The sequence below is a fragment of the Phocoena sinus genome, chromosome 2, assembly GCF_008692025.1.
Source record: "Phocoena sinus isolate mPhoSin1 chromosome 2, mPhoSin1.pri, whole genome shotgun sequence".
In the NCBI taxonomy this organism is placed as follows: Eukaryota; Metazoa; Chordata; class Mammalia; order Artiodactyla; family Phocoenidae; genus Phocoena; species Phocoena sinus.
Genome location: NC_045764.1, coordinates 85952160 through 86486696, shown reverse-complemented (window position 1 = coordinate 86486696; position 534537 = coordinate 85952160). Strand labels below are relative to the sequence as shown.

Below are 534537 nucleotides of genomic sequence, written 5' to 3'. Positions count from 1 at the left end.
GCCACAGTGCTGGACAACCTATGCCAAACAACTAGCAAAACAGGAACACAACCCCACCCATTAGCAGAGAGGCTGCCTAAAATCATAATAAGGCCACAGACACTCCAAAACACACCACCAGACGCGAACCTGCCCACTAGAGAGACAAGATCCAGCCTCATCCACCACAACACAGGCACTAGTCCCCTCCACCGGGAAGCCTACACAACCCACTGAAACAACCTTAGCCACTGGAGACAGACATCAAAAACAACGGGAACTACGAACCTGCAGCCGGCAAAAAGGAGACCCCAAACACAGTAAGATAAGCAAAATGAGAAGACAGAAAAACACACAGCAGATGAAGGAGCAAGATAAAAATGCACCAGACCTAACAAATGAAGAGGAAATACGCAGTCTACCTGAAAAAGAGTTCAGAATAATGATAGTAAGGATGATCCAAAATCTTGGAAATAGAATAGAGAAAATCCAAGAAACATTTAACAAGGACCTAGGAGAAATAAAGATGAAACAAGCAACGATGAACAACGCAATAAATGAAATTAAAAGCACTCTAGATGGGATTAATAGCAGAATAACTGAGGCAGAAGAACGGATAAGTGACCTGGAAGATAAAATAGTGGAAATAACTACTGCAGAGCAGAATAAAGAAAAAAGAATGAAAAGAATTGAGGACAGTCTCAGAGACCTCTGGGACAACATTAAACGCACCAACATTCGAATTATAGGGGTTCCAGAAGAAGAAGAGAAAAAGAAAGGGACTGAGAAAATATTTGAAGAGATTATAGTTGAAAACTTCCCTAATATGGGAAAGGAAATAGTTAATCAAGTCCAGGAAGCACAGAGAGTCCCATACAGGATAAATACAAGGAGAAATACGCCAAGACACATATTAATCAAACTGTCAAAAATCAAATACAAAGAAAGCATATCAAAACCAGCAAGGGAAAAACAACAAATAACACACAAGGGAATCCCCATAAGGTTAACAGCTGATCTCTCAGCAGAAACCCTACAAGCCAGAAGGGAGTGGCAGGACATACTGAAAGTGATGAAGGAGAAAAACCTGCAACCAAGACTACTCTACCCAGCAAGGATCTCATTCAGATTTGATGGAGAAATTAAAACCTTTACAGACAAGCAAAAGCTGAGAGAGTTCAGCACCACCAAACCAGCTTTACAACAAATGCTAAAGGAACTTCTCTAGACAAGAAACACAAGAGAAGGAAAAGACCTATAATAACGAACCCAAAACAATTTAGAAAATGGGAATAAGAACATACATATCGATAATTACCTTAAATGTAAATGGACTAAATGCTCTCACCAAAAGACACAGATTGGCTGAATGGATACAAAAACAAGACCCTTATATATGCTGTCTACAAGAGACCCACTTCAGACCTAGAGACACATACAGACTGAAAGTAAGGGGATGGAAGAAGATATTCCATGCAAATGGAAACCAAAAGAAAGCTGGAGTAGCAATTCTCATATCAGACAAAATAGACTTTAAAATAAGGACTATTAAAAGAGACAAAGAAGGACACTACATAATGATCAAGGGATCGATCCAAGAAGAAGATATAACAATTGTAAATATTTATGCACCCAACATAGGAGCACCTCAATACATAAGGCAAATACTAACAGCCATAAAAGGGGAGATCGAAAGTAACACATTCATAGTAGGGGACTTTAACACCCCACTTTCACCCATGGACAGATCATCCAAAATGAAAATAAATAAGGAAACACAAGCTTTAAATGATACATTAAACAAGATGGACTTAATTGACATTTATAGGACACTCCATCCAAAAACAACAGAATACACATTTTTCTCAAGTGCTCATGGAACATTCTCCAGGATAGATTATAACTTGGGTCACAAATCAAGCCTTGGTAAATTTAAGAAAATTGAAATTGTATCAAGTATCTTTTCTGACCACAACGCCATGAGACTAGATATCAATTACAGGAAAATATCTGTAAAAAATACAAACACATGGAGGCTAAACAATACACTACTTAATAATGAAGTGATCACTGAAGAAATCAAAGAGGAAATAAAAAAATACCTAGAAACAAATGACAATGGAGACACAACGACCCAAAACCTATGGGATGCAGCAAAAGCAGTTCTAAGGGGGAAGTTTATAGCAATACAAGCCCACCTTAAGAAACAGGAAACATCTCGAATAAACAACCTAACCTTGCACCTCAAGCAATTAGAGAAAGAAGAACAAAAAAAACCCAAAGCTAGCAGAAGGAAAGAAATCATAAAAATCAGATCAGAAATAAATGAAAAAGAAATGAAGGAAACGATAGCAAAGATCAATAAAACTAAAAGCTGGTTCTTTGAGAAGATAAACAAAATAGATAAACCACTAGCCAGACTCATCAAGAAAAAAAGGGAGAAGACTCAAATCAATAGAATTAGAAATGAAAAGGGAGAAGTAACAACTGACACTGCAGAAATAAAAAAAAATCATGAGAGATTACGACAAGCAACTCTATGCCAATAAAATGGACAATCTGGAAGAAATGGACAAATTCTTAGAAATGCACAACCTGCCAAGACTGAATCAGGAAGAAATAGAAAATATGAACAGACCAATCACAAGCCCTGAAATTGAAACTGTGATTAAAAATCTTCCAACAAACAAAAGCCCAGGACCAGATGGCTTCACAGGTGAATTCTATCAAACGTTTAGAGAAGAGCTAACACCTATCCTTCTCAAACTCTTCCAAAATATAGCAGAGGGAGGAACACTCCCAAATTCCTTCTACGAGGCCACCATCACCTTGATACCAAAACCAGACAAGGATGTCACAAAGAAAGAAAACTACAGGCCAATATCACTGATGAACATAGATGCAAAAATCCTCAACAAAATACTAGCAAACAGAATCCAACAGCACATTAAAAGGATCATACACCATGATCAAGTGGAGTTTATTCCAGGAATGCAAGGATTCTTCAATATACGCAAATCTATCAATGTGATAAACCATATTAACAAATTGAAGGAGAAAAACCATATGATCATCTCAATAGATGCAGAGAAAGCTTCAGACAAAATTCAACACCCATTTATGATAAAAACCCTGCAGAAAGTAGGCATAGAGGGAACTTTCCTCAACATAATAAAGGCCATATATGACAAGCCCACAGCAAACATCATCCTCACTGGTGAAAAACTGAAAGCATTTCCACTAAGATCAGGAACAAGACAAGGTTGCCCACTCTCACCACTCTTATTCAACATAGTTTTGGAAGTTTTAGCCACAGCAAGCAGAGAAGAAAAGGAAATAAAAGGAATCCAAATCAGAAAAGAAGAAGTAAAGCTGTCACTATTTGCAGATGACATGATACTATACATAGAGAATCCTAAAGATGCTACCAGAAAACTACTAGAGCTAATCAATGAATTTGGTAAATTAGCAGGATACAAAATTAATGCACAGAAATCTCTGGCATTCCTATATACTAATGATGAAAAATCTGAAAGTGAAATCAAGAAAACACTCCCATTTACCATTGCAACAAAAGGAATAAAATACCTAGGAATAAACCTACCTAAGGAGACAAAAGACCTGTATGCAGAAAATTATAAGACACTGATGAAAGAAATTAAAGATGATACAAATAGATGGAGAGATATACCATGTTCTTGGATGGGAAGAATCAACATTGTGAAAATGACTCTACTACCCAAAGCAATCTACAGATTCAATGCAATCCCTATCAAACTACCACTGGCATTTTTCACAGAACTAGAACAAAAAATTTCGCAATTTGTATGGAAACACAAAAGACCCCGAATAGCCAAAGCAATCTTGAGAACGAAAAAAGGAGCTGGAGGAATCAGGCTCCCTGACTTCAGACTATACTACAAAGCTACAGTAATCAAGACAGTATGGTACTGGCACAAAAACAGAAAGACAGATCAATGGAACAGGATAGAAAGCCCAGAGATAAACCCATGCACATATGGACACCTTATCTTTGATAAAGGTGGCAGGAATGTACAGTGGAGAAAGGACAGCCTCTTCAATAAATGGTGCTGGGAAAACTGGACAGGTACATGTAAAAGTATGAGATTAGATCACTCCCTAACACCATACACAAAAATAAGCTCAAAATGGATTAAAGACCTAAATGTAAGGCCAGAAACTATCAAACTCTTAGAGGAAAACATAGGCAGAACACTCTATGACATAAATCACAGCAAGATCCTTTCTGACCCACCTCCTAGAGTAATGGAAATAAAAACAAAAATAAACAAATGGAACCTAATGAAACTTCAAAGCTTTTGCACAGCAAAGGAAACCATAAACAAGACCAAAAGACAACCCTCAGAATGGGAGAAAATATTTGCAAATGAAGCAACCGACAAAGGATTAATCTCCAAAATTTACAAGCAGCTCATGCAGCTCAATAACAAAAAAACAAACAACCCAATCCAAAAATGGGCAGAAGACCTAAATAGACATTTCTCCAAAGAAGATATACAGAATGCCAACAAACACATGAAAGAATGCTCAACATCATTAATCATTAGAGAAATGCAAATCAAAATTACAATGAGATATCATCTCACACCAGTCAGAATGGCCATCATCAAAAAATCTAGAAACAATAAATGCTGGAGAGGGTGTGGAGAAAAGGGAACCCTCTTGCACTGCTGGTGGGAATGTGAATTGGTTCAGCCACTATGGAGAACAGTATGGAGGTTCCTTAAAAAACTACAAATAGAATTACCATATGACCCAGCAATCCCACTACTGGGCATATACCCTGAGAAAACCAAAATTCAAAAAGAGTCATGTACCAAAATGTTCATTGCAGCTCTATTTACAATAGCCTGGAGATGGAAACAACCTAAGTGCCCATCATCGGATGAATGGATAAAGAAGATGTGGCACATATATACAATGGAATATTACTCAGCCTTAAAAAGAAACGAAATTGAGCTATTTGTAACGAGATGGATAGACCTAGAGTCTGTTATACAGAGTGAAGTAAGTCAGAAAGAAAAAGACAAATACCGTATGCTAACACATATATATGGAATTTAAGAAAAAAAATGTCATGAAGAACCTAGGGGTAAGACAGGAATAAAGACGCAGACCTACTGGAGAACGGACTTGAGGATATGGGGAGGGGGAAGGGTGAGCTTTGACAGGGCGAGAGAGAGTCATGGACATATACACACTAACAAACGTAGTAAGGTAGATAGCTAGTGGGAAGCAGCCGCATGGCACAGGGATATTAGCTCGGTGCTTTGTGACAGCCTGGCGGGGTGGGATAGGGAGAGTGGGAGGGAGGGAGACGCAAGAGGGAAGACATATGGCAACATATGTATATGTATAACTGATTCACTTTGTTATAAAGCAGAAACTAACACACCATTGTAAAGCAATTATACCCCAATAAAGATGTTAAAAAAAAAAGTTTATGGTCTAGAAAGACAAGCAAAGAAGTATACAAAATAATTATGGATTGTGAAAAATATTGTGAAGGAAATAAAGAGGAAACTATGACACAGAATAATGCAGAGGGCAGTACTTACATAGGGTGTTCAGGGAGGGCATCTATGAAAATATATTTAAGGATGAGAAAGTGATGACAGTGTTGAACTTTACCTGACTTCTATGCTCCCAGAAAACAGTGATGGTTAAGAAATCTCCCCAGTCTTTTTTTCCCCAAATCCCCCACCCCTTTGTGTTCTAGAAAATGACTAACTGCAATGAACCACCATTCCCCACATGGCTTAGATAAGACTTGCTATCCACTCTTTCTCATGACTCCCACAAGATTTGTAGATGGCTCCCATTTTTACTGGTGACAAGGTTAGACCCAGACCATTCCTCTTTTGCCTGAATCTGTTGACATGGTCAGACAGTGACCCTCTTTCTTCTTTGTCTCATGAATAATTAGCCAAGATTAGAATTGTTTGTTCCCCTGAAACCAGCTAAGCATTTCCTGTTCCACTGAAACTTCCTCTGATTGAAAAAACAATCCCAACTAGAAATAACCCCACCTGTAACTTGTCTACTCCTCCCCATAAAAATCTAAGGCAAACCTCCTCTGCTGAGACACGCTGTAGTAGGCTGGAAAATGGCCCTCCAAGATACTCAGGTCCTAATCCCTGGAATCTATGAATATCTTACCTTATGCGGAAAAAGAGCTTTTGCAGATGTGATTAATGAGCTTGAGTCGGGACGATTATCCTGGATTATCTGGTTGGACCCTAAACAGAATCACAAGTATCCTTGTAAGAGGGGAGCAGGAGACTCGACCACAGATAAAAGAGAAGACAGCCATGTGATGGAAGCAGAGAGAAGCAGAGTCAGAGAAAAGATGCTCCATCACTGGTTTTGAAGATAGAGGAAGGGACCAGGAGACAAGGAATTCAGCTCTAGATGTGGGAAGAAGAAAGGGAACATATTCTCCCCTGGACCCTCCAGAGGCAGCACGGCCCTGCCAACACCCCGATTTTAGCCACGTAAGATTCATTTTGGATTTCTGGCCCACACAACAATAATAGGATAACTTTCTATTGTTTAAAGCCGCTAATTTGCAATGATTTGTTACACCAACCATAGGAAACTTAATACGTACTCTAATCTTCAGATCTGAGGTGCTTCCCTATTGCAATAGCCTGAATAAAATCCATCTCCTCACTTACTCATGTTTTTGTCTTTGACAGTGCTAACCATACGACGAACGGGGAGCAGAACACTCCAGGCAGAGTGACCAACATGGACAGAGGTCCTCAGGCCAAAGAGAAGTTGGTGGGTTCTAGAACCTGGGAGATGAGCGTGACTCAAGATGAAGTTGAATGTTAACAGTCTGACAGGGCCCTGGACCATGGCAGGGAATCTGGACTTTATTATATTTGTGATGAGAAACTTTTAGAAGATTTCGAGCCATAAAGAGTAGAAGTAGAAAGGTCAGTTAGTCATCCCGGTAAGAAATGATGGTGGCCCCAGGATGTGGGAAGAATTTAGATATAGGGCTGGATGAAGCAGATTCTGTCTCTGTAAGGGTTGAAATATGAAACAGAGCTCAGTCAAATTAGAATAATTTGAGGAGTGTTTACTAAAGAGGGTATTTATAAAGGTTTGGCAAGATATGGGAAACCAAAACAACAAAGGAGAGTACAGTACCCTGAAGCTTATAACAAACAGTGCCAAGCCTGAAGGGAAAGGGGGAGAAAGCAGTTTCCAGAGCCTGGAAGAAAGGGCAACCATGACAAGAGCAGTGGTCTTCAGCGGAGAGACACAGCCATCCGGAGGGAACTCTGACCTTACCCTCCTCTCTCCCTCTGACCTCTTGCTGGGGCTCTCTATTGCCAAACCCAAATGCAAGCCAGAGAGCAAGAGAGCTCATTGGTTAAGTCCCTACAGGTCAGCCTTCCCAGGCAGGAAACAGGGTAGAAAGGGACAAGAGTGGATATGAAGGGAAAAAAGAAAGATAGGTGGTAGAGAGTTTAAATTAGCCCAATTTATTAAAAGAAAATGTGGAGACCTGAATTTTCTACACTATTTCCTTAATACTCAGTTTCACCTACCCCATGCCGATAGGCACAAAAACAATGGCTTTCACCTTCCTGATTTTTCTTTGAACATTTACAACTGCTCTTTTGTCCTAAAGGCAATCCAGAAAGACCGTGATTAGAACACTTGCAAGGACTAATAATGTTATCCTCAAAGTTCAGTGAAAAACCTCTTTTGATAAAAGTGTAGAACTTAAGGAAATGTTGCTACTTGAAAACTGGATAATATTCACTTTATACTGAAGAGAATTGAGTTTATGCAGCCTGGTAAGTCAAGGTTGCTTCAGAGGAGTGGAATATTGAATCACCATTAAACCAAACCACAGAAAGCCTAATTCATACATCTCTCTGCATGGATACCCATATCTTACCATTGTTTTGGTTTCCTTCTTTTTTTTTTATTACTCTGGAAGATAATTCAATTTGCATTGCACATTCCCTCACAGAAATTTTGAATCTTATGAATATAAAAATCATGGACTTGGCCCAATGTTATTTTAATCAGTTTTTCTGTTTCCTAATTCAGGATTAACTTCCCAGGATATAGGCAGAGATTTAGTAGCAAGAGCGACAGTGCGCACATTAAAATATGGAGAGCTTCAGCAGCAATTTGAGTTATGGTAATTACTGGGTTTGTTTACACAGACACAGATGAAAAGCATAACCTTTTTGTTCCTGTCTTTTTTTTTTTTTAATTTGGAAAAATTGTGTGCTACCAACAGAAAAATCATACAACAGTTGTTTAATGTCATGGAGGAAATCAGGCGCAACCAATGAGACTGAGAAATAAAGATATCAAAACTCTCAGAGGTAGTGTCTTAGCTAGGCATCCTTTTTCCTGGAGCCACTCCCTGGGGTACAGAAAGGCTCTGGTGCTCACATTCTGCTCAGAATGACTGCCACACATTTGCCTGCACCCAAATCAACTACCCAGTGGGTCTCCACTAGCATACCGGTTCCAGTGTGGCCCCACCCCAACACTGACTTCTGCTTCCACAGTCTTTCTCCACATCCTGCTCCCTGGTCCCGTTTGCTCCCTCCAAGAAGTAAGCCTGACTGAGATCGGGCCCACGTGAGCGAAGAGGAGAAGAAGGCAGATGGTTTCCAGCAACTAGGAGCCAACAGGAGAGGCACCAGTGCTCTCAGGGAATGTGAGAAAATAAGCCCATCCCTGGGAACATTTGGGAAAAAAAAACAGGCCTGCTTTTGTAAGGCTTATTGGTTACAAATATGGAAGCTTCCGCTAGACACCGTGCTTTCGTGAGAACCAGGCTGTCCCTCTTAGAGGCAGTAGGCAGACAGACTTTCACCCATCTTAGAATGGTTGAAAGGGGTGAAATTACCCAAATGACTAGGCTTGATCTCAATATCTTCTTTTACCTCTTCTACCCCATTTCCATACCAAATTGACTATGGTCCATCAACCCAGCTAAAAGAGAAGGCCTATTGATTGCCTAAAATATCTGTTCTAGGTGTTTTATGGTACACATAGTAATGGCACCCAAAGATATCTACACTTTGATCCCTGGAAAATGTGATTATGTTACTTTATATGGCAAAAGGGACTTTGCAGATGTCAGTAAGATTACTGACCTTGAGATAGAGGGATTATCCTGGATTATCTGGGTGGGCCAAATCTAATATCATGATTCCTTAAAAGTGGAGAAACTTTCCCAGCTATGATCAGAGAACCAGAAAGATGGCAGCATAAGGACTCAATCTGCTGTTGCTGCTTCTGCAGACAGAGGATGGTGGTCACAAGGCAGGGAATGTGGTCAGCTTCTGGAAGCTAGAAAAGGCAAGGAAATGGGTTCCCTCTTAGAGCTTCTAGAAAGGATTGCAGCCTTGCCAACACCTTGATTTTAGCCCTGTGAGACCCATGCCAGACTTCTGACACCTAAAGAACTGAAGATAATAAATTTGTATTGTTTAAGCCACTAAGGTTATTTGCTGTGGTCATTTGTTACAGCAGCAATGTAAAAACTTATACAGTCTTCCTCACCTCAAGCTTGGATTAGCACAATAGAAAATTTTTAATTTCTCCAGGCTCTCAAGTCTCTAGGTCATCTTAGAAACTGTTACTCACCAAACGCTTGTCCACTATCACACTACTCATTCGACTTCCCTGTTCAAGAGCCTACAAATGGCAATGTTTCCCAACTGAGCTCCCGTAAATATCAGAAGGTCTGAAGTGCCTCTTCTGGACCTGCCAAAGTTCAAAGTGGAAGGTTAATGAATACTGCTGAAAATGCCCTGAAAAGAGTCCTTGGAGAGACCAGTCAACAGGATTTTCCAGGGGCTTCATCACCAAACGTGTTGAACCACAGGAACACACTGGTTGGTTTATAAAGTCTTGCAGCGTTTACCAGTTACACAGCCCTACTGATAAAATCAGTCAGTGTGCTGGGGTGAAACCATTTCTACTACTCTGGCCAGAGTGGACAATGCAACTAATCTTGAACCGGGGGCTAGTCAGTAGGGATGGTTACATGACAATATATTATATAGCTAATTTTCCAGTCCAATCAGATGCTCTTCGAAGGTGAAAGAGGGAGACATGATTTGAAAGAGATCATGTGAGCCAAGAAAGACAGTAGAAGTATAGAGCTGACTTAGTTCTCAGACAACTTTCCAGTTTAATCCATATAACCCTCCTTCCCCTAACCCTTTCCTCTTTTCCTAGCCTTGCAATTAAAATTGTCAAATATATCATTTCTTATTGCTCAAACTTTCACTTTACATTCTATAGTAAATTTCAGCCTCTTAGTCCTATTTAACTTTTGGTAGAGCACCTTTTGTGACCTGCTTTAATGGCCTCCCTTTGGCTTAACCAAGAAACTAGCAGATATTCTGAATGATGCTTGGTCTGCAATTATTCTTGGTAAAATTATAGCTGCAAATTTATTGTTAAGAACAAAGGCCTTGGACCTGCCTCTATTTTTAAGGTAATGGAATCTCTATCAAAATGATCCTGAGTACAGTGATTTTGGTAAAATTCATAATATTGGTTAAATGTGAAGAAATTCTTTCTAACAAGTCTTGACCCCAGCAGATTCTCTAGAAATAAATTCCCTAAAGCGGTGGTCCTTAACTAAGTGTGGGCAACAAGAATCACCCTGTAGATCAAGAGTAGTCAGTTTGTAGTACGGTTTGGACATGTGCATCTGACCAGTCTTTCTAGATGATTCTCACGTGTACCCTGCTCTTAAGCCATCTGCTTTTATTTTCTTCCTGAAAAGTTGATGATGTTTTAAAATGAAATAACAATAGTCCTTCTCTGGGCTGTTATTTACAGAACTTTCACTTTCTGGTACTCCTATACAGAATGGCATAATTCAGAGTCAGCTTTTCATGATTATGTTAAGAGATTGGGTACTCAGTGCATAGTGAGAACTATAGTTCTGAGTTTGTATGTTTATTATTCTGATCCCCTTGATCTTTTCTGGCAGTAATTTGTGAGTTAGTCGAAAGTAGTTTTGTAGCAATAAATACCTGTTTTGTTGACTATCGGCTAGTTCCTTGTTTTTTAACAGCTGCTCACATTAGTGTCAACCTTCTGAGCTACTTATATGGTTAAGATCCATGTGCTGATTTTATGAAATTGAAAGGCTACATATATTTATCTGATCTCTGTGTTCTTCCCAAGAGCCTTGTAGGAGCATTCTTGTGGGTTTCACAAGTCATATGCTAGTTTACTGTTTTAAAATTGGGCTATAGATACTCCTGGGGGAACAAAAGACATCCCAGGAAGTATCTTGATGGCATTCTGGACCAAACAGTTTTAAAAGACTGAACTTCTAGATAGTGATACATATGTACTTTATACTGAAATTGATCTGCCTATATACTAGTTCTTTCCCATCTCCTTTATTATAATTGCCCTTTTACAAAAGCTAGGCATATGACTCACCAACTTCAGGCTAACTGGTGCTTTTCCTTGGTGTAAAAAACTCTGGGCTTGAAACAAAGGAGAACTTCTAAATTTTTGGTACCAGAACCCAAAGTATAGCTTCTGTCATTTTGGGGCTTGCACATATTTCTAGCCAACATGAAGTGTGGCAATGATAAACGAGTTATTTTTGCCCATGTTGGGATGTTCTAAATTCAGCTACAGGATTGTGCAGTTATGGGGAATTATGATATTTTCCCATTAATATTCTCACTGCTTCCATTCCTGAATGATTGTCAAAGAATGAACTACCCCTGAAGAAGAGTTCAAGAGTTTTGTTTAAACCAGCGGTCCCCAACCTTTTTGGCAAAAGGGACCAGTTTCACGGAAGACAATTTTTCCACAGACCGGGGTGAGGGGAGGGATGGTTTCGGGATGATCCAAGCGCATTACATTTATTGTACACTTTATTTGTATTCTTAGTACATTGTAATATATAATGAAATAATTATACAGCTCACTATAATGCAGAATCAGTGGGAGCCCTGAGCTTGTTTTCACTTGCCACTCACTGATAGGGTTTTGCTGTGAGCCTGCAAGCAATTGATTTATTATGGTCTCTGTGCAGTCAGACGTCTCTGCTAATCTGTATTTGCAGCCACTCCCCAGCCCTAGCATCACTGCCTCAGCTCCACCTCAGATCATCAGGCATTAGATTCTCATAGGAGTGCGCAGCCTAGATCCCTTGCATGAGCAGTTCACAGTAGGGTTCATGCTCCTGTAAGAACCTAAGAATCTAAAGCCACCGCTGATCTGACAGGAGGCAGAGCTCAGGCGTTAATGCAAGTGATGGGGAGCGGCTGTAAATACAGATGAAGCTTCGCTCACTGGCCCACTGCTCACCTCCTGCTGTGCGGCCCAGTTCCTAACAGGCCACAGACAGATAACAGTCTGTAGCCTGGGGGTTGGGGACCCTTAGTTTAAACTGACAAAAACTGAGAAAGTTCACCTACTGAAAAACCTCTCCATAGAAAGTCTGAGCAAAAGGACACTAATCTGAGATGGAGGTTTGAGGTGCAGAAAGAAAAACAAAGAAAATGATAAAAGTCTGGGCAAACATTTTTTTAAATGACTGAAAAAAATAGTAATAATAATGCTTATTGGGATTTAAGAAAAGATATGTTTAAAATACCAGGAGGAGGAACCAAGATGGCAGAGTAGAAGGAAGTGTTCTCACTCCCTCTTGCAAGAACACCAGAATCACAACTAGCTGCTGGACAATCATCAACAGGAAGACACTGGAACTCACCAAAAAAAGATACCCCACATCCAAAGACAAAGGAGAAGCCACAATGAGACAGTAGGAGGGGTGCAATCACAGTAAAATCAAATCCCACGACTGTTGGGTGGGTGACTCACAGACTGGCGAACACTTATACAACAGAAGTCCACCCACTGGAGTGAAGTTTCTGAGCCCCATGTCAGGCTTCCCAACCTGCGGGTCCAGCAACAGGAGGAATTCCTAGAGAGTCAGACTATGAAGTCTAGTGGGAATTGATTGCAGGACTTTGACAGGACTGTGGGAAACAGAGATTCCACTTTTGGGGGGCACACACAAAGTAGTGTGCACATCGGGACCCAAGGGAAGGAGCAGTGACCCCAGGGGAGACTGAACGAGACCTACCGGCTAGTATTGGAGGGTCTCCTGCAGAGGTGGGGGGTGGCTCTGTTTCACCATGGGGACAAGGACACTGGCAGCAGAAGTTCTGGGAAGTACTCCTTGGCATGAGCCCTCCCAGACTCTGTCATTAGCCCCACCAAAGAGCCCAGGTAGGCTTCAGTGTTGGTTTGCCTCAGGCCAAACAACCAACAGAGGGGGAACCCAGCCCCACCCATCAACAGTCTAGTGGATTAAACTTTTACTGAGCTCTGCCCACCAGAGTAACAGTCAGCTCTACCCACCACCAGTCCCACCCATCAAGCCTCTTAGATAGCCTCATCCACCAGAGGGCAGACAGCAGAAGCAAGAAGAACTACAATCCTGCAGCCTGTGGAACAAAAACCACATTCACAGAAAGATAGACACGATGAAAAGGCAGAGGGCTATGTACCAGATGAAGGAACAAGATAAAACCCCAGAAAAACAACTAAATGAAGTGGAGATAGGCAACCTTCCAGAAAAAGAATTCAGAATAATGATAGTGAAGATGATCCAGGACCTCGGAAAAAGAATGGAGGCAGAGATCGAGAAGACAAGGATGTCCACTCTCACCACTATTATTCAACATAGTTTTGGAAGTCCTAGCCATGGCAATCAGAGAAGAAAAAGAAATAAAAGGAATACAAATTGGAAAATAAGAAGTAAAACTGTCACTGTTTGCAGATGACATGATACTATACATACAGAATCCTAAAAATGCCACCAAAAAATTACTAGAGCTAATCAATGAATTTGGTAAAGTTGCAGGATACAAAATTAATGCACAGAAATCTCTTGCATTCCTATACAGTAACGATGAAAAATCTGAAAGAGAAATTATGGAAACACTCCCATTTACCACTGCAACAAAAAGAATAAAACACCTAGGAATAAACCTACCTAAGAAGACAAAAGACCTGTATGCAGAAAACTATAAGACACTGATGAAAGAAATTAAAGATGATACCAACAGATGGAGAGATATACCATGTTCTTGGATTGGAAGAATCAATATTGTGAAAATGACTATACTACCCAAAGCAACCTACAGATTCAATGCAATCCCTATCAAGTTACCAATGGCAGTTTTTACGGAACTAGAACAAATCATCTTAAAATTTGTATGGAGACACAAAAGACCCCGGATAGCCAAAACAGTCTTGAGGGAAGAAAATGGAGTTGGAGGAATCAGACTCCCTGACTTCAGACTATACTACAAAGCTACAGTAATCAAGACAATATGGTACTGGAACAAAACAGAAACAGAGATCAATGGAACGAGATAGAAAGCCCAGAGAGAAATGCACACACCTATGGTCAACTAATCTATGACAAAGGAGGCAAAGATATACCATGGAGAAAAGACAGTCTCTTCTATAAGTGGTGCTGGGAAAACTGGACAGCTACATGTAAAAGAATGAAATTAGAACACTCCCTAACACCTTACACAAAAATAAACTCAAAATGTATTCGAGACCTAAATGTAAGACCAGACACTATAAAACTCTTAGAGGAAAACATAGGAAGAACACTCTTTGACATAAATCACAGCAAGATCTTTTTTGATCCACTTCCTAGAGTAATGGAAATAAAAACAAAAATAAACAAATGGGACCTAATGAAACTTCAAAGCTTTTGCACAGCAAAGGAAACCATAAACAAGACGAAAAGACAACCCTCAGAATGGGAGAAAATATTTGCAAATGAATCAACGGACAAAGGATTAATCTCCAAAATATATAAACAGCTCATGCAGCTCAATATTAAAGGAACAAACAACCCAATCCAAAAGTGGGCAGAAGACCTAAATAGACATTTCTTCAAAGAAGACATACAGATGGCCAAGAAGCACATGAAAAGCTGCTCAACATCACTAATTATTAGAGAAATGCAAATCAAAACTACAATGAGGTATCACCTCACACCAGTTAGAATGGGCATCACCAGAAAATCTACAAACAACAAATGCTGGAGAGGGTGTGGAGAAAAGGGAACCCTCTTGCACTGTTGGTGGGAATGTAAATTGATACAGCCACTATGGAGAACAGTATGGAGGTTCCTTAAAAATCTAAAAATAGAATTACCATATGATCCAGCAATCCCACTACTGGGCATATACCCAGAGAAAACCATAATTCAAAAAGACACATGCACCCCAATGTTCATTGCAGCAGTATTGACAATAGCCAGGTCATGGAAGCAACCTAAATGCCCATTAACAGACGAATGGATAAAGAAGTTGAGGTACATATATACAATGGAATATTACTCAGCCATAAAAAAGGAAAGAAATTGAGTCATTTGTTGAGACGTGGATGGATCTACAGACTGTCATACAGAGTGAAGTAAGTCAGAAAGAGAAAAACAAATATCTTATATTAACGCATGTATGTGGAACCTAGAAAAATGGTACAGATGAACCGGTTTGCAGGGCAGAAGCTGAGACACAGATGTAGAGAACAAACGTATGGACACCAAGGGGGGAAAACCGCGGTGGGGTGGGGATGGTGGTGTGCTGCACTGGGCAACTGGGATTGACATGTATACACTGATGTGTATAAAATTGATGACTAATAAGAACCTGCAGTATAAAACAAACAAACAAAAAAAACAAGTAGTACTAAATTTTCTTTGGATTATTTGTATGGAAATATGTTAATATAAATGTTTCAGACATTACATGAAATTTCTAAAAATCTTATATGTTCTGGTATAATGTTATAAGTCATAATTGTAGTTATTATTTTAAAATGTATATGTCAGAAATAACTAAAAAAAAAAATGTTTAAAATACTAGACAATAATAGTATATATGCCAAAAGAAAAATTAACGGAGTCAAAGCATTCTAAGGTCCTTATGTTATCCAGAAGAAAGATAATAATTTTGTTTTAGATCTTTGAAACTCATGAATTAAGCATGTGTGTTTTAATTTATCTGAAACAACAGAATCAGAGAGTAAAACTTCTAAATTAATAGAGGGAAAAAATAAAATAATTAAATTAATTTAAAGAAAATTAATAATAAAAGTTAAAAGGCACAAGGGGTAAAAACAAACAGAGAACATATGAAAGGAGCCCAAATTAGGATAGATTTGAATCTAGTATGGAGTTTACATGCTAGTGGAAGAAACATACAAGTGAAATGAATAAATATGTACATAATTTCATGTAGTATTGTGCTATGAAGAAAAATCAAATAGGGTAAAGCATTAGGTGTTGCTTAGAAGAAAACTATTTTTAGATAAGGGAAGATCTGAGAGAAAAGGGGAGGAAGCAAGATTCTAAGGCTTTTTATCTTGAGCCAGAGAAAAGGTTGAAAAGAGAAGAGGAGACAGAAAAGAGACAGGTGATGTGGGAGACAGAGAAGAGACAGGTGATGTGGGAGGAAAACCAGAGTATGTCCCGGTGAAGAAATGTTTGAACAAGGAGGCCACGGTCAACTGTGAAACGAAGAATGTCTGGTTAATTTTCTACACACATCTTTCCCAGACCTGGAGAACAAGGGCCAGGCTCAGTATTAAGAAGAGTTGTCATAGTCTCATTAGGCATATATAAACCCAGAGAGTGGCTAAGTGCAAGGACTCTGAAGCCAGACCACCTGAAGTTGACTCTTGGCTCCATCTCTTTCTGGTTGTGAGCTGTGTGGTCTTAGGCAAATTATTTGACCTCTCTGTGCTTTGGTTTCCCCATCTGTATGATGGGGATAGTAATAGCACTTGTTTTCTCTGTTTGTTGTGATTAAATGAGTTAATATTTATAAAGCACTTAGAATATACCTGGAATATAAAGTAATCACCATGTATGTCCTTGTTAAAAAGAGAAAAATCCCTAAAATGGCAAAGATAGGAAGGACAACTTTGCTTGAAAGTACAGACTTGCATTCTCAGTAGGTTCTCTGGCACAAGATTTAAGTAATTAAATTATCAGCATGACTGATAGGATAATTATATTCTGATCAATATACAGCACGAAATAAACATGTCTGGTTCTTCTTTACTGTAGTATCTTGAATTTAAGGTGTATTTTCATATAAAATTATATTTCAGTGTCATAAGGAATATTCTTTAAACGCTTAGTGGTTCAGACCCCTAACCTGTTACTCTTTTCCAGCTGGATTATTCCCTCTTCTCTTTTCAATCTAAAATAAACTCAGATGAAAAGTGACAACAATATAATTTTCAGTCTCCACATTAATAGAATAGCTTAATACTTTCTTGGTGTTAGCTATTGTAAGGAGCCAAACAAAACATTTCCAGTGTAAAATACTGAAGTAGGTGCTTCAAAGCATTCATAAAAGTTTATGACTTTTACTAATGTGAAAGATAAATGCATGTAGTTGAGATGATTACACAAGGGGAGTATATAGCTAATGAATGATATGGTAAGTGTTATAAAAGATAAGGCAGATCTCACTACTGGTTCTAAGAAGTTTCACAAATGAAGCTCGCTTCATTCGTTGGTCTGGGTAAAGGAGTCATTACAGTCACTACATTTTAGGATATGCAAGGATTCAAACTATCTTTAATGCAAACTTCCTTAGGAAATTACTAGAGAAAGTACTTCAGCAAAATGAGGAAGTAAACTAAAAGGAAGATACTAGATCCATAAAACCAGGGCTCCAACATAAGATAGGGGCAAAGGGAAGTCCCAGGATAACAGTTATTCAGCAGGACTAGAGGGTCACTTGCACAGACCAGAGCAAAAGAATAGAGGAGTGAGGGAGGGAAAATCTGAACTGATAGGGGATTTAAGTTTCAGTGTTTCATTTGATGTGATAGATGTTTAAGGTATAGGATCCCTGGAACATTTGGAGAAAACAAGCAATGGGTGAATGAAAAACACCATCACCAATAAAAATAGAAAAATAAGGCAGTTATAAACTTGAGGGGGACAGGTGTAAAAAACCGAAATACTCCTATCATATTACTCATCTCTGAAGTCACTATTTAACAGCCATGATAAAGTAAATACTAACTGCTGACTTACACAAAAAATTGTTACAAAACTATTGGCAGAATGGGGTGGAGAGGGGGTTAAGAGACTTAATCCTCAACCACTCTAATTCAGAAGGTCATTTCTATGCCATTAAAAAAATAAATAGCAACATATAATTTAGAAACAGGGAGGTAGATTCCAATAGAAAGAGCCAAAAAAAGTTGGAAGTATTGCCCCTGAGGAGTGAGAGTTGAGGGAGGGTGTTTGTGGAGGGGTTAGGAAGGGATTGATGTTTTTCAGTGTAGACCTTGAAAAAGCATTATATGGAACAAACTTCTGATTAAAAATTAAAGGAATGGGTGGAAAAATCAGAAGACTTTGAGATCATATGCAGGGTCCCAATGGAATAGCAATGAGATCTCTTATCATTCATTCATTCATACAACAAATAGTTATCAAGCACATTCTGAGCCAGGCACTAAGCTAGGCCCCGGGAGTACAATGGTGAACGAAGACACATTTGGTCCCTGCCCTCATGGAGCTTCTGTCTACTAGAGCAAATAGACAATGAACAAGAAAATAAATACATAGAAGAGATACAGACTGTAGTAACAAGTGGTGTGAATAGAAAAAAACTGATTGTGTGCTAGAAAATGGTGGTGAGGGAAACAAAGGGCAGCTACTTCAGTTGTTTGTCAGGGAAGGTCTTTCCGAGATGAGCGAGACTTGAAACACATGGAGCATAAATCAAGGAAGGATGTGTATAGACTCCCAGGCAGGAAAGGCTGGTGGGTCTAGAAACTGTTAGAATGCCGCTGTGGCCAGGAGCAACAGGGGTGAGCCAGAAGGCTCTAAAGAAGGTTGAAGAGGAGGGCCCAGATCACCTTGCTATAGGTATAAATTTGGGGAGTCCTCAGAGTACAGATATTTAAAGCCATGGGTGAAAAGTGTAAATAGAGCATTCCTCGCCCAGAGGAATTCCAGCATTTAAGAGGAAGAGCCAGTAAAGGAGACCGAAAAGGTGGGGTCTGTAAGGAAAGGCACAGCCAGGAAGTCTGAAAACTTCCCCAACAATTCCCTAATATTTTTATTGGTCATTTTCCTAAAACTGCCCTATAGTTTGCATTTCTGTTGACAAAATGCATTACAATTTAGTTTTGAGATTTTAGCGTCAGTTCCAGAGGTATGTGGAGATACTCGTATCCTAGAAAAATCAATTTATAATTATCTGAAAAGTTATTTACTCATCCCCACTGTAAATTATACCAGTGTGGCCCGGAACCTTTGTTCGAATCAGTTACAGGGGTCTTCCTCTCTGCTCTTGTGGGGTCATCCGAAAGAGTGCTAGGATTTCAACCGAGATGTCCCTGTGGTTTATCCTCAAGACTGTGTCCCCCGCCCGCTTTGAGAATAAACAACACTCCACAACACTCCAGCTTGTACTCTTCAGTGTTGGAGGGAAATCGAACTCGCTGCCTTGCCCACCGCCTAGGGCGCAGCACTGAGCGGTGACCGTCACGGGCATCGTGATGCGGTTGCGTCGCTTTTGGGGCCCCTGAGCTTAGAAGCCAGCGAGTCATGGCCGCGGGCTGCACCGTCCCAGGTAAATCGACAGAGCGCTGGGCCCGGACCTCGGAAAACCAGCGCCAGATGAAAGGTGAGAGTCGACAGAGGGAGGCGGAGGCAGCCGGAGGCAGCAGCGAAATTCAGGACGCCGAGTGCACAGCTTTCCGGGAGGACCCAGGCCTACCCCCGCCCGAGGACTGTTGATGCGCCGCCTCCGTGCGCCCCTCGTCAAACGGCGGCGGTTACTGCTTCCGAGGTCATTTGACTGGGACGCGTCTTTCGGTGCAGACTTGGCGCGCGCCTGCAGTAGCGGCACCAACCTGCGCCCAAACTCGGGCAAATGACTTACCTCTGCCCTCGCCCAGTGCTCGGCTACCATTTCCTTCCGTCTTTGCTCCGCTCTGTGTTTAACGGCGCGCGCCAGGCCAGACCGAGAACGGAGGCCGCAGGGCCCTCCTGGCCAGGTTCGTCCCTCGATCCCACCCCGCAGGGGAGACGTGTAGCTCCCGGCGCTCCGGCCGCTGACCAGCGCCCGCAGTCTGAGCCGAGGTTGCCGCAGCGCCAGTAATGTCGGGGCCCAGGCTGGAAGGACCCGGCGTGGAGAGGCTGGGTGCCGGCCGGCTGACCCCGCGCCCGTCCCCTGGCCGCAGATGGGGCGGGCCAACAGGCAGGGCCCGAGGAAGCCCTTGGGCTTTGGGCGTTGGGGGGGGGAGTGGGAGGGACCGCAGCCCCAGCGGCGCGGGAGCGAGTTCATTCGCGTCCCCTCATGGGGAAGCGAAGTGGTTTTCTATTTTGGGGTGAGGGCAAGGCCAGAGAAGCTGCCACTAACTTTGGATCCATGCGTTGAGTTTGGAAAGCTTGAAAAGGCTTAGTACTTTCTGTTCCCAGATCTTTTCCGAGGAGGATTTCCAGCCCCAAATTTGAGACCCATCTCCCCTCTCAGCCAGAACCGTGGGCTCGTCCGGGGGGGGTAGGGAGGGCGGGGCGGGGAGTTGTTGGCGGGAAGTTTAGAACTGGCGCGCTGCGCTCACCCTGCTGTCTCTTGTTCCGCCTGGTCCTTTGTGCTCACGTTCTGCCCTGCCATGCCCTGCTCTCAAGAGGCGCAAATCATCTCCCCCAGCAAACGGGCCCGGCCTAAGGAGGAGGGCGGCATGCGGCTCCGCTTTGTCCGGCTTTCGGAGCACGCCACCGCTCCGACCAAGGGGTCCGAGCGCGCCGCGGGCTATGACCTATACAGGTGAGTGGGCACTCTGTCCGCCCGCGTACACGAGGAAGGCCGGCCCGGGCGAAGAGGCTGAGAGGGCCGCCTTCTGTCCCGTCATCCTTATCTCTCGCGGAGAAGTCCCAGTTCCTGAGGTATAGCGCTCTCAGCTTAGCTTACATTCCAGCCCGCTGCTGCCAAAGCTTGAAACAGCCGCTTAAAAGTACAGAAACAAACGCTTTTTGCATTATATAGGGTTTCTGCCTTTTTTTAATGTTGAAAATTTTAGCTTTCCTCTTTAGCATAAATTAAATACGGATTTGGGCAGAGTGTGGAGTGGTAAATACCAGTGAATGTCCGCCCAGGTGTTATTTATTTTGCAACATTTATTGCGCCCTTTCTAAGTGGAAAGTAGAGATGAAGAAGGCCCACTTTGGCCTTCAAGGAGTGGCCTGAGAATGATGCTGTGCTCAGTAGAAAGAAAAGCCACGGTAGGAGCCTAGGTTCTTAGGTAATAAGGTAGCTAAGAAAGATTAATGAAAGTTGCTTCTACCTTTAAGGGTTAGTAACATTTCTCTATATGTCCATATTTAGGTTCACTCCAAGGACTGGAAATTTCCAAAAGGGTCCAACTATGAAAAGCAGGGATGTTGGTAATACTACCATCTTCTCTCTTGTACAGCACTTTTTACCTGTACTAAAAACTGCCACATGTGCTATTGTATTTAATACTCAACAACAATCCTGAAGTAGATGAGTGGTACTTTTTACAGATGTGGGAGTTTGTGAAGAGATGAATTAATTGCCCAAGGGCTTGAATATGATAGAATTTTTGACCCTGAATTCAGTGCTTTTTTTTTTTCCACTTGACTACTGTCCCCAGTTCTTAGAACCATTAAGGTAGGTCAAAAGTGATATTGGGGAGGAGGGGGTGTTGATTACGTGACTAAATCCCAAGCCTTAGGATTTATTTTAAAGCATCCCAGATAATTCTAATGTGAGAACCACTGGTCTAAGTCATAAGTACCACAGAAGGGAAGAAAGGAGTATGTGATGATAGTGGGAGAAAAGAAGGAAAAAGAAAAGTGAGGTATAGACTGTTGTGGCTGAAAGCTGTAGTCCTTTATTTTCATGAATAAAAGTAGAGTGATATACATTGACTACACCATATCTGGGCGCTGTTGTGAGTCTTAGGAGAGACTTCGATTTAAGATACTTTGTAAGCATCCTCCTAACACAGGTGACTTTCTGTATACTGAAATAGACATGGAAATATCTCTTCGATAAATTAGAGTTTTAACTATTTCAAGAGAGGAAATTCCAGTGAAAGAAGTAAAAATATAGCACCACTTTACCAGTTTTAATTAAGGGCTCAAAAGTAACTTCCAGTTCTGCTTATTGTAAAATCTCTTAAATTTCTATCAAGGAGAGGGCTACAGTAATAACAAAGTAGCAGTATTTGGTGGGTGGACCTTAGAGAATCAGTTCCTCAGTAGTGTTCATCTCCAGGGCCTGTTCACAGTGGTCAGCTCTCCCCCTCAGCCAGTGAAGTTCATGGCCACCGCTTGGTAAGCTTGGTAAACTACCAAGACGAGAACAGATGCAACACAGCTGAACCAACGCCCCCCCACCCCACCATTTATGTTGGCCATCTATTTTCTCCTTTCCTTCTACATGTTTTCCCTAACGATTAGAGGATTGTTGTGAGAATAAAATGAGTTATACAAAGCAATTAGAACTGTGCCTGGCACACAGTAAGGGCTTAATAAATGTTAGCTATTATTTGCTATTATCTACCCTTCTTTCTTGGTTCTTTATTTTCCCCTTTTCATACCATGTTAGTGAAGCATATACCTTTTAAAGTCTGCCATTCAGCCCCCTCCTGCTAAATAATTACCTCAATTTGCCAACAAAATTTTGTTCAGGGGAGAATACATTTACATGTCACCTCTTTCACCAAAAAATGCACAGAGAATTACTATATCTAAACACCAGTTATCTTTCATTATTTTCCTAGTGCCTATGATTACACAGTACCACCTATGGAGAAAGCCCTTGTGAAAACAGACATTCAGATAGCTCTTCCTTCTGGGTGCTATGGGAGAGTAGGTAAGTGATTTGAGACACAGGTAACTTTGTCAGGCTCTTCCTTTGTGATATGTTCTTTTATCTTAGTTTCATATGGGGTATAAATGAGGGAAGGGATATTGCTCGGCCTGTGTCCTAAAATAAAGACATGCCACCTGTGATGGCAACTGCAGTCATTTGAAAACTTTCCTTTACGTATCTACTTTTGCCTCTATCGCTTTGCTTTTTTTTTTTTTTCTTTCAGTTCCTTACTTAAGCTTTTAGGACACTCACATTGGCCCTGGAGGTTGTTTTCACAACTACTCACTGTGAGAAAAACTGAAAGTATAGGTGATTTTTAACTGGTGCTTTTTCCAGTCTTATACCAACTCCCCCTTCAAGGATCAGATTGCATATGAAGTCAGATTTCTTTGTGAAGGTGGTGTTTGTTTTATAAGAAAAAAGAGGCAGGTTCAGGATAATGGCACATGGCATCTTATGAGAGTAAAGTTTCTAACCCCTGAAAACATCAGGCCCCTTAGCCTTTCCCCCTTTGGGTATCCTCTCATGGGGTGTGCTAGGTAAGGGATGCGCTTCAGTGCACTAGAGGGAAATGCCTCACAGTGGGAGGAGAGAGGACAAAATGCAGGTCAAGTCAACAGGTTTGACTTTTCTGCCCCGAGTCAGTTGTCACTATAGAAAGAGTTTAAAACTTCTTTTGAAGAGCATAATTACTTGCTGACTAAGTTCAGAGTAAACATACAGGAGCAAATGGAACTGTGATCCCTGGGGGAGTCTTGTTAGCCACGAGTCAGAGAACTGCTAATACTTCAGCCTTTAAAAGAAAAATGAGATGAGCGCTCTCTTCATCTCTTTTTGCCAGCACTGACTGCATTTTTAGTGTATTTTGGGGGGGCAGTTAGGAGATGGGGTGAAATAACAGTGAAGGCAGGAAGGTGTAGCATTTATTGACAAAGTGCCTGATACAGGTTATTCTGGAATAAAATACTAGAAGTTAGGGTAATTAATGGTAGGCCTGATGCTCAAGTCAGCAAGAATAAGGTATAAACTTAGCTTCTTACTCTGGTTCATTTGTTTCATACAAACATGTCTTTTGGCATCTGAATTATGAGTAGGAGTTCCAAGTTCTAGGCTAAGCTCTGCTACTCTGTGGTTGCGTTTATGCCTCTCTCTCTCTGCCTTCTTTCCAGTATGATGTTCCCATCCTGCATGTTCCCATGTATGTCTGTTCCCATACTGCAACATGCTCTGATTTCCTACCTTAAAATAAAAGTCCTCTTCCTCTGCCCCATGTCCCTGCCAGCTACCATCCTCCCTTTGTGACCAGACGTCTGGACAGAGTTGTCTACAGTTTTCCCCACTTGTTCACCTCCCAGTTCATTCCAGCAGTCCACAGCTTCACCACCGTAGATCCTCAGTTGCCTAAAGGCATGCTGGAGTGGTTTAACTTGGTTTTGAGTTAAACCTTGTCAACATTTTCTAAACTGTTCTTTTCTACTTTGGTAATACAATATGATAAATACATTTTTAATTCAGAACCATCTGCTAAGGTTAAGATTAAGATACGGATGTTATAGGAGATGAGAGTGACATGCTTAAATTGTGTCAGTTATATTCAGTATTGCCCTTCCCTCTTAAGACAGTCAATTTCTCCTCTTTTGTTTTGTAGCTCCACGTTCTGGCTTGGCTGCAAAACACTTCATAGATGTAGGAGGTAATATATTTACATTTTTATTCTGTAAATATTTGCAAGTGTTTACTTTGTCTTTGCTTAAGAGGCAGTAATCAAATGACAAATTTTATTTTTATCAAGAAAAGAAAATGATTGTTGTTGTGTCTTGCCTTTTAGAAATTTCTATCTCTGAAGTTACAACTATGATATAGTTTTAAATGCTATTTGAGAATGTCTGATTTTTTAATGACCATTATGTGAAATGCATGTTATTTTCCTAATAAGCTAGACACTATCTGACAGATAGGATTTTGCCTTGGTTTAGTGATAATCTGCATTTAGTCCAAAAATGACTCTATTCATAGAAGGAAGTTTGTTATTATAAGGAAAGGAAAAGCTTTTATATCATTATTTAAGCAACTGTAGTGAGTGCTTCTCTAACAAGACATCCTGGCCCTCGGATAAATGGGTATGCTAAATTCTCCACCTCTTGCCGTTTTTACAAAGCTACTTTTATTATTTTTTTTTTGCGTTATGCGGGCCTCTCACTGTTGTGGCCTCTCCCCTTGCGGAGCACAGGCTCCAGACGCGCAGGCTCAGTGGCCATGGCTCGTGGGCCTAGCCACTCTGCGGCATGTGGGATCTTCCCGGACCGGGGCACGAACCCGTGTCCCCTGCATCGGCAGGTGGACTCTCAACCACTGCGCCACCAGGGAAGCCCTACAAAGCTACTTTTTAACAGACCAGGAAACTGGCTCAGAAATGAGCCCAAATTGGGACTTCCCTGGTGGCACAGTGGTTAAGAATCCGCCTGCCAATGCAGGGGATAGGGGTTCGAGCCCTGGTCCGGGAAGATGCCGCAGAGCAACTAAGCCCGTGCGCCACAACTACTGAGCCTGTACTCTAGAGACCGTGAGCCACAACTGCTGAGCCCACATGCCACAACTACTGAAGCCCATGCTCTCTAGGGCCCATGCTCTGCAACAAGAGAAGCCACCACAATGAGAAGTCCACACACCGCAATGAAGAGTAACCCCCACTGCAGCTAGAGAAAAGCCTGCACGCACCACCGATGACCCAGCACAGCCAAAAATAAATAAATGCAAAAATTTATTTAAAAAAAAAGAGCCCAAGTTGATACGTTAAAAACTGGAATCCATCCATATTATTCCAGTCCCCTTGTTCTTTCCACTGCAGTTAAATACTGTGAATCACCCTGCCCCTTCCCTCCACCAGCGGAGCCCTGCCCTGAATTAGCTCACTGTTACCTGCACTTCAGGGGTTAACATGTGGCTAAGGCCTGTCCCTGGGCTGTCTCCCCATGGCGTCACTAGATGGTGCTGTGGGGCAAATCGGGAGCCTAAAAGTAGGTCTTAGGGACTGAAGAGGAGCAGAGTTTGACTGAGACGGACAGACCTCAGGGGCTGAGGATTGCCTGGGTTCAGTTATGCTTGACTTTCAAAACTACTTTTACAGGGTCAGTATGGTCACTTAGGCCTGTAACTTAAGGATGTAAAAGATTGTATATATTTTTAAATAAATTTCAAAGGGTTGTGAAAGGAACATGGGCTTTGGAATAACAATGGGATTTGGGCCCCAGCTTTGTCACTAACAAGCTAGTTATTACTTAATTTTTCTGAGCCTCAGTTTCCTTATCTAACAATGAAAATTAGTGTGCTTGTCCCTGAATGGGAAGATTGAATGATAATGTATCTGATATTTCCTGTCCCTTAGGGACTTATCAGACCTTTTTTTTTTAAATGGAAACCTTTTCCGACTTTGTTACTAATTTTTGCTCTGTTTAAAACAATCCTCTGAAAAAATTTCATGTAAAAGCAGTGGAAAGTTAGTTTGCCTGGTGGTTGGTGTGGTATTATTCACACAATCACATTGTGGTGTGTTCTTGGATGCATAGTATCTTAGAAATGTCTCTTAGGCACAAGTTTATCATAGTTGGCCACAGTTTTTATTTCAGAAGAGGGATGTTGTTAGAATTCCCAGGCTGTAAATAAGGGTCAAAGGGAAAAGTTGAGTATGCAGGATTCCGTTCAGAATTCACATCTGGTAGGTGGGGATAGTTTTCACTAAAGAGGGTTTCCAACAAATGACATGCCAAAATCTTGACACAGTAAAACTTTTGCCTGAAGTCAGTTAATCACTCTGCCAGTTCCAATGCATGATTTTTCCAGTGATAACTTCAAAATACTTTCTGCTTTCTCATGAAGAGAAATATCCCTGATGTTTATGTCCCTTATGTAGAAAAGGAATAAGTCTTGTGTTTTTCTTGAAGGTCAGTTTGCCTTTGAGTAATAAATGAACTTAGAACTATTAGATTTTTTTTATACTATTGGCATTCATACTTAAAAAAAAAGAAGGGCCTTTTTTTTGTTATACATTTTAATTGACTTCAAATTACTTCATTTCTTTTAGTTAAGGACTTTTCAAACTTCTGTGTGCCAAGCATAAAATCTAGGTAGATAATCTGGCTTTGCAGAATTCAAGACACCCAAACATTTAAGTGTGATAGGACTACTTTACAGATACATAGCAAAGGCCTTTACAAAAAGCAGTGTTTTTGTATTGTAGAAGATACCATAAAGTAAACAAATAAATACTTGCAAGTCATATGAGAAAGAGTTAAATACCCAAACAGATAAGAAAAAAAAAACTGATCATAAAACGTACAAGAGGATGAGCAAATGTGCGATGCACGTAAGGAGGAAAAAAGCCGAGCCTCACTAGTCATCAGGGAAATGTAATAAAGCCACGAGATACCAGTTTTTACTCACCACGTTGGCCAGAATTTAAAAGATTGCTACTATCTGGTACTGTCAGGGAGTTTGGAAATGGGCATTCTTAAATGTCACTGATAGAAATTCGAATTGCTATACCTTTTTTGCAAAGTTATCTAGCGATATCCATTAAAATTTTAAATGGATTCCCTTCAACCCAGGAAAGTGCTTTTTTGAAACTATTTGATGAGAATAAAAAACACTAATACTCAAGAACGTATGTAAAGGACTGCCTTGATTATTATGGGGAAAATGTGAAAACGACCTGAATATCTGATGTTACGTAAGAGAATAGTTACATAGAAATAATGGTGCTGTATTTCCATATCTTGGATCTAAAACAATGACTTTTATATATATTACTCCCCAAGGATATCAGTAATATTTTAGGTGAAAGAAAATGTGTAAAATGTATTATTGTAACTTTGGCTACCTGAGGGAGGGTCAGGGAACATTATTGGCCTTTACTTCATATGTATTTGTACTATTTGGGTAATGAAACAAGAGTTCAGAAGTCAGCCCACACTGCCTTCATCTAATGCATTCTAGGTGAATGAGTGCTAGCCTGTACTTCAGCACTCCCACATGGAGATACCAAGGCCTCATGTGGTCATTTGTTCCGGCATGTGAGGCATGGAATGACCTGCTACTGAGGGGTTCCTTCATTAACTCTGATCTAAACTGTTCCTGCAGCTGAAATTTTCTACATCTATATAATATAGAAAACAGCTGGTCTCATTTTTATATCCATTCTTTCAATAAATATCAAGGACTAATTTAATGATCAACTGGCAGTAGGGGAAGATGCCAGACTTCAGTATTTTTTGAATTGGTCAAAGTTTTATTGCTGTAGAACCAGAAAAGAATACTGTTTCCTTCAGTCTAGACATGATATGAACCACTTTCAGCCACTTTTATACTCACCCTTCTCACTGTTAAAAATATGTTTATCTTTAATTTAAACTCTTAAAAGTGTTGTATCAGGAACCTTTTAAGAAGTGCTTAAGTTCAGTTTCACTTACCCCTAGTAATTCATGCATAAACCACAGGGGTTCATTTAAACTACTCTAATCCACTGGAAAAATCTAAAATGTTGGTTTTCTGAATATTTTTCCCCATGGTGGAACTTTTTTAAATTTTGCTTTTTTTTCCCCTACATGAGAAAATTGAAAGGGGATGCTTACCCTTGTTCTAAAAAAGAAAAAAAAATTTTTTTCAGTTGACCTTCAAATAATTACGAGTCTGATCAACCAGCATTAGTACCCATTGAGCTAAATTCCTGATTCTTTTTATTTTCTTTTTTCTTCTTTGTTAAGAGTTTTGTTTTGTTTTTTAAAGAAGTGAGGTGTTAATGAGAAGCTGTAAGATGTGACATGGAGCTACGTTTAATTAGATTCACATGAATCCTATCCAGCATTTTACAAACTGGGGGGAAAGAATTACCATGTATTAAAGGAGACAGGCACTGAGGGGGATGAAGGGGGTAGGAGAGTGACTGCTAACAGGCAGGGTAATAAAATGTTCTAATAAAAATGCGGTAATAAAAATGTTCTAAAATTGATTGTGGTCGTGTTTGCACAACTTTGAATATGCTAAGAACCGTTGAATTGTGAATTATTTCTCAATATTAAAAAAGGAAATGAGAAGGCCTGGTGCACCTATATTGTCTGTGCTTGTGTTTATGGAAATGTTTTGGATTCTTGGCCCAAAGATAAATGCTAGCAAGTCTGGTAAATGTACTTCTCTGGCTCAAGTTTCTCTCCTGCAAAGATTTGCTGCCTTTGTGTTTATAATCTCAAACAGGTACTAATTACACATGGTTCTGTGTAAAAGTATACTCATTATTGAGCTTATGTGCTAATGTCTTCTGAGAGATGATGCTCTGAGAAAGGCTGGTAGCTTAAATTGAAAGAAGAAGAATGTGAACTGAACGATTCAGCTCCATTTTCATTATAAAAATGGAATGTTCTAATATTTGCTAGACTGCTGCTTACTTAACATTGACTTATTCTACTGCAGATCTTTAGGCTTTTTGACACTTTTATTTATGACTCAATCATATTTCAATCTGGATGTTAGTGGGAAGTTGCTACCAGGAGAAACCTTTAAAACCCAAATCATAATTTTCTCTTAGTCTTTTGGGCAGGTGTGCCACAGATAGACAGTAGGATTGGAGAGAGCAATTCAGGATGACTTGTTTGAGATGCTAAGTGCCTACTCCCAATTTAGAGTAGGTAGTGGTCACCATTTGTAAGGATGACAGGTTGGGAAATTAGGACCACTTTCTTAATTCTTATTTGCATTTTAGTAATTTCTTAGTTTGGAGGCTTTACATAGTACCAGAGCAAGATTCACATATTCGTTGTAAGGATAAAACTCGCAGAGCTACTTAGGAATGATTCTGAGGTAATCATATACGCTTAATCTTTCGATACCATAAACCAAGCTAATATTTTTTTTCTTTTTTCCAGCTGGTGTCATAGATGAAGATTATAGAGGAAATGTTGGTGTTGTACTGTTTAATTTTGGCAAAGAAAAGTTCGAAGGTATGTCAAATATATGCAGTCACATAAGTGCAGTGAGTTTTCCAAGTTATGTATGTCTAAGTAACACATACTCCTCTAATTCTCATTGTACTGTACAAGGCAGGATACAGAGAATGCATCAATATCAGTAATAAATTGTTTTGTTTTTTCCTTTGAAGTCAAAAAGGGTGATCGAATTGCACAGCTCATTTGTGAACGGATATTTTACCCAGAAATAGAGGAAGTTCAAGTAAGTATCCTAAAAGCTGAATAGGGAATACATGATGTAACACCTTCAGTGAAGGAAAAATAAAAGTTTGTAACTAGATACAGATCTTCCTCGACTTAACAATGGGACTACATCCCAATAAATCCATCATAAGTTGAAAATATCTTAAGTTGAAAATGCACTTAATACGTCTAACCTACCGAACATCATAGCTTAGCCTAGCCTAACTTAAACATGCTCAGAATGCTTACATTAACCTACAGTTGGACAAAAGCATCTAACACAAAGCGTGTTTTATAAGGAAGTGTTGAATATCTCATGTAATTTATTGACTACCATGCTGAAAGTGAAAAATAGCATGGTTGTATGAGTACAGAACAGTTGTGTTATCAGTGGTTCACCCTTGTGATGGCGTGGCTGACTGATGGCTGCACCTTGCTACCATTGCCCAGCATCACGAGAATATCACGCCGTATATCACTCGTCCATGAAAAGGTCAGAATTCAATATTTGGGACACAGTTTTTACCGAATGCAAATCACTTTAGCACCATCATAAAGTCAAAAAATCATAAGTCAGACCATCCTAAGTTGGGGACCATCTGAGGTAGAATATGTGACTAGTCCTATTTTAGGCAAAATTTAAATCTTAGAACTTCTTGAAATTGTTTACCATAGCTATTATACAGCATTACTTTGGATAATAAACCACTTAAATAGTCTGTGAAATTCTACTGTTCCCTTAGCTTTTTTGGAACTTACTCAATATTTTAATTTATGAAACTTTAAAAATTTAATTTTCTGTAATCTCCTTTCTGAAACAATGCTATAGCAAGAATAAAAGTCTTACAAATTTGGAGCTGGAGAGAACTGAAAGAGCATCTGAAATTAACTACATGGCTTACTACCTTTATGTCTTTTCAGGTTTTAGATGACACTGAAAGGGGTTCAGGAGGTTTTGGTTCCACTGGAAATAATTAAAATTTATGACAAGAACAGAAAATGAGAAAATATACTTTTTTCCTTGAAAATAAAGGCTTTGCTTAAAGTGTTTTGGTGTTTTGCACTTCTGTAAACAGTTTTAGCTTCTAAAAATACTTGGGTTCTCTGGGTTCTCTTATGATCAAGGAAAGGATACCTCTGTTGGGATCACATAGAAACTTACTTTCTTGTGTTTTTCTGCATTTAACTGTTATATAAATCTGTGTGGTGACTTCACACAGTTTCTTTTAAATTAAATGCACATCAATTACCCCAAAACCTGTATTATTTAATTTGCTATATATTACCCCTTCAGTAACTTATTTTTTAATTGCTTATAAAGCAATTAAAGCAATGCCTTTCATTCAATAAATTTGAATTCTTTCACAGATACAAATTACTGTATAAACTGAACTGAAGGACAATAAAAAGAAGTTAAAATTGTTCCTAATTCGTCCCTTCTCTTCAGTGATCTAAAAAATGTCTTTTTAAACTTAAGATCCTTTGTGAGGGTGGCAAGAAGAGAATCCTCAGTTTATTTTTTTTATTTTTAGGTTTATCCTTTTTTTTTTTAACCTCCCTTTTTTGTAGACCCCAGGTTAACTTGGTAGAGGTGTGTTTGTGAAAGGAAATGTAACTTGGGAATTTCCAGTTGGTTTGTTCTTCTGAATTTCATTCTGTCAAGTAAACTGTAGTTATGTGACCTTCCCTCACTGAAGTAGCAGTAATAGGCTGCATCCAAGAAAATATACAATTTAATAGGGAAAAATAGATGTAAAGAGGTATGTTAGGCCACTGGGTTTGTCCAAACCAAGCACCTTTGAGTAAGTCTCGGCAGCATGAATTAGCTTGATTAACATCTATTGCAGCCTTCTTGGTGTGCTTTCCTTTTCTGCATTTCCCAAACCCCTTTACACCAGGACTTTTTCAATCAGATGCACTAGTGTGAGACTCAAAAGGCATCATTTTGCAGGTGTGGGTCATACAGATGGAATGCTTCTGGAGCTGGCAGCTTTCTTGGCCACCCAGTTCCTGGAAACACAGGTTAGAGTTTTTTTCTCTGTCCTTCTAGTGATTCTCTAGGCCATTTAATACCTTGCAGTGTAGTGTTTTCCATTACTTTGGAAATGTAACTATGGGTCACGATTCATTAGTGAGTCATGAAATCAACTCAGTGGGTCATAACTAGCATTAAAAAAAAAAATAGAAAAACAGCAGAGGACAACATGTCAGATGGGTAAATATTGTGAAGATTATTTGAATTATATATTTATGTGTGCATGTGTGTACTGGGTCATGGTATAAATTATTTCTGAAGTCAGTAAAATTTAAATAAATTCTTTTCTGCTAAACTAACCAGTCAGGTTCTCTGAACCCTGACCAATACGGAGTAACAGTTGAGTAAGAACAAAGAGTATGATGTGACTACCAAGAGATATGGTCTTAGCTTACACTGTTAACATTAAGTCCACCATATTAAGCACTTACAAACTGCTCATTTCTTTCTCATAACATGCCTGTGGGAGAACAGATGAAACAAAAATAGATAACAAAAATCGGCTCAGACATTTCAGCTAATGATGACCACTATTAAAATTCAGGTCCTGTGGCTTCAAAGCTCATATTCTTTGCAGTATCTTCAGTCTTTCAAGTGGTAAAGAGAATATAGAATGGAAGAGATGGTTGATGAAAATCTTCCTCTAGTTTGTTCATACCTGGAATATGTTTCCATCTTGGTACCATATTTAAAGGAAGATGCTCAGATCTGAAGCTACTCTAAAGTTAGAGACCAGAATGATATCCATGGGGGATAGATGAGAGACCTGGTATGGAGGTTTTTTTGTCTTAAGTTTTGGTTTTTGTCTGGAGAAGTGTATTTGTTGGGATGGGAGGAATGGTGTGGGGGGTGGCAGAAGGTCCCAGGGATATAATAGATGTTCTTATAGTCTAAAGACTCAGGGAATTAGGCTTGTCATATGTGACCTGAGGGACTGAAGCTAGGATCAGTGAATTTAATCTATAGAAGAGAGTGGCTGTGAGATAATAGAAAATAGATATTGGTCTCTGACCCCCTGGTGATAAGAACACTGGGAACATCTCTTGTTCTATATTGGTCTTTGACCTGTGTTCCTGACACGGAGCTCCCGAAACCCTTGTAATTTTGTGGGTGGTAGGAGTGTCTTGTTCTAATGGGGTGACCCTGGGTGGGCTCCTGGATGGCTCCTGAATGAGGGCTGGTCACTGGAAAGATGGACTGAGACATGATCAGAAGCTTAGAATTTTCAGTGCCCCCCCCGTTCCCCCCTCCCTTCTCGTGAAGGGAGAAGGGCTGAAATTGGAAGTAATCATGGATCGTTCCTATGTGATGAAGCCTCCATAAAATCCCAAAAGAACAGGGCTCAGAGAGCTCACAGGTTGGGCTGGGAGAGTGGTGCGCCTGGACAGGTTATGGAAGCTCCGTGCCCTTTCCCATGTATCTTGCCCTCTGCACCTCTCCCATCTGTATTTTCACCTGTATCTTTTATCATGTCCTTTTATAATAAACTAGTAAACATAAGTGTTTTCTATAGCTGGTCAGAAGCACAGGTGAAAACCTGAGCTTGCAGCTGGTGTCTGAAGTGGTGGTGGGAGGGATGGCTGGGGGAGAGTGGTCAGTCTTGTGGGACTGAGCCCTTAACCTGCAGTATCTGAGGCTATCTCCAAGTACACAGTGTCAGAATTGAGAAATTGTAGAACATGCAGCTGGTGTCACAGAATTGCTTGTTGTGGGAAAAAGCTTGCACACGTTTGGTGCCCAGAAGTGAAGTGTTTTCTGTGAGTAGTAAAGGAGACTCACAGGGAGGGAAGACATGTTAGGAAAGAACTAAGTTTTTCCCTACACAGGAAGGAAAAAAGCTGTTTTTCCTTAACAGTGGCATAGGGCAGACTCATGGAACTTGCCTAAAACAGTGAAAAAAGCAAAGAAAGTGCAAATGCCATATAGAAAAAGCAAGAAAAGGAAATGCCATGTGAAAGAGTACAATACAGTCTGTTGGGTTGGGGTTATTGGAGACATTTTCTCTTATGTATGTAAAGTTCAAATATTTTATAATATTTTTACTCTGTTTTATTATGAAATACAACATTTAGAAAAGACTATGAAACAAAAGTGGATGGAATAGTGAATAACTGCAGAATAGGAACACCTAAATAGTGGTCTGGACCAGTTTTCTAGGAAGTGAAACCCTATGTTAATAAGGCTTGGTTCCTGAGCTCATTTCATCTTTGCCTTATTTCAATCAGCTAGATTCAGTTGGTAACAAAGGAAAACCAGGAAGCAGCACTTTATTAGGGCAAGTCTTCCTTTCTGCTACAAAGGAAACCAGTTTTTTACTGATGACCAAAGAAGCATCATTTTCACATGTAGGGCTGCACTTTGATTATCAATTAACTACAAATTGCATAGCAATTACCATTCAGTTTCTTTCCAGGCAGTTTTCCTCTCCCTTGACAGTTCTACCTCACTAATGATGCCCACTATCCACTCCTGTCCTTGGTGCTGTATACATCAGAAGAGAAATAATCAGGGAGACTCCTACAAATTAATCTGATGCTCCTTCAGTTAATTTCCCTTGGTGGCTATCTGTAGAGGAAGCTACATACTAGTATTTAAACAGGGAGCCTAAATGAATGGGGGGATGGAGGTGGGGGAAGGCCCAAGATTTGGATTTCAAAGCACCTTCCCTACACAGTACGGTAAGTCCCCTACATACGAACCTTCAAGTTGCGAGCTTTCAAAGATGCAAACATGCGTTTGTATGTCCAGTCACGTAAGTTAGTTCGTGTGTCTGGCGTACGTTGTCACGTATGTGCATCCTCTACAAGTGGTTTGCTTTTGTGTACTTTACAGTACTGTATAGAGTACAGTAGTACAGTATCTTTATTTCAAGCCCAGGATGTCTGGAAATAAGCATAAAAGCAGCAGTGATGTAGCTGGTACTGCTAAGAAGTGCCAGGTATTGGAGGCCCAGAGAAAGCATGAAGGAGAGACAAGAGGAAGAAGTAACTGAAGAACTGAAGAGATTCATGACGCAGGAAATGGCAGTGGATTTTCTTTATTTGAGGAGGCACTGTTAGTTTTTGAGACACAGGACCTGAACACAGAACGGTACACAAAGGTTGCAGCAGCCGTTCAGAATGCAATCCAGTGCTACCGTGTCATCTATGACGAGAAAAAAAGAGCTACTACCCAGACATCACTGGATCGTTTTTTAAAGAGGGTAGATAGAATTGAATCCAGCAAGGAACCAGAACCTGTGCCATCAACGTCAGGCATGAGTAAAATTGCATCTTGCCCTCCGTCTCCTATTGCTGACGATCCTTCTGCTCTACCATCTTCCACCTCCTCTCCCTCCTCCAATCAGTAACTCTTCTTGCCTGTTCACTAGATGCCAGCCCCTGTATGCCAGGTGTTGTACTATACTGCTGTATTTTTCAAGGTACTGTACTGTAAGATTAAAAATGTTTTATTTTTTGTGTTTGTTTTTTATGTATTATTTGTGTGAAAAGTATTATAAACCTATTACAGTCCTGTGCTGTATAGCTGATTGTTAGTTAGTTGGGTATCTAGGCTAACTTTGTTGGACATAGGAACAAATTGGACTTACGAACGCGCTCTCAGAACGGAACTCGTGCATATGTAGGGAACGTACTGTATTTCTTGCCACATGACCATCTCCATCCCACCTGGCAGGAGATGTCAAATGATTACTTCCTCAAATTCATTTTCCATCTTATCAGTGAAAGAATGGTAGAAGACTAGAGGGCTGAGATATGTAGGTACTTGGAGTTTTGTGTTTGAGGTTAATGGACCTTGGACATATTAACATAATTACATGAGTACTGAGTCCAAGTTGTCATATAGACCATTCTCAGCAGGGCTCCTACCTACCCCGATCCTCTTGCTCTGACCATCCCCAAATCACACTTGATGCAACTTCTCATTTGCTCTTCTTTCCCCACTTCAACTCCAGCAGTGGTCCTTGTTAGGAAAGCACCAACACACACACCCCCCCAACCCCACCCCTCACAACTTTCTTTTCCTACTGCTAACCTCTACTGCATATACCCTTAAGGTAATGGTGATAGATTGACAGTTACAGGAATTGACGATTACAGAGGACAGAAATCATCTGGGCCAAAATTCAACGATAATTTTTGTAGTAATATTTATAGATTCAGAGAGCATCCCTGGATGTAGTGAAAGCTTTACATGCAAAACCCATGCTAAGAGGCATGTAATCACTCAAGTAAAGGTAATACTGTGATCTTTGATTAGGCATTTGGAGCCATTTTATCTTCTGTTCATTAGTGTAAAATATACTATTTTTGTAACTGACTGGATCCTTTTAGCTGAGAAATACCCTCTAGTATTGTATCATCATCCTGAGAAGAGAGGTGAGGTGGGGAGGAACAATTTCTCAAGAGTGAAAGTAAAATGCCTTTTGCTGAAAAGACATCTCCATTTGGATGGATTGTGTACACAGCGTTTTGACATTGCTCTTTTTTAAAAAAATTTATTTATGTTTGGCTGTGTTGGGTCTTCATTGCTGCACACAGGGTTTCCCTAGTTGCGGTGAGCAGGGGCTACTCTTTGTTGCGGTGCATGGGCTTCTCATTGCGGTGGCTTCACTTTTTGTGGAGCACTGGCTCTAAGCACGTGGGCTTCAGTAGTTGCAGCACACGGGATCGTAGTTGTGGCTCACAGGCTCTAGAGCACAGGCTCAGTAGTTGGAACGCACAGGGCTTAGTTGCTCAGCGGCATGTGGGATCTTCCAGACCAGGGAGGAAACCCGTGTCCCCTGCATCTGGAGGAGGATTCTCAACTACTGCGCCACCAGGGAAGCCCTGGCATTGCTCTTTTACTTACTGAAAAGAGAATGAGAAAAGGGAAAAATATAAATGAAACTGAAATTTTCACTGAGGGAATCTTCTGAAGAAGTATATGAAGAAAAATATATTAAAAATGGTCGGACCTTCAAGATGGCGGAAGAGTAAGACGTGGAGATCACCTTCCTCCCCACAAATACATCAAAAATGCATATACATGTGGAGCAACTACAGAACACCTACTGAACGCTGGCAGAAGACCTGACTTCCCAAAAGGCAAGAAACTCCCCACATACCTGGGTAAGGCAAAAGAAAAAAAAAGACAATAATAGGGACAAGACCTGCACCTCTGGGAGGGAGCTGTGAAGGAGGAAAAGTTTCCACATACTAGGAAGCCCCTTCACTGGAGGAGACAGTGGTAGCCGGGGGGAAGCTTCAGAGCCATGGAGGAGAGCACGGCAACAGGGGTGCACAGGGCAAGGTGGAGAGATTCACACACAGAGGATCGGTGCCAACCAGCACTCACCAGCTTGAGAGGCTCATCTGCTCACCCACCGGGGCGGGCGGAGGCTTGAGCTTCGATCGGATATCAGGGAGAGGACTCGGGTTGGGTGCGTGAACACAGCCTGAAGGGGGCTAGTGCGACACAGCTAGTCAGGAGGGAATCTGGGAAAAAGTCTGGAACTGCCTAAGAGGCAAGAGACCACTGTTTCGGGGTGCATGAGGAGAGGGAATTCAGAGCACTGCCTAAACGAGCTCCAGAGATAAGTGCGAGCCATGGCTATCAGTGTGGACACCAGAGACGGGCATGAAACGTTAAGGCTGCTGCTGCAGCCACCAAGAAGCCTATGTGCAAGCACAGGTCACTGTCCACACCTCCCGCCCCAGAAGCCTGTGCAGCCCGCCACTGCCAGGGTCCCGTGATCCAGGGACAACTTCCCTGGGAGAACACACGCGTGCCTCAGGCTGCTGCAACGTCATAATGGCCTCTGCCACCACAGGCTCGCCCTACATTCCATGCCCCTCCCTCCCCCTGGCCTGAGTGAGCCAAAGCCCCCTAATGAGCTGCTAATTTAACCCCATCCTGTCTGGGTGAGGAACAGATGCCCACAGGTGACCTACAAGCAGAGGCGGGGCCAAATCCAAAGCTGAATGCCAGGAGCTGTGCAAACAAAGAATAGAAAGGGGAATCTCTCCCAGCAGCCTCAGGAGCAGCAGATTAAATCTCCACAATCAACTTGATGTACCCTGCATCTGTGGAATACCTGAGTAGACAATGAACCATCCCAAAATTGAGGCGGTGGACTTGGGAGCAATGATATATATTTTTTTCTCCATTTTCCCTTTTTGTGAGTGAGTATTTTTACAACACCATAAATGAAATTGAAAATTCTCTATAAGTAATCAATAGCACAATGACTGAGGCAGAAGAACGGATAAGTAACCTGGAAGATAAAATACTGGAAATAACTACTGCAGAGCAGAATGAGGAAAAAGAATGGAAGAATTGAGGACAGTCTCAGAGACCTCTGGGAGAACATTAAACACACCAACATTCGAAGTGTAGGGGTCCCAGAAGAAGAAAAAAGGAAAGGGACTGAGAAAATATTTGAAGAGATTATAGTTGAAAACTTCCCTAATGTGGGAAAGGAAATGGTTAGTCAAGTCCAGGAAGCGCAGAAAGTCCCATACAGGATAATTCCAAAGAGAAACACATGAAGACACATATTAACCAAACTATCAAAAATTAAATACAAAGAAAAAATATTAAAAGCAGAAAGGGAAAAACAACAAATAACATACAAGGGAATCCCTATAAGGTTAACAGCTGATCTTTCAGCAGACATTCTGCAAGCCAGAAAGGAGTGGCAGGACATATTTAAAGTGATGAAAGGGAAAAACCTACAACCAAGATTACTCTACTCAGCAAGGATCTCATTCAGATGCGACGGAGAAATTAAAGCATTTACAGACAAGCAAAAGCTAAGAGAATTCAGCACCACCAAACCAGCTTTAAAACGAATGCTAAAGGAACTTGTCTAGGCAGGAAACATAAGAGAAGGAAAAGACCTACAATAACAAACCCAAAACAATTTAAAAACTGGTAATAGGAACATACATATCGACAACTACCTTAAGTGTAAACGGCTTAAATGCTCCCACCAAAAGACAGACTGGCTGAATGGATACAAAAACAAGACCCATATATATGCTGTCTACAAGAGACTCACTTCAGACCTAGGGACACATACAGACTGAAAGTGAGGGGATGGAAAAAGATATTTCATGCAAATAGAAATCAAAACAAAGCTGGAGTAGCAATTCTCATATCAGACAAAATAGACTTTAAAATAAAGACTATTACAAGAGACAAAGAAGGACACTACATAATGATCAAGGGATCAATCCAAGAAGATATAACAATTGTAAATAAGTATGCACCCAACATAGGAGCACCTCAATACATACAGCAAATGCTAACAGCCATAAAAGTGGAAATCGACAGTAACACAACCATAGTAGGGGACTTTAACACCCTACTTTCACCAATGGACAGATCATCCAAAATGAAAATAAATAAGGAAACACAAGCTTTAAATGATACATTAAACAAGATGGACTTAATTGATATTTATAGGACATTCCATCCAAAAACAACAGAATACACTTTCTTCTCAAGTGCTCATGGAACATTCTCCAGGATAGATCATATCTAGGGTCACAAATCAAGCACTGGTAAATTTAAGAAAATTGAAATCGTATCAAGTATCTTTTCCAACCACAATGCTATGAGACAAGATATCAATTATAGGAAAAAAATCTGTAAAAAATACAAATACATGGAGGCTAAACAATACACTACTTAATAACCAAGAGATCGCTGAAGAAATCAAAGGGGAAATCAAAAAATACCTAGAAACAAATGACAAAAAAAACCACGATGACCCAAAACGGATGGGATGCAGCAAAAGCACTTCTAAGAGGGAAGTTTACAGCAATAAAATCCTACCTCAAGAAACAAGAAACATCTCAAGTAAACAACCTAACCTTACACTTATAGCAATTAGAAAAAGGAGAACAAAAGAAACCCCAAAGTTAGCAGAGGGAAAGAAATCATAAAGATCAGATCAGAAATAAATGAAAAAGAAATGAAGGAAACGTTAGCAAAGATCAAGATAACAAAAAGCTAGTTCTTTGAGAAGGTAAAATTGATAAACCATTAGCCAGACTCCTCAAGAAAAAAAGTGAGAAGACTCAAATCAATAGAATTAGAAATGAAAAAGAAGTAACAACTGACACTGCAGAAATACAAAGGATCATGAGAGATTACTACAAACAACAATATGCCAATGAAATGGACAACCTGGAAGAAATGGACAAATTCTTAGAAAAGCACAACCTTCCAAGACCGAACCAGGAAGAAATAAAAAATATAAACAGACCAAGCACTGAAATTGAAACTGTGATTAAAAATCTTCCAACAAACAAAGCCCAGGACCAGATGGCTTCACAGGTGAATTCTATCAACCGTTCAGAGAAGAGCTAACACCTATCCTCCTTAAAATCCTTCAAAATATAGCAGAGGGAGGAACACTTGGAAACTCATTCTATGACGCCACCATCACCGTGATACCAAAACCAGACAAAGATGTCACAAAGAAAGAAAACTACAGGCCAATATCACTGATGAACATAGATGCAAAAATCCTCAACAAAATACTAGCAAACAGAATCCAACAGCACATTAAAAGGATCATACACCATGATCAAGTGGGGTTTATCCCAGGAATGCAAGGATTCTTCAATATACGGAAATCAACCAATGTGATACACCATATTAACAAATTGGAGGATAAAAACCATATGATCATCTCAATAGATGCAGAAAAGCTTTCAACAAAATTCAACACCCATTTATGATAAAAATCCTACAGAGAATAGGCATAGAGGGAACTTACCTCAACATAATAAAGGGCATATATGACAAACTCAGAGCCAACATCGTTCTCAATGGTGAAAAACTGAAACCATTTCCTCTAAGATCAGGAACAAGACAAGGTTGTCCACTCTCACCACTATTATTCAACATAGTTTTTGAAGTTTTAGCCACAGCAAGCAGAGAAGAAATAGAAATAAAAGGAATCCAAATCTGAAAAGAAGAAATAAAGCTGTCACTGTTTGCAGATGACATGATACTATACATAGAGAATCCTAGAGATGATACCAGAAAACTACTAGAGCTAATCAATGAATTTGGTAAAGTAGCAGGATACAAAATTAATGCACAGAAATCTCTTGCATTCCTATACACTAATGATGAAAAATCTGAAAGAGAAATTTAGGAAACACTCCCATTTACCACTGCAACAAAAGGAATAAAATACCTAGGAATAAACCTACCTAAGGAGACAAAAGACCTGTATGCAGAAAACTATAAGACACTGATGAAAGAAATTAAAGATGATACAAACAGATGGAGAGATATACCATATTCTTGGGTTGGAAGAATCAACATTGTGAAAATTATACTACCCAAAGCAATCTACAGATTCAATGCAATCCCTATCAAACTACCATTTGCATTTTTTACAGAACTAGAGCAAAAAACTTCACAATTTGTATGGAAACACAAAAGACCCCGAATAGCCAAAGCAATCTTGAGAAAGAAAAATGGAGCTGGATGAATTTGGCTCCCAGATTTCAGACTATACTACAAAGCTACAGTCATCAAGGCAGTATGGTACTGGCACAGAAACAGAAATATAGTTTAATGGAACAGGATAGAAAGGCCAGAGAGAAACACATGCACTTATGGTCACCTTATCATTGATAAAGGAGGCAAGAATATACAATGGAGAAAAGACAGCCTCTTCAATAATTGGTGCTGGGAAAAGTAGACAGCTACATGGAAAACAATGAAATTAGAACACTCCCTAACACCATACACAAAAATAAACTCAAAATGGGTGAAAGACCTAAATGTAAGGTCAGACACTATTAAACTCTTAGGAAGAGGAAAACATAGGCAGAACACTCTATGACATACATCACAGCAAGATCCTTTTTGCTACACCTGCCAGAGAAATGGAAATAAAAACAAAAATAAACAAATGGGACCTAATGAAACTTAAAAGCTTTTGCGCAGCAAAGGAAACCATAATCAAGATAAAATGACAGCCCTCAGAATGGGAGAAATTATTTGCAAACGAAGCCACTGACAAAGGATTAATCTCCAAAATTTACAAGCAGCTCATGCAGCTCAATATCAGAAATACAAACAACCCAATCCAAAAATGGGCAGAAGACTAAATAGACATTTCACCAAAGCAGACATACAGATGGCCAACAAACACATGAAAGGATGCTCAACATCACTAATCATTAGAGAAATGCAAATCAAAACTACAATGAGGTATCACCTCACACTGGTCAGAATGGCCATCATCAAAATATCTACAAACAATAAATGCTGGAGAGGGTGTGGGGAAAAGGGAACCCTCCTACACTGTTGGTGGGAATGTAAATTGATACAGCCACTATGGAGAACAGTATGGAGGTTCCTTAAAAAACTAAAAATAGAACTACCATACAACCCAGCAATCCCACTACTGGCCATATACCCTGAGCAATCCATAATTCAAAAAGAGTCATATACCACAATGTTCATTGCAGCTCTATTTACAATAGCCAGGACATGGAAGCAACCTAAGTGTCCATCAACAGACGAATGGATAAAGAAGATGTGGCACTTATATACAATGGAATATTGCCCAGCCATACAAAGACATGCATTTGAGTTATTTCTAGTGAGGTGGATGGCCCTAGAGTCTGTCATACAGAGTGAAGTTAAGTCAGAAGGAGAAAAATAAATAACGTATGCTAACACGTATATATGGAATCTAAAGAAAAAAAATAATGGTTCTGAAGAACCTCGGGGCAGGACAAGAATAAAGACACAGACATAGAGAATGGACTTGAGGACACGGGGAGGGGGAAGGGTAAGCTGGGACGAAGTGAGAGAGTGGCATGGACATATATACACTACCAAATGTAAAATAGATAGCTAGTGGGAAGCAACCGCATAGCACAGGGAGATCAGCTGGGTGTTTTTGTGACCACGTAGAGTGGTGGGATAGGGAGGGTGGGAGGGAGGTGCAAGAGGGAGGAGATATGGGGATATATGTATATGTAAAGCTGATTCACTTAGTTATAAAGCTGAAACTAACACACCATTGTAAAGCAGTTATACTCCAATAAAGATGTTAAATAAATAAATTCATAAATACATAAATATAAATAAATATAAAAATGGTCTCCCTTTACTAGCAACTAAACGTGGTTAATTTGGGAGAATTTTTAAGATCCAGGAGGTCTCCTAAAGATAATGTCAAGTAACTATTTATGAAAGTCAGATTATAGAGAGAAATTAAAGTTAACAAATTACTAAATTATGTCTTGGTTTGATCCTAATTTTCAAAAGTGGGTTTTACAGATGAGTAAGAATCCTCTGGGAGAATATATTCTAAAATAATGATTTTCTCTGGCTTTTGGAATTGGTGGTATTTTTCCTTTTTGCATTATCTATATCATAACATCTTTTAACATGAAAACTATATTACTTGGTTAAGAGAAACACTTAAAATTTTATGATAAAATATATTTGTTTAGTTTTGATTACATTTACTATTTTACTGAATATTTTAATACTCAATGGGAAAATTATTACTATAAATTATAAGTGTTGAAGAAAAAATATACAAGTTGGTCTAATGGTAAAACAGTGGCTTTGGGAATTTTAGACCTACGTTTAAGTCCGCTCTTTCACTAACTAAGAGATGTTGAGTAAATAAAATAACTTTACGGATTCTCAATTTTCTTAGCATAAAATAGGGCAAACGTGTCAGATAATCTCCAGGGTCCCTTCCAGCTCTCTTATTCCATTTAGTGAATCTTGCGACCAGTCTGTATGGCTGTGGCGAACTACTGCCACCTGGTGGCAATTATCTAAAGTTAGGGGGCTAATTTAAGGTATAAAATCCCGTCGTTCATTCATTTATTCACATTTGTAATTGCCTAGCATCTGTGTGCTGAACAAGTGCCGGCATCATCATTCATTCAATTTAGTGTTTTTCTAGATGATATACGTGAAACAACTAAGACATGAGCTGTCACATGCTAGCTACATGACCTTGAGGACATCATCTAACCACTATCTTCCCATCTGAAAAATCAAGATAGTAATATCCACCTTACGTTATTAGAAAATCTAGAGTTGATGGATGTAAAAGTATCTCACACAGTCCATAGCAAAGAATATTTGGTCAATAAATGGTCACAATTATCTTCAGGAATGTTACCATCTAGCAGGGGAAGTAAGATAAATATAGAAATCTCTGCAGTAAGCGATATACCTTGAAAATACAAAGAAGACACAAGGCATATTCATAAAATGGCAAAACGAAAGTTCAGATAGACTGGAGTGTAAAGGACATATAGAAAATCGCTGGTAAGCATCCTGGAATTGTAGGTTGCAGGTTCACGCTGGAGGGTCCTAAACACCAGGGAAGCAGTGGCCAGCCATGGAAGAGTTTGGGGCAAAGAGTGACATCACCAGAGCTGAGCTTCAGCAATTGATATTAATCTGATGTCTGTGACAATGAGGTTAAGAAGCCATCACCAAAATAGCCAGCTAATGATCACAGAGGATGGAAATGACAGTGAGAAACTAAGAACAAAATAGGGACTGCATCTTTCAAGCTGACCTAAGACATTGTTAGATAACACATGAATTGCCTGAGCCTAAAGGAGGCTATGTGTTTGGGGTCATGAAACCAACCAAACCACAGCAGTTGTAGGGCTAGTTTCCAAGTTCCTGATCAAGGGTCTCATACCCCTTCTCCATTCAGGAAAGACGTTAACCCAACTTTCCACTCAGGTATGAACACTGAACCACATATGAGGTTGGCCCTGCCATCACACATTGTACAAGTAGATAAAAAAGAAGCAACCTTTTTGTGACTATTTTCTGATGTGCCAGGGGCTAGAGGGGAAATATGACAAAAATACTCTTCCAGTCCAATCGCTTTGACTATTAGAAAGCGCATTATACTTAAAGAAAAATAAAATCCCAAGGGTGGCCCCATTTAGAAACCTCTGTGGGATTTATAATGACTTAATTTTTAGTTGGCATGAAATATTTTTTTTCTGGCATCTTAGGGAAGCAGGCAATTTCAGAGGTGATGTTTTGACAAACAGTAGCATAGATCAGGACAAATGACAGGAAGCTCTCATAAAACAGACCTTGACTAGAGCAAAGGCAAATAATGATATGATCCCTGCAGCTATATGTTTGGAATGTAAACATTATATTGTTGGGCATGACAGGAAAATAACATTAGAAAGAGACTAATGCTGTATGGGGGTCCTGTCAGATATGGAGTGTAGGATAATTCCATGATATGTGCAATAATACGGTTCAGAAAAAAGAAGGTGCCCGTTGGCTGAGACTGTGTTTGATTATCATAGAACAGATGAAATGCTTTTTCATAGTCAGAAAAATCAATATACAGCCAAAGAAGAGAAGCTGTTTGATGATAAGGCAATAAAAACTTCAAAGGGTAACTTAGAAATGCTTCCTAATTCATGTCAGCCTAAACTTATCCCCGTGCTGTCTCACGCTGTCTGCCAGCTCTTTCGCTGGAATATGTTACCCAGTCTCCTTGGAGTCATTACCGGGTCTCCTCGGAATGGAAACTGTGTCAGACTCCAGGGGTGCGGAGGAGGGAAAATGGTGCTGGCAGAAGGAGAGGAAGTGTTTTTTCAATTTAGAGCCAGAAGTGAGCGCTGGCATTGTCTCGCATATGTTTGGGGACAATGGCACATGCCAATGGTAACACGTTCACTTTTTTGAGTCCCTTCCTCAGAGGCCTTTGGCAAGTGGCTCCCTCCCTGTCCCCACATCTCTGAATCCCTTTCCTTCCTCTTGGGAATATTAAAAGGGGACAACAGGCACAGTTTCCACCTTTGCATTATTAGCATAATCATCCAGAGTGAATTCTCTTATTCTTCCTGTACATGTATTTTGTGAAAAGTGTGAAAAGTCTTTTTCCTTACATGACTTCATTTCCTCTTTTTGTTAGCACACGTTTTGGGGGGGGTTGAACATTAATCTCAGCTGACTTCAGACCTGCACTAAGCAAAGCTTTCATTTTCTAGGCCAAAGTAGACAAAGCGAAAGGAGCGGTTGCTAATTGATGCTACGATAGGAGAGAGACTGGGTTAATCACGATCAGGAACCGGGAGCCAGTGGTGCACCTCTCTCTCCGCCTCACCAAGTTCATGGTTGGGGGCAGGGTTCAGACTCCTCAGGCCTCCCATGCACCTCTGATGAGCCTACTGTGATAGCTGCCTAGCACTTGGCTACTGCAGTATAATTGAGTAGCAAAAAAAAAAAAATTTCTTTTTAAAGATAGTTTTATTTATGTATGACACAACGTCTGCACTGAACATCTTTTGTTAAAAGGCAAAAATAATTACCCTTTTGCCATAGTTTACTTATTTCTCCCCAAGGCTTGTTTGTAGGTATAGAATATCATCTTTTAGCTGCTTTGTCCTGATATACTATCTATATTAACTTTTGTTAGAATCAATTGTCAGGACTTCAATTAAAATACAAATAGTAAGAGGAAGAGAACTAACTTTTTAAAAAATTCTATACACTCCAGGTGTTATGCTAGTTTTACCTGATGTCATTTTGTAAAGCTAGGGCAAAATTCCTTTTAGGGTAAAAACTGGTTTCTTGAATTTTTAGGGAGTCAGCAAACCATTCTGCTGGGCTCCCCCAGTATTAGAGTGTGTCCAGAGCTCAAGGCTTGCTTGGGCAGCCTGAGAAGGAGGAGAGGCAGTGAGACTCAGAAGTTCTGGGAGGGGGTCCCAAAATGTGGTAGGAGGCTAATTGGAGAAGAGACTGGAAGCCAGAGAAATTTCCTGCATCAGGGATAACCAAGGAACTTACTCTCTCAAATAGCTATTAAACAAATTTCAATCATGTACAAAAGTAGAATTTGTAGTATGAGGAATCCCATGTACTCATCACTCAACTTCAACAATTATCAGCTCTTAGCTGATTTTGTTTCTTCTGTGTCTCCACCTATTCCCCCATCCCCAACCCCAATGAATTATTTTGAAACAAAGCCCAGACATAGTATCATTGCATAGATTACTTTTAATCTGTTTACTGAGCCGTCTGTGCTTTAGCTTCCCTCCTATTACCCAAACTTCAATAAAGTTGACTACACACATTGCTTAAGTGTCACTTTGGAGCGGGGGCAAAAAGCAAAAAATAGTTTGCATTTGGGCTGAAGTGGATAAAGAATAAGACAGTAGTATTAAGCTTGATGCAGAGCTGAGATTAAGAATAAGCAGAGCTCCCAAGAATTCTTGAAATTATTGGGGGAATGCGGCGGGGGGTGGGGGGAAGGGATGATAGATTTCCTGCAGGAAGTCAGAGAAGGGCTTCACGCAGGGCTGTGTGTGTGTGTTTTTTATTATTAAAATGAAGAGCAACTCTAAAAGACTGGAAGACTTGGGGACAACCAGATAGCTGGCATTTGGGTTACAGTTGCATATTCCAAGTTTCCTTTCATTGAAAGGAAAGAAAATACTAAATTTAAACACCATCTTTCAATTTCTCAGTCAATAATTTCCCTTTCTCTCTCTTTTACAAATGCAGTCTCTAGACATCAATGCAAGGGATTTATTCTCCATGAAGCCTTTCAGACACATGAAATCTCTGGAGAGGAACTGTTCAGCAATCCCAATCAATTAAGTTTTCAACAGCTTTGTGTGTGACTCTGATTAAGTCACTGTTTTCAGTAACTTGTGGTGAACCAGCAAAAATTACCAAAGGTTATGGAAAGTGGACCTAAATAGTTGAATAATTCTCCCACAGCATTCTCAAGGAAAATAGGGACAATATTTGGACTAAATATAGAATTGCTAGATTTATAGTGCTCTTTAAGATTATAGATAAAAAGAGGAATTTGAGACTCGAAGTGCCATCTTCTCTTAAGAACCATCTACACAGTTGATAATTGCTCAAAAATGTCCAATGTTGGATATACTGTAACCTTTTTTTCACACTTACAGCATGAGTTACTGATGAGTTATTTCCAGGGTGCTTTATGCTGAGAATTATTATTCACATACTAATGGAAAGAGAAATTTTCTTTGAGAAAAGAAAATGACAACTTTTCTATCTGATAACTTGTCTTTCTGTCTTAGGAAAAGACAGAGGCTCTAGCTGAGAAACATAAATTATAAGCAATATTAAGATAATATATTGTTGAGAATATTGCTATTCAGAGTCCTTAGAAAATGATATTCAAACATCCACTAGATGTCACTTGATGTTTGCTTTTTGTAAAGGTAGCATGTTTCTTTTTTTAAAAAAGGTTTATCTGCAATTACGAATCAACGACTCCCAGTGGGTCCAAACTGGCAGAAAACAAGATGCAGCAATATTTGAGTGAAAGCAGGTGAAAGTCATTAAATGAGAACAATGATTATAACTTTAAATAAGATTTGGGTGGTTGTAGGGTTTGCATAATCCCTCCTGGCATTTGCAAGGATGAAGAGAAGCCAGCAGCTTTGCCCTCCTGCTGTGTTTAAACAAAAAATGGAAAATTGTAATGAACAGCTAGATTTTTCCTATCTTCCATTTTCTTTTTTCTTTCTCTTCCCCTCCCCATTTTTAGGAGAATGCAACTTTTAAAATGATTGCCCTTTAATGAAGTTATTTTGCAGCATGTTAAGATCAATTTTTCTTTGTTCAAATTTCTACCCACAAATTAAAACTACGTTAACCCACATTGTCTCAGTGAAGCGCCTGTGACAAAAGTAAATGGGGAAGACGTCTAGAAATTTTGTGAGGGTTCTCTGGGGTTATCCACTTCCTGTATTTGCTAAAAATCTAATAATCAGTTCCAGTAGAGACCATGTATCCTGGGGTTTTGTTTTGTGTAACAGCTGTTTGTTTATTTTTTTTAAACTGTCATTGTATTTTGGCTTCATGGTGGTTAAATAAGACTCCGTATTAAGTAAACTTCTCTGACCCTGCCTATTTCCTGTCTTGTCAAACCTTTCCTTGTAAGAATAACAGTGTTCTTTTATTTGGTAGTGTGCAGCATGATATTTTTGGCATGCTCAACATTTTTGACTTGCAAAAATTTGTGACCTCAAGTGTGAGAGAAGTGAATGCTTGCTTTAGTACCTCATAGGGTCCCAATCTTAAAAACGGTCCTGCTGCTACATGTCAGAGTTGAAAAAGAATTATCAGCATATTTATTCCCCAAATTTCAAAAATAATAATTAAGAAGAGATTTTTTACTAAATTACTAAAATGATTAAACCAGTGAATACTTGGTGAACACTTTGCTGCTGCTAAACTTACACAGTTCCTCAAATTGACCTGGATATACAAATACGTAGTGATTTTATTTACTGTGTTCTGTCTAAATAATTCATACTTTTAAAAACATTTTTTCAAACCAACATACATTAAATGGCAGAGGAGGTATTGCTATTCCAAGTAATAAAAGAGAAGGAATATCTTAGTTGCCTAATCTTTATATATCCAGATCCAAATGGCTGTCCAATGGATTCTATAACATAAGAACCACCAAAATCAAAAGTCTCAACCAAAGGTCTCCCCCACCTTTTTTTTAAGGGTGGCTATTTGATAGCATTTTCTCTGTCTTTTAGCTTATCTTTTATTTTTCAATAATGTACATATTATGAGAATAAAAACTATGGTGAACATCTCCTAGTTTTAAAGACTGACAACTGCTAAATACTTGTCTTGAAACGTTGAGAAGTAATTGGAACATGAAGATAGTAGATTGGGTTGATTTGAAAATGTCATAGAATAAGTTTTTATAATCATATGGCAGTAATTCTGGTTATTTTCTGAAAGTCTTAGCTAAAAAAATTTTCCTAAATATCTGAAGTAGATGGAATTTGATAAAAATACTGCCATCAAGCAGTTCTGTTTTTCATCTTTAGTATAGAAATGTTGTTCTAATAAAGAGCCTGAGGTAGGCAGTAACAAAGAAAAAACTGAGGACTGAAAAGACACATGCATCATCCTGATCTGGAATACTTTAAAGGTCTGAGACACAGAGCTATAAACTCAATTTAAGATTGTCTTAAACTTGTCATCAAACTTCCCTCTATTGTTCATTATCATTAGGAATTCCTTTTTTTCCAGAGCTGAATCTAAAGAGATTTAAATAGTATTATCAAGATTTATTGCATTTATACCACACACATATGCTTTCCTATACTGTAGTCCAAAACACTATTCTATTGTCTTCCTTTTATAGAAATAAAAAAGTACAGTACTAGAAATTGATTTATCATCTTTTCCACTTTTTAATATAAAGCTTTAATATGACATAAAATGAAAAGCATTTAAAAAATTGAAAACCAGCATGTTTTAAAGAAACATCCTTCAAGTAAAAAAGATGAAAATCTAGAATAAACCCATAAGTTCTTAGCTCTACTGGAAAGTAGTTGTGGCTCTGGGCTTTGAAACCAAACTACCTGGGTTCAAACCTTAGCTCCACCACTTACTAGCTGTGGATTTCAGCAAGTTAATTAGCCTCTCTGTGCTTCAGTATCCTCTTCTGGTAAAATGGGGGAAATTATACTGCCTATGTTACATTTTTGTGGAAGAGTAAGTAAACCCTATTGGCAAAATGCTTAGATAGGACCTAGTCCCTAGTAAGTGTTTAATAGAATCTATTATCATAATCATTATTATGAAGCCAGACAATTATGTCTTTACAAACTTTGGCCGTTTTTGTTTTTGTTTTTTTGTGGTACGCGGGCCTCTCACTGCCGTGGCCTCTCCCACCGCAGAGCACAGGCTCCGGACGTGCAGGCTCAGCGGCCATGGCTCACGGGCCCAGCCACTCCGCGGCATGTGGGATCCTCCTGGACCGGGGCACGAACCCGTGTCCCCTGCATCGGTAGGCGGACTCTCAACCACTGCGCCACCAGGGAAGCCCACTTTGGCCATTTTTATATCATCTGTCATATTTGTCTGATGAGAACTTTGTAAAGAATTGAGTGTTCAAGGTCAAATTTGCTATGCCACTGAAGCACCTGAAAATACATCTTGAATTTGGTTTCCGATTAGTTCTGTCATTTTAAATACAAACACAAAAGTCAATGAACTTGGGGGAGACATTCAAGATGGCGCAAGAGTAAGACATGGAGATCACCTTCCTCCCTACAAATACATCAGAAGTACAGCTACATGTGGAACAACTCTTACAGAACACCTACTGAACGCTGGTAGAAGACCTCAGACTTCCCAAAAGGCAAGAAACTCCCCACATACCTGGGTAGGGCAAAAGAAAAAAGAAAAAACAGAGACAAAAGAATAGGGACGGGACCTGCACCACTGGGAGGCAGCTGTGAAGGAGGAAAGGTTTCCACACACTAGAAGCCCCTTCATGAGTGGAGACTGCGGGTGGCGGAGGGGAAAATCTTCAGAGCCACGGAGGAGAGCGCAGCAACAGGGGTGCGGAGGGCAAAGCGGAGAGATTCCTGCACAGAGGATCGGTGCCGACCGGCACTCACCAGTCCGAGAGGCTTGTCTGCTCACGCGCCGGGGCGGGCGGGGGCTGGGAGCTGAGGCTCGGGCTTCGGAGGTCAGCTCCCAGGGAGAGGACTGGGGTTGGCTGTGTGAACACAGCCTGAAGGGGGCTAGTGCACCACAGCTATCTGGGAAGGAGTCAGGGAAAAAGTCTGGAACTGCCTAAGAGGCAAGAGACCATTGTTTCGGGGTGCACGAAGAGAGGGGATTTGGAGCACCGCCTAAACGAGCTCCAGAGACGGGCGTGTGCCGCAGGTATCAGCGCAGACACCAGAAATGGGCATGAAATGCTAAGGCTGCTGCTGCAGCCACCAAGAAGCCCATGTGCAAGCACAGGTCACTATCCACACCTCCTCTCCCAGGAGCCTGTGCAGCCCGCCACTGCCAGGGTCCGGTGATCCAGGGACAACACACTCTCTTCCCTGAGAGAACACACAGTGGCCTCAGGCTGGTGCAATGTCACTCTGGCCTCTGCTGCCGCTGCCTTGCCCTGCATTCTGTACCCCTCCCTCCCTGCATTCTGAGTGAGCCACAGCCCGCTAATCAGCTGCTACTTTAACCCCGTCCTGTCTGGGTGAAGAAGAGACGCCCTCAGGCGACCTACACACAGAGGCAAGGCCAAATCCAAAGCTGAACCCCAGGAGCTGTGCGAACAAAGAAGAGAAAGGGAAATCTCTCCCAGCAGCCTCAGGACACAGCAACAGAACACAGCACCAGTCCCCTCCACCAGGAAGCCTACAAAACCCACTGAACCAACCTTACCCACTGGGGGCAGACACCAAAAACAACAGGAACTATGAACCTGCAGCCTGCGAAAAGGAGACGCCAAACACAATAAGTTAAGCAAAATGAAAAAACAGACAAACACAGTACATGAAGGAGCAAGGTAAAAACCCACCAGACCAAACAAATGAAGAGGAAATAGGCAGTCTACCTGAAAAAGAATTCAGAGTAATGATACTAAAGATGATCCAAAATCTTGGAAATAGAATGGAGAAAATACAAGAAACGTTTAACAAAGACCTAGAAGAACTAAAGAGCAAACAAACAATGATGAACAACACAATAAATGAAATTTAAAATTCTCTAGCAGGAATCAATAGCAGATAACTGAGGGAGAAGAACAGATAAGTGACCTGAAAGATAAAATAGTGGAAGTAACTACTGCAGAGCAGAATAAAGAAAAAAGAATGAAAAGAATTGAGGACAGTCTCAGAGATCTCTAGGACATTAAACACACCAACATTTGAATTATATGGCTCCCAGAAGAAAAACAGAAAAAGAAAGGGACTGAGAAACTATTTGAAGAGATTATAGTTGAAAACTTCCCTAATATGGGAAAGGAAATAGTCAATCAAGTCCAGGAAGTGCAGAGAGTCCCATAGAGGATTAATTTAAGGAGAAACATGCCAAGACACATATTTATCAAACTATCAAAACTTAAATACAAAGAAAAAGCAGCAAGGGGAAAACAACAAATAACATACAAGGGAATCCCCATAAAGTTAACAGCCAATCTTTCAGCAGAAACTCTGCAAGCCAGAAGGGAGTGGCAGGACATATTTAAAGTGATGAAAGGGAAGAACCTACAACCAAGATTACTCTACCCAGCAAGGATCTCATTCAGTTTTGACAGAGAAATTAAAACATTTACAGACAAGCAAAAGTCAAGAGAATTCAGCACCACCAAACCAGCTTTACAACAAATGCTAAAGGAACTTCTCTAGGCAGGAAACACAAGAGAAGGAAAAAACCTACAATAACAAACCCAAAACGATTAAGAAAATTGTGGAATATACATAGCGATAACTACCTTAAATGTAAACTGATTAAATGCTCCCACCAAAAGACATAGACTGGCTGAATGGATACAAAAACAACACCCGTATATATGGTGTGTACAAGAGACCCACTTCAGACCTAGGGACACATACAGACTGAAAGTGAGGGGATGGAAAAAGATATTCCATGCAAATGGAAATCAAAACAAAGCTGGAGTAGCAATTCTCATATCAGACAAAATAGACTTTAAAATAAAGACTATTACAAGAGACAAAGAAGGACACTACATAATGATCAAAGGATCAATCCAAGGAGAAAATATAACAATTGTAAATATTTATGCACCCAACATAGGAGCACCTCAATACATAAGGCAAATGCTAACAGCCATAAAAGGGGAAATCAACAGTAACACAATCATAGTAGGGGACTTTAACACCCCACTTTCACCAATGGACAGATCATCCAAAGTGAAAATAAATAAGGAAACACAAGCTTTAAATGATACATTAAACAAGATGGACTTAATTGATATTTATAGGACATTCCATCCAAAAGCAACAGAATACACTTTCTTCTCAAGTGCTCATGGAACATTTTCCAGGATAGATCATATCTTGGGTCACAAATCAAGCCTTGGTTAATTTTAAAAAATTGAAATCGTATCAACTATCTTTTCCGAAAACAACGGTTTGAGACTAGATATCAATTACAGGAAAAAAATCTGTAAAAAATACAAACACATAGAGGCTAAACAATACACTACTTAGTAACCAAGAGATGACTGAAGAAATCAAAGAGGACATCAAAAAGTATCTAGAAACAATTGACAATGAAAACTTGACGACCGAAATCCTATGGGATGCAAGAAAAGCAGTTCTAAGTGGGAAGCTTATAGCAATACAATCCTACGTCAAGAAACAAGAAAAATCTCAAATAAACAACCTCACCTTACACCTAAAGCAATTAGAGAAAGAAGAACAGAAGAACCCAAAGTTAGCAGAAGGAAAGCTATCATAAAGATCAGATCAGAAATAAATGAAAAAGAAATAAGGAAACGATAGCAAAGATCAAGAAAACTAAAAGCTTGTTCTTTGAGAAGATAAACAAAATTGATAAGCCATTAGCCAGACTCATCAAGAAAAAATGGGAGAAGACTCAAATCAATAGAATTAGAAATGAAAAAGGAGAAGTAACCAGTGACACTGCAGAAATACAAAGGATCATAAGAGATTACTACAAGCAACTCTATGCCAATTAAATGGACAACCTGGAAGAAATGGACACATTCTTAGAAAAGCACAAAGTTCTGAGACTGAACCAGGAAGAAATAGAAAATATAAACAGACCAATCACAAGCACTGATGTTGAGACTGTGATTAAAAATCTTCCAACAACAAAAGCCCAGGACCAGATGGCTTCACAGGAGAATTCTATCAAACGTTTAGAGAAGAGCTAATACCTATCCTTCTCAAACTCTTCCAAAATATAGCAGAGGGAGGAACACCTCTAAACTCATTCTATGAGGCCACCATCGCTCTGATACCAAAACCTGACAAAGATGTCACAAAGATAGAAAACTACAGGCCAATATCACTGATGAACATACATGAAAAAATCCTCAACAAAATACTAGCAAACAGAATCCAACAGCACAGCAAAAGGATCATACACCATGGTCAAGTGAGGTTTATCCCAGGAATGCAAGGATTCTTCAATATATGCAAATCAATCAATGTGATACACCATATTAACAAATTGAAGGATAAAAACCATATGATCATCTCAATAGATGCAGAAAAAGCTTTCAACAAAATTCAACACCCATATATGATAAAAACCCTCCAGAAAGTAAGCATAGAGGGAACTTACCTCAGCATAATAAAGGGCATATATGACAAACCTGCAGCCAAAATCGTTCTCAATGGTGGAAAACTGAAACCATTTCCTCTAAGATCAGGAAGAAGACAAGGTTGTCCACTCTCACCGTTATTATTCAAAAGAGTTTTTGAAGTTTTAGCCACAGCAATCAGAAAAGAAAAAGAAATAAAAGGAATCCAAATTGGAAAAGAAGAAATAAAGCTGTCACTGTTTGCAGATGACATGATACTATACGTAGAGAATCCTAGAGATGATACCAGAAAACTACTAGAGCTAATCAATGAATTTGGTAAAATAGGAGGATACAAAATTAATGCACAGAAACCTCTTGCATTCCTATACACTAATGATGAAAAATCTGGAAGAGAAATTAAGGAAACACTCCCCTTTACCATTGCAACAAAAAGAATAAAATACCTAGGAATAAACCTACCTAAGTGGACAAAAGACATGCATACAGAAAACTATAAGACACTGATGAAAGAAATTAAAGATGATATAAACAGATGGAGAGATATACCATGTTCTTGGGTTGGAAGAACCAACACTGTTAAAATGACTATACTACCCAAAGCAATCTACAGATTCAGTGCAATCCCTATCAAACTACCAATGGCATTTGTTACAGAAGTAGAACCAAAAATTTCAAAATTTGTATGGAAACACATAAGACCCTGAATAGCCAAAGCAACCTTGAGAAAGAAAAAGGGAACTGGAGGAATCAGGCTTCCTGACTTTAGACTATACTACAAAGCTACAATCATCAAGACAGTATTGTACTGGCACCAAAACAGAAATATAGATCAGTGGAACAGGATACAAAGCACAGAGATAAACCCTCATACATATGGTCACCTTATCTTTGATAAAGGAGGCAACAATATACAATGGAGAAAAGACAGCTTCTTCAATAAGTGGTACTGGGAAGACTGGACAGCTACATGTAAAAGAATGAAATTAGAACAGTCCCTAACACCATACACAAAAATAAGCTCAAAATGGATTAGAGAACTAAATGTACGGCCAGAGACTATAAAACTCTTAAAGAAAAACATAGGCAGAACACTCTATGACATACATCACAGCAAGATCCTTTTAGACCCACCTCCTAGAGAAATGGAAACAAAAATAAACAAATGGGACCTAATGAAACTTAGTAGCTTTTGCACAGCAAAGGAAACCATACACAGGATGAAAAGACAACCCTCAGAATGGGAGAAAATATTTGCAAATGAAGCAACTGACAAAGGATTAATCTCCAAAATTTACAAGCAGCTCATACACCTCAATATCAAAAAAACAAACAACCCAATCCAAAAATGGGCAGAAGACCTAAATAGACATTTCTCCAAAAAAGATATACAGATTTCCAACAAACACATGAAAGGATGCTCAACATCACTAATCATTAGAGAAATGCAAATCAAAACTACAATGAGGTATCACCTCACATTGGTCAGAATGGCCATCATCAAAAAATCTACAAACTATAAATGCTGGAGAGGGTGTGGAGAAAAGGGAACCCTCCTACACTGTTGGTGGGAATGTAAATTGATACAGCCACTATGGAGAACAGTATGGAGGTTCATTAAAAAACTACAAATAGAACTACCATATGACCCAGCAATCCCACTACTGGGCATATACCCTGAAAAAACCATAACTCAAAAAAAGTCATGTACCACAATGTTCATTGAAGCTCTATTTACGTTAGCTAGGTCATGGAAGCAACCTAAGTGTCCATCGACAGATGAATGGGTAAAGAAGATGTGGCACATATATACAATGGAATATTACTGAGCCATAAAAAGAAACGAAATTGTGTTATTTGTAGTGATGTGGATGGACCTAGAGTCGGTCATACAGAGTGAAGTAAGTCAGAAAGAGAAAAACAAATACCGTATGCTAACACATATATATATGGCATCTAAATAAATAAATAAATAACGGTTCTGAAGAACCTAGGGACAGGACAGGAATAAAGATGTAGACATAGAGGGGCTTCCCTGGTGGTGCAGTGGTTGAGAGTCCGCCTGCCGGTGCAGGGGACGTGGGTTCGTGCCCCGGTCCGGGAAGATCCCACATGCCGCGGAGTGACTGGGCCTGTGAGCCATGGCCGCTGAGCCTGCGCGTCCAGAGCCTGTGCTCCGCAACGGGAGAGGCCACAACAGTGAGGCCCACGTACCGCAAAAAAAAAAAAAAAAAAAGATGTAGACATAATGGACTTGAGGACATGGGGAAGCGGAAGGGTAGGCTGGGACGAAGTGAGAGAATAGTATGGACATATACACACTACCAAATATAAAATAGATAGCTAGTGGGAAGCATCCGCATAGCACAGGGAGATCAACTGGGTGTTTTGTGACCACCTAGAGCGGTGGGATAGGGAGGGTGGGAGGAGATATGGGGATATATGTATATGTATAGCTGATTCACTTTGTTATAAAGCAGAAACTAACACACCATTCTAAAGCAATTATACTCCAATAAAGACGTTAAAAAAAAAAGCCAATGAACTTGCTTGTTATAAATTTTTCATATCTCTAATAGGTAAAAAATATATATTTAAAAATTGCTTTAGGATATCTATTAAAGGCTATTTTGCAAAACAATTGTTAAATATTTGCTCATTTAAGAGAGAACACAATGAGATATTAGGCAAAATGAAATATATTCGCTTGCCATTTATTGTCTTTTTAAAAATCAGTCTAGAATATCCCCAATATTTTATAAATATTAACTAGTGTAAATACAATCCATACTCACAGAACAGTCTTGTTCATTACTACCACCTTTGAGCTTGTTTAGTGGTCTTAATGCCAATAGGCTAAAAGATCACATGATTAATATAAATAATCTGAATAATAGTAGAGAAAATTAAGTACTATGGTTCTACTGTGGCAGCAGTCTAGCCTAAACAACAAGAGTTCTCATCAGATATTCTGTAGCAGCATTCACAACAAACATATTGACCAATGTAATGAGAACAGAATAAAAGTGATGAAATTCAGATATCTTAAAATGATCACTCAGTCTCTCTTGGACTCACATGCACACCAGAACAGTGATTTTTTCATGTGTGGAAATGGAATCTTTCTGTGTTTTTCTGCCACTGTGTGACATTTTCCATCACCCACTTTTAGATTACATGGCCAGCATTATACATGTGACTTTATTCCCTCCTGGGACTAGGGTTGCAATTCCAATGGGCCTCCGATAGATGCGATGGTGCCCCTTAAAATAGCATGGCAGTGTCCCCACAGGCAGACCTGCCTCACAAGTGATAAAAGAAGTCAAAGGTAGTGTAATTTTCCACCCAACTATACAATTTTCCATTTTAAGTGCCTTATACTTACAGCTAAGTATAACGTTTATCAGCCTTCCTCTGTCTCCAACCATGACTCTCCAGCCTATTGTACAGCGGCCTTCCTAGGACTCATCATCTTCTTAGGAATTCCCTTCATCTCTGTCCTCTGGGAGATTTCCTATTGCTTGGATCCCATGCTTTCCTTCTTTTGGCTTATGTCCTCATTTCAGTGAATTATGGTCTCCAGTAGTTTAAATTTTTTTTTTAGCTGAGGAACAAACATATAGTAAAGTGTACTAAACTTAAATGTCCAGCCCAATAAATTTTTGTCTCTCTCTCTCTGTTTCCCTCTCTCTCTCTCTCTCTCTCTCTATATATATATATATACACACATTCATATAACCACCATCCAGATCAAGATATTGAATATCTGCCGTGCTTTCAGGGCTCCCTCATGCCTCTTCCCAGTGTCCACCACCATCACTCCATCCCCAACAAGGTAATCACTCTTCTGACTTCTATCACCATCAGTTAGTATTACCTGTTGTTGAACTTCATGTAAAAGAATCATCAAGTGTATACTTTTTTTTTTTTTTTTTGCGGTACGGGGGCCTCTCACCGTTGTGGCCTCTCCCGTCGCGGAGCACAGGCTCCGGACGCGCAGGCTCAGTGGCCATGGCTCACAGGCCCAGTCGCTCTGCGGCATGTGGGATCTTCCCAGACCGGGGCACGAACCCGTGTCTCCTGCATCAGCAGGCGGACTCTCAACCACTGTGCCACCAGGGAAGCCCAAGTGTATACTCTTTTATATCTCACTTTCTTTTACTCTTCATTATGCTTGGGAGAGTCATCCATGTTGTTGCATGTAGCAGTAGTTTATTCTTTTGTGTTTTGCTATGGTATGTAGTATGTATGCACTCATTTCTTTTTCGTTTATCACCTAGGAGTGGAATTGCTGGATCATAGGGTAGCCGTTAATTTCTTGAGAAATGGTTCATTTAGAAATAGAGAAAGATCTTAAATTATGAACTGAGGCTGCTTTTTCAATCTTTTACAGTTATTCATATTCTCCTCAAACTGTCTCATACTTACGTCTCACAGATACTTAAATATTTGTTTTAATCCTTATGACCACTGTGTAAGAGGGACATTATTGTCCCTTTTTTAATATAAATGATTCAACCTAGGAATCTCAGGAGAATCCAATCCTACATCTTTTGATCTTTTGGACAAACCCTTTTAAGTTACAACTTGATATGCTATGGTTTTCCCCCAGGCTGGAGTCGACTTAGGGACTTTCTCAGGGTTTGCCTATTATTCTGAGATCACTTGATTTAGTCAGAAAACCTAAAGCCTTTGTTTCACCATACATTTATGTATGTTACCCTAGTCATTATTCTAGCAGGAGAGACATGCTTTTTCCTACATATAACTTATGGAAAAGTCCCCATTTGTTCTTCCAAATATTCTGCTCTTCTTGACTTCCTTTCTCTCTTCAAGTTTCAACAGGAATTAAGGAAATAAGTATTTTCAGGTCCCATATATGGACTGTGTGATAATCTTAAGATGGTCCATTTGCAACTGCCAATACATTCTGAGCTTCCTTTGAACAAAAGATGTTTCTCCGTCTGTCTCGACTCCTCCTCTCCCAATAGCTTTTTGCTTTCCATTTAAGTATTAATGTGGTTCTAGAGAGGTTGAACCCACTTGAAATGCTCCAGTGCATTTCATCTCCTGGCCAACAACTAGTTCAACGGTAGGCATGTGACCTAAGCCTGTCCATTGCAAACAAATTTGAGACTTTTGCTTGGCATTATCTGTCACAGATGCCAACTGTTTCCCAAAGGACTTGAACGAGGAAACATTAGTGCTGGCAAAGAGTAGCAGCAATCTTAAAATCAAGAGGTGCCAGCCTTAGGATAGAGCTGACACCATCGCATGTGAAGCAGAAAGCAACAGAAGGAAACTAGATACTTGGTGACATCCTTGATGTAACCTTGCCTGGTATCTCTCTACCTCTGAGCATTTTTGGATGAGTGAATTCCACCCCCCCGCCCCCGCTTTCTTTTTAATTGTTTAAACCACTTTGAGTTGAGTGTTTTGGTTACTTGCTACTCTTAGCATCTTAGCTAGCACTGTAGCTATTATTTTTGCCTACACAGGTGGCTCTTAAGTTGCAGGACTAGGCCCTTCCAGGTACAGATTGCCTTGTTTTAATGGGACCATGCTCTCTTTAACAGAACCTAACTTTTTAAAAGCACATTTAAATCACACAATCAGGACTTAAAATAGTGACAAAAAATGATTACACCTAGAAATTCTGGTACAATATTATCATGCTATTAGCTGTGATAGAATTGATAGCTGATAGAATTTTTTTTCCTCATGACACTGTTTTCTTTGAAGTAAGCCCCTGAGGTTGACAAGGTTGACAAGGTTTGATGTCCCAGCTTTTTGGATCCCCCAGAGGATTACAGCATGATTTTACATCATCTCACAAACCTCCTCTACCAATAAAAATTACTAGGTACTATAAACGTGTCTTTAAACAACGTTAATTAGATCAAAATATGCTTTGAAATGAGTTACTTTCTTTTATTTTAGATTTCTTAGAGTTTTCAGAGATGTCTTTTAATTGCTTCAGCATGGTGCGGAAATACTTTATATTGTAGCTTTAAAAGTAAATGATATGACAAGGTATATAATGAAAAATAGCAATCCTCTGCCTACCCTTCTCCATCTTGAGTCAAAATATTTTCAACTGTTTTTTATTTTCTTTGCTTTCAATTTGCTAAATAATATGCATGAGCAGCTATTTCCTTTTTTTTTTTTCTGATTTAGGCACTCTCTTATGGTTTTCCTCTGCACCTGATGAGAACTCAGCTTTCTTACCATACCCCTTTGCTGCATACTCCTCCCACCCTACTTTCCTTCTTTCCATCCTCCCAATGTAATTGTATAACAACAGTTTGGCTCAGTTTACAGCTAAGCCATAGTTAATATGGTAACATGTTTATGTATGTAACATTTTTCATTAATAATAGCGTTTTTGCTTAGTTTTTCATGTGTTTATCATTAATTCCTCCCCAAATTCTTTGATAGAATAGTAACATTCCCTTGAATAGAGCTGAGCACTAAGATAGTCTACAGTTTCTTTCTTTTTTTTTTTCTCCTTTTCTCTAGATGCTTCTCTTTGATCCCTCTGCCTCTGGCTCCAACCGTGACTCTCCAGCCTATTTCCATCCTATGACTCGCCATCTTCTTAGGAATTCCCTTCATCTCTATCCTCTGGGGGATTTCCTATTGCCTGGATTCCATACTTTCCTACTTTTGGCTTATGTCCTCACTTGGGTGAGTCACAGTTTCCATTAGTTTCTTTAAAAAATTTTTTTCATTGAGGTACAACAAACATATAGTAAAATGTACTAAACTTAAAAATGTCCAGCCCAATAAATCTGTGTGTATGTGTGTGTGTATATATATATATATATATATATATATATACACACATGCACGTAACCACCATCCAGATCATGATATTGAATATCTCCAGTGCTTTCAGGGCTCCCTCATGCCTCTTCCCAATGTCCTCCACCATCACTCCATCCCCAACAAGGTAATCGCTATTCTGACTTCTATCACCATCTATCAATTTTACCTGTTCTTGAACTTCATGTAAAAGAATCATCAAGTATATACTCTTTTTTTATTTTAAAAATTTATTTATTTTATTTTTGGCCATGTTGGGGCTTCGTTGCTGCACGTGGGCTTTTCTCTGGTTGTGAAGAGTGGGGCCAACTCCTTGTTGCGGTGCACGGGCTTCTCATTGCGGTGGCTTCTCTTGTTGCGGAGCACATGCTCTAGGCACGTGGGCTTCAGTAGTTGTGGCACACAGGCTCAGTAGTTGTGGCTCGCAGGCTCTAGAGCCCAGGCTCAGTAGTTGTGGTGCATGGGCTTAGTTGCTCCACGGCATGTGGGATCTTCCTGGACCAGGGCTCGAACCCGTGTCACCTGCATTGGCAGGTGGATTCTTAACCACTGCACCACCAGGGAAGCCCAAGTATATACGTTTATATCTCACTTTCTTTTACTTTTTATTGTGCTTGGGAGAGTCATCCATGTTGTTTCATGTACCAGTAGTTTATTCTTTTGTTTTTTGCTATGGTATGTAGTATGTATGTACTCATTTCTTTTTGGTTTATCACCTAGGAGTGGAATTGCTGGGTTGTAGGGTAGCCATTAATTTCTTGAGATATGGTGCATTTAGAAATATTTTTGGTAGGTTGTGTGTTAGGTTAGGCTAGACTATGTTGTAGAAACAAATAAGACTCGCATCTTAATGCTTTAATATATTATGTCCCTTCTGGCTTACAGAAGTCTGCTGGAGGTCAGGTAACTCTCCAGGGCAGCTGTCTTTCATGTGGTGATTCAGTGTTCCAAACTGCTTCAATCTTGTGGGTCCACCATCTCAACATGCTGGAGCTCATACCTCTTTCTTCAATCCTTTGTCCAAGAAGTGGCACATGTCACTTCAGCTCACAGCCACTTGATCAGAGCACATGGCCCTGCCTAACTTGGAGAGATTTGGGAAGTATAGTTTTCTGTGTACCAGGAAGGAAAGGAGAAACAAATATAGGTGACCATAAATGTGTACCACACTTCACATATCTGACAATACCTCTGTTCTAACGTTATACTGAAACAAAAAGTTTGGCCAGGTGTTAAAGTCTAGGTAGAAAGTAATTATTTTCCTTGGAATCATGAAGTCATTTCTCCATTATCTTTTAGCTTCTGGTATTACTTTTAAGAAATCCAATGCCATTGTGATTCTTTATGTAGGAACTGTTTTTCTCTTTGGAAGTTTTTAGGGTTTTCTCTTTATCCCTAGTATTCAGACATTTCACAATGATATGCCTTGGTGTGAGTGTTTCACTTTCTTATATTTCATCATTACCTTTTTCTATTACTTTCTAGAATATTTTCTCAACTTTATCTTCCAATTCTTTTATTGATTTTAAAAAATAGTTCTTTTATATTTGTAATTTTCAAGAGGTTTTCTTGTTCACTCATTATTCCCTTTTTATTTCATCCTGTTGTTTCACAGATGTAATAACTGTTAATAAAAGTTTTTTTCTCTTGCACTGCCTCTCTTTTCTCCATGGTTTATTTTTTTCCCATTCATGTATAGTTGCTTTAGATTTTTTTTTTTTTTTTTTTTTCAGTATGCGGGCCACTCACTGTTGTGGCCTGTCACGTTGTGGAGCTCAGGCTCCGAACGCGCAGGCTCAGCGGCCATGGCTCACGGGCCCAGCCGCTCCGCGGCATGTGGGATCTTCCCAGACCGGGGCACGAACCCGTGTCCTCTGCATCGGCAGGCGGGCTCTCAACCACTGCGCCACCAGGGAAGCCCTCTGAAGAGTTTTGAGAGGACTATTCTGTGTACTGTATGGTTTCTTCTCCATGCGGCAACCTCATTTCACTTTTGTTTTCACTAGGCTTAAATGCCCTAAGGGATTTTAAAAATTCATTATCAGTTGAACAAGCTTAACTGTTAAATATTCAATATTGCTTTTAGCTTTTATTAGCTTTCTCTACTCTGCTCAATCAGCTGCCCCTCTTCTTTTGGCTAACCATCATTCAAAATGCAGTTGACAATTCTTGTCTGATGTCTCCTCTACAGATCCTTGGAGTTTACACCTTTATTAATTCCTTCACCATCAGTTGTAGGGAGAGTTTACATAAATGCTTATTAATTTTTCATGTTTAATTTGAATCACGATTATTTTCTAAAGCTATAATAATAGCACTCCCCTTTCTAAAATCTCTTTATAGAATTGCGACACCTACCGCATTAATTCTAACCTTGTGTTAGCACACAACATTTTTCATGATTTAACTCTTGGTAACTTTTCTAATCTTTACTCACAAATCAATCAGCATACGGGGTTATTTGCTATTTTCCAAACATGCTTGCTCTTCCTTGTTTTCAAAGCCACGCATAGACTGTTTCTGTTACTTTTCTTCTTCCCATGAAACATCTACTTATTCTTTGCTTCTCCTGTGAAGCATTCTTTGACTCCTCCAGACCGAAGTAGTTCTCTCCCTATGTGTTCACATAGTACTTAATATACTTATATAAAATCATTTCTATTTTCCCAATCCTACAATGGAGAATTTAGATGTAATATTTCTCAGTCCCACGATGGAGAACTGGTCCACATATCAGACCTCAAGGGCTAATATTTTGTCTTCTTTGAATTTTCTAGCTCTTGGCAAAGTGACTTTCATATCTCAGACATATATCTCAATATATATATATGACCAATGAATAAATAAGCAAGAGATAACGCAAGGCTCCTTGGGTGTTACAAAACAGTGGCACCAAAGTGCAAAACCTGCACCTGGGAGTCAGAATTTCCATGTCCCAATTTTTGCCTGACTTAGCTTGCAGTATATAATCTAGCATAATTCATTCCTGTCTTTCTGCTCTTAAATGTGCTTCCTTATAGAATAGGGATATCTCACAGAATGTCATATTTTGGAGAGGGGTTAAAAAACTGCTTTGAGTTCAAAGCCTCTTGGGACAGCTATAATAAAGTCATGGGCACGTCGGTTTCAAACGCTGTAGCCGAGTTATTTTTTTAATTGTTCCAAATAAGGTCTTTCCTTCCAGTGCCTGGAAAGCAAGGATACCCTCAATGGTAAATGTCCTACATCTAGACACTATAAACTATCCACCACCGAGGCTGTGCTGTTCTCATTGGCAGTTTCCTCCTTCAGTAAATAACACCAAGGCTTTTTACAAGATGCACCCTTTTTGCCTAATCTTGTTTGCCCAATACTGACCTCAGATGAGGCTACACACAAGTCCCACCCTACTGCTGTCTCTCTCAGTAATCATGTCTCAGGCCAGGATTTGTTTTGTAAAAGATCCATTTGTACAGAAAATCCCAACCATTGCAAACACTTGATAGAACAAAAGCTTCAATGCTTTGCCGCTGAGACTTTCAGGTGGGAAAACCTGCTGAAGATTAGTGCCTCTCAGAGCACTTCATCTCAGCACCAGTGAGCCTTTTCTGACAGCTGCCTGATCAGAGCCTCTGGGACAAACATGTTTTTCCTTCAGATTGTTCCTTTACAACGTCAGCTCTAGAGCCATCCAGACATGGAATTTTGCTCTTTTTGCTTTCTAAATTTGGCAGGTTAACTATTTTGAGTTGTTTGTGTTCCTGTAAAATAGAGCTGGTTGTGAGAATCCAACAAGATAATGTGTAAAGCCATTAGCACATAGTAGGTATCCCCTTCTGGCATTTCTCCTTTCAGAAAGAATGTCAGAGTGCTCTCTAGTTTTTTCTTTTACTGTTTGCTCTTTTTTAAAAGTTTCAGTCTTTTCCTGTTCTACTCAATGTTGTCTTCTTTCATTCTTCCTTTTTATCATGGTGTACATTTTTTTAGCTTAAATGTAACTTTAAAAGTTTAAATTGAACAAAATTTAGTTAAATTTTGGTCAGATCTCATATCCAGTTTGTGATTACTTCCTTCTTTTTTTACTTCCACTTGCTTTCTTCTTTTTTGGCACTTTGTATTTCTCTTGGTTTGGTGGCTTTAAAGGAAATCCCAGATAGAGTTTGAGAGATTTTTTGCAGGCATTCATCTTCATGGTTGGAAGGAATAAAGAACCAGGCAAGCCCACTTGTAGAGGTGGTGGGAGTTGGGAATGGGAGTTGTTATTGGGAGTGATGGTAGGGAGTGAGATGGTTAGGAAGCCAAGAAGAGTCACAGGGATGCAAAAACAAGAAATGAAGCACCACAGAAACTCCTGGGACCTGGAATGTTGCCGGGAATCAAAACCACTCTTTTTAGGGGAATTCTCTACTCCTCTCTTTCCCCTCCCCTTCTCTTTCTCTGTATCTGTTCTATTCTCTTCTCATTTAGCATGTCCCATGCTGGCCATCCCAGCCCCCAAGTCTACATGACCTTCTTACAGCTAAGTCAATATCTCAGTTTCCCAAATGCAAACATTTTCAAGAAAGGAATCTAATTGGGTCAGTTCCTCTTTTCTCACCAGACCATAGGTCACTGGCCTTCCTATGGTTGAGCTGTCCTTAATGGGAGTCCACTCTTGTCAAACTGGACAATGTCAGGAAGTACAGCACAACTTGGAACTTCTGTGGCTTCCTGGGCCTGCCCCTTCCAGCTGAAAGAAGTCTCTTAGGACATAGTGGGGCCACGATTTACAACTCTAAGCATAGCAGGGCACTGGATTTGATTAAAAACATAAGTATTGGGATGCTGATCTTAAATGAGAAAATTTTTTAAATCCAACTAACGTCATAAAAAGACAACATGCTCTGATATAAAGTGTTTTGGGGAATTTCCTCTAGTAAAATTTTAGATACCTGAGTGATTGTTCTCCTTCCTTTGGAAATTTTCCTTTATGTGAAAGCTGTTAGCAAATAATTCTGAACTGCTATCATCCCAAACATTAAAATCTTACCTCTGAAAAAAAAAAAAAAATCTTACCTCTGGAAGCACCTAAGATATGGCATCACTTATCACACATCATATGGTTGTTTCCCTAGCTCATTTAAGAGGGAGTGCCAAAGGGCACATGTCACAGCTGAGCTAACTTATCTGTCTATAGTGTTTGATGGGAAACAAGCCTTCAGGTGTGTCACCAGCAACCATCCTACACACAGGTGCAATCGTGCTTGACGAGGGAGCTCCCAAGGGAAGTAGGCCAAAAAGGGCCTTCCTTGCCCACTATGCCAGGAACCTGGCACTTACTCATGTGTGTGACCAAGCCAAACTGTTGACACAAACGTTAAACATATTGTCCAAAATTCTCTTTTCTCAGATTGCATGTCTAAGTTTCACAGCATGCCTAAAGTTCTCCTTCATATATCAGAGAGATGTGGTGAACTCTCATAAGCTTTGCTGAGTTCTTCCCCTCCTCTCCTATAGTCCTCTCAGCAATCTTCTCTCTCCATCTCTCCACCCTCCTTTCCTCCTCTTCCCTGAGCTCCCACTTCCACCTGCTCATGGTAATTCCATGTCCTCCAGGTCCCCCAACGTGGCTCTAGAAGGAAGTTTTCAGGATATCTGATTAGCGGAGCCAAATCCCCATAAATCATCCGAATCTCCACTCTGAGACATGGGAGTACAGCTTGTACGGCTCACATTGACCAGTGGTTGCTGGCACTGGAACACGACATCCAATTTCCCTTTTTCTTCTTTTCCTAAGTACCTAACTCAAGTCCCTCAGGTTGAATAATGAAGATGCTCTACTTTGCTTCTTCTCCTTGTTTTCCTATTTTCTTGAAGGCAGCTTTTGTAAGGGGTGGATGACTAGGCACAGGGAATTTGGTTCTTATTTATAAGTATGAAAACTGGGACTTGAACCCTCATTACTTTTCCCCACACATTTTCATTTATTAAATCTGAAATGTTACACGGACTTACCCAAAAGGACAGTATTTAAAGAAACTAGGTAATGTCAGACAGAGGAGGAAGTTATTTATCGATTTTAGCAACCTTTTCCTTTTTGACAAGATCTTTTGAAAGAGATGGATTAACTTGATGCTGTTATTAAAAAACATCCTAAAGATGGTGTTAGTGTTTTAGTCTGTTTTCTACATAAAGAGTGTTCGTGAAAGACACACCCAAACAGCACAAGACCAGAGCTTGGGAACCTCAATCTGTTCCAGAAACCAGAGTTCCCACATAACTACGTAATGTGCTGCTATCAGGTTACCAGCTTGCCACAATTGCCTAATGTAACAGTGCTTTCGGGGCACTGCCTTGGGGAGGTGTAATTACCAGGGATGACTTAGGCTGAGTGGCTGCAGTACTCAGGAATTAATATGCACGACTCATGGGCAGACCAGTGCTCCACCTTGATATTTAACCCCAGGCCAAGGATATCAAGGATTAAACTTTCCAAGGTCTTTTCCTCCTCTCCAAAGTAATATTGTATATCAGCTATGGTTTCTATGATACAAGGGGTCAAGGAAAGGATAGGATTTCATTGCACTGTTAGTCTTGTTTTCATGCCTCTGAAATGTCTTTATTTCAGAGTCCCCAAAATGATTTCTGACAAGATCCCTGATTTTTCCTTTGCAGTAAAAAAAAAAAAAATATTTGTTGACTTTTTGTAACAGGTTCAGGATGCTGTTGCTGATGGCTTGTGATCAAATTTCAACCTGTATCCATTCTAACTCCTAATTCTTTACCCAGTCCTAAATCCTGACCTGAAATGAGTCAGGCTTGCTAGTAGAATTTATGGAGTTCAGCAGGTCTAGCCAGATGACAGGGTTGAATATTGATTTTATACATTTATGCAAGTGGCAGGTAAAAATAGAAGACAAGACCCAGTTCTATTTAATGTCGTTGGTGGTGTTTCCAGTTGAACTTAGTGCGTCAAGGCTCTTGGGAGTGAAGCCCAACCTGGATCACCAGAAATGAGTAGAACTCTGGTGTAGGTATGAGAAAAACCTGAAATGTGATCCCCTACATCCATTTTCAGTTCCTATTAGCACCACACTTTCCTGGATGAGGTCCTGCTCAACTCATAGTACCCACCATCATGGACTTGGTGGGCCACCTCCTCTGACCCTGGATGACCAAGTCCCTGTGGCTTCTAAATCCTATGTCTTAAGCCTGATGATTACTTCAGATCCTAGCTCCCTCTGTGTCAGTATAGGTCATGGTTTACCTCTTTTACTGGCAAACTTCTTGGCTGAAAATTATCTAGATGTCCTGGAGAACTAAATGGACAAGAGATTAAATATTCATGATGATTTTCAAAGATTTTTCCTAAGTAGAGGAATGCTTTTTTTCTTCAAATTGAATCGTATGCAGATACCCAGTATCCAAAGCAGATGAAAGTGGCACTGCAGAGTTGTTCCACCATGCTGTCATGTTAACCCTGAGGAACCTTCACAAACTCCAAGGCTCCTTAGGACATGGATTGGAAACCACTTACAAGCTCTGAAAGGGAAGGGGAAGCCAAAATGTTTGCTGCTCATTTCAACAGCTCTTTCACTTAATTATAGCTTTGTTCCCATGACCTGCCTCTGAACCCAAGCTTCCTGGATCCTATTCAGAGCAAGGGGTGGGGGTGACCTATAGTGAGTGAGACTAGCTGCCCATCCCCTTACTCAATTTATTCTCCAAGTTTTTCACCAACTTCTTGCTCCTGTAAATTCTATGGGCCTCTAGTCAAAGGATCTAGATTCCAGTTCAGTTCTGCTTCTTTCTAGCTGTGTGTGAGGACTCCCTAAGACTTGATTTCTTCCTGGGTTGATAGAGATAATTATACCCACTTTGTTGCAAGGATGAAAATATTGAGTTGGCCAAAAGGTTCGTTCAGGTTTTTCTGTAACATCTTATGGAAAAACCAGAATGAACCTTTTGGCCAACCCAATAAAAATAAGCTAATTGTATACAAGAATTGTGTAAACCATGCATCTTACATACTTTCAAAGTTATCATTAATATATGCGCTAGAGTGCTGGCATACATGAAAGATAAAGATTTAGGAGGGGGCTTCCCTGGTGGCTCAGTGGTTGAGAGTCCGCCTGCCGATGCAGGGGACACGGGTTCGTGCCCCGGTCCAGGAAGATCCCACATGCCGCGGAGCGGCGGGGCCCGTGAGCCATGGCCGCTGAGCCTGCGCGTCTGGAGCCTGTGCTCTGCAACGGGAGAGGCCACAACGGTGAGAGGCCCCCGTACCGAAAAAAAAAAAAAATTTAGGAGGAAAATGACCTGCCTTTTTTCAGCATCCTCCCAGTGCTATGGATACAGAGTTGACCTATAATCTATGGTCGTGAATCTCAGTATGCGCCAGAAGGAACTATAAGGAAGATGGACATCTCCATCACTAATGTACCACAGAGCAGAGGATGGTCACCAAACTCAGGTCTTGGACAACACTGGGAAAACCGTGAATTTCTGAACAACCAGTAGAACATGTTTGACTGAGCACCTATGTGAGGCCGAAGAAAGAGCAAGGCAAGTTTCAGCGTCTCTCCTGGGTCTGCTGTGTGAAAGTTGCCATGGAGCCCGTGACTGCTTCAATGAATTAAAGCAGAAGCTCTTAGGATCCTGGAAAGAAGGGTGATGAGGACAGGCAGTGGCAAAAAGGGATACTTGTTAGGACAGTAATCTAAGACAGATCACTGCTGTAATCACTCATCCATTATTTGAGTATTCAAAGAAAAAGGAAATTTTATTTTATTTTTTTTTTTTAAACATCTTTATTGGGGTATAATTGCTTTACAATGGTGTGTTAGTTTCTGCTTTATAACAAAGTGAATCAGCTATACATATACATATGTTCCCATATGTCTTCCCTCTTGCGTCTCCCTCCCTCCCACTCTCCCCATCCCACCCTTCCAGGCTGTCACAAAGCACCGAGCTAATATCCCTGTGCCTTGCGGCTGCTTCCCCCCAGCTATCGACCTTACTACGTTTGTTAGTATATGTCCATGACTCTCTCTCGCCCTGTCAAAACTCACCCTTCCCCCTCCCCATATCCTCAAGTCCGTTCTCCAGTAGGTCTGCGTCTTTATTCCTGTCTTACCCCTAGGTTCTTCATGACATTTTTTTCCCTTAAATTCCATATATATGTGTTAGCATACGGTATTTTTCTTTTTCTTTCTGACTTACTTCACTCTGTATGACAGACTCTAGGTCTATCCATCTCATTACAAATAGCTCAATTTCATTTCTTTTTAAGGCTGAGTAATATTCCATTGTGTATATGTGCCACATCTTCTTTATCCATTCATCCGATGATGGGCGCTTAGGTTGTTTCCATCTCCGGGCTATTGTAAATAGAGCTGCAATGAACATTTTGGTACATGACTCTTTTTGAATTTTGGTTTTCTCAGGGTATATGCCCAGTAGTGGGATTGCTGGGTCATATGGTAATTCTATTTGTAGTTTTTTAAGGAACCTCCATACTGTTCTCCATAGTGGCTGAACCAATTCACATTCCCACCAGCAGTGCAAGAGGGTTCCCTTTTCTCCACACCCTCTCCAGCATTTATTGTTTCTAGATTTTTTGATGATGGCCATTCTGACTGGTGTGAGATGATATCTCATTGTAATTTTGATTTGCATTTCTCTAATGATTAATGATGTTGAGCATTCTTTCATGTGTTTGTTGGCATTCTGTATATCTTCTTTGGAGAAATGTCTATTTAGGTCTTCTGCCCATTTTTGGATGTGGTTGTCTGTTTTTTTGTTATTGAGCTGCATGAGCTGCTTGTAAATTTTGGAGATTAATCCTTTGTCAGTTGCTTCATTTGCAAATGTTTTCTCCCATTCTGAGGGTTGTCTTTTGGTCTTGCTTATGGTTTCCTTTGCTGTGCAAAAGCTTTGAAGTTTCATTAGGTCCCATTTGTTTATTTTTGTTTTTATTTCCATTACTCTAGGAGGTGGGTCAGAAAGGATCTTGCTGTGATTTATGTCATAGAGTGTTCTTCCTATGTTTTCTTCTAAGAGTTTGATAGTTTCTGGCCTTACATTTAGGTCTTTAATCCATTTTGAGCTTATTTTTGTGTATGGTGTTAGGGAGTGATCTAATCTCATACTTTTACATGTACCTGTCCAGTTTTCCCAGCACCATTTATTGAAGAGGCTGTCCTTTCTCCACTGTACATTCCTGCCTCCTTTATCAAAGATAAGGTGTCCATATGTGCGTGGGTTTATCTCTGGGCTTTCTATCCTGTTCCACTGATCTATCTTTCTGTTTTTGTGCCAGTACCATACTGTCTTGATTACTGTTGCTTTGTAATATAGTCTGAAGTCAGGGAGCCTGATTCCTCCAGCTCCTTTTTACTTTCTCAAGATTGCTTTGGCTATTCGGGGTCTTTTGTGTTTCCATACAAATTGTGAAATTTTTTGTTCTAGTTCTGTGAAGAATGCCATTGGTAGTTTGATAGGGATTGCATTGAATCTGTAGAGTGCTTTGGGTAGTGTAGTCATTTTCACAATGTTGATTCTTCTAACCCAAGAACATGGTATATCTCTCCATCTGTTTGTATCATCTTTAATTGCTTTCATCAGTATCTTACAGTTTTCAGCATAGAGGTCTTTTGTCTCCCTAGGTAGGTTTATTCCTATGTATTTTATTCTTTTTGTTGCAATGGTAAATGGGAGTGTTTCCTTAATTTCTCTTTCAGAGTTTTCATCATTAGTGTATAGGAATGCAAGAGATTTCTGTGCATTAATTTTGTGTCCTGCTACTTTACTAAATTCATTGATTAGTAGTTTTCTGGTATCATCTCTAGGATTCTCTATGTATAGTATCATGTCAACTGCTTACAGTGACAGCTTTATTTCTTCTTTTCCAATTTGGATTCCTTTTGTTTCTTTTCCTTCTCTGATTGCTGTGGCTAAAACTTCGAAAACTATGTTGAATAATAGTGGTGAGAGTGAACAACCTTGTCTTTTTCCTGATCTTAGAGGAAATGTTTTCAGTTTTTCACCATTGAGAACGATGTCGGCTTTGGATTTGTCATATATGGCCATTATTATGTTGAGGCAAGTTCCCACTATGCCTACTTTCTGGAGGGTTTTTATCATAAATGGGTGTTGAATTTTGTTGAAAGCTTTTTCTGCATCTATTGAGATGATCATGTGGTTTTCATCCTTCAATTTTTTAATATGGTGTATCGCATTGATTGATTTTCGTATATTGAAGAATCCTTGCATTCCTGGGATAAACCCCACTTGATCATGGTGTATGATCCTTTTAATGTGCTGTTGGATTCTGTTTGCTAGTATTTTGTTGAGGATTTTTGCATCTATGTTCATCAGTGATATTGGCATGTAGTTTTCTTTTTTGTGACATCGTTGTCTGATTTTGGTATCAGGGTGATGGTGGCCTCATAGAATGAGTTTGGGAGTGTTCCTCCCTCTGGTATACTCTGGAAGAGTTTGAGAAGGATAGGTGTTAACTCTTCTCTAAATGTTTGATAGAACTCACCTGTGAATCCATCTGGTCTGGGGTTTTGTTTGTTGGATGATTTTTAATCACAGTTTCAATTTCAGTGCTTGTGATTGGTCTGTTTATATTTTCTATTTCTTCCTGGTTCAGTTTCAGAAGGTTGTGCTTTTCTAAGAAATTGTTCATTTCTTCCACGTTGTCCATTTTATTGGCATAGAGTTGCTTGTAGTAATCTCTCATGGTCCTTTGTATTTCTGCAGTGTCAGTTGTTACTTCTCCTTTTTCATTTCTAATTCTACTGATTTTGTCTTCTCCCTGTTTCCTTTATGAGTCTGGCTAATGATTTATCAATTTTGTTTATCTTCTCAAAGAACCAGCTTTTAGTTTTATTGATCTTTGCTATCATTTCCTTCATTTCTTTTTCATTTATTTCTGATCTTTATTATTTCTTTCCTTCTGCTAGCTTTGGTGTTTTTTGTTATTCTTTCTCTAATTGCTTTAGGTGTAAGGTTAGGTTGTTTGAGATGTTTCTTGTTTCTTGAGGTAGGACTGTGTTACTATATACTTCTGTCTTAGAACTGCTTTTGCTGCATCCCATAGGTTTTGGGTCGTTGTGTTTTCATTGTCATTTGTTTCTATGTGTTTTTTTATTTCCTCTGATTTCTTCAGTGATCTTTTGGTTATTTAGTAGCATATTGTTTAGCCTCCATGTGTTTGAATTTTTTACAGATTTTTTCCTGTAATTGATATCTAGTCTCATAGTGTTGTGGTCGGAAAAGATACTTTATACAATTTCAATTTTCTTAAATTTACCAAGGCTTGATTTGTGACCCAAGATACGATCTATCCTGGAGAATGTTCCATGAGCACTTGAGAAGCAAGTGTATTCTGTTGTTTTTGGATGGAATGTCCTATAAATTTTAATTAAATCCATCTTTTTTTAATGTGTCATTTAAAGCTTGTTTTTCCTTATTTATTTTTATTTTGGTTGATCTGTCCAGTAGTGAAAGTGGGGTGTTAAAGTCCCCTACTATGCCTGTGTTACTGTCGATTTCTCCTTTTATGGCTGTTAGCATTTGCCTTATGTATTGAGGTGCTCCTATGTTGGATGCATAAATATTTACAATTGTTATATCTTCTTCTTGGATTGATCCTTTGATCATTATGTAGTGTTCTTCTTTGTCTCTTGTAATAGTCTTTATTTTAAGGTCTATTTTGTCTGATATAAGAATTGCTACTCCAGCTTTGTTTTGATTTCCATTTGCATGGAATATCTTTTTCCATCCCCTCACTTTCAGTCTGTATGTGTCCCTAGGTCTGAAGTGGGTCTCTTGTACACAGCATATATACGGGTCTTGTTTTTGTATCCATTCAGCCAGTCTATGTCTCTTGGTGGGAGCATTTAATCCATTTACATTTAAGCTAAGTATCGCTATGTATGTTCCTATTACCATTTTCTTAATTGTTTTGGGTTTGTTATTGTAGATCTTTTCCTTTTCTTGTGTTTCCTGCCCAGAGAAGTTCCTTTAGCATTTGTTGTAAAGCTGGTTTGGTGGTGCTGAATTCTCTTAGCTTTTGCTTGTCTGTAAATGCTTTAATTTCTCCGTCGCATCTGAATGAGATCCTTGCTGAGTAGAGTAATCTTGGTTGTAGGTTTTTCCCTTTCATCACTTTAAATATGTCCTGCCACTCCCTTCTGGCTTGCAGAATATCTGCTGAAATATCGGCTGTTAACCTTATGGGGATTCCCTTATGTGTTATTTGTTGTTTTCCCCTTGCTGCTTTTAATATTTTTTCCTTGTGTTTAATTTTTGATAGTTTGATTAGTATGTGTCTTGGTATGTTTCTCCTTGGATTTATCCTGTATGGGAGTTTGCACTTCCTGGACTTGATTGACTATTTCCTTTCCCATATTAGGGAAGTTTTCAACTATAGTCTCTTTAAATATTTTCTCAGTCCCTTTCTTTTTCTCTTCTTCTTCTGGGACCCCTATAATTCGAATGTTGGTGCATTTAATGTTGTCCCAGAGGTCTCTGAGACTGTCCTCAATTCTTTTCATTCTTTTTTCTTTATTCTGCTCTGTGGTAGTTATTTCCTCTCTTTTATCTTCCAGGTCACTAATCCATTCTGTTCTTCTTCCTCAGTTTTTCTGCTATTGATTCCTCCTAGAGAGTTTTTAATTTCATTTATTGTGTTGTTCATCATTATTTGTTTGCTCTAGTTCTTCTAGGTCCTTGTTAAACATTTCTTGTATTTTCTCCATTCTATTTCCAAGATTTTGTATGATCTTTACTATCATTACTATGAATTCTTTTTCAGGTAGACTGCCTATTTCCTCTTCATTGTTTGGTCTGGTGGGTTTTTGCCTTGCTCCTTCATCTGCTGCCTATTTCTCTGTCTTCTCATTTTGCTTTAGTTACTGTGTTTGGGGTCTCCTTTTTGCAGACTGCACATTTGTAGTTCCCGTTGTTTTTGGTGTCTGCCCCCAGTGGGTAAGTTTGGTTCATTGGGTTGTGTAGGCTTCCTGGTGGAGGGGACTGGTGCCTGTGTTCTGGTGGATGAGGCTGGATCTTGTCTTTCTGATGGGCTGGACTTTGTCAAGTGGTGTGTTTTGGGGTGTCTGTGCACTTATTATGATTTTAGGCAGCCTCTCTGCTAATGGGTGGGGTTGTGTTCCTGTCTTGCTAGTTGTTTGGCGCGGGGTGCCCAGCTCTGGACCTTGCTGGTCATTGAGTGAGACAGAGACCTCTGGGAGAGCTTAGCATTGAGACAGAGATCTCTGGGAGAGCTCTTGCTGATTGATATTATGTGGGGCTAAGAGGTCTCTGGTGGTCCAATGTCCTGAACTTGGCTCTCCGACCTCAGAGGCTCATGCCTGACAGCTGGCCAGAGCACCAAGACCCTTTCAGCCACATGGCTTTTGGGAAGTCTGAGGTCTTCTGCCAGCGTTCAGTAGGTGTTCTGTAGGAGGTGTTCCACATGTAGATGTATTTTTGATGTATTTGTGGGGAGGAAGGTGATCTCGACATCTTACTCCTCCACCATCTTGAAGGTCATCTCTCTTTACACTATTCAGTTTTGAAGCGTTCCATACTCACAGATCAATCAATGAAAAGCTTGAGGGCAGATTTAGGGATATCGTCCATTCCTCCTGTTGCTAGAGGATCCACATTTCATCTGAAAATGTCATATATCTGGCAATCTCACTACAGGCCTAGCCCATCCACCTTTTTTCCCTTTGTGCTTAGTCTGTTTTGCTTGCTCATAGCGGGCTCCATGCAGAGGCCTTGCCCCCTGCCCTTCAGACCAGAGTTCCTCGTGAAACGGCTGAGCCAACAGCTCAGCTCGGGATGTGTGCTGAAGCTCCTCACAGGACACTCAACTCAAGATGTGTGTATTCACTTTTATCTTTTAAAATTAATAAATACACAGCACACATGCCTGGCACTGGAGCATAAAGAAATGTTAACAGCTTTGGTAACGCAAAGATTATGTGTATAGTCATAGTTTATCCTATGATAAAAAGGGACTGAAACATTGACTAAGGTTTATGGAGGATGAAATAGTGATATAAATGTGTTATTTAAAGGTATAAAGGTAGCCAATGGAAAAACTGAAAGTAGTAATGTAATTATTAAAGATCATGAGGATAAGGGGGAGGGAAGGTGAAGGATAATATAAAGGAGCTAAATCATCACTTTAAGAGAAAATTGGTATCATTTAGAGTTGATAGATCAAGAAATAGAAATTTATGCTTATTATCCAGGATTATGGATGTCAGAGTACTTGCCTCTGGGGCATGACATGGGGGTAGGGTGGGAAGGGTACAAGGAAAAACTATCACTTTAAAGCTCTTCCCTATGTTTTTTTAAACCATATTTATCCTTACTTTGATTAAATATAAAATTAAAATTAAATCAGGCCCTACTTTATGTTTTTGTGTCTATTTATGACAGAGCATATTCAGCAACCACCAGGGATTAATTTTTTTGTTTACATTTACCACACACTACATGTTCATTTTCCTTTTTCTAACCCCCACTTCCCTCAGAATAAAATGGCTGAGGTGGTGACTTCTGGCACTAGAATATCTTTTCTTAGAAAACAAACATGACTGTTTCCAAGCTGGGATTTTATGACCAATTAGAAGAGCAATTTATTTATTGGGTCTAGTGCAGCTGGAATTGGACAAGAGGGCCAGGAAGCATCATCCCAAATGCCCACATGCCTTTGTTTTCTTTTCTTGGGTGATGACACTGAGAATGTTCTGTTTTTACAGATGGCCTCCTTGCTGAAATGTGGAAGGAAAACTGTAAACATAAATTTTCATCCTGTTTACTCGTGTTTTTTGTGCCATAGTTCCCTGGTAGCCCTGTGTGCCTGGAGGGGAATACAGGAAGCAGCAGTGTTGGGTTCCCTCTTACTACCAGGGACCGACTTAGGAAGGTGTGAGTTAAAACCCTCACACTGGCCAGAAACCATTAAGGCCATTAAGAACCTGTATTGCTGTTGTACCCCATCTTTCTCCATCAAGCACCAGAAGTAGCAGATCCCAGTGTGGCGACAACCCAATGACAGCACCAGTGAAATGCAGAAAGGGCGGCATTGTACCTTCTCTGTGAATGGACTGAGACCACCATGGTAACTACAACCCAATGTCCTGGTTTCTTTGAATGTCAGGGTCTAGGTAAAAAAGAGCACAGGAGACAGAGCAGAGTAACATGGTAATCCAGAATGTATGAGATATGGTCCTGAATTAGAAAAGTAAAGGAAAAAACGGTCTAAAATGATTCTCATAGTGCCTCATACAAAGTAGGTTCTCATAACTGTAAAAGAGTATTATCATTTCTACTATTACTGCAACTACTACTGCTGCTTTCCTCATCCTCCTATTATGATTCTACTTTTTATAAAACAGCATAATGATGTTATAATAAAATACATCTTAATGATAATATCAATCAGGATGCTTTTGACAGCAAGTAACAAAAGACCTAACCGACTCAAAATGGCTTAAGTAATAAAGAGATGTATTATCTCACATAAGAAATCTATTGGTGAGAAGTTCCTGAACTTGTTAATTCAGCACCTCAGCCATGTGATAAAGAACCTAGTTCTTTCCACCTTTTCTGACTTGCTTGGCTAACTCTGTTCGTTTTTACCCTCATGCTTATCCTCTAATGATGAGAGATGCCTGGGGCAGCTCAAGGAACCATGTTCTAACACACTCATATTTAAGGCTGGAAGAGAGAACACTATTTCTCTCTGTCCCTTTTTAAGAAAAATTAAAAAAAATTCTCAGATACTTCTCTGCAGGCTTCACCTTCATCTCAGTGGCCAAAATCGTATTACATGACCATTCCCAAACCAATGACTGGCAAAAGAAAATACAATTACCATAACTGCTCTGGGGGGAAGGGGCCTATATTTCCTAAAGCCCATGTACTCCTGATACCTGAACAAAGTCAAGGTTTGGTTAACCTTGGAGTTAACCAAAGGAGGAAGGAATTAGGGGGATGGCCATTGGATGCACAACCAGCAGTGTCAGCCACAATGATATTGCTGGAGCTGTTTCTCAATGTAAGCAACCTGATTTCAGCCTAAATTTTTCACAAGTCTATGCTTTAGACTCCTTGAGAACAGTAAAAGTCTTATTTATCATTAGATTCCCCCAAAAGTACTCAAAATAGAATGATTTTGTAGTTGAATAAAGTGAATCATTTATATACTTTTCCCATAGTTATGTCTTGCCTACATTACTGAGATCTTATCAAGCTAATAAACTAAGACTCCAGTGATTACTGGTCCCCCAGGGACTTTTTTTTTTTTTTTAACCTCTATGCTGAGTTAAGAAAGCCTGGAACTGTCTTTATTAAGGCTGAACATTACTGTGAGAATAGAGAGCTGAGAAAAGTAAGTCATCATAAATGTCTTCTTTCCAGTCCTGAAGTATTTATTATCAGAGTTTCAGATGCAAGGGAGGTAGTAGGAAGAGTGAATACCCTTGTTTGATGGAATTGAATACAAAAAAAACTTTTTAATAGAACTGTCCATTGGACTAACATGATTAAAACTAATTTTTATGAGAAAAACAAATATAAGTGCCTGAATCAGAATATTAATATATCACTATTAATATATTGATATTAAAATATAAAAAGGTGGTATAGAGAGATGTGTAGAGTGGGAAATCTGATTCTACTTATGAAAAAAATTTATACATTGAGTCAGGAAAGTTTAGTTTATACTGCAACAACAAATAATCCCCAAATCTTGCACAAAATGCAACAAAAGTTTTTTTACTCAAGCAAAGTATATGGCATGTCCAGGCAGTGCACCAGTGCATCTGTCCTCCATGTGCTGGCTCAACATTCCAGCTTGATTCAATCCGTGACACTTCCTAATCAACACATGCATTGACAGTTGCTGTGATGGGGAAAAGTGGGCTGGAAACTTGAGAATGAGTACTTAAATGCCTCTACCCTGAATTGACATATGAGACCTTTGCTCATTTTTCATTGGCCAAAGCTGGTCGCAGGACCACAGGTAATTTCAAGGCGTTGGGACATGTGCTCCTCCCATGTGCCTGGGGAGTACAGCAGAATTGGTGATTAATAATCAGAAGTATTATTAATTTGCCTATCACATACATTTTAGTGGGAAGTAAATTCATTGAGTCCAGAATACCATAAAGCTGTTAGAAACATTTAAATATGAGGCTACGTAAACAAAAGTAAAATCTCAGAATGATGGAGCTAATAATGGTGTTACTCCCCTTCCCTGGACAGTCTGACTATTCATTGGGTATTGTGCTCATCTGAGGGACTATACTTTAGGAGGTCCCCTGGAGGTGTTCAGAAGAGTTAAATGCAGGATGATCAAGAAATCTTTATGGTTAGACTGGAGAAGTCCTCTGAGGAAAAAATATCCATTCATCCTCAAATGTATGAATATTTGACTTGCTTTACGGGGCTGTGAGTGGTAATTTACAGGGAGAAAGATGTCTACTCAATTTGAGTCTTTTGCAGTCAAAACTATACGGATTGCCCCAAGGTGAGAAGAGTTCCTTCCCAAGGGTGGGGTCTGAGCATGGCACAAAGTTTGGGGGAAAAGGAAAATTCAAGCATCATATGGCTCATTGGACTAGATGACCAATGAGATGCTTCCAGCCCCGAATTTGATAATTGGATGGTTCCTAAGTTGCCCACAACTCCCATGTGGGTGATTGCTCCCAGACCTCCAAAACCACTAGCACTTGCTTGACTCCCTTTCAGGGTCCTGGAGCAATGCATTGCTGGCATCTGGCTACCCAAATAAGAAACGGATGACATATCTCAAAGGTGAAGAGGATGGGGTGTGGTTCTGAACTCTGAGATGCTGTACTTTATCCACAATCGTATTCACAAGGCAGCTCCAAGTCATTCCAGAGCTAGCTGTGGAAACACATGAAAAGCCGCACACCCTATTGTCTTCCTGTAATGAAGCTGGGCTGAACTAATGCAAACCAAATTTGATTTAAACCAAAAAAAAAAAAAAAAAACCCAAGAAATTCTTGTTAGGCAGAGCCTTTTTTACGTCATTTTATCCTTGAGTGAATTTTTACAGCTGAGTTGGAAAGTCTATCAAATAGGAATTAGAACTTCTCTGCCAACTCCTGATGTACATGTCAGCCACAGTGTGTACTCGGCCGATCCAGAGCTGCCCTCTTAGCCACCAGGGGTTAACTGCTTTCTTCACTCAGTAACCATTTCCTGACATCCTTCCGATGACACACTCATACACACACTTGCTTTTTCTTTTTTCAATTCATGAGTTGCACTTTCTTTGTTACTATGGCTGCGAATTGTTGTTACTGGATTCATAGTCAGGTTTTTATTCCTTTCTGTCATTTTTTCCCATGAACTAATAAACCACAGTGGAGTTAACAGTGCGAGTCAATGTGAACCTTACACAAAGCATTTTTATATTCTATTGCCATTCCCTTCCTACCCTTAATCTTTTAGAGTTGTTAACATAAGAAAATGAAAATGTACAGCCTCCTTCCTTCCCTCCTCCTCTTCCCTCTCATTTCCCAAGCTCAGAGGGGAAGAACTATCAGCCATTTCCCATCAGTACTGTTTGCAGAGTAACACATGTCCTCAATTACTGGGATCAGAAACTGAAGGCAACTTTTGGGTTGGTGATGGATGACTGGCTGGCCCTGCTCTCTGTTGAATATGCACCACGGTTGCCACAGTGGGAATGGTTTAGCAGAGTAACATTTTCTCTCCTGTGATCCAGACAGCTTTTGTCCTGGGCAATGGACCCCGTTCTCAGTGGGTGTGAGCCCAGTCTCAAGCTTGTGTGTGAGCCACTCCACAGCAGAAACCAAGCTCAGAGCTCATCTCACAGGGAAAAGATCTCAAACTGAATCAAAGAGGAGAAATGCACGAAGAGTAATCTTTTATGTGGCAAAGGAGCAGGTTTGAGAGTAGAATCACCTGGATTTGAAACTTGCATCTACCACTTACCAGCTGCATGACTTTTTGCCAAACCATGTAACTTCTCTCAGTCTCCCTTTTGTCATCTGGGATAAGAAGATTAAAAATAATACTCCCTATTTGTCATAGTGATCATTTCATAATGTGTTTGATTGTCAGAAAACTATGTCGTTCACCTGAAGCTAACCTAATATCGTATGTCAAATATACCTCAATAAGATAATAATAGTCCCTATCTCACAGAGTTGTCATGAGGGTTAAATGAAGTAATCCACGGCGAGGCACTCCATGTCATTGAGAATGTGATCAATAAAAGTTAGCAACTGTACCAGTCAAGAACATTTTGGTAGCAATGAACCAAAACAAAACAAAACAAAACAAAACAAAAAACAGCCCAGAACTCAAGTACAGAAAGGTATTTATTGATTCATAAAAGGCATGGATATTCTAGGGACTCAAGCAGTGTCAATAAGACTCAGTCTCCCCTTCCCTCTCTTGATTCTGTTATTGTGGTAGCTAGTCTCTCAGATGGCCCCCAGTGATCTCTGCCTTCTGGTTATATGCTTGTGTGTTTCCCTCCCACACTGTACCAGAGTTGGTCTGTGTGACCAATAGAATATGGCAGAAGAGATAGTATGTTGCTTCCAAATTTAGGTCATAAAAGACACATAAGTGGTTTCCCTCTTAGTGTCTTTGTCTTTCTGTCTGTCTGTCTCTTTCTCCCCCTTTCTCCAACCATTCACGCTAGGGGAAGCCAGCTGCCATGTTGTGGACAGCATTGTGGAGAGCCCCACCTGGTAATGAATTGAAGTCTCCTGACAACAGCCACATGAGTGTGCCATTCTGGAAGTGGATCCTCCAGCCCCAGCCACGCCTTTGGTTGACTGCAGCCCCTAGCGACAATTTAACTGCATGAGAGATCCTGAGCCAGAGCTGCCCAGCTAAGCCACTCCTGCATGCCTGATCCTCAGAAACTGTGTAAGATAATGTGTTGTGTTAAGCTGCTAAGTTCTGAGTTTTAATTTTTAATGCAGCAATAGATACCTGATGCAACTGATGTTAGATACCAAATACCCTGATACCTTCACTTGTAGGTAGGCCTCTCAGATGCAGCTCTTTGCAGTCTGTCTTATACCATCCTCCCAGCTAATAATTCTAATAGAGACCCTCCCTATCCCAAAAATGACAACAAACTCACTGGGCTGAATCTCGTTAGATGGACTTGGCTAAGTGTCCTTTCCTTAACTAATATTTTCCACAAAAGAAAAAAAAACGTTATTTACCAGAATAAGGAGGATTTTGTTTGCGGGGGGGGGGGGGGGGAGAGCAAACGTGATAGATGTCTGCTCTTGCTATTATTACTAACCACAATACAATTATTTATCTTGTGTCAGCAAGTATGTTTGATAGTAATAATACTGGCTAATCTTTATTGAGTGTTTGCTGTGTGTCAGGCACTGTTCTGAGAATCTTACATGTTTCATTCATTTAATTTTTCTACATGCCTATGAAACGGGTACTATTATTATTTCTATTTTATGAGTAGGAGAGGCACTGAAAATTTAAGTAACTCTCCCAAAGTCACACAGCTAGTAAGTGGTCAAGCTGGGATTTGAACCAAAACAGTTTAGTTTTAGGGTTTATGCTCATAAACCACTCTGCTAAAACCATGCATGAAGTGTTAAGTTTTGATTTCAGGCGTTTGTTCTCTTAGGTCTTGGTTGTTCATATATAGAATATGTCTCCACTGACATAGAAATGGAGCTGACTCAGTCTTAACCCCGAAGTAACAGACACAGTTAAATACCTGATCACGTGGTGGTGGAGGGGGCTGTATAAACACTTTCAAGTTATGTGCATTCAGTGTTCTGCTGCAAGTACCTCCCAACTGATAAACATTCATATAAAGGAACCCTCTCTTTTCTAATTCTTATACCATTGACAGAGAGTAAGTTGTTTTTTTTAAGGATCTTTTGAGTGAATAGTTGGGTATAGAGGTAAGTATGAAAAATGTCACTAACATGACTCATTTAACCAATTTCGGTACATATCTGGTCCCTAATGGGAACATTTTTATTTGTTCCAGTTAATTGTTGGAAAACCTTTTCCACCTGCCCATATCAGCAGGAAATTTGGTGTTTCCTCTTGAAGACTTTGCCCACAACTTGAATTGTACAGAAACCCGAGGGTCTTGTTCAGTCTAAATAGTTGATCCAGCTTTTAAGCTCCAGAATATTTGTGCTGCTAATGTCCTGGTGTAGATGGTAGAATCCATTGCATTCTTGTCCACTGTGGTGAGAACTCGTGAGCCCTGTACTGGCTCTGAATACACCTCACCACTGGGCTCCAAGGTTTAGGCTGTCTTTGGTTATATGCCAAGGATCAGCTATTGCTTCCCAAACACAGCAACCTCACCAGCTTGGCTGCTCTGAGATGAACAAGTAAGACTGTAACATCAGCTGTGCTCCTGGAACTAGCATTTCCCACCAAACAGTATCCCTGTGCACTGATCCAGACTCCTCCTTCCTGCATAAGGATGTCCTCTTTGGGGCTCTTCATACACCAGTGAGTCTCCATCAGGGCCATCTTGATGCACTGGAAGGGTTTTAATCCTGCTGAACTCCACAGACATCCCAGTGGTTCTGCGACTGGAGTGTATAACCATACCCTTCTCCCTGGAGAGCATCCAAGACTGCTCAGCTGAGACCATTCAGGTATTACAGGGAAACATCAAAGACAATCTTTCCCAGAGTGATTTTCTGCATCAACCTAGGCACAAAAGCTGTATGCATGTAAATACAGTAAAATGTGTTCAACTTACATAAGATTTTAAATACATAAAAATGTTTTTAAGTTATGCTTCACTGGACATCCTGCTAGAGAAATATGACAACTTCTCAGGGTATAAGAACCTTGGGCAGACTCTCAGGTGGAGCAAGCCTTATCTGCCCCAGTAAGATCTACTTGGTTAGAGAAGTGTTGAGGTTGTTTCCCAGAGGGAGGGCATTGCTATTCCCAGAAAAAGAGAGGGCAAACAGATGAAAGGTGACCAATACATTTGAAAGTGTGTCTGTGGCTGGTTAAGCCTGGGCTTGTGAGAGGGGAAAACAGTCATCTTTTCAACTCCATCTGGTCCTGTTCTCACTGCAGAGAACTAGGTATTGCCCCCCATTTATGTCATTTTTGTAGGAAAACTTAATTTTGAGCTGAATGAAATTTGAGACAACCACATGGATTCAGAGTTAGGAGGAACATAAGGACCTACTAAACAGATTGGTGTCATTGCCTGAGGACCTAGAAACTCAAGTATTCAGTCTCTTAGGCCCATCCCATTGGGGATAGAAGGCATTAATTCTACCAGTTAAGAATAGACGGGTAATTTACATAGTGGACAGTGTCATCTCAGAAATAAGAGGGCACCAGATAGAGCACCAGGAAACGGCAACATTATTTGGATGATCAGAGCTCAAAGGAGAGAACCCACGATTGCTTCTCCTCTATTTTCTCCTCTTTGCCTTCCCCACCTCCCTTTGAGTAAACACATCACTAAAGATTAAGAATGCTTGGCAAAAGCATTTTCCTTTAGAGCAAGAGGGAAATTAATATTTTTTCCGGGGGCAGTATTAGGGGAGGTGTAAGCAGGAAGCCAGGTATTGATGACTTCTCTGCAAATATGAGAATTTCTAATTAAAAGCTGGCAGCTGCACCAAACAGCTTGCACCCTGTGGGAATGCAAGGACAGAAAGGTTGGGTGGGATGAAGAGGACTGATGTAATCACTTTCCTGTGGGTAAATATTGTCCTGGGAATATCATGCTCTGTTCCTAATAAATTTCAGCAGGCAAAGACATAGACATATCACCTAAAACGTCTGCAAATAACAATAGTTCCTGCAAGCCAGGAAATAGAGCTGATTTCCCATTAAAGTAGGTCTGTCTGTTCAGCAGGGTTCCCAGGTTGCTGTCAGGAAGTTATTTGCTGACTCATCTTGATATTGGGGAATTTTCAATTTTCCATTGAAAATTCCATTCTGTCTCTTTCCAGAGGAAATCTCTTAAAAAAAAACAATTTTATGTAACATATGTGAACTATGTTTCACTGTTTTACATTCTAATAAGAAATGTCAGTTGTCCCTAATTCCAATAAATGGGGAAAAACTCAGTTTTTTGAATACTTCTCAACTCAGAGTGTAAGAAGAGCATGAGCCATGGACAGTTACTGGCCTAGTTTTATGAGACAAATGATTTTAAAAATGCATCTTGGGCTTCCCTGGGGGTGCAGTGGTTGAGAGTCCGCCTGCTGATGCAGGGGACACAGGTTTGTGCCCCGGTCCGGGAAGATCCCACATGCCGCGGAGCGGCTGGGCCCATGAGCCATGGCTGCAGAGCCTGCACGTCTGGAGCCTGTGCTCCGCAACGGGAGAGGCCACAACAGTGAGAGGCATGCGTACTGCAAAAAAAAAAAAAAAAAAAAAAGCATCTTTTATTTAAGCATTGCCAAATTTTAGTAATACTTTTTTTTTTGCCTCTAAGACATTTTGATTCCATTTTTTGTCATTCCCTGGAAGCTCATTTACTTGTGCAATTAGTTTCCAAAAAATTCCTTTTTTGTTTTTTTTTTGTTTTTTTTTTTTCAGTAAGAAAATGGCTTCCAGTAACTCATCAGTTACTTTTAAACAAATTCTTTCTGTTCAGATCCAAAGTTCCACTCTTCCCGTCTTGAGTCCTGGCTCTTTGTCAGAGCCAGGTGACTGATCCCAGGATTTGGGAAAGGACCTTAGATCCCAGGATTTGGCAAAGGATCTTCGAGACCTCTATTCCAAATCACAAACAGTGAAGGGATTCTGTCCACACCCTCATCCTTCCCAATTGGTCATGTGGCCTCTGCTGGACACCCAGTGGTATCTCTATTTTGTGAGGCTATTATCTGGAGGAAATGGACTCATTTTCAAAGATGGACAGGACAGATAGACTGGATACAAAGTAATTTGGTCATTCATGTATTCACTCATTCTTTTGACAAATATTTATTGAACATCTTATTTATGTCAGGCAGGTTCTATGCTGGCTCTAAGGACAGACATCAACAGAGTAGATGTGGTCTCTGCCCTCATGGAGTTTCCAGTAGGGGAGATAGACATTAAAAACTAAGTAAACAGATAACTAATTACAATATTTACAATGATGATAAATGGCATAAAGGACAAGTGGAAAGGGTGACAAGGGCTAATCTAGGGAGACATACCCAGACTGGGGGTCAGTTGGAGCTTTAATTAAGACTCTTTTCATTTTTCTCCCATTGCATAAATGAAGCCAAGGTATGAAAGTATGGGTTAGAATTTCTTAAAATAGCTACTCATTAGAAAAGGTAAGAAGTGTCATAAATGAGAGTACTGATACAATGTAGATGTTCTCAATCAGGAATAGTTAGGTATTTATAATATATACTATTTGGCAATATTATATTCCAAGCCTTAAAATTAACTTGGAAAAGAGTTTTTATGGATTTCAGAAAAGCTTTATGCTCTATTGTTGTTTAGTGAGAAAAGTTGCAAGTGCAGAAATGTTAAATATTTTATATATGTGTGTGTCTATATATGTATATGCCCAGAAAATATGTGAAAATTATACCACAGTGTTTTCCTTTTTGTTAACTGAATTATGACTATGCAGATAAAATATATTTTTAGTGAATATGTATCAAGCAAACATCTGTGCAACCACAGCCAGATCAAGGACTAGAACACTGACAGCACCCAAAGGACCTCCTCTCCCCAACCTCCTCCCCTTGTACAGCATTTATCATAAATAATCCTCTCTCTTCCCTAGAAAAAAACACTATCCTGACCTTTATGATAATCATTACATATATGTCCTGTTTGTATTCCCAAGCAATATAAATTAGCTTTGACAATTTTGAACTCTATATACATGGAATCATACTTTTCGTGTTTCTTTTGCTCCACGTTATGTATGTGGAGTTCATCACTTCATTGCTTCAGTGTTCCTTTGTGTGAATGGACACAGCACAACTCACTTGTCCATTTTAGCATGGATGGGCATTTGGGTCATCTCCAGTTTGGGTCTACTGCACGCAATGGTGCTACCACCATTCTTGTACACGCATGCTGTACACAGTGTATTGAGCTTCTTTATTGTTTAAAACCTCTGAGTGCACTTGCTGGTCGTGGGAGGTGCTGGTTTTATTCCGTCTCTACCCTCCCATCCTGATCCATTCTTCATTTTTCTCTGCCTTGCTCTGTGTCTTTTTAAGAACTATATCGGGCTTCCCTGGTGGTGCAGTGGTTGAGAGTCCGCCTGCCGATGCAGGGGACACGGGTTCGTGCCCCAGTCCAGGAAGATCCCACATGCTGCGGAGCGGCTGGGCCCGTGAGCCATGGCCACTGAGCCTGCGCGTCCGGAGCCTGCGCTCCACAATGGGAGAGGCCACCAACAGTGAGAGGCCCGCGTACCGCATTAAAAAAAAAAAAAAAAAGAACTATATCACCAGACTGCCTGGCCTCCAGCTTTTATTAACATTTGGCCAATGGGAGGCAGCAGCATGAGTCTGGAGGGTGAGAAGGTCAAGGCTTGGAGTATGAATTCCCCTGACTTCCTCTCTGCCTTCCCACCGTTCTGGAAGCAGCTGCACTGCATTTCTTCAGTTCTAGCTCTCCCAAGGCTCTGGTAAGACTCTTTCCTCCTGCTGCTATTTCAGGCCCAGCAGTGTAAAGAACTCCCATTGTTAGTCCCCAGTGGTTTGCCATCCTAGTGGTGCCTTTAACCCTGCTCACACCTCTGTAAACAATCCTGTGTTAAACTCTCTTCATTCAGAACTTTTTGAGCATGCCATGTCATCCCTCCCATTTAAGGTATACAATTCAATGGCTTTCAATATAGTCCCATAATTGTGCATCCATTACCACAATCAATTTTAGAATATTTTCACTACCCTAAAAAGAAACACTGCAGCACTTAGCTGTCACTCCCAGTTCCCCCACATTCCCCCAGCCCAAGTCAACTACTATATAATCTACTTTCTATCTCTATATATTTTCCTATTCTGGATATTTCATATACATTTCATATATATGTATATATATACATTTCTTACATATATTTCATATGTGTGTATATATATATATTTTTTTCTTTCTATGACTTTTGTAGCTTAGATTTAGATCTTTAGGCCACCCAGAAATTTTTTGATGATGATGATGGTGAAAGATAGAGATCTTTCAAAAGAAAAGATTCCATTTCTCTTGCCAAATGGACATCTGATTATCCCATCACCATTTATGGAAAAATATGTTTTTCTCTGTTGATCTACAGTGTGACCTTTATTATAAGATTAATTCCCCTAGAGATGAGTCTCAGAGAGATTACCATTTCTTCTTTATACCTTTTTTCAAATTTTCCACAGTGAGAATATATCATTTACACAATTGGAAAATAAGTTTGTAGAGAATAAAATTAAAAGTTTTTTTTAAATTAAAAAGATTAGAAGCTAAAGATCAATAGCAAAGGACACTTAGAGATCTTCAGACTCTAGAGGAAGACCTCTCTTTTGCTGCTTTTCCTGCCTATTTGCCACTATTCTATTATCAGTGGCAAATAACCAAGAACCTTCTTATATCTGCAGTATGGAACAGAGACAGAACCTCCTGCACAGCCTCCAGGAAACCTGAGTCCTCAGCTAAGTTCTCATGCCCTGTTTCTCCAGGTTTGGGCTGAGGGTACCTTCCCTGTCTACTAGAGCTTTTCTTTTCTGAGCTTTGCTCTGATCCAGGTCCAGAGTCTATGACTCTAGGAGAAAATCAGCCTCTTCATGAAATAGATCATTCTCTCTCAGTACCCAGATTCTGTTGACCATTTAATAACCTCTCAGTCTCTCTCATCTCCTCTCCCCTTCCTCCACCTTCTGCTTCTCACACAGATAGTCCAGGTACTCATGTAGCTCTTCCTCACTGTCTCTAGTGATGTTGGGCTCCAGATAGGGGATCAAGGCAGGCACTAGTGGGAAGTGAAAGTCTGGAGTCAGAATGCCTGAGCTTAAATCCCACTCCTGTTATTTATTAGCTGTGTACCCTTGGAGAAGTTACTTTACCACTCAGTCTGTTAATAGAGAGTTTCCTATCCTCTAAAATGATGATGGTTGTTTGGATAAAATGAATTATTCCTTATAAATTTCTTAATAGTGCCTGGCACATAGTACATTCTCAATAAATGTAAGCTATACTCATGGTTATTATCTGATGCTTATACTATGAAATCCATTCTCCCAAGGTCATGAAAGAGATATCATATTTTGGCACATGTAGTAATAAAGTGTTCACTCCATGAAAAAGTGCAAAGCAAGCAGATATAATAAGAATAAAACACTGTCATCTATAACAATTGCTGTACATCACCACGATGAATCCTCTCCTCCATTTCCCCTCAAACCAAAATCCTTTAAAGTCTACTTTGGAAGTAGGGGAGAGGACACAGGTGTGCAGAAATTGGAGGGAGGTCACTGTGTTTGATATCTGGGTCAATATGATGCACAACAGACGCAACATTCTGGAAAGTAGAAGCTTAAGTAGCAGAGGATACAGTGATAATATAAGTCCTCAGGAATTCATAGAAATCCGAGGGAGAGTGTTGAATTTCCAAAATCTAAGTAGGGGTGAGGGTGGGGATAGGATTCAAGCCTCTTGTTCCCAGATCTAAGGGACAGAAACACCCCCATCTGAATTACTCAAGAGGTAGAGCCCAGAATGCACAGCTGGCGCCACTTCACCCCCAGCTGTTGACTGCTAAGCAAGATGCTGGTGAGTCTTCAACTCCTCTTTTCCCTGCTGGGCTCATTCTTGGCAACATTCCTTATGGACAGGCCATACAGGCAGCTTTGGATCCTGTACTTGCTTTGGCTTGGCGGTTCGCCACTTACTTCCGGTTAACGTTCCTCCACCCTCACCCTAGAATATGGGTCTCTCTCAGAGGCACCTGCTCCTTCCCTCCTCTGTACCCATCCATAGTCTCGATCTCTGATTTCACCATCAGCTACTTGGCTCTTGTCTGGGACTCAAATATAACTTCTGTTCAAATATTTTCCATCTGAACTTCTTGTTTGGAGCACATTATGTTTCGCTGTGGGCCTTTATTGGGATAGAAGAGGGTGATCAGGCGTGATACTTGAAAAGTCAAGTTTATATATCCAAATAACTGTAAGTGAGACCAAATAAAGCCCTTCTTCCCATGGTTTCTGTCCAAAAATCCTCAGGCTCAGTGCAGAGACAATTATGGCCAAGGAGGCTAGTGCTGAGTTTGAGGCCAAAAGCCAGCCTAGGAGTGGACTGAGGCTCATAGCTGGCACAAATGCCTTTAGATTCTCTCACATTTACCCTCCCGGGTCTTCTGAGCCTAGGTTGTTTGTCTTATAAAAGTGCCGGGCCAGGCCACAGTTCAACATCAACATGTGTGCTCAACCACCACACCCCACGTGCAGCATGACATGTTCTGGCTACTCACAAGCCACTGGAGCGTCCGTCTCCTCCAGTGGAGTTCAGATAAGGGCTTTCAGCTGGGCTACCTCCACATGATTTCCCCCAGGTCCAGGGGCTCCACAGAGAAACACATTTACCTACTTAAGGAGCCTCTTCTCTTGACTTTGAGCTGGATGGACGTCCCAACCAAGAACACGTTAGTAAGATGGAACAGTGCTGTGTTGTGAACCAGGGGTGAGTTTAAATCCCAGTTCTACCCCTTATTAGCTGTGTGGCCTTGCAAAAGTTCCTTCACATCAATCTACCTGTCTCCTCATTTGTAAAATGCAGCTAATAATGAATGCAAAGGGGGTGTGGGAATTTATAAAAAGATAACCCACAAATAATAAGGTTGGTGATTCCCTGAAAAATATGCTAGTCCTACTGGACAGGAGATAGGGTTGATGTTACATATGGAGAGGTGGTCCCTTCTTCAATATTTAAGGGATGATATCAATAGCTTAATAGGAAGTATGATGGGAAGCTGAGTTGGGAAGAATAACTGTGTGTGTGAGCTCAGAATGCTGCGTATAAAACTCGGAGCTGTGCCCTGGCACTTGTTGTTTGATGCCTAATATTTCCTAAGTTGAGGTCACATAGACAAAGGACAGTGGACCTTAGCAGGTGCATGTTCTAACATGCACAGTGATTTTGGACTTGTTACCGTTGCTGGAAATGCCTGTTTGAAGGGGTCTGGCCCCTGAAATGGGAAGTGGCCACCTCAGATGCCGGGTCATTGATTTGAGGGAATTTTGTGGAATCTCAACAGTGGCCGCTAGCAGTGGCAACCACAGCCAAAAAGAATGAGGTTCCTTGGCAGACTAGGCGAGGTTTGGGTTTAATGCCTTAAGGCCATACTAATCTGGACTGACCTTTGGACAGAAGGATTCTTCTCAGGGCCTTGGAGCTCCTGCACAGACATAATGCGGATGCAGGGGCATTTAATGTTCGAGTTTGAGAGAATGTGATTTCATTTCATGTCCCAAGCTGGCAAACTGGTCACATCTGTAAAGTGGTGACCATGCTGCCTGCACGTTTTAAGGGCCCCATAAATGATGTTCAGTATTATTAAGCATGCGTGCTGCAGCAGCCACAGGGCAAGGCAGTGCTCCTTGGCAACTGGAGCTCCCTAAGGGGAGGGCGGTGGCTCAGGAGCTGAGAGAAGAGAGTGGAATCATTTAGCGGCTGACACATACCCAGTCACTCCAAGGAATCTCCCATCCCAGCACAGAAGTCTGACCCAATTTTCTTGGCCTCCAGAGACTCTCTGGTTCCAGTCACAGATCCGAGTTGGGAGCATCCTTCCTCTTGGCTGGCTGTGGTTGGGAGACAGAGTGGGTGAACCAGAGCTCACCCGGATTTGGGAGCCTTGAGCACTAGCTCATCTCCTCCAGCACTCTCTGGGGGTTGAAAGGCTGTGGGAAAGGGAGTAGAGAGGGTGTGGGGCACCTCATGTGGTCAGGAAAGCCTCCCCTCCCTTGGAGCACACAGCAGCCAGAACATGGGCTCATAGGGTTGTTTACCTTCCTCAGTCTGGGAGAGATCATGCCCACATGACAGGACTTTGCGAGTTGGAGAGTACTTTCCGGATGTACAAGACCTCGGCCTGGGATTCAGCTGTAGGACTTTTCAAACCTTGGAGCACAGGATCCTGTGTCAATGCTCTCAAAAGGGAATTCGCATCACTTAAGTCACATTGGGGTGGAGGTACCACATGAGTCACTGCAGTTTGCAAGACTTGGGATCCATATTCTTGCCTGGACCCTTTCTGTATCTCTAAAGAAATAAGAAAACTAGACAGAGACTTGGGTTGGGCCATTCCAGGCAACAATTCTTATGGCACCTGAGAGCTGGGAGCACAGAGCGTTGGCTCAGAGGAGGGAGATAGGGAAGTAGGTGGGTGTGGGAAGTCATCAGGGCAGCTTTCAGGAAGAACCATATAATTTCCTTTTTACAGATGTACCAGCTAAAGCATAGAAGGGCTCACCTATTCACCCAGATCCACCACTGAAGCTGCTGCCTCCTCTTGCTGCACTGGATCCCCTATGTCCTTTTGCCCTGGTGGCCTTTTATAAGCTTAAAACTGTTTTATTTCTTATATGTAACTGTTTTTTCCAGCCACCAAAGCAAAACCACCTTCTATAGTCACTCACTTCCAATATACATGATGGACTCGGGTATTTGTTTTCACGTCTCCTGCTTCCCCACAGGGCTCTGCATTCCACAGCCGCCACAGCACCCACCACCTGAAGATGTCACCCAGCCCCAAAACTTTGAGATCCCGGTCACGCTTGCTTCACTTTTCTTTTAACAAGCTCTTATACAAGCCCTTTTACTTTCAGTCATCCATGACCTCTTCTATAATCCTATCTCCTCAGTGTTCACGTGTAGGGAACCAGGTAAAGGTGAAAAAACAGAGACGAGGAGAGAGTTGACTCTCCCTAGGTCATTCAACAGAACAGCAGAGCAAGGGGAAGGACCTCTCACCTCACTGGTGCTCTTGAATCCATTCCCTCCCTTCCACTCCCCAAATAATTACCTTACTGAGGCCTCCTGCCTGGACTCCAGCAGAATTTCATTCTTTCAACAAATGACTGAGACAGAAGCCCTTGCCCTCATGCCTAAATGCCCAGTGAGATAGGGGGGCATTAGCCAAATGATCGTAAATGAGCAATGAAAAAAGGGAAGTCAGAGGCTTCCTGATTTATTCCACCACCTCAGTCTTTCAACTTCTCAACGATCCTATGCAATCCTGCTGGATTAATATTCCGAATATTCCCAAAACAACCCACTGTATTCCAAGTTACTCTAGATGAGCATTCTAGCCCTTCCCGACCACAACCTCAGGGCTCTACTTCCCTATACACTGTCCGTGCCAGCTGGTATTGCTGCCCACCCTGTCCTTGCCCACTTCAGTGCCTGTACTCAGGGTATTCTCTCTATGCAAAAGCCCAGCTTGGCTGCCACATCTCCAGGAAGCTTTCACCAGCACCTCTGACGGAAATGATCTTTCACCACCTCCACTGTATGCTCCCTTACCAGTTTTTAGGACTTCTTTTGTGGAAAAGATACATAATACAAGATTCCAGGAATTTACAACTTAGGTAATGAAAAGCCCAATAGTGGACAATGAAAATGGAAGACCTTGGATTATCCATCTCTCAGCACACATTTTGAAAGCCTACCCTTGTCCATGGAACATTCACAATTCATCTTTTCTGAACCATTGCCAAGTTCTGGGTGCTGAATAGCAAAATACAACATGAAAAACAAAAACAAAAACAAAAAACCATGGTCCCTGGCCTCTGAGTTTACATTTTGAGAAGTCCCTGGGAAGGCTGCAGTCTGCATCAGCTGAAAAGCATTTACTAAGCCCTATTTTTTCAGAGAGCTGCCCTCGCCTGGGAGCTTAGCCTGTGATTACATATCACTGCATGTGATACACCTCATAAATATATTTTGTAACATGACTGTGAGCACCATTATCTTTCCTACTTTGCATGTTCACTCTGTTTCTTCTCAGACGGAAAGGTCTTCCTCATACCCACTTTTCAGCACCCTACTCAGGTTCCTTTCTTTCTGCTCCAACCCTGTGATCTCCCACTGCTTTGAACTTCTTTCAGGAACTTGTAATTTAGCAACAAATAATTTAGCTCTTCCTCATATAGTTCAGAAGTGTGACGTTTAGTGGCTTTGGAGTTTGTAGCAGGGAGAGCTAGCTGACTGCCAAAGATATGTGCTATCCTTCCACTAGGTCAAGTTGTATCTGGGACACAGCTACCCAGCCACTCCATTTCCCAACCCTTTTACATCTTACGGGGGCTTTGAAACTTATTATGGTCAATGAAATAAAAGTGATTTATATTGGTTTTGGGCGAGGGTTGTTACAGTATCTCATGTGCCATTCATTGCTCACTCTTCCTCTTCATGGACAATTCTGGATGCCAGAAGTTGGAAATAGCAGGGCTTCAGGATGGAAGGGGCTAGATTCCTGAGTCACCATCTGGAGAATAACCTTCCAGAAAAGCTCAACCAACCAGGAATATCTTCAGACTCTGGGCCAAAAAAAATCTCTTATAAGGTTAAACCACTGAGATCAAAACAAAGTTTGATAAATCTAGGACTGAATCCTATCTCTGCCTCTTGATAGCTGTGTGTTGTTGGGGAGATTATTTACCCTTCCTGGGCCTCAGATTCTCCATCAATAAGAGGGGATCAGTAGTTCCTAACTTTGCAGGATTATTATGAGGAATAAATAAGATATTTCTGAAGTACTTGAGATACTGAAGAAATCAAATATTTTCTGTATCTTTGTGTTTGTGTACGTGCTCTCATGCAGTGGCTTCATGTGTGTTAATCTTAACCCTAGATTGTAAATCCCTTGAGTAGTGGTTCAACGATGCAGACTCCCTCTGAGTTTGCCATAAAGTCCAGCACAGGGCAAAGTCCATAGAAGATCTCAATAAATATTTACTAAGAGGCAAAAACTATCTTGGTTTAAAGCATAGGCAAAACTATCCTCCTTTGCTACCTCTCTGATCATCTCCCCTCCTAGGCCACCCATCACCCACCCCATCACACAGGTTCCTTTATTCTCTTCCACCTACGACCCCCTCCCACTGGTCCAGCTCCCTTGACTTCCCACCAACCCACAACCTTTAAAGTGTATTTTTGTGTAAACTTGTTGCTCAGTATGTGAGTTAATGGGTGTATCTATTTGGATAAAGTGTTTTTGTGGTTTGTGACCAGTGCAGCAGAAGCCAGACGGGGAAGGGAGAGGCCGATTATTGAGCTCTTTGGAAACAGATAGTGAGGAAACCTTGCTGGAGGTGACCTTTTTTCATGGTTTTATAAATGAGCTGTAGACACAAGTTTTATGATGAAATCTCTGAGTTGGAAGATGTTGCTAAACACTTCTGCTCAGTACAAAATATCAAGTTGATGAAGAACCACCATCTCATCAGACTGGTATGTTGAGACTTTGGAAATTGTGTCAATGTGTTTTTAAAAGGAGGACACATATTTAAAGAATAAGAGCAATGAAGAAATGATGGATTATCTGAACTCATTTTAAGCCAACATAGTTTAGCTTATCTTAACTCTGTCCCCCACTGTTGAAGAGGCAATTAAAGCTCCTTTTAAGTCTCCCCGTGTTTGACATGCTTTACATGTGAACATATTTCCTACTCTTCTGATGAAAGCTCTATAAGAAAAGGAGAGTAACTCCAGAGTATTCTGATCATATTAGATAGAGAACAAATGCCCAACCAGTGGAGGCAAACTTTTCGTGAGACCCCATTCAAGAAAAATTTTTAAATGTTTGGACTTCATTTTAAAAAGAGTATATATATATACACACATACACATGTGCCCATACACACACCATCAGGAAATGTAGCATCTACAACTGTAGTAAAGCATTTAAAAAATTATTTCCCTGAAATAGGAATTTCATCTAGGGAAAGATAAAATTTCAGAAACTATACAGATATAGCTATAGATATATAGATATAGATATAGATATAGATAGACATAAATAATTAGAACACATTCCAGTACCTTCTTGAAAAGTTGGGCTTTTGAACATATTTTACATGAGATGAGCACTGGTGGGGTGAAGTGGAGGCAGGCTGGATGGCATAACAGATGGATTTGAAAGTGAAGTGCACGTGAATCGGTCTCAGGCCAGGAACAATAAACAAAGAGGCAGTCCACCAGGACGTCACTACTGGAAGTGTGGTCTGCAGGCTGCAAAGGGAGCCAGGACCAGGGGAAGGCAAATGAGGCACTCTACTTGATTGCACTAAAAACACTCAGTAACAAGATAAGTAATACTTAAAAAATTCAAACTGCAAATTGTCACCAGCAAAGCCCATTAACAATTCCCCGGAAATAAAAACAGAATCTGGGTAATAAAATAATGATGTTGTAATTTAGAGACCCATTGATGGGCCAAATTTCTCCATCTCCCAGCTGGTATTGGGGCCAGGGTGTATTACATAGGAAGATTAAATATTTTCGGTTTGGGGCTTCCCTGGTGGTGCAGTGGTTGAGAGTCTGCCTGCTAATGCAGGGGACACGGGTTCGAGCCCTGGTCTGGGAGGATCCCACATGCCGCAGAGCAACTAGGCCCGTGGACCACAACTACTGAGCCTGCGCGTCTGGAGCCTGTGCTCCGCAACAAGAGAGGCCGCGATAGAGGCCCGCGCACCGCGATGAAGAGTGGCCCCCACTTGCCACAACTAGAGAAAGCCCTCGCACAGAAACGAAGACCCAACACAACCAAAACTAAATAAATAAATTAAAAAAAAAAAAAAATATTTTCGGTTTGGGGATGATACCCAGGAAACTTCCAGTCCTGCAGAATGAGCCCTGATGGGCTACCCCAAACAAGAGGGACACTGGAAGGGAGAATCCCTCACAGTCCCCACAGGGGGATGGAAATGACAGATCCTGGCCACTACCCTCCAGGGCACATGGTTTGAACAGCTGTTGAATTATGGGGCCAAGGGGCTCCTAAGCTGGCACTCCAACTGACCCTGAAGGAGCCCTGGCTGACACTGGACATAGGGGGAGATCCTGTCGAATTCTTAGGCAACACTGATGCCACTTACTCACTTCTGAACACCAGATCAGGCAAACTCGGTCACAAGAGTTGTAAAATAATGGGGGTATCAGGGAAGGCCCAAGAATGAGCATTCATAGTCATTAGAATGCAAATTGAAGAAACATACTCTTACCCATTCCTTCCTATACGTTCCCAAATGCCCTATACCCCTGCTAGGAAGGGATATCTTACATAAATTGGGAGCTACTATCCACCTAATGGGATACAAACTGGAGACTGGGGTTCCCCTAGACAGGGGGCACAAGGTAATAATGGTAATGGCTGAGGACAAACCTCCCCAGACAGGGCCAGTCAACCTCCCTGGAGCAGATCCCAAGGTCTGGGCCCAGGGACGGGTAGGACAAGCTGCAGGAGCCATTCCCGTGATAGTCTACCTAAAGCCCAGACATACATGGCCCAGTAGAAAATGTACGCTCTCTGTCAGGAGGCCTTGTTGGGCACTGCTCCTGTTACACAGGGCCCAATTGATGAGGGCCTTTTTAGATCATGCCAATCAGCCTGTAATACTCCCATTCTCCCAATAAAGAAACCTAACGGGGAATACCGGATGGTACAGGACCTCGGGGCAGTCAATGAAGCCACTGAGGATATACATGAGGAGTCTCTAATCCCTACACCCTGCTGGCCACTCTACCATCCACCAGGACCTGGTATTCTGTATTAGATGTAAAAGATGCCTTTTTCTGTATCCGTTAGCCCCAGAGTCACAAGAAATTTTTGCTTTTGCATGGCAGGACCCAAACACACAACAAAAACAATACTGCTAAACAGGCCTGCCCAAGTGTTCAAAAATTTCCCCACCATCTTTGGGGGAAACTTTAGCTAAAGACCTAAAAGATCCACCCTCCTCCAGTATGTGGATGACATTCTGATTGCCAACCCTACTAAGGATGCCTCTGACAAAAAGACTGTAACCACCCTGAACTACCTAGATGATAAAGGATATAAGGTGTCCAAGAAAAAGGCTCAAATATCACAAACTAGGGTGACCGACCTAGGTTTCATTCTCACAGAAGGTCAGAGAAGCCTACCCCAGGAAAGAAAAGAAGCCATTTGCAGACAGCTTAGGGGTTTCCTGGGGATGGCCAAGTTTTGCCATATCTGGATACCTCCACATTCATGAGAGAAGGGGAATCACCCTTGGGGTATTAGCTCAAAAACTGGGACCCCTCATTCAGGTGGCTGTTTGTTTCTCTAAACACTTAGATCAAACTGCTAAGGGGTGGCCTCCTTGCCTATGGGCGGTAGCAGCTACTACAACCCCACTAAAGGAGGCTGAAAATTTAACATTTGGTCAGCCAATCACTGTATGGAATCCACACCAGTTTCAGACTTTAGTAAGTTCTAAAGGAACAGAATGGCTATCCCCCAGAAAGTTGACTCAAGTTCAGGCTACGCTTTCAGACCCAGTGGCTACCATAAAAACCTGTCACATGCTAAATCCTGCCACCCTGCTACCCACAGAAATGGGGTTCTTGGAGCATGACTGTATAGAAAGCATAGACAAGATCTATTCTAGTCACTTTGACCTAGGAAGTAAGCCTCTCCCAAACACCTAGGAGGAGTGGTTCACGGATGGGAAAGTTTTATGAAAGAGGGAAAAAGGCTGGGATATGCAGTGATCTCACAGACCTAAGTCATAGAGGCACGAAGCCCACCCCTAGGGACTTCAGCCCAAAAGGCGGAACTGATAGCCCTTACCCGAGCCTCAGAGCTTGGGACAGGGAAGGTCTTAAAAGTTTACAGAGACTCTCTCAGTATGCGTATGCCATCCTACATGCACACAGGGCTATTTGGAAAGAAAGGGGGTAAGCTTACTGCAAAGAAGAAGCAGGTAAGACATGGCTTAAACATATTGGGACTCCTAGAAGCAGTGTAGCTTCCAAAAAGAGTGGCAGTGATTCACTATAGGGGTCATCAAAAAGGGAATACGGAGGTAATAAATGACAAAGAGGACACAACTGCCAAAATGGCAACCCTAGAACCAGTAATTAGGCCTCATACCTAAGAGCCCGGATCCATCCAAATACTCCTGAATCTACACAAAGTAAGAATTAGACAAAGCCCAGAAATGAGTGGCTAGTTAATAAACATGGGCAATACTTCCTTCCCAAACTGCAGCTTGTCAAGCCATCCGGGAGGTCCATCAAGGAACTCACTATGGGAGAGAAGCCCTATATAATTGGTCATGTTAGTTGAGGTCATGGTAACTCATGGCATGAAAAATATAATCAGTCAGATAGTTGAGATATGTCCCACCAGCACAATGAACCCCCCTAACACCAGACCCCCAGAGGGCCCAAGATAAGGCCCATTCAGACCAGAGGGACATATCTTGGAGAAGATTGTCAGATTCACTGTGATGCCAAGAGCACTGGGCAACTTCAGGCACCTCTTGGTGCTAGTGGACATATTTTCAGGGCAGGTAGAAGAATTTCCTGCTAGAACCAAAACGGCATCCAGCCAGAGTGGTTAAACTATTCCTAAAAGAGATAATCCCCAGGTTTGGGATCCCAGGATCCCTATAAAGTGATAATGGCCCAGCATTCATGTCTCAAATGACAAAAGGGATAACAAGTACGCTGGGCATTAAATGGACCGTGCAGGGCTTCCCTGGTGACGCAGTGGTTGAGGGTCCGCCTGCCGATGCAGGGGACACGGGTTCGTGCCCCGGTCCGGGAAGATCCCACATGCCGCGGAGCAGCTGGGGCCGTGAGCCATGGCCTCTGAGCCTGCGCGTCCGGAGCCTGTGCTCCGCAACGGGAGAGGCCACAACAGTGAGAGGCCCGCGTACCGCAAAAAAAAAAAAAAAAAAAAAAAAAAAAAATGGACCGTGCACTCAGCCTAGAGAGACCCCAATCATCAGGGAAAGTAGAGAGATCCAATCACTTAAAATGAACCTTAGCCAAGCTATGCCAGGAGACTCAAGAAAATTGGATTACATTATCCCAGTTGCCCTGGTCTGCATGCTGTTAGCCTCAAGAGATAAAGTTAAATGCATTTGAACTTATGTATGGTAGCCCCATTCTGCAAGCCCAAGCAAAGGGATACCTTAACTAACCCCTTTGAAATGGAACAACTGAAGTATGCCCTCCAGATAGGAGAAACCATGAAAGCCCTCATGGAACCCTCCACACCTTCCTGACAGGAGACTGAGTGTATCTAAAACCCTGGAAAACTGGCAGCCCACAAGATCAGCTTACTCCTAAGTGGAACAGACCCCACTTGGGGACTCTAACTACACATTCTGCCCTGGGACAATGGACCGCCTGTGAACGTCTCTCTGACCAGAAGCTTCTCTTCCAAAAAACAATAGTGTGACCAGGGATATTCAGGCCACAGCATTGAGCCTCGATATCGGGGCACACCTTTGCTATAGGCAAAAGACCTAGATACCTTAATTTTTAGGAAAAATTTGACATGTGACTGTCATTCTCTTGCTAATACTTGGGCCATGCCTCCTAAATTGTCTTGTGTCCTTTGTCTCCAAAAGGTTAGAATTTATAAAATTCTAAATGGTGGTCACTCAGGGATATGAACAGTTAGGGCTAAATCCTGGTGACAATCAAACACATCTAAAGGCAGCTGGGGAGGAGCTCTGCTCCTCCACCTGGGATTATGATGACGACCCAAACCAGCAGGAATGTTACAGAAGATGGAGCTTCACTTCTAATCGGCCCCCAAGAATGAAGAGCAAGACAAAAGCCCGAGGAGGAGTTTGGCACCAGCAAAGCCCATTAACAGTTCTTGGGAAATAGAACCTGGGTAATAAAATCTAGCCTTTTTTCCTTCATGCTTAGTCTAGTTTCACTTGCTCATAGGGTACCGCGTTCAGAGGCCTTCCTAGCAATTCAGACGAGTTCCTAGCGTGAATTGGCTGCACCTGATACTTGAGCTTGGTGGGCTGCGTGCAGAAGCTCTGCGCATGACACCTTGGCTCAGCGAGGCCGTGCGCAGAGACGCTGCGCCTGGGGCTGTGATCTCGAGCCTTTGAGCCGCGCTAGCAGCGCGCAGCTGCGCGGACCCGCCCCCTTCCCGCTGACGAGGACCCTATAAAGCCTCCCTGCAGCAGGCCGCCGCCTAGGGCCTTTCCAGAGAGCTTGTGCTTTACAGTGAGAGCTTGCACCTCGCCATCTTTTGACGAAGAACAAAGCTTTCTTTGGCTTCTGAACCGATCTTGGTCTCCTTCTATTGGCGTAAGTGACCCCGGGGCAGAAGAACTCTTGCTGGAATCTGACGCAGGAGGGTTGGTAACAAAACTGTAAACTGTGGGCTGGCTACCTGTTTTTGTAAATAAGTGTTTTTTTTTGCGGTACGCGGGCCTCTCACTGTTGTGGCCGCTCCCGTTGCGGAGCACAGGCTCCGGACGCGCAGGCTCAGCGGCCATGGCTCACGGGCCCAGCCGCTCCGCGGCATGTGGGATCTTCCCGGATCGGGGCACGAACCCGAGCCCCGAACCCGAGCCTCCTGCATCGGTAGGCGGACCCCCAACCGTTGCGCCACCAGGGAAGCCCGTAAATGAGGTTTTATTGGAGCATTATTGGCATCATATGGGTGTTTGATAGAAATGCAGAATCTCAGGCCCCACCCCAGAACTTTGAACTCAAAATGTGCATTGTAATAAGATCTGTGGCTAATGTGTGTGTTCATTAAAGTCTGAACTGCTCTAGAGGAAAACTGTGTTAAGAGTTTTCAAGGAAGGCTAAAACAGGCCTGTGGCTGCTCTAGGCAGGCTAATAATTTGGTGCCTTCAAGTAGATGTTGTTTAAGTATTTCTTAATATTTACTTAGTAGAGACAGGAAGAAATTGATTTTTTAAAGTTGAAATGGATCTCTTCATATTCAATGCACAGAATTTATTACATGCGTCAAATGTAACATAACATTTACACTTATTTGGAATGATTTGTTATTTCACATCTTTTCTGTCATCTATAATTGGATCATCCTTCACACGTGAAGTACATGGGAATACACCTGAGAATTCTTATTCAAAACATTTTAAACTTCCTTTTTCTGACTCATATTGGCAATCACATCCCATTTTTTCTGTAGTTCTTTTGTCTTTAGTTTTTCTTTTGTGGTTTTCTGAACCAGAAAACTTGTTGGGAGGCATATTAGAGGTTTATAGTTTAGGTAACAGAACGCATCACCCATTCCTGGTAAGTGGCACCATGTTGTCATTTCAGCATTTCAGAGTTGAGTGGTGTGAGCCTGGAGGCAGGTCAGCTGGCTTGGCGGTGGCCTGGTGCCATATTCCACCATGTAACTTGCATGCTCTTGGTAGAAAATTGTTTCTTGAAATGAGTTTCCATTTTCACTACCAGTTAACTGTCTGCTTCAAAAGAACTAATTTGTATTTTCCAGTTTTGTAAAGACCAGATGAGGAAACTTGAGCTAACTGGACCATGTTTCTGATTTAGATATTTTTAGGGGTTTCCTTGACATTTTGCTATGAACATACTTCACATTGGAGATGTTGACTCCCTGGGAACTACCCAGTATGGAGGCAACAATTGCAATCTTGCATCAGGGCTAGGTCAGGTGACTATCATGGGGTAGGTTAATGAGTCCAGGCAACCACTGTGTGACACCCACACCTCACTGCCACTTGATTGTTCCCTTCTGAGGCTGCACCCCAAACTCCAGGGAAAAGATGCAGTTTGCAGAATCAGGAGGTGTTAAGGTTAACATTATTAGGTGATGACACTGCTGGCCTTCAAGATGTTGTGTTAACAGTGGATGGGATGCATATCAAAATCACCTGGTGGATTTTCCCAAGTTGCCTGGCTTTCCCAATGAGCCTAATGATTTAGAGCACTGGTTCTCAGTCTTGATTGCAAGTTGGCATCACCTGGAGTTTTAAAACTGCTAATGGCTGGATCTCAGCTCCAGGGATTCTGAATTGATGGATCTGGGATGCTGCCTGGACACAAGGAAGTTTGTGTTTAAGTAGTTTAAGAACTACTTGAGTCATTCTAACATGCAGGTAAGGTTAAGAACCGCTGATGTGGATTCTTTGTAGGGGAAAAAAGTGGAGATATATATTTAAAAATATAGAAAATAAATTACCATGACTAATACAAATATAAATTATCCTGACTAATGCAGTTACATGTATATATTTATAAATATGTATATACAACTCTAGACAGCCTAGACAAATATACATATGTACAAATATACATGTTTATAAATATAAAAAACATGTAACTGATAATCCCAAAATATCAGTAGTTGAATGCAATAAAGTTTATTTCTTTTGAGTGTGGAGGATTGTGTACGTACGATTGTGTTTTAGGCTTGACCTGGAACTGGCATATAGTACTTCTCCTGACATCTCAGCGGTTAGAATCCATCATCCGACCTCACCTAACTGCAGAGGAAGTTAGGAGATGCAGCCATTCTGAGGGCCCAGGAGGGAAAATCAGAGTTGGTAAGCATCTAGTCAGTTTCTGCCGTATGTAAATACTATAAAAATGTTTATAATGCCCTTATTAAAGAACAGTGGGCTTAGAGCTTAAGCATCAACATTTAAAATTAACTTTATATTTGTCTTACATTTGTAGAATCAATAAGACTCTAAAGGACCTTTCAGTTATAAGTTTCAATAAGAATTATCTTGGAGGCAGTGAGTAGAGAGACCCCAGGCTTTCTAACTCTGTTTTAACCCAAGCAGCTCTGCCTATATTTTATGTGTTAGATTTCAGGGTAAGTTTCATTTAAACTTAAGACTCTAAAAGTGAACTCGCCACTGAAAATCACTACTTTTCAGTATTACGAGGGGGAGATATGTTAGAATGTTGTTTCTGATTTCTAATGGTGTTTCTTTATGATCTAATCCAGATCATAAAGATCTAGGCATGGGCCTTGTAGATGTCAAAGGTGAATTTACTATAGACCCATATCTTGTCCTCTGTCTCCTAGGACTGTGAGAAGTGAGGACCCCTACACCCTGTTACTTCCTTCAGGAGCCTGCAAAGTCTAACCATGTCTTCACCAAAGATACAACTGGGAAAGAGCTGCTCTGTCTGGAAACCTGGCTTCGTTCATCTTTGTCCCTAGTGCTTCATGCAGGTGGCAAAAGGCAAGTGCTCAAAAAGTCTTTGCTGAGAAACAAAAGGAAGGAGAGGAAGAGGAGAGACAGGAAGTGGATTAATCTTCTACACGGGTGTTTCCTGTTCTCGCTTGTACTTTTACTTCTTCCACTCTGTCATTGATCTATTCAATGCATGTTAAGTGCCTACTGTGTGCAAGTGTATGGTCAGGGCACTCAAGATGGCTGTTCTCTTGCTCTCTGTACCTCCCCTGCTCGACCAGTCCCTGCTTCACCTACACCCTGCTCACATGGATGTGCTTGCTCTCTGCCCCAGCTCCTGATTGTTCTAGTCCTTAGGCCAGAATTAAGGAGAAACAGCTGCCCAGGTGATGGTCGTTAACCTGAGGGGCTGTGAGGTTCCTGTCCCAGTCCTGGTTTCCATGGTAACTAATGAGCCAACCTGACATCAATTCCCCCTATAAATGGTAGCCTCCTTCTCCCCTGAGTAGCAAACCATCCATCCATCAGCCATATGCAGTGGGGAGTCACTCCAGGACATTTTGCTGTGGACCTGTAAGATCCCCTATCCAGTAAACCGTTCATGTTGTGATTGAACGCAAGTTCCCATGCAAGACGCACAGTGAGGCCAAACAATACCAAAATGTAGGAGCTTGGAGCAGAGAGATTTTCACTGCAGGGCCGTGCAAGGGGACAGGTGTCTTATGCCCCCCAAAACCCCAAACTCCCCAAAGGGTTTCAGCAAAGCATTTTTAAAGGCCAGGTGAGGTGGAGGGGGAGTGGAGGGTATGTGATCAGCTCCTGCACCATGCTGATTGGTTGCTGTTGAGGTAATAGGGCAGTTAACTTTATTAATCCTTAGGCGCCTGTAGGTCTAGGGGCTACATGTTCATGATCATCAAGTAGTTAATTTCTATCATTTGTTGGTGGTTTACAGCACCTGAAAAACTCAGGAAATATGCCTGAGATACTTTTAGCTGGGTACTTCAGAGAGGAGCTAAAGCAGAGGATATGGGGGAGGGGTCTTTCCCAGGCAGACCCTATAGGGTCCTACGCGGTTACAATGTCTCTCGCTGTTTCTGGGCTCTTTCTTCAGGCTTGAGGCTGGGCAACTATATAAGGACTGCAGGCTTCTGGGTACAGCACAACAATTGGCAAGACAGCTAAGAGGCCGGGGAAACTCCCATGAGTGAGATGTCGGCAAATGGAAAGTTGGTGATAATCCCGAGGTGGCTGTCTGCTAGCATTTGGGGCCCCATAGCAGCTGACTCCCATGAGAAGCATCTTTCTCGTCCATTATATTGCTGCTATCCTGCTAACCTCAGAGTCTCTTTCCAGTTTAAAAGTAGCCATCCCATACTCTTTGGACTGCATAGGTATGGCTGGTGAATACAGACAAAATGCAAGGACCTGGATTATCTACAAAATACAAGCATACTCCCAACCCACCACCCCTAACCAATTACAGAAACAGGCTTTAGGGATGTTAACTCGTGTACAGGCTTGTGAATTGAATGTGGCTAGTTACCTGGAAGGGTTTGCTTGGGGCCTGCGGGAAGGGCAAAATAAAGTACCCATGGGCTTCTGGCTCCAGCTACGCAAGCCGGCAGAGCAACGATACAGTGTGGTGGAACAATGGCTATATGCAGTTGACGGTGCATTACAGCAGGTAGAACGCATTAAAAAAGGCCTACCTGAATCATTGAGCAATGCAAAACCCCCCCACTATCCAGGGTCTAGAACAGTTGTGTGTGATTTACAGAACCCACCTGGGCATTGAGAGTAACCAAGGAATCCACGTTACCAGACGTGAAGTTCAGGAATGAGCTGACAAAAATGACACATGCTAGCATTTCCACCTGCCCTACCACCCCGCTGCTGCTGGGCTAATGGAAAGGATGAATGGAGTATTTAAACAACTGAGTCAGAAAGCCACTCTGTCCTTTGTGGATCAGAGGCTAACTCAAGCCCTAAGAACCATAGCTGAACATCCCAGGAGCAGTCGTCTCAGTGCCTACGCCATGTTCACCCAGAAGCAGCTAGTCAACACCATCTGAGTTCAGCTGTTGACCGTGGAAGGACAATTGCCAACTGTTGGTCAGGACAATAACTCACTTTTGCCCTTGCCAAAGGGCAAAAGGATCTACCCCCAGGGGAACACATTGTAAAATGACCCTGGGACTGGCAGGTAAGTCCCCAGTGGTGTGGGTTTGCTGCCCTGTGGGGAACAGGATTAGAAAGGGACTAACAGATTTTACCTGTCTTTTACCCAGCCCCACCTAAGACCACTAAGGTCGTTAATCCGGGCCCCCAATTGGAGAAAGGCACCATTATATTAACTCTGTGGTCTGTTGGCACACTGCCTCTCCAGATACCAGCACAGCTGTGGGAACTGAGGATGGACAGGCAGGACGGTACTGCACGCCAGGGCAAAACCCACAGGCAGGGGTGGTATTATCTCACAATACTGTTACTGCTTGTATCTTGCTTAGTGGTCATGATTTTCCCTGTATTGTGCATATTAAACGTCTTTTACTTTGTACTGAGTCTGAGTGGAGGGAATCTGTTCTTGGACCGGGTGACAATGGGGGCCTCATTGTAAAATGAGCCTGATACCTGGGTCTACAGTGAAGTGCCATTGTCCTCCTCCTCTGGGCTTCCATGAAAAGTTGACCCAATAAGTGCCTGGCTTTCTTTTGATACTCTCTAGCAGCTGTTTCTGTATTGCCTTGTTTCAGTGCCAGTTGCAGTGTACCTGTACATACTCAACACAGGGATATCGCAGAAGAGGGTGGACCAAGATGGTAAGGGTCATGCAGAGCATGTAGGGATGGAGTGTAGGGTCAGGCTACTCAGGATGGCCGTTCTCTTGCTCTCTGTTCATCCCCTGCTGGACCAGTCCCTGCTTCACCTACGCCCTGCTCACATGAAGGTGCTTGCCCTCTGCCCCAGCTCCTGATTATTCTAATCCTTAGGCCAGAATGGCTCCACCTGCTAGTCTATGAAAGGGAAACATCTGCCCTCGTGATGTTCGTTAATCTGAGGGGCTGTGAGGTTCATGCCCCAGTCCTGGCTTCCGTGGTAACTGATGAGCCAACCTGACATCAATTCCTTCTCTAAATTGTAGCCTCCATCTCCCCCGAGTGGCGAAGATTGCCAGGTTCTGCTTGTCGACAGCCTTAACACTGTGGGGTGTCTCTCTAGGACCTTTTGCTTCCGACTTGGACAGGGAATCTTACGATAAACCCTTGATGTCTCTGTTGCTGTTTCTGGAGTCCTCAGTCTCAAGGCTGAGCAACCACAAGGCTTGCAGGCCTGTGTGGTACAGCCCAGCAGCAAAGTACTGAGCTGGGCAGTGGAGCTCCAAAGACAAGGCAGACTCTTTGCCATCAGACGTCTCACATGACACAGGGGAGGCAGCAGTGGGTTACAGGGTCATGATGAACATTTACTGAGGGTGGAGGGAGGTCGGGGAAGGGGAAGCAGGAGGGTTGAGCAAAGGGTGTCTCATTCTTTTGGTCTTCAGTTAGTTGCTGAGAGAGAAGACAGGAGGCTAGATCTTGAATCACAAATGTAATTTGTAGCTTTGCAGGTCCCCGTTTTGCTTTCACATATTCTGTTCATTCTTCTTTCGGCATATACAAAGAGTTGAGTACAATCCTTTTTTTTTGCAGTACACGGGCCTCTCACTGTTGTGGCCTCTCCCGTTGCGGAGCACAGACTCTGGACGCGCAGGCTCAGCGGCCATGGCTCACGGGCCCAGCCGCTCCGTGGCACGTGGGATCTTCCCGGACCGGGGCACGAACCCGTGTCCCCTGCATCGGCAGGCGGACTCCCAACCACTGCGCCACCAGGGAAGCCCTGAGTACAATCTTTGTTGTCAGAAGGTATGGGGTTTTAATCTCAGTTCTACCTTTCTAAGGTGAGAGACCTTTGGCGAGACACCTTTAGTCCTGAACAATGAGAATAATTTCTGAGGATTGGGATGAGGTTCAGAGGTACACTGTTCACAAGTGCTTCTTAAGCTAGGGGTGTTAGATTAAAAAAAAAAGAAAAAAAAAATATATAGGGCAATACTGATTCTGTGAGGGCATAGGGAAGGTGTTGTTATTAACCCCCAAATGTTGATGAGGAAAACAAAACTCAGACACTGAGTTGCCCTGGCTAAATAACTTAGAAAGGGAACTAAGACCTGAACACAGTTTTGTTTTAACTTTTTTCATTGCGATATGGTTGATGTAAATATTATATGTTACAGGTGTACAACATAGTGATTTGCAATTTTTAAGAGCTACACATTTATAAGTATTATAAGATATTGGTTATATTCCCTGTGCTGTACAACAAATCCTTGTAGCTTGCTCATCTTACATGTAATAGTTTGTACCTCTTAATCCCCTACCCTTTTATTGCCCCTCTCTCGTTCCCTCTTCCCACTGGTAACCACTACTTGTTCTATCTGCATGTCTGTTTCTGTCTCATTATATTCATTTTATTTTTTACATTCCACATATAAGTGATAACAGAGTATATGCCTCTAATTTATTTCACTCAGCATAATATACTCCAGGTCCATCCATGTTGTTGCAATGGCAAAATTTCATTTTTTGTGTGTGGCTGAGTAGTATTGTATTATACACATCATCTTTATCCATTCGTCTGTGGATGGAGAATTGGGTTGCTTCCATATCTTGGCAATTGCAGACAATGCTGCTGTGAACATTGGGGTACGTGTATCTCTTCAAACTGGTGGGGGTTTTTTTGGATATGTACACGGGAGTGGAACTGCTGGGTCATATTGTGGTTCTGTTTTTAGTTTTTTGTTTTCCACAGTGGATGCACCAATTTACGTTCCTACCAACAGTGTACCAGGGTTGCTTTTTTTCAACATCCATGTAAACATTTGTTGTGTTCTTTTTGATGATAGCCATTCTAACAGGTGTGATGTGGTATCTCATGGTGGTTTTAATTTGTATTTCTCTGATTAGCAATGTTCAGCACTTTTCATGTGCCTGTTGGCCATCTGTATGTCTTCTTTGGAAAAAATGTCTACTCAGGTCTTCTGCCTGTTTTAAAAGTTAGGCTTTTTTTTTTTTATGTTGAGCTGTATGAACTGTTTATACATGTTGCATATTAACCCCTGTTGACTTTAAAACATTATTCACAACCTAAAAGTTGAGAGTTATGTTTTATTCAGTGAGAATTTTTAGGGCTTCAAGCCTGGGAGGCAGCATCTCAAGTAACCCTGAGAGAACTGCTTTAGGGAGGTGAGGGCAGGGAACCAGGTTATATAGAAGTTTTGCAACAAAGGGCAGGTAGTCAGGAACATCAAGAGATTATTGCGAACTTTCGGATATCTGGTTTTCTTTAAGGAATTTAGTGCTTTTCTATGTATGGGAAAATGCAAGAGTCTGGGCTCACTGAACTCATTCCTTTGATATGCACCTCAGCTTTATGGGGCCAGTAGCCTGTATTTTCACATCCTGAGTTTCCTCAGGGCTCACCATAGGGAATGGCTGCAGTCTGATAGCTGCTAGATGGTAGGTATTCTTTTCCTTCCTGAGTTCCCTCAGGGCTCACGTTAGAGGGCTGCAATTGTTGATGACCCTGACATCCTTTGTTTACTAATATGGCAGGAAATATTCCATTTCTCACCCCTTATTGGTCATATCATTAGCAAATGTTCTCCTATTCAATAGGTTTCTTTTCATTTTGTCACTGGTTTCCTTTATTGTGCAAAAGTTTTTAAGTTGAATTAGGTTCTATTTATTTTGCTTTTATTTCCTTTGGTTTAGGAGACAAATCTAAAACCATATTGCTATAATTTTTTTTTTTTTCATATTGCTATAATTTATGTCAAAGACTGCTGTGCCTATGTTTTCATCTAAAGGTTTTATGGTTTCCACTATTATATTTAGGTCTTTAATCTATTTTGAGTTTACTTTTCCTTGTAGATAATGTTCTAATTTCATCCTTTCACATGTAGCGGTCCAGTTTTCCCAGCACCACTTATTGAAGAGACTGTTTTTTCCCCATTATATACTCTTGACTCCTTTGTCAGAGATTAATTGAACATAAGTGTGTGGGTTTATTTCTGGGCTCTCTATTCCATTGATCTCTGTGTCTGTTTTTGTGCCAGTACTATACTCTTTTAAAATGACTGTAGCTTTATAGTATAGTCTGAAGTGAGGAAGCATGATTCCTACAGCTGTTCTTCTTTCTCAAGGTTATTTTGGCTCTTTGGGGTCTTTGTGTCTCCATACAAATTGAAAATTTTTTCTGTGAAAATTGTCATCGGTATTTTGATTGCATTGAATCTGTAGATTGCCTTGGGTAGTATGGTCTTTTTAACAATATTAAATCTGGCAATCCAAGAACACAGTATATCTTTCCATCTGTGTTGTCATCAATTTCTTTCCTCAGTGTCTTATAGCTTTCCAAGTATGATGTCTTTTACCTCCTTAGGTAGATTTATTACTAGGTATCTTACTCGTTTTGATGCAATGGTAAATGAGATTCTTTCCTTAATTTCTCTTTATGATAGTTGTTGTTAGTGTTTAGAAATGCAACCAATTTCTGTGTATTAGTTTTGTATCCTGAAACTTTACCAAATGCATTGAGCTCTAGTAGTTTTCTGGTAAATTATTCTCTGTATTCCTTGTTTCTTCTTTGTTCAGTTTTGGGATATAGTACATTTCTAAGAATCTATCCATTTCTTCCAGGTTGTCCATTTTATTGGCCTACAGTAGTTTGTAGTAGTCTCTTATGATCCTTTGTATTTCTGTGGTATCAGGTGTAACTTTTCTGTTTTCATTGCTTTTTTTTAAACATCTTTATTGGAGTATAACTGCTTTACAATGGTGTGTTAGTTTCTCCTTTATAACAAAGTGAGTCAGCTATACATATATCCCCATATCTCCTCCCTATGGCATCTCCCTCCCACCCTTCCTATCCCACTCCTCTAGGTGGTCACAAAGCACCAGGCTGATCTCGCTGTGCTATGTGGCTGCTTCCAACTAGCTAGCTATTTTACATTTGGTAGTGTATATATGTCTGTGCCACTCTCACTTTGTCCCACTTAACCGTCCCCCTCCCTGTGTCCTCAAGTCCATTCTCTATGTCTGCATCTCTATTCCTGTCCTGCCCCTAGGTTCTTAAGAACCATTTTTTTTTTATATTCCACATATATGTGTTAGCATACAGAATTTGTTTTTCTCTTTCTGACTTACTTCACTCTGTAGGAAAGACTCTAGGTCCATCCACTTCACTACAAATAACTCAGTTTCTTTTCTTTTTTTTTTAACATCTTTATTGGAGTATAATTGCTTTACACTGTTGTGTTAGTTTCTGCTTTATAACAAAGTGAATCAGATATACATATACATATATCCCCATATCTCCTCCCTCTTGTGTCTCCTTCCCACCCTCCCTATCCCACCCCTCTAGGTGGTCACATAGCACTGAGCTGATCTCCCTGTGTTATGGGGCTGCTTCCCACTAGCTATCAGTTTCACATTTGGTAATGTATATATGTACATGCCAACTTCTCACTTTGTCCTTGCTTACCCTTCCTCCTCCCCGTGTCCTCAAGTCCATTATCTAGTAGGTCTGCGTCTTTATTCCCATCCTGCCCCTAGGTCCTTCATGACCATTTATTTTTTTAGAGTCCGTATATATGTGTTAGCATAAGGTACTTGTTTTTCTTGTTCTGACTTACTTCATGCTGTATGACAGACTCTACGTCCATCCACCTCACTACAAATAACTCAATTTTGTTTTTTTTTATGGCTCAGTAATATTCCATTGTATATATGTGCCACATCTTCTTTATCCATTCCTCTGTTGATGGACACTTAGGTTGCTTCCATGTCCTGGCTATTGTAAATGGAGCTTCAATGAACATTGTGGTACATGACTCTTTTTGAGTTATGGTTTTGTCAGGGTACATGCCCAGTAGTGGGATTGCTGGGTCATATGGTAGTTCTATTTTTAGTTTTTTAAGGAACCTCCATACTGTTCTCCATAGTGGCTGTATCAATTTACATTCCCACCAACAGTGCAAGAGGGTTCCCTTTTCTCCACACCCTCTCCAGCATTTATTGTTTGTAGATTTTTTGGATGATGGCCATTGTGACTGGTGTAAGGTGATACCTCATTGTAGTTTTGATTTGCATTTCTCTAATGATTAATGATGTTGAGCATTCTTTCATGTGTTTGTTGGCAATCTGTATATCTTCTTTGGAGAAATGTCTTTTTAGGTCTTCTGCCCATTTTTGGATTGGGTGGTTTGTTTTTTTGATATTGAGGTGCATGAGCTGCTTGTAAAGTTTGGAGATTAATCCTTTGTCAGTTGCTTCATTTGCAAATATTTTCCCCCATTCTGAGGGATGTCTTTTTGTCTTGATTATGGTTTCCTTTGCTGTGCAAAAGCTTTTAAGTTTCATTGGGTCTCATTTGTTTATTTTTGTTTTTATTTACATTTCTCTAGGAGGTGAGTCAAAAAGGATCTTGCTGTGATGTATGTCATAGAGTGCTCTGCCTATGTTTGCCTCTAAGAGTTTTATAGTGTCTGGCCTTAAATTTAGGTCTTTAATCCATTTGGAGTTTATTTTTGTGTACGGTGTTAGGGAGTGTTCTAATTTTATTCTTTTACATGTAGCTGTCCAGTTTTCCCAGCACCAATTATTGAAGAGGCTGTCTCTTCTCCACTGTATATTCTTGCCTCCTTTATGAAAGATAAGCTGACCATATGTGCGTGGGTTTATCTCAAGGCTTTCTATCTTGTTCCATGTAACTATATTTCTGTTTTTGTGCCAGTACCATAGTGTCTTGAGTACAGTAGCTTTGTAGTATAGTCTGAAGTCAGGGAGCCTGATTCCTCCAGCTCCATTTTTCGTTCTCAAGATTGCTTTGGCTATTCGGGGTCTTTTGTGTTTCCATACAAATTGTGAAACTTTTTATTCTAGTTCTGTGAAAAATGCTATTGGTAGTTTGATAAGGATTGCCTTGAATCTGTAGATTGCTTTGGGTAGTATAGTCATTTTCACAATGTTGGTTCTTCCAGTCCAAGAACATGGTATGTCTCTCCATCTGTTTGTATCTTTAATTTCTTTCATCAGTGTCTTACAGTTTTCTGCATACACGTCTTTTGTCTCCTTAGGTAGGTTTATTCCTAGGTATTTTATTCTTTTTGTTGCAGTGGTAAATGGGAATGTGTCCTTAATTTCCCTTTCAGATTTTTCATCATTAGTGTATAGGAATGCAGGAGATTTCTGTGCATTAATTATGTATCCAGCTACTTTACCAAATTCATTGATTAGCTCTAGTAGTTTTCTGGTAACATCTTTAGGATTCTCTATGTATAGTATCTTGTCATCTGCAAACAGTGATAGCTTTACTTTTTTTCTGATTTGGATTCCTTTTATTTACTCTTCTTCTCTGATTGCTGTAGCTACACCTTCCAAAACTATGTTGAATAATAGTGGTGAGAGTGGACAACCTTGTCTTGTTCCTGATCTTAGAGGAAATGGTTTGTTTTTCACCATTGAGAATGAGGTTGGCTGTGTGTTTGTCATATATGGCCTTTATTATGTTGAGGTAATTTCCAACTATGCCTACTTTCTGGAGGGCTTTTATCATAAATAGGTGTTGAATTTTGTTGAAAGCTTTTTCTGCATCTATTGAGATGATCATATGGTTTTCATCCCTCCATTTTTTAATATGGTGTATCACATTGATTGATTTTCATATATTGAAGAATCCTTGCATTCCTAGGATAAACCCCAGTTGACCATGGTGTATGATCCTTTTGCTGTGCTGTTGGATTCTGTTTGCTAGTATTTTATTCAGGATTTTTGCATCTACGCTCATCAGTGATATTGGCCTTTAGTTTTCTTTCTTTGTGACATTTTTGCCTGGTCTCGGTGTCAGGGCAATGGTGGCCTCGTAGGATGAGTTTGGGAGTGTTCCTCCCTCTGCTGTATTTTGGAAGAGTTTGAGATGTATAGGTGTTAGCTCTTCTGTAAATGTTTGATGGCATTTGCCTGTAAAGCTATGTGGTCCTTGGCTTTTGTTTGTTAGAAGATTTTTAATCACAGTTTCAATTTCAGTGCTTGTGATTGGTCTGTTCATACTTTCTATTTCTTCCTGGTTCAGTCTTGGAAGGTTGTGGTTTTCTAAGAATTTGTCCATTTCTTCCAGGTTGTTTGTTATTATTGGCATAGAGTTGCTTGTAGTAAGCTCTCATGGTCCTTTGTATTTCTGCAGTGTCAGTTGTTACTTCTCCTTTTTCATTTCTAATTCTATTTAAGTCTTCTCCCTTTTTTTTGATGAGTCTGGCTAATGGTTTATCAATTTTGTTTACCTTCTCAAAGAACCAGCTTTTGGTTTTCTTGGTCTTTGCTATCGTTTCCTTCATTTCCTTTTCATTTATTTCTGATCTGATCTTTATGATTTCTTTCCTTCTGCTTACTTTGGGGATACTTTGTTATTCTTTCTCTAATTGCTTTAGGTGCAAGGTTAGGTTGTTTATTTGAGATGTTTCTTGTGTCTTGAGGTACGATTTTATTGCTGTAAACTTCCCTCTTGGGACTGCTTTTGCTGCATCCCATAGGTTTTGGGTCATCGTGTTTTCATTGTCATTTGTGTCTAGGTAATTTTTAATTTCCTCTTTGATTTCTTCAGTCATCTCTTGGTTATTTAGTAGCATATTGTTTAGCCTCCATGTGTTTATTTTTTACAGATTTTTTCCTGTAATTGACATCACATCTCATAGCATTGTGGTTAGAAAAGTAACTTGATATGATTTCAATTTTTCTTAAATTTATCAAGGCTTGATTTGTGACCCAAGATATGATCTATCTTGGAGAGTGTTCCATGAGCACTTGAAAAGAAAGTGTATTCTGTTGTTTTTGGATGGAATGTCATATCAAGTCCATCTTAATGTATCATTTAAAGCTTGTGTTTCCTTATTTATTTTCATTTTGGGTCATCGGTCCATTGGTGAAAGTGGGATGTTAAAGTCCTCTACTATGATTGTGTTACTGTCGATTTCCCCTCTTATGGCTGTTAGCATTAGCCTTGTGTATTGAGGTGCTCCTGTGTTGGGTGCATAAATATTTACAATTGTTATATCTTCTTCTTGGATTGATCCCTTGATCATATGTTCACTTCTGATTTTATTGATTTGGGCCCTCTCCTGTTTGATGAGTCTGGCTAAAGGTTTATCAGTTTTCTTTATCTTTTCAAAGAGCCAACTCTTAGACTAAAAAAAGTAGAAAAGATCAAGGAAACTATTTCATTTACTTCGCTGTGATCTTTATGATTTCTTTCCTTTGGTTGTTCTCTTTCTAGTTCCTTTGGTTGTTCTCTTTCTAGTTCCTTTTAGGTGTAAGGTTAGGTTGTTTGAGATTTTTCTTGTTTCCTGTGGTAAGCTTGTATCACTGGCTATGAAACTCCCTCTTAGAACTGCTTTTGCTGGGTCCCCAAGATTTTGGATCAACGTGTTTTCATTTTCACTTCTGTCCATTTAATTTTTTTAAAGTTAATTAATTTAGTTTTGGCTGTGTTGGGTCTTCATTGTTGCGGCAGGCTTTCCCCAGTTGCGGTGAGCAGGGGCTACTCTTCGTTGCAATGCGTGGGCTTCTCATTGCGTGGCTTCTCTTGTTGTAGAGCACGGGCTCTGGGCAAGTGGGCTTCAGTAGTTGTGGCACACGGGCTCAGTAGTTGTGGCACATGGGCTTAGTTGCTCCGTGGCATGTGGGATCTTCCCAGACCAGGGCTCAAACCCATGTCCCTTGCATTAGCAGGCAGACTCTTAACCACTGCACCACCAGGGAAGTCCTCCCTCCATTTATTTTTTAGTTTCCTCTTTGATTTCTTCAGTGATCCATTGATTGATTTAGTAGCATATTGTTTAGCTTCCATGTGTTTTTGTAAGTCTTTTCCTTGCAGTTGATTTCTACTCTCAGAGTGTTGTGCTTGGAAAAGACGCTTGATATGATTTCAGTTTTCTTAACCTTACTGAGGCTTGTTTTTTTTTTTTTTTTTAAACATCTTTATTGGGGTATATTTGCTTTACAATGGTGTGTTAGTTTCTGCTTTATAACAAAGTGAATCAGATATACATATACATATGTTCCCATATGTATTCCCTCTTGCGTCTCCCTCCCTCCCACTCTCCCCATCCCACCCCTCCAGGCTGTCACAAAGCCCCGAGCTAATATCCCTGTGCCTTGCGGCTGCTTACCCCTAGCTATCTACCTTACTACGTTTGTTAGTGTGTATATGTCCATGACTCTCTCTCGCCCTGTCAAAACTCACCCTTCCCCCCCCCCCATATCCTCAAGTCCGTTCTCCAGTAGGTCTGCGTCTTTATTCCTGTCTTACCCCTAGGTTCTTCATGACATTATTTTCCCTTAAATTCCATATATATGTGTTAGCATACGGTATTTGTCTTTTTCTTTCTGACTTACTTCACTCTGTATGACAGACTCTAGGTCTATCCATCTCATTACAAATAACTCAATTTCATTTCTTTTTAAGGCTGAGTAATATTCCATTGTGTATATGTGCCACATCTTCTTTATCCATTCGTCCGATGATGGGCGCTTAGGTTGTTTCCATCTCCGGGCTATTGTAAATAGAGCTGCAGTGAACATTTTGGTACATGACTCTTTTTGAATTTTGGTTTTCTCAGGGTATATGCCCAGTAGTGGGATTGCTGGGTCATATGGTAATTCTATTTGTAGTTTTTTAAGGAACCTCCATACTGTTCTCCATAGTGGCTGAACCAATTCACATTCCCACCAGCAGTGCAAGAGTGTCCCCTTTTCTCCACACCCTCTCCAGCATTTATTGTTTCTAGATTTTTTGATGATGGCCATTCTGACTGGTGTGAGATGATATCTCATTGTAGTTTTCATTTGCATTTCTCTAATGATTAATGATGTTGAGCATTCTTTCATGTGTTTGTTGGCATTCTGTATATCTTCTTTGGAGAAATGTCTATTTAGGTCTTCTGCCCATTTTTGGATGGGGTTGTTTGTTTTTTTGTTATTGAGCTGCATGAGCTGCTTGTAAATTTTGGAGATTAATCCTTTGTCAGTTGCTTCATTTGCAAATGTTTTCTCCCATTCTGAGGGTTGTCTTTTGGTCTTGCTTATGGTTTCCTTTGCTGTGCAAAAGCTTTGAAGTTTCATTAGGTCCCATTTGTTTATTTTTGTTTTTATTTCCATTACTCTAGGAGGCGGGTCAGAAAGGATCTTGCTGTGATTTATGTCATAGAGTGTTCTTCCTATGTTTTCCTCTAAGAGTTTGATAGTATCTGGCCTTACATTTAGGTCTTTAATCCATTTTGAGCTTATTTTTGTGTATGGTGTTAGGGAGTGATCTAATCTCATACTTTTACATGTACCTGTCCAGTTTTCCCAGCACCATTTATTGAAGAGGCTGTCCTTTCTCCACTGTACATTCCTGCCTCCTTTATCAAAGATAAGGTGTCCATATGTGCGTGGGTTTATCTCTGGGCTTTCTATCCTGTTCCACTGATCTATCTTTCTGTTTTTGTGCCAGTACCATACTGTCTTGATTACTGTTGCTTTGTAGTATAGTCTGAAGTCAGGGAGCCTGATTCCTCCAGCTCCTTTTTTCGTTCTCAAGATTGCTTTGGCTATTCGAGGTCTTTTGTGTTTCCATACAAATTGCAAAATTTTTTGTTCTAGTTCTGTGAAAAATGCCAGTGGTAGTTTGATAGGGATTGCACTGAATCTGTAGATTGCTTTGGGTAGTAGAGTCATTTTCACAATGTTGATTCTTCCAATCCAAGAACATGGTATATCTCTCCATCTATTTGTATCATCTTTAATTTCTTTCATCAGTGTCTTATAATTTTCTGCATACAGGTCTTTTGTCTCCTTAGGTAGGTTTATTCCTAGATATTTTATTCTTTTTGTTGCAATGGTAAATGGGAGTGTTTTCTTGATTTCACTTTCAGATTTTTCATCATTAGTATATAGGAATGCCAGAGATTTCTTTGCATTAATTTTGTATCCTGCTACTTTACCAAATTCATTGATTAGCTCTAGTAGTTTTCGTTAGCTCTAGTAGTTTTCTGGTAGCATCTTTAGGATTCTCTATGTATAGTATCATGTCATCTGCAAACAGTGTCAGCTTTACTTTTCTGATATGGATTCCTTTTATTTCCTTTTCTTCTCTGATTGCTGTGGCTAAAATCCAAAACTATGTTGAATAAGAGTGATGAGAGTGGGCAACCTTGTCTTGTTCCTGATCTTAGTGGAAATGCTTTCAGTTTTTCACCATTGAGGATGATGTTTGCTGTGGGCTTGTCATATATGGCCTTTATTATGTTGAGGAAAGTTCCCACTATGCCTACTTTCTGGAGGGTTTTTATCATAAATGGGTGTTGAATTTTGTCGAAAGCTTTCTCTGCATCTATTGAGATGATCATATGGTTTTTCTCCTTCAATTTGTTAATATGGTTTATCACATTGATAGATTTGCGTATATTGAAGAATCCTTGCATTCCTGGAATAAACCCCACTTGATCATGGTGTATGATCCTTTTAATGTGCTGTTGGATTCTGTTTGCTAGTATTTTGTTGAGGATTTTTGCATCTATGTTCATCAGTGATATTGGCCTGTAGTTTTCTTTCTTTGTGACATCCTTGTCTGGTTTTGGTATCAAGGTGATGGTGGCCTCGTAGAAGGAATTTGGGAGTGTTCCTCCCTCTGATATATTTTGGAAGAGTTTGAGAAGGATAGGTGTTAGCTCTTCTCTAAACGTTTGATAGAATTCACCTGTGAAGCCATCTGGTCCTGGGCTTTTGTTTGTTGGAAGATTTTTAATCACAGTTTCAATTTCAGTGCTTGTGATTGGTCTGTTCATATTTTCTATTTCTTCCTGATTCAGTCTTGGCAGGTTGTGCATTTCTAAGAATTTGTCCATTTCTTCCAGATTGTCCATTTTATTGGCATAGAGTTGCTTGTAGTAATCTCTCATGATTTTTTTTATTTCTGCAGTGTCAGTTGTTACTTCTCCTTTTTCATTTCTAATTCTATTGATTTGAGTCTTCTCCCTTTTTTTCTTGATGAATCTGGCTAGTGGTTTATCTATTTTGTTTATCTTCTCAAAGAACCAGCTTTTAGTTTTATTGATCTTTGCTATTGTTTCCTTCATTTCTATTTCATTTATTTCTGATCTGATTTTTATGATTTCTTTCCTTCTGCTAGCTTTGGGGTTTTTTTGTTCTTCTTTCTCTAATTGCTTGAGGTGCAAGGTTAGGTTGTTTATTCGAGATGTTTCCTGCTTCTTAAGGTGGGCTTGTATTGCTATAAACTTCCCCCTTAGAACTGCTTTTGCTGCATCCCATAGGTTTTGGGTCGTTGTGTCTCCATTGTCATTTGTTTCTAGGTATTTTTTTATTTCCTCTTTGATTTCTTCAGTGATCACTTCGTTATTAAGTAGTGTATTGTTTAGCCTCCATGTGTTTGTATTTTTTACAGATCTTTTCCTGTAATTGATATCTAGTCTCATGGCGTTGTGGTCAGAAAAGATACTTGATACAATTTCAGTTTTCTTAAATTTACCAAGGCTTGATTTGTGACCCAAGATATGATCTAGCCTGGAGAATGTTCCATGAGCACTTGAGAAAAATGTGTATTCTGTTGTTTTTGGATGGAGTGTCCTATAAATATCAATTAAGTCCATCTTGTTTAATGTATCATTTAAAGCTTGTGTTTCCTTATTTATTTTCATTTTGGATGATCTGTCCATGGGTGAAAGTGGGGTGTTAAAGTCCCCTACTATGAATGTGTTACTGTTGATCTCCCCTTTTATGGCTGTTAGTATTTGCCTTATGTATTGAGGTGCTCCTATGTTGGGTGCATAAATATTTACAATTGTTATATCTTCTTCTTGGATCGATCCCTTGATCATTATGTAGTGTCCTTCTTTGTCCCTTTTAATAGTCCTTATTTTAAAGTCTATTTTGTCTGATATGAGAATTGCTACTCCAGCTTTCTTTTGGTTTCCATTTGCATGGAATATCTTCTTCCATCCCCTAACTTTCAGTCTGTATGTGTCTCTAGGTCTGAAGTGGGTCTCTTGTAGACAGCATATATAAGGGTCTTGTTTTTGTATCCATTCAGCCAATCTGTCTTTTGGTGGGAGCATTTAGTCCATTTACATTTAAGGTAATTATCGATATGTATGTTCCTATTCCCATTTTCTATATTGTTTTGGGTTCGTTATTATAGGTCGTTTCCTTCTCTTGTGTTTCTTGTCTAGAGAAGTTCCTTTAGCATTTGTTGTAAAGCTGGTTTGGTGGTGCTGAACTCTCTCAGCTTTTGCTTGTCTGTAAAGGTTTTAATTTCTCCATCAAATCTGAATGAGATCCTTGCTGGGTAGAGTAGGCTTGGTTGCAGGTTTTTCTCCTTCATCACTTTCAGTATGTCCTGCCACTCCCTTCTGGCTTGTAGGGTTTCTGCTGAGAGATCAGCTGTTAACCTTATGGGGATTCCCTTGTGTGTTATTTGTTGTTTTTCCCTTGCTGCTTTTAATATGCTTTCTTTGTATTTAATTTTTGACAGTTTGATTAATATGTGTCTTGGCGTATTTCTCCTTGTATTTATCCTGTATGGGACTCTGTGCTTCCTGGACTTGATTAACTATTTCCTTTCCCATATTAGGGAAGTTTTCAACTATAATCTCTTCAAATATTTTCTCAGTCCCTTTCTTTTTCTCTTCTTCTCCTGGAACCCCTATAATTCGAATGTTGGTGCGTTTAATGTTGTCCCAGAGGTCTCTGAGACTGTCCTCAGTTCTTTTCATTGTTTTTTTCTTTATTCTGCTCTGCAGTAGTTATTTCCACTACTTTATCTTCCAGGTCACTTATCCGTTCTTCTGCCTCAATTATTCTGCTATTGATCCCATCTAGAGTGCTTTTAATTTCATTTATTGCGTTGTTCATCGTTGCTTGTTTCATCTTTAGTTCTTGTAGGTCCTTGTTAACTGTTTCTTGCATTTTGTCCATTCTACTTCCAAGATTTCGGATCATCCTTACTATCATTATTCTGAATTCTTTTTCAGGTAGATTGCCTATTTCCTCTTCATTTGTTAGGTCTGATGGGTTTTTATCTTGCTCCTTCATCTGCTGTGTGTTTTTCTGTCTTCTCATTTTGCTTATCTTACTGTGTTTGGGGTCTCCTTTTTGCAAGCTGCACGTTCGTAGTTCCCGTTGTTTTTGATGTCTGTCTCCAGTGGCTAAGGTTGTTTCAGTGGGTTGTGTAGGCTTCCTGGTGAAGGGGACTAGTGCCTGTGTTGTGCTGGATGAGGCTGGATCTTGTCTCTCTAGTGGGCAGGTTCACGTCTGGTGGTCTGTTTTGGGGTGTCTGTGGCCTTATTATGATTTTAGGCAGCCTCTCTGCTAATGGGTGGGGTTGTGTTCCTGTTTTGCTAGTTGTTTGGCATAGGTTGTCCAGCACTGTGGCTTGCTGGTCGTTGAGTGAAGCTGGGTGCTGGTGTTAAGATGGAGGTCTCTGGGAGATTTCCACCCTTTAATATTATGTGGAGCTGGGAGGTCTCTTGTTGACCAGTGTCCTGAAGTTGGCTCTCCTACCTCAGAGACAGAGCCCTGACTCCTGGGCTGGAGCACCAAGAGCCTTTCATCCACACGGCTCAGAATAAAAGGGAGAAAAAGTAGAGAGAATTAGTAGAAGTATGAGGAAAGAAAGAAGGAAAGGAGGAAAGGAAGGAAGGAAGAAAGAAGCAAAGAAGGAAAGAAAGGAGGGAGGGAGGGAGGAAGGAAAGAAGGAAGGAGGGAAAGAAGGAGAAAATGTAGAGAGAATTAGTAGAAGTATGAGGAAAAAAGGAAAGGAGGAAAGGAAGGAAGGAAGAAAGAAGCAAAGAAGGAAAGAAGGGAGGGAGGAAGGAAGGAAGGAGGGAAAGAAGGAAAAAAGAAAGAAAGAAGATACAGTAAAAATAAAATAAAGTATAATATAGTTATTGAATTAAAAAATATTTAGAAAAAAAAAGGGACGGATAGAACCTTAGGACAAATGTTGGAAGCAAAGCTATACAGAGAAAATCTTACACAGAAGCATACACATACACGTTCACAAAAAGAGGTAAAGGGGGAAAAATCATAAATCTTGCTCTGAGACCACCTCCTCAATTTGGGGTGATTCGTTGTCTAAAGGAGGGAAGGAAGGAAAGAAAGAAAGAACGAAGGTAAAGTATAATAAAGTTATTACAATTAAAATTAATTATTAAGAAAAACAATTTTTTTAAAAAAACCATGGACGGATAGAGCCCTAGGACAAATGGTGGAAGCAAGAGTATACAGACCGGATCTCACACAGAAGCATACACGTACACATTCACAAAAAGAGGAAAAGGGAAAAAAGTCATAGATCTCGCTCCTATATTCCACCTCTTCAATTTGGGATCATTCCTCGTCTATCCAGGTATTCCACAGATGCAGGGTATATCAAGTTGATTGTGGAGCTTTAATCCGCTGCTTCTGAGGCTGCTGGGAGAGATTTCCCTTTCTCTTCTTTGTTCTCACAGCTCACAGGAGCTCAGCTTTGGATTTGGCCCTGCCTCTGCGTGTAGGTCGCTGGAGGGCGTCTGTTTTTTGCTCAGACAGGACGGGGTTAAAGGAGCTGCTGATTCGGGGTCTCCGGCTCACTCAGGCCGGGGGTTGGGGGATGGGGGAAGGAGGGGCACTGCGTGCGGGGCGGGCCTGCGGCGGCAGAGGCGGCGTGACGTTGCGGCAGAGGCCGGTGTGATGTTGCACCAGCCTGAGAACCGCCGTGCGTACTCCCGGGGAAGTTGTCCCTGGTTCCCGGGAACCTGGCAGTGGCGGGCTGCACAGGCTCCGCGGAAGAGGGGTGTGGCCCTTGGTGGCGGCAGCAGCAGCCTTAGCGTCTCCCGCCCGTCTCTGGGGTCCGCGGTTTTAGCCGCGGCTCGCGCCCGTCTCTGGAGTTCCTTTAAGCAGCGCTCTTAAACCCCTCTCCTCGCGCACCAGGAAACAAAGAGGGAAGAAAAAGTCTCTTGCCTCTTTGTCAGGTGCAGGCTTTTCCCCCGAACTCCCTCCCGGTTAGTCGTGGTGCACTAACCCCTTCAGGCTATGTTCAAGCCGCCAACCCCAGTCCTCTCCCTGAGCTCCGTCCAAAACCGAAACCCGAGCCTCAGCTCGCAGCCCCGCCCGCCCCGGCGGGTGAGCAGACAAGCCTCCTGGGTGGGTGAGTGCCGGTCGGCACCGATCGTCTGTGCAGTAATCTCCCCGCTTTGCCCTCCGCACCCGTCGCTGTGCACCACTCCGCGGTTCCGAAGCTCCCCCCCTCCGCCTCCCGCAGTCTCCGCCCACGGAGGGGCTTCCTAGTGTGTGGAAACTTTTCCTCCTTCACAGCTCCCTCCCACTGGTGCAGGTGCCGTCCTTATTCTTTTGTCTCTGTTTTTTTCTTTTTTTCTTTTGCCCTACCCAGGTACGTGGGGAGTTTCTTGCCTTTTGGGAGGTCTGAGGTCTTCTGCCAGCCTTCAGTAGGTGTTCTGTAGGAGTTGTTCCACGTGTAGATGTATTTCTGGTGTATCCGTGGGGAGGAAGGCGATCTCCGCGTCTTACTCTTCCGCCATCTTCCAACCCTCTTCGAGGCTTGTTTTTATAGCCTAGAATGTGATCTATGCTGGAGAATGTTCTGTGTGCACTTGAAAAGAATGTGTATTCTGTTGCTTTCAGATGGAACGTTCTATATATGAATTAAGTCCATTTGACCTAATGTGTCATTTAAGGCCAGTGTTTCCTTATTGATTATATCGGGATAATCTCTCCTTTGATGTACGTAGGGTGTTAAAATCCCTTACTGTTGTGTTACTGTCAATTTCTCCTTTCTTTGTCTATTAATACTTGCTTTATGTATTTAGCTTCTCCTGTGTTGGGCATATATATACTTAAAATTGTTATAGGTTCTTGGATTCATCCCCTGATCATTATATAATGTCCTCCTTTGTCTCTTGTAACAGTCTTTAAAGTCTATTTTGTCTAAGTACTGCTACCCTGGATTTCCCATTTGCATGGAATACCTTTTTACATTCCCTCACTTTCAGTCTGTGTGTGTTTTTAGATCTGAAGTGAGTCTCTTTTAGGCAGCATATATATGGGTCTTGTTTTTGAATCCATTCAGCCACCCTGTCTTTTGGTTGGAGCATTTAAGCCATTTATGTTTATGGTAGTTATTGATACTTATGTTCTTTTGTCATTTTATTGTTTGGGGGTTGTTTTTTCATAAGTATCTCGTTCTTTTGTGATTTGTTGTCTTTGGACTCCTTTTGCTTTTTTGCATGTATCTATTATAGATTTTTGTTTTTGTTTTAAATAATTCTTTTTTATATTAGAATACCATTGATGTACCATATTGTGTTACTTTCAGGTGTACAGCAAAGTGATTCAGTTGTAATATACATACATGCATGGTTTTTCAGATTATTTTCCCATATAGGTTATTACAGAATATTGAATAGAGTTCCCTGTGATATACAGGAGGTCCTTAGTGATTATGTATTTTATATATAGTAGTGTGTATATGTAAATCCCAAATTCCTAATTTATCCCTCCCCCTACCTTTCCCCTTTGATAACCATAAAGATGTTTTTGAAGTCTGAGTCTGTTTCTGTTTTGTAAATAAGTTCATTTGTATCATTTTTTAGATTCCACATATAAGTGATATCATATGATGTTTGTCTGTTTTCTGTGTGACTTCAACTTGTATGATGATCTCTAGGTCCACCCATGTTGCAGCAAATGGCATTATTTTATTCTTTTTAATGGCTTAATAATATTCCTTGTATATATGTACCACATCTTCTTTATCCATTCCTCTGTCGATGGACATTTAGGTTGCTTCCATGTCTTGGCTATTGTAAATAGTGCTGCATTGAACATTGAGGTTCATGTATCTTTCAGAATTATGGTTTCCTCTGGATAGATGCCCAGGAGTGGGATTGCTGGATCATATGGTAGTTCTATTTTTAGTTTTTTTTAAGAGACCTCCATACTGTTCTCCACAATGGTTGTACCAATTTACATTCTCAACAATAGTGTAGGAAGAGGGTTCTCTTTTCTCCACACACTCTCCAGCATTTATTGTTTGTAGACTTTTTAATGATGACCATTCTGACTGGCATGCAGTGATACCTCACTGTAGTTTGGATTTACATTTCTCTAATAATTAGTGATGTTGAGCATCTTTTCTTATGCCACTGGGCCATCTGTATGTCTTCTTTGGAGAAATGTCTATTTAGATCTTCTGCCCATTTTTGTATTGGGTTGTTTTGGGTTTTTTTTGATATTCAGCAGTATGAGCTTTTTGTGTATTTTGGAGATTAATCCCTTGTCAGGTACATCATTAGCAAATATTTCCTCCCATTCTGTGGGTTGTCTCTTCATTTTGTTTATGGTTTCCTTTGCTGTGCAAAAGATTTTGAGTATAATTCGGTCCTGTTTTTTAATTTTTGATTTTATTTCCATTATTCTAGGAGACTGATCCAAAAAGATACTGCTGCCATTTATGTCAAAGAGTGTTCTGCATATGTTTTCCTCTAGGAGTTTTATAGAATCCAGTCTTACATTTAGTTCTTTAATCCTTTTGAGTTTAGTTTTGTGTGTGGTGTTACAGAATATTCTAGTTTCATTTCTTTACATGTAGTTATCCAGTTTTCCCAGCACCACTGATTGAAGAGACTGTCCTTTCTTCCTTGTACAGTCTTTCCTCCTTTGCCATAGATTAATTGACCATAGGTGTGTGGGTTTATTTCTGGGCTTTCTGCCCTCTTCCATTGATATATATGTCCTTTTTTAATGCCAGTAGCATACTGTTTGGATGACGGTAGCTTTGTAGTGTAATCTGAATTCAGGGGGTCTGATTCTTCCAGCTCTGTTTTCCTTTCTTGAGATTATTTTGGCTACTTGGGGTCTTTCGGGTTTCCATACAAATTTAAAACATTTGTGTTCTAGTTCTGTGAAAAATGACATTGGTAATTGGATAGGGATTGCATTGAGTCTGTAGATTGCCTTGGGTAGTATAGTCATGTTGACAATATTGATTCTCCCAATCCAAGAACATGGTATATCTTTCCATCTGTGTGTGTCATCTTTGATTTCTTTCATCAGCATCTTACAGTTTTTGGAGTACAGGTCTTATGCTTCCTTAGGTAGGTTTATTCCTAAGTATTTTATTCTTTTTGATGTGATGGTAAATGGGTTGTTCCCTTAATTTCTCTTTCTGGTCTTTCATCGTTAGTGTATAGAAATGCAACAGATTTTGGTGTATTAATTTTGTATCCTGCAACATTATCAAATTCATTGATGTGCTCTAGTAGTTTTCTGGTAGCATCTTTAGGATTTTTTATGTAGAGTATCATGTCATCTGCAAACAATGACAGTTTTACTTCTTTTCCAATTTGGATTTATTTTTTTCCCCTCCATGGCTAGGACTTTTACAACTACATTGAATAAAAGTGGCAAGAGTGAACATCCTTGTCTTGTTCCTGATCTTACATTAAAAGCTTTCAGCTTTTCTCCTATGAGTGTGATGTTAGCTGTGGCTTTGTCATATGTGGCTTTTATGATGTTGAGGTAGTTTGACTCTGTACCCACTTTCTGGAGAGGTTTTATCATAAATGTGTGCTGAATTTTGGCTAAAGCTTTTCCTGCATCTACCGAGATGATCGTATGGTTTTTATTCAGTTTGTTAATGTGGTGTGTCACAGTGATTGACTTGCAGAGATTGCCAAATCCTTGCATCCCTGGGATAAATCCCATGTGATCATGGTCTATGATCCTTTTAATGTATTATGGGATTCAGTTTGCTAGTATTTTGTTGAGAACTTTTGCATCTATGTTCATCAGTGATATTGGCCTGTAATATTCTTTTTTGGGAGTATCTTTGGTTTTGGTGACAGGGTGATCGTTGCCTCATAGAATGAGTTTGGGAGTGTTCCTTCCTCTGCAATTATTTTGTAACAGTTTCAGAAGGTTAGGTGTTAACTCTTCTCTAAATGTTTGATAGAATTCATTTGTGAAGCCATTTGGTCCTGGACTTTTGTTTGTTGGGGGTTTTTTAATCTGTTTCAATTTCAGTACTTGTGATAGGCCTGTTCATATTTTCTATCAATATTTCTTCTGCTTCAGTCTTGGGAGATTGTACCTTTCAATGAATTTGTCCATTTTTTCTGGGTTGTCATTTTTTTTTTTTTTTTTTTTTTTTTTGTGGTATGCGGGCCTCTCACTTCTGTGGCCCCTCCCGTTGCAGACCACAGGCTCCGGACACGCAGGCTCAGCGGCCATGGCTCACGGTCCTAGCCGCTCCGTGGCATGCGGGATCTTCTCGGTCCCCTGCATCGGCAGGCGGACTCTCAACCACTGCGCCACCACGGAAGCCCTAGGTTGTCCATTTTATTGGCCTATAGTTGCTTGTAGTAGTCTGTTATGATCCTTTGTCTTTCTGTGGTGTCTGTTCTACCTTTTCCTTTTCCATTTCTAATTTTACTGATTTGAGTCCTCTCCCTTTTTTTATTGATGAGTCTGGTTAAAGTTTATCAATTTTGTTTATCTTTTCAGAGAACCAGCTTTTAGTTTCATTGATCTTTTCTATCATTTTCTTTGTCTCTATTCATTTATTATTCCTCTGATCCTTATGATTTCTTTCCTTCTACTAACCTAGGGTTTTATTTGTTCTTCTTTCTCTAGTTTCTTTAGGTGTAAGGTTAGGTCATTTAGTTGAGACTTTTCTTGCTTCCTGATATAAGATTTTATTGCTGTGTACTTCCGTCTTAGAAAAGTTTTTGCTGTGCCCCGTAGGTGGTGGATCATTGTGTTTTCATCTTCATTTGTCTCTATGTATGTTTTGATTTCCTCTTTGATTTCTTCAGTGATCCGTTGGTTATTTAGTAGCATATTACTTACCTTCCACGTGTTTGTGATTTTTACAGTTTTCTTTTTCCTAGTAGTTGATTTGTAATCTCATAGTGTTGTTCTTGGAGAAGACGCTTAATGTGAGTTCAGTGTTCTTAAATTTATTGAGGCTTGCTTTGTGGCCCAGCACATGATCAAGTGTGGAGAATGTTCCATGTGCACATAAGAAGAATGTGTATTCCGCTTTTGGCAAATGTTCTATAAATATCAATTAAGTCCATCTTGTCCAGTGTTTCATTTAAAGCCTGTGTTTCCTTATTGATTTTCTGTCTCAACAGTCTCTCCGTTGAGGAAAGTGGGGGTGTTAAAAGCCTCCACTATTATCGCGTTACTGTCAATTTCTCCCCTTACGGCAGTTAACATCTGCCTTATGTGTCGAGGTGCTCCTTTCTTGTGTGCATATATATTTACAATTGTTACATATTTTTCTTGGATTGGTCCCTTAATCATTAAGTAGTGTCCTCCTTTGTCTATGTCTCTTGTGACAGTCTGTATTTTGTCTGATATGATTGTTGCTACCCCAGCTTTCTGTTGATTTTACATTTGCATGGAATGCCTTTTCCCAACCCCTCACTTTCAGTCTTTATTTGTCCCCTAGAGCTGAAGAGGGCCTCTTGTACAGAGCATATCTATGGGTCTTGTTTTTGTATCCATTCAGCCAGTCTATGTCTTTTGGTTGGAGCATTTAATCCATTTACACTTAAGGTAATTATCAATATGTATGTTCTTATTGCCATCATGTTAATTGTTTTGGATTTGTTTTTGTATGTCTCTTTTCCTGCCTTCCTCTTTTGTTCTATTTTCTTGCGATTTGATGACTGTCTTTAAGTGTTGTTTTGATTCCTTTTTCTTTTTTGTGTGTGTATCTAGTGTAGAGTTTTGGTTTGCAGTTACCATGAGGTTTTCATACAGTAGTCTCTATATATACATGACTGTTTTAAGTTGCTGGTCTCTTAATTTCAAATGCAGTTCCAATATCCTGCATTTGTAGTCTCCTCACCATTATTGGTTTTGATATTGCATTTTGTATGTGGATGATTTCCAACCTTTGCTGTATGTTTGTGTTTACCAATGAGCTGTCCCATTCATAATTTTCTTGTTTCTAGTTGTGGCCTTTTCTTTTTCACCAAGAGCAGTGTTCCTTTAGCATTTGCTGTAAATCTGGATTGGATATGCTGAATTCTCTTAGCTTTTGCTTGTCTGTAAAGCTTTTGATTTCTCTGTTGAATCTGAACAAGAGCCTTGCTGGGTGGAGTATTCTTGGTCATAGGTTTTTGCCTTTCATCACTTTAAATATATTGTGCCCCTCCCTTCTGGCCTGCAGCGTTTCTGATGAAAAATCAGGTGATAACCTTATGGGGATTCACTTGTATGTTGTGTGTTGCTTTGCTTTGTTGCTTTTAATATCTTCCTTTTGTCTTTAATTTTTGTCAATTTGATTAATGTGTTTCAGTGTGTTCCTCCATGGGTTTATCATGTATGTGATTCTCTGTGCTTCCTGGACTTGAGTGAGTGTTTCCTTTCCCATGTTAGGGAATTTTCCAGCTATTATCTCTTCAAATATATTCTCAGGCCCTTTCTCTCTCTCTTCTCCTTCTGGGACCCCTATAATGCAAATGTCAGTGTTTTTAATGTTGTCCTAGAAGTCTCTGAGACTGTACTCATTTTTTTTCATTTTTTTCTTTATTCTGTTCTGCAGCAGTGTTTTCCACCAAGTTGTCTTCCAGCTCACTTATTCGTTCTTGTGCCTCAGTTATTCTGCTATGGACTCCTTCTAGTATATTTTTCATTTCAGTTATTGTATTGTTTACTTGCTTGTAGCTCTTTATTAAACATTTCTTTTATCCTTCTGTTCTGTGCCTTCATTCTTTTTTCGAGATCTTGGATCATCTTTTACCATCATTACTTTAAATTATTTTTCAGGTAGATAGTCTGTCTTCACCTCCCTTAGTTGTTCTTCTGGGGTTTTATCTTTTTCCTTTGCCTGGAACATATTTCTCTGCCATCTCATTTTGTCTAACTTTCTGTGTTTGTGGTCTCGATTCCTCAGGCTGCAGGTTTGTATTTCCTCTTGGTTCTGGTGTCTTCCCCTTGGTGGTTGAAGTTGGTCCAGGTGTTTGTGCAGGCTTCCTGGTGTGAGGGTCTGGTGCCTTGCCCACTGATGGGTGGAGCTGGGTCTTGTCCCTGTGGTGGACAGGGTCATCTCAAGTGGTGTATTTAACAGGCGGCTGTTGGCTCTGGAGGACTTTAGGCAGCTTGTCTGCTTATAGGTGGGGCTGTGTTCCCACCCTGTTGGTAGTTGGGCCTGAGGCATCCCAGCATCAGAGCCTGCAGGCTTTTGGGTGGGGCTAGGTCTTGTTGCCAAAATGGCAACCTCCAGGAAAGCTCATGCAGATGAGTATTTCGTGGAATGTCTGCTGCCAGTGTCTTTGCCCCCACAGTGAGCCACAGCTGATCCACTGACTCCCTAGGAGGCTCTCTGAGACCCACAGTTATGTCTGGCTCAGGCTCCTATGGAGTCACTGCTTTGCTGTGAGTCCCAGTGCACATGAAAACTTGTGTGTGCTCTCCAAGAGTGGAGTCTCTGTTTTTCCCAGTCCTGTGGAGGTCCTGCACTCAAGACCCACTGGCCTTCAAAGCCAAATGCTCGGGGGCTCCTCCTCCTGATGCCAGACCCCCTGGCTGGGGAGCCTGATGTAGGGCTCAGAATTCTCTCTCCTGTGGGAGAACCTCTGTGATAAATTATTTTCAAGTAATTTATGCCCACCTGATGGGTATGGGATTTAATTATATCTTGAAAGCCCCCCTCCTGCTGTCTCACTGTGGCTTCTTTGTTTTCGGGTGTAGATTATCGTTTTTGGTAGCTCTGAGTCTCTTTGTTGATGGTTATTCAGCAGTTAGTTGTGATTTTTGGTGTTTTTGTGAGAGGAGGTGAGCTCAAGTCCTTCTACTCCGCCATCTTGTGTCCCACACCTGGCATCCACATTTTTTTATTAATTAATTTATTTAACATCTTTATTGGAGTATAGTTGCTTTAAAATGGTGTGTTAGGGCTTCCCTGGTGGCGCAATGGTTGAGAGTCCGCCTGCCGATGCAGGGGACGCGGGTTCGTGCCCCGGTCCGGGAAGATCCCACATGCCGCAGAGCGGCTGGGCCCGTGAGCCATGGCCGCTGAGCCTGCGCGTCCGAAGCCTGTGCTCTGCAACGGGAGAGGCCATGACAGTGAGAGCCCTGCGTACAGCAAAAAAAAAAAAAAAAAAAAAAAAAAAAAAAAGGTGTGTTAGTTTATGCTTTATAACAAAGTGAGTCAGCTGTACATATACATATATCCCCATATCTCCTCCCTCTTGCATCTCGCTCCCACCCTCCCTATCCCACCCCTCTAGGTGGTCACAAAGCACTGAGCTGATCTCCCTGTTCTATGTGGCTGCTTCCTCCTATCTATCTCTTTTACATTTGGTAGTGTATATATGTCCATGCCGCTCTCTCTCACATCGTCCTAGCTTACCCTTTCCCCTCCCCATGTCCTCACGTCCATTCTCTATGTCTGTGTCTTTATTCCTGTCCTCCCCCTAGTAACTTCAGAATCATTTTTTTTTAGAGTCCATATATATGTGTTAGCATATGGTGTTTTTCTCTTTCTGACTTACTTCACTCTGTATGACAGTCTTTAGGTCCATCCAGTTCACTACAAAGAACTCAATTTTGTTTCTTTTTTTTGGGTGAGTAATATTCCATTTTATATATGTGGCATCCACATTTTAAATTTCTATTATAAATTTTTAGTTTTTGGTTACCATGAAGGTTTAATATATTTAGAAATATTTATATGTGATTTAAGTTGCTTTTCATACTTCCAAATGCATTTTAGCAATCCTGCATTTGTACACTCCTCCCCTCTCTATAACTGTTTTCGACAACATATTTTGCAGCTAATTGTTTTCTGTATCCCTTAACTGCTGATTGTGGATATAGATGATTTTACTACTCTTTTCTCCTTCCTACTAGCTATGTATGTGGATGATTTTCTCCCTTTACTGTATGTTTGCCTTTATTGATGAGCTTTTTCATTTTGTAATTTTCATCTTCCTAGTTGTTGACTTTTTTTATGTAGAGAAGTTCCTGTAATGTTTCTTGCAAAGCTGTTTTGGTGGTGCTGAACTCTTATCTTTTGCTTGTCTGTAAATCTTTTGATCTCTTCATCAAATTTAAGCAAGAGCCTTGCTGAGTATTCATTGTTGTAGGTTTTTCCCTTTCACCATTTTTAATACATCATGCCACTCCCTTCCGGCCTGCAGTTTCTCCTGAAAAGTCATCTGATAGCCTTTTGGGAATTCCCTTGTATATAACTTATTTCTTTTCCCTTGCTGCTTTTAATATTCTCTCTATATTTAATTTTTGCCCTTTTAATTGTCATGTGTCTCGGTGTGTTCCTTTTTGTGTTAACCTGTATGGGACTCTGTGTGCTTCCTGAATTTGGATATCTGTTCCCTTTCCCAGGTTAAGGAAGTGTTCAGCTACTGTCTTCAAACATGTTCTCAACACCTTTCTTTCTCTCTTCTCCTGGGACTTCTAAAATGCAAACATTAGTGTGCTTATGTTGTCCCAGAGGTCTCTTAAATGGTCCTCATTTCTTTTCATTTTCTCCTGTTCAGCGTCAGTGATTTCCACTTGTGACCCATTCCTTTGTATCATTTCAGCTTGTTGACCCATTCCTTGGTATCATTTAGTGTATTTTTCATTTCAATTATTGTATCCTTTATATGGTGGTTCTTTATATTTTCTAACTCTCTTAAAAACTTCTAACTTCTTGCTCTGTGCATTCATTCTTCTGAGTATTTTTTTTTTTTTTTTTTTTTGCGGTATGCGGGCCTCTCACTGCTGTGGCCTCTCCCGCTGCGGAGCACAGGCTCCGGACGCGCAGGCTCAGCGGCCATGGCTCATGGGCCCAGCCGCTCCGCGGCATGTGGGATCTTCCTGTACCGGGGCACGAACCCGCGTCCCCTGCATCGGCAGGCGGACTCTCAACCACTGCGCCACCAGGGAAGCCCCTCCTGAGTTCTTTGAACTCTTTATCGGGTAGATTGCCTCTCTCTATTTCACTTAGTTCTTCTGGGGTTTTCTCTTGTTCATTCGTCTGGAATATGTTCCTCTGTTGCCTCATTTTGCATAAGTTGCTGTTTCTATTTTTGTGTCTGGTAGGTTGGTTAGGTTTCCCAAGCTTGAAGAAGTGGCCTTTTGTTGGAGAGGTCATGTGTCTCAGCAGCACACTCCCCTCTTGTTACCGGGCTGTATGCTTTAGAGGCTCCCCTATGAGGACTGTGTGGGTCCTTCTGTTGTGGTAGACTGACTCTGTGGGCAATCTGGTAGGCTTGGTTGGACCCTGGTCTGGTTGGTTGCCAGGCCCTGCCTTCTGTAGAGGCTGCTGGCCGCTGGTTGGTGGGAGTGGGCCATGAGGTGGCTGACTGCAGAACCCCAGGGGGCCCCAGGCCTTATGCTGGCTCACTGGTGGGTGGAGTCACGGTCCAGAAGACTCGGGCTATTGCCTTCCCACTGGTGGGTGAAGCCAGGTCCTGGAGTTAGGATCAGCCTTCTGGTGGGTAGAGCCAGTTCCTGGAGTCTGGTTGTAAGACTCAGAGGTTGCAGAGCTGGTGTTGGATCTCTGGTGGTGGGAGGTAGTTCCTGACTTGGTTGGGTATGGGGCCCAGGGTGTCTCAAAGCTTGTGTGAGCCTGCTAGTGTGCAGGGCTGGGTCCAGCTGGTCACAAGGCAGGGTGTGGCCTGCTGATGGGCTATGGGATGGTGGTTTTCATGAGTCTAGTGCCTGCCCTTTGGTGGATGAGGCTGGTCCAGAGGCTAGAGCAGGCTCTGTGGTGGGCAGGGCTAGGCCCCAGGGCATTCTGGGGCTGGTACCTGCCCACTGGTGGGTAGAACTGGGTCCTGGGCCCTCTGGTGGGCAGGGCCACGTCCTGAAGTGGCTATGGGCTCAGGGGGGTCTTAGGGCAGCATGTCTGCTGATGAGTGGGGCTGTGTCCCTACCCAGTTAGTTCCTTGGTTTGAGGCACCTCAGCACTGGCTCCTACAGGCTGTTGGGTGGGACCAGGTCTTAGCACTAATGAGCTAGAGGGAGGGACTCCCCAATGGCACTGGAAGTAGCAGTGTCTACATGGTAGAAGGAGCTCCCCAAAATGGCTCCTGCCAGTGTCCATATTTCCGGGGTGAACTGTAGTTACCTCTCCTGGAGACTCTCCAAAATCAGCAGGTATGTCTGACCCAGGCTCCTCTCAAATTACTGCTGCTTCCCTGGGTCCTAGAGCATGTGAGATTTTGTGTACACCCCTTAACAGTGAAATCTATTTCTCTCAGCCCTCTGTGACTCCCAGAAGAAAGCCCTGCTGGCCTTCAAAGCTATATGTGCTCTGTGGGCTTGTCTTCCTGGTTCAGGACCCCTGGACTGGGGAGCCTGACAAGGGGCTTGAACCTCTCCTTTGGGGGAACCTCTGCCATGTAATTCTCCAGTTTGTGGGTCTCCCACCCAGGGGCATGGGACTTGACTGTATTGTGAATTTGCCCCTCCTACCTGTCTCTTCTTTATGTCTTTTTTTGTAGACCTTTTTTGGCAGGTTCTGGTCTTTTTCATCAATGGTTGTTCTGGAGATTGTTGTGATTTTGGTGTTTCAGTGAGAGGAGGTGAGCTCAGGGTCTTTCTACTTGGCCATCTTGGCCAATCTCCTGAACACAGTTTTCTGACCCCAGATTGCCTACAGTGTCAGGACTCTGGATCCGGTGCTCCCGAGGACCTCAGGACTGAACTGAACTCTCAGCAAGCTTTCTTGATATGTTAAGGAAAGGTCAGAACTCTGTGAATTAAGAATCGCAGACCCTGAGGGAAAGAAACCTTGAGATGGAGAGCCCTTAGGAATGGTGTCCCAGCTTCCATGCCCTCTCCTGGTGGGTGAGAGTGGGTGTGGATGAGTGGGCTTGATCAAGAGCAGTTTTCTCCTAGGGAGCTGGTTCTACAGTAGACTGACCCCTGGGCTCAATGCTTGTGGTGAATGACCCACAAGAGAGCCTGCTGTGGTCAGTTTACAAGTGTGTAGGAAGCAGTAGGCCTCAGAGGAACTTGCAACCTTCCTGAGACACAGGATCACTGGAGTTGGATCACAGAACTGCTGTAGACAGGTGCAGTGAACACACTGAAGGGGGATAATCTTGGTGCAGCTGGAGGCAGAAAGACTGAATAGCATATCATGTTGATTTCATGTAGCAACAAAAATACATGGACACAAACCCAATCCAGCCTGTCATGCTTTTGAAATTCTGATATATCAGGGTCCTGTTAATCTTTCCTGATAGGTCTGGTCATAGCAGAGCTGTTGGGGAAACCCAGAACAGAGCTTGCCATGCAGATACAACTATACAGGACTGTGACCTTTTTATGTAAATGGCTGGTGGGGTTGATGGGATGTGTGTTTATCATCGGGATTTTTTCACATCTCCATTTCCAGGAAAAGAAAAAGCTAAATCATTCAGGTTTGATTTAATTCTCCACCAGAGAGAATTTTACATTAAAAAGGGAACAGACCTCTTCTGATTTCTCCAAGTCTCAGTACAGCTGCAAAAAACACATCATGTGGGGTATGAAAGTTACCCAGAAACTGCTGAATGGAGCAGCTGCTTTCTGCTAACCATCTCTACCACAGTGTTGCTTAACTTTGAACTCGAGCTAAGGATTCTAGAAATATACTGAATGTGATGCCTTATAGCTGACACTACAACCAACCCTTGAGGGGCAAAAGGGAACTAGAGAGGGTAATGCTGCATTGATTTATGAAATGGGAGTAGCTGCAAAGACCAAAAATGAGAGTGAATATTTGTGTGGAATGGATAGAGAGCAGAGAGTTGAGCTAGTGGGAAATCACAGCCACTTACCTGCTATGACTTCGTTCAGTTAAAAAGAAGGCACCTTCCACTGTCCAATAATAAAAATGAAACTGACCTCTATTTGTAGAGGTCGTAATTCCAGCTTACATCAAGGATGCAAAGCAGCCTATGTCCTGAAAAGAGGTTATGACGTTGCCAGAAAAACATTTTGGATTCATTAGCAGTTAGTTGAAATAACAGATTTGGTGACATTGCCAGGTCCTGCCAAATGTATGTCAGGTGTCAAATGTACAAGACCCTTATGTTTATAAAGACATTTGTGAGAATGTTAGAACCTTTCATTGAGACCCAATCTTGTAAGTGAACCCAGTCTTAGATACACATGGGAATTTGCAAAATCAAATTCAGAGACACCTTGTTTCTCTCTAACCCTAAACTCGTAACACTGAGAATCCTTTTCTAACAGTACATAATGTTAGGTTCATACTGGGTATCAAAATGCTTAAAAAAGTAAATTGGTTTGCCTTTTTTTTTTTTTTTTTGACAAAGCATTTAAAGTTGGTAAGGGGGAAATAATTTTGTCTTCAGCAATGTATGTGAAAACTAATCTTTCTCCCGGTAATCTGCTAGCATTAAAAACAATGTCTTTAAACCATTTAATAATTATGTTTGTAACCTATCTCTAGGAACTACAGTTAAAGTCAGAATATAGTACATTCTGTGGACAACGCTGACTTTTAAAAAAAAAAAACTAACAATTTACAGGTATATAATTTTTAAGTATGCTAATATAATATCAACCTAATTGTCCTTTATTTTGGCTTATCTAATTTACAAACATGATTTCTGAAGTTGAACAGTATTTGTAATGGCAATGTCCAAAGCAATTTTGGCTGAGTGAAGTGCTATTTGTTGAACAAAAATGTCGTTGTTTGTGCAAGTTTAAACATTTCATAAGGCCAGCTGAGTTCATTTCAACCCTACTTACACAATAATTATTGGCAAGTGAAATGGGCTTGAGGGGTAGAGACAAGACTTTTCAAGCTTCTGAGATTTATAAAACCAAATTCTTCAACCATTGAAAGTAAAATCAAAAGGTCACAGACAATTGAAACGTACAGGTTTAAATCTCAGAATTAAAAAAAATTCCGGCAAGAGGAATATTTACAATGGAACAGTGAGGAAAATGTTTTGTTACAGTCAGAAACACGGAAAATATGCTGTTGAGAATTGTTGGCTCTTAAATAAATAAAATCCACACTGAGACTATTAAAAGTATCAAAGTGATCTACTCTGTGCCAACTCTATTTTGTTCTGTTGTTATAAAGAAAATCCATTATTGAATATAATGCAGTTCAGGTTAAATTATCAAAGACATTTTCCATTTGCAAGCTGTTGTTTACCATATGCTATATATTCTTCTCTAACAATTTTAGTACACCTCCATCAGAGAACCACAGGCGCAGAGATAAAAGGAAATTTTGAGTCATTTTAACTTCCTAACCAAGGTACAAATCCCTTCCAAACTAGTCATTTGACTCGCTCATAACTGATGCTCAATAGAGATGAAAATTTTTTGGACGGCAAAATAATAGATTAAAAAAAAATACTTTGAGATGTTCATGGCCTGTTACTGGAAGAAAGCATCCTTATCCACTGGCTGCCTAGACTGAAACACTCTAGTGACAAGGGAGCTCACCACATTGCAAGGAAACACATTCTCTCAATGGGTAGCTTGACAATTAGGAAGGTTAAGTGCTAAACTGAGCTTTACACCAACTGACCCTGGTTTTGTCTTCTAGAATATACCTACTCCATCTTCATTAGCCTAGTTTTCTGAAGATTTTTTTTCTGTACGTGGGCCTCTCACCATTGTGGCCTCTCCCGTTGCGGAGCACAGGCTCCGGGCACGCAGGCTCAGCGGCCATGGCTCACGGGCCCAGCCGCTCTGCGGCATGTGGGATCTTCCCGGACCGGGGCACGAACCCGTGTCCCCTGCATTGGCAGGTGGACTCTCAACCACTGCGCCACCGGGGAAGCCCTCTGAAGATTTTTGAGAGGACTCTTCTGTGTACTGTATGGTTTCTTCTCCATGCGGCAACCTCATTTCACTTTTATTTTCACTAGCCTTAAATGCCCTAAGGGCTTTTAAAAATTCATTATCAATTGAACAAGCTTAACTGTTAAATATTCAATATTGCTCTTAAAATAAAACAGCATTTTCAAATTATGACATTCAGAAAACAAGAGTTATAGCATTCAATTGGATTCAATTTGGGATTATCCCTTTGTAATTAGGCTAGCACTGACTAACAGCAGATGTTTAGGGGAGAAAAAAAGGATGGAACGCCTAAGCTTGCCAGCGCTGTGTATATTTGAGGGGAGGGGGCATGATAAATTTTTATAATGGAACGCATGTGCTCTAAGACAATGAGCTTGATGTTTTTAAGTACTGAAATCTAGTAGTTTAAAAGTCATAGGATTAATTAGGTCACGTTTTAGAAATAATGCTACAGTCTTAGATATCTTGTTGGTGAGAAATAACTCCGCTGTCTTGAATGAATAAAACAGAGGACTCACTCAAATATGTTAAATCTTCTTCTAGTGGTTATATATTTGGCACCTTTAGATGCTGTAACTAACAGATCCAGGATAGTTTAATTTCAGGAGACTTTATTTAGTCTCCAGAATGGCCCCTCCAATCCCACATCCATGCAAGAACACAAAGCCAAGGGGTACACTAAAAAAGAGACTGTTTTATTGTGTCATTTATGACATGGACCCCTTTTTGACAGGAATGGCCGAGGGTAATCTTGGCATATTGCACAGGTGTGATGAAGGATGCACTGGTGATCCTCTGGCTGCTGAGGCTGTTTCCTGGTCCTCCCAGACCTCCATGCATGTGTGGGCCAGTCACAGAAATTTCATTACCACTTGGTGTATACATTTAACAAGTCTTTGGTCTTAATAAGCACCATTACAAACCCTCACATTAAGGGCATTATTATTCTAGTTTATAAATGTTTCAATGATAAAAAATAGCACGATTACAGTATACACACACTTAATTTACATGTAATGTATTATACTCATAACTGAGATAAGCTACTGAACTAACTTTGGTTGATTGAAATTAATGAAGTATTTGAACTGAATACTTGTAATTTGGTTTCTAAGTTGTGTAAATATTACAGTGCATTTATAAATCTAGTTTGAGAATTTACTAGCACCAAATAGATATTATAAATGGCCAACCTAATACTTGTATTTGGAGAAGCAAAGTTTTACCATTTGAAAAAATAGAACAGTCCATAAATTGAAAGCACATTCCTGTACGTCTGCTAGAAGGATGGCACGTCAGCATGAATGGCCAACCCCCAGTGGAAATACATGTCCCAGTTTTCAAAAATAAACACATATGACAAGGTAGCTTAGCTACATACATGAGAAGCCTGAGGAAGTGGTTGTTTTGAACTAGGGTAGTCACCTGTACCTTGCTTTTGTAATACAAGAATAGTGCTTATTTATAGCAATTTACGTGGTGAAAGACTGTACCTATAATATGAAGATTCTGACTGGGGGAAAAATTCAGTTCTACCTATCTATGTTTTTTAATTATTTGGTCTCTGGATGGTGAATTAATGAAGCAAAATCTGAATTTTCATCTTCAGATTATCACCCAGTTCACCACTGAGGTAGTCTTTGTCATATTTATCTTCTAGCTGATTAAGTTCTTTCTTTTTATAAAGTGGACTACTACTGATTTGTAATGAATAGGTTCCAACCACTGGCTTCTTCTTTGTGAAGTGGAGGTAGCTGATCCCTTCCTTTTGGTTGATTTTAAAGAAGCCGTTTTCATTTCCAGATTCAATCAAGTATCTGTTGTGATTCGTCAGAGTCGTAAGGGCTGGAAGGAGTTCTAGGATTCGGACCTTGTTATTGATGTGGGAAATATTGAAAGCAAACACGGCTGTCTTCTCAACATCCCAGCTTGCAAGACTCACATTGGCTTCTATCTCAGGCTGATCCTGGAAAGACATATGGCAATGTGTTAAATAAAAGGTAAATATGCCACTTACTAAAGAAAAAGTGACTCAAATCTCACACTAACACAACTTTCTCCTCATGATGTATATACTGTATTGAAAGTGAGTATTCATAAAATACTGCTTAAACCACAAATGTTAAATTGGCACATTTTTATAATATTAAAAAATAAACACGTCAAGGAGAAAGTTGAAATCACTTGTATTTGGCGGTCTTCTATTGCAGTGGGTCTCAAAGTATGGTCCCCTACCGACAGCATCAGTATCACCTGGGCATCTGTTAGAAATGCAAGCTCTTGGTGTCACCTGAGACCTAGTGAATCAGAAACCCTTCGGATGTTTTCCAGAAATCCGTTTTTTTCTTTTCTTTTTTTCTTTTTTTTTTTTTTTTTGCGGTACGCGGGCCTCTCACTGTTGTGGCCTCTGCCATTGCGGAGCACAGGCTCCGGACGCGCAGGCTCAGCGGCCATGGCTCACGGGCCCAGCCGCTCCGTGGCATGGGGGACCCTCCCGGACCGGGGCACGAACCCGTGTCCCCGGCATCGGCAGGCGGACTCCCAACCGCTGCGCCACCAGGGAAGCCCTAGAAATCCATTTTAACAAGCCTTCCAGATGATTCAGATGCATACTCGAGTTTTGTTTTTTTTTTTCTTCCTGGATATCTGCACATGATCTGCTTGCTTTTTTTTTTTTTTTTTACATCTTTATTGGAGTATAATTGCTTTACAATGGTGTGTTAGTTTCTGCTTTATAAGAAAGCAAATCAGTTATACATATACATATGTTCCCATATCTCTTCCCTCTTGTGTCTCCCCTCCCTCCCACCCTCCCTATCCCACCCCTCCAGGTGGTCACAAAGCACCGAGCTGATCTCTCTGTGCTATGTGGCTGCTCCCCACTAACTATCTGTTTTACATTTGGTAGTGTATATATGTCCATGCCACTCTCTCACTTTGTCACAGGTTACCCTTCCCCCTCCCCATATCCTCAAGTCCATCATTTCCCAAACCACAGCAGATGCATTGCAGCACTGATGCTAAGAAAGAACCAGTTTATTTCAATTTTATTCAGTGACGCAAAACCATCCCCACCGAAAGACACACCTATGAACCTACTTCCTGGGTCTGATGATCTGCTAATATTCAATGCTTTTCACTGGCTTCTTGCTTGCCCCTCTGGGACCACATGTGCTGGATTCTCCGGGCCTGCAGCCAGAGGTCTGGGTGAGTATCTGCATTTCTGAGTTGACGGAAAGGCTGCAGCAGCCGTAGGCAAAGAAAACCAGGCTGCTTGAGCTCCATGTTGTTTTTGTCTAGAATCCAAGTTCCCTCACACTCCACATGGCTGTTTTCAGTAGAGGAGTCTCTAGCTTTCAGAACTTGTCATCCCTGTGTAGGGAGAACTATGTCACTTCACTATTCTGCCCACTTGCTGTCCTGGATCTCAGACCCTGTCCTTTCAGCAGACTTTGGGTGGGTGTTTGACTTTCTTTTCGGCGAGACAGAGGAAATGGGCAAGTATGTGAAAACCTTCGAACGGCCACTCCCTAAAAGCAGCAGGAAACTCCAGAGAGCCCCACAGACCCTTGTAAAATACAGCCTAGAGCTCAGGGAATGTCTGGATTTTCTCCTCAGGGAGATTCTTCCCACTTTGGGGCATCCTTGGAGGAAACCATAGGAATCTGGAGGACCTTTCTGCAATAGGAGACATCAGGAGAAACCACCTTCTGACCTACCTCAATGTTGGAGGCATCTGTTTCATTTGCGCTTCTCCGCTTCCTGCCCCGTTTGGGGTAGCCGTTGATCTTACACTCATAACACGCCTCTGGGGAGAGGGAATTGTCATCCATTTCACCACTGGCAGGTGGCTCTGGGTTTCCTCTGCCCATGCCCATTCCAGAAACACAGTGCCTATGGTAGAAGGGAAACAGATGTTTTTCGTTAGAATTGGGAGATGGAGGAGGGAGAGTTCTGGTGAAGCCTGGACCCCTCCCTAGCGACATTCAGTCCTTGATTATTTGTCCACTGGATGACCGGCGGTTCTGAGAACAACACTGAAGCCCTCGGTGTTTGGCCTCAAATTCTCAGTTCCCTGGGTTGACTTGATTTCTTTTTACTGTCTCTCAAGGCCCCGTTTTGCATATTTATTTGTCCCTTCACTTCCCAAATGAAATGTGGCAGGTGTTTTGCTGTACTGCTGGGGAGGAAACGGGGAGTGGAAACAAGAGAAGAACAGAGGGTGAGGGAGGCCATGTGACTCAGGAGGTTCAATAAAAATGCCTTCTTTTTATGAAACAGGCTCCACATGAGTGAGAAAGGGATGAGACATCGCTGTTCAGTTCCTTGCCCTCTTGCTGCTTAACTGATACTATCACTGCCACCTCCACTTCCACCACCACCACTGTCACCAGCCTTCACCACTCCAGCTTCTGAGCAGTCTCTCCTCTCACTTATCCTCTCACTTACGAGACCTCTCACTTTGGCTGAAGCTCCTCCTGGAAATAAGAAGAAAGCTCTAGGTGACAACTGAGGTTGATTTAGGTATAAATTGTGAGGATATGCAGTGTATAAAATACATGTATCAAAGCTTGCCCAACTGTGGGAAATTGCTTCAAATCATTCAAAACCACTAGGTCCACTGGCTCTGAATCATGTGAGGCTGGATAAACAAACCCATGCCCAAGAGAAAACTAGTTCAGCTGTTTTTCTTTGCCTTTCAGTTTTTAAAGCCAAGTTATGGAGGGAGGCTTGCATGTTTCACAAGTACCTTGTTTTGTTATTCTGCTTACTGTTTCATAGGCCACTTGGAAAGTATTTACCAGGCTCCTCTTTCAAAATGTGTTGAAATATTTGAATGATCCTAAAAGAATCTTTACATTGGGGTAGGGTCCACTCTAGTGACTCACGGAGGAGCCCAAACTGTTATAAATGGGTAGATCTCTACTACTGGGTCCGTAATGTAGAACAAATACTGTTTTCTCTCTCTGTATTAGTTGATCTATTCTTTATAACTCATTTTCCTTTATGCCTTTAAGATTCAAAATATAATGCCAATAAGAACACTTTGTATTTTGCAGCAATTTCCAGGTTTCTAATATTTTCTGTAACCCTGCTGAGCCCGACACATTTCCTTGTCCTTTAATCTTGCACCATGAAATGTGCAGAAACAATAACATGGATGAAATGATAAATGCTCATCCTGTATGTGTGTGCATTCACATAATGATTAAATTATTGGAAGGCAAACCCCAAATGCACAGGCTTTTGGCTCCTTTCTCAGAACTCCCTTCCAGTATTTTCATATCCCTGGAACACCACTTACAAGAAGTGTGACTATAAAGTCCCACTGGCCAGAAGCCAGCTTGGAGTGTCACAGTTTTTGCTGGGAAAATGGTTCTGGCATTAAACTTATAAAGAATGAGTCTACTGAGAGCCAGACACAAACATCTGGAAATTTGAGTCCTATTGCTGGCATTCTGTGTGCTTCCCATGAAACATTCTTTTACCTTCTACACACCCCAGAATGAATCACTTGATGTTTGTGTGTCAAGAAATCAAAGAACACAAAATTAACAATTTGATATATACATGTAAGTGTGTGTTGTGGAATATGTGACTTTGTGTGGGGGGGAGTATATGTAAGTGTGTGTGTTGGTGTGTATATGTATGTGTATGTATATTTAATGTCTGTGTTCCTAATTAGAAAGTTAAAATTTGAGCTCCTTCACAGAGTAGCCAGAACCAAGACAACCAAGTCCAGATGAATTCAGTGGGGAAGAAGACCTAAACTTTGAAAACTTAACACTAACTCTTGAATTACTGAGTAGAATAAAAACGCATCTTTCCTGCCCCAGCTCTCACACATACAATGTGGTGAAGTATTCTACCTGGAAAATACAGTCGTTCTCTTAACTCTTATATTTAATGCTATTTTGGCAATTTGGAATGTAAATTTAAGTCTGAAATGTAAAATACACTTTAAAACTGTAAAGGACTCCACAAAAGGTATCTTTTTGGTTTATCCTAACAGGAGCTAGATGAGAAGGCATTTTAAGTCGAGACAGAATCCTGCCTGCCCCAGGAGAAGGCTGCATCAGCAAAGTGCAGCCTGAGTCCAGTTCTGTCACGGGTCGCTTTCCAACAAGATGTGAAGATCAAGAGAATGAGACAGGTAAGCCATAGAGCGAGGTATTTACAATGTCATTTCATTATTTTGTTTGACGTTCTATGAATTTCCAGAAACCTAGATGTCCCCTTTCAAATAAAATAACCTAAAACCTTTGCAGCGCTAATTGGAATTAACTCAAGAATCATAAAAAGTATGGTTCTACTCTACTAGGACAGGTCATTTTGAATTAAATATACTTAATTATGTTATGAATGAGAAAGCCTCCAACCACGACCATGGCTAGCAGTGCTTACCCTTGGCCTATTCGGAAGTAGCCAGGTGGACAGGCACAGAGATAGCCGCCCTCGGTATTGGAACAGCCGTAACTGCAGGGGGCCTGAGAAGAGCCACATTCGTTGATGTCTTGGCACCCACCACTGAACTGTTCATACTGGAAGCCAGCAGGACACATGCACTTGTAGCTCCCCAGCGTGTTGTGGCAGGAGGCTCCTCCGCAAATGTGAGCGCTGAGGCATTCATTTTCATCTGGAGAAAAAAACCAGAAGACACCGCATATGTGATACCAGCCAGAGATTGCTATGGAGGTGTCTGGATCAGGCCACTTGCTGCCGGCCAGCTGGCTCTCCCCTAGGCTCTTGGGAAGGTAACACAGGCAGAGGTGGCTGCGGTGGGAAAGGGAACAAGAGAGAAAGATGTGGAAACAGGTGTGGTCTCTTGCCATATGGTGAGCGAACGTGGTTTCTGAGGTCAAGTGCACCAGGCAGAATACATTAGGGAGTGGCATTCTGAGGACCAGCAGGCTCCAGTTCTCATCTGAAGCCAATACGTGTATGTTCTGCTCTACGGGAGCATCCTGTGTAGAACGTGGGGATGGTTCATGGCTAAGGTTCGGGGTTCAGGGTGGGAGGGCAGGAATCAGTTCTTTGCACCTTTGCTTCACAAGTGCCCACTAATAGGATGATTATCTCCTGCTTTCTCAGTCTTCCTTTTTCAGGATGAGTAGGGCTGGCAAGGGCTGACATCCTGCAGGAAGTGTTGGCCCACTAGGACTTCATTTTCAAAAGTCCATAAAAGCCTTCAGGTGCTTGCCCTGGGGATGAGTAGTGTCTTCTGGTATGTCTGCTCCCATCTCTGAATGGGCCCCTTTATCCAAACCACCTCCTGCCCAGAGTCTGGGCCATGTCTAAAGCTAAGTATGGCTGGAACAGATTCAGTACAGACTTCACAGGCAATAATTGGGGAAAACCTACAAGAGACACAGATGCTGCAGAACTAGCTACAGATAGGGACCGGCCAAGTCTGATGGCAATAAGTAGGAAAAAGAAATCTAACTTTAACAAATCAATTCAAAGGGAAGAAACCCCTCAAGTTTCTCATCATGTCTGATGTATACTTTTTTGAAATCTCCAATATCTTTTTGTAGACTTGCCTTTGTAGGGCAGCACGGAAGTTTGCTGGTAAGACATTTCTTAACTGCTAGAGCCCATTTTCAGGCATATGTTCATATGAATGCATGTGATTGACCTTCTCCTCACTTAGCAAATACCTACTTCCAATGGAAGAGAGGAGGAGAAAGGCAACTAACACTTATTAGATGCCTACTGTATGACAGCTGGGATACTAGGTACTTCACTCCATTTACTTAACCTGCCTAACAGTCACAGAGGTAGGTATTAAAATCCCTATTTTCCAGGTGAAGAAAGCAAGACTCAGAAAGCCCCACCAAGATCTCCCAGCAGCAGCCACAGGGCAGAGATGCACACCCAGGTCTGTCTGACTACAAAAGTCACATGCTTTCCTTTATATCAGTGTCTCTCAAAAGACTCAGCCACATTTAAACTAGTCCTTTCTCTTTTACTTTTTCATTTGCTGAGGTAGATTCATTTTTCAAGAACAAAATTGTTTCTAAGAAAATATCTTTTTTTTTTTTTAAAGTAGGAGAACAGGTGGGTAAAAACGGTGAGGGCAGGATACTTGCATATATATACATACACACACACACACACAATTCAGATTGCCTTCCACCCTTCCTTCCTCTCTTCCTTCTCTTTCTCCCCCTTCCTTTCTCGACCTGCCCCCCTGCCACCACTTCTTGCCTGTATGTAGTTACAGAGAGAAGAAGGAGTAGATATACAGTAAGAAAGCTATTGGTAGAGCTGCCTGCTATGGCTTAGTGCCTAGCTATGCATCTGTTTGAGATCCTTTATATCCAAGGACTCTCAAGTACCCACCCAAGGTCACTTAGGTTCTAAGGTTCCTAAAACAAAATGATTCAATATGCCATCATCTGTGTTCTTTTTTCCCTTGTTTTAAATTAGAGGTGAGCTGTGTGATAGAAACTGATGGAGACCATGGGCATCCAGGATGAATGAAGAACCGAGGGTAGTTGCTTTGGTGAAGGGAATATCTCTGGGCTGAATGTCTTCCCCTTGCCTTGCTTATCCACCTCCAGGCTTCTAACCTGCCCTCGGCTCTACAAGGCTGATCAGAATGGAGCATCCACAAGCTCCTCTCCTGTATCCTGAGCTTTTGGTTGGGCTCAGCCATCTGTTACCTGCTGGGACTCTGGCTGATAAAACCTCTAAGGTAAGGCATGGGTATATGTGGGGAAGACCTGTTAATACAGAGCTTAGATTTATTCTGTTTTGTTCCAAGGAGCAGAAATAGGACCAATGGTTAGGAGTTAGCAGGAGAAGAGCTTCATCCTTTATGAAAAAGATATTTCTAAAAATTAACGTTTTCTATGCATAGATTGGGCTATCTTGGGAGAAGGTGAGTACCTTTCTAGGTTGGAGAGGGATTGATATGTTAGGAAACAGATCAGACTAGATCATTGCTAAGGTTCTTTCTAAACTTGAGTATCTCTCTTTTTAACTTGGAGTATCTGTTCCTGTCAAGAACTCTCCCTGTCCCCTTTTCACATTCTTTTCTACTTTATTTTACATTTTTTTCCTCCCTGAGAATCTAATAAGTTTAAATTAAACTTGCTTATCTGGGTTGGAGAGATGGGGTAGAGTGGAGCACGGATTAAGATAAGAAATTGGCAAATGTTCAGTGTTTACAGCTTGAAAACAATCTGTTTGTGCACTCACCCTTTCTATCAATATACAAATACCATGATTTGTTTAACATGTTTTGCACTTTTCCTGACCTTTTTCATCCTGTGTGTGCACCCTGGAGCAAATGGCTCCACAAGGAATTTTTCTACACGCCCAAATCTTTGTTTTATTCTTTCAGTTGTTACTTAAATTGGTGAGGGTTTTGCTCTTTTCATAGAAAGAGACAATTCTAATTTGAATGAAATAGCATTAGAGTCTCTGAAAGACACTCCTTAAAAGCAGATGGAAACCTACTTACTCTGTCCTCTAAAAACTCAAAGTTTCCAGCATCAGGCTCGCGTAGTGTGTCTTAGCTGTGGTGTTAAGGGAGAGCCACTGGGAGAACTCCAAATGTAGAACAGCCTTTCCTTTACTAATTTCCTATAGGTCATGATGGGTCAGCTCCAACTTCAAGCTGCAAGTTTGATATTTTCTAGAAAGCAGTGATATCCGTGGCCCTTTACCCTATAAACCCATCCATCTTCCAAGAGTGAACTTCTGGCTGCCTAGGAGCAAGGATCCAGGGAGGGCTGGTCCAAGAAATCTGCTCTGCATGGCTCTGGGGAAGCCATTCTGGCCCAAGGCAATACAGTGCTCATTCTGGGTAAGTATAATTCCCAAGAATTACGAGACCAGTTTGAACTGGTATCTTCTGGGCATCAAACCCCCCAAACCTCTTCCCACTTTTTTAAAACTGAAATTTAGTTGATTTCCAATAGTGTTAGTTTCACGTGTACAGCAAAGTGATTCACTTATATATATTACATAGGTCCATCCATGTTGCTGCAAATGGCAATATTTCATTTTTTATGGCTGAGTAATATTCCATTGTGTGTGTGTGTGTGTGTGTGTGTGTGTGTGTATGTGTGTGTGTGTGTATCTTCCTAAACCAATCATCTGTTGATGGGCATTTGGGTTGTTTCCACATTTTGGCTATTGTAAATAGTGCTGTTATGAACACTGGGGTGCATGTATCTTTCCGAATTAGAGTTTTCATCTTTTGGGGATATATACCCAGGAGTGGGATTGCTGGATCATATGGTAGCTCTATTTTTAGTTTATTAAATAACCTCCACACTGTTCTCCATAGTGGCTACACCAATTTACATTCCTACCAACAGTGCAGGAGGGTTCCCTTTTCTCCACACATTCTCCAGATGTAGACTTTTTGATGATAGTAGACTTTTTTGGAGATAGTAGACTTTTTGATGATAGTCATTCTGACCAGTGTAAGGTGATGATACCTCATAGTGGTATTGATTTGCATTTCTTTAATAATTAACAATGTTGAGCCTCTTTTCATGTGCTGATTGGTCATCTGTTTGTCTTCTTTGGAGAAATGACTATTTAGGTCTTCTGTCCACTTTTTGATTGGGTTGTTTGTTTTTTTGATACTGAGTTGTATGAGCTGTTTGTGTATTTTGGATATTAACCCCTTGTCGGTTTCATCATTTGCAAATATTTTCTCCCATTCCATAAGTTGTCTTTTCATTTTGTTGATGGTTTCCTTTGCTGTACAAAAGCTTTTAAGTTTGATTAGATACCATTTGTTTATTTTTGCTTTTATTTCTTTTGCTTTGGGAGACTGATCTAAGAAAATATTGCTACGATTTATGTCCAAGAATGTTTTGCCTATTTTCTCTTCTAGGAATTTCATGGTGTCATGTCTTATATTTTAGGTCTTTAAACCATCTTGAGTTTATTTTTGTATATGGTGTGACGGAGTGTTCTAACTGCAGTGATTTACATGTGGCTGTCCAGTTTTCCCAGAACCATTTGCTGAAGAGATTGCCTTTTCTCCATTGTATATTCTTGCTTCCTTTGTTGCAGATTAATTGACTGTAGGTGCGTGGGTTTATTTCTGGGCTCTCTATCTGTTCCACTGATCTATATGTATGTTTTTGTGCCAGTACCATGCTGTTTTGATTATTTCAGCTTTGTATTATAGTCTGAATTCTGGAAGGTTTATGTCTGCAGCTTTGTTCTTTTTCCTTGGAATTGCTTTGAAAATTCTGGGTCTTCGGTGGTTCCATATAAATTTTGGGATTCTTTTTCTAGTTCTGTGAAAAATGTCACAGGAAATTTGATAGGGATCACATTAAATCTATGCATTGCTTTGGGTAGTATGTCCATTTTAACAACATTAATTTTTCTAATCCAAGAGCGTGAGATATCTTTCCATTTCTCTGAATCATCCTTTATTAATCCTTTATTAATGTTTTATAGTTTTCAGCATATAGGTTTTTCACTTCCTTGGTAAAGTTTATTCCTAGGTATTTCATTTTATTGATGTGATTTTAAACAGGATTGTTTTTTTTTTACTTATATTGTTGGTGTAAGGAAATGGAACAGATTTCTATATATTAATCTTGTATCCTGCTACCTTGCTGAATTCATTTATTAGTTCCAACAGTTTTTGTCTGGAGTCTTCAGGGTTCTCTGTATAGAGTATCATGTCATCTGCAAATAGTGACAGTTTTACCTCTTTGCTTCCAATTTGGATACCTTTTATTTCTTCTATGATTGCTGTGGCTAGGACTTCCAATACTATGTTGAATAGAAATGGTGAGAGAGTGGGCATCCTTGTCTTTTTCCAGATTTTAGTGGGAAGGCTTTCAGCTTTTCACCATTTAACATTATATTGGCTGTTGGTTTGTCGTAATGGCTTTTATAATGTTGGGATATGTTCCCTCTATACACACTTTGATGAGAGTTTTTATCATGAATGGATGTTGAATTTTATCAAATGCTTCTTCTGCATCTGTTGAGATGATCATGTGGTTTTTGTCTTTCCCTTTGTTGATGTGGTGTAACACATTGATTTTGCATGTGAGCCACCTTTGTGACCTAGGAATGAATCCAACTTGATCATGGCGTATGATCCTTTTTATGTATTGTTGGATTCAGTTTGCTAACATTTTATTGAGGATTTTTGCATCTATATTCATCAAAGATATTGGCCTGTAATTTTCTTTCTGTGTAGTGTCTTTGTCTGGTTTTGGCATCAGGGTGATGGTGGCTTCGTATAATGACTTTGGGAGTGTTACCTCCTCTTAAATCTTTTGGAATAGTTTGAGAAGGCTAGTATAAGTTCTTCTTTGTATGTTTGGTAGAATTCCCCAGTGAAGCAGTCCGGCTCTGGACTTTTGTTTGCAGGGAGTTTTTTTCATTACAGATTCTATTTTACTTCTAGTGATTGGTCTGTTCAAATTATCTGGTCTGTTCAAATTATCTGGTCTGTTCAAATTATCTGTTTCTTCTTGATTCAGTTTTGGCAGGCTGTATGTTTCTAAAAACTTGTCCATTTCTTCTATGTTGTCCAATTTGTTGGCATATAACTGTTCATAGTATTCTCTTATGATTTTTTTGTATTTCTGTGGTATCAGTTGTTATTTCTCCTCTTTCATTTCTTATTTTGTTTCTTTGGGTCCTCTCTTTTCTTCTTGTTGAGCCTGGCTAGTGGTTTGTCAATTTGGGTTATCTTTTCAAAAAACTGGTTCTTGGTTTTATTGATCTTTTCTGGGTTTTTAAAAAAATCTCTATTCCCTCTCTAATCTTTCTTATTTCCTTCTGCTGACTTTAGGTTTTGCTTGTTGTTTTTCTAATTCTTTTAGGTGGTAGGTTAGGTTGTTTGAGATTTTTCTTGTTTTTGAGGAAGGCCTGTATTGCTGTGAACTTCCCTCTTGAAACTGTTTTTGCTGCATCCCATAGATCGTGTAAGTTTGTGTTTCCATTGTTATTTGTCTCGAGGTATTTTCTGATTTCTTCTTTGATTTCATTGTTAACCCATTGGGTTTTTTAGTAGCATGTTGTTTAGTCTCCATGTATTCATTTTTTTCCCCATTTTTCTTTCTGTGGTTGATTTCTCATTTCATACTATTGTGGTCAGAAAAGATGATTGAAATAATTTATATTCTCTTAAAGTTCTTGATGCTTGTTTTGTAACCTGGGAAGTGGTCTATCCTAGAGAATGTTCCATGTGCGTTTGAAAAGAAGGTGTATTCTGGTGTTTTTATTTTGGATGTAGTGTCCTGTAGATATCAATTAAGTCCAACTGGTCTGTTGTGTCATTTAGGACCTCTGCTGCCTCACTGAGGAAGATCTGTCCATTGGTGTCAGTAGGGTGTAAGTCTCCTACTATCATTGTATTCCTGTCAATTTCTCCCTTTATGTCTGTTAGTATTTGTTTTATATACTTAGGTGCTCCTATATTGGGTGCATGTATTATTGAGTGTAATAGCCTCTTCTTGTAGTGATTTTATATACTTAGGTGCTCCTATATTGGGTGCATGTATTATTGAGTGTAATATCCTCTTCTTGTAGTGATCCCTTTATCATTATATAATGTCCTTTTTCTTTATGGACTTTGTTTTAAAGTCTATTTTGCCTGATATGAGTATTCCTACCCCTGTTTTCTTGTCATTTCCATTTGCATGAAATATCTTTTTCCATCCCCTCACTTTCAATCTGTGTGTCTTTCTCCCTGAAGTGAGTGTCTTGTAGGCTGCATATTATAGGTTCTTGTTTTGTTTTTTTTTTTTTGTGGTATGTGGGCCTCTCACTGTTGTGGCCTCTCCCATTGCGGAGCACAGGCTCTGGACACACAGGCTCCGTGGCCATGGCTCACGGGCCCAGCCGCTTCGCGGCATGTGGGATCTTCCCGGACCGGGGCACGGACCTGTGTCTCCTGCATTGGCAGGTGGACTCTCAACCACTGCGCCACCAGGGAAGCCCTAGGTTCTTGTTTTTTATCCAATCTGCCACTGTGTCTTTCGATCAGAGCATTTAGTCCATTGACATTTAAAGTAATTATTGAGAGGTATGTACTTATTGTTATTTTAAACCTTGTTCTCCAGTTGATTTTGTAGTTCTTCTTTGTTCATGTCTTCTTTTTTGTTTTTCCTTTTGTGGTTTGATGGTTTTTTAAATATTATGTTTGAGTTTCCTTCTTTTTGGTTTTTGTGAATCTATTTTATGTTTTTGATTTGTGGTTACCCTGGTTTTCAAGTATGTTGACCCATAACTATATCTACTTGCTTTAAACTGATAGTCATATAAGCTCAAACACATTCTAAACAATCTACAATTTTTAGTCCCCTCCTCCAAATTTTGTGATTTTGATGTCCTATTTTACATCTTCATGTTTGCTTTTGCTATTAATTGTAGATATAATCACCTTTACAACAACTTTTTGATTGTTTTTTAATCTATGTACTGGCTTAAGTGATCTTCAATCCTTTTATATATTTGCCTTTCCTATTGGGATTATCCCTTTCCTATAGATTCTTGCTTTTCTATTTAGAGAAGACCTTTCAATACTTCTTTTTTCTTTTTTTTTTTTCCTGGCTGCACCACATGGCATGCGGGAGCTTAGTTCCCTGACCAGGGATAACACTCATGCCCTCTGCAGTGGAAGCGTGGAGTCCAATAACTGGACTACCAGGGAATTCCCTCAATATTTCTTTTAAGGTAGGTTTAGTATTGCTGAATTCTTTTAGTTTTTGTTTATCTGAGAAATTTTTTCTCTCTCCTTGTATTCTAAATGATAATGTTGCCAAGTGTAGAGAATCTTAGGTTGCAGGTTTTTCCCTTTCAAGACTTTGATTATATCATGACACTCCCTCTGGCCTGCAAAGTTTCTGCAGAGAAATAAGCTGAATCTTTCTCTTGCTACCTTTAGAATCCTCTCTTTAACTTTTGCCATTTTAATTATGATATGTCTTAGTGTGGGTCTGTTTAGTTTCATCTTGTTTGGGACCCTTTGTGCTTCCTGTACCTGGATATCTGTTTTCTTCTTTAGGTTTGGGAAGTTTTCAGCCATAATTTCTTCAAATACACTTTAGATCCCCTTCCCTCTCTCTTCTCCTTCTGGAACCCCTGTTATGTGTAGATTGGCACACTTTGTATTATCTCATAGGCCCCATATGTTGCTTTCATTTTTTTCACTTTTCTTTCTGTCTGCTGTTGTGATTGGGTTATTTCCATTATTCTGTCTTCCAGATCACTTATTTGTTCTTCTATGTTATTTACTGTGCTATTCATTGCTTCTAGATTGGTTTTTCTCTCAGCCGTTGAGTTGTCTAATTTTGACTGGTTCCTCTTTCTAGTTTCTAGTTCATTGTTTAATCTTCATTTCTATTGATAATCTTTATTAATTCTTTAGCATTTTTCTTACCTCCTTTTTGAACTTGGGTTTAGTAGCTATTTCATTATCTGTTTTTTCAGGGGGTTTCTCTTATTCTTTTAACTGGGAATAGTTCCTATGCTTTTTCATTTTACTAAACTGTCTCTCCTAAATTCATAGAGACAGAGAAAGTTATCTACTCTGGTCTTGAAGGGGTGTTTTCTGTGGGAGCATCCCTTTGGTGAGAAGGCTATTTATGGTGTGGATGCCAGCCACGTCTCTCCTCAGAGTGTGCTGTGGCCATTCTTCCTTAGATGAGGATATGATTGGTGGTGTGCATCCATAGCCTGCACTGGATGTTGGGTGGGGCCTCCTTTTTGCTCTGTGGCTGTCAACAGCCCTGTCAGAGTGGTGTCTGCTCCACAGCTGTTGGAGTAGAAGCCCTGAGGGTCAGGTTTGGTCAGGCTCCATTGCCCTTGAGTGTGTGCTCTGTCCCAAAGGAGGTGACTGCTGAAGCAAGTAAGGCCCGGGTGGTCACAGCAAACCTAAGTGCCACCCATGCAGGTGTCCGTGGTTCTGCTGAGAAGCAGCCCAAGGTTGTGTCCCTTTCTGTTGTGTTCATCCCAGACCTAGTGCTAGGCTGTGGTGTGGAGTGGGCTGCTGCTGGAGGCCAGGGTGCTGTGGCTGCAGGAATCGAGGTGGTTGTGCTACTGTGTGGAACCTGGACTGCCTCTGTGACAGGCCACTCTGAGGATCTGCCCACCCCAGATCCGGCTCCAAGCTGTGGGGTGGAATGGGTGGAGATGAGTGCTCTTGCCAGGAAACAACCTCTGCATACTCCTTTCCAGGGCCTGTCCACCCAAGTCACGCGTTTCTGTGGCACCACCTGGTGTGTGTGCTGACAAAATCCACCGTGGCCAGACCCTCCCCTGCCTGAGATTCAGCACTTAGTCACTGCTTATACTGGCAGCCCAGCCCCACACTGAGTTTCAGACTGAGAAGTGTGGCAGGCTGGCAGCTGTCAGTGCTGGTCTCTCTCCACCCTGACTGCTAGCAAGCCGGCACGTGTGCACTCCTCACAAGCAGAGTCCAGTTCCCTCCATCTGTCCCAGCAGACCTCCCAGCAGGCAAGGAAGCTCCTCAGGGTGAGGGCTGTCCACGTGGACCTTCCCTCCTTCACAGATCGTCCCAGGGGTTCCAGTCGCATCCCAATGCCTTCTTTTTTATTTTATTTTTTCCACCCTACCCAGCTTCATGGAGATCTTTCCTGCCACTTTGGTCGAATAAGAAGTCTTCTGCCAGTTTCCAGTTGGTTTTCCGTGAGAGTTGCTCCACATGTAGACGTATTTTTGATGTGTTTGTGGGGGGGAGGTGAGCTCCACATCCTCCTATTCTGCCATCTTCATCCTCCCATCTCTTCCCACTTCCTAATAGACTCATTCTTCTACAAGTTCCAGGCAGGAGATGATCTTCATGGGGCCAGAATAGAATCTCCAGGCAATGAGGGCATGACCTGGCTATCTCTACTATTTCTGGACTGAGTGTAGGAAGAGGAGGGTTAAGGCCCAGCAGTGACAGACCTCACCTCTTTTATACTCTTCTCCACAGCTCCAGTTTCATTCAAGGGACCTACGTAATAAGGGCAGATAGGCTCATATGTTGGGTATTGAATCAACAAAGCTCATGCTGGAAGTTCTGTGAACAGTGTCAGAAACTGGTGATTAAAATCCAAGACCTTCCTGAGCTGATGACAAAGGGCTTTTTATTAAAACCAGACAGCTGATCAGCAAGCTGTGCAGCCTAAACTCTAGCACTGTGGTCATTTTAGCCAACACTACTCACCTCTGCAAAACTGCATCTTGTAAAGAATCAAACCAGATGAGAGAGACACACGTTTGATAAATGAACACGTGCCAAATGTGTCTTCATTTGGAGTAAAGTCAAGCGTTGCAATGTGGAGCAGCCACCCAGAAGGCAGTTGCTCTTTGTTTTTGCTAAGTAGGGCTCTGTAGCCAAGAGAGTGGCAGCCAAAACAGGTCACCAGAGCACAAAGTTTGCAGTGCTACTTGCTGAATGAAAAAAACAAGCAAACAAGTGAAGGTGACACTAGAAAGGCAGCCCTAAAACATGAAGTTAAGAGCCTTGGGTTCTAGCTCTGGTCCTGCCACCAAAGAACCGGTAAGGACAGACTACCTTTCCTTCCTGGGCTTCTAAGCCTTCATCAGTAAAACAAAGGGCTTGGGCTAGATGGCTTGGGGTCCCTCTAAATTTGTAATGTTGGGATTCTCTGATGTGCATTAAGAGTTATTTTCCTATGATACTGTGGAATCAAAAATGACAGCTTCAATTTAATGGGAGATTCTAGGGGACTCCCTTATTATTCAAAACAAATTAGCAATCCTGAAAAAAACTTTCTGTGTTTGCTGCTTGCACTCTGCCCCAAAGATGTACAGCACTCAATGGAACCACTTCTGCGTCTTCTGGCCAAAAGTTGCTCATAACAGCCTCTCGCTGGCTGATAAGCTACAGTCAGAAGCAGGATTTTGTTGGCCTCTAAGGTGAAGAGAACTCCGTGTGGGCTGATGACTAGCAGTGGAGCAGGAGAGCAAGGGGATATTGGGAGTCAAGGAATTCTGGGGACATTTCATTTCAAACGCCCTCAAAATACCCTTTATCGTTATTCTTTTTTTCTTAGTTTGCTACTTTGCAAAGGCTGTGACTTCCTTCTGGATTCAACAGGTACGGACAATTTGAAATGAGTATTTGCTTCAATGACAAGTTGAAAGTTTTCAGAAAGAAAGCAGTTTTCTGACTCATAGGAGCTGATAGCAATTCATCTTGTGAACAAGGGAAAACTACTTGCCGACACACTGGTTCCATTGGTAGTGCTGGAGATAGCCCTGGGGGCAGCTGCATCTGTAGCCCCCGATGATGTTCTGGCAGCCATGCTGGCAGCGATGGTTTCCTTCGCACTCGTCCACATCTGAAAAGGAAGGCAGAGTCGCCTTTAAGTCACATCAATGCTTGTCTCAGAGGTGTTCTCTGAAGCAACATTTATAAGCATATGAAAGTGAAAGGCAATCTTAGTAAGAAAAAATCTGATCCTTAAAAAATTATTCTACCACCAAAAACTTCAAGAATATCTACTCTGGAGCTTTTGATAAGTCCAAGGAAAAAAACATTCATCTATCCCTGGTAAAGTCTACAAATAAAAATGACGAAGAAACTAATGCAAGGTACATGAGCACTCTATGAGACAGCCGTGTAAATTATTTATATTTCCTTATTTGTGCCAGAATTAGAAACCAAAATGTCAGTACAGAAACAAAATCCTAAAAAATATAAGTAAAACATTTAATTCTATATTAGCAGAAGAGCTATTCCTCATATATTTAATCCACGTTGAGGGAATCCTTCTAAGACTCTGGATCTAGTGACTAGAAAATTAGTTAAATTCAGGAATCTAGCTATTTTTCTTGACTGGGTCATTCCCTATTAGACTAAATTAACAACTGAGCAGAAAAAGTCTTGTTATATTCAGGAGAAGCATGTGTTATGGACACAGTCAAGCATGAGACAAAAGATGGATCTCTAAGATACGGGACCCGTGCAAACTAGAGAAAACATTTCCCATCTTCAGCTGGCCATCTCCCCTGTGCTCAGTTCTGATGTCTCATAGAGGATGATGCTGCAGGTGTTCAGAGGCCACCTCCACAAGGACCGACCAGCTGGATCAAGCTAAGGGCTCCACTCACCTTCACAGCTGGCACCGCTCTGATCAAGTGAGAATCCCCGCTGGCATTCACAGGTGAAGCTTCCAGGAGTATTCTGGCAAATGCCCTTAGACCCACACAGGTTGATGTCAGAGGTGCATTCATTGTTATCTGTAAGAAGCAGTGGGGGAAAGGAGAGGGTGAAACTTCCCCGAGGCTGTCTTTGTGTTGTTTAAAAGAAAGAAAGAAGGGTGATTTGCTCAGAAAAGGCCAATAACTTTTCACATACACGCATGCACACATGCAGAGACACACATACATGTACTCACATATTTTTTTGAGTTTTATCTTCTTATTCCAACAGCAGAAGTGCTTGAAAACAATCCCTTAGAGGAATAGCTGCACTCCATATAGGATTTTTCCCCTCCCACTTACCAATGCAGGCAGTATGGTGTTGGGTAAATCCAGGAGGACATTTACATGTGAAGCTGCCAATGGTGTTAACACACAGGAACTGGCAGTTGTGCTGCTTAGTTGCACACTCATCAAGATCTATAAGAAAATGCAAGATGGGCATTGGAATTGAGCTGAAGCCCAGGTACCTAGAAGCTGCCCTAGGGAGCAGCTCTGAGTTTTCTTTTCTACATCGCAAATGACCTGGTCAGAAGACAGCCACAGCAAATGGCTAGGAAACCCAGGAGATAAGGGTTTGAAAGATAAAGCATGGTTTCAATTCAGACCAAAAATGCATTTCTTTGGGGATCCAAGAAAAACCCATTCCCTTTAGTTACGCAGAAATTTCTCAGCAAAGAAATGTCTAATAAATTATAAAATTTAAATGAATTACAAAATGAAATAAAAGATTAAGGATTCTCAAAAATTTCCAAAGCACTGAAAAGATCTATTCAAGTTAAAATATAAAAAGAAATATTGGGCTTCCATGGTGGCACAGTGGTTAAGAATCTGCCTGCCAGTGCAGGGGGCATTGGGACACCAGGGTTTGAGCCCTGGTCCAGGAAGATCCCACAGGCAACGGAGCAACTAAGCCTGTGTACCACAACTACTGAAGCCCGTGAGCCACAACTACTGAGCCCACAAGCCACAACTACTGAAGCCCGCGCGCCTAGAGCCTGTGCTCCACAACAAGAGAAGCCACCACAATGAGAAGCCTGCACACCGCAACAAAGAGTAGCCCCCGCTCGCCACAACTAGAGAAAGCCCGCCTGCAGCAATGAAGACCCAACACAGCCAAAAATAAATAAATAAATAAATTAAAAAAAAAAAAAAGGAATGTTGAGGGTGGAAATGAATTTCTCTGCTTGGTTCTTTCCTGTTTGCTGTTTTTAATCTTCTCAAATGAGCTGGTCAACCAGGTCAAACCAAACAAAACTAACTTTTTTGTTTAGATTCTCCTTTGGATAAAACAAAATTGAGTAATCAGGAAGGAAACAAAGGAAAGAAAAAAAAATCATTCTGATAAGCCAATAGCATTTTTTTAAAGGCTGCCTACAGTATTTATCCAACATTATTTTCCACTTCTCAATAAAATCCTCCGCTTTGACCAGGCCTCTTTCCTCACTGCCAGAGCTTCTGGCTCTTTCTGAACTCCATAGCTATTTTAAACCTTTAAGAGATACAAAGTGTGTTCCAGCTTTTAGTTGAATTTTAATTAAAAAAAAAAAAAAGAAACTGCAGAGAATTTAGAAATCTATCGGCCTACCTTCCTTCCTGCCTGGCTCTCTGCCTGCCTCCCTCCCTTTCTTGTGATCTTCTTTTGTCACTGTATACAGAGCTGTACTTGGAGCTGCAAATCAGTGCCAGTTCCTGGCTAGACTAATATCTGGAGTGGACCTGAACTAAAGAACTGCCCATATTTCTCCCAGTGCTGACATCTCTTAAAAAGGAGCCAATCCTGTGCTCTTTCCATTGCTGGGGAGTTGCTGTTTCTGCTTTTCTGGTTTCTGCATGATTGGCAGCTGTACGTCTCCTGCCAGCAGGTGGCCTCCCCTCTCTATGACCCCAGGGGACTTGCTAGAGCACCATCACACGGTTACTGAAGCTTACCTGCAAACATGTGAGGGGGACAATTCAGTGATTTAAAAAAAATTATTTCATATTGGGGTATAGTTGATTAACAACGTTGTGTTACTTTCAGGTGTACAGCAGAGTGATTCAGTTTTACATATATCCTTTTTCAAATTCTTTCCCATTAAGTTATTGTGGAATATTGAGCAGAGTTCCCTATGCTATAGAGTAAGTCCTTGTTGGTTGTCTATTTTAAATACAGTAGTGTATATATATCAATCCCAAACTCCCAATATCTATCCCACCCACCTTTCCCCTTTGGTAACCATAAGTTTGTTTTCTAAGTTTGTCTGTTTCTGTTTTGTAAATAAGTTCATTTGTATGTTTTTTTTAGATTCCACATATAAGCAATATCATATTGCTTATGTTGATAAGCAGTTGATCATATTGAAATATTTGTCTTTTTCTGTCTGACTTACTTCACTTAGTATGATAATCTCCAGGTCTATCCATGTTGCAGCAAGTGGCATTATTTCATTCTTGATAATGGCTAAGTAATATTCCATTGTATATATGTACCACATCTTCTTTATCCATTCCTCTATTGATGGACATTTAGTTGTTTCCATGTCTTGGCTATTGTAAACAGCATTGCAATGAATGTTAGGGTGCATGTATCCTTTTGAACCATGGTTTTCTCCAGATATATGCCCAGGAGTGGGATCGCTGGATCATATGGTAGCTCTATTTTTAGTTTTTTAAGGAACCTCCATACTGTTTTCCATAATGGCTGTACCAATTTACATTCCCACCAGCAGTGTAGGAGGGTTACTTTTCTCCACACCCTCTCCAGCATTTACTATTTGTAGACTTTTTGATGATGGCCATTCTGACTGGTGTGAGATGATATCTCACTGTAGTTTTGATTTGCATTTCTCTAATAATTAGTGATGTTGAGCATCTTTTCATGTGCCTCTTGGCCATGTGTGTGGCCAAGGGGCACATTTCTCCATTTCTCTTTGGAGAAATGTCTATTTAGATCTTTTGTCCATATTTTGATTGGGTAGTTTGTTTGTTTGTTTGATATAGAGCTGCATGAGGTGTTTGTAGATTTTGGAGATTAATCCCCTGTTGGTCGCGTCATTTGCAAATATTTTCTCCCATTCTGTGGGTTGTCTTTTCGTTTTGTTTATGGTTTTTCCTTTGCTGTGCAAGAGCTTTTGAGTTTAATTAGGTCCCATTTGTTTATTTTTATTTTTACTTCCATTACTCTAGGAGATGGATTGAAAAAGATGTTGCTTCAATTTATGTCAAAGTGTTCTGCCTATGGTTTCCCTTAAGAGTTTTAAGGTATCAAGTCTTACATTTAGGTGTTTAATCCATTTTGAATTTATTTTTGTGTATGGTGTTCAAGACTGTTCTAATTTCATTCTTTTACATGTAGCTGTCCAGTTTTCCAGGTACCATTTATTGAAGAGACTGTCTTTTCTCCATTGTATAGCCTTGCCTCTTTTATCATAGATTAATTGACCATCAGTGCATGGGTTTATTTCTGGGCTTTCTATCCTGTTCCATTGATCTATAGTTCTGTTTTTGTGCCAGTACCATACTGTTTTGATGACTGTAGCATTGTAGTATAGTCTGAAGTGAGACTATACTTGATTCCTCCAGCTCTGTTTTTCTTTCTCAAGATTGTTTTGTCTATTTGGGATCTTTTGTGTCTCCATACAAATGTTAAAATATTTTGTTGTAGTTGTGAAAAATGCCATTGGTAATTTGATAGGGATTGCAATGAATCTGTAGATTGCCTTGGGTAGTACAGTCATTTTGACAATATTGATTCTTCCAATCCAAGAACATGGTATATCTTTCCATCTGTGTGTGTCATCTTCGATTTCTTCCATCAGTGTCTTTTAGTTTTTGGAGTACGGTTCTTTTGCCTCTTTAGGTAGGTTTATTCCTGGGTGTATTATTCTTTTTGATGCGATGATAAATGGGATTGTTTCTTTTATTTCTCTTTCTGATCTTTTGTTGTTGATGTATAGAAATGCAACAGATTTCTGTGTATTAATTTTGTATCCTGCAACATTAACAAATTCACTGATGTGCTCTAGTAGTTTTCTGGAAGCATCTTTAGGATTTTCTATGTATAGCATCATGTCATCTGCAAACAGTGACAGTTTTACTTCTTTTCCAATTTGGATTCCTTTTCTTTCTTATTTTTCTCTGATCGTTATGGCTAGGACTTCCACAACTATATTGAATAGAAGTGGCGAGAGTGGACATTCTTGTTTGGTTCCTAATCTTAGAGGAAATGCTTTCAGCTTTTCACCATTGAATATGATGTTAGCTGTAGGTTCATCATATATGGGCTTTATTATGTTGAGGTATGTTCCCTCTATGCCCAATTCCTGGAGAGTTCTTTTTTTTAAAATCATAAATGGGTTTTGAATTTTGTCCAAAGATTTTTATGCAAATCTATTGAGATGATTATATGATTTTTATTCTTCAATTTGTTGATGTAGTGTATCACACTGATTGATTTGCAGATATTGAAAAATCCTTGCATCCCTGGGATAAATCCCACTTGATCATGGTGTATGATCCTTTTAATGTATTGTTGGATTTGGTTTGCTAGTATTTTGTTAAGGATGTTTACATCTAAGTTCATCAGTGATATTGGCCTGTAATTTTCTTTTTTGGAGGTATCTTTGTCTGGTTTTGGTACCAGGGTGATGGTGGCCTCATAGAATGAGTTTGGGAGTGTTCCTTCCTCTGCAGTTTTTTTCTAACAGTTTCAGAATAGGTGTTAACTCTTCTCTAAATGTTTGATAGAATTTGCCTGTGAAGCCATTTGGTCCTGAACTTTTGTTTGTTGGGGGTTTTTTAATCAGTTTCAATTTCAGTACTTGTGATTGGTCTGTTCATATTTTCTGTTTCTTCCTGGTTCTGTCTTTAGAGATTGTACCTTTCTAAGAATTTGTCTGTTTCTTCTAGGTTGTCCATTTTATTGGCATACAGTTGCTTGTAGCAGTCTCTTATGATACTTTGTATTTCTGTGGTGTCAGTTATAACTTCTCCATTTTCATTTCTAATTTTATTGATTTGAGCCCTCTCCCTTTTTTTTCTTGATGAATCTGGCTAAAGGTTTATCAATTTTGTTTATCTTTTCAAAGAACCAGCTTTTAGTTTCATTGATCTTTTCTATTGTTTCTTCATCTCTATTTCATTAATTTCTGCTCTGATCTTTTTGATTTCTTTCCTTCTACTAACTTTGGGTTTTGTTTGTTCATCTTTCTCTAGTTGCGTTAGGTGTAAGGTCAGGTTGTTTACTTGAGATTTTTCTTGTTTCCTGAGGTAAGACTGTATTGCTATAAACTTCCCTCGTAGAGATGCTTTTGCTGCATCCCGTAGGTGTTGGACTGTCGTGTTTCCATTTTCATTCGTCTCTAGGTATTTTTTGATTTCCTCTTTGATTTCTTCAGTGATCCATAGGTTTTTCAGTAGCATATTGTTAAATATTTATTTGGGTGTGCCGCGTCTTAGTTGTGGCACATGGGATCTTTGTTGCTACTTGCGGGATCTTTTAGTTGTGGCATGCAGGATCTTTAGTTGCACCATGTGGGATCTAGTTCCCTGACCAGGGATTGAACCCGGGCCCCCTGCATTGGGAGTGCAGAGCCTTAGCCACTGGACTACCAGGAAAGTCCCTAGTAGCATATTGTTTAGCCTCCACATTCTTTTAGTTGATTTCTAATCTCATAGTGTTGTGGTTGGAAAAGATGTTTTACATGATTTCAGTTTTCTTAAATTTACTAAGGCTCACTTTGTGGCCCAGCATGTGATCTATCCTGGAGAATGTTCCATGTGCACTTGAGAAGAATGTGTATTCCGTTGCTTTCAGATGAAATGCTTTGTAACTATCAATTAAGTCCATCTGGTCTAATGTGTCATTTAAGACCTATGTTTTCTTACTGATTTCCTGTCTGGATTCTCTCTCCATTGATGAAAATGGGGTGTTAAAGTCCCCCACTAGTATTGTGTTACTGTCAATTTCTCCTTTTATGGCTGTAAGTATTTGCCTTATATACTGAGGTGCTCCTATGTTGGGTGCACATATATTTACAACTGTTATATCTTCGATTGATCCCTTGATCATTATGTAGTGTCCTCCTTTGTCTTTGTCTCTTGTAACAGTCTTTATACAGTCTTTATTTTAAAGTGTATCTTGTCTGAAATGAGTATTACTACCACCTTTCTTTTGATTTCCATTTGCATGGAATACCTTTTCCAACCCCTCATTTTCAGTCTGTATGTGTCCCTAGATATGAAGTGGGTGTCTTGTGGACAGTGTATATACGGGTCTTGTTTTTCTATCCATTCGGCCAGTTTACATCTTTCAGTTGGAGAATTTAATCCATTTACACTTAAGGTAATTATCGATATGTATGTTCTTATTGCTGTTTTAAAAACTGTTTTGGCTTTGTTTTTGAGGGTCTTTTGTCTTCCCTTCCTCTTCTGTTCTCTTGGATTCCTCTTTCTTTTTTGTGTGTGTATCTATTGCAGATTTTCAGTTTGTGGTTACCATGAGGTTTTCATATAGCAGTCTATATATAAACAAGGTTGTTTTAAGTTGCTGGTCTTTTAATTTCAAATGCATTTCCAATATCCTGCATTTGTACTCTCCTCTCTCACCATTGCTCGTTTTGATATCCTCTTTGGGTGTAGGTGATTTCCTACCTTTACTGTATGTTTGCCTTTACCAGTGAGCTTTTCCATTCATAATTTTCTTGTTTCTAGTTGTGGCCTTTTCTTTTCAGCCTAGAGAAGTTCCTTTTGCATTTTTTGCAAAGCTGGTTTGGTGGTGCTGAATTCTCTTAACTTTTGTTTGTCTGTAAAGCTTCTGATTTCTCTGAATATGAATGACAGCCTTGCTGGGTAGAGTGTTCTTAGTTGTAGGTTCTTCCCTTTCATCACTTTAAATATATTGTGCCACTCCCTTCTGGCCTGCAGAGTTTCTGCTGAGAAATTAGCTGAGAGTTTCCTTGTATGTTGTTTCTTTTCTCCTCTTGCTTTTAATATTTTTTCTTTGTGTTTACTTTTTGTCAGTTTGATTACTCTGTGTCTCGGTGTGTTCCTCCTTGGGTTTATCCTGCCTGGGACTCTCTGTGCTTCCTGGACTTGGGTGACTGTTTCCTTTCCCATGTTAGGGCAGTTTTCAGCTATTTATCTCCTCAAATATTTTCTCAGGTCCTTTCTCTCTCTTTTATCCTTCTAGGACCCCTATAATGCAAATGTTGGTGCATTTAATGTTGTCCCAGAGGTCTCTTAGACTGTCTTCATTTCTTTTCATTCTTTTTTCTTTATTGTGTTCCATGGCAGTGATTTCCACCATTCTGTCTTCCAGCTCACTCATCCGTTCTTCTGCCTCACTTATTCTGCTATTGATCCCTTCTAGTGTATTTTTTATTTCAGTTATTGTATTGTTCATCTCTGATTGTTCTTTAGTTCTTCCAGGTCTTTGTTAAACATTTCTTGTATCTTCACAATATATGCCTCCACTCTTTCCAAGATCTTAGATCATCTTTACTATCATTACTCTGAATTCTTTTTCAGAGTAATTGCCTATCTCCACTTCATTTAGTTCTTCTGGGATTTTATCTTGTTCCTTCATCTGGGACATATTCCGCTGTCTCATTTTGTCTAACTTTTTGTGATTGATTGTGGTTTCCATTCTGCAGGCTGCAGGGTTGTAGTTCTTCTTCTGCTGTCTGCCCCCTGGTGGATGAGACCTAAGAGGCTTGTGCAGGTTTCCTGATGGGAGGGACTGGTTCCTGCCCACTGGTGGGTGGAGGTGTGTCTTATCCCTCTGGTAGGCAGTGCTGTGTCAGGGGGTGTGTTTAGTGGGCAGTTACTCAGGAAGACTTTATGCAGCCTATCTGTTGATGGCTGGGGCTGTGTTTCTGCCCTGTTGGTTGTTTGGCCTGAGGTGTCCCAGCACTGGAGCCTACAGGCTGTTGGGTGGGGCCAGGTCTTGGTGAGATAAAGGCAGTGTCCAGGAGGGCTCACGCCAATCAGTACTCTTCAGAACCACCACCTCCAGTGTTTGTCCCCACTGTGAACCACAGTCACCCCTACCTCTGCAGGAGACCCCTCCAGTTACCAGCAGGTAGGTCTGGCCCAGGTTCTTATGAGGTCACTGCTTTTTTCCCTGGGTCCTGGTGCGCATGAGATCTTGTGTGCACCTCCCAGAGCAGATTTTCTGTTTTCCCCAGTCCTGTAGAATTCCTGCAGTCAAACCCCACTGGCCTTCAAAGCCAGTTTCTCTGGGGATCCTCTTTGCGTTGCCAGACCCCCAGGCTGGGGAGCCAGTGTCGGGCTCAGAACTTTCACTCCTGTGGGAGAACTTCTGTGGTATAATTATTTTCCAGTTTGTGGGTCACCTACCCAGTGTGTGTGTGATTTGATTTCATTGCGATTGCGCTCCTCCTACCATCTCATTCTGGCTTCTTCTTTGTCTTTGGATGTAGGATACAGTAAGTCCCCTACATATGAACCTTCAAGTTGCGAACTTTCAAAGATGCAAATGTGCATTCACATGTCCAATCGATCATGTAACTTAGTTCATGTGTTTGGTGTACATTGTGTGTGCATCCCCTACAAGTGGTTGTGCTTTTGTGTACTTTACTGTACAGTACTGTATAGAATACAGTACTGTACAGTATCTTTATTTCAAGACCAGGATGTCTGGAAGCAAGTGTAAAAACAGCACTGGTGTAGCTGGTACTACTGTACTTTTCAAGGTTCTGTACTGTAGGCTTAAAAATGTTTTATTTTTTGTGTTTGTTTTCTTATGTATTATTTGTGTGCAAAGTATTATAAAACTATTACAGTACAGTACTATATAGCTGATTGTGTTAGTTGTGTACCTAGGCTAACTTTGTTGGACTTATGGACAAATCAGACTTACGAACGCACTCTCGGAATGGAAACCATTCATATGTAGGGGACTTACTGTATATTTTTTGGTAGGTTCCAGTGGGTTTTTTTTGTGAATAGCTGTTCAGCAGGCAGTTGTGATTTTGGTGTTTTTGTAAGAAGAGGTGAGGTCACATCCTTCTAACCCACCATCTTGTCTCTGCCTCCAACCTTACAATACTATCTTTAACTACACCATTAAGAACAGCAACACTTGCTGTTTTCACATCCAAGAATCCCCTTCTTTCCTCTTACTGGGTTCCTACCCATCTCTCATGGGGTAAGTGCTGGTCCTTCATTTCCCCTGGGGTCATCCTTCTAGCCTCTTTCCTCCGTTTCAATAATCCATGTATCTGCACCACTCATTTTGATATTTAGTCATATATGCCAAGTATGTAGAAGAATTTAGACCTTATGAGAAAAATAGGAGAAAGAGTCTTATATTGTAAGTAGATGTGTAAAATTTTTTTTGTATTCCTAAAATCAGAGTATTACAGGTGTTTTTCATATTAATACATTGTAAAAACATAACTACTACTATACATTTAATTTATTTTCATTTTCCATCTCTTAATTGCTAGAAATTTTTAGGATTTTCTGCCCCCACAAGTTAGAAAGATGCTGTAAATTTGTTTTGATTCGTACAGTTAGTATACACACTGAGAGACATTTTCCCCCTGAAGTTGGTTTTTCATTTACACAAATAAGTTTGTGGCTGTGAGCTGTAGCCTCACGCTGCCCAGAACTCACTGTGATCCACAGATGTGTAGAATAAGTTCTATGTTTTAAGGCAGATTTTTTGAGTAGCTCTCAACTTCCTCTCCCCATACTGCAGGATTGCATAGGACTTGTACTACACAGGAAAATTTCAAGCATTGTCCATATGTTATCCTGTATTACCTGCCTCTTAACTCACCCCCTTTCAGCAGACAGAGGAAAAGCGTTGATGGCTCTACTTCTCTTCTCTTTGCTCTCCTCTTCCACTCCATCCTACCATTTAACTTCCTTTACTTCCCTTTGCCTCCTCCCAGTCTTCATGGCAGAACACACGAACTCTTATTCTGCCATCTGGTCTACCTTTCCTTCTTCAAATTATCCTTGAGTCTGACTCGCTTGTGCTGTTCACTCAATATGTGAAGTTCTTATTACAAGAACAAATTTATACCAATATAATTTTGCAAAGGCTAACTTCTGGTTGATCAGGAATTTCTGCAGAGAGTTTGATGTATCTTGATTCTTTGTAATATCTGTGTCTCAAATAAGCTGCTGGGGGTCAGGAATGGCCCTATTTTGCAGAACAAAAACCTAGACAAAGTGTTTACTTAATTAGGCACAGTGTTCTCTAGGATCATGGCACTGATTAACCTGAGGTAGGCCGGACCATACTGGGCTATATAGTTACTGAATAGACTGATTAAATCCTTTTAAAAAAAATCCTTTCTGTTTTCTATTTATTGCATTAATGTGATCAGGTATCTGATTCACTTGAGCCTTGGAGAGCTGGCCCTGCTGTCTGAGATGCTCATGGACGTCCCCCATGGCTGCCCATGGGGCAGGCAGTGAGGATGGCTGCTGCCACTGTTCCTCTGCAATCTCCCTGGCCTCAGCCTCCCTCCAACCAGAATAGGAGGTGGGTCACAGGGAGGCACTTAGCCCAGGGAAGCACTTCTTGCCTGCAGAGAGGGTCTTTCAGCTTTGGATCCCTCAAAGGCACAAGGAATGCGACCATGTGCCCAGGAGACAGATGAGTGGGTGGAGGCAAATTCTACTTTACCTTTGCAGCTCCTTCCATCCTCCTGCAGAATGTAGCCTTTCGGGCATGAACACTGGTAACTCCCTTCTGTGTTCTTGCAGATAAAATTGCAGGGTTTGGGGGCCTGGTTGCACTCATTCAGATCTACGATCAAAGAGATACAATGTGACCGCCCATCTAAAAAGATGCCTAAATGCTCAATACCCACAGCATCTAACAAAGAATCCTAGTTTTGAGGAAGGAAAAAGTAAATTCTGTGTAGTCTTTGATCACTGTCTTACATTTCCTTACGAAATTACACAGGCTTTTTAGATTTTTAGTTTGAGGGTTTTTTTTTTTTTCCACCATAATGTACAATTTCCACCTGGGAATAAACCTGAGCATCAGAAATAGAGCACTTACCTACGCAGGCAGTTCCGGTTATATCTGGAGTATAGCCAGTTTTACAAATGCAGTGATATGATCCTCTGTCATTGACGCATTCCCCATTCCGGCAAACATCATGAATAACCTTGCACTCATCAATATCTATAATGAGTAGAAAGTAAAATGAGAAAGACATTATAAAATGGACAACATTCATACATAGGGGTCACTTCACTATAAATACTAAAACTGTGTGACTATATTATGGACCTAAGGAATTAAACCAAAGGGATGACAGCATACGTTTCATCTGTAATGGTAACTGTATTGAAAGGGAAATGAATAACTTTATTAGACTATAGGGGAAAACTTAATAATTGCTCTTCTAAATTTATATTGTTTTTCTCCATTGGGTCCAGAGAACAACATCTAGACATATCTAACTCCATGCTCCATCTCATGCCATCGAGCTTGCCTCCTCCAGACATCTCAGCAGAAGATCCTTTGGTAAGGAAATCCCATTTTCTTCTAATAGTGTATGTCCAAAATAAGGAAAGTTTTCTTTCTATTCTTTTTGTTGTGTTTAAAGTTAATCCTGAAAAATAACAGATTGCATACTACTGGGGAAGTGGGACCAAACTTCCCTCCTTTGGTCGAGGGAGGCATCAGTGGATCACTGGGCTGAGTTTTTGCAGCCTGCTAGGGAAGAGAGACCCTCATTCACAGCTCCACCACAGGGAGAAAGATTTGGTCAATATGTACTATTGGGCATTAAAGACACCGTCCCCCATATCTTGACCCATCTATTTCCTTACTGCTTGGCGGGATGCCAATACCAAGTGAGTTCTTAGCCTTTGATTGATTGCCAAGTAACCATTTTCTATCAATCAACAGCTCTTATTTTTCCTGATTTTTTCAAGTTTACTCTGAAATGCAATTTAGCATACCCACACTGGTCTCAAGAAAAGTCTTTCCACCATCTCATTTTCATATCCTCCAAAGAATCATAAACTGCTTTTGGTCATTCCATCTTATCTATTCTGTCTCTTACCACATCCAGTTCTGTTATTCCACCGTTAGCCACATCTTTCTAACATGAACACAAATCTTTCTTTAATCTCTTCTCCTCTCACTTCTAATTTCCTCCCAAGGAGCTCAAAAAGTCTTTCTCCTTTCTCTTTCATGAGACTAAAAACAATTTCAGTTGATAAACATAATCCTGAAATTTTTTTTCAGAGTTGCCTCAGACACCTCAACAGCCTCCTCATCCCTCGCAAGGTCAAGCAACTTGCAGTTTCCCAGAGGCAATTGTCTTAATTGCCAATACAATCGCCCCTCCATATCCAGGGCATTGGTTCCAGGACCCCCTCACTGATACCAAAATCCATGGACGCTCAAGTCCCTTGTATAAAATGGCATAGTATAGCTGGCACTGTAGGTTCAATCAGCCTCAAATTGATATCAGTCTAGGGTTGGTTGGATCTACGGCTGTGGAACCTACAGATATGGAAGGCTGACTGTGTATCAGCGTTGTTCATACTTCTTTCATGCAGTATATTTCAGCCAATTTTATGAGATAAAATATACATTGGCGGACTAGTTTAGGAGTTTAGTGATCATTTATTCCAAAGTTTATCTAAAAAATTATATTCTGAGTAACCAGTAGCTGACTTATAACAAACTTTGGCTTGAAAAGTTGAGGACTTGTAATGCAGAGGCAGGGACTCAAGCACACACAATTTAATCAGACCAAGGACACTTCAGCAACATGAACTTGAATATCTAAAATAAATACCATAATGAAGCCTCTTTTTGTCAACCTATACTATGCAACTCAGCCCAGGCCCGTATTATAGATTCTGTATTCTCATCTGTTCTTCATGAAACGAATTCCCTGAAAGTATTTTTGGACCATAAATGAAGTACCTGCTCTGTTGGTCAAAAATCAGAACAAAACAAAGTACCTGCTCCGTTGGTCATAAACCCTCGGCCATGTGGGCAGAGTTTTTTGAAAGCCACAGTGCCCTGGAAAGGGCAGATCTCACAGTGGGGACCCCAGCCTCTCCCTCCGTCGCAGCAGCATTCAGACTTGGTGACTGGGTTCCTGTTGCTTGAGCCGATCTGACACATGTTTTGGAGCACCTCTGTGAAGCAGTACCCTTCCCGGTTGTCTGGATGGGACATAATATTGCAAAGAGAATTGGGGGGAATTTTAGGAGCATAACAAGGTATTCAGAATTTGGTCAGATATAAAACCCAAGAAGGATGTTAACACTTTACCCTGGGTGAGAAGGAGCAAGAAGGGAAAGCTGGAAGCGGCAGTAAGAGAGAAAGGATGACATCTGGGGAAAACAAGAGAGACAAGAAATTCAGTAAGCGGGCAGAAAGGCCTTGGCCTGGACAAGATTATCACTCTATCTGCTCCCAGAAATATGGGGGAATAGTCATTCTCTAGAGAGGGGCAGAGAAACACTTGGAAACTGATCCTGAGCATCAAGGGCTTAAAAAGGGAGCTGAGAAAGAAATTCCAAGCAAGTGATTCAATGATACAGTTAGCAAAGGAAGAAGTTAGTGGCAGGGTGGTGCTAAACCCAGTGGACAAACACGGTCATTGAGTCATCTCCAAAATATGAACATTTTTAAGTTTCTATCATTTCAAATAAGAGATCTGGTTTCAAGTGTCCCAGTGGGGGGTTACAAAAGCATCCTGTCATCTGTACTCACCAAGGCACTCATCCTGGGTGGGGCTGGCTGTGAAGCCATCATTGCACTCGCAGGTATAGCTCCCCCTGGTGTTGAGGCAGCGCCCATTCTCACAGATCCCAGGCTTGGTCTGACATTCATTCTCATCTGTGTGGTTTAATTGAAGGGCCAAAAACAAGAGGAGTCATCTGTCTGCTTTGTACAAAGATGGATTCTTTTTCTTTTAAAAATTTAGTTTGTGAATAGGTAACCTATTCACGTCGTTCCAAATCCAAAAGGTACAGAAGAATATTCAGCAAATGTGCCCCTCCCTCCCCTTTCCCCAGCCACCAAACTCCCCTCCTGGGAAGCAACCAGTGCTACTGCCAGTTTCTAAAGTATCCTTCTAGAGATGAATTATGCCCATACAAACAAATACAACCATTCGTGCATGTACCTCTACCCTTTTAAAAACATAATTGATGGCATTTTTATATACTTAAACAGATGGTAGCATTTTAGGTACATTTAAATTTTTCACTTAATAAAATTTAAAACTTCCCATATCTGTACATGTAGAGGATTCTCAAAGGATTATTTTAAATGAAGGAAAAAGAACCCTGAGATCAATCTGTTAAAGAAAATTACAGTACTTCACTAGAATAATGTCTGTGATGGTCAGTTTTGACCTGAGGGAGTTCATCTATACTAATCTTCTGATTCAGTGTAGATTACGCTTATTATAATACTTCAGTAATATTAAGGAATCATATAATTCAGTCTCCCAGGTTTAAAAAAAGCCTTAAAATAGCTGGAGAGTCTTACGATTGTTTAGAAAGACCGTAAAGTAATTTGCCTAGGCGCGTCCAACTGAGAATAGTTTCAAGCCCCTGAGGCAGAGGTCTCCTGAGGAGAGGCAGAGGCTTGGAAGGTGACATTCAGAACAGCGTTAAAACAGCTCAAAATTCCCAATGCCAAGGCCACCCTGATACCAATTAAATCAGAATATGTGAGGTGGAACCTGAGCTCTCCGAGTAATTCCAGTGTGCACCTGAGGCTGAAAACCACTGACCCCAGAAGCTCCAGTGTGTGATCTTAAATCCACATGCTTTTTCTGTGCTTTGGAAGTCTGCTCTTCAACTTCCGTTTAATTCTGTGTCTTACAGAGTAAGAGGACAATGAGGTTCTTAAGCTTCTTGACCAACATAAAATATACTTTCCTGATGTGATTGAATATTAAAAAGGAAAAGGATACATGTGGGAGTTTTCTAGTATTTGTTTCCTATATTTACTGACTAAAGCAGAGGTCAGGAAACTTTTTCTGTAAGTAACAGTAATGTTATAGTATTACCATATAATATACAGTCAACAGTTTAGGCTTTGCAGGCCATGTGATCTCTTGTTACAACTGCTCCACTCTGCTCTGCTATTGTAGCATGAAGACAGCCATGGAAAATAATGAATGGTTACAGCTGAGTTCCAATATGAGTCTATTTACAAAGACAGCTGGCGGACTGCCAGGCTGAATTCGGCCCTAGAGCTGTGGTTTGCCAATCCCTGGTCTACTGTGGTTTTCAAGGCTGAAGGCACATTAGAATCACCTGGGGAGCTTTAAAAAATACCAGCGCCTGGGCCTCAATCTAGACAAGACCAGTTTCTCTGGATGTAGATCCCCGTGGTCTAGTGATGCTCCCGGGCCACAGGGACCGGGCATCTGGACTCAATGTCAGGGTGGTGGTAGTAGAAAGTTAAGTCAATAGAGAGGTATTGCAATGTGGGGGAAAGAACTGACCCCAAAACAACAAAGGAGTATAAAAACAGTAAAGGAAGGGGCTAGAGGGAATACCTGGTCCTCTAATCCTGGCAGCAAAATGGGCCTAGAAAGCAGGCAAAGGCCAGCCCAGAGGAAGAGGATGATGGTGCTGGTGGAATTCATAGATAATCGAGAGGCAAGGGGACCTCTACAGGAAGTCATGAGATGAGGTAAGAGAGGCAAGAAGAACACAGTGTCCACAAAGACTCAGAGCCCACGTCTCTTCTGTCCTTTGTCCTTTCCCACTCATTCAAAGCTCCTCCGGTGGGGACGCCCTTACCTACGCAGCCTTCTCCATCGGGTCTTCGCTGATACCCAGGTCCACAGATGCAGATGTATGTGCCAATGAGGTTCTTGCATTCCATCTGTTTTTCTGCACAATCATGTTTACCCTCTTCACACTCATCCTCATCTGGAAAGAATGTACAGCCACAAATTCATAAAAGGAGCTGCCTTAATTTCCTGCCTTTTAAACACAAAATGGTGTTCAGTAACTAATTTTCATTGACACTATTTCAGCATTAACCTACTTCCTTTTGCACTGTTGGGAAGTGGTCTCTTAAGATGGGAAGGAGTCTTCTAACCCCCTTTGAACTTAAGAAATTTCTCTCTGATAAATTCTTCAAAGGCAAGAAGTGTGATTTCCAATTCTTTTTGACGAATTGAACTAAAAAGGCCTTATAAAAGTCTTTCATAATATGATAATTATAACAACAGCATTATGTAATAATGCTGTAATGCTGTAATAATAAATGTAATAATAAACCAAAGCTTCCATTATACAATACTTATAATATAATAGGTTATATCTTAATATCAAAATAATATATTAGAATCATTGTGAAATATAATAATGAAAGTTTTGGTTTTTACACTTTGAGGAAAAGACAAGCATCCACAAATATCTTCTTCTCTACCGGTTCTTCCCTCCATTTCCTTTTTTTCTGGAAGTGTGGCTCTTCTTCATTCATTACTTTCTGTCCTATGGCATTTCCCTCTCTTTATCTTTCCCCGTTATATTATCTGAGCTGAAAAATTTGGACTTTAGCCTGCATGTGACATGGAGCTCTCACTTAGGGAGTTTTCCTACCTTTAAGAAAAAATCTGTTTAAGCCATTTGAGGAGAACAGATATCTGCTCATTTAAGACTTTGGGAGGAGCAAATCAGAGCTCTTCAAGGATCCCGAGGATTTACCCATCTTTGTATAACAGAGCTTAGTCCAGTGCTTTGGAAATTGCAGGTGTTCAGTAAGCACTGTTTAAAGTAGATTCCATGTGTTACCCCATTCTTGGACTATAATATCCCTTAATGATGGGGATTATTTTTTAATATTCATATTCCTTCTTTTGTGTTCTCATTTATCATACTGGGATATGATTATATCTGTCTCAGCCTCTTCATACTGAGCTTCTTGCATGTGGGGAAATGTCTTTTTTTCCTTTATATCTTCACACCTTGCAGAATGGCTGGCATGTCACAGGGATGCAATGCATGGTGAACTAAAAAGGATCTGTAGTACAGCCCTCGACTCAGCTTTAAGCTACAATTTAGGAGAAAAGGTAGCAATGACAACCCCAATATTATCCATGGACTACAGCAGTGCTCCCCAATTCCCAGCCTTCCTCTACTAATTGGAAGCTTTGGAGGGACACCTCCCATCACAGACAAAGTTAGGGCTCCCTGGCTTAGATGACCTTGAACATGAGTGTCTCACCTCTGCACATTCTTCTGTCTTCTCTCAGAACATATCCAGTGGGACATTTGCATTCATATGAGCCGTAAGTGTTCACACATCGGAAAGCACAGAGCAGAGGATTCTGGGCACACTCGTTTATATCTGTGGCAGAATGTAGTAAGAGAATAATGGATCATAGGCACCAACCAAAAAAAGGAATATACTTTTAGCAAAAGTGGTAATGCTTCATTGTCATAAACGTGGATAGGCCAAGCAGTCTCTGATGTTCAAAGAATTATAAAATTAAGTTGGCTATTTTATAATTGGTATAAGTAGGGTGATCATACATCTTGCTTCTTCCAGTACAAACTCAGTTTATGCCTATTGTGCTGGTATAACTATTAACTGTTATTTAGGTGGAAGAGAAATTACAGGTCACCCTACATATAGGGAGCTTTTCTGAAATCCTGGCTTTGAAGTCTCAAGTTGACCAGTTGCCTCTCCCTAAAGTCACATGGAGTGGGGATCAGTTTCACCCCATTCAGCCAAAACAACTGCCAAGTCAACTGCTGTCAGTCAGAAAAGAAGCAACCCATCCAATATCATTAACCACCTCCCCTTCCCCAAATAAGAGAGGCTCCTGTGAAGTAACAGTGATTCTTATGCCCAAGAAGATGGTGTTCTGAATAATTTCACACCGATGCCCAAGTTATAGCCTTAAATAGCTAGGAATAATAATAATGATAGATTAATAGATAGAAGTGGTTTCTGTAGATTGCATAGTTTGGAACCGTCAGAATATGTTTTGGAAAAGCAGGGTTAAAACAGACCATCTTGATGATCATGTTTCTCCCTAAGGCCAATGATCCTGACTGAGAATATCAGGGAGACCCTAGATCATGATTTAAAAATTCACCAACAACTCTGACTATGAGTATTGATGGGTCATATTTCTAATGAAGAGCTCACTTTAATACCCACTTTACTGTCTCCTCCCCTTCATTCTTTTATTAAACCAGTGGTTCTCAACTTGAGAGAGCATCAGAATTACCTGGAGGGCTGCTAGGCCCCACTCTTAGAGTTTCTGATTCAGGAGGTCTGGGACGAGGCCTGAAAATCTGCATTTCTAGCAAGTTCCCAGGTGATGCTGATGTGGCCGATCCAGGGACCACCCTTTGAGAACCACTATTCTAGACACTCCCTCCCTTTCCTTACATCCCTCTTTCTTTCCTTATATCCTACCAGGCATACTGACAGTTGCTTAGAGAGTATGGACAGCCCCTCTTTTGCTGTGATTGCTCCCAGACGGTTAAAGGATATTGGTGGTTATCTCAGTGTGTAGATGTTTCTATGAGTAGAAAAGAGAAAGAAAAAGAAAGCGTGCACGGGATACAAAGAAAAAAGGTTGCGGAGGGGGGGAATGGAAAATAAGAAACAAGGCAGGTGTTGTATCTAATAGTAGTAGTAGAGGACTTCCCTGGTGGCACAGTGGTTAAGAATCCCCCTGCCAATGCAGGGGACACGGGTTTGAGCCCTGGTCCGGGAAGATCCCACATGCCGTGGAGCAGCTAAGCCTGTGTGCCACAACTACTGAGCCTGAGCTCTAGAGCCCACGAGCCACAACTACTGAGCCTATGAGCCACAACTACTGAGCCCATGTGCCACAACTACTGAAGCCCACATGCTTAGAGCCCATGCTCGGCAACAAAGAGAAGCCACTGCAACCGCAATGAGAAGCCTGTGCACCGCAACGAAGAGTAGCCCCCGCTCGCCGCAACTAGGGAAAGTCTGTGTGCAGCAACGAAGACCCAACACAGCCAAAAATAAATAAATTTAATAAAATAAAAAATAAATATTAGTAGTAGAGACACCAACAAGAACTCTGCATGAGATGCGGCGTAACTTGTGCCATGAAGCACTTACATCTTTTTCAGATACTCTCTGCAGATAGGAGGCCACATAGAGAAGAAATGATAGCATGGCCCACCAGGCCCAGATTTTCCTTATTTTATATACCCTGAGTGGTATTTAACATTCAGAATTGTAATCAACCAAGTACTGTCCCTGTAATCAGAACATGTAACCAACTATTCTGTGTTTAAGAGGCTTACCTTCACAAGTCATCATTGGACCAGGCTCAAATCCCTCCTCACAGGTGCATTCAAAACCTCCAATCACGTTCTTGCAGGTTCCATTTCCGCAAGGATTGCCCACCGAACACTCGTCAGTATCTGCAGGTGATCAGAAGCGTAGTCAAAACATGATGCATTGGGAGACAAACGGACTTGGACTCGGAGAATACCTTTCTTTCTATCGGAATATTTTGATCTCTAACATCTTGTTTTATTCTCCTTCTGTCCTTGAGAAAGGAGTGCATGTGTCTTATTACCACAGATGTATAGCTGTGAAATTTGACTTGCTAAGTGGCAGTGGCAGGGACAGTTATGGTACCTGGGCTTCTTAGCCCTTACAGTGCTCTTCACCATGAGTGTCCCCAGCCTCCTGCATGATGAAGTACATCTACTGGGAATAGATACTCAAAGGGTTAAAACAAGGCGTCTCTCACAAGTCAAAAGTTTTCGCTTACTTAAAGCTAGAAATACATCTCCAGTTTGGCCTTACATTACATCATTCTCCAAGAAGTCTTAAACATGATGCATTTTTGCCAGATATAAAATAGAAGACTAAACATACGCAAAATAAGAGACCAGAGGTTAAGCAAAATTAATACACAAGATAAAGTCAAGATGCAAGTAGATATTTTGTTGAAACCAGATGGTTTACATTAGGCAGAAGAAAGGCTAGAAAAAAATGTGTTTAGGGTATGATCTCTCTAAACAACTGTGGAGAGAGAACAAATCTTACCCAGGAAGTCCAAAAAATATGTATGTCTCCTAACCCATCCACCTAGAATACTGACTGTTCTTATTCTGACACAGCTCTTGGGGGAGAGGGCCTTCCTTTGGGAAAGGAACATTTCAGAGAAATAACATTGCTATCTCAGCTGTCTAGAGCACAGAAGAGTGATGGGTTATTATCAAGGACTATGTCTCATGTTAGGTTCTGAAATCAGCAAGTGAGGGCAGGAGGGTATGGCAGAGAGACCCTGGGTGAGGACGCTTATTTCTCACATTCATCGTAGCACTAACTGAAGATACTGAATAGAAAACGTTGACAACTTTGCTTTTGTTCTGCTGTGAAATTGCATTTCGCTCTCAAGAATATTACATCTCTTTCAAGTTCATAAAAAATCACAGTATCATTGGTTTTTAGAGCTGTAAGGTAATTAGAAATATTTTAATCCATCTGCATGATATTACATTCTGAGGCTTAGAAAGGCAGTTAAAACCTCATACCCTGATTCCCTATATGGAAAGAACATCTTTTAATGGACACAGACAAACCCTCAGCATTTATGCCATTATTAATTTAGGTTACATTGAATGGCTTTGGATCTCTTAGATAAAAGAGGTCAAAGATCAGCTGTAGGAACCATTCTTTGACATTTTAATAAGGGGGTTAAAACAAGAGGAATGTACACTGGGTACACAGCCTTTCATAGTACTAACTGTAACAAAATCTGGGTAAATTTTGTGTTTTACATACTAAGAGAATAAGATTATGACCATGAACAATTTTTTACCTTTAAGTTTCACAAAGGCTTTCGTGATATATGCTGTCCTTTCTACTATCTCTTCACACGTGTTCAGTGTCCTCCTCGTCAGACTGTAAGGTCCATGCAAGGACGGACCATGTTGGCTTGGTTCACTACTGTAGCCATAGAACCTAGCACAGTGCCTGGTGCATGGTGGGGACTCAGCTAGTATTGCTAGATGAATGATAGGTGAACAGGGTATAAAACTTATCTCTGTCCCCTCTTGGTACTTATTCTTCCTAGTGTGAACGCTGAATAGCTTAATTTCTGATTTGTAAAATCCCAATAACAGAAACCGCTTTATTACTCACCCACACATTCATTCCCTTCCAGAATGTAGCCAAAGGGACACTCGCAGCGATAGGAGCCATCAGTATTGATGCACTGCCCGTGTTTACAGACATCAGGTTCTTTGCACTCATCCATATCTTAAGCAGAGGAGGAAAAAAGAGTGAATAACAATGTATTTTTGGAAACACAAAGGTAAATTATGATCATTTCGGTGCCTAATCGATGAAATATCTAGTATTACAATATTAACATGCAATACCATAATACAATTGGTATCTAAATGAAAAGACCAAAAAAAAAAAAAAAAAAAGAGCTTAACTTTCCAAGATAAATGTGGAGAAATAACAGCTAGAGAAAGGACAAAGAAGAGGCTGGTTGAAAATATTAAGAAATGCTGAGAATGCAGCACAAGCCACTCACCAACCGCTGAATCATCGGGTCCCACAATGATTCCACTTCCATAGGGACAGATCTGGCGGAAGGCCTCTGTGGTGGAGATGCACTCTCGTTAATAGGTGGGCCAAAGGCAATTAACTACAGGCTCCTCCCCAAGTATGGTGTGGAAGCCGCACATGTTGGAACATGATGAACAAGCCAAGCCCAGAAACCAGAGAAAGATAACAAGGCTCCCAGAGCTGGTGTACCTACTACTTGGGCAGCTTTGAGTCATAACGTAGTTCAGAAGAAAATAACTACCTAGCTCCTGAGATAAAATAATTTTAGTGAACATTTTAGTTGGACTTAAAATTAAATTGCCTTACGTTTTGAAGGTCTACAATCTTACAGCCTGTACCTTGAATGGCCAAAGAGAAACGCAGATAGTAGACATACCATCGGGTTCAGTGGGGCACAGCTCACAGGGATCGCCCCAACCTTCTCCCTTCAAGGCACAGCAGCATTCCTGTTTGGAGTGATTTCTGGATTTGGGTGACGAACACTTTCCTCCTTCAAACTTCGCATAACAGTAGCTCATTCGCAAATCTGCAGCACAAATTCCAGAGACCCCTCAGTTGCTTTCCTACTAAGTCATTACTGTATACTACTAAGAAACAATCCACCCTGTTAAATGTGATCTCTTCTCATTACTAAAGTCACACTTTTTAAGTGATTATAATAGTAATTGAGCTGAGATCTTTAAAGTGGTAAGTAACTTTTGTAGTGAGAGCTGATGAACAAATCTGTGTGGCTCTTACCTTATTATTTCTCATTTTATCCAGTGTTCCAAAATAACCTGATGTGAATAATAAAAACCAACACTGCCACATTTCAATGCTGACGTCATCAGTGACTTCAGGACGGAGACGTTGAGATGGTATAACATTTAGCAAGCACGCTAAGTTAAGGTAGTTAAGGTAGACCTCCCAGCTCTAGTACTCACTGTGATATCACACTATGCTATGTATTCTGTGTCCCCTAAGCCCTGGAGCCAAAATAAAACCCCAGATCCCAGGCATAGAGCAAATAAAGATGTGGCAATTTTGTGGACTGGCGAAAATACAACTCAGTGGTATTTCACTGAAGCAGCTACTCACGCAGCTTCTGTCTACAAAATATATGTGAGGTTTTCTGCAGATTTTACACACGTGTGTGTACACACTTGCACACACACAGAAGCTTATTTAGCTCCACAGAGAGAGGGAAGGTAAAGAGGAGGATGGGGAGATGGGTGGATGTGAAGGAGAATAATTGTTCTTCCAAAGAATATATTTCTTTAATATCAGTTATTTCTTGGTAACTCCAACATGGAACATGGGGCTGGGATCTAGTTCCTACAGAAGTCTCCAAAATTGCTTGACAGTTTTGGTAACTGACTTTCCCATTTCTTATAGAGCAAACTGGGTGACTCTAAAAAGTGAGCTCATCCAAGAGCCTGGAGTATGTTTTCCCTCAAATTTGACCTCCAAAGCTTTGCAAACTCCTCTGAGTTACACAGAGGCTAAAATCTGCAGGGTTTAAGGAAATGCTTTCATATCCATTTTGCACAATCCCCCTTTCTTTATGTATGACCAGGTCTGCTCTCTCCTGTCACTGTTTTCAATTCCAGGTAGCATATTATTATAGCCATTTATGATTTCAGTTAAGACAATTTCACCATCTTTTATTTCAATGAAAAGGAGACAAGGTAAGAATAACTGAGCTGCCAAAGATCATAGCAGAAAAATTTTTATGAATTAAAGTAAAAATATCAGTCAATCAGTCAACCACATTTACCAGGCTCCAGTAAGTCAAATTCTGTTGACCTCTCCAATGAACTTGTTGAACTCTTCATGGTTACCAACTCTTTGAGAGAAACTGTCTCTCTAGTTTCTACTCCGTTTTCACATCCATTATGGCTGGGACCTAAAAGGCACCTTTCAGGAAACTACTCTTCTGAAGGTGAAGAGCAATAAAAGCCTATCCTTGTCCTGCAGCATCTCTGCTATTTAAATGGTTGCTTGGCTGAGAAGTGTCAAGATTTAACAAATTGTAGTTTCCTGAAGGACACCTTTTGATGTGCTTTGTTCTTCAAGTTCATCGTCACATACAGTGTTTTGTGTTTATTGGTCCAGTTTTTTTGGTTTTTTTTTTTTGCGGTACACGGGCCTCTCACTGTTGTGGCCTCTCCCTCCGCAGAGCACAGGCTCTGGACGCGCAGGCTCAGCGGCCATGGCTCACGGGCCCAGCCGCTCCACGGCACGTGGGATCCCCCCGGACGGGGGCACGAACCCGTGTCCCCTGCATCGGCAGGCGGACTCTCAACCACTGCGCCACCAGGGAAGCCCTATTGGTCCAGTTTTTATTATTTATGCCTACAACTGTCTTAAGATATAATTTAATGACTACTCACAAAAATGTCTCAACAATTATATCAAAACTCAATTCTCTCCTTTGTCTTTCAGCTTGTAATGTTTCTCTTAAACCTAGATACATGCATGTGCTAATATTGGTCTGTTAATTTTCTCATTCTCTTCTCCTTTCATTACTGACCCTATTCCATACCCCAGCCCAGCTCCCCGACACCGCTCTATCACCTCACCCCGGGGGGGAAAAAAAAATCTAGGTATGAAGTTTAGAGTGAGCCTAAGTGACAAATTCCCTTCACTGAACTTTGTAAGTGGGAGTGGCTCATTTACATCTGTGGCCTTTAGGTGCCAGGGTCTGTTCACCTGAGTCCTATACCACATTTTTTCCTTCAAAAACATTATCTGTGGTTCTGTGGAATTTTCTCATTTTATGGACAACAGAAGCCCGACTCCTAATTTGTCATCTTACAGTACAAACCCAGCTCTTAATGCCCTGGCTCTAGCAAAATCTGTGCTCTTTGGGAGATTTACATTTGCTTGTGACGATCCTCTAGAATTGGTTTTGTTTTTTAATTAAAGGTGCCTTGCATCAGGAAAGAGAGTTGTGTATGCCCACATCCTTTAACGGGGGCTTGCTAGGATGCCTGTTTACCGGTCTGTCTGCAGAGAGCCTTAATGACCTTTGAAATTTCATCAGAGCTACGAAAGTCACTTTCCCTGCTTGCATTCCTCAATCCTGGCTCTGCCTCTTGGAGCTGAGCATGTAGCAGGGCTGCTCACAGCTGGGCTGATTCTTCCTGCAGCGTTAGCTCGCTCTGTGACAGGCCAGTGCAAATTGAATTAATAGCCTATGAATTTCCTCTGGCCTGCCACATCGGCAGATTCACACCTGGTTTCTCACTGCTTTCTTTCCAAACTCCGGCCAAGCCAAAGGCACACAAAGACAAGGGAGTAGGAGTAAGAATTTATCTGGCTGGTCTGTACCATACAGACAGAATATTTGCTTGAATCAAGCACCATCCCACCCATAACCCAGAAATCCACATGGGCCTCTGGATAGCTACCTACAGGATCAAACCAACAGAGAATTCTCAGCTCTCCCCCTTCACACCCCTAAATATTAGGTGACCAAATGACCCGTTGAAAAGTAAAAAGTTTAATCAATTTGAACAACAATAGCAAGAACCTATGAAGGACTCAGAAATGAACAAAGCTTTTTCACGTATTCAACAAGACTGGTTGGGCGGGTATTCTTATTGTTGTTTAAAAATAAGAAATATGAAAATTGAGCTTCCAAAAGATTAAATGACTTGCCCTAGGCTGTAAATGGCAAGGCTGAGACCCCCAAGCCCAATATTTGGAATCTTAAATGATATTCATTGCCTCTTACTTGGTAATATGGAAGCAAAAGACAAAACAAAACAACCAAGGAGAAAAAAAACTGAACAAAAAAATATAACAACAACAAACAACAAGAAAACCACCGGAAGGGGGTGGGACGGGGGTGGGGGGAGGATATGTCTGTTTGCATGTGTTTTTTTGTCCTGAATTCACTAAACTAGTCTGTATAAGTAGACAGACACACACAATTGATTGTTTAGTAAAATCTGAATAGTTTGCTGAGACATAAACTGTGTTATGCTTAAGTTCAGGCTCCCCTTTTGATTTTTTTTTTTTTTTTTTAAGCTCACAAGTATCATTCCTGAAAACAGACTGTGGGCCAGCAAGAATCCTGGTCAGTTCACATTTATTTCTCTGTTTTCTTAGAAAACTTGTGATGTAAGAGATAGGCATTATAACCCGGGAGCACATGAGTTAATCTGCACTTTTCTGTCTGAAAGTCTAGGTTTTGGCCCATATTTACAGAGGTTACCTTTTGAGGCAGAGAACTTGTAACTGAACTTGCCCCAGGCTTTGCCATGTTCAGTGGCTCATGGCTGATCCCCTGCTGACTGACCTATGAGCATCTGTGTTCTCAGGGGGAGAGACAGGTTTAAAGTGCCAGGACACTTGTTGTACAAGCAACCATAATTTGATGGATGGGTTTTTAACCTTAAAAGTAAAAATGAACTTTCTGACATATGGTAATCATTAGACGTCTGGATGAATGAAAACACTCCATCTTCTCTTTCACAAAGAATCAAAACTTCGCCATGTTTATAAAATAAAACCGCAACAAATAAACACGGAGTAATGAAAGTCTAAAGCCAAAAGTCAAAAGCACTTACCTTGGCACCTTCTTCCAGTGGAGGACAAGGAAAACCCGTCTGGACACAGACATTTGAAGCTGCCTTCAGTGTTGCTGCACGTGCCCAAGGCACAAATTTCTGGTTCTTCAACACATTCATCAATATCTAAAAGAAGTACACGTGTGTCAAACAAGGTCAAAACATGATGGAGACACCATCAGATACTAAATGCACAGTGTAAAAGTACAAAGTGTAACTGAGTTTCAAAACTCTTCTAACAATGAAGATTTTTCCTGTGTCATGATGCTGTGAGTAGACTTCTAGGCTGTGATGACTTTATTTATTTTTTCTTTTTTTTTAAAGATTTTTTTGATGTGGACCATTTTTTTAAAGTCTTTACTGAATTTGTTTCAATACTACTTCTGTTTTACGTTTTGGTTTTCTGGCCACGAGGATGTTGGGATCTTAGCTCCCCGACCAGGGATCGAACCTGCCCCCCTGCATTGGAAGGTGAAGTCTTAACCACTGGACCGCCAGGGAAGTCCCTGTGATGACTTTTAAAAAAACTAGTTTTGATGGTTCTTATTGTGAAAATGGACTCTGCAAGTGCCTTCTTAGGGATGCAGTGAGAAACATGTTTTACCCAGACTGAATTTCTTGGATAATTAGAAAAGTTGGAGTAATTTCATACCACCCTAAACTAGGAAAGAAGCAAGAAACTCTAGAGTCTGACTTCACCACTACACAGTAAACAGACGCTCTGAAATTTTAATTGTGTTGCCAGTGAGTTACCCCGTGAGAGATGTAGGCCTTTGAACCAAATTTGTTCCCCTCCACCCATCTGTCCACAGTGCTTTCCCCAATATCCCATGCTACAATATCCTAAAACTATGACTTTTACAAGGACACCAGTACTCATGAAAATAATCCTATGCAATACAAACTAAAGATATCACAAGAGATGAGGCTCCTATCTCTCATTTGCAGTTTAATTTGTCTGAAGACACAAAAATATCTTCTGTGTATAGACTATAGTTTTTCCTTTACCATATAGATGATAGGAATTTGACACACATAATTGTGACATGTTTCCTTTAGCATATTAATACACCTGATCTACTGTAAAGGAGTAATTAAGGATGGTTTGCAGGGAAGTTTCAGTGGCTTGAGTATGTTCTTGTTTGCCTGGGAGAGTACTAGTTTATGCCTGTTGACCTGGACTTGTTATTAATAGTGCCCTCCTCAAAACTGTCTTGGTTTGGTCAGTAAAGTACATGATGACCCTACTTGTGGAAAAAGTACGACCACTCTTTCCAAGAGATGTACCCATCCTTTCCCCTGACTTTCAGCAGGAATTTGTAGTGAAAAAGAGGTAAGTCTTGATTCTGAGCCATGCTATTTTTATGGAAAATTTTTTTCAACGAAACAGATATCCCTTGTATCTTGCAACTCTTTATTTTCAGGTTTGTGCAACGAGTTCTACCCACACCAAAATGTATTCGCGTTACACAGCTTTATTCCCACGAGGTCCAACTAAAGGGAAGTTAGGATCTTAGCTTTGTTATCTTGACTTAATTTTGTAAATACCACATAATAGAATTTCTAGAAATGTGCAGTGCAAAGTATCTTCCTGTACAATGCAAAACTAGCTTCTTCATCATTTCATGTTCTTACGTTGCATTTATAGTTGCATCATGTTTCCTGTGGCTTATTATCTGAACTGCTGCTGCTGATTGAATTGCTCCATTCCTGCACTCCCTCCACCCCAACATCCAACCTTTGTTTAGAAGTCAACTTTTGTAAAAATGCTCGGATGTCTCCTTTTTGTTGTTGTTACGGTAGAAATCAAACTGTAGGTGCCAACTTCATAAGGGTAGGGACAAAGATTTAGAATGAACACATTTATGAACTATTCTGGAAGTCATTTTTCTTTCTATACATTTTCATTCTGTTCATTTTAGGGTAATTTTGCATTAATCCTAGAGTGAATAAAGCTGATCTCTAATAGAAGTAAAATAACACGTAATAATTTGCATTTAGGTCTAATTTTGCTAAAGTGTTTTCATGTAGAATATTATCTCTTGACTGAGAGTTAAATTAGGTATATAATAAACATTTGTCATTGATGCTATTAAAAGTGGACAGTTCTTACTCATCATGGATTAGGTGCAGACTTGTTTAAAGGTGGGAGCATGGACTAGGTGACTTCTTAAAAGTCCTTTCCACCCTGTTCATTGATGAAGTTCTGGCAATTAATGTCCTTCATTTAATGCAATAATATACGTACGTATTGAGGAATACGGTACTATAAAATTTGCTGAGAGTTTATTTGTAGTTACACGTTTCTACCATTCTACAAGTCAAAATAACATAGACAAGTTATATAGCCACATTCCTCCAACCTTGACTGTGGTCACTTAAAGATTTTAACTGGAATCAGGAAGCTATGTTTAGTTGCAACCCATTGGCACTTAAAAACATGTAATCCAGAACTTTCTACCAGCTGCATAAAAGTACATTGGGAAGGTGTCAGGGTTATGTGACCACCCATATACACAGAGCAAAATAGCTTCATCAGAGATTAGCGTGAGAATTGATGTTCCTGTCTCACCATCTAATTTTGAGCCCATAAGTCACACCCTACCCTTGGATTTGTTTCTGATAAAGTATTCCAAAATGAAGACACCATCACACCATCTCAGAAATTGGATAATGTCAATGCAGTAACCAATACTGCTAATTTCCAAATATTGATAGCCCTCCTACCTTCACACTTGTCGTTCTGGAGACTGTATCCAGGTGGACAAATACATCTGTGGGACCCATCCAAGTTCTGACAGGTGCCTGGTGCACATTTTCCAGGTTCTAGGAGACATTCGTTGATATCTGCAAAGAAAAGGGAAAAAGAAGAAAGAGGTTCCCACTGGCATGATTTCCATCAAGCAACTAAAATTGAAAGAAACTGGAATAAAATCTAAGAAACACATAAATCTAAAGTCCACAAACTCTACCCTGGAGAAAAACTAACAAACAGCTCAATAAAAATCAGCTTTATTAGCTTTCAGAAGTGTGCAGTGTAGTTAACAACCATATTTCATTTGATCTACTTTCCAGGAAAGCATAGCATGTGAAAAGTCAATGGGTATGAAGATCTTTGAGGACACCCAAAGGACTGTATAAGAGCTTACCACAAAGCTATGTTGAAGAAAAAGAATGAAAGAAAGGGAATTACAGTTGTTTATAGAACAGTTTAACAGTTACACTGAACGTTGTAACTGTTTCTCTAATTACAAACACTTAATTTTAAAAGATAAAGGGGAAGAGTGGTATATATACCATACACACATACAGGCAGGATTAGTGTACTTCTACTCTGATCTTTTTCCTCCAGGCTTCTGAAGGAAGGATTGTGATAGAGACTGCATGATTCCTGGAGTGGCCTCTGGGATGACCTTTGGAGGGTGTTTCTGAAGCAGCACTCACCCACACAGGTTCTTCCATCTGGAGCCACCTCATAGCCTTCATTGCACTGACACTGGAAGGACCCCACTGTATTGATGCATTGGCCATTTCTGCAAAGGTTCCCATTTCCAGTTGCACATTCATCAACATCTGCCAAAAAAATATCCTTTGATATGTTCCAAAGAAAATGCCATAATCCCATCAATGGTCAAAACTTTTAAAGGGAAAAATACTTATACTGAATTTCAGTGGCCTTTGCTGGCTCAGGAAGACTTAAGAAATTCCAATGTGCTCTAGTTTATAACAACAGACCTGGCTTTATTCACCTATCAGAACCTAACACGATGACATAATTCTACTAATTAGAGATTGATCATTTATATTAGGATTTTATATGAGTTTCACCTTGATCATCCTTTAGGTTTCATTTTTAAAGGTTAAAACTGAATTACTAATACACAGTACAGCTGAGGGTATTGTTAAGTATTCTTGTAATCAGAAGTATATAAGAGTAGCCTCTAGCACAATACAAAATTTGGTTCCTTACCCTTGCTTGTGAATAATGTAGCATATTTTATAAGAAGAATTTTAACTTCTTTGAAGGGAGGCTGTAGTGAAACATCTAGACAAGCAGGTCCACACTGCTCCTGAACTACGTAATTTCTGTACAAAGGATAGCTTTTGTATGTTTTAAAACATATTCGATTTATTTTGAAATGCATTTAATTCGCAGCATAGTAGACATAAAAATTATAGCTGCTAATGAGTATATTAATAAAAGTAATAGATGTAGTAACTATATTTGACACTTAATTAGCACATTGTATTTAACAACTCTTTTTAACCACCTGTCACGCATAAGATGGCATATATTAAAAAAGATTGCCAGCACGCTGGAGATGATGCTAATTACAGAGAACACACGTAGAACTGCCTTCCTTTGGTGGCTGACTGTTTTGCACACGCACCTATGCAGTCATTGTTGTGGGAAAGGATGAAACCGTGATTGCAGCGGCAGTTGAAGGAACCAATTGTGTTTCGGCAAGTTCCATTCCCACAGGCATCTCTTTCACACTCATTTATGTCTAGCAGGAACAAAGGACACAGAAAAACATGATTATTAACAGAAGAGGAGGGTATATGGTTACCTGCGGTTAAAAGGCATTTTAAGAGTTCACAAAATGTCGTACGTAGGCTGAGAACTTCTAGATTCGATGTTGGTGTTAGTTCCAGCAGCGGCAGCTTCCTGTGAGAAACCAGCAAAAGGCAAGGTTCTAAGCCTTGGGAGAAAATCCTTTCCTTGGTTGGCATGTGAAAGGAGGCAAGCTAAGGACATGAGAACTGGACAAGAACTATTTTATTCTATTTACTTCTAGAATCCTCCACCCTTGCCACTTTTCTCAAATACTTTCACTTGGAAATGGAAAATTCTGTGCACATCTGGGTCTTGATTCACTGCCACCTTTGGCAAACTTGAGCCTTTAAGATTCTCACTCCAGTTTACCAAAAGGCAGTGAGTCACCTGATATTACCCCAAAATCAGCAACAACATAAATTAGCTTTCTAACTCACCTGGAATTTTAGACATGTTTCTTTTTCCCAATCCACCCCTAAAAACCCATGACCACTCCCATGAAATGGTGACTTATCTCCCTTCTAAACTATCCCAATGTAATGGCCCCTAATGTGGGTCTCCTCTCTTGCAGTGTATTCTGTCTTTCTATTGGTCTATGACTTTTCACTCTGACTATCTGTAAAGCTGTCTTGGCATCTTATGTGTCTTTGCATCTTGTGACAGCGGCCATCACCTTTCTCATAAAGAGTAGGTGTACGTTATATTGAGGAGGAAATAAGAAATTAAAATGAAAAACATTGATATTGTTGGCTTGTTATATCAACAGGCAGAATGAGGAGGGCAAGGACAAAGAGATGGGGAAGGAGTGGAAGGCAACACCTCAGATTAGCAAAATGTAGTGTTTAGAGTTAGGATTTCCTTTCCTTTCAAATTTTGGACATAAAGATAAGTTATCTGTGATCTTAAATCAAGAAGCTATTGCTGAGCCCAATGTGACTCCAACATGTGTGTCTGTTGGTTGACGACTGCATCCAGATGAGTCACCCTGCCAGCAGTCAAAAACTTCTGCCTTGATTCATTTTTAGCCAAGCAAGTGAAGTTCTTTAGTTGGGCAGGTCCTTTGGTAGAGGGTTCTACATAATTCAGACGGAAGAGGGAGAATGAAAGTTGGGCAGGACTTCATTAGTATGTAGGGATTATCTCGCCAGTGATGAGCAGGGCCTATTATAATCTTTAACTTAAAACTTATCTGCTCTGAAGATGACCAGATTTTATGAGAATGTTCCCTAATGGATAAATCCAATTACAGCCAAAGGCAAGCACTTTAAACATCACTCTATAGATTGTTCTTTTTCCAGCTGTGAAACTGATTGAAGTCCCCAGAAGACTTAATGGATGTTGCTTTAAAGTAGAAACAGAAAGGAGGGAAAGAGAGAAATTGACTGATTACACGTTTGAAGTTTATTCTAAATCAACATTCTGATTCAGTACTAAGACCAAGGAAGAGATTTAAAATCCTGAGCTCTTTTCCCCTAGGAAAATGATCTGTAAATTTGTCTTTAAGGATCTGATACAAACTACAGACACGTCTCAAAAAATGCTCACACTCAAACAATCAAAAGCTGCACCCTTTCCAATAAGGCAAACTCACATAAATACTATAAAAGAATAATAGGCTTTTAACATTAATAAATAGTAATTTTTTGTCGTAATATCTTTCTCAATTTATCTCTTAGTCAGAAGTGTTTCTGAACTGACAGCCAAATGATTATCAAGAAAGAGGTTTATGATGTTAAGATTACTAAAGATTAAATGCCAAAGGGTATTAATGCTACACACGTGCTTCTGTTTTTATTTTATAAATAACAAAACAACTACTGAAAGGTTTAGTGTTAACTTTAAATATATGCAGATACAAATGAATTTTTCAGTAGGTTATGAAGAAAAAAATGAAATGATAGTCACATACTCACCCAAACACATGGTTTGATCAGCGTTTGTTTTAAAACCAGTGTGGCAAAGACAATAAAAGCTTCCAACTGTGTCAATACACTGTCCGTGGCTGCATATATTGGGGATTTCTTGACATTCATTGCGATCTGTAGATAAAAATTAAGTGAAAACTTAGAAGACAAAATCAAATCAAATAACTTACTTCTAGGTATTGCTCTCAGGATTAATCCTAGCTCTAAACTAAGCCAGTGAAACAGATGCTGACATATTTATTTTTGACTCAAAATTGGTTAAAACTTACTCTGATTTACTGGGCACATTCAGACCATATTAACAATACACAAGCAATGAAAAACAGGGGCGGTATCCAAAAAAAATCTTCTAAAAGAAGAGAAAACTTAGAAGTAGAATGGGGAAGAAAAATCCAAACTGGTAGATAATCCACTTGATTATCTGCCTAAGCAGTATCCTAGACTGTGTAATTGACTGAAGTATTTGTCTACTCAAGATTTGGTGCCTCAAATCATGGAAGCTTCATGGCGTCCTCTAGAAATTTAAATCAAACAAATCCCATTGCTAAGATAGGTTTTCATGATGGACAGCCTGCATCGTCCCTTGTTCCACTTACACATCATTATTTTGTCTCACTCCTGTAACCTTTTGTTCCATCTGAACCAAGTCTTCCTGTCTACACATGGCTCCTTTCAGCACTTGACAATCCTAATGATGTTTGTTTCTTTTTTATCCATATTCTTTCCAAAGGAAGCCATCTCATCTTGCTTCTGCCAGTCTTTAGGCTTTAAATTATATTTGTCATCAAGTGATGCTCTCCTGAAATCTGATTATCTGAGGGGCCACATTTGTTGCAGGAATCCACAGATGACATAATTACATGCCTACTCATGTCTCTAATTTTCTAAAGCTCTCAAGATTCTACGTTTAGGGAAAATGTAACTCAAAAGGCACTGCGTTATCCTGATTTTCCTGTTGTCACAAAAGAAAGCAAAGAGCAGAATGCCGCCTTGGGTGTAGATGTTGTAGAGCACCGCAGCACCCTGCTCTCAGCTGAATAATCCAGACTTGCTGTTTGCCTGCCCTATCTACTGAGAAGACAGCAACTGGGAACAGGCACTTTGTGTTGCACAGAGCAGCTGTGCCCACGCCAGGAGAGAGTATATTCCCTCCATTTCACGTGCTCAGGCTGCCATTTTTAGAACGACTTCCTTCCAATACGCAAAACATTTAGAGTTGATGAATCACCATATCCTTTAAAAGTCTCGGGGGGGGGGGGGGTTGAGAATATCATAAAGAGGGGAAATTGGGATAGAGTAGCTTAGGAGCTACAGCTAGCCTATGCAGAAATGCTAGTGAACAAATTATGATCGTTCCCATCAGAGAAAACGGATTTAAAATGAGCAACCTTCTCCCTGAGATAGGCAGAGGAAATTGATTTCCACTGCCAAGCTCTGTGGAGGGAGCTGATTTTGAGAAGGGTTGGCCCAAACCTTGGGTAACCTCTGGTAATATGGATCTGGGAGAATGCAAGGACCAGGTCTGTCTTATCTCTGGGACCCCCAGAAAATGGAGAGCATTAAGAATCTTATTAGAAAGGGATCCTCAGTTAGGAATTTTCTTTCCTACGTTGCCTATTTCATGATGATTGAAAAAAAATGAAACATGGATTACTTTGCAGTTCTACTGGTGAAACAGAAAGTTACAATTCTAGAGAACTTAATTGTGAAGTTCACTTTGTATTGAGACCAGAAAACTAGGTTTCTACAAGCACCAAGATTTAAACTCCGAGAAGGTGCTGCCTGAGGTTGAGATAGGAGATTTAAACAGGGTACTGGGGGAAAACACCCACACAGTCAGCAGAAAGAGAGGAGACCATGAGGAAATGGCTGGGAAGAATATGTCTTTAGCTCGGCAATCCATTTCAGAAGGGGGCTGCATTTGCTCTAATGCCACAGCTCCTCAGGTGAGACCAGCATCCTCGGCTTCGATACCTAACTAACTGTTCTCTAAAAATCTCTCAGCAACAATGCGGGTATTATATGGTCGGCTGTTGAAATGATGTACTTATGGATTCAAATAAAAATCTTATTATGATAAGGAAATTTTAGTTCTTTTCATCTTAAACACAGGAAGACAGGAGTATTTTACAATATGTCTGAAAAAATGCCATGTATAGGACAGTATTTAAAGACATTTTAAAAGATTTTAAAAGATACAAGTGAAGACATTTCCAGAGTGAAGTCTTCAGCCCTAGAGGCTGAATAGCTGCAAAACTCAAATTCAAGTACATTCCCTTTCTTGTGAGGATTTCGATGAATGAGGGAAATGAAGATTTGGCTACAGACAACACTCCTTCACAGTACTTATCGCTGGTTAACGCTGGATGAGCTTTATTTGTGTTAATATTCTACAAGAAAACATGACAGGGCTTAAGCCCCAGCAGGCCCTGGTTGGACGTCTTGTCTTGATGTATAAAATAGTTCTTCCCTCATCTTGCCTGAGCATGAAATGGTGTGAAATGACATGTTCTATATTATCAGCAATTCCTTATTTTGATTGGAATTATTTCACGCAGTTTCAAATAAATATAAATTACAAGCAAAATGCAGGGAAGTGGTATGAATGCCAAGTTTCATGAGAGCATTGTGACTCATATCAGAGACGTCCTCACTTTTCCTGTCCTGTTTTGTTTTTTTTTTTTTCAGTACGTGGATAACAACTGCTCTGCTGACAAAATGCTAAATACTTGCACATGTTCCTTTAAACCCCCCAAAAAACAAGTCTTGATTCTCAAAATGAGTTTTTGTTCTGGTATTACACCCTCTTCCCACCAAAGTCTCATAAAACAATGCAAAATACCCTACGGAAAGCAGTGCACTTCCCACCACTTAATCACTGGTGGGCAAGGAAACCCAAGGAAAATCTGACCACGTTCCTTGGTGTTGTTTCATTCACAAATGCATAAAATATCCAGGAAATTCCTTGTGAAATGAGCCAGAAGCAAAATAACACATTCTTCCTGACCTCCTTGCTAAATATACAGTGATTTATAATTACTAAAAAACTCAGATGAAAATCGTTCTGAGGTATTACTTTCCTTCTGGGCTGAAACACCAGTGTTTTTATTTTGATACCACTGGCTACAAGATACCATCAGACACCTAATAATTTTACCATCAATTTAAGATGGTAACACGCTCATCCTTCTTATTTCTAGCACATCCCTGATAAACGGGAACAACAAAAAAATTTAACCTCTAGCGGACAGTTTCTCATTTTACTGTAGCTGACGTAGCAAATAAAAGGCTTTCAACGTTTGCGGCCCTCAGCTGTGTAAGCTGTTTAGGAGAAAAAGTGATACTGTTGGTTCTTTTTCCTTGGTTTGTGCAGTTTGATCTGGCCCAGCTCAGGGGAGCTTTGCCATCTAGACTTGGGGTATGTGGCCAGAATGGTGACAACCTCACCCACTCCAAGGGGATTATGTGAAAGGACAAAAAAGTATTTGGTCCTGAATACCAGTTAGGGAGTGAGTGAGTGTGTGTGTGTGTGTGTGCGCGCGCGCACTTGTGGGAGTGGGTGTTTGCAGCAAGGCAGCAGAGAGGCAAATTTGGAAACGTCACACCTCCAAAGGGAGAAAAAAGCTAAGTGTGAAGACATTTCAACAGTTTTCCCTTTTCCCAGTTTAGTTACTACAACTCAGAAGTCATGTATTCTTCAACCTAACCGTCTCAAAGAAATCCAGGTATCTGCAGCTCAATGGGGCTGGCCCGTCGGGTGGGCGCTGGGCGGTGGGGACTACTTGCCATTGCACTGCCCTGTGGAGGTGAAGCGGTAGCCGGGCTTGCAGTCGCAGCGGTAGCTGCCCGCAGTGTTGATGCACTCCGCGTTGCGCTGGCACACCGGGCCGTTCTGACACTCGTCGATATCTACAAGCAGGAGAGAACTGAATTACAGGGAGGGCGGAATCTGGTGTCAAGTTGATGAAGCCTCTCACACAACATGGATTTATATTTTCTTGTTTTGATCGGTTCTACTGAACAAACCACGGAAGATGGAAATTTTGTTTTCTAATTTTTCTGTTTTACAAATATGTTTCAGAAATGCAAATACTTGATTTATCACCACATATGGGTTCTAACGCTGCTAATGTCTAGAAAAAGTTGTGAAACTCAGCTTCAAGGGCCAGGACTTGATACGGGTATAGACCAATATCCTAGGAAATCTTGTATTTGCTCGAAGCCTGGGGGTTTTGGGATTCAGTTGGGTTGCTTTCGTCTGGAAGGCTGTGAGGTCTGCAGAGCAGGGCATCTCAAACCTGAATGCGCATATGAATCACTTAGGATTTTTTTGAAAGGCATATCTGATTCAGCATGTCTGGGGAGAGGCTTGAGATTCTGTGCTTCCATTAAGCTCCCAAGTGATGCTGGTACTCCTGGTCTACAGACAGTGCTTTGAACTGCAGGGCTGCACAGGCTCTTGCTTAAATTTCTGCCACATGGCAGTCAAGTCAAGGAGACTTAACATGAGAGACTGCACATAAAACCACTGAAAATAACCAAACGCTCACTATCAAAGGAAAGAATAAAATGGATATTGTGTGCTCCAGGGCTTTGACTATGCTCACGGAGTTGTCTATCTTTTAAAAAATTTAACAGCTACCTAATACAGTTCAAATTCATGGCATTGCAAAAGTTACTGCACAGTCCAGGCTACAGCGTGGGGCAAAATACATATTCCCTTCCCCTGCTCTTATGAAACATTCTAATTCAGTCTAAATCCAGTAAAGGGAATAGCCTGTAACACAGGTGGGGAGTCAGCTCAGCCCCAGTACCGGGGTTTCCTGCAGAAGTCGGCTCAGCCAAAGAAGTTCCCACAAGGGGGCGGCAAATACGTCAACCAAGGCCTCCTAGGTGTGTGCTTTTGTGGTGGGAAAACCTCAGTGCTATTGGCAGTCAGTGGGAGTTTCCGTCTCATCCGGGGTGTGCCTCTCTGTACAACAGATACAGAAGCAGAATTTGCCTGCCTTGGGTTACAGTGGACCCAGGACCCAGCAGCACCTCACCACCAGGCCTGCCCTGCTCTTAATTAAGGGTGTACAGAAACACAGAGGGTACCTTGCGTAGTTGGAGAAGCCAGTCGGTGTCACAGACAAGCATTTCTGTAATGCATCAGATGCCTAACATCTGATGATATACATACTTGGGGAGGGCAGACGCATGGATGCTCCCTAAATCACTTCTGGAATCCATTCCAATTTCAGTCTGGCTGAGGCACGTACTAAATCAACCTTCCTTTTCTGATTCTGCGAGCTAAGAGTGTGCTGGGAAGCAGCGGACCATGGATTAAACATTCACCCTGAAGATGGATATCCTACGAAACGGAAACCAAAAGCTGGAGTGCTTTGTAATCTCCACATCCACTGAATGCTACCCTGACAGCAAAGTGCCTTGCACTGGTGCAGCTGTAGGTTTTCAGTCTCATGTGTGTAGCAAGGTCTAGCCAGTTGGCATGGTGGTCCTGGATGGCCTTACCTCTGGTTTCTGGCCAACGGCTGCTGCTTCAGCAGATATAAGTGCCAAAGAGGCACCTGGGTCAAGTAACCAGCTCTGAATGGAAGAGAAGGGGAGATGCCACAGAAGGCGGCAGACATCGTGACGCACGTACGACAGGTGGAATACGGTGGCTATGAGCAGGCAGCCACCTCTCGCACTATAGGGTCACCTGCTGTGGGCTTTCTTCTCCATTCCCACATCATGCCTCCTCCCCACACCTGATCCTTGACGACCTGAAGCCCAGGGCCCGAACCAAAGCCCGAAATGACTATCTCCTTAGGAAGGTTAGGAATGGCTGTCACCCTGTTCCCACTCCCCCGCAGAGCAGGCAGAGGAAGGGACGTGGGCCAACTTGGCCACAGGAACAGAAAGCCTGGTGAGGAGAATTTAACAAGCATGCGCTTGGGGCTGTAACTTGACTCATGGTCTATAAGTTGTCCCCAGTTTAGGAGAAAAAGATTTTTAAATATTAAAATGTTGAGCTCTGTGCGCTAATACGTGCTCTAACGTGAACAAAAACTCTGCTAGAGACTCTAAGTATTAAATAGAAAGTTATTCTAGCTGTCCTAGGGCCCATGGTATATTTAATAACCAGTAACGTCCCTTTTACTAAAATGTAAAAGAACACTATCTTCCCCAGATGTCGGAAAAATATGAAGTGCGGTAAGGAATGCGCAGAATCACAGCACAAACACGTGGCAAGCGGAGGTAATTTGAAAATGAAAAAAGTACCATTTGCACTCATGCCAACATTCTTCACATAAAATCGAATTTGCTGTTCTTGCCATTTGGGATTCTCTCATGCATTTGAAATATTTGCATTAACCTTGTTTTCACTTGGGAGGAGCAAAGGCTCCGTTTGGAAGGGAACACTGATTTTGAGGTTCAGCTCAAGACGACTGCCCACCACTCATGCTCACTTTCAAGCAATGTGAAACAATAGCCATCTATTGGACACACCCGGGATCTCAAGGCTTTTCCGTATCAGCTGGGAAATCTAATACATTGTGTGTGTGGGGAGAGAGGGCTGGGGAATGGACATCCTGCTTTTCCCGCTGCGTGTTAGGGAATTTTTACATGAAATGTCTGTTGATCCACATGTTGCCCTTCAGTACTGCTGGAGTTAGATGGATTTCTGAAATTCCAGTGTTGTGAACTTGGCCACATGTGTGTGTGTGTGGGTATGCAGCTCATCGGTTGGCTCATTTCTGGATGTGACATAGCGACAGCCTCTCTTACCTTCACAAACCAGCAACTTGTCATTATAGAAGAAGCCCACTGGACATTCACATCGGAAGCTGCCAACCATGTTGATACACACGCCATTTTCACAGACCCCTGGGATCTCCCGACATTCATCGATATCTAGAAACAGAGCAGGTACGTATGAGTGACGGAACGGCATTTGGTCCCTCTGCAGGGTAAACTGGAATGGAGAGTCAGCTGCTTCTAATTCATTCTATGTAAGGTCTAAAGCCAAAGAAGAGAAAGTGCGTGTGTATGTGTGTGTATGTGCTTGCGTGTGTGCGTGTGTGCTGGGGTGGTGATGGAAGCGGGGACGTCAGTGAAGAGCAAACTGAGATAACTAGACTGCTTGTCAGACGCTCATGTGTCTGTCTGCCTGACTATCTGTTTTTCTGGTTTTGTTTTATAGCATCGGCTTTGTCCAGGTAGGAGCCGTCTTTGTACCCACCGGGCCCTGTGCACCAGATGAGCAGAATAAAAGTGACTGCCAAGAGAAAGTGGTCTCTCTACCCCAAGTGTGTGGTGGTGTTCGTCTAGAACGGGAGAGGAGAGCTGGTGAGGAACAGAGGAGGAGCCCATGGTCACGGCCAGCTCTGATCTTCCAAATTCTACTTCAACACCCCCTTTCTCCTTCACATGGCTTTTGAATGGAGGTAAGTCAGGTCTGGGGATGTAAGCTGGGCCTGAGCTGACCATGCAGAGAGAGCAGGCACCAAGGAAGGACTGTCACCGTAGACTGTGGCTTCCCAGGCCCGGGCACCGGGGCTGGCTTCTACGCTACGGTGTTACCGGCCCCGGTACACGGTCTGACAAATGTTAAGTGCCAATTAAAATGTATTCAATTAAGAACCAGTACCTGGAAGTGGGGTTGCTGAGCATTAAAACAGGACCAAAGCGGGAGTGAGAGCAGAGCCAGGACCCAGGCTGCTAAAGCCGGCGGGCCAGCTGGTGAGGGAGCCATGTGGGCAAGTCTGGTCTCCTCACCAGCCTGGTGGATCCGCTTGCTGTTTGACCTGCTCTGAACTCCTGACCATTCAGTGTCCTCTAGGATAATAACGGTAACAGTGACAGTAACAGTAGTGTCTCCCTTGCTATGTGCCTGGTATATTTCTCAAGCATTTAACCTGAATTTAGTTACCAAATCATCAGGGCCACCCTGTGAGATGGTCTCTAGGTACTCTGACCATCATCATGATGCAGATGATGGAACTAAGGAAGTCAGAGCACGGAACTTGCCGAAGACTGTACAGCCAACAGGAGGCAGAGTTGGGATTCGATACCAGGAATCCGCTAACAGGCTGTCCTGTCTCCCGTATGCTTTCCCACAGTCAAACAATCTTCTCAAAACCATTAGCGAAGTGCTTGTTATCCCAGAGGGCCCCTCTACCAGCCCTCTGGCAGAGTTTCACAAAACACTTCAGAAGCAGGGAGGGAATGCAAAGCTTTGGTCTTTCCAATCCATTAGGTTTCTGTTATTGTTGTCGAGATACTTTCCTTTACATATCATAGTCCGGAGCCTCTGCAAGATACTTTGTTTGCATAAGTTGTCAGAAGATGGCTATAGACTTAAGTGGAACTCACAAGAGCTTTCAGAAGAATCACACCCTAAAGCCAATCTGTTTTAAAGGAGAAATTCGACAGGACATGGATTTATGTTGGACCTTTTTCTAAAGGGCCTGATTTTGTTTGAAGACAAATTGATCTCTTTCATGGAAAAAAAACCAGCTTAGAATATCAAGGGGTATATTTCCATTTTGAATACAACAAGTCATTACGTTTTAGATTTTTCACACATTTGTCATTCATGTTCTTAAAAAGTTAGGCAAAGATATATCACAACTATGCACTCGCAGCAAGAAGAAAAAAAATTCAGACATTCTTGAACCACGTACGGGTTAAAACATGAAATGTTATGTCCACATTCATTTGTTTTAAATACAAGAGATGTGTTTTCAAGTTTAACAATAACAGGCTGGGTCAAATTTCTAGCCATTGTTAGGCATAAAAGAGCAAAAGCATATATTAAAAATTATATTTTCTTTTCCTGTCTGGATTCCATTGGAACTTCAACTTGGAAAAGTTTATGTTTAAAGACAAGATTAATAAACTTGCTATAGTTTTAACCCCACACGAATGGGTTCTATATGCCAACAATCTTCAGACCTTTCAGAAGAAGAGTATAAAGCTTAAATAAAACAAAGTTTCTCAGTCATCTAAATATTTTATCATGCTGGAATTTGCTAACAATAAGTATACTGCTAACTATCACATTTCCAGTTTTCAAGAGCTAGAGGCAAAGCAAGCTGTGAGTCAGGACTGGATTCTGGTCTCAGCTCTGTTATTAATTAGCCAGGTGACCTCAGCTGAGTCCCCTCCCCTGTCTAGGCCTCTGTCCCCTCAACTGTAAGGCAAGGCCTAGCTGATGTGGACTAGATGATGTCTGAAGCCTTTCCAGTTTTATTAGTGGATGATGTTAATGCTGTCTTGAGTCTCTGCCTGCTACCAACATTAGAAGGTAGGCCTTGCTGGGGTACACGCCTGGTCCATCCACAGAGAACGATGGATTCTACTATTAAAGACCACTTATCCTCAGATCAGAGATTCTAAGGAGATGAAAAGATCTGTTTTGGGAAGGGGAAAAACAAAGCAGCTAGGAGCCGGGCGTTTCAGGCCAATGCCATTTAACAGGTTTTCTTTCCAAATCATGAAGTTTCTTTGGACGTTGACTACAGAGCCATATGTATTTGGCACTAAGAGAGTCAGGCTGATTGCTGGACCAGACCCTTGTTTTCTTAAACAAGGTCATTGGAAAGGCTGATGTGGATTTCAGTTTACTTATTAGGAATAAGGTGGAACAGACAAAGTGGTGATGTTTGCTACTAGACACAACTGCTCAGAGTTAAGAGGGGCATCTAAGGATCCATAGAAATCACACTGGGGAAAGACTCTGAGAATGCAATAGCTTTCCATCTACTTTTATGTTATTTGGTTTTAAACCACAAAGGCATCACTTCCATTGGCTGAACGCCGTGCAATACTTCTGAATCTTGCGTAAGCTTCACTAGCACTGCAGTGGTCTCTGCTCCAGTTACCAGACAGGGCCTCAGATTGGAAAGTTTTTTTTTTTTTTTTTTTTAACTTCACATCTAAAAATCCCAAAGCAGATGACCTGAGGAGATTCTATGTGAGATAAAACTGATCCACCTACACATAAGTATTGGTATGAACAGTCATATTAAACTCAGGTCTCAGTCAGATGGAAGGATTGGGAATTATAGTCAAATCAAACGTCAACTGGCCCTACTCCCAGAATCTCTCTTTGTTGATGCCTAGGGTTGGTTTAACTAAGCTTGATTGTAATTCTGTGAAAAGCTTTCCAGTCCCCTTAATCATGACCGACAAATGCTGCTGCCAATTAGGTGGAGCTACACAGGGTGTCTGTACTGTTTGTTTCAAACTAAGAATCAGAGTTTCAATAAAGCTAAATGGCACTGTTTAATTTGTTCCTTCTAAGAAAGAAAAAGCAAACTGAGAAAATAACAGTGTGTACTTCCTTTTCTTAACACAAAGGCAGAGACAAAAAGTTCCAACAGAGGCATCATAACTCACCAACAGGTAAACCAGTGTAAATGTCGATGACGAAGCCTGGCCTTTGACTTCCACAGAGTGTAGCAAATTCATCTGCAGTGATTGAACGAAGGTGGGGTGAGCGGGGTGGGAATAGGGGTCAGCAGAGAGCAACAATTAGGCTGAACAAAATTACTTTGTATACATTCTTGAAAGGTATTTACCTGTATTTTGAAAAATTTAGAATAAAAAATTAATCTGAAAATTCCTACAGATGGTGTAAACTTCTCCTTAAGACAAGCGCTGAAGGAAAAGTGACCTCATGTTGATGTAATAATGAGGCAGAAGCAGAGGTCTCTATATCATATGCCACTCATTTGTATGATCCTGCCTGTAGGAATCTGGGTTTCTATAAGGACGTTGTTCAGTTCTGAACCCAGGGACTGGCATGAGTGCCTCTTTCCACTCTGCATTAAGGGATCTAGGATTTAATGAATGTATACAAAAGCCATTTCCTCGACAGACTGGGGGAGACTGTGGCAAATCTAGCTAAGTTCTTGATAGGAGGTCTATTAATGACTAATTCACATCAAACAACCAACTTACCTCATTACTTCAAGTTTTGGAGCTGGATTTCTTTTGATGCAGCTCTCTTGTTCTCTCTCACTCCCTCCCCCCGCCGACCCTTTATCTTTCTCTCCTTCACCCGAATTCATCAAAGTTGATAATAAAGGATGCACTAAATGTCATCTGTGGTCCCTTTTAACTCTGCGATTCTGTAATTGCAGATCATGAGCGTGACCAGTATAGCATGGTATCAATTTAAGCTCAAGAAGGCCATTGCCTCATGGGTCAAACCTACTGAAAATTAGTAAAAGGTTTCCAAAAGTATTTTAATCAAAATGTAACATGTTCTTTTCGTAGTGCTTTTATTTCCTCATAAAAAAAGGAGTTAGGGTCCACTTCCAACAAGTGTCACGCCAGCTCCACGGACCATCCGGACAAATTTCAGGGACTCCGAAACTGTGTGCAGACTGCATAGCTAATGAACAGCCATGCCTGGATTTGGCCAATATTCAACATGAAGACGAAACCTTGCATGTTATATTAAGAGTATGCAGATTCTTAAAACTCAGACAGATATTTCTGAAAGTAAATGATAGTCTTTATCAGAGATGTCCAAAGTGGTCTGCAGGGGAATGTACAATGATCCATCAAGGTAAAAAAGAAAATACTAGGATGTCTATCTTTGTAAAATCCAACTTTAAAATTAATTTTGTGTATATTTTATAATAGAACAGTTTGTGAAAATAATCAATGCATTTCTCAATATAATTGAAAACAAATATATAGAGACATATACACATTTACTTGTAAATACACACAGCAGGTGCGTGTAACCTCCAGGTTTTTTAACGATAGGTATGTACGATCAAAAGATTTGAAGGCCACTGGTCAAGATCAGGGGTCAGCAAATTTTTTCTTAGAGGGCTAAAAAGTAAATATTTTAGGTTTTGCAAGCTGTGCAGTCCCTGTTAAAACTACTCAACTATTTCACGAAAGCAACCATAGATAATATGTAAATAAATTAGTGGGGCTGAATTCTAGTAAAATTTTATTTACTAAAACTTGAAGTTCATAAAATTTTCAGGTCATGATACATCATTCCTTTGACTTTTTTTCCAACCATTTAAAAATGTCAAAATTACTTTTAGCTTGTGGGCCATACAAAAATAGGAGGAGGGCTGGATCTGGCCTATATGGGCTCTTGTTTGCCAACCCCTGGTCTAACAACATCTTGCAGAGTGGAGACAACTCGTAATTCTAAGTAATGGTTATTACACTATTTCCAGAGTAAACAATGGATGAGATGGTATATTTTACTAAAAAAGAATCTTCTGTTTTATGCACTGTCAGGTAGCATCAGACAATAGGTTTAGGATTTTACGTATCACTGTGGGGAATGGAGTAGGTACCACACAATTCTCAGATCAATACTCTGCATGGTAGTTCATTCAATCTAAATCATGAAGATATTCTAGATCATCATTAGTAAATGATGTCATCACAATATATAGGACATATATCATCTACCGTAGAAGAACACTGCACCAAAGTTTTTGCTTCATTTACTGCTAAGATGTAAGTTAGACTTTTTTTTTCCAAACAGGTAACATTATTTGGATTTTTCTGTATGAGGATATAAGAAGAAATTTCTCTAAGATCTCAATATCAAGGAGTTGATCTTTTCTGCTTTTCTTTAAGTGTTGATTTTACTTTGTGGTCATTGAGACTCTTAGATTCGATCACATCTCTCTCTATATGAGCTGCTAGAAGGTTTAGAGCCCAGGTTATTGCTCGTTGCTGGCAAGTGTGTAGGAATTCCCAGCTTGGATCTTGTGTATTACCCTTGTTCCTTGCTCTGAGTTTCTTACCCTTGCTTTCCATTTGCATTAGGCCTTCTTATTTTACATTTGCATCTTTGTGGGCCACCTTGAATTCTTTCTGGAACAAGATTAGTTATAAATAAGTAAAATTGATAGGACTATGGTTTACTTATTTGTCATACTGCTTTGCCCAATGTTTCCAGACTTTTAGTTATATGGCAGACTCCATAACAATGGTAACAATGTTTATATTTTTGTGATATACTGAGTCTACGCGTCTGGTGAATGAACCTGGGTATAAATTAGAAAGCATATTCTGTGACTCAGTTTTCACCTGCAAGTACTAAGATCAACTGTGAATTTAACTATTTGCCCTTGTGAGCTAATCTTTTCTTATGAAGATCAACGATGCACCCTTTTCTTCCCTTGCTGAGATTCATCTCCCCAACAATTTGTGGGTAATGTACCGAGCTATCTTTCTGGTAACGGTGAAACTAAAACTCACCTGTGCTTGGGATGGGACACTGTTCACAGGGCTTATTCCAGGCCCGGCCAATGTTGTAGGAACAACAGCACATCTTCTTGGTCATATTGAACAACAGTTCTCCGTCGCAGGTCTGGTTGTCAGCGTAATAGTTCCTGTAGCACAAGCTTCTCCTCATATCTAGAAGAAAGGAGGAAGTTAAGGGACTGGTGATGCCATGGGGAAATCACGACAGGGAGATTCTAGGGGGATACTTAAGGAGTGAATCTCTTTTGAAGTGTATTGTAACTTGACTTCAATCAGGGCAGGAAAAGCCTGTTCTCACACAGCTCTCCGTCGTCCTATGCTGCTACAAGAAAAAGGACTTTGAGAAATATATTCCCTGTTGTTTTGTGCCGCAGAACTTAGTCATTATGTAGCTGCGGTGTTAATAAACTTTACGTGACTCTCCACCCAGTCTCCTAGTAACAATTCTCCACTGCTATTTGGCAGTGATTTTCTCATTTCCGACTCATGATGTTTTAATACTGTAGGTCAGTGCTGTAAATATAGTTGTATAAAGATACACCCAAAGTCAAACAAAAGAAGTACTATTAAACCTTTGTTTGGGATTTTCCAACATTACATTTTAAAGAAAACTCCCAACCACCCACACGAGGTGGTGAGAAAAGGCCCAGCTTACGCTTTACAGGAGAGGAGGCTCTTTCAGTGAAAGGGTGGCAGTACTCGCTCTTACGAGTAACGTAATGCTGAGGACTAACTGCTGGCTCGGAAGCTCTTTTTCTCTTTGCAGATGAGGACCAAACATGCACTATAAAGAAAAGCTAGGACTTACCCATGCAATTATTCCCCCCATTCACTTGCATGTAGTCTGGAGGGCAAATACAGGTGTAGTTGCCCACGGTGTTATAACAGGTCCCTGGACCACAGATTCCGGGAGTTTCACATTCATTCACATCTATAATCCAGAGAGAAAGTGGTATGTGAATATGGAAATTTCACTCTTTGGAATGGTCTGGTACTCAGGGTCAATATAAATGTTGATGGTCTTGGAGAAAATCCACAGGGCACTTCGCAACCTGGATAAGGAACACGGATGTTTCATTCATCAGTGTCCTTAGTCTGTGCTAATGTGTGCATTTTCAGGAGAGGAGTTTTAGAAAAGGAAATTTTACCTTCTGATAAGAGTTCTTAATAAACGAGTCCAAAACATCCTCAAACACGTGCAGTGATGGTAATGTGGAGAAATTATAATTCTCAAGTATCTTTCAGGAAGATAGCTAGGTACTTCATATGTTCACAAAATCTCAGGAAGGATATGATATATCCTGAAGCCATCAAAAACTGGCTTCATGAATCTGCACTGGTAAGACAGCACAGAAGTAGGTGTATCACGCCTCCTTCCCCATTTTCAAACACAGGGGCTGATTCTAATTTTTGTTAACTCCATGGGTCTTAAGATGTGTCACGTGTACCGTGATGCTTGACTAATACTCAACAAGGTTGTCACTGCCGAGATCACCTCATAAGCCTTTTGGAGGAGCAGAGGAGTATTTCCCCTCCAGGACACAGGGAGGTCTTCTCCTCCCAAATCCGTTGTGTGACTCCTGTATATAGATGAAAACCATTTCCCCACGCTGGTCAACGGTCCACGTGCTCTGAAAGCTAACAGTGGTCGATAGTCTCCACCTTCCCAGTAACACGGGATAAACAGGAGTCATCACTTGCATCATAAAACCAAAGGGGCTGCCTCCAAAGAGAAGCTCATTTAAATGCTTAGTATAAATGATAAGTTGGTGAAGGACAAGAAAGAGAGCCCAGAACTGTCCAGAATACAGAAGCCACTGAAATGAGACCTGTGCTACTCCAATAAAAATGGCTTTTCTGAAAAGCATGGAAAACTCTGCAGGCATAAACAGGACTACGGCTCAAGATAACAAAACACCGTTTCTCTCAAAAAAAAGAGGGCGATTTAGGGTGTATTGGACATGATGTTCTGTCACTAACATGAGCGCGAGCTGCCACGTGTGGCATCGTTTCCTGGCCACGTTTGCACTTAGACTACTGTGCTGCATTGCTAGAGTCTCAGTTTCCCTGGCAACTAACTGTATGCTGTGTTTTGAGGTCAGTTCTTAATGTCTGAAAGAACCTGTCATCCTAAAAGGGCCACTTACCATCACACACTCGGGTGTCTTCATTCAGGTAGTAGCCCGTCGGACAGCGGCACTGGAAACTGCCAAAGGTGTTGATACATTTCCCGCCTTGGCACAGCCCTGGGAGCTCCTGGCACTCGTCGATATCTATCAAAATGACAACGACAGCATTGTAAAGAAAACCGAGGAAGTTCCAAAGGTGCGCACTTTAAGATAAGCGAAACAGAATTACCTTCCAATATAACCGTGATAGGGTTGGGTCGAAAACCTTCTCCTCCAGGACAAAGAATTTTGTACTCAGCTATGGAAACAACAACAAAAAGATCAGACTGAGTTCTTCTGAATCTAAAATTTCTAGAAATAGTATCCTCAAGAGAAAAACGGACATATCCATCTTAAAATATTCATTTTCAGGCATCTTGGGCAGTTACCCCACTCACCTGAAGCAGGTTAACATCTTTGTACATACTTCTCCTTTCAAATGGCTTTTTCTATGTGTGCCAAATGTAAGGCTACTGTCCTCAGTCTCTGAACCTTCCGCCTACTCTCTGGTCTTATGTTCTTATGAACTGTTTTATTCTCTATCTCTTATGTTCTTATGAACTATTTTATTCTCTATCTCCATCATTATTTCTTTTTAAAGATTTTTCTTTCCCTTTTTATTTTGCAACCATCTCCTCCATTTTTATGTTTTGTTCAGTCTTATTTCCTGGGAATCACAACTTCCCTTAATATTGTTAATCAGCTTGTCTCCAAAACCCTTTCCAAACAGAGCCTTAGGAAAAGCTGTTCTTTCTTGGTTCCCATCCCACTTCTCTCCTTAATGACTAGAGAGTTTTCTTGCCCCTCTGTTTCTACTGATGGCAACACTAATTCCCCTGGTTTCCAAAACCAACTTTTTACAGTGTCCTCTGGTTCCCTCCATGAATGCTGTCATCCAAGTATTTCACTCGAAAACATTTCTTTCAGTGCCATGCACCGGCAGTGTGATCCATACAGGAACACATGGATAAGAATGACCTGAACCTGCTGTGTCATCCTGGCAAGCATCTGTAAGAATCAGTTCTTTCACAATGATCATGGTCTTTCCAAATCTGATAATCCCCCTCCTCGATTTCTGAAATTATATGTATATATGCATAAATGTATATATGTATGTATTCCAGCTCTAGCTCTGATCCAGTTTGAGGTGGGGTGGACCTCTATTGCTTGGCTAATCATCGTTACTCAATAGAACGGACTCCCCCTGCGCCCCACCTAACCATCTTGCTTTGATTCTTTCAACATCAGTGAAATTAACTATCCTCCCTCCTCTTTTATTTTTCTCTCCCCTTCCTGCAATCATCCACTCTTTTTAAGTCCCCTCTTTCATGTCACACACCCTTCCTTCAAGCCCCAATTAAAAAACGCACCAAGTTATCACCACACACTGCCAATCACAACTGACTTCCCTTTCTGAATAAAGGAGAGAAGGAGGTGCCTGCCAAGCATCCATCCTTGTGCTGAGTGTTTTACATGAGTGATTTCATTTAATCCTATGAGGCATATTATGAATGAGGAAACAGGCTTGCTGACTCCAAAGTTACATGGGTGGCGAGTGACACAGTCCTAACTGGAACCAGGTGTGCTCTTTCTCCCACTCATGGCACTGAGTCTGCTCTTCTTTCTTCCCTTACTGAGGTCTACGTTGAATTACAGCTCTTATGTCTAGGTCATATTTTGCTAGACTGTACACTCCTGGAAGGCAGGAACTACCCATTAGACTAGAATTAGCCATCCAATTATCCATAAATTATCACCTCTGCACACACAAAGTACATCCTCTAGGTACTCAACAAATAATTTCAGAAAAAGTAAATAAGTGACCCTTCAGCAAGGAAAGAATCAATACCTATCCCAATATACCCTGTAAGCAGCAGCCACTGACCTTTGCCCCAGAAGCTACATCTGACTCTAAATCGTAATACAGCGTCCACTTAGAAAAAGGAAAGCCTTTTATGTTTTTAGAAGACATTATGTCCTTAAAATCACACTCTAAAGCTTTCTTTCAAGTCATACCATAAGAATGGAATGATTTTCCATTTCGTATTTGCTTAGTTAATTGCTTCTTTTTCACCCAGGGAAACTCCCATCTGTCCTAGAGCTTCTAAGACTGGCCAATAGATGACAAGAGGAGAGATCAATGTGTCCTAATATAAGTAACCTAGCCTGGAAAATCTTCTTTAAAATACTGCTATCTTCTGTTCACTCAGACAGAAATGAGATGTTGCCTGCCCTACTTGACCTTTTAGTGCAAGCCAACTGGGGACATGTTCTGACTTCCAAATTGGGAGTGGGATTCTTCAACAGGGCTGGAAGGACTGATCTCCCCTCCCTGATTAAAGAGTAGAGACCAGTGGCAGCTCCCTCCCTCTGTGGCTTCTATTCTCTGGAGCTAGAAAGGAGAACTGGACTGAGCTGGAATAATAATAATAAATCGGAGGATGTCCACTTACATGTGTTCACAGCAGGGCACAGCTCACAAGGAGTACCCCAGGCTTTACCCAGAGAACAGCAGCAGGAAGCCTTGGAAACACCAACTCCAATTTCATTGCTACAGGCTGTATCTCCATTGTCTCCTCGAGGTCGAACATCCAAATAGCAATTTCCAGAGCGGGTATCTATTTACCATATACAAACAAAAAGCGGTCAGGCAAATTCTTTCTACGTAAGGGTTGAAAATTCAAACCCACTTCCAAAAAACTGTTTAATAACCATAATTTACTAAGAAACTAAAAAGTGCCCAAACACATATACTGGGAATTTACCTAGAGAAAAGGACCTGAAAGTATAAACCATATTTAGGAGATGTTTAAATTCTTATACGATTACTTTTTTAAAATTTGAGAATGCAACGTTCAATGTTGCTTTAAAAATAACAGACAGTATGTTTCTCTGAAAAGTTTTTAAGATCTTACCAACACAGCCAACTCGAGTTGGATTCAGCTCAAAATCGGGTGGACAATCACAGGTATAGCTGCCTGGGGTGTTGACACAGTTCCCACTGATACACGTGGTTGGATCCAGACATTCATTAACGTCTAAAACCAAACAGCAAGGGGCAGAGTTATCACCCAAGCCAACGCGGGGAAAGCATCACCATAAAACGGTAGCACCAAATCTAGGGCTCGCAACTAGAATTTTTAAGAGTTTCCAGTTGTAATTACCCCTAGAAATATAGTCTTCCACTTCTGAAATAAAACCCCTCAGGAAGGAAATATGTCATAGTCTTTGGTCTTTTTCCCCTGGAACACATTTAGCGTTCAAATTTGTCATCAGGAGAAAATATAACTTTGGAACTAGGAAAAATATTTCAGTGAAGGTAACTGAAAGCAAAACACTACTGTGACCTCGGTCAACCAAAACTTCAGACACAGGTTTTAAGAAAATATATTTAATATGTGCAGCTTGTTATTTTATCAAATGAGAGCAAGATGTCCCAGGGAACCGTCAGTTGCAGGCGACTTCTGCTGCCTCCCCCGCTGGGCGTGCTTGCCTCGGTGCAGCTGAGCGCAAGCACAAACACACACACGGGGCTTAGCGTGCTTCTGCAGGCCTGCTAAGAGTCTCTCTCCCATCACCGATGCTGGGTTGAATATTTCCCTTTCAGTTTCTGTTCCAAAAACACGTACAGAATTCCAGATATTTAAGGCATGGGTTTTGGCGAATTCCACCCCTGTGCAATCCTTTTGTCTATTTTGAATGCTTGTAAAATATTCAAGAACAGACACGCTGATTCAGGGAGAAGAGACTGGGAAATGACGATGATACTTTCTGCTCCGGTCCTCCTGTTTGGACCTGGTAACCCTCTTGGAGGTTCCACTGTGGAAAATTCTTTTGCTCAAATCGCATGTGACCTTAGAGGGACAGGACAGACTAACAGGAATCAGGGTAGGTAGAACGATGCTGGTGGTGATTTGGAGAACTGAGGAGGAGGCATGGCAGTGGAGAGGTGACTTCCTGCTGTGTGCTAGAGGCCGGCTTGGTGTCATAATAGTTTTTTTTGAAAAACCAAGAGAAGTAGGTGTGCTTGGGCAAGAATACCTTAGTCCTGAGCAATTTCAGGGAGGTGGTCATAACTGGAGAGCCACTGAGTCACGGCTTGTTTAGGCAGCTGGAAAAATTAGGGTTTTCTTGAAATCCTGAACCCGTACAGAATGGAACTTACTTCCTTAGTATCCTTGAATCGAAGGGGACGCTAGGGTGGAGAACTGAAAATGGCTCTCAAAGTCTTAACTCAGTGCCGAGATCAACCAACGAGGATCTACAGAGTGCCTGCTACGGCTTTTCTAATTTTTTTTTTTTAATGTTCCTGAAGAGTTCTTTGCTCTACAAGAAAATGATCGACACACTAGAAATGGGCGGTTGACTTCTAGGTACCGCCTTCTCTGGTCACCACCAACAGGCCAGGGCTCGGAAGGAGTGGGTGTCTCAGCAGAGAAGTTCAAGGCAAAACCCATGATCCCAGGGCACAGCCTTCAAAAGGAAACTCTCCAAAAATGTGCCCAAGGAGAGAAGGAACGGCAAGCCCGGAACATGCCTCTGTAACCATGAGCTTGATTCTAGGCTACTAACTCTGCACCTTCAACTCTCTTCAACTTTTTCCTCTGCATGCTCATATCTAATCAGTTCCAGGTCTGAAGAAATTTATTCTGTGATTCCTAATGCTTCTTCATCCCTGCTTTTCTTTTGTGACTCTGCGAATATCCCCGTGCCATCCTGCAAGGCCCCAACAGCTGGGTCCCCTGGGACGCCTGGGAGCAGATTTCCATGCAAATGGATGCCTTACCTGTGCAGTTCCCCCCGCTTCTGTCCAGTTCGTAGCCGATCTCACACTCACAGCGGAACAGGCCAGGGAGGTTGTGGCAGGTTCCAAAAACGCAAATGTTTGGAAGAGAGCACTCGTCAATATCTTGGGAAAGGAGGAAAGGGGGGAGAAATTAAATTATTTTTTTGCTAAAGAAACTGCCTAATGTAATTAGGCAAATGATGTTACTATTAAGAAAATGAAGACCCTCTGACATCGACCTAGATCCTTCTCCTGTAGACTTTCAGATATCTGTCATCTGTAAGGAAGTCTCCTAGGTGAGAACTTCCCTTTTCTCAGCCCCTATTACATGCCAAACAGTGGGCTAAGCATTTTGTGTATATGTATCTCATTATGGTGTTTTACGTAGCTCCCCCTCGGTAAGAGCCAAACAGGCCAACTTAGACTAAATTCTTTGGTTGTTCTTATCTATACGTTCACTGTTTTTGTTGTGAGTTAACATTTTAAGAACCACAAAGGCTTTGTGGTAACTTTTATCATCAGTTTTGACAGTCCTCTGTGTTCCTAGTACCATGGTGTGTGTTTGCAGTTGTTGATGGAGATCTAAAAACCGCGGAGGCTTTTTCCAGGCCTCTGTCCCTGCCTCACATTAACACGCTGATTGTGTAATTGGCAGGCAGGCACGTCTGCAGCCTTGAGACTGGCTTTTAATAGCCATGACCACTCTGCCAGTGATGATTTATATTAAGAACAAACAAACAAACAAAACATTCCCTTATAGCATTAGGGGAAGCAAAACTTTCACTGTGCCTATTTCTGCTCCCAGAGGTGGCACACTACCTGTTTTCCTTGGATGTTCACAGTTAACAGAAGTAAACAAGGCATCAGGCACATGATCAAGAGCATAATTAGTTTCTTGCCTCAGAGGAATTTTATATCAAACTCTGCCTATTTCATATAAACTGTATAAAGAACATCCAATGGTTCCATAACAAAGAAAAGTATTTACATAGAACTATATGAGGGAATTAGTATACATGTCACAGCTCAAGACTGACTTTGAGTTAGTGTCCTAGTAACAAGCAACAACGATTAGTTAAGACATTAATCAGGGTCTTGTTTAGACCTCTACTGTCAATCGTTACCATGTGTTTATTTCTACTGAAATTTTTTCAGTTCACTGTGGTCACTAATTCTTCTCAATGAGGGATAACGAGCTTAAATTTGACAAGTGTGGGTAAAGAGAAGAATCTTGTGTTTCTTAGTGGGATCCATCCTCAGCCACCGGGCTCTCAGGACTCTTCCTGTCTGACCAACACTTCTCAGGAAGATGGAGCCTTACGCTGAGAGACATCTTGACATATGGGATCATCCCTAGGGGCTCCTTACTAAGTGGATTTGCGAAAGACTGTTCCATGTTCATACGTATTAGATATTTGGAGACCATGTGAGACACAGCCAGGACATTGTTCTACCTACAGACAAGACTATCCACTCTGCTGTTATTTGAAAGCCTTTATTTCTAGAAACAAAACCATAGCAGAAATTAAAAGCTGTGTTTCCATATTTGAAAAGAATTCTTCACTATCAGGGCACCAGCGCTTTGAGCTCTTTCCACCAGCAGTGGGGATGGATATGTTGCATTGACGTGGTTATCCCCATTCTCCTATGACTGATGGGTGTACTCTTGCAAATCATCTGGCCAAGGATGGATGTGCAGCTTATGGCCAAATAGATGAGATTTTCTCTACACAAAGAGCAATGGTCCAGCTGGAGACCCAATCTCTCCACAAACTGAACTGACCAGGTTAGATGGGAAGCCAAAACACAACTTGGTGTAAAAACCAAACAAATGAAAGGCATCAGGAATGTTTAAATAACCTGATCTCATCAGGCCCTGCAAGGCCCCCCGGCAGCTTGCCCATCACTTACCTTCACAGGCTTTCCCGTCAGCACTGGGCACAAAGCCCATGTCACATTCACAGCGATATCCTCCTGGGGCGTTTAGGCACTGGCCATTGCCACACAGATTCAGATTCTCAGAGCACTCATCAAGATCTACAGCCAGAAAGAAACACAAGTCACTCTTCCTTAGTTAGGAGTTTTCTGATTCCTCAGGTCCAACAACTTTTATAATTGTCAGCTTCCTGAGGGTAAGCGGTATTTCATCATAATTTCTACTTGACACATTAAACTCAATTTTCTCTTTTGAATACTAACATTGAATATATAGTCAACATGGGGTTCAGATACAGAATCCTGAATGCTGAATTATCTCTAATGGGTAGTAAGTCAAACAGATCATTCACACTAAGACTTTTGCAAGCAGGATCATCAAGGTGAGGACACGTCCATGACAGGAAATAACACGTCACGGTTGTGCCTGATTCTCCAGCTTCAGGCTCTGCTCAGATGGGCAGCAAAAGACCTAGAAGAGCACCTACAGAGGAGACCAAAAATTCCTGCTTAATCTCTTCTGAGTTTTGCTACTAAGCACAGGTGTTAAACATCAAACACATGAACCACACATGCCTGGTACATGAAACTTGGAATATTTTCTAAAAAGCAATGGGAAGTTTATGATGACAGAACTTCAGAACTGGGTTAAGCAAAAACAGTTTCAAGTATGATAAAACTTTTAGTGAGCTAAAACAAGATCCAGATAAATCACTTACTGGCCCTCAGCCCCTTTTACGTTTAAATGACTTCTTGTGAGCAGAGTACTCGGGATAAACTGATGCTTCAGGTCCTATGGGCTTCTATGCTACCTAACGGCCAATGAAAAATGTACCTCAATATCTTATTTAATACCAATGCCCTGACTTAAAAAGTGCTGTCTGTATATACATGGTCATGATAAGTGTATATATCATTTTTTTATAATCATGTTTCTAATCATACATATTTAAATGTATGTAATAGCTCACATTAATTCTATGACGATTCATTAGCCCTGAGAAGAAAATGTCATTAATATATTGTAAAACTGGAAGTGAATGAATTCCTTTCAAAGCAGTTATGAAATTCTTACTTATACTAATGTGGAATGATAACAACGATGGCAAGGGGAAGAAAAATATATGCTGTTGATCTGATCCAGAATGTCTAATTTCTTTTCCTCACATAGGTTCCTCCAGCAAGTTCACACTTGGTTTTAATACGGAAAACAAGTCAGCAGTGAGAAACAGGCACAAAAATATAAAGGCTAAGGGTTATGAAAGGAAGTGTGATTTATTTTAAACTCATGACATCATTACATACAGTGACACATATATCAGCTATATAACTATATATACATCTATGTAAATATATATATTTAGTTTCTGAGGTCTCCCTAATTGCGTCGGCTACAAATTTCCATTCCACAGGAACGTCGTTTCAAATAACCAATATATTCTGTTCCAAGTTGTCTGTAACTGACCCAGCCTTCAGAAGAGAACTGATGGTTTGAAAGACGTCGAGCACCTTGCTTTTCTGACTGCCGTTTACACAGCTGTTTCCAACACGAGCCTACCTGTACAAGTGAAGCCATCGCCTGTGTATCCTTCCTTGCAGAGGCAGCGGTAAGAGCCCATGGTATTCTTGCAGTCTGCATGTTGGCTGCACATGTGGGTTCCATTGGAGCACTCGTCCAGATCTTAAGGAAAGAGGTCACACATCATTATGAACAGAAAATGTGACATTTAAAATCAGTAAAACACAAATTAAATTTTTCTTTACAGAGCTGATATTTTCATATTTATAATCCATGCAGTTCATGAGAAGCAGTTTGTTATTTTCCAACCCACCAGTGCACTTAATGCCATCTCCAATCCACCCGGGGCTGCAGCTACATTTGAAGCTTCCTGCCGTGTTGGTACATACAGCATGTCTGTCGCAGTTGTGGGCTCCAATTTCACATTCATTGATGTCTGGAAAAATAACCAGTGGTTTAAACAAAGTTTAGCAAAGATGCCTTTTGGGTCTTTTAAATAACTTAGCAATATTCCAAAGTTGACTTGCTTTCACATTTCTCACAGTATAACATAGATTGGTTTAGCATCCACATGTATAAGCTACATAAATTGAACAGATTTAAATTTCAATTTATAAAGAACAACATACTGCTACTTGTTGTTGTTAACTCTAATTATTTTCCATTATTTTAATGTAAGTGTCCAGCCACTGCAAAACAAAATGAAGCTCCTTCCAGCTGAAGATCTTAAAAAGTGAGTTGCCTAACATTCTATCCTATTAATGCTCATGGTCATTTGTTTCTATTCCCAATATTTTTATTAAATCAACTATAGAGAAATGATGCACATCGCTTTCATATCTCATATAAAGGAATACAATGTTGTTGGCATGTTAGAAAACTTTTTCAATCATATTCTATACACTAAATATATTTTATTCTTAAATGTAAAACACCGTATTATTTAATCACGCTTTATTTCTATAAAAGTTTTACTTTAGGTATTGCTAATTCAAGCATTTGCAGAGAATATTCCTTAAGGCAGTGTGTGAACTATCTTTTCTCTAGCCAGCACTTTGGGACCCAAGCCTTCTTGCATATTTCCTGTAAAACTCAAGTCAATTCAAGAGAGATTTTTTCAGTAAAGGGAGAACCAGATTAGGGCCACATTGCTAAAAGACTTCAAATTCTCAAAAATTCTCCATTCTTCAAAATTCCATTTCCAAATTTAGCCAAGATAGATTCTATAATATAAAAGCATTATAGAAGAGAATGTATGTAGAGAACAAATGTTATGGATACCAAGGGGGAAAGGGGCAGGGTTGGAGGAAATTGGGATTGACACATATACACTACTGATACTATGTATAAAATAGGTACCTGAGGGGAATATACTGTATAGCACAGGGAACTCTACTTAATGCACTGTGGTGTCCTAAATGGGAGGGAAATCCAAAAGGGAGGGGATATATGTATGGCCGATTCATTTTGCTGTGCAGTAGAAGCTAACACAACGCTGTGAAGCAACTATACTCCAATAAAATTTAATAAAAAAAAAAAGAGACTATAAATTATAAAGTAAAATATGTTTTGTTTCCTGTGATATTGTGATTTACAACAAGAAGTGTATGTATATTTGGTCTTTGTCCTGTTTCTGGCACAGAACTCCTAAAACCCTTGGAATTTCCTAAGTGCTAAGAGCGGGGGGGAAAAAAGGTGTCTTTTGTTATGTTAATGAGGTGACGTTTGGAAAGCACTTAAGGATGGGGGCTGGTTGCCAAGAGAACCAAAGGCATGATTAGAGAGGGGGAATTTTCAGTCCCACCCCCTACCTCTAGGGAGAGCAGAGGGGCTATAGGTTGAATCAGTCACCAAAGGTCAATGATTTAATCAATCGTGCCTCTGTCATAAAGCCTCTAGAAAAACCCCAAAAGATAGGGTTTGGACAGCTTCCAGGTTGGTGAACAGTGAGGATCTGGGGAGAATGGCTTGCTCAGAGATGGCATGGAAGCTCTGTGCCATCTCCCCATACCTTGCCCTATGCATCTCTTCCATCTGGCTGTTCTGAGTTATACTCTTTTATAGTAAACTGATACATCTAACGAGTAAACTGGTTTCTTGAGTTCTGTGAGCCACTCTAGCAAATTAATCAAATTCAAGGAGGTGGTGGGAACCTTTGATTTATAGCCCACTGGTCAGAAGCACTCATAACAGACAACCTAGACTTGCCACTGGCATCTGAAGTGTGGACAGTTTTATGGGACTGAGTCCTTAACCTGTGGAATCTGACACTATCTTCAGATAGGTGGTTGTCAGAATTGAGTTGAACTGTAAGACAGGGAGCTGGTGATCATTATTGGAACTGGTACCAGAACCTTATTTCCCGAAATTGATCTATTTCATAATGAAAGACAGGCACTTAACCTCATAACCAACTTTTTCATTAACTAAGAACAAGAACTCCCAAGTATGGATACGATGATTCTGTATGGAAACCAATGTCTAACATAAAACTTAGGTTAAGAAGGTAAATCTTGGCATATGAAATGTTGCAAGAATTTTCAGTGATCGCTTGAATAGTGACATGAAAACTAAACTGGGCAAGCAACTTATGTTTACCCTTTTGTTTACTTAAGAAACCCAATTAACTGATTTGAAAGTGTTTGGAAACATGCTGTTGGCCAAATGTTCCATCTGAAGTTCTGAAATGGTCCTGAGATCTTTGGCTTTGTTATAACTTCTAGAGCAAACACAAAATAAAATAACGTTATTTTTCCTACAAGAATATTTTGCAATATCACTAATAAGTATAAAATGAAAACACGCCTAGAAGAATGTTCTTACAGTTACAAACGTATTGTGTAGGTGAATTTTAATGTAACCTTGGCAGCCACATGAACCTACTGAGTTATTAAGGCAGGTCAAGGGAAGCACATACCAGGCAGCTTTAAACTTGTGACTGGGAGCTTTAATCAACGGACTAATTGAGCACGGCACATTCCAAGGAAATGAGGAGGAAGGCCAGCCCAGGGATAATAGTGGTAAATAGGCAGGGAATTCAAGAAAGGAAGCCTGACCTAAGGGCTCCCAGGCAGGGCCACAGACACTTCTTTCTTCCTCAGATAATCACTCCCCTCAGAGTTAATGATGCAAAAAGCACCACTCTTGCAGTGTGCTGCCATAACATCCCTCCTTTATTTGTCCTGATCTGAGTTAGGTAGAAACAATGACTTTCGATTGCCTAAGTGATGAAACCTCTAGATGTTAAAGAATCAAGGAATTTTCTAAGTGCAAAGACCTTAGAATTTGACTTTCCTAACCTTCGGTTTCTCAGAGAAGGAAACAGAGGTCCCCAAAGGCATGGGAACTTGTCAGGGCCCCAGGTCAGTGAGGGGAAGAGCCAGAAGCACCTGGAACCCAGTTTCCCATCCCGTTTGGTGCTCTTTGTCTTGAGCCACAGCTGCCTAATCAAACTGATTTCTTTAGTCACATTAGGACTTTATTCTAAGTCCTGATTAAAGGTCTGCTTTCAAAATCTTGGCGGTATGAACAGACTTATAGAAATATTCACTAATCTTTTCTACTAAGTACAATTTTCAGAGGTGATCGTAGCCTGTCAATCTAGTAATCCTGTCATCTTTTTCTTTTCAATTTTCTAATGTCCGAAGATGCTCTTATTTTCATGTGCGTTTTTTACCTTCCATATTTAATCTCGCAATTAAGAAAATAACTATTGTTTTTTAAAAGGAGAGTCTCCCTCCTTTTTGTTATCATGAATAGTATATGAACATACATTTCTAATTCAAGAAAATATTTGCCGTTTTACCACGATGTTTTCAGGGTGAAAATAAATTATATTTGCAAGAGGCCGTGTATCGTGGGCTTTGGAATAGGAGGGAAGAGTAACTCAGGTGCCCGTATTCAATTTTCCATTTTGTGAATCTTTGTATAAGTCATTATCTCAATGGCTTACACTACCGGTATGTCACAAGTGAATTAGAAAGACTTGGTCATAATGTCTAAAGGCATTCTCTGAATAAAAGGTTTCTTCACGTGTGTGTGTGCGTGTACACACCATTATTCATTAATTGTTTCCACGGCAGACTTGGGCCTAAGACTGTACTTCGTTATAAAAGCAAACAGAAGGGGAAACTGAGCCATAAGGGAAACAACCAAACAAAAACACCATATTCAAACACTCCACTCTTCAATAATGTGAGGGAAACATAGCACACGCTTGCCAAGAACATCTCTTTCTGTACAAATGTTCTCTTTCCCCCACAAGTTTGCTCCAGACAGAAAATTCCTTTTTAAGATTAAGCACACGCCAAGAAAAGCAAAGAAATTCAAATTTAGGGCTGACACTGCAACCTCCTTCACCCCACCAAAGCTCCCTCACAGAGACTCAAAGGTCCTACTTGCATGGCTCTCGCGAAGGCTAAGGGTGTGGTCCGAGCAGACCCCATGCACAGGTTCTGGGTGTGTTCCACTTGTATCTGACATTTGAGAAAGAGACTGTGCTCTGAGCTGCTCTGGCTTCCTCTGACAGTCATGGCGGGAGAGGCTGTGTCACCCACACAAACGCCTGCCTTCCTGCCATCTGGGCACCGGTCACGAGAACCCTAGTCCAGCAGGGCTGGCACACTGTGGAATCTCCTTGGTGAGGCGTTGGGGAAGAGGGCGTTAGGGTGAATGGAGAGGCCAAACGTGAAGGCTACTTGGATTTTTCAGTTTGGACCCAAATTTGAGCCACGACTATTTAACTGAACACCCACAGAGTTTTCACAGGCTAACAGCCAGTGGAGAACAATTAGCAATGATAAGGGGCTGGAAGGAAATGAGGGCAAATTTTCACTGAGTGCTGGTGGTTTTGAAGTACGTGATTCTCTTTCATGGACTGTACCCACAGCAACATGTCTTGTATGAAAAGCTGAACGATTGAGAAACGGAGTTGCCCAGCAATCCTGCTATTTTAAATGAAAACGATCCTGATTTTAATTGTATGCCTTACTCACTGACTGAGCGAGCCAGCATGTGATGGTCGGGACATTCTTACAGATTAGCATGAGAAAGCCAGGACGCACCAAGGATGGCACCTAGCAGCAGCCTAGTTTTTCTTCTTTCAATTTGTTGTCTGATTACAATTATGTAGAATGGGCATCAGAAGCCTTGTATGTGTCGGCCACAGAAAAACTGTAATCCAGCCCCCTTAAGCCAAGGATAGAAGAGATGTGTTCTAGGTTACAGGAAAATGTCCATTCTCCCTTCATTAAATTGATTGCTCCCCTCAGCCATATCCACGATTTGAACAAAGCTTAAGGAGGAAAAAGAAACACTTAACATCTGTGTGGGCTGGGAATGTAAGTCAGTGGGTGGATTCCGAACACTGCTAAAGTGATGGGGGGGGGGGGGGAGAAAAACATGTTTATTTGTTAAAATGGAAACAATCAGTAATGACAAGGGAGCTGAAATATTTAGACAAAGCTGTAATGGAACCCAGAGGACATTTTTTAAGTTCTTGTGAAACAAAGTTCCTCCCTATGAAGTAGCATACATATTTCTATAATTCCTTTTACAAGGTACTCATTAAAATATATGTGTACATATGATATGTATGTATACATATTATATATGTACGGAAATAGAAGTAGATATATTTCGCTTGTCTGTCACTAAAACATATTTCCAGGTCTGTTCTTCACTGTTATTTGTTGTAAGGCTTGCTTATCCCATTAAGCAAGATACATATCTCTATTTACATTAGTTGCCTGGGACATTATAAACACTTGTCTTTAACATACTATCACCAAGGTAACCTGATGGTATTCTAAGTTGTGAGTGACACAAATTTTAAACGAAAAGCAGGCTAAAAGAGCCCTAGTTACATGGGATTCAAAAACCAATTTGGCTCAGATTTTTTAAAACTTGTTTTTGAGTATACCAAACTGGCTGCCAATTCCTGTTTGTGTAAGTCATTTCCAATCAAATGTGATACCCTTGGTTGTTAATAGCAGGATTTACAGAGAACCTCTTTTTCTTCCTGCCCTAATACACCCTCTCCTTCCATACTTCACTGCAGGGCTGCTTACCCAAGGGGAACACTTGCATAACTATGGAGCACCCTGGTGATTTCTTCAAGCTCATGAACCAGTAAAAGAACTAGGAATAAAATCCAGAGGTCTACTCCTTTACATGAGAATATCACATACCATGCTACTATGATATCAAAAGGACCATGAAATTCAATTCTTCTCCCTACAGTACTAGCTGAGCTTTAGGCAATTGAAAAATCATTTTAGGCTATAATTTAAAAGTGGGAAGGGGGATGTTGGCCCTTGGGGAAAGCTACAGAATACTTCTTGGACTTCAAATCCATGTTACTGTTCATGTAATTTACTAAAAGACTGCTGTTCTTAATGTAAAACTGGTGTCATCTCATCTAATGTGGAGTACACAGCTCTCGTCACTATAGTCTTAGTATCTGTGCAAACTCAATTATGAAAAACAAGCCTTTTAATATACAGAGTAAGATTTTCCTTCTCTAAACTGATTTCAAGCATATCAGTAAATAGAAGTACAGAATTTTGCTAGACTAGAAGTTATGGTTTTAATTAAAATGGCTTCTAGACACTGTGTCTATGTGTCTCATTTTATAAGGACAACAATAGCTACTATTTACTGACCAGCTACTGTATGCCAAGCACTGTGCCAAGGGCATTACATGCACCATTCCTCACGTACCTAAAATGATATTAATGTTGCATGAAAATTTAAGCTTTCTTCATGATAAGAGGCCGAAAACAGTCAGCCTCTGCACATGCCTCTGTTAGCGGGAATCTGGAGCATGAAATTCTAGAGATCTTTTTCTTATAGGGAATGAAGACTGTCCCATTAGATTAACTTCTCCCTTCATAAGAATCACGGTTCTCTGGGTTGACTTGCAGTGAGTTCAACCTTGCCAAACAACGGTATTAGCCTCTACTAGGTAAAATGCAATAGAGAACTGTCCTACTTTCCCCTGCATTACTACCAGACCAACACCCCTTACCCTAAGTCCTATATTTTTAATGAAAGCTAAAAATAAATCTTGAACCACAGATATGCTGATATAAGCATCATTTGTACCCCAGAGACCACATGAGGACTAGAGATTTTAAACTCTGCGCCATTTATCAGAATGGACCCCTAGACGTGCTTCATAGGAAGACTAATATAGCGAGCATGAAAGCATTCTAGCTACATGCTTTTTATGATTTGGCTAGAATCTGTCATTTTGGAACTAATAGTAATTTATTGGTGATGTATATATCTGTATTTGAAACTTTGCATAACTGAACAGTTTAAAATGATAACGCATATATTGGGAACTTTCTTGAAAAATGCTGATATCATTAAGAAAAGGACCTGTACCGGTACCACACTGCCAATCTTCAAGTATTTTAACGTTTGTTGTAAGTCACAATGGCTTGCCAAACTGGCTTTTGAAATTAAAGTCTATTATTTGTAAAGAAATGATGCAGTTACCTAATTCAAGCCCACCATGGTCTCCATTATGTTTTAAATTATGTTATAGGCCATAATCTGTTTTATTACTATAGGTAACTACAGTAAAACTCTATTGTTCCATGTCCTAAGCATCACTGCCTCAAGTAGGAAAACGTCAATTAAACACTTCGAAAGAACAACATTCACTCAGAGTGACTGCTTCCATTTGATGTTTAACAGAATGATCTCCTACAAGTACTGTGAAAAGACCTTCTTATGTGCTATTGGGATTAAACAAGCAAAATTAATGGTTTAATTCTCACTTCATGAGATTTGCTAAGTTCCACGAATAATGACTAATTAGGGCTAAAGCAACTTAATTGAACAAAAGCACATTAATTTAAGAAACTAGAAGACTGATGAGACTTGACGAAATATATGAATTGTACGATGTGTTGGGTTGGTTTTTCCACATCTTTATTGGAGTATAATTGCTTTACAATAGGATGTGTTTCTTTAAAAATTAATTTCACTTATAAAACCTTAAATGAAAGGGGTGGCAATAGAGGCTATTGGGAAAGGTCTGCTTTAATAAAGGGATATGTTTGGTAGTTAGCACGTTCACTACTTTGATATAAAAATGTTACTTTGACCTCATAAAATGTTGATATTTATAGTGTTATTTTTTTATGGTGGTAATTTATCTCATACGCCTTTTTTTCACAGGTAAAGGGAAAGAAACCTCACCTTAGATCCAATCTAAAGTATGACAAATTTCAGAGAAGTGCAGGCTAAGTTAATGAAAAGATACTATACAAAATGCTTTATAATGCAATTAAAATATTAAGTTTTAAAACTTATGTTAATCTATAATTATGGTAGCAATCTCTTAGCCACTTATGGTTTTATTGTTCAATTTGTAAAAACATACCTGTACAGCCAGTTTTTCCTTTCTTGCCTGAATATCCCATATCACAGTGGCAGATAAATGAGCCTTTAGTGTTTTCACAGGTTCCACTTAGGCAGATATTTGGATTCAGATCACATTCATTGACATCTGTAAAATACAGATATTATTAATACATATAACCGTTTGATATCACTGAAAATTTCCCCCTGAGATAAAGCAACTATGACAAACAAATAGAAAAGATGAAATGTTTTCACTCAAAAAAAAAAAGTATATTTACATAGCCCAATTCACATTTGCGTCCTACATTGAAGGCTAACCCTGCAGACCTGCTTTTTATCTGGGCCACAAGCAGGAGGTCAAGTAATCAAATAAACTGACTGACTCGAGGTTGGGGATAGAGCCTGTTTATGTGACAGTCTAGAAAACTTTTTCAAACAGCATATTCTGTTGCAAGATGAAAATTTTAATTCAGACTGCATGATGCCAACATTTTAGTTCCATATCTTAAAAGAAAAGATAGATAAACTAGCAGTCTTAGTGCAGAGAGTTACAAACTTCACTTCTTCCCCAAATTAAAAATTATCTTTTTTTATGACATTCACTTTAATTTCTAGGACTTCACAAATACTCGGTAAGCGTTTTTGAAAGACACAAATGGGATGTGATTTTAAAATTTCAACTCTAGACTCTTGCTACTGGCCAAGATGGAGTAACAGGAACCAAATTTACCTTCTCACCTAAAATACCAACAACAAGAAAGGACGATATAGGCAACAAAAAACAATGATCCCTGAGAGAAGAAACAAACTAGGTGGGTTCTGCAAATGCCCCAGATGACTGTGTAGGGAGAGTTTTAAGGCAGTGGCATAGGGAGGGGGATGACAGATGGAACCAGGAAATGTCCATGAGTCGAAGCGGTGAGGGGGAATGCCAAGGTAGCTAGAGTTCATAGGGCTGAGTAAAGGACAGAAAAGAGATGTACAGAGAGAGAGAAGGAGAGAGAACTCCAGAGATCTGCAGAGGGTCCCAGTCAAGCACCCAGATGAGTAGTGATCAGTATATTCGTGTAAAGAAACTCTCGAATCTGGGGGAAGCACCATCCAAAAGAATTAGAGGGAACAATCATCAGAGTTCCCAGAAGGCGTAGAATTGTGCCTTCTCCTACCAGCCCGACTGGAAAACCTTGTAATTCACAGGGAAGTGAGCAGAGTGTCCAGAAGGATCTTGCCTCAGCAATAGAGAAAATTAGCCCTACCCTAACTGCTGCTTAAAAGCTTCAAAGCAAGACTTTGAAAGAACCGATCTGTTTCCAAATATCTATGTTCCAAAATAAAGCTTAGGAACACAAAAATATTCAGAACCTAGTAAGGCAAAATTTATAATGTCTGGCATCCAAGCAAAAGGATGGAGGAAAATTCAATGATGGAGGAAAACATGGCCCATAATGAAGAGGAAAGTCAATTTATTGAAATGATCCAGAATTGACACAGGTGATAGAATTAGTAGACAAGGACATTAAAACGGTTATTATAACTGTACTCCTGTAATTTAAAAAGCTAGAGAAATGACTGGACATATTAAGTAGAGACACAGAAGATATCAAAAAAAAAGACCCAAATCAAACTTTTAGAGGTGAAAACTGCAATGTCTGAGATTAAAAATATACTAAATGGGATTAAAGGCAGATTAGACATTACATTAAAAAGTCTGACAGATTTGAAGACAGCAACAGAAACTCTCCAAAACAATCCATTCTAGAATTTATTGCATTCTTGTCAGAAATAAGTTTTGCTTGCCTTAAGCAAACAATTTAAAAGCCTAAACTCTAGTCACAGCAAAAGGAGGGTTAAGTGGACAGAAATAATGCATAGACATAAAAGAAATGTCTTTTGGTCGCTGGAGTTGACCAGTGGTTAGCTCAGTCCATACAACATCTCTGACAAGAGCATCATATCACAGTCACAAGAAAGTTGCTTTTCGGAGTGCTAGCTTTGGATTATTATTCGTACTATGCTCCTAAATATTCTTACTTTTCCCTTAGGCTCTATTCACTACCTAAACAAATCTTTATGTAACTTAACAGTGCTTGTGAATAACTAGCAAATTGGAAAATTCTGTCTTTTTTGCTTACCTACACAAGTCTTCATGTCTTCAGATGCCATGAATCCATCATAACACAAGCACCTGTACTCTCCAGGTATGTTTGTACACTGACCACCATCACAGATATTGGGGTTATCTTCACACTCATCAATGTCTGCAGAGAATAAAACCAACAATGGCATGTTGTTGATAGGGTTCCATTAATCACTGATGAAAAAGTTAAGTGACCCAAGTCAAGTAAACTCAGCCTGCTCGCATAAGACTGTTAGCTCTGAAATCCAAATGACACTTTACATAAATTATCCCATCAGGTAATCTTGGGTAAACAAGGGGAGAACCATTTTCAAGATCTATAACATACAGTTCAGGATGGAGGCCCACATGCACTTAAAACACCATCATTAAAAAAAAAAAATGCACATCAGTCCTTGTGAACACAAGTACTTGAACACATACTAGGTGTTCAATAAATTAGCTACTACTAGTACTACATATGTAATAAAATTTTAATAAAATGTAATAAACATTTAGGTAAAGTCCAAACTCAAGAAAAAAAAAAAAAAAGACCACCATTTAATTGGCACTTTTATCTCTGATACAGATTTATCATTCAAAAATGATTATGAATCTTATTTTTCCAATTGTCAAATTTAAATGCCTAATGTCCATTATTTGCTGTTTTACAGATATTTTAAGGTAAAAAATGCTTGAAATAAGCGCATCTGCTTAGATTTTCAAAATTTAATTTTTATAGCTAAACTTATATCTAGGGCTTTTAATGTAGATTTTACTAGGTCCAATAAAATAACTTTGGTTCCTAAACCTAAGTTGTCTTCTTAACCTGAGCCAAAATTAAAATCTACATGACCCACTTCATTTCCCATCTCCGGCTGATTACATGGCTCTTCTAGCCCATGTGATACAACAGGCAGTGTAAATTAGACCAGCAGTTCTCAAATTTTAGCACAAATCCAAAATCACTTGGAAGGCTTGTGAAAACAGACTACTGAGATGCCCCCCGCAGGAATTTCTGATTCAGTAGGTCTGGGGTGGGGCCTGAGATTTTTGCATTTCTAACACTTTCTCAGGTGGTACTGAGGCCGCCCGTCCAAGGAACACACCCTGAGTGGCGCTGAAATAGGCCATGAGATCAGATTCTTCAAAACTCTGATCAATCAAGAAAATGTATTGTATATTCCACTTATTGAGCACGCGCCAGGTACTGTGCCGAGTGCTGTACATACTCTTCCACACAGGCAACCTGAACCCCATTTTATAGATGAGGGGTCAGATGCCAAGGATCTTCATCGAGGACGCACAGCCAAGAAAGTGACAAAACAAAGATTTGAATTCAGGACCGTCTGACTCCAAAGCCCAGGCCCTGAACCACTCTACATAGGGATCCGTTAGTGAGAGAGTTCCCAGGAAGCTAAAACTGACTCACCCGTGCAGGACCTCTGGTCAGGCATTAGTGCGAATCCTGGCTGACAGCTACATTCATAGCTACCTTCAGAGTTTGTGCAGAAGGTCTCACAGCCACCGTTCATTATGCTGCATTCATCGATGTCTAAGAAAAAGGAAAATAATATCACCTTCCTCTGTGTTTGTGATGATGGCACATGTGTGAAGTTTCCAGGTATGTATGGGTCAAAGAAAACAAAACAAAATAATAAAAGCATCCCAGGGCAACCGCAAGTCACTGCATTGTTTGGTTCCTTCCACAATTATTAACTGCACCTACTATGTGCTACAGATGAGAATCTAACAGTGAATGAGATGGATACTCTCCCTGCCTTCATAATATTTATACTGCAGTCGGGGCGTTAGATGAACACAACATATGGTGTGCCACACACAGTGCAGGAGAAGTGCTGGGCGCTAGAACATATCTCAGTGACAACAGTGGGCACACGTGGCTCATCTGCTGATGAAATTCTCTGGGTCACAGATTCCGTTACAAACTTGACATTCAGTTTGGCTGAGGTTCCAGTCCTTTTCAAGGACCTGAGCTGGAGTTCTGAGTTGTCCTGGGCCATGCTTCAGAAGAATTTGGGCTGATTTATGATTCTGGGTAGAAACCATGTGAGACTTGGCAGTTCCACGTGGGGTATACCTCAAACCAGGCAAAAACTGGCTGTTTCTACAAAGTTTCACTTTGACTCTAAAGCCATGGGACTTTCTGTGCCACTCTTCCCAGCACAACTAAACCTCCTAAGGGCCAGCCACAAAGCAAAACGCTTGTCCCACAAAACCTCATTTTTAAGGACTGCCAGACTTGGCCTCTATTGCATTGTAAGCTATAAACATGCTATGGTCTTCTTCCCAATAATTATTCTTTGGAATCTCTGAGCTGCTCCAAACCACCTAAGGGCGGAGATCACACCCTAAGCTTTCTGTCTTCCTCCCGGCACTCACCAGGCTGCGTTTATTTCAGGCAGTACTTAGTAATCACTGGCTGATGTGCCTGGGTGTGCATAGGCAGAAACAAAGCGTGTGCTACCGTTCACTAGTCAAAGCAGCATGGGTCAAATTATACTTGCTAGAGCTAAAACACTGTACAGCCTTCACTGAATTGGTTCTTTAAACAGATGGGGGAGGTGAGATCTAAAGATCGTGAGCCACCATAAGAAGACCTTTCCCTCCAGAAAAACAGGAAAGATTAAGTAAAAGTAACTAGCGATGGAAACAGAACTCGAAAGAGACTAAAGAAAATAAATAACATACCATACAGAACTTACCAACACAAAACAGCCTGTCGGGGGTGGAGTGGTAGCCGGGGTTGCAGGCACACTGGTACTTCCCTATGAGGTTCACGCAGCGGCCGTGGGGGCAGAGGTGCGCACTCAGTTCACACTCGTTGATGTCTGTATAGAAGATGAGAATACCAAGCACCCCGCCGTAAGCCTCGGACTCTGGCAGGGGTGTGGGCCGAACGACTGCCGGCAGGTAAGTGGTCTTCCTCCTTACCTATACATGCTGAGATGTTGGGGGACAGCTGATGGCCAGGAGGACATTCACAGCGGTAACTTCCCTCAGTGTTTAGGCACACGCCTCCTCGGCACAGCAGAGGATCTCTCTGACACTCGTCAATATCTGCAAAGTGGAAATGACCCCTGTTGAAGCTGTGGGTGGTCGTCCTGCCAGGGCCCCACGAGCAGACCAGTGCACTCATTGCCCAGTTGCTGGGAGTTCTGGCTGCTAATGGCTCACAGGTGTCCTTGTTGGAGAACCGCTATCCACCTCACTCAGAAATGCCTGGGAGGTGAGAAATTACACCCCGCTCCCATGCTGGGGGCTGCCCATGGCCAATAACTGCTTGAACTGACGTGGGAGTATAAAATCTCAGCCTCCTGGCCTCGAGGTGGGACAGCCCTCGGGTACTATGCACACTCCAAGGCCCCTGTGGGATCAGGTTAAAGCTAAAATCCAGTCGAACAACTTGCTTCTCTTCTTCCCCTGCCCTAAGCTGCTTCCCTCACTTCCTTACAGGTTCCTCCTAAGAGCACCCCCTCAAAAAATACCCCCATCTCAGTCCTGTTGCTAGGGAACCTGATCTAATGAAACTATCTTAATCAATCTCCTTTGCTAAAACTGATGAACAGAAACCCTAGAATGTGACCCCTAATACAGCTTATGTTTGAATTGTTCTCTCTTCCCTGGGGTGTCTATTCCAGGTGTTAAACTCACTTCTCAGGGACCCATACCTGGTGTCCGAGGCCACCCGCTGCCCCAGAGCATGAATTCCCTCATTCCTTCCACATGTCAGTCTCCCTCTGCCACAGTCCAATGCGTGACTCACTGGTCAGGAGACCAGCGCACTGGGGGAGCAGGAAGAACCGACATAGGCGATGAGTCACCAAAGCTTCTTGGAATGTTTCTTCCCTGGGCTGATCAAACGGTCACGCACTCACCCATGCAGTTCTTCATCATCATGAATCCACTTTCGTAGCCTTCATCACACTTGCACTCGAAGTCCCCGGGGGTGTTCACGCACTGGCCTCGGCCACAGAGGTCGGGAGATATGCGGCATTCATCGATGTCTGCACAAAAGCAGCAAGTGGCAGCAGATGAGCCTCAGGATGGCTTTACTCCTTGTGGCAACATGTTTAAGACCAAGAGTTCCAAAGGGTATCCCTCCAGGGTGAGCCCCTTCACTGACCTGTGCAGTTCCTTTCTTCAGAATCCAGAGCAAAGCCACTGTCACACCTGCACTTGAAGCTGCCGATGGTGTTTCTGCACTTGCCATGGGTGCAGAGCGTGGGAATCATCTTGCACTCATTGATGTCTTCAAGGAAAATTAAATGTGGGAAAAGTCCATAAGTGACCAATGAGGAGAGCTCAACACCCCATTTTAAACCCAGGAAGTTAGAGGGTCTTGGTCATACTCATTTTAAAAAATGTGGGATGATCCATGAGAAATAGGACTTTGTAAACAGATCTAGACTTTTAAACTTCTACATTTTAGAAAGTATTACTGAAGAAGTAAAGAGTGGGTTTATTTGGACTTCTAAAAGCCCAGCACACACCAAACGCTGAACTATTTTCCGAATGAAAGAATAAGAAATTCTAAACCACTAGTGTCTATATGTAAGGCGTGTGGAAGATTTTCAAATATATTGTCCTACAGCAAGCAATTGAGTATGTTGTGGAATGAGATATTCACTTACGCTTTCTGATGCTTTTTTTTAATAGCATCAGAAATAAGAATTTCAAAGGAGATGCCATTTATAATTTTAACTCCTTACAAATGACGTATACTATTTAAAACATGTTATCAAATAATGTGTACTAATTTAAAATATTTTCTCAATTAATATGAAGTTTGCGTTAATATAATTAATATGTACAAGAGTTTCTTGAAGACTGCATATGTAACATGTAATTTGAGTAATCTGAGTTTCCCCTTTTAGGGGCCTTTCTAAAGCAAGACCTAGAGCTCAAGAAATACAAGTTCATTTCTACCTAATGTCATGAGATACAGAACTGGCAGATTAAATCTCAAGAACATCTAGTCCTTCTGTGGTAATGGATTGCCACAGCTCTTGTAAGCAAATCATCCAAGTTCCTTTGAATTTACTTAAGAGACATTTTAGAGGGCTGTCTAGAAACTGTCTCTCTAGACAGTACAATTTTAACCCCAGGACTTCTTGAACCAAATGCTCAGTAGAAAAAAAAGTCTACACTTTTTAATATAAGGATAATTAAGTGATATTTATATGCTCATTTCCCATTTTTAGAAATTCATTTAGCTATGAAGTATAATAAGTAGGTCCAGACACAATGGGCAACCGACACAAAACTCTACACTGAGAACATAAGCTGGGCCTCCCTGAATAATCGGAATTCTGAGAAACCAATTATGATTTTTCCATATGCTGAAGTAAACAAGGTCTGTATCATTGTGCATAAGAAGTTAACTCAATTTTGGAATTAGATTAAATCTGTAACTTCCTTTTTTTTTTTTACATGGGTTTTATATTATAGCATAAGAAAATAAAATTTGAAATATAAGTCACTGGAGTGTTTGCCACAGGAATGAATTTTGCTGTATTTGGACAAAGAGGACCTGTCACTGGGTCTCTCACACCATTATCTATAGTCAGGTGGACCACAGTGACTTGGATGCTTCAAATCAGCAGATAAAGGTTACCTCTAGGGCTTTAGTAGATGGCAATAAACGTCTCCCAAGAAGATTTTTCTTTCGTTTACGCTTAGCTTTAGGATAGTATTAAAATCTATTTAACGCTTAACAGTGACTACATGGGAGAGGCAAGTGACTCAGGAAGTCCTGAGATGTAGAAAAAGAAAATCCATGACAGAGTGAACATTCTGCCGTATAAAATTCAGAAATCAAAGAAGGCACGCTGAAATGATCCAGAGATGACCGCATGGATGACATTCATTGTAATTCTGTCCGTAGAACTCTGCGCTCCTGAAAATGCATCCTTTTGACCTAACAGAAGAGTAATCAATCACTGAAACCACTGTACCTTTGAAGAAAGGCTTTCCATTTGTAATTTCTTTTGTGGCGAATCCGGGTCCTCTGGGACAGAGTTCCTCGTACTCAGGTGTGTTCCTCAGGGGACACTCCTCGCACTCCTCGGTCCCCCAGGCTGCCCCGACGGAGCAGCAGCAGGCGTCCATGCGGTGGCGGCCAACCACGGGCAAGGTGCACTCCTCGTCCTCGTACCCCAGGAAGCAGGTTTCCAGGCGGATATCTGCCAGAGGGAACGAATGGAGGGAAGCTGAGGAGAGCTGCTCTGTTCTCACTGCCGCAAACTGCCAACGTTGTGTTAGGCCAAGTACAGGACACATAACGATTTACTACAAACTTATTGACTGAAATTAATTTTTTTCCCTCCAAGGAACCTAGGCTTGGTGGTGGGTTTTCCTTCTTTTTTTTTTTTTTTTACGGTACGCGGGCCTCTCACTGTGGTGGCCTCTCCCGTTGCGGAGCACAGGTTCCAGACGCGCAGGCTCAGCGGCCATGGCTCACGGGCCCAGCCGCTCCGTGGCACGTGGGATCTTCCCGGACCGGGGCACGAACCCGCGTCCCTGAATCGGCAGGCGGACTCTCAACCACTGCGCCACCAGGGAAGCCCGGTTTTCCTTCTTAATAAAGACTCTTAGCTGGTAGCTCTTATTTATGTGCACCTCTTCTTGTGGCAAGTATCCTTTGAACTCTAGTTATTTTCTGATAATTCTACATAAGGAGCAGTATTCAAAGAGATCCTACAATGCTCTTTTGGGAGATGTTTTCTCCCTGTACAGACCATGCCTATTACCAGTGCATGCACTTCATGATGTCTTGACATCTCTCTAGCTGAAAGCCAACTGCAGTCTTTATTGTTGGAGAACATCTCAGCTAGCACCAGCACCTTTTTCTCAGATCCACTTCATTTCTGGAGAGGTGGAATAGTAAACTCTGAAATGAGGACTGCCCTACTTGTGATTAAAGAGGAAAAAACAGCAAAGAAAAGCCATCCACTCCTCTTCTCAAGTATTTCTTTCACCTCAACATGTGCTTTTGTGCACATTCTTCTGGATACTTGTGGGAGTGTGAGCTTCCTTTAATGTTAGAAAGCTACTGAAGCCTTCTGAGCAACTTCACATCTGGGTTGCTTCTATTAATTAAGATGGTTAATTTCAAAATGAATCCTAAACTAAACACTGAAGCATGTTTCAACTGAAGAACCTGGAAAAGCATTCTCATTACATGCTGATACCTCCTAAACAAAGAAGCTGAGACTCAGAATAGGATTAACTGACATCCACAGTTATGGAAAGACTCTAGCCTCTGAATTCCAGCTTTCCTATTCTGTTTTGCTTACATTATAAACCATACAGTTTTATATTTAAAGGCTGATTAATTCTAATTCATAAAGGATGCAAATCCCTTAACTGCATGCCACTCTTTCAACCACCTACAGTGGTCCTTCACTAAAGATGCTCTTCAGAGCGGTTTCAGATATACAACATAGCTGAGCATCACTTCCAGAGTCATGGACTCTGAAACCAGTGATCCAAAGGACATATTCCTGGCAGTCAGAAGCCATAGTAGTAACACCAGAATAAGCCTAAGACCCCACAAGCATGACTGTGGGATCTCAAATCTGCTGCCACTATGAGTCCACAGGGCAGCTTTCTAAGAATTCAGGGTTTGGTGTACAGTCTCTTCCACCTCATTGTCACTTGGGTTCTAGCAGTTGTCATGGAGAATCTCATCATGGCTGATATTGACAACAGCCTTCGTTCCCTCAGGTTCACTCCTCAGGCTGTTACACTCTTCACTCCTGATACCCACAAGAGTTTCCTGCAAAGACCTGTCCTTCTGGCTTACAGCAGCCCTGCCTAGCAGGCTAAGGCTACAGTTTCCAATTAAGCAAAAGTGTTCTACTTACCAGTCACCTAGAATTCTCTGTCCATGGCCCATGGAGGGCAGATTTAAGAGCTCTGTTGTTATCCATCACAGTTATTATTCTAAAGAACTAAAGTTCCTCTTCACTGACATGTTCTCTACTCTTTTTATAAAGAATTAATAAAGAGCTGAGTCAGGAAGGCTATTTGTCAAGGAAGCCACAATGCGTCCTAATAGAAATGCTGAATTTGGGAGGTGTGTGTGTCTGTACTTAGAACCAAATATTCAGCTCTATCTTGTTAACTGAGCTTTTAATAATCATTAAGAAATATTCATTAGAAAAATAATGAACAGTATTTACCTAGGCAAATCCTCCCTGTGGCATCCAAAGTCATCCCACTGGGACACTGACACTTAAATGATCCCTTAGAGTTAACACATAAGCCATTTTTGCATACTCCTGGGAACACTTCACATTCATCTATATCTATGAAGGAAAAAAAAGCATGAAGTTAATATATCTGTATAACATCATTCTACTTCATTCCATTCATGGAGTCATATTATTACCACAACTGAAAATATCATTTTAAACCTGATACGTTTACAAAACTAGCTTGCCTCCAAATAATTCATGTAGAATTTCTGGGATGTTTGAAAAGCAACCAGACTGAACCCACCTATTACCAAAGATATAACAGTTTCTCCATCAGTCACAGGGAGTAATTTTTGAGTTGTAAAGACACGGAGCTGGTGGGAGTTCTTGGGGACAGGTCTGGGTACTATAGACATCTCAGGTAAGGCTCCCAGGGGCCGTACAATTAGCTTTATGAGACCAGAGGGCTGCAAGTGAGTAGAGAAAGAGAAGCCTGGTCTTCCAAACTAGCAAAGAAGAAGCAGCTTGAAGATGAGCATAGAAAAAAGATCCTTCATCGAGGAATATGTGGGGCCAGTCAAAAGAGTCTCCTTTGACAAGTGCTGAGACATCCCAAGAAAGTGTGTATCTAGTTCTAACTCAGCAATGGTCTCAGGCTATTCTGTCAAAGCCTTGGTGGTCCCAGCTTGAGTGGTGGAAGATGCTCATGTTCATTCATTCATCATTCATTGCATCTGTCTCAAATGTACTAGTCCTTCCCAGTTTGCTTAATGGAGAGCATTATGTTCTCTGCACATTTTTGGGGGAAAAATATTCACCATCAAGTTAACCCAAAGAAAGGCACTTACTTGCCGATGCCAAAAAAGGGGAGCGTTAGTCAAGAAACTCACACACACTGTGTCTCTATTTAGAAGAAATAACTTTCCAAGCCAGGGATGTTGTAAAAGATATTCTAAATCTTTCCTCATAAGAGAAATAAATTGGGAGGGGGAAATTTACCTTCTTTGGATTGTTTTGTTTTGTTCTGACCACTTGTGTATCAAAATGTGCTGCTGAGGTCAGATAACTTATTAACAGTGGGTCTGGACCAGAGAAAGGCCAAAGGATTCAGTCATCATTTGGAAAGCAAGACCTTGGGTGGGGGATGTAGTGTTCCTCTTTATTTTAACTGAGAAAAAAAGTTCATTTCATTTCACATATGGGACTAATTGCTGTTTTAAAAATTTTTCAGCTGCTGTGTCATGTCAGGTTGTGTTAGTCACCCTGACCTATGTCTATCTGGGACTCCATGAGAAAAAAATCACAGGAAACTGAAGAGAATCCATGTAGACTTTCAAAAACGAGGCAATAGAGTGTGTCCTTCTCATCATCTGTGACCATGAAACAAACAAACAACAACAACAATGAAAAACCAGGACAAACCAAGAAAATTGCAAATTTTATAGCCTCATCAAAAACTTCCTTTTCTGTCTTCCTCATAGGTAGCAGTTTGAAATTGTAGTCACTCAAAACTACGGTCAACCTAAAGCATTTTCAGCCACCCTGCCCTTTGGCCACAGCGATCTGACGCTAATAGCATATACGCTTGTGAAATTCACGTCTGTTATGTTCGGCAGTTCTCACTATTTTTTTTCCCCTGCTACACATTTCTCACTGGGAAGTTATATGACAGCTTTATCCAGTCCAAGTTAACACAAGCATTCTTCATGCACACAGAAATTTATGATTTATAAATAATCATAAATACCTTCACACTGTGTTCCTTTAATTCTTGAATAGCCTTTACCACATATGGGATCTGTACCAAAAAAAAAACAAAAAGCAAAAAACAAATTTGAGATAATATCCAGACTTTGTATGACATGGTATAAGAAACACGAAAGAGGACCTTTAACATGAAATCGATTTTACTGTTATGAATAAGTCTGAGACGACAAAGTGTCTCTGAGATTGCATAGGTGAAGGAGAAGAATGAAATGTCTCCTTGAATAAAGCTCAATTCATCTGAGATATCCTAAAAGACCCAAAGGTACCCTTAAAGATCAAACTAAGGTGATGACTAAGAAGGAAATTGACTCGATTTCTCTCTTGCTATTAGCCCTAAAATATGAATCACACTATAGGATTACTGTAACATGGATGTGGAAAACAAAGTTTAGAACTGGAAGATCTCATGCCCTGCAGCATTCGCACTATATAAATGCACACGTTTATATATCTAAACATTGAATCAGCAAGGCTCTCAAACCTCAGCTTTGCAACAACTTTAGTTTAGTGATGAACAGTGGTGCATTTACATCAATCATTTTGCGGGGAAGAAAATCTGAGCCTGTAAAAAGTTCAGGACCCCTAATCAAGAGGTTCCTGAGAGAGCCAATAGGAATTGCTGATCTAGGAAAGCAACTCCAGATAACTACATTACAGTGTGGTGATGGAAGACAATAAATTAACCAAATCACATAAAATTATTGTCCTTGACACTTCTTTAGTTTCCTATTCAGCCACGTTTCATTGAGGTCATCAGAATGAAATCTTCTAAAATTCTCGTGTGAACCTAAATGAACAAAGTTCTCGGCTTCCCCTTTCCGAGCAAAGTGCCCAGCGGGCACAGGAGCTGCAGCACCTGCTTCTCTTACCAACTTGGCATGGGGTGCACGGACTCCCCCAGGCAGCACCGAGGGACGAACAACACTGGGACTTTAACGTTGCTCCATTGATGTTGATCTCACATCGCCCATCAATGACAGTCTGCCAACAAGTGCCCTTGATGGTTTCTGCAGGGGCAAGGGGGTGATGGTATTTAATAGACAATAGAATCTATATCAAAAATTCAAACATGTACATTGGAATTACAGCAAGAATAGCACCATGAAACAAGGAATAATGATCGTTTAAAACTTTGTTCTTCCATACTGAAACCCTTTTGCAATAAAAGCAGACATTAAATACAGCAGCACTGATAAACATAGGAAAATCATTCTCAGAAAGACAAATACCTATGCAGATGGTTTTTGTTGGATCCAAAGTACTTTCGGAAGAACATTCGCAAATAAAAGAGCCTGGGCTATTCTTGCAGACTCCATTAATGCAAGGACTTGATTCACATTCATCGATGTCTGAAACAAAAACAGGTCTACGTTACTGCTAAAAACTAGTCTTGGGCACAAATGAATAGTTAAACTTTGGTCTCGTTTGCTACCATATATTCTTCATTAGATAGTAAAGCTGACCTAGATAGATTTTTTTTTCTAGGCCAGACGGAATGCCAAAAATAATAACCAAGCACATCTCTATGTTCAGCACATGGCTGAATCTTTTTATTCAGAAAACCTGGAGCAAATGTAAGTGTGATTTCTGAATTACTAACTCAAATAGCACATATCTAATATTTTCTTCATCTAGTAAATGATGGCAAATAAAATGCCAGTTGTAGGCAAATACAAAGTGAATACTTTTAAATGGCATTTGGATGCAAAATAAATGGCAAATAAAATACCAATCGCAGGTAAGTACCATCAGTAGCTTACAAAGCGCATAGGAGTGTCATTTAGGATCACAGAATCTCAACGAAGTGACACAACTGTCTAAAACAGAAGTGACTCTAATTTACCTTCGTGGTTTTCCAGTGGCATTCCAAAAGGCAGCAAAGTACATGGTATAAGAACAAAAATACATCTTACCTTCACAAGTTTTTAGGTCAGGTTTGTATATAAATCCCTTGGGGCAGGTACAGACAAAACTTCCAGGAGTATTTCTACATTGTCCATTGTCACAGAGTAGACTATTCAATACACATTCATTAATATCTGGAAAACCAAAAAACATAAACTTTTAAAAGATCCCGTCCTTTGCATGCAATTTCTTTGCATTTTTAGGCTAAGTTTTTAAGGTCATAATGATATGATTAATTCAAGGAAAGAGGCAAAGCTCCTCTACCATTGATCTTTGCTGAAATTACCTATTTTAGGAAAATAGGGGCTTGAGCTGATTATCTATACTAGGTATCTACAAAGTCTAAAGTCACCAGACACTATTGAATTATCTTCTTTCTTTAGCAGGAAGAAAACCTAGATTTGCTGGAAATCATTAATATTTATATAATTGTTTCACTGTGCCAGAATTAAAAGGACTAATCCTATTGTTTTAAGGAACTAAATAAATATTTAGAGAGTATGGTCCATTTTTGATAAGTATCAGTTCCAGGATGGGTGTCTCTTCTTTAGAATAATTTAAGTGGTCTCCAGTCATGTTTATAAAGTACGAAGCAATCTGTAGAGTTTATAATTGCCATGAGGAATTTAGACTCGAGATTCAGAGAGCTGAGGAAAATTCCTTGCTTTCAGCTGAATAATAGGCAAGTCTGATGCAAAACCAAACTTTCGATATGTATAAATTAGATAATTTAGGAAATGTAGAACTTAAACAGTTTGTTATACCTCTTTGAGCTAAAGTACATCACTCAGCCCACAAAATAGACTACATATTCACAAGAGACATTTTATACATTGAGAGATGCTGCTTAGATTACCATTTGACAAGCTAGTAGCCCTTACATAAAGGCTACATAAATTCAGCACTGGAGACCTGCATGGGTTCACAGCAGTAAATATACTTAAATCAGCAACTAACAGTTGTTCCTTGGTATCTGCAGGGGATTGGTTCCAGGACACCCCCCGCACCAGGTTACCAAAATCTGTGGATGCTCAAGACCCTTATATAAAATGGCATAGTACTGGCAGATAACCTATGCACATCCTCCCATCTCTACATTAAATCATCTCTAGATTACTTATAATACCTAACACAATGTAAATGCTATGTAAATAGTTGCTGGTGTATGGCAAATTCAAGCTTTGCTTTTGGGAACTTTCTGGAATTTTTTTTCAAATATTTTCAATCTGAGGTTCGTTAGATATGTGAATGCAAAACTCACAGATATGGAGGGCTGTGTTTACACAGTTCTTAAAATATGGGAAAATCAAGTATAAAGTTATGTACTGTCTGAGCAAATAGCATGCTGAGAATTCTGTCAAAATCATATAAGCATTGCTAATACTTCCCAAAAAGGTCAATTTGCAATTCTTAAACTTTGATGATGTCAGAAGAATCTGGAACTTCCATTTGAGGAACTGAAGATTAAGATATAGAATAGTCAGTCCCTGGAACTCTGTGGGAAGTGGCTGGAGCGGATCTTTGATTCCTAGCTTCACACCTCTGAACATAATCTGAAATATGAACATACTTCTGACCTGATGATAATGGGTCCAACTTTGGAGTAGATACTAAAGCACTGAAGGAAGAATCCCTTCTGCCTCCCAAACTCTCCCTTTTGCGTGATTTTTGGATGAAGCTAAAACATCTCTGTGCCTTTCTGGCCTGCCCAAATAAATAATGATTTTTCATGTCTGCCAATGTAGAGAGGCTCCTACAGGAAAATGAAATAGTAAAACTTTTTTTTGAGTTGAGTCTAGTTTGAAAGTACCATGTATGCTCATATAACAACTGTAACCCCCAAAAAGGGGCCCTAAAATTAAGGGTGTGAGAGAGAAAGAAATCATTTTTCAAAATTCAACTGTAGACCATAAAGAAGGGAGGGCCAGGTTTAGGCCAGCAATAAAAGTTAGGGAGAGAAAAAGAAACCTGCAGTCGAAAGAAGAGGGTTTTGTGATAAACCTGTGGGCTCCCATGACCTGCTTCTATCCTCCATTTTTTTAGGTACTTGCTTAGCCTGAAACTCGGGTGAAAACTGATTTAAATGGGGGGGAGGGAGAAAAGATATTTTGATTTACTGTGAGTTCTTTTTATGTGAGTACAAATGCCACATAGTTAGAAGGAAAGCAGGTGAAAATGCTCAAAGTAAGATTTCTGCTGTTTTGAAAATAACTGCTACATCTACTTTGTGTATAATGACAATTAGCAGCGCCCTAATAACAAAGGCATCTAGTAGGGGCAGCGCTCGGCTTCAACCTGCGCAATTAGAGAACTGCACGCTGTATGAGAGGGACAGTTGCCATGTTCCATCCTTTACATAGTTAAACAAAAGATATAACTTGTCAGGATTCAGCTATGCTGACACCCAAAGTGTAGAGCATCCATTTGTCCAGTCCTTTAAGCTACTCAAGAGCAGTTTCCCTCAAGCAACAAAAGAAAGAATGCATGATGCACGAAGTGTCTTAGAAAACAGGTGAAACGTCTTACCAACACAATTTTTCCCAGATGAATCCACTTCATATCCGGAATTGCAAATACATTTGTAGGTCCCACGGAGATTTTCACAAATTCCATTTGGGCAGATATCAGGGTCTAATGCACATTCATTTATATCTACACCACAAAAAATTTCAAAATCATTAACATTCTAAAGTAAACATCAAAGGAACTATCAAAAAATAACATTACAATAACTGTAGAGACCTTAGGACCTCATGAAAATAAAGTTTCTCCTTGATGAGAAAGTGGATCCCTTTTTCTCACTACAAGGTATTCTGACTCAAGTCTTCCTTCCACCAGTCCCTGAGAGGAACTTGGCATCTGAGCTAGAACTACAAGACTACCAATCCTTAATCAAGAGGAGAACTCCTGGACTTCTTCTTGTACAAACATCAAGGCGAAAAGGTTGATCAAATACAGAGCCCAGGTTCCTACAACTGCTCTCCCTGCCATCAGCCTGTCCTTCTTCAGTCTACATTCTACACTGCCACCAGACTTAACGGCCTCAAAACAAGGTGACCGTGTCATTCTCATGGTTCAGACTTTCGTAGGTTCGACAGCATTCTCAAGGTTAAATTAAAATATGAACTCTTTATTCACTTTAAATCTCTTACTCTGCCATAAACACATCATGCCCTCTTCACTCTGCGTGGGGAATGTCTGGAGCAAACCTACACGTTGGTCCGAAGCTTGCTCAACCACCACCTGCTCTGGAAAAGCCTCTGCTACTCTGTCCAGATGAGGCTGGGTCCTCCTCTTCCGTTTGCTGACAGCCTGAGGAGAGCTCTAATAGTCAAGGGTGATGCTGAGTGACAGTCAGTGAGCGGCTAGTCTCAAATCCTGTTGCCCGACTCTTCTATAAATCAAGGTTGACCTTTTTTTTTTTTTCCTTATCCAGGTACCCATCACAACTTATTTATTCCCCACTAACTCCTTATTCATTATACATTTCCTTACTTGTCCTCTTTTCTCCTCCAAATATCCACCTCGCCCTTTCTTTATCCACACATAATGATGAAATCAATCAAGAGAATGAACTGACAATCGAGTCAGTCTATTTTTTCCCAGAACTCTCTTGAATCAAATCATTTAGTCTTTTATTAGTAAAGTAATCCCTTCCTCTTACTTGTCACCCATTTTTACACTTGTTCCAATTCTCCCGTTTAATTTCTTTTATGGCACCAGTATTTCTCTACTTCTAACTTCTACACTTCAACATTTCATTTTCTTCCAACTCAGTTTATTGCTATCACCACCTGCTACAAAACACAAGATGGCTCCCTACTGCCATCTGAGAATGACTGAGCACTTGACCAGTAAGAAAGTGTTCAAAGTGTGCGTAGGTTCAGTTGAGCTCATAACCCTGAATTGTACTTGATAGTGGCAGATCCAAAGGAGGGCCAGGCTGCCCCTTCTCATGAACGAGCCACCATGGTCACCGTATCTCGTTCACATCAGTGACCCTGGGAGAGCACCCAACCCTTCAGTAATGAGTGCCACACCCACACCCAGCAATCCCAGGACCCGCTGTGCCATAGCTGTTCTGCCACTGGGGGCTTCTAAGTGTCCCAGGTAGATCAACGCGGTGATGGCCAGAGAGGGGGGTCGGACCAGACTGGTGTAAAGGGACCAAGCGGAAACCCACAGGAAGGCCCAGTGCTGCCTCTGCACATGCTTAGTAAATTTCAAAACAAGTCCTAAGTCCTTACCACTGCCTGCTGACGTCATTCCTGGCCCACTGCTGCAGAGCGCCTGATATTCCGCTGCAATAAATTAACAGATAGTAAATGATTCCCTTGTTTGCAGAACAGGTCGATCCTGCCCTTGGCTTTGCACACATCATTTCCTCCAAAGTGAGTGGAACTGAAATAAAGTGGTAAAGGAAAAGGAGGCATCTCCTAGGGGAGTCACACCAGGCTCCTATTTTAAAGGCTCCGCACTCACCGTGGAAAACGACTTATAAGGATATAGGCGAGTTCCAGCAATTCCTTGTGCAAGCACTTTCGGAAAAGGTGTTTTTCCTATGGCTTGATTTTTTTCACCAGGGAACACTTTACACTTACAGTGAAATGTGTCTGTTAAAATGTGGTTTCTTAACTGTTAATAAAACTCTCTCCCACCATCTTGGAAATAAATTCTTTTCTTAGTTCGAGCTCTTTTTTTCAGTACAATCAAGTTCTTAACATTTTCTCATTTCTCTCTGCAAATTCTCTAGCCTCCCCTGACAAGAATAACACGGTATCTACACTTGCATTTACGTGTATTTTTAAAGTTAATATTTATCAGGATGCCAGATTCATTCTATTATATAAATCCATAGGAAATGTATTGCATAATGTTAAAACTGGATCTTACTCAAGAAATGGAGGTATATAGAATATGTTCCCAAATTTGTGACGGAATCAGATTTCTATTTCTTAAAATTGATGCAATGCTTTATACACAATTCCAACAATATTTAGATAAACCTAAGAGTGAATGATGGAAATGGAGAACTAATAGGAACCACACTTAATCCAAGGAAAAGAAACGAAGTTTCCCTTAGTTGCCCATGGTTTCTGGCAACTACAGAATCTCATGGTCAAATGCAGATCAGTTGTGCTTAGGTGGCAGGAGAAGTGAATATTAGGGATGTGGCTTTTTTACATAGGCCACCTGTACCTCGGTGCTGAAGCAAATAGTTCCTATACCTCCATATTCTAGAAAATTGCATTCCTGATGACAGGGGATGCAAAGGAGTTATAATTTTTTATAGATTAAAAAATGAAGGTTGACTCCTTCGGAGCCTCTGTCTTCTACCAAACATAAATTTGAGAAAAGTGGTGAAATCCCTTAATTTTTAAGTCATCTTAAAAGGATCCAAAAAGGGAAAAAATGGGAAGGTGGCTGCCATTGTGTTTGAAAGCCAGGGACTGGCAGCAGAAGGAAATACATCCTCTTTATTCTCTCACATCAGCAATAAGTTAAAGCACTTGTGAAACAGTGTAAGTAATAAAACAGGAAAAACAAAATCATGCCAGTTCTGCTGAAAGCAATTTTATAATTAGTGTTAAATTAGCTGCTGCTTAGCCTACATGGAAGCAAATTATTGTCATTATTCTTTTCCATTTGGGCAGGATCTGGTACTAGACTCTGTAGTGAATTCAGATCAGCATGGGTTTGAATGCCGATGACAATGCTTATTGCTGAGGGTCCTGGGAGCAAGCCCTTTCCCTCTTCTAGTTCCCTCTTATATAAGTGTAGAAAATGATACCCAACTCACATGGTAGTGCTGTGGATTTACTGAGAGAACATGTCAAGTGGTCGGCACAACTCAAGCACTTCATAAATGGTAGGTGTTGCTAAGCTAACTCAGTGTTGTGCCATGGAGACAGTGGGATGAGGACAGGAGAGAAAATTCCTAATCATTACTCTTCTGTGGCTTTAACTGACGGATTTCTACAAGGAGTAAATGCTCAGCAGCCAGTGAGATGTATCTGAAAATATAGTTTATTTGACTTCCAGAGCACAAAGATGAACTTTAGATGTTAAGTGGTTAGAATTTCTCATTAAATTGACTAAAGATATTCCTTCTGGATATTTCCAGTCCCCTTTAAAATCCCTCCTCTCTCCTGAAATAAGGGACATCCTACATTTCAATCCTTCATGATTTGGCATTTTCATCTATCAAAGAGGTGGAGAAACCAAACGGGATGGAACTATTTCCACATGTGGACCACTTTTGTGTAAACTGATTCAAATATAAAAGAGAAGGTAGTGGAACTGAGCTTCAAAATGTAACTCTCTTTAAGCTTTACTGCTTAAAGAAATTTGGTTTCTTTGGGTCATCTTTTTAATTTCATTTTCCTATGTAGCATAAGAATTCTCTGGAGATGTAATTGGGGTCCAGAGGAAAATGTAAAAACAAAAAACTATATGCACCAAGGATCCTGGATTCTAAGCTTTGGCTATTCTACTCATTCAAGACATGGACAAATAACCTATATCCTTGTACCAGTTTCTAGGATACCCATCTTATCTTGTAAATTCGAAGTATGCAAGGAAAGTACTTTGAAAAATTAAAGTAACAAACTTTACTTTAAAAGGATGATATTAATAATATACAACTATAAAGTTGTATGGAAGTATCTTTTTAGATAGAATTATATTTGTATACTATATAATCGAAGTATTATTGCAAACATGTATTCAATTGTTAGTAATCATATATGAAATGACTGGGTGAAGCAGTCATCCAGAATAAAGCTTTCTTTCTTTAACTGGCATTCCCCCATTTTAAAGACTTTTAAAGTCTTCTACTTAACTTTCTCTAACTTCTCATAATACATTTTAATTTCTGTCTGATTTCAAATATTATCATTTTCAAAATGGCAAATATTTAAAAATTGTGAGTTCGTCTTTAATAGATAGTATCTAGGCCAGAAATGAACTAACTGAATCTTAAGAGGTAAACCAACCAATCAGAGCTACACGTTTTCAATATTAGGACTTATTCTATTTTAGGACATTAGAAGTCAACTACCAAGCTACCTTAAAATTACATTCAAATGTTGACAGTCTATTGCTTTCATTTCAATAAACTATTTTTGCCTTACAAACAGAAATAATTTACAACTGGAGAGGATCTTCTGGATTACCTAAGACAATTCATTTTGTAGACGAAAAAAATGAAGATCCCTTTTCCATATTATTCTATTTCATAATTGTTTACTAATGTAAGCCATCTCAAATCCTTTTGAAATTAGGTGAGAAAATTTCCTAAATAAACAAAAATCCACAAAAAAACTGAACCTCCAATTAAGTAATTTGTCTGCCTGTGGCTGGGGAGCAGAATTCTGACTCACTGACAAGTTTTCTTTTCACTATGCCATGTCACTCAAATTGAGAAAAACACTTTTTCTCTAGAGTTGAATAAAATCATTTAGGAAAAGCACACCTAAAGCAGCCTGAAGGATTTGAACAAAATTCACAAATGGCCTTTTGGAAAAAAATTGGAAACATTCAGGTAATCTGAGAATTATTTACTTTTACACGCGGTAGAATTCTGCTTTTATAACAGTTCCTACAAAATGTAAACACTGTGAAGCTACTTTAGAAAACAAGGCAAGTCGCACACACCCTAAAGAGCATGACTGTTACTGAGGTGGAGGAGTTCAGATGGGAGGCATGAATGTGCTGCCTAATCCAAGTGATGGCTGGGCCTGTGCGGAACATCTGAGCAGAGGCTGAGCAGCCCCTGCCAAGACCCCAGCAAGGTACATGACGCACCTGGAGAGCAGACGCAATCTTTCCCCGTGACTTCCAAAAATGCAAAGACTGCAGATGGTGGCGGAAGGCTGGGAGTACTAGGGCATCCCCATGACACCACATACCTGAATTCTGTGAAGGACACGGTTGGCAAGGTTCTCCAAAAGCATACTCGGTGCTGGCACAACAGCACTCAGATTTGGTAACAGCACCAAACAAGGGTTTGACACACTGGCCTCTCTTGTATCCACCGTAGCATGTGCTCCGCATGTGTGTGTCTACACAGGAAGAAGCATCTGTCATCATACTATCGCTTCAAACAGATGGGAACCCCCCAGGTCAAAGTTGAAGCTGGTTTTATTTAGCCATTGTCCCTGTTCTAACTCACAGAGAATGCCTCTGGTATTAGGTCCCAATAGAAAACAAAACGAAACAAATCATTCTGCATTCAGCTTCCAAGCACTGGAAACCAATTACTAGACTCTTCCAGTTCTCTAGGGACTATTATGGTTTACCCAACTGTGAGGTCCTTAAGGGCTAGGATTATACCTCACTCATTTTTTTCTTCCCCAGGAGTGTACAGAGAAGGCACTTAATAAATGTTGAATGAATGATGACCATTCAATCTCGCCTTATGATAAATAAGATCTTTATTAGAAATACAGACGACCTCAAAATAAACATGCAATTATTGAATATCTGAATTAGATGTACTTTCAAAAAGGAGGACGTTTAATCTGTAAAAGGTTCATTTATACAAATCTGCAGATATTGGTCTAACTAAGCAGTATCATCTTTACCACCAGGAGGAGATTTCCAGCTATGTCCAATCCTCTCCCAATTCAAAGGGTCTACCGACTACCTTTCTTAAAAATAATTTGGAAAAACTTTGTATCTATTTATCAACAAATCTCAAACTCTTTATAAAGCCACATAAAACTATTATCATATAAGTTTCTTACTTATCCATATCCTCCTTTGCATTCTATACCTCCCTTGGAACATTTAATTCCCTAGATGAAAATGAAATGTTCACCATGAGATAATGGGCACATACAGGTCAATTTCAAAGACCATTATCAACAAAGGAGGGTTGGAGAAAATTGGGGACACTTAGGTGATTAGGAAAGACAAGGGAGAAGGAGAGGTGGGGATTCCCTTGGTTTTCATTTACCTCAGCTCGTCTTTCTATGCCTTAAACTAATATCCATGTCATACAAGAAAAGAACTGACCCTGTTGGTTTGTTGCCCCACAAATATTAATTGTATCATATCTGCTACAGTCAAGTACATTTATTATTGGCGGATTTTATTGACTGACAGAGGATGGATCTCTATCGTACATCTAGTTACGGCTTTAACCTTACCAACACACACACGTCCATCCAGACCCACGGCCAGTCCAGGAAAGCATTCACATCGGTAGGAGCCGTCAGTGTTGACACAACGCCCATTCATGCAGATCCCAGGTGTTTCACACTCGTTAATATCTGTGGTGGGGAAAAGCACTTATTAAAAATAAAGCCACTTCACACAACATTGTAAAAAAATTATACTCCAATAAAGATGTCAGAAAAAAAGAGAAAAAAAATAAATAAAGTGACTTTATCTAAAGACATAACATATTTACAGTTCTAAGACTTGAAAATGGGGAAGATTTACAATAATATGCAGCGTCAACAGTAAAAGCTCAGTGAGATGCATTTCATTTTCCTTTGAGAGAAAAGGAACAAAAACGGAGAGAGATAAACTGTCTGAGTTTATTTCTTTTCTATAGAAAGCTATTTCAATAACATTCTCCTGAGATTTTTTTTTTTTTAATCCAAAGTAAGAATCACAAAGGCAAAAACAGAATTGGAAGAAGAAGGAAAGTGACAGCTAAAAGACAAAGGGTCTTGTGTAATGTTTCACATGGCAATTTTTCCAGGACTGTCAGAAATCTAGCTTGATAATAAACTACATCTTTGGCCTGGGCAGGAAGCTTCTCCTTTTGGCATCCAACACCCAGACTGGTGTCCATTCCAGTATCACTCATGCCTTAACTCTCTGGGAAAATTAGAATGGCATGAGGAGACACAGAACTAAAGCCTGGATGGAACACCATACAAAAGGAACAGAAAATGAATATAGATGATTTTGATGACAACTCCTAGCCAATTGGAACCCAGCAAAGAAAAATCTCTCTTAAGCATTACAAATATTTTATAGTATCGTATGTGTATCCTTAGGGAGGCCTGGTAAAAGATTTTATTGGGCACATACTAATAATAGCGGATACTTTTCCCCCTGAACATGGTACCAAACATGTTCTGTTTCCAACATGGAAACAGAAATGGTACCAAAACTGTGTTTTGGAAAACATATAACACTTAGAAACAAGTCGTTTTATAACAACTCCTTTTATAATATACGACTGGTGTAGGTGAATATTTCCTTTCTTCTGACCTTAAAAAGGCAAATTGAGACTGAAACACCTCTGCGTTTTACAAAGCTTGTGTTATCTGGCACAAAATATATTCAGATGGTCCAAGATTCCGTGTACAGATTGTATTTTAAAACAGCAGTTATATTTAAATACGTGAACTCAAACTGGTTCAGTTATTCAGGTCACCTTTTTGTTCAAATTGAGATCTACAGTAAAACAGTGGTGACTACAGCCTGAAATGTAATCCAAAGGTTTTTTACTGGGGACAGCGATGGAACATAGATCCAGAGGGCGTTGCTCAAAGTGAGTGGCCTCCACCTTCAGAGAGTGATCAGGGAGACCAGGCTGTCCATCAGATTAGTTAACTGTAGCAATTAAATTAGCATTGTTCATTCAGCTTTGAACAGTTATATCTCTGTGGGATCAGAACCAAGTGTTCAGCATTAAGAGAAAATCTTATCCCATGATATCAAGAGAAAAATGATGGAAAAGAAATTCAGCATACAAGAAATTTTTTTCTTTTTTCTTCCTTTTTTCTTACTACAAGTGTGTGTATTCCATCTTCTCTATACGTCAGAATAAAGACGACACAGGTAAGAATATGGAGCATTTTCCCCCTCTCTTTCTCTCTAGCTCTGATTCTTAAGCCAGAATGTTAAAGTCAGAGCAGACTTTTAATCATCAGGCACTTTCAAAAGACTGGAACAATCCATTTATCAATAAGATACTAGTTCACTGATTGCAAACAGTTGCAAAACCGGGCTTCACCTATGAGGTCATAATATCTTCTGAAATAGTTACAACAGCATTATCTATTGGCCACCCTTAAGAGTCTGTGGCCTGGCTCACTGGCAGCCTATAGGTACTGAAAGTGAATCTTAGCATGCTCTGTGCATAGGTAAGAGAGAGGAGTGTGTGTTCTCAGAAAAGTTCTGTTCACAAAGGGACTTTCACATTTCCTTCTGTTATTTTGTTTGGAAGCCTAGTTCCAAATATTCCAGCAATCATTCCCTTCCCCTTTCTTTTTCACTTGTACAGCACTTAACCTGCACAATTGGGTGCTTTGTTGTATGCTGTCTTAATATTTTCATGCGTTAATCTTGTCTCCCCAACTATAAGTTCCTCCCAACACATAGCTCAAAAGCATGGAAACCAATTTCCTACTTCAAATTTGAAAACAAAAAACAAACAAAACAACCTTTCTCTTGCTGTGAAGGCAGATTTCCATGATATTGAAGAGCCATTGATGGGAAGGTCATAGAGAATGTAGGTAAACAACCAAGGGCTAGAAGCTCTTTTAAGCCTAGAGAAAATACACATCATGCTGAAGACTTAATACAAGGACTTAATACAAGGGCACCTGGAGAAGAGGCACCATAGGACTTTTTCTTGCCTTCTCCATCTTGAATAGCCTGATTCTCTCTCTGCCTTCTACATGTGAAACTATGGTTTTGAGTGTCATATTTCAGCAGATTCCCTGGATCTATTTTGAGTATGAGGTTCCTTGAGAAGTCTGGTTGCAGCTCAGATCTTGGACACAAGGGCAATAACTACTCATCCTCGACCGCATGAGGCAGAGCAACTGAGCACAAATTTAACTTCTCCTCCTGATAACTGCAGTTATCTCCTGATAACTCTTCTCAGGACCCCAATTTTCAACAGCACAAATAAAAATCTTCATTTTGCTTCACTACTTGGAGCAATAAGATTATTTCAAAAGTTACAAAGCTAAATACTGGCTCCTGGTTCCTTTATTTCTTCTGCTCAATCCTGTTCCCCTTTTTTGCTTCTGTGATTTGATAAAGCTTAAATAAATTGTGTTTCTTAAGGTATCTGGAGGAAATTATGAAGAAGAGATCACCCCAATAAGAGCCTACAATATTCTGTCCAGTGAAGATGTAAGAGGTGGCAAATGACAGCCATCAAGAAGCCAACTGTCATTATTCCTCAACTGTAAGGAAGAGGCAGAACTCAGCTTATTTAAAAAGATGCTCACAGCTGTTGGTAGTCCAAATGGTAGTTCAGCTTCTCATTCATTTGCTATGGAGCCTATCAGGCTCCTTTGAGAAGACACCAAACACCCTTTCTGAAGTAAGAACAGCCTTCTGGGCATAAATCGTAGCTCTCTGGATGGCTGGACTTAAGGAGGAGTTCCAGTCAGGTTTCTTAGTACAGAGTTAGGGGTACTTTAAATAGGGAGAATCAATAAGGAAAGGTGGTAGCTCTAAGCAATGTAGGGAGGAGAAAAAACGGGTGAAGAATATGATTTAGAGTTTTATAGCACAAACCTTTACAATAACGCCCATCTGATGCCAGCTGAAATCCAGGTTTGCAAATACATTTAAAACTGCCATCTTCATTGATACACATTCCATTAAGGCACATATTCCTTATGCTGCATTCATCCATATCTGAAAAATACAAAGGATATATTTTCTTATGGCCAGATGAGTAAGCTTACAAAGGAAGCCAACCTGGATCAATATAATTCTGTTTCGTCACATTTCTTTACTTTTTTTTTTTTTTTTTTTTTTTTTTGGCGGTACGCGGGCCTCTCACTGTTGTGGCCTCTCCCGTTGTGGAGCACAGGCTCCGGACGCGCAGGCTCAGCGGCCATGGCTCACGCGCCCAGCCGCTCCGCGGCATGTGGGATCCTCCCGGACCGGGGCACGAACCCTGTCCCCTGCATCGGCAGGCGGACTCTCAACCACTGCGCCACCAGGGAAGCCCTTTACTTTTTGTTATTATTGTCTAAGGTTAATTTTCATCCAAATTATAACTTACAAAGAGAAGAGTGGCCATATGAAATACGTATCTCAAGTTCTCAATTTCTGACATGTGCATGCAAACTATAGGGCTAAATTTATTTTAGGACATGTGTGTATATATATACATATATACTTACACAAGCATATACGTATATATGTATATGCACGTATATGTGTATATGTATATACACATGTATGTGTATTAGACTCATAATATATATCTATGAAATTTCATATAAATATATTTTTCATATAAATATATATATGAAATTTAACTCAATAAGAGCTACCAAGGCTCTTTTTAGGAACAGCAGTTTACAAACTGAAAGGTGTGTAAACGGCCTGATGGTTATATTTACAGATCCACATTACTTCTAATATACTGAAAATAAAAACAAAATCGAAACTAAGAATGATGAAATGTATTTAGGCTACTTCTTGATTCTTTAAAAAGTAGAAACCAGAGAACTGCTGGCAGTTTGAAGCAATTTTAAATAGGGATAGGAAAAACGTATTTGTAAAATGCAAGACTTGACTATAGAGTATAGCCATGACAGCTAACCTTTAGGATCCCTTGAGCATACAGATATTTCTTTAAATTCATCAGTATGCTATTTTATTTAACATTACAGCTGTCTTAGGAGGCACTTGCTCTTCTAGACACAGTGTGTTTTCACTTACAGGCTTTAGTCAGACCGAAGTAATTTATGATTTTTTCTTTTTTAAACAAGACTCTATCCCAACTGAGAATTTTGGCATTAAGTCTTTGAATTGAATCACTGAGATAATATTCTGCCAAAAATGTTTCTAAGAACAATTTTGAAATTCCTTTAATGTATGAATAGATTCTTGGGATCTTTCCCGAAGACTTTGGGAAAGATGATAAGGAGCATTCTTCATTTTTTGCTAAAGGTCTAAGAAGTGGAAACTCATCAATAATTGTCACATTTTCAATTTAGGGGAGAAAAGGCAGGGAAAAAGACAAAATGAAACAGCCCAATTCAAAGTGAGGTGATTAATTCAAGAGGCAATATAAAGGGCTGACTCTCGCCAACATTTCTCTCCAATTTTACATTTTCAGATACTCCTTAGTAATATTTCATTACTACATAGACACTTTAAACAAAAGGATTATAAGTGACTGAAGAATATATGAGATTAGGTGTGTCCTATTTTTTTTAATGTACAAATTCTGACTGTATAAAATTTGGAAGTAATGATTTATGCTACAAAAGTTTCGTCACCAGGAATATTTAAATAGCAAGCTCTGCTCCTATATTTACAATGTTATTTGACTCACACAAATGTGAATTAAAGGAATTAATACTGTTAAAAGTTAGGCATCCTCCCAGATAACAATAGGTGATATACATTTGATACTTTGACCTTTCACTCAATGTTTGACTTGGCCTTGTTAAAGACTTTTGATACTGAAACTGCAATGGAATAGGGGAATGACATGATTATACTGTAATTATTATTACACCGTATTACCTTCACAGTTCTTCCCATCACGCGTAACATGAAATCCTGCATTACACACACAATGGAAACTGCCATCTGTGTTGATGCAACGTCCGTTATTGCAGATACGGCCATTCTGTAAACATTCATCAATGTCTAAAATCGAAGTCAAAAAGGAAGAAATAGCTTTACTTAGGGGATTTTAAATTATTTTATTTCTTCCTCTCACCATCTCTAAATTCATGATCTTAGTCTTGGGTTTTGATTACTAAATAATATTCTTCAACATAAACTCAGTATTAAATAATATAAAATTTAGGGTTACTAATAAAAGTTTGAAAGGCATATGAAAGAAAAAAATGCCAACATAATAGCATTCAGTTTAACTTTACTTTCTAAGAAGGCTCCCTAAATCTCAGTTCTGTAAACAAAATAGGTTCTTTTTCACCATTTTCCTAGGTAATTCAATGAGCCAGTATATATCATTATTTACAATGAACTTTGGCTGGTGTCTTTTAAGACATGATCAAAAGGCAGATCTGATGTTCGCTGTATCAGAACAGTTAAACAGAAATGCCATTAAAAAAAAAAAAAACAATTTAAAAACCTAATTCCATCTGAAAACCGTCAATCATTTTGACTCTGAAACGTCTACCTTCCTTATGGCAGTTCTGGTCCAAATACAGTTTTATTTGTTTATATATTCTTAGTCTCTTTTATAACTTTATGAGTATTCTATCTAACAAACAAAATATTGGTACTATGGGGGCATTTCCCTTTTTTTCTTTCATGTTTAATATTATGCCAAAGTAAACAACAGAGCATGATATGGAAGTGTTAAAAATGACAATAACTCAAATAACCCGCATCTGATCTCTCATTTAAAGATTAGCAACTAACCTAAAGTGCACAACGAGTTACCCTGGATTATCTATTCCCCTCAGTTTCTAGGCTACATGCCTGGATGAACATCAAAAAGGATGAACACAAACCACCTTGTCTACAGAGCGTACAACCTTTGCCAGGGCTTATTCCCAAGAGATAGAGGCCAGGGCACCGAGCAGAGTTGGATGGGAGCAGACCTACCCATGCAGAGTTGAGGCCATGTGCCTGGGTATAAGAGCCCTAAACATCCTTTGGACGACAAGAATGTGCATTCATGGCATACTGGTTATTCTGTCTACCCTGTGTCTGCACGGTGTCTTGTGGTTGACCCTCAGACGCACTTTCTTTCTGGGCAGATCCAGCAGTGGTTTCCACACGAGTCATTGGACTAGCTGAAGCAGTCTGGGCTTTTCTTCTGTCTGATCTTTGTGCCAACAACCTACGATCTTTTTCTCTCTCATTTATTTCTTAATCCTTACTAAAATCTGACCTGCTCCACACTCCAAAAAATAGTAAAAGCTGCATATTCTTCAGCAGACTTTTTTTTTTTTTAAGATTTTATAATCTACTTTTTTTTTTTTTTTTTAGGATTCTATAATCTATGGAGGCCCAAGGATAAAATCAACAGGATAAAGAGTTCAGCTTTTTCTCTCCTCACTAATTTGAAAATGCCATTCGGGCTCCTGCTGCCTTACAAAAATAAATGAAAAGCTTGCCATTCAACGTCTCTACCGTGTTTCTGTATGTTTCTTCTGTCCCCTCTGTTTAGTTCCTCGTGTCCTTCTCAGCTAAGTATACAGCCTTTCTGACCATTCTGTGGCGACTTTCATCTACCCACAAATGTGATCACGTTATCAACTTCTTGTGCTTGGGCTAAGCTTCGCACTAGCTCTTAAAGAAGACAGTGCTTGAGGCTTTTAGGTAACCTTCAGTCTCTAATAAACTAAGTCTCAGAGTGATGACAATAACATGCACCTACACTGATTGGCCCCTGCCGCAGCTGAGTATTCTCAAGAATGTCTTCTATTTGCTTATTTAGTAGTGCTGTCTTCTGAAACACTGGTTTCGGTTTATCTTCCACGATTGCAAAATGCCTCGTATACTGTTTGTACGTGCTGATTATTTTAAACAATAGTTATAAAGAAGGTTCTAAACTCAGTTAAAAATTCAAACTATATTTGTAATTCAGTAAGTAGGCCATTAATAGAAATATTAACAGATTGAAATGCTGTGCTCCAGGTTTTTCTGCTCAAAATTGCCATTTATAAGCGGTGTACTAAAATACACTGATGGCAAGAAATCCCTAAGTCAGAACCAAATTCAAAGATTTTGAAAACAGTCACTAATAAAAAATAAAAACATCTGTATGCCTTCAACTAATATGAAGAACTTTTGCTAAAAGAGGCAAACAAAATTAACTCATTAATGGCTGACAAATTTTTAAAGTGATACAAACCTCCCTTATCTTCCCTTGTATTTAATTTCAACAGAGTTCTGTTGCTTTTATCTGGCTTTACTGATCAATTATAACAGATCATTCTGTGCCCAACTTATAGAGATATAGATATTTGAGTGCCCTGAGGTGGGGCACATATCTTAATTCTTTCTATCTCAGAAACTCAGTACATCAAAGTCATCCAATAAGAGGTATACTGGGTGGCTTAATAAGTCAATTAATAAACAAATCTGAAGGGAAATTTTTGTGAGGAAACTTTATAGGAGTGCTTCTCAAACCTTAACATGCGTAAGGGTCCCTGGAAGATCTTGTTAAAATGCTGATTTTGATTCAGCAGGTCTCAAGTGGGACCTGAGATGCTGCATTTCCAACTGGCTCCCAGGTGATGCTGCCGCTGACTACACGAAATAAGCAGCAAGAACTTACAGGCACTTCTTATCCTTCAGGCCTTTCCGTGAAGCAATTAATTGCGTAAAATTTCACCTGAAACCTTTCTCAGTTTCTGTGTCAACAAAGGACAACCCCATTCCCTAGCTCTCAGATTAAAAGTTAAGGAAGTGAAAAGAAGATATTCCCACAGGCACAGAAACATCTTTTAAAATAACGTGAATGTTTGCCAGATTTTATGATGCTATCCTTCAGAGTAACAATTTCTGGAATTAAGTGCAAAAAAGCAATGGGAGCATATTAGCCTCTCCCGGCAAGGGTTATTCAGACTCCATGGAATTCCTTCAAAGCTAACTCCTTACTTAGCATACATGTCCGACGTGCCAAGCTAGGACCACACGTACCTCGGCATTCTGTCCGGGTGAGTGTGCTCTGATAGCCAGGTCGGCACTGACAGGTGTAGGAGCCCTGGGTATTAATACACTCGCCACCAGCACAAGGGTTTTTCTCACATTCATCAACATCTGCAAAACACAGTATATTTCAGTAAGACATTAGATCGCAGTAACTCATAACTCCAAGACCATTTTACTGGTTTCCTTTACACGCTAAAACACTTTCCTTTCAAGAAATAAATAGCATAATGAAAAGATCTTTTTTCTTTCCACTACAATAACGGTGTCACCGGCCACTTTAACTCGTTGAGCAGTTAGAATGTATTATTTTCCTGTGTCATTTTTCAGAGAAAAATGCCAAATACGCAGCAACTCAACGCTCCAAGCCAATAAACATTTTCTCTTCCTTGGGTCTGACATAAGGGAATCAAACAGACTAATATTTCAGAAGTGGCTTCTGGACAGAAATCTGAGTGTCTCTTGAAGCTCAATTTTTCAATGAAAAGAAGACCTAACCATATCTAAGCATTCCTTTCTCAGTTCCGCTATGAATATTACAACAAACCATGAAGCTGTTGTTGTTTAAAGGGCAATTCTCACCCACCATCAAGGCTGCTACCACCTCCACCCCGCCCCTAGACAGGCTCCCGCTAGTTTTACACTCATTTAGAGCTATCAGTTTACTTACAGGTAAACTGGTTTTTATTCCTCTGTTTGTGAAGATGAAGAAGCTAAAGCTTATGGAAGATAACCCACTTGTCCGAAGTCACATGCTTCTTGTGGCAGATGCAAGTCTGATCTCACAACCCTGAGCCAGACGTTCCCTTTGCCTTTCCTACCCAGCTCCGGATGACCTCTCAGGATTGAAGGACTCTCTCTTAACAAGCTACTTGAAGGGGCTTTCATATCACCAGGAAACTATATAGCATGAGAAACCAAGAACTACTTATTTCTGCCTGATTCATAACTGGAATTGGGATTTATAATAGACCTAAGAGAGCAGTTTATTTTTAAAAAATTAGATGGCAACTGGGTGTTCTTATCCAATCCAACAAATTATCCTTGTGTTACATTTCCTTCCTTCACTAGCTTAACTGCCTTATCAACAACTTAAAGTTCCTTGCTTTAGTTCCTTGCTAACTAGAGATTGTTGGTAAGTTATCCACTCAAATTAGTAAACCATGCAAAGTTTCATAAGTTGGGGATATTTCTAATGCTTCATTTTAATGGTCAGCCTTCGATAGGATGGCTGAAGTTAGAGTTACCAGCAATGCCTTGAATGTGTTTTACAATGAAAGTTAAAAGTCACTACAGTAGGCATAATAATGCCCCTCCCCCAATATGTTCATGTCCTAACCACCAGAACCTGTGAACATGCTACATGGCAAGGGCAATTAAGTTGCTAATCAGTGGAATCCATCCCTCCTGGATTATATACAGATGGGCCCAATGTAATCACAAAGATCCTTAAACGTGTTAGAAGGAATGCAAAGAGAGAATCAGAGAGTTAGAGATCTGAAGATGCTACACTGCTGGCTTTGAAGATGAAGAAACAGGCCCTCAGCCAAGGAATACACACGGCTTCTAGATGCCAGAAAAGGCAAAGAAATGGATTCTCTCCAAGAGCCTCGGAGAGGAACGCAGCCCTGCCGACACCTTGATTTTAGCCCAGAAAGACCCGTGTCGGACTTTTAACCTATAGAAATATAAGATAATAAATCTGTGTTGTTTTAAGCCACTAAGTTTGAGACAATTTGTTATAGCAGCCATAGAAAACCTATACAGTCATGAAACGGCACTGCAGTAGCCTCTTGGTGCCAAGCTAGTGGTCTATCACGTACCAATGCACTCCCCACGGAGGTCCAGCTGGAATCCTTTGTTGCACTCACACCGGTAGCTCCCAGGAGTTGGGATGCAGCGTCCATTTTGACAGAGATAGCGAAACAGCTGGCAGTAATCAGTGACGTTGACTGGCAACACCCCTGAAGGAATAACACGAAACCCCATTAAAATTATGTCTAACTAGGGCATCTTCCACCAGCACTGAATCCAGTAATAATGGGCAAGATGCTGAATCATAAAGGAAGGAGGACACTCTGGGCAAAGGTCGCCTGGCGTCAACAGAGCATGTTTCCATTCTCGCCTACAGAGAGCACCTGTGCACCGTGGCGCATGCTGCCAGGTACCGCGGCCTCGCTGTAGCCTGCTCCTCTGCCTGCTTCTCTCCACGGCTCCCTCCGCCTCACTCTCAGGCCTCGAGCGCAGGGAAGCAACAAAGGCAGTGAGTTACTGGCATTTAACTATTTGCAAAACTGCTTTGCATGATATATAACCCAAAGAGTAATCTAATGCCTCCTCTATGAATTCATCCTGTGAATCAGATTTAAATTTCTCCCACAACATCAATAGCAAAAGGACATTAATCTCTGGAGAATATGAAACTGCCCATTTTCCTTTATGCAATAGGCCAGTTGAGAAAGTTATATACTACATTCTGTAAATGAAATCTTTAAGGATTGGTTAAACTTACTTAATGACTTAAACAGCATAAACAACAACAAAAAAGTTAACCTGATTAATGCAAGAAACGTAATTAGATGACTTTTGAGCTCTTACTTGGTGGTTCCCGAGATGGATATGGATATTCCACTGGTGGTCGAGGGACTGTAATTTGAGGTCCAGGAGGAAAGCCAGGAGGAACAGGGTGAACTGGAGGAATGGGGCCAAGGGGTGGGGAAGGATATCCTGGCCTCTCGGGAATTACGATAGGGACAGAGCACAGCTTGTTGAAATCCTCTGGAAAAAAAAAAAACACAACACAACAGCTGAGGGGTAGCATATGCCATAGGCCCATGGAAGTCATCCTTACTTTGTAAAGAAATTTTGAATACAACTGATCATCAAACCACGTAGGTCAATTGGAGAAAAGGAAAAAAGCCAACTGACTTGGCTTTTTTTCCTCAGTCAGCATTCCTAAAACCTATAGCAGCAACCAGACTGGAACCATAATTCAAAACTGGAAACAAACTCCCCGGAGTGTGTACCACATGTCCCTCCTAAAACCTAGGAAGTCTTTACCTATGTCAAAATTCACCTCAAGGAAGAATAGAATAAAATGCCATGATCTCCACCCAGTCTTCCCACCTGTGGATCCCACAGGACTCTAAAGAGCACACTTTTTAGTGCTTGGATTTTATTTTATATGCCTTGGGAAGTCACTGGTAGTCTTCTGCAGGGGTGGGACATGATCAGATGAACATTTTCAGAAGATCATTCTCACTGGCATTTGGAGACTGTACTGGAGGGAGGTAAGACTGCTGCAGAAGACCAAGGGCAAGACAAAGATGGCTGGACAAGGGAGCCAGTGATGGAACTGGACAGAAGTAAACACATCTGAAGATTATTTTAGAGATGAATGGGCTATGTTTGGGGAAGGAGTAAATGTCAGAGCTGAGGGAATAGGAAATCAAGAATGACTTCTAGTTTTCCAGTTGAGCAACAGGGTAGACGCTGGTGCCGTTTGCTGAGATGGGAAAAACTGTGATGTGAGCAGGTTTGGTGGGTAAAAGCTATACGTTGAGCATATGAATTTTGAGATATCAGACATCCACATAGAGATGTCACAAAGCAGTTTTAAAAGAGAGTTTGAAGCCTAGAGAGGAAGTCAGGGCTGCTGCTAAGTTTTGGAGTTATCAGTAGATAGGCATCATTTAAAGCCACTCATTTTCATGCTTCCTACAAATAGCCATATTTTGTCACAGTTCCCTTCTATAAGTAAACTATATAATTTTTAAAATTTCTTTTTTCCCTCTTTCCAGAATGTTGATTATTTTATTACCTCTGTCACACAGGGATTCTGGATTCTCCCATAGGTACTTTCTATACTAGCTTCATCCATTAATAGAAATTAGGCTAGTATTTTTATTTTCCTTGTGGACTAGAATCTGACTTATTCTATGACACAGTGATATGTCATACTGAAATGTATTCATATTTCAACCTCATGGGACCTTCTGTCCATTTACATTTGGCTAAACATACCTAGCTACCACGTACCTTGTTGTTTTTTTCTGGTCCATTACTAAAACTTTTTCAATCATACTTGACATTTCCAACTCAGGTTAAGTTTATGTTTTCAGAGAATTCTACTACTGCATTGTTTATCTGGAATTTCAACCCACAAAGATTCTGTAGTACTTGACTGTATTTGGAAAGGATTTATATATTGTTTCTGCTTCCCTGAATCAGGATGCTACAATCCCTGTTGTCAAACCACAGTGATCTTCCTTATAGAATTATCACCTGGACGTGCCATACCCAACATTTCCTGGCTACCTGCTTTCTACCAACTCTCTACCACTAAGACTGTGCAGTCTCTGAAGTCAAGGATCGTGTCTAACTCATGATGAAATCCCACTCTCAGCCTCACCTGGAAAACTGCACAGAAGAGGAATTTATTAACTACGTTGGATTTAATTGAATGGCAATTGTACTTATTAGCTTCCAAGCACCAATCAACCTTTTTTTTTTAGTCTTTTAGGATTTCTATAAAAGAAGTTGGATAGCTTATCAGCATTTCTGCTAACTAGGTGGGTATATTATTTTAAGCATGCCATTAAATTCATCTCAACCTCTCCATGAAAGTGTATCAGGCTGGGTTCTGTACTTTTTCCTACTTTCTTCGGCTTAATAACTTTCCGTTGAGCCCCTTTACATTCAGAATCAGCAACCTGGGGCTGACTTTGTTCAACTGATGTCCAACTTTCCTATCTCCATTTAACCCAGAGATGACACTGATTTTTTTTTAAAGTGAAAAGCTGACCAATCTGAAATAATTCTTCCTACGTCATCAGTCTCCATAAGTTAAGAACCCAGAGCTCTGTAGTACTGGTACTGGAACATTTGAACAAACAAACACACCTACCTGCAAATTAGTTTGCTCTATCCATCTGCTCTGCTCTGGGCCTGTCTCAGGATTGTGCATCTTTCAGTGGTACCCTTTGGGAGAGCAGCTCCCTGCAAAGTTACATAGGGGAACCGGGCCTTCTGCTCCATGAGTCCCAAAGTAGGTCTTCAGCAACTAAGCCTACTCCAGTCCTCCCTCTTCTATTCAAGGTCTCAACATAGGAAAGAATCCACATCAATGCTGCTGATTCCTAAGTTAACATATCCATTTAAAAAGTGATTCTCCTGGTATCCAAGCAGTAGGTCTTAATAGAAAGTCATGTGCTTCTAAACAGTGACCTACTAAATGGTCCCCCTAGTGAACTAAGAAGGGTGCCTTATATTTTTAGGCCAGAGACAGTCAAAATATATGGCAAAATATATGACCTGTTATATGTTAAAATTTATTGAACGATTTTCTTGCTTCTTTAGTCCACACACATAATTCTCAGTAATAAATAGAAATTTAAAAATAACATCTGTGAGCAGGTCTATAACCCATGATAATGGGGCATTCATATTCTGTGAGTAGCACACTCTGAAGTATTTCATTAGCTCTACATTCATCCATCCGCATCCTGATTTTCTCCCCTATAATTTCCTGATTTAAACATACTTTTCAGGAACCAGATTGAGAAGAAGTTATTACCCCAATTTTTACTTAGAACTGGTGGGAAAGACGTCACCTGGTAAGTTGTACACCCTACGTGAATGCCTCCCATCAGCAAGTTCTCGCTAAGTACCAGAGAAGCATTAAAAAATTAGAAGGAATAAGGCACTATAATGATGACTGAAACCCCCTAATGAGATTTCTTAACTAGTAAAAAAAGCTATATATGAACACACACAGGCACAGACCTGAGCAGATGGGATCTGTATCACAGCAGCAGTACAAACCTAGAGCACTGAGCATTTTCAGCAGTGGTGGTCTTGGGATGTGCAGGGATTAGGTCACATCTGAGAGGAATCTCAACCAAAAAGAGGGTGTATAACAGGCAGAGGTAGCAGGGGTGGGGAGTAGGGAGTAAGGACCTGAACTGGGGAGAAGTTTGGAGAAAAAAGAAATATTTGAGTTTAGAAGTGCTCAGACTGGGTTCAAGGAAAAGCTGGATTGCATCATTTAATTAGAAAATAAAGCTACTATAAAGAATAAGAATTAAAAGATGAACAGGAATCGGATTTGGGGACTCTAAATGCCCTGCTAAGTAGTAAAATTTTATTTTCAAGAAATGGAGTGACTTGGACCACTGGATATTGCCTGAGTTCATCCTGCGAAAAATTTTCTGGACACCTTTCTCTACTTTTTCCCCAGACACAATTTTTTTAAAACTGAATTTCAGATGAGTTAGGCTTTGGGAAATGTTACGTGGCAGCTGTGGATTTCACAAAGACCAGTTAGGAGGCTACTGCAATAGTGCAGATGAGAGAAAATGAGCTTTATGTGGAAAGGAATATGACAGAAAAGAGAAATTGAAAAGAAAAAAACATCAACAGGACTTGGCAACCAAGAAGAGGAGAGTGTCAAACGTTAGGGAAGGAGGAAATGTGTATCCCGAATAACTCACCTGAAAGGCTCTGAGGGAGTTGAGTTTTATTCTGCTGAGCTTTTGAGGATACAAAAGAAATACAGGAGACTAGGAAGGAACCAGTTCTTCTGACTGGTCAGGTTGCTACCCAGTGTTAATACGCAAGCTAAGTAAGATACAGTACCTGCGAACAGTGTCATTTGTATGGACCTCTGTATTTCCCCTGTTCATTACCTGGGGAAATTTCCCTGAAGGCCATCTCTTTTATTTTCTGGAATGTTATTCACTTACCCCGGTTTCCACTAAATCTACAGCACGTACATTGCCCCTGGGCTCGCAGGGGGTTGAGCAGAGATACTCTGTGGATAAATGGAAGGGCTCTTACCCGTTGCTCTGATGGGACACATTTCGGGGGCGACAGTGACCCCCGGAGACCAGCACCGGCCGACGTCACAGCAGCACTGCATCTTGGTGATAGACTGCGGCAGCTGGTTAGAACAGCGCCCGTTTGCCAGAGCCGTGTAACAGTATCCTGGGCGAACATCTGAGAGGACAAAGAAACCCCCATACACATCACTGAGATCAAACGTAAAACGACTCTCTTTTGCCCCAGCACCTCCACATTTCCCAGTGGGGCTCGGGCAGGATGAGCTGACACTCAGCCCTAGAAGGTAAACTGTGAGTGCCACTTGGGAACAGCGCTCAGTCAGAGATCCCTCCATCTCACACCTTTTGCCCCTGTGAGCTGGTACACTTGGCCCAAGTCCCACATTCCATCCGCAAGGTGGGAACAAATGATTACAACCATATGGGTCATAGGAAAAGAGAGAAGAAGAAAATCACTGGCAGTGACGGTTAATTAGGTATAGAGACATGTCTCTATACTGAAGGGAGACTGTGTTGTCCTTGGTTTCAAACGACTTAATTTGAGCCACTTTAGGCAAATACTGATACAAATCTATTTTAAAACAACATGAAGTCTGCACCGTAGGTTACGTCTCTAAAAGACCTTTCTTATTTTTCAGTCTGAAACCGTGAGTCAGACGTGTGAGATATTTTTTTTTTTAAAGGAATGAGCCATTTTGCAGTCAGATCCACTGCTCGTTAATCGAGGTTTCCTTTTGTCCTGGGGCCCTAACAGATGTGATAAGGCACTCATTATTTACAAGTTCAAAATGTACATGATTGCAAGTTCTTGGTGCTATAGGATACAATACTTCTTGAAGGAACTTTGTTCTCGTGGCAGAACGGTATCTTCTCAAAGCAACAGGGGAAGACATTTCTATATATCACTTTTATTGGGTTACGTCATGTCTGACTGACGTGACAACACTGACACACTGAAGTACACCTCTGGGTTACCAGAAAAGAGCCCATGACAAAGGAGAAACCTAACTGCTTCATGAGCCTTTGAGGTCATGCGGTGGAAGAGAGGAGGTAGGTAGCCAAGTGCAGAACCCCTTGATCTAACTATCATATGTTACGGGTATATCTCTCTTTAAGTAAAATGTATTTCTGTACAGTTCCTATAAAATAAGTTTTGAAACTAGTATTTTGAATATGCTTGTCATTTGAAGGAATATAACTGGGAAATCCTTTTGTAAGGTGAAGAATTTGTTTGTAGTCAAAAATCTGTCCTCATGTTTCCTGTAAGTCTGCATATTAACCAACATTTGATCAGAGAGGGTCATCCCTATCATTGTTTTCATCTACATCATTCTCAAAAACACAAAGCCTTAAAATCTTGAAGGTTGCAATAAATTAATAAAATGAAAAAACCAAGGCTGACTTAGAAACATTTAAATTGTTAATGTCGAGTGAAGATGGCTACATCAAACCTAGACAAACCATAAAAGAAAATTATGGGTCAGCTTTAAAGGATACGAGATTATTTCTAAAAAGTACTTTAAACCACTAGCAAGTGTAAGTGTGCTTTCCAGAAATTTTCTGTGGTCCCAGTTCCTGCACCTCTGGTCAGACTAATAGCCTCAGCAAAGAGGCAGAACAAATTTTACTCCAGCCTGGTCCAGGGTAAATGGCTGGAGAAGGGAGTGCAGACAAAGAATGCTCTGTGGAGACATGGGTGGCACCTCCCTGTGCACAAGGGGGAGAAACAGAACTTCCTGCTTCCTAATTCGCTTTGCCTTAAAGACAATAATACTTCATATACCCCAGGATTAATATTGGGGCATGGAAACCAAAGGCCGTTAAGAATGGGAAGAGGGGGCTTCCCTGGTGGCGCAGTGGTTGAGAGTCTGCCTGCCGATGCAGGGGACATGGGTTCGTGCCCTGGTCCGGGAGGATCCCACATGCCGCGGAGCGGCTGGGCCCGTGAGCCATGGCTGCTGGGCCTGCGCGTCCGGAGCCTGTGCTCTGCAGCGGGAGAGGCCACAGCAGTGAGAGGCCCACGTACCACAAAAAAAAAAAAAAAAAAAAAAACAGAATGGGAAGAGATGTTCAAAACTGGCTTATATCCCAGCTTCAAATGAATTTGGTGGTCAAAACCCAGTATAAACACTTGACCAAAATTTGTATGTACAATTTTCAGTGTGGGCCATCTTTCAGAGCAAAACTGGGACCCACAGCTGCCAACAGCAAGCTCCTAATGGGCTTATATCTATTATTTTGCAAATTATCTATGATATTATTTTACTGCCCAGCTGGCTGACTTGTATGATAAATCAATGGGTCGGAGACGCTGGAACAAAATGGTGAGTGGTGGGACTGCAAGAATCACCAGCCACATCCGGGCTGCTGGCAGTTCCTGATTTATAAATGGCACCTGCATATACAATAATCATTTTACAATTTTTTTTTTTTTTGCAGGAGAGCTTTTGTTAAGAATACACACATTTACACAACTTATAATTGTAAAGAAAACCAGTGGGAAGAGTTGTGAAAAGCAGGAACCATTCAGGGGAATTGACCCTTGGTCATGCCAGCCTGAAGTCTTCCATGTCATCAGATGGTAGTGCCAAAGGAAGTGGAAAGGAAATCATCTGGTGCTGGATCGCTTTGCATAGAGGGTAAGGGGTGGCTTTAAAGTAATCTGAAGATCTATGGGAGCTGAGGGAGAAGCATGGTAAGACTTAGAGGAGGTAAATGAAGGTTGGAGAAACCTTAGACACCTTCATCTATTTTAAATCTGCCCTGACCAAGACATCTGGCAGAAAAGGAGTAAGAAACTTTCTTCCTTTCTCCACTTCTGAATCACTTGGCCTTACTCTCAGGACCCAGAAATCACATCACGTCAAAACAAATATATGATGGATTAAATATCAATAGGTGTTTGCAGGTCATCCTAGCCTGTCAGCAGGTCTCCCCTAACCAATCACTAACATTGTTGGGGCCAACCAGCAGCTAGGAGCTGTGAGGCCCAATCTAGGTACCAGACATCTCTAAGAGTCCTGGGAATTGATGAGACAGAACACACTAATATGAAAAGACAGCCTTACACAAAGTATTATAGAGTGCCAAACGAAGATCACAAAACCAAAAATAAAGTGCAATAATTCTACCAGCACTTACACGACAAAGGCAGTGTTAGAACTGGTGAGATCTGAGGGTCGCAGAATGCGGTAACAGAAGGTAACAGTTTGGATATCATGGTTAAAAGAGATGTATAAGGAAGATACCACATACCACTATCTACACGTGGGGTTTCCTATTGGTTAGATTCACTAATTCCAAATAACCCACTTGCCAACAAACCTTGGATTTGTTTAAAAGTCGGAGACTATACATATTTTCTTGCCACTGGGGATAATTTTGGGGGTCTCTGTGGTTTACCATGGCAGGCAGTAGGGAAGGCAGAAATGTCATTGGGATCACTTTATGTAAGTTGCTAATTATGGGTCTCATAAAGTTCCAAGGAAGGAGGAACAGTGCTTGCCTAGGGGTATGGCAAGCAAACGTTTACTGCATCCGACAGTCACTGGGAGGAAGCAATGGGCGGAGTCCGGACTGTAGACTCAGCCCAAGTTGGAATCCCAGCTCCCTCACTTAATAACTGCTTAAACAACTGGAGCAAATTATTTATCTAAACTTCCTAAACCTCAGCTTCTTCCCATCTACAGTACTGTTTTGAACCTTAAGTCAGATAATTTCCATAAAATACCTCACACCGAGGAGGTGACCCAGGAATCTTAGTGCCCTTCTTTTGTAAAAAGTTAGCGTGGGTATATTAGGTAAAAAGGAAAGAACTTTAAAAATGTCAACTTTCTGATATGTAAATGTGTTAAAAGGATTAATCATTTTAATGCTGTTTGGGGATCTCTTTGAAGGTTAAAAAAAAAAAATCTACCTATTATCTGGCCAGGAAAGGATTTCTGCTACGCGTATCCACCGGAGGTCATGTGTTAATTGGGACAGTTTGGGGAGAAGAAGGAGCTACATGAACTGCACCTGCCATCCTTTCACTGCAGTTCCAAGATCTATGGATAGATTCTGGAAAAGCAGGCAATCCGGGCGCCACCGACCATTGCTTCTAAGGAAAAGTCCAGATATGTTTCCCTCATGAGTTGTACTTATTCAAATGTCAACGGAGAGACTGCCCTCAGCTTTTATTATGTGTGACTAACTAAAAAGGAATTCAGAATTTCAAGTGCAATTCTGTTTTGGTCTGAAATTCATGGCCTGTGGTGAGGATGTGAAGCTGGCGTGTCTTTGAAACTATGGGCCAGAAACAGACATCAAAAGATAGCCTTCACTTTCCTCTGAGGCCTTCTGCCATAGGCTCCTCAGCTCGGCCCTATTAATAAGGGATTAGTTATTTTGATAGTCAACACATGCTTACTGAGTGCCTACTACATGCGAGGAATTGTGCTGAGAACCACCAGGAATATAAGGCTAGCAGTTATTGTTCTCTAAGGAGAATTACAACTTAATTACGGAGATAAAAACATACAGAAACACAGAATTTCCCTATAAAACCATTTCTAATAAGATATCCTTAGGTTCGGGGGGGAAACTGCTTTCAGGTAAGCTGATCTGGGACACCTTCAAAGATAGAGAACCTGAGTAAGAGTGTGAAAGGAGGCTTGCACTGGGGAACGTGTTCTGAGTGGTGCAACGTGAATGAAGCAATTGCTGTGAATGGCCTGTTCGGGGGTGAGAAGCAGTGACTGTGCTAAGTCAGCAAGGTTGGGAGGGGTCACAGAGTGAAGCTCCTTCTCTATCGGGCTGTCCACTTTTGAACTTGAACTTTATTCTAGAATACTGGACTTTGAAGGAACTCTTAGCAACCATTAAATCCAGCTATTGTCAGATCTATATTTTTGAACAACAGAACCACTTATTTAATTGATATTTTGTAATAGCAAAATATGGATAGCCTAACACCCACCCAGATGTAAGCCTAACACCCACCCAGATAAAAGCAAAATTGCCTGGCGTGTGTGTATGAAGCGGGAGGGGAAGGCAGGAACCCTTTCCACTCAGCCTCCCCCTTTGCCCTGTCCCCCTCTCCAACCCTAGCATCCCTAGAGGACTTTGCAGCACCTGAAGATTCCATGGGATATAGACTGAAAACCACTAATTTCCAAATCCTAATGGAAAACTACCAGAGGTTTTTGAGCAAGAGAGTTATTTAATCAAAGCACCATTTTAGGAAGATAAATCTGACAAGACGGAATGTAGGGAAGCCAGGAAGCAGGGAGAGCAATTAAAAGATTATTGCAGAATTTCAGATCTAAATTAACATAGGTCCTGGGAAATGACTGAAGGTGGGGGTAAAGAGAGAGAAGAGTCAAAGATGGCTTCAAGGTCTGACGGTCACATAACTGCAAAGTTAATTTTAGACTGAGTTTATCTGTAGGGTCTCCTGGATCATCTCTTTATGGGAGGCAAAAATCCCAAAACAAGACCACAGTTGCCTCTGTTCTTCAAGAGGGTGGTCAACTATTTAACAGACTTCCATAAAAGCACATTTTACCTCAAGTGAGAAATTATATGTCTCCCTTAGAATGACGTCTATTATGGAACTGATTTACATAAACTGTGTATGATGTTTATAATTACACCTACCTATGCATCTGGTACCATCGGGAGAGGTGTAAAAACCGGGGGGACATTTGCAAAAGTAACTGCTGACTGTGTTTGTACATTCGCCCCCGTCACAGATTCCAGGAATAGTGCTGCATTCATCAATATCTGGAATGAAAAGAATAGTTTCAGTATTTGTAGAACACAGTATAAAACCGTTCATCATTACAAGAATTCAGAGGTAACACCCATCAAATCATGTTCCCAGAAACAGCAATCTTTAGAGAATAAAAGCTGCCTATAAAATAGTTAATTCAAAGAATGGGTGTTTCTTCTCTCAAGACAGGTTTACCCAAGGAATTTACCAAAATTGAAAGATTAGAGCAAAATGAGAGAAATTCTGCCTTTAAAATCTAAAACTGTACTGTTGTTTCAAGTCCCTACAGCATGCTAATATTCCAAACATTTTGTTTAAAATTTTGTTTTCCCTTTTCTCTTCGTGTTCTGCGCATTCAGTTAAGCTCCCTTTCTATCCACTGTATATTCTGCATCACTTCCTGCATTTGTTTTTGAGCTGATTTTCCACAGATACTGAAATCCTACAGAGGAGACCACGTGGTCTGACTGCTGACCAAGACGCGGCTAACTTGGTAGTCTCAGGGGCTCCCAAACTGCCACTACAATGGTTCTCTCTGGGTTCAGAGAGTGAATTGTGGTGGACGCTGAGATGCTTCATCCAACTCCTCTGTCAGGAAATGACTTGCTGTCCCAGATCTGGGAGTTCTGCCAGGAGATGGCCTCCAGCTCTCAGCTCCTTCAGGGACCCCTTGAGCAGCCTGAGGGTTACAACCTTCCCAGGCGCCCACATCCACCGACTGATTGTGCAGGAAGGACAATGGTCTGGTCATCTCGCCCCAAAGGGTACAACTCTGAAAACCACTCCAATTCCCTGTGGGGTCGGCTGAGGTCAGAGTTGTGGTTAGTCCTCAGCGTCTGAGGAGGCCACTGGGTCTCCTTAAGGAAGAAGTCAAAGTCACTTAGACAACTCAGACCATTTCCTTCAAGGAGAGCTTTTCAAGAGCCACAATCAGACACTGGCAGTTGTCGACAGATGTGGCACCAGTGTGGGGAGAGAAGAAACTGAGAATGTCCTGCTTAGGTTAAAAGTGAACTCAGGGCCCAAGGTATCTACGTGGCCTCTTCCCTAAGACAAGTGGGGCTTTCTGCACTGACCTAGGGAGAGGGACAGTCTGACCCAAGCCTCCTGGAACCATTGCAATGAATGGCCAGACTGCCAGTGTGGGTAGTTTAAAAATACGAACTTTTCTTCTCTAGTTAAAGTACTGCTCTTCACTGGTAAAACAAAACAGAGTTCTAAGTGGACCAAAATAGAGTTCAAGTGTCTTCTGACTCAAGTTCACCCTGTTAGTCAAAAAGACAGCAGTGACACTGTTTCTATGCAGTTTAACCTTTTTAAAAGCAAAACCCCCATTCTTCTAGGCTAGGCTAGAGGCTAAACCAAGCAATATGTCACAGCTTATGTTAGGGTCAGTGCTAACCCAGACAGATCGTCCTTGTGAAGCTGTATAAGGGAAAGGTGCATATTCTGCTCCGACAGATATAAACGTCACTGTGGAGTCAGTGAAAGTCAGGCAGAGAAACAGCTAAGGAGAGAGCCTCAGGGTCTAGAACTTAACCTAACCATACTCTCAAGGCTCATTTTAAGGCAGTTCTTTAACATCGATCCTTCTGTATTTACCAGCCCCACTACTACCTAAAACCAACAAAAAGCCAAACAAGTACATCAAAGAGCCTGGAGGACCTGACAACGTCATCTAACAAGAGAGGAGGTTATAACCATAACACAAAGGTATTAACACAAATGCACCTTTCTCGAAATGTCCCTAAAAATTGATGTCTAAGTCACATGATGCCTATGAAAAATCATGTGAGCAGATAGAGTCTACTGAAAGAAACATTCTTCTACTTGTTTGTATAAATGACTGCTGTCATCCTTTTTAAGGACACTTAGTAGACATCAATATCCAAAGAGGTTATTTAAGTGACAGCATATATCAGAAAAAAAAGTTATTTAAAAACAAGAATCTGGGACTTCCCTGGTGGCGCAGTGGTTAAGAATCCGCCTGCCAATGCAGGGGACACGGAGTTGGTGCCCTGGTCCCGGAGGATCCCACATGCCACAGAGCAACTAAGGCTGTGAGCCACAACTACTGAAGGCTGTGCACATAGAGCCCGTGCTCCGCAACAAGAGAAGCCACCACAATGAGAAGCACGCACACCACCACAAAGAGTAGCCCCTGCTCGCCGCAACTAGAGAAATCCCGCACATAACAACAAAGACCCAACACAGCCAAAAATAATTAATTAAAAAAAAATAAAAATAAAAACAAGGATTAACTTAGGCAGGGTGGAGGAAACATCTTCTTTCACATGCTGGCTACGTTAGATTTGGACCCTTTACTGAGGATAAGGAGAAGAAGAAGAATTAATATGTACTGAGTGCCAGGCATTGTCTAAATGCTTTATGGGTGTCAACTCATCTAACCCTCACACTGTAGCTACGATCATAGAACCTGATTTCTATAATTCTGGTGCCTAGGCACAGCTCTTGCATTCCACTGAGGCCTTCAGAAAACTGGCACATGTAAAACCTGAAACAAGAGCAAAAAGGTTCGTGTATAAAGTGATGTTAAATCCAAGTCTTCAACCGCCACAGGCTGGGCAGGAGGAAGGGGCAGGGTTTCCACTTAGGGTGCACACCTTCAAAGGTCAGCAGGTCAGGAAACACAACGTAGAGTGTACGTCCCTACTTGTCACACAGATAAAGCTAAAAGCACCAGGCCAAATTGTTCAATTTGAAGGAACTTATTAAATGGCCCCTTCAAGGTCGTCTCCTCAGTGACACACCCTTTCCCTTTCCATGTCTAGGGCCTTTCTAGTTTCCTGAACCACCCTGCTTCTCAGTCCCATCACTTCCTAGCAAGGGAAGTGAGTTCTGATTGCACGAGCAGGCCATGGTGGGAGTCCCTGACAATAAAAGTCTGGAATAAAGCATTTCAACCACAAAATCACTTACACTCTGAAACTCATTCATACTAATCTATTATTTTTCCAGGCTCTTAGCACACTGTGTTTGTCACCTTTTAATAGAATGTCAGGGATCCTACACAGGAGAGAATTTGAGATCAGTGGATTTCTCAGCGTTTCTGTAAGTCAGTCTGTATCAAATGCCACTGTCAAAGTAAATCCGTTTGAGGAGCCTGGTGGGGAGTAGAACTTGGCTGGGAAGAGCTACTTTTGTGCTCTGAACACTTCCCCCTGTTTCCTTGGGGCAGGACAGAGCTGCTGGAAGTAGCTATGCCCGTGGTCTCACTGGCTTCTTGCTGTGGACCTAAGCAGATACACAAATGGTAGGTCCTTTCCCTCCTGATTTGCTGCCCTGTCCTTTGTTCTTCTTCTTCCTTCTTGTCCCTCTGTCTCATCTGCTCTCTCCAGGCATTCTTCCCATCCCTTGGCCTCTTCCCTAACCTGGGGCTCCTCTAGCAGGAAGGGAGGAAGGACTGTGGAGGGCCGATGGGATAGAGCTGGGTCCCAGTTCTGGGACAGGCATCCCTGGGACACCCAGCTCTCCAGGAGCTCCATCCAAGATCATGGATGTTGACATGACTGACAGACGGGGGAAACCAGTTAACCTGACCGTCTAGATCGCTAACAAAGTGAGAAAAAAATCAACTAAAAATTGTGGCAGCTGTTAAAAAGCAATATGTGATACTAATAATTATAAATGCCACCGAGCCTGTGAGACTATTATTATTGCTTTATTAGACACCTGAAATCCAATGTAAAATATGTGACTAAAAAACAAACAAGCTGATACTTCAAGTCAGGTTGAAAAAAAATCAGCCTTATTACCAGTTTATAGTCACACCACGCATGCCAGTTTGCATGGTTTCTTATTCATGTAGCCCCAGCTGTCCGATCCCGACTGAGAAACAGTGAGAAATGTGGAGTTGGAGGCCTGATTGCAAAACTGGAAAGAACTCCCAGATATAAATGTGTTCAATCTCCTCATCTGAAAGTTGATGTAACTCAGAGCTGGTAACTGACTTATCCAAGATCACACAGAGGATGAGGGACATTGCCAGGATTCAGCCCAAGTCTACCTGATTCCCAGGGCTCTTGTGCCTATACCACAGAGATTCTGTTCAGCAGTTGGATAGGAGCCGGTGACCTTGAACAGTGAATCAGGGCCTGCACCAAACCTGCAGAGGATGGAGCCCCAAGATAGCAATGGGTTAAGTAGCCCCAGGAATTCTCCTTGGTGTCTGGCAGGATAAGCGTCCCTGATAGCAAGTAGCCATCAGATAAATAGGCCATTATTTTAGAAAAGGGAAGCCTTAAAGTTTTTTGGCTTACATAGGAGGGAGAGATTAGATTTAAGAGTTACATTTTTAAAAAGTCCTTTGCATCACACAGTATTGTAATTGCCAAAGGCTGGGCTGGTGTTAATCTAAATCCCAAAATATTAGTGGTTAATTAGGAATCCAAGGGACTTCTTCCAGAAATAAAACTTAATCCTTTAATTACACGTTTTATTTGTTAAGTTCCTTCCACAGTAACCTATGCAAATATGGACTTGGTTTCCAAAAAGAAAAGGCTCGTGTGTTCTTCCAGGGGGCACACTCCAGAGTCACTGGGAAAATCAACAACGAAGGTGGGCATGAACTCTGCTTCCCTTTTTCTCAAGTCACAACTATAAATCTCAATCTTTTTCTTCTTAAATTTATGAAAATTTAATAATTTTTATTTAATCGCTTCAGCTCGCTAATTTACATTTCAAAGGTACCTAAGTTGCATGTGTTGATATAAAACTAGGTACATGATATTTTCAAAAAGTTTTGGGAAAAGGGGGACATTTTAAGAAGTCAGGGAGAATTCTGCAAAAGGAAGATCTCACACAAAGCTGCTTTCACCATCACTGACGGCGTGAAGGTAAGCATCTTGTAAAGTGGCTGAAACCAATTTTTGATTGAGTTTTTAAAAATTATTCTGGGCTTCCAGGTACCCAGTTCCTTCCTCTCCAAGTCAAGAGGGAGATACATTTAAAAAGCCATTCAATGAACTGGGAGATTGGGATTGACATATATACACGGCTATGCATAAAATAGACAACTAATAAGAACCTACTGTATAGCACAGGGAACTCTACTCAAGGCTCTGTGGTGACCTAAATGAGAAGGAAATCTAAAAAAGAGGGGATATATGTATACGTATAGCTGATTCACTTTGCTGTACAGCAGAAACTAACACAACACTGTAAAGCAACTATACTCTAATAAAAATTTCAAAACAATTGTAAATCACCAAACAAAATGAAATAGTCTATCTCAAGTTAAAAATAAAGCCACTCGGGCTTCCCTGGTGGCGCAGTGGTTGAGAGTCCGCCTGCCGATGCAGGGGACACGGGTTCGTGCCTCGGTCCGGGAGGATCCCACGTGCCGCGGAGCGGCTGGGCCCCTGAGCCATGGCCACTGAGCCTGCGCGTCCGGAGCCTGTGCTGCGCAATGGGAAAGGCCACGGCGGTGAGAGGCCCGCGTACCGCAAAAAAATAAATAAATAAATAAAAATAAAGCCACTCAAAGTAATGGCAAGGGTGCCAGAACCACTTTCCCAAGGGCACAGAACCCCACCGTGGCCTGACCATCTTCCTAGAGCATATATCGGCTCTTGATCTCTGGGGTCAGATTTTCTGGAATTCCTTCTATTGACCGCCTGGAGATCACCCCAGGCCCAAAGTCATGCCATTCCCATGGTGCGGTGGTGGAACTGGAGAAGGGCCAGGAAGTCGAAGGAGGGGACCCACTCACCAAGCATTCTCAGGGGACTTTCCGACTGCTTTCCTACCAGAGTAAGGCAGGGCAACAATGCCCAAACCAGTCTCCAGGCCAGAATAAATGCAGTACTAACAAGACATTCTCTTCCAATATCAATTTTGCATAGAAAAATTAAAGGGAAGGGGAAAAACCCATCATCTGAATTTAATATAACAGGAGATGGGAAAGAGAGAAAAAAAAAAAGGTCTAGCCAAAAGTATTCTGTTTTTATCTTGCTACTGACTTCAATATGTAGCCGGAAAAAAAAAAAAAAATTGTGGAAAAGGATTAAGTAATTTTCAGCCTGAATTTCTGGTCCATTGGTCACACTACTATAATAGGTTTCTTAGCACTAATAAAAGGATTTTGAATCACTTTTCTTTCAGTCCGAGCATTAATTCTGTGCATCTTCTATCTAGTTCACAACGAGAGAAGGTGAGAAATCCTGACTGATGTTAATTGACTGGTCTGAGTGAAAGAAAGTGTCACAGGAAAACAACTCTAGTTGAAACTAGAAGCTATCATAATTCCAGAAAACACAACACAGACTGGACAAGCCATAGGAAGTATATTGCCCTAAATCTTGAAGCTGACTACATCTCTTGAAACTGAATATAGTAAGCTGAGAAAGCCTCAAAATGACCCATTGTTGATGTAGATTTTACATGCAATAAACCTTAAGAGCTTATTAATGTCATAAAAGATATGTATGATAATACCTGGAAATCTATACCATAATATTTTAAATATTTCAAAGTATTAGGAAATAGAGTTATTAAAGTAGAGGTAATGGCCTGCATCCAGGAAAGCAGACAATATGGTACAACAAGCACCAGAGTGTGAATCAAAAGAAGTAAATTTTATGTCGTATGATATTGTTTACATGTGGAACCTAAAAAAAGGATACAAATGAGCTTATTTACAAAATGGAAATAGAGTCACAGATGCAGAAAACAAATATGGTTACCAAGGGGGAAGGGGGGAGGGATAAATTGGGAGATTGGGATTGACATATACGTACTACTATATATAAAATAGATAACTAATGGGGACCTACTGTATAGCACAGGGAACTCCACTCAATACTCTGTAATGACCTATATGGGAAAAGAATCTAAGAGAGTGGATATATGTATATGTATAACTGATTCACTTTGCTGTACAGCATAAACTAACACAATATTGTAAATCAACTATACTCCAATAAAAATTAATTTTAAAAAAAGAAATAAATTTTAGCAATGTCTGATGACCTCGGTCAGGGCGCTTAACACACCCAAGACAGTTCCTTAATATATAACGTAAAAGGGTGAAACCAGGTAAGTTCTTTGCCCTTACAGTATCAACATTCTCTACTTCTAACTTAATCCACAGTATAACTTCTAAATTACATTGGCCTATAGAGAGTCAATTTTATTGTTCATTGAAACTTAAGAAGCCCTACATCCTTAGAAAGAACTTAAGTATTTTTCACAGCTACCTCAACTGTTTATAACATGTTCAAGAACATATCATTATAAATTATAGGATGATTAATAACTTAAAAACAACTCTAACCCACAAAGATAATTTTAACACAGTTATTCAGTTTCAGGGCAAGTAGATGTTAAACTTCTTAAATGTAATTCAGATTTAAAGCTGCCTTTTGCACGTATGATATACCCTGGAGATCAACAAAGAAGATTAATGATCCAATTCCTGACAAATAACTTAGAATGAAGTATTCCTCAGTGCTAGGGTTTAGGAATATAGATACAACAGCAACTGCTTTCAACAAAAGTGCTTGCATCTAAATGAAATCTTATATCACCCCAAAGACAATGAGTTGAGAATGAAGGAAAAAGTTTTCTCTGCTAAGCTTGATGAGAGATGTTGCCTTAAGAATGCTGTTACATTATTTTCAGACATTACACATATAAGGTACGTGAACTCACTAAAGGAAAGAATTCAATGCTGCCTAGTTACTTCCTGGATGTTTCCCTCTCATGAAACCAATATTTATTACACTTGGAAGCCAGGGCTCTTTTTGGCAAATAGCAGAAGTGGTGAATATGAACACATTCTCTGTACACACATTTTTAGAAGCTCAATCTATAAACTAAATGCAAATATATAAATTTACCTCAAGTTATTTTTCTGTTTGATTAACATTAAAAGGTTTCCATTTGATAGGCAGAAAAGGAAATCCTAAACTTGTACTAGGAGCATAAATATAAGGGTTAATAGATCTCTCCAAAGGAAAAAAAAAAATCAAACATACATTTTGACTAGAAAAACAACAGATGATATGTCATTCTGAATGATACGTAATGATCAAATTTAAATTCGTGTCTCTAGAACTATACAAAAACATGTATCTTGAACATCTTAACCCAAATATTGGTTCAAAAATATTTCATGTTTTAATATTTAATTTGATTCAGATGGATCTCTTATTTTGGGTCTATAAAAATGGAAAAAGCTGCAGGCTTTTTCTGGTTCAATAGCAGAAAGGCATATTATTCCCGGTAAGGATATTATACGTACACATTCACAGGAATGACAAAGACAGAAGGATTTAGGAACAATTTGCAAAAAAGCTTGTCACTGATTTGGGTTTTGCCCGCCCCTCCACCCCTTAACTGCAAAGCATGATATTTCTTACCTTCACATTTTTGTGACACTTCATTAAATTTGTGTCCAGCAGGGCATTTGCACTCAAAAGACCCAACAGTATTAATGCAATTTCCTCCTTGACAGAGCCCAGGGATGGCCTGGCACTCATCCACATCTGTTAGATTTTAGAAGCAAGGGATGGGGCAGGGGGTGGGGGAGGAGAGATTAATATGAAATTCATTGCAGAAGAAAACATGATCGTTTGCCCACAATTATATTATCACATTTATATCAATGAGCTATTTGTCCATCACAATATTTGGAACATGATGAGAGACACCGTTTCTCACAATTACATTATGCGAAATAAATTGAGTAACATAACTTGGTCAATAGCGTTCTATTGGAAGTCACAAGTATTCTTTATTTTCCTACCTTCCATCTTCCCTCATGCAGAGGAGAATGCTGGTACTAACTTTTGTGAGTTTTATTATGCATGCTGCAAAGTACAAGGTTACTATGATAAAATGACTGACAGTAATAACTAGAGGTATTCAAGAAATGCTTACAATCAAAACGTAACACATTTCTATAATAACACTGTCTTGAAGAGTTGTATGGAGTGATTCAGTTCAAACAGAATTTATTTGAATGAGATCACTCAGACTACACGAGACAGCTAATGCTTTTACACAAATGAGATGGAAAATGTTCACCATAGATTCTGGAGAATTGTCTTGCACAATAAAAATTAAACAACACAGGAAATTAGGCCAAGAAGTGAGAGCAGAGCAGCCGCCAGAGGGAAGATATTTAAAGGTAAGTCGGATCCTGTTCCAGCTCAGCTTAACACTTAAGGCCATGCTAAGTCCTAGAGGAGTCTACCTGACCCCTCTACTCTCTGAACTCATCTCCTATCCTCCGCCCTCTCTCACTCCTCTCCATCCACAATAGCTTCCTTGCCATTCCTCAAATACAACAAGGTCGCTCCTGCCTCAGGGTTTTGCAGTGATGGCCCCCTGCCTGGACTACTCTTTGTAGAGCTCATGGTTCACGCTGTCCTACCCATCAGATCTCTGCTCCACTGCAGCAGGGGACCCTCCCAATGCCAGTCTAATAGCAACGCCCCCCTCGCCCCCATCACTCGCCACCCTTCTTTACTCTGCTCATTTTGCCCCATAGGACCAATCACTAGCTGACCTAATAAATATGTTTGCTTTGCTTCGTTCTATAAATCAAATGTTTTCAATACAAGATTCCAGGGAGCAGGTTCTTTGTCTGTTTTGTTCACTGCTGAATCCCCAGCACCTAGGAAATAACTATGGTCCTACATGGAACCCCAAATATTAACCTTCCAGGAACAAAAGTAAACATTCCAGGCTCATTAGAAAGATGTTTATAAAAGTACATGTATTCTCTCCATCTCTTCATCCATAACACACAAAATTCTGGTTTAATAAGAAACCCCAGGGAGGCAGTCTAACTTTTCTTCCTCTGGGTATTTTTTAGAAATCGTACCATTTAGTTTTACTCTTCATTGTGTGAAGTGAGAGAGCAATTGCCAACTGTAAAATCTCTAATAATCTGTGTTTTTGAAACAAGCTGCCATGCAGGAAAAGGGGTACTAATTTAACAACAAAAAGTATCACTTTTGATACTTTGGTACAAAAGTATCACTTACTGTTTTACATAAAATGTCCTGGCTCACAGATGAACGATAATATGTGAGTATAATTAGATTATGTTTTACAGCTGATCTCTATTTTGTCTTACACCAGAATTTTCCATTCTTGCTATGTTGAATATGTTTATTAAAATGTTATTTGAAATTACAATTGGACATAGAAGCAAAACTAGACAGTCTTGTTGATCATGATTTTTGGCCAACAGGAAATATATACACGAGGGCACTTCTCCACTGGTCATACATTCCAAGGCTGAAGACAGACTAAGTTCCTTTTTGAACCCATTGCTCACAGCCCCTCACATGTGGCCGAAAGACTAAAAACACCAGCAAGGAGAGAGCACCCCAAGCTGATAACAGACCTTCTCTGAAAAAAACCAACCAAACATGAAGAATTTCATTCTCACAGTGGCAATATAACTGCCACTTTGATTCCATGGGTTTTCACAAATTTTCTTCTTATAAAAAAACTCTTTTTTCCATTGGATGTTGAAGAGTCAGGAAGGAACAGGAAGAAAATGCTGGAAAAGTCCAGGTTGTATGAAATGAATATCAAAGCTAAAGAGAAGCAGCTCTTCCCTCTCTCCCTCTTCATCTCTTCCCCTGAATTCTCTCAGCATCTCAGCCTCTGACTAGGACTCATGGGTGGCAGTGGAGTACCCGAAATCTGGCTTTCTGGTCACTCTCTGTGAGTTCATGGGTATTAGCTGACTTCAAAACACCATGGCTAAGAATTTTTTCAAAACTCCTTGAGACTTTCCAAGGATGAGAAAAATAAGAAGGCACCAAAGAAAAAGGGGGACAAAACTTACTCTTTATTTTATGAAATTGTACTGTTTACCCTTTTGTAATTCTAGGATTTCAAAGTGACTTCTTGCTGCTCCTAACATTCAGAACGACACGTTCAAGGGCATACAAAAGAGTTGCATGTTGTACATAGAAGCCAGGGACCAGGATCAACCAGTGTTTATCAGATATGAAATTTATTGAAGTATAATTTAATGGAGATCCACAGAACTGGGTGATTAAGCTCAAGTTCTGCGTTATTGCATATTACCCTTAGAATTAACATACAGAACAAAATCGAACTAGTATCTATTTGCCTCAGAAAAGCATACCTTGAATTTTCTCTAAACACTGCAACTTGCTAAAAAAGCACTGAAGATGTCTAAAGGAAACAGATACAGCCTGGGAGTTTTCAGTCCCATCAGTTTAGTGTGGAGCTGCCTCTGTTCACTTCCTCCTATTTCCTGCCAGACATCCAGACAATAAAAGAATTTGTACAGCTGGAAGGACAGGAGTAAAAGCCAAAAACAGAGTAAGGGCTTCCATGGGAGGCAGGAGAAGAAGCAAGCAGGCAACATCTGGGGATATTTAAAACTGTGAAACAAATCCTAATTTATTTCTGACTTGTAAAAAAAAAAAAAAAAAACAGAAAAAACTCCATAATGTAGCATGTAAAATGGAGAGAGGAACAATTTTCCTCAGGTCAACTAAGTACAATCCATGAGACAGAGGAACTCCAGCAATTTCAAATGAAGGGGGAAAAAATTAAGAAAAACAAACTACCTTATTCACAAATTTTGCTTTGTGTTTGTACACAGCATTGCTCTAACATAGAGCATTGCTCTAAACAGAATCATACCACCCCCGGGAAACACGTTTGGGGATGGAGGGGGAAACCACTGGCAAGGAAAAATCCAGGGGGACCAGCTGCTGTCTCTGGAGCCACGCTCCTAATGCCTAAGTTGGATATCATGCCGTCAGCGAAATCGTGAAGCTATGCCTCTGACACTGCTTTTCCATTCTCTCCAACTTCACTGGAGAATGGCTCTCCAGAGCAAATAAGATGAATCCATTAATAACTCCATCGGCCCGGGGTTTACCTTGACAGGCTCCTGTGCGGATATTTGGAATGAAGCCGCGCCGACAGGGGTGGGGCTGGGCTGGGCACATCTCACAGGGGTGGCCCCAGGCGCGGCCCACCGTGGCACAGCAGAGTGTTTTTGTACAGACAATCCCGCTGAGCTGTCCCTGGCACATCTGGTTGCTGATCACAGTAAAACACGGGCCTGTCCTGTAATCTGAAAATAAAGAAGGAGAATTCCATGAAAGTCCAGAAAAGCAGGAACTATCATGCAGAAGAACAGCTGGGCCTGTCTTACTGGACTCCAAGTTGCACAACGGTCTTCAGGAATAGAACCGCACATCACTGACTCCGTGTGAAGCCTTGGGCAGACCCTTCCGCCTCTGAGCCCCATTTACCTCACCTACGAAATGAGGATAAAAACACTAGTTCCTATCCACTTTGAAGATACTGTTGTCAGGATCAGATGAGCTAATGGAAAATACTTTACAACCGTGACATGCTATCCAAACATGACATCATAATACTATTTACACATTCATTCACTTAAGAAACTGTATCAGTGACGATTATGAATCAGCCCTTATGCTTGATATAGGTGCTTCAGTGATTCAAAGATCCCAAATCCCTGCCCTCATAGAGTTTACAGTCTATTATTATTTAGGTTGGAGAAAGCAAAGAATTTCAAAACTTGCAACGAGGCAAGTCATGGCACCTTCTTCTCTGCAGTTTCTTGAAAAACGGAAATGGTTACTTGTTTCTTTTGGATTGGGTCCACCTTATTTCAAATACAACAAACCAAGCAAACCAAAAACAAACAAACAAACCCCATTCAAAACAAAAAACAACGAGCAGAAAAGTTAGATATGCAAAAGACATCAGGTATTTAAAGAGTGAGGGCACTGATCTGAAATCACTGTATCCCTTGGGCAAAAGGATCATCTTAAAGCAAACAGGGATAAGCTAAGACCACAGGAGAAGTTCCATTTCCAAGTAGTCTCACCAGTACAAAATCTGTCTCCTTTTTTTTTTTTTTTTTTTTTTTTTGTAAAGGGGAGAAAGTCAATCTGGATTCGGCAGCCAGCAAACAAGAAAGATTAAGATGTAGTGAGGACCAAAGCCAAGCTGTCCCCAGCCTCCCCGTGGGAGAGAAATCTGGGCCATAATAACCCTTTCTGTTCTACAGCGGCCTTGGCTGATAAGGGAGGCTGGGCCGTGGCAAGACTCATGGGCTCCTATCCACCACCAGCACCGCATGCTTCCTCGTGTCATTTCTGGAAGTGCACAGATAGAGTGCTTCCTATGAGACTAGGGATGGACTAAATGACCCCGGTAAGTTCCTTTCACCACTGAATTCTACAGGTTTACGAAAATCACTGGGTGTGCTAATGAAACCACCGGGCTATACTTTCGTTTTGATGTTCTTCTTTCTTTCTCCAAGTACCTCATGAGTCATGATATGCCATTCGCTAAGGACAACTCTTTATCACAGTACCCACAAGAGTGAACAGGCTGAACCATGACAACATTTGGGCAATAGCTGACTCTTCCCAGCTTGTGTCCCACTATCCTGTGTATCCCCTCCTCCTGTCTCTCTGTTGCAGTTACGGTCCCATCTGCTCCCCATCACTAAATGTTCTTCCTCACTCTCCCTTCTTCCTTGCTGGAATGAGCCAGCCACCTGTGGTCAATGGCACTGCCCGAATGCCTGTGCTGGAAGATGAGCCTTCCAAGAAATTCCAAAGACAAAGCTTCACCCAGTCAAGCACAGCAAGAGAACTAGGCCCAAATTACGGCAGCACTTGAGAGATGGACACAATGGTCCAAACGTGAAGTCCTCATCTCCACATCTCCCTCTCTCCATGCCAGTGCTTACCAAAGTGTGCTATGATGGGATGCAAGATGACCTTAGATTGTCTTCTTTTAATAGTCATGTATTAATTTCAATTTGAATTATTATTAAAAAGTACAAACCTGCCAGACTCATAATAGCATAGATATGTTTGCTATGATGAGAATGAATTAAAAAAACCTTTTAATTCAATTTAAAGAAAAATAGGGCTTCCCTGGTGGCACAGTGGTTGAGAGTCCGCCTGCCGATGCAGGGGACACGGGTTCGTGCCCCGGTCCGGGAGGATCCCGCATGCCGTGGAGCGGCTGGGCCCGTGAGCCATGGCCGCTGAGCCTGCGCGTCCGGAGCCTGTGCTCCGCAACGGGAGAGGCCAAAACAGTGAGAGGCCCGCGCACCGCAAAAAAAAAGAAAAATATTAAGTAAATACTAGTACAGAATATGCAAATAGGCCAAAAATTGTGTAACCGGTACAGAAACACAAACAGCATTATCTTTCCAGAAAACCAACCTTAGACCTTTGCTCTCCTGGTGTCTCTACATTCTCTGGCCCAACTTTCCAGCCCTATCTCCTGATACTTCTTTAGTTTATTATTGTTTTTTTACTTTGTTTCTGCATTTTTTTTACGCTGATTGCATTTTACTTTTATATTATCAAATTCTAAGTGTATTTTAATATTCTTCATAATATGCCAGATCTATTCAAAATCTGCTATCGTCTTCCATAGTTACTGTATTCAAACAAGAATACAAAAATTAAATGCTTGAGCTGTTGAGTAAAATCTCTGCCCTCATTTCAGTCTGTCAATAAAGAAAAAGTCACACAGCACCATGGTGGTGTGCAACCAAGTAGCTCCTAAACACAGTAACTGCCTGAACAAAGTCAAATGCTGTAGCCATCATTCTTTCTTTGGCTCAGTTCTTCCAAATAGTACTAAGGGGCATTTATTAAATACTTCTCTCATAGATGGTTTCTTTCATATTATAATTTTTTTAACATCTTTATCGGAGTATAATTGCTTCACAACGGTGTGTTAGTTTCTGCTTTAAAACAAAGTGAATCAGCTATACCTATACATATATCCCCATATCTCCTCCCTCTTGCGTCTCCCTCCCACCCTCCCTATCCCACCCCTCTCTCTGATTGGAAAATAACTATTTCAGACAATTAGGAAAAGGCAGTCCCATATAAATAAGAAAATAAAAATCACATGTAATTGCACTTAAAGAAAGTCTGATAACATATCAGTTATATTATCCTACATAATTTTACATGTGTGTTTTATTTTTTATCACTAAATGGGAATTATATCAAATATTCAATTTTGAATCCTGCTGTTTTTTTTACTTAACATTGCCGAAAGCATTTTCCCATGTAAATACTATTCTAACACACGGCTTTAATTGCTGCATAATTTTCCATCAAGTTATATCATAAATTATTCAATCATTTAATCTCATGCAACAGCCATCAAGATTTTTATGACTATATATATATATCTTATATTTGAGACTAGAAAGATCACAGCAACATAATCTTTCATTCAAAAAATAAATAAAACCTTCCATGTTAGGTAACGAGGAAGGAAATTTAGGTTTATTTCCTATTTTCCTCTTGACTTACTGAGACAAATGCAAATACTTTAATCAAATAGACTCTTGTTGGTATGCCATTTTTCAATCTTTAAAAAACATAATGGAACATGAATTTTAGTTTTCAACACTGCTTGGATTTGTTTTTCCTCTTCATTTTGCCAAGATACTCCATGGAATTATCTTACATACGAGGATTGCAAAGATTCCAGGTACATGCAAATACAGTGTTTTGTGAGTGACACCAGCAAAATCAAGGTCCACTAGAAAACTAGGAAAATCTGAGTCAGTCCTATCTAACACTGGTTCATGACTTCAGACATGAATTCCTCATTGGAAGGTTTGCATCAGGAGAAAAAATAACCCTTCAGACTTTTCCAGGGTAAACAACTTTTTGCCCTCATTTCAATATGAAACACATGGAATAGAAACAGCACTTGTTAATTCTGACAATATTCATCAGGCATCTCTGGAGCCCATAGGGATCCATCTTTACTACATACACTAAATATCTGGCAAATAGTTTGAGTATGTGTAACAGAATCTGTGGACTTAACACATTTCCACACTAGATCCTTATCACTACAGACAAAGAGAAGAACCAGCTCATTTGATGATGCAGCTTAGTAAGTGGACATAAGTGGATTTGTAGAGTCAAATTTTCAACGAAAATGGCTGATTGCAGAGGGAGAGGCATAATCTGGATGAAACAGAATTGGATCTAAAAATGTTTTGGAAGGTAAATGCTGTATTAACGTGGTTTTCAAATGTCATTCCGATTTGGCAGCATGTGCTTTTTGTCCTGTGCTTCATTTAGATTGCCAAAGTTATGCTGTTTTTAGTCCAATACTCCAACCACAGAAAAAATCTGCCCACACTCCCAATTCCTTACTAATAATCCAATTATTTACAATTATTCCCATAGCACTTACGTGATACTAGGCTAAATTTACATACTCTTTTTTCAGACAGTCCCAGCTCTAGACAGGGAATGTGCTTAATTCAATGCTTGGATAATATCTGACTCATTCCCTCAACGTAAATCATTATTCCTCATGCAAATAAAATATCGTATTAAAAACACTTTTTGTTCACAAGTTGCTCTACAATCACTTCCTTATAAGACCTCCATGAACTAGGGCGATAGGCCAAGACTTTCTAACATTAAAATGCAATTTTAATTGTTTTTAACTGGCTTACTCTAGTGTGGCTGGTTCATGGGAAATTCTGCATCTACGTGTTCCCATTATGAGTGGTTAGACTCAAGGATTGTTCCCCAGTCCCAACAGATTTGGCCTCAAGGCTTGGGATCTAACCAATGTATATCTGCAGCCTCTAATCCTCAGCTCCTTCCCAGCCCTGCAGCTCAGAATGCTGTGACCTGTGGCCGTTACTTCACTTTCATTTGTAATCAGACTTCCCCCTGAAGCAAATGCATCATTCACAGAAAAAGAACTGTAGTACAATGAATTCTTGTCACTCCTACCCAGTCACTAAACCACAAACTGCAGGGAAGGCACAAGGATATAATTTTGGGCACTAGGCTCCAATTATTTTAAATCCATCTTTTCATAAAAATTACAAACAAAACAATGAGATATCAACTTATCCATGATAGAGAGGGTCACAGCATGCTTCTTCCTTCCAGGTAGTTTAGCCTGGGACACATTAAGCTCCTAATGTGTGGAATTTCAATACAACCTTTTGAAGGAAGGAGGTCAGAGAACTTTTGGTCTGAGCAAAATGAAAGCAAAGAAGTTCCACGATCGTAATCAGTCTCATAATTGCTGCTGTTTCTTCTTACTCCAATCATTCTTACCCTTAGGACATAACCAAATCACCTAGGGATGTTGTGCAAAATACTGATGCCTGGGTCTCACCCCTGTCCTCCCATATGCCTCCCTCTTGGAATGTGATTCAGTAGATGTGGCATGGTGGCTGGGCATCCATATTTTGTAAAAGCCCCCAAAGTGAGTTTGCAAAGTGTTTGCAAGATAGCTGAATGCTCACCTGAAAGTCTAACCTTAGAAATGTGAGACAGCCCATAAGCTGGGATCATTGCCACTCAACATAACTCAGTATCTTTCAACCAGGATAGACATTCTAATCACAGCAAAGTAGTATTCACTTCCATAGTGTTGATTGACTATGAGGCACTTTATCATATTCTTTATTAATTATTTTGACCACAAGCTCACTAAACCAAACAACGAATCAAAATTTAAGAAGGCTAAACACCAACTACTCCACTGTCCTGATAGTCAACGGAATTCACATTTCCAAGCTCTCCCTTCCCAGTGTCACAAAGCACATTTACATACATGGCATCACTCCACTACCATGATCTCCCACTTCCAGCTTCCCTGTCCAGTGTGGGAGCTGGTACTTGAGTAAAATTCCAGGGGGATTCTCCAAGCAGGATCCAAAGACATTGATCAAACTTACCATCAGTAACACCAAAAGTTAACTCTTAATTTCCTCCAGAATTGCACTACTGCAGACCATGCTGACATCTTTCCACACAGCCGCTGATATGATGAAATACACGGTACTAAACATTATCTAAGAAGTTTAGGCCCAAAATAGTCAAAGCTTATATCAAGCTTCTTGACCAAGCTTCCAGTCAAGAGGGCATACAGGGATAGAAGAACAAGATAAATAACACCACAAGGAAGCAATCAGAAAACTCAGCCTGTGTGATTTTCAAAGGCAACTGGCCTGAACTTTTCCAAAAGTAAATGACCCCTCATACACAAAAAAAGAAGGTAGAGTTATTATTTTAGATTAAAAAGATATAATAACCAAAACTCAGTTGGACACTGTTTCAAAAAGAGACAACGGGGGAAATTTTATATGGGCTGGATATTAGACGATATTGTGGAATTATTGTTCTCTTAGACATGATCATGGTATTACAGTTATATACGAGATAGCCTTATTGTTTAGAGGTGAAGTGCCATGATGTATTCAATTTAATTTTCAAATCATTTAGCGAAACAGACCATAAATATATATATACAAATATATACACAATATATAATTATCATACATATATAATAACAAACACGTACTTATGTAATATGTATTATAAATTATATTGTACATTAGATATTATATATAATTAAATATATAATGTATATTAAATATATACAAATTAAATATAAATTATATATAATATATAACATGTAGATAACTAGACATACAATATATACATATATTAGTATATTATACACAAATATATATATATACACATATATACATACAGAGCATTATGTGTATAAAAGTGGGAAAATGCTAAATATTTAGCATAAGTAGAAGGTATGTGGGTATACTTTATATTATTATTTCAACTTTAATGTAGGTTTGAAATTTTTCGTAGTAAAAGTTCTTGGGGAGGGATGGGAATTCCTTTCAGGGCTACTTGTACTATGCAGTAGTGCATCTCCTATTTCATTCAAGCTGTTTTTTTTTTTTTAATGACACAATGTATTTTGAATCTAATTTCCAATCCATATGTTTCTATGAAATACTGCATGCAAGACTGCCTGTTAAACATGGTCTACACAATGTTATTTAAAGAATATGACCTTTTGGCAAATTTTTCTAAACTACACTATGCAAAATGTTTACTTTAAGCAACTGTATCTGTGGTACAGCTTAACTGTAGATAACTAATTATTTTAAAGCACTTTAGAAATAAAGCATAGGAATAAGCTCAACACTATTTCTGTGTTAATGTTTTCCTCTGTCTTTCAACTTCTTTAATTCATAAGTTAAAAGTATTGCCATACAAACTTTAATATAAATATTCAAAACTGCAGAAACAGGGACTTCCCTGGTGGCGCAGTAGTCAGGAATCCACCTGCCAATGCAGGGGACATGGGTTCTAGCCCTGGTCAGGGAAGATCCCACGTGCCACAGGGCAGCTAAGCCCATGAACCACAACTACTGAGCCTACCCTCTAGAGCCTACGTGCCACAACTACTAAAGCCCGCGCGCCTAGAGCCCGTGCTCCACAAGAGAAGCCACCGCAATGAGAAGCCCACACACTGCAACGAAGAGTGGCCCCCGCTCACTGTAACTAGAGAAAGCCTATGCGTGGCAACAAAGACAAAATGCAGCCAAAAATCAATCAATCAATCAATCAATCAATCAATTTTTTAAAAACACTGCAGAAACAAGGTGATTTGTTGTATAGCATTTAATCTAATAGACTAATAGACACAGACTAAGCAACTCACCAAAATCCAAGCCATAGTTCTGCGGACCCGATTTTGTGTGTCAGCAATTCAACTACAGAAAATGATTACCACATTTTATTCTGCTCCATGATGAAGAAAACAGTAAGCAATCTTGCTCAGGGAAGAGAATATCTCATTTCCAAATAATCACTTACCTGACATTATTCATCCCCTCACTGTACATCCTACAAGTCATTACTGATAGCCATTTTCCCCCCGAGTTATCTCTAAACTACTTTTACTGGAAAAAAACAAAATAGTTAGGGGGTGGATAAAAGTCACATTCTGGTTTAGGCGATATATTTACCATCAAGATAATAAAATCACAGAGAGTGTCTTCATTTTTAATGGTCTGCAAATTCAACTTGAAAGAACCAGCTGGCTCTGATTTATTCACTTTTAAAATGGCTTGTATGAGTGCCACATTAAACCAAACTGCAGTTTCACCACAGAGCATCAGCTATTGAACAGCAAGACAAAAACAATAGTATTATATAACAATTTGATTTATTTGTTCTTTTATATTTTCTTCAAAGCCACGAAGTAGAAAACATTCTCTACCATCCAAAAGCAAGATTAACAACATAAGGGTAAAGGGCCCTATGATCAATGATATTCAATATAAAAATTTCCAGGACCAACATCTTCTTAGATCAACTCATATATCTCAAAAGTGCCCTGTAATACTGCTTAAGTTCCAAATATAAGTTCTACGAACAATGAATTAAATTTCCGAAGTAACCTAATAGAATGTTTTATCATTAAAATTGGAAGATTTTTATGATAAATGAGATTTTCATATTTGGAAGGTAAAGGCCTATGTTAGTACAGGGATAATAAAAACAAATTGATTAGAAATATTCCACTGCAAGTTCCATTTATATTAAGTACCGAGAATAGTCAAATTCATAGAGAAAAAGTAGAATGGTGGTTGCCAGGGGCTGGAGGAGGTTAAGAGTGAGGAGTTATTGTTTAATGGGTTCAGAGTTTCACTTTGGGAAGATGAAAAAGTTCTGGAGATGGATGGTGGTGATGGCTACACACAGTGTGAATGTACTTAAAATGCCGCTGAACCACACACCTAAAAATGGCTAAAAGAGCAAACTTTATGTATATGTATTTCACCACCATAAAAAAAAAAATCCCACTGCATAAAATAAAATCAGACATTCTGAGTTCAATGATCAGGCTCAATGAGTAAACTTTACAACTGTAACATGTAATCAGGGATCCTTTATTCATTCAACAAATATTAATTGTGCTGTATCAGTGGGCAGCATGGGATAAAGTCCCTGACCACATGGAGTTTAAAACCTGTTTGGGGGAGGAAGTCAACAGATACAGGTAAATACATTAAAAAGAATTATAGATCTCAGGTTGTGATTTAGTCTACAAATGAAATAAGCATGCTGCCATGACAAAAAGTAATTGCGGATACCTGACTTGGTAAGGGTTATCAGGGAAGACTTCTTGGAGGAGGTGACATTTAAACTGAGGCCTAAAGGCTGAGACCAGACAAGCTGTGAAAATGAGAGTAAGCGCTTTCCAGGTTTCAGAGACAGCTGGGAGGTAGCCTGGCTTCTCTAGAAATGAGAGAAGGCCGCTGTGAACAGAGCTGAGAGAGGAAGGGGAACGGGGCACACGGTGAAACTGGAACATTAGGCAGGGACTGGATTACACAGCACAGTCTAGGCCACGGTAAGGAGTTTGGATTTGGCTCTAAACTCAACAGGAAGCCACTGAAAACACAATGTGTTACTTTTAAAGAACTCTGATTAGAAGGTTCAAGAGTGGAAATGAGAAGAAACGTAGTAGTGGCTAAAGGAAGGTGGTGGTGTAGAAATAGAGAGAAGCCAACAGGTGGGGGATGTCCTTTAGTCACCCCGCGGGGGTGGCAGGGGAGAGGCGGGGGCAGGACCAACAGAACTGAAAGATGGATTGGATGTGAAGGGTGAGGGAAACTGAAAAGACAAGGATGTCTCCTGGGTTTCTGGCTTCAGTAGCTGGATATACGGCCAGTCACTTACCGAAATGGAGAATCTGAGGGAAGGCTAGGCTCTAACTACCAATAACTAGTATAAAAGTTCTTCACATTTTCACAATCAAGTCCCCAGTGAAGGACAGGTGATTTGAATCGATGAGGCTGGCTCTGCATAAAACTGTATTCTCTGTCAATCTTAATGCTATCAAAACAAAACCTATGTATAATGAAATTATGTCTTGGTCTGTGTATTTTAGCTTTTTCGTGAGATTTCTCATCCTTTTCTTCCTCTTTGTGAGCAAGCATTTAGTCGTATCACATTCAGATAGTTATATATATAAATTTTATGGTTGAAATTCATACTTCGAACACGTTTGGCCAAGTCTCACAGAAACCTGAGTGTAAAGTACACACGGCTCAGACCAACAATATGTGACGGAATCCTGGCGTGGTGGGTGGGATTTCCTCCAGGGGAACTTCACTGCTGCTTCTATGAAATGACAGGGCAAGGGAATCCAAGACCACTAGCATTCTAGCTGCCAGCCCTAAGTTCATTCTACAGGAAACAGATACATACCACATTCCAGTGATATTATCAATTCTCAGAGATCTGGTGAAAAACTTAAAGCAAGGACAAAAGTTCAGCCACTTAACCACAACTGAGAAGTGCCTCATATAAATATGGGCTTTCTGTAATACCAAGACAGATAAACGACAGTGAGATAGTTTAGATATACTGGTTGGGAAGTGTTATTTCTAAATTGGCTTTTTACCAAATGTTCATTTGCTTATGGGTATGTGATACATAGGTTGCTTCTCTCCCTCTCCCACCCCTACACTCACACACACACACACACACACACAGCACTGAACTATGCTAATATACAATACTATCAAGTAGTTCTCAAGGTGACCCTCCTATTCTCAGAATTTTTCTTTGGAAGAAAATGTCTGATGAATGAAAAATTCCTGAGACTGTTTCCAGCTCGGGGTCTGGCGCTGAACTCAACTGAAGACAGACAAGTTGGAAGAAAGAACAAGCATTACTCAGAACACGTGAGTGAACCGTGTAGAAGACAGGCACCGAAGCTGAGAGGATGGGCGGGGCTGCAGTACCAAAACCCAATCAGTAGGTTTAATTAACCAACAAAAGGAGATTCCTGACGAAAATCTGTGCGTGCTCAGATATCAAAATATGGCAGAGACCAAAGACTTAAAAGCATTAGAGCCTCAGAACTGCATTTTCGCTGTTATTTTACAGTCATCCATTTTTAAGATCTATCCCACGGACTGAGAATGTGTCACTAACTGGACGATCATGGTGGCCTCTTGGCAGCTTCACTGGTAACATACAAGTTTTGATGTTCTGGGACATTTATATGTTTGTACATGATAACTGTCTTTACAGCACAGGATAGCAATTCTACAAATATGCATCATGCTCTTTGGAAGTATTATAATAATTATGTCCCAGACATCCCAGGTTCATGATCTGAAGAGCTGAATATTAATACTATAATATATAGGCAGATAGGCCAATCTAGTTGTAGCTAAGTTTTGCCTAGTGCAGCCAGTGGGAGAATGCTGTATGGCTCAGAAATTTCCACTCTATAGAACTGGTAAAAAAATCTAAAGTTGTGCCTGAGACTACGAAGTCTACAACTATTCAATCGTGTCCTGTCTGAACACTAAAGAGGCACTGTGTTACTCTGCTCTCTTACCACTTACTAAAGATTTACATCAGCTTGGCCAGACATTGGGGTTTCATCTCAGGCTGTTAGTTAGATACGTGTGGAAAGTGCATATGGTTAGAAAATAATAAGAGACAGCATTAAAAGTGGTTTAACATGCCCCAAGAGGCAAGCCGAACACCACAATTTTCTCCAACTGTGGAAGAAAAAACAACTTGAGCCAGAATTTGGCTCTCTGGATGTATGAACAGGTCTATACTGTATTCCCCTGGATATTTACGAAGCATGTTAACAATAATTAAAATTGAATTTCCAAACCTTTCAGGGTAAAAGTTAGGGATATAATATCCACGACCTTGGAGAGTGTTATAATTCAATCTACATCATATTCACCATCCTGGGATTTAACTACTGATATTCAAAATTCACAACTCCTGCACACAGCAAGTGCTCTTAAGCTCTATGCCTGTGCAAATACCTTCTACTCCAATGCATGTTCCACTTCCGACAATAGTTTTACAGCTAAAACGTAGTGCTGCTGGGCTGTTAGCATTCGAATTTCCTTAGTCTGGGGTTCTTAACTTGAAGATCACACTTGGGACTCAGGAGACCCAAAGGTGCCCTGAAGTTGGATGTAAATCACACGTAGCAACATGGTAGACCTGGAGACATGGCAAAGTGAACCTGGTATCTGAGTGCCAGGTCCAAGCAGGCCAATCATATGTTCTCTTCCAGAAATTTGGAAATGGGATGGAGGAGCGCTGGTCTTAATCTTTACAGTGGCTGGAACCTCAGGTGATGCTACTCGAGAGCTGTGGGCCAGTACGTACTGGAAGCAGCACAGAGCAGACCATTTACATGGAGTAGGGACCAGGTCTGCAGGGAGGACCAAGGACAGAGACCACGTGTCACCAGGGAGAAGTGAGAGAGGATTTGGCCCCTGCTCTCAGCCCTCAAAAAAGCCCTGCTGCACCACTGCCCTTGAGTTCCTGGGACACCCTGGTTCCTCATAACAAATCTCCCTTTCTGCATCGTAAGCTAGTTTTGTTGCTTCACCAACCGACTTCACCCAACACAGTGTGTGCATTTGTTACCTTTTTCATCAGATTCTTAAAAGTATCAAAAAAGGTAATAAGCCTCTGCACTATTTAATAAAAAGGCATTCATAAGAGTGTGCCACTACTTTGATAACTTGTCCAGATTTATCTGAGTTTTATAAAATATATAACTTTACATTCTCAAAGAAAAGTGAAAATACAAAACCCCTCCCAACACAAGCCCAAACCAAAACCACTTCAGCAAGCTGTCCTCCTATCTCAATTGTAACTCAAGAGGGGGCCACAGAGAAACAGATAAACTTGCAGGAAAATTATCACAGACATACATAAATCAGTAGCTAACTCCTCGTAACACACGAAGCTCTAGCTGACTATCCCCAAATGGCAGCAGGCAACTGTTGATGACTTTTTTTTACATCTTTATTGGAGTATAATTGCTTTACAGTGGTGTGTTAGTTTCTGCTTTATAACAAAGTGAATCAGCTATACATATACATATGTTCCCATATCTCTTCCCTCTTGTGTCTCCCTCCCACCCCTCCAGGCGGTCACAAAGCACCAAGCTGATCTCCCTGTGCTATGCGGCTGCTTCCCACTAGCTATCTACCTTACGTTTGGTAGTGTATATATGTCCATGTCTCTCTCTCGCTTTGTCACGGCTCACCCTTCCCCCTCCCCATATCCTCAAGTCCATCCTCTACTAGGTCTGTGTCTTTATTCCTGTCTTACCCCTAGGGTCTTCATGACATTTTTTTCCCTTAAATTCCATATATATGTGTTAGCATACAGTATTTGTCTTTCTCTTTCTGACTTACTTCACTCTGTATGACAGACTCTAGGTCTATCCACCTCATCACAAATAGCTCAGTTTCGTTTCTTTTTATGGCTGAGTAATATTCCATTGTATATACGTGCCACATCTTCTTTATCCATTCATCCGATGATGGACACTTAGGTTGTTTCCATCTCCGGGCTATTGTAAATAGAGCTGCAATGAACATTTTGGTACATGACTCTTTCTGAAATATGGTTTTCTCAGGGTATATGCCCAGTAGTGGGACTGCTGGGTCATATGGTAATTCTATTTGTAGTTTTTTCAGGAACCTCCATACTGTTCTCCATAGTGGCTGTACCAATTCACATTCCCACCAGCAGTGCAAGAGTGATTTTATCTCACCTGTTTAGGCAGACTACAACACGGGGGCAGAAATGAAAAGGCAGTAAGCCTCAACGGTCAGGAGGCCTGCCTTTCAGTCTCAGCTCAGCAACTAGTTTCCTGTGGATCTTGGAGTCAGACACTCCACCTGTCTGATGGACTTTCAAGTGGCTGAGCCATGGACCCATTCAGATGCCCTGGTGGCCTTTCAGCGGCCTGAGTCAGGACGGCAGCAACCAGGTTGGGGCGGGAAGATTGTTTCCATCACCCAAGAGAGCAGATTATTGAGTAGAAAGATGTGTCTGACAGGAACTCGTTCTTCTACCAGACTTGTTCCTCCTATACTTGTTATTTTGGTGAAGGGTGTCATCATAGCCCAGATTACCCAGTCCACAAACCTGGGGGTGGGGGTGTCACAGAAGCCCTCGTACCCCGTACTCAACCATCCCCACCAAACCCTGCAGACTTTACCATCCCAACAGCTTCTGAATTTGCCCCTCCTCTGTAGCCCAGCTGTCACTGCCTTGCTCTAGATCCCCTTTTCTTCTAACCTGCAGGAGTGAACTTAACTGAAGTTGGGAACCTAAGGTGCTTTGCAAAACGGTCCCTACACAGTTTTGTCTCTTGCCACTCCCCTATGTGCAGTCCCTCTCTAGTGACACTGAGCGAAATGTAGTTCCTCAACTCATGGTGCTGTTTCCAATACACATGACTTTTGCAAACGCTGTTCCCTCTGCCTGGAATGCCCTGCCTCCCCTATTTTTCCAGCTAACTGCCCTTCTGGAAGTCTTCCCTGACCACTTTCCTCTTCATCCCTCCTGTGGCACTAATTAAACTCCATAGTATTGCTGACTTATATAACTACCTCTTATCAGACTGTGAGCCTTAAAGACAAATATTTTATCTCATTAAACTTTGCGATCCCCAGGGCCTAGACTAGTTTTCTGGGTATGTGGACAAGCAGGCGAGTGCTTTTTAAATGGATATAAATATGGAAAATTCCATATCTTCCAAGTTATTCCGAATCCAATAATCATTTACACTTTCATCCCCTTTGCCCAAGCTAGTAATTTGCTACGTGTGATTCCCTGAATCTATCATATTTGATTTGTACCCTCAAGTCTCAAATTATCAATGGATAGTCAGCCTTTAGATCAGTTTTCTTCTACCGCCTGGGGTTGCATGAGTAATAAATCAAACCATGTACACAAAATACCTACCAGAGGTCCTAGTTCTTCTACTTTTCCCTTTCTCCCACACAGAACATGGTTACAGACTGCTGATCTCTTCAGCTACTCTTAAAAACAGATAATGAGGGCTTCCCTTGTGGCGCAGTTGGTTGAGAGTCGCCTGCCGATGCAGGGGGACACAGGTTCGTGCCCACGATCGTGGGAAGATCCCACATGCCCCGGAGCGGCTGGGCCCGTGAGCCAGGGCCACTTGAGCCTGCGCGTCCGGAGCCTGTGCTCCACAACGGGAGAGGGCCACAACAGTGAGAGGTCCGCATACCGCAAAAAAAAAAAAAAAAAAAAAAAAAATGCCGCTGATGCACAGAATGACAGGACATATACCCTTTTAATCTGTTTCTGTTTTGAAGAGCTGATAGATTTGTTTTAAGTCATCTCTACTCTCTTGCTTGGCCCCCTCTCTTGAACAATTGCTGGGATTTGCAAAATAGAGCAAAAGGAAAGGCTGACGTGCAGATCAGGTCCAAGCCTGGATTCGTGAAGCCCTGCCCTGTGCATGTTTAAAAGGCACAAGTGGACAGCTGATCCAGCCCCATCCACAAATCACTTTCTCCTTAGCCACCTTCCAGCTAGTAGGGACACGTGCCCAGGTCTGGTCAAGAAGATGCAAGAGGAGACCTACAGGGTGGAGTGTCAAAGAAAGCTTTTCATTCTCTGATAAAATGAGACACACTCATCGGACTGCCCCCTTGTCCCTTATCCTTTTCACCCTTTTAGAAAGATGTGATGCCTGTAAGTCCATCAGCCAGCTTGCAATCATGAGGACAAAAGTCCATGCACTAAGGGTGGTAAAGCAGAAAGAAAAAAGAGCCTTTGATGACATTTTTGATACCTCCAAATCCATTTGTGACAATAAGAAAATTAACCCCTAATTTGTTTAAGCCACCTTGGTTAGGTTTTCTATTACTTCATACAAACTCATTTCTAACTGAGACACCAAGTACATAAATTCTGTTTGTCATTCAACATATATATAAGCGAATGATACAAGAATAAGATATTGCATTCCCTCGAATTTTTATGTAGCATGTATTTTAAAGATTGGAGCAAAAACGACAAAGCAAAGCAGGTCAAGTGTGTAAATAAATTTCACCCCAAATTCAAAGAGAGAATTCCAGATATTATTCCTGTCATGAACTCATATTCTAAAAATCAACTTAATTTTCCTTCCTGGCAACTGGATAAGGTGTCTAGCGTTGGGACATGAGTAGCCTCTGCTAACCCGCCTTAATACTCTGCTCTCTGATGTACACACATTTTAAATTAATCAACAGAGAAATGGTCACATGTGTCATCACCATCACAAGAGTTACTGGCAACTCTCATTGGTAAAATACATTCCATTTTTTTTATATAAGCTCACTGATACCTCTGTTTGACTAGACCATGATTCTCTATCCTATTTTCCTAACAGTTGAGGTATTTTTAAAGTGATGTCCCCCATATACATCCCTTAACTGGAAGTAAAGACCACTATCCCCTCCCCCAGGTTCCCAATTGATATATGTATTCAATTTGTTACCATAACAATCATAAACAAATACAGTGGACATCTGGAACGAATGGAATTCTGGAGCTATTCCCAAACAGTGGCAATTTCAAACTATATGTCAATAAGAATGTACTGAACAGAAAGCAAAGAACTGTGTAAATGCCGAGGAGGTTGGTGGGTCAGGAGAGGCTGGAAGGTAGTTATTGCCTTTGTATTAACACGGGCAATTAGCCTTGAAATAGGGTAACAGTGCTAATACTTTACTACGCAGACACAGATGATCTATACAACCATTAAAAACAAATTCTTAGCTTCATAATCTGTTGTTTTTGTCTCAGAGTAGGGGAAGGGAAAGGGTGGGTACATAAACTTTTATCACACTTTCTTTTCCACTCCCCTCCCCTCATTCCTTTGTGAGTAGAACTGGTTTTTGTCTGTTTGTTTGTTTGTTTGTTCTTAATCCCGGTTTGTTAATTTGAAAAGATTTATCCAGACCTTTGGAAAACTTCCTAATGACAAGTCTGATTTGAGAGAAACGCTTAGCCCTTTAACACAGGAAATTCCATAATTATGAGCTTGTGTGCTTCAAAAATTTATGTATAAGATGAGTACTGGAACCTCTCATTTTAGAATTGGAAAGAAACTTATAGAAGAAGGAAAAGAAATCAAACATTTAAAGAGCATTGTGCTGGCCTACTTTTTACATGCGGTCTCACCCAATTCTCACAAGTCTCTGAAAGAAGATTCCTGCCCCATTTTACAGAAGAGGAAACTGAGGCTCAGAGTAAAGAAAATTGCCCAAGGCTATACAAATGTTAAGTGGCGGGATGAAAATCCTCATTTTGGTATTTCTGATTCTAAAATCTGTGCTTTTCTCACTATACCACTTTGCCTTTCTCAAAGAGATAATATAATTTATACAAGGGTAAATTAAAACTCAGAGAGGTGAAGTAATTTTTCAATGTCATAAAATAAATTGATGGCATTTGGAATTAGAACTTCGATCTCTCATATCTTAGATCAGGCCCTGTCTTGTTACTTCATACCTCCTCTTAGGTCTCATTTTTTTTTTTTTTTTTTTGTCTTCATGTACCCCAGGATTAAATCACAACCCTTGAGATTAAAGCAGTGTTTGTATCAGTGTCTGTATCCCACTTCCCATACTCTTAAATCTTGAGTTATATTTAAACCCTCAGGGTGGTGCTGAGGTGTTTGCATGAAATTCAAATTATTCCAATTTTGTTTTTATTAACATTTTCACCTTAAACCAGGATAGCACAGAAGCAATTTTGGTGTCAGTTGAAAAATATATGCATTAAAATTGATAACAGAGGTAGTTATCTCTGTGGAATGAAGCCATCAATGGGATGGGGAAGCTCAACTAGGTATTGGCATTGTCCGACTGCTTATGTTGGGTGGTGTGTATTCTTTTATTAGCTTTGTAACTAACATATATACGACATATTATTTTTAAATGTGTCATATGTTACATTGAAAAAGTATTAGAAAGAGAGAAGGTTAAGCCACATACACATTGTATCTGCAAACTAAGGTATAAGTGACTAATACAGCTATGTGACCCTGGGCAAATTATTTACTCTCTCATCTTCACCTTTCTTAATTATAAATAAGGATAACAATAGCCAGCGTGCTTGTAAGAATAATATGAGATAAAGGATGTAAAATAATTGATCTTGTATAGTATTAGCTCTTTTTATTCTATGACAATGATACTATGATGCCTCATTTGATTGGTTTCTTTTTCACATAAGATGCATCTTTAGATAGGTTTCTTCTGCATCAGATAGAACTGACCCTCATTTGTCCACTATTCAAACATAAGACCATGTATAATGTACATTAATTTCATCTATATATGTTATGTATGTCCATATCTATGTAAATTTCACACACTGTTCCTTTGTGTCTTGTTTCCTTCCTTGTTCTCCTTGACCCAAGACTAAAGGTTCCCAGCACTGAGAATCTGTGCCCAGTTAAAGGCTGTCAGGCTGATCCCAGCTACTCGTTACTGAGGAATGTACACAATACCTGTTAACCCAGCTTGAGCTTCAGAGCTCTGATCCACCTGTGCAGGACTCACCCCACCCCACGGTCTACACACAGCACAGAGACCTGGGAAAACTATTCGGCATGGTCTGTATTATCCAAGAACATGTCTGGTTGTCTCATCCCAGAATGCCCTTCCCCCCTTCAAAAGCCTTCTCATCTTTCAAGCCTAAACTTAAACATTTCATTTGGGGGGAAGCCCAAGGAACGCACACAATCCCTGTTTCAATCGAAATGAACATCTTCATCTTCTGAGCTCTCCTGGTGCATTGCCTTTACACTGCCTATTTGGCATTCACACCATTTGGCCTTGTGGCATAGATAGAAGCATACAGGTAGAGCCTACTGAATGGTAAGTTCCCTAGGAGGAGGGATAGTCTCTCGTGTGTCTCTGACTTCTCATCCTCTATCCCCAAATGCCAGGAACAGAAGATGCTTAATATATATGTTTGTTGAACCAAGCTGTTAACCGGATACAAAAATTGTTCTTGCTTTCCTTTGGGTCATGCACAACTACTAGCAATTATACACATTCCTGAGATGAGCTCATGTGAAGTTAATTAATTCTCCAACTCAGCAGGTTATCAGAACTGAATGTACCCAGCTCATCTACACGGTAAGATAATAAACAAGTTTTTGCCTGCTAAATTTCTAATGGTGGTCTCTGAAAGAATCTTTCCACCAGCTGTATAACTCAAGTCTCTCCCAAATAGAGGATTTAAGCGAAAGGGTTTTTTAAAGGTAGTAATGTACCTAATCACCACAAATACCTTATCTCTCAAAGACAATTTTGCTCTACGTCATTTCAGGAGAAAATGCGACATCTGTGAATTTAATTTTTACCCTCACAGATTATGACCATGCATAGGTTAACAGCTTAATGGGGGTAAGGTTTTAGGTGAGTACAACAAACCTCAAAGGTTAGTGGCTCTCTTTCTGTATCAGTGGAATCTTGGCACAGTTTTGGAAGAGTCTTTATGACTCACCTTCACTTTCCATCTACTCACGGAATAAAACCACCATGAAATACGGTTTGGAAAGAAAGATTTAAAATCAAGCTTCATCCATGGCAGATTCTAAATCCAGCCAATGCCAGCCAAGTATGAGCTTGAAAGTGCTCATAAGAAGAGGCAAGGTTTTACAAAACAATCCTCTCTGATGAGTTAAGTACAAGTGAATCAGAAACATATGGGTTAAATTCCCCTTGAAATACCCATGGATTTAAAATTAAGTGGAAAAGTGCTTGGCACAGCATAAATTCCAAGCATCTGAAATGCAGTTAACAATCATTTTCTTTGAGACCTTAACAACAGAGTCTCCCTGCAATTTCTTGCACAAAATGCCAGGTGGTACTTTTTGTGTCAGCGGCAGGTACATCTCACAGCGAAGATAGTGGCTGTCCACACAGGGAGTCTGATTCGAATTCCAGCCATGTCCACTGTGCTCCTCAATTCCTTCCTCATGCATCAAGTGGAGATAAGGACAGCTTCTTATATGGTTGCTAAGGTTTAGGTGAAATATTATACGTCAAATACCTAGAAGGGTCCCAAATACATAGTTTTTATTAGTAATACTTTTGAAATCATCACCCAGAAAGGGGCCGATAACACAGTGATTTAACTTAAGAAAAAGCTTCTTAAAGATACATTAATAAGCAGAACCACCCGCCCCAACTCACAGATTTTTAGGATGCCCTTCTTTGTGGCAGACTGTATCGGTGTAGGAAGGGATCTGAGGTTCCCCAGCTCAAGACTAAGAGGAGTGTTGAGTGCACACTACAAAGCTGCAACAGAAAGAGTCTGTGCTTTGTGGAAAGAAGCAGTGTGGCAGGTGGAAAGATGAGCGCTTAGAATCAAAATCTCCATTTATTCAAGAGTTTGTTAACGTTATGTGAATCCCTGGCTTCTAGGATCAAAAAGGTCCTAACTTTTCACTACAGATGAAAAAACCGATGAGGGCAGAGAAATGACTTGCCCAAGATCACATGGCTATTGAAAAGCAGAGCCAGCACTAGAACTTGTTTCCTGCCTCCTAGTCCAGTACTATTCTCACTAAATCATGTTACTACTCTGGATGTGAGCCTGATAAACTCCGGTTCCAAGTGGCAATTGGTTTCCCCTCCAGGGGAGTGATGGAAGGGGCAGCAGAGTCCTTTTTAACCTTGGAACATGCCAGAGATGGCGTCAAGAAAGCCAGGTTTAAACCAGGTCAGCCAGAAGGGTTTGTCTAAAGCACAGCTGAGCAAGCTCCATTTAAGCCAGGATTCCATCAGTACGACGGGTGTGTCAGCGACAAAGTTGAGTGAACTAAGTTCAAGCCAAGTATTCATTGAGAAGGCTAGGCAAGATGGGTCCAGGTTGGGGAAGGGAAAAGAAAGGGATGAGGTGAAGGTTTCAGGAAAGGTACTAGGCAACTACCGGGTTTTTCTCTATGGCATCTTTCCTCCACTGGGGCTGCTCTGAGCATACTTAGCTGTTTGCGGAGGGGACCTATGACGTTGGCCATCACTTGATACGTTTGCATTTGCGAGGTTCTCACTTAACACAACATTGTAAATCAACTACACTTCACATAAATAAATAAATAAATAAATAAATAAATAAATAATAAATAAACTTAACACTCACCTTAAACACTATGCCTAAAATATAATTAAGGTACCACCAGGAGATGAATTGGCTGGGATTAAGGCTTTGAGGTCTGAATAACTAGGCTTCCCTTTGGTGGCTAAGTCACAAGTTAGAGTGGCTTTATTCTCCACTCAAATATGTTTTCCTGTAAAAGAACAACCCACACAGGCTGGTCATAAATAACAATTCACACCCCACGTCCTCTTAGTCAAGCCAAGCTACCACCCAACCCCATTTTCCATCTCCCTACTTGAATTCTCTTTACTCCATCTAAACTGCTCAATCTTTGATCCCATAACAAATTTTATAAATTTCTAGGCGTATACATTTGTTTCCTTCAACTATTCCCCATCCCAGGATACCTTCCCCCAGTTTATTTAAGTAGTATAGTTCACGATATAAAGAATTATAAATACTTGGGTATCATTCTGAACAACATTTCAACATTATTACCATGAGGCTTAGTTTTTTGATATCTTGGTAATTTCAGAAGGGAGGGTTTAAATTATTAGAGCTATTCCAAGCCAGGATATAAAACCCTTTCTAAGCAGGTACTCCCTAAAGTGTGGTAAAGAGAAGCATAAATTATCTAAGTCATCGTATAGCCCAGTCAAGCAAAGCAGGAAGTTATTTTGCTAAAGTAAAGGCCATTTTGGCACACTGACAACTAGCTTTGGAAATTCTACACATATGAAGTTGGGCAGAATTATGAAGAGGCCCAAAAAATCATATAAAATATCTGGCTACAGTATGTACTGATACAAAAACAGAGATAAATGAAGAGCAGAGAGCTCAGATTCAGAGAGAAAATTAAGTGGGAATGGACATCAAATGTGTTTTCTTTTTTTTTTTTTTTTTAAAGTAATTAATTTATTTTTTGGCTGTGTTGGGTCTTCGTTTCTGTGCGAGGGCTTTCTCTAGCTGCGGCAAGCGGGGGCCACTCTTCATCGCGGTACGCGGGCCTCTCACTATCGTGGCCTCCCTTGTCGTGGAACACAGGCTCCAGACGCGCAGGCTCAGTAGTTGTGGCTCACGGGCCCAGCTGCTCCGTGGCATGTGGGATCTTCCCAGACCAGGGCTCGAACCCGTGTCCCCTGCATTGGCAGGCAGATTCTCAACCACTGCGCCACCAGGGAAGCCCTCAAATGCGTTTTCAAAGAAGCAAAGCCTCTCTGGGGTGATACGGCTGGGTCTGTTTTTCTGATAGCTAATTTTTATAAAGCCACGTGATCTCTGAAGTCATGTAAGAGTAGCTATAGGTGTTATATAGCTCCAACTTTGTTGTTAGAGCTTACTCAGGGAGCTATGGAGCACTGCATATACAGTCATATAGCATATACACATCCTTAGAGCGGAGCCCTGCTTACCTGATTTTCCACAAAGAAAGCTGTTTTAGAGCCCTTGGAATTCACACGGGGAACAAGAAGTGCTATTATTCAGACTAAGAAGCAGGTGAATAAAAAGCCCTGCCCTCACTCAACATATGCCCCAAGGGCTTTGGTAAATGCAGAGCAGAAACCAGGGGTCTGCTTAGAAATAAGCTTTACTTAAAGTTACTGGAAATATTGAATGCAGAACACCAGAAAAGGGAGTAAGAGGACTGTGCACTGCAAACCATTTTCTCTATCTTAGGTATGTGTTCCTTCGACAATTTATTGGCTAGAACAGCCTGGTTCCTTTCTTAACAAATTGTAGCCACAAATATATTATGTCTAAGGAATTTTGAGACCCCTTCGAAAGGCAGCTCGATCCAATCCTCAAGGCTCCAGGCACTTTCAGCATCGGCAGAGAGCTCTCCAGGAAGTCTGGTGGGTGGAGGCTGGGTTCCCCCAGACTGAAACCCAAGAACTCTCTCATTAGAGGTGTCTGACTCAAGCAAAAGGCCTGCCGAGGACACAGACCAAGGATAGGCAGGCAGACCTCGTCAAGGAGCCAGGGACCCGAGCAAAGCACAGTTTTTACAATCCTCAAAAACTGTCTGCCAACCCAGGCAAGCTATGAACCTTGCCTGTGTCCATGTGAACTAAGGAAACAATGTAAACTGTCCTCAATTCCCAGAATGACTGGGTAAACGCTAAGACTTTGAACTGTCGAGAGGTTTCCGCAGCGTTCAATTGCAGAATGGATTCACTCTGGCAGTGGGGAACAGATTGAAAGAGATGATGGCATATAAAAAGATGAGGGTGACAGAGCAAAGTTTTCCTATCTGGTAGCAGAAGAGCAATGAACAAATTATACTGAAGAGAAAGACTAAAAGTACTTTATCTGCAAAACCCTTTTTTCACAGAGACAAAGCCTGGCAAATTGTTGAGTGCGCCCATCATTTGCTGTCAGTCATCAGTTATCCGCAAGGGGGAGTTTGTCTGTTTCTACTTCATATATGAGGGAGGCAAAATGAGGTAACGGATTACAAAATGAGGTAACACAGGAGAAGCCAGGCTGACAGAATAAACAGTTTTGAGGCACGAATGCAGAATTCATAGGCCCATCTTTTACTAATGAACACAGTAGAGGTGACTTAAATTGAAACCAAACTTGCCCTTGGTGTTGGCAGGGATTGGTTAAATTTTCTTGACAACACACCCTTATCTAAAACCATCCTATGCATTCTTAAACATGAAGACACGCAAGAGGGAAGACATATGGGAACATATGTATATGTATAGCTGATTCACTTTGTTGTAAAGCAGAAACTAACACACCATTGTAAAGCAATTATACCCCAATAAAGATGTTTAAAAAAAAAAAAAAAAAAGAACCAAAAAAAAAAAAAAAACATGAAGACAAAACAGGCCCGTGGTGAAGCTCACACATCGAAAACCAGTATTGGATTCTGGTTAGTAACCTGGCTCCACCACCTACAATACAATTATTCAAATCACTTGATCTCTAAGCTTCTGTTTCCTTATCTATAAAAGCGGGATAGTATTTTTCTCAGAGGGGTGTGGTGAGCTTTAAGTGAGATAATGCATAACAAGTGCTTACCCCAGTGGGTGCTCAAAGAGAGTTCCTATTATTATTTATGGAGGAGAATGTTATTCTCTGGGAATTGGAATTCCCCACCCTCTTGGTAGTTAGGTGCATGGTTTGTGCTATGCAATACAAGAACTTCTAGTATATTTATAATGTGCATTTGGAATGTACTGAACTCGTACATTCTCCTTGGTCTTCTTCATATACGCATGTTCTGATACTATAATTACAATGCGAGCTCCTAAAATTAAGGACCCGTGGCTTCCATTTCTTTTGGACTTCTCCAAAGACTAACAAAAGTTGACTGAGCGCTGAATAGCTCATACACTCAAGGACTTTAACTCTGGAAGGAGCCTTGGAAATTGTCCAATCCATGCCACTTCATGTCACAGTGGAAGGAATCTGGTTGTGGAAGTTAGACACCCCACACCTATGTGACCCTTCCTAAACAGACTAAGCTCTCTGGGCCATAACTTCCTCATCTGAACAATAGAGATGGTACCATACTATTCGCCCCCTCAGGGTTATTGTGAAGGTTAAATAAAAGAATGGCAAATTGAAAAGGAGTGAGCTTTCATCATTATTATTACAGACTGGAAAACTACGTCTCAAGAGGGTTGAGTGATTTGCCCAAGGTCACCTGGATTCCCAGTGATGAGTGGTCTGTCAGGGCGGGCTTTAAGATCATGGGTGTATGTGCATAGTCACAGTGACTTATCTTTTCAAGCCAATTACTGATTTCCTTAAAACTAACTGAACCGGCAATCTTTCCCTTCCTGGCCTTGACCTTCGGAAATGTTCATTGCCTTCTGCTACGGAGAGATCTAGATTCCAGAGCATGTGTTCATGTAGCCTGGGCAGAGGCAGAGCAATCACCTGCTAAGGTCCTATAGTGAACGTCAACACTTCAAACCTTTATATGATTCTAAAATTCAACATGGGCAATACACTCACAGGGTTCAAAACTCAAGAAGCATAGAAAGTATTCACTGAAAAATCTCTTCCCCCGTCATTTACCCTCTTCCCAGTTCCTCTCACCAAACAGGTAACCACTTTATTAGTGCCCTCAATATTCATCCATAAAGGTATTTATGAAAACACAAGCAGATGTGAATATATTAAATGCCAACTCAAGCTTCATTAGACTCAGTTCAAACTTTTAAAGAATCACACTTATCTTTTCAGACTTTATCAACAATTTCCAGTTAAGCCAATGAATCAACAAGCTTCAAATGAAAAATTTCCTACTGTTACACTATGGATGGAAAAATAATCTCTCTCTCAACTAGGGGCTTTACCTCTCAGACTAGAGTAATATGTACATAAGAAAAACTGAGGGGCTTATTAAAATGCAAATTTCTAGACTGGACTCCCAACAGTTCTGATTCTTGTGAGGAATAGGAATCACATTTTTACTGAGCAGCCTTGGCAATTAGGATGCAAGTGGTCGACAGACCACATTTTAGGAGACATCAGGCTGGAAGTTAGGAGAACGGATTCGAGTTGGGACTCCCATCAATTAGTTCTGTGATCCCTGGTTAGTGACTTCAGTTCACTGGATCTTCATAGCATCCTCTAAAAAAGGCAGAGACTGGGCCAGATGGTTGTAAGGTTCCTCTCCGGAGGTCCATGCTGTGAAGCTGTGACATCTTCGACAACTTGGATGCACAGTAGGCTCCAAAGAGACCATGGGTTACTATGATGTGTCTACTTCAGAGAAACTTTACACATTCTAAAACAACATAGTAACTTATGGCTTTTCTTTGCTTTCATAAACTTTTTTTTTTTTTTTTTGCCAAATGGTGGCCAGGTTGTGTATTACAAATGGGGAATTGAGTCAATGTCAGGAGACTGTAAATGGAACAGCCCTTCATGCATGGGCATGAAAGTTTTGTTTTCTGCCATCAGCAAAGGGAAATATGCATGCCTTTAAACAAATCCAAGCCTTGGATTCATTAGAAACAGAAACATATTTTTAAAACCAAAGCATTTTCACTTTCAAGGATAAAGCTCTGCTATTTTTAGAGATAGCACTTAGTGATGGCCCACTGGTGGATCACCACTCAAACACTGACATGCTGACTTGCAAACAGGCAGAAAAGCTCTGCCCATGGTGTGGGGAAAGCACCTTCCCTACAAGTGTGGGCCCCCAGTCTAAATCAGGCAAAGAGAGCAGCCCACACAAACCCTTTGCTCATAATCTCTTTGACCACAGCCCTTAAGTTAGAAGGGAAAATTTTGTTGTTGTTTTAATAAATATTTTGAAAGACTTAAACTTTTAATGAAACATTTTAAACCCAGTGTTCATTACTCTGTCCTTTCTTTAATGAAGAGGCTGTACTGCATTATAGTTAGATGTGTTTGTATCTATTTATAAGTTCCTTTAGAGCAAGATTTACCTAGTAACTGGCACTACGGTCCTTGGCAAATACCAAGTCCTCAATAAATGCTTGAGGAATGAATGAAAGAACAAATAAGTGAACAAAGGAACCAAGATGATGTTTTCCTCATAATCCTGGCTGGTGTTCCTTGAAGGACCAAGTTTTATCATCAATACGTATTGAAAATCTACTGTATGCCAGGCACCGTTTTAGGCACTGAAGACATAGCAGAAAACAGGCAGCCAGCTCCTGCTTTCCTGATGCTGACTCTCTAGAGGGTGAGATATCATTTTAGGTAAAAAGAATTTTTAATATAGTAACATGATAAACAGGGACTGGGGAAACATTTGGATGATGAGATAAAATACAGGGGTTAGTATAAGTAAATTAATTAATGATTCTCATAGGAAAAGATTCCTTCTTATAATCACCTGTCCCGAATGGAGTGTTTGGGAGGGGTCACATCCATTAAATCTACTTTGAACAAACTATTGCAAAGCCACAGACCACAAGTCGAACCACTGCAAAGCTGCCAAGTGGCCTAAGTTCCAAATATACACTCATTCCCAAAACGTGTATAAAATGAAGCATTTTTAAAACTTGCAAGCAATTAGGCATTAAACTATAATAAGTCATCTGTATTTAGCCAGTTCTCTTCTCCCATTTTGCAAATGGATACCCCACACGTATCTGGTACTCTTTTCGCATGGTTATCACTCTCTTACGCATACTCTCCACTCTGCATGTCCAATCTATCTTTAGAGCTCAGTGTGTGTGCACATCCCACAATCTGTTTCTCCTCTGTCCTCTAGGGAATAGTGAAGAGAGGTGCAAAGTTGGAAAGGCAAAGAGACCCTTGAATCAAGTACAGTCTTAAAATGCATATTTTTGGTGGTAAATTTAATCCTGGTATACATCTTAAACACTCTGGAAAGGAGACTTGGAGATGAAGTTTGACCTCTCTAGTGAGCCAGCTATGTAAAAACCGTGCTCAAAATCGAGAAGGACAAATGAGAAGGTATCACGCGTGCTCTGCACTTCACCCGTTCTCTTTCCGAGCATCTGGATCCTTTTATATACTATATTGTTACAGTGGGTGGTCTGGAAATTTTAGGGGAAGGCTGTAATGCTTGGTATGGGAGGCAGGCATTCGGAAAGCTCGAGAGTGACGCTGTGGCAGCTTAACTGTACAACAATAAACCTGTGATTAGCTGACCTTTGCTCACCCGTTGTCCTCGTCATCACACAGACACCAACATCACCCTGACTATGAAATGATGCCCCAAGACGGCTTTTGATTGTATAGGATTATTTGTTGGACAGTGCCCCCAGCAACCAGATCAATAGAGCATATGTATTAGAATCATCTGCTGGGACAGGGAAGCATTTCTGTGATATAAAACCAGTGGGGTTTTATGTGTGCTTTGCTGTGAGGTCAGAGAAAAGACATTCTGGAGGGAATTGAACTGAAGTTCCTGGACTCAGTGTCTTCGTCGGAACTGCTTTAGATGACCCAGCACATATTTTCTCCTTGTTATATCTTTGCCTTCTCAAATGCTTATTTTCTGTTAATAACATAAAACCAATTTAGTTAATTACAAGGCCAAAACCCCAGGTGGCCCTCATCAATCTACAGCATCACTATCCCTCCTAATACAAACAGGAATGCATCGCTATCCCTCCTGATGCAAATAGGGATGCATTCTCAGAAAAATCCCGACTGCAACTTGGCTTAGGAGTAACTAAGGTAATAGCCCAGAGTGCTAGGAGTGGTATTTAAAGTGATGCCGTGTGCAAGAGCAACCGCAGGAATGAGGGAGGTGCCTCAGAGACCTAAATCACCTGAGGAATATGGTCTCACTCTCTCCCAGAGCTGCCCAGGCCTAGATTGGGCTGCCTCTGGAGGTAATGACTTCCGCATCACTATGAATGTTCAAAGCACAATCATAGTGAACAAAGTTTCCTATGTGTCCACTATTAGACCAAGCACTTTTCATACACAATCTCAATTAATCCTCTTTAAACCCCCATGGCAGAGGCATGAAATTATCAGTTCACAGGTAATAATAATTCATTGGGGGTACCATTTATCGGTCCCCACCGACCATACTTTGGTGAGATGATCACTAGAGGCTGAGCTCATCCAGGATAACAGCTGAGTCTAACCTGCCTTAATCACCCCAGACCCACCAAAATGCCTGGCATCTAGTAGGTGTATCATATATGTTAAATACATACATGGAAAGTTCTCTTACTACAGAAATAAAGTTAGAAATTCCTAGATTTTGTTAATTTTTATAGTTGTGGTTGTTCTAATTAAAAAAAAAATATGGCCTTTACAGAATATTCAAAAAATACAAAAAAATTACAAAACAGAAAACAAAGTTCAACTGTAATCTCACCCAGAAAGAACCACTGTAAAATGTTTTGATCCATGTCCTTCCTAACATTAATGGATGTGTCTTAGCACATAACATAATAAAGAGTTAGTCAATTAAAAATAAAAGGTCTGCCGAGCTGACCCTATTATTACTAAATGAATAAAAGGAAATCCACCAAATATCTTGCAGAAGAGCCAAGAATAACAGAAATACAGTAAGTGTATAATTCAAGTGATGTTCAATGCGTTAAATGAAGAAAGAAAAAGACAATTCTAACTTTCCACTAATCTCCTCAGCAAATTAAAACATATATATTTTGGAGACTTCAAATCTCTTCACCAAGGGAAACGATTGCTTAACGATACATAAAACTAAAATAAAGTTGTTTCACTGTGTGAGGCCACTGCAAATGTACATGTAACAAAACTGATACTACTTCTCTTCAAAAATTCTAAACAATTCATTTAAGAAAATCCTGGAAGCAGGAGTCTGGTCTTGAATCGCATAGTGGCATCGAATGCGTGATCTGAATTTGAGACTGAAGAATTAAAGATTTAATAAAGCAGCTGACTATCCTAAATCTTCTGGAAGAGCTGAAAAGAGGGGTATGAACTCTCACACACCCTGTAAACCGTATTTTTTCTTACCCAGAGAATATGTTATTCATGTGCTCTGTACATTAGGTCAATTATTAGTCACTTTCTTTGGAGGCTAACCAACGGCCTCCACCCTGCATTGCAGGGTGTGCTGTAATCATCTGTAGTAAGAACAGCAGAATCACGCTAATATACACTGAAGGTTGAGGATATGGCCCCTGGAGGTTTTGACAACACATTTCTACCACTGATTTACCACCCTTTTCATTTGCTTTTAAGCAACAGGGGAAAACGTTTTAAGTAACGGGGGAAAACGTTTTAAGTATCTCAGTAAATAAAATGAAATATAAAGGAAAATGAGATCATTTCAACTTGGCTGAAATGAAAGCCTTTCAGCTATTTTGTGTCAACTTGAATTTCATAATATAAACACCTATTTTACTTGTCTCTCCACAGTTTAGGCAGGTCAATTATTTTTTAATTAGATTTCCAACTATAAGTTTAAACAAGACGCCCACCCACTTTTTTAAGACTTCAACATGGAAAAATCCTTGAACATGGATATTAATCTTTCTGTATCATCCAAAATTTAGTAAAGCGTGTTTATTGTTCATTTTTAACATCTTGTTAAGAACTGTTGTAACACAGACTTGGGTTCTTGTTTTCTTAGGTTTATATAAAAAGAAAATGCAGATGCAGCCGTAATTCTCCTTTGACACGGATGCTTAAAATCACAGACTGTGAGATCTGGAAGAGACTTCAGAGATCTCCTAGTCCAGCGCCCTCTGTTTACGGATGAGCAGTTGGAGGCCCAGGAAGGTTGGAGGCCAAGAAAAACAACTGGTATCTAGACAATCGTGACTGTTGAGCAACAACCCAACAATCTTTGAAAACCCAAAATATGTCCCAAAGCAATTTATGACAGGGTTATAAAAAATATCACATTTATTTTATTATCTGCATTATATTTCATAGTCTTAGTACTCAAAGTATGGTCTGTGGGACCAGCATCATCAGCATTACCCGGGAGCTTGACGGAAATGCAGAACCTCAGTCCCCGTCCCAGAGGTATTTTTTTTTTTTTGCGGTACGCGGGCCTCTCACTGTTGTGGCCTCTCCCGTTGCGGAGCACAGGCTCCGGATGCGCAGGCTCAGTGGCCATGGCTCGTGGGCCCAGCCGCTCCGCGGCATGTGGGATCTTCCCGGACCGGGGCACGAACCGGCATCCCCTGCATCGGCAGGCAGACTCTCAACCACTGCGCCACCAGGGAAGCTCCCCAGACTTACTAAATCAAAATCCATTTGAACAGAATCCCCAGGTGACTTCTACACACCCTAAAGGTTGAGAAGCATGAGTCTACACCAGCACTACTCAAAGTCGGTTCTCATGAAGATCTGTGAGGACTGTTTGTATCCAGTCTCTGATGAGGTAAGTACAGAGACTAAGAGTGATAAGCCTTTCGAAAGCTGCTAAGAGAGTAAATTTTAAAAGTTCTCATCACAAGAAAAAAAAAGTTGGAACTGTATTTAGGGAGGGACGTTAACTAGACTTACTATGGTGATCATTTCACAATATATACAGACACCAATCATTATGTTGTACACCTGAAACTAATATAATATGCCGACTGTATCACAATTTTTAAAAGAGTAATAAGCCTCTAGAAACTTTTGTATTAATTTGACAGAGTAATTTTATATAAGTGAATCTATTTTATAAATGAAGCTTGTATTTGTATAATTTTTCTACTGATTTATTGTTTACAATTGATTAAAAATGAGTCTTAAATGGAATTTCACCATAAAGAAACACTGTTCTACAACATCCTTCCCTCCTCTCTACTCATTGAAAAAAAAAAAATCAATTGGCTCTCTTCTCAACTTATTCCATGAACCAGTATTAACCTGATACCAAAACCAGACCAAAAAAATCACAAGAACACTACAGACCAACATCCCTTATGAACAGAGACACAAAAACCTTCAACACAATACTAGAAAACTGAATCCAACATCTAGAAAAAAGATTATCCACCATGACCAAGTAGGATTTATCCCAGGAATGCAAAGTTGGCTTAACATCTGAAACTCAACAAATATAGTACCCCATACTAGTAAAATGAAGGACAAAAACCACATGATCATCTCAATAAATTCAGGAAAAGCATGTGACAAAATTCTACACCCATTCATGATAAAACTCTCAACAAAATATAAATATAAGTATAAATGAACTTCCTCAACCTACAGCCAACATCAAAAATAATAGTGAAATAATAAATACTTTCTTTCCAAGATTAGAAACAAGCTCATGGCAGCTCAATAACAAAAAAACAAACAACCCAATACAAAAATGGGCAGAAGACCTAAATAGACATTTCTCCAAAGAAGATATACAGACTGCCAACAAACACATGAAAGCATGCTCAACATCACTGATCATTAGAGAAATGCAAATCAAAACTACAATGAGATATCATCTCACACCGGTCAGAATGGCCATCATCAAAAAATCTAGAAACAATAAATGCTGGAGTGGGTGTGGAGAAAAGGGAACACTCTTGCACTGCTGGTGGGAATGTGAATTGGTTCAGCCACTATGGAGAACAGTATGGAGGTTCCTGAAAAAACTAAAAATAGAACTACCATATGACCCAGCAATCTCACTGCTGGGCATATACCCTGAGAAAACCATAATTCAAAAAGAGTCATGTACCAAAATGTTCACTGCAGCTCTATTTACAATAGCCAGGACATGGAAGTAACCTAAGTGTCCATCATCGGATGAATGGATAAAGAAGATGTGGCACATATACCCAATGGAATATTACTCAGCCATAAAAAGAAACGAAATTGAGTTATTTGCAGTGAGGTGGATGGACCTAGAGTCTGTTATACAGAGTGAAGTAAGTCAGAAAGAGAAAAATACCGTATGCTAACACATATATATGGAATCTAAGAAAAAAAAAAAAAGGTCATGAAGAACCTAGGGGTAAGATGGGAATAAAGGCACAGACCTACTAGAGAATGGACTTGAGGATATGGGGAGGGGGAAGGGTAAACTGGGACAAAGTGAGAGAGGGCATGGACATATATACACTACCAAACATAAAATAGATAGCTAGTGGGAAGCAGCTGCATAGCAAAGGGAGATCAGCTCGGTGGTTTGTGACCACCTAGAAGGGAGGGATAGGGAGGGTGGGAGGGAGGGAGATGCGAGAGGGAAGAGTTATGGGAACATAGGTATATGTATAACTGATTCACTTTGTTATAAAGCAGAAAATAACACACCATTGTAAAGCAATTATACTCCAGTAAAGATGTTAAAAAAAAGAAGAAACGATTAGAAACAAGGCAAGGATGTCTGCTCTTGCCTCTTCTCTTGAACATTGTATCGGGGGTTCTAGCCAGTGCAATAACGCAAAGAAGAGAAATTAAAAGCATACGCTTTGGAAAGAAAGAAAGAAAACTATCTTTATTCACAGACAACACAATCTTGTACATAGGAAATCCTAAGGAATCTACAAAAAAAATGACTATAACTAATAAAAAAGTTCAACAAGGTCATAGAATATAATATCAGTATATAAAGAGCAATCGTATTTCTATATACTAACAAATGAACACTCTGAAAATGAAACTTAAAAAGCAATTCTATTCACAAGTACATCAAAAAGAGTAAAATTTATAAGAATAAATTTAACAACATAAGTGTAAAATCTGCACACTGAAAACTACAAAACATTTCTGAGAAAACTGAAGAAACTAAGTAACTGGAGAGACATTCCATGTCCATGGAATGGAAAACTCCATATTGTTGATGTAACATTCCCGGACAGGCTGATCTGTAGATTCAATGCAACTATTGAAGTCCCAGTGGGATTTTTTGAAGAAATTGACAAGCTGAAGCTAAAATGTATATGGAACTACAAAGGACCCAGAATAGCCAAAACAATTTGTAAAAGAAGCTGGAAGACTTCAAAACTTACTATAAAGCTACAGTAATCAATAGACTATGGTACTGGAGTAGGGGGAGAGATATAGATATATGGAACAGCATAGAAAGGCCAGAAATAAACCCTTCCAATCATGGCCAGTTAATTTCAATAAAATTGTCCAGGAAATTCAACAAGAGTTTTTTTTCAACAAATTGTACCAAAAAATATGGATATCCACATGCAAAAAAAGAAAAAAAAAATGACCCTTACTTCACCCCCTTGACAAAAATTAATTCAAAATAGATCATATACAAAATCTAAAACTATACAACTCCTAGAAGAAAACATAAAAGAGAAATTTATAAGACCTTGCGTTAGGCAAGGAGGTCTTAGGTACAACTCCAAAAAGCATAATTCATTAAAAAAAAGACATAAACTGGACATAGTCAAAATCAAAAGCTTTTATACTTCAAAAGACACCATTAAAAAATAAAGACAGGTAACAAACTGGGAGAAAATATTTGCAATATCTGATAAAGAACTGGCATCAAAAACCATAAGGCACTCTTATAACTCAATAAGAAAAATAACCCAATTTTAAAAGTGGCAAAAGATCTGAATAGGCATTTTTCCAAATAAGGTATATTGAAAAGCAAGTGAAAAGATGCTCAACATCCTCAGTCATGAGGAAAATATAAATTAAAACCATGAGACACCATTTCACACCCCCTAGAATGGCTACAATGTGAATGACAGACAAGTGGTGGTGAGAATATGGAGAAACTAGAATCCTCACATTGCTAAGGGGAGTGTAAAATGGTACAACTACCTTGGAAAACAATTTGGCAGTTTCTTAAAAAGTTAAACATAAATTTAGCATATAATTCAGCAATTCCATACCTAGGTATCTACCCAGGAGAAATTAATACATATCGCCAAGATTTGTACATGAATGTTCACAGCAGGGTATTAGCCCCAAACTGGAACAACCCAAATGTCTATCAATTGGTGAATGGATGAACAAAATGTGATATATTCATACAATGGAATATTATTCAGCAATAAACAGGAACAAACTACTGATACGTATTACACATACTACAATGTTATGCAAAATAAAGAAGCCAGATACAAGACTATATATTATAAGATTCCATTTGTATGAAAGGTCCAGAAAAGGCAAATCTATAGAGACATAAAGTAGCTTAGTGGTTGCTGGGCTGGGGCTGGGGGCAGGGACTGTTTGCAAATAGGCACAAGGGATCTTTTGGGGGGTTTGAAAACTGGATTACGGCAATGGTGCAAAACTCTAAAATTACTGAAAAGTATTGAATTGTACACTAAGAATGGGCCAATTTTATGGTATACAAATTAAACTTCCATAAATCTGTCTTAAAAAATCAACTGGCTCATCAATTCTTTTTTTTTTTTTTTTTTTTTTTAATTCTTATATTTACCTAAAAGATGCACATATTGTCAACTGATAGAGCCATACACTAAACCCTACAAGTCTCAAGTTAGACGTCCTAGTTCTATCTTAGCTACAAAGACTTACTACTCTTTTTGTTTTGTGTGTTTCACTCATTGGATGAGTAAGCTTTGTATTTCTAACTACTTGGGGCAGATAACTAACCCATTTTCCAATCGTATTTTTCCTATATTTTTTAGAATTCATTTTTTCCAAACTGACCCTAGAAGTTAAAAGTTTGTTTGGGACCTCTGCTACTATAAATGTTGGAACAACTTTGAGAAAAACAAAGGAGGTAGGAAGTGAGAGGTTCATATAACGTTAGAACCTTAGAGTGAAGAGGTTATCCTCATGAAATGACTCCCCCGTACACCATTTCTTCAAATGTTTTCCCATCTCTGTTGAATGCTTTGGGTGAAAGGGAGCTCACTACATTTAAACTGGGTAGTTCTAAAAGCTGTTTTAACTACAAAGTCTTGCTTATTTTAAAGTCAATTCTTGATCAGTTATTGAATCACTTGCCCCATACTCATTCCTTTAAAACAGAAAAACAATGTTGTTGCTATAAACAGAATTTTTGTTTATTCTGGAGCAGGGGAGCTAGGAAAAAGAGGTTTTCAGCTAGCTAAGGAGGGAGAGCTGGCCTGGATGTGCTGGCCAAGCCAGGCGAACTGGCCTCTGCTGGCCAGGCCGCAGGAGATGGGTAAGCAGGTCCCAGAGGAAAGGTGATTGGAAGGCATCCTGCCTGCAGATGAATGACCCTGTGTTTTAGACCTTCCAGAGCCTAAGGAAAATGGGTTTGTTGACTAATGCTGAGTGTGAATTGTCTGCTGGAAGGCAGAGATCATAATTCCAAGAGAAAGGCCAAAGACCAGCGTGAATTAGCTGGAGGACAACCAGAAAACAACAGCAATACACCCTTCAGGGACAAATGTCAGATTCCCACTAAGCCACAGAGGGGCGTCGTGAGTATGGGAGGTCCTAGGTTAGCCCAACATTTTAGTAACATCCATCCGTCTGATTTAAATAACACTTCGTATACGAGTCAGGTACAAAGAAATGTAAGATAAATCCTGGAATTGATCTACCCACCACCATATACATCACTGGTTTAAACTAGGTGTGGCAAAACAATGGTACTTTAGTACTGTCTCAAGACCACAACAAATTCAAACTGGACTAAAGCATCAAATATATTTAAAAATCAAACCGCAAAAAAAAATCTGAAAGAAAATAAATCAAAATAATTGTCAAATCTTTGGAAGCAGGAGAACTCTTTAAATCTCAAAAGCCATAGATGAAATCATAAGGAAAAGATGCATATGTAACATTAACAAAAATATCTATATACCAATAAAAACAAAAACATCTTGAAAAAATATTTGAAGTTAATAAGATAAAGATTTAAGAACTTAATTCTATAAAGAGATGATGGCTATTAATAGGAATGAGCAAAGATCTATTTTCTTTTGATTACTTAAAAAATTCATATGTTGGTAACAAAGAGGAAACCAAGACTCAGAAGCACGTATAGCCACACCGGCAGTATGTATCAAGAGCTTTAAGGTGCCCATAGTCATGCCCCGATAATTTCACTTTATTGTGAATATAGGAAAAGCTCTATGTACAAAGATGTTACACATATATGGTGATATAACAGGAAAAAATAAAAATAAAAATTAAGTGTGCAACAAAATGGGAACAAGGGGTTACGTAATATTTTTAAACGTGTATGTGTGGATAAACATATAATACAAACTACATTTATGTCCTGATTGCAAAGTAAATGACTATGTAAAGATAAATAAAAACTAAAGGTAAATAAAGGCAAGGAAATATTAACTGTGATTATAGTAGTATGTTAGGTAGTTTTTGCCCCTTTTCCAAATTGTCTCAAATGAACATATTAAATATTAATAGTAGTTGTCCAGGAGCCTGTGAGCATTTCTTCCAACTGCTTTGCACTTTTCTGACTTTTTAAAAATACTTTTCACATTGTCTATTGTAAACATGTATTACTTTGATATCAGGATATTTTTAAAGTAAAAAGCTGAAATTTTAAAAGGGCTTCAAGAAAAAACTCTGAACATTATAAATGAAAGGTTCTCACTGCTACAACTACCACGTTCATGAAATGATAAATATGATTTCTGTAAAAAGAAATAGTTGCCTCAGGAGAGAAAAAGGCAAAGGAACTAGGAAGGAAAAAAAAAGGGAAAGACACCAGCTTTCTTTGATATGTTACGGTTTGTTTATTTCACATAGAGGCAAATACATAAAATGCTAACATCTGTTAATCCCAGGTGGAAAGTTTACATACAGCTGTCCTATTATTCTCTGTATTTTTCTATGTTTCAAAAAAAAATTTTAAAACAATAGGCAAAGGGCATTGAAAGTAGACAAAGCCAACCAGCGCTGGGAAAAACCTGTAAGTGTGAAACAGCAGAACAAAAAGAAGAAGTGGGTGTGGTTCCTCAGAAAAATGAAAGGTACCTGCTGGCAGGGAGCCCTGGAGGAGGAGCTGGGGAGGTAGGCAAGGACCAGATCATAAGAGGTCTTGTTTGCCAAGCTTAGGAGTTTGAACATTATCTGAAAATAGGAAGGTAATAAAGCATTTCAATTAGGAAAGAAATCTTTCTTTGAGGTCTATCTTTTGGAATTGTCTCAAATAATTTTTGAAAGTTTGTATTTTTGCACATATATTTATATCTACATAGTCTGAATTATGTGACAATAATGGCCCAGAATACACAACACAAAATTCAAATTATACGTTGGAACTGGCATATCTGTAGCTCGTGTGATGAAGCACATTTATCTCACATGGCACAATGAATGACATCTAATCACATTGCTGTACTAAACACCACCATTACTCATTATACCCTAACAGAATCTAATAAATCATGAATTAAACAATGTGGCTAATTATATAATAAAAATATAAAGCACAATGCCTATTATTATAAAATAGTAAGCTTTTACAAAGCTAACTGGATGGGCAGTTGGGTATTAAATAAGCTTCAGCAAACATAAAATCATAGTTCTAAGGAGAATAATCTCTATTATGCTCCTAAAACATGGCTCTCAATTACAATTTGTGGCCCGGCAAGGAGACCTCGGATTCTCATCAGTCCCTTGAAGCCTGTCATATTTCCTTTAACCAGATGCCTGGCAAACAACTAAAGAAACGCTGCAAATGAGACTTCAGGCCTTGGACTGAGCCTGATCTCTCGGGACAGACTTTGTTGGCAAGAAACCAAGGGCGGCACCATTCAAGGACTCTTCTCTGAAGAGGGTCAGCTGGGCAGACAGGCCAGGTCCCCATGGATTTCTAGAAGCTGGCCATGGTCACTCCTCCCTGCAGATGCCCTGGCATCTTTGGCCTGCTCATCCTGTCTGCTTGTCCTGAGTTTAGGGCTCCTGTCCTTATGACGTAGAGCAGGGGCCATAAGACTGGGTGATCTTCAGGCCCTGGCACTGGCCTAGTCACTTCATTTATTCATTCAAAACACGTTGCTGAGTCCTAGCTCTGGTCAGAAGCACAATATCAGACCCTAACACACAAAGGTAAATAAGACAGAACCTCTGTCTTGGGTGTACAACCTAGATGAGGAGATAGGTACATAAAGTGAAATGATGAGATGGGCTAACATTATCATGGACGTACATACAAGATGTTTTAGAAATAGTGAAGAAGTCATTCTTCCACAGTAGGGCTAAGGGGAAGAAGCTTTCACATCTGGCAGGTCAGTAAGAATTTGCCAGACAGATGGGTAAAAGCATGGAGCTGTGAACATGTATTGCAGAATGTGAATTGTTGGTTGTGAAAACAAGAGACAAGAACAGAATGGTTTATAAGTTTCAGACTGCAAATGGTCTGGTGGCTCTTGCAAAGGAGTCTGGACTTTCTCCTAAAGACAGTGGGAAGCTGCTAATGCTTAAGTGTATGTTTTCTGTTTGTTTGTTTTGTTTTTGTTTTGCTTAGCCATTATAAACCTGTAGGGCTCAGGCACTATCTACATGATAGGCATTAAGACTCTAGGATTTGGTTTGGGGAATTTTTCTAAAAATAAATGGAATTATAGGCGCCACATTTTTTTTTTAATTGGAGTATAATTGCTTTGCAATGCTGTGTTAGTTTTTGCTGTCATACAGAGTAAAGTAAGTCAGAAGGAGAAAAACAAATATTGTATATTAATGCATATGTATGGAATCTAGAAAAATGGTGCAGATGAATGAGGTGTATGTTTTAAAAATATCTCATATCATCTCATTCAACAAATACGTACTAAGCATCTACTTTGTGCAGGCATCATGTACAGATACATCCACACCCCAAACACCTCCCATTCTTCTTATCATTATAAAAAAAGAAAAATATAAATGTAATGAGCTAGAAAATAATCCAAGAACTGTTAAAATGATCAAAAACACGGGAAAGGTCAAGAGTATGCAGTGGCTTGCAGATGACATGAGTTCAGGACAGCTAGGAGTCTCCCGTTTGGAAACTCAAGACACAAAACAGCACCCAATTTTATGAAAATCACTGTTGCTTTGTTCCTTTAATTTAATTTTTTTGGTTGGAGATGGGATGCTATTTTATTTTTTTTTAACTTTTATTTCATACTGGAGTACAGTTAACAATGTTGTGTTAGTGACAGATGTTCAGCAAAGTGATTCAGTTATACATATATGTCTCTACTCTTTTTCAAACTCTTTTCCCATTTAATTTTAAATATCAATTTAAATGAACAAATATGGATGACAAATCCATCATATAAAAAGATAATCATACTAAAACTTGGAGGCTATATTAGATCCAATTAACACAGAACTACCACTTTACCCAACAGCTGGGCATTCCTACCGGCTAAACATAAACACAGGGTCTGGAACAGAACATTTGCAGATTACAGATTGGAAACAGTTCATGTGCAAATAACATGGAAGGCAAGAGTATTCTCTCAGAGATAACCCCTGCCCACAGTCACAGATGACAAAATTAGGCTGAAAGGACTGTCCTAACATAGCCTCTATAGCCTTGCAATCAGTTACCATAAGCTAAAACGAACGTCTCCACATTCCAAATAATGCGGTGGCAGGGAAATGGCAGCCCTGCTTTAGAGCTCTGCTTAAACCTTAGCCTAGGATATCAAGCTGGGAATCAGCAACTAGGGAGCTGGGAAGTGAAAAGGTTGTATGATCAGAGTGAGTAGTCTTGCCTATTTGTCTAAGGCATTATGGAGTCTTAGTATATTTGACTCACCCAATGAAAACACTGAAACACCTTGTAAAGTCAATGATTTTTAAATTACTCTCCATTTTGCTTATCTACAAACTCCATTTGCTCTGGCATCTCTCCATTCACAATGAGCTACCTACAGTTTCCCTGATAATGCTGTTTTGTTCTTCCAGGCCAGGTCTTTTTCTTCATCAGCTCATACAAATCCTTCTAGGTTCTATAAATCCTTAATTTTCCATTCCTCCAAGAAAAATCTTCCTTGACCCCTCAGTCTGATTTAAATGCTTTTGTTTCTAGATTCCCACAGCTCCTGTGCACATGTCTGTCCCAGCACTATCACGCTGCCCTGGACTCCCTCATTTACATGATTAGACTTGGCCCAACTGGACTGCAAGCTCCAGGAGTACAGGAATCTTATTTTATTGGACTTTGTGGCCCGGTATATCCTGGTAAGTACTTGCTAGAGGAAGGAAGGGCAGGAGGGAGGGAGGAAGTGATCAAGAAGAAAGACAGACTAAAATGAATTTCTGGATCATTCTTTCATTCATTCAGCAAACTTTCATTGAGAGCCAACTATGTGTCAAACACTACTCTGGCAGTGAGGATACAGAAAAGTAGCTGAGGGTGGTGGTCAAAAATGTAACCCCTGTCCTCAGAAAGTTTAATAATGTAGTGGAAGAGCTAGATCATCAATAAGCTATATACAGTGTGTTAGGTGGAAGACGTGGCAGGGAGAACTACAAAGCACAGAGGTGGATGAGGTGTCTTAGAGGAGAGGGATGCTGTGAAAAACAAACTACTATGCTTCCCATTCAATGTCTCACCATCAATCTTTATTATTTTTATTTCCCTTCATATAAGGAATTCATGCTTTCCTTCTTCAGCCTCCCTTCCAATGGCAATTCTTTTAAAGCTCATAATTCTCCAGTCATTTTTTTTTTAACCTCAGCCTTTTTTTCTGATGCCCAGCATCAATTGGGCTATAAATCTGTCATATACTACTACTAGTTTAGGCCTCTCCAAGTTATAACCCATGTGGTCCAGCCAAGATACAGAGATTCCCAAAAATGCTTTCATCATATCCCAGCTGGAATCTCTTAATTCATTATTTGCAGGTCTAGCCAGTACCTCCCATGAGCACTTGCAGTACAGGAATAACTAGGTCACAATCATGTTCTCAAGATTCTCGATCCCTAATTACAATTCTCCCATGATAAAGGGATCTGTGCATAAATTTATGTGAACCAAGGTTCTTCCTTTCTCAAGCCAACTAATATTTTCTCCTATGTATCTTGAGTCAGAAACTCAGTTCTCGAGATAAAGTATTTCAGGTTTATGAACCACTGATTAACTCCAAGGGAACATTCAAACATCTACTACCACTCTTTCCTGGCCCACTTAAATTATACTTTATTTTTTCCCCATTTTATCCATTGTAATACACTCTGGCATTTGCACAATAAGAATGCAATCAGGAAACAGACAAATGAGCCTCTTAAATAAACAAAGCCTGTTCCTTCTGGAATTAAGTTGTCCAAAGAATGCTCACCGCCCCTCCTTCCCTGAAGATTCTATAGTCAACAGCTTGTGATTACTCAACAGTGTCATTTTTACTTTTCTATTTCCTGTGTTGGTGATTCTCCATAATGCATGAATTAATTAGTGAAAGTTAGGAAGTGAGCTAGCTAATACAACATCATCATCCTATTTGCAACCCCTTCCCATAAGGTCTGAGATGGCATACAAATTAAGATTAGCATATTGACGATATATATTTTGTTGTAAAAGCAATCTTCAGTTGGCACAAAAAAATGATTGCTTTGTGCAGCTTAACAATTCAATTCAAAAAGAAATTAAGCTGTTATTACTTAGTTGTTGCTAAAATAATGTTGCTTTTTATACCAACAAACAATCTTGGAATAGGCTGTCCACAAGAAGAAGTTGAAGGTTTGAATATGTATTTTTGTTCAAATATTTGAGAAGAAAAAAATAAAGTTGGCAAATGGTTCAGATTCATTTTTAGCTCATTCATTTAAAGAGAAAAATAAGGAAGAGGATTCAAATCTCCACGGTAAGAAGCACAGGGTACCTCCCTCCACGTGTATGTTCAAAAAGTATGTTCGCAGGGATAGTGACTGAATGTTATAGACAAGACAATACTTTTGCTGCTGATAATGTTATTTTTTCAGTCTGTGGGGCAACACTGTGAACTCGACTGACTAGACATGTTTGTGGTTTGACTATCCTCTGTTAATGTTCCATTTCTAGACCTGTGCTCTCCAAAGTGCATCCTGTGATTAATTTTTAAGTAAAAAATGTCAGCCTGAAAAACACATCTCCAACTTGGTGAAGCTTGTAGACACTTTCAGTGACCATATACCCAAGTGGTGAATACAGCTTTGAAAGGAGGGCAGGCAGTGCAAATGCAATGTGAGGACCAGAGATGCTACCAGGAGCAATGAAACATCTTCTGGGATGACATGATAAATGTCTGAATGTAGCACTTATCGTAGAGAATGATAAGAAGTTATTCTTTATGTGCTTGTAATGGATAATTCCCTGGCAAAAATCAATTCTTAAAAATGTTCTAATTGAATTCAGGACTAACTTCAAGTATGAAACAAAATAGTTACATGAGTACCGGTATGTCTGTGGCTTAGTTTTGATAATGGCCCTTCTTTTTTCTTTTTGCAATGTGGTTTCAACTACATACAGTTGAACATATATCTCTACCACCCTCTCAAAAAAGCAGGGAAGGAAGAGAATTGTTCCTTTCATTTTTTATCTTCTATAAAGTCTCGGGCTTCCCTGGTGGCGCAGTGGTTGAGAGTCCGCCTGCCGATGCAGGGGACACGGGTTCGTGCCCCGGTCCGGGAGGATCCCACATGCCGCGGAGCGGCTGGGCCCGTGAGCCATGGCCGCTGAGCCTGCGCGTCCGGAGCCTGTGCTCCGCAACGGGAGAGGCCACAACGGTGAGAGACCGGCATACTGCGTACCAACTTTATATATATAAAGTCTCAACTTCCCAGGAGCTAACCTTCTGAAACCTATGGATGTTTGGAATAGCTCAGGACTCTGAAGAACAATGAGGAGAAAACTTGGAGCAATCTTCTCACTTAGAGGTCAAGTTCTTTGAACTAATCTATAAGTCTCACCTCAGTCCACATTGATCCAGAGAAGAACTACGTAAGAAAAGAGCATTCTATGTCCTATCCCTTAACAAAGTGTTAAGGAAAGAAAAATTAAGTTATAAATCAGGGACTTTCAGGCGCCATGTCCTAGGAAGTGCAAATACCTCTTCCATATTTAATCAAACCCAGGCATACTTAGATTTGATTTGTCCAAATTCCCCTAAATGTGGTAGGGCGCATATCCTTTTTAGCAACCATTAGGACTAATAGAGTTATCATTAGTATTAACTTCCTGAAGTTAGAAAGGGAGTCCATTAAACCACTTATTTATTCCAAAATCAGTTAATCCTATATTAATACGAATGTTATCTTAAGATGGAACAAATTAATGAAAGATAACACGGGAAAAGAGCCCAAACAATGAGTCTAAGAATAAATTTGTGATGGATAAAGGAACAAGTTCTTCCTTGTTTCTCAAGACAGTAATTGGCCTTCCCTGTAGTTTCTTTGAAATATTTTGGATGAGAATACTTGCTGTGATAGCATAACCTCATGTTAACATTTTATACTTACTTAGTGAAGAAGTTTCTGAAGTACATTTAATATTGTATAATTAGAGTTTAAAGAAGAAATAGGAGTCAGTGGATAGCTACAAAATGTAAATGTTGAAAGTGAAGGGATAGATGAAAACATTTGTGCTTCTTCTTCTTCTTCTTTTTTTTTTTTTTGCTGTTACTGAAGTTAAAAAAGAAAGCCTGAAATATCCGCCCTTCTTATTTCTCAATCCAACATCTTATTTTAATTTTCTTTTTCTTCCTCTCCAGTTTTCCCAGTTGCTTTTCAGCTGACAGATCTTCGTACCTACCCAGACCATGACACTATCAAAGAACATACGGCCACTATGCACACACCATGGCTAAAAGAAAACACAGGGTCTTTTGGACCATTAGTTCCTGAAAATCTAACAAATGTGACATTTGTATTTCTTGGGGCAACTAAAAAGCATCTGTTAAAAATCTTCAGTTTCCTAGCACTACGAAATATGAAATATATTCCCTGCCCTTTGGAGATCAATGAATCAATCAATCAATTGGTCTCTTTCTCTCTCAGCCTCTCCTTGGAAATTCCACATTATACCCCCTCTGATATTACCTTTTTAGGCTTTCTGAGATGCTTCACATAGTATTATATACTGCCCCAAGTACACTTCATAAATTGGCTTTTCAATGGGACTTGGCAAGATAGTGCTCAGCTTATAGATGACAGATAACTTTACGGTCAAGAGATTAGATTGGGTCTTTTTGAGCAACCATGGTAAGGGCATGGGAAAAAAAGAAACAAAATCTACTTCAGCCATTCCAGTGGTGCTAGACTATACCAAAAGCCACACACCCAAATTTGAATGTCCTCTGAAAGAAGGACATCCTTGTGACCACATGTTTCTCAGGAGAAGAAAATTCATAGCGTATTAATCCTTGTCACTTCAGGCTACCCAAAGCAATTAATTTTAATTCTTTTCATTCATATCCCCCTATTTTCAGCCACAGATTAGCTATAGTTACTATTCTGTCCTACAGGGTTAAATTAAAGCTAATTATAACTTCATAATCAAGTAGAGTAAGTCAGAGGGGTAGGAAGCTACCCATTGAAACAGTGAATAGAACTGCACGCACTGGTACAGAGGGGCAGACAAGAATCAAACACCAACTCCAACTTGGCCTGGGCTGACTGTCTTTGAGTAAGTGAGGCAGTTAGCTCATACATCATTATAGTCACACACATCATTATAGTCCCATCATTATAGTCACACATAAATTATTTGGTCCACTCTGAACCCAGTCCCGTTGCTAAAGGTGACAGGCTGGGTGTATGTCACGTCTATTCTTTTATTCAATACTGACTGAGCATCTACTATGCATTAGGCATTATTCTAGGTGCTGTGACAAAACAGGCGAAAATCCCTGTTCTCATGGAACTCGTGCTCTAGATGAGACTATTCTGCTACTCTAAATTCCCAGTCATTTTTATAAGAACAAAACTGCAAACCTCCTGGCATGTGCATCAAGTAAACAAACTCATCATAAAAAGAAACCAAGCCCTTCACTGAACACAGACTCCAATATAGCTGGTCTAACTTCATGCTTATGGAAATTATACCAGAGCAGAGTGACACAGCAGCAGTACATTCATTCATACAGCTAGACTCTCCATGCCTGTGTGTATTCAGGTTCCACTGGGACTACATTCTCTTATTCTATTCACAGTTCAATTTCAGCTAAACTCCCACATCCATCACTATATCCGTCTTTTGCCTAGGGAAAAGTGTTTTCATCATACAACATCTACTTACATTAAAACCAAGCTCTTCCCAACCAATTCAATCCAAGAGACTTGCCTAGTCACCTAAAATTATTTTAAAACTTCGTCTAGAGACTGAGAGAATGGAAATAACCAAGTATCAGCAACCCAAAGAGGCGTGTGACAAAAGACCTTAAATAGCAAAAATAATCTTGAGAATAAAGAACAAAGCTGGAGGTATCATGCGCCCTGACTTCAGACTGTACTATAAAGCTACAGTAATCAAAACAGCACAGTACTGACACAAAAACAGACACAAAGATCAATGGAACAGAATAGAGAGCCCAGAAATAAACCCATGCACTTATGGTCAATTAATCTACAGCAAAGGAAGAAAGAATATACAACGGAAAAACTATGTCTCTTCAATGAGTGGTGCTGGGAAAACTGGACAGCTATATGTAAAAGAATGAAATTAGAACATTTTCTCACACCATATTCAAAAATTAACTCAAAATGGATTAAAGACCTAAATGTAAGACTGTAAATCCTAAAACTCCTAGAAGAAAACACAGGCAGAACATTCTTTGACATAAATCGTGCAGTATTTTTTTGGCTCTGTCTACTAAGACCAGGAAACAAAAGCAGAGATAAACAAATGGGACCTAATTAAACTTAAAAGCTTTTGTACAGCAAAGGAAACCAATGACAAAATGAAAAAAAAACCCAAGTCTACCAAATGGGAGAAAATACTTGCAAATGATACAACCAATAAGGAGTTAATATCCAAATTATATAAACTGCTCATACAACTCAATATCCAGAAAACAAACAACCAGATTTAAAAATGGGTAGAAGACGTGAATAGACATTTTTCCAAAGAAGACATACATAAGGCCGACAGGCACGTGAAAAGATGCTCAACATCGCTAATCGAAAGAGAAATGCAAATCAAAACCACAATGAGATATGACCTAACACCTGTCAGAATGGCTACCATCAAAAAGACCACAAATAACAAATGCTGGTGAGATGTGAAGAACAGGAAACCTTTGTACACTGTTGGTAGGAATGTAAATTGGTGTAGCCACTGTGGAAAACAGTATGAAGATTGCTCAAAAAACTAAAAATAGAACTACCATATGATCCAGCAATTCCACTCTTGGGTATATATCCAAAGAAAATGAAAACACTAATTCAAAAAGATACACGCACCCCAATGTTCACAGTAGCAATTTGTACAATAGCCAAGATATGGAAGCAATTTAAATGTCTATCGACAGATGAATGGATAAAGAAGATGTGATACACACACACACACACACACACACACACACACACACACACACACACAATGGAATACTACTCAGCCATAAAAAAGAATGAAATTTTGCCATTTGCAACAATATGCGTGGACCTGGAGGGGATTATGCTTAGTAAAATATATCAGACAGAGAAAGACAAATACTCTACGTTATCACTTATATGTGGAATCTAAAAAATAAAACAAACTCAGGAATATAAAAAACAGAAACAGACTCACAGATATAGAGAACAAACAAGTGGTTACCAGTAGGGAGAGGGAAGGGGGAATGGGCAAGATAGGGATAGGGGATTAAGAGGTATAAACTACTATGTATAAAACAAATAAGCTACAAGGATATACTGTACAGCACAGGGAATATAGTCAATATTTTACATTAACTATAAATGAAATATAGTCTATAAAAATTTCATATCACTATGCTGTACACCTGAAACTAATATAATATTGTAAGTCAACTATACCTCAGTAAAAAAAAAAATAATAAAATAAAATAAAAACCAAAGAGGTGCATGAAATGGAGAGGAAAGAAGAAAGATAGAGCTAAGATAAAAAGATAATTAATGATAGCTAAAAGCAATCCTAGAGATTATCGTAGGTCTAAGAGCCAGGCAAATATTTGTTGGAGAATATGGATGCACACAGTATGGGCTGAGTTAGAAACAGAGCTCTCATTCCTACACACCTGCCTTAGACGAGACACAATGTGTTTCCTTTACTGTACAATATGAACAGTCTTGCAAGATTGCTCCAAGGACCAAATGAGGTCGTATGTACATCTATAAAGCACAGCGTAGATGGAAGGGATCACCTAACTTTGGCTTCTCTGAAATATTAACTCTTTGCAGAATTCACTTGGCTATATTTGACACTCCTCATGGCTTAAAAATGGCAAGGCGAAAACCATCCATTAAAAGCAGAGATGTTAGATCACTCATTTCTTAAGTTGAGTTCTAAGGGATTCAAGAAATAAACTTTTCCTAAAAACTATTCACTTATCCATTCATCTATTCAACAAATACTTATCAAGCTACTAGGTGACCAAAATTAGAGATAAAATGGTAAACAAGATAGATACAGCCCTTCCCTCATGGAACAGAAAAGTACTAAAAAAACTAGCAAAAAACACCCACACGTTATTCTTATATAAAGTCACACACCATGCAGCATGATTTCATGTATTGTGTACAGTGGGCCTCCACCAATATTTGCTGTTCAATTTTCAAGATATATTAGACACAGTTTATCCATCCAAAGCCCACAAGTCATATAAAAATGACATGACCAAAACAGTATGTTGCTAGGTGGTTGTTGTTATTGTTCACAGAAACCATTACAAATGTATCTAGTGACTGCGGTGGTGGCCATGACTTGTCCAAATAGTGAATGATTTATTGATACCAGAATCGCTATTATGACATCCAAAGGCATACCTTGGGGACAAGTCTGCATGCGTCCACTCAAAAGCATGCATTATCTCAAAATACTTGATGCCTGAACAAGCCGTTTTCATGATGTACTTGTTTTATGTATTTTAAGGGCATCTGAGTTCCAGTTTAATTACTTCCCTGGGGGAAAGCTAGGGGTCAGAGTCTCTATAAAAGCACAAGGATAATAGGAAAAGCAATACAAGTAACACAAAACTCAAGATCCCTGTCTTGAAAGGCATAGGAAATCTACAAGAACTCTCCCGGCCCTGAGTCAGTACTGGGGGGCTCTTTAGGGCAGATTCTCGTGGACAACCTGAACATCAGGCTTCTAGTGTCTGTAGAAAAGTCTACAGTGCTCTTATTATTCCTGAGCACGGTGTCACAGCACCACTGCACTTGTCTTAATGTGCTGTGTGAGGTGCTCCCCTACAACGTTCCCCTCTCATCTCCCATCACTCACTCTCACTGTCTGGACTCTGTCCATAAAGCTTTCTTTCACCTCCTCAAACACACAGATGTTTGCCATCTTAGGACCTTTACATATATTCTTCCTTCTATCTAGAAAGCTTCCCTTCACTCTGCACATGGCTGGAGACTTCTCATCCTTCAGAGAGGCCTCCCTGACCACCAGTCCATATGTATCACTATTCTCTGCTCTCATCCCCTCTATATTCCTGCATGGCCTTCACCACACTGATACTTAGGTGTTTCTGTGTTTGTTTAATCTCTGCTTCCTCCACCTGCACGTAACTCCAGAGGACAGGGGGGTAAGTGTGTTTCATGTACTATTATACATCTCCAGCCATAGCATAGTGCCTGGGATATAATTGCTACATGATGAATAAACTCACATCTCTTCTTCTTAGAACATTTTCTTTTTAGATTACTATCACATCTTTTCATGGATACATTTGACAAAACTGAACTCTAATGAGTGAGGTTTGAAATTTATAGGTTTAAAATATCCCAGTGCTTTGGCTTTTCCAGCTTTAGTCCTCTGGGACTAAGACTTTTAGTCGTCTGCAACTAAAGAAGAATGGCATGTGGGTTCTACAAGTAAAAGCACCTCGCCACACACTTAAACTGACTATGCCATATTTATAGACTCAAGTTCTCATATCCACCTAGACAGTTGAATATATACTTTACATGGGTGTTCAGTTTATTTGGTGATGGATAATTTTCTATTACCTCTCACTGACTTTACAACGCCACGTTTCTAAAGTAGCTAAGTATCTCTTATATTTCACGGCTGGCCTTTTACAAAGAGACATGTTCATTCTCCTTCTGTATCTGTGCATATAAGTAAGCAAAATCTTTTAGTAACCCTTGTTGTGAAAACTGATGTTTTTCAGGGCTGCAGTCACCATTACATTCATGGAAATGGTTGTCACTCACCCCTTCGCTTTCACCTCCCTTTGTTAATATTTGCACTATTGGGGTCTTAGCCTTTGCTACAACTGCAACAATTGGGGTCTTAGCCTTTGCTACAACAAAAAGCGTACGGTTGATATGATATCAAAATAAGAATGTTGGGCTTCACCTGTATAGAAGATCCAAAAAACATGCTGTTCCAGCAAGAAAACAAAACTTCTAAGTGGAAAACATAGTTACATTGGGGCCTCTACATTTAGGTTAACTGTAGTAGCAGCTGAAAGTTTCATGGTACCTTTTCTAAAACAACATTTTCAACAAAGATTACTCTCACTTTCATGAGAATGAGAATGTTAATAGCAAATACCTATTAAACATGTATTAAGTATGTGCCAGGCCCCATGCTAAGTACTTTGTATATTATCTCATTTAATCTTCCTAACAATCTTATGAGATAGGTACTATTATTATTCCCATGATACAGATTAGGAAACCGTGGCTGAGAGACAAGACTTCACAGCCAAGAAATGGCAGGATTTTCTTCAGACTCTGAGTTCTTAACCAGTTTTCCAGGAATGGTGGGGTAATTTATAAAGCACAATGTCTCCTAATTAGGTATCTTAAAGACATTAAAAATTATTGTCACGTGATATTGACAAGTTGGAATGAGGACTCCTTTGGAATAAAATTTAGTTTTGAAAACAATTTCCCTATCATTTCTTCTCATTCAGGAAAAAAAAAAAAAGAATAACAATTCAGGAGGCATGGGAACAGAGGAGGCCTGTGCACACTTCAGGCTGACTCAGTAAAGGGCTGCAATGACTTCTCAGAGTCATCACCTTCTGTTTGGTTTTGTGATAGCTCGCTCTGTTTGGCACTGTGGAAAAATGTAGAAAGAAGTAAATACTAAATAAGGTCTGAAAAGAGATACTCTATCCAATTCCACATAATGCTATTTTTTTAAAATTAGAGACTATTCTACAGTATTTAAAGGTTGTTTTCCTCAAAGAGGGCAATTCTAACTTCTGTTACACACTGCTTTCCAAAGCCAGCTTTATATGATTAAGATGGATGTATGCCTCTGCTCTTTTATGTTTCTCAGAGCAACAAGAAAGTTCTAAAATATTCCCCACTCTACAAGTGAAGCTTACAAACCATTATACAGAGAATGAATCAAAATTTGTTTCTGGAGGGTCATGGCTTTGCCTTTGTCTTTTAAAGTTCACTAGTTTTCATTTAAAGCCTACTTCACCAGAATCCCTAACAGAATATAAGCTTTTCCATTGGGATGTTAGGAAAGAAATGATCCTTAAGAGCTAATACATATTTAAAAGAACATTTTCAGTGTAGGTAAAATCTGCCCCCAAACCAGCAAGTCTTCTCTTTTCACCTAGTTGAGTGTCCAACAGTGAAAGTCAACAATGTCTCCTAAGGCAGGCAGGAGGATAAGGGCTCTCCAGGGAGAGAGATAGAAATGGGCCTATTTTATGAAGTGCACCTTTAGAACGTTCTTTATTTCCAGAGGAAATAAATATTCCAACCTCTTGTTTACTTATAAAGCTCTTCTGAAACAGTTCAGAGGAAAGGAATTGCTGCAGAGGGAATATGGTAGGAAAGTTGGAAAACATTTCCTTTCATGTGTCCCACAGAATTCACTTCCCACATACTTCAATTATCAATAGCTATACTAATATTTCCATAGGATACAGATGTATTTGTAGGTACTGTTTTCAGAGTACTTCTTTTAAAATGTTGTATTAAGCAGATATAAAATTGTATTAAAGTATATTTCACATTTAAATACTCTCTCTCATCAACCTTGAGATCCCACAGTTAAATTAAGTAAATTAACACCTACTCTCTTCATAGTACTGGGCTTGGTACTCAATGAGGTAGCAAGAAGTATCAGATACAGTTTTTGTTCTTTGGTCTATGGGAGGGATCATAGCCTGGCTGGAAGACTATATATAAATCAGCATATTATTAGCTCCCAAACTAGAACTAGATTAGCAAATTTTGTAATTCCCAAATTGTGGGGTCTAATAGGCTGAATTTAACTTTTAAAGAAAATACTGAATATATATAAAATATTCACATATATTCATCTTTCTGTATATACATATGTCTATATTTTAAGTTAATGTCATTTGTGTTTCATTTAGTGAAGAAAATATTTTTAACTTGCTTATAAGCCTTCTTAAAAGCCATGAAATAGGATTCTAGATATTTTTATGCTGATGTAAGTATTTCAACACAAAAATCAATGTCACGGAAAAAAGTTTTTTGACAGATGAATACACTCATTCCTCGCCTCTTAGCGAACAACACTGAAACCCATCAGTATATGACCCCAAAGATAAGGACTAGATCACCCAATTATTTAAAAATGTAATAAAATGCAAGAAAAACAAGAATTAATTAGAGAAGTAAAAATACTAATGTGGCTGATTTGGCTTAAAGTGTATGACAAATACCAAAAGTTTAATACATGCATTAACTATCAAATAGAAATGTGAATGGGGTCCAGGCAGACAGAGGTGGTGATGTCAGTCAAGTTGCAACGACATAGATGGGGTTGGTGGTGGAGCTCCCTATGGTCAGGAAAGGATTGGGGAAGGAATACATCTTAATCTTGACTTTGAAAGAAGAGAAGTTAACCAATCTATAAAAGGAAGCTCTAGCTACAAGAATATCTGATACTGCTAGTTCTGGTAAGTAGTACTCCCAAGGACTGCAAAGAACCAGATGGTATGCATGCCAACCGCATCAAACCTTTCAGAACCAGGAACTTATCACTATTTAATGGAAGAGTTCACTTTGCCTAAGTCATACTGTATTTTTTTAAATTGAAGTATAGTTGATTTACAATATTATATTAGTTTCAGGTGTACAACATAGTGATTCAATACTTTTATAGATTATACTCCATTTAAAGCTATTATAAAATAACAGTTATATTCCCCCGTGCTGTATGATATATATCCTTGTTGCTTAACTCTTTTATACATAGTAGTTTGTATCTCTTAATCCCACACCCCTATCTCATCCCTCACCCCCTTCCCTCTCCCCAGTGATAACCACTCATTTGTTCTCTATATCTGTGAGCCTGTTTCTGTTTTGTTATATACGTTTATTTACTTCATTTTTTAGATTTCACATATAAGTGATGACATAGAGTATTTGTCTTTCTCTGTCTGACTTATTTCACTGAGCATGATACTCTCTAGGTCCATCGCTGTTGCTGCAAATGGCATAATTTCATTCTTTTACGGCTGAGTAATGTTCCATTGTATTTATATACCACATCTTATCCATCCATCATCATACTTTAGAATATTTAAGAACCAAACCCCAGGGATTACATTTAATTTGTAAATTAAATTAATTAATTCTAAAATTAATAGATTTGAAAGTGTGGGTTAAACTATGTAAAAAGAGTTACCTTCTTACAGGACTCCCAAGAGCTAATATGCTAACACATCCAGTGCCTCTTCAAGAAGAGGACATGGTATATAGTTTCCAAAATCCTTCTGACCATGGAAACTTCATTTCATGGAACCCCCATGGGACTACTGTTCTGCAAAAAGTACTTTGGCACATCATCTGGACCACAAAGTCCCATATATTTGTTTAATATACATTTATAAACCAAAAGCAGCACAGATTCTCTAGAGGCTATAACTGCTAAGGAACGTAAACACTAAGCATAGGACTCTCAATTGAGCATATAAAGCTGGTAGGGTCTCCAGACTCCTATCCATAGGATTAAGCTAAAACAGTTTCAGAAATAGACCAGTCCACCCACTAAGTTATATATACAAAGGAGAATTTTTTTAAATCCCAGTACCATGCCTCATATAGAAATTGTGCAGAAGCACAGTTCAGTAGAATAGAAGGGCACCACAGAGAGACTTGAAATAGGCCTTTCCTTCTTTGGAGTTAAGCAAGTTGACATCATGCCCCCCTCCTCTTCTCTCCTAGGAGGTCTCCAAACACTGAGAGTCTGGCATAGCAGGGACTTCCTAAGGGCGACTGTTTCCTCCCTTTTCCCCTGGTCAATTCCAGCCTCTGCATATTTGTACTATCTCTTCCCTTCATCTGTAGCACTTTCCCTCATCTACTCTGCCTAACTAAATAAATCTTTGCCCTGCTTTTGAAACTCTTTCGTAGATGTATTTCTATATTTCCAAAAAATAATTTTAAGTCCCTGATGACAAGAATTATATACTCCCTTCTGATTCCATCTTAGTGCCTAGCTTAGGGCTGAGCCCTTATGAAATATTTGCTACAGTTGTTATATCTAATTGACATGACTACAAGAGATTTCATTCATCACTTATATTTGAACAAAACTCCACTTAGACAAATATCCCGAGAAATTAGACTCTAATCTGAGGTCCCTAGCTCTGTGGTTTTTTAAAAATTGGTTTACTTTTACATATCAACATAGGCTATGATTCTCTAAGATGCTGCTTTCTTAAAAGTTAAATAAACAGCAGCAGGAAGAGACCTTAGGTGAGTGATGATGTGACTAGAAACAAAGCTCTAGAACTGTGCTATCCAATATGGTAGCCACTAGCCACATGTGGCCATTAGCTGGCCTAAATTGAGATGTGGCATAATACAGGCCTTAGAGTTCAAAGACTTAGTATGGAAAAAAGAATGCAAAATATCTCAGTAATTTTTTAATATTGGGTACCTATTAAAATAAAACTTTTGGATATACTGGGTTAAATAAGATATATTATTAAAATTAATTTTACCTGTTTCCCTTTACTTTTTCATGTGGCTACTAGAAAAGTTAAACTTACATATGTGGCTCACATTATATTTCTATTAGTCAGTGCTGCTCTAGTGTTCTGAGTATCCAAAAATGGAAAAGTGGTCCAAATATTAAATGTGGCTACTGATAAAAACTAGTTTCATCTTTTTTTAAAGTTCATAAGAGCAAAAAGAAAAGAAAAAAACCCAATAAAGTTAAAAAACTGTCCCTGAAGATTAAACCATGATACCAAATTTAACACCAAATTTAATAGCTTATTCAATTATTCACTTTGATAATATTAGAGGATGTTAAAATGGATGCTTGAACTGGAGCACAAGACAACAGATGCCATATTCTAAGTCAAGTGTGACACTATGATGCAGAATTTGCGAAGGATGTGATGACGATCTGGTCACAGGGCTCTTAAACACTCATGCATATCAAGAATATCAAAACATCCGAGGTAATAAGAGATGGGACGGGAGTTACTTGGGAGAGGGCTGAAATGTCACGAGCTCTCTGTAGGAAACCGGTGGAAGACCACATTGTGATGACAAGTCATGAAAGGGGCTTCAAGGAGAATGCTCAGACTGCACGATGTGTGTTATGTATCCACAACAGGTTGGAGGACGCTGTAGACTGCAGAGGGTCTCACGCTTGGAAACTGGCTGGCCAGATGCTCAGACATGGTTCATGGGAGAGGCTGTTACCACGTCAAAGTTGGTTTGCACTCTGGCCATTTATTGTGGCCAAAAAAAATGTATGAGTGTTTCCTGCTAACTAGTTGTGGGCCACTGTAGGAGAAAGTGGATGTGGAGTGAGCTTAGATCCTTTCTCAGAGGGCTCCTAGAGCAGCAGAGGCCTCAGATGGCTGGGGGTACCAGGGGTCACCCCGGGTTGAGGAAGGAAATGTAAGCAACCAATAGGAACATAGATGCCATATGTGGAATCTGAAATACGATACAAATCAACATATTTATGAAACAAAAACAGACTCACAGATATAGAGAACAGACTTGTGGGAGGGAGGGGAGGAGAGGGAGGGAATGGGAGTTTGGGATTAGTAGATGCAAACTGTCACATGTAGGATGGATAAACAACAAGGTCCTACTGTATAGCACAGGGAACTATAGTCAATATCCTGTGACAAACCATAATGGAAAAGAATATGAAAAAGTGTATAGGGCTTCCCTGGTGGCGCAGTGGTTGAGAGTCCGCCTGCCGATGCAAGGGACACGGGTTCATGCCCCGGTCCGGGAAGATCCCATATGTCGCGGAGCCTGCGCATCCGGAGCCTGTGTTCCACAATGGGACAGGCCACACAGTGAGAGGCCCGCGTACCACACACACACACACAAAAAAGTGTATATATATATATATATATATATATATATATATATATATATATATATATATATATATATATAAAACTGAGTCACTTTGCTGTACAGAAGAAATTAACACAACATTGTAAGTCAACTATAGATGCCTTTGCTCACGTGAGAGACCCGCAGGGGAGAAAGTCTGAAAAGGGCCAGAAAATTTCATCCCCCAGCAGGGGAAAAAGTAGCCCACTGAGTGGACTGAGAGAGACAGTGAGTGCGAGACAAAAATTAAACTGCTTTATGATTGCATCCCACCAGTCCTGCTGGTGTGCATGGTATGGTAGCATACGTTCCCTGCTTGCACACAGCTCCTCAACCACAGAAACTGAACGACTATATCAACAGATGTATTTCCTCGAACTATTTTAGGAAAATCAAGTTTACTCAATGATCCACCAACTGAGAAATGTTGCAAGATCACGTTAGATGCATAGTAACACTTAAGGCATTCTGCCTCTATCTACACATTAGTATTTACTTTCCATTTAGACTAAATACCAAAAGCTAGGCTCACAGAGGGCTTCAACATTTTTTTAGAAACAACAGTTTATTACTTGTTACCTTTTTAGAGAAAAGAAAATAAGCATTGGGCTTCCCTGGTGGCGCAGTGGTTGAGAGTCTGCCTGCCAATGCAGGGGACACGGGTTTGTGCCCCGGTCCGGGGGGATCCCACATGCCGCGGTGCGGCTGGGCCCGTGAGCCCGTGGGTTCAGAGCCTGTGCTCCGCAACGGGAGAGGCCACAGCAGTGAGAGGCCCGCATACCAAAAAAAAAAAAAAAAAAAAAGAAAATAAGCATAGTTCTCAGAGCGCTGCCTTCCAAAGACACTGTGAGAATGGGAGTTAGCCTACGGCATTTACTCTGGGAGCTTTAATAATAGCTGCCTAAAGTATAAAATTATGTTAAATTAGCATCATAAATGCAGCGCTGTAAAATTTATTTCCAAACATTTCATTAACACCTTCCAGAAAAACGGCAAGGAAAAAAGCACAAGAAAATCAGCACTTGATTCCATGAAGCTTTCTAAACAGCCCTTTGAGAGCAGGCCATGATTCTACTTTCTTTTAATGAGGCAAATGTATCTGAAATGCACCACCTGGTTATTTATATATTTGGATCATTATATGTTAGTCTTTTCCATTCATTAGACACAATGCAGACGCTGCTTTTTTGGCTTTACAAAATAAATGCTTATCAACTGCTTTCAGGATAGCTTTTTGAACTCTCTTCTATGAAATCATTAAAAAAGATCCCTGTGCAAAATCATCATTCGTGAATCATCAGGGAAGCTAAGTTATGAAGATAACAGAGTTGCTCATATATCAACTGCACATAAGAGAATGAAGGAGAATTACAACCAACCTACCTGTCCTCTGTTCTATTCTTCAACTGCTGGAGAAAAACAAAAAACTAAATGCCTTTTCCAGCTCCATTAATACTGGAATCCCTTAAGAGAGCAAGTATGATGACCAGACTTAGTTCATCATTGTCATGCTTCTCTGATGGACTATGAATTATTGCTGTTCTTTGATTTTTATTCCACTCCATATTTACCCCCCATTGTTCCTTTTTCTTAAACCTATCAGTTCAGTAATGCTTTCCCCTATACTTTTTATAATAGCCAGCAGAACAGCCAACAGACTTTCTTGATTTGGGAAAAATCCAAGTATTGTCTTCACAGTTTAGACTTGGGTAGGAATTTAACATTGAACAAATGATTCAGGATTTTGAAGAATTCGTGTCCATGCTTACATTCAGACGGTACATAATGAAGACCTCCAGATGGAGTAATGATAGAAAACTTCTTGTTATTAGCACTTATGCTTCCAAAAGGCTTCATACTCTGGCTCACATAAAGTTTGACATTAAAATATTAATCTAATTCCATGTGTTTTAAGAACCATGCAAGACAATTCTTTTCACTGCTTTTTAATCTAAGTCAATTTTCGACCCCAAACGACTAATGCGTTTGATTATTGACTGTCGTCACTAGAACCAACCCTATTTTAGGCTGTTTCTAAAAACCCAAATGACTCCCATAAAGGGAAAAGAATGGTTACATGCTCATTTGAATGAATTGCTGACTCTGTAAAGGTAATTACAAAAAAGAGTTTCCAAATATGGCTCGAAGAGTTGTAATATTGTAGGAAAACTATATAACCTTCCATGGTAACTGCACTAAACGACAATATTCATTTTCTATGGCTACATTTTAGAATGTTGGTTCAATCATTTGGAGTCAATTTATATGTACTGCAAACAGACAGGAATCATCCTCTCTCCAAGAATGGATTATTATATTTAAAATATCAGAATCAATCAAACAGAGAAATATCCCCAAACCCTGCATTACATACACCCAAGCAATACTCAAGACTCCTTTCTCTTGGCTTTTAAAATGATTTAAAAGCAACTTAGCTCAACTCTTCCTCCAGAGAGGAAAACTACCTACCTTGCCAAATTTCTTGAAAGGATTTTTCCCCCCACTCCATAACTTTCACTCTAAAACTCTTAGTTCTAGATTTCTTCTTATAATTTCTCAGAAAATTTTCTATAGTTACTAATGACCTCTTTCCGAGTGAAACCCAAGTATGGCACAGTGGTCATGTACACAGGCTTATCAGCCAGACCGGCTGGGTTCAGTTGTTGATTGTACCACTTACAAGCTATCTGACCTTGGGCAAGCTCTTTGACCTCTCTTTGCCTCTGTTTGCTCCTCTATAAAATGGGACTCATTAAAGGACTTTTCTCATAAGGTTGTTGCAAATCACCAAAGTCAAGTGTTCCGCATACTGTCTGGCCCCCTCTAAGTACCCAGTCCATGTCACCTGTTATCACATCAAAGGGCCTTTTGTTATTCTCATTCTTTCTTGATCCTTGAAGAGTCTAACAACTGCCAAGCTATTTCCTGAAGTCCTTCTTGCTTTTAGTTTCTTTGGCTCAGTGCTCCCCTAGTTCTCTTGCCTCTCTCCATGTTTTCTCAGTGTCTATCTTTTGTTCTCTTCTTCCTCAGGCCTGTTCATCAGTAACCCCACCCTGTCTCCAAGTTCAGGTCTATCTCCATCATTCTTCTTTCTTTTTTCATTACCTTGAGAAGTCTCATCCACTCACTGTGTTTAATATAAGAGCATTTAACAAGATTTTAAATAGTCTCCATTCTGAGGCAAGATGGCAAGAGAAAGTGTGCTTCCAATAGTCTCGTTGGCAGTAACTATGGCAATACCCAACTAGCTTATGTTATCATTGCCAAAACAGGCACTGACCTCATTTCAATATTCTAATAACAAATGCGAAAATACCATACCACTGAGCTTAGGCAGTGATAAGTTTTACTGGTTGCTCAAGACCCAAGCAGAGTGAAGGCAAAAGTGAGGAGGAAGGGGCAATCAGGAAAACCATAAATGTAAATTTACAGGAAAAAATATATAAGAGGAAGAACAATGAAAGAAACTTGGCATGTGAAAGAAAACACAAAGAGATGCAATCTTTGATACAGAATGTAGCAGGAGGTGGCAAACTCAAGTGCCCACAGGGGCTAAAAAGTAAGCTTAATGAATAAAGGGAGCAGGTTGTAAGACAATAGGGAGTAGTAGAGATTGTGGCAAGCTAGAGACTATAACTAAAGGTACTCACATTCAGTTTTTTTTTTTTTTTTTTTTTTGCGGTACGCGGGCCTCTCACTGCTGTGGCCTCTCCCGTTGCGGAGCACAGGCTCCGGACACGCAGGCTCAGCGGCCATGGCTCACGGGCCCAGCCGCTCCGCGGCACGTGGGATCCTCCCGGACCGGGGCACGAACCCATGTCCCCTGCATCGGCAGGCGGACTCTCAACCACTGCGCCACCAGGGAAGCCCTCACATTCAGTTTTTAAAAAGTAAACATTACAGGCCAAACAAGTCACAGGCCTCTTGTTTTCTTCCTCTGAACATAGCAGGCAATAGTATCATTGTCATCTGCCCAATGAGGCTGACTAGCCAAAATATTTTTTTAAAACATATTTTACTGGCTAAAGGCTACAAGCGAGACAAATTTGCTTCGTAGTCTGACTGCATTTGTTGAATGAAAGTTGTGATTCGTAATTCAACCATGGATCCACTGCTTGTCTCCATCACAAACCAAAACACTATGTTCATGGGTTATTAAGATTCACTTACTAGCTTAAAGTGATCCAAATCCTGCCAGTATCACCCCCCAAAGGATAGTCTACACTTGTACTGGCTCTCTGATGTAGCTGCAGACATATAGTTGCAAGACCTCTCAGGGACAAAGATGATTATCCTGAGAGGTACTTGTAACACATTTGAAATGTCCCCTTCCATGTGTATTACATCGTGATAGGAGGTTGGTTGTTTGTTTATTGTCACCTGGCTTAGGTCAAAACATACCTTCTTTTCTGCATCCTTGCCAACTGAAAAATGACAGTCATGTGGCCCTGAAAGATGGGGCCAAATTCAATTAGGACTCAACACTGCAAGCTCTGTTTAAAATGAAACAATGAGAAATATCCAGAATTGTCCACAAGTAGGTAAGCAGCAATTACTTCCAGGAGATACTTTTTCGTCATCTGATAATCATATCTCAAGATTTTCTGGTGCTTCAAGATAAATTCAGTTCAACATTTATCGGCCATACGCTGTGCATCACGCATTAAGCTTGGCTTAGGAATTTAAAAGATGATGAAACCACAGTTGCTGCTGAAGAGCTTACACTCTAATGGGGGAGATGCACATGGAAACCTGCTATTTCAATACAATGTGGTAGGTGCTATCAAAAGATATGTGGAGAGAGTGCTCAGAGAGAATGCAGAAGAGGCCCTGGGCTCAGCCTCCTAGAAGAAGGAAAGAAAATTAGTAAAGACTTCCTGGAAGTTCATTTTTAAAAATAAAAGGCCAGGGCTTCCGTGGTGGCGCAGTGGTTAAGAATCTACCTGCCAATGCAGGGGACATGGGTTCAATCCCTGGTCTGGGAAGATCCCACATGCTGCGGAGCAACCTCTGAGCCTGCGTGCCACAACTACTGAGCCTGTGAGCCACAGCTACTGAAGCCCACATGCCTAGAGCCCGCGCTCCACAACCAGAGAAGCCACCTCAACGAGAAGCCTGCGTACCGCAACGAAGAGTAGCCCCCGCTCACCGCAACTAGAGAAAGCCCGCACGCAGCAACGAAGACCCAACGCAGCCAAAAATAAATAAATAAATTTATTTTAAAAAATAAATAAAAAGTCACATTCCATTTAAAACATAATGCAACTGGCCTACATAGTTGAACAACTTAGTAAGTATACTAACCCACCATCAGAAGTGACACTGAATACCTCCCTATGCTTCAGGATGGATTTGTCCTGACTCAGTTCCATATTTTTATTAATCACTCTTGAAATCACAAGCATTCGTCTGAGTAATAGGATACCTTGCCTCTAATTCTTTAAAGAGGTAAGCAGATGACTTCCACAAGAGCAGAAAACAGTGAAGACTAAAAATGGAAATACAATCCTGGAATCAAAGAGCCTCCCCTCTCCCGTGTGGTGAGAGAAATCACACTCATGTTTCCCTTCTCCCACTGAAGGTTTGGTTCTGTATTCCCAGGTAGAAGAGGCAAAGGGCAATGATTAAAGACAGCCTGCTTCCTCCCGACTCTCCACAACCACAAATGCCTGAAAATCTGCCATTTAGGGATTAATTTTATTTAGATAATCACTATTGTGAAGATTCTATGGGGCCAAAAGTGCAAATTTTAGGATACCCTTACCACGGAGGAAAGCAGTTAAAGACACTCCAAAATCTGGAGAAATCCCAGTGCCAGTTTTGATTAGCAGTTTAGTAACTTAACCCATTCACGTCATTTCTTAATCTTGGTCAAAGATCAAGTCTTTGAAGAAATAAGTGTGGAATGGTTAAATATCATGCCCTCTTTATTTTAGACTGTTTTATCAGTATTTGTAACTATGGGTATCAATATTCTTTGCAGCAAATTATTAACCAGATTCTTAGAGGTAAAATGCTCTATAACTTCATTCTATTAGTGATTTTTCTAAAACAAATTAAGCCCACTATTATCACTTCCAGAATTATTTTCACACTGTTCAAGTTACATGTTAACAACTTTAATCTCAACAATTTAAATCCTATATCATCATCACTGAGTAAATAATAAGGCCACAGAATGATACTACCTAATCAAAACAGTTGTCTTTATTACTCTTGAGACCATTAGATATACATTAGCTCCAAGTCAATAAAAATACATCAAGTTGTAAAGAGAAACAGTTTTAAAGAGGGACTCCAAAATGATGCCAAGTACAATGTAACGGCCAAGAGTCCATGATGCGTCACATATCCATACCATGCAGTGGCCTTGTGAACAGAGATACAATATAATCTATCCAGTAATAATAGAGTTACTTGCTAAAATAGTTATTGTTGCTTTATCAGCAAAGAACTGAATTTAGACGAACTCATAAAACTACAAACAGAAGACAATTTCTCACATACCACTCTGTGCTCTTTGCTTTTAAATAACATATATTCAACACTTGCTACTGAATCTTTACTTTCCATCTTAGAATAAAATGATCTCTATACAACTTTGGATAAAGGTGACGACTCAAGTTTAAAAAGTTCATGAATATTTTTCAGTGGGTATTTTTCATGAGTATTTTTGCAGTTTTGTATGAAAGGAACCTCCTAAATCTTCACGATAAAATCTTCACTATAAAACTAGGAACAATGAAAACATGGCTATGAATATAAAGACAAGATGATCAACAAAGCAAAGGTCAGGGCGGTGGGTATTTAAGAATACTGCACATTTACATATAGCTCAGTATCCTATTTGTATGCATAGGCAAATCAGGTAGAAATCTCTTTTAATTAAGAGCAGCAGTATACATTAGACTTGGAAACTGAAAACCCACATTCAAATTAAAGCTGCTTATTATGTGTGTGGCCTTAGGCAGCTCCCCCGACCTCCCCGAGCCTTGATCTTCTCAGACAGAAAAGTGATGATGATTATACACATGTCAGTGGGCAGCAGTGAGTAGTGAATAAACTACAGGTGTGAAAGCACTGTTTCTCAGCAATCAGTATTTCTAGTGAACTTTAAATGCCGAGCTTGTATACCACTACAGCCAATAGGTCCTAATAGACCTTTAGGTGCAATTTTTGTTTCATTCTGGATTTTCCCCCTTGCCATACAGATGTTTTATTTGGAGCCACCTCCCTAATTTACTAGGATAATAATGAGCTCAATCCTTACTCTATGGAAAATTTTCCTCTTTTTATCTTGATGCCAACTGGTACTTATGCATAGGCTCACTACTGAGTCCCGCAGTCCACTGGCAAGAATTACTGAATAACATGCATAGACTTAGGGCCATTGTCTTGTCATCCTAGGAACCTTCCCAGTGACAATTCAGAAACCCCCTCAAAGCTCAGCAAAATTTACGAAGCAGCCGCAAGAACCCAATGCATGTTGACATCAATCATAGCTTTAGCCACTAGAACACCTTTACACCGATACATTAAAAAAAATTACCTCTTTCACACTGGGGTCCAGTAAAGCCGTAAGTGCATGCACAGCGATTTGGGGCCACGCACCTGCCTCCGTTGAGACAGCCACTTTCACAGACAGCTGTAAAATAAGGAGACAGGAGTTGAGAGGCTGACGGGCTTCATCTGATAGTAGATGCTAATAAAGTAACATTTACTGTCCCCTGAAAGGACAACAATAAAAACACTAAATAATCACCCTGGTATTTGTTTTAAACAGTTACTGTACAGTTCCAGTTCCCCGGATGTTCCTCAGTCAACTCAGGTAAAACTACCTGGAATAGGTGAGTATGTACCTGTGTTAATGCTGGCAGTTTCATCCTGGGAAGCATGTGAGCAATGCTTTCAGTTCCGCACCTAAAATGGTGGTTTCTAAGAGATACCCCTGATTGATAAGAACTGCATTTTGGCAACCTGACTCTCTTCTTATGATTTATGTTTAATTTCCAGAGGGTTCTCATGAGGGAAAACACTGGCCTCTCTACTTTCATCCTTACAGAAATGCAGCATGTTAAATCACTCTATTAATTGCCAATGACAAAACATGAATACTGACATTCAGTAATTTATGCACCATAATAAAGACCCAATTGAATGTTATAATAGAATCTCTGGAAAATATTGGTAAGATAAGTCCAGAGATCCTTGAGGGGGGGACTTTTTACTTGTCAAGAAAGGCATTAAGGGCTTCCCTGGTGGCGCAGTGGTTGAGAGTCCGCCTGCCGATACAGGGGACACGGGTTCGTGCCCTGGTCCGGGAAGATCCCACATGCCGCGGAGCGGCTGGGCCCGTGAGCCATGGCCGCTGAGCCTGTGCGTCCGGAGCCTGTGCTCCACAACGGGAGAGGCCACAACAGTGAGAGGCCCGTGTACCGCAAAAAAAAGAGAAAGGCATTAAAATAAGATCTGACAGCTCATGCCCTGAGTAACTCTTCTCCGTACAACTTCCTGCAACTCACTTATGCATGGCCTCTTTCTAGGCATCTTAATCCACAGGTGGTAGGCTGCCCCTGCCAAATTTGCCAGTCCCTCCCACTCCTCAAAGCCCAGCTCAAACCTCACTCCTCCATGAGGCTTCCCTAACACCTCCATTTAAATTAATTCCTCCTTCATATATTTCCCACACATTTTTCCTGTACCCCTGTGGCAGTCATGGAGTTGAGCCATTCAGATCTCCCTCCAAGAAAACCTACAGTGAGGAGCTTAGTTGGCCGACAGCCTGAAGCTGCTACACCTTCAGATCCGCTACTATGTTCATGCCAAGGGCACACTCTCCTGGCTGCTACCACCCAATGACTAAGCATGGTGGAGACTGGACGTTTCTGCTCATCATGAAACTATTCTGAGGGGCAATCTTTATTCTAGGCTCCCTATCAGCCTGACCAAGGCTTTCATGAAGTTGCACTATAGTCTGAGGCTCCTTCTATACAATCGTGAGAGTCTTTCCTTCCCTGTCTCCTTGCCCAGGGGTGTGACCTGCATCATGGTCTGAAGGTCCTCTGTCCTGACTCCTGCTTTCTTTCCCTTTGATTCTTTTTTTTTTTTTTTTTTTTTTTTGGTACATGGGCGTCTCACTGCTGTGGCCTCTCCCGTTGCGGAGCACAGGCTCCGGATGCGCAGGCTCAGCGGCCATGGCTCACGGGCCTAGCCGCTCCGCGGCATGTGGGATCTTCCCGGACCGGGGCACGAACCCGTGTCCCCTGCATCGGCAGGCGGACTCTCAACCACTGCGCCACCAGGGAAGCCCCCCCTTTGATTCTTCATAGGCTTTTCCCCCAATAAATCTCTTGTGCATCTAATTCTGTCTCAGCATCCACTGGGATCAGTGCACTTGAACTCAGACAAACCCTTATAGCCAAAAATTATAGCAGTAGTCCATTGATCATCACAAAATTAGAGAAGTTTATGTATATTCATTGTTCTAATTTGCTTCTTAATTTACAGTTAGGAGAGAATGAAGAGGTTTAAGCAGAAAAGAAATTTTGAGATTGCCTAAGCCAACCCTCTCATTTTACAGATTAGGAAACTGAAGTCTAGGAAAGGTTTTCTAATTCTACTGGTGTTACCTGAGTGCCTGTCGTGCACTGGGTTTTGGGCTCTACTCCCTCTGGAAGCATCAAAGGAAACAGAAGATGCACACAGCGGCTCCTTCTGATTCCCTTTCTGAAAATGCCTTTGAATCCATCCCCATCCCACCATCTCTCTAGCCATAGCCTTAGTACTATTCTTCCTGCTTCTGTTTCTTCCCACTCTACTCTGGCCACAGTGATCTTTCTCATTGTAAACCACTGTAAGTGAAGTGTATAGGCCAGTATTTCATAGCATTAAATGCAGGGCTGTGAAGTTAGACTGCTTGGGTTCAAATCCCAACTCTGCTGATTACTCCCTGTACAGCCTTAGACGAGTTGCTGCCCCAGGTTTTTCATTTCGTAGAGGGTAAAAAGGCCTCTACCTCAAAGGGCTGTTGTTATGAGTTAATACGTGTAAAGAGTTTGAACATGTGTCTAGCATATAGTAAACTGAGTAAATACTCAACAGATGAATGTTGTTGGTCGTTGTCTTCTCACTCCCCTTCCCTGGCTCTACTTTGAGTGAAAAAACGGTATGCGTAAAGTCACTCCAATAGCCCATGGCTTCCATTCTGACCTTAGCTTCCTTCCCATCACCTCCCTCAGCACTTAAGTCCTAGCAACGCCAAAGCCTGACCTCCCATGCTATGTACGTCATGTTCTGCTGCTTTGGCTTATGCTGTGCCGGCTGCCTAAAAGGCCCACCTCCCATCATCTGACAAGGGAACTCCTACCCACCCCTTAAGACTCAGCTCAAGGGTCTCCCACACTGGGGAGGCTGTCCTACCTCTCCTCCCTCCATGCTACTGCTGTGGGCTGCCAAAGACTCAATCGTCATTCTTACTATATTGCAGTGTATAGACAGTCAGGAGGGTATTACATAAACTTTGATTTACTTATAATACCATTATTCATCATAGCAAATACATATACAATGGCAAAAATTGGAAACAACATGAATAAATGCTGATCATTAACAATTCAGTAAATAAACAGTAAAGCCTATATATAATGGAGTATTATGCAACTATTAAAATGTATTTTTAAATGTTCAAGAAATGAAATATACTTCTAATAAAATATTAAGTAAAAAAGTTATATGAAAAATTATGCATACAATGAATCTCACGTACCAAATATGCATTAAAAGACTAAAAGGTAATATCTGGAATGGCAGGATTGTAGAAAATTTTATTTTTTATATTTTTAAACTTTTCTAAATTTTCTGCAGGGTATATATATTCTTCTTAGTGTAATAAAAAGTGAGCTCTTTTAGAGGAATTTTCATCTCTGCAAAGCACAGGGGCTGATACAGAGTAGACACACAATCAACAGTGTTCATGAATGAACAAACACACTGGCCAGCAGTGTGATACATACTGTAAGAGCAGAATCTAGCTTGGGAAACTAGAGAGATACGGACATCAAGAGTCAAGAGAAAAGAACATGTTTGGGGAGAAAGACGAAGTTGCGTTTTGAAATACTTTATTGGAGATGCTTATTGAAAATCCAAGAGATGGTGGAGATGTTGAGCCATCAAATGGAAGGCATACATCTGGAGTGAACAAGAATTCTTGGGTGTGTAAATCAGAGATGAGGTAAGCAGGGTAGTGGAGGTAAATGAAAGAAAAATGAATCAAACCACCCATTTCCAAGGTTCCAGTCAGAAATTTGGTACTATGTGCGTTGGGTAAGTGATCTGTTCATCTGTAAGAGTCACTGCACATCTCTAAAAATGCCATGTCCCAGGAAATCAAAGAAAATCCACCAGCACTTATCTCTGTATTCTCTTTGCCTCTATAGATTAACATCTAGAATATTTCTAACTACGGTTTACTTACGTTGTCCACAGTGAGTCCCTACGTATCCTTTCTGGCACAGACAGTGATCATCACTGCAGCTACCTCCATTCATGCAGCGAATGTTACAGTGTTGGACTTGAAAAGGAAAAAAAAAAAAAAACGGATTTATTTTTGCAATTTAAGCACATAGATAGCAACAGTTCACACGAGTTGATCCGCAGTGAAGAGAAAATAAAATGGTTTATCAAGATCCATATATTTATGCAGAAATAACCCAATTGACAATGCTAAACGTCATTTTGTGCGCATAAAATCATTTACAATGCAACGTAATTGTTTCTTCGATAATTACTTTTATAATGCTCAATGACTTCTCTAATTTAGCAGAACTTATCACTCAATGTCATTTCTCTAATTTACACCAACAAGAAAATAGTGCCTTGAGGGACCAGACAAGATTGCTACGGCAATAATTTTCTTGTTAAAAGATGCGGAGTCCCAGGTAGGTGGGCAGGAAAACATTCAGGGTGACAAATTCCAAGAAATCTTGGTAAAAGAAAATTTGGAGGCAGCGAAAAGAAGGGAAAAAAATACCTACAACGGCATTTAATAACAAGACTGCTTGATAACGGAGACAGCTGGACTCGGCTCAGAAGGAGCTGCTGGTTTAAACTGTAACGTTAAACCAACTAAGACCCACAGTGTTTAAAACCCACTCTTTATCACACCGTCCCCTACAGAAGTGTGAGAGCTTCAGCACCCAGAGCAGGAAGACCACGGGCAGGCGGGCTGACTTAGACTGAGACGATGAGGCGCTAGAAGGAGCTGGAGTGAAAGACGCCTCGGAGAGAGAATGACAGCGTGGTGTGGGCTCCGGCACCTTCAGGGCTCTGCTGCCTCTGCTTCAGTAATTCAGGCACTCTCAAAATCCCAGGCTGCTCCTTAGTCCTCTAGAAACAGTCAACTACCTTACTCGGAGAAGATGAAAGGCTTGATCGAATTAATCATTGTTGACACATCCCTATACGAGGAGGCCAGGATTGGGCATGGAAATTTGGCTCACCCCTCCCTGTCCTCCAAGCTGGGGGAGTAAATCCCTAGAGAAAAGGGCTCAACAATTTCACATCAGGGGACGAAAAGTCCTTCTTCTGTGTAAGAGCAGAAATCAGATGCTTATGCTTGCTCTTATGCAAAGCCTTCTTGGAGCACAGGGTCCAAATCTTCTCCCAAGAGCAGAGAGGAGACTCCTCCCAGCAGCCACCTTCTTCAGTACCCCTTGGTAGGATGCTCAGTTCAGAATCCCAAAGAGGCTGCTGACTTCAGGAGAAAGGGCCATTTGCGTCAAGTGCTACACAAATCTCAGCATGACAACAGGGAGAAGGAAGGTGCCAGAACCCAATACTTACTATGCCCTCAGACAGTACTGAAGAGCTAAGTCAGGTTGAAAGTGAGGCACCTTTTCGAGAACATGTCACATACTTCCTGAAACACCATCAAAGACTCCCTACGTCCGCTCTATTAAGAACCCCTCCATCTCACATGCAAAGCCCTCCCGTGAGCCTATCAGGGCTGCTTTGCCTACTCCTAATACATTCTATGACTCAGTCCCCAATGCACTTTATCAGTCACTCACTCACTCAACAAATATTCCTGAGTGCCGTACCAAATGCCCGGTACTTTGTGCTAGTCTCTTCACGAATCTCCTCTTTAAACTGTCACTTTGTCCCTTTGCCCCAACCCCTAACATATAACACACACACAGTTCTCACCAAATACTGAAATCCTACCTATCTCCTAGACCCACTGCAAACGTCTGTTCTTTCCTTTGATCTTTTCTGATTTCTGTTCTCTCCTCCCTCCCCCACTAGATACTAGCCCTCTTTGTTCTGACTCCAGAGTACTTAATAATTCTCTCTGGAAATATATGTTATATAATCACACTTTTTTTTAAGTTATTTCTCCTATCCCCAGCACATTTGTCTAAAGGCATCACGAGAGTGGGGAGTGGGAAGAGTCATGATTATTAATTATATCCCCATAAGTGCTCAGAGCATCCCTTGCCTGTATACAGGTGCTGTATAAAACGTTGCTAAATTAATTTCTGTTTACTTAATTCATGCTCCATGATAATGACACCAAAAGCTATGCTCAAACACTGAGACTGCACTCAATAGGTCGCTATTAAAAATATTTTTATCACAGGGCTTCCCTGGTGGCGCAGTGGTTGAGAGTCCACCTGCCGATGCAGGGGACACAGGTTCGTGCCCTGGTCCGGGAAGATCCCACGTGCCACAAAGCGGCTGGGCCTGTGAGCCATGGCCGCTGAGCCTGCGCGTCCAGAGCCTGTGCTCCGCAACGGGAGAGGCCACAACAGTGAGAGGCCCACGTACCCCCCCCCCAAAAAAAAAAAATATATATTTATCTTTGTTTCCCCATATATAAAAGCAGAAATAACTCCTTTATTATAAAGCAGAAACTAACACACCATTGTAAAGCAATTATACTCCAATAAAGATGTAAAAAAAAAAAAAAATCAACCAACCCAGAAAACTGATTAAAACAGTTATTTTAGGCTCCTATGGTTTCTATTAAAACGTCTCAGCCAAAATGCTTTTTTAACTAAAAAACTATTTACAAGTATACAAAAGAAATGATTTGATGAAAAATTTGGATAATATTCTAAGTAGGTCAGGAAAAGGTGTACAGTTGCTTTAAAATCTGAAGTTAAACTTAGCTTCATCCTATCTTAGCAAAACAGTGAGGGTTGGGAAAAGCACAGGAAATGATGTCATCTGTCAAGCAGCATAGGAACTCAACCCACAAACTGATTTCAATTAAAGTGGTTCATGCCAAGAGCTAATTTCCATTCCCACATGAGCAACAAAGCCATTTAGCTACTTTGAGATAAAAAAGCTAACGGTAGTTTAAATAGTGACTTTACATTACTTGTTCAAATTGAAAAAGAGAATGAATTCTTCTTTCTGGGAAGAATGGTAAGCTTACATTTAAATGTAATATCATAAAAACCTCCCTGATATGCTGTTACACTTTTTCCTACACTGTCTTTCAGGTGAAGTTTTTCCAGCATAAACTATTCTTTCTCCTTTAGAAAATAAAAGTACTTGGTCAGACTTGTGAAACAGTAAGGCATGGTTAGTCCAGTGGTCGAAATAAACCAATGTACCATGTCTCCTTGGGCCAGAGGTGGAAAGCTCATCGACAGATAACAGCATCTTAATCTCCTGCTTTGCCACGATCATGTTTACCAAATTCGCATTCTTTGTGAGTCTTAGATCTGCAGGGGAAAGAGTATTTCCTTAAAGGTGGGAGTGATCACTCAGGATTTCTGTGGGGAAATAAAGGAACTAGATCTGTAGCTTCACTACACAGCAGAAACAGTTTAGAGAGTATATATATATATACACACTGGTTTTATTGTTGATTGAGTCCTGCCATTGATGCATATTCTAAATTTACTCTGATGTGACAAAGAATTCCAGATGTCTGGCAATTAGGAGACCATGTTCTATGTCGCTAGAAAAAGCCAACTGAAAAAATAAGGGCTTCACTTGAACCCATATGATGCTCTAAATACCTCAAGTTAGAATAGATTCCTAAACTCAATCTGTGTTAAGATTTTACCAGAAACTGAAAATACTAGGGGAGTTTAAGTGTCAGTGTACAGGTCTATGCTACCACGTGCAGCTGGCCCTGAGAAGAACTTCTCCTCCAAGATGGGCAGACAGCCTCAAAGGGTTTCGAGAAGGCTCAATATCCTAGAAGTAACAGAAAATGTTGCCATCAACCTGTATCCACATAGAGTCCCAAACAAATTTTATATTCATTCCAGAAGATGTCAGTCAGTCATTTCAATCATTCAACAAATATTTACTGAATGCCCTCCATTTGCCAGGTATCAGAAAGAGTAGAAGAAACTTTCTTTGGATTATAGCCCAGCACAAGTTAATTCTTAAAATAACCAACCAAAAGAGAGTGACGTAAACACGCTACTGGAACAAGAGAGATGCAGGGCTGGCACTTGGGTCTAAATACCTCTCAGGTAATGATTTTCTTTGGGATGTATCAGCTTGGGACTGATTCTAAAAACTTCCATTATCTTGGCAGACACAAGGGGAAGAAAGAACACTGGGAACAATTTGCAACTAAGTATCTGTATGGCAACATGTGATTTTAAGGTAGGCACTAGGAAAAGTACAAGGCAAATTAAACAGCTAGACTAACTTCTGGACTTGACACCTGAGACAACAGTCCATAGGGGCAACCAGAGTCACTGCAGGATAGAAATAATTTTCACTGGGAGAGATAACTGCAATGACATTTTCCTTAAGTGCATAAATAATCTATGGTGCCTTAGAAGAGCAACTTCACTAAAGTATCTCAAATCAAAACAAAAAACCTAGCAGAGCTGCAAATGGTCCAGAGAAAGACAAGTTATAGGATAGCAGTGATAAAGGCACTTCCATAGAGGGCTAACTAGAAAGCAAAGAGCTCATTCCAAGGTCACTTCTTCCAGACTAGCTGCAGTGCCACCTTCCCATCCTTTGAGTGTTCTCACACTTTCAGCACGTGGTTGCAGTACATTCACTCACACTCACTAACACACTGCTCTACAATTGTTCCCCTGGCCTTCTTACACCCTTAGAGCTTGGATTCATGTTGGGAGTAGCAGCACCCCAAATTCTAACTAAACTGAAGTGAATTAAAAAGGATAAAATTTTATGCAACTAAAAGGGGTTCCAAATTGTAAAGATGCCAATACTCACCAAACTGACACACAGGTTTAAAGCAATTCCTGTCGAAATCCTAGAAAGATTTTTTTTGTAGATACAGACAAGATGAGTCTAAAATTTATACGGAAAGGCAAAGGAACTAGAATCACAATTTTTAAAAAGAAGAATAAAGTGGGAGGAAATTAGTCTACTCAATTTTCAAAACTTACCACATAGTTGCAGTAATCAAGACTGTATCGTATAGGAGAAGGGACAGACAAATGGATCAATGGAATAGAACAGAGAACCCAGAAGTAGATCTACACAAATATGCCCAACTGATTTTTGACAAAAATGCAGAAGTAATTCAATGGACAAAGGATAGCCTTTTCAGAAATAAGTGGTGTTGGAGCAATTAGACATCCACAGGTATCCACTACACCTAGACCTCAACCTCACACCTCATAAAAAAAGTACCTCAACATGGATCACAGATGTAAATGTAAAACTCTATAACTTTTAGAAAAAAATGGAGAAAATGTTCAGGATCTAGGGCTAGGCAAAGAGTTCCTGGACTTGAAACCAAAAGCGTGATTTTTTTCCATTAAAGGAAAAATTGATAAATTGGAGTTAAATTTTAAAAGTTTTGCTCTGTTAGAAGATGAGAAGGCAAGCTACAGAGTGGGAGAAAATGTTTGCAAATCACATATCTGACAAAGAGCTAGTGTTTAAATTATATAAACAGTAAAATAGTTAAGAATCCAATTAGGCAAAAGATGTGAAGAGACATTTCACTTAAGAAGACATATACAGGTGAAAAAATGGTACAGATGAACTGGTTTGCAGGGCAGAAATAGAGACACAGATGTAGAGAACAAACGTATGGACACCAAGGGGGGAAAGTGGCAGGAGGGGGGTGGTGGTGGGATGAATTGGGAGACTGGGATTGACATGTATACACTAGTATGTATAAAATAGATAATAAGAGCCTGCTGTATAAAAAAATAAAATAAAATTCAAAACAACAACAAAAAGAAGATATATACAGGTGACAAATAAACACAGGAAAAGATATTAAACATCATAAGCCAGTAGAAAAATGCAAATTAAAACTACAATGATGTAATTACTATATATCTATCAGAATAGCTAAAATTTAAAACAGTGGCAACCCCAAAAGCTGGTAAAAATGCAGAGAAACTGGGTCATGTATGTATTGCTGGTGAGAATGTAAAATGGTACAGCCTCTCCAAAAACAGCTACAGTTTCTAGAAAAGCTAGATATGCAACTACAGTACAACCCAGCAATTGCGGTTCTGGACGCTTATCCCAGAGAAATAAAGACTTACGTTCACACAAAGACCTGTACATAAATGCTCATAGCAGCTTTGTTTGAAAATCAAAGAAACTAGAAAGAGCTCATATGTCTTTCAATGGGTGAGTGGCTAAGCAAACTGTGTTACATCCATAGTGTGTAATACTACTCAGCAATAAAAGGGAACAAACTACTGATATATACGACAACAACAATAGGATGAATTTCCAGAGGATTATGCTGAGTGCAAAAAGCCAGTCCTGAAAGGTTACATACTGTGTGGTTCCATTTATACAACATTCTTGAAATGACAACATTATAGAAATAGACAACAGGTGAGTGGTGGTCAGGATTAAGGAGAAGTAGGAGGAAATGAATATGAGAGTAACATGAAGGATCTGGTGGTGATGGTAATGTTCTGTATCTAGACTGTATCCGTGTCAATATCCTGCACGATAGTCTCACAAGATGTTAACATGGGGACAACTGGATAGAAGGTACCCAGGATCTCTACACAGCACTTCTTACGATTGAATGTGAATCTACAATTATCTCAAAATAACAAGTTTAATTTTTAAATCCTTTTTAAGAACATAAAAAATAAAACAGGATGAGCATAAAATTGATCTCCAAAGTCTAAAATGTGAAATTTAGGGAGCACCTTTTATAACAACATACTGTATATTATTTAAGAAGATAATCTATTTTATATTTCTATATATTTAAGGAGAGTTTGAGTGAATTCATGGATCACCCACGACAGGTCTTTTTGAGAATTAGGGTTGCTCAGGATCCATCTCTGGTCTCAGAGACTGAGACAGTAGAGAGCTGTCCTAATAGACCTGGAGTTAAAGTCTAGAAAACCCGCTCTGACCCTGTCTAGCCAATCCTCTTTTTGCCCTGGTGCCTCAATGACTGGCAGCAAGGCTCCCGATAGGTTAAGGGAAGCCACAACTTCCTGGTGTCCAAAGGAATCACTGGCTGGCAATTTGGACTTTCTGGAAATGCGATCTCTCATTCAGGCCACTAAGAGATCATTTCCTATTTTAAAAGTCACAGGACACAAGTTGAAAATAACCTGAAAGAAAAACCCTCCTTTCATTCTTTATATTTTCAAATGAGAAGGCTATGGCCTCAGAGGTCCTACAACTTGCCCAGACCTCCTTGACTCCATCACATAAAAAGTATAAAGTTGGGGGGACCTTGAAGATGGCGGAAGAGTAAGACGCGGAGATCGCCTTCCTCCCCACGGATACACCAGAAATACATCCACACGTGGAACAACTCCTACAGAACTCCTACTGAAGGCTGGCAGAAGACCTCAGACCTCCCAAAAGGCAAGAAACTCCCCACGTAACTGGGTAGGGCAAAAGAAAAAACAGAGACAAAAGAATAAGGACGGCACCTGCACCAGTGGGAGGGAGCTGTGAAGGAGGAAAAGTTTCCACACACTAGGAAGCCCCTCCGCGGGCGGAGACTGCGGGAGGCAGAGGGGGGAGTTTCGGGACCGCGGAGTAGTGCACAGCGACGGGTGCGGAGGGCAAAGCGGGGAGATTCCTGCACAGACGATCGGTGCCGACCAGCACTCACCAACCCGAGAGGCTTGCTGCTCACCCACCGGGGCGGGCGGGGCTGCGAGCTGAGGCTCGGGTTTTGGTTTTGGACGGAGCTCAGGGAGAGGACTGGGGTTGGCGGCTTGAACATAGCCTGAAGGGGTTAGTGCACCACGACTAGCCGGGAGGGAGTTCGGGGAAAAGCCTGCACCGGCCGAAGAGGCAAGAGACTTTTTCTTCCCTCTTTGTTTCCTGGTGCGCGAGGAGAGGGGTTTAAGAGCGCTGCTTAAAGGAACTCCAGAGACGGGCGCGAGCCGCGGCTAAAAGCGCGAACCCCAGAGACGGGCGCGAGCCGCGGCTGAGGGCGCGAGCCGCCGAGACGGGCGCGAGCCGCGGCTGAAAGCGCAAACCCCAGAGACGGGCGCGAGCCGCGGCTGAGGGCGCGAGCCCCCGAGACGGGCGCGAGCCGCGGCTGAAAGCGCAAACCCCAGAGACGGGCGCGAGCCGCGGCTAAAACCGCGGACCCCAGAGACGGGCGCGAGCCGCGGCTAAAACCGCGGACCCCAGAGACGGGCGCGAGCCGCGGCTGAGGGCGCGAGCCGCCGAGACGGGCGCGAGCCGCGGCTGAAAGCGCAAACCCCAGAGACGGGCGCGAGCCGCGGCTGAGGGCGCGAGCCCCCGAGACGGGCGCGAGCCGCGGCTGAAAGCGCAAACCCCAGAGACGGGCGGGAGACGCTAAGGCTGCTGCTGCCGCCACCAAGGGGCCTGTGTGCGAGCACAGGTCACTCTCCACACCCCTCTTCCGCGGAGCCTGTGCAGCCCGCCACTGCCAGGTTCCCGGGATCCAGGGACAACTTCCCCGGGACAGCGCACGGCGGGCCTCAGGCTGGTGCAACGTCACGCCGGCCTCTGCCGCAACGTCACGCTGCCTCTGCCGCCGCAGGCCGGCCCCGCACGCAGTGCCCCTCCTTCCCCCATCCCCCAACCCCCGGCCTGAGTGAGCCGGAGGCCCCGAATCAGCGGCTCCTTTAACCCCATCCTGTCTGAGCGAAAAAACAGACGCCCTCCAGCGACCTACACGCAGAGGCAGGGCCAAATCCAAAGCTGAGCTCCTGTGAGCTGTGAAAACAAAGAAGAGAAAGGGAAATCTCTCCCAGCAGCCACAGAAGCAGCGGATTAAAGCTCCACAATCAACTTGATATACCCTGCATCTGTGGAATACCTGAATAGACAAGGAATGATCCCAAATTGAACAGGTGGAATTTAGGAGCGAAATCTATGATTTTTTTCCCTTTTCCTCTTTTTGTGAAGGTGTACGTGTATGCTCCTGTGTGACATCTAGTCTGTATACTCTAGCTTCCACCATTTGTCCTAGGGCTCTATCCGTCCATGACTTTTTTTTAAAAATTCTTTTTCTTAATAATTAAGTTTAATTGTAATAACTTTATTATACTTTACCTTCGTTCTTTCTTTCTTTCCTTCCTTCCCTCCCTCCTTTAGACAACGAATCACCCCAAATTGACGAGGTGGTCTCAGGGAGCAGGATTTATGATTTTTCCCCCTTTACCTCTTTTTGTGAAGGTGTATGTGTATGCTTCTGTGTAAGATTTTCTCTGTATAGCTTTGCTTCCAACATTTGTCCTAAGGTTCTATCCGTCCCTTTTTTTTTTTCTAAATATTTTTTAATTCAATAACTATATTATACTTTATTTTATTTTTACTGTATCATCTTTCTTTCTGTCTTTTTTTCCTTCTTTCCCTCCTTCCTTCCTTCCTCCCTCCCTCCCTCCCTCCTTTCTTTCCTTCTTTGCTTCTTTCTTCCTTCCTTCCTTTCCTCCTTTCCTTCTTTCTTTCCTCATACTTCTACTAATTCTCTCTACTTTTTCTCCCTTTTATTCTGAGCCGTGTGGATGAAAGGCTCTTGGTGCTCCAGCCAGGAGTCAGGGCTCTGCCTCTGAGGTAGGAGAGCCAACTTCAGGTCACTGGTCAACAAGAGACCTCCCAGCTCCACATAATATTAAACAGCGGAAATCTCCCAGAGACCTCCATCTTAACACCAGCACCCAGCTTCACTCAACGACCAGCAAGCCACAGTGCTGGACAACCTATGCCAAACAACTAGCAAAACAGGAACACAACCCCACCCATTAGCAGAGAGGCTGCCTAAAATCATAATAAGGCCACAGACACCCCAAAACACACCACCAGACGTGAACCTGCCCACTAGAGAGACAAGATCCAGCCTCATCCAGCACAACACAGGCACTAGTCCCCTCCACCAGGAAGCCTACACAACCCACTGAAACAACCTTAGCCACTGGAGACAGACATCAAAAACAACGGGAACTATGAACCTGCAGCCTGCAAAAAGGAGACCCCAAACACAGTAAGATAAGCAAAATGAGAAGACAGAAAAACACACAGCAGGTGAAGGAGCAAGATAAAAACCCACCAGACCTAACAAATGAAGAGGAAATAGGCAATCTACCTGAAAAAGAATTCAGAATAATGATAGTAAGGATGATCCGAAATCTTGGAAGTAGAATGGACAAAATGCAAGAAACAGTTAGCAAGGACCTACAAGAACTAAAGATGAAACAAGCAACGATGAACAATGCAATAAATGAAATTAAAATCACTCTAGATAGGATCAATAGCAGAATAACTGAGGCAGAAGAACGGATAAGTGACCTGGAAGATAAAGTAGTGGAAATAACTACTGCAGAGCAGAATAAAGAAAAAAGAATGAAAAGAACTGAGGACAGTCTCAGAGACCTCTGGGACAACATGAAACGCACCAACATTCGAATTATAGGGGTTCCAGAAGAAGAAGAAAGAAAGAAAGGGACTGAGAAAATATTTGAAGAGATTATAGTTGAAAACTTCCCTAATATGGGAAAGGAAATAGTTAATCAAGTCCAGGAAGCACAGAGGGTCCCATACAGGATAAATACAAGGAGAAACACGCCAAGACACATATTAATCAAACTGTCAAAAATTAAATACAAAGAAAGCATATTAAAAGCAGCAAGGGAAAAACAACAAATAACACACAAGGGAATCCCCATAAGGTTAACAGCGGATCTCTCAGCAGAAACCCTACAAGCCAGAAGGGAGTGGCAGGACATACTGAAAGTGATGAAGGAGAATAGCCTGAAACCAAGACTACTCTACCCAGCAAGGATCTCATTCACATTTGATGGAGAAATTAAAACCTTTACAGACAAGCAAAAGCTGAGAGAGTTCAGCACCACCAAACCAGCTTTACAACAAATGCTAAAGGAACTTCTCTAGACACGAAACACAAGAGAAGGAAATGACCTATAGTAGCGAACCCAAAACAATATATAAAATGGAAATAGGAACATACATATCAATAATTACCTTAAATGTAAATGGACTAAATGCTCCCACCAAAAGACACAGATTGGCTGAATGGATACAAAAACAAGACCCTTATATATGCTGTCTACAAGAGACCCACTTCAGAACTAGAGACACATACAGACTGAAAGTAAGGGGATGGAAAAAGATATTCCATGCAAATGGAAACCAAAAGAAAGCTGGAGTAGCAATTCTCATATCAAACAAAATAGACTTTAAAATAAGGACTATTAAAAGGGACAAAGAAGGACACTACATAATGATCAAGGGATCGATCCAAGAAGAAGATATAACAATTGTAAATATTTATGCACCCAACATAGGAGCACCTCAATACATAAGGCAAATACTAACAACCATAAAAGGGGAGATCAACAGTAACACATTCATAGTAGGGGACTTTAACACCCCACTTTCACCCATGGACAGATCATCCAAAATGAAAATAAATAAGGAAACACAAGCTTTAAATGATACATTAAACAAGATGGACTTAATTGATATTTATAGGACACTCCATCCAAAAACAACAGAATACACATTTTTCTCAAGTGCTCATGGAACATTCTCCAGGATAGATCATATCTTGGGTCACAAATCAAGCCTTGGTAAATTTAAGAAAACTGAAATTGTATCAAGTATCTTTTCCGACCACAACGCCATGAGACTAGATATCAATTACAGGAAAAGATCTGTAAAAAATACAAACACATGGAGGCTAAACAATACACTACTTAATAATGAAGTGATCACTGAAGAAATCAAAGAGGAAATAAAAAAATACCTAGAAACAAATGACAATGGAGACACAACGACCCAAAACCTATGGGATGCAGCAAAAGCAGTTCTAAGGGGGAAGTTTATAGCAATACAAGCCCACCTTAAGAAGCAGGAAACATCTCGAATAAACAACCTAACCTTGCACCTCAAGAAATTAGAGAAAGAAGAACAAAAAAAACCCAAAGCTAGCAGAAGGAAAGAAATCATAAAAATCAGATCAGAAATAAATGAAAAAGAAATGAAGGAAACAATAGCAAAGATCAATAAAACTAAAAGCTGGTTCTTTGAGAAGATAAACAAAATAGATAAACCACTAGCCAGACTCATCAAGAAAAAAAGGGAGAAGACTCAAATCAATAGAATTAGAAATGAAAAAGGAGAAGTAACAACTGACACTGCAGAAATAAAAAAAATCATGAGAGATTACTACAAGCAACTCTATGCCAATAAAATGGACAATCTGGAAGAAATGGACAAATTCTTAGAAATGCACAACCTGCCAAGACTGAATCAGGAAGAAATAGAAAATATGAACAGACCAATCACAAGCACTGAAATTGAAACTGTGATTAAAAACCTTCCAACAAACAAAAGCCCAGGACCAGATGGCTTCACAGGTGAATTCTATCAAACGTTTAGAGAAGAGCTAACACCTATCCTTCTCAAACTCTTCCAAAATATAGCAGAGGGAGGAACACTCCCAAATTCCTTCTACGAAGCCACCATCACCTTGATACCAAAACCAGACAAGGATGTCACAAAGAAAGAAAACTACAGGCCAATATCACTGATGAACATAGATGCAAAAATCCTCAACAAAATACTAGCAAACAGAATCCAACAGCACATGAAAAGGATCATACATCATGATCAAGTGGGGTTTATTCCAGGAATGCAAGGATTCTTCAATATACGCAAATCTATCAATGTGATAAACTATATTAACAAATTGAAGGAGAAAAACCATATGATCATCTCAATAGATGCAGAGAAAGCTTTCGACAAAATTCAACACCCATTTATGATAAAAACCCTCCAGAAAGTAGGCATAGAGGGAACTTTCCTAAACATAATAAAAGCCATATATGACAAGCCCACAGCAAACATCATCCTCAATGGTGAAAAACTGAAAGCATTTCCACTAAAATCAGGAACAAGACAAGGTTGCCCACTCTCACCACTCTTATTCAACATAGTTTTGGAAGTTTTAGCCACAGCAATCAGAGAAGAAAAGGAAATAAAAGGAATCCAAATCGGAAAAGAAGAAGTAAAGCTGTCACTGTTTGCAGATGACATGATACTATACATAGAGAATCCTAAAGATGCTACCAGAAAACTACTAGAGCTAATCAATGAATTTGGTAAAGTAGCAGGATACAAAATTAATGCACAGAAATCTCTGGCATTCCTATATACTAATGATGAAAAATCTGAAAGTGAAATCAAGAAAACACTCCCATTTACCACTGCAACAAAAAGAATAAAATATCTAGGAATAAACCTACCTAAGGATACGAAAGACCTGTATGCAGAAAATTATAAGACACTGATGAAAGAAATTAAAGATGATACAAATAGATGGAGAGATATACCATGTTCTTGGATGGGAAGAATCAACATTGTGAAAATGACTCTACTACCCAAAGCAATCTACAGATTCAATGCAATCCCTATCAAACTACCACTGGCATTTTTCACAGAACTAGAACAAAAAATTTCGCAATTTGTATGGAAACACAAAAGACCCCGAATAGCCAAAGCAATCTTTAGAACGAAAAAAGGAGCTGGAGGAATAAGGCTCCCTGACTTCAGACTATATTACAAAGCAACAGTAATCAAGACAGTATGGTACTGGCACAAAAACAGAAAGATAGATCAGTGGAACAGGATAGAAAGCCCAGAGATAAACCCACGCACATATGGACACCTTATCTTTGATAAAGGAGGCAGGAATGTACAGTGGAGAAAGGACAGCCTCTTCAATAAATGGTGCTGGGAAAACTGGACAGGTACATGTAAAAGTATGAGATTAGATCACTCCCTAACACCATACACAAAAATAAGCTCAAAATGGATTAAAGACCTAAATGTAAGGCCAGAAACTATCAAACTCTTAGAAGAAAACATAGGAAGAACACTCTATGACATAAATCACAGCAAGATCCTTTCTGACCCACCTCCTAGAGTAATGGAAATAAAACCAAAAATAAACAAATGGGACCTAATGAAACTTCAAAGCTTTTGCACAGCAAAGGAAACCATAACCAAGACCAAAAGACAACCCTCAGAATGGGAGAAAACATTTGCAAATGAAGCAACTGACAAAGGATTAATCTCCAAAATTTACAAGCAGCTCATGCAGCTCAATAACAAAAATACAAACAACCCCATCCAAAAATGGGCAGAAGACCTAAATAGACATTTCTCCAAAGAAGATATACAGAATGCCAACAAACACATGAAAGAATGCTCAACATCATTAATCATTAGAGAAATGCAAATCAAAACTACAATGAGATATCATCTCACACCAGTCAGAATGGCCATCATCAAAAAATCAAGAAACAATAAATGCTGGAGAGGGTGTGGAGAAAAGGGGACACTCTTGCACTGCTGGTGGGAATGTGAATTGGTTCAGCCACTGTGGAGAACAGTATGGAGGTTCCTTAAAAAACTACAAATAGAATTACCATATGACCCAGCAATCCCACTACTTGGCATATACCCTGAGAAAACCAAAATTCAAAGAGAGTCATGTACCAAAATGTTCATTGCAGCTCTATTTACAATAGCCAGGACATGGAAACAACCTAAGCGCCCATCATCGGATGAATGGATAAAGAAGATGTGGCACATATACACAATGGAATATTACTCAGCCTTAAAAAGAAATGAAATTGAGCTATTTGTAATGAGATGGATAGACCTAGAATCTGTCATACAGAGTGAAGTAAGTCAGAAAGAAAAAGACAAATACCGTATGCTAACACATATATATGGAATTTAAGGGAAAAAAATGTCATGAAGAACCTAGGGGTAAGATAGGAATAAAGACACAGACCTACTGGAGAACGGACTTAAGGATATGGGGAGGGGGAAGGGTGAGTTTTGACAGGGCGAGAGAGAGTCATGGACATATACACACTAACAAACGTAGTAAGGTAGATAGCTGGGGGGAAGCAGCCGCAAGGCACAGGGATATTAGCTCGGTGCTTTGTGACAGCCTAGAAGGGTGGGATGGGGAGAGTGGGAGGGAGGGAGACGCAAGAGGGAAGACATATGGGAACATATGTATATGTATAGCTGATTCACTTTGTTGTAAAGCAGAAACTAACACACCATTGTAAAGCAATTATACCCCAATAAAGATGTTTAAAAAAAAAAAAAAAAAGTATAAAGTTTCTTATAGGAAATACTGATAAAATGATATTGACTCCCTCTTAGCAGAACCACAGGTAGTGAATGCAAACATTTCACTGAGTTGGATTATTCTTCTGTTAGCAGGGCAGTTAGCAAAGGGATCTATCCAAATTTGTCTACCACACCACGGGCAGGAAGTTCTATAGGACGGCAGAGCTGTTCCCTAGAACATCACTTAAAAAGATCAGAAATGAATTCTGAACATCCCCAGCTACCCTTCATTTAAAACATTCTGCCATCTTTAGTTGTGCAAGCTGTCTGGACATTATTAGTTCAGGTAGAGTCCAAGCCAACGATTTTAAAGGCTCCAAATGCCTCAAAAACCCTGATGAAACCATATCTTCCCTCTCACACCACTCTCACCCACCAGCTACTTGGGGGCTTTGTCCAATGTCCAAGTACCGTAGATGAACCCAAACCATCTCAGAGAGCACCACCCACAGGTCTTGAACTTCAGCCTCTACCCTAACCTGGCCCACAAGACCATACCCCTATATTCCTCCCATGTCACTGCTAGCTTAAAGTCTACTAGGACCACAGCTTTCCCCTCTGATCTTGTTAACATCCTTTCTCCACATCTCATGATTTTTACTTGATTAAATCATTAGCAGCTCACACTATCATCGAAGACCTTTCCAGCTGGATACCCGGTTTTGCCATCTGGCAATATTTTCTTCCCCCAGTGGAGTGCAGTGTTGTTGGTTGGTTCAAGAACCAATCTGAGAGATGGTTCTATTCCCAACTTGATATGTAGACTCCTTCCCCACCCTGAGGCTCTCACTCCTCAGAGGCAGCCTGGAGGTCATCCTGATGGAGATGGAGACATCCGACATGTTCCCCAAAGTACTGCCAGCTGAGCTCTCTACCTCTTGATATTCCTCCAGCTCAAGTGCTCCTGATACGTAGAACTAACCTACCCTTGCTTGGAGGACACACATTGAAAACCAAGCTGAGATCAAGTAAGAACATGCTACACCCATTGCAATAAGTAAATGAGTCCCAGCCCAAGGGGGAGTTTCTATCCCAACCTACAACTGTCTGTATTTAGTGCTAGACTATCTCTGTTTGGTTTCCACCAGAAGCAAATTCTGAGACAATAATTCAAATGTGAGTAGTTTATTTTAGAAGTAATTTCAGGAAACACTGGTAAGAGACTGGGAAAGTGAAAGAAAGCCTATGAAGTACATTATCAAGCCTATTCCTACTGTGAGCAACTAGGGCTCAATCCCACTAGGGAACTTCAGAAGACAGTGCATAACACACCTTGCAGTTATGCAAAAGGAGAGGCAAGGAAGCATGGGCACTTATCCAACACTCTCCATTTGTCATTGGTTAAAAGGTGCTTCTAATTAATCCCCTCAGCCTTCCAGCTTGTCCTACATGCTCTGTGGCCAGAAAAATGTTACAGAGCTCCCAGGCAGAGTCACTTGTGTCACCTATGAATGCCAAGGGATGTGAGTGGGCACCAAGAGGGTCTGCTGCCCTGCACTACTTGCCCCGTCCTGTTAATTGGTTCATGAGAGCCACGGTTAAATGTGAGGACTCTTAACAGGTAATGTATCTTGACCCTGCGGAAGTCTCTACTTGCAATCGATGAAAGAGAATGCGCTTATTCCACAATACTCTCCTTAAAACCTTGTCAAAACCAGAACACACTGTAAGAGGAGTGTATTTTCCCATCAGAAATGGGAAATGGAAAAGGAACCTAAGTTTTTGCCTTGGTGATGGTCAAGGTGTTGAGGGGTTATTTATAGAGACATGAACTTCAACTTTTTTAACAACCAATGACTCACCTCCTTCCCAAGCCCTACATTTCCCCTAACTCACTGCTGAGCACCCTGCATTTCAAAACAAAAACCAATAGAACAAGCAAGCAAAGTCTCTGAATAATAAACAGAATGAACAAAGTGGTAAAATTCTGAAAGGGAAAATATGTTTGTGCTTCATGATAAATCATCCCCAATAAACTGCCATGATGACTCCTTCCATTTTCTTCTTGCAAAAGCAGAGGTCTCAAGTTGTAAAAAGTGTTTAATCAGATTCATATTTCAGTACCACAAGGAAGAATGCTTAGTTTTCTTGAGCCAAAAAATGTTCATTAAACAATCATTTCATTGAGCATCTTTTATGGTGTTTACACTGGAGATACAAAAATGAATAAGGTGCTACCTACACAGAAGGAAGCCATAATCTTTATATTATTCATAGTAACTATTTCCCATAGGTAATTTCCCTATAAAAAGTGAAGGGAAATGAGAGCCCAGATTGAGGAAAGCCATTCCAAGTATTTTGGGCAGAACAGAGAAGGCAGATGTTCTAGTGAAAAAAAATGTATTGCAGGCAAGAGAAAAGCCAAAAGCAAATTTAGGAGAAAATAGGGCATAACCACATAAAATAATATTATATATAATGACATGTTATACTCACTGGATCTGGAACCACAGGAAGGAGCTATCTGACCAGATGGGCAAGTGCACATATTTGGCCTAGAACAAAATCCATCCCCACAGGAATGCCGGCAAATGGCTGTGAACAAAACCAGAGGTCTGTTAGCACATGGCTTCAGAGCACGGTGATTTACAGGGCCCCAATCCTCCAGTGAGGAAACCTGGCCTATCAGGTTCCTTGTTAACTTTGCCATCATGACCTATGTGACCTTAGGCTTCAGATTTATTCATTTATAAAACAAATCTGTTGGACTAAATAAACTCTGGCTATAAGATTCGGCAACTCCCTTATCCGTATCAGTGGTTCTCCATGCTCTCTTTGCTTATTCCACAGCTCTCAATCTGTCAAAAACCCAAGATATCCTATAAAGGGAAAATAAAATAAACAAAAATCCTGTGTGTGTGTGTGTGTGTGTACACACACACACACACACACATTGTTTTTATGCTAACTTTAAGATGTAATAATATAAAAATTGTAGCAGTATTCTTGGGAGCCTATTTTATTATAAATGCTTAAAGTTTACTAAGTTTTATAAAAATACTGTGCCCTGCTAAGACCACTTCCCTAGATAAGACCCTGCCAGTCGAGAACATATGATCTATGGAGCAACTTGTATCCTACATTTAGTCCTGTTGTGAATTACATCCAAAGTCTGAGAGAAGACGTGTGAATCCACTTCGGTAGTACTGATCCTACAGTCAGGAAGCCGTTCATCTTTTAGAGAATTATTATCATTTTCATGCCACCCAGAGACTAATATCATACTTGTACCAAATGCTCTGCTATTGGACTAAAGAATAAGTTCAAATGGTAAATGATTTATATTTAACAGAAGACCAAGATTTGGTCACTACTTTTTATAATCATAAGGCTTGATCCTTTCCTTCAAACTCCTGAACAAACTTGCAAGGGCAAATGAAATGTACAAGGCCAAAAATAATACCCTTGATAGACAGTGCATTGAAACATCAGAAGAGCCTAGGATGGAGGTTGAAAACTATTAAGAAATAAGCTGTCAAAGGATCCTACAAACATTTATTTAATACCTGAAGTCAGCATTTCTCAGAGATTCTATAGAACACTAGGGAAAGGGTTTTGTTGTCAAGTTCATTTAGAAAACTCCAAATACCATTATATCCCTCTCTTAGTGAGTCAGTTTTGATCTTGAAGTAAACCACAATGTGCCAAATGAAAAAACTGCTTTTAGTTAAAATCAAGAATTGAGAAAGGGATTAACTTTTTCAGGTCACCAAGAGAATGCTGTTTGAAATAATCTCTTCTTCTCCACAGACCACTCTTGGCCAAAAAAGAAGGGGGGGTGAAGTAATTCCTTAAGTGTCCTTTCAGTTCTAAATTTCCCATTATACAAATGGAGTTTTCTAAAAACAAAAATTATTTCACAGGTATGATAACTGTAAAAGTTCATGGAGGACAGATGCCATAACTAACTTGACTTAGTATCGCCATTAAATAGCACCTTGTCTTGCATGTAATTTGTCGCTCAACATTTGTGGGGTATGATGAGAATCTGGGGCTTTGCCACAGAAGCAGAGTCGGTAGAGGAATCTCTGGTACCATCTGAGTTCTTCCCCTAGTCTTTTCACTCATCCTCATATGATGCTCTATCTGCTTTCTCTCCCCTTTGTCTAAGAGTTAGGTCTGCTTTTAGCCTTGATCACCGAAATTCAACATACAAGGTTTGGGTGGGCTTGTGGGTGGCCAACACAGTTAGAAATTACAGTAAGGAAAGCAGCAATGATAAACTGTTTTTCAAAACCCCATCAAAGTGATTACATAGTCTATGCAGCCAGGCACAAGGTATGCCATGACATGAAACCTTGATCAAAGTATCCCTGTGGCTCTATTCCCTCTATCTCAGAAACATTCTAAAGGAAGTCATTGAGTTAAAGTATAACAGTGGTTTGACCAAGTTAATATATTTCCCAAGCTGGATTCAGAGAAAGTAGGAAAATCTTAGAGCTGGAAGGCTCTGCTATAGACATATTAATGGTATGCAGTTACAAAAGACTGAATACAAAGAATCACCATGCAACCAAAACAACAAAACAAGAACATGAAAAATGACAGACTATTTACTTACGGACAATACACTGATTTCCACCAGGTAAGGTCTTCCATCCAGGGCAACAGTAAGCATTATAACGTGATCCACAGACATTAGGTCTGAAACAAAAACAAAAAAAATTCAATCACGAGAATTCCATACTTTTTTTTAAAAAAAAGAATATATGACCAAATAAAAGGAAAAAATTCCTGAGTTATTAGAACAGTATGAACCTTTGCAGACAAGAAAAGTAAACTCATGGGACTCAATGCTGGCTTAGTAGTTTGGGACATTTTAACACAATGATACCAATACGGATATGCTTAATATCACCTATGCATACAGCACATCAGGAAAATAAAAACCACAGGAAAAAAATGCAGCGCTTTCTATCACAATGCACAGATATAAAAAGTTATGGAGCCATATGAGACTAGTTCAAACAATAAATGTACCACTCTAGTTAAGAAAAGTCATCATAAAATCTACTGAATGTAAGGTTTTATATTTCTATTCATTGAAGTTGTGTATATTTTTTCCTACGGCCCAGCTACCCTGTAAAATGTGACCACATTCTTCCTTTCACCAGAATTACAGGAATGCACACTCTGACATTAGTCAGAAAAAAAAAAAAAAAAGCCAAAACATGTAAATATTTCTTTAGCCAAAATTTGGAAACATAGTTGATACCAGCAGTTACAGGAAAAGAAAGCCAATGTCACTCTGGCTTCCTTGTTTACAGTTCATCACATGTCTTGGAGCAAAGCCTCCATTCATGATACATTCAGGATCCAAATGATCCTATTTAACAATTTAAGGGAGCAACTGGGTAAAGATCTAACACATTTTACACTGGAAACTAAAGGCAGAGGGTGTAACACACAGAGACCCAAAAGAAACCATTCATTCATTTCATTTTGCCACATCTGAGGGCCTAAACCTTGATGCCAGTTCCTCGAGTTCAGGGGCTGATAAGGCAGGTCAAAGGTTTTGCAATCAATTTCACAAACTAGGAGCTATTCCAAGGCTTGCTGGTATAAATACTGTAGTCCCATAAATATAAGCCTTTAAGAACAACTGCAGAGCTAAAATGCATACCTGTATATGCACAGAACCCTCCTGCATTTCCTCTGAACTCACTACTTTAACCAAATGCAGGATTGGGAAGTGAGGTAAAGTCTTTGCCCTGTCCTGTACTCTCTTTACAGCCCCAGAGAACCTGGAATACTCTGCAGGGAAAAATGTACACTTCAGACCAACTGATGCTGAGGTCAGAAAAAGAAATAGGAAGAAGGATGGAGAAGCCACGGAGAGGGCCCCAAATCCATACCCAACAGCCCAAGGCTTCTCCAAGGCTAGACAGAAAATGATTGGATAGAGGCTTAATATGTGCATGACGTTAGGACCTCTCTGAGCCTTATTTTATTTCTCAACAACTGGGATAATGAAATGTCTGCCTTGTCCACAGTGTGTGTGTGTGTGTGTGTGTGTGTGTGTATCAGATGAAATAATGAACATGAAAAGCTTACATATGAAAAGGACAATGAAAACACACAGCAGCATAAGAACCATAAGAGATTAAGGAAGAGAGAAACACTTTATTAGGAATTCTAAGCCTCTCAATTCTTTTTCCCTCCTGTGACAAAGCAGTGCCCCAAGCTTCAGTTCAGAGTGCCCAGAACTTCCTAGGGCAACTCAGAATCTTAGAAAGGGGAGTGAGAGGAAAAGATAGGGTAGAAGGCTGGGGCAGGAGGACACCCAAGCTTCATAAAAGTTCCCTCAATCTAAAATGACAATCCAGGCCAAAGTCAACCACCTCAAACCTTCCCCACCAACAGCCCATTACAACAACTCCACTGGATTCAGTCCAACCCCAAATCAAACCCTGGAATAACTTCAGAGGATCCCTAAGCCTTTGTAGGGTGTCTGCTGTTGGAGTAACTATGTTTTTCAGACAAAAATCAGGATATATTGTCTGAAAAGGAGTGTATTTATGGAGTAACAACACATATAGCAGGGTAAAAAAGCTAAGAAAAAGAGTCCAGGATCAGTCCTAACAGTCCTGCAAAGCAAGATATTCAAAAGATTTTCCAAGGTACATGAAAAATCACAATAATATAGACATTCTTTATTGTTTCCTCAACCTTTAGAATCAACCTACAGACAAAACATGAAAGATGTTACAATTTACAATGGTTACAAAACAAAATGTAAATATTTTAAACCTTTATGTATCATAAATCAAGAAATGAGTTGGAAAGAAAGGTGTGGAGAGAAATAAAGCAATTGATCCAAGAAATAGAGGTTTAGATATATAATGTTTATAAGTACAAAATGATTATAGAATGGCTAAAAGTCATTCTACAATTATTTTAAAAATTAGAAGGAGAAGACAGAGTAAAAGGTATAGATCTAAGTGAGCTATGTCCCCATCTTTCATGGCAAGAAGCCAATAGGTAATATTTAAATCTAGACATAGAAGTACAAACACAGAACATGGTGTCATGGGGATAAATGTGAGAAGAACTAAAAACAGAGATGATTAAAACTGGTTGCCTTAAGAGATGAGGATCTGGGGAAGTAGAGAGTTCTTTTGCTTTCTCAATTAATGCCCATCTATACCTGTTAATTTCTTAAATATGTGCTGTTATACTTTGATCATCATCCTTTATTTATTTATTTTTCTTTAATTTTATTTTACCGGTTTTTTTTATATGGGAGATCCTTATTAGTCATCAATTTTATACACATCAGTGTATACATGTCAATCCCAATCTCCCAATGCAGCACACCACCATCCCCACCCCACCACGGTTTTCCCCCCTTGGTGTCCATACGTTTGTTCCCTACATCTGTGTCTCAATTTCTGCCCTGCAAACCGGTTCATCTGTACCATTTTTCTAGATTCCACATGTATGTGTTAATATATGATATTCGTTTTTCTCTTTCTGACTTAACTTCACTCTGTATGAAAGTCTCTAGATCCATCCACGTCTCTACAAATTACCAGATTTCATTCTTTTTTATGGCTGAGTAATATTCCATTGTATATATGTACCACATCTTCTTTATCCATTCGTCTGTCGATAGCATTTAGGTTGCTTCCATGTCCTAGCTATTGTAAATAGTACTGCAATGAACATTCGGGTGGATGTGTCTTTTTGAATAATGGTTTTCTCTGGGTATATGCGAAGTAGTTGGATTGCTGGGTAATATGCTAATTCTATTTTTAGTTTTTAATGGAACCTCCATACTGTTCTCCATAGTGGCTGTATCAATTTACATTCCCACCAACAGTGCAAGATGGTTCCCTTTTCTCCACACCCTCTCCAACATTTGTTGTTTTATAGATTTTCTGATGATGCCCATTCGGACTGGTGTGAGGCGATACCTCATTGTAGTTTTGACTTGCATTTCTCTAATAATTAGTGATGTTGAGCAGCTTTTCATGTGCTTCTTGGCCATCTGTATCTCTTCTTTGGAGAAGTGTCTATTTAGGTCTTCTGCCCAATTTTGGACAGGGTTGTTTGTTTTTCTAATACTTAGCTCCATGAGCTGTTTATATATTTTGGAGATTAATCCTTTGTCCATTGATTTGTTTGCAAATATTTTCTCCCATTCTGAGTGTTGTCTTTTCATCTTGTTTATGGTTTCCTTTGCTGTGCAAGAGCTCTGAAGTTTCATTAGGTCCCATTTGTTTATTTTTGTTTTTATTTCCATTACTCTAGGAGGTGGATCAAAAAGGATCTTGTTGTGATTTATGTCAAAGAGCGTTCTTCCTATGTTTTCCTCTAAGAGTTTTATAGTGTCTGGTCTTACATTTAGGTCTCGAATCCATCTTGAGTTTATTTTTGTGTATGGTGTTAGGGAGTGTTCTAATTTCATTCTTTTACATGTAGCTGTCCAGTGTTCCCAGCACCACTTATTGAAGAGACTGTCTTTTCTCCATTGTATATCCTTGCCTCCTTTGTCATAGATTAGTTGACTATAGGTCCGTGGGTTTATCTCTGGACTTTCTATCTTGTTCCATTGATCTATGTTTCTGTTTTTGTGCCAGTACCATATTGTCTTGATTACTGTAGTTTTGTAGTATAGTCTGAAGTCAGGGAGTCTGATCCCTCCAGCTCGGTTTTTTTCCCTCAAGACTACTTTGGCTATTCAGGGTCTTTTGTGTCTCCATACAAATTTTAAGATTTTCTGTTTTAGTTCCGTAAAAAATGCCATTGGTAATTTGATAGGGATTGCGTTGAATCTGTACGTTGCTTTGGGTAGTACAGTCATTTTCACAATCTTGATTCCTCCAATCGAAGAACATGGTATATCTCTCCATCTGTTGGTATCATCTTTAATTTCTTTCATCAGTGGCTTATAGTTTTCTGCATAGAGGTCTTTTGTCTCCCTAGGTAGGTTTATTCCTAGGTATTTTATTCTTTTTGTTGCAATGGTAAGTAGGAGTGTTTCCTTAATTTCTCTTTCAGATTTTTCATCATTAGTGTATAGGAAGGCAAGAGATTTCTGTGCATTAATTTTGTATCCTGCAACTTTACCAAATTCATAGATTAGCTCTAGTAGTTTTTTGGTGTCATCTTTAGGATTCTCTATGTATAGTATCATGTCACCTGCAAACAGTGACAGTTTTACTTCTTTTCCAATTTGCATTCCCTTTATTTCTTTTTCTTCTCTGATTGCTGTAGCTAGGACTTCCAAAACTATGTTGAATAATAGTGGTGAGAGTGGACATCCTTGTCTCGTTCCTGATCTTAGAGGAAATGCTTTCAGTTTTTCACCATTGAGAATGATGTTTGCTGTGGGTTTGTCATATATGGCCTTTATTATGTTGAGGTAGGTTCCCTCTATGCTTTCTGGAGAGTTTTTATCATAAATGAGTGTTGAATTTTGTAAAAAGCTTTTTCTGCATCTGTTGGGATGATCATATGGTTTTTATTCTTCAATCTGTTAATATGGTTTATCACATTGATTGATTAACGTATATTGAAGAATCCTTGCATCCCTGGGATAAATCCCACTTGATCATGGTGTATGATCCTTTTAATGTGTTGTTGGATTCTATTTGCTAGTATTTTGTTGAGGATTTTTGCATCTATATTCATCAGTGATATTTGTCTGTAAGTTTCTTTTTTTGTAGTATCTTTGTCTGGTTTTGGTATCAGGGTGATGGTGGCCTCATAGAATGAGTTTGGGAGTGTTCCTTCCTCTGCAATTTTTTGCAAGAGTTTGAGAAGGATGGGTGTTAGCTCTTCTCCAAATGTTTGATAGAATTCACCTGTGAAGCCATCTGGTTCTGGACTTTTGTTTGTTGGAAGATTTTTAATCACAGTTTCAATTTCATTACTTGTGATTGGTCTGTTCATATTTTCTATTTCTTCCTGGTTCACTCTTGGAAGCTTATACCTTTCTAAGAATCTGTCAGTTTCTTCCAGGATGTCCATTTTATTGGCATAGAGTTGCTTGCAGTAGTCTCTTAGGATGCTTGATATTTCTGCAGCGTCTGTTGTAACTTCTCCTTTTTCATTTCTAATTTTATTGATTTGAGTCCTCTCCCTCTTTCTGTTGATGAGTCTGGCTAATGGTTTATCAGTTTTGTTTATATTCTCAAAGAACCAGCTTTTTGTTTTATTGATCTTTGCTATTGTTTTCTTTGTTTCTATTTCATTTATTTCTGATCTGATCTTTATGATTTCTTTCCTTCTGCTAACTTGGGTTTTGTTTGTTCTTCTTTCTCTGATTCCTTTAGATGTAAGCTTAGATTGTTTACTTGAGATTTTTCTTGTTTCTTGTGGTAGGCTTGTATAGCTATAAACTTCCCTCTTAAAACTGCTTTTGCTGCATCCCATAGGTTTTGGACCATCATGTTTTCATTGTCATTTGTCTCTAGGTATCTTTTGATTTCCTCTTTGATTTCTTCAGTGATCTCTTGGTTATTTAGTAACATATTGTTTAGCCTCAATGTGTTTGTGTTTTTTACGATTTTTTCCCCCTGTAATTCATTTCTAATTTCATAGCATTGTGGTCAGAAAACATGCTTGATATGATTCCAATTTTCTTAAATATACTGTGGCTTGACTTCTGACCCAAGATATGATCTACCCTGGAGAATGTTCCATGCACACTTGAGAAGTGTAATCTGCTGTTTTTGGATGGAATGTCCTATAAATATCAATTAAATCTATCTAGTCTATTGAGTCATTTAAAGCTTCTGTTTCCTTATGTATTTTCATTTTGGATGATCTGTCCATTGGTGTAAGTGAGGTGTTAAAGTCCTCCACTATTATTGTGTTAATGTCGATTTCCTCTTTTATAGCTGTTAGCAGTTGCCTTATGTATTGAGGTGCTCCTATGTTGGGTACATATATATTTATAATTGTTATATCTTCTTCTTGGATTGATCCCTTGATCATTATGTAGTGTCCTTCCTTGTCTCTTGTAACATTCTTTATTTTAAAGTCTATTTTATCTGATATCAGTATTACTACTCTAGCTTTGTTTTGATTTCCATTTTCATGGAGTATCTTTTTCCATCCCCTCACTTTCAGTGTATATGTGTCCCTAGGTCTGATGTGAGTCTCTTGTAGACAGCATATAGATGGGTCTTGTGTTTGTATCCACTCTGCAAGCCTGTGTCTTTTGGTTGGAGCATTTAATCCATTCACGTTTAAGGTAATTATCGATATGTATGTTCCAATGACCATTTTCTTAATTGTTTTGGGTTTATTTTTGTAGGTCCTTTTCTTCTCTTGTGTTTCCCACTTAGAGAAGTTCCTTTAGCATTTGTTGTAGAGCTGATTTGGTTGTTCTGAATTCTCTTAGCTTTTGCTTGTCTGTAAAGCTTTTGATTTCTCCATCGAATATGAATGAGATCCTTGCCAGGTAGAGTAATCTTGGTTGTAGGTTCTTCCCTTTCATCATTTTAAGTATATCATGCCACTCCCTTCTGGCTTGTAGAGTTTCTGCTGAGAAATCAGCTGTTAACCTTATGGGAGTTCCCTTGTATGTTATTTGTCATTTTTCCCTGACTTCTTTCAATAATTTTTCTTTGTCTTTAATTTTTGCCAGTTTGATTACTATGTGTCTCGGCGTGTTTCTCCTTGGGTTTATCCTGTATGGGACTCTCTGCACTTCCTGGACTTTGGTAGCTATTTCCTTTCCCATGTTAGGGAATTTTTTGACTATAATCTCTTCAAATATTTTCTTGGGTCCTTTCTCTCTCTCTTCTCCTTCTGGGACCCCTATAATGCACATGTTGTTGCGTTTAATGTTGTCCCAGAGGTCTCTTGGGCTGTCTTCATTTCTTTTCATTCCTTTTTCTTTAGTCTGTTCCGCAGCAGTGAATTCCACCATTCTGTCTTCCAGGTCACTTATCCATTTTTCTGCCTCAGTTATTCTGCTATTGATTCCTTCTAGTGTAGTTTTCACTTCAGTTATTGTATTGTTCATCTCTGTTTGTTTGTTCTTTAATTCTTCTAGGTCTCTGTTAAACATTTCTTGCGTCTTCTCAATCTTTGCCTCCATTCTTTTTCCAAGGTCCTGGATCATCTTCACTATAATTATTCTGAATTCTTTTTCTGGAAGGTTGCCTATCTCCACTTCATTTAGTTGTTTTTCTGGGGTTTTATCTTGTTCCTTCATCTGGTACATAGCCCTCTGCCTTTTGTCTATCTTTCTGTGAATGTGGTTTTTGTTCCACAGGCTGCAGGACTGTAGTTTTTCTTGCTTCTGTTGTCTGCCCTCTGGTGGATGAGGCCATCTAAGAGGCTTGTGCAAGTTTCCTGATGGGAGGGACTGGTGGTGGGTACAGCTGACTGTTGCTCTGGTGAGCAGAGCTCAGTAAAACTTTAATCTGCTTGACTGCTGATGGGTGGGGCTGGGTTCCCCCTGGGTTCCCCCCCGCCCCGTGTTGGTTGTTTGGCCTGACGCAACCCAACACTGGAGCCTACCTGGGCTCTTTGGTGGGGCTAATGGTGGACTCTGGGAGGGCTCACACCAAGGAATACTTCCCTGAACTTCTGCTGCCAGTGTCCTTGTCCCCAGGGTGAGCCACAGCCACCGCCCGCCTCTGCAGGAGATCCTCCAACACTAGTATGTAGGTCTGGTTCAGTCTCCCCTGGGGTCACTGCTCCCTCCCCCGGGTCCTGAAGCGCACACTACCTTGTGTGTGCCCTCCAAGATTGGAGTCTCTGTTTCCCCCAGTCCTGTCGAAGTCCTGCAATCAAATCCCAATAGCCTTCAAAGTCTGATCCTCTAGGAATTCCTCCTCCCATTGCCAGACCTGCCAGACCTGATGTGGGGCTCAGAACCTTCACTCCAGTGGGTGGACTTCTGTGGTATAAGTGTTCTCCAGTCTGTGAGTCACCCACCCAGCAGTTATGTGATTTGCTTTTACTGTGATTGCAGCCCTCCTACCGTCTCATTGCGGCTTCTCCTTTGTCTTTGGATGTGGGGTGTCTTTCTAGGTGAGGTCCAGTGTCTTCCTGTCGATGATTGTCCAGCAGCTAGTTGTGATTCTGGTGTTCTCACAAGAGAGAGAGCACGTCCTTCTACTCCGCCATCTTGTTTCCTAATCCTCGCACCTTCTTTTCTAGGAAGATTTTCCAATCTTACCTTCACCTTTGGGAGCTCCTCTTCTGAGTTTCTAAAACACCCTCTATCATCACTTTTCATAGTACACTGTAATTTTTAGTTAACTTTCCTGTAGATTTTTAGTGCTTTGGGAGCAGGCATTTTATTTTTACATCTCTGTATCCTGATACACAGTAGATTCTGGATTCATTCACTGAATGAATCATCATCTTTTATTTAAAGCAACAATTTTACTTTAAAAGTATGAACTTCTTATCTCATAAACAGGTGCTTTCTGCTTCATTAGAATGAGGCATTCACAGCTCCCTTTCATTAGTTATCACATTTTCATTTCACTGAATTTCTTAAAATTCTATATAATGCTGAATTATGATTTATTTTGTTTGCATGCTCTGACTTTTTTGAGTTTAATAACTTTTCCCTTTTTAATAAGTAATATATATATTTTTTTAATTAATTAATTTTATTTTCGGCTGCGTTGGGTCTTTGTTGCTGTGTGAGGGTTTTCTCCAGTTGCGGTGAGCGGGGGCTACTCTTCACTGCGGTGCATGGAGTTCTCTTTGAGGTGGCTTCTCCTGTTGCGGAGCACGGGCTTCTGGCGCACAGGCTTCCGTAGTTGTGGCTCACGGGCTCTAGAGTGCAGGCTCAGTAGTTGTGGCGCAAGGGCTTAGTTGCTCTGAGGCATGTGGGATCTTCCCAGACGAGGGCTCGAACCTGTGTCCCCTGCGTTGGCAGGTGGATGCTTGACCACTGCGCCACCAGGGAAAGCCTAATATATTATTTAATTTCAACCAACATCGTCAAATGACAATTGCTTTAACCTCGTTTCCATTCATTCTTCAACAACACTAAATACTACTACGTCTTGTGGCTTAATGCAAAGTATTAGAAAGATGTAAGATTTCTCCTCTGCTGACTTTGGTTTTGAGAACTGCAAACTAGCAGAACATGTTCAAACAAGCTGGGTAGCATTTGTTCTACTTACACACAGAAAGAAACACCTTTAATTCTAGAAATAAATGAATGTCTTATTTAAGTTGGAAAGTTCTAAGATATGTGAAGTCTAAAGTAGACGAGTTGGATGATTTCCATTCTAAAAGATTTTACTCTAAGGTTTCAGCATGAAAATCATTAACAAAGAAGACAAATCATTAATGGAGTTACTTTTTTGTGTAAATCAAAGTGTAGCAATCATACCTCTTCTTCTTCCTTTTCACTTCATCCACCATACCTACCAACCCACCACCAAAAAAGTCAGAGATAAAGCTCCATGCAAGCGGCAGTGGCATTCTGCAAATTAAAGGTAAAATTCAAAGGGAAAAGATATAGTAAGTGCTAAAGATACGTTATTTCATCTTCATAGAAACTCGTTGAGCTAAACCTTACTATTACCGTTTTAACAGTAAGGTTTAACAAACTAGCCAAGGTCCCATAGCTTGGAAGTAGAGAATGGAGTTTGAACTCAGGAAGTCTTATTCTAGAGTACACTGTCTTAATCCCTACGTTAAGGCAAAGATGTATTTAGGGGAGATGATGATATTCACCCAGTAGCATTCCTGGTGGCATGGATAACAAAAATCACAAAATGTCCATCAACTGACCAAAGATTAAGCATAAACGGTTTTTATCTGTATCTTAATAGTTTATGGGGGGAGGGAGAAAATATGTTTAGATTCCACTTTACTGCTATACGTTACATTTTTTTCAATTACTAAGTCTTTGTCTGTAACTTTTCTTACCAGTTGCTTTGAATGTTGTGCTCTGTAATAAGCCAATTCCAATCACTCTGGGGGCTGGGTGAGCCTCAGCAGGCTGGATATTTGGATCCAGTTCAGACACAGCACTCAGAGATTGTGTGGGCTAGCTAAAGCCCCTCTCAATGGAGCAAACAGCTGGGCTCTACCACGTATGACCACATCATTGCAAGAATTAGCCTCAGTGCAAGATGTCTGCAGTGTGTCCACATTCCTTAGCCAACCCACTTCTGCGAGTCTGGCCTGTCTTTCAGCAAGAGGGCCTTTCTGCTTCCTATCCCAAGTGCAAACTCCTTTTCAAACACAACCAGGGTAATAAAGACAAATTCAAGGGGCTCTTATTTCATATGCATGAGTTTCTCAGCTTGTGAAGTGATAAAACCTTGGGCAAGGAGAATAACAAGCATTAGGTAAAAGTTAATGAGATGGACCCTGCTCTGTGAGTTGCCTGCTTTTTTGACCTTTAGGCAGAAAAGTTATGATTTAGCCCTCTTGAGTATACGCGTGGAGGGGTATCAAAAAGCATATGCCTCCCACATAATGATGGGTGCCCAAATGCCCATGTAACATGTCTCAAGGTAAACATCCTAATATCCCACTGTTTCAGAGTTTAAAAATAATCATAACTTTCACTGTCAAAAATGAGATACATAATGAAAAAACACAAATGAGCTACATATATTGTGAACCACACATCGTTATTTTATTAGTTCTTTGACAAATTTTATCAAGGTAAAAAGAAAAACCATGAGTGCTATCTGATAAAGGGATCCACTGCTTCAATAAACTTTGCAAACACGACCCCCTTATTTTATTTCCTGTATTCTGGCCCTCTTCACAGCCTAAGGCAGAGGTCACATCTCCCAGCAGTGATCTGAACATCACATGTGACTGTTCCAGCCCATCTGCCACTCACAACAAGTCGAGTAATGAAACTTCAAACCCCGGTAGTGAAGATAGCTTCCAGGGCCTCCTCAAGCTTCAGCCAGGCTCTCCAGACCCAGGGACTCACTTCTGGATTGTCTGAGTCAACACTGGCTGGGACACAGACAATCCTGGTTTTCTCCTTTGAAGACTCAAGCCAGCCAGCCAACCTCTCTAACCTACCTCATGCAGTTTTTCTTAATTAAAATGATCTCAAAAGGAACAAGAAGAAGAACCATTCGTATTGTGGTTTGCAGGAGCTTTATCCCCTTCTTGCTCTCTCCCGTCTCTGGTAGATTGGTGACTCCATCATCCTTTCCTCCGAAGTCCATGTCTGTCTGTTTCTCAAGACTTCCTTCCCCCTCCCCTCCTCTTCTCTTCCCTCCTTCCTTCCCTTTCTTCCTCCCCCTCTCTTTCTCTCTTCACTTCCTACTATCAGGACATCTAGAATCAAATGTTCTGTGACTACCTCAAACTCAAGGTATCCAAAATCACATAACTTATCTTCCTGTGTAGTCAGTAAGTTCACTGCTGAGCACACAACAGGGCACATGAATAATCATCTTGTCCACCAACACAAAGCCGCTCAACAATATTTAGTGAGAATCTATTATGTGTTAGGCAGTGTGTTAGATAAATAAAAGTGACTAAGACAAGTATACCTAACACCCAGACCTAACACTTGGTTTCTAATACCATTCTCCAATAAAAGGAACCAGGGCTCCTGGGAAACATGGCTGACTCTAGGACTGGGCAAGAAATGTACAAGGTGAGTGTGGAGCATCTTGTGGCAACAGAAAGTAAAGAAAGTGCCAAACAAAGAAACAAATACCCACAATGATGGGGACATGTCAGGGATACAGGAGCCAAATCAAGAGCTCCCAGTGGCCAAAGCTAGAACCATTTAAGTAACAAAATAACAAAAGTAGTATTGGATTATAATCCAAAGTATAAAATAAATGTCCATGAGTCCAGACTGATAAATAAATAATTGAATAAATAAATAAATGGTAGAAAAGAGAGAAATCTCTTGTGCTGGCAAATTCCAAATCATTTATGTAGATACTCTGCCTTCAACAAGGTGATGTATAACTCCCTACGCCTTAAGTGTGAGCTGTGCATAGTGACTTCCTTCCAAAAGAATCCCAATTAAGGGATAATCTACAAAATTCCTGACCAACAGTCCTCAAAACTGTCAAGGTCATCACAAATAGGGTAAGTCTGAGAAACTGTCATAGCCTAAGAAGATATAACTAAATGTAATGTGGTATCCTGAACATAAAAAAGGACATTCAGTTAAGAAATCAGTTAAGCTGAATAAAGAATGGACTTTAGTTAACAAAAATATATCAGTATTGGTTCATTAACTGTAATAAATGTATCAAACTAGTATAAGAGGCTAACAGCAGAGGAATTTGTGTCCAGGATATATGAGAACTCTGCGTATTATCCTCGTGATTTTTCTGTAAATCTAAAACTGTTCTAAAATTAAAAGTTTATTAAAAGTAAAATAACAATAATATTTTTTACCATGCAATTATAAACAAACTGTTACATTCCCCCAAAATTGACTAAGACATAGTCTTTGCTCTCGAAAGAAGATGGACCCGTACGCAAAGCCTGTCAATATGACAGGTAAAACACTGACATCAAGGTCTGCCTGGGGAGCTAACGGAGCCCAGAACAAGGGTGTTTAGCCTCATCATCCAGGGTAAGCACGGAAGGGGACTCTCTGAATTATAACTTGATGTTTCCCAGTTGCTAAGAGGGGTCACTAGTTTTATTTCATCCCACTGCTGAAACTACTCTTAAATTCTCTAACTCCATAAGTAAATCCCTTGTCCAAATCCTGGTGTTTCACTGTTGGACTAATACTACATTCTGCTTTTCCTGGCTTCCTAGTTCCTCTCTTCTCCGTTAGGACAACGGACCTAAGCATGTTTTCATGTTCACCATGCTTAATTCTGTTCTCCTCTGATCCAGAGATGGATCTTTACTCTCTGTAAAATGTTAAACATCTCACTATTAGCTTCAGATCCCCGCCAGGTAGGCCTGTCTTACCTGCCCACTCTCATCACCATCAACTTCCACTCTCCTGCCCTGCTTCTTCTCTTCACCGACTCAGTGGTCTGTCAGGCACAAGCCCCCTCCTCCAACACACACACACACTAAATCTAAACTCTTCTTCCATCTTTATACTAGCTCTTCTATCTTTCCCTTTTAATGTATAATTCCATTCCCCCTGCCCCCGCAGAGTGTTAATCCCTCCTCCCTGATTAATCCCACCATGTTTCAACCTACCAACACAATTCCAGACACACTTCTCATAAACCTACACATGCTATATTACAATTATATACTTTAAATAATTTTATGTCTAGAGTCTCATCTGTGAAACCTGCCTCCAGCCCCTCTGATCCCAGTCTAACAGTTTTTTAAGCAGAGAAGCCATGCTTGTTATGCCTAGAATATCTTGGAGTCCATTTAGAAGCACACAAGATAACACTGACTAAATGCCTTAGTAAGTACAAAGCACAATTAACAAAGATGAACTTTGGTGTCATAAATAGGCCATCTGTAAATGCCACCAACATGGAGAACTAATAGAACTATTTGTTATAAGTGAACATATTTAAGGGAAGAATATTTCCTGCTTATTTGAAAGGTTATAGACAGTTAAACAGTAATGCATAATGGTTTCATGCCTTGATTATTTTGCTGATATTCTGATCATTAATTTATTCTAAACAGTGAAGTTATCAATGTTTATAACTCAGGGATCAATATATTTCCTTCGAGAAAATACAAAACCAATGTCTGATTCTACTTATTTATTTAGCAAAAGAAAATCAAAAATCCCAAAGGCAACTCAACTCAACAAAAGTTTTAAGTGTGTTTTCTTAGGGCAGGTTGTTGCGACTGATCAAAGTCATCGATGGAGCCAGAATGTGATGTGTGGCCAATTCCAAAAGACAACCATCACAAAGCTCACCAGGCAGCCTTGAGAGGTTCCTCCAGATGTGCTGCTTGAACGGAGGCTTTTCCCACGGTGATCAGGGTAACTCAGCCCCGGACAGCACAGAGAGGGTGTGGCCTCCACAGTTTCATTTGCTGTATACCCTAAGTTGTGTTTTTGTGGGAATTTTGTGTTGACCAGAAGAAACAGCTCAAGAACTTAAAAGCCAAAGAATTTAGGTCACCATATCGGGGACACACACACACACACACACACACACACACACACACACACCCTCAGCCTTTCTTAGCTAAGGAAACAGAGAGCTGCCAAGGCAGTTCCCCAAATTCGGGAGGTCATTTTGGAGTGGCGGCCAACTTAAATCCGGTTGGAATCTTTTGTAGGTGACTGGAACATGTGCATGTGTGTGCTTTTCTTTGAAATAAAAAAGGAAGAATTTAAAGCCAAAGGGTGCACTGGAACAGGAAACTAGAGATTGAACCATGAAGACCAGAAGCACATGGATGTGTGCAGCAAGTCCTAATTCCACTGATACGTGGGGCACTTTCCGCCTCTGGTGCTGTGGATTGCACAATACTGAGAACACAAAAGTCTGCACAGACTACTAAATAACCTGTGCGGCCTCGTAAGCTTCTAAAGGCAACGGTTTGACTAACTTGCTGTCGTAGTAAACTTGCACTAGACCTACTTCTCTCTAAAGCAAGGGATCTTTGTCTGGCCCTCTGGCATCACACCCCTAGTTGGGTGTACAAAAGGGACTCCCATCTAAACATGGGGTGAGGTGTTATTTGTTTATGAAGTTGAAACTTTACTATTTGATTCTATAAGGATGAGGAGGGATTTCCTCAAGACAGACAAAAAAAAAAAAAAAAGTGTGTCTCAAAATTGCATCTCTCCAGCCTCTACGAGGATTTAACCAGTGGTATCACATAAACACATGATGCCTCTAAAGAACTGCTTCCCAGAACTCTACAATCCCTTGGATTTACCTATGAGTTCAAGACTAGCAATGATATTGTCTTAGACTGGGATATTTGCTCCATTTACTCAAGTCAAAGCTATACTGTACTTTTGTAAAGGGTGGGCAAAATTCTAGAGATGATTGAAATACAAACAAGTAAAGTAAGCAGGTGATCCAGAACAGGCAGGCCCAGGATGGTGTCTATGGAATTCACTGCTCCCAAGCTCCAACTGGTCCCTTTCCACCTCTTTACCACCCACAGAAGAAACAGGGAATTGAAACCATGACTCTCACCACTTCCCAGAAGTTCTCAGACCAAGAGCTCTGTCCAGGGAGATAATATCTTCTGAATGTACTGGCAGCGCCAGTAAGAGACAGGAAAAACGGGCCAATGGGGTCAGGCTTAGGCAAAAGAATGGCATCCTTCAGGAGTCGGGAGTGCAGGCTGATTCAACACTCCAGTTCCAAGTACTGGCAGCTCCCAACTGACAAACAGGTAGGGCTCCAAAATGTCACTTCTATACTGGTATGTAGAACTTGGAATGGCTTTTCCAATAGAAACAATGTTAATAGGTGGTGGTTTGGTCCCCAGTCTAGCCAAATAGCAGCCTCTCAGCTACATTATCAGCTAAATAGGCTATTGTAGGCTGGTCTGGGAACCTGACCACAGACTTAAAATGCTGTTTTTATGGGAAAACACATTCCACGGCAGGCAACCAGAGGAAAAATTGGCCACTCAAACCCATGGTCCCTGCAGCTACAGCAAGCTGCCCGGTGAGCTGTGAGAATCAACCACCTTCAACTCAGGCCACTCCACACAGTCCTTAGAGGGCAGCCAGAATGGAAGCCTTCCCAGCCCCAGGCCCAGTGCCATCCCCTACCCCCAGCAGGAGCCCATTAGGGCCAATATGGGATAGCCCTAAGTCTATAAGTCAGGAACTTAAAAAACGGGGAGTAATTGGATATTCTAATCTTCAACGTACCTGAATTATTTTACAAACCAGAAGATCCTACCTCACCAGGAACTATGATATAAAATCAGGACCCAGGACTAGTTCACAGACCAAAGGGTTCAATGAGTCATTTCCAAAAAGAGTAGCTTCCAAATGAAGCAAGGGAGCAGGTCAGTTTTGAACTGTATTTAGTGGCTTCACTCTTGTATTCAAGTTATGTGAGCGTTTCAGATCCCCTGGAACTGAGTAATTACCCTCTCTTTTAGAATGTGAGCTCTTTAAAGACAGAAAGTTCAGATTTATCTTTACAAGCCCAGCACCTCACACAATACCTGCATCTTAAATGGTAAATGAAGGTTTAGGATTTCAAATGTACTTCCAATTAAGACAACCTAAGTTAGAGAGAATTCTGTCAGAGTGGTGAGGATTTCATTTAACAAAAAGATAAATATGTTTATAAGAAATTAAATAATAAAATAAAGGGATGAAAAAGATAATTTCTAATAAGAAATCAATGTCATTTCATCCACGTTTTTAAGTTTAAAAAATTAAAATGAAAAATCAAATACATAACAAAAGACACACATAAATGGAATTCATGGGGTATGACAGTAAAATTTTTCCATGCTTCTGATGGATCATTTAGAAATATTTTACAGCTTCAAAAGCTTTGGAGATCTTGTATCTCAAACTCTTATTTCACAAGTGTCAACCGGCAATGGGTCTTTTAAAAACATTTCTCTAGGGCTTCCCTGGTGGCGCAGTGGTTGGGAGTCCGCCTGCCGATGCAGGGGACACGGGTTCGTGCCCCGGTCTGGGAAGATCCCACATGCCGCGGAGCGGCTGGGCCCGTGAGCCATGGCCGCTGAGCCCGCGCGTCCGGAGCCTGTGCTCCGCAACGGGAGAGGCCACAACAGTGAGAGGCCCGCGTACCGCAAAAAAAAAAAAAAAAAAAAAAAAAAAAAAACATTTCTCTAGGAAATCTTATCATCAGAACAGAGGCAACATTGTTGCTAAGGAACAACAAAAAAAAGGAAAATAAATCATTGATAGAGTTTAAGTTTCTAAAAAGGCAGAGGAAGCTAGTTAATGGCATGCCATAGTTGAGATTATTTCATAGAAATTAACAATTCACAATATTAGGAATTAAGAACTTGACGAAGTTTTTTTTTTTTAAGCTTTTCAATTGAGGTAAGGTTGTAAGCATTTATTTTTAAACTTTTGGATATTGGAACAATTTTAATAAAAACAGTCTAATTTAAATTTGAGGGAATCTGACTGAATCAGGAATTTATCTAGCCCATATGAAATCACCATGTGGAATAAACATAATAATTAGCAATGTTTAGAGAGCTTTATAATTTACAAAATGATTGTGTGACTCTTCCCCAAAATCCTATCAAGAATATGCATTGCTGTGCTCATTTTCAGATGAGGAACCTGAAAGTCAGGAAAGTGAAGTAATTATTCAAAGGCTACACAATGGAAACATGTCATAAATCACTAATTAAAAACCAAAAGAATTTATTAATAAAACATTCCAAGGCTAGTACTAAAGATTTTTAGAGATTGGAAAAGATGTTTCCATAAATACCCCAAAGAGAATGTGCTCCTTTATATAAACTCATTTGTGCATAATTTTTTGTGCTCTGGTTTTCTTTTCTTAAGTCTGCAAAAACAAAAATTTTAAGCAGGTCTCACAAAGTATATTGGAAAAGGAAAGCAATGGTAAAAGGAATACTTTTTTTTTTTGCGGTACACGGGCCTCTCACTGTTGTGGACTCTCACTGTTGTGGCCTCTCCTGTTGCAGAGCACAGGTCCTGGACGCGCAGGCCCAGCAGTCATGGCTCACGGGCCCAGCCGCTCCACGGCATGTGGGATCTTCCCGGACCGGGGCACGAACCCATGTCCCCTGCATCGGCAGGCGGACTCTCAACCACTGCGCCACCAGGGAAGCCCAGGAATACATTTTTAGGTTAATTCACTCCTACAGACTGGTACTTCAGTTTCTGAAAGTTTCTACATGGTGAATATCCTGCCCTGTTCCCTCTGGTAAAAAATATCTCTCAGCTCTTAACATGTTCAGCGTTTGGGGGAGTTGTGGATGGGGAGCAATGTAGAGATTCAAAATGTGGATAATTCAACACTTACTCATAGCTGCTACTGGAATGTGTTCTGTGTATACACTTGAACACAGCTACATCTTGTCTTTTGAAAAGTAGCTTCAAGCAAAACCATCAGGTCATGCAGGCACTATCTGACCTGGCTTAGGAAGACAATAAGCGGCACAAAGGCCAGGGTGACCCAGATGATGTTCTAAAAAACTCTCCAGATTCACGTCTCTATGACTTAATTCAGAGGCTGCTGGCACGCTGTCCATTACATGGAGAAAGTGGCAACTCTCATCCCAAACACCAGCACAGCTCCTCCCTGAAATCCAATCTAAAAGATATCCCTCTCAGCCTGAGTGATGCCAGCAGTGTCTTCTCAATACCTTTTGGGCTCTGGAGAAGGTGTGACAGTATTGGTGTTTCATCATCAAGCAGAGTGGGTGCTAAATACTAGCCAACACTTGCACATAGTGACAACCTCTGAGAAGGAGCTGCTGCTGGCACATCCAACCCATTCTACCTCCTAACATAGCTAAAAGGTTTCCAGATCTTCTCTATAGCAGCTCCCAAAGACAAAGGACTTCTGTTTTAAAATCAGTTTCCCAGGGAGTTTGACACCAGGTAGTAGAAATATGTCAGGCCCCAAAGAATGGCATACATCTTTCACTGACATGAAACACACAGGAAGTGCAGCTTGTATGCTAGTGCAAGCACGTGCACGTGTGTGCACGTGCACACACACACACTATCCCCCACACTCAGAGTGAAGCTACTGGAGCAGCTCTAATCCCTTTATACCTTTCCCAAGGGGATCTGGATATACCAGTGTTTTTCAGAATCTTTCAATTGCATCACTAAAGCTTATTAGTATTAGTTCCTATCTCTTTTTGATTGTTTTTTCCAGTTTTATTGATATAATTGACATACGGCACTGCATAAGCTTAAAGTATATAGTATAATTATCTGACTTACATATATTATAAAATGATTACCACAATAAGTATAGTTAAAAGCTCCTATTTCTTAAATAAAAAGAGCTTTCCTGAGAACACAATGCTGAAAAGAGGGTACAAACATTCCCTTCTGAATGTTAAAATATCTGCAAACATCTTTCCACTCATTGTCCAAAATCTCACCAACTTTTTATAACCCCTTGCCTGAAACTCCTACTCAATGCATTGAGTGTCTCCGTCTTGACTCGCACAAAAGATCATGGGCTGACAGGAGAGGAATGAACCCTTGCAGAATTATATCCTTCCTTGTCTGCCCTCTCAAGTGCCTGGCTCCTTCTGTGTAAATTTTCCACAGCGTTACACCTCATAATTGCTATGCCTAGCATTAGATATTGAATAATCCTTCCACAACCGTCAAAGTCATGGGTCAGTTTAGACACGTGCAGAAAAAGCATGTCTGACAGCATTGCAGACATTGCTGGCTGTGAGGCATCGAGCATAAGTTTAAAACTAGATGTAAAACTTTCCAGTACTAATAAACCAATAAGAAATGACAGAATTCAAATATTCCCATTCTGCTACCCTAATAAATTGATGGACCTCGACAATGATCCTCAATGGCTGCTAACGTCACAAAAAGAGAGACTAGCAGACATGATATGCCTCCGAATGGAAGTACAAACACCACTTATAAAGTCTTCTTGCCAAAACGTTGATCCTGAATTGAATCAAGCTTCTAGCTCTGGCTAGCAAGTCACAGCAAATACAGAGAACAGAGGAACACAATAAGCACCACCACCACTGGGAAGCAGTTATCAACAGACTGTAAGAAACCCTGCAGCTGTGTACCCCAAGTGTGGTCCAAGGACTGGCCAGTGCTGGTCCACACACTATATATTACTAATCTATAATGAGATAAGGAGCTTAGGCTTGAATGTAAGTCATCTCACTGCTTCCTTCATCTAGAAAGTCTTGCTATGAAAAAATATCAGCTCAGCTAAATAGTGTGCTTAGTGACATACTGCACTTATCTTCTGGCACATGCTCCTCATCTCATCGCAGACTGAAAACAAGCATCTAATGGACTGGCATTTTAAGTAACACTGCTCTTCAGGTCATGAACCAATTTCTTTTTATTTTTTTTCCCCAGCTTTATTAGATATAATTGACACATAATATTGTATAAGTTTAAAGTATACAACATGACAATTTGATACATTTATATATTGCAAAATGATTACCACCAAAGCATTAGCTAACACCTGCACTTGGTTACATAATTACTAGTGTGTGTGTGTGTGTGTGTGTGTGTGTGTGTGTGTGTGGTGAGACCATTTACGATCTCCTCTCTTAGCAACTTCCAAGTATTTAATACAATATTGCTAGCTATACTCAACCTGCTGCACCTTAGATGCTCAAAGCTTTTTCATCTTATGACTATAAGTTTGTAACCCTCTGACCAATCTCTCCCCATTTCCCCCACCCTCCAGACCCTGGAAACCACCACTCTACTCTTTGTTCCTAAGTTCAGCTTTTTTACATTCCACATAGAAGTGATATACAGCATGAACCAATTTCTTCAATAAATAAATTACAAGGAAAAAAATGACAAAGGGACAATCTATATATTTTAAAATATTTAAGAGATTTATCAACCAATTACAAAATATGGACTTAATCTGGATCCTGATTTGAATGAACTATAAAAAAATAAAATTTATAACCTAATCAGGGAAATCTGATAATACTAACCAAATTTATGTATTAGCAAATATCAAAATAATATTATCAAATACTCACTAGATATTTGATATTTTTTAAAGTAATGCTAATTTTAAATGTGATAGTATTGTATTTGTTTCCTTTTTTTCAATTTTATTTTATTTATTTTTTTATACAGCAGGTTCTTATTAGTTATCATTGTGTTTGTTTCTTAAAGAGTCCTTGCCATTTACAGATGCATAATGAAATGTTTGCTAATTAAATTATTTTTCAGGGATTTACTTTAAAATAATCTGTGGCAGGGAAGAGAAGTAGGTAAAATAAGATTGACCATTCATTGATAACTGCTGAAGTTGGAGCTTCATTGTAGTACTCTCTCTACTTTTGTATATATTTGAAATTTTCCATATTAAAAAGTTAGAAAACAACAACTTTGCAGCAGCATCTGGCCTAGTTCATCCTATAGCCATACTCTCCTACATATCATGACACCACACTTCTGCTTTTTTTTTTTTCATTCATATAACAACCGTTTCTATTTGCTATGCAACTCAACATTCTTAAGCAGGATGGGGATCCCCATTTAGATATAAATGGGGATGGTCCAATCCCACCATGTTTACCATCTTAAGCAAGTGGCAAGAACTAACCAAAATGCTTCTGTGAATCTCACATATGCAGCTACTCAAATAAGGTTAATGTTCATTAGACAAGGAATCCAAGAACAAATGACTTAATCACCCTTGTGCAAATAGTTAAGCATATCAGCCCAGGGAATGGGTTCCCTTGGGCATTGAACTGCTTTCTGACATGATTCATTTTCATAAGGACACTGTATCTTTCTTTATGACAAACATACATCTATCAGTTAATAAAAGAGTTTGAGGGGAAAGGTACTGATTTGAATCCGGTCCATAAAAGGGCTGACATGTTCACAAATGCAAGAATTCTTATAGTCACGGGAAATAGGAAACAAAAGGAGGAAATAATTTAGCAAGGAAGCCTGTTATGTTTTCTGATTCTTCGATGTGTGACAATGTGTCAACTTATTTTCAAGGAGGGGCCCAAATGCATATGAGCAGTTGGGTCAATCCAAGGTCAAATTAGACATGTTGTCTAGAATTGTGCCAAATGTTCAACAATATAATAAGTCAGAATTGCTGACAAAAAAAAAAAAGAAGAAGAAGAAGAAGTAGGAAAACCTGGCGTGCATATTCTTATAAAGTTCTTAAAAGGTTTTCAAAAGTTTAAAAAGGAAAGCTTATTTTGTTATTTGAGGTTTATTTATTTCCTGGGAAGTTGGCAGAGTAGAGAAAGTACCTGGTATTTGCTTGTTTGTTTGTATCTATATTTTTGCTTTTTTATAAACTTCGATGGTATTGGTGGTTGTGTGATTTACCCCAAGGGAATGAGAGATATTAGGTAATTTGAACATGTTTAATGACAAGCAGAAAAATAACTATTATCTGTTTAAACTATTCCTTATTTAAAGCAGTCTTATTTTTATAGGCTGTGAATAAATATGAAGCAACCGCAACTTCTTAGAGTTTATTGCCAATCAGTTAAACAGAGGTTGGTGTATAAGGGTGCAGGGTATAGGAATTCTATCAAAGCTTTGTCTAAATTAAGATATGCATGTTTTGGTCCACTTTCCCAGATGTTCAATAGTTTAAGATCTCTTCAAAGCCAACTCTCATTAAAATCAAAATGGGAATCATTAAAAGAAAATGAAAAAACTAAAAAGATTTTCAATTTCTCAAAAGAAATAGGGCACAGAAGAAAAACAACAAATAAGAATCCCTTTGTACTGACTGAGCATTACGTTGCTATAAGGCATGAAGCCAAAGGAAGGGAATGCTCAGTTGGAAAGTGAAGGCCGTGGCTCTTCTCAGGGGCGGCTAATCTGAGTCAGCCTGGCCCCAAATCACACAAGCAAGGCCTGTCCACAAGGCGCCTAGAGAGAACAGCAATGACGGAGCGAGATGGAGTACTGGGTCTGTGGAAAAGGGAGCTTTCTTGGTCCAGAGGCAGATGTGTTGTGTTTCCCACTCAGCATCCTTCCTCTTTTTTGCTACCTGAATTCCTCTTTCCTAAGAGGAACCCATTCCACATCCCTCAGTCCTGGACAGCCCAAGTGCCCAATTTCTTTGGTCACAGTGATGGGCACGTGACAGGAGCAGTGCCAGAGTTCTCAGTGAGATCTGATGTGTGAACGCTGGGAAAGGGTTTCTCTCCTTACCTCTGAGATCATAAGCTGAAAGGTAGTATGACTTGGAATTACCAGTGGTCATCTTGTCTACCCAATCATAACCAAATCTTTACTCTGATAAGGCAATTAAAGCACATTTCCAAAACGGCCAACCATGTGACCACAAAACAGTCCCAACTCTCAGGGCATCTCTTTGCAATACTGCCAAAGAAAGTGGTTTTCAGGCCAGCGCTTCCATTTCCTAAAATCTAAATTCCTTTCACAAAGGTTCTTGAAAAAAAAAGTGTTCAACAGGAAGGAGACAAGACCGTTTGCCAAATCTGCCAGTAAAAAAATGCAAACTTCTTTGAGAGCATTGGCGGGGCAGTGGGGGGGCAATATTAATAAGGAATAATTTGGGGGAAGGGGAAATTGAAAAAATAAAAACCTTATCCATACGTCGCCTTTAGGTATATATAACCAGATCTCCACAGACAAAGGAAGTTTCCATTAAGATTATAATTTAAAAAATTTTGAAGTTCAAGTTCGCTTCCTATGCTTCTGAAAGTAATTAGCTCCAAGATGAGAAAGTGGAGACTGTGGTATCCAGATATTAATGATCATCTAACTTTAGATAAATGCATCAGGCCCTGTACCAGGAACTTGAAATGTATTATCTCATTAAATCTTGGGACAACTCAGAGGGGTGAGTATTATAATCTCATTTTACAGCTGAGGAAACTGAGGCTCAGACAGGTCAAGGCACTTGTCTGAGATTCCTTCCTAGTAGGTGGTGGAGCCAGGATTTGACCCCAGGCATTTCTGTATCCACACTTCCAAGCCTCCCTGAAAACACAGCCAATGGTTATTAGTGTTCACTGAAAATGACTCCTTGGTCCTTTCAAATATAATCCCACAAGCAATACCACTCTACCCAGCTACCCACAACCAGGCTCAAATAGGAAACAGTGTGAGGTAATTATAACATATACCCCAGCCACTAGCTCTGGGTTTTTATGACTGAACTGCCAAATCACTCCTAGCCAACTCTTCAGGAAATGTGCAGACACTTTCTCAGATTCCAGCTAAAACATCAACTATGTGGCCCTGGGGGATACAGAGCTCACAGGGTGGTAATGGGATATAAAATTTGCAAACTTGAGGTCAGTGGCCTAAACTCTGGGGTGTGAAGCAGCAGCAGTCCATGAAAGACTAAAACCTAGGTGTCGACTTGAAGGTTGTATATCAAGTCCTTCCCTGAAAGGCACTTGTTCACATCAGCTCAGACATGAACCCCATCAGTAAAGGGAGAGAAAGATAGTCCACATGTAGTTCTGCCTAGAATCCGTGGAAGAAGATAATAATATCAACAGGCTTGAGACAGGGTGTTCACTCTGAGAATTCAGCATTAGGTCCAATTCAAACATAGCTGATGCTCAATAAATAGTTGTCACTTGAAGTAGGCAAGTGTTCTATAAAATTGGTGGGATAGATGATACAGAAGACAAGAATTTAAGATTTTTTTCCTTCACTGGCATGCTTCTTGCTTGGAATCTAAATTTATAAATTGGTGGTGCAGACAGCTGAGTCAGCAACTTATAAGATAAAGCGTCTGAGCTTACAGACCTAGAACTGCCATGGTTCATCCTAGGACATCTGATGCTTTAATTGCTAATTATTGGTGTGAGTGTGGGGATGGAGGGAGTTACCCATAAGACTCCCAGAGAAGACTCCCACTTCTCTTTCTCCCACCCCCTCCCTACCCCCCTCCCTAGCAATCACCTCCCTTAAAAGGCCCCATCCCACTCAACCCCACCTAATCTGGAGGCTTCCACTGACAGCAAGGTAGAACCGTGGAGCTAAAACTCCAGTGCGCAGCCTGCCATCAGGGTTGCCCACTGAGAGACTGATCGCACTGCCTAAGGCCAGATAAACAAGAAGAAAAACGTTCATGCCCACACGACGTAGGGAGTTTGCTTATTTGCAGCACAGTTGAGGACTTGCAGATATCAGTCACCCTTTCTAGGAGAAGAAGACAACTAGGAGCCATGACCTCCTACCCAATAACACACTTCTACTTAAATCCGCCTTTGCCACCGTGTGGCTCAGCTTCCACACCTATGAAGTCGAGAAGAAAATAAGAACCCTGAGCACTTTCTAACGAACTTTCTCTGGGCCTCAGTTTCAGCATCTATAAATTTCTAAAGTCTTTGCCACTATAACCATTTTGTAATATTTTTATAAAGATGGATGGCCTGACTACGGAGGTAGATTGGAGTCATGAAAAAACAACATCTACAAACAAGAAGCGTCTTTAAAAGTTACTCATCAAAGGCACCAACCTATGAGGGTCTGACTACACGATCTCATAAATTGGCACCAAATGGACAGGGGAAATGGTAGGCAAAAGACCATTATCCATGAGGAGAGGGGATGCACCCAACAACATGGCACCATATACACAGGTTCATAATAAATGATGGATTAACCTGCTTTTCCATTATATTCCTCTAAATGTTTTTACAGGAATCTTTTCTGACATCCAAGCATCTTTCTTTCATGTGCTGCCTCTCCTCCATAAGCCCCTGGTCTCCTGAAGAGCCTGGTACCAATGTGGCCAGGAATGAGGTGGCTTTCATCAGTATCTATCAGACACCAGCATCTTCTCTGTCCAGCCCAGGTCCACTGGCTGATGGGACTCCACTCTAGAACTTTCTCCAAACTCTCTCCTCCTGCCTCCCTCAGTCTTTCTCCTTCCCTCCCCTAACAAAAACCTTACCTCTGGTTTTCTTTTTGAACACCCCAAGACCCCCAAGTAAAAATGAACATTTTATTTAGAATTTTTTTCTTAATGTTTAACCCTTATTTGATATTCTTATTATCCCTATTTTATTTGTAGCTCAGCTTAGGAAGTTAAAGGAGAAGAAGAAAAAGAAGATGAGATGACAATGATGAAAAAGAAAAAAGAGGAGAAAATGGCAACGAGAAAGAAGAGAAAAAGAGGAAGAGGGCGAAGGAAAAGGAGAAGAAACAGAAAAACAAAACAAAACAAAACATAAGCCTGTCTCTGGAATACATCTCTTTATTAACAGAGATTTTACTACACTTCAGTTCAAAACCATGAACTTAACAGCAGACATAATGCGTCCATAGAGCCGACATAAATCTTGCCTCCCAACACCAACATCATAGAATGGTTGTACTATATTTGGACTTAGATGTGTTTGGATACTTATATTTGAATGTAAGTATGACTGATGGTCTAGGAATTCACAACCCTTCAAAACACTGAACCAAATCACTTGTCTAACGGCACAGTTCCCCCGCTCTGAGCCTGCTTGCTGTCTGGAATACATCTTTGGCTGGGAATGGTGGAGATAGCGAATTTTCCTCTCTCCCTTCCGCTCTGAGGAGGCTGAATAAATAGACTCAGTGATAACTTCAACAAAAAAAAAAGCCACTTGAGAAAGTGGTAAGTCACAAGAACTTAAAACTAGGATTTGATATAATAGAGCTTGGAATCTGCAATCCAAACGACTGTATTCCTAACCCAATTTTATTCTATTAACAATGTGGCTACTCCATTTACGCAAAAAATAATCTTGTTCAGCTCACTACAATACCAGTTCTATTGACAATTGCACATCTATCTTTATTTACTAATTATAATCCCTGATTCCAGAAAAAAAAATGTTTCTGAGGTATATTATACCAACAGATATATAGAAATGGGGCTATTAATAGAAATTGAAAGTAAAATCCCACGTAGAAGGAATGTAAAACATATCAGATACCTAAATTAATAAAATTAAGTGACTGTGCATTAAATTTGTCCCTGAGTTTCTTAGAGGCTAAAGGAAATGGGCGGAAAGTTAGGAGTTTTATAATTCTTTTATTTGGAAAAACAAAATTTGCCAGTTTTTTAGGAACTGTGATTTTATTCCTGGGGTTTGTGAGTTCTTTAAATGCAAACTAAGGACAATGCCCCTAACATTAATCTAAAAGATCACAGAGATACATTATTCATGTAGCGTTTTGCATTCTGAGGTTGCAGTAAGCAAAATACAATGAAGCCTCTTCAATGGGAAACTAAGTCAATCAGACTCGATCAAGTTAGAATTGAAACATCTTATTATCCTTCTCAAACACCCGCTGCCTCACTGGGGTAGCTGATCTCCAAAGAGGCTGCCCCAAATTCCTCCCCTCCTTGCAGACATAGGCTACTCCTCACCTGCATCAAGAGGCAGAGCTCATTAGTCCATGCCCTTGAACCTGAGCAAGGTCTGTGACTTGCATGGAATTTCGGACCAGGCTGTCTGAAGAAAGTCTGGTAGCTTCCACTTTTGTTTTCTTGGTATCCTGAGCTGCCTTGTAAAAAGTCTGGCTATGCTGCTGGATGGTCCATATGGAAAGGGAGACAATCTGAGACTATATGCAGGAGAACCAAGAAACCCAGCCAACCCTGATAACATGTGAACCCACTTAAGCCCTTCCAGCCAGCTCTTAGCCATTCAACTCAGTCTGTGGACAACAGATGGGGTTAAAACATGTGACCAGAGATGAAGAGGCTATTGTTCAAGATCCAGCCCTAACAGACACTTACCCTGAACAAGGCCTGGTAGCTGCACCTGGGGCTCAGTTTCCCCATTTGCAAAAACACACTCAGTGGCCCCATCCCCAGGGGCAGGCCTAGGCAGGAGATCACATAGGAGATAGCTTTAAAACCTGTAAGGTCCCCAGCAGAGCCAGACAAGTGGCTCTTTGCTTCCTTTAGTCCCTTCCTCTGTCCATCCATTTGGATCAACCACACCAAAGTAAACAGGGCTGCAGGTGCCAGTCCATGATCACAGAACAAGAAACACACGTGGAGAAGTCATCTTACTCATTCTAGACCCAACAGACATTGTGGAAAGCAGAGACAAGATTCCCCACTGTGTCCTGTCCACATTCCTGCCCTCCAGAATCATAAGAAATAATAAAATTATTGTTGCTTTAAGCCACTAAATTTGGGGTAATTTGTTACATAGAAATAAGATAACCAAAACACTCACAAACAAAAATAGCTTGTTTCCTTGTAGCAGAGGGACTAGGAATGACTTTGTCTCTCTTCAGTTTCTCATTAATGATGCTATAATGCTTTCACATATAATAAGTTTCAATGTAGATGGACGTGGGAGCACCCAGGTGCCTCCTCACCTTTGCCTCTCACAATCAAGCTCATGCTGCCACTTGAGCCTCCTCTTCACCCCCACCACTGCTGTTGCTCTGGCCATCACCCACTCTCACCATGACTCGACTCCTATATTAGCCTCGCAAATCTCCCTGCCTCTAGTCTCCCTATTCACTAAACCATATTCCTTCGACACTTTGGCCAGAGTGGCAGAGATCGGATCATGTTCCCATCTTAGAATACTTTACTAGCTCACCATCCTCAGCTTTCACAACAATCAGATAGTAGCATCATGTGTCCTTTAGTCCCTCTCCCACCCCAACCTATGGACAGACACACACGGTTGCATGCTGCACACCTTCAGGGGGCACTACTTGCATAGGCTACACTATGAACCGTGCCCCCCGAAGCCATGCAGTGCAAACCCTGCCCATCATAGTCAATGTCCCTCAATCCCAAATACTTTATATCCTTTTTGTTTCATGCCTTTTTCACTCAAATTTTTCCTTATTTCTCTCCTATACTTCCTCCAAGCTCTAATATATATATAATTTACCTTACCCAGTCAATCAATCAAATTGGTCAGACATTCAAAAATTGTCTACTGAATTCTTACCATGTGCCCAGTTCCTAGGTATACCTAGTGATAAAGCAAACAAAAACTGAGCCTTCAGGAAGTTCTCAGTACTACTAAATAGTCACTTCTTTATCACATAGACCAGAGATTAGCAAACCTTTTCTGTAAAGGGCCAAGCAGCAAATAATTCAGTTTTGCGGTGCCCTACTGTCTGTCACAACTACTCTCACTCTGCCACTATGTGTGAAAGCAGACATAGATAAAGCATACACAAATGGGCGTGGCTTTGTTTCAATACAATTTTACTTACAAAACAGGCAGTCTGGTCCACGGTTTGCCAACCCCTGACAGACTTTCACTGTGAAGTCTTTTCTGAAAAATCCCATTCCCACAATGATGCGTCCCTAGTCATAGGACTGCATCTGCCTTCGATAAACATTGAGTCTTTCTCCACAGCAATGGTAGAACATGCTGGCGAAATGAAGGTATCAGGAATGTGGAAGAAAGAAAGTTACCACGTATAGGATTTATTGTAATTGAGAATCATTAAAATATATTGGTTAAGAGCACTCACTAGGAAGCCAGATTCCTCAACTCTATCTCTTACTAGTTTATGTCCCTGGAGGAATAACTAAAATTACTGAAAAACTGCATCCCTCAGTTTCCTCATCTGTTAAATGGGCAAGTAGGTAGAATGTTCCTCATAAAGGAGCTGTGTATTAAATGAATAATATATGTACAGTGCAATAGTGAGTGATATGCCAGAGCTTGCTATTCTTTCCCACAGGATACAACCAAGGTGAAAAATGACACAGAAAGAATTAAATAGTTCATCATATTGATGAGAACTTAAGACACATACCAGTTTCCCCTGGAAAGAGAAACACCTCTTGCAACTCTATTCTGAAAGAAGTTCCTCACGTGGAACATGAGAGCAAGAGATTCTGAATGACATAATGAGGAATGTCTCCAGCTCGGAACCATGGGCAACGCAGACGGAGGGTGCCTGTGATGGTTACCTACCATACTCAATAAAAGTTCAAGGTATAATACAAAAATACACGTGCTGTCCAAAGACCCCACAGCTCAGACATTCTGTAAGTCCTTCTGTGTTTTATTAGTGTCTTTGCAGAAATATCAAAGTTTCTTGTTTGACAAAATATTATATTACTACATTATTAACTATACGTGGGATTTGTGAACTAGCATGAAGGAATATTAGGAATTTTAAGTGGAATTTTACCAAAGTCTTACTACTGCATTTTTGTCCAGAGGAATGAAAACCAAAACCATAACTAAAATTAATGGAGAAAGAAAATTTAATATTAAGAATTTGTCTTTAAAACTTAACCTTTGCATATCTCAGCTCTCACAGCTGTAAAGGGAAGGTAATAAAAGGACTCACCCTATAGAGATGTTATGAGCATAGAATGAGCTATAACATGTAAAACACTAAGACAAGTGCCTGGTACCTAAATGTCATCTAATCGTCACCTACCACTGCTACAAATGTTATTATTATTTATTTTTTACTTACTCCTATACCCCATGCCCTTTCCTACCTTTCTGCTGCTTCCTGATTTTTGTAATGCATCTGATTCTGCTACCAAATATTAAGCCTCTCCAGGCTGTGGGTGCTATGTCTCTGGCATTCCACAAAGCAAGGTAGCATTCAATCAAGGCTTCTTGAATTAATGAATTCTTTGAATCCCAGCTTCCACAAGTTAGTGTTAAAATGCTTATGACAGGATTCTTGCTTTTGATGATTTTACAATCTAATGGGAAAATCAAGCTTAACAAACTTGAAATATTAAACTCTCACATGCCTGCCATATAACTCAGGCCTGATACGTTACTGATTTCAGTTTTCTTTAAAAATTTCATGGAACAAAATTCTAAGTTTCTAGAAAAGGCCTATTTGTTGGGTTAGTTTCTAGACACAAAGAAATTGTTAATACAGTTTATTTCTCTTTCAAGAAAACAGTTTTTAAATCTTATTTTCACCTTGAAAATTAAGGCTAAAATTCAGAAATTGGTTAGGCTTATTGTTTGGTTTATTGCAGGAAAAAACAAACAAATTATGTGTGAGTATCCTAATAATTGGTCCGGCATTTGGCCTGATTAGAATCAGTAGCATAATACTATAATCTTTTAAAGTACCTGCTATACAAGAAGACGGAGGAATGTTTCACTATTTTTTTAAAAAATTCCAAATAAGCTTGTAGGGATGTCTGTACTGCCATTTCCATCATCCCTAACCTCATTTCACTATAACTTGATGTATCAATATGTTTAAATTAATTTGTGATACCAACAACTTATGCATTTTTATAAATACTCTCTATGTCTTAAATGTTACAAAATAAACCCCATAAATAATATTTTGTCTCCATCTTCTTGTTTAAAATGTGGAATTGCTGAAACCTTTTATTTAAGAATATCTTTTTTTAATGCTGTCGCAATATTTTAGCTTAATCTATTTAGTAAATGAAATGACAAACCATACCACTGCAGGAGTTTTTCCCCGTATTTAATTATTAGCCTATCTGACTTCAGATGAAGTCTTAAAGTCTTCTTTATAAAGTAAAATGGACTTTATGAAGTCTACAGAACTTTTTCTGTGCGCCCTGCTAAAGGTCTTTATTTCAATAACAGACGTCTGTGTAATTAATCCCTCTGAGTTTGTCATCACATAATCTATCCTGTGTATGAACTGTTCCATGTATATTTTTCTGGTAACAAGACCCCTGGAAAAAAATAAACAAATAAACAAAGACCAAAAGGAATCATGCACAAGGGGACAACTTGTGTGAAATACAACCAGTCTCATACACTTATAAGCCAGGCAATAAGCATAGAAGTTCTCAGTCCATCTTATCAGAGATTTGGGAAAAGGAGGTTTCACTCTAAAGAATTTTTCCCTTTGATGGGAAACTGTAATATTTCCTTATTTGGGTGCTAAAGCAATAAGGCAAACATAAATAAATGGTGCATAAGTACTGCTATTCAAGTAGAGTTATGTGTTTTTTTTAAATTAGATTGTCTCCCACACTTTTTGCCTAATCACAGAAGTTAAGAATTTAGCTGAGAAAAATTTTTCTGAACTAAAATTCAAACAAGCTAGGATTTTATTATTTCTCATAAAGTCATTTCACACGTTAAGCAGTGCCCAGGCAAACAAAAACTACTATACATTTATTACTTGAAAACGTTTTTGAAACTTGCAAAAGTCTCATTTCAAAACACAGAGAAATGTAATTTTTTCAGAGTGACTGGGGACCACACTCATTCCATTAAAAGAAGGATTTCCTGTAAAAACAGAAATTGGCGATTTACTCTAAGAAAACACAGCGAAAGCTGGGAAGAAACTTGAGGATGCTTAAATTTCCACTGCGGAACAATTTCTGCTGCCCAGTGAGAAGGGAAAAAAAAAAAAAGAACACCTGCAACAGGATGGGAGGAGAGAAAGACAGGCTAGGACTACACACCCAAAGAGGGAAAAGCCACGCAGGTCCCTGTCTGGGACGCAAAGGAGCTGACAGGAAAGGAATACATACCCAAAGAAGAATACCCAGACAAATTCTGTGGTCACCTGTCACATCAGAGAAAGAGAAGAAGGCAGTAATTTGTAGGAGAGCCCAGATCAATGCATGGAAGACACTGATGAGTTTAAAGCACCTTTTACCTAGAGGAAATATTAGTGAGGTGCTGAAAGTTGCTGCCACCAACTGGGCATCAGGCGGACTTAGGGGTTACAAATCACTTTCACTTCATAAACTGTGCATCAAAATGGTAAACAGGTTTTACTGTAGTCAGAGAGGTTAGTTCTGAAACTGGTAATATTTTAACTCGCAAAAATAGAAGTTTTAAGCAATAACTGGAAAAATGGAACACACAACTGCTCTTCCTGATGATTTATACAGCACGGTGTGGTTAAAAGACTTATTCATGTGAGACTGTAATAGCAATAAGCAGAGAGAATACATCTCAAATGCTATTCAGATTTAAGATCAAAATTGGCATTTGTTTAAAACTTATGGGTAAACCTTTGATCCAGCAATTCTATTTTCCTTTATTAATTTAGATCACATATAAATATTCACATGTACACAAACATGCAAGTAGAAGAATGTTGGTAACAGCAAAAAATTTCATATAATCTAAAGAGCCATCATTAGGGAAATGTTCCAGCCACATTATGGGATTCTATACGCCAAGAGAATGCACGAAGTAGATCCCTATGAGTTGATAGATGGATGCACTAAAGATATATAAAAGTAAGCAAGGTTCGAACAGTATGTATGGTATATTCTATGCATTAAAAAGGATACACACACATATCTATCTGTGTGTGTATATATACATATATATTATATATGTATATTTGGATATGTATTATACTATTTCTAGAAAAATACATAAGACAATGGTATCTGAGAGGTATTCACAATTCAATATTTTTAATTGTATATCCTTTTAAATCTTTATTTTTTACCCCAAGTATATGTATATAATACATATATTATATACATATAACATTTTAGATAACGTAAGAGCTATAAAAATAAAAACCTTTATATTATAAAGGTTCATTATTATAGCATATTAATATATATTGTTATGCTATAAAGGTTAATTATAATTATTTGTTAAACTTTTCATATGTATGCAAAATCTCATAGATAACATGAGAATTAGGAACACTCATAATTACTGATCTATTAATACCATGTTTGGGGGAAGGCTTTATGAAGAGTTTGCAATAAGGTAACGTCCACGTTAGTGACCAAATACTATAACACAGAGACGTGTCTCTTTATAATCTTAAGAAAATGTAAAACCCAGAAGAACTAAGTGCTGGTGTGAGTAAAAGCATGGGACAGCCTGTTAAGCAACAAAGTAAGGCTTAGTTTCTGTTTTCACATTGAGTTAGGGCCTCCCGAGGAAACACGCTGGTTGGTGATAGCACATAGAGACGAGACAAATGTCTGGCTAGGCCTAATGTCTCCCTGCAGACCTTCATCCACAGAATTAAACCCCTACTTCCTCTCTCTCTATGGGAGCAATGCCATCAGGCTTAGCTATTAAGCTAATATATATGGCAGAAATATATTTTTCGAAGTTAAAATGCTAGGCTAAACCAGGTCCTTTTGAGAAAGGGTGAAAATCAGTTTCAGTCCATCTACTGAACTGGCCATGGGCCGTGCACACAGGGCAAGACATGTCTGTTGCCTGATCAGTATCAGGCTTAACATGATAAGCAAATTTCCTTTCCAGCACTGTTGGAATCCGTGATTTATTTTCCACAAAGGCCAAGATGGAACTAAGTTAATCATGACTATTTCCTAGGGTCAGAAAATCATGCATATTCCACCACGGCCTAAGTGCTTGGCTCTGAAAACCATGTCATCCCAGATCTAGAGCAGGACTCAAAAACTGGTCCGTTCAGTTTACTGTACTTTTTCCTTCCCATACCTGGGCCATACAAGCACAAATTTCACTACATATATATAATAAAAACAGCCCATAACAAAAAAGAATACATGAAATGTCCAGCCACATGTCCAAGTGGACACCATCACTTGGTCACTCAGGGTCATATAATCAAACTACACCGCTACTCAAAAAAGAGCAGCAATGAGAATCATAAGGACTTGATAGAAAGCTCTGTGTATTTACTGTCTAGGCTCATTACAGGATCCTCCAAGGAGACAAAATGGATCATTTATAATCCATCCTGCTGCTTCTCCGGAGGCTTGAACTTAAACACTCTCAGAAAGAGCTACTTCATTTTCAATTTGAACAATTTTAAGGGAGGTGTACTCCCACTCTTCTTCAATTCAGGGAACTGGCAATCCTTATAGAGTCAACCTGCCGGATTTAAATATTTTCTGCTAAAACATTTTCTGTAGTAGGGGCATAAGAAGGTGGTGAAATGCTCAGCTGCACCTGAGTAACACACACGACAGGTTAAAAACACTCCTTCAAGACCAGCCACAGCAGCATTACTGCCCGGATGGAATAAAGAGCTTCTAACAACCGCAAAACAACTTCTCAGAAACACTTGCCCTGCTCTGCTTCCAGGGTAGACATCTGAAAGGAAAATTCAGTCCCTAATTTTAATAAGCATAACTTAGAGGAGAACCAACCATTAACTATTTGTCTTCTCTGACTGTCTGTCCCTGAAATCCCTTTCTTTCCTTGCTCCCTTACAAACAGAGCATCTACAAAGATGCCCACAAGGCAAGTACTTTCCCTAAACACAACCGGAATTGGTATGAAGAGAAAGGATGGGCTGCTCCTCTTCTCAGTCGCAGCTCCTCCCCTTCTTCCTCAAAGAACCCTTCTCGCCTCCCAAAATCAGCCTCGACAATGGCCCAAGATTCCTTTTAGCCATGACCTCTCTCTCCTCTGGGGCAGAAATCCTTAAAGTGTAGAGGCAAGGTGGTTTAGCCACAAACGCGGCGAGAACTGGATAACCCTTGCATCTCTAAGGTGCCCCCAGGAGGTCTTGTCAAGGATCCTTCTACTGTCGAGAATCGACCCTGTCAGTTCCTCTGGATCTTGATACTCGGGAGAAGAGGGAGGGGACACCCACACCAAAGGAGCTGGCCCGTTCCATTACCCTTTAAGCGCGTCGTGTCCTCCACCGCCTCTTCTCTTGGCCCGGCTGGCTCTGGTTTCCTTCACGTTCCCAGCCTCCAAATTGGCGTCCGCCCCATGGCTCGTGTAGGAAGCTAAGAGCACGGTAAATCCCAGGGCGACCTCCAGCAGCCCCCCTCGCCGCATGATGTCGAGCGGCCGCCGGCTCCCGCCGCCTCTCGCCGCGCCCCGGGCTCGGTCCGGGGCCGCCGCTGCGCCCTGGAGCGCGCCGCGCCGCCGGGGTCCCGCTCTCCCGCCGCCCGTCCCCTGGGCTGGGCTCCTCCCGCCTTCTCCAGGCGCTGCTCCCACTTCAGGCGGCCCCTGCCAGCTGCAACAGACAAATCGCCGAAGCGGGGGAGACATTCAGGGCTTCGGGATGCTGGAGCCTCGGGGTCCCCATTCCCGAGCCCAACCCGCGCGCCGCCTGCGCGTGGCGCAGTTACTTTGGGTAAGTGAAGACCGTTTGGTCCACAGCTGGCTGAAAATCCCAGGCCCCCGGCGGCAGCGGCTCCAGCCAGCCCCTCGGCCTCCCGGGCGCCGCCTGAAAAAAGCGCCGCAAAGTACCCATGTCCCGAGCAGTTCTAAACCCTGGGGCAAGCTCGCTGGGTTTATTTTTTACTAGCACGAATTGCGCGCAATGCGCGCTCAGACACCCCAGCTCCCCAGCCTGTCCTCTCCGCCAAGCCGCGGGGCTGGAAGCCCGCCGCGCCATCCCCGGCCGGCTCCGGGCACTGCCACCGCCCCCCGAGCATCTGACGCCGAGCCCGGCACCGGGAGCCCCGGGCCAGGAAGCTGTCAGGCAGGGGAGGGCCAGCGCCCGCTCTGGACGTTCCGGGACAGCCCCTCACCCCAGTCCCTGTCCCTGCCCTCAGCGCGGCGCAAACGCAAAAGCCTCCGTGGCTGAAGCTCCAGCCCCGGTGGCCGCCCGACCCCAGTCGGGACCCCAGCTGCACCCACTGGAGAAGTGGCGGCTCCGGCTCCCGAGGCGGCGGCAGCTGTTCCTCGGTCCTGGCCGCGGCAGCCCTTGCCCCGCTCTGTCCGCAGCTGTCCCAGCTGTGGCCGCCTGTCCGCCTGCGGCACCCACAGTCTCTGCCGCGGCTCCCGCAGCCCCCTCCTTTCCCCACCTCTTCAAGTATCGTCTGCGCAGCGGTTTCTCGCGAGAGAAATACTTTTTTTAAAAAAAGAAAGGAAAAAGAAAATGACACCCCCTCCTACATCCCCCTCATCACCACCCCACCCCTCGGCCCCATCCATCCTTCCTTTCCACTCCCCTTTGCCAGCCACCGCCTCGGCGCGGGGGCCTCCCTCGCTCGCAGGATTAGCGCAGTGGGAGGAGGCAGAGGTGATCGGGTCCTGCCCGGCCTGGGATTTCGCGTTTTGGGGTGAGGAGTTGAGGGAAGAAGTCGAGTAGCGGTTTCACCCGCAGTGCGGCTGGGAGGTCTAGACCCGAGATTAGCCTCCCCCGCGATCTGGGAAGCCCTGCGGGCGCGGAAGGCTGTGCCACCTGTACCTAGAACGCGCGCTGGAGACGGCGGCTCGGAGTCCCCAGCGGCCCCGGCGAGAGAGGAGACGCGTCCCGGTTGCCCGCGTCTCCCCGGCGCCGCCTCACTGCGTCTCTCGGGCTGGGCACAGAGCGGAGGCCGGAGGCCCGAGGCCCGGAGGCCGGGGCAGGGCGCGGCGGGGGCGCAGCGGCGGCCGGGGTTGCAGTGCGAACGGGGGAGGGGGCTCCGCCGCTGCCACCGGCGTCGAGAGCCCGCTCGAGGCGCGGTTCTGAGCCTTGGTTCAAGTCACCCAGGCTGAACCCAAGATGCTCCAAGAGTCTGAGTGGGATTCCGACCCAGAGGCCTGTGAATATTGGAACCTGGCGTTTGGGATGGAGGCAGTGAAGGGGCGGACCTTTTCCCCAGCCCACAGCTAAGATTGGGCTTCTCCTGGACGACCCTAGCCCATAGACCCTATTTAACCTCCCCAAACATCTCTCCCTCTCCCTCTCCCTCTCCCTCTCCCTCTCTCTCTCTCTCTCTCTCTCTCTCTCTCTCTCTCTCTCTCTCTCTCACACACACACACACACACACACACACACACACACACACACACACACACAGGCTGCCTCTCCAGGACAAGCAGGGCACAGTGACTTGGAAGAATATAGTATTTATGGTATCCTTATATAGATAAGGCCCCGTGTTGCCTGCACCCTATAACGGTGTTGGAGGGCAGGAAACCACACTCTGGGCCCTAGGCACTGGTACTGGAGACCCCCCAGAAAATCCCCCTGTAGTAGCCACCAGCTGTCAAGCCAGAAATAAGAGCGCAGCACAAACAGGAATCCTGTTGAAAGGGGTTTTCCTTATTTGTGATTATTTGTGCCCAGACAATCGTGTATAGGGACCTGGGCAAGTTATTTAACTTCTTTCCAGTTGCAAGACAGGAATAGTAATGACCACACAGGGTTGCAATGTGATGATGAGCCTGCTGAGCTGTTATGACACCATGATCTCGAAGATAAAAACAGTGAAACTGTCAAAAATATGAGCCCACTTAAAGTCACAGCCCTATAAGTATGTGGTCTAGTTTGAGTCCTCACCTGCAAAAATTCTCTTACCAGATTCATGAATTGCAGCCTTGATCACACACCCATGGTTGAGTAAAGGCAAGCCTCTGTTCAAGAGGCATTTACTGAACACAAACTGTACCAGTTGGTGTGTGGTTGAACCAAGTTACTGGGTGAGCAAGGCAGAAATGTTTCTCCCCTCGCATAATAGTCTACAGGGAAAGGCAGACTTGAGACAAATGATGACTCAAATTTTAAATGCCAAGAAGGAGAAGTCCTGGTTGTTTGCTTGGAGGATATATAACGGAGTACTTGACCTAGGTTGTGGCTGACCAGGGAAGGCTTTCCTGAGGAAGTGTTGTTTAACTTAAATCCAAACACATGACTAGACTTAGGGCAGTGGTTCTCAACCCAGGCTATACAGTAGAATGACCTGGGAACTTGAAAAACAGATCTGACACCAGGACTCAATCCCTGGAGGTTCTGATTTAAATAGTCTCGAGTGGAGCCTTGACACAGGCATTTTTAAAAGCTCCCCAGGTAGGGAGAGGTAAGGGTGGTGTTCAGACTGGGAAAAGAATCTGGGCAGAGGGACCATGGCTCAGGAGAAGCAGGGCTTTGTTGGAGATCCACAAAGGCCTTGTCCTGCCCACCAGTTTTCTGGAAAGTTCTGCACCCTCTGGGGAATCTGGAAACTGCCTGCTTTCTCTACACTCCAGCAGCATGTGAGACACTCTGTACTCTCTCTTAGAGTCCTCCCTCAGTGACGTGTTGGACAGCAGCAGCTGAACATAGGGCTTTTCTAAGGCTTTTGCCCACGAAGCAAAGAGTGAACACTGGTGCCCTGCAAGTCCCCCCTTCCAACATTTCTGAACATCTCTATTACCTCCTAACCTTACCCTAAACTGCCTTCCAGGGTTTCACCTCTAAAGGAGATTTAGATTAAAGGCTTGCTTCAGGCCTTGGCCCTTTTTTTTCTCCTTTTTTCTCCTTGACCCCTTCCTCGAGTAGAGGAGAGACTTTCTAGTTCCTCTTCATATTGCGTGGGAGTCCTAGGCCATATATTCCCCTCTTTGGGCAATAAGTCTCATGGTTTAACTATAGTGTTGGAGCGAGAAGGGGTTGAAAACATAACTACTGAAAGAGATTTCTTTCAAATATGTAAGAAATACACCCATTATCTAGGCAATCGACACATATTAGAGCAGTGTGCTACCAGTACCAAAACTCAGTAGCAAATAAAGAAAATTATGTATCTGCAATAAGATTTTCTTGATGTCAGATGATTCAGGAGCCACCTCTCTTTAAACTTATACTCCTTGCAAAATAAGTCCATGCGGCTAGAATTCCCTTATTTCTCCTCTTCATTTCAAAAAACTCCACCCATCCTAAGAGAATCTGCTCAAATCCCTCCTTCTTCGTGAGGACTTCTTGCTCATGATATCTCTCTCTTGTTCAAACTTCATTGTACTTATTACCTGAATCATTCATTTAATAATTTATTAATTGTAATACACAATTGTAGTGTGCTTACTATGTGCCAAGCATTATGCTGGGCACTGATAATTGGCATATTTATTATATTGTTGTGCTAAACTATTTTTTTAATCACGGTACTTATTCTTCCTAGATGGATTATGGATCCTTAAGGCCAAGGTCACATTCCTTATTCAAGGAAATGTGTACAGTGTCCTAAAAACTGTTACAAAACATAACTAGTTTGTTGGCTGTTGTTTTATCAGTTGGAATCTTCTGATATTTTAGCTTCAAGACCATTCTCATCACTTTATATCCCCTGAATAAATACATGTGTCAGCAGGGTTCTCTATCTACAAGCAAGAAAACTAACTCTAGACAATTTAAGCAAAAAAACTGCTTCAAGTATTATCAGGTTATAAGAGGGCTCATTGACCCTGACGTTGGAATTATATGGGGACTAGCGCAGGCAGGTCTGGGTAGAGGCAGCAGAAACACATGGAGACCTTCTTCAGGGTGATACTATTTGGGTGAATTGATTCCAATCATTTGGTCCTTCTGCCACCCCACTCAGGGTTCAGATTCAAAGGCTAGGGTCCAACTGGCCTAGCTAGCATAAGGAAGCTGCCCCCAGTCCTGGCCAGAGAATGATGGAGCATCCTGATGGATGGTCCCAATAAGAATGCATGTCATGGGAAAGGGGTTACTCTATAAAGAATGATTGAAATACTATTACCAAAAACCGGGAGCATATATGTTTGTCAGATACACACACACAAAAAAATGTCCATGTGTTCCCTATACCATCTCAAGAACTTTTGAAGATATTTATAATTTATTGAGATAAACCATTTCCAAGAGCATAAGAAGCATACTCTAAAATCAGATACTAAGCCATTCACCACAAACTAAAACATTTCTTTATGAAATGAGTTAACTTGACTCTCATGTAGTCCTAATTCCCTCCATTGATGGTGGTAAATAGATCATTTATAATACAACCAGCTATATCATCAAAAACTAGCTTTTGACTGAGTGTTATAGAATTTTGCAGTTACAAAAGTATAATGCATATATGACACTACCAAAAACCATACATACGTATAGCAGAAAAACAATACCCTCACATAGATAATCTCATTTAATCCTCACCAGCACTTTATAGGAGGTTGAAAAATAAGGCCAAAGTATTTCTTATCATCTTTCATCAAGAACTGGAGTCTACTTCCCAACCTTTTGAATCTGAGCTTGTGGCTTCCTGTGACCAATAGAAATGTGATAGAAGTGACATTGTGTGACTTCCAAGGCTAGGCCTTAAGAGACCTTGCAGCTTCCTCCTTCACCTTCTTAGATGCTGCCCTGAAATGGCCATGGCTTGCAGAAGTTCAGGATGAAAAAGTATGTCCCAGCTACTCTGAGACCCTCACCAAGCCACCAACTAAATGCCGCCACATGTGTGATCCTAGCATATCAGCAGAAAAATTGCCCAGCGAATTCACAGAATAAATATACAGTATCACTATAGTTTTAAGCCACTTAATTATTAGGATAGTCTGGTACACAGGAATAGATAACTAATACAAACTTATAAGGGAAAATATTTCTGTCTCAGTTTTATAGATTTATAAACTCACATTTGGAAACACTGAGAAACTTGTTTAAATTCATAGAACTAGAACTGGAGTCAGGGCTGGATTCAAAACCATGCTTTTGACAACAAGTTAAAAGTACTTTTCATTTCATCACCTCATCCATCTGCCATAAAATCTCACTCAAGATCTTGGTTTGCAGTACACTGGAGCCATTCCCTGTATCCATAACACTTCCCTGGTGTCTTCTGGGAAGCTAAGGTTTCACCCCTGGAGCTTCATTGCAATCCGAACCTACATTGCATCCTATTTGAGAGCTCCATTTATTCTATGCTGCAGTCACTAAGATCTCCCAGGAAACAAAGGGATCATAAAAGCTGCTGTAGTCAACTTCTCTGCCTCTCTGCTTCAGTTTCTAGCCCCTCTCACATCCCCAACACATAGAAGAATTCCTTGTGAATAACAGGAGCTAAAAGAATATTTGTTGAATGAACAGATAAATGCATTAACTTCCTTTCAAGATGGTGATATGATGGCAACTTTAAAACCTCGCCCCAGTCTTCCTTATCACTCTGTGTGTTAAGGAAAGACCTAAACCTCTCCAGCCATAGACAGAGCCCTAGTGTGTTACATTGCCTGGTTGTGCTTCTGTGTCCATCACTCCCTCTTGGGATGTGATATGAATGAAAGGGACTTGGCTTTGAACAAGAATTAAAGGTAGAATTAAGTTGCCTTCTCCTATCTATGAAACAAAACTATAATCACAGACATAGAGAATAGACTGGCGGTTGCCAAGGGGGAGGGGGGTGGGAGAGGGATGGATTGGGAGTTTGGGACTAGCAGATGCAAACTGGCATATATAGAATGGATAAACAAGGTCCCACTGTAGAGCACAGGGAACTATATTCAACATCCTGTGAAACCATAAAGGAAAAGAATATGGTGAGACTTTCAAGATGGCAGAGGTGTAAGACGTGGAGATCATCTTTCTCCCCACAAATACATCAGAAATACATCTACATGTGGAACAACTCCTACAGAACACCTACTGAACACTGGCAGAAGACCTCAGACTTTCCAAAAGGGAACAGACGCCCTCAGGAGACGTACATGAAGAGGCAGGGCCAAATCCAAAGCTGAACCCCAGGAGCTGTGCGAACAAAGAAGAGAGGGAAATCTCTCCATGCAGCCTCAGGAGCAGTGGATTAAATCTCCACAACCAACTTGACGTACACTGCAGTGGATTAAATCTCCACAACCAACTTGACGTACCCTGCATCTCTGGAATACCTGAATAGACGATGAGTCATCCCAAAATTGAGGCGGTGGACTTTGGGAGCATCTGTAGACTTGGGGTTTGCTTTTTTCTGCATCTAATTTGTTTCTGTTTTTTGTTTATCTTAGTTTAGTATTTAGAGGCTATTATCGGTAGATTTGTTTATTGACTTCGTTGCTCTGTTCCTTTTCTTTTTTTAATATATACATATTTTTTCCTTTTTCTCTTTTTGTGAGTGTGTATCTATATGTGTCTTTGCATGATTTTGTCTGTATAGCTTTGCTTTTACCATTTCTCCTACGGTTCTGCCTGTCCGTTTTGTTTTGTTTTTTTGCTTTTTTAGTATATATTTTAGCACTTCTTATCATTGGTGGGTTTGTTTGTTGGTTTGGTTGCTCTCTACTTTCTTTCTTCAAATTACCATTTGATTTTTTAAATTTTTAATATTTTTTATTTTAATAACAATATTTAATTTTTATTATTTTTCTTTCTTTCTTTTTTTTCTCCCTTTTCTTCTGAGCTGCGTGGCTGACAGGGTTTTCATGATCTGGCCAGTGTCAGGCCTGTGCCTCTGAGATGGAAGAGCTGAGTTCAGGACATTGGTCCACCAGAGACCTAGCAGCTCCATGTAATATCACACAGCGAAAACTCTCCCAGAGATATCCATCTCAATGCTAAGACCAAGCTCCACTCAACGAGCAGCAAGCTACAGTTCTGGACACCCTATGCCAAAAAGTAGCAAGACAGAAACAAAACCCCACCCACTAGCAGAGAGGCTGCCTAAAATCATAGTAAGGTCACAGACACCCAAAAAACACACCACCAGACACGGTCTGGCCCACGAGAAAGACAAGATCCAGCCTCATCCACCAGAAGACAGGCACCAGTCCCCTCCACCAGGAAGTTTACACAATGCAGTGAACCAACCTTAGCCACTGGGGGCAGACCTCAAAAAACAATGGGAACTACGAACCTGCACCCTGCAAAAAGAAGACCCTAAGCACAGTAAGTGAAGGAAATGGAGAAGACAGAGAAACACACAGCAGATGAAAGAGCAAGGTAAAAACCCACCAAACCAAACCAATGAGGAGGAAATAGGCAGTCTACCTGAAAAACAATTCAGAGTAATGATAGTAAAGATCATCCAAAATCTTGGAAATAGAATGGAGAAAACACAAGAAACATTTAACAAGGACCTAGAAGAACTGAAGAGCAAAAAAAAAAATGATGAACAACACAATAAATGAAATTAAGAATTCTCTAGAAGGAATGAATAGCAGAATAACTGAGGCAAAAGAACGGAGAAGTGAACTGGAAGATAAAATAGTGGAAATAACTACCACAGAGCAGAATAAATAAAAAAGAATGAAAAGAATTGAGGACAGTCTCAGAGACCTCAGGGACAACATTAAGTGCACCAACATTCGAATTATAGGGCTCCCAGAAGAATAAGAGAAAAAGAAAGGGACTGAGAAAATATTTGAAGAGATTATAGTTGAAAACTTCCCTAATATGGGAAAGGAAATAGTCAATCAAGTCCAGGAAGTGCAGAGAGTCCCATACAGGATAAAACCAAGGAGAAACACACCAAGACACATGTTAATCAAACTATCAAAAATTAAATACAGAGAAAAAATATTAAGAGCAGAAAGGGAAAAACAACAAATAACATACAGGGGAACTCCCATAAATTTAACAACAGATCTTTCAGCAGAAACTCTGCAAGCCAGAAGGGAGTGGCAGGACATATTTAAAGTGATGAAAGGGAAAAACCTACAACCAAGATGACTCTACCCAGCAAGGATCTCATTCACATTCGATGGAGAAATTAAAACCATTACAGACAAGCAAAAGCTAAGAGAATTCAGCACCACCAAACCAGCTTTACAACAAATGCTAAAGGAACTTCTCTAGGCAGGAGACACAAGAGAAGGAAAAGATCTATAATAACAAACCCAAAACAATTAAGAAAATGGTAATAGGAACATATATATCAATAACTACCTTAAAAGTAAATGGATTAAATGTTCCAACCAAGACTTAGACTGGCTGAATGGATAGAAAAACAAGACCCATATATATGCTGTCTACAAGAGACCCACTTCAGACCTAGGGACACATACAGACTGAAAGTGAGGGGATGGAAAAGATATTCCATGGAAATGGAAATAAAGAGAAAGCTGGAGTAGCAATTCTCATATCAGACAAAATAGCCTTTAAAATAAAGACCATTACAAGAGGCAAAGAAGGGCATTGCATAATGATCAAGGGATCAATCCAAGAAGAAGGCATATAAATTGTAAACATTTATGCACCAAACATAGGAGCACCTCAATACATAAGGCAAATGCTAACAGCCATAAAACGGGAAATCGACAGTAACCCAGTCGTACTAGGGGATTTTAACAGCCCACTTTCACCAATGGACAGATCATCCAAAATGAAAATAAATAAGGAAACACAAGCTTTAAATGATACCTTAAACAAGGTGGACTTAATTGATATATATAGAACATTCCATCCCAAAACAACAGAATACACTTTCTTCTCAAGTACTCATGGAACATTCTTCAGTGTAGATCATATCTTGGGTCACAAATCAAGCCTTGGTAAATTTAAGAAAATTGAAATTGCATCAAGTATCTTTTCCGACCACAATTCTATAAGACTAGGTATCAATTACAGGAAAAAATCCGTAAAAAATACAGACACGTGGAGGTTAAACAATACACTACTAAATAACCAAGAGATCACTTAAGGAATCAAAAAGGAAATAAAAAAATACCTAGAAACAAATAACAATGAACACAGAACAACCCCAAACCGATGTGATGCAGCAAAAGCAGTTCTAAGAAGGAAGTTTATAGCAATACAATCCTACCTCAAGAAACAAGAAACATCTCAAATAAACAGCATAGGATTACACTGAAAGCAATTAGAGAAACAAGAACAAAAAAACCCCAAAGTTAGCAGAAGGAAAGATATCAGAAAGATCAGATCAGAAATAAATGAAAAAGAAAACTGGGAAACAATTGCAAAGATCAATAAAACTAAAAGCTGGTTCTTTGAGAAGATAACAAAATTGATAAACCATTAGCCAGACTCATCAAGAAAAAAAAGGGAGGAGACTCAAAGCAATAGAATTAGAAATGAAAAAGTAGAAGTTACAACTGACACTGCAGAAATACAAGGGACGATTAGAGATTACTACAAATAACTATATGCAAATAAAATGGACAACCTGGAAGAAATGGACAAATTCTTAGAAGAGCACAACCTTCTGAGACTAAACCAGGAAGAAATAGAAAATATAAACAGACCAATCACAAGCACTGAAATTGAGACTGTAATTAAAAATCTTCCAACAAACAAAAGCCAAAGGCCAGATGGCTTCACAGGTGAATTCTATCAAACATTTAGAGAAGAGCTAACACCTATCCTTCTCAAAATCTTCCAAAATATAGCAGAGGGAGGAGCACTCCCAAACTCATTCTACAAGGCCACCATCACCCTGATACTAAAACCAGACAAAGATGTCACAAAGAGAGAAAACCACAGGCCAATATCACTGATGAACAAGATGCAAAAATCCTCAACAAAATACTAGCAAACAGAATCCAACAGCACATTAAAAGGATCATACACCATGATCAAGTGGGGTTTATTCCAGGAATGCAAGGATTCTTCAACATACTGAAAGCAATCAATGTGATAAACCATATTAACAAATTGAAGGCGAAAAACCATATGATTATCTCAATAGATGCAGAAAAAGCTTTTGACAAAATTCAACACCCATTTATGATAAAAACCCTCCAGAAAGTAGGCATAGAGGTAACTAACCTCAACATAATAAAGGCCGTATATGACAAACCCACAGCCAACATCATTCTCAATGGTGAAAAACTGAAACCATTTCCCCTAAGATCACGGAAAAGACAGGGTTGTCCACTCTCACCACTCTTATTCAACATAGTTTTGGAAGTTTTAGCCACAGCAATCAGAGAAGAAAAAGAAATAAAAGGAATCCAAATCAGAAAAGAAGAAGTAAAGCTGTCACTGTTGGCAGATGACATGATACTATACATAGAGAATCCTAATGATGCTACCAGAAAACTACTAGAGCTAACCAATGAATTTGGTAAAGTAGCAGGATAAATAATTAATGCACAGAAATCTCTTGCATTCCTATAGACTAATGATGAAAATCTGAAAGAGAAATTAAGGAAACACTCCCATTTACCATTGCAGCAGAAAGAATAAAATACCTAGGAATAAACGTACTTAAGGAGACAAAACACCTGTATGCAGAAAACTATAAGACACTGATGAAAGAAATTAAAGATGATACAAACAGATGGAGAGGTATACGATGTTCTGGGATTGGAAGAATCAAAATTGTGAAAATGACTATACTACCCAAAGCAATCTACAGATTCAGTGCAATCTCTATCAAACTACCAATGGCATTTTTCACAGAACTAGAACAAAAAAATTGCACAATTTGTATGGAAACACAAAAGACCCCAAATAGCCAAAGCAATCTTGAGAAAGAAAAATGGAGCTGGAGGAATCAGGCTCCCTGACTACAGACTATACTACAAAGCTACAGTAATCAAGACAGTATGATACTGGCACAAAAACAGAAATATAGATCAATGGAACAGGATAGAAAGCTCAGAGATAAATCCACACACATATGGTCATCTTATTTCTGATAAAAGAGGCAAGAATATACAGTGGAGAAAAGACAGTGTCTTCAATAAGTGGTGCTGGGAAAATTGGACAGCTACATGTAAAAGAATGAAATTAGAACACTCCCTAACAGCATACACAAAAATAAACTCAAAATGGATTAAAGACCTAAATGTAAAGCCAGACACTATAAAACTCTTAGAGGAAAACATAGGCAGGACACTCTGTGACATAAATCACAGCAAGGTCCTTTTTGACCCACCTCCCAGAGAAATGGAAATAAAAACAAAAATAAACAAATGGGAACTAATGAAACAAAAGCTTTTGAACTGCAAAGGAAAACATAGACAAGACGAGAAGACAACTCTCAAGAATGGGAGAAAATGTTTGCAAACGAAGCAACTAACAAATGATTAATCTCCAAAATTCACAAGCAGCTCATGCAGCTCAATATCAAAACAAACAACCCAATCCAAAAATGAGCAGAAGACCTAAATAGACATTTCTCCAAAGAAGATATACAGGTTGCCAACAAACCCATGAAAGAATGCTCAACATCACTAATCATTAGAGAAATGCAAATCAAAACTACCATGAGATATCACCTCACAGCAGTTAGAATGGCCATCATCAAAAAATCTACAAAGAATAAATGCTGGAGAGGGTGTGGAGAAAAAGGGAACCCTCTTGCACTGTTGGTGGGAATGTAAATTGATACAGCCACTATGGAGAACAGTTGGAGGTTCCTTAAAAAACTAAAAATAGAACTTCCATACAACCCAGCAATCCCATTACCTGGCATACTCCCTGAGAAAACCATAGTTCAAAAGGAGTCATGTACCACAGTGTTCATTCCAGCTCTATTTACAAGGACATGGAAGCAAACTAAGCGTCCAACAACAGACGAATGGATAAAGAAGATGTGGCACATATATACAATGGAATATTAGCCATAAAATGAAACAAAATTGAGTTATTTGTAGTGAGGTGGATGGACCTAGAGTCTGTCATACAGAGTGAAGTAAGTCAGAAAGGGAAAAACAAATACTGTATGCTAACACATACATATGGAATCTAAAAAAAAAAAAAATAGTTCTGAAGAACCTAGGGGCAGGACAGGAATAAAGATGCAGACATAGAGAATGAACTTGAGGACATGGGGAGGGGGAAGAGTAAGCTGGGATGAAGTGAGAGAGTGGCATGGACATATATACACTACCAAATGTAAAATAGCTAGCTAGTGGGAAGAAGCCCCATAGCACAAGGAGATCAGCTCAGTGCTTTGTGACCACCTAGATGGGTGGGATAGGGAGGGTGGAGGGAGATGCAGGAGGGAGGAGATATGGGGATATATGTATATGTATAGCTGATTCACTTTGTTATAAAGCAGAAACTAGCACACCATTGTAAAGCAATTATACTCCAATAAATATGCTTAAAAAAAGGAAAAGAAAAAAGATATTAAATACAATGAAGACATAATTATATAAATAAACAGTACATAGATGTAAAAAACAGAATATGAAAAAGAATGTATATGTATAACTGAGTCACTTTGCTATACAGCAGTAATTAACACAACATTGGAAATCAACTATACGTCAATAAAAAATAATTAATTTTTTTTAAAAAAAGAATTAAGTTGCCTTTTTGCTAGCAGAGTACCTCCACATATGTTCCCTCCCTTTTTAAAAATTATTGCTTAGTTTCTTTATTCACTTAAACATTTTAATTGAAAGCCAGGCACTATGTGCCAGACACTGTGTCAGAAACTCAGGATTCAACCATGAAGGAGATTCCATTTCTGCCTAGAAGAATCACAAGGTCTAGGGCATTGGAAGAGGGCCTTACAGTTACAATTACCATTGATTAAGCCTTGGTTGTGCAGGTACTGTGTTAAGTGAGAGGTTAGTAATGTTCTTCCCATTTAATATTTTAGTGAGATTAAGGTTTAATGGAGAACAGTCTAAAATGACATAAATATATATTTCTTTTAGGGAAAATTTGTACATGTTTGTGTCTGTATTCATGCTCAGGATCCTAAGAAATTCCCACTTCACTGCAAAATTCTGTTTTTGTGAGGGGGAAAGGTGAAAAAGAGAAAAAGGTAAAAATTTTTACATGCAGAGAAGGAATAGAATTTTTCATTTTAATTGTATACCTGAAACTAACATAATTTGTAAATCAACTATGCTTCAGTAAAAAAAGAATAAATTTTTTAAAAGAAGTTTTTTCATTTTAATCATTTTCAGAAGGTTTGTTTATTATAGAAATATTTTAGCGACTAAAGGTTTTTTTAAAGTATTTTCCCATAATCCTGCCACCCTAACACAACGATTCGTATTTTTTCAGTGTCCCTCCAGTCTCTGACCATATGGTATATTTTACATAGTGTAACCAAGGTGTATAGTTTTGTGTTCTGCTGAACAGTTAGGGGAACTCATTCAGTGTTTAACCTTTGCATTTTGCAGTTGGGGTCCCTGGGCGAGGTTTGCCTAGCTGTACGTCTGGCAGAAAGCATGTACAACTGTTAAATTATGTTATTGAAATAACTTTCATTACCTCAATCCCCCAAAGCAAACAGTTCCTCTCCACCCAAAACAAAAGCTCTGGTTCCCAGACCTCACTTCATTTGTGTTTTCCATGAGTTCTGTGACCCACCCTGGTATTCCCTGTCATTTTTTCTACCAGACATAACAGATACCAACCCAACAGCAGAGGGGAATAAAGAAAAGGCCTGGATAGCAAGAAAGGACATAACATTGTATCCAACGCAAATTAAAAACACATTCCCTCTCAGCTCCATTCAACAGCATTTACCAAACACCAGCTCTGTGCTCCAGACCACGGTAGACCCGGCAGAAGCAACCAGAAAGTGTCAGAATGGTAACCTCCCTGAAGGGCAACACCCTCTCTCAGGAGGGAGGAACTGAGTGCCTGTAGCAGGGGTCAACAAACTTCCTATAAAGTGACAGAGACTAAATATTTTAGGTTTTGTGGGCCGAGAGGCAAAAGAAAGCAAATTTCTGCAAGCATTTTATTGACCAAAATAAAACTTTACGGACATTGAATTTGAATTTCATATAATTTTCACATGTAACAAAATATTACTATTCTTCAACAATTTGAAAATGCAATAACCATTCTTAGCCTGCGGGCCTGCATAAAAACAGACAGTGGGGGCAGATTTGCCGCACAGGCCATAGTTTGCCAACCCCTGATGAATAAGATAAAAGCAAGCACAGAAAATGTCCCTGGCCATCAGTATCCAAAAGTGAGCGGCACCACAACAGGAGTCCAGAGAGGAAGGACGTGGGATGGTCCAGTCAGGAAGCCTTAATGGAAGAGATGGAATTTGAGCAGAGCCTTGAAGGGACAGTAGGATTTGGCTGCATAGAACAGTCTGGGTAGAACATTCCAGGAGGAAGCGATGAGCATGAGGCAAAGGCACAGAGGGAAGAAAGATCAAGGGCCAAAGGGGTCATATGAGGTGTTTCCCCATCCTTCACTATGACATAGTTCTAGCTCTCCAATGCTTCTGTGACACGCCCTGGGCTGGGTGTTTATGAACAGGAGGTGTATCGTGGGAGTGTGGGAGTAGGCCTTTAAATTACAATTAATCATATTCATAATATTCACCACCCCAAACTTGGAAACTCTGAGATCCATCAGATCTGTAATTTAAAACTGATGGAGAACAAGCTAGACTAGTTTTCTATATCAGGAGACTTTCCAGGTTTCATTTAGTCACCTATGTTATGGAATTTTTGTGGGGAATGAGCTTTTCCTCAGAATCTTAATAATATTCTAATCCTAACAGGAAATGCCAAATGCCCTAACCCAAATTTTCATGGCCAATCTGAAAGTTTTAATCACATTAGGAGTGACAAGTAGCTTTGGTTAGTGACATTTATCTTTTCCTACATGTTTTTGTTTTTACTTTCAGTATGAAGTTTCTCTAAGAAGTCAACAATTTGTGGATACTAGTAATTACTGGATACCTTAAAAAAAATGTTCTTCTTGGCTGACTTTATCTATTCCCATGATTTCACCTCCTGCTCATAAAATGCTTCTAACTCCCAGATCTGTATCTGCAGCCCAGATATCTCCCTAGAGCTTCAAATTCAGATGTCCATGTTCCTGCTGGGGATCTCCACCTAGTCCTCCCACAGGCGTGGTGGGCAGCCTTCAAGATGGCCCCCAACGAGCCCCACCTCTTGGTACTCACACCCTTGGGTGATCCCCTCCCCTTGAGTGTGGGCTGGACCTACTGAGTGGGGCTTATGGGACATAATTTCCAATATTAAATTACAAAAAGACTCTGGATTCCATCTTATTTACCCTTTCTGGCTCTCCAGCTTGCTCCAGCTGCTGGAAGCCAGCCGCAATGTTCTGAGCTGCCCTATGAGAGGCCTCGTGGCAAGCACCTGATGGAGGTCTCAGGTCAACAGCCATTAAGGATCTAAGGCCCTCAGTCCAGCAGCCCTGGATGAACTAAATTTTGCTAACACTCACATGGGTGAGTTTGGAAGTCTTCAGTGGAGACTGCAACCCCAGCCATCACCTTGCTAGCAGCTGTGAGAGACACTGAGTCTGAGGCACTTACCTAAGCAGTGCCCAACTGGTGACCCACAGAAACTATGAGATAATAAAATGTGTGGTGTTTAAAGCCACTAAATTTCGAGGTAATTTGTTCTACAGAAATAGATAACTAATGTATCAGCAAACTCCCCAAACCTGTTCCCTCCTCTAAATTCTATTTAACTGCTAGGACAACTATGTATCTAGTCCACCTATGCTGACAATAGGTTTGCTAGAGGTCCTCCCTTTGTGTTTCTTACATCTACAAAAGCTCACATGCTTTTATATTTTCTAATCCCAATCATCATGACTTAGTAGGTTTAAAATTTGCCCCCTGTGAGTTCCATCTGGAAACTAAGTCATTTGTGCAACATAACATGCTTCAGCTTGAACTTTCTCGGTTTGTGCATGAGTCTGCGAGCAATGATATTAATGACATCACTCTGGATATCTTTCCACAAATAATAAACCCCTGGGAAGTATCCAGAGTGATAGAATGGGAGAAGGGAGAGTCTGGGAAACGCTAGGAAACTATGCCTATAGCTTGAAAATGAACCACATTTTATGTGAGACGGAACAAGCACAGGATTAGAAGACAGAAGACATGGGTCTAGACTCTGCTACTAATCGGCTGTGTCCTCAGCAAGTCATTTTATTTCTTCAAGAGTCACTTTTCTCTTCAGGAAAATGAGGGTGTCAGATTTCAGTGGGAAACAGAGCCATGAGGGGGTTGCTTCGGGATGAACTAGGGAGTTTATTAAACTTCATATTCCTGTTCCTAACACTCACCCCAGGCTGAGGCAGCAGGACTGAGATGGGCCATAGGCATCTGTATTTCTAAAGTGACCAGCTCCCTGAAGTAAATCCAGGAATGGGAATCCTGAACTACATCCTCTCAAAGGAGATTTCAAGTCTAATATTGTAATTACCAAGAAGTTTTCATTATATGCCTATTCTGCTTTGCATGTACATTATAAAATACACCCAAAATTAAAATTCTAAAGGATGATTTAGTGTGTGTGCATATATGTATCTGTTTTCATTTTCTTTTCTTCCCAAACCCTGATGTGTCTCCTTGCATAGTCACTGGGACCCACGCACTTCATTGGGAGACCCCGTGAAGACCATGACAGATCTATTGGAACTGGGTGAAGAGGGGCACAAAGGTCCGGGATTACCAAAGACAAACCAACAAGTCAGGGTAGCAAGGGGGACTCTTGTAGTCACGGTATTGCTTGGCATTGTATGAGATACTGAGAAATAAAAGATATTGTTCCAAAAGAACTTACAAACTGGATGAGAATGTGTGTGTGTGTGTGTGTGTCTGTGTACAGAGTTAGCCCTTCTTGTCCTCACCTGAAAGCCTATAACAGCACAGTGTCACATTTTATTAGTCTGTTCATGCTGCCATAACAAAATACCACAGACTGGGTGGCTTACACAACAGACAGTTGTGTTTCTCATAGTTTTTGTGGCCAGAAGTCCAAGATCAAAGTGTTGGCTGATTCAGTTCCTAGTAAGGGCCATCTTCCTGGTTTGCAAATGACAGTCTTCCCTCTGAGTCCTCACATGGTAGAGAGCGAGCAATCTCTCACTCTTCCTCTTCTTATAAAGCCACTAATCCCAACATGGGTGCTCTGCCCTCACGACCTCATCTAACCCTAATTACTTCCCAAGGACCCCATCTCTAAATAATCACACTGGAGATTAGGGCTTCAACATAATGAATTTGAGGAGGACATATTCAGTCCATAGCACACATAAAAAGGAAACAGAATATGACTTCATGAGAAAACATCTGAAACAATCTTCAGTAAAAAGTACTATAAGTCTTTACTGAAGGTCTCTTGAGGAGATGTAAAGGGAATTTTGTTCCATGCTGCACACAGCAAGACTTAATTGCCAAAACCCTCACTCAAACCCTATTTCACTTTCACCAAAACTCTCAGACCAACAATTCCACCTGTCCTCACCCTGGTTCTCTTCCTCGCCTCCCTGACCCTCTCTCCTAGGATTCTGCAACCTACACTCCCAGCCCACAGACCTTGGGTAGGCAGAGTTTTTCCCTTTCTCAGCTTCTCCTACGTGTTCCACAAAAGAAAAGAATCAGCCTGGGATCCACCTTCAGTTGAAGGGAGACACAGGTTCACAGATATGTCTAATATAATATTTTAAACCCTGTACACTAAGAAAGTGGAACTAACAAAATTAAGTAATATATACTTAAATACTAAGTAGACAGAGAATCAGAATTCTAGATGTTCAGAGGAGAGAGAGAGTAGAACCAGAGAGGCCGTGGAGAAAAGAGGAGATTAGCCAGGGGTTGAAAACTGGAAAAATCTTTTGCAGGAGAGCAGTGGAGCCCTCCTCTCATATGGGAGGGGGAATTCTTGTACAAGGGAAGGCCGAACAAAACAGGGAAGTATACAACCTGTGTAGAAGGTGGACAAAACTAGGTGGGCTGTATAAAGTGGAAGGAGGGCGAGAGACAAGATTAGAAAGTTTGTTGCACCCAGAAGACTGAGGACTGTAAGGAAATACACCTTATTAAAGAACATAAAGCATGGGAGTGACATGACTTAGAAAATTAATATTTTGTCACCATGCTGGAAGGACCGAAGAACAGACATCTTTAAGAAAGAAGGTCAGGAGGCTAATGCAGCCTCTGGGTCTTGGTGATGAGAGTGTGCTCCAAGGAGGTGGGAGCACACGTGAAAGAATAGAAAAATGACTGTGTGATTTTGGTAGAACCATCATGGCTGTGTGAATGACTGAATATGAAAAGCAATGCAGAAGGAAAGCCAGATGACACTGAGACTTGAAGATGGTCGGATGGGGGATGAACAAAATTGAGAAATGGAGGAGGAGAGAAATTGGGAATGCAGAAGGGAGAAGACGGTGAGTTTGATTCTTCTTTTTATGTGGCAATTCTGAAGGCAGCTCAACCAAGGTGGAGTAGCCAGTAGGCAAGGAGATGCAAGGGCTGCTTTGGAGAGATTTGGGGTTTAGATTTTGAGCATCTATAAGAAATCACATTCATCAGCTAATTAAAACTGCATTCTCCTGGAAGACTCAAATCAATAGAATTAGAAATGAAAAAGGAGAAGTAACAACTGACACTGCAGAAATACAAAGGATCATGAGAGATTACTACAAGCAACTCTATGCCAATAAAATGGACCACCTGGAAGAAATGGACAAATTCTTACAAAAGCACAACCTTCTGAGACTGAACCAGGAAGAAATAGAAAACATGAACAGACCAATCACAAGCACTGAAATTGAAACTGTGATTAAAAATCTTCCAACAAACAAAAGCCCAGGACCAGATGGCTTCACAGGCGAATTCTATCAAACATTTAGAGAAGAGCTAACACCTATCCCTCTCAAACTCTTCCAAAATATAGCAGAGGGAGGAACACTCCAAAACTCATTCTAGGAAGCCACCATCACGCTGATACCAAAACCAGACAAAGATGTCACAAAGAAAGAAAATGACAGGCCAATATCACTGATGAACATAGATGCAAAAATCCTCAACAAAATACTAGCAAACAGAATCCAACAGCACATTAAAAGAATCATACAACATGATCAAGTGGGGTTTATTCCAGGAATACAAGGATTCTTCAATATACGCAAGTCAATCAATGTGATACACCATATTAACAAATTGAAGGAGAAAAACCATACGGTCATCTCAATAGATGCAGAAAAAGCTTTTGACAACATTCAACACCCAATTATGATAAAAACCCTGCAGAAAGTAGGCATAGAGGGAACTTTCCTCAACATGATAAAGGCCATATATGACAAGCCCACAGCCAACATTGTCCTCAATGGTGAAAAACTGAAAGCATTTCCACTAAGATCAGGAACAAGACAAGGTTGCCAACTCTCACTGCTCTTATTCAACATAGTTTTGGAAGTTTTAGCCATAGCAATCAGAGAAGAAAAGGAAATAAAAGGAATCCAAATCTGAAAAGAAGAAGGAAAGCTGTCACTATTTGCAGATGACATGATACTATACATAGAGAATCCTAATGATGCTACCAGAAAACTACTAGAGCTAATCCATGAATTTGGTAAAGTAGCAGGACACAAAATTAATGCACAGAAATCTCTGGCATTCCTATACACTAATGATGAAAAATCTGAAAGTGAAATCAAGAAAACACTCCCATTTACCATTACAACAAAAAGAATAAAATATCTAGGAATAAACCTACCTAAGGAGACAAAAGACCTGTATGCAGAAAATCATAAGACACTGATGAAAGAAATTAAAGATGATACAAACAGATGGAGAGATATACCATGTTCTTGGATTGGAAGAATCAACATTGTGAAAATGACTCTACTACCCAAAGCAATCTACAGATTCCATGCAATCCCTATCAAACTACCACTCGCATTTTTCACAGAACTAGAACAAAAACTTTCACAATTTGTATGGAAACACCAAAGACCCCAAATAGCCAAAGCAATCTTGAGAATGAAAAGCGGACCTGGAGGAATCAGGCTCCCTGACTTTAGACTATACTACAAAGCTACAGTAATCAAGATAGTATGATACTGGCACAAAAACAGAAATATAGATCAATGGAACAGGATAGAAAGCCCAGAGATAAACCCATGCACATATAGTCACCTTACCTTTGATAAAGGAGGCAGGAATGTACAGTGGAGAAAGGACAGCCTCTTCAATAAGTGGTGCTGGGAAAACTGGACAGGTACATGTAAAAGTATGAGATTAGATCACTCCCTAACACCATACACAAAAATAAGCTCAAAGTGGATTAAAGACCTAAATGTAAGGCCAGACACTATAAAACTCTTAGAGGCAAACATAGGCAGAACACTCTATGACATAACTCACAGCAAGATCCTTTTTGACCCACCTCCTAGAGAAATGGAAATAAAAACAAATGGCACCTAATGAAACTGCAAAGCTTTTGCACAGCAAAGGAAACCATAAACAGGACCAAAAGACAACTCTCAGAATGGGAGAAAATATTTGCAAATGAAGTAACTGACAAAGGATTAATCTCCAAAATTTACAAGCAGCTCATGCAGCTCAATAACAAAAACCAAACAACCCAATCCAAAAATGGGCAGAAGACCTAAATAGACATTTCTCCAAAGAAGATATACAGACTGCCAATAAACACATGAAAGAATGCTCAACATCACTAATTATTAGAGAAATGCAAATCAAAACTACAATGAGATATCATCTCACACCAGTGAGAATGGCCATCATCAAAAAATCAAGAAACAATAAATGCTGGAGAGGGTGTGGAGAAAAGGGGACACTCTTGCACTGCTGGTGGGAATGTGAATTGGTTCAGCCACTGTGGAGAACAGTATGGAGGTTCCTTAAAAAACTACAAATAGAATTACCATATGACCCAGCAATCCCACTACTTGGCATATACCCTGAGAAAACCAAAATTCAAAGAGAGTCATGTACCAAAATGTTCATTGCAGCTCTATTTACAATAGCCAGGACATGGAAACAACCTAAGCGCCCATCATCGGATGAATGGATAAAGAAGATGTGGCACATATACACAATGGAATATTACTCAGCCTTAAAAAGAAATGAAATTGAGCTATTTGTAATGAGATGGATAGACCTAGAATCTGTCATACAGAGTGAAGTAAGTCAGAAAGAAAAAGACAAATACCGTATGCTAACACATATATATGGAATTTAAGGGAAAAAAATGTCATGAAGAACCTAGGGGTAAGATAGGAATAAAGACGCAGACCTACTGGAGAACGGACTTAAGGATATGGGGAGGGGGAAGGGTGAGTTTTGACAGGGCGAGAGAGAGTCATGGACATATACACACTAACAAACGTAGTAAGGTAGATAGCTGGGGGGAAGCAGCCGCAAGGCACAGGGATATTAGCTCGGTGCTTTGTGACAGCCTGGAAGGGTGGGATGGGGAGAGTGGGAGGGAGGGAGACGCAAGAGGGAAGACATATGGGAACATATGTATATGTATAGCTGATTCACTTTGTTGTAAAGCAGAAACTAACACACCATTGTAAAGCAATTATACCCCAATAAAGATGTTTAAAAAAAAAAAAAAATCTAGAAACAATAAATGCTGGAAAGGGTGTGGAGAAAAGGGATCCCTCTTGCACTGCTGGTGGGAATGTGAATTGGTACAGCCACTATGGAGAACAGTATGGAGGTTCCTGAAAAAACTACAAATAGAACTACCATATGGCCCAGCAATCCCACTACTGGGCATATACCCTGAGAAAACCATAATTCAAAAAGAGTCATGTACCAAAATGTTCATTGCAGCTCTATTTACAATAGCCCGGAGATGGAAACAACCTAAGTGTCCATCATCGGATGAATGGATAAAGAAGATGTGGCACATATATACAATGGAATATTACTCAGCCATAAAAAGAAACAAAATTCAGCTATTTGTAATGAGGTGGATGGACCTAGAGTCTGTCATACAGAGTGAAGTAAGTCAGAAAGAGAAAGACAAATACCGTATGCTAACACATATATATGGAATTTAAGAAAAAAATGTCATGAAGAACCTAGGGGTAAGACAGGAATAAAGACACAGACCTACTAGAGAATGGACTTGAGGATATGGGGAGGGGGAAGGGTAAGCTGTGACTAAGTGAGAGAGTGGCATGGACATATATATACGCTACCAAACGTAAAATAGATAGCTAGTGTGAAGCAGCCGCATAGCACAGGGAGATCAGCTTGGTGCTTTGTGACCACCTAGAAGGGTGGGACAGGGAGGGTGGGTGGGAGGGAGATGCAAGAGGGAAGAGATATGGCAACATATATATATGTATAACTGATTCACTTTGTTATAAAGCAGAGACTAACACAGCATTGTAAAGCAATTATACTCCAATAAAGATGTTAAAAAAATGCATTCTCCTGGAGTTTAGAGTTTTGATTCCTGATAAGCCTGCAAATTGATCTCGAATGGATAACCCTCTTGTTAACCAGCATTTGTTCTTTGAGTTTCAGACATATTCTTGGGAAGAGATTCTGAAGGCAAGCAGGGTAATAATTTTGAGTAATTAAAGAGGAAACGTGGGACACCAGAAACGAACTCTGCTCCTAGGAAACACCAGGATAAAAAAGAACTACACACCTCCATTTGGAACAGTGGTTGGAATTTGGGGAGATGGTTAAGAAACTACATTCATGTATCACACTCACTTCTGGATGATCTGTGAATGATAAGTATTATAATTGCATGTAGATACTCCAATGACATCAATAAAAGAAAACTTTACAAATGTGTTTTGTTCTTTTAAGAGAAGAGAATTCTTTGTTTAAAACCTGTCTACAATATGCAAAAACAAATTTACTTAAGATTTGAGAGTACGTTAGAATTACCCACTTGGTCAGAAACCTAGAAGTATATTCCTGCTGCAGATTTTAAGCCAAAAGGCTTTCACCTGAAGCTCCAGGCCAAAGACCTCCAACTTTTTACCACCAAAGGCTTCCTTTATTAAGTTTTCACTGAAGACCCATGTTTTGAAATATTTTATAATGTACTGAGTAAAAATAAATATCCATTTCCATTAGTCCAGGTGCCCTGCAGCACAAGATAACCATGAGCATTAGAAAGCAAAGTTGATAGTTGGGCAGACTTACCATTGTGTCTAGGTTAGACATTACTAATTTCCTTGGTCCCTAGGGGCCCAGGGAACCCAAGTTTCTGGGCATTGTTTTGGGCCCTTTCCACATTTACCTCTCTGCCCCTTGGCCGTCACCAAGCCAAATTTAATATTGTCTCTGCAAATATCTTGCTATTTAACACCCTGCTTTTGCTCAAAGTTATCTCACACTCAAAATGTGTTTTCTCTTCCAAAGTGGATAATATACTGTTCTCTGCCAAGATCTCTTCTTCTGGACCAATGTGCCCATCCCCCAGTTGCTGGGAATATTAACTGCTAACAGCTCACAGCTGTTTCCCTAACTGAACACTGCCCTTGGCCACAGGGAACTGCCTAGCCCAAGGTGACACCTCCTAGGGTGCGGTCTAATATTTTCAACATTCCTAAAAGCTTGTTATGGATAATATAAGTTCAACACTCTTCAAGATAAAGTGAGAGAAGATACAAATTACCATTATCAGGAATATAAAAAAGGGGGCATTATTAAAAATTCTAGACATTAAAAGGTTAAGGAATAGTATGATGGTATGTTCAAAATGTAGAACAATGGTGTATATAGAACACACTAAGAATCTACAAAAGTGTGACTAGAACTACAAACTCAGCAAGGATACAGCACACATATCTTCAGAAGTCCATTATAATTCTATCTGCTAGCATAAAAAATAATGTAAAATGGATTTTTTAAACACTACCATTGGGTAGTCTACTTTTAGTTTCGCTGAATAGGCTCCTACTAGCCTGACCCTTCCACAGATAATAACAATAAATCCTGGAAAAAATATGAAAAACAAAACAATAAAAATAACAACCACCACCACACAATTATCTAAAAGACTGCAGTGTGAAGAAAAGCAGTCAGATTACGGAGGGGAGTTCACACCTAAAGGAAGCATATGGCACAGGGTGCGGTGCGTATCCCGTTTTTATGGCATTAAGTCTGATGACAGGCGGCAACCAGCACTCTGCAGGGTGACTAAAACTTGAGAGACAATCCACAGACTTTCTGGACCAAAGAAACAGTACAAAGTTTGGGGCAAAATAGCTGCTGGAAAGTGAGGGTGTAACCCCAGAAAGGAGAACACCACAGAGGGGGAGCCACAAATTTTGTGTATACATTCATCCCAAATATCTGCCTAACCCTTAAATTTGTATAGGTAGACAGACTGCAACAAACGCATTTAAGGATATGAGAAGTGAACTGTAATTTGAACTATTGCCAAAGAGACTGAGTTCATAGTTTGAGTCCAACAAGTTACTTGCCTCCTAAGAAAACAAAATCACAACCCTCTTTGGAGAAATACAACAAAATCAAAAGTCTATACAACTTAAATTCACAATGTCTAGTATACAATCCAAAATACTCAACATACAAAGAAACAGAAAAATGCAAGTAATTTTCAGGAGAAAAGACAATTAATGGAGACAAACCCTAAAGTGATCCAGTTGTTGGAATTAGCAGACAAGAATTTTTAAGGCAGGTATTATAATTCCGATCAATGAAGTTAAGGAAAATATGCCCATAATGAATGAAAAGGTAGAGAAATTCCAGAATTGATAAATATCTGAAATTAAAAATATACTGGATGAGTTTAACAATAGAATTGAGATGATAGAGAAAAGAGTCAGAGAACTTGAATATCAATCAAAAGAAAGTATCCAATATGAAGAACACAGGAATAAAAGATTGAGAAAAAATTAACAGAATCTCAAGGACTTATGGGAACACAGTAGGGTCAAACATGCATGTATTTGACATTACAGAAGGAGAGGAGAGAGAGAGAGAGAGCAGCGAGCATAAAAACTTTTGAGTAATAGTGACCAAAAATTTTCCTATTTTGGAGAAAATTATATTTATATATTGAAGGTGCTCAGCAAACCCCAAGAAGAATAAACATGAAGAAAAGTATGCTGATACCGCTGGAAATCAAAGAGAAAGAGAAAATCCTGAAAGGAGAAAATGAAATTACACACTATATACAGGGGAACAATGACAAAAATGAATATTGATTGCTCATCAGAAACTATGGAGGAAAGAAAAATATGGAACAATGCCTTCAGAATTGAAACAAAACAAAATAAAATGTTAGTTCCAAATTCTATATCTAGCAAAAATATCTTGAAGGCTAAATAAAGACATTTTTATTTTTAAAAAATATTATTTAAAATATAATCAAAAATAGAAAATAAACTTAATATGTGCAAGACTTGTACACTTAAAATTATGAAACATTGCAAAAAGATTAAAGACCTAAATAAATGGAAAGATATAACAGTTTACAGATCAAAAGACTCAATATTAAGAAGAAAATTCTTCCTAAATTGATCTATAGATCTACAACCTATAGATAAACACAATTCCAAATAAAATCCCAGTAGGCTTTTATGCAGACTGAAAGACTGATTCAAAATTTATAGGACACATGGGAGCATATGTATATGTATAGCTGATTCACTTTGTTATAAAGCAGAAACTAACACACCATTGTAAAGCAATTATACCCCAATAAAGATGTTAAAAAAAAATTTATAGGAAAAATACAAAGGATCTAAAATAGCCAAAGCAGTTTTCTGCTTAGTAATTCTATCAATTGCTAAGAATGGGGTATTGAGGTCCCCAACTATAATTGTGGATTCATCTATCTCTCCTTCAACCTACTGGTGACTAGCACTGCCTCGCACTGCCTCCTTAATTCTTGTTGCTGCTCAGTGGGCACGGAGTCTCAGCTTACCACTGGACTCTGCAGACACTACCCTGATGTGGAAATCAGAGCAGGGAATGGAAGATCAGGTTCCCACTCAGCCCTGATGACAGGTTGGGGGACTGGAGCACACAGTCTGTTTTTTGTGGGGTTGGAGAGGGGGCTGTGGTTTTTCCATTGGTGTTTGGATGGAGTCGGCAGGTATGGCCAAAAATGCTTTTTGTTGTTAGGCCACCCTTTTCCCCATTCTTTGACAAGGAGGAAGAGAGTTATTTGTTATTTGTTTGTGAGATTTGGGGGAGCATTTTGTCTGTGCCTGTTGGTGCTTCTAGGTTAGAGGTTTCTGCAGCTCCCTGTTCAAGATATATAAGAGGTTATAGGGAAACTCAGAAACTCACCACCTATTCTTCCTTAAGTCGTGAAATCTCTAGGCAGCTATTCTTCTTTTTTCCACCTTTCAAAGACTTCCTATGCTCATAATTGTGTTTTGTCTAGGGACTCTCAGTTGTAAGGAGAAGAAGCTGAGAGGGATATGGCTATGCAAACTTGGGTGAACCAGAATTTCCCCCAATAATTTGGAAATATAAACCTCAAAGTTAGAGGACTTACCCTATGATTAAGTAATCAAATGAGTAATCCAAATAGTGTGGTAATGGTGAAAGGATATACCATAGATCAATGGAATAAACAAGAGAGTCCAGAAGTAGATGCACATGTATATGAGCCATTGATTTTTTTTTAACATCTTTACTGGAGTATAATTCATTTACAATGGTGTGTTAGTTTCTGCTTTATAACAAAGTGAATCGGCTATACATATACATATATCCCCATATCTCCTCCCTCTTGTGTCTCCCTCCCACTTTCCCTACCCCACCCATCTGGTGGTCACAAAGTACGGAGCTGATCTCCCTGTGCTATGGGTCTGCTTCCCACTAGCTATCTATTTTACATTTGGTAGTGTATATATGTCCATGCCACTCTCTCACTTTGTCACAGCTTACACTTCCCACTCCCTGTGTCATCAAGTCATTTCTCTACGTGTGCGTCTTTATTCTTGTCCTGCCCCTAGGTTCTTCAGAACCATTTTTATTTATTTATTTTTTAGATTCCATATATATGTGTTAGCATATGGTATTTGTTTTTCTCTTTCTGACTTACATCACACTGTATGACAGACTCTAGGTCCATCCACCTCACTACAAATAACTCAATTTCGTTTCTTTTTATGGCTGAGTAATATTCCATCGTATATATGTGCCACATCTTCTTTATGCATTCATCCGATGATGGACACTTAGGTTGCTTCCATTCCTGTCTATTGTAAATAGAGCTTCAATGAACATTTTGGTACATGACTCTTTTTGAATTATGGTTTTCTCAGGGTATATGCCCAGTAGTGGGATTGCTGGGTCATATGGTAGTTCTATTTTTACTTTTTTAAGGAACCTCCATACTGTTCTCCATAGTGGCTGTATCAATTTTCATCCCCACCACCAGTGCAAGAGGGTTCCCTTTTCTCCACACCCTCTCCAGCATTTATTCTTTGCAGAATTTTTAATGAGAGACATTGTGACTGGTGTGAGGTGATACCTCATAGTAGTTTTGATTTGCATTTCTCTAATGATTAGTGATGTTGAGCAGCCTTTCATGGGTTTGTTGGCAATCTGTATATCTTCTTGGAGAAATACCTATTTAGGTGTTCTGCCCATTTTTGGATTGGGTTGCTTGTTTTTTGATATTGAGCTGCATGAGCTGCTTGTAAACCTTGGAGGTTAATCCTTTGTCAGTTGCTTCATATGCAAATATTTTCTCCCATTCTGAGGGTTGCCTTTTGGTCTTGTTTATGTTTTCCTTTGCTGTGCAAAAGCTTTTGTTTCATTAGGTCCCATTTGTTTATTTTTGGTTTTCTTTCCATTTCTCTGGGAGGTGGGTCAAAAAGGATCTTGCTGTGATTTATGTCATAGAGTGTTCTGCCTATGTTTTCCTCTTCCTAAGAGTTTAATAGTGTCTGACCTTACATTTAGGTCTTTAATCCATTTTGAGTTTATTTTTGTATATGGTGTTAGGGATGTTCTAATTTCATTCTTTTACATGTAGCTAGCTGTCCACTTTTCCCAGCACTACTTGTTGAAGAGACTGTCTTTTCTCCATTGTATATTCTTGCCTCCTTTATCAAAAATAAGGTGACCATATGTGTGTGGGTTTCTCTCTGGGTTTTCTATCCTGTTCCATTGATCTATATTTCTGTTTTTGAGCCAGTACGATGTTGTCTTCATTACTGTAGCTTTATAGTATGGTCTGAAGTCTGGGAGCTTGAAGCTCCAGCTCTGTTTTTCTTTCTCAAGATTGCTTAGGCTATTCAGAGTCTTTTGCGTTTCCATACAAATTATGAATTTTTTTCTTCTAGTTCTGTGAAAAATACCATAGATTTTTTGATAGGGATTTCAGTGACTCTGTAGATTGCTTTGGGTAGATAGTCATTTTCACAATGTTGATGCCATGTCTTATACTTTTCTGCATACAGGTCTTTTGTCTCCTTAGGTAGGTTTATTCTAGGTATTTTATTCTTTTTGTTGTAATGGTAAATGGGAGTGTTTCCTTAAATTCTCTTTCAGATTTTTCATCATTAGTGTACAGGAATGCAAGAGATTTCTGTGCATTAATTTTCTATCCTGCTACTTTGCCAAATTCATTGATTAGCTCTAGTAGTTTTCTGGTAGCATCTTTAGGATTCTCTATGTATAGTATCACGTCATCTATCAGCAGTGACAGCTTTACTTCATCTTTTCCGATTTGGATTCGTTTTATTTCTTTTTCTTCTCTGATTGCTGTCGCTAAAACTTCCAAAACTATGTTGAATAATAGTGGTGACAGTGGGCAACCTTGTCTTCTTCCTGATCTTAGAGGAAATACTTTCACCATTGAGAACAATGTTGCCTGTGGGTTTGTCATATATGGCCTTTATTCTGCTGAGGTTATTTCCCTCTATGCATACTTTCTGGAGGGTATTTATCATAAACGGGTGTTGAATTTTGTCAAAAGCTTTTTCTGCATCTATCGAGATGATCATATGGTTCTTCTCTTTTAATTTGTTAATATGGTGTATCACATTGATTGATTTCCATATATTGAAGAATCCTTGCATTCCTGGGATAAACTCCACTTGATCATGGTGTATGATCCTTTTAATGTGCTGTTGGATTCTGTGTGCTAGTATTTTGTTGAGGATTTTTGCATCTATGTTCATCAGTGATATTGGCCTGTAGTTTTCTGTCTTTGTGACATCTTTGTCTGGTTTTGGTGTCAGGGTGATGTTGGCCTTGTAGAATGAGTTTGGGAGTTTTCCTCCCTCTGCTATATTTTGGAAGAGTTTGAGAAGGATAGGTGTTAACTCTTCTCTAAACGTTTGATAGAATTCACCTGTGAAGCCATCTGGTCCTGGGCTTTTGTTTGTTGGAAAATTTTTAAACACAGTCTCAATTTCAGAGCTTGTGATTGGTCTGTTTATATTTTCTGTTTCTTCTTGATTCACTCTTGGAAGGTTGTGCTTTTCTAAGAATTTGTCCATTTCTCCAGGTTGTCCATTTTATTGGCATATAGTTGCTTGTAGTAATCTCTCATGATCCATTGTATTTCTGCAGTGCCAGTTGTTACTTCTCCATTTTCATTTCTAATTCTGTTGAGTCTTCTCCCTTTTTTTCTTGATGAGTCTGGCTAATGGTTTATCAATTTTGTTTCTCTTCTCAAAGAACCAGCTTTTAGTTTTATTGATCTTTGCAATTGTTTCCTTCTTTTCTTTTTCATTTATTTCTGATGTGATATTTATGATTTCTTTCGTTCTGCTAACTTTGGGGGTTTTTTGCTGTTCTTTCTCTATTGCTTTAGGTGTAAGGTTAGGTTGTTTATTTGAGATGTCTCTTGTTTCTTGAGGTAGGCTTGTATTGCTATAAACTTCCCTGTTAGAACTGCTTTTGCTGCATCCCATCGGTTTGGGGTTGTCGTGTTTTCATTGTCATTTGTTTCTAGGTATTTTTTGATTTCCTCTTTGATTCCTTAAGTGATCTCTTGGTTATTTAATAGTGTACTGTTTAGCCTCCATGTGTTTGTATTTTTTACAGATTTTTTTCCTGTAACTGTTATCTAGTTTCATAGCATTGTGGTTGGAAAAGGTACTTGATATGAGTTCAATTTTCTTAAATTTACCAAGGCTTAATTTGTGACCCAAGATATAATTTATCCTGGAGAATGTTCCATGAGTACTTGAGAAGAAAGTGTATTCTGTTGTTTTGGGATGGAATGTCCTATAAATATCAATTAAGTCCATCTTGTTTAATGTATCATTTAAAGCTTGTGTTTCCTTATTTATTTTCAATTTGGATGATCTCTCCATTGGTGAAAGTGGGGTATGAAGGTCCCCTACTATGATTGGGTTACTGTTGATTTCCCGTTTTATGGCTGTTAGCATTTGCCTTATGTATTGAGGTGCTCCTATGTTGGGTGCATAAATATTTACAATTGTTATATGTTCTACTTGGATTGATCCCTTGATCATTATGTAGTATCCTTCTTTATCTCTTGTAATAGTCTTTATTTTAAAGTCTATTTTGTCTGACACGAGACTTGCTGCTCTAGCTTTCTTTTGATTTCCATTTGCATGGAATATCTTTTCTCATCCCCTCACTTTCAGTCTGTAGGTGTCCCTAGGTCTGAAGTGGGTCCCTTGTAGACAGCATATATACAGGTCTTGTTTTTGTATCCATTCAGCCAGTCTATGTCTTTTGGTTGGATCATTTAATACACTTACATTTAAGGTAGTTATCCATATGTATGTTCCTATTCCCATTTTCTTAATTGTTTTGGGTTTATTATTGTAGGTCTTTTCCTTCTCTTGTGTTTTCTGCCTAGAAAAGTTCCTTTAGCATTTGTTGTAAAGCTAGTTTGGTGGTGCTGCATTCTCTTAACTTTTCTTGTCTGTAATGGTTTTAATTTCTCCATCAAATCAGAATGAGATCCTTGCTGGGTAGAGTCATCTTGGTTGTAGGTTTTTCCCTTTCATCACTTTAAATATGTCCTGCCACTCCCTTCTGGCTTGCAGAGTTTCTGCTGAAAGATCTGTTGTTAAATTTATGGGAGTTCCCTTGTATGTTATTTGTTGTTTTTCCCTTTCTGCTTTTAATATTTTTTCTTTGTATTTAATTTTTGATAGTTTTATTAACATGTGTCTTGGCATGTTTCTCCTTGGAGTTGATTGTGGAGATATAATCCACTGCTCCTGAGGCTGCTGGGAGAAATTTCCCTTTGTCTTCTTTGTTCACACAGGTCCTGGTGTTTAGATTTGGATTTGGCTCCGCCTCTGAGTGTAGGTCACCTGAGGGCATTTGTTCTTCACTCCAACAGGATGGGGTTAAAGTAGCAGCTGATTAGGGAGCTCTGGCTCACCGGAAGCCAGGGTGAGGGAGGGGTATGGAATGCGGGGTGAGTCTGCAGCATCAGAGGCTGTCATGATGTTCCAACAGCCTCAGGCATGCCATGTGTTCTCCTGGGGAAGTTGTCCCTGGATCACGGGACACTGGCAGTGGCGGGCTGCACAGGATCCTGGGACGGGAGGTGTGGACCTTAGGCAGGTCCAGAGTCTTTCTCGACTCCTTCTCGGCTAGCTGTGGTGCACTAGCCCCCTTCAGGCTGTGTTCACATAGCCAACCCCAGTCCCCTCCCTGGGACCTGACCTCTGAAGCCAGGGCCTCAGCTCCCAGCCCCACCTGTCCCAGCAGGTAAGCAGCCAACCCCCTTGGGCTGGTGAGTGCTGCTCAGCACTGATCCTCTGTGTGGGAATCCCTCGGCTTTTCCCTCTCTACCTCTGTTGCTGCACTCCCCTCCATGGCTCTGAAGCTTCTCCCTGCCACCCAGCTCCCATCTCCGCCAGTGAAGGGGCTTCCTAGTGTGTGGAAACTTTTCCTCCTTCACAGCTCACTCCCCGAGGTTCAGGTCCCATCCCTATTCTTTTGACTGTTTTTCCTTTTTGCTTTTGACCTTCTCAGGTATGTGTGGAGTTTCTTGCCTTTTGGGAAGTCTGAGATATTCTTCCAACATTCAGTAGGTGTTCTGTAGGAGTTGTTTCACATGTAGATGTATTTCTGATGTATGTGTAGGGAGGAGGGTGATCTCCACATCTTACTCTTCCACAATATTGAAGGTCTCCCTTCTACTTTTTGATCCATTGATTTTTATACAAGTGCCAAGGTAAGTTAGTGAAGAAAGGATAGTCTTGTCAATAAATGATGCTGGAAAACTGAGAGTCACATGGATAAAAATGAGCCTTGAGCTTTATCTCACATAATACAAAAAACTTAACTCAGAAAAGATTTATGTGAAAAACAAAAATTTTTAATTTTTAGATAAAAATATAGGGCATAATATCTTTGTGAACTTTGGATAGGCAAAGATTTTTTAGACAGGAAAAACAAAAGCACTAATCATAAAAGGAAAAAATTGATAAATTGAACTTCATCAAAATTAAAACCTTTTGCTTATCAAAGATACTGTTAAGAAAATAAAAAGGCAAAAGGAGAAATGGTTGTTTCAGACCTATCTATCTATCTTATTTATGTGTTTCATATATATATATTATATATATATCTGACGTAGGACTTATATCAGAATATGTAATGAACTACAATTCAATAGTAAGAAGGCAACGTATTTTTAAATGTTCAAAATATTTAAATTTCACAAAAGAAGATATGCAAATAGTACATAATGAAGTGTTCAATATCACTAGGTATCAGAGAAATGCAAATTAAAACCACAATGATATCAATACACAATGGAGGAACTAATTCATTTCATTGATAAGTAGGTCTGTGAGACAGGGCTGGTCCTGCAGTCAATATGGTAAAGAAACACATATTTATAATCTGAAACTTCCAAACAACAAGGTCCTGAGGTTCCAAGGAATATAGCAGAAATCCCTAAGAGTAACTTCAATCCCAGAAGCCACATACCCCATTCCTTGGTCCCTCTATATAAGCTGCTAGTTATGAGATGTATATAATTCAGCAGCTGAGAAGATACAAGAAATAAATTGTGCATTTTAGGTTCTCCATACCCCATGGGTACCAGAACATAATGCCCTTTTCATTTCACCTCAGTTCTTCTGGCTGCTTCTCAGGAACCAGTCAGTAAATGAACATGAAAAAGAAAGTATTTTTCATCTATAGAAATATGAGTCTCAAGAGGATGAAAACACAAGCCTCAGACTGGGAGAAAATATTTGCAGAAGACATAGCTGATAAAGAATTGTTGTTCAAAATATACAAAGAACTCTTAAAACTTCACAGTAAGACAATGTACTCCACATTTAAAAAATGGGCAAAAGTCCTGAACAGATATCCCACCAAAGAATATATACAGATGGCTAATAAGCATCTGGAAAGATGCTCCATATCATATGTAATTAAGGAATTATAAGGTAAAACAACAATGAGATACCACTATACACCTATTAAAATGGCCAAAATCCAATATACTGACAACACCAAGTGCTGACAAGAAAGTAGAGCAACAGAAACTCTCATTTACTGCTGGTGGGAATGCAAAATTGTACAGCCACTTTGGAAGACATTTTGGCAGTTTCTTACAAAATTAAACATACACTTACCATACAATACAACAATCACACTCTCCTTAAAACTTATTCCACATAAAAACCTACACCTGGCTCTTAGATAGCCTCAGCCACCATAGGGCAGACAGCAAAAGCAAGAACTACAATCCTGCAGCCTGTGGAATGAAAACCACAGTCTCAGAAAGACAGATAAAATGAAAAGGTAGAGGACTATGTACCAGATTAAGGAACAAAATAAAACCCCATAAAAACAACTAAATGAAGTGGAGATAGGCAACCTTCAAGAAAAAGAATTCAGAATAATTGTAGTGAAGATGATCCAGGACCTCGGAAAAAGAACGGAGGCAAATATCGAGATGATGCAAGAAATGTTTAACAAAGACCTAGAAGAATTAAAGAACAAATTACTAGAAGAAATAAAGAACAAACAAACAAAGATGAACCATACAACCACTGAAATGAAAAATATACTAGAGGGAATCAATACCAGAATAGCTGAGACAGAAGAACAGATAAGTGACCTGGAAGACAGAATGGTGAAATTCACTACCATGGAACAGAATAAAGAAAAAAGAATGAAAAGAAATGAAGACAGCTTAAGAGACCTCTGGGACAACATTAAATGCACCAACATTTGCATTAGAGGGGTGCCAGAAGGAGAAGAGAGAGAAAGGACCTGAGAAAATATTTGAAGAGATTATAGTCGAAAACTTCCCTAACTTGGGAAAGGAAATAGCCACCCAAGTCCAGGAAGCACAGAGTGTCACAGGCAGGATAAACCCAAGGAGAAACATACCAAGACACATAGTAATCAAACGGACAAAAATTAAAGACAAAGAAAAATTATTAAAAGCAACAAGAGAAAAATGACAAATAACATACAAGGGAACTCCCATAAGGTTAACAGCTGATTTCTCAGCAGAAACTCTACAAGCCTGAAGGGAGTGGCAAGATATATTTCACTGAAGAAATCAAAGAGGAAATTAAAAAACACCTAGAGACCAATGACAAGGAAAACACAATGCTCTGAAACCTATGGGATGTAGCAAAAGCAGTTCTAAGGGGAAAGTTTATAGCAATACAATCCTACCTCAAGAAACAAGAAAAATCTCAAATAACCATCTAACCTTACACCTAAAGGAACTAGGGAAAGAAAATCAAACAAAGCCCAAAGGTAGTAGCAGGAAAGAAATCATAAAGATCAGAGCAGAAATAAATGAAATACAAACAAAGAAAACAATAGCAAAGATCAATAAAACTAAAAGCTAGTTCTCTGAGACGATAAGCAAAATTGATAAACCATTAGCCAGACTCATCAAGAAAAAGAGAGAGAGGACTCAAATCAATAAAATTCGAAATGAAAAAGGAAAAGTTACAACAGATACTGCAGAAATACAAAGTATCGTAAGAGACTACTACAAGCAAATCTATGCCAATAAAATGGACAACCTGGAAGAAATGGACAAATTCTTAGAAAGGTATAAGCTTCCAAGACTGAACCAGGAAGAAATAGAAAATATGAACAGACCAATCACAAGTAATCAAATTGAAAATGAGATTAAAAATCTTCCAACAAACAAAAGCCCAGGACCAGATGGCTTCACAGGTGAACGTTATCAAACATTTAGAGAAGAGCTAACACCCATCCTTCTCAAACTCTTCCAAAAATTGCAGAGGAAGGAACACTCCCAAACTCATTCTACAAGGCCAACATCACCCTGATACCAAAACCAGAGAAAGATACAGGAAAAAAAAAAAAGAAAATTACATATCAATATCGCTGATGAATATAGATGCAAAAATCCTCAACAAAATACTAGCAAACAGAATCCAACAGCACATTAAAAGGATCATACACCATGATCAAGTGGGATTTATCCCAGGGATGCAAGGATTCTTCAGTATACACAAATCAATCAATGTGATACGCCATATTAACAAAGGATAAAAAGGATAATCTCAATAGATGCAGAAAAAACTTTTGATAAAATTGAACAGAGATATATGATAAAAACTCTTCAGAAAGTGGGCACAGAGGGAACCTACCTCAACATATATGACAAACCCACAGCAAGCATCATTCTCAATGGTGAAAAACTGAAAGCATTTCCTCTAAGATCAGGAACAAGACAAGGATGTCCACTCTCACCACTATTATTCAACATAGTTTTGGAAGTCCTAGCCACGGCAATCAGAGAAGAAAATGAAATAAGGAATACAAATTGGAAAAGAAGTAAAACTGTCACTGTTTGCAGATGGCATGATACTATACATAGATAATCCTAAAGATGCCATCAGAAAACTACTAGAGCTAATCAATAAATCTGGTAAAGTTGCAAGATACAAAATTAATGCACAGAAATCTCTTGCATTCCTATATACTAACAACAAAAGATCAGAAAGATAAATTAACGGAACAATTACATTCACCACTGCAACAAAAAGAATAAAATATCTAGGAATAAACCTACCTAAGGAGGTAAAAGACCTATACTCAGAAAACTATAAGACACTGATGAAAGAAAGCAAAGATGACACAAACAGAAGGAGAGGTATACCATGTTCTTGGACTGGAAGAATCAATATTGTGAAAATGACTATACTACCCAAAGCGATCTATAGATTCAATGCAATCCCTAACAAATTACCAATGGCATTTTTTCACAGAACTTGAACAAAAGATCTTAAAATTTGTATGGAGACACAAAAGACCCCGAATAGTCAAAGAAATCTTGAGGGAATAAAAAAGAAAAACAAAAAATGGATCAGACTTTCTGACCTCAGACTATACTACAAAGCTACAGTCATCAAGACTATGGTACTGGCAAAAAAAAAGAAATATAGATCAATGCAACAGGATAGAAAGCCCAGGGATAAACCCACACACCTACAGTCAACTAATCTATGACAAAGGAGGCAAGGATATACAATGGAGAAGACAGTCTCTTCGGTAAGTGGTGCTGGGAAAAGTGGACAGCTACATGTAAAAGAATGAAATTAGAACACTCCCTAACACCATACACAAAAATAAACTCAAAATGGATTAGAGACCTAAATGTAAGACCAGACACTATAAAACTCTTAGAGGAAAACATAGGAAGAACAGTCTTTGACATAAATCACAGCAAGATCTTTTTTGACCCACATCCTAGAGTATTGGAAATGAAAACAAAAATAAACAAATGGGACCTAGTGAAACTTAAAAGCTTTTGCACAGCAAAGGAAACTATGAACATGATGAAAAGACAACCCTCAGAATGGGAGAAAACATTTGCAAACAAATCAATGGTCAAAGGAATCATCTCCAAAATATATAAACAGCCCATGCACCTCAATATTAAAAAACAAACAACCCAATCAAAAAATGGGCAGAAGACCTAAAGAGGCATTTCTCCAAAGAAGACCTACAGATGGCCAAGAGGCACATGAAAAGCCACTCAACATCACTAATTATTAGAGAAATGCAAGTCAAAACTCCAATGAGGTATCGCCTCACACCAGTTAGAATGGGCATCATCAGGAAATCTACAAACAATAAATGCTGGGGAGGGTGTGGAGAAAAGGGAACCCTCTTGCGCTGTTGGTGGGAATGTAAATTGATACAGCCACTATGGAGAACAGTATGGAGGTTCCTTAAAAAACTAAAAATAGAATTACCATATGACCCAGCAATCCCACTACTGGGCATATACCCAGAGAAAACCATAATTCAAAAAGACACATGCACCCCAATGTTCATTGCAGCACTATTTACAATAGCCAGGTCATGAAAGCAAACTAAATGCCCATTGACAGATGAATGGATAAAGAAGATGTGGTACACATATACAGTGGAATATTACTCAGCCATAAAAAGGAACGAAATTGGGTCATTTGTAGAGACATGGATGAACCTAGCGATTGTCATACAGAGTGAGGTAAGTCAGAAAGAGAAAAACAAATATCGTATTTTAATGTATATATGTGGAATCTAGAAAAACGTTATAGAAGAACTAGTTTGCAGGGAAGAAATAGAGACACAGATGTAGAGAAGAAATGTATGGACACCAAGGGGGGAAAGCAGTGGTGGGGTGGTGGTGGGATGAGCTGGGAGATTGGGATTGACATATATACACTAATATGTATAAAATAGATAACTAATAAGAACCTGCTGTATAAAAAATAAATAACACTGCACTTTTTTGAATGTTAATTAATCCTCAATAAAGATGTTAAAAAATACAATGAACACTGAAGTGTTTGCTTTTTCTTTATTAATTCTGTATACTAAGCATACATATGTATGTATTAATTTTGTATTACATACACGTAGAAAAAATAATGCGGATGGCCTCCTACTTAAAAAAAAAACAAAAAACCCAAAAAACCTGCACTTGGATGTTTACAGCAGCTTTACTCATAATTGCCAAAACTTGGAAGGAGCCAATGTCCTTCAGTAGGTAAACTAGATGTATAAACTGTGATACCTCTTGACAATGGAATATTATTCATCACTAAAAAGGAGTGGGCTATCAAGCTGCGAAAAGATATGGAAGAACCTTATTATTACCAAGTGAGGGAAGCCAATCTGAAAGGTTACATACTGTATGATTCCAACTATATTACATTCAGGAGAAGGCAAAACTACGGAGACAGTTAAAAGATCAGTGATTGTCAGGGGTTGGTGGAGGGAGAGGTTAATAGGCAGAACACAGAGAATTTTTAGGACAGTAGAACTATTCTGCATGATACTATAATGGTGGACACATGTCATTATATATTTGCCCAGATGCATATAACGTATAAGACCAAGAATGAACCTTAATGTATACTATTGGAGGTAATGGTGATTTATCAGTGTAGGTTCATCAGTTGTAACAAATGTCCCACTCTGGTGCAAGATGTTGACAGTGGAAGAGGCTGCGGGTGGGGACAGTTAGGGGATACTTGGAAACTCTGTGTACTTTCTATTCATTTTTGTTGTGAACCTAAAACTGATTTTAAAAATATAGTCTATTTTTTTAAATGTGAAAGCCTGAGCCAAGTAGGATAACTATTCCTGATGTAGTCTCCTAGGGGCATCCAGCTTGTCACTGCAAGGCATATTCCAACCACAGAAGTAAGTGGAACTTACATGGTAAGCTCCAAGACCCAAGAAAAGAAATTTTTTCCAAACTTCTTTCCCTACTCTTCACCTCAGTTCACCAATTCTCTATCCCAGCTTTTGGAGTTCCCATATTCCACAATTAGAGACTCACTTATTTATAATTCTTAGGGATAAGTAGTGACTTAAACACTAATAAATGATTCTCTTATATGAGGGTACAGACTTCAGCTCTTTTGCCTAGACCATGTTTTGATAAGGGATCATTTGTTGAAACATCACAGGTAGGCAGAGATAGGAAAAAGAGGGAAGGAGGAAAAGAAATGGAAAACTGGACATACTGAAGGTAAATTTTGAGGACTTCACCAAAAGTCATCCCCAATTTAAATTAAAAAAACCTTTCAAATATACTTATTTCAAAACAGTATAATTGTTAAAATGAATAATTTCTGCATATAGGAGAATGTTATAAGGTTCTCTGCCATTCCCCTCAATTTCTGATCTTGGATAAATTATTTAACTTCTCTATGAACCAGTTTTTCCCAGTTGTGAAATAAAGACACTACTTGCTTACTGCCAAGGCCATTCCTGGGAGAGGGTGGAACCTGGAATAAACCACAGTAGTATGGTCCCACCCTAAATATTCTGACATAAATGAAACTTAATTCAAATGCATATCAAGTGTAGCTTTGAAGGAGACAAGAAATCACAGAAAGGCGACTTGCAGTCTTAGGGGAACACATAAGAGGATGATGCTGTGTGGCCTGCACTTCTTATGGTGAAATCTCATGGGAAATGTAGGCTGATCATAATACAGTTGTGCTTGTTGTCAAAGCAAGCTAATAGCACACCCTTCACTCTCTCTACATTGTCCTCAAGTCACTGCCACCTGGTCCTGCATTGATTTGCCCCTCTCCTGAATTCCCCAGGGTACTAGGCTTTTACCATAACCTTTTATACTGCAAAAATATTATCAACCAAATAAAGGGCGATGTAAAACTTAATTAGAAATATCTAAGGGGTTTTCATAAAAGGTATCTTTATCAATTCTATAAGTCACTATCATTTGGAGCTGGTAATGAAAATAACTAACTTAGCTGAAAACTGAATCAGAAATGTGAAAAACCAATGTGAGAATGTACTTCAGGATGCAAAGGAAAAGTGACAGAGAGAGAGAGAAAGAGAGAGAGAGAGAGAGAAAGAGGAGAGAGAGAGAGAGAGAGAGAATGAATAATAGTAAGGGAAGGAAGATGCATGGCAAAAACTTATAAGTGTTCCCAAGGGAGAAATGAGAAAACCCGGTACAGAAACAACAGCCAAAACGCCACTTCCTGAGGAAAACTATCCTGAGCTGAGAAAAGAGAGGAGAGAGCAGATCAAAAGGATCTACCTTATTCTAGGGTAAATAAATAAATAGGTTTGCGTGGAACATAAAGAATGAGCTAAAGAACAAATAAACACCAGAGAACATGAAGATAATATGTCTTAGCCAAGTTTCCTCAGAAAGCACAGCATGAGACAAAACCTATATGTGAGCGCTTTAATGTGGAGCGTGATCCCAGGGAGCAGGAATGAAGGATAGGGGTGATATAGGGTGTAGGATGCATTCATTATCTATTGCTGTGTTACAAATGCATTCCCCAAAACACAGCTGTTTAAAATAATGCATTTATTATCTCATGGTTTCTGTGGGTCGGAAATCCAGGAGCAACTTAGGTGAGTGCCTGTCACTCAGGGTCTTTCACCAGGCTGCAATTAAGGCATCTGCTGGGGCTGTGGTCACCTCAAGGCTGGACTGGTGTAGGATCTGCTCCCAACTCACTCAGGTGGGGGTTGGCAGCCTTTATATCCTCGCTGGTTGTTGGTCGATGATATCTGTTCCCTGCCATATGGACCTCTACACAAGGCTCACAACATGGCAGGTGGCCTTCCCCAAAAGCTGAGTTCCAAGAGGAAGAGAGAGAGCAAGAGAGGGCAAACGAGTTGGAAGTCACAGTCTTTATACAACTTAATCTCAGAAGTGACATCCTCCCACTGTTGTCATATTCTGTTTTTAGAAGAATCACTAGGTCCAGCCCACACTCAAGGAGAGAGGATTACCCAAGGGCATGAACATCGTGAGGTAGGACACTGGGGGCCCTTTAGAGACTGCCTACTACAGGAGGGGGGCTGGGCACAGCACAGGGAAAGATGGAGAGTCAGTACAAGATATGTTAGAAGGAGACAAAGAGCACTACAAAATCCTTCATAGAACTGTATCCAGGCAAAGAAAGGAAGTAATGTTTATCCATTTATGTTTTACCCCACAAGGCATTAACTCTGTCATTCTTCCAACCATGGGCTTAGAATAGGCTTTCCTGGGAAGTATATGTGTGCAGAAGGTGAGAAGCATGTGAAGTAGCCATGGGGCCATCTTGAGGAAGTGGCTATACCATTGCACTTGAATGAAGCTGGAAGAACTCTGCATAGAGCTGGTTGCCAAACAGACTGGTGAGACAAAGGGATCAGAAGTATTTCATAAGAGCTGCCTGAGGCTCTTGATCAAAATGGTAGAAGTAGGAAGATCCTGATTTCACCTCCTCCTTCAAACACACCAAAACTACAACTACATATAGAACAGCTACCTCAGAGGATAACCTAAAGACTAGCAGAACAGATTTTCTACCACTAAAAGTATAAAGAAAAAGACACATCAAGATGGGGAGGAGGGGCAGAGACACAGTCTAGTCAGAACCTACACCCTGGGTACCGTGACCCACAAGCAGGAGGGATGTCACAGTCTCAGAGTTTTCCCCCTAAGGAGCGAGGGGTCTGAGCCCTACTTCAGGCTCCCAGACCACGAGACCTGAATCGGGAAGATAAGATCCCATAACGTGTTTCTTTCAAAATCAACAGGGCTTATGTCCAGGAGAGCTGGAAGGCTATGCGAAATCAAGTTCATGCACAGACTCACTTTCTCCAAATCACTATGCAGAGGCAGGAGCTTGAAAAGTACCTGGGTCATATAAGAGATAGATTCATTGACTAATGTTCAGAGTGTGTGCTGGAGAGGCAGAGATCTGGTGGGACTTTCTCTGGAGATGGAAGCACTGACAGGCACCATACCCTGTTTACTCTCCTTCCATCTAACTGGCCCAGTGCTGGAGGGTGTCATTTCTGTCACTATGAATCAACAGAGCGAATACCATGCTCCCTGCCCCAGTGTTCTTCTGAGGACAAGCCTTGCCCAACCTACCTGCCTGGGCCAGAACTTCCCCCACCACTCCAAAGAAGCTCCCACCCTGCCCCACCTGGTGGGCACCCCTAGCTGGCATCAGAACTCCTCCAAAGCAGCTTCCCCTCCAGGGGGCCAGCCCTGCACATCATGACACCCATAGCAGTTGCAGCCAAACATCTCAGCCAGTCAGGGTGGGGGTCAGCCCCATCCACCAGACAACTGCAGCAGTTGCTGCCAGGACTCCCAGCTAGTTGGCCTGGGGGCCAACCACACATACTAGTGTATCCAGAGCAATTGTGGCCCAACAACAACAGGAGGGCACATGCAGCCTACACAGGGGATACCCCTGGAGCACCCAGCTCTGGTGATGAGGGGGATTGTCTCACCAGGCTACACAGGACACATTCTACATAAGGCCACGCTTTCAAGACTGGGAGACGTAGCTGATATTTCTAATACATAGAAACAAACATAGAGAGTTAGGCATAATAGGGAGACAGACGAATACATTCCAAATTAAAGAACAAGACAAAATCTCAGAAAAAAGAACTAAATGAAGTAGAGATAAGCAATTTACCATATAAAAAGTTGAAAGTATAGTCAGAAAGATGCTCACTGAACTCAGGAGAAGAATGGATGAACTCCGTGAGAACTTCAACAAAGAGATAGAAAATATAAAAAGAAACCAATCAGAACTTAATAACTGAAATAAAAAATACACTAGACAGGGCTTCCCTGGTGGTGCAGTGGTTGAGAGTCTGCCTGCCGATGCAGGGGACACGGGTTCATGCCCCGGTCTGGGAAGATCCCACATGCCGCGGAATGGCTAGGCCCGTGAGCCATGGCTGCTGGACCTGCGTGTCCGGAGCCTGTGTTCCGCAACGGGAGAGGCCACAACAATGAGAGGCTCACGTACCGCAAAAAAAAAAAAACACTAGACAGAATCAACAATAGATTAGGGTATGCAGTAGAACCATCAGCGAACTGAAAAACAAGGTAATGGAAATCACTCAATCAAAACAGCAAAATAAAAAATAATATTTAAAAATGAGGATAGGGGCTTCCCTGGTGGCACAGTGGTTGAGAATTTGCCTGCCAATGCAGGGGACACGGGTTCGAGCCCTGATTGGGGAAGATCCCGCATGCTGCGGAGCAACTAAGCCCACACGCCACAGCTACTGAGCCTGTGCTCTAGAGCCTGCGAGCCACAACTACTGAAGTCCACGTGCCTATAGCCCATGCCCTGCAACAAGAGAAGCCACTGCAATGAGAAGCCTGTGTGCCACAATGAAGAGTAGCCCCCACTCGCCGCAACTAGAGAAAGCCCACATGCAGCAACAAAGACCCAATGCAGCCAAAAATAAATAAAAAATAAAATAAAATAAAATGAAATAAAAAATAAAAATGAGGATAGTTTAAGGGACCTCTGGGGCAACATCAATCATACTAATATTTGCCTTATAGGGGTACCAAAGGAGACAAGACAGAGAAAGGAACAGAAAACCTATTTGAAAAAATAATGGCTGAAAACTTCCCTAACCTAGTGAAGGAAACAGACATCCAAGTCCAAGAAGCACAGAAAGTCTCAAATGAAATGAACCCAAAGAGACCCACATCAAGATACATTATAATTACAATGTCAAAAGTTAAAGAGAGGGACTTCCCTGGTGGTCCAGTGGTTAAGAATCTACCTTCTGATGCAGGGGATGCAGATTCGATCCCTGGTCGGGGAACTAGGATCGCACATGCTGTGGGGAAACTAAGCCTGCGCGCTGCAACTACTGAGCACGCGAGCCACAACTAGAGAGCCCACGTGCTGCAACTACAGAGCCCACACACTCTTGAGCCCGCACGCCACTACTAGAGAGCCCATGTGGCGCAAAGAAGAGCCCACACACCGCAACGAAGATCCTGCATGCTGCAACTAAGACCCGATGCAGCCAAAAATCAAATCACTCAATCAATAAATATTTTTTTTTAAGTTAGAGATAATCTTAAAGCAGCAAAATAAAAACAACTAGTATGTACAAGGGAACTCCCATAAGACTATAAGCTGATATTTTAGCAAAAACTTTACATGCCAGCAGTGACTGGTATGATATATTCAAAGGAATGAAAGGAAAAACCTTACAGTCAAGAATACTGTATCCAGCAAGGTTATCACTCAGAACTGAAGGACAGATAAAGAGTTTCCAAGATAAGCAAAAGCTAAAAGAGTTCATCAATGCTAAACTGGCCCTACAAGAAATGTTAAAGGGACTTCTTTAAATAAAAAAGAAAAGGACATAACTAGAAACAAGAAAACTATGGGGGAAAAAAACTCACTGGTAAAGGCAAACATACAGTAAAGGTAGTAGATCAACCACGTATAAAGCTAATATGAAGATTAAAAGCAAAAAAGTAGCAAAATCATCTATATATAAAATAATTAGTTAAGTGATACACAAAATAAAAGATGTAAAATATGACATCAAAAACATAACATGGGGGGGGTTCGTAGAAATGTAACACTCTTAGAATGTGCTCAATCTTAAGTGACCATCAAGTTAAACTGTTATATGCATAGGTTGTTATATATGAACTTCATGCTAACCACAAAACAAAAATCTGTAACACTTACACATAAATAAGGAATACAAAAGTAACACTAAAGAAAGTCATCAAATCAGAGGAGAGAAGGTAAGAACAGGTAAGAGAAGGAAGGAACAGGTAAGAGTTACAAAACAACCAGAAAACAATTAACAAAACGGCAATAAGTACATACCTATCAATAATCAGTTTAAATGTAAATAGACCAAATGCTCCAATAAAAAGACAGTGTGGCTGAATGGATAAAAAAAACAAGACCCATACATATGCACCCACAAGAGACTCACTTCAGATCTAAAACACACACTAATAGTGTAGGGATGGAAAAAGATATTCCATGCAAATGGAAATGAAAAGAAAGCTGGGGTAGCAATACCTACATCAGACAAAGCAGACTTTAAAACAAAGACTGTAACAAGAAACAAAGAAGGGCATTACATAATAATAAAGGGATCAATCCAGCAAGAGGATATAACACATATAAATATCTATGCACCCAACGTATAAGCACCCAAATACATAAAGCAAATATTAACAGATATAAAAGGAGCTATTGACAGTAATACAATAATAGTAGGGGACTTTAACACCCCACTTACATCAATGGATAGATCATCCAGATAGAAAATCAATAAGGAAACATTGAATTTAAGTGAGACATTAGATAAGATGAACTTAATAGATATAAATAAAGAACATTCCATCCAAAAGAAGCAGATTACACATTCTTCTCAAGTGCACATGGAACACTCTCCAGTATAGATCACATGATAGGCCACAAAACAAGTCTCAATAAATTTAAGATTTGAAATCATATCAAGTATCTTTTCCTACCACAACCATATGAAACTAGAAATCAATTATAAGAAAATTGGAAAAAACAAAAACACATGGAGTCTAAACAACATGCTACTAAACAAACCAATGAGTCAACAAATAAAGAGTATAACAAAAAATACCTTGAGATGAATGAAAATGGAAACACAACATCCCAAAATCTATGGGATGAAGAAAAAGCAGTTCTAAGAGGGAAGTTTACAGCAATATAGACCTATCTCAAAAAACAAGAAAAATCTCAAATAAATGTTCTAACCTTACAATTAAAGGAACTAGAAAAAGAACAATCAAAGCCCAAAGTTAGTAGAAGAAAGGATATAATAAAGATCAGAGCAGAAATAAATGAAATAGAGGCTTAAAATGCAATAGAAAAGATCAATGAAACTAAGAGCAGTTTCCTTGAAAAGACAACAAAATTGATAAATCTTTAGCCAGATTCATCAACAGAGTGGGTCCAAATAAATAAAATCAGAAACAAAAGAGGAGAAGTTACAAACACCACCACAGAAGTAAAAAGGACCATTAAGAGATTACTAAGAACAATTATACACCAATAAAATAAAATAGACAACTTGGAAGAATTGGATAAATTCCTAGATCCATACAATCTCCCAGCACTGAATCAGAAAGAAATACAAAATATAAACAGATCAGTTACCAGTAATAAAATGAATTAGAAATTTTTTAAAATTCCCAACAAACAAAAGTCCAGGACCAGACAGTTTCACAGGTGTTTCTACCAAACATTTAAAGAAGAATTAACACCTATCCTTCTCAAACTATCCCAAAAATCTGAAAAGGAAGGAACACTTCTGAACTCATTCTACAAGAACAGTATCACCCTGATACCAAAAACAGACAAAGATACCACAAAAAAAGAAAATTACAGGCCAATATCACTGATGAACATACATGCAAAAACCCTCAACAAAATATTAGCAAACGCAATTCAAGAATACAATAAAAGGCACACACAGCATGATCAAGTTCCAGGATGCAAGGACAGTTCAATATCTGCAAATCAATCGAGGTAATGTACCACATTAACAAAACAAAGAATAAAATTCACGTGATTATCTCAATAGCCGGAGAAAAGGCATTTGACAAAATTTAAAACCCATTTACGATAAGAAAAACTCTCAACATAGTGGGTACAGAGGGAACATACCTCAACATAATAAAGGTCATATATGACGAACTTACAGCTAACATAATACTCAACAGTGAGAAGCTGAAAACTTTTCCTCTAAGATCAGGAGAAAGACAAGGATGCCCACTCTTCCTACTCTTTTTTTTAAAAAATAAATTTATTTATTTTATTTATTTATTTTTGGCTGCACTGGGTCTTCATTGCTGCATGCGGGATTTTCTCTACTTGCTGAGAGCAGGGGCTACTCTTCGTTGCAGTGCGCAGGCTTATCATTGCAGTGGCTTCTCTTGTTGCGGAGCACAGGCTCCAGGCACACAGGCTTCAGTAGTTGTGGCTCATGGGCTCCAGAGCACAGGCTCAGTAGTTGGGGCACACGGGCTTAGTTGTTCCACGGCATGTGGGATCTTCCTGGACCAGGGCTTGAACCTATGTCCCCTGCATTGGCAGGTGGATTCTTTTTTTTTTTTTTTTTAATTTTTATTTATTTATTTATTTATGGCTGTGTTGGGTCTTCGTTTCTGTGCGAGGGCTTTCTCTAGTTGCGGCGAGCGGGGGCCACTCTTCATCGCGGTGCGCGGGCCTCTCACTGTCGCGGCCTCTCTTGTTGCGGAGCACAGGCTCCAGACGCGCAGGCTCAGTAGTTGTGGCTCACGGGCCTAGTTGCTCCGTGGCATGTGGGATCTTCCCAGACCAGGGCTCGAACCCGTGTCCCCTGCATTGGCAGGCAGATTCTCAACCACTGCGCCACCAGGGAAGCCCGGCAGGTGGATTCTTAACCACTGTGCCACCAGGGAAGCCCACTCTTGCTACTTTTATTCAACATAGTTTTGGAAGTCCTAGCCCCAGCAATCAGACAAGAAAAAGAGAAGAAAGACATCCCAATTGGAAAGGAAAGATTAAAACTCTTACTGTTTACAGATGACATGATACTATATATAGAAAATCCTAAAGACACTACCAAAAAACTATTAGAACTACTAAATGAATTGGTTGCAGGATACAAAATTAGTACTCAAAAATATGTTGTGTTTATATAAAGTAACAATGAATTATCAGAAGGAGAAATGAAGAAAAATACAATTGTATCAAAAAGAATAAAACACTTATGAATAAATTTAACCAAGGGTGTGAAAGAGCTGTACTCTGAAAACTCTAATACACTGATGAAAGAAGTTGAAGACGACACAAATAAGTGGAAAAAATATACCACGCTCATGAATTAAAAGAGTTAATATTGTTAAAATGTCCATACTACCCAAAACAATCTGCAGAGTCAATTGCAATCCCTATCAAAATATCGAAGGCATTTTTTGCAGAACTGGAACAAATAATCCTAAAATTTGTATGGAACCACAAAAGATCACAAATAGCCAAAGCAATCACAAGAAAGAACAAAGCTGGAGGTGTTAAGCTCCTTGATTTCAAACCACACTACAAAGCTATAATGATCAAAACTGTATATTGTCCTGGCACAAAAACAGATACATAAATCAATGGAACAAAAAGAGAGCTCAGAAACAAACTCACACTTATATGGGCAATTAATCTATAATAAAGTAATAATTAATCTATAATAAAATTTATAATAAAATAGGCAAAAATATACAATGGGGAAAAGACAGTCCCTTCAATAAATGGGATTGGGATAACTGGATAGCTACATGCAAAAGAATCAAATTGGACCACTTTCTCACACCTTATACAAAAACAAACTCAAAATGGATTCAAGAGTTAAATGAAACACCTGAAACCATAAAACACCTAGAAGAAAACATAGGCAGTATGCCCTTTGACATTGGTCTTAGCAATATTTTTTTAGATATGTCTCTGCAAGCAAGGGCAACAAAAGCAAAAATAAACAAATGGGACTACATCAAACTAAAATGTTTTGTACAGCAAAGGAAACCATCAACAAAATGAAAAGGTAACCTACTGAATAGGAGAAGATATTTGCAAATATTTGACACGGGGTCAATAACCAAAATATATAAAGAACTCACACAGCTCAGTATTTAAAAAATAAACAATTCAATTCAAAAATGGCAGAGGACCTGAATAGACATTTTTTTCAAGAACATGGCCAAAAGACATATGAAAAGATGCTTAACATCAGTTAATCATCAGGGAAATGCAAATTAAAACCACAATGAGATATCACCTCACACCTGTCAGAATGGCTATTATTAAATAGACATCAAAAATCAAGTGTTGGCAAGGATGTAGAGAAAAGGGAACCCTTAGGTACTATTGGTGAGAATACAAATTGGCGCAGCCACTATGGAAAATAGTATGGAGATTCTTCAAAAAATTAAAACTAGAACTACCATATGATTTGGTAATCCCACTTTTGAGTATTTTTCCAAAGGAAACAAAAACAATAATTTGAAAAGGTACATGCACCTCTATGTTCATTGCAGCATTGTTTACAATAGCCAAAATATTGAAGCAACCTAAGTGTCCGTCAATAGATGGGAATAAAGAAGATGTGGTACATATACAGAATGGAATATTATTCAGCCATTTAAAAAAAAAGAATGAAATCTTGCCATTTGCAAAACATGGATAGACCTAGAAGGTATTATCTCCTTCAAAACACCCAGGGTTGCGGGTGGGGGTGTGGGTGGGAGTGTGGGTAGTGATGAAGAAGCGAGATTGTTTGTAAGTTGATCATTGTTGAGGCTGAATGATGGGTACATGGGTTTCACTTTACTCTTCTTTCATTTTCTTTATGCTTTAAATTGTATATAATAAAAATGTCTTAAAATGTCAATACATATTTACCTAGTAATTTCAATTCCAGAAATCAACTCTAAGGAACACTCAGAACTAAAAACAGATTTTTGATAGGAAGGGTGGGAAGGAGACTCAAGAAGAAGGAGATATGGGGATATATGTATATGTATAGCTGATTCACTTTGTTATAAAACAGAAAGTTACACAGCATTGTAAAGCAATTATACTCCAATAAAGATGTTAAAAAAAAACATATTTTTGTATAAGGTTGGTCACAGCATGCTTATTTCAATAATTATAAGACTGAAATATTAGAAATAATCCTGTTGACTAACAAAAGGGCAATAGTTAAATATATTATGATGTATTCATATGAATATGGCATATGATATTACATGATATTCCTATTAAAAATCATGCCATTAATGATTTGGGAAAATGCTCACAATATAATGGAAAATTTTAAAAATAGGAAATCAAATGGTTAAGAAATAAACAAGTGTTGTGAGGATGTGGAGAAAAGGGAACCCTCATACACTGTTGGTGGGAATGTAAATTGGTGCAGCCACTATGGAAACCAGTATGGAAGTTCCTCAAAAAATTAGGACTAGAACTACCATGTGATCCAGCAATCCCACTTCTGGGTATTTACCCAAAGAAAACAAAAACAGTAATTCAAACAGATATATGTAACCCTATAGTCATCACGGCATTATTTACAATTGCCAAGATAAAGAAACAACCTAAGTGTCCATCAACAGATGAATGCATAAAGAACCATGGTATGTATGCTTATATATATGTGTATGTATACATATGTGTGTGTGTCTATATATACACACAATGTGTATATACACATATATATATATACACAATATATGTGTGTGTGTGTGTATAAACACACACACACATACACGCAATGGAATACTACTCAGCCTAAAACAGTGAAAAAGATGAAATCTTGCCATTTACGACAACATGGATGGACCTAGAGGGTATTATGTTAAGTGAAATAAGTCAGACAAAGAAAAACAAATACTATATGATTTCACTCATATGTGGAATATAAAAAACAAACAAAATAAATGAACAAACCAAATCAAACAAAAATAAACACATAGATATAGAGAAGAGAGTAGTGGTTACCAGAGGGGAAGGGTTTGGGGAGAATGAAATAGGTAAAGGGAATCAACAGTATGGTAATGGATGGAAACAAAATTTTTGGTGGTGAGCATGCTGTAGGGTACACAGAAGCAGAAATTTAATGTTGTACACATGAAACTTATATAATGTTATAAACCAATGTTACCTCAATAAAATCTCTCTTTGTATGTATGAGTGTATATGTATGTATTTTATATATATAAAATACAAAAAAATACACATCAAAATATTATCATTGTAATGAGGCAATTATGGGTGATTTTTCACTATCTCATTTATATTATATAGAATTTACTATAAATATGCATTAGAAAGAAGTCAACATTATTTTAAAGGGCAGGAAAAGAATGACTTGCTGGAATTCACCTCTCCTAAGCATGACAGTTAAAACCACAGTTGAATTTCTTTCATTCTGGAACAATTTATTGACTACTTATTATTTGTAAATCCCTGTTCCACATAGTTATTCTATGTCATTCACCAGGAAAAATAATTCACATTTCAGATTAGTTTAAAAGAGAAGAGATAAAGTTGGAATGAGCAAAAGAAAGGAATTTGGTATTTAGGGAGCTCAGAATAAATTTATAGAAAGATAGTGTGTTCAATTTGTGAGAACTCAAGTTCAATAGAGTCAGTAACAATTCTCCACCCATTTCCTTTATTGCTGCTGCCTCAAGATGGTCTCAAACCACAGAAAAAAATACTTCATATGTCCCACATCAATGAATTCTAACTTCATAATGAAAACTAGGAGAAAAGTAAGTATCATTCAATGACAGCTGCTACAAAAATGTGTCAGCATTACTTGTAAAACCCTGGGAGGCAGAGATGCACCCTTTTCTGGGAAAAAAAAATTGGAAAAATGAGTAAACGTTACAAGAATTTGTCATAAAAGTGCTGAAATTACAATCCAAGCTGGCAAGATTTCTTAGAGTTTTCCTTTCCTTTGCGGTCTTCTGGGAAAGCTCAGGCTTCCTCCACCCTGAGATTGGGGTTCTTCCTAGCAGACTTACCAGGATGAATGTGGAGACAGCCAGCTGCCTCAGGGTAGATGGTTGGTGAACCCTGATACTCAGCCACTGATTCTTGACTGGCAACAAGTGTCTGAGTATGCTTCTGAACTTCAGACATTTTAACCCTTGGCCTGAGAGTTTTGTTTCAAGAGGCACAAGGTCCTGCTTTTTAAAGTAGGAATGGGTGAGGGCTTCTAAGGAGTAAGGATTGCTTCTTTTTCTTACTTCTTTTTGTTTAAAAGCAGCAAGTTTTCTTGAGAGGAAGAATTTCTATTTCTTCCAAAGCAAGGAGCACATAATTGTTTTTTTTTCTTGTTGCTTATTTATTTTTAATCAACTTTTATTGGAGTATACCTGATTTACAATGTTGTGTTAGTTTCTGCTATACAGCAAAGTGAATCAGTTATACATATACATATAGCCACTCTTTTTTAGATTCTGTTCCCATATAGGTCATTACAGAGTACTGAGTAGAGTTCCCGGTGCTATACAATAGCTCCTTACCAGCTATCTATTTTATATATAGTAGTGTGTATATGTCAATCTCTATCTCCCAAGTTATCCCTCCCCCCTTTTCCCCCCTGGTAACCATAAGTTTGTTTTCTACATCTGTGACTCTATTTCTGTTTTGTAAATAGGTTCATTTGTACCATTTTTTTAAGATTCTGCATATAAGCGATATTATATGATATTTGTCTTTCTCTGTCTGACTTTCTTCACTGGGTATGACAATATCTAGGATGATCTATGTCACTGCAAATGGCATTTCATTCTTTTTTATAGCAGAGTAATAATTCATTGTATATATGTACCACATCTCCTTCATCCACTCCTCTGTCAATGGACATTTAGGTTGCTTCCATGTCTTGGTTATTGTAAATAGTGCTGCAATGAACATTGGGGTACATGTATCTTCTCGAATTATGGTTTTCTCCAGATATATGCCCAGGAGTGGGATCGCTGGGTCATATGGTAGTTCTATTTTTAGTTTTTTAAGGAACCTCCATACTGTTCTCCATAGCGGCTGTACCAATTTACATTCCCACCAACAGTGTAGGTGGGTTCCCTTTTCTCCATACCCTCTCCAGGATTTATTATTTGTAGACTTTTTGATGATGGCCATTCTAACCAGTGTGAGGTGAGGGGAGCAAATAACTGTTCTTGACACAGAGTCTCCCCAACCTGCGTGGCCTGTGTTACCCTTATGTTGTTCCAGACACTGATGCACATGGGAAAAGTAGAGGGTACATGAGGCAGCTGTCAGAAGAAGAGGGGAATGGAGTGGGGATGGAGGAGTATGTTTATAAGGTTTGTGCCCTTGGTGAGTAAGGGACATGCACAAAGTCATGGACCAGAGCTCATATTCTCTATGTCGGAGCTCTGTGGACACAATCACCCTGCACTGAAAAGACAATGGAGGCCAAGCCACACCATGCGTTTTCCTTCTGTGGCCTCCAAGTTCTGGGTGTTATCTTCCACTGATGTAGTACAGATCCCAAATTGCTAGAAACCTCAACATGTCCATGAGATTTGTGAAGAAAATCAGCTCCATTCTCTTCTGCAGATTTTTCTATCCCCTATGGACTCTCCTGAATTAAAAGGAGTATAAGTTTTGCTCTGCAACGAAGCAAGATAGAGTCTTTTAACTCTGGAAAAACCTACAGTGCATTAAAATGGTGACCGACCCGCAGGCAATAATTCACAGTTCATGAGCCTATTCAATATGAAAAGGAGTTTTTGTTTGTGTCATCTTTTAAACTGCTCCAAAGTATTAAAAAACAAGAAGTACACTTGAAAGAAATCCAGACTAAACGTACAGATAACCGAAGAGTGGCAAACTTAAGATATTACAACTTACTACAATCGGATAGTCAAACATTTAGACTGACTTCTGATAGCTGATGTTTTATATCTGGGGCAAGAACTAGAAACAGTCTGTAAATAAGTTAATTATACTTGGATGGCTTTGATATCTGGTGAGACATTCATGATGCATTTTATGTATCTTGCATGTGACACGTGATGATTACGGCATATGAGGTAATGTTATACAATATATGGTGTACATGAATTAAGAGAGAAATATGCAGCACATAATCATTTGGTACACAGATTCCTGACAGTCAATTTATATTCTGAAAGGAACAGATTTTTAGCTCATTGAGTTTGAAGTTGCATATATTGCCAAAGGATAAACCACCATATTCCCATTTCTTCTAAGCAAATTACTTTTCACGTTGACAGGCATAAAGTGATTTTTCTTCGATGTAAATGATTGTAAAACCTTAGCCCTCTGACAAGAAAACACCCATATTGAAGATGCGTGAACCTCTCTGATAGTCTTTTAAAATTATTTTCCTCCTTTGGTATCAGGTGACTAGAAGGTTTAAAAAAAGTGAGGGGTTTAATTAATTCTTATTTGATTAGTATTTTCGAACAAATTTAAAAAGATATGACCAAGAACACCAGAATAAACCATGTGCCTGAAAATTCATAATGTATCTGTGTGCATAAATAAGGATTCTAAAAGATGGGATAAACATGGCTAGTTATATACACTTTTTTCTTAATAAAAATACACTTGTATTTATCTCTGACATGGTGGAGTTATGAGTGGATGATGAAGTGCAATAGTGTTCTATTTCATGGGGAAATGTGGATTGGGACAGAGTCTACCTAAATACAATCAACCAAAGTGCTTAGACTCAAAAACTTAGGTATGAAATTGTATAGTATGGTGTAGTGCAGTGTGCCTGGCCAAAGAGCTTGGACTCATTTGGGGAGATATGATTAATATGTGAAACAATGGACAAACCATTAAAGACTAATGTAAATGATCACTAAACACTGTGGTTGAACTGCAGACCTGTGGAAGCTCATAGGAAGGGGGTTCTGAGTTGGTCAATGAAGGCTTCACGGAGGAGGTGACACTGGAGTTATACTCCAAACTATAGGTATGTGATCTGTTTAGGCTAAAGGAAGAAGAGGAGGCTGCCCAGGCTGGGGAAAAAAAGCATGAACATAAATGGAATGAGTTTTGTGTGTTTGAGGAACATTAAGAGACCCACCTGACTAAGAGCAGAGAGCACGTGTAGAGGAAAATGGAAAAAGCTATTGGATCGGTAAAGGGGAGTCAGACCATGAAGGGCCTCAGAAACCTGACAAGGGATTTACATTTGATGGGGGTAGGGAGTGGTGAGATGAAAGCAATGTTTAAGGAACAGTCATCTGGGGTCCACGTGCAGGACAGACTGGAGTGGGGACGGGGTGGGGGGCTGAAGTCAGGGAGGTTCCCTGCGAGGCTAATGTTCTGATCCAAGAATGAGCTGGAGAAGAGCTGGGGGAGGCAGTGACAACAGAGACAGGAACAGACACAAGCAACAAGATGAAGGCAGGCAGTAGATTAGCTGATTGAGTATCAGAGGTATCAGAAGTGACTGAAGACAAAGTTTCAAACCTGGAAAATGAGAGGGGGAAAACAAAAACAAAAACTGGTGTTGATGACAGAGATATCAAAACCAGGATGGATACCTGGTTGTGGAGAGACCAGTTCATTTACAGGCAGCTTGAGTTTTCACATGGACATCGGGGAAGTGCCTTTAAACTCTAGGTATAAACCAGGGGGCTTAAAAAGCCCCTTTTGGGCATTCAGAAGGCTAGGGAGGGAGCTGAGGCTATGGTAATTAAGCCTTGAGTCTTTCTACTGGTTATAAAATTGGAGGAAGAAAAAGAGGTGTAGAATCTGGGAAATCATATTTTTGCTTCCCCACAGTCACTGTGTGTGTAAGGAGAAAAGTGAGTGAATAGAACGTGTGTTAGACCCTTCGTATCCCTTAAAATGCCATCAAAGAGACTGCCGGGTAGCCAAAAAAGATACCCATAAAAACTCTAGACCTTTTTAGGATACATACGGAATAACTACCTATTGCACAGATAGAATGTAAGCACAAGAATTTTTTTTCTTGATTAGTTCACTCATGTATCCCAAAAACTAGAATCATGTCTGGTACCTAGGAAGCACTCATAGCAGGCATTAATTATTGAATAAATGAGTAAATGAACGGGTAAAGAGATCAGGAAGATGAGGTAAAATGGAATTGACGTTGTGTCACTCAGGCTACACGGGTCCTTTGAGGGAGAAAGCCATGCAGCAATTTGCATTTCGACTGCGGAGAGATGTGAGGTAAAATCCCTCTTAAATCTGAGGCCAGTGTTCTGTGGGTAGGGATACAGCAGGGGTGGAGAAGGAGTTTCACTTTGTGGGGCAGGGGAAAGGCTCGCTGCCTTTTCTAACTCTGCTGTTATAGATAACAGGCTGTGTGAAGAAAGCCCAGCACAGCCGGGGTGATCTCATAGTAAAATTCCCTGAAGCATGCATAGTCATTGTTTCATTCAAAGCCAATGTCTGCAGCCAACATCACTCCTCCCAGCACTAAACTTCAGATTGGATCCACTGGGACGCTGCCATCCCAGAAAACACGGTGTTCCAGCCTCACATACTTTCTGCATGTGTGATGCAGGGGTCTCCCCGAAAGGGTGGAGTTTTAGCTATAAGGGGCCCTTTATTCCTAAGCCCAAAGGAGCTCGCCTCCTTGATCTTGCCCGGTGGTTTTCTACAAGTTAAACTTAATAAGTTGAGGCTGTCTTTAGTCAGATTTTGGCCTCCCTGGGTTGAGATGACTAAACTTTTGTAATTTCTCACTCCTCTCTGATTTGATGGGTGGTATTTTTGCCAGAAAGGGACAAAGTCAGTCCAAAGGATTCTCTTATCCCATCAGAAATCCTGTCTGCTGTCTAAAAACGTGAAGGGAGAAGACTTGGGATCAGACACATTCAAGGTTAGAAGGGATCTTAGGGATCCTCTGGTCCGGGGTCCTAACGTCTTGCAAACGAGGGCTGGGCAGATGACAGAATGGTGAAAGGGAGTCACCAGGTCTGTGTCAAACTGGAGACTCGATGACCTACCCCGAGGACTCCCGTTGAAGGACTTTTACAACCCCATGCTGGCTGGATAAAGCACATCTGTGCACTGTTCAGGCCCATGAGTCAAGTCAGTTCCTTCCTTTTACAGATGAGGTACCTGAGGCCCAGATAAGGGGCAAAAACATTTTATGACAGAAAGAACACCACTCTGGAAATCATGAGACCTGAGGGTCTAGGCCTGACTGCACGCACCAAATGACCTTGAATTAAGGTCGACCTCTTGGAATCTCATTTCCTTCTCTGTAAAGTAATTTCCCTAAGATCTTTCTGTGCTCCAAAATTTTAGGACTCTCCAAGGCCAGTCAACTAGTTAGTGACAAATCTCTAACTGGAGCTCAGGTCTCCTAGTGAAGTGTTCTTTTTATAAAAGCAAACCGCCTGCCAAGGCAAGGCAGAAGGAGGAAACAGCATAATCGCGTGGAAGCCAATGTTTGCTTCTTATGACATTTGCTCACAGCTTAGGCTGATTGTGAGAAGCAAGGGGGAGGGAGACCAGAATATTTCAGAGCCACACCCGGGGCTTTCTTGTCCCTACCTGAGCATCTGTTCAGGGTCCCAGGGCAGGTCTTCTGAAGATGGGGTCTCAGAAGATCTGAGCATGTCTGCTCCTTCCCACTGAGTACGGTCAGCCAACACCAAAAGGATGGATCCAACTGCAAAGAGCTGTGGATCTCCTTGGGGTTTTTTAAAATTTGTTTCTCTAGAGAATTTTTCATCCTGTTGGAAGGTGAAAGGATAAAGAGCTATTCATGAGCCTCTGCTATAACCCAAGGTAAATCCTCATTCGAGGCTTCTCACTTCCAGTGTGATCTTACTCATTTTATTTTCTTTTTGTGTGTGTGGTGGTCCTTATTAGTAGAAATTACCTTGTTTATCTATCTACTTTTTATTCTCTGTAACACCCTTTCAGTGAGAGCAGGGACCCTGTCTGCCTTGTTCACCATTATATTCCCAGTGCACAAAACAGTGCCTGGTCCACAGTGAGGTAGAATAAATATTTGATGGATAAATACACAATTGCTCAAAGTTCCACAGCTAATTAGTGGAGGAGTCAGGTTTTGTTACTCAACCTTCAGTTCTTTTCTGCAGACTACTGGGCCTCAGAGCAGTAACTTTGTCAGTGAATTGTGTGAGGAAGGGGATACTAGGTCTGGGCATCAGGAGAGCATGGGTTAGAAGAAAGGGCCAGTTGACCTGAATTCTAATCCAAGCTCTGCCCACTCATGGGCATAAGACCTTGGCCAAATTATACAATGTTAATTTTAGACAAGATCTTAGAGATCAACTGGTCTGAAGACTTTGAATATATGTATAGCATCAGAAACCCTTATTCAAACACAACCTTACACCGACCCAAATATACAAATCAGATAAAACAGTGTTAACTCTGGTAAAAGAAGAGGACGGTTCAGAGCTTGCCCTTTAAGCCTATACTTCAGACTCCATTCAGGTCACCTCTGAAGCAGCTCTGAAAAACACAGTTGGAAAACCATCAAGTTAGTCCAATTGCCCACCTTGTTCAAGAATCCATAGAGTCAGGGCATTCACTCCATCAGGGCAGCCTATTCTATTGTTGTGACAGTTATGAGGAAGCCCAACCTCATCTTGGTCCCAAAGAACTGGACAGCCTCCTCTCTCCAGTTCTGTGCCAACTGTCAAAAGACAAAGAACAGTAAGATATGGCCTTTGTCTTGAACTAGACAGACCTGGGTTCAAAGATCAGCTCTAAGCTACTCATCTCCTCTAGCCCTTAAATACCTCTTTTTCGGTTAGGGATGTGATAGTATTTATCCCATGGTAAAGACTGCGGTAACGATTAAGGGCAGCAATATGAAGGGCTTAGTACAATGCCTGACACAAGGTAAGTGATCAACAAATTTTAGCTATTATTCTCAGGATTGACATCTACGTCGTTACTTATTACCACCTCACCCTCTTAACATCAACACCAACACCACTGCTACTACTTCTCTTCAAGGAACCTACAGGTCACTAGAGGAAGCAGCTCAGTCTTCAGTAAGATACAATTCATCATGGTAAGTTCTGTTATGGAGGTCTGCACTAAATACTTTAACTATCAGCGAGTAGCATCAGGGTAAAACTTACTCAAGCAAACATATGATGTCCATTGATTTCTCCACTATGCCTTGAAACTTTCTGACTTTTCCTGGCCAGACCAAATGGAATCATTCATGCCCTGTAAGACCTTACCACACACACCAGCATCAGTATCATCTGGAAACTTGTTAGAAATGCAAATTTCAGGCTCCACTCTAGACCTACAGGAGCAGAATCTGCATTTTAATAGAAGCTCCAGTTGCTTCTTATGTGCATTAAAAGGTGCCACAGGTTCAATTTATCTGTGAGATGGGGAGCCAACTATTTGCTCTGTCCACCTTACTAGGATTCATGAGAGAACTGAATGGGATGCATAAAAGCACCTCAGAGCCAATCAGCTGTGAATTCCTCAGTGCCTTCCAGATTCCTTTACACATAGAACTTGTCCAACACTGATTGACACATGGCAGAACTATCCCAGCAGGCCATCCTACTTGACCTCTGCTTCAGTTATTGAATGTCTGGACCTTCACACTATCCTTGTCTTAAAAACTATATATGTTCTCTGTGGACTTCAGGAAATTCTGCTAAAATGATTTCTGCCTCAGAGTATATTCACGTTCTTGAGCCTGCCGAGTCCCTGTGTGGTCAACTTTCAGAATTCAGTGTGACCTACAGTTATTACTCCCACTCTATTTTATGGAACATTTTCAGCTAGCTACATGATTTAATGGGTTTAAACACATCATTATTGCCATTATTTCATAGTTCACATGCCTAAAATAATACATGACACATTTTTAAATGCTTCTCAAGACTTATTTTTAAATTCTATTATGTAGGAATTAATAAAATCTACTCATTAAATCTTATCACCCAGGACATCTAAGTCAGTTCTAGCTGGCAGTGGGTGATCAAAACAAATGTAAAGGGGATATACTCTGAGATATCACCAGAAGGTTGGAGCCAGACACCACAGGGGAAAGGAAAAACTTAGATAGCAGTATAGCCAATGCCTCTTAGGTGGCCCAACATAAAAACAAATGGTGCAAAGCCCCCAACTGATTTCACACAGGTGAACAATGCAGGCACTTAGTATAAAATATTCCTCAGGCTCTCTAGAGGGCCAGCTGTGAGTCAGATATCATTAGGGAAATATGTGAACTGGGAGGGATTAGGAGGTAGCAGAGGAAGACAAAGCTGGCAAGGATCCAAAGCAAAGACTCACAAAGTCAGAAGTAAGAAGTCATCCCTGTGGGCGTGAGACTGGTACTCCCCACCCCATTCAGCCCTCAATTTATTAGTCAGTGCTACAGAAAAATAAGCAGTAACATAAATACCAGAAAGCCATGGGGAACTGTCCTAGGTTAGGTACACCAACATGACCATCTTCTCCACTGTTTCAGGATGCCCTGTTCCATTACAAGATTGCCTCCGCTCACTTCCTAGTATGGCTCACTCCACATACAGTTTCCCAGCCAGCCCTGTCCAGGGAGGCTTTGGCCACCCTGTTTAAGGCATGTTGGGGTTGACGTTAGCAGCAACTTATCTCTATGGAGACACAGAAAATACTCTGGCTCTATTGTGACCAGAAGTGGTGCCTAGTTCTTTGTGGTCTGGTATTCTTGAGATGAAAACCAAGACTTGAACTGGGGATCAAGCTGGCCTATTGTCTTCTCTCCTTGAGCTGCTCCATCTGTTATCTTATGGTCCCTATAGCTGGATAGGTATAGAATTTATTTAGTTCAAACTCCATTCACATAGAGCCTACTCTCTGGGGACCACAAAATTGTCAAGTCTACCATCTTTAGTCTCTGAGTTACCTGCTTTGTAACCACACAGAAAGCTCAGAATTTTCCTCATAGTCAGCCACTATGCAAATTCTGAATGGTCAAAACCATCCTACCTGGACATAAAAGCTTCCTTTGCCTCTGGGTTTGCTGATAATTCTATTTTAATTAGAATAGTTTACATTATTTTTAATATTATGGTGCCTCAAGAAACCAATGATGGAATGAGAATATAATACGAATTGTCCAGTTCGATGGAGGGTATGACAACGCTTTTGATGCAAATTATAAATCCCATCACTGCAGAAACCATAGTAAAGTCTCTTGCCAACAGTTTCTCCCTTTTCCTCTGCCTCTTAAACACGCTGGTACTTCCCCATGTGTCCCCACAACCACACCCTGGCCATGGCATGGTTTACCCCGTCCTCTTGGGAACTGTGGATAATAAACCATCTTTCCAATAGCAATTGCTTCCTGATACGTTGGTCTTACTAGATCCCAAATTTTCTATTAATCACTATATTTTAAAGCACTGGTCAAATTTGAGCCCAAGTTTGATTGTCAGTCAATGGACTTGCCTTAAGAAAGGAAGTAGTCCTGCCTAAAGCTCCCTGGACCGGGTGCTGAGAGGATGTGGACAGTGAGAATATCCATATTGCCCATCAGGCCGCCTGCTGCTGTGCTGCCATCACACTCCTTGTATTGTGCCCAGCCTCCAGCATCAGGGCTGCTGCAACATGTGTTCCCTTCTGCGCACAGGCTGACTCACGCTCCTGAGTGAAGTTCTGTGTCTACTCAGAATATAAGGACCTGAGCCATGTTGGTGTGGAATCCCCCAGAGCCAGAAACCATTCCTAAAAGAAAAGCATGGTAGGGATGAGGGAGACAGGCAGGGAAAGTGAGCAAAGTGAGCACTGGGACTATGAACTAAGAGAATGAAGCTCCATAGTTTTCTCTTTTCCAAAATACCATGTTTTGATGTTTTAAAACCATGTTGCTTCTTAGTCTCTAAAGTTTCTCACTTGAAATAACTTGTGGGCCTCTTGTTTTAGTTTTAATCAGAGCTTAATTAAAGATATCTGGAGCTTTTAAAGTGTATTCATATAAGTGGCTTCTACGTGCAAAATTCTTCATTTTAGAAATGAAAAAAAAAAAAACCCCACAGATTTAGGAAGGTTAAGTAACTTGTCCCAAATCACACTACTTGTGAGCGACAGCCTATATTGGGACGAAGATTTTTTTACTCCAAACTCACTATTTTCTGCTACATGCCTTTCAGCTCCCTTCTGCGGAGTGCAACCACTTGATAAACCATCATGTGGTTTGTCTGTGTCTCCTGAGGCAACGTAATTCATTCCACGTTAACCTGCAAAAGGACACAGCAGCAACTTGGGTTAGCACAGGCCATCTTGTTTTGGAAATATAATCCAGGAGAAATGCATTCTTCCCTATTCACCATGTACGAGCTCTCTCTGGCCACCTCCATTCTTCTCAGCAAGGAGTCTATACCAACTGCCATGGATATGTCTCTTCTTCCTCAGGTTAGGATAATAGGATTCCATAAACTGCCAACAATTGAGAAGGCTCCTTAATATTCTGGAGCAAGAAGTGGATGCTACTGCTTAATTTCTGGATGTTCTCTCTACAGATCCAGCTACAGATCCAGTACACAGATCCAGATCAGATACAAAAGATCTGATCTTTTGTATCGCTTTGGGGAAGTCAGTTCACTTCTTTTCTTCCTTTCACCAGCCCCTTGACCTATTTCCAACTTCCAAGTTCTTTATCAAGAATCTCCCCCCACCTATCCCCACCTCCAGCTTCCTACTCTAAGTATTTGATCTGTCCTAAGAATCTTTTCATCTCTTGTAATCAGCCAGAATATTGGTTCTATCATAAACTTTATCATCTTATCTTCAAGCCAAGTTGTTACATGATTAGTGATTGCCTCATGCACAAAAACAAACACAACACAAACGAGGTTACTAAGGTATTTTGTGAGTTTGGACTTCTTGAATTTTAATATATTACCATAGTTTCCCTTGAAAATGTCTACTAAAAATTAATAATAAAACTGCCTGTTAACTGATAACTCATCATGCAGGGACTTCTAAAAACTGTCCTATTTAAAGCAATTATACCCCAATAAAGATGTTTAAAAAAAAAAAACTGTCCTATTAAACACTGTCCAAGTATTTAACAATACACCCCTTTCTAGAAATTTATTATGTATATTAGTATATTATACTTTTAAAGTTAGTTTAGTACAATTTCTCAAAAATATTTCAGCAAAAAACTTTTGTGGCAAGCTATTAACATCTGTGGAATATCAATTTAGGAAATTTTGGTCTAATTATTTGAAAGCATCTGAATGCATTAAAATATGGGAAACATTTTAAATGCCCTCTTGGGAACTTGAAGCTGTAGTAATTTACAATGATAATTTACAATGATTAATATTTGATGGACCTCTGAAGTCAAATAAACTGACCAGTATTTGTTGAGTGTAGAAAATAAAGGCAGATTCTATGTTTTTCCTAACAAACATTCTTGGAATCCCTAGGAAAAACTGAAGAGTGAGAACTGGATCTTTTGTCACTCCAGAATGTCATAACTCTAGGCAATTGTTTCTCAGTACTTAAAAACACATTTATCATGATCAAGTTAAATGTTCATTCTATATAGGGTATGAAGAATGGACTCAATTCAGTGACAAATAAATATGACAGTGAATCATTTGTATATTTTTTACTGCGACAAAATGAGCCTATGTTAATTCTACAGTAAAAATAAAGATTAAAAATAGAATTTTAATAGAGGAAGAAGAGGTAGAAAGGCACCATGGGAAGGAGATGCTTGAGGAGAAAAAACATGGAAATATTTCTGAAGGTCCTGCATTGGCAAGAGCCCTTTTACTTCATATGAATCCCAAAATTGAACATTATGTCAATTGACAATATTGATCGAACGATTACTCATTGGATCAATATCAACTCTTGAAGCTTTATGGTATATGACTTATAGCAAAACTAACATTTGATAAATGCACCTGGAAATTAGACTATTCCAGTGGGGGAAGCACAGAGCCAGAACTTGCTTATTATTCTCATGGGTCAATGGCGTCACGGAATTCCAGGATATGAACTGTATGGTTATTTCCCCAAGGGTTTATTGTCATTCCTACCCACATTAGCTTATCAGAAAATTCTGAGAGAGACATCTTTCCTGAGGGCTCTGTGGGGCAGAGAAATGAGCAGAACAGTCAACATCTCCCTTTGGCATAAACAATTTTTCCCCAACATTGGTCAAGGGTTTTCCCTCTGGTCTAAGACTCCCCGGGTTCCATTCAAGTCAACTGCACAAAGGAGGGGGCAAAGGCAAAAGAGGCCCAGGAATAGGCAAAGGAACCCAAACTGAGGGCACTGTTGTTCTGTGTTCTTACAGATGTGGGAACTGTGGGAACTGTTCCCACAAATGCAGCGGGTACACTCACACCTGATCTGTTTGGAACTGAGAGATGGAGGGTAATGAAAAAGTCCTTTAAAACAAGCAATGGTATATGCAAAGATATATAATGTAAACTTATTTACCATCTTTGTAACTTTTCTATTCATTGTATTTATTCCTTCTTTTTTTCTTTTTCTTTTTTTTGCCTTCTCTGGTATTAATTGAACATTTTATATAATTCCATTTTCTCTCTTATCAATGATACTTCTTTTAAAAGAAATTTGAATGGCTGACTTAGAGTTGGCAATACACATTTATAATCAATCTAAGTCCACCTTCAAATAACACCGTTCCACTTCACGTGCAGTGCAGGCACCTTCATCTCCCTGTGCCTTATGACATCACTGCCCTTCACTTCACTTATCTGTATGACATTATCACCCAATGCATCGCTATTATCATTAATTAAAACAAACAGCTATCTTTTGGAACAATTAAGAATAAGAAAAATAAATGATTTTATACATCATCATTTATTTCTTCTCTGATGCTTCTCCCTGCTTTATATAGATCCAAGTTTCTAACAATATGAATTTCCTTCTCCCTAAAGAACTTCTTTTAATATTTCTTGCAGGACAGGTCTTTTGGCAATGAATTTTCTGTTTTATCTCCCTGAGAAAAATCTTCTTTTTCCTTCACTTTGAAGGATAATTTAATTGGATACAGAATCTAAGTTGGTAGGGGTTTTCTTTTCTTTCATCACTTTAAGTACTTGGCTTCCTTCTTACGTGATGAGGAGTCTTGTTGCTATTCTTTCATTCCTTATTTAGGCTGCACCACAGCAGGCAGAACTTCCCCAATGAGGGATCAAACCTGCACCTCCTGCAGTGGAAGCATGAAGTCTTAACCACTGGACCACCAGGGAAGTTCTGTTGTAATTCTTTTTTTTTTTTTTTTGCGGTACGCGGGCTTTTCACTGTTGTGGAACAGGCTCCGGATGTGCAGGCTCACCGGCCACGGCTCACGGGCCCAGCCGCTCCGCGGCATGTGGGATCTTCCCAGACCGGGGCACGAACCCGTGTCCCCTGCAACGGCAGGCGGACTCTCAACTACTGCGCCACCAGGGAAGCCCTGTGTTGTAATTCTTATCCTTGTTCCTCTATAGGTAAGAGTTCTTTTCCTCTGGCTTCTTTCAAAATCTTCTCTTTGTCTGCAGTTTGAATATAATGTGTGTAAGGGTAGTCTTTTTGTACTTATCCTGCCTGTTGTTATCTGGGTTTCTGATTCTGTGATTTGGTGCCTGTAATTAATTTTGGAAAATTCCTGGTCATTATTACTTCAAATAATTCTTCTGCTTTATTTCTGGTATTGTACTTACATGTATATTATGCCTTTTGAAATTATCCTGCAGGTTTTGGACATTCTGTTCTGATTTTTTTTTTTTTTCCTGTGGTACGCGGGCCTCTCACTGTTGTGGCCTCTCCCATTGTGGAGCACAGGCTCCGGATGCGCAGGCTCAGCGGCCATGGCTCACGGGCCCAGCCGCTCCGCGGCATGTGGGATCTTCCCGGACCGGGGCACGAACCCGTGTCCCTTGCATCGGCAGGTGGACTCTCAACCACTGTGCCACCAGGGAAGACCGGTTTGTTTTTTTTGTAATTCTTTTTCCTCTGCATTTAGTTTGAGAATTTTTTTTTTTTGCCATCTCTTCAAGTTCATTGAATCTCTCCTGCTATCTCAACACCCTCTTCTCATTTGTTCTATGCCACTACTCCCCTAAACGGCTCTTATCAAAACTGTCAACAGTTTCAATGTTGTCAAATCCAACAGGAAATCCTCAATCATCTAAAACCCGTCCTACTCAAACCTCTCAGCAGCATCTGATGTAGTTGATCCCTCACTACATGAACCACTTTCTTTACTTGGCTCTGACCAGAATGCCACGCTTTTTGGTTTCCCTTGTCCGTCACTGTCCACTCCTTCTCAGTCATTTTGGTCAGCCCCTCCTTATCTTTCTGACCTCTGAACACTGGTGTCCCGGAGTTCAATCCTAGGTACTCTTCTTCCCTCTCTCTACCTTCCTTCTTCAAATGTCTCATTCAGTCCCATCTCTATGCTGACAACTCCCCTGAAATATCTCCAGCCCCATCCACTCACCTGAACTCTGTATCCTATAAGTTTCTCTTCAGATTATATTCAGGTTCTCACCTCTTTCCTCCAGCTCCACCACTGCCGTGTGAGTCCAATCCTTGTTACACCTGGGGGTACTCCCATAGCCTCCTCTTTTGCCTGGCTTTCAGCCTCCATCATTGCCTCCCTTATTATAGCCTCCCTCCATCAACAGGAGTGATCCTTCGGAAAAGTAATTCAGATCATGCTACTCCCCTGATAAATGCTCTATAATGTCTCACTGTGAGTAAAGCCAGAGTCCTGACCAGAGCCTATAAGACCAAATATTATCTTACATTTATCTCTACCATCTCCTCCTCACTTAACTACAGTGAAATCGCCTCCTTGCTGTTTCTCAGACTAGCCAAATGCACTTCTACCCCAGGGCCTTTACCCTGGTTGGTCCTCTGCCTTGAAAGTGCTACCCCACATATCCACAGGACTCTCTCATTTTTTTATATCCTTTCTCAAATGTCATCTTATCACAAAAGCCTACCCTGACCATTCCAGAAAACATACATTACACACTCACACACATATACAGCTGCCACTGTCTCTCAATACTGGTTTTATTAGTACTTATTACCACTTTTTTAATTGAAGTATAGTTGATGTACAATATTATATAAGTTACAGGTGTACAATATAGTGATTCACCAATTTTAAAGATTATAGTCCATTTAGAGTTATTATAAAATATTGGCTGTATTCCCTGTGCTGTACAATACATCCTTGTAGCTTATTTTATACATAATATTTAGTTTATATCACTTAATCCCCTACCACTGTATTGCCCATCCCCGTACCACCTTTTATATTACAGACATCAAATTGAAATTTAATTATCTATCTCCTCCAGTAAGATAATGTCGATATGAGAATGTAAACTTTGTCAGAGAAGGGACTTGGTCAGTATTTCCAATGCCTAGAATTCTGCCTGACACGTAGTAAGTATTCAACAAATTTGTTTTTAAATAAATGAACAAGCAGAATAACTCGGAATGCTTATGCATTCCAACCGTAAATCCAAGCTCAGAGAGTAAAGGCAAGTGTTTCCAAGTGATTGCAATCTGAAGGGGAAGTTTTTCTTGGCCATCCACATAAGCTTTTTGCAATTATAGTATATGAATGTGGAATCTTATATCATGGGTCATCAACCATAGGAAAAATTAAAATAGATCTTGGGCCACAAAGAAGCAGAAGGCAATACTTAAGGGCTAGAAAACGGATTAGACAATTAGTCACCACTTGATTTGCCAGAGTGGTTCAGAGCATAGGCACGGGAGTGAGATGGATCTGGGTTTGAGTCCTCACTGCCAGGCCTTTGCTCCACCACCTTGAGCAAGTTAGTTTCTCTCTCTGAATCTGAGTTTTCTGACCTGTAAAATATGGCTAAAACCTTCCAGAGTTGTAAGAATTACATGACATAACATTCTTAGCACAGTCACTGGCACATAATAAACATTTAATATATGTTGACTTTATTAATTTATTATTTTTAATATATTGTTGTACTATGACTCAACTCACCATCAGTACATTTCATTAGGTAACATGGCAGTTGCATATACCCACCCTCCAGAAGAATTCTCCAAGGGGTAAGAGACTGTTTACTGGCTTTACTCACAAGAGTCTTCACTCTGGTTAGGTAGGAACACCTAACCCTTAATGGAATGATATGATCTACATATCATTCCATTAAGGGTTCGTTGATTCAGGACTTCCTAGGGAATACATAAAGACTTTTTGAGAATAATGGAACCCACACTCAGATGAGAACTTTAGTCAATAAATTACACAAACCCATTTGGAATGTGTTTTTCACATGCTTCCTATTCCCCTGCACTAAGGACCTGGTGACTAGCTTTTGCTGTGAGGCTAGAGGAGGAGTCTCTATGCTGATCTGGTCAGAGTTTCTCCTCTGTGAAGAGGAACCATGATGCTTTTGCTCTATATTACTGGTTGATCTGTGCTGGGATATCCTTTCAGTTCTCCTGTTACTAATCTTATTTCTAGCTTATGTACTTCTTCAAAGTCTTTTCTGAGTCTTGAGTCTTCTTACGAATCCTAGGAGTAGCTAAATGGTACAAGGGTCCAAAACAATCCCTTTTTCCTTTATTCATTCAACAGATGTAAAAAGCTACTATGTGACAGACCTCATGCCAAGGTAACAGAAAGCAAGACAAACACAGTATCTGACCTCTCCTCTGGGAGCTGGAGTCTAATGAGAAGCACAGACAGTGAATGTGTGTGTGTGTGTGTGTGTGTGTGTGTGTGTGTGTGTGTAATAAGAACTGTCATGAGTGAATCAGAGTTCCCTGCAATACACAGGAGAGGTACCACACCCAGATTTAAAATACCATGGAATTGAGGGAGTTACATTTAACGGACTGTTTTTCAAGCCTTTTGACCATGATCCACACTAAGAAATATAATCTAGAGTGCAACCCACTTATTCACACAAAACCAAAACAGACATCTCATGAAACAATACAATTTTTCTATTCTATTTTATTTAATTCTATACTTTTTCTCTTGCTAAAAAATACCTCCTACAGTAATTTTATGACCCTTTAATTAGTGATAACCTGCAGTTTGAAAAACGCTGATGTAAAGCAAACACTAAAGATGAGTACCAATTAGCCAGCTCTGGGGTAGAGTAGGAATTGAGAGTAGCAGACACATGTCCCAGGCAAAACACATTACACACAAGGTCCCTGAAGTTAATGCATGTTGATTCATTTCCTGTCATCCCTAGTGTTGTGATTATGATCAATTAGCCACCAGTTACTGTTTCTACTTACTTTTAGGGTGTCTTCCTGTACTGCGGAAACTGACTCCCTTGCAGCTAGGTTCTACATTTAAAATAGGCTCTGCAAGTTAGCTGCAGTATCATGAGTAGGAAGTTGGAACTGAGTCAGACCCAATGTGTTCTAGATTTTAGATAGTTCCAGCTGGAAGCAACATCTTAAAGACATGGCATCTACATGGCAGTAGCCAGGCACAGTATTCTGATGTCCAGTCACCAGCTTTAACTGCTGAGAAGTAGTTGTGCCCATGGTGGCAGCAGCTTCCCTTGGATTATAACTATGGCAGTATATTCTTTAATTTTATTTATTTATTCATTCATTCATTCATTTATTTTTTGGCCAGGCCATGCAGCTTGCATGTGAAATCTTAGTCCCCCAACCAGGGATCAAACCGGCATCCCCTGCATTGGAAGAGTAGAGTCTTAACCAATGGACCTCCAGGGAAGTCCCCTGTGGCAGTATATTCTTAAAATTAAGGGTAGCCTCTGATTTCTGCTCTCTTTCAATGATTTTGAAAGCACCTACTTCCCTGTATTAAATCCCTTCTTAAAATACTTAAGCTGTGTCTTGGGTCATATTTTCCAGAAGCAGGTCTGAGATGAGCATTTGTACACAAGTAATTTATTAATGAAGTGCTTCTAGGAGAAACCATTAAGGGGTTGGGGGGGTGGGACTGGGAAAGGGAAGAAGCCAAGTGAGGGTAAAACTGTAGGCATAGTTCCAGTCTCAGCCAGATCTCACAGAAGTGCTCTGGTGATAAATTATATCTCAGAGGTTGACCTAAGTTGAGGCAAGGTAGCTAGCTGGGCTTGCAGACACTCACACCATCTGTCACTGGCTATGGGCCACACTGTGGGTGCAGGGGGACACACTGTGCTTGCAGAGAAAGTGACTCCAGGGACACAAGTTCAGTCCTCGGAGAAGTGTGGGTGGCTAAAAGCAAAGGTCTACAGAAGCTGGGGGAATGACACAAAGAAACATTAAACAAGGGCCTAGGAGCTACATGGAGGACAGGGTCCTCTATAGGGTGATTTCTAAAACTTGTCCCAAACCCTGACAGATACAGTCAGCAACAAAGTCACAAGTTACTGCTTACTCATTTATATTCATTGTCATGTAGGTTATAATTACCCCCACTAAAAATGCTACTGAAGTTGAACCTGCAACTACTGATAAAATAGACTTGTTTTCAGAATTGTCCTCATACATGGAATAATTATTAAGCAAAGGCCTAGATTCAGCCCTTTGGCCTTTGATTTTCTACCTCAGGTATAGAATTTTGTTTAAATGTGTTGGGGTTTTTTTCATTTTCATAAACATCTAGCAAGAAAAAAGAAAAACAGAAATACTCCCTGATATCTGCAGTTGCTAAGGGCTCTTAGCAACTTAACGCAGGGTGGAAGGATGCAGCCATATTAACCTCGAACTTCAACTTACCGAGTCTGTACACTACTAGGCCCCCTGGTAGTTTCCTTCCTGATGTGCAAAGAAGCATTTCTTCCCCTAAAAAAGAGATTGAATAATTTTACTCTCTGTTTATCTATTTCAGAGTCTAGTCAAGATTTACTGTTACACAATATTTATTTCTTTCAAAGTACTTTACCTCCTTCAAATCATCCATTTGACAAGCATGGTTTGACCCAGCTGATTAACAAGCCATAACTAATTCCCTTCTCTTCTCCTATTCTTTAATATTAAAAACTAACAAAACTGGATAAAATTGTATTTTTTTAAATGTCAGAGATAAAAAGAAGAAAGTATTGTATTTTTGATAGTGAAGAGATCTGAAATTCCTTTTGATTTTCTGGTAAAAATTTATATCCAGTCTTTCATTGACAAAGATATGAATAGCAGCAAAATTATCAGCTGGGATCATATCAATATATCTTAAGAATATAGCTTGTATATAACACAGTAGTTTGATTTTAAATATGGATATCTTATTTACCATTGGTAAAAGTCATTTGCAAGGGTTGGTGGGTTTCTTGTATCTAGGCATCCTAGACCATTACTGCCTGGCTGTTCTCATTATGAACCATGTCTTCCCAGTTATCCACCCACGTGGGGAATCCCATAGCTTTCTCCCCAGGGCAGGCTAGGTGACAGAACCTACATGCAGGTCCACACCATGACTGTTATACCTAATAGTACCTGCTGGCAAATTTGCTGTTTTTCCCCAAGTGATAAAAGTTATATTCCCATGGACTAGGATGAGTGGGTGTAGGATGGGGGATGGGACAACATTCAGGGTGTCTTGACTTACACAATCCTTAACTAAACTAAAACAGTAAGGCAACATTATCAAACAAGACCAGTGCTAACAAGAATTTCTTTTCCCTTTCTGCTTATCCTGGCAATTCCATCAACATTTCTTGTGCCCATTTTCTATTACCTCCTTCTTGTTTGTTTCATAATCCTCTTCTATAATATTAACTACCCAATGTATTATTGAACACCCGACCTATAAAGAGTCTCACCTTTCACTAATAACCAAAATCAAGGGGTTTGTTTTGGTTGAAAATTGAGGGGTTTATTTTCAGAAAGTAACACTCTCCCCAGCCACCCCAAAATTCTCATGTTCTCAAAATTGTAATGACCATATTTTCTGATCATAATGCCATAAACTTGGGAGTTTATAACTAAAGGATAAGTAGAAAACTTCAAAGACACTTAAAAACCCAAAATTCATTTTCTATATAATTTTATAGTGAAACAATAAAAGTGATTATAATTATAATTTATATATAATAAGACATAACAAAGATGACAATGTTGTACCTTAAAACACGAGATTCTGCCAAAGCTGAATTGAGAGGAAAATTCATAGTCTTAATGCATTTTTATTAAATAAAAAATAACAAAAATGAAGTCAGAATTTAACTGAAAAAATTTAGAAAAAAATAGCAACAGAATAAATTCCAGGAAAATACAAAAAAGAAAATATGAGAAGAAATAAGAGAATTATATACTGGAGCATATTACAGTTAAGTATATTTTAGAAGTGTATTATTTGAAAAGACAATAAAATAGAACATTGGCAAAACTAAAGACATAGTTACACACAAAAGGAAATGAATAAAAACATTAAGAAAGAAGGTATTACTACCAATATGAAGGAAATACAGAAAATTCATAAGAGAAAGCCATATAAAACTATTGCAATAAATTTTAAACTATCATCATAAAGGATAATTTTCTAAGGAAATATAACTATTAGTTAACAATAGCTGCATAATAAAGTCAGTATTTTAAGACAATAAGCATTTATTACTGCTCATGAGTCTGTGTGTCAGCTGTGCGGTTCTTCTGATCTTATTGGGCTTACTCATTAGTTTGCAGTCAGCTGCAGATTGATTAGGGAGCTCTGCTAATCTTCCTGGGATCTTGCACATGTTTAGCAGATGACTGTCTTCAGGCGGTCTAGGATGGTCTTGGATGGGACACTGCAGTTTCCTCCATGTGCTCTCTCATTCTCCAGCAGGCTAGTTTAGGTTTATTCACATACAGGTGGCAGGGTTCCAAGAGCAAGAGCAGAATTACATAAGGCTACTTGAGGCCCAAGCTTGGAAATGAAACATTGTCACTTCCATCAGATTTTACTGACTAAAGCAAGTCACAAGATCAGCCAAGATTTAAGGTGCTGAGAAAGGAAATTTATATTTTGATGGGAAGAGCTGCAAAGCCACACTGCAAAGAACATGGATACAAGGATATCATTAATTGGGTCCTTTGATGCACTCAACCTGCCACAAAAACTGACCAAAGAGAAAATCTGGATATACCATGAAAGACACTGAAAGGGTTGTCAAAGAACTACTTCCAAAATATGCATTAGACCCTATGTGCTCCACCAGCAAGTTCTTTAAAATATTTGAGAAACAGAGAATTTTTATGCTACGATACTGGTCTATGGTACACAGAAATTCATTTTATAAAGATGACTTAAGGCTGGTAACAACATGTTAAAGAAAACTACAGATCAATATCATTTGTGAGAGTAAATCCAGAAATATTAAATAAAATATTAGCAAATAAGAAGAATATCAAAGATATGAAAACCCATAGTCATGGAATGGTTCATTTTTGGAATTCAAAGATAGTTTAATATAAAAAATCTATTAATATGAATTATCACATTGATCAAAGGAAAATGCATTTAAATCATCTTAAGTAAATACTAAAATGTATTTTGTAAGAGCTGTCATTCAATTACTAGTAAAATAGGAATCAAAGGAATTTATGTAAAGTAGGCTTAAAATTGTTTAAAACCAAATCCAATAACACACTTAAACATGTAGAGCACTAGTTGAATAAGACTGTAGTTCTTGTGTTAAAAAAATAAGAGATGAGGAGTTTATAGTTCATTATTAAATACTATTAGAAAGTGGCAAGCATATATTAAACAAATTTAAACAAGTATATTTACTACAGATACTTCAGAGCTTTAAATATATTAATATGTGTCTCCAAAATGTATTTGACTATTGAACTCTTTTTTTTTTTTTTTTTTTTTAAAGAATATGAGATGGGACTTTGAGAACCAGCATTACAAAGACATTCTCTTTTCAAGTAGATATAAGGCAAGAATGGATCCTGTTACCACTATGATTTAAAATCATTCTAGAAGTGCTAACCAACACAAGCAGAGAAGCTAACAAAACAGGGGATATATATTTTTTGAAAAGGAAAAGGCAAAATCATTATTATTTACTGCTGATGTCTGCCACCTTAGACCAATGGAAAAACAACTGGAAACACTTTTAAAACTAGTAAGAAACCAGCTTTTTACTAATTAATACTTAAAAATCAACAGTTTCCTTATATTCCAATATTAGTCCATTAGAAATTATAAAACAAAACAACAAAAAATATAAAATATCTAGGAATAAACTTAAGGAATATGCAGGACTTGCATAAAGAAAGCAAAGGCAATACAAGTGGAAAATTTTTCTGAAAAACAAAAAATTAAAAGGACAGATGTGCTCTATTTCAAATAGATAACCAACAAGGACCAACAGTATACCACAAGGAACTCTGCTCAATATTCTGTAATAACCTAAAGGGGAAAAGAATTAGAAAAAGAATAGATATAGGTATATGTATAACTGAATCACCTTGCTGTACACCTGAAACTAACACAACATTGTAAATCACCTATAGTCCAATATAAAATTTAACAAAATAATTAAAAAATAAAAGGACAGATGTAATATGTCTCAAATTGAAAAATTCAAGACCACAAAAATGTCAATTTTACCTAAATTAATCAAATTCACAGAATTTCACTGCCATTTAAAAAACTTAGCCAAATGATTAAAAATTTCACCTGGAAAAATGTGAATAACAGCCAGGCACTAAAGATGAAAATCATAAAAGAAAAGAATATGTCTATATGTCAAAAAACAAAAGCCACCATAAACTTTAAAAAAGGACACAATAAACGGAGGAAAATATTTCTGATATCTATGACACAGGGAAAATACATGAGATATAAAAAAAAGTATAAATAAAATAATTCAAACCTCCACCTTGGGTAATTGTAAGAAATCTAGTCTCTTATTTGATATTTCTTGAAATATCGAGACCTAATCTTTTGCATGGTTGCTCGCAAACTCCACTCCAAACTCCCACCTGTGTTTTCTCCTAGATGGCCTCTCCCATTTCAGAACAACTGCCTGATGTCCATGTGTTTACAGAAAATTCCACCTCTTATATACAAATCTCCACCCTCAGCCCCACCCCACCCGAGGATAATAATTGCTAGACTTCAGTAATTTCTAGAAGTACTATACCCCTACAGGGAAGGATTTAGGAAGACAGTATAACAGTATCATTGCACCAAATCCCATCTCCCCCAGAGTGAACTCTCCACCAATGTGAGTTCAAGTTATGCTTCATCCTCCTCATTCTTCCTGAGGCCCTCCAGTCTCAACTCACACACAGATACACTTCTCCCAAAAAGAAATAATTTTCAAAGCGTTCAATCTAAAAATGGTGTCCATGCACATATAAATATATTTTTTAAATGCAAATTAAAACTACAGTAGGGAGATTAGTTCAAGATGGTCGAGTAAAAGGAGGGGTCTCACTCTCTCTTGCAAGACCACCGAAATCACAACTAACTGCTGAACAATCATTAACAAGAAGACACTGGAACTCACCAAAAAAGATACCCCACATGCACAGACAAAGGAGAAGCCACAATGAGATGGCAGGAGGGGCACAATCACAATAAAATCAAATCCCATAACTGGTGGGTGGGTAACTCACAAACTGGAGAACACTTATACCACAGAAGCCCACCCACTGGAGTGAAGGTTCTGAGCCCCACGTCAGGCTTCCCAACCTGGGGATCCGGAAATGGGAGGAGGAATTCCTAGAGGGTCGGACTTTGAAGGCTAGTGGGATTTGATTGCAGGACTTCGACAGGACTGGGGAAAACAGAGACTCCACTCTTGGAGGGCACACACAAAGTAGTGTGCGCATCAGGACCAAAGGGAAGGATCAGTGACCACATAGGAGACTGAACCAGACCTATGGACTAGTGTTGGAAGGTCTCCTGCAGAGGCGGGGGGTGGCTGTGTCTCACCATGAGGACAAGGACACTGGCAGCAGAAGTTCTGGTAAGTACTCCTTGGCGTGAGCCCTCCCGGAGTGTGCCATTAGCCCCACCAAAAAGGCTGGGTAGGCTCCAGTGTTGGGTCACCTCAGGCCAAATAACCGAGTGGGAGGGAACCCAGCCCCACCCATCAGCAGACAAGCAGATTAAAGTTTTACTGAGCTCTGTTCACCAGAGCAACAGCCAGCTCTACCCACCACCAGTCCCTCCCATAAGGAAACTTGCACAAGCCTCTTAGATAGGCTCATCCACCAGAGGGCAGACAGCAGAAGCAAGAAGAACTACAATCCTGCAGGCTGTGGAATAAAAAACACATTCACAGAAAGACAGACAAGATGAAAACGCAGAGGGCTATGTACCAGATGAAGGAAGAAGATAAAACCTCAGAAAAACAACTAAATGAGGTGGAGATAGGCAACCTTCCAGAAAAAGTATTCAGAATAATGACAGTGAAGATAATCCAGGACCTGGGAAAAAGAATGGAGGCAAAAATCGAGAAGATGTAAGAAATGCTTAACAAAGATCAAGGAGAATTAAAGAACAAAAAAACAGAGATGAACAATACAATAAGTGAAATGAAAAATATACTAGAAGGAATCAATAGCAGAATAACTGAGGCAGAAGAACAGATAAGTGACCTGGAAGACAAAATGGTGGAATTCACTGCTGTGGAACAGAATAAAGAAAAAAGAATGAAAAGAAATGAAGACAGCCTAAGAGACCCCTGGGACAACATTAAACACAACATTCGCATTACAGGGGTCCCAGAAGGAGAAGAGAGAAAAAAAGGACCCAAGAAAATATTTGAAGAGATTATAGTCGAAAACTTCCCTAACATGGCAAAGGAAATAGCCACCCAAGTCCAGGAAGCATAGAGAGCCTCATACAGGAAAAATCCAAGGAGAAACATGCTGAGACACATAGTAATCACATTGGCAAAAATTAAAGACAAAGAAAAATCACTGAAAGCAGTAAGGGAAAAACGACAAATAACATACAAGGGAACTCCCATAAGGTTAACAGCTGATTGCTCGGCAGAAACTCTACAAGCCAGAAGGGAGTGGCATGATATACTTAATGTGATGAAAGGGAAGAAGGTACAACCAAGATTACTCTACCTGGCAAGGATCTCATCCAGATTTGATGGAGAAATCAAAAGCTTTACAGACAAGCAAAAGCTAAGAGAATTCAGCACCACCAAACCACCTCTACAAAAAATGATAAAGGAACTTCTCAAAGTGGGAAACATAAGAGAAGAAAAGGAACTACAAAAACAAACCCAAAACAATTAAGAAAATGGTAATAGGAACATACATATCGATAACTACCTTAAACGTGAATGGATTAAATGCTCCAACCAAAAGACACAGGCATGCTGAATGGATACAAAAACAAGACCCATATACATGCGGTCTAAAAGACACCCACTTCAGACCTAGGGACACATACAGACTGAAAGTGAGGGGATGGAAAAAGATATTCAATGCAAAGGGAAATCAAAAGAAGCTGGAGTAGCTATATTCATATCAGATAAAATAGACTTTAAAGAATGTTACAAGAGACAAGGAAAAACACTACATAATGATTAAGGGATCAATCCAAGAAGAAGATATAACAATTACAAATATATATTCACCCAACATAGGAGCACCTCAACACATTAGGCAACTTGTAACAGCTATAAAAGAGGAAATCGACAGTAATGCAATAATAATGGGGGACTTTAACACCTCACTTACACCAGTGGACAGATTATCCAAACCAAAAATTAATAAGGAAACACAAGCTCTAAATGTCACAATAGACCAGATAGATTTAATTGATATTTATAGGACATTCCATCCAAAAAGAGCAGATTACACTTTCTTCTCAAGTGTCCACGGAACATTCTCCAGGATAAATCACATCCTGGGTCACAAATCAAGCCTCAGTAAATTTAAGAAAACTGAAATCATATCTAGCATCTTTTCTGACCACAACACTATGACATTAGGTATCAATTACAGGGAAAAAAACGTAAAAAAACACAAACACATGGAGGCTAAACAATACGTTTAAACAATAACCAAGAGATCACTGAAGAACTCAAAGAGGAAATCAAAAAATACTTAGAGAAAAATGACAATGAAAACATGACGACCCAAAACCTATGGGATGCAGCAAAAGCAGTTTTAAGAGGGAAGTTTATAGCCATACAATCCTACCTCAAGAAACAAGAAAAATCTCAAATACCAACCTAACCTTACACCTAAAGGAACGAGAGGAAGAAGAAACAAAACCCAAAGTTAGCAGAGAGAAAGAAATCATAAAGATCAGAGCAGAAATAAATGAAATAGAAACAAGGAAAACAATAGCAAAGATCAATAAAGCTAAAAGCTTGTTCTTTGAGAAGATAAACAAAAGTGATAAACCATTAGCCAGACTCACCAAGGAAAGAGGGAGAAGACTCAAATCAATAAAATTATAAATGAAAAAGAAGTTACAACAGACACCACAGAAATACCAGGCATCCTAAGAGACTACTACAAGCAACTCTGTGCCAATGAAATGGACAACCTGGAAAAAATGGACAAACTCTTAGACAGGTGTAACCTTCCAAGACTGAACCAGGAAGAAATAGAAAATATGAACAGACCAATCACAAGTAATGAAATGGAAACTGTGATTAAAAATCTTCCAACAAACAAAAGTCCAGGACCAGATGGCTTCACAGGTGAATTCTATCAAACATTTAGAGAAGAGCTAACACCCATCCTTCTCAAATTTTTCCAAAAATTGCAGAGAAAGGAGAACTCCCAAACTCATTCTATCAGGCCACCATCACCCTGATACCAAAACCAGACAAAGATACTACAAAAAAAGAAAATTACAGACCAATATCACTGATGAATATAGATGCAAAAATCCTCAACAAAATACTACCAAACAGAATCCAACAACACATTAAAAGGATCATACACCATGATCAAGTGGGATTTATCCCAGGGATGCAAGGATTCTTCAATATATGCAAATCATCAATGTGATACACCACATTAACAAATTGAAGAATAATAACCATATGATCAACTCAATAGATGCAGAAAAATCTTTTGACAAAATTCAACACTGATTTATGATAAAAACTCTCCAGAAAGTGGACAGAGAAGGAACCTACCTCAACATAATAAAGGCCATATTATGACAAACCCACAGCAAACATCATTCTCAATGGTGAAAAACTGAAAGCATTTCCTCTAAGGTCAGGAAAAAGACAGGATGTCCACTTTCACCACTATTATTCAACATAGTTTTGGAAGTGCTAGCTACAGCAATCAGAGAAGAAAAAGAAATAAAAGGAATACGAATTGTAAAAGAAGAAGTAAAACTGTCATTGTTTGCAGATAACATGATACTATACATAGAGAATCCTAAAGATGCCACCAGAAAACTACTAGAGCTAATCTATGAATTTGGTAAAGTAGCAGGATACAAAATTAATGCACAGAAACCTCTTGCATTCCTATATACTAATGATGAAAAATCTGAAAGAGAAATTATGGAAACACTCCCATTTACCATTGCAACAAAAAGAATAAAATACCTAGGAATAAACCTACATAGGGAGACAAAAGACCTGTATGCAGAAAACTATAAGACACTGATGAAAGAAATTAAAGATGATACCAACAGATGGAGAGATATACCATGTTCTTGGATTGGAAGAATCAACATTTTGAAAATGACTATACTACCCAAAGCAATCTACAGATTCAATGCAATCCCTATCAAATTACCAATGGCACTTTTTATGAAGTAGAACAAAAAATCTTAAAATTCATATGGTGACACAAAAGACCCCGAATAGCCAAAGCAGTCTTGAGGGAAAAAAATGGAGCTGCAGGAATCAGAGTCCCTGACTTCAGACTATACTACAAAGCTACAGTAATCAAGACATTTTAGAACTGGCACAAAAACAGAAATATAGATCAATGGAATAGGATACAAAGCCCAGAGATAAATCCACGGACCTACGGTCAACTACTCAATGACAAAGTAGGCAAAGATATACGATGGAGAAAAAACAGTCTCTTCAATAAGTGGTGCTGGGAAAACTGGACAGATACATGTAAAAGAATGAAATTAGAACACTCCCTAACACCATATACAAAAAATAAACTCAATATGGACTAGAGACCTAAATGTAAGACTGGGCACTATAAAACTCATAGAGGAAAACATAGGAAGAACACTCTTTGACATAAATCACAGCAAGATTTATTTTTGATCCACCTCCTAGAGTAATGGGAATAAAAACAAAAATAAACAAATGGGACCTAATGAAACTTCAAATCTTTTGCACAGCAAAGGAAACCATAAACAAGACAAAAAGACAACCCTCAGAATGGGAGAAAATATTTGCAAACAACTCAATGGACAAAGGATTAATGTCCAAAATATATAAACAGCTCAAGCAACTCAATATTAAAGAAAGAAACAGCCCAATCCAAAAATGGGCAGAACACCTAAATAGACATTTCTCCAAAGAAGACATACAGATGGCCAAGAGGCACATGAAAACCTACTCAACATCACTAATTATTAGAGAAATGCAAATCAAAACTACAATGAGGTATCAGCTCACACCAGTTAGAATGGGCATCATCAGAAAATCTACAAATAACAAATGCTAGAGAGGGTGTGGAGAAAAGGGAACCCTCTTGCACTGTTGGTGGGAATGTAAATTGATACAGCCACTATGGAGAACAGTATGGAGGTTCCTTAAAAAACTACAAATAGAATTACCATATGATCCAGCAATTCCACTACTGGGCATATATTCAGAGAAAACCATAATTCAAAAAGACACATGCATCCCACTGTTCATTGCAGCAGTATTTACAATACCCAGGTCATGGAAGCAATCTAAATGCTCATCGACAGACGAATGGATGATGAAGATGTGGTACATATATACAACGGATATTACTCAGCCATAAAAAGGAACGAAATTGGGTCATTTGTCGAGTTGTGGATGGATCTAGAGACTGTCATACAGGGTGAAGTAGGTCAGAAAGAGAAAAACAAATATCGTATATTAACACATATATGTGGAATGTAGAAAAATGTTACAGAAGAACCAGTTTGCAGTGCAGAAATTGAGACACAGATGTAAAGAACAAACGTATGGACACCAAAAGGGGAAAGCAGCGGCGGTGGTGGTGGTGGTGGTGGTGGTGGTGTGATGAATTTGGAGATTGGGATTGACGTGTGTACACTGATATGTATAAAATGGATGACTAATAAGAACCTGCTGTATAAAAAATAAATAAAATATTTTTTAAAAGTACAGTAAAATAGTCTTTATACAATGAGCAAAGATTAAATAGAATGCCGAGAATTGGGAAGGATGTAGGTACTGGGTATTCTCATACAATAACAAAGGGGAGTGTTAAATTGTTCTAGAGGACCAATAGGCAGTAGGCATCAAAATTCATAAAAATATGCACACCCTCAGAAAATTTATTTCTAGGCATTGATTTTAAGTAAATAGTTGGACAAATGCCTATGGGTCAGTAATATTTGTTATAATATTGTTTGTAATAGCAATAAAATATATACACATAGAATAGATATTATACAGCCATTAAATATCGTGATATAGCTCTATATTAACTGGTTGAAGGGGAGGTTTCCAAAAAGACGTATTCTCGGACTTCTCCTTAGAGTCTGATTAAGTAGGTCTGGAATGTGCCTGGGAGTCAGAATTTTTCAGAAATTTCTAGGGAATTCTGATGCAGAAGAATTCCCCTTTATGATATGAAAGTTTATTTTAAAGTTAGCTGAATTTAAACAGTATATAACATTGGTGCCAGAACTATGGACACTAATGGAACAGGATAAAAGGTCAGAAACACTTATATTTAAGAAATTACTCTGGGAACCAAGTGGGATTTTATACATTTGAAGAAAGGATGGATTATTCAATATAAAGTATTGTGACCACTATCTGACTACGTAGAAATATGTAATACTGACCAAAAATATTTCCAAGGACTAAATATTAAGTGTAAATATGAACCCATAAGAGTGCTACAAGGATACACACACACACACACACACACACACACACACATAGAAATAGTTATATATGAAAATAGTTATATAATCTTGGAGGATGATCCCCACTCAGGGCCTTTCTCTGGTGAAAAATTCTTCTTTTAAATACCTGAATTTTCAGAGACAAAACTTTATATTCATAATTTTTAAACTATGAAATAAAATATTATACAATTTCTTCATTTGTTCCCTTTAAAATATCCAAGTAACTCTCAAATTTTATTTTTTGACTTAAAATGCAAATGATCAGCCTTCCTTGGGTTAGAGTTGGAAAAGACTCCCTTTTCCAAGCTAAAATATTCCAACCTGAACGATCACCATAGTAGATAATAATTTATAGCAGATAGATATAGTATCATACGCTATTGATTCACCTACTTTCCTTGTACCTTCTGAGGGAAAGTAAGCTGGTTAATTCCAGACTAAGTCTATCTGTTCAGTATACCTTCTTCCATTTCTTCATAATCATCATAAAGAAGCAGAACCCATACTGAAATAAACACTATTTAATGGTAAAAATGTAAAGATGACGTCGAGTACTAGTTTGATGAAGGAATACCTTTCAAGTTCCAAGAATGAAAACAGATCTTTCTCTCTTGAATGGTCTTTTATTCAGAGAAATAAACTTTTTACATATAGGTAAAACACCAGCAAGCAGTAGAGTCAGCTCCATCTTCCTGAGGCTCAGAGAGAAAGAAAAAAGGAGAAATCCTAGCCAAGAGTGGTCAAAATTGTCACAGTTCCCAGCACTTCTTACAGAAGTGGGACATGTGCTGATGGCGGAGGTGGTGGTAGAGTTGGTTTGATAGCCTATGGGTCCCTAAGTAAATCAACTCCCTCCAAGTTTATCAAGGGTATTAAATAAGCTAACAAATGTAAAAGCACTTAAAACGTTCCTGACATATACAAAGAAATCGCTATGCAAATGTTAGCATCAGCAGGTGAGGAGGAAGTATCATGTACCAGGTTCAGGTCTTGGGGCTTCCTCTATCTATTGGACCAGCTGGGTATAACCTTGACCCTTCTCAGCAGTAGCCAGGATTCTAAATTATTTATGGATAAAATACTACAATGTCAGGAATTTGCTTTACAATGCTCCAGAAAATAAAGGTGTTTACTGATGAAGGAAAAAATAAACAACCCACCAGTATACAGTTAAACACTAATTATATTTCAAACATACCCAAAGTCAAACTAGTGTATTCCAATCTAGTTGCATCAGCCAGCTTTACATTCACAAACCGGAGGCCTCATTTAGTGGACAGGGTGACTACTAATTTCTCTTAGGGAAATCCCAAGCCCCCAAAAGGAGACTATCCAAGTCCCCCAACAAAAACATATCTTAGAACCTGCAGTAAGGTTCAGCCTTGTGACTTTATTCCAGTATCAACTTCGGACTTTTTGTATAGTGGGAGGTCTTTACAGTTACATAGCCAGCTAGTAATCCACAAAATCTCCAGTCTTATTAACTTCAAACCCATCTAGATTATCTTTCAATTCCAGTGAGTAAGCAATCCATCTCAGGCTACTCTAAGAGGCAAAGTCAATCACCACAGCCTGTTTTCTACCAGCCAAGACACTGATAAGAGTACTTAAAAATTGGAACTTATCCCTGTTTTCTCCACTTAGTAAATATATTTTCCAGTGCTGCTAACCAACAAGTCGTGAACCCACCTAATGGGATGTTTGAGATCATTAAGGCCATGTCATTACTATTATAAGACTTCCATGAGTTTCATTTTCTAAGTGGCTATTAAGTGGAAAATATGCTAAGACCAAAAGTCTCCAAATTACTATTTTTTATTTCCCTTTTACTCTAATTTAAACCAGAGGTCATTCTCATTAAAAAGCCTCTGGGATCTCTGATAAATGTAAATTTTATACTCCCTGAGAGATCCTTGGCCCTTTGCTGTGGCTGCACTCACACCAGTCATCCAGCTGCTATCAATTAACATTCCATTGATTTCTCTGTCAGTTTGAGTTAGGCTTGACTGAGTCACAGGTACAGTCTACTTGGCCACATTTTGATTTCACAATGTGCTTACCATAGTAGACTTGGAACTTTTAATAAAGTTTTATTCAAAAACAAACATTTATTGAGCACTTACTATAAATTTGAAAGGCACTATAAATTTGATCTTATTCCAGTGACATAGAAACTTTGTCCTAATTAGTGATGGGTAAGCTAATTTTCTAAAAAGAGGCTATTAAAGTATTATTCTGTGTTAAACCAAGAATCATTCTTTGGCCTTTGGTGAAAAATTACATGAATGATAGAAGGAAAAAGAAGAGGAAAAAGGAAAGGAAAGGAAAGGAATAAAAGGGCAAGAAGGATAACACAGAAAGAAAAGAAACATAAGAGTAAAGAGAAAAGAGAAAAAAATAGCAAGGACAACGGAAAATAAAAATGACAAAAAGAAAAATGAAATAATGAAAAAGGATTAAAAAAAACAATAAAAGCAACAGAGAAGAAAGAGAGAGGGGAAAAAAGAAAAAAGTCATAAAAGAAAGAATGAAAGGAAGCAAGGTATTTATATTTTCTTCAATATGCTAAACTAAATATTTAACAGATTTTTCTCCTAGTACAATACACTTTAAAATACTGTATAAAAGATATATGCATTTTTAAAAATCCACAAGTCATTAAATGAATAGTTGATATGGAAAGAAAGTTAGGAAAATCTTCAGAGGCCCAAAATCACAAGACAGCATAAATTGAGAGGGTGAGCCAAAAATGAAGCCAAATGTTGCACTAAAACCATCTGTCAATCCCTGGTGGCCTATGGGAAAAGGGGTATAGAAGAAAGTGAGACCTCTGGAAGATAACCCTTTGTGGGCAAAATAGAAAAACAAGAAACAAAAGCTCCAAAGAGGTCAATTATAAGAAAACTTTGTTAATTCATACTTGCCTCAGGTTGAAGGAAATAAAAATTATTTCCTGAAATTTCTAACCAGTCATAGTTTGCAGTTGAAATTCTATTGGGTGCAAAAAACAAACAAAAATACCATTATTTTTTATTTATTTATTTATTTTTAACATCTTTTTTGGAGTATAATTGCTTTACAATGGTGTGCTAGTTTCTGCTTTATAACAAAGTGAATCAGCTATACATATACATATACCTCCATACCTCTTCCCTCATGTCTCCCCCATTCCCATCCTCCCTATCCCACGCCTCTAGGTGGTCACAAAGCACCGAGCTGATCTCCCTGTGCTATGCGGCTGCTTCCCACTAGCTATCTATTTTACATTTTGCAGTGTATACATGTCCATGCCACTCTCTCACTTTGTCTGAGATTACCCTTCCCCCTCCCCGTGTCCTCAAGTCCATTCTCTAGTAGGTCTGTGGCTTTATTCCCATCCTGCCCCTAAGTTCTTCACGATAATTTGTTTTTTTTAGATTCCATATATATGTTAGCATATGATATTTTTCTCTTTTTGACTTACTTCACTCTGTATGGCAGACGCTGGGTCTATCCACCTCATTACAAATAACTCAATTTCATTTCATTTTATGGCTGAATAATATTCCATTGTATATATGTGCCACATCTTCTTTATCCATTCATCTGTCGATGGACACTTAGGTTGCTTCCATGTCCTGGCTATTGTAAATAGAGCTGCAATGAACATTGTGGTACATAACTCTTTTTGAATTATGGTTTTCTCACGGTATATGCCCAGTAGTGGGATAGCTGGGTCATATGGTAGTTCTATTTGTAGTTTTTTAAGGAACCTCCATACTGTTCTCCATAATGGCTGTACCAATTCACATTCCCACCAGCAGCGCAAGAGAGTTCCCTTTTCTCCACACCCTCTCCAGCATTTATTGTTTGTAGAATTTTTGATGATGGCCATTCTGACTGGTGTGAGATGATATCACATAGTCCTTTTTTTTTGTTTTGTGGTACACAGGCCTCTCACTGTTGTGGCCTCTCCCGCTGCGGAGCACAGGCTCCGGACGCGCAGGCTCAGCGGCCATGGCTCATGGGCCCAGCCCATGTGGGATCTTCCTGGACCGGGGCATGAACCCGTGTCCCCTGCCTTGGCAGGCAGACTCTCAACCACTGCGCCACCAGGGAAGCCCCGCATAGTAGTTTTGATTTGCATTTCTCTAATGATTAATGATGTTGAGCATTCTTTCATGTGTTTGTTGGTAATCTGTATACCTTCTTTGGAGAAATGTCTATTTAGGTCTTCTGCCCATTTTTGGATTGGGTTGTTTGTTTTCTTGATATTGAGCTGCTTGTAAATTTTGCAGATTAATCCTTTGTCTCCTCAATTCTTTCCATTCATTTTTCTTTATTCTGCTCTGCAGTAGTTATTTTCACTATTTTATCTTCCAGGTCACTTATCCATTCTGCCTCAGTTATTCTGCTATTAATTCCTTCTAGAGAATTTTTAATTTCATTTATAGTGTTGTTCATCATTGTTTGTTTGCTCTTTAGTTCTTCTAGATCCTTGTTAAACATTTCTTGTATTTTCTCCAGTCTATTTCCAAGATTTTGGATCATCTTTACTTTTACTATCATTATTCTCAATTCTTTTTCAGGTAGACTGCCTATTTCCTCTTCATTTGTTAGGTCTGGTGGGTTTTTACCTTGCTCCTTCATCTGTTGTGTATTTCTCTGTCTTCTCATTTTGCTTCACTTACTGTGTTTTGGGTCTCCTTTTCGCAGGCTGCAGGTTCGTAGTTCCTGTTGTTTTTGGTGTCTGCCCCCAGTGGCTAAGATTGGTTCAGTGGGTTGTGTAGGCTTCCTGGTGGAGGGGACTGGTGCCTGTGTTCTGGTGGATAAGGCTGGATCTTGTCTTTCTGGTGGGCAGGTCCACGTCTGGTGGTGTGCTTTGGGGTGTCTGTGACCTCATTATGATTTTAGGCAGCCTCTCTGCTAATCGGTGGGGTTGTGGTCCTGTCTTGCTAGTTGTTTCGCATAGGGTGTCCAGCACTGTAGCTTGCTGGTCTTGAGTAGAGCTGGGTCTTGGCGTTGAGATGGAGATCTCTGGGAGTATTTCACCGTTTGATATTACATGGAGCTGGGAGGTCTCTTGTGGACCAGTGTCCTGAAGTTGGCTCTCCCACCTCAGAGGCATAGCCCTGATGCCCGGCCAGAACACCAAGACCCTGTCATCCACACGGCTCAGAATAAAAGGGAGAAAAAAAGAAAGAAAGAAGAGAGCAACCAAACCAAAAAACAAATCTACCAATGATAACAAGTGCTAAAAACTATACTAAAAAAAAACAAAAACGGACAGACAGAACGCTAGGACAAATGGGAAAAGCTAAGCTATACAGACAAAATCACACACAGAAACATACACATACACACTCACAAAAAGAGAAAAAGGGAAATAAATGTATATATCATTGCTCCCAAAATCCACCGCCTCAATTTGGGATGATTCGTTGTCTATTCAGGTATTCCAGAGATGGAGGGTACATCAAGTTGATTGTGGAGATTTCATCCACTGCTTCTGAGGTTGCTGGGAGAGATTTCCCTTTCTCTTCTTTGTTCACACAGCTCCTGGGGTTCAGCTTTAGATTTGGTCCGTCTCTGTGTGCAGGTTGCCTGAGGGCATCTGATCCCACTCAGACAGGATGGGGTTAAAGAAGCAGCTGATTTGTGGGCTCTGCTCACTCAGGCTGCACAAGGAAAGCATTAAACAGAAAAGTTAAAAGCCAAAGGATGAAAAAGACAGACCAGGAAAATGCTAATGAAAAAATCTGGTATAGCTATATTCATTTTAAATGGAGGGGGAAAAATTACTAAAGATAATGGAGGCCACTAGGTAGTTTAAAAAGTTTTAAAAGGGGAGTGGCCAAGATGGCAGAGTAGGAAGAAGCTGAGCTCACCTCCCCCCTTAGGCACACCAAAATGACAACTGTCAACAATGGTAATGACTTGAAGATTAGCAGAAAAGATTTTCCACTATGACAGCTTTAAAGAAGTAACCACTGCAACACAGGTAGGCAGGGGCAGAGATGCAGAATAGTTAAGATCCACACCCCTGGGTAGGGGACTCATAAATGGGAGGATAATCACAATTTCAGAGGTTCTCTTCAAGGAGTGAAGGTTCCAAGGCCCACATTAGGCTCCACAGCTTGGGGTTTCTGCACTGGGAAGACAATCCCCCAGAATGTCTGGCTCTGAAGGCCAGCAGGGCATGCATACAGGAGAGCCTGAGGGCTGTAAGGAATGGAGACTCTGCTCTTAAAGGGCATGTAAAATCTCACACTCCAAGATGCAGAGAGGTAGTAATTTGAAAGGAGCTTGGGTCAGAACCACTTGCTGATCTTAGAGAAGGTTCCAAGAAAGGCAGGAGGCCACTGGGACTCCTCCTGGACACAAGAGATGCTTGTGGCAGCCATGCCGGGGATCTTGTTTTACCATGTTTTACCATGTTCTCATGTTTTACCATAAGAACACTTGGTGTTGGCAAGCTGAAGCTGAAGTCCTCTCTCTAGGCTATTAGTGCTGGGCCCTGGCCTCATCTACCAGCTGGTCGGCATCAGTCCCCAGACACCCTCCAAGTATGCAGCCAGTTGCATGAAGACAGAGCCCTGCACACCAGCAGGCTGGCATCAGTCCTGGACTCCGCCAAGGTCTCCAGTAAGCTATCCTGGGACTTAGCACCACACACCAGCAAGACAGGAACAGCCCCAGAGCCCCTTGGGCCCACAATTGGCTGAGCCAGGACTCAGCACTGGCCACCAGCTGGAACCCCTAGGCTGTGCAGCCAGCCTAGCCAGGACCTGGCCTTGCCCACCAGTGGCTGGCAGCCTCCACATAAAGCAAGGCCTGGCAGCCAATCAGGCTGAGGATCAGTCCAACCTACCAGTGTGCCCACAGTAGTCATCCCTGCCAGAATGGAAGGGTCCACTTAGCCCACACAGGGGTCACCCCTACATCATACAGCCCTGGTGACAAGAGGGGAATGTGCTGCTGGACACCATAGGGCACTCCTACAAAAGGCCAGTTCTCCAAGCTAGGAAATATAACTGACCCACCTAATACATGCAAATAAACACAGAGAGAATAAAACCCTAGAAACAAGAACTAAGTAAAGTGGAGATAAGCAATCTATGCAATAAAGAGTTCAAGGTGATGGTCATAAAGATGCTCAATGAACTCCGGAGAAGAATGGATGAACACAGTGAGAAGTGTGACAAAGAGTTAGAAGATATAAAGAAAAACCAAATAGAGCTGAAGAATACAATAACTGAAATTTAAAAATATATATACTGGAAAGAATCAACAGTAGATTAGATGATACAGAGGAACAGATCAGCAAATGAAAACAGAATAGTGAAAATCACATAAGCTGAACAGAAAAAAGAATTTTTAGAAATGAGGAAAATTGAAGAAAGAGACCTCTGGGACAGCATTCATCATACTAACATTTTCATTATAGGGGTCTCAGAAACAGGAAAGAGAAAGAAAGGGGTAGAGGATTTACTGAAAGTGATAGAGGACTTACTTAAAGTGATAATAGCTGGAAACTTCCCTAACCCTTGAAAGGAAACAGACGTCCAGGTCCAGGAAGCACAGAGAGTCTCAAACAAAAAGAACCCAAAAAGGTTGACACAATGCAATAAAAATGGCAAAAATCAAAGATAAAAAGAGAACATTAAAAGCAGAAAGGAAAAGCAGCTAGTTTATACAAGGGAACTACCGTAAGATTATCAGCTGACTTTTCACCAGAAACTTTGCAGGCCAGAAGGGAGTGGCACAATATAGTTAAAGTGTGAAAGAAAAAACCTACAATGAAGAATACTCTACCCAGCAAGGCTATCATCCAAATTTGAAGGAGAGATAAAAGAGTTTCACAAGAAAGCCAAAGTGAAAAGAGTTCAGCACCACTAAACCAGCTTTACAAAAAATGTTAAAGGGACTTCTCTAAGTGAAAAAGAAAAGCCTACAACTAGAAATATGAAAATTATGAAAATAAAAATCTCATTGGTAAAGGCAAATATACAGTAAAGGTAGTAGATTAACCATTTATGAAGCTAGTGGGAAGGTTTAAAGATAAAAGTAGCAAAATAATCTATATCCACAATAAGTAGTCAAGGGACACACGAAAGAAAAAGATGTAAAATGTGATGTAAAAATACATTAAACAGGTGGGAAGGGGGAGCGCAAGGTTGTTAGAATGTATTAGAACTTAAGATATCCTTAACTTAAAATATCTATTTATCTATCTATCTATCTATCTACCTATCAACTCATGGTAACCACAAACCAAAAACTATGATATATACACATCAAAAAAAGAGAAAAGAATCCAAACATAACAATTAACAAAATGGCAATAAATACATACCTATCAATAATTACTTTAAATGTGAATGTAGTAATTGCTCAAATCTAAAGACAAAGGCTGAATAGATTTTGTTTAAAAGGCCCATATATATGCTGCCTACAAGAGATTCACTTCAGTTCTAAAGACACACATTAAAATGAGGGGACAGAAAAAGGTATTCCATGCCAACAGAAATAAAAAGAAAGCCAGAACACCAATCCTTGTATCAGACAAAATGGAGTTTAAAACAAAGACTGTAACAAGAGGACAAAAATAAAATATTACATAGTGACATATGGATCAAACCAACAAGAAAATATAACAATTGTAAATATATGTGCACCCAACATAGGAGCACCAAAATACATAAAGCAAATATTAACAAAATAAAGGGAGAAATTGACGGTAACACGGTAATAGTAGGGGACTTTAGCACCCCACATACATCACTGTACAGAAAATCAATAAGAAAACACTGAACTTAAATGACAGATAATATAGACTTAATAGTTTTATGTAGAATATTCCATCCAAAAGCAGCAGAATACACATTCTTTTGAAATGCACATGGAACATTCTCTGGTATAGGTCACATGATAGAACCCAAAACAAGTCTCAGTAAATTTAAGAAGATTAAAATCGTCTTTTCCAGCAACATTATGAGACTAGAAATCAACTATAAGAAAAAAACATGTGGAGGCTAAACAATATGCTAGCAAACAACTAATGGATCACTGAAGTAATCAAAAGGGAAATCAAAAAATACCTGGAGTCAAATGAAAATGGAAGCACAACAATCCAAAGTATAAAGAATACAGCAAAAGCAGTTCTAAGAGGGAATAAGAAAAATGTCAAATAAACAACCTAATCTTACACCTAAAGAAACTAGGAAAAGAAGAACAAATGAAACCCAAAGTCAGTAGAAAAAAAGAAATAATAAAGATCAGAGCAGAAATAAATGAAATAAAGACTTAAAAAACAGTAGAAAAGATCAATGAAACTAAGAGCTGGCTCTTTAAAAAGATAAAGACTCATCAAGAAAAAAGAGAGAGGACCCAAATAAATAAAATAAAATAAAAAGGAGAAGTTACAACCAGCACCACAGAAATACAAAGGAATCATAAGAGATGACTAAGGACAATTATAAGCCAATAAAATGGACAACCTGGAAGAAATGGATAAATTCCTAAAAACATACAATCTCCCAAGACATAGTCAGGAATACAAAATATGAACAGACCAATTACCAGTAATGAAACTGAATCAGTTAAAACAAGAAAACAAACCTCCCAACAAACAAATGTCCACAACCAGACAGCTTTAGAGGTGAATTCTACCAAATATTTAAAGAAGAATTAATGCCTATCTTTATCAAACTATTCTAAAAAATTGAAGAGGAAGGCATGCTTCTGAACTCATGCCACAAAGAAAGAAGCACCCTGATAATCAAAACCAGACAAAGAAACCACATACACAAAAAAATTACAGGCCAATGTCACTGATGAACATAGATAATGTAGGTGAAAAAATCCTCTACAAAATACTAGCAAACTCAATTCAACAGTACATCAAAAGAAACATACACCATGATCAAGTGGGATTTATCCCAGAGATGCAAGGATGGTTCAATATCCACAAATCAATCAACGTGATACACAATGTTAACACACTGAAGAATAAAAATTATATAATCATTTCAATAGATGCAAAAATATTTTTAACAAAATTCAGCATCCATTTGTGATTAAAAAACTCTCCACAAAGTGAGAATAGAGGACACATAACTCAATATAATAAAGGCCATATATGACAAGCCTACAGCTAACACACTCAATGTTGAAAAGCTGAAATATTCTCCTCTAACATCAGGAGCAAGACAAGGATGCCCACTCTCACCACTTTTATTCAACATAGTATCGGAAGTCCTAGCCACAACAATCAGACAAGAAAGAGAAGAAAGGCATCCACGTTAGAAAGGAAGAAGTAAAACTGTCACTATTTTCAGACAACATGATAAGATGCACAGAAAATCCTAAACACACCACCACCAAAAAAAAAAAAAAAACCCTACTAGAATGCATTAATGAATTCAGTAAAGTTTCTGGTTACAAAATTAATACACAGAAATCAGTTGCATGTCTATATACTAATAATAAACTATCAGAAAGAGAAATTAAGAAAACAATCCCATTTACAAGTGCAACAAAAAGAACAAATACCTAGGAATATATCTAACTAAGGAGGTAAAAGAACTGTACTCAGAAAACTATAAGACAGATGAAAGAAATTGAAGATGACACAACAGATGGAAAGATATCTCTGCGCATGGATTGGAAGAATTAATGTTAAAAGGACAATACTCCCTGAGGAAATCTATAGATTCAGTGAAATCCCTATCAAAATATTGAAGGTATTTTTCACAGACTATAACAAACAATTCTAAAAATGTCATGGACACACCAAAGATCCTGAATAGCCCAAACAATTTTGAGAAATAATAAAGCTGGAGGTATCACACTCCCTGATTTCAAACTATACCACAAAGCTACAGTATTCAAAACAATATTGTACGGGCACAAAAACAGACACATAGATCAATGGAACAGAATAGCCCAGAAATGAACCTACAATTTTATGGGCAATTAATCTAGGACAAAGGAGGCAAAAATATACAATGGGGAAAAGATAGCCTCTTCAATAAATGGTGTTGGGAAAATTGGACAGCTACATGCAAAAGAATGAAACTGGACTACTTTCTCACACCAAACACAAAAATAAACTCTAAATGGATTAAAGACTTAAATACAAGACATGAAACCCTAAAATTCCTAGAAGAAAACATAGACAGTACACTCTTTGACATCAGTCTTAGCAATATTTTTTTAATATGTCTCCTCAGGCAAAAGAAACAAAAGTAAAAATAAACAAATGGGACTACATCAAACTAAAACACTTCTGTACAGCAAAGGAAACCATCAAAAAAACGAAAACGCTGACTACTGAATTGGAGAAGATATTTGCAAATGATATATCTGATAAGGGGTTAATATCCAAAATACACAAAGAACTCATACAACTCACAATGAAAAAACAAACAACCTGATTAAAAATTGGGCAGACCTGAATAGACACTGCTCCAATGAAGACATCCAGATGGCCAACAAACACATGAAAAGGTACTCAAGATTACTAATCATTAGGGAAATGCAAATCAAAACCACAATGAAATATCACTTCACACTTGTCAGAATGGCTATTATCAAAAAGACAGCAAATAACAAGCGTTGCCAAGGATGTGGCAAAAAAGGAAACCTCGTGCACTGTTGGTGGGAATGTAAATTGGTGCAGCCACTATAGAAAACAATAAGGAAGTTCCTCAAGAAATTAAAAATAGGGCTTCCTTGATGGCGCAGTGGTTAAGAATCTGCCTGCCAATGCAGGGGACACGGGTTCAAGCCCTGGTCCAGGAAGATCCCACATGCTGCGGAGCAACTAAGCTGTGTGCCACAACTACTGAGCCTGCGCTCTGGAGCCTGAGATCCACAACTACTGAAGCCTGCGTGCCATAGCTATTGAAGCCCTCATGCCTAGAGCCCATGCTCTGCAACAAGAGAAGCCACCACAATGAAAAACCCATGCACTGCAACGAAGAGTAGCTCCCATTCTCCGCAACTAGAGAAAGCCCGTGTGCAGCAATGAAGACCCAACACAGCCAAAAATAAATAAAATTAAAATAAATTTTTTAAAAAAGAAATTAAAAATAGAACTACCACACAATCCAACAATTCTAATTATGGGTATTTTCCCTCCAAAAAACCAAAACACTAATTCAAAAAGATATATGCACCCCTTACATTCCCTGCAGCTTTGTTCACTATAGCCCAAATATGGAACCAATCTAACTGTCCATCAATGGAAAAATAGATAAAGAAGAAGTGGTATGTGTGTGTCTAGATATATATAAGCATACACACACACACACACACACAATAGAATAATACTCAGCCATAAAAAAGATGAAATCTTGCCATTTGTGCAACAAGAATGGACCTAGAGGGTATTATGCTAAGGGAAATAAGTTAGAGAAAGACAAATATTATGATTTCATTTATACGTGGAATCTGAAACACAAATTAAACAGAAACAGTGTCATAGACACACAGAACAAACTGGTGGTTGACAGAGGGCTGGGGGTGAGAGGGATACCTGAAATAGGTGAGGGAAATTAAGAGGTATAAACTTTCAGTTACAAAATGAATGAGCTATGGGGATGAAAAGTACAGTGTGGGGAATATAGTCAAAAATCTTGTAATATCTTTGTATGGTGACAGATGGTAATGACTTGTGGTGATCATTTTGCAATTTATAGAAATATCAAATCTTATGTTGTATATCAAGAACTAACATAGTGTTATAGGTTAATTATACTTCAAAAAGCAAACAGACAAACTCATAGGAAAAAGAACAGATTTGTAGTTACCTGAGACAGTGGAGGTGTGGGTGGGGATTGGATGAAGGTAGTGAAAAGGTACAAACTTCCAGTTACAAGAGATGTAAGTTCTAGGAATGTAACATGATTAATATAATTAACACTGCTGTATGTTATAAAGTTAAGACAGTAAATCCTGAGTTCTCATCACAAGTAAAAGATATTTTCTCTTTTTATTTGGTATCTATATAACACGATGCATGGTCACTAAACTTATTGCGGCAATCATTTCATGATTATGTAAGTCAAATCATTATGCTATACACCTTAAACTTATACAGTGCTGTATGTCACTTATATCTCAATAAAACTGGAAGAAAAAAAGGTTTTATAAACCAGGAAGGAATAAGAATTCTAAATGTGTATGGACATAATAGGATAGCTTCAAAATATATAAGAAAAATTGAGATGACTACATGGAGAAATTAACGAATTCACTGTCTTAGAGATTTCACATTCCTATAATAGTTCACAGATTGAGTGAACAAAAAACTGTAGGACATAGAAATTTTAAACAAATATATTTGTCAAGCTAATCAAATGTTCACAGATGGAACATGGACTTCTGAAATGGATAATATACATTCTTTTAAAACACACATGGAACATTGACAGAAAATGACAAGATATTGAGTGTAAGTTAATGCTGATAGAAAAAGAAGTAAAGAGGTAATTAACACCTCTTCCTGGGTTCTAATCCTTGTCCCAAATACTAACTAGGAGCCATTCTAAATAAGAATAAAGCTCCACAGAATCTCAGGGCGGAGGTACTTCACAGTTGCCTACTCCAACTCTATACCGAATACAAAAGTCACCGTAACATTCCCCTAAGTCTTAATCTAGCTTTTGTTTAAACCTCTCCATGATAGGGAGCTGTGGGGTCCCTGGGCAACCCTACCATGTCTAGCGCCCTCCCAGCCTTTAACCAGTTGGCATGCCTGCAAGTGAGTCATTCTTTCACAGCAGCAATTCAACTGTACCTCTGAGATAACTAGTCATTATCTTAGTGTGTGGACAATGTCATAGGATGGGTCTGGTGATGATGTAAGAAATTCTACCCAGAACCCCAATGTTACATGTAGGGGATAGGGACTACTAAAAGCAGTTTTATAAGCATGCAAGGCAATTATATGTGGAGTTTCAGGATAACATGGTGAGGCTTTGTAAGCCCCCCTCAGAGCTTCTTGCAACCTGGAACACAAGGAACTCAATTTTTAGACTAGCAGAATACATGCACATCTCCCATTAAGAGTTTTTGAAACTTATAAAGAAAAACATGTATAATGAAAAACAGCAAAATCATGCCCCATCCTTTTCTACTCCCAGTTACTCTTCTCTAGGAACAATTTTCGGTTCCTTTAGCTGTGTCTTCTAGTATTTACCTCCAAATTTCTAAATAACATGATTATACTGATTCTTAATTTTTTTTAGTTTTATAGTTTATTTCCAACTATAGAAAATAAAGTTTTAGCTCATACATACCCTGCCTGCCCCGACGTATATATACTTTTCCTCCCTGATAATCTCAATATAACTACTTAACCTTCTCGCTTAAATCAGTATGAAGTGTTTATTATAATAAATTAAATATTATTCAAGAATGAGCCTATAGTATACAGTAAGATTTCTTTCCACATGCAACTTTTTGTTTTCTCTAAAGGAAACACTGCTCTTTTATATTTCCTTAATTTTTTAAACGTACCTCTCCTACTTCATCCACAATTCTTCAACGGAATTAAAAATACTGCCTCAAGTTCAACTCATAAGATATTCTTTACATTTCATTTTTCTTTAAGAACTCTCTGTCTTGGCTATCTCCATCCTTTTCCCTTATTCCAGACTGATTCCACGCTAGGCTTGCTGTACCATTGGAACTTCCCATCACAAACATCCTGGGAATGTCCTCCTGCCTTCTCCACTGTGTTACACTGGATCTTTCTTCTCTGGATCCTGTGTCTTTCACTGTGTTTGCCAACTTGTTTTGGTGAAACACATTCCATAGTGTTTTTCTGAGGTAAATCTGTATTATTCATTTTATTGACAGGCTGACTATTGAATTATGAATTGAAAATCATTTTTCCATTGGAATTTTGAAGGCACTGTTCCCGTCTTCGAATTTTACTCATTGCAACTGAGAAGTCTCTTGTCCTCTGATTCTTGACTCTCATTCTGTGATCTCTTTTTATGTGACATTTATGTGAAAATTCAAAAATAATTTACATGTCAAATAATAGGAAAAATATTAATTTAATAACTTCATACAATTTACCTATTAAAATCATATTTTAGAGAAATATTTAATGTCATAATAAAATTACCTTGATGAAAGGGAGATTAAATTAACATTTTAAAATACTGTAAGTATTCACCAAAATAATAAAAGTGGCACTGTTGTATGATAAAATCTGTGGAGCTTGCTATTTTAGTACCTTCTTGTTTTGGACTGAATGTTTGTGTTCCCCACAAGTTAATATGTTGAAGCTCGGACACCCCCCTCTCACCCACTCCGCCATGTGATGGTATAGAGAGTTGGGTCTTTGGGAAGTAATTAGGTTTAGATGAGATCATGAAGGTGGGCCCCCATAATGGGATTAACTCTTTATAAGAATTGGAAGGGAAACTAGAGCTTTCTCTCATCAACATGTGAGAACACAGAGATGGCAGCAGTCTGAAAACCAGGAACCAAGGTTCTTAACAGGAACCAAACTTGCCAACACCTTAATCTTGGGCTTCCCAGTCTCCAGAACAATAAGAAATAAACGTTTGTTGTTTAAGCCATCCAGTCTGTGGTATTTTGTTATAGCAGCCCAAGCTAATATACTTCTATATTAAATATATTTCTGGAACCTATGTTTATTTTTATGCTTGGGTTTAAAAAATTGTCCTTATGCCATGTTAAAAGTCATCTTTAAACCAGTAATAAATATCATCATTACATTACAAAAATCAACAAAGGAGCATATTAATATAAATATTTATAAATGTCACGTTAATCTCATATTTCCAAAATTTTTCATAAATATTTTAAACATATAGCAAAATTAAAGAAATTTCTCAGTGAACAACTGTATATCTACTACTTCGGTTATACCAATAATATTTACTATACTTGCTTTATCAAATACCTATCCATTTATATATTCCTCTAACTATACATTAATCTCTCTCAATTTTTCATGTACTTCAAAATAAATAGCAGACATTAGTACACATCTCTTTAAATGTTGCAGCTTGCATATTATAAACTAGAGTTTATTATTGTTTGTAGTACTTTTGAGGTAAAATTCACATACTGTAAAATGTACAAACTTGAAATGTACTTTCATTGAGCTTTGAAAAGCGCATGCACCTGTGCAACGCAAACTGCTATCAAGATGTAATATCACTGTAACATTTCATGTAAAATATACAACGCTTGCAACCATATAGGTTTACCTATCAGTCACTTCCATCCTTTATGCTATAATTGTCACAAGTATTACACCTAAATACAGTTGACCCTTGAACAGCTTATGCAGCCTATGCAGCCCTATGACCCCCTATGCAGCCAAACATCTGTATATAACTTCTGACACTCCCAAAACTTAACTACTAATAGCATGCTGTTGACCACAAGCCTCACCGATAACATAAACAGTAGATTAACATATGTTTTGTATGTTATACTGCATTATATATTGTATTCCTAGATTAAATATAGAGAAAAGAAAACATTATTAAGAAAATATAAGGAAGACAAAATACACTTATAGTACTGCACTATATTTATCAATACTGTAAGTTTATATCATCTGTTTACAAGACAAATTATCTGTCAGTACCTATATCAATACTGTCTTATATAATACAAAACACTGTACATGTTACATGTATTCCTAACTAGACATCAAAAATGAAAAGATAATGTGAAAAATAAATTCAAATTTATTTAGAGGTATAACAATTCATGCATTGATAACAAAGAAGCAGCAAGTATTTTTTAACATCTTTATTGGAGTATAATTGCTTTACAATGGTGTGTTAGTTTCTGCTTTATAACAAAGTGAATCAGTTATATATATACATATATCCCCATATCTCTTCCCTCTTGTGTCTCCCTCCCTCCCACCCTCACTATCCCATCCCTCTACGTGGTCACAAATCACTGAGCTGATCTCCCTGTGCTATGCAGCTGCTTTCCCACTACCTGTTTTACATTTCGTAGTGTATGTAAGTCCATGCCACTCTCTCACTTCGTCCCAGCTTACCCTTTACCCTCCCCATGTTTTCAAGTCCATTCTCTACGTCTGCGTCTTTATTCCTATCCTGCCCCTAGGTTCTTCAGAACCTTTTTTTTTTTTTTTTTTTTTGCTTTAGATCCCATATATATGTGTTAGCATACAGTATTTGCTTTTCTCTTTCTGACTTACTTCACTCTGTGTGACAGACTCTAGGTCCATCCACCTCACTACAAATAACCCAATTTCGTTTCATTTTATGGCTGAGTAATATTCCATTGTATATATGTGCCACATCTTCTTTATCTTATCCATTCATCTGTCGATGGACATTTAGGTTGCTTCCATGTCCTGGCTATTGTAAATAGAGCTCCAATGAACATTGTGGTACATGACTCTTTTTCAATTATGGTTTTCTCAGAGTATATGCCCAGTAGTGGCATTGCTGGGTCATACGGTAGTTCTATTTTTAGTTTTTAAGGAACCTCCATACTGTTCTCCATAGTGGCTGCATCAATTTACATTCCCGCCAACAGTGCAACGGGGTTCCCTTTTATCCACACCCTCTCCAAAATTTATTGTTTGTAGATTTTTTGATGATGGCCATTCTGACCACTGTGAGGTGATACCACATTGTAGTTTTGATTTGCATTTCTCTAATGATTAATGATGTTGAGCTTCCTTTCGTGTGTTTGTCAGCAATCTGTATATCTTCTTTGGAGAAATATCTATTTAGGTCTCCTGCCCATTTTTGGATTGGATTGCTTGTATTTTGACATTGAGCTGCATGAGCTGCTTGTAAATTTTGGAGATTGATCCTTTGTCAGTTGCTTCATTTGCAAATATTTTCTCCCATTCTGAGGGCTGTCTTTTCATCCTGTTTACGGATTCCTTGGCTGTGCCAAAGTGTTTAACTTTCATTAGGTCCCATTTGTTTATTTTTGTTTTATTTCCATTTCTCTAGGAGGTGGGTCAAAAAGGACCTTGCTGTGATTTATGTCATAGAGTGTTCTGCCTATGTTTTCCTCTAAGAGTTTTATAGTGTCTGGCCTTACATTTAGGTCTTTAATCCATTTTGAGTTTATTTTTGTATATGGTATCACAAAAATATGTGATGTATCACATTGGTGGTACATAAATATGGTGTATCACATTGGCTGATTTCCGTATATTGAACAATCCTTGCATTCCTGGGATAAACCCCACTTGATCATGGTGTATGATCCTTTTCATGTGCTGTTGGATTCTGTTTGCTAGTATTTTGTTGAGGATTTTTGCATCTATGTTCATCAGTGACATTGGCCTGTAGTTTTCTTTCTTTGTGACATCCTTGTCTGGTTTTGGTATCAGCGTGATGGTGGCTTCGTAGAATGAGTTTGAGAGTGTTCCTCCCTCTGCTATATTTTGGAAGAGTTTGAGAAGGACAGGTGTTAGCTCTTCTCTAAATGTTTGATAGAATTCGCCTCTGAAGTCATCTGGTCCTGGTCTTCTGTTTGTTGGAAGATTTTTAATCACAGTTTCAATTTCAGTGCTTGTGATTGGTCTGTTCATGTTTTCTATTTCTTCCTGGTTCAGTCTCAGAAGGTTGTGCTTTTGTAAGAATTTGTCCATTTCTTCCAGGTTGTCCATTTTATTGGCATAGAGTTGCTTGTAGGAATCTCTCATGATCTTTCATATTTCTGCAGTGTCAGTTGTTACTTCTCCTTTTTCATTTCTAATTCTACTGATTTGAGTCTTCTCCCTTTTTTGCTTGATGAGTCTGGCTAATGGTTTATCAATTTTGTTTATCTTCTCAAAGGACCACCTTTTAGTTTTATTGATCTTTGCTGTTTTCTTTGTTTCTATTTCATTTATTTGTGCTCTGACCTTTATGATTTCTTTCCTTCTGCTAACTTTGGGTTTTTTGTTCTCATTTCTCTAATAGCTTTAGGCGTAGGCTTACGTTGTTTATTTGAGATGTTTGTTTCTTGAGGTAGGATTGTATTACTATAAACATCGCTCTTAGAACTGCTTTTGCTGCATCCCATAGGTTTCGGGTTGTCGTGTTTTCATTGTCATTTGTTTCTAGATAGTTTTTGATTTCCTCTTTGATTTCTTCAGTGATCCCTTAGTTATTTAGTAGTGTATTGTTTAGCCTCCATGTGTTTGTATTTTTTACAGATTTTTTCCTGTAATTGATATCTAGTCCCATAGCACTGTGGTTGGAAAAACATACTTGATATGATTTCAATTTTCTTAAATTTACGAAGGCTTGATTTGTGACCTACAATGTGATTTATCGTGGAAAATGTTCCCTGTACACTTGACATGAAAGTGTATTCTGCTGTTTTTGAATGGAATGTCCTATAAATATCAACTAAGTCCATCTTGTTTAATGTATCATTTAAAGCTTGTGTTTCCTTATTTATTTTCATTTTGGATGATCTGTCCATTGGTGAAAGTGGGGTGTTAAAGTCCCCTACTATGATTGTGTTACTGTCGATTTCCCCTCTTATGGCTGTTAGCATTTGCCTAATGTATTGAGGTGCTCCTATGTTGGGTGCATAAATATTTACAACTGTTATATCTTCTTTTTGGATTGCTCCCTTGATCATTATGTAGTGTCTTTCTTTATCTCTCGTAATAGTCTTTATTTTAAAGGCTATTTTGTCTGATATGAGAATTGCTATTCCAGCTTTCTTTTGATTTCCATTTGCATGGAACATCTTTTTCCATGCCCTCACTTTCAGTCTGTATGTGTCCCCGGTTCTGAAGCGGGTCTCTTGTAGACAGCATATATATGGGTCTTGTTTTTGTATCCATTCAGCCAGTCTATGTCTTTTGGTTGGAGCATTTAATCCATTTACATTTAAGGTTGTTATCGCTATGTATGTTCCTATTACCACTTTCTTAATTGTTTTGGGTTTGTTACTGTAGGTCTTTTCCTTCTCTTGCATTCCCTGCCTAGAGAAGTTCCTTTAGCATTTGTTGTAAAGCTGGTTTGGTGGTGCTGAATTCTCTTGGCTTTTGCTTGTCTGTAAAGGTTTTAATTTCTCCATCAAATCTGAATGAGATCCTTGCTGGGTAGAGTAATCTTGGTTGCAGGTTTTTCTCCTTCATCACTTTCAGTATGTCCTGCCACTCCCTTCTGGCTTGCAGAGTTTCTGCTGAAAGTTCAGCTGTTAACCTTATGGGGATTCCCTTGTGTGTTATTTGTTGTTTTTCCCTTGCTGCTTTTAATATTTTTTTTGTAGTTAATTGTTGATAGTTTGATTAATATGTGTCTTGGCGTGTTTCTCCTTGGATTTATCCTGTATGGGACTCTCTGCACTTCCTGGAGTTGGTTGACTATTTCTTTTCCCATATTAGGGAAGTTTTCAACTATAATCTCTTCAAATATTTCCTCAGTCCATTTCTTTTTCTCCTCTTCTTCTGGGACCCCTATAATTCAAATCTTCATGTGTTTAATGTTGTCCCAGAGGTCTCTGAGACTGTCCTCAGTTCTTTTCATTCTTTTTTCTTTATTCTGCTCTGCAGTAGTTATTTCCACTATTTTATCTTCCAGTTCACTTATCCATTCTTCTGCCTCAGTTATTCTGCTATTGATTCCTTCTAGAGAATTTTAAATTTCATTTACTGTGTTGTTCATCATTGTTTGTTTGCTCTTTAGTTCTTCTAGGTCCTTGTTTAACATTTCCTGTATTTTCCCCATTCTATTTAGAAGATTTAGGATCATTTTTACTATCATTACTCTGAATTCTTTTTCAGGTAGACTGCCTATTTCCTCTTCATTTGTTAGGTCTGGTGGGTTTTTACCTTGCTCCTTCATCTGTTGTGTATTTCTGTCTTCTCATTTTGCTTCACTTACTGTGTTTGGGGTCTCCTTTTCGCAGGCTGCAGCTTTGTAGGTCCCGTGGTTTTTGGTGTCTGCCCCCAGTGGTTAAGATTGGTTCAGTGGGTTGTGAAGGCTTCCTGGTGGAGGGGGCTGGTGCCTGTGTTCTGGTGGATGATGCTGGATCTTCTCTTTCTGATGGGCAGGACCACATCAGGTGATGTGTTTTGGGGTGTCTGTGACCTTATTATGATTTTAGGCAGCCTATCTGCTAATGGGTAGGGTTGTGTTCCTGTTTTGCTAGTTTTTTGGCATAGGGTGTCCAGCACTGTAGCCTGCTGGTCGTTGAGTGGAGCTGGGTCTTAGCGTTGAGATGGAGATCTCTGGGAGAGCTTTCTCTGTTTGATATAACATGGAGCCTGTAGATCTCTGGTGGACAAATGTCCTGAACTCAGCCATCCCACCTCAGAAGCACAGGCCTGACACCTGGCCAGAGCACTAAGAACCTGTCAGCCAGATTGCTCAGCAGAAAAGGGAGAAAAAAATGAAAGAAAGAAAAATCATAAAAAATAAAACAAAGTTATTAAAATAAAAAAAATTATTAAAAATAAAAATGGTAAAATCAAAGCTATACAGACAAAATCATACAAAGAAGCATATACATACACACTCACAAAAAAAGGAAAAGGAAAATAGTATATATATCTATATATAAAAAAAAGGAAGAGAGCAACCAAATCAATAAACAAATCTACCAATGATAATAAACTCTAAATACTAAACTAAGATAAACATAAAACCAGAAAAAAATTAGATGCAGAAAGCAAACCCCAAGTCTACGGTTGCTCCCGAAGTCCACCGCCTCAGTTTTGGGATGATTCGTTGTCTATTCAGGTATTCCAGCGATGCAGGGTACATCAAGTTGATTGTGGAGATTTAATCTGCTGCTCCTGAGGCTGCTGGGAGAAAGTTCCCTTTCTCTCTCCGTTTGCACAGCTCCTGGGGTTCAGCTTCGGATTTGGCCCCGCCTCTGCACATAGGTCGCCTGAGGGCATCTGTTCCTCACTCAGACAGGACGGGGTTAAATTAGCAGCTGGTTCGGGGGCTCTGGCTCACTCAGGCCACGAGGAGGGAGAGGTACGGAATGCAGGGTGAGTCTGTTGTGACAGAGGCTGGTGTGACGTTGCAACAGCCTGAGGCATGCTGTGTGCTCTCCCGGAGAAGTTGTCCCTGGATTATGGTACGGTACCCTAGCAGTGGCGGTCTGCACAGGCTCCCAGGAATGGAAGTATGGATAGTGACCTGTGCTTGCACACAGGCTTCTTGATGGCTCCAGCAGCAGCCTTAGCATTTCATGCCCATCTGTAGTGTCCTTGCTGATAGCCACGGCTCGCGCCTGTCTCTGGAGTTGTTTAGGCAGTGCTCTGAATCCCCTCTCCTCGTGCACCCTGAAACAATGGTCTCTTGCCTCTTAAGCAGTTCCAGACTTTTTCCCAACTCCTTCCCAACTACCTGTCGTGCACTAGCCCCCTTCAGGCTGTGTTCACGCAGCCAACCCCAGTCGCCTCCCTGCAATCTGACCTCCACAGCCCAAGCCTCAGCTCCCAGCCGAGTGGGTGAGCAGACACTCGGAGCTCACTCGGGTGAGCTCCCGGTGGGTGAGCAGACAAGCCTCTCAGGCTGGTGAATGCTGGTTGGCACTGATCCTCTGTGTGGAATCTCTCCACTTTTCCCTCTGCACCCCTATTGCTGCACTCTCCTCTGTGACTCCGAAGTTTTCCCCCCTCCACCCTCCATCTCCTCCAGCGTAGGGGCTTCTTAGTGTGTCAGCAGCAATATAATTTATAGTAGCTTTATAGTGGCTGAGGGTAATTGATACACTTGCTTCACAGTAGCCTAATCTATACACTAATGGATACATCATTATAAAATATTATGGCATACAGTTTTAGTCATATTCATAATACAGAATCAGAAACATTGCTACATTTTTTTAAAAACCACTCACCTTGATGATAGGCTGATACACAGTTTCACCAATCAGAAGAGAGAGACATCACTCACCCTATGCTTTTGTAAGGACAGACTAGTATCTACATATATTTTATGCATTCATGACATACCCAAATTTTTCTTAAATTTTTTTGATATTTCTAGGCTGTGTGGTTCATCTGTGAGTCTTTTCAAATTGGCTCAAAAATCTCCAAAAATTTTCCAATGTATTTATTAAAAACAACCTGCTTATAAGTGGACCCACATAGTTCAAAACTGTGTTTTTCAGGGGTGAACTCTATATTGTAAACCCATGAGACAGTGTTATAAGTTTTGCTTAAAACTATCATGTATTTTAAACAAATTAGGAGAAAAATTATTTTATATTGACCAGTTCTGATGTTTTTCCCTGCTTTCCTTCCTTCCTTTCTGAGCAACTAGGTTTCCATCGGCTCTTATTTCCCTACAGCCCACAGAACTTCTTTTAGCATTTCTTTAGTGCAGTTATGATCACAAGTTCTCTGAATTTCCTTAGCTTTCTTTCAACTGAAATGTCTTTATTTACCTTCATTTATTGAAGAATATTTTTGTCGATATAGAATTTGGGGATGACAGGTTGTTTTTTTCCTTGCATTTCTTTAAAGATGTTGGTTAACTGTCTTCCGTCCTCATTGTTTCTGAGATTTTAGTGGTCATTCAAATCATTGTTCCCCTCTATGTAATGTATTGTTTTTCTCTGGCTGCTTTCAGGATTTTCTCTTTCTCCTTAGTTTTCAGCTGTTTGTGCTCTGACTTGGGGTTTGCTGAGCTTTTTTAAAATGTAAATTTATAGTTTACACAAAATTAGGGGTATTTTGGCCACTATTTCTTAAAATGTTTCTTGGTGTCCCATTTACTTTTTCTTCTCTCTTCTAGGCCTGCAAATATACATATGTTAACCTTTTGATATTGTACCACAAATCCTTGAGGTCCTATTTCTTTTTTTTAAGTGTTTTTTGCTCACTGTAATTCAGATTAGATATTCATTGATCTGCCTTCAAGTTCAGTGGCTCTTTCCTCTGGCATCTCCTTCTGATGTTAAGCTCATCAAGTAAATTTTATAGTTCACGTAATTTTTCAATTAAGAATATATTTTGTTATTTCCATGGTTTATTTCCTTACTGAAATTTTGTATCTTTTCATTCATTGTAAGTATATTTTCCTTTATATCATTGTGTATGGTTATAATAGCTGCTTTAAAATCCTTGTCTGCTATTTCCAACAACTGAATCATATTTGGTATTATCTTTGTTTGTTTACTGTCATTTTTCTCAAGAATAGATCATATTTTTGTTTGTTTGTTTCTATTATGTTCAGTAATTTAGGGTTGTATCCTGGACATTTGTGAACATTATCTGGGGAAACTATATTCTGTTATATTCCTCAGAAGAGCATTACTTTTTATTTGTTTGTTTGTTTGTTTTGGTTTAGCAGGTAAGTAACTTAGATGGACTTAAACTGCAGACATTCTATTCTTATTTAAGCTACTTAGAATCTGGCCCATTCATGCAGAATTTGGCATCAGCAGAGATTTTAGCACAATTTTTACACAAAATTTTTAGTTCCCCTCTCTGACTTTCTCATTGCTAGGATTCTTCCCTAACTTTCTAGTGGCTGAGGTTGCCTTAAACTCTATTCTCTGATCCTTCAGGCCAGAAAGACTATTGGTTTTCTACAGGCATTTTAACTGCTCCATGTGGTGAAATGTAATCTGCCTTGAGGCTAAAAGCTGTAAAAACAAAGAAAACTACCCTTTGCTATTTCCTTCTTCCAAATGTTAATTTGTCACCATAATCTATTTAATTTTGTTCAGGTATTTTTTGTTTGTTTGTTTGTATTATTTTGTCCAGAGTTTACAGTTGCTATCTGTGGGAGGACTCGTCTATTAGGATCTTAGTCAGACATTCTTGAAGTGAATCACCATTGTGAGAGAATATTAAAATTTTAATATATTGTCCATATTGAATTGGACAATTCAAATTGGACATATTGAGAATATAATAGGAAGTTTTAAAAATTATATTAGTATTGTATCTCAAATGGAAACTTCCAATACAAAAAAAAAGAAACTTTACATTTATATGGCGAGCAGAGGGAAGCAGAAATTCTTTGGAGAATGATAAAGTTTAGGAGAATAAAGCAGAGTTGAAAACTACAGTCAGATTCAGACTATAAAACAGAAATGTCTCTAAGCCAAAGGACACCTCTGAGCAGGTACTGTATCCATTAGCACTAGCAAAGAGGATGCCAAACAGGCTTACCTGGTCAGTATTTTCATCTCTAGGTATCCCTGTTAACACTTAACCTTCCCTTACCAGTGCAAGCCCCCCTCCCCTCCAGAGTGCTCAGAGCCCATAATACACTTACTGAACTTGATTTCCAATTTCCTCCAAGACAATATTCTTTCCCCAGTTTACTACCATCTGAATGGACATGTGCAGGCTTTCTATTTCCATGGAAACCACAGGTTTATACGTTCAGTATTGCCATTAGTGATGCCGTTAGTGACCAACAGTGTGATCTTGGGTGAGTCATTTCCCCTTTCTGGATCTTGGTTTCTTCACTTGCAAAATGAGGAGCATGAACTAACAGAACTCTAATTTTTTTAATCTGTGAAATTCTACAGAACTGCACAGAAATTCTATAGAACATGAACTGCTTTAAATACATTAAAATTTTTTTTTCCTCTAAAATCTGCTATCCTATACCATACTTATGGTATCATGTGCTATATAAAAATCCACTAGAGGGGAGTAAAACATTAGATGAAAGTATACCACAACTCAATTTGGGTATCCTGCATAAATTATATTTGCAACTGTTGCCTCATGTCTATTGTTTCTGATCAATCCCAGTTAATTGCTTTAAAATACAAAGATGTAAGGGAATCACAATTTCCATGTGGAAATCTTCTGCTCTGTGGAATATAGCTCCAAGCCAGGGGCTAGGGATTCTTTGTACTCTTGCTAATGGAACAAGAACAGTTCCTTAGAACTAGGGTACCTATTTTTCTTCTAGTTTTCTTTTTATTTACAACTGAGTTACAGTGGCCAAAAGATACGCTAATCCTTAATTCAGAAGTTACTTCATTTGAACAACTAATTCTTAATGAAAGGTTGCAGCAACTCCAGTGTTCCCAACACTTGACTAGTTCAATATTTAAAGAGACCTCAGAACCTTATCTGTGTTCCTAGTTCTTTGCACTCCAAATGCTGAAGGAAAGATTCCTTAGCTGGGGAGGTCCCCACACATTAAGATGATTAGAGACCCCTGACCTATTGGTTTTAATATTTTTACTTTCAAGAACTATAATTTTAATATAATTAGTTCATCTTCTCTTTCAGAGTAGTTTTAGGAGACCTGGGCCTCTCGTTCTTATTATCAGGGAACCAGTTTCAATGGACAGGAAGGACAGAGGCAGGAGAAAGAAGTACCTTAGTGGGGAGCTCCACTGGAGACTCAGCTCAGAGGACCAGGTATTAGAAGAATTCAGTCACACCGTGTTCTCTATTTCTTCAGGGCTTCATAATTTTTTTAGTTTCCTAGTAGTTAGAGAATGATAAAGTAGAGAAAGCATTAACTTTGGAGTCAGACAAACCCTAGAAAGATGAAGTGACTTCTAACTGTGTGATGTGGAGCTATTTATGTAATCTTTCCAGAGTCACAAAATATGAAGCAAGACTCTTCAGTTACAAGGGATAGAAATCCAACTCAAATTATGTTGTGTACAATGTCACCAGGTCTGCCTCTCTCTGTCTGTCATTTTATTCTAGAGTCCCTGTACTATATTCGAACAGTGTACCGTTTCCTTCATTTGGCTAATGGAGGAGGATCTCAAAACTGACTTCATTCCAGAAAGACAGTGTCTCTTTCTTTCAACAACCAGAATAATAAAATGCTAGAGGGAGAATGACTGCCCAAGCTTGAGTCTTATGAAGAGCCCCATCCAGGCCTAAGTCATGTGCCTACATTTATGGCCAAGGAGAGAAGATTAATGATTAAGGTTGCCAGTTAAAATACAGGATGCCCCACTAAATACAAATTTCTGGTGAACAAGTAATTTTTTAGTGTGAGTTCCATGCAGTATTGGGGACATACCTATACTAAACAAGTATTTGTTACCTGAAATTCAAATTTAAATTCTAATTGTCCCCATGCACTAATTGGGGCATTCTTATCTGACCTGCACGTGAGCAAATGTAGGAAGTCCAGAAACTCGCACATATGTCAGATAAGTTTCTGTACGATGTTCTGATGCCTACAGTTTGTACCACATCCACAGAACACTGCAGACATCCCTGGAATCACCACCTCTGCCAGCAACTTACTATCTCCTTTGCTTTACATATTGTTAGAGGGAGTAGTTAGGTAATGCTATCTTGTACTGTCGATTTTTTAAAAGATTTTCATGAACCAGCTTTCGGTGATTAAATACAACTGCACTGTCATCCAAAGGCCTCAGGCATTAGCCCACAGGCTAATCTGAGAGGCAAACACCAAGCCATATTCAGAATTTCTCTCTCATTATGAGAACTCCCTCTTCCATCAGGATAAGTTATCTCCTCAGAGGTACTTAGGTCCCTCTTGCAAACAGCTTTCAGGAAAGCCACAAATCCTCCAGAGAGAGCTCAGACTCAAATTAGTATACCATATGACTCAAATCTTCTAGATTCAAAGCATAGTCTTAGTATTCCAAAGTTTATGATCTAAATAACTCAATGATAATGCATAAGTTAAGAAAATTATAACAAAATTTTAATGAGCCATGTCATTTAAATATTAAATGAAAAATAAGTTGAATTGATAAATTAGTAAATGATGGTAAAAGTACTGACCATTTCATATGCTTTAAAAAACAGAGTAGTGTAACAGGAAACATATAATAATCAAAATACGATGATTTGAGAATGGCTTATTTACAAAGATGTAGATGCAGGGTAACCATAAGAGTTAATGAAGGAACCCTAGGGCTAGTAACAGCTGGATTGATGCTACCCCAAAGCTCTATGAGATGAGAGGAGGGAGAGATTACTCTGACCCAGAGAGAGTGAGTCATGGAAAGCAGTGCTACTCAAAGTGTGGCCTGTGAACGGGTTCCAGTTTGCAAAATTAGTGGTCTACAACGAGATGAGAGCATAAATATTGAGAGAATGTAGCTAAAAACTTTTATAACAATTTAACATCGCTGAGACAACCAAGCCTGTAATATCTTATTATAAGAGAAAAACAAGATCAGTCCATGATGAAATAAAAATGGAAACAACCAAACCTGGTCCTTCACCATGTATGGCTTGAGAAGTGCTGGTGTAGAGAAGGATGCCTTGAGGTAAGCATTCCATTTAGTTAAGGGACACAAGCATCCTGAGATAATCCAAGGGCTGGAGCCAGGGAATTAAAAGCTTGGACTTCATTCTTCTTTCCTCCTATCTCCTGCCAGCACCACCATTGGCCAAACCCAACTGGAAGCTAGACAGGGTAAAGAATGTCCTACTTTTGTCTATGCCATTCCTTTAGGACACTACAAAAGCAGCAGTAAAGCAAAAATAAAGCTGCAAGTTCTTCTAGGATGCGTCTGGCTTGGTGAGGACTGGGACATTTATCTAGCAACTGCCCAGCATGTTAACTATTTGTGAGGATTTCATAGTGTTTCAATTTGTTTGGGTTAAACTGTGTGACCCAGAATTCCCTTTCTCATATGTTTCTGGATACAGTGGGCTATATAAGATATTCTCTTGCAAGATGGAAGGAAAAGTGGCAGACATTTTGTTGCGTTCACATACCTTCTTCCAGTTACTCAATCAAAAACTCATTTAGGTGCTGCTATAAAGGGAGTCTGCAGATTTAAGTGGTTTTAAGTCACACAAAATCATATGATTTTAAATTAGGGAGATTATCCTGGGTGGGCCTGATTTAACAGGTTGGAAGGTCTTATAAGAGAGAGAGACCCTGCCTATGGACAATGGCTAAAGCTGCATTCTTCCCTTCTTTACTACCCATCCTATAGATTTTGGACCAGCTTATCCAGCTATCACAATTGCATAAGCAAATTCCTTGTATAAATCCCTTAATATCTATCTATCTATCTATCTATTATCTATCTATCTACCTACCTACCTACCTATCTACCTACCTTCCTCTCTATCCCTCCTACTGGTTATGCCTCTCTGGTTGAACCCTGGCAGATAATACTACTTCTTACAGTTGAGCAGGCAGGGAAGGCAGTGGAAGGCAGTCCTGATTCCAGCCCCTGAAGCCCCTTCTTCACACCAGCTCAATGTCACCCTCTTCAGACCCAGCCTGCTGTGACCCTTAATGTCCTTCTCATGACCTCCAATATCACAGGCAGCTCCTGCCTTCCAACTAAAGAGGGAAGACCTCGAAAGCAATGAAGTAGCAATCTTGAGAACGAAAAACAGAGCTGGAGGAAACAGGCTTCCTGACTTCAGACTATACTACAAAGCTACAGTAATCAAGACGGTATGGTACTGGCACAAAAACAGAAAGATAGATCAATGGAACAGGATAGAAAGCCCAGAGGTAAACCCACGCACATATGGTCACCTTATCTTTGATAAAAGGCAGGAATGTACAGTGGAGAAAGGACAGCCTCTTCAATAAGTGGTGCTGGGAAAACTGGACAGGTACATGTAAAAGCATGAGATTAGATCACTCCTTAACACCATACACAAAAATAAGCTCAAAGTGGATTAAAGACCTAAATGTAAGGCCAGACACTATAAAACTCTTAGAGGCAAACACAGGCAGAACACTCTATGACATAAATGACAGCAAGATCCTTTTTGACCCACCTCCTAGAGAAATGGAAATAAAAACAAAAATAAACAAATGGCACCTAATGAAACTGCAAAGCTTTTGCACAGCAAAGGAAACCATAAACAGGACCAAAAGACAACTCTCAGAATGGGAGAAAATATTTGCAAATTAAGCAACTGACAAAGGATTAATCTCCAAAATTTATAAGCAGCTCACGCAGCTCAATAACAAAAAACCAAACAACCCAATCCAAAAATGGGCAGAAGACCTAAATAGACATTTCTCCAAAGAAGATATACAGACTGCCAACAAACACATGAAAGAATGCTCAACATCATTAATCATTAGAGAAATGCAAATCAAAACTACAATGAGATATCATCTCACACCAGTCATAATGGCCATCACCAAAAAATCTAGAAACAATGAATGCTGGAGAGGGTGTGGAGAAAAGGGAACACTCTTGCACTGCTGGTGGGAATGTGAATTGGTACAGCCACTATGGAGAACAGTATGGAGGTTCCTGAAAAAACTACAAATAGAACTACCATATGACCCAGCAATCCCACTACTGGGCATGTACCCCGAGAAAACCATAATTCATAAAGAGTCATGTACCAAAATGTTCATTGCAGCTCTATTTACAATAGCCCGGAGATGGAAACAACCTAAGCGTCCATCATCGGATGAATGGATAAAGAAGATGTGGCACATATATACAATGGAATATTACTCAGCCATAAAAAGAAACGCAATTAAGCTATTTGTAATGAGGTGGATAGACCTAGAGTCTGTCATACAGAGTGAAGTAAGTCAGAAAAAAAGACAAATACCATATGCTAACACATATATATGGAATTTAAGAAAAAAATGTCATGAAGAACCTAGGGGTTAAGACAGGAATAAAGACACAGACCTACTAGAGAACGGACTTGAGGATATGGGGAGGGGGAAGGGTAAGCTGTGACAAAGCGAGAGAGAGGCATGGACATATATACACTACCAAACATAAGGTAGATAGCTAGTGGGAAGCAGCCGCATAGCGCAGGGAGATCAGCTCTGTGCTTTGTGACCGCCTAGAGGGGTGGGATAGGGAGGGTGGGAGGGAGGGAGACGCAAGAGGGAAGAGATATGGGAACATATGTATAACTGATTCACTTCATTATAAAGCAGAAACTAACACACCATTGTAAAGCAATTATACTCCAATAAAGATGTAAAAAAAAAAAGAAGGAAAAAAATAATAATAATTAAATAAATAAATAAAAAAGGAATGAAGGGCACTAGTCAAGGGATCCAGAAGAATGGCCTGGTGGAAGAGATGGGGGTAGTAAAGAGCGGATGAAAAGAACTGAGTGATCTGCGGAAGAGGGGTGGGCAAGCAGGATGGATGGTGGAAAAGGCACAGAGAGGAAGGTCTGGAGGAAGGGACAGAGTAGGACAGTAGGAGGAAGAGAAGGCTAGCAGGGGACACCTATGTTTAGCTTTGTCCTCCTTTGCCAGGTTGCTTCCATCCAACCTTGGGGTAAGGATGGCTGTCCCCACTGGAAAGTCACCCTACACTCCAGTCATAAATTATCTGTGAAGAACCACCCCATACTTATGTGACTGATTTTTTAATCCACTTTTCACTATTTTCCGGTTTTCATTATTTTTGAACATTAAAAAAACATGACAATTTGTTGTTCATGCACTTGCTTTAAATTTTTTGATATAAAAGGAAGGTACAAGACAGTGAATATAATATGCTACCACATATGTAAAATAAGGGCTATATATGCACATACACCTGTGTACATAGACTGCAGAGTAACAGATTCTGCTTCAAGGTGAACTAGGGAACTGGGGTCAGAGCTGGAAAGGAGGCTTTTCACTATACATCTTGTAGCATTCAACCTACCATTTGTGCATATTAGCATTTTTAATACAATATGAACTCGCTTATGAACAAATTCTCACCATATATATTGATCATTCTCTCTACTACAACTGCAACACATCTGTGGATACAGGTAAAATACACAGAGCAGACACGTACTGCAATCCTTATCTCCTTCCTAAGCCTCTCCAAAGCTTAACCTGTTATGACAGCGACGCGCTACTCCCCGTAGAGGTATTTCCGTTTATGATTCTATTCCTCCTCAGCAAACACAGGACTTGTGCCAGTTAACTTAATGAGCTGCAGGGATTGTGCTCACCATTGGCACAACCATCCATCCCACGTGTTTTGTTGGAAAAGGAAAAACTCCAATAACATACAGAGCCAAGTTTTCTGGACTAGCTTTAGTGAGCACTCCAGAACAAAGGGAACACATTTTGTAGCCATTTAAATAGAAACCAGACATCTCTGCTTAGGATGTGCATCTCAATCAAGAAAACAAAGCTGCACCCATGGCAGAGAAGGCAATACATATGAGAGACATCAGGGAGGGACTCTCTCTTTCTCTAGTTTTTCTCCAGTAGAAATGTACGTTATGGGTTTGGGCTTAAATGATTATCTATGGTCTCTAGAATCAGGGCAGCACAGGGGAATGAGAGCACATCAAGTTATTTTCTATTTTAAAAAACCCACAGAGAAGCTTTGTGTGATTACGAAGTAATGGATCCGAAAGAGAGTGAGATTTGCCAGCTGGAAGCATTGGGAAAGGGCTCTTGGTGTAAAGCAACTACGTGTCTTGAGAAAATGACTAGTACGTGTTGCAGGCTCAATGGAATTTGCTTAATAAGTTGCACATTTGTCATTGTAGGTCAGTTCTTTGGGTGCCAGGAGACATAACTTCTTCATTATATAATCAAATATTTGTCCTTGCTGGAAAATGAGCACAAAAGAATGAAGAATGTTAGCCACTCTGCTGTTTCCAAAACCCTTTCTCTGGCCAAGGGGTTGTTCTGAATTGAGCCTTCATCACGTGGAACATTTTGAAAGCTAAGTCTGGCGCTAGGCTTTGGCCCCTCTGCCACTTATCTCTGCACCTTCTCTGGGAGTCTGACTCTAAGCAGGCTTACGGGAAGGAGGAAGAGAGCAGCTGTTTGCCCACGGTCTTACGCAGAGGTGGGAAGTCAGAGGATTCCAAACTTTTCAACTTGCAAGTTTCTATCTATTTGGCCATAGATTTTGTCAGTTACAGCAACATGTTAATTACTCTGAGGAGCTTAGAGACCAAACATATTCATTTTTCTGAGATCTTTTTTTTATCTTATGGTGCCCATACCCACATGTGTTTGGTTCTATAATCCTTGAAGACTTTTTCCAAGAACAATAGAACTTTTCATTTCTCCTAAGGAAGCCTCTTGGGTTAATCTTACATGTTTTGATTTTGAGCAAGTTCGGAATTTCTACTGGTGTTCATTTTTTGCTTCAGAGTGGGCAAATATATGTAAATAATTCGATTTGCTCCACGGAAAAGACCTTTAAACGTAAACTTCCTACCACATTTATTCAGGAGGCAACTGGAAGATGACAATTTGCTTTCAGTAGGTGAGATATCTACAAAGTGGCTCTCACCACTGATCTAGAAGTTGCACATTTGTCATTGTAGGTCAGTTCTCCTTTCCAGTATGGAAAGGGCACGATCTAAGCAGAAACATTTTCCAGAAGCCCTCTAGCCCTTCCCTTATATCACAGTGTCCAGAACTGAATCGTAGGTCCACCCCTAAACCAATCAGAGAAAACAGGAATTGGGACCACTATGATTAGCTTACACCAAACAGGAGTCGACTCTAGAACTGAGACTAAGTCATAAGGACTTAGTCTCAGTTATCATATTAAGCTTCCTTGCTGCTAACAAGGAAGAGGTAGGTAGTAATGTTGGCTTGGCCTTACAATCAAGTGTCAGCTAATATACCCATTTTCAGATGTGATATCTAAGTTCAATGATCAGTGATAGAATAAAGATTCGAACCATTTTTGATTCCAAAGTCTGATCCTAATCACTACCTCAGTCTCCTAACCTGAGAAAAGTCTGTTGGACTAACTGGATTTGAGCTATTCAGTGCAGACCTAATCTGGTTTTAAGAAAGCACTTTTAGGACACTGCATCAACTCCTAACCGTTTTTAGTATGGAGGCCTCTAATTTATGATACAGTAACTTCTACATATATTCAGGGAGAAGAAGGAGTATCAATGTTAGAGATATATGGTTTGGGTTTATAGACAATGCTTGGTAAGCATATGGGCTCATAGCCACCTTGCTGTAACTCTGTGGCCACTCTGGATGCCTGCTCAGCCATAGGACGAGAGTCCTTGCATAAGTCCCTTCATGTCTTTCAATCTCCCTTCTCATCTGTAAAATGAGGATGATAAAACCTACTTGGAAAGGCTGTTGGAAGGACTGTGACAAAATTGAAGCATGGAGGTTAATATGGTAACTGGTCCATTATAGGTAACCCCAAAGCATATGCTATTACTTTGTGTTTATACATGAGCCAAGCCTTAAGAAACCCAGCAGGTAAGAATTTTGAAAAACTTTAGCCAGTTAAAATAGAAGTTTGAAATCATTCATGGGAAGGTTATAAAACTAATATGTGAATACTTCAGCATCCAAGAATCAAAGTAACTGTTTAATGAATAATCAAAGTCTTGGAGACTTTGCAGAGTAGATTGTGAAACTGTACCACATTTAAAACAAAATCTCTGGAAAGACTCACCAGCAGCCAATGAACCCCATTAATATCTTTAGGGCCATTGTGTTAATGCACGAACTAGGTTCACCCTATGTTCTTATATTTACAAGTGAACTGAATTTCTAGGGTTCATAAGGTAAGAGAAGTATAGGAAGCAGAATCTGGTCCAGTACATAATGTATGCAACATGATTAATAAAATTGCAAAATCAAATTTGTTGTGAGCAAACAAAATCTTTCAGGCAAGAGCTATGTCTGAATCAAAACAAAACAATTTTTAAAACCACTGTTTTTGTTAGTTCTATTCAACTTACTCATTAGATAACATTTTCAAGAGCACAAGATTTAATTTGATCACAAAGTTTCCATATTATTCCTGAACTTTATGGAAGAAGTCATTCCATTTATGTTACTTTTAAAAATAAAGGAGTTTCTCTTCAATGCCATTCACCATTTTGATTTCTAATTAATTTCCTGTTCTGGTCCTTAAGGAAAAATGTTGTTATAATAATATCAAGAAGTATTCAAATGGCATATTTACTGCTAAGAAATTTCTGAATGTCTTTTAATTTTTCTTTTTAGATGAATCACTACTGGTTGAATTTTAAAATTACAAAAGATGATTCATTGTATTATGGGTTTTCCAGTTGTGTTGGTAATTCAGAGTTGCAACATGACCTCTATATAATGTCCTAGTCCATAAATCTGCACTAAAGACCTTGTTTTATTCTATGTCCTACCAAGAAAGCAAGTTAAATTTTACATGTGGAGAAGCCTGCTGAACTCATTTTCTTTCATGGGAGCATGGGGGGAAAAGTGGAAGGAGAGGAAAGAGGAAAGAACTCCCCTTTAAAATGAATTCCAACTCACCCGTAAACCAAGCCAAATAAAGACAGTATAGGGATTAAGACCATGGGCCCTGGAGTAAATCAAAAAAGGGGAAAAAAAGGCTAGATAAAATTGGTTCCTTAGTTGTGGCAAATACATCATGCTGGATGTTGTTAACAATAGGGGGATCTGGGTGAGAGGTATATGGAGACTCTGTACTACCGTTACAACCTTTTTGTAAGTCTAAAACTATTTTAAGTGAAAAGTTTATTATAAAGAAAAAAAAAAACCTGGCTGTGACTTCCAGTTCTACAATGTGTTAGCTGTGTTAACCTTGAGCAAGTTATTTAACCTCTCTAAGTCTCAATTTCATTTACCCAAAAAGTAATATACAACAGTGAAAAGCTGAAAGCCTTCCCACTAAATTCAGGAACAAGACAAGGATGCCCACTCTCACTGCTTCTATTTAACATAGTATTGAAAGTCCTAGTGACAGAAATCAGACAAGAAAAAGAAATGAGGTATCCAAATTTCATAAGCTATAACAGCATAGCTTTTTTTTTTTTTTTTTTGGCACGGTATGTGGGCCTCTCACTGTTGTGGCCTCTCCCGTTGTGGAGCACAGGCTCCGGACACGCAGGCTCAGCAGCCATGGCTCACGGGCCCAGCCGCTCCGTGGCATGTGGGATCTTCCCAGACCAGGGCACGAACCCGTGTCCCCAGCATCAGCAGGCAGACTCTCAACCACCGCGCCACCAGGGAAGCCCAAGGTATCCAAATTGGAAGGTAAGAGGTATAACTGTCACCATTTGCAGATAACGTGATATTCTATATAGAGGACCCTAAAGTCTGCACCCAGCAACTATTAGAATAAATGAATTCAGCATGTCTGCAGGATACAAGATTAATATACAGAAATCTGTTGCATTTTTATACACTAACAATGAAATATCAGAAAGAGACAGTAAAAAAAATACTGTGTAAAATCACATTTAAAAAACCCAAAAAACCTAGGAATAAACTTAACCAAGGAGGTGAAAGACCTATATTCTGAAAACTATAAAACGTTGATTAAGAAAACTGATGATGATTCAAAGAAATGGAAAGACATCCTATGTTCTTGGATTGGAAAACTTATTATTAAAATGGCCATACTACTCAAAGCAATCTACAGATTTAATACAATCCTTATCAAAATACTGATGACATTTTTTCACAGAACTAGAACAAATAATCCTAAAATTTATATGAATCCACAGAAATCCTATAATTGCCAAAGCAAATTTGAGGAAAAAGAACAAAATGGAGGCATAACCCTTCCAGACTTCAGACTATTCTACAAAACTACAGTAATCAAAACAGTGTGGTACTGGCACAAGAACAGACATATAGATCAATAGAACAGAATAGAGAGTCCAGAAATAAACGCATGCAACTGTGGTCAATTGATCTATGACAAAAGAGGCAAGAATAAATAATGGAGAAAAGACAGTCTCTTCAACAAGTGGTGTTGGGAAAGCTGGACAGCTACATGTCAATCACTGAAATTAGAACACTCCCTCACAACACATACAAAAATAAACTCAAAATGGTTTGAAGAACTACATGTAAGTCATGACACCATAAAACTCCTAGAAGAGAACACAAGCAAAACACTCTGACATAAATCATAGCAATATTTTGTTAGATAAGTTTTCCAGGCAAAAGAAATAAAAGCAAAAATAAACAAATGGGACCTAATCAAACTTAAAAGCTTTTACACAGCAAAAGAAACCAAAACAAAAAGACAACCCACAGAATTGGAGAAAAATTTGCAAATGATAAAACAAACATGGGATTAATATCCAAAATATATAAACACCTCATGCAACTCAATATCAAAACACAAACAAACAAGTGAGTTAAAAAATGGGCAGAAAACCTGAATACACATTTGTCCAAAGAAGATATACAGGTGACCAACAGGCACATGAAAAGATGTTCAACATAGCTAATTGATTAGCTAGAGAAATGCAAATGAAAACCACAATGAGGCATCACCCTCACACCTGTCAGAATGGCTATCATCAAAGTCTACAAATAACAAATGCTGAAGAGAATGCAGAGAGAAGGGAACCCTCATACACTTTTGGTGGGAATGTAAATTGGTGCAGCCACTGTGGAAAACGTTAGGAAGGTTCCTTAAAAAACTAAAAATAGAACTACCTTATAATCCAGCAATTCCACTCCTAGGTATACATTTGGAAAAAAAACAAAAACACTAATAAAAAGGATACATGCACCCCAATGTTCATAGCAGCACTATTTACAATAGCCAAGACATGGGAGCAACCCAAGTGCCCATCAGTAGATGACTGGCTTAAGAAGATGTGGTATTGGACTTCCCTGGTGGCGCAGTGGTTGAGAATCTGCCTGCCAATGCAGGGGACACGGGTTCGAGCCCTGGTCTGGGAAGATCCCACATGCCGCGGAGCAACTGGGCCCGTGAGCCAAAATTACTGAGCCTGCGCGTCTGGAGCCTGTGCTCCACAACAAGAGAGGCAGCGACAGTGAGAGGCCTGTGCACCGTGATGAAGAGTGGCCCCCACTTACCACAACTAGAGAAAGCCCTCGCACAGAAACGAAGACCAAACACAGCCATAAATAAATAAATAAATTTAAAAAGAAGATGTGGTATGAACATATAATGGAATATAACTCAGTTACAAACAAAAGAATGAACTATTGCCATTGGCAGCAATGTGGATGGACCTAGAGAATATTATGCTTAGTGAAACAAATCAGAGAAAGACAAATAGTATATGATATCACTTATATGTGGAATCTAAAAAATAATACAAATGTATGTATATACAAAACAAACAGATGCACAGAAACAGAATAAACTTATGGTTACCATAGGGAAGGGGTGGGAGGGAAAATTAGGGGTATAGGATTAACAGATACAAACTATTATACATAAAATAGATAAGCAACAAGGATTTACTGGATAGCATAAAAAGTTATACCCAATATCTTATATTAACCTATAATGGAATTTAATCTGAAAAAAAATGGAATCACTATAATGTACAGCTGAAACTAACACCATATTGTACATCAACTATACTTCAATTTTTTTAAAAAAAGTGCCCATATGGAGCCTACTTCAAAAGACTGATGTAAGGATTAGATGAGCTAACAAAGTGCTTGACACAGCACTCAGCATGAAATTAGAGCCTGTATAGTTTTGCTATCATCAGTGTACCCACCAAAGGACCAGGCACTGCAGTATTCAATGGAAGGCACAGACACTAAAGCTCACCATGTCCTGATTTCCCAATACTTGTTGATAGCACAATAATCTTCACAATCACCCAGGCTCTAAACCCCTTTTGGTGCTTTTCTTTCCCTTGACCTTGTATTCAGTCAGGCAGCAGATCCTGTCAAACCTGTTGCTGTAATATTCTCAATCCTGTCACCTCTTCCTCACAACTATTTCTACCCTGGCTTTGTCCTTGTTCCTACCTAAACATACCAGGACATTGTCCTCCTGTCCTTCCCTATGTCCTCTGCTCCTCACAAGCCCCCCTACAGCATGGCCTCACTAATCTCTCTAAATCATGCTACCTAACCTTCAACCACTCTCCATTTTTTATGAACTACATTTCTCATTCTTTGGCTTTGGGATTCAAGACCACCCATGATCTAGCTTCAATTTACCTTTCCAGCTGTATTTCCCACCTACTCTCCTTCATGTACTCTTAGATGTAATTTACCTGAATCATTAGCCAGTTGTGAGATATACCTAAACCTTAATGAGAGCGGCCACTGAGGCCCAGAGATGCTAAGAAAATAGCCAAAGGTCACAGAGTTCATGGCAAAGCAGACTTTAGGTCATCGATGGCATTGTAAGTTAATACTGGGGGAGTACCCAACATCTGCCAGCATAGCAGTGCTGGAAAAAAATAGAGAAAAAAGACATTAAAAAAAAACCAAACAAACAAGATATCTCTGAGGACTTCAAAGTAATGTACTACCTCCTCCAGATCCAAAAGCAGTAGAGGTGGCCAGGAGTTCCTCAGAATAGCAAGGACTAAAAGCATCCTACTTGAAGGGGACAAAGGACAAGATAACTGTTTAAACTAGTAACCCAAGTAGAGCTCCCAAGTAGAGATTGAAAAACTACAATCACTACCTGAGACCACAGTTTATATAAAAGCTGTGCACTTAGAGAACCTGGAGGATACAGACAGAGCCTTGTAGCCAGGACCTGGGCCAAACTGCCTGCTGGCTCAGTGACTAGATTTAGAATAACCCTAATGGATCATAAACCACCTATATAAGACCTGATCTTAGACTGGGGACCCAAGGGTCCAGGTGGAAGCAACCACAAAAATCTAGACAGGATGGAGAGACAACTCAGAAGGAGTTAGACTGCCAGCTAGAATTCCATACACATGGAGAAACTAATTCTACAAAAGGCAACAAAAGCAACAATTTGGATACGACCTCACTCCCAAGTGATATCAATAATTACTCCAGAAGTAACTTTAAAGTATTTTAAGTCTCTAAAAACATAAGGAAATAGAATATTTTTAAAAAACAAGACTACTGGGCTTCCCTGGTGGCACAGTGGTTGAGGGGCCGCCTGCCGATGCAGGGGACATGGGTTCGTGCCCCGGTCTGGGAAGATCCCACATGCCGCGGAGTGGCTGGGCCCGTGAGCCATGGCCACTGAGCCTGCGCGTCCGGAGCCTGTGCTCCGCAACGGGAGAGGCCACAACAGTGAGAGGCCCACATACCACAAAAAAAAAAAAAAAAAAACAAGATTACTAAACAAAAGAAGCAAAAGGTGTAGGTATAAACACACCAACTAGAAATCTTGGAAGTGAAATGAAAAACCCAACAAATGTAATAAACAAAGACAGAACTAGCAAACTGGAAGATGACACTGAGGATTCCACAACACAGCACAGGAAGAGATAAAAATACACAAAATAACAGTTAAGAGAGACAGAGGATGGGATTATATGTAATAACAACTTCGGAAGTAAACAATCTAAAAATGGTGAAGCTATATTTATCTCCTTCAAATCTTTACCCAAACATTACCATATCACTGTAACCTAACCCCTCTATTCCATTTAAAATTGTGATGACCTCTACCCTCCCATTCCTTCTTCCCCTTATTTGGCCTTATTTTTTTCCATAGCACTTCCAGCTTCTAAAGTACTACATAAATTATGCATATATATTGTCTCCTCCAACTAGAATGTGAGAATTAATGAGGATAGAAACACATCCGTTTCAGTAACTGTTGAATCCCTCTAGAACATCAACAAGCAATTGTTACGTTTCATAAATATTTGGTGAGTGAAAATTAATAGCTGAGCATTTTTCATAAAGGAAGAAAAGCAATGAGTCCTCAGTTTGAAGGCAAACAGCAAAGATCGATAAAAAAATTTATAACCCATTATTGTGATATGTGGCACAATTTGAATATAGACTGCATATATGTTTATCAATATTCAATTTCCTAAATATGGTTGTATTTATGTAAAAAAATGCTTTTGTTCTTAGGAGGTGTATGCTGAAGTATTTAAGAATGAATTTTCATGGTGTCTGCAACTAACTTTCATGGTTAAGGAAAAAATTATATATTACATATATGCATATATATGTATATTGACAAATAAATATAAAGCAAATGTAGAAATTTAACAATTGGTAAATCTAAATGAAGAGTACACAGGTGTTTATTTTCTATAGATTGTGAAGTTTTTCAAGATAAAATACTGAACAAAATAGAGGAAAAATAAGTATTTTGAGATTGAACACCAATACTTATAATAAAAATAAGAGAACTTCTGGTAGAGTGAAGAGGTCAGCAGTCCCTCTACTCCCCCTAAAATCACTATAACACTGGAAAAAATGGTCAAAAACAACCACTTCAGGGCTCTGGAAATAAACCAAAGGGAAAAATAAATTGAGAAGCTACTGAACTTTGGAAGATGAGTGGGACTCTGAGGCATTCTTACCTGAGCTACTCCCATTCTCCTCCCCAGCCTGACGGGTGCAGAAGTGCTAACAGGGTAGGGATGGCAGTGAAAACCAACAAGTGAGTGAGCAGACTTGATCTGGAGTGGAAGGCAAAGAGCCCATGCCCAGTGGTAACCGTGAGAAAAAACAGCAAAATTAGAGGGACAAAAACAAGGAAAGTCTACAGTTCTGCTTGCCTGAAACTGTGGTCTAATTTGGGACAAGATATGGGCAGACTAATTTTAAAATTTGCAGGGAGAAAGTCTGTAAATGAGTGGGAGGCTGAGCACATATACCAGTATCTCCTACTTTTTCGAAAAGTTTGCTTTACACCACTTCATTTTACAAAAGACTTGGTTAGTACCTGTTTTCATTTAACCAAAAGAAATCCAGAGGACTTTCACTTTTATGAAAATAGGTGAAAAGCAAAAACAGCATTCAGCATTTGTTTTGCAGTAAGCCCTTACAGAGGCAGCAAACACCCCAAGTAGCAAGAATGATACTGCCAAGCTCCTTCCATAGCAACTACACTCAGTGTCTGAGCCTCAAACAGCCATAGCTCTGAATGGTGTCTCTGAACATCTGTGCTTGATCTCAGTTTATCTTGTGCGCTCACTGGCAAGATGGTAAGGTAACTAACTGCTTCCTCATTTCATGCCATTTGGCTTAAGAAAGGTTTCATAGAAACACTCTACTTTTGGTAGCGGGGGAAACCTATAGAGGGAAACCTAAGAGGGCCCAAGCTCTTCACATATCCCTGGGCTGACAGAGAGAATGAGTACCTTGGAAAGGCTCAGGGGGAAGTAAAAGTGGGAGAAGACTAGAAAATTGCCTGAACTTTGAATACATGCTCCACATACCCACTGATAAATCATCCGAGGGTGAAAGACCTACTGACTCAAGGTTTTTGAGCAGAATCTCTTATCAATCATTGGATGACCACTAAACTACATAGATGCAGAGGCATCCTCTAAAAAGCCACACTTCAAAACTAAAAATTCAAATTAAAATAACTGAGCAGAAAAATCAGCAGACACATACTTCAGAAAAGAGATTTTTCAGATTAAGTCCAGGCAAATTACAAAGATAAAAAAACAGCAACAACAAACAAATAGTGGCAACAACCCTCACAGGAACAAATGTCAAATCCAGAGATGTTACAATATGTTACATAAAATCTCCATTTTACAGCAAATTTATTAAGTATATAAGAAATAGGAAAGTGTGACCCATACTCAAGACAAAAGACGTCAAGAGAAACTATGTGTGTGCTCAGATGTTGAATTTAATAAACAAAGACTACAACTCACAGAAGGACAAATATTGCATGATTCTCCTTATATATCTAAAATAGTCAAACTCATAGAAACACAGAGTAGAATGGTGGTTTCTAGGGGGAGGAGGAAATGGGGAGTTGGGTCAAAAGGGTATACAATTTTAGCTACGCAAGATTAATTACTTCTAGAGATCTGCTGTACAATAGTGTGCCGATAGTTAACAGTACTGATTATGCACTTAGAAATGATTTTTTAAAGAGTAAATCTCATGTTAAGTGTTCATACCACAATTTTAATAACAAAAGACTACAAAGCAGCTATTGTACATTTGTTTTAAAAAATTAAAGGATACACTGATTGAAGAATTAAAGGGAGTTATGACAATGACTCAAACAGGGAATCTCAAAATAAAAATAGCAACTATAAAAAAGAATCATGAAAATTCTAGAATCAAAAAGTATAATAACTGAAATGAAAATTCCTGGATAGGTTCAACAGGAGAATTGATATGGCAGAAAAACCAACAAACTTGAAGACAGGTAAATAAAAATTATCTAATTTGAAAAATAAGATATTAAGATTGAAGAAAAATTTACAGAGCCTGAGAGACCTGTGGCACAACAGCAAGCATATCAATATACATGAGATCCTCAGAAGGAGAGGAGAACAAAAAAAGGGCAGAAAAAAATAATGGAAGGAATAATGACCTTGCTAAAAATATTAATCTACAAATCCCAGAAGCTCAACAAACCTTGAGTAAGATAAACAAACAAATGCACACCTAGACACAGCATGCTCAAATGGTTGAAAGCCAAAGGGAAAATCTTAAAAGCAGTAGGAGAAAAATAACTCACTGCAAATAGAAAAACAATACAATTCACAGCTAACTTCTCATCAAACACATGGTGGCCATAAGGCAGTGGAATGACATATTCAAGGGCTGGGGGAGAAATGCCAACAGAGAATTCTAAATCCATCAAATGCTATCTTTCAAAAATGAATTTAAAATATAGTACAAAATAAGGACTGAGAGAATTTGTTTCTGGCATACTTACCTTAAACAAAAATATTAAAGGAAGTCCTTCAGATGAAAGGAAATGACAACAGACTTGGTAAGTTGAATCCATGGGAAAAAAATGAAGAGCAGCAGAAATGGTAAATATGTGGGTAAATATAAAGGAATATATATATTTTTTCTTTTTTTCGCTTAACTTTTTAGAAGACATTGTATAAAGCAATAATTATAATGGTATTGTTGTCACATATATATAATAATATATATAAATGTAATATATATGACAATTAATAGCACAAAGAAAGGGGAAGGAAATAAAGCTATACCAGAATAAAGTTGCTATATTCTACCAGAACTCAGTCAATTTTAATCTGAAGTAGTCCATAATAAGTTAAGATGCCTACTGTAATATCTAGAATAACCACTTAGACAATAACATAAAAAATAGTAAAAACTCAAGAGAAATTAAAATGATACCCTAATAATTATCTGTTTAACACAAAAGAAGGCAGTAAAGGAGCAACCCAGTAATAAAAAAGGCATAAGATATAGAAGAAGAAGACATATATCACAGGGGAGAAATAGAGAAAGCAAAGAACAGAGAAAGCCAAAAGCAAAATGGCAGATGTAAGTCCAACTTTAATTTTATTAAATTTTACAGACCAAAACTCCAATCCAAAAGCAAATACTGTCTGACTGTGTAAAAACAGGAAGATCCAACAATGCACTGTATTTCAGAGACCAACTTCAAATCAAGACACAAATACGTTAAAAGAGAAAGGACAAAAAACGATATACCATGCAAATAGTAATCATAAGACAGCTGGAGTGGCTGTAATATCTAACAAAGTGAATTTTAAGAAATATTACTAGATAAAAAGAGAGATTTTATAATGATAAAAGGCCAATACATAAGAAAACTGTAACAACTATAAAGGCATAGACGCCTAAAAACAGTCTCAAAATACGTGAAACAAAAACTGATAGAATCAAGAGGAGAAATAGACAAATTAACAATTTGCGCCAGTCTTAATTACTAACAGAACAAGTAGGCCAAAAATCAGCAAGGCTATAGCAGATTTGAACAATACTATCAATCAACTTGACCTGACATTTTTTAATACTCCATCAAATGAGAGCAGAATATGCATTCTTTTCAGATGCATGTAAAACATTCTCCAGGATAGTTCATATGGTAGGCCAAGAAACAAGTCTCAAATGAAGTGACATATTTCTAAACAACCCATGGGTCAAAAAAGAAATCACAAGGGAAATTAGAAAATATTTTGAACTAAATGAAAACAAAAATACAACATATCAAAATTTATGAAGTATGGCTTCAACAGTGCTTAGAGGGAAATTCAGCAGTTTAAATACCTATATTAGAAATCAAAGGGTTCACATCAATAATCTAAGCTTCCACTTTAAGAACAGACAAAGAAGAGTGACTTAAACATAAAGCAAGCAGAGGGAAGGAAATAAAGATTAGAGGGGAAAAACTCATGAAATAGGAAACAAAAACAACAGAGAAAAATCAAAGAAACCAAAAGTTCTTTGGGAAAAAAAAATCAACAAAATTCACAAACTTTTAGCTAGGCTGACTAACAGATGACACAGAATTCTAAAATCAGGGATGAAAGAGGGGATATTAATTACCAACCCTACAAAAATTAAAAGGATTATGAGAATACTATGACCAACTTCATATCAACAAATTGGACAACTTAGATAAAACAAACAAATTTCTTAAAACCCACAAACTACCAAGACTAAGGAAGAAAAAGAAAATCTAATAGCTCTATAAGAAGAAGAAAAAAATTACTATTAAAAATCTGCCCCTCCCTTCCTACCACATAACACAAACACAAGCCCAAGCTAGATGGCTTTATCCAGTGAATTCTAGCCAATATTTAAAGAAGAAATCATAGCAATCATACACAAATTCTTTCATAAAATAGAGGCAGGGGAATTTTTCAACTCATTCTATAGGACCAGTATTACCTTTTTATCAAAGCAAGACAGTTATCACAAGAAAACTAGAGACCAATATCTGCTGTGAGCATGCACATGAAATTCCGTAACACAATGTTAGCAAATGAAACCCAGCAGCATATAAAAAAGACTAAAACCATGATGAAGTGGGATTTATGTGACAATGACATTTATGGGGCTCCTCCCTCCTCTCTGACATCACCCTTCAGACAGATTTAAATTGTAATAGTTTGGTTTGCAGATGACATGATACTATACATAGAGAATCCTAAAGATGCTACCAGAAAACTACTAGAGCTAATCAATGAAATTGGTAAAGTAGCAGGATACAAAATTAATGCACAGAACTCTCTTGCATACCTAAACACTAATGATGAAAAATCTGAAAGAGAAGTTAAGGAAACACTCCCATTTACCACTGAAATAAAAGAAAAAAACACCTAGGAATAAACCTACCTAAGGAGACAAAAGACCTGTATGCAGAAAACTATAAGACACTGATGAAAGAAATTAAAGATGATACAAACAGATGGAGAGGTATACGATGTTCTTAGATTGGAAGAATCAACATTGTGAAAATAACTATACTACCCAAAGCAATCTACAGATTCAATGCAATCCCTATCAAACTATCAATGGCATTTTTCACAAAACTAGAACAAAAAATTTCACAATTTGGATGGAAATGCAAGCGACCCCGAATAGCCAAAACACTCTTGAGAAAGAAAAACGGAGCTGGAGGAATCAGGCTCCCTGACTTCAGACTATATTACAAAACTACAGTCATCAAGACAGTATGGTACTGGCACAAAAACAGGAATATAGATCAATGGAACAGGATAGAAACCCCAGACATAAACCCACGCACACATGGTCACCTTATATTTGATAAAGGAGGCGAGGATATACAATGGAGTAAAGACAGCCTCTTCAATAACTGGTGCTGGAACAACTGGACAGGTACGGGTAGAAGAATGAAATTAGAACACTACCTAACACCACACAGAAAAATAAACGTAAAATGAATTAAAGACCTAAATATAAGGCCAGAAACTATAAAACTCTTAGAGGAAAACATAGGCAGAACACTCTATTATATAAATCACAGCAAGATCCTTTTTAATCCACCGCCTACAGTGATGCAAATAAAAACAAAAATAAACAAATGGGACCTAATGAAACTTCAAAGCTTTTGCCCAGCAAAGGAAACCATAAACAAGACAAAAAGACATCCCTCAGAATGGGAGAAAATATTTGCAAATGAAGCAACAAAGGATTAATTTCCAAAATTTACAAGCAGCTCACGCAGCTCAATATCAAAAAGACAAACAACCCAATCCAAAAATGGGCAGAAGACCTAAATAGACATTTCTCCAAAGAAGATATTCAGCTTGCCAACAAATACATGAAAGGATGCTCAACATCACTAATCGTTAGAGAAATGCAAATCAAAACTACAATGAGGTATCACCTTATACCAGTCAGAATGGCCATCATCAAAAAACCTACGAACAATAAATGCTGGAGAGGGTGTGGAGAAAAGGGAACCTCCTTGCACTGTTGTTGGGAATGTAAATTGATACAGCCACTATGGAGAACAGTATGGAGGTTCCTTAAAAAACTGAAAATAGAACTACCATATGATCCAGCAATTCCACTACTAGGCATATACCAGAAGAAAACCATAATTCAAAAAGAGTCATGTACCACAATGTTCTTTGCAGCTCTATTTACAATAGCCAGGACGTGGAAGCAACCTAAGTGTCCATCAACAGATGAATGGATAAAGAAGGTATGGAACATATATACAATGGAATATTACTCAGCCATAAAAAGAAATGAAACTGAGTTATTTGTAGTGAGATAGATGGACCTAGAGTCTGTCATACAGAGTGAAGTAAGTCAGAAAGAGAAAAACAAATACCGTATGCTAACACATATATATGGAACCTAAAAAAAAAGAAAAAAAGGGTTCTGACGAACCTAGGGGCAGAACAGGAATAAACCTGCAGAGGTAGAGAATGGACTTGAGGACATGTGGAGGCAAAAAGGCAAGGTGGGACGAAGTGAGAGAGTGGCATGGACATATATACACTACCAAATGTAAAATAGAGAGCTAGTGCAAAGCAGCCACATAGCACAGGTAGATCAGCTTGGTGCTTTGTGACCACCTAGAGGGGTGGGATAGGGAGGGTAGGAGGGAGAAGCAAGAGGGAGGAGATATGGGGATATATGTATATGTAGAGCTGATTCACTTTGTTATAAAGCAGAAACTAGCACACCACTGTAAAGCAATTATACTCCAATAAAGATGTTAAAAATAAATTAAAAAAAAAAATGGCTGTGTACTCCTTTCATTTACATGCTAATCAATGTAGACCTTCCTTGGTGGTTATGTGTAAGGTGTATGAAATAAAGTAATCTAATCCTATTGAAATTATGGATATCAAAAAGAGGTTAAGAGGTTAAGGGTACCATAAAAGGAGCAGAAAGCAAGAAGACTTCCATTTTTAGCCTTGATGGTGAGGGCTTAACTACCTGACAAGGATTTAAAACAAAGATGAAGAAGTAGGAGAGCCATGAGCTTACTTCTCAGTTCAGTTATATCCAGGGCTTAAAATAATCAAGAACCAACCAGATCCATGTGGAAGATAAATTCAGCTAATTTAGGAGTTTTCCTAGAGTGAGAAATGATACCCTAATTATTGGGAAAAAGGCATTGTATCTTCAGAAATACAAGTAAGACTTTGAAGAGATGGTGTGTTCCTTTCTCCAGCTGCATGTCAACTCAAGCACTGAAATCCAGTGATAAATTTCAGGCTTATCTACATCTGGTCACCAGTTAAGATGACAGAGCTTTCCAAGCCCTAGAAGCTTCACTTCTAGGTTCTTGCTTTTAGAGATGGTTATCAGAGGGTGATGATACACCTTGCCACCCATCCAACAACCACCCAAGTTACCCTGGTGGACAAATATACTGGATCAACCCACAAATACAGTCCAAAATATGTTTGAGGTGAGAGACATGAGAGAAAGCTATAGCGTTTTCAGGAAGCACTTGCAAACATCTAACACTTTAAAACCCATCTCTAAGAACCCGAGAAAGAAGCAACCATATTTAGGTGGCCATTCATTTCTGCATGGTTTAGAATACAACCCTCAACCTACAGCATTAATAAGTTAGCCAATTCTGCACTATAAATGAACATAAAAATCTAACAGTTTAAAATTTTTTACTATGTGACGAACATTATTTCCATTTTCAAAAAGTAATGCTTCAGTTAGATAGCCTCATCCACCAGAGGGCAGACAGCAGAAGCAAGAAGACCTACAGTCCTGCAGCCTGTGGAACAAAAACCACATTCACAGAAACAGAGAAGATGAAAAGGCAGAGGGCTATTAACCAGAAGAAGGAACAAGATAAAACCCCAGAAAAACAACTAAATGAAGTAGAGAAAAAGAATTCAGAATAATGATAGTGAAGATGATCCAGGACCTCGGAAAAAGAATGGAGGCAAAGATCAAGAAGATGCAAGAAATGTTTAACAAAGACCTAGAAGAATTAAAGAACAAACAAACAGATGAACAATACAATAACTGAAATAAAAACTACACTAGAAGGAAGCAATAGCAGAACAAATGAGGCAGAAGAACGGATAAGTGAGCTGGAAGACACAATGGTGGAATTCACTGCTGTGGAACAGAATAAAGAAAAAAGAATGAAAAGAAATGAAGACAGCCTAAGAGACCTCTGGGACAACGTTAAACACAAAAACATTCTCATTGTAAGGGTCCCAGAAGGAGAAGAGAGATACAAAGGACCCGAGAAAATCTTTGAAGAGATTATAGTCGAAAACTTCCCTAACATGGGAAAGGAAATGGCCACCAAAGTCCAGGAAGTGCAGAGAGTCCCATACAGGATAAACCCAAGGAGAAACATGCCAAAACACATAGTAATCAAATTGGCAAAAATTAAAGACAAATAAAAATTACTGAAAGCAGTAAGGGAAAAACAACAAATAACATACAAGGGAACTCCCATAAGGTTAACAGCTGATTTCTCAGCAGAAACTCTACAAGCCAGAAGGGAGTGGCATGATATACTCAAAGTGATGAAAGGGAACAACCTACCACGAAGATTACTCTACCCGGCAAGGATCTCATTCAGATTTGATGGAGAAATCAAAACCTTTACAGACAAGCAAAAGGTAACAGAATTCAGCACCACCAAACCAGCTCTACAACAATGCTAAAGGAACTTCTCTAAGTGGGAAACACAAGGAAGAAAAGGACCTACAAAAACAAACCCAAAACAATTAAGAAAATGGTCATAGGAATATACATATTGATAACTACCTTAAATGTGAATGGATTAAATGCTCCAACCAAAAGACAGAGGCTTGCTGAATAGATACAAAAACAAGACCCATATACATGCTGTCCACAAGAGACCCACTTCAGACCTGGGTACACATACAGACTGAAAGTGAAAGGATGGAAAAAGATACTCCATGCAAACGGAAATCAAAAGAAAGTTGGAGTAGGGCTTCCCTGGTGGCACAGTGGTTGAAAGTCCGCTTGCCGATGCAGGCAACATGGGTTCGTGCCCCGGTCCAAGAAGATCCCACATGCCGCAAAGCGGCTAGGCCCGTGAGCCATGCCTGCTGAGCCTGTGAATCCGGAGCCTGTGCTCCGCAACGGGAGAGGCCACAACAGTGAGAGGCCCGTGTACCGCTAAAACAAAAAAACAAACAAAAAAGAAAGTTGGAGTAACAATACTCATATCAGATAAAATAGACTTTAAAATAAAGAATGTTTCAAGAGACAAGGAAGGACATTACATAATGAACAAGGGATCAATCCAAGAAGAGAAAAGAGAAAAACAAATACTGTACATTAACACACATATGTGGAATCTAGAAAAATGCTACTGATGAACCGGTTTGCAGGGCAGAAATTGAGATACAGATGTAGAGAATAAACGTTTGGACACCTGGGGGGGGTTAACGGCGGGGGGTGGTGGTGGTGGTGGTGGGATGAATTGGGCGCTTGGGATTGACATGTATACACTGATGTGTATAAAACTGATGACTAATAAGAACCTGCTGTATAGAAAAAACAAATAAAATTTTAAAAATTTTTAAAAGAAAAAAGAATACCAGACGGTGATGAAGTACCAGAGAGCAGGGAGGTAACACGATCTGATTTTCATTTCAGAAAAAGCACTCAAAAGCTGGGTGGAGGTGGTGTGGAGGTTGATGCAATTAGAAGTGAAAGGGACCAGTCTGGCTCCCGTTAGAGTAACCCAAGTGAGAAGGTCTTGGTGAAAAAGTCATTATGACTATTATAGTAGTCGTAGTAAGTACATCATCCTTCTAAAACAGTGTTTTTTGCCTCTATAAAGCCCAACACCTTCATTAATATTAAGTATTTTGTAAAACCCATTTTAAGACAAAACTTAACGATGATATAACCTACCTACACCTTCAGGAGAAAAGAAATTTGAAAGTAAACTTTGAGTAAGATCATATGTCTTTCAAAATGCCACTGCTCACACACAGCTAGACTAGAAGACGTAATGAAGTACCAGATCCAGAACTGACAGCTCTAAATGCTGACTGATATAAATGCGCTAAGTTAGCAACTTAAATTCCTCTACGACCTTTGCCACTGTAATGTGAGTTTCCCAAAACATTGAACCAAATTCCAAAGCAAGACAAAATGCAATCTTTTGTCCATTTTCCCAGCAGTTATATTCCTGAAAAAGTCAGTGTCT

The 534537-nt window shown here is 39.9% G+C and overlaps 2 protein-coding genes across 5 annotated transcripts; one reads left to right on the top strand and one right to left on the bottom strand.

Annotated features, from left to right (window-relative positions):
- Positions 1-19648: 19648 nt before the first annotated feature.
- DUT (deoxyuridine triphosphatase) lies at positions 19649-31449 on the top strand. 3 transcript variants are annotated; one of them, XM_032621599.1, is made up of 7 exons: positions 19649-19748; positions 20756-20894; positions 22876-22967; positions 24616-24660; positions 29882-29956; positions 30115-30185; positions 31088-31216. In XM_032621599.1, exons 1-7 carry the CDS (start codon positions 19670-19672, stop codon positions 31142-31144), a joined length of 558 nt encoding a protein of 185 aa, XP_032477490.1. In that variant the 5' UTR covers positions 19649-19669; the 3' UTR covers positions 31145-31216. The 3 variants fall into 3 exon arrangements, with proteins under 3 accessions (XP_032477490.1, XP_032477489.1, XP_032477491.1); XM_032621598.1 differs by lacking the exon at positions 19649-19748 and adding an exon at positions 19785-20121 and having other exon boundaries at positions 31088-31446; XM_032621600.1 differs by lacking the exon at positions 19649-19748 and adding an exon at positions 19992-20121 and having other exon boundaries at positions 20778-20894; positions 31088-31449.
- Positions 31450-127065: 95616 nt separating this feature from the next.
- FBN1 (fibrillin 1) lies at positions 127066-402546 on the bottom strand. Of its 2 annotated transcripts, none has more exons than XM_032624190.1 (66): positions 402398-402546; positions 401424-401768; positions 365946-366028; positions 363821-363919; positions 346251-346346; positions 342327-342422; positions 279121-279318; positions 275600-275725; positions 267104-267229; positions 261465-261623; positions 257226-257405; positions 256451-256591; positions 254619-254738; positions 251517-251642; positions 249543-249665; positions 246197-246319; positions 244955-245107; positions 241292-241345; positions 239571-239696; positions 237053-237178; positions 236369-236488; positions 236009-236146; positions 235120-235170; positions 233358-233483; positions 231129-231356; positions 229298-229423; positions 229050-229178; positions 228106-228231; positions 227877-228002; positions 226583-226705; positions 225167-225292; positions 223054-223179; positions 214972-215094; positions 214698-214820; positions 213116-213241; positions 211205-211327; positions 209334-209456; positions 208872-209036; positions 206609-206677; positions 206398-206523; positions 205059-205181; positions 204245-204403; positions 201395-201466; positions 197780-197905; positions 194792-194914; positions 190994-191119; positions 188914-189030; positions 187967-188095; positions 187250-187369; positions 184523-184648; positions 180343-180492; positions 179932-179997; positions 179532-179648; positions 177677-177796; positions 175605-175727; positions 174170-174301; positions 172119-172244; positions 171359-171565; positions 169431-169556; positions 169050-169172; positions 158708-158824; positions 158315-158443; positions 157423-157542; positions 145606-145862; positions 138143-138146; positions 127066-127076 (listed from the first exon to the last, which is right to left on the bottom strand). In XM_032624190.1, the coding sequence occupies exons 2-64, from the start codon at positions 401585-401587 to the stop codon at positions 145627-145629; spliced, it is 8055 nt and encodes a 2684-aa protein (XP_032480081.1). In that variant the 5' UTR covers positions 401588-401768; positions 402398-402546; the 3' UTR covers positions 127066-127076; positions 138143-138146; positions 145606-145626. The 2 variants fall into 2 exon arrangements, with proteins under 2 accessions (XP_032480081.1, XP_032480080.1); XM_032624189.1 differs by lacking the exons at positions 127066-127076; positions 138143-138146 and adding exons at positions 139900-141191; positions 142945-143119 and having other exon boundaries at positions 145631-145862; positions 402398-402545.
- Positions 402547-534537: the final 131991 nt, after the last annotated feature.

What these genes read in the sequence shown, in the direction of transcription:
- FBN1 (XM_032624189.1), bottom strand. Translation starts at nt 401,587, where the DNA reads ATGCGGCGAGGGGGGCTGCTGGAGGTCGCCCTGGGATTTACCGTGCTC. An exon ending in TGGGGGGAATAATTGCATGG is followed by an intron (nt 204,404 to 205,058) that starts GTAAGTCCTAGC and finishes CCTTTCTTCTAG; the next exon opens with ATATGAGGAGAAGCTTGTGC. An exon ending in CACTGGAAGAAGGTGCCAAG is followed by an intron (nt 180,493 to 184,522) that starts GTAAGTGCTTTT and finishes TTTGTGCTGCAG; the next exon opens with ATTTGCGAATGAGCTACTGT.
- DUT (XM_032621598.1), top strand. Translation starts at nt 19,998, where the DNA reads ATGACTTACCTCTGCCCTCGCCCAGTGCTCGGCTACCATTTCCTTCCG. An exon ending in ACACTTCATAGATGTAGGAG is followed by an intron (nt 24,661 to 29,881) that starts GTAATATATTTA and finishes TCTTTTTTCCAG; the next exon opens with CTGGTGTCATAGATGAAGAT. An exon ending in CAGAAATAGAGGAAGTTCAA is followed by an intron (nt 30,186 to 31,087) that starts GTAAGTATCCTA and finishes ATGTCTTTTCAG; the next exon opens with GTTTTAGATGACACTGAAAG.